We start from the raw sequence: 576,716 nt of genomic DNA on the forward strand, positions 1-576,716 counted from the left end.
TAACCGCTATGTTACCTGCCACCGAAGGAGAGGGAGAGAGACAGGGGGACTTTCAATGAAATGGACGATTTCATTTCAAAATGTGTCCTTCGTATCTGCCTTCCAAAAGCAAAATACTGGAAGAAATGCATGAGGGTCTTCCTGGTCCTGCTGGAGTGTCACTACCATCAGATGGCTGAGCAGCCCCTACATCTCTCTCTCTATCCCTCTCTTTCTCACACACACAGCACAATTAAGAGTGGAAAAACTGCCAAGCCAGAAAATAACACAATCTGGTTGAAAAGAAAAATATCTTTCATACAAGACTCTTTGACTGTCATTCTATTTCATAGTCAAACAAGAAGCACATTTCCAATATCCTATAATCTAACAATCATTTAAGTGCGGAAGTGAAGAGTCATCCTTCCCAGACTAATCAGATATCTCTCTATGGAAAGTACAGACAGACAGGGGTCTAGGGAAACTTACCAGGCCTTGGGGCAATTTCTATAGCTACATAAGGTGTGTATGTGTGAGTTTGTGTTTACCCAGACACATTGAGGGGGGTTTAACAGAGAGTTGAGTACCTGAATCAAATGGATTGTATGTTGAAAAACAAGGACGACTCTGCTGCTTATTTGGACAAGGATCCGACAAGTCTAAAGACTGGGAGGTGAAGAATGTTTCTGCCTGTTTGTGTGTGTGTTTGTGGTGGTATGTGGTGATTGGGGGAGGGGGGCATAGTAACTTTGTCTCAGTTCAGAGAGACATCATGGGAAGCGGTCATTTGGTATTACCAAAAAAATGTCAGGCAGGTGAGGTAAGGTCATGAAACAAGGGGTTGTATATAGAACATAGAACATAAACTGTATACAGTAGCATGTACTGTAACCCTATAGTAACCCTACAGTAACCCTGATTCAATATCATGCTCTCATATACTCCTTGTGCTTGTCGTTGTAGGGACCACAGTCGACTTCAGGTCTCAGGCAGGGTGACGCCACTACACCAGGCAATAATTTCATATGAGCCTGTCATTTACAAAGCATCTGTCAAATATAGATGGACATGTCTGACGTAAAATAACATATGGGCTTTCTGTTCCACATGGTCTATACTGAGATTAAAACCCCCTCTGTCACTCCCTTGGGTGAAAAAGATAAAACTGAGGGGAAGCCAGTGGGGTGATAAAATGTAGCTTTAAAGTCCGGACTGTCAGAAATGCTAATAGGTTAATCTCATTACAAGCATTTCGCTACACTCGCATTAACATCTGCTAACCATGTGTATGTGACCAATAAAATGTTATTTTATATCTGCTTGATTAGTATGTACAGGACATAGGGGAGGAAGTCTTGTTAATGGACGTTTTGTCAGTCAGGAAATAATCCACACACACACACGCGCGCACACGCGCACACACGCACACGCACACGCACGCGCGCACGCGCACGCACACGCGCACACGCACACGCGCACACGCACACACGCACACGCACACACGCACACGCACACACACACACACACACCTCTCCCCTCCTCTTGAGTTATGGATAAAGCAACTGTGAAGGATAATGAAGGACTATACAATGAGTTGAGGAGCCTAAGACTAATACACTGTGGATCAATGGTATGGAGGATGGTGGATATGTTTTGTATGTGCAAAGCATCTTAGTGGTATAAGCAGTGTTGAGAGACGTTGTGGTTGTTTCAGGACAAAATGTCTGTGTGTATTTGTGTGTGTATTTTCAGCTGAACTGAAGTCACATCTGCAAGTTTGAGAAGAGAAGCAGACATATTAGGATCCTTCCTATTTAGACTTGATGGGTCTTCAACCAGTAAGACATCACAAGACCTGTGCTGCTGTTTACGACACAGAGACATTTTAATGGATATTATGATCATTAAGATGTTTGGGAAAAAAGGAATGCTCAGCTCCATGCGTTGTAGCGTACACTATCGTTCAAAAGTTTGGGGTCACTAAGAAATGTCCTTGTTTTTGAAAGAAAAGCTATTTTTCCCCATTAAAATAACATAAAATGGATCAGAAATACCGTGTAGACATTGTTAAAGTTGTAAATGACTATTGTAGCTGGAAAGGGCTGATTTCTTATGGAATATCTATATAGGCGTACAGAAGCCCACTTTCAGCAACCATCACTCCTGTGTTCCAATGGCACGCTGTGTTAGCTAATCCTTTTTAAATGGCTAATTGATCATTAGACAACCCTTTTGTAATTATTTTAGCACAGCTGAAAATTGTTGTTCTGATTAAAGAAGCAATAAAACTGGCCTTCTTTCGACTAGTTGAGTATCTGGAGCAACAGCCTTTGTGGGTTTGATTACAGGCTCAAAATGGCCAGAAACAAAATTACTTTCTTCTGAAACTCGTCAGTCTATTCTTGTCCTGAGATATGAGGGCTATTCCATGCGAGAAATTGCCAAGAAACTGAAGATCTCGTAGAACGCTGTGTACTACTCCCTTCACAGAACAGCGCAAACTGGCTTCAACCAGAATAGAAAGAGGAGTGGGAGGTCCCAGTGCACAACTGAGCAAGAGGACAAGTACATTAGAGTGTCTAGTTTGAGAAACAGATGCCTCACAAGTCCTCAACTGGCAGCTTCATTAAATAGTGCCCGCAAAACACCAGTCTCAACGTCAACAGTGAAGAGGCGACTCCGGGATGCTGGCCTTCTAGGCAGAGTTCCTCTGTCCAGTGTCTGTGTTCTTTTGCCCATCTTAGTCTGAGTCTTAGTCTGAGAAATGGCTTTTCTTTGCAACTCCACCTAGAAGGCCAGCAGCCCAGAGTCGCATCTTCACTGTTGAAGCTGAGACTGAAGACTCAGTAAATAACCTCTTACTGGGTTTCATGCTAAATTACACCAGTTAATATCACGGGCCGGCTTCATGCATATCATATCTAAATAAAATGCACTGCATGGCGTACTAGTCATTTGCATGTTGAGTGAAGTCATCATTTAGCTCTCTCTGTCCATTACAGGTAAGCACCATTAACCAAAACCCAAAGCTTTTCACCCCTAAAGCAAGATCAATTACACAACATGACAGCCGCTAGGTAGCTAGAACGCTAACAGCCAACCAGCCATAGCTAGCTACCGCCTGCACAGGCCTAGAATGGAGTGTAACCAATGTCAGGGTACCATTAAAGAAAGGGAATGTAAACTAACCAGTCGTGTTATTACCAGTCATACTTTTCCAGATTTAGAGTGCATATTGACTATCAGGAAACTACTAGGAGATAATGACTATTCACATTCAGATAGACAAATGTAATAGTATACGATCATGTTACAGAATGTTAATAATATGTCAGTTACTGCTGCATTTACAGAAAACATACAGAGATAATGGCTAGCAGGAAGGTTCCTGTCTTTTACTGTTACAGTGTATATACAATAACAAGCACTCTTTTGCTGTTGGGCTGTTATGACCTGACTGACTGGTAAAGTATTCAGACTAAGGTCTATTCTACTTGGAGTTCAAAGGTCAAAAAAACAACCCTGGGGTGAATGGATTTTGATCCCATTACTGAGGGAACTGAGACAAGCAACCGTGAAGACTAGTCTTCTGCTTACCATTACTATGACCATGAGTTTAAATAATTCACAAAGATTTTATGTCTATTGTTTAACTATAATAGCAAAGGGTATAATATACTGTAATGGTTCTGGCTGTGTGTGTATTGATGTTTGCATGTTTGTGAGTTAGGCTAAGTTAGTTTTTGTGTAGGTGGTAGAACTGAAGAACTATACAGCAATCCTCCAGTGTTAAATCAACACTTACCAGGTTTCCGTCCAACCTTTTTATGCGAGTGAAGTGTATGAGGTTATAAAATGTCACAATTGACTTGTTGCGGATTAAAGGCTGTGCGTGATCACGTAATACACATGAAATTAACTTTTGCAATTAAATTCCCATGTACAGAAAAAAATACACAAAAGGCTGGGTCCACACAAACTGCATTTTCAACTCTACTGATGGTTTTGTCCCCCCAAAATGGTCTTATGCCAACTCTGGAATTAGTATCTGTGCTCTGGTCAACAGATTGCGTATACAGTGCGGATAGGCCTATAGCCTACATGATGAGATTATTATGGACAAAAGAGCAAGATTATTTGTATTTATCAAACGGCAGCCAAGCATCGATCATCATGTCACCAGAACAAGACCCTCAATATTTATTGGAAAGGAGTATCAAGCGCATCACCTTGAACTTTCACCACCCTGTGAAGTTCATCATTACTTATTTCATCTGTAGCCTAATAAAGGCCTGATGGAAACAGCACATTTGTGACTCGTTTCAGGAAACTAGGTGTGTGTTGTGCGTCACTAATTCACAGAAGAGGCATTTGAACGTAAACTTGATTTTTTTCACATAGTGGTTAGTATGTGTAGGTAATCCTTTCTAACGCAGATTTTGAAAGATATCACGTAGGAGAACTGCAAAAGTGTTAATCTCCACTTTCTGGAGGACCGAGTTTTGAAATCATTGGAATGTCCAGTGGGAATTAGAATATGATAGCCAAGGAAATTTAGAAAAATCTGGTGTTTGATTGCAAATATGCAGAGGGAGTCGAAAAGAGAACAAACAGAAGGCTGTTGTATAAAACACCTGTCTCTGGATTACATCTTCAAACTAAGGCCAACCATGGCATCCGTGACAGAGAGGGAGAAGTGTCCATCCATGTAAGATAGTCTTGCTAGCTACATTTTCAAAAATTATAAGTTTCTAATTTTGTCAGAAAGTTGTTTTCATTTCTAGTTAAAGCATACTGTTAGCTAGCTAGCTAACATTAATTGGCTGGCTCGCTAGCTACCGTTACGTGTGCTGAATAATCTGTGTAGTATTATTATTTGTATCTCTGTGCCATTTGCATTGCTTGTTATAGCCTAATGTTAGCTAGCTAGCTAACATTGCACCTGGTTGGTTAGCTACCTGCAGATTCATGCAGTAGTAGAATGCCCTGCTTTTATTTCATCACACCCACTCATGTACGCTATTTTGGCTCGCCATTAAATTGGAAATAATGATCTTGTTGTGAGTTTATTTTCCTGTAATAATGAAGACAAATGAGCTAAAGGGAAGACGTTGTCAGCTACAGTTGAAGTCGGAAGATTACATACACTTAGGAGTCATTAAAAGTTGTTTTTCAACCACTCCACAAATTTCTCGTTAACAAACTATAGTTTGTAAACTAACTGTTTACAGACAGATTATTTCACTTATAATTAACTGTATCACAATTCCAGTGGGTCAAAGGTTTACATGCATTAAGTTGACTGTGCCTTTAAACAGCTCGGAAAAGGACGTAGGACGTAGGACGTAGACGGCGGACGTAAAGGTAAAGTAAAGGTAATGGCGGACTGAACGAAGTTATGTAGAGCACCTCAAGATAAAACATAATATTCGAAATATCTGCTAAATAGACTAAAATATTAGCACTACATAATCTGGTGAGTGATAAACCTTCAATCTGGATAATAACACAAAACAAATCCTAAGACTAGAGACATTTATCGACAAATATTACGAACACAGACAACAACCAAACATGACGGAGAATAAGACAGGGGAACCGTTTACAAAACGCAAGCGAGATTCTTCGACAGATACTGACGATTTAATATTCTCACCACCGGGAATGGTAAAGGTCGAAACTGATCTGTTAAAATCAATAAATGACAAACTGGGTTTACTTGAATTACTTAGTAAGGATATAAAAGAGTTAAAGGCAAGCCTAGAGATGAGTGATGAAAAAGCTGCGACATTGGAGAAGGAAACACACGCGCTAAAAGGGACAGTCAATAAGATTCAAACCGAAATGAATGGAATTAAAAAAGAGAACATCGTTCTGAAGGAAGCCTTACTGGAGATTCAAACTAGATCCATGAGAGAGAATTTGGTACTTACAGGTATCCAAGAAAAAGAAGGAGAAGTTCCTGAATCTATAGTTAGAGAGTTCCTCCGTACAGCGCTTCAGATTCCATGCGAAGTTGTCGACAAAATCCAACTTGAACGTGTTCACCGCTTCGGACAGAGAGGGCAGAGGTACGAACGCCCAATCGTTGCAAAATTTGCTTCATTTAAAGATAAAATAATGGTTAAAAGCCTAGGTAAAAGACTTGCTGGGACCAAAATTGGCATGAATGATCAGTTTCCGAAAGAAATTGCAGAACGGCGCAAAGTTCTGTATCCAATTTTCAAAGAAAACAGATTAAAAGCGAAACGAGTAGCTCTCGTCGTTGATAAACTATATATTGATAACCAGTTGTTCAGAGACACAAAGACTACTCCATGGTTATTTTAAAATTTACAAAATTCTCATAGACGAGGAAAATAAACACAATTCAAGCCCGGTTACTGATTGTAACAATACAACAAAAAATATAGCTTTTTTATAAATCTTCACATATAACTAATTGAACACACAAGCACTATTTTTACACAGTGAAGATAAAAACTAAGTAAACAGAAGGCACAGTATGTGTGGATGGTATGGTTTGTGTTTATTTTATTTTTTATCTTATTTGTTATGTTTGGAAAGTTGAGTGAGTGAGTAATGAAATGGTTGCATATCCCAGAGCCAATGTATTGCTGTGAGCCGGGTATGAGAGGGCTTTCAATGTTGTTCAGATGATGGATATACTTTTATAATGAATTATACGTCTTATTTATTTATTGTCCTATCATGGAAAACTACATTTTTTTTATCTTAATAAATTATATCTAATTATTATCCTATTTTAATGGTACTGTCTATGGCCCTATACCCTAGACACCCACCTGAATGACCCAGATATTAAGGAGAAGTCCCTAACTGTTTTATGTGCTCGCTGTAAGCGGTCTATATGCAGCTAAAATGAGGTCAGAGACCAAGAGCAGCACTGCCCCCTCAAGATTCTGAGCCTGCTTGGCAGGGTTGGTCCTGCAAAGCCAAAGCCCCCTAAAGGGAGAGGAAAATATACAAGGAATTTCTCAAAGCTGCTAATGAGAACCTTGACGACCTTGTACCTAGCCGGTGGGGATTCCGGTGGGGTACCCCCACCCAGGCAGTGGCAGTGCTGGCAACACTAGCTGCAGTAACCCATGGGGAGGGGGTCACACTCGGACATTCAGAGAGGGGGTATATTATTGTGGCCCTGGTGGCACAGAATCAAGGTCGGACTGCATGGAGATGCGTGGGGACATGGTCATGACTGGTGGCCGTATTGTGGGTGTTTTTTTCAGGAATAGGGTGTACATTTGACGGCCATTATCTAGGATATGACAATGGTAAATAAATTTCAATTTTTGCTTATTTTTTTGCGCGGTCTTGCAGGCCTTCTCATGCAGCTGCAACTGCAATGGCATTTGGAAATCATGACCCATCTTGAGTTGGGCTCTGGGATGGTGCATTGGGATGACAAGCCATCTCGAGATGAGGCCTTTTAGCGGGTGGAATAGTAGGGACCAATTGGAGGTTTACTTAGTAGAAATGCAAATATCATGGTACAACTATATAGACACTCAATCATTATGTTACTTTTTAATAGTACGTTTACAAAAATATATTCTGATTAAAAGAATGAAGGTGTGTCTCATGGTAAGTGGTGAAATAAGTATAGCCAGTTACAATTGTAATGGCTTAGCAGATAATAAGAAAAGACGATCAGTATTTACCTGGCTAAAAGAGAAGGATTATAATATTTATTGTTTACAGGAAACCCATTCAACAGTTTTAGATGAAGTTTTGTGGAAAAAGAACTGGGTGGGCAAAATATATTTCTCCCATGGGCAAAGAAATTCAAAAGGGGTGATGATCTTAATTAACAATAATTTTGATCCAAATGTGCAAATTGTCCAAACAGATCCTCAAGGTAGATGGATTATTTTAAATATGTTATTGGACAATAAACAAATATGGCTTGTTAACCTATACGGTCCGAATAATGATGATCCAAGCTTCTTTGAAAATATATATAAGAACTTATCAACTCTACAAGCAACACTAGACTCTATTATTATAATGGGAGATTTTAATACGGTCTTAAATAGCTCTATAGACCGGAAAGGAAATCACACTACAAATTATCACCCTCAGGCACTTAAGGAAATCATGAATGTCATGGATATATTGGAATTAGTGGATATATGGAGACTTAAATACCCTGATTTAGTGAGATATACATGGCGGAGGCTGAATCAAGCTAGTCGTCTTGACTACTTTCTTATTCCATTCTCTCTGGCACCAAAAGTTAAAAAAGTGTTGATAGGGGATAGAATGCGGTCGGATCATCACATAATTGGCATATACATTTCTCTTACAGAATTTCCACGTGGGCGAGGATATTGGAAATTTAATCAAAGTCTACTAGATGATAAATTGTTTAGAACTAGGACAGAAGATTTTATAACTGACTTTTTCAGACATAACATAGGTACAGCAGATCCCCTTATTGTATGGGACACTTTTAAGTGTGCCTTTAGAGGCCATACAATTCAGTACTCATCTATAAAACAAAAGCAATTTAGATCAAAAGAGTCCATATTAACAAAGGAAATTGAAGGACTAACAGTACAGTTAGATAGCAATAAAAACGGTACCATAGAGGCACAGAATAATTTAGAGGAAAAACAAAAAGAAATGGAGGAACTTATTCAAGAAAGATCCAGTGTAATATATTATAAAAATAAAGCGAACTGGATGGAATATGGGGAAAAATGCACCAAATTCTTTTTCAATCTTCAATATAGAAATGCTACCAAAAAAAATGTATTAAAACTTGTGACAAATGATGGAGTCACGCATGATTCACCAAATGATATTTTGAAAGAGGAAGTAAAGTACTTTAAGAATATGTTTTCGTTTCAGGCTCCTCCATCTCCACTAACTGAAACTAATTGTATGGATTTTTTTCCTATTAATAATGTAAAATTAACATCTGAACAGAAAGACTCATGTGAAGGCCAAATTACAGAGGAGGAACTGCTTGTTGCAATTGGGGCCTTTAAAGATGGGAAAACTCCAGGGCTGGATGGCATACCAGTGGAAGTATACAAAACGTTTTTTGATATACTCAAAGGACCATTATTAACTTGTTTTAACCACTCCTATATAAATGGTAGATTATCAGACACACAACAAGAAGGTCTGATATCGTTATTACTGAAACAGGACCCAAGTGGTATATATAAAGATCCAGTCCAATTAAAAAATTGGAGACCTCTTACACTTCAGTGTTGTGATGCAAAAATCCTAGCAAAATGCTTGGCGCATAGAATAAAAAAAGTTTTGTCAGATATTATTCATCCTAATCAGACAGGTTTTTTACATGGACGATACATTGGAGATAATATAAGGCAAGTACTGGAAACAATAGAACACTATGAGATATCGGGGACACCAGGCCTGGTTTTCATAGCTGATTTTGAAAAGGCTTTTGATAAAGTACGACTGGAGTTTATATATAAATGCCTAGAATATTTCAATTTTGGGGAATCTCTTATAAAATGGGTTAAAATTATGTATAGTAACCCTAGGTGTAAAATAGTAAATAATGGCTACATCTCAGAAAGTTTTAAACTATCTAGAGGAGTAAAACAAGGTTGTCCACTATCGGCATATCTATTTATTATTGCCATCGAAATGTTAGCTGTTAAAATTAGATCAAACATTAATATTAAAGGATTAGAAATCCATGGCTTAAAAACTAAGGTGTCATTGTACGCTGATGATTCATGTTTTCTTTTAAAACCACAACTAGAGTCTCTCCAGGGCCTCATAGAGGATCTAGATACCTTTGCTATCCTCTCTGGATTAAAACCAAATTATGATAAATGTACCATATTACGTATTGGATCACTAAAAAATACACATTTTATATTGCCATGTAGTTTACCAATTAAATGGTCTGACGGAGATGTGGACATACTCGGTATAAAAATCCCAAAAGAAAGAAATGATCTCACTCCAATAAATTTTTATAGAAAGTTAGCAAAAATAGATAAGATCTTGCTACCATGGAAAGGAAAATACCTGTCTATTTGTGGAAAAATCACCCTAATTAACTCTTTAGTCATATCACAGTTTACCTATTTGCTTATGGTTTTGCCTACACCTAGTGACCTGTTTTTTAAATTATATGAACAAAAAATATTCAATTTTATTTGGAACGGCAAGCCAGATAAAATTAAAAGGGCCTATTTATATAACGAATATGAATTCGGAGGGCAGAAATTATTAAATATTAAAGCATTAGACCTCTCACTAAAGGCATCGGTCATACAAAAGTTATACTTAAATCCAAACTGGTTCTCTAGTAAACTGGTACGAATGTCTCATCCTATGTTCAAGAAGGGCCTTTTTCCCTTTATTCAGATTACACCTGCTCATTTTCGGTTGTTTGAAAAGGAAATGATCTCCAAAATATCCTTATTCTTTAAACAAGCCTTAGAAAGTTGGTTGCAATTTCAGTTTAATCCACCTGAAAGGACGGAACAAATAGTACAACAAATATTGTGGTTAAATTCAAATATAATAATTGATAAAAAACTGTATTTATCGAAAAAATGTTTAAAAAAGGTATAATTTTTGTGAATGATATCATAAATAGGACTGGTGGAGTTATGTCACACATGCAGCTAACACAGACATATGGAAAAGTCTGCTCTACCCAAAATTACAACCAATTAATTGCAGCATTACCACAAAAATGGAAGAGGCAAGTAGAAGGGGAAAAAAGTAAGGAACTTGTATGTCGGCCCTGTATTAAAGAACAAAAATGGTTAAAGAAAAGTGTGATAAATAAAAACATATACCAATTTCATTTAAGGACCAAAAAACTAACAGCTGTGCCATACAAATTGCAAAATAGTTGGGAAGAGATTTTCGATGTACCCATTCCATGGCACATGGTTTATGAATTGATACGCAAAACAACGCCGGATTCAAAACTTCGAATTTTTCAATATAAATTACTGTACAAAATTCTTGCAACTAATAGAATGTTATATATATGGGGTATACAATCTTCCCAGCTCTGCAGATTCTGTTGTGAGGAGGCAGAGTCATTAGATCATTTATTTTGGTATTGTCCATATGTAGCTCGTTTTTGGTCACAGGTCCAGGAATGGCTGAAGAATTGCAACATTTGCCTAAAACTAACGCTACAGATAGCAATACTGGGGGATTTGAAAAGCCATAGTCAATCAATCAATAATATAATAATTATTTTGGCAAAGATGTTTATTTTTAATTTACAATCTGTAGAAGCTATGAGAATAGGAAGGTTCAGGTCTTTTGTGAAGCATCACAGCACAGTTGAGAAATGTATGGCAAATAGAAATCCGAAATGGATGATGTTGGAAGATAGATGGGAGGGGTTGGGTGGAGCTGAAGGGTGGGACTAATAACAAGATAAACAATATAGGGCATACGGGATCTGTGAAATGTGTATAGGTGCGGAGCTTTTGTGAAATAGCACAGTTACAAGTGGAAATAAAATTGGATGGACAACAGAAATAGAGGAAGGACTAAGAACAAATAAGAGAGAACTATTGTAAAGTGGACTGTGTCTGTAAGATAGGTATAAGATGTAGAAATTGAAGGTAAAAGCAGAAGTGTTTATAAGTTTACTCCAATTGGGGGATTGGTGGTAGGGTCGCGGGGAATAATAATAAAGGCATATTCTTTAAAAAAGTATGTATGTCTATATAGGTATGTGTATGTATATATGTGTATATGTATGCATACGTGTATGGATATATATATTTACCCCAAAAAATATGGGGGAATGGAAATGATGCAGACAATTACATTGGAAGCATCATTCTTTCCGCAATACTAAGCTGATCCACCCCTAAAAAAAAAAAAAAAAAAAAAAAAAAAAAAAAACAGCTCGGAAAATTCCAGAAAATTATGTCATGGCTTTAAAAGCTTCTGATAGGCTAATTGACATCATTTGAGTCAATTGGAGGTGTACCTGTGGATGTATTTCAAGGCCAACCTTCAAACTCAGGGCCTTTTTGCTTGACATCATGGGAAAATTAAAAGAAATCAGCCAAGACCTTAGAAAAAAAATGTAGACCTCCACAAGTCTGGTTTATCCTTGGGAGCAATTTCCAAACGCCTGAAGGTACCACGTTCATCTGTACAAACAATAGTACGCAAGTATAAACACCATGGGACCACACAGCCCAATCCCAGAAAAATAGCAAAGGACCTTGTGAAGATGCTGTAGGAAACAGGTACAAAGTATCTATATCCACAGTAAAATGAGTCCTATATCGACATAACCTGAAAGGCCGCTCAGCAAGGAAGAAGCCACTGCTTAAAAACCGCCATAAAAATGCCAGACTACGGTTTGCAACTGCACATGGGGACAAAGTTCGTACTTTTTGGAGAAATGTCCTCTGGTCTGACGAAACAAAAATAGAACTGTTTGGCTATAATGACCATCGTTTGGAGGAAAAAGGGTGAGGCTTGCAATGCGAAGAACCCCATCCCAACCGTGAAGCATAGGGGTGGCAGCATCATGTTGTGGGGGTGCTTTGCTGCAGGAGGGACTGGTGCACTTCACAAAATAGATGGCATCATGAGGGAGGAAATTATGTGGATATATTGAAGCAACATCTCAAGACATCAGCCAGGAAGTTAAAGCTTGGTCGCAAATGTGTCTTGGAAATGGACAATGACCCCAAGCATACTTCCAAAGTTGTGGCAAAATGGCTTAAGGACAACAGAGTCAAGCTATTGGAGTTGCTATCACAAAGCCCTGACCTCAATCCCATAGAACATTTGTGGGCAGAAATGAAAATGCGTGTGCGAGCAAGTCTGACTCAGTTACACCAGCTCTGTCAAGAGGAACGGGCCAAAATTCACCCAACTTATTGTGGGAAGCTTGTGGAAGGCTACCCGAAACGTTTGACCAAAGTTAAGCAATTTAAAGGCAATGCTACCAATACTAATTGAGCGTATGTAAACTTCTGACCCACTGGGAATGTGATGAAATAAATAAAATCTGAAATAAATCATTCTCACTACTATTATTCTGACATGTCACATTCTTAACAACATTTTCTCAATAGGGCGGGAGCCATTTCGACTTTGTAAAAAAACGTTCCCAAATTAAACTGCCTCCTACTCAATTCTTGCTCGTACAATATGCATATTATTATTACTATTGGATAGAAAACACTCTCTAGTTTCTAAAACCGTTTGAATTATATCTGTGAGTAAAACAGAACTCATTTTGCAGCAAACTTCCTGTCAGGAAGTGAGAAATCTGAAATCGGGCACTCTGTTCCAGGGTCAGTTTATTAATTTGCATGTAATCTATGGGTCGACATGCACTGCATACGCCTTCCCCTAGATGTCAGTAAGCAGTGAGAATTGGAATGGGGTGTCTAGGTAGATCTGAGGCCGTGCAAAAGCTCTTGTAACCGGGTGTGCAGTCTTTTCAACGTTCGTCATGACGCAAGACAGACCTCAGGATTGCATTCTGAAAAGCTCTCGTTATAGGCGTTAGATATATCCGGCTCTGATTTTATTCGATATAGGTGTTAAAAACATCATAATGTAGTGATTTTAAACCGGGTTATATCAGTTTATATCAGTATATTGCGATTTTCGGTATTTTATTTGTGCTGCGTTATGGTGAGTTGGACATGTCTTCGCCACATGGCTAATGTTTGCTGCTAATTCCAAAGTTGAAGACGACAATCTACAACCGAGCAACGATTATTCTGGACCAAGGACAACTTGCCCAAGATTCTGATGGAAGCTCATCAAATAGTAAGAACTATTTATGATGTTAAATCGTATTTCTGTTGAAAAATGTTAAACTATTATTCCGCCATTAATTTCGGTGCGGTCTCGCTTTAACGCACGCTGTATGTCGTAGTAACGTTAATTTTAAAAATCTAACACAGCGGTTGCATTAAGAACTAATGTATCCTTCATTTGCTGTCCAACCTGTATTTTTTTGTCAAGTTTATGATTAGTTATTGATTAGATTAGGTGCCTCTCCCAAGATTTCTCCCGACATTTTGTTTGCAGTTTGGCTACTATTCTCATTGTTTAACCACGATTTGTGCCGCTAAATATGCACATTTTCGAACAAACCATATATGTATTGTGTAATATGATGTTACAGGACTGTCATCTGATGAAGTTTTGAGAAGGTTAGTGAAAAATGTAATATCTTTTGCTGGTTTATTCGCTATCGCTAACGTGCATGAATCAATGCTGCTGTGTGGTTGGCTATTGTAGTAAGCTAATATAATGCTATATTGTGTTTTTGCTGTAAAACACTTAAAAAATCTGAAATATTGGCTGGATTCACACGATGTTTGTCTTTCATTTGCTGTACGCTGTGTATTTTTCATAAATGTTTTATGATGAGTATTTAGGTAATTCACGTTGGTCTCTGTAGTTATTCTAGCTGCTTTGGTGAGATTTTGTGATGGTGGCTGCGATGTACAACTATGATTTATACCTGAAATATGCACATTTTTCAAACAAAACATGTTATACAATAAATATGTTATCAGACTGTCATCTGATGAAGTTGTTTCTTGGTTAGTGACTATTTATATCTATATTTGGTCGAATTTGTGATAGCTACCTATGCAGTAAAAAAATGGTGGGAAAAAAAGTTTAGTCTTTTGCTATCGTGGTTAGCTAATAGAAATACATATTGTGTCTTCCCTGTAAAACATTTAAAAAATCAGAAATGATGGCTGGATTCACAAGATGTGTATCTTTCATCTGGTGTCTTGGACTTGTGATTTCATGATATTTAGATGCTAGTATTTACTTGTGGCGCTATGCTAGGCTATGCTAGTCAGCTTTTTTACTGATGAGGGTGCTCCCAGATCCTGGATGAGTACCAAGTAAAAGTTAAAATAAAGTGGTGATCCCAACTGACCTAAGACAGGGAATTTTTACTCGGATAAAATGTCAGGAATTGTGACAAACTGAGTTTAAATGTATTTGGCTAAAGTGTATGTAAACTTCCGACATCAACTGTATATGATATGGTCAGTATTTGAAATGGCTAGCCAGCGAACTTAACATTAGCTCGCTAACAAGATAGAAACAAATCAAAAGATTGTTTCGAAAGTTGCTTTTAGTTGCCTGGTTTCCTAGATTGACATCTACTAAATTCATTTTTAAATGGGTGGGTTTATTGGTGTTAAAAAACACAAGTTATGCTATTTTGTACCACCAGGCTGCTGTTGTCATGCAACCTGTAGTTTGTGTTTATACTTTTTCATAACGATAATGACAAGTGTGATGTTGGACGACAATAGAATGTTCATGATGTCACTGCGACAACTGTCGATAGATGTAGTATAAACCAGCCTTTAGTCTTGAAATCTTTGGTTGTTTTGTACATGGCCTCACATGAGAATCCTTAGAGATGGGTGGGGCTAAGGCTTAAGAGGGTGTGAACGATGCTGTCTTATCGGCTGCTATCTGAACAAAACCCCACTACACGGAACCTACCGACGGAAACGCACGAGGTATCTACAAACAGACCTCCATCCTATGCTGCTACCAATAGCCATATATACCCGGCCAGCTGTCTGGATCGCCACGACCCCAACCAACCTCTACTCACTGGACCCTTATTTATCACTCGATTAAGCTTGCCTCTCCTTAATGTAAATATGCCTTGTCCATTGCTGTTCTGGTTAGTGTTTATTGGCTTATTTCACTGTAGAGATTCTAGCCCTGCTCTCTATACCATATCCAACCCTGCAGTTCCACCACCCACATATGCGATGACATCACCTGGTTTCAATGATGTTTCTAGAGACAAGATCTCTCTCATCATCACTCAATACCTAGGTTTACCTCCACTGTATTCACATCCTACCATACCTTTGTCTGTACATTATTCCTTTAAACTATTTTATCGCCCCCAGAAACTTCCTTTTACTCTCTGCTCTGGTAGCTCTAGGCGACCAATTCTCATAGCTTTTAGCCGTACCATTATCCTACTTCTCCTCTGTTCCTCTGGTGATGTAGAGGTGAATCCAGGCCCTGCAGTACCTGGCTCCACTCCTATTCCCCAGGCGCTCTCTTTTGATGACTTCTGTAACCGTAATAGCCTTGGCTTCATGCATGTTAACATTAGGAGCCTCCTCCCTAAGTTTGTTTTGTTCACTGCTTTAGCACACTCTACCAACCCGGATGTTTTAGCCGTGTCTGAATCCTGGCTTAGAAAGACCACCAAAAATTCAGACATTTTTATCCCCAATTACAATATTTTCAGACAAGATAGAACGGCCAAAGGGGGCGGTGTTGCAATCTACTGCAAAGACTGCCTGCAGAGTTCTGTTATACTATCCAGGTCTGTTCCCAAACAATTTGAACTTCTACTTTTAAAAATCCACCTCTCTAAAAACAAGTCTCTCACCGTTGCCACCTGCTATAGACCACCCTCTGCCCCCAGCTGTGCTCTGGACACTATATGTGAACTGATTGCCCCCCATCTATCTTCAGAGCTCGTGCTGCTAGGCGACCTAAATTTGAACATGCTCAACACCCCAGCCACCCTACAATCTAAGCTTGATGCCCTCAATCTCACACAAATTATTAATGAACCTACCAGGTACCACCCCAATTCCGTAAACACGGGTACCCTCATAGATATCATCCTAACAAACTTGCCCTCCAAATACACCTCTGCTGTTTTTAACCAAGATCTCGGCGATCACTGCCTCATTGCCTGCATCCGTAATGGGTCAGCGGTCAAACGACCTCCACTCATCACTGTCAAACGCTCCCTGAAACACTTCAGCGAGCAGGCCTTCCTAATTGACCTGGCCGGGGTATCCTGGAAGGATATTGATCTCATCCCGTCAGTAGAGGATGCCTGGTCATTTTTTAAAAATGCCTTCCTCACCATCTTGAATAAGCATGCCCCATTCAAGAAATTTAGAACCAGGAACAGATATAGCCCTTGGTTCTCTCCTGACCTGACTGCCCTTAACCAACAGAAAAACATCCTATGGCGTTCTGCATTAGCATCGAACAGCCCCCGTGATATGCAACTTTTCAGGGAAGCCAGAAACCAATATACACAGGCAGTTAGAACAGCCAAGGCTAGCTTTTTCAAGCAGAAATTTGCTTCCTGCAACACAAATTCAAAAAAGTTCTGGGACACCGTAAAGTCCATGGAGAATAAGAACACCTCCTCCCAGCTTCCAACCGCCCTGAAGATAGGAAACACTGTCACCACCGACAAATCCACTATAATTGAGAATTTCAATAAGCATTTTTCTACGGCTGGCCATGCTTTCCACCTGGCTACCCCTACCCGGGACAACAGCACTGCCCTCCCCTCTGCTACTCGCCCAAGCCTTCCCCATTTCTCTTTCTCCCAAATACAGTCAGCTGATGTTCTTAATGAGCTGCAAAATCTGGACCCTTACAAATCAGCCGGGCTAGATAATCTGGACCCTTTCTTTCTAAAACTATCTGCTGAAATTGTTGCCACCCCTATTACTAGCCTCTTCAACCTCTCTTTCGTGTCGTCTGAGATCCCCAAAGATTGGAAAGCAGCTGCGGTTATCCCCCTCTTCAAAGGGGGGGACACCCTTGACCCTAACTGCTACAGACCTATATCTATCCTACCCTGCCTTTCTAAGGTCTTCGAAAGCCAAGTCAACAAACAGATTACCGACCATTTCGAATCACACCACACCTTCTCCGCTATGCAATCTGGTTTCAGAGCTGGTCATGGGTGCACCTCAGCCACGCTCAAGGTCATAAACGATATCGTAACCGCCATCGATAGGAAACAATACTGTGCAGCCGTATTCATTGACCTGGCCAAGGCTTTTGACTCTGTCAATCACCACATCCTCATTGGCAGACTCGACAGCCTTGGTTTCTCTAATGATTGCCTCGCCTGGTTCACCAACTACTTCTCTGATCGAGTTCAGTGTGTCAAATCGGAGGGTCTGTTGTCCGGGCCTCTGGCAGTCTCTATGGGGGTGCCACAGGGTTCAATTCTTGGACCGACTCTCTTCTCTGTTTACATCAATGATGTCGCTCTTGCTGCTGGTGATTCTCTGATCCACCTCTACGCAGACGACACTATTCTGTATACTTCTGGCCCTTCTTTTGACACTGTGTTAACAACCCTCCAGGCGAGCTTCAATGCCATACAACTCTCCTTCCGTGGCCTCCAACTGCTCTTAAATACAAGTAAAACCAAATGCATGCTCTTCAACCGATCGCTGCCTGCTCCTGCCCGCCTGTCCAACATCACTACTTTGGACGGCTCTGACTTAGAATATGTGGACAACTACAAATACCTAGGTGTCTGGTTAGACTGTAAACTCTCCTTCCAGATCCACATCAAACATCTCCAATCCAAAGTCAAATCTAGAATTGGCTTCCTATTCCGCAACAAAGCATCCTTTACTCATGCTGCCAAACATACCCTTGTAAAACTGACCATCCTACCAATCCTCGACTTCGGTGATGTCATTTACAAAATAGCCTCCAAAACCCTACTCAATAAATTGGATGCAGTCTATCACAGTGCCATCCGTTTTGTCACCAAAGCCCCATATACTACCCACCACTGCGACCTGTACACTCTCGTTGGCTGGCCCTCGCTTCATACTCGTCGCCAAACCCATTGGTTCCAGGTCATCTACAAGACCCTGCTAGGTAAAGTCCCCCCTTATCTCAGCTCGCTGGTCACCATAGCAGCACCTACCCGTAGCACGCGCTCCAGCAGGTATATCTCTCTAGTCACCCCCAAAACCAATTCTTCCTTTGGACGCCTCTCCTTCCAGTTCTCTGCTGCCAATGACTGGAACGAACTACAAAAATCTCTGAAACTGGAAACACCTATCTCCCTCACTAGCTTTAAGCACCAGCTGTCAGAGCAGCTCATAGATTACTGCACCTGTACATAACCCATCTACAATTTAGCCCAAACAACTACCTCTTTACCTACTGTATTTATTTATTAATTTATTTTGCTCCTTTGCACCCCATTATTTCTGTCTCTACTTTGCACTTTCTTCCAATGCAAACCAACCATTCCAGTGTTTTTTTTAGTTTTTATTTTACTTGCTGTGTTGTACTCACTTCGCCTCCATGGCCTTTTTATATTTTTATTTATTTATACATATATCTGTTTGCCTTCACCTCCCTTATCTCACCTCACTTGCTCACATTGTATATAGACTTATTTGTTTTTCTATTTTTTTTTTTTTCACTGTATTATTGACTATATGTTTGTTTTTACTCCATGTGTAACTATGTGTTGTTGTATGTGTCGAACTGCTTTGCTTTATCTTGGCCAGGTCGCAATTGTAAATGAGAACGTGTTCTCAATTTGCCTACCTGGTTAAATAAAGGTTAAATAAAATAAAATAAAAATAAAAAATAGGTGTAGACAAAGAAGAGCTCTCCAGTAGGTTTACCAAAACATTAAAGTCCCTACTTTTATCCAATGTAAAAAACACTATTTCAAATTTTGCTACATAAGACCAAATAAAGCCGGTCGGTCACATTTGTCAGTTAACCTTCCAAATGTCGACAAGACAAAATACTCTAGACAAGTTGGATGTTTTTGTGTCTGTAACGAGTGCGCTGAGAGTCGGAAGCAAGTACAGGGAGTGCGTGTTGCAATAAATAAACAAAACAAAGACGAAACACAAACAATGCACCGACATGAAACAGAGTCACTAACACCTGAGTAAAGAACCAAGGGGAGTGACAGATAGAGGGAAGATAATCAAGGAGGTGATGGAGTCCAGGTGAGTGTCATGAGGCGCTGGTGCCCTTGACGATGGTGACAGTTTTGCTGGATTTTTTATTTTATTTATTTTATTTCACCTTTATTTAACCAGGTAGGCTAGTTGAGAACAAGTTCTCATTTGCAACTGCGACCTGGCCAAGATAAAGCATAGCAATTCGACACATAAAACAACACAGAGTTACACATGGAATAAACAAAACATAGTCAATAATACAGTAGAACAAAATAAAACAAAAAGTCTATATACAGTGAGTGCAAATGAGGTAAGACAAGGGAGTTAAGGCAATAAATAAACCATGGTGGAGAAGTAATTACAATATAGCAATTACACACTGGAATGGTAGATGTGCAGAAGATGTGCAAGTAGAGATACTGGGGTGCAAAGGAGCAAGATAAATAAATAAATACTGTATGGGGATGAAGTAGGTAGATAGATGGGCTGTTTACAGATGGGCTATGTACAGGTGCAGTGATCTGTGAGCCGCTCTGACAGCTGGCGCTTAAAGCTAGTGAGGGAGATATGAGTCTCCAGCTTCAGAGATTTTTGCAGTTCATTCCAGTCATTTGCAGCAGAGAACTGGAAGGAAAGACGACCAACAGAGGAATTGGCTTTGGGGATGACCAGTGAGATATACCTGCTGGAGCGCGTGCTACGAGTGGGTGCTGCTATGGTGACCAGTGAGCTGAGATAAGGCGGGGCTGTCACGTTCCTGACCTGTTTTCTGTTATTTTTGTATGTGTTTAGTTGGTCAGGGCATGAGTTGGGGTGGGCATTCTATGTTTTGTGTTTCTATGTTTAGGTCATTGGTAATTAGCCTTATATGGTTCTCAATCAGTGACAGGTGTTTGACGTTTCCTCTGATTGAGAACCATATAAAGGTAGGCTGTTCACACTGTTTGTTTGTGGGTGGTTGTCTTCCGTGTCTGTGTATGTGCACCACACGGGACTGTTTCGTTTGTTCGTTCGTTTGTGTAGTCTGTACCTGTTCGTGCGTTCTTCGTGTATATGTAAGTTCTCTAGTTCAGGTCTGTCTACGTTAGTTTTGTTACTTTGTAAGTTATTCAAGTGTTCTTCGTGTTTCGTCTTTAATTTAATAAATTCATTATGTCATATACAAACGCTGCGCTTTTGTCCAATCCCTACTCCTCCTCTTCGGACGAAGAGGAGGAGGACAACCGTTACAGGGGCTTTACCTAGCAGAGACTTGTAGATGACCTGTAGCCAGTGGGTTTGGCGACGAGTATGAAGCGAGGGCCAACCAACGAGAAGCGTACAGGTCTCAATGGTGGGTAGTGTATGGGGCTTTGGTGACAAAACGGATGGCACTGTGATAGACTGCATCCAGTTTGTTGAGTAGAGTGTTGGAGGTTATTTTATAGATGACTATTTTATAGATGACATCACCGAAGTCGAGGATCGGTAGGATGGTCAGTTTTACGAGGGTATGTTTGGCATCATGAGTGAAGGATGCTTTGTTGCGATATAGGAAGCCAATTCTAGATTTAATTTTGGATTGGAGATGCTTAATGTGAGTCTGGAAGGAGAGTTTACAGTCTAACCAGACACCTAGGTATTTGTAGTTGTCGACGTATTCTAAGTCAGAGCTGTCCAGAGGAGTGATGCTGGACGGGCGAGCAGGTGCGGGCAGTGATCGGTTGAATAGCATGCATTTAGTTTTACTTGCATTTAAAGCAGTTGGAGGCCACAGAAGGAGAGTTGTATGGCATTGAAGCTCGTCTGGAGGTTAGTTAACACAGTGTCCAAAGAGGGGCCAGAAGTATACAGAATGGTGTCGTCTGCGTAGAGGTGGATCAGAGACTCACCAGCAGCAAGAGCAACATCATTGATGTATACAGAGAAGAGAGTCGGTCCAAGAATTGAACCCTGTGGCACCCCCATAGAGACTGCCAGAGGTCCGGACAACAGGCCTTCCTATTTGACACACTGAACTCTGTCTGAGAAGTAGTTGGTAAACCAGGCGAGGCAATCATTTGAGAAACCAAGGCTGTTGAGTCTGCCAATAAGAATGTGGTGATTGACAGAGTCGAAAGCCTTGGCCAGGTCAATGAATACGGCTGCACAGTAATGTCTCTTATCGATGGCGGTTATGATGTCATTTAGAACCTTGAGCGTGGCTGTGCACCCATGACCAGCTCTGAAACCAGATTGCATAGCGGAGAAGATACGGTGGGATTCGAAATGGTCTGTAATCTGTTTGTTAATTTGGCTTTCGAAGAACTTAGAAAGACAGGGTAGGATAGATATTGGTCTGTAGCAGTTTGGGTCTAGAGTATCACCCCCTTTGATGAGGGGGATGACCGCAGCAGCTTTCCAATCTTTGGGAAACTCAGACAATACGAAAGAGAGGTTGAACAGGCTATTAATAGGGGTTGCAACAATTTCGGCAAATCATTTTTGAAAGAGAGGGTCCAGATTGTCTAGCCCGGCTGATTTGTAGGGGTCTAGATTGTTCAGCTCTTTCAGAACATAAGCTATCTGGATTTGGGTGAAGGAGACATGGTGGGGGCTTTGGTGGATTGCTGTGGAGGGTGCCGGGCAGTTGACCGGGGTAGGGGTAGCTGCTTAATAAATGCTTATTGAAATTCTCAATTAAAGTGGATTTATTGGTGGTGACAGTATTTCCTAGCCTCAGAGCAGTGGGCAGCTGGGAGGAGGTGCTCTTATTCTCCATGGACTTTACAGTGCCCCAGAACCTTTTTGAGTTAGTACTACAGGATGCAAATTTCTATTTGAAAAAGCTAGCCTTAGCTTTCCTAACTGCCTGTGTATATTGGTTCCTAACTTCCCTGAAAAGTTGCATATCACGGGGGCTATTCGATGCTAATGCAAAACGCCACAGGATGTTTTTGTGCTGGTCAAGGGCAGACAGGTCTGGAGTGAACCAAGGACTATGTCTATTCCTAGTTCTGCATTTTTTGAACGAGGCATGCTTATTTAAAACCTCTCTAGGGTATTTTTGGAACGCTAGCGTCCCACCTGGCCAACATCCAGTGAGATTGCAGAGCGCCAAATTCAAATACAGAAATACTCATTATAAAAGTTCAGAAAACAAAACATATTTTACATAGGTTTAAAGATTAACTTCTTGTGAATCCAACCACGGTGTCAGATTTAAAAAATACTTTACGGCGAAAGCATAACTTACGATTATTTGAGAACATAGCCCAGCAGACAAATCATTACAAACAGTAACCAGCCAAGTAGAAGAGTTACACAAGTCAGAAATAGAGATAAAATGAATCACTTACTTTTGATGATCTTTATATGGTTGCACTCAGAAGACATTCATTTACTCAATAAATGTTCCTTTTGTTCGATAAAGTCTCTCTTTATATCCAAAAACCTCAGTTTTGTTTGCGCGTTTTCTACAGTAATCCACAGGCTCAAACGCAGTCACAACAGGCAGACAAAAAATCCAAATTGTATCCGTAAAGTTCATTGAAACATGTCAAACGATGTTCATATTCAATCCTCAGGTTGTTTTTAGCCTAAATAATCGATAATATTTCAAGCGGACAATAACGTCATCAATATAAAAGGTAAACATGAAAGGCACTCTCTCGGTCGTGCGTATGAAAAAACTCTGTGACACGGCAGGGTCCACTCATTCAGACTGCTCTTACTCCCTAATTTTTCAGAATACAAGCCTGAAACAATTTCTAAAGACTGTTGACATCTAGTGGAAGGCATAGGAACTGCAATTTGAGTCCTAAGTCAATGGATACTGTAATGGCATTGAATAGAAAACTACAAAACCAAAAATAAATCCTACTCCTGAATGAATTTTCCTCAGGTTTTCACCTGCCAAATCAGTTCTGTTATACTCACATACACTATTTTAACAGTTTTGGAAACTTTAGAGTGTTTTCTATCCAACTCTACCAGTTATATGCATATTATATATTCTGGGCCCGAGTAGCAGGCAGTTTTATATGGGCATGCTTTTCATCCAAAATTCCGAATGCTGCCCCCTACCCTAGAGAAGTTAAGATGGTGAGGAAGGAACTTTTAAAGAATAGCTAGGCATCATCTACTGACGGGATGAGGTCAATGTCATTCCAGGATATCCCGACCAGGTTGATTAGAAAGGCCTGCTCGCAGAAGTGTTTTAGGGAGCGTTTGACAGTGATGAGGGGTGGTCGTTTGGTCGCAGACCCATTACGGATGCAGGCAATGAGGCAGTGATTGCTGAGGTCTTGATTGAAAACAGCAGAGGTGTATTTGGAGTGCGAGTTAGTTAGGATGACATCTATGAGGGTGTTTACGGATTTGGAGTTGTACCTGGTAGGTTCATTCATTGACTGTCCCAGTTTAGGTCACCTAGTAGCACGAGCTCAGAAGATAGATGGGGGGCAATCAATTCACATATGGTATCGAGGGCACAGCTGGGGGCAGAGGGTGGTCTATAGCAAGCGGCAATAGTGAGAGACTTGTTTCTGGAAAGGTGAATTTTTAGAAGTAGAAGCTCGAATTGTTTGTGTACAGACTTGGATAGTAATATAGAACTCTGCAGGCTATCTCTGCAGTAGATTGCAACACCGCCCCCTTTGGCAGTTCTATCTTGGCGGAAAATGTTATAGTTAGCCATGGAGATTTCAGTGTTTTTGGGGGTTTTCCTAAGCCAAGATTCAGACACGGCTGAGACATCCGTGTTGGCAGAGTGTGCTAAAGCAGTGAGTAAAACAAACTTAGGGAGTAGGCTTCTAATGTTAACATGCAGGAAACCAAGGCTTTTACGGTTACAGAAGTTAACAAATGAGAGCACCTGGGGAGTGGGAGTGGAGCTAGGCACTGTAGGGCCTGGATTAACCTCTACATCCCCAGAGGAACAGAGGAGAAGTAGGATAAGGGTATGGCTGAATGCTACACGAACTGGCCGTCTAGCACATTCGGAACAGAGAGTAGAAGGAGCAGGTTTCTGTGCACGATAGCATAGATTCAAGGCATAGTGTACAGACAAAGGTAAGGCAGGATGTGAGTACATGGGAGGTAAACCTAGGTAATGAGTAATGATGAGAGAGATATAGTCTCTAGAGACATTTAAACCAGGTGATGTCATCGCATATGGTAGGAGGTGGAACAACATGGTTGGTTAAGGCATATTGAGCAGGGCTAGAGGCTCTACAGTGAAATAAGACAGTAATCACTAACCAGGACAGTAATGGACGAGGCATATTGATATTAGAGAGACGCATATGTAGCCAAGTGAACATATGGGTCCAGTGAGTGGTTGGGCTGACTGACTCTATGTAAACTGGAAACCACACACCCTGAGGCTGCATTCATCGTAGCTGGGGATTTTCACAAGGCTAATCTGAAAACAAAACTCCCTAAATTTTATCAGCATATCGATTGTGCTACCAGGGCTGGTAAAACCCTGGATCATTGTTATTCTAACTTCCGCGACGCATATAAGGCCCTCCCCCGCCCTCCTTTCGGGAAAAGCTGACCACGACTCCATTTTGTTGCTTCCAGCCTACAAACAGAAACTAAAACAAGAAGCTCCAGTGCTCAGGTCTGTTCAACGCTGGTCCGACCAATCTGACTCCACGCTTCAAGACTGCTTCGATCACGTGGATTGGGATATGTTCCGCATTGCGTCCAACAACAACATTGACGAATACCCTGATTCGGTGAGCGAGTTCATTAGAAAGTGCATCGGCGACATGTTACCCACAGCAACGATTAAAACATTCCCAAACCAGAAACCGTGGATTGATGGCAGCATTCGCGTGAAACTGAAAGCGCGAACCACTGCTTTTAACCAGGGCAAGGTGACCGGAAACATGACCGAATACAAACAGTGTAGCTATTCCCTCCGCAAGGCAATCAAACAAGCTAAGTGCCAGTATAGAGACAAAGTAGAGTCACAATTCAACAGCTCAGACACAAGAGGTATGTGGCAGGGTCTACAGTCAATCACGGATTACAAAAAGAAAACCAGCCCCGTTGCGGACCACGATGTCTTGCTCCCAGACAGACTAAATAACGTTTTTGCTTGCTTTGAGGACAATACAGTGCCACTGACATGGCCCGCTACAAAACCTGCGGGCTCTCCTTCACTGCAGCCGAGGTGAGTAAAACATTTAAACGTGTTAACCCTCGCAAGGCTGCAGGCCCAGACGGCATTCCCAGCCGCGTCCTCAGAGCATGCGCAGACCAGCTGGCTGGTGTGTTTACGGACATATTCAATCAATCCTTATCCCAGTCTGCTGTTCCCACATGCTTCAAGAGGGCCACCATTGTTCCTGTTCCCAAGAAAGCTACGGTAACTGAGCTAAACGACTACCGCCCCGTAGCACTCACTTCCGTCATCATGAAGTGCTTTGAGAGACTAGCCAAGGACCATATCACCTCCACCCTACCTGACACCCTAAACCCACTCCAATTTGCTTACTGACCCAATAGGTCCACAGACACGCAATCGCAACCACACTGCACACTGCCCTAACCCATCTGGACAAGAGGATTAGCTATGTGAGAATGCTGTTCATCGACTACAGCTCAGCATTTAACACCATAGACCCTCCAAACTCGTCATGAAGCTCGAGACCCTGGGTCTCGACCCCGCCCTGTGCAACTGGGTACTGGACTTCCTGACGGGCCACCCCCAGGTGGTGAGGGTAGGTAACAACATCTCCACCCCGCTGATCCTCAACACTGTGGCCCCACAAGGGTGTGTTCTGAGCCCTCTCCTGTACTCCCTGTTCACCCATGACTGCGTGGCCATGCACGCCTCCAACTCAATCATCAAGTTTGCGTACGACACTACAGTGGTAGGCTTGATTACCAACAATGACGAGACGGCCTATAGGGAGGAGGTGAGGGCCCCCGGAGTGCTGTGTCAGGAAAATAACCTCACACTCAACGTCAACAAAACAAAGGAGATGATTGTGGACTTCAGGAAACAGCAGACGGAGCACCCCCCTATCCACATCGACGGGACAGTAGTGGAGAGGGTAGGAAGTTTTAAGTTCCTCGGTGTACACATCACGGACAAACTGAATTGGTCCACCCACACAGACAGCGTTGTGAAGAAGGCGCAGCAGCGCCTCTTCAACCTCAGGAGGCTGAAGAAATTCGGCTTGTCACCAAAAGCACTCACAAACTTCTACAGATGCACAATCGAGAGCATCCTATCGGGCTGTATCACCGCCTGGTACGGCAACTGCTCCGCCCACAACCGTAAGGCTCTCCAGAGGGTAGTGAGGTCTGCACAACGCATCACCGGGGGCAAACTACCTGCCCTCCAGGACACCTACACCACCCGATGTCACAGGAAGGCCATAAAGATCATCAAGGACAACAACCACCCGAGCCACTGCCTGTTCACCCCGCTATCATCCAGAAGGCAAGGTCAGTACAGGTGCATCAAAGCAGGGACCGAGACACTGAAAAACAGCTTCTATCTCAAGGCCATCAGACTGTTAAACAGTCACCACTAACATTTAATGGCCGCTGCCAACATACTGACTCAACTCCAACCACTTTAATAATGGGAATTTATGGAAATTTATGTAAAAATTTACCACTAGCCACTTTAAACAATGCCACTTAATATAATGTTTACATACCCTACATTACTCATCTCATATGTATATGTATATACTGTACTCTATATCATCTACTGGCTTCCAGTTGAAGCTCGCATCCGCTACAAGACCATGGTGTTTGCCTACGGAGCTGTGAGGGGAACGGCACCTCAGTACCTTCAGGCTCTGATCAGGCCCTACACCCAAACAAGGGCACTGCGTTCATCCACCTCTGGCCTGCTCGCCTCCCTACCACTGAGGAAGTACAGTTCCCGCTCAGCCCAGTCAAAACTGTTCGCTGCTCTGGCACCCCAATGGTGGAACAAACTCCCTCACGACGCCAGGACAGCGGAGTCAATCACCACCTTCCGGAGACACCTGAAACCCCACCTCTTCAAGGAATACCTAGGATAGGATAAAGCAATCCTTCTGCCCCCCCCCCCCCCTCCTTAAAAGATTTAGATGCACTATTGTAAAGTGGCTGTTCCACTGGATGTCATAAGGTGAATGCACCAATTTGTAAGTCGCTCTGGATAAGAGCGTCTGCTAAATGACTTAAATGTAATGTAAATGTAAATGTAAATCTACTGCATGTTGCCATCTTTATGTAATACATGTATCACTAGCCACTTTAAACTATGCCACTTTATGTTTATATACCCTACATTACTCATCTCATATGTATATACTGTACTTTATACCATCTACTGCATCTTGCCTATGCCGTTCTGTACCATCACTCATTCATATATCTTTATGTACATATTCGTTATCCCTTTACACTTGTGTGTATAAGGTAGTAGTTGTGGAATTGTTAGGTTAGATTACTCGTTGGTTATTACTGTATTGTCGGAACTAGAAGCACAAGCATTTCGCTACACTCACATTAACATCTGCTAACCATGTGTATGTGACAAATAACATTTAATTTGATTCGACACGGCGATTCAGACAGTTAGCAGGCCGATGCTAACACGCTAACAGTTAGTCGGCCGGGGCTAAACAAGCTTGCAGTTAGCGGGACCGGGTTAGCAAGCAAGCAGTTAGCAGACCGGGGCAGGCAAGCTAGCAGTTAGTAGGCCGGGGCTAAAACAAGCTAGCAGTTAGCAGACCGGGTTAGCAAGCAAGCAGTTGGTAGGGGCTAGCAGTTAGCAGAACGGGGCAGGCAAGCTAGCAGTTAGCAGACCGGGGCAGGCAAGCTAGCAGTTAGCAGACCGGGGCTAGCAAGTTAGCCTATGGGGGACGTCGCGATGGGGGTAAGTCTGTTTTTGTCTCTTCATGAGGTGACATTGATAGACCAGTTGTGGAATTAGTAGGGTTCCAAGTAGCTCTAGGTAGCTAGCAGGTTAGCAGAATGGGCCTTCAGCGGGCGTTGCGCCTGAGGGGCCTGTTGGAATCCCCAGGCAGATTTTGTCGTTATTCCAGTCGTAGAGGATCGGCGGGGTTCCGTACCCCATACCGGCAGTAGAAGGGGTCCGGATATTGTAGCCCAGGAGTGAGCCGGGAGATGGGTCTAACATGAGCTAGAGTGGGCATCGAGCCAGGTGCGATGAAGCCTGCTCAGCGCATCTGGTCTCCACTGCGTCTCCTCGGTCCGTGTTATATGGCACCAGCCCTACGCACTGTGTCTCCCGTGGGTCTGCACAGCCCAGTGCGTCCTGTGCCTGCGCCCCGCAAGTGCCGGGCTAAAATCAACATCCAGCCAGGACGGGTTGTTCAGGCCCTTAGTTCGAGATCTCCAGTGACCGGTCTATCCTGTGCCTCTTCCAAGGACCAGGCCTCCAGTAGATCTCTCCAGCCTGGTGAGTACTGTGCCTGTTCTAAGAACCAAGTCTCCTGTGTGTTCCTCCAGTCCGGATGCTCCAGAGCCTCCCTCCAGTCCGGACCCTCCAGAGCCGCCCGTCTGTCCTGAGCCGCCTGAGCCGCCCGTCTGTCCTGAGCCGCCTGAGCCGCCCGTCTGTCCTGAGCCGCCTGAGCCGCCCGTCTGTCCTGAGCCGCCTGAGCCGCCCGTCTGTCCTGAGCCGCCTGAGCCGCCCGTCTGTCCTGAGCCGCCTGAGCCGCCCTTCAGTCAGGAGCCGCCTGAGCCGCCCGCCAGTCCGGATCTGCCAGAGTCTCCCTCCAGTCCGGATCTGCCAGAGTCTCCCTCCAGTCCGGATCTGCCAGAGTCTCCCTCCATTCCGGATCTGCCAGAGTCTCCCTCCAGCCCGGATCTGCCAGAGTCTCCCTCCAGTCCGGATCTGCCAGAGTCTCCCTCCAGTCCGGATCTGCCAGAGTCTCCCTCCAGTCCGGATCTGCCAGAGTCTCCCTCCAGTCCGGATCTGCCAGAGTCTCCCTCCAGTCCGGATCTGCCAGAGTCTCCCTCCAGTCCGGATCTGCCAGAGTCTCCCTCCAGTCCGGATCTGCCAGAGTCTCCCTCCAGTCCGGATCTGCCAGAGTCTCCCTCCAGTCTGGATCTGCCCCTCCAGTCTGGATCTGCCAGAGTCTCCCTCCAGTCCGGAGCTGCCCCTCCAGTCCGGAGCTGCCCCTCCAGTCCAGTGGTACCCTTTACTAGGGTCTCGAATCCAGGGTCGGTGACAAGGGTCGCTGCTCCTAAGGTATCACAGAAGGGGGCCGAGACTATGGTGGAGTGGGGTCCTCGTCCCACTCCAGAGCCGCCACCGCGGTAAATGCCCACCCAGACCCTCCCCTATAAGTTCAGGTTTTGCGGCCGGAGTCCGCACCTTTGGGGGGGGGTACTGTCACGTTCTGACCTTAGTTCCCTTTTTATGTCTTTATTTTAGTTTGCTCAGAGCGTGAGTTGGGGTGGGCATTCTATGTTTTTTTCTATGTTTTGTTCTATGGTTATATTTCTATGTGTTTGGCCTAGAATGGTTCCCAATCAGAGGCAGGTGTCAGTCGTCGTCTCTGATTGGGAGCCATATTTAGGTAGCCTGTTGTCCTTTGTGGGTGGTTGTTTTCCTGTGTCTGTGTTTTCACCATACGGGACTGTTTCGTTTTCGTTTTGTATCATTCACGTTGTTATTTTTGTATTCTTAGTGTTCCGTTATTAAATTGAATATGGACACTTACCACGCTGCGCTTTGGTCCTCCTCTTCTTCCAACTACGACAAGCGTTACAGTAATGGTACTCCTATGGTGAGGTGGAATATTGAGTATTCTTTTACCTTCATTCATCCCAGGTGATTATGGTAAATCAGAATTAGCTTTAGGGTGATAAATCCATATTCTTGATAAGTGTGCCTTCTATAATTCCCTGGAGACCGTTCAGGATACATTGAAGAATACAATAATAGGGGAGGGGTATTTAAAGACCACCTCCAGTGAAAATAGAGAAAAGCTCCATAGAATTCCATTAAAATGTGCACACATTATGAACATTTTACACTCTTTGATCTCAATCTTTATTTAAGACTGTGAGACAGAGAGAACTTTGCTTTGGTTAAGACAAAACATACTTGTAAACCTTTTCTATATTACATTTTTCTTTATCTCTCTCTCCCTCCTCTGGTTGGCAGCATTTCTGTTTACCTTCCCTCTCATTAGCTTGATTAACTGGTCTATCCTGATAAAGTCCAATCTTTCTCGAACACTATCAGTTGGCGTGCATGCGTGTGCATGCATATGTGTGTGTGAAATACGGAAATGTTGTTTTCAAATGTGCCATATGTGTTTGAAGTTAATGAGGAATAACCACATGGTAGGTGTTAGCCAAAATTTAGACCTGTTGTATCTTACACACAAACTGGCATCTTACATCCGCCCTCACATGCTGTCATAAAAACGAATTTAGCCTATTAGTTAGCCTTTATTGATGAAATTAGCAAATGAAAGCATTTGTGTCAGATGTAGAGACAGAAAAAGAGAGAAAGAGAAAGAAAGCTAGAAAGAAGAGAATACTTCTCTCTGTACCCTCTGTTACCTTTTTTTCATTATAACCACTGCCGTTTCTCCATTGTCTACAGCAATCTACATAAAGGTCTACAAAGATCCTTCTGTCTCTCTGATTCAAGGGGTCAGATAAGGTAGGCTACCCGTTATGCCAGTATGTGCCAGTCTGTTTCCAGCTGAGTGAGGTCGTCTGAGGTTCATCCCAACCCTGTCCAGAAGAACGAGCCCAATCAGAATGAGCGCTGGGCAGTGCTGGACAACGGGCTCAGGGCTATAGTTAAATAAGCCAATGGGTAACGGATAAAGGAAGCATGTTAGCTGGGCTAAGTCTGACTCACTGACCAGCTTATGCCATTGTGAAGTGCTAAGTCCACACAGCAAATTCTCCAGTGTTAAATCAACACTGACAGTGTAAAATGTAACACATTTGAGTGACTAAAATATCACCCATAATTATTTGTGGGTATAGAATTTTACTTTTTCTCTAATGGCTAATTACCAAGAAGATTGAAAAGACAGGCTGAGTGGGCGGGGACCTTTGACTGAAACGCATACGTCAAGAAAATTGGATGCAGTGAGAAGTGTTGCAGTAAAATCATCAAGCAAATTTGGCGATACAGAAATCAACTCAAAATACATTGAAATTAATGTCAATTTGTTTATATATCCCTAGTTTGGCATTTGTCTTGTGATGCAGTTGACAGCAGCACTGACGGATGTGTTGACTTGACAACTGCGTCTGAGTTTTGAACAACCCTTCCCCCTCTTTTGTTCCATGAACCTAGCTAGCCAGTAACAAGCTCCAGACTCAGACTCCAGACTCAGACTCCAGACTCAGACTCAGACTCCAGACTCAGACTCCAGACTCAGACTCCAGACTCCAGACTCCAGACTCAGACTCCAGACTCAGACTCCAGACTCAGACTCCACACTCAGACTCCAGACTCAGACTCCACACTCAGACTCCAGACTCAGACTCCAGACTCAGACTCCAGACTCAGACTCCAGACTCAGACTCCACACTCAGATGAAAGGGGAGACCTACAGTAAAAGTATCTTTGCCATAGATGAATAGTGTAAACTTGTAATTATATTTACAGACACCCTACAGTCAAATTCGGACACCAGTAGAGTAGCTATTTAACTATATAAACCACGTCTCACAGCAAACACACATTTTCCGATGTTGGTTACAAGGTGTTACTTATTTAAATTAGGTAAGAGAATACCATGTTACCATTGGTGTATTAAAATTAGTTAGGGTGACGTCAACCTATCTGCTTAATAACCCAAGTGTTTGACATGGGGGAGGGGACCAGTAACGTTATCATCAAACTTTATCAATGTAGAAGCAACAATAATTTTTCATACATTGGTCATCATACTTTGATCTGCTTTCATCCAAATATCATCCAATTTCATGAAATGTAAATGAACACTGCACTTGGTGCTGATGCTGTTACACTTTACACAGTGTTAGGGAATAAACACTTTTAGTGTTATGCAATAACATCTCATTTGGTGTTGTTAACCATTACACAAACATGTTTCAACACTCTTGACAAGGTCACTCAGTGTTGGGTTAAGGTTATTGCAATAATATAGTCTTAATTTCCACATGCTCCCACGTAAAAGGTCATTTTATTTGGTTGTACATAAGTCAATACAAACTCAAATGTCAACCAAAAAGATAATTTATTCAAAATGTTAAATCAACTAGTCATCAAATTAAAACAAAACTAGGCGGATCACATCAAAAGACAAATCAAATAGTCATCAAAATCGAGAGAAAGGAAAAATAGAAGAAGACTGTTCAGGTGAAATTTAAAACAGTATTTTCTGTTTGTTTGTTTGTTTGTTTGTGAATGGATCACACCAGTTACAGTTTTGGGGTTGATGCTTGAGTGGTTGATCTAGTGGAGTAGTTGATGATCTGTCTGTCCTTGTGTTGGAGGAGGGGAAGGATCTGGGCTGGCAGTTGCTGGGTGGGTTGGCAATTATGGTTGGTCATGCTGTGTCGAGGGTTGGTGCTGGTGTTGGAGCTGGAACCGAGTCTGGGGTTGATCATTTGGTTGTTAGGTGGTTCTTGGCTGTCCATGGGTCTTGACCTGCCTCCCCATTGATTGCCTGGTGGTCCCCTGTACTGACTCGGTGGTGGCATGAAGGGTGATTGAAGGGGTGAAGGTGGTTTGGAGGGTCCGGGGTTCTGGACTGAGGCTAGCTGGCTGCTGTGTGAGATCAGTGGATGTTAGAGTGGTGGGGTCAAGGGCAGTAAGAATCTGTTAGGATGGATCTGGTCAAGTAAGGGTTAGGGTGGAGGGATCAGGGTTGGTAAAAGAGTGCAGGGGAGATAGGGAGTGGTATTGGGACATGTTTAGGATGAGGAGATGGCGTGAACTGAAAGCGCGAACCTTCACATTTAACCATGGCAAGAGGACTGGGAATATGGCAGAATACAAACAGTGTAGTTATTACCTCCGCAAGGCAATCAAACAGGCAAAATTTCACTATAGAGACAAAGTGGAGTCGCAATTCAACGGCTCAGACACGAGACATATGTGGCAGGGTCTACAGACAATCACGGAGTACAAAATGGAAACCAGCCACGTCGCGGACACCAATGTCTTTGAGGGTTACACAGTTTCACCGACGAGGCCCGCTACCAAGGACTGTGGGCTCTCCTTCTCCGTGGCCGATGTGAGTAAGTAATTAACACTCGCAAGGCTGCTGGCCCAGACGGCATCCCTAGCTGTGTCCTCAGAGAATGCGCAGACCAGCTGGCTGGTGTGTTTACGGATATATTCAATCTCTCCCTATCTCAGTCTGCTGTCCCCACATGCTTAAGATGGCCACCATTGTTCCTGTACCCAAGAAAGCAAAGGTAACTGAACTAAATGACTATCGTCAAGTAGCACTCACTTCTGTCATTATGAAGTGCTTTGAGAGACCAGTCAAGGATCATATCACCTCTACCTTACCTGTCACCCTAGACCCACTTCAATTTGCTTACCGCCCCAATATCTCCAAAGACGATGCAATCGCCATCACATTTTACATTGCCCTATCACATCTAGACAAGAAGAATACCTATGTAAGAATGCTGTTCATTGACTATAGCTCAGCATTCAACACCATAGTACCCTCCAAGCTCATCATTAAGCTCGAGGCCCTGAGTCTGAACCCCGCCCTGTGCAACTGGGACCTGGAGTTCCTGTCGGGCTGGCCCCAGGTGGTGAAGGTAGAAAACAACACATCCATTTCACTGATCCTCAACACTGGGGCCCCGCAAGGGTGCATGCTCAGTCCCCCCCTGTACTCCCTGTTCACCCATGACTGCATGGCCAAGCACGCCTCCAACTCAATCATCAAGTTTGGGGATGACACAAGAGTAGTAGCTACCAGCTACCCTGCCAGCTGTCTGGATCGCCGTGACCCCAACCAACCTCTACTCACTGGACCCTTATGATCACTCGATTAAGCATGCCTCTCCTTAATGTAAATATGCCTTGTCCATTGCTGTTCTGGTTAGTGTTTATTGGCTTATTTCACTGTAGAGCCTCTAGCCCTGCTCACTATATATCCAACCTTTCAGTTCCACCACCCACATATGCGATGACATCACCTGGTTTCAATGATGTTTCTAGAGACAATATCTCTCTCATCATCACTCATTACCTAGGTTTACCTCCACTGTATTCACATTCTACCATACCTTTGTCTGTACATTATTCCTTGAAGCTATTTTATCGCCCCCAGAAACTTCCTTTTACTCTCTGTTCTAGACGTTCTAGACGACCAATTCTCATAGCTTTTAGCCGTACCCTTATCCTACTCCTCCTCTGTTCCTCTGGTGATGTAGAGGTGAATCCAGGCCCTGCAGTACCTAGCTCCACTCCTATTCCCCAGGCGCTCTCTTTTGATGACTTCTGTAACCGTAATAGCCTTGGTTTCATGCATGTTAACCTGTCTAGGACTGGGGTGCCGCTAGCGGCACCCCCCCCCCCCCCACCCCCACTGAAAAGGCAGAGCCGCGAAATTCAAATTTTTTCTTTTTTTAAAATATTTAACTTTCACACATTAAAGTCCAAAACAGCTAATGAAAGACACAGATCTTGTGAATCCAGCCAACATGTCCGATTTTTTAAATGTTTTACAGGGAAGACACAATATGTAAAGATGTAAATCTATTAGCTAAACACATTAGCATAATCCACCATATTTTCTTTGTCGACCAACACCAGTAGCTATCACCAATTCGGCTAAACTAAGAAATTGATAGCCACTAACCAAGAAAAAACCTCCTCAGATGACAGTCTGATAACATATTTATGGTATAGGATAGGTTTTGTTAGAAAAATGTGCATATTTCAGGTAGATGTCATAGTTTACAATTGCACCCACCGTCACAAATGAACTAGAATAATTACAATGAGCAACGTGTTTACCTAACTACTAATCATCAAACATTTCGTAAAAATACACAGCATACACTAATCGAAAGACACAGATCCTGTGAATACAGACAATATTTCAGATTTTCTAAGTGTCTTACAGCGAAAACACAATAAATCGTTATATTAGCATAGCACATGTGCAAACATTACCCCAGCATTGATTCTAGCCAAAGAGAGCGATAACGTAAACATCGCCAAAATATATTAATTTTTTCACTAACCTTCTCAGAATTCTTCAGATGACACTCCTGTAACATCACATTACAACATACATATACAGTTTGTTCGAAAATGTGCATATTTAGCCACCAAAATCATGGTTAGACAATGAGAAAAGTAGCCCAGCTGGTCAGAAAATGTCGTGCGCCATATTAGACAGTGATCTAGTCGTATACATAAATACTCATAAAAGTGACTAAAAAATATAGGGTGGACAGCGATTGATAGACAATTTAATTCTTAATACAATCGCGGAATTACATTTTTTAAATTATCCTTACTTTTCAATACAGTTTGCGCCAAGCGAAGCTAAGTCAAAAAAAATGGCGTCCTAAGCCACTAACATTTTTCGACAGAAACACGATTTATCATAATAAATTGTTCCTACTTTGAGCTGTTCTTCCATCAGAATCTTGGTCAAAGAATCCTTTCTTGGGTCTAATCGTCTTTTGGTCGAAAGCTGTCCTCTTGCCATGCAGAAATGCACATTGCGTTCGGCATGAACTGGAACGGTGCCCAGAGATTCACAGTGGCTCAGAAATAAATGTCCCAAAATCGCACTAAACGGATATAAATTGCTATAAAACGCTTTAAATTAACTACCTTATGATGTTTTTAACTCCTATAACGAGTAAAAATATGACCGGAGAAATATAACTGGCTACACTAATGCTTTGAAAAACAGTAGGTCGGTATCCTCCTCGCGCATGACGCACCTAGAAAAGAGTTCCTACCTACAGGATTTTTTCATTTATAGTGGCTGTGATTGGGCAATCGATACCATTCAAAGCGTCATCACGTAAAGGCATCCAGGGGAAGACGTAAGCAGTGTCCGTATACTCATAGGAATAACAGTGGCCTTAAAACTGACTCCAGAACAGGGGCCAAAATGTGTGAAATCTGACTCCATGTCAGGGAAATTGCTGTAGAATGAGTTCTGTTCCACTTAGAGACAAAATTTCAACGGCTATAGAAACTATAGACTGTTTTCTATCCGATAATAATAATAATATGCATATTGTACGATCAAGAAGTTTGTAGGAAGCCGTTTCAAAAATTACACGATTTCCATAAATAGTGACAACAGCACCCCCTAGCCTTAACAGGCTTTAACATTAGAAGCCTCCTCCCTAAGTTTGTTTTGTTCACTGCTTTAGCACACTCTGCCAACCCAGATGTTTTAGCCGTGTCTGAATCCTGGCTTAGGAAGACCACCAAAAATTCTGACATTTTCATCCCTAACTACAAGATTTTCAGACAAGATAGAACGGCCAAAGGGGGCGGTGTTGCAATCTACTGCAAGGATTGCCTGCAGAGTTCTGTTTTACTATCCAGGTCTGTTCCCAAAAAATTTGAACTTCTACTTTTAAAAATCCACCTCTCTAAAAACAAGTCTCTCACTGTTGCCGCCTGCTATAGACCACCCTCTGCCCCCAGCTGTGCTCTGGACACCATATGTGAACTGATTGCCCCCCATCTATCTTTAGAGCTTGTGCTGCTAGGCGACCTAAATTGGAACATGCTTAACACCCCAGCCATCCTACAATCTAAGCTTGATGCCCTCAATCTCACACAAATTATCAATGAACCTACCAGGTACCACCCCAATTCCGTAAACACGGGTACCCTCATAGATATCATCCTAACCAACTTGCCCTCCAAATACACCTCTGCAGTTTTCAACCAAGATCTCAGCGATCACTGCCTCATTGCCTGTATCCGTAATGGGTCAGCGATCAAACGACCTCCACTCATCACTGTCAAACGCTCCCTGAAATACTTCAGCGAGCAGGCCTTTCTAATCGACCTGGCCGAGGTATCCTGGAAGGATATTGATCTCATCCCGTCAGTAGAGGATGCCTGGATGTTTTTTAAAAATGCCTTCCTCACCATCTTGAATAAGCATGCCCCATTCAAGAAATTTAGAACCAGGAACAGATATAGCCCTTGGTTCTCTCCTGACCTGACTGCCCTTAACCAACAGAAAAACATCCTATGGCGTTCTGCATTAGCATCGAACAGCCCCCATGATATGCAACTTTTCAGGGAAGCTAGAAACCAGTATACACAGGCAGTTAGAAAAGCCAAGGATAGCTTTTTCAAATAGAAATTTGCTTCCTGCAAAACAAACTCAAAAAAGTTCTGGGACACTGTAAAGTCCATGGAGAATAAGAACACCTCCACCCAGCTTCCAACTGCACTGAAGAAAGGAAACACTGTCACCACCGACAAATCCACTATAATTGAGAATTTCAACAAGCATTTTTCTACGGCTGGCCATGCTTTCCACCTGGCTACCCCTACCCCGGTCAACAGCACTGCCCTCCCCTCTGCTACTCGCCCACGCCTTCCCCATTTCTCTTTCTCCCAAATACAGTCAGCTGATGTTCTGAAAGAGCTGCAAAATCTGGACCCTTACAAATCAGCCGGGCTAGATAATCTGGATCCTTTCTTTCTAAAACTATTTGCTGAAATTGTTGCCACCCCTATTACCAGCCTTTTCAACCTCTCTTTCGTGTCGTCTGAGATTCCCAAAGATTGGAAAGCAGCTGTGGTTATCCCCCTCTTCAAAGGGGGGAACACTCTTGACCCAAACAGCTACAGACCTATATCGATCCTACCCTGCCTTTCTAAGGTCTTCGAAAGCCAAGTCAACAAACAGATTACCGACCATTTCGAATCCCACCATACCTTCTCCGCTATGCAATCTGGTTTCAGAGCTGGTCATGGGTGCACCTCAGCCACGCTCAAGGTCATAAACGATATCTTAACCGCTATCGATAGGAAACAGTACTGTGCAGCCATATTCATTGACCTGGCCAAGGCTTTTGACTCTGTCAATCACCACATCCTCATCGGCAGACTCGACAGCCTTGGATTCTCTAATGATTGCCTCGCCTGGTTCACCAACTACTTCTCTGATCGAGTTCAGTGTGTCAAATCGGAGGGTCTGTTGTCCGGACCTCTGGCAGTCTCTATGGGGGTGCCACAGGGTTCAATTCTTGGACCGACTCTTTTCTCTGTATACATCAATGATGTCGCTCTTGCTGCTGGTGAGTCTCTGATCCACCTCTACGCAGACGACACTATTCTGTATACTTCTGGCCCTTCTTTTGACACTGTGTTAACAACCCTCCAGGCGAACTTCAATGTTATACAACTCTCCTTCCGTGGCCTCCAATTGCTCTTAAATTCAAGTAAAACTAAATGCATGCTCTTCAACCGATCGCTGCCTGCACCTGCCCGCCTGTCCAACATCACTACTCTGGACGGCTCTGACTTAGAATATGTGGACAACTACAAATACCTAGGTGTCTGGTTCGACTGTAAACTCTCCTTCCAGACTCACATCAAACATCTCCAATCCAAAGTTAAATCTAGAATCGGCTTCCTATTCCGCAACAAAGCATCCTTCACTCATGCTGCCAAACATACCCTTGTAAAACTGACCATCCTACCAATCCTCGACTTCGGTGATGTCATTTACAAATAGCCTCCAAAACCCTACTCAATAAATTGGATGCAGTCTATCACAGTGCCATCCGTTTTGTCACCAAAGCCCCATATACTACCCACCACTGCGACCTGTACGCTCTCGTTGGCTGGCCCTCGCTTCACACTCGTCGCCAAACCCACTGGCTCCAGGTCATCTACAAAACCCTGCTAGGTAAAGTCCCCCCTTATCTCAGCTCGCTGGTCACCATAGCAGCACCTACCTGTAGCACGCGCTCCAGCAGGTATATCTCTCTGGTCACCCCCAAAACCAATTCTTCCTTTGGCCGCCTCTCCTTCCAGTTCTCTGCTGCCAATGACTGGAACGAACTACAAAAATCTCTGAAACTGGAAACACTTATCTCCCTCACTAGCTTTAAGCACCAGCTGTCAGAGCAGCTCATAGATTACTGCACCTGTACATAGCCCATCTATAATTTAGCCCAAACAACTACCTCTTTACCTACTGTATTTATTTATTTTGCTCCTTTGCACCCCATTATTTCTATCTCTACTTTGCACCTTCTTCCACTGCAAACCAACCATTCCATTGTTTTTTTTACTTGCTATATTGTATTTACTTCGCCACCATGGCCTTTTTTATATTTTTATTTATCAATATATTTTATTTGCCTTCACCTCCCTTATCTCACCTCACTTGCTCACATTGTATATAGACTTATTTTTCACTGTATTATTGACTGTATGTTTGTTATACTCCATGTGTAACTATGTGTTGTTGTATGTGTCGAACTGCTTTGCTTTATCTTGGCCAGGTCACAATTGTAAATGAGAACGTGTTCTCAATTTGCCTACCTGGTTAAATAAAGGTGAAATAAATAAATAAAAAATAAAAAATAGTAGGCTTGATTACCAACAATGATGAGACAGCCTACAGGGAGGAGGTGAGTGCTCTGGGAGTGTGGTGCCAGAAAAATAACCTCTCACTCAATGTCAACAAAAAAAAGGAGATGATTGTGGACATCAGGAAACAGCAGAGGGAGCACCCCCCTAAACACATCGATGAGACCGCAGTGGAGAAGGTGGAAAGCTTCAAGTTCCTCGGCGTACACATCACTGACAAACTGAAATTGTCCATCCACACAGACAGTGTGGTGAAGAAGACGCAACAGCAGAAGAAATTTGGCTTGGCACCTAAAACCCTCACAAACTTTTACAGATGCACAATTGAGAGCATCCTGTCGGGATGTATCACCACCTGATATGGCAACTGCACCGCCCGCAACCTCAGGTCTCTCCAGAGGGTGGTGTGGTCTGCCCAATGAATCACGGGGGCAAACTACCTGCCCTCCAGGACACCTACAGCTCTCTATGTCACAGGAAGGCCAAAAAGATCATCAAGGACAACAACCACCCGAGCCACTGCCTGTTCACCGCCATATCATCCAGAAGGCGAGGTCAGTACAGGTGCATCAAAGCTGGGACCGAGAGACTGAAAAACAGCTTCCATGTCCAGGCCATCAGACTGTTAAATAGCCATCCCTAGCACATTAGAGGCTGCTGCCTATATACATAGACTTGAAATCACTGGCCACTTTAACTTCTTATGGCTGGGTGCAGTATTGAGTAGCTTGGATGAATAAGGTGCCCAGAGTAAATTGCCTGCTTGCTAATATATGCATATTATTAGTAGATTTGGATAGAAAACACTCTGAAGTTTCTAAAACTGTTTGAATGATGTCTGTGAGTCTAAGAGAATTCATATGGCAGGCAAAAACCTGATAAAAAATCCAACCAGGAAGTGGGAAATCTGAGGTTTGTAGGTTTTCAACTCATCGCCTATCGAATATACAGTGGGATATTGGTCATATTGCACTTCCTAAGACTTCCACTAGATGTCAACACTCTTTAGAACCTTGTTTGATGCTTCTACTGTGAAGGAGGGGGGGGGGGGGGGCTCTTTGAGCCATGGGTCTTGCAGAATGCCATGAGCTGACCAGGTGCGTCCACGCAAGCTAAGAGAGTTAGTTTGCGTTCCATTGCATTTCTGAAGACAAAGGAATTCTCCGGTTGGAACATTATTGATGTTAGATTTATGTTAAAAACATCTTTAAGATTGATTCTATACTTCGTTTGACATGTTTCTACGAACTGTAATATGAATTCTCTACTTCCTGTTTGTGTACAGTCTTTACCAGAAGGCTCCACTAGGAGGCGAATAACACCATGGAACACAATGAAAATCCATTTTAACCTTTGTAATAAAATAATCTGTTACCTTCTAACAGGATGGCAGCACACTCCCCGCCTGGTATAATTAAATTGTACCACAATGAAATAAAACATATATCAAGAAACAAATAATGTTCTTCTTTCTATTTTTATCTTTTGTCTCTAAGATGCTTCAGAAAGAAGAACAACAATCTCTGAGATTGGTCTCATAAACACCTTAGCAGCTCCTTGCTTGACAATTTTTAGTTCTACCTTCCTAACCTTTTTGTCAGTACTGGGAAAGGTTTTGACCACAAGCCCAACTGGCCAGACATTTCTGTGCGCCTGACTGTCTTTCAATAAGACAACATCTCCTACTTTTACATTTGGCTTTTCTGCTGTCCATTTTCTGCATCTCTGCAGCTGGTGTTGTCCGCACCGTCATGGAAGGATCTGGCAACATGAATGAGTCGTGCTGTGGCTCGATTGAGAGCTTTCCAGCTTGAGAACCTCTCAAAGCGATGAGAGCCGAGTTGAGCTCCAGAAACCTTGGCTGGCGAAGACAGTGACGTCTGGTCGAATCTCTGCGTCTGCGTGAGGCTCTACAAGGTCAACATTTATGTTCTCAGGCTCACTTGAGTTTGTTTGGGTCATTAAAAGGTGGACCTGAGAACCAACAAGTATAGGCCTGGTTGCATGGTCTGCTGGATTGCTGTCAGTGTTTACATAACACCACTGATCTGGATGGGTAGACTTCCTGATGCGAGTTACCCTATTGGCAACATACACATAGAATCTTTTGGTGACATTGTGGATGTAACCGAGAACTATCTTACTGTCTGTGTAGAACTTGGCCGCATTTACATCAATGTCCATTTCGTCTGATCAGTTCATACATCTCAACAGCTAGCACAGCCGCACACAGTTCTAGGCGTGGGATAGTGTGGGCCGGGCGAGGGGCCAATTTTGATTTCCCCATGACAAATCCAACATGGCATTGACCTTTCCGAGTCAATAACTCTCAGGTAGGCTACCGCTCTTATGGCTACTGTAGAGGCATCCGAGAAGATGTGTAGCTCTCTTCTTTGAGTGGTAGACAAGGAGACTGGGATGTAGGTCCGCTGAATATACATATGTTCCAACTCCATCAAAGATTCCTTCCACACTTTCCACTCCTCTTCTTTTTCTGTGGGAAGAGGGGCATCCCACTCACTCTGATCAGAAGATAGTTCTCTGATTAAGGCTTTACCTTGCATTGTTATTGGAGCCACGAACCCAAGGGTGTCATAAAGACTATTCACTGTGGACGGGATGCCTCTCCGCGCAAAAGGCTTCTCATTGTGGGACACCTGGAATGAGAAGCTGTCTGTTTCCAGGTTCCAGGAAAGTCCCAGAGTCCATTGAAAGGGGAGAGGATCCACTCCTAGGTCCAGATCTTTTAAGTCTTTTGCACGGTCCTCCATTGGGAAGGCTTCCATAACTGTTTTGCTATTGGATGCAATCTTGTGTAGTTTCATGTTGGACTCCACCAACATTGCTTGTTTTTCTTAGAATGTTGATAGGTTCTTCTGTAGTAGCTACTGATGTCAGCCCATCACCGACGTAGAAGTTCCTCACTACATATTGCTTGGGTTCTGACCCGTGTTCCTTCTCACCCTGTAGTGCTGCTCGTCTCATGCAGTAGATGGCTACGGCTGGTGAGGGGCTGTTCCCAAATACATGGAGTTTCATCCTGTACTCAGTTATGTTTCTCTCTGGGTTGTTGTCTTCATACCAAAGAAACCTTAAGTAATCTCTGTGATCTTCACATACACCAAAACAGTAAAACATTTGTTGCACATCTGCCGTTAGTGCAATGCAATCCTTGCGGAAGCGCATTAGGACGCCCAAGAGTGTGTTGTTTAAGTCCGGACCACTGAGCAGGACGTCGTTAAGTGACACATCTTGACACTTAGCACTGGAGTCAAACACCACTCTTATTTGTTCAGGCTTTTGTGAAAGGTAAACACCAAATATGGGCAGATACCAGCGTTCTTTGTCTCCCTCTAGTGGCAGAGAAGGTTCAGCTTGGTTGTTATCCAGTGTCACGATCGTCTTGAGGATAATGAGTGGACCAAGGCGCAGCGTGAGAGAAATACATCTTCCTTTTATTAGACGAAGACGTAACACGAAAACGAAACACTCTTACAAAACTAACAAAACAATAAACAACCGTGAAGCTATAAACGAAAGTGCACACACAAGCTACTAACGTTCAACATAGACAATTACCCACGAAAACCTACTGTCTATGGCTGCCTAAAATATGGCTCCCAATCAGAGACAATGAATGACAGCTGCCTCTGATTGAGAACCATTCAGGCAACCATAGACTTGCCTAGACAACTATACTAAGCCCAACCCCATACACTCAACAAAACCCCCTATACAATACAAACACCCTAAACTAGACAAAACACACAAACATTCCCCATGTCACACCCTGACCTAACTAAACTAATAAAGAAAATCAATATAACAGAGGCCAGGGTGTGACAGTACCCCCCCCCCCCAAAGGTTCGGACTCCGGCCGCAAAACCTGACACAGAAGGGGAGGGTCCGGGTGGGCCTTCCTATGGTGGCGGCTCGGGTGCGGGACGTGGACCCCCCTCCACCATAGTCACTAACCGCTTTGGTGGCGCCTCTGGAACGGCGAGTCCCGGACTGAATACCATCCCAGAGGGCGCCACTGGACTGAGGGGCAGCTCCGGACTGAGGGGCAGCTCCGGACTGAGAGGCAGCTCCGGACTGAGGGGCAGCTCCGGACTGAGAGGCAGCTCCAGCGGATCCTGGCTGGCAGACGGCTCTGGCGGATCCTGGCTAACTGACGGCTCTGGCGGATCCTGGCTGACTGACGGCTCTGGCGGATCCTGGCTGGCTGGCTCTGGAGGATCCTGGCTGGCTGGCTCTGGCGGATCCTGGCTGGCTGGCTCTGGCGGATCCTGGCTGGCTGGCGGCTCTGGCGGATCCTGGCTGGCGGAAGGCTCTGGCTGCTCCTGTCTGGCGGACGGCTCTAGCGGCTCCTGTCTGGCGGACGGCTCTAGCGGCTCCTGTCTGGCGGACGGCTCTAGCGGCTCCTGTCTGGCGGACGGCTCTAGCGGCTCCTGTCTGGCGGACGGCTCTGAAGGCTCAGGACAGACGGGCGGCTTTGAAGGCTCAGCACAGACGGGCGGCTTTGCAGGCTCAGTACAGACGGGCGGCTTTGAAGGCTCTTGGCAGACGGACAGTTCAGACGGCGTTGGGCAGACGGGCAGTTCAGGCACCATTGGGCAGACGGGCAGTTCAGGCGCCGTTGAGCAGACGGGCAGTTCAGGCGCCGTTGGGCAGACGGGCAGTTCAGGCGGCGTTGGGCAGACGGCCGACTCTGACCTGCTGAGGTGCACAGTAGGCCTGGTGCGTGGTGCCGGAACTGGTGGTGCCGGACTGGAGACACGCACCTCAAGGCTAGTGCGGGGAGCAGCAACAGGACGCACAGGACTCTGGAGACGCACAGGAGGCTTGGTGCGTGGTGTAGGCATTGGTGGTAATGGGCAGGAGACACGCACCATAGGGCTAGTGCGGGGAGCAGGAACAGGGCACACTGGTTTCTCAAAGCGCACTATAGGCCTGGTGCGTGGTGCCGGAACTGGTGGTACCGGACTGAGGGCACGCACCTCAGGGCGAGTGCGGGGAGAAGGAACAGTGTGTACAGGGCTCTGGAGACGCACATTAGGCCTAGTGCGTGGTGCTGGAACTGGTGGTACCGGGCTGGGGCCACGCATCTCAGGGCTAGTGCGGGGAGCAGCAACAGGACGCACAGGACTCTGGAGACGCACAGGAGGCTTGGTGCGTGATGTAGGCACTGGTGGGTAATTCTGTCACGATCGTCTTGAGGATAATGAGTGGACCAAGGCGCAGCGTGAGAGAAATACATCTTCCTTTTATTAGACGAAGACGTAACACGAAAACGAAACACTCTTACAAAACTAACAAAACAATAAACGACCGTGAAGCTATAAACGAAAGTGCAAAAACAAGCTACTAACGTTCACCATAGACAATTACTGTCTATGGCTGCCTAAAATATGGCTCCCAATCAGAGACAATGAATGACAGCTGTCTCTGATTGAGAACCATTCAGGCAACCATAGACTTGACTAGACAACTATACTAAGCCCAACCCCATAAACTCAACAAAACCCCCTATACAATACAAACACCCTAAACTAGACAAAACACACAAGCATCCCCCATGTCACACCCTGACCTAACTAAACTAATAAAGAAAATCAATATAACAGAGGCCAGGGTGTGACAGTACCCCCCCCCCCCCCCCCCCCCCCCAAAGGTTCGGACTCCGGCCGCAAAACCTGACACAGACGGGGAGGGTCCGGGTGGGCCTTCCTATGGTGGCGGCTCGGGTGCGGGACGTGGACCCCCCTCCACCATAGTCACTAACCGCTTTGGTGGCGCCTCTGGAACGGCGAGTCCCGGACTGAATACCATCCCAGAGGGCGCCACTGGACTGAGGGGCAGCTCCGGACTGAGGGGCAGCTCCGGACTGAGAGGCAGCTCCGGACTGAGGGGCAGCTCCGGACTGAGAGGCAGCTCCAGCGGATCCTGGCTGGCAGACGGCTCTGGCGGATCCTGGCTAACTGACGGCTCTGGCGGATCCTGGCTGACTGACGGCTCTGGCGGATCCTGGCTGGCTGGCTCTGGAGGATCCTGGCTGGCTGGCTCTGGCGGATCCTGGCTGGCTGGCTCTGGCGGATCCTGGCTGGCTGGCGGCTCTGGCGGATCCTGGCTGGCTGGCGGCTCTGGCGGATCCAGGCTGGCGGCTCTGGCGGATCCTGTCTGGCGGAAGCCTCTGGCTGCTCCTGTCTGGCGGACGGCTCTAGCGGCTCCTGTCTGGCGGACGGCTCTAGCGGCTCCTGTCTGGCGGACGGCTCTAGCGGCTCCTGTCTGGTGGACGGCTCTAGCGGCTCCTGTCTGGCGGACGGCTCTGAAGGCTCAGGACAGACGGGCGGCTTTGAAGGCTCAGCACAGACGGGCGGCTTTGCAGGCTCAGTACAGACGGGCGGCTTTGAAGGCTCTTGGCAGACGGACAGTTCAGACGGCGTTGGGCAGACGGGCAGTTCAGGCACCGTTGGGCAGACGGGCAGTTCAGGCGCCGTTGAGCAGACGGGCAGTTCAGGCGCCGTTGGGCAGACGGGCAGTTCAGGCGGCGTTGGGCAGACGGGCAGTTCAGGCGGCGTTGGGCAGACGGCCGACTCTGACCTGCTGAGGTGCACAGTAGGCCTGGTGCGTGGTGCCGGAACTGGTGGTGCCGGACTGGAGACACGCACCTCAAGGCTAGTGCGGGGAGCAGCAACAGGACGCACAGGACTCTGGAGACGCACAGGAGGCTTGGTGCGTGGTGTAGGCACTGGTGGTAATGGGCAGGAGACACGCACCATAGGGCTAGTGCAGGGAGCAGGAACAGGGCACACTGGTTTCTCAAAGCGCACTATAGGCCTGGTGCGTGGTGCCGGAACTGGTGGTACCGGACTGAGGGCACGCACCTCAGGGCGAGTGCGGGGAGAAGGAACAGTGTGTACAGGGCTCTGGAGACGCACATTAGGCCTAGTGCGTGGTGCTGGAACTGGTGGTACCGGGCTGGGGCCACGCATCTCAGGGCTAGTGCGGGGAGCAGCAACAGGACGCACAGGACTCTGGAGACGCACAGGAGGCTTGGTGCGTGATGTAGGCACTGGTGGGTAATTCTGTCACGATCGTCTTGAGGATAATGAGTGGACCAAGGCGCAGCGTGAGAGAAATACATCTTCCTTTTATTAGACGAAGACGTAACACGAAAACGAAACACTCTTACAAAACTAACAAAACAATAAACGACCGTGAAGCTATAAACGAAAGTGCAAAAACAAGCTACTAACGTTCACCATAGACAATTACTGTCTATGGCTGCCTAAAATATGGCTCCCAATCAGAGACAATGAATGACAGCTGTCTCTGATTGAGAACCATTCAGGCAACCATAGACTTGCCTAGACAACTATACTAAGCCCAACCCCATAAACTCAACAAAACCCCCTATACAATACAAACACCCTAAACTAGACAAAACACACAAGCATCCCCCATGTCACACCCTGACCTAACTAAACTAATAAAGAAAATCAATATAACAGAGGCCAGGGTGTGACATCCAGCATCTTTTGCATGAAGTCAATAAAATTACACTTCATGTCAGGCTTTTTGTCTAAAGTCCTGCGAAGTGATGTGAGATGGTTAATGGCCCACTCCCTTTTATTAGGAAGGCGACGTCTAGTGGGGCGAAAGGGTAGTGGAGCCACCCAGTTGTTTTCATCATCCTGGAAAAACTGCTAGTCCATAATGTCCAAGAAGGCTTTGTCCTCCACTGATGGTGCTGATTTATCATCGTCTTGTGTTTTGTCGAACACGGAACATCCCAGGCTGTCTGTGTTCACAGTTGTGCTTGGATCTCTCGAGTGCACTGTAGAGGGAGAGATGTGTTTCTGAGCTACGCTGTTGTAGTTCTCTTCCACCTGGTTGATGTCAGGGCAAGGGCTCAGATAGGATGTGCGACCATTTTGAAGTATGTTTGTCCTGAACACGTTAACATTGGCTGGTCTGTGAGCCGTTCCCAGACAGACCTCACCCACGATGACCCACCCGAGGTCGAGTCGCTGTGCATAAGCAGTGTCGTGGGGCCCATTGATTTGCTCTCGTACCTTGTGTACCCTTAAGATGTCTCGTCTTAAGAGCAGGAGGATGGGAGCGCCTGGGTCCACAGCTGGAATTTTGTCCATAACTGGTTGCAGATGGGGATGATGACACGTAATGTCGGGGGAGGGAATCTCCATCCTATCGTCTGGCATCATATCACACTCTATCAGAGTAGGGAGAGTGAGCTGCATGTGTTCATCTATAGACTCCACCATGAAGTTGACAGCTTTCCTGCCTGAAGTTTCTGTTACCCCAGAACAGGTCTTCATGGTGTATGGAGCAGAGTTGTCATTGATGTTGAAGAGATTGAACTACTCTGTCTCGGCCAGAGATTTGTTACTCTGTTCATCAAGCACTACATACATTTTGACAGCTTTCTCTCTTTTCCCAGCCGGATAAGCTTTGACTAGGCATATTTTTTAACATGATCTTGGATTGACTGCCTCACCACAGATCTCCGTACACTTTGAGGTGACAGATAGAAGAGCATCGTCACCTTGCTCCCCGCCATGCTCTTTCTCTGCGGTAGCGGTATTTGAAGGGGCTGGGCCTGGATGCAGGATGTCTGATGTCTGTTGCTGTCGCACTCAGAGCACTTGATTGACACCTTACAGTATTTAGCTCTGTGCTGAGTAACCGACAACATCGGAAACTAATGACATTCGCTTTGAGATATGATTTGCGCTCATCAAGAGTTTTTTAAAAATCTAAACCCACAACACTTTTTAAGAGGATGAGGCTTGTTATGTATTGGGAAGTGATGGTCAGGGCTTTCAACATTTGTCTTACTGGGTTTGGTTTGGTGGTCTGAGGGCTCAGATGACACATCTGTTTTGTATACAGTCACAGGTGTCTTGTTACTGTACCTGGCACGTTTCTCACTTTTCATAGACACCTGGTTAGTTGAGGTGTAGAGGGTGAAACTGTAGTCGTTTCTAGTTTTCGCCTGGTTCCTGATGAATCTCGAGAAGAACGAGAATGGTGGGAATGCTACCCGATAGTCCTCCTTGTATTTGGATCACTGTGCAATCCATTTTTCTTGTGAACTGAATGGAAGTTTCTCTACTATAGGGTTTACCCCCCGAGATGTGTCCAGATAAGCGAGGCCTGGAAGGTACCCTTCTACTTTAGCACACTCCAGTTCGAGAAAAATGTCATCTAGATCTCTTAGTTTGTGATTGTCTTTGTTAGCCAGTTTTGGAAAATCATACATTTTCTTCAAAAGTGCATTCTCGATCACTTCGGGTGTACCATAGCACTCTTCTAGTCGTTGCCAGACCATGTTAAGCCCTGCTTTTTGAAACTGATCTTTGTGTAGCATAATTTTAATCAATCAATAAATGTACATGCAAAAACATAGGTATTAAATACATTCCAATTTTTTTTTTAGCTTTAGTAGCGCATGCTGAGAAATAAGATAATGATGGGTGTCGTTTTGATGGAACGTTTTACTGTCCACTGAGTAAAACTGACACAATCACACTCTCACACTCAATACTGTTTATTAACACCAACACCCAGGTTATTGTACACCACTGAGAGTTAATTTAACTCCTGAATCAACACTAGAAATACTACACTGAAAAATCTACACTAAGTAACACTAACCAATTTGTTGTGCACTTGTTAAATCTCTCTCTGTATAACTGACTTACAGGTAAGGTAAAGTTTAAGCTCCTCAACAGAAATTTAAAATAATGTATGTTCCTTCCTTTATAGAATGGAGGAGGATTATTCGTATTGAATAATACCGAGCAGGTATGGCCTCCCGGGTGGCGCAATGGTCTAGGGCACTGCATCGCAGTGCTAGCTGCGCCACCAGAGTCTCTGGGTTCGCGCCCAGGCTCTGTCGCAGCCGGCTGCAACCGGGAGGTCCGTGGGGCGACGCACAAATGGCATAGCGTCGTCCGGGTTAGGGAGGGTTTGGCCGATAGGGATAGCCTTGTCTCAGTATGTAAAAAAAAAAAATGTAATAAAATATATGCAATCTACTGTAAGTCGCTCTGGATAAGAGCGTCTGCTAAATGACTAAAATGTAAATGTATTCCAGGCATAAGCGACATAAGCTGTTTAGGGCCCTAGGGGTCCCCACTCAATAATTTTTTTAAATGTAGGAACTAATTCGGGGTCTCAACTTACTGTTGTCACGACTTCCACCGAAGTTGTTCCCTCTCCTTGTTCGGGCGGCGTTCGGCGGTCGACGTCACCGGCTTTCTAGCTGCCACCAACCATGTTTCATTTTTCCTTTTGTTTTGTCTGTTTACACACCTGGTTCCCATCGCAATATTATGTTCCTTATTTAACCTTCTGGTTTCCCTTTCTGTTTGGTGCGTGATTGTCTTTCGTGTGTTGGAGTTCGATGTCCTGTTTTGTCCTTGTTTTAATACGGGATTTTTTGTTACGTTCTTGTATTGAGTAAATACAGTGTTTTTTACTCTTACCTGTGTCCTGCGCCTGACTCCTTCGCTATCTTCTAGATAAACTCTGACAACTGTAGAGAGTTACAATAGTAAAATATATGGCAAAATGTGTAGAATTGCAGGAAATTAGATAAAAATTTGCAAAAATGTATCTCCGAACTATGGCAGCATGTTAGCTGTAAAACTACACATTTTTCTTTCTGCCCCATGGCAAAATGAGTAGAATTGCATGAAATTAGTTACAAAACTGCAAAATCTTCTCTTTGCCCCATGGCAAATGTGTAGAATTGCAGCAAACTTGATTTAAAACTGCATCATTTTCTCTGCGTCTCATGAGAAAATGTGTAGTATTGCATATTAACTCTAAAACTTTAATTATTTTCTCTCCGCCATCAAGAGGGGGGCCACTAACATGTTTAACCTGTAGGGTGAGGGGTCCCCCAACAAAATTTTGCTCAAAGGATAGGGCCTGCCCTGATACTGAGCCATGGTGTAAGAGTCTCAGGCTCAGACCTCACCTCCAGTGTCCTCGTCTAATATCAATGCAACGGTCATAGATAAGTGTGTGGTCTGGTCTGGAGTTGAGATGAGGGACAAATATAAGGTTAATAGGTCTTATATCATGAGGGGAAATGTGATTGTCCCTGTTACTCATGGATCAAATGTAATACAGCAAACATAGGACATTCACATAAGTTTGGAGCATTACACATTGACGTAGTGGTAGTGAAAATATACTGTGGCTGCGGTTCCAAAGGTAACCGTGCTGTTCTGCCGCCTGTCCCGCCCCCCTGGAAGCCTCTTCTCCAGCGCCAAAAATCTGTATCAAGTTCTGAGCATGTGTTTCTTTACCTCTACACACACATGTTTGTGGTAACCCTTCCTTCACTTTCTCACTGTCAATCATGAATAATAATTCTTCAAGTTTTACGAGTGAAACGTTTATACAGCATCTGCATGCCAACCATTTGATCTCAAACTGTAGCATACCTGTGTTTTGTTTCAATCAAAGCAAATATTTTGCCTTATGGCGGGCCATGTTGAGTTTTGGTCGCATGGGAGGAAAATGGGGGGTTGTAAATTCAAATGTGCTTGCACGTGTGTATGCACGTTTGTGTGTCTATGCAATTGCATTGGAGGATATGCATACTGTATTTGTTAGTGAATGTTCTTCATTCAGCATCTCAGACAATGGAACTCAGTTTGACTTCTGTGGTGTCGAGAGAAAAACAGAGATGTCGTGAACAATAAAAACAGAGAGAGAGAAAAAGAGAGAGATGAGAGAAGCCAGACAGCTAAGTTATGCATGTGGCGTGATTAACCAATCAAGTATTTTAATTGAATGCTGCGTGTTAATGTCTGTCTGTCTGAGAGGAACAGATAGGGCCCATGGGTAGGAGAGGGGACACTCCCTCTAAAACTCAGTTAATCACATAGTTAAAGACATGCCCCGGACCTTTGGAGCCTACTAAGTATTTTTTAAAGGCTGGATGTGTCAATGTGTAGTTCATACATGCATAATCTATGAGCAGAATTACTGTTTTACCTCAATTATCCATGAACTCCCTTGTTTGAAAGCGACTGTTTTTCTGGAAGCTGTGCTGTGCCATTTTCCCCCATGTGGTCCAGCCCCCGAGCAATTCGAGTTCTAACCAATGATCTTCAGCCTCTCACCATTTGAGTGATAGCAAGACGCACACACATTGCCCTCCATCATTCTTAAATGGAAGAAGTTGGGAACCACCAAGACTCTTCCTAGAGCTGGCCTCCTGGCCAAACTCAGCAATCGGAGGAGAAGAGCCTTGGTCAGGGAGGTTAACAAGAACCCGATGGTCACTCTGGCAGAGCTCTAGAGTTCCTCTGTGGAGATGGGAGAACCTTCCAGAAGGACAACCATCTCTGCAGCACTCCACCAATCAGGCGTTTATGATAGAGTGACCCGACGGAAGCCACTCCTCAGTAAAAGGCACATGACAGCCCGCTTGGAGTTTGCCAAAAGGCACCTAAAGGACTCTCAGACCATGAGAAACAAGATTCTCTGGTCTGATGAAACCAAGATTGAACTCTTTTGCCTGAATGCCAAGCATCACGTCTGTAAGAAACCTGGCACCATCCCTACGGTGAAGCATGGTGGTGGAAGCATCATGCTGTGGGGATGGTTTTCAGCGGCAGGGACTAGGAGACTAGTCAGGATCGATCTAAAGATGAACGGAGCATCACCTGCTGGACTGTTCATTAATCACGGTACTCCATTTTGTTTATTTTTTTGTTTATCTGTCAGCCCCAGCCTTGAACTCAGGCCCTGTGTGTAGTTAACTGACCCTCTCTGCACATTCATTGCCATTTTACCTGTTGTTGTTGTCTTAGCTGATTAGCTGTTGTTGTCTTACCCGTTGTCTTAGCTAGCTCTCCCAATCAACACCTGTGATTGATCTTATGCCTCGCTTTATGTCTCTCTCAAATGTCAATATGCCTTGTATATTGTTGTTTAGGAAAGTTATCATTGTTTTAGTTTACTGCGGAGCCCATAGTCCCACTCAACATGCCTCAGATACCTTCTTTGTCCCACCTCCCACACATGCGGTGACCTCACCCAGCATAACTAGTATGTCCAGAGATGCAACCTCTCTTATCGTCACAAAATGCCTGGGTTTACCTCCACTGTACCCACACCCCACCATACCCCTGTCTGTACATTATGCCCTGAATCTATTCTACCACGCCCAGAAATCTGCTCCCCAACGCACTAGACGACCAGTTTTGATAGCCTCTAGCGGTACCCTCATCTTACTCCTCCTCTCTTCCTTGGGTAATGTGGCGGTTAACCCAGGCCCTGTGTGTCCCCAGGCACTCTCATTTGTTGAATTCTGTAACCGAAAAACCCTTGATTTCATGCATGTTAACATCAGAAGCCTTCTTCCCTTCCCTTCCCTTCCCTAAGGCTTCTTCCCTTTTTTACTCACTGCTTAAGCAAACTCCGCCAACCCTGGTATCCTTGCCGTGTCCGAATCCTGGCTTAGGAAGGCCACCAAACATTATGTGATTTCCATCCCCAACTACAACATTTTCCATCAAGATAGAACTGCCAAAGGGGGAGGAATTGCAACCTACTGCAGAGATAGCTTGCAAAGTTCTGTCATACTTTCCAGGTCTATGCCCAAACAGTTTGAGCTTCAAATACATTGTTTTTATCTCTCCAGAAATAAGTCTCTCACTGTTACTGCTTGTTATAGACCCCCCTCAGCTCCCAGCTGTGCCCTGGACACCGGTGACCTAAACTGGGACATGCTTAACACCCAGGCAGTCCTACAATCTAAGCTAGATGCCCTTAATTTCACACAAATTATCAATGAACCCACCAGGTACAACCCAAAATCCATAAACATGGGCACCCTCATAGATATTATCCTGACCAACTTGCCCTCCAAATACACCTCTGCTGTTTTCAATCAGGATCTCAGCGATCACTGACTAATTGCCTGCATCCGCTCATCACCGTCAAACGCTCCCTAATATACTTCTGCGAGCAGGCCTTTCTAATCAACCTGGCCTGGGTATCCTGGAAGGATATTGACCTCATCCCATCAGTCCAGGATGACTGGTCGTTCTTTAAAAGCAATTTCCTCACCATTTTAGATATGCATGCCCCTTTCAAAAAATGCAGATCTAAGAACAGATAAAGCCCTTGGTTCACTCTAGATCTGACTGCCCTCGACCAGCACAAAAACATCCTGTGGCGGACTGCAATAGCATCGAATAGTCCCCGCGATATGCAACTGTTTAGGGAAGTCAGGAACCAATACACGCAGTCAGTCAGGAAAGCAAAGGCTAGCTTTTTCAAACAGAAATTTGCATCCTGCAGCTCTAACTCTCAAAAGTTTTCGGACACTGTAAAGTCCATGGAGAACAAGAGCACCTCCTCCCAGCTGCCCACTGCACTGAGGCTAGGTAACACTGTCACCTCCGATAAATCGACAATAATCGAGAATTTCAATAAGCCTTTCTCTACGGCTGGCCATGCTTTCCTCCTGGCTACCCCAACCCTGGCCAACAGCTCCGCACCCCCCGTAGCTACTTGCCCAAGCCTCCCCAGCTTCTCCTTCACCCAAATCCAGACAGCTGATGTTCTGAAAGAGCTGCAAAACCTGGAACCGTACAAATCAGCTGGGCTAGACAATCTGGACGCTCTCTTTCTAAAATTATCCGCCGCCATTGTTGCAACCCCTATTACCAGTCTGTTCAATCTCTCTTTTGTATCGTCCGAGATCCCTAAAGATTGGAAAGCTGCTGCAGTCATCGGTCTAGAGTGACACTCTAGACCCAAACTGTTATAGACCTATATCCATCCTAAGCCAAGTTAATAAACAGATCACTGACCATTTAGAATCCCACCGTACCTTCTCCGCTGTGCAATCCGGTTTCTGAGCTGGTCACAGGTGCACCTCAGCCACGCTTAAGGTACTAAACGATATCATAACCATCATCGATAAAAGATTGTACTGTGCAGCCGTCTTCATTGACCTGCCCAATGCTTTCGACTCTGTCAATCACTGTTTTCTTATCGGCAGACTCAACAGCCTTGGTTTCTCGAATGACTGCATCGCCTGGTTCACCAATTACTTCTCAGACAGAGTTCAGTGTGTCAAATCGGAGGACCTGTTTTCCGGACCTCTGGCAGTCTCTATGGGGGTACCACAGGGTTCAATTCTCGGGCCGACTCTTTTCTCTGTATATATCAACGATGTCGCTCTTGCTGCGGGTGATTCCCTGATCCACCTCTACGCAGATGACACCATTCTGTATACATCTGGCCCTTCTTTGGACACTGTGTTAACTTCTCTGCGCTACGGATCCCTTTTAAGGGATCATTTTCCTAAACAACCGCTGAATTGCAGGGCGCAAAATATTACTTAAAATATTTATAATCATGCAATCACAAGTGAAATATACCAAAACACAGTTTAGCTTGTTGTTAATCCACCTTTCGTGTCAGATTTTGAAAATATGCTTTACAGAGAAAGAAATCCAAACTTTTGTGAGTGTATCAATCAATGCTAGAACAGTTAGCCCCAAATTAGCATGGTCACGAAAGTCAGAAAAGCAATAAAATTAATCGCTTACCTTTGATAATCTTTGGATGTTTGCACTCACGAGACTCCCAGTTACACAATAAATGTTCTTTTTGTTCGATAAATATTATTTTTGTAACAAAAAAACGCAATTTGGGTTGCGCGTTATGTTCAGAAAACTACAGCCTTGTTCCGGTCCTGAAAGCCAGAAGAAAATTCCCAAACGTATCAGATTCAAAAATATTACTACAAATATTTATAATTATGGAATCACAAGTGAAATTTTACCAAAACACAGCTTAGCTTGTTGTTAATCCACATATCGTGTCAGATTTCGAAAATATGCTTTACAGAGAAAGAAATCCAAACTTTTGTGAGTGTATCAATCAATGCTAGAACAGCTGGCCCCAAATTAGCATGGTCACGAAAGTCAGAAAAGCAATACAATTAATCGCTTACCTTTGATAATCTTTGGATGTTTGCACTCACGAGACTCCCAGTTACACAATAAATGTTCTTTTTGTTCGATAAATATTACTTTTATAACAAAAAAACGCAATTTGGGTTGCGCGTTATGTTCAGAAAACTACAGCCTCGTTCTGGTCCTGAAAGCCAGAAGAAAATTCCCAAACGTATCAGATTCAAAAATATTACAAAAAAGATTTATAATCATGCAATCACAAGTGAAATATACCAAAACACAGCTTAGCTTGTTGTTAATCCACCTATCGTGTCAGATTTTGAAAATATGCTTTGCAACGAAAGCAATCTAAGCTTTTGTGAGTGTATCAATCAATGCTAGAACAGTTAGCCTTATATTAGCTTGGTTAGCTTGGTCACGAAAGTCAGAAAAGCAATAAAATTAATCGCTTACCTTTGATAATCTTCGGATGTTTGCACTCACGAGACTCCCAGTTACACAACAAATGATCTTTTTGTACGATAAATATTACTTTTATAACAACAAAACGTCATTTGGGTTGCACGTTATGTTCAGAAAACCAAAGCCTCATTCCGTTCGATGAAAATTCCAAAAAGTCCTTAATGGTCGTAGAAACATGTCAAATGTTTTTTATAATCAATCCTAAGGTTGTTTTTAACAAACACAATCGATAATATTTCAACCGGACCGTAACCTATTCAATAAGAGAGAAAAAGAAAATGGGGAGCTACCCTCTCACGCGCAGGAACTAATCAAAGGACACCTGACTACTTTTGAAAAATCTTGCTCATTTTTCAAAATAAAAGCCTGAAACTATGTCTAAAGCCTGGTCACAGCCTGAGGAAGCCATTGGAAAATGAATCTGGTTGATACCCCTTTAAATGGAAGAAATACCGGCCAGGAAACACAGATTTGTAAAAAAAAAAATCACTGGTTGGATTTTCTCAGGTTTTTGCCCGTAGATTCAGTTTTGTTATACTCACAGACAATATTTTGACAGTTTTGGAAACTTTGGAGTGTTTTCTATCCTAATCTATGAATTATATGCATATTCTACGATCTGGACCTGAGAAATAGTCTGTTTACCTTGGGAACGTTATTTAAAAAAAAAAAAAAAATCTGGCCCCTAGCGTCAAGAGGTTATTAACAAACCTCCAAACGAGCTTCAATGCCATACAACACTCCTTCCGTGGCCTCCAACCACTATTAAATGCTAGTAAAAATAAATGCATGCTCTTCAACCGTTCACTGCCCGCACCAGCCCGCCCGACTAGCATCACTACTCTGGACGGTTCTGACTTAGAATATGTGGAAAACTACAAACACCTAGGGGTCTGGCTAGACTGTAAACTCTCCTTCCAGACTCACATTAAACATCTCCAATACAAAATTAAATCTAGAATTGGCTTTTTATTCCGCAACTCACTCACGTCGCCAAATATACCCTAGTAAAACTGACTATCCTACCGATCCTCAACTTCGGCGATGTCATCTACAAAATAGCCTCCAACACTTTCAGCAAACTGGATGCAGTCTATCACAGTGCCATCCGTTTTGTCAACAAAGCCCCATATACCCCCCACCACTGCGACCTGTATGCTCTATTCGGCTGGCCCTCGCTACATATTCGTTGCCAGACCCACTGGCTCCAGGACATCTATAAGTCTTTGCTAGGTTAAGCTCCTCCTTATCACAGCTCACTGGTCACGATAACAACACCCACCCGTAGCACGCGTTCCAGCAGGTATATGTCACTGGTCATCCCCAAAGCAAACACCTCCTTTGGCTGCCTTTCCTTCCAGTTCTCTGGTGCCAATGACTGGAACAAATTGCAAAAGTCTCTGAAGCTGGAGACTTAAATTTCCCTCACTAACTTTAAACATCAGCTATCCTTGCAGCTAACCGATCGCTGCAGCTGTACATAGCCCATCTGTAAATAGCCCATCCGATCTACTTACCTCATCCCCATATTGTTTTTATTTACTTTTCTGCTCTTTTGCACACCAGTATTTCTACTTGCACATCATCATCTGCAGATCTATCACTCCAGTGTTAATTTACTAAATTGTAATTACTTGCTACTATGTCCTATTTATTGCCTTACCTCCTCACGCCATTCGCACACACTGTATATAGACTTTATTTTTTCTATTGTGTTATTGACTGTAAGCTTGTTTATTCCATGTGTATTTCTGTGATGTTTGTGTCGCACTGATTTGCTTTATATTGGCCAGGTCGCAGTTGTAAATGAGAACTTGTTGTCAACTAGCCTACCTGGTTAAATAAGGGTGAAATAATAAATAAAAAAACAGAGATCCTTGATGAAAACCTGCTCCAGAGTGCTCAGGACCTTAGACTGGGGCGCAGGTTCACCTTCCAACAGGACAACCACCCTAAACACACTGCCAAGACAAAACAGGAATGGCTTCGGGGCAAGTCTGAATGTCCTTGAGTGGCTCAGCCAGAACCCAGACTTGAACCTGATCGAACATCTTTGGAGAGACCTGAAAATAGCTGTGCAGCAACGCTCCCCATCCAACCTGACAGAGCTTGAGAGGATCTGCAGAGAAGAATGGGAGAAACTCCCCAAATACTGGTTTGCCAAGATTGTAGCGTCATACCCAAGAAGACTCGAGGCTGTAATCGCTGTCAAAGGTGCTTCAACAAGTACTGAGTTAAGGGTCTGAATACTTATGTAAATGTGATATTTCTCTTTTAATTTTTTATAAATTATCAAAAATGTCTAAAAACATATTTTTGCTTTGTCATTTGTGTAGATTGATGAGGGGGAAAAAACAATTTAATACATTTTAGAATAAGGCTGTAACCTAACAAATTTGAAAACAAGTCAAAGGGTCTGAATACGTTCCGAAGGCACTGTATATGACTTAGTACGCAATTTTCAGGGACCACTTTTGATCTCTTTAATGGACTTTGCTGAGTTTCTGGGTGTGCAATGCAATTATGCTATGCATTTGCTTATGTAACAGTGGACTCATTAGTGTGTTATTGGCTTATCTGATGGATCTCTGCAATTAAACCACACGAGGAGAGAGAGGGGCTGATTCCCTCTCTCAGACAGTAGCCATCTATTCCATTAGAATCAGTGTCTCTCTAAGGGTAGACATCTGCATTGGGGAGTTCATCCCCTACACCATTTACAAGTAATACCATACAATATGATGTTTTTGTAGTCCATTTCCATGGACAGTGTGTTCATACATTTATGATACAATTCCATATTTGTCATCTTCTTTCATATCATGTTTTTACATTTTTTATATACACATTATTCAATACCACATTGGTCCTGGTATTATGTAATTTAGAAATATATGCATTATTCAATACCACAATGCCCCTGGCATTATGTTATCTCATGCCAAAGCATTGGGACGGTGCCTTGTGTGAATGGAGACTGTGAAGACAGAGATTCTAAAAACATTTTGTCGGATTAAAGTGATACTTTGGGATTTTGGTAATTGTCTCTTTATCTACTTCCTCAGAGCCAGATGAACTCATGGATACCATTTTTATGTCTCTGCGTGTAGTTTGAAGGAAGTTACTAACTAGCGTTAGCGCAATGCCATCGTATGGGCCCCAGCGGTCGATCTCATTGAGCAAGTCTCCACTCTCTCTTTGCGTTTGCTCTGCTGGCGATGGTTGTGTTTCACATGTGTTTTTGACTGTTGGTTCTAGTGCTAGCTGGTTTAGAGTTGGCTAGTTGGGCTCTGGCTTGCTGCTTTGCCGACCGTGTTGGTTTCTGTGTGGATTTATCTGTTTTACTGGATGTAAATTGCTCTCATGCAGCTGTCCAATGGCTCCTCTCTGTTCCTCCTGTTTACGCTCTGCCCTTGAATAATATGGTGTCCCTCTCCCTGTTATTTCCAGACAAAATACTACTCCCCCCGTGATCGTTGCCGCCTGAATAATAATTATTGTCTCTCCTCTGATGTACTTATCCCTGCCCACTCATCATGCATCCTACGTAGACGCTGCTACCTGCATCGTGGCTCACATCGCAACTTATCTGTCAACTATACTACTGGCAGCAACATTAACTCTCTCTGGTCTCACTCTGGTCCTGCTCCCAATCCATAATCTCTTACTGTAAACCTGCCTACGCCCCCTTCAATAAACCACTATCCATAAACTCCCCCCTCCTCAACATTCGATCAATGAACAACAAAGCCCCCATGTTCAATGAACTAATATCTGAAAAACAAGATAGACTTCCTCCTCCTAACTGAAACTTGGCCACAACCTGGTGATTTATATTCTCTTAACCAAGCTACTCCCGCTGATTATGGCTACCTGTGTCACCCCCGCTCCACCGGCCGTGGTGGCAGCCTCACTGTACTGTATAACTCCAAAATCTAAATAACTGAACGGTCTCTCCCTACTGTCTCCTCATTTGAATACATTGCCTACAAATCATCTTGCTCCATGGCCACTATATTTCTGTACCGTCCTCCTAAAGCTAAATAATCATTCCTGTCTGAACTATCTGAACTAGTCGCCATTGCTGTCCCACTCTCCCCCCGCTTACTGTTGCTTGGCGATATGAATATTCATGTTGACTCATCAAACTCAAAACTTGCCTCTGATTTCATTGCTGTTTGGGACTGTTTCGATATTAACCAACATGCCAATTTTCCAACTCACATCGAGGGACACATACTTGACCTTGTATGCTCTGTTGGCCTAAACCTAACTCATATTTTCCCAACCCTGTTCCCATTGTCTGACCAGTGTCACGCCCCAACTCATCTGATGAACTAGTTGCCCGACTAACTGCTCTATCTGTCTCCCTCAACTCTCTGGCCCCTCTCCAAACTAAACCTGTCTCCTTCTCCTTCCACTGGTTTTCCCCTGAGCTCAGTGCTGGAAGTTCCACATACTTCTCCAACATCATCAACAGCTCCAATAAGAACTCCCGGACTCTGTTCTCCACTGTCAGCAAACTACTTCAACCTCTTGACGGCACCCTCTCTACTTCCTCCACTGAACTCTGCAACTCCTTCCTTCAGTTTTTCAAGGATGAGATCACCAAAATAAACGAATTATTGACTGACCAAGCTCCCAACCATCACCCTAGAAACCTGTCTCTATATTTCTACCTCTCAGACCTTTTTCTCCTCTACCAACCCACACAGGCAATCCCTACACTGATGCATCACACTCTTTCTCTTCCACCGCTCTCTTTATTCATGTGTCTGTTCAGTCTGATGTATTGTTTTGACTCGTGTTTTTTTCTACAATTGGAAAGTGACTTTAGGTCCTTGAAAAACTATATAATTCCCATAGATTATTATTATTATCATCATGTAAACTAGCCTACTCGCACAGCCTACACACACTGTATCTGTGAGCTGTTGGCTAGAGCGCATGTGTCAAGACCAGAGTAGCACATTTGCTATTTAACGCGACAGTTTTAGGCAAAACTATTGGTAGAGTTGAAAATGCAATGGAAACACATTGAACTATAGATTTTTGTTTGGTACATAAAAATTAATATGAAAAAGTACATTTTGTGTGCACTACATCATGCACAGATTTTTTCTGAAACAAGTCAGTTTGGTGGAAACACCACTGGTGGGAAAATGTGCATATTTTCTTTATTGCCAGTTGAGATTATTTGCATGAAAATCTGTCGCCAGTTGGATGGAAACCTAGCTATAGAGACTATAGAGAAAATAGTATCCACAAGTTCATCTGACTCTAGGGAAGTAGATAAAGGACCTCATTGCCAAAATCCCAAAGTATCCCTTTAATGTCTCATGTTTTCTACTGCAATAAAGTTATTAGTCAGGCTACATTTAATTGAGCGTCAGGCCCACGATGAGACAGTGATGATATTTATTAGGAGTGTAGCAGTCTGGAGAGAGTGGAACATGGGGAGGCATGTGAAGAAACATGAGAGAGAATGTTGTTGTTATTCTGTTGTTTAATGTCTGTCTTGTGCATAGCAGTCAGGTGAATCTGCCAACGAGGGAAAGGCCTGTATCCCAGGATGGTTTTCAAACATCTAACATTAGAAGATCAGACTAACCATCAGCTGTTTTCACCTACACGAAAGCATTCCACAGGGATGCTGGCCCATGTTGACGCCAATGCGTCCCACAGTTGTGTCAAGTTGGCTGGATGTCCTCTGGGTGGTGGACCATTCTTGATATACACAGGAAACTGTTGTGCGTGAAAAACCAGCAGCATTGCAGTTCTTGACACACTCAAACCTGTGTGCCTGGCACCTACTACCATACCCCTTTCAAAGGCACTTAAATCTTTTGTCTTGTTGTTTCACCCTCTGAATGGCACAGATACACAATCCATATCTCAATTGTCTCAAGGCTTGAAAATCCTTCTTTAACCTGTCTCCTCCCCTGTTCCACCACCTCTGAGTGAGAGGAGAGGCACTCACACCCCTGGTTCGATTCCAGGCTGTATCAAAACCGGCCGTGACTGGGAGTCCCATAGGGCGGCATTGTCCAGGTTAGGGTTTGGCTGGTAGGCCGTCATTGCAAATAAGAATTTGTTCTTAACTGACTTGCCTAGTTAAATAAAGGTTAAATGAATATAAATAAATAAACAAACGTGTTTACAATACACATCTTAAGGAAAAAACACATGGATTTCACGTGAACATGTGATCACGTGATGTTAATGTGATAACGTGACAATGTGAAGCAACATGTGAACATAAAACTTCACGTGACCACATGTGAGAACATGATCTCGTGAAATTCATTTGAAATAAATGTGACAACATTGGGATGCAAAATTTCAACATGTGATAATATAAAACTACACAACAACATGAGCACATGAAAACATGATCTTGTGAAAACAATGTGACAACATGGGGATACATATTTTTCCATTTGATGCCATGAAATTACATATGACAACATTTGAGCACATGTAAAAGCTCAGGTGTCAAATGTTATTTAGAATATTTTACCTTAAAAGGCATAATTGACATTCATTCAAATTAAACAGTCATATCCCTCTGCCGGTTTTGTTCCAGGGATGTCTCCAATCACGTTTTTAGGACGTTCTCTGAACATTGTGTCATGGTCACCTGGAGGTTTTTGTCTAGTTGAGGTGGAAATGCGGTAAATCTACAAGTTCTGTCTTTTTACAGCTAAATTAAGGTGTTGATGGATAGTATGCAGCTGTATTCTGATTACTCATGACTCAACTTCGCTTTGGATTTGAACTGACAACCTCTTTCTTGCTAGCCACCTGAAATTCCTGCTGTGACACCAAGTCTGTGGTCATAGTGTGTCACGGCTGTTGAATGAAGTAGACCAAGGTGCAGCGTGGTGAGCGTACATATTACTTTATTATCACGACGCCGACAAAAACAATAAACAATCCAAAACCAACCGGGAAGCTTAAGGCTAAGTGCCACAAACTAAGTCAACTTCCCACAAAGGCAGGTGGGAAAAAAGGCTACCTGTAACAGGTGTCGTTGTCGGATGAAGAGGAATCGGACCAAAGCGCAGCGTGGTAAGTGTTCATTACTTTTTATTTAAACTGAACACTAAACAAAAATAACAAAGTGAATAACCGAAACCATAACAATCCTGTCAGGTGCAAAACACTAAACAGAAAACAACTACCCACCAAAACACAGGTGGGAAAAAGCTGCCTAAGTATGATTCTCAATCAGAGACAACGATAGACAGCTGCCTCTGATTGAGAACCACACCAGGCCAAACACAAAGAAATACAAAACATAGAAAATTAACATAGAATGCCCACCCAAATCACACCCTGACCAAACCAAAATGGAGACATAAAAAGCTCTCTACGGTCAGGGCGTGACACTACCTAAGTATGGTTCTCAATCAGAGACAACGATAGACAGCTGTCCCTGATTGAGAACCCTACCCGGCCAAAACATAGAAATACAAATAACAGAGCTAAAAAACAGAATACCCACCCCAAAGCACACCCTGACCAAACCAGAGACATAAAAAGGATCTCTAAGGTCAGGGCGTGACATAGTGGAGATTCGCTATATATACAGTACCAGTCAAAAGTTTGAACAAACCTACTCATTCAAGGGTTTTTCTTTATTTTTACATTGTAGAATAATAGTGATTACATCAACACTATGAAATAACACATATGGAATAATGTAGTCAACAAAAAGTGTTAATTCAAAATATATTTTCTATTTTCTATTTGAGATTGTTTTCTATTTGAAATTCTTCAAATAGCCACCCTTTGCCTTGATGACAGCTTTGCACACTCTTGGCATTCTCTCACCCAGCTTCATGGTTACCTGGAAAGCATTTCAATTAACAGGTGTGCCTTCTTAAAAGTTCCTCTTAATGCATTTGAGCCAATCAGTTGCGTTGTGACAAGGTAGGGGTGATATACAGAATATAGCCCTATTTGGTAAAATACCAAGTCCATATTATGGCATGAACAGCTCAAATAAGCAAAGAGAAACAACAGTCCATCATTACTTTAAGACATGAAGGTCAGTCAATCTGGAAAATGTCAAGAACTTTGAAAGTTTCTTCAAGAGCAGTCGCATAAACCATCAAGTGGTATGATGAAACTGGCTCCCATGAGGACCGCCACAGGAAAGGAAGACCCAGAGTTACCTCTGCTGCAGAGGATAAGTTCATTAGAGTTACCAGCCTCAGAAATTGCAGCCCAAATAAAGGCTTGACAGAGTTCAAGTAACAGACACATCTCAACATCAACTGTCAGAGGAGACTGTGTGAATCAGGCCTACATGGCCAAGTTGCTCCAAAGAAACAACTACTATTGGACACCAATAATAAGAAGAGACTTGCTTGGGCCAAGGTACACGAGCAATGGGCATTAGACCGGTGGAAATTTGTCCTCTGGTCTGGAGTCCAAATTGGAGATTTTTGGTTCCAACCGCCATGTCTTTGTGAGACGCAGTGTGGTTGAACAGATGATCTCCTCCTGTGTGTTTCCCACCGTAAAGCACAGAGGAGGAGGTGTTATGGTGTGGGGGTGCTTTGCTGGTGACACTGTCTGTGATTTATTTAGAATTCAAGGCACACTTAACCAGCATGGGTAAGACAGCATTCTGCACAGATACGCCATCCAATCTGGTTTGGGCTTAAATGTACTATTATTTGTTTTTCAACAGGACAATGACCAAACACATCTCCAGGCTGTGTAAGGGCTATTTTACCAAGAAGGAGCGTGATGAAGTGCTGCATCAGATGACCTGGCCTCCACAATCCCCCGACCCTGACCAAATTGAGATGGTTTGGGATAAGTCGGACTGCAGAGTGAAGGAAAAGCAGTCAACAAGTTTTCAGCATATGTGGGAATTCCTTCAAGACTGTTGGAAAATCATTCTAGGTGAAGCAGGTTGAGAGAAGGCCAAGTGTGCAAAGCTGTCATCAAGGCAAAGGGTGGCTATTTGAAGAATCTCAAATATAAAATACATTTTGATTTGTTTAACACTTTTTGGTTATTACATGATTCCATTTGTGTTATTTTATAGTTTTGATGTCTGCACTATTATTCTACAATGTCAAAAATAGAAAAATAAAGAAAAACCCTTGAATGAGTAGGTGTTCTAAAACTTTTGACAGGTAGTGTATGCTAATCCGCTGGCTGCCCCACCACCACCACAGAAAGCACTGAGCTAGGCTGAAACGCCTGCATTTTGGAGCTGCCTTAAGAAAGCAAAAGAGACCATGTTTGTATGCGGCTTTATTAACTTTTTACATTGTTTGCAAACTGATATGTGACACGTATTAATGCCAAAATTCTAATCAAATCAAATATATTTATATAGCCCTTCTTACATCAGCTGATATCTCAAAGTGCATGCAAAACATTTTTGTGCTAAAAATGGGGGGCTAAAAACTGGTGGGGCTCTGAAAATCATCCTATTTAATCATTTAATATGTGATAAGACCACACAGAGGCCCAGAGATAACTATAGACACCTGTGATAAATGAAGTAACCAAAAGGACCACTAGATGTCTTGTGATAGATTACACAAAATCCTTAAAAGATACCGACATTCTCGTAGTTTACTGGTCCACTTTTAAAAGTTTCCTTTGGAACCCTAGTTAGGGTATACTACTGTGTTGTTCCCTGGTTTACAAAAAGTTCAAAGGTACACTTCACAAGTATATATATGAACTCACATGGTACAGTTCAGTACCTTGTAGGTATAATGGGATATTTTTTTACCAAAATATAAGGTACAATCATCACTACTCTTTGATAGGTGGGTAATGTACTGGTGGGGTTCATTAGTATATTGGGTATGTGGTCAAATGTGCATATTTGTGCCAACCGTCCATGGAAGTGTTATAGCAGTTTAAGTGTTTGATGGACATGCCAATGCAAAATGAGCTCCTCTATTGATGCTGTCTGTTTTATAAACTTTGTCAAAGAATGGTTCAGTAGTGAGTTGTACTGTAAAGACATTGCTGTGCATTTTCCAATTATTTAATGGCAACCTGTCATTTCATAACTGGAAACTACTTGTCAGTCAGTTACTGTCAAAAGTTTGCAAGTAACCTACAGGATACTTGATGCCACTAGCAATCCTTGGCAGTAGCAATGTTATCTTTGATACCGAAGCTACAATGCACGCGTCGAAATTGCTCAGCAGTTTACTTTGAAACAGTGTGCTGATGCCTGTATCCCTTAATCAGAAGCATGTGATCAATGACGTCCAAAGCTTAATTTTATCGAACAATCACCTGATTGGTTTGGTATTGGGTAGAAGACAAAAAACGAGAGTATTTAGACCACTTCACCTTTTACACATTTTGTTATGTTACAGCCTTATTCTAAAATGGATTATAAATATACACTACCGCTCAAAAGTATGGGGTCACTTAGAAATGTCCTTGTTTCTGAAAGAAACACACACAAGTCTGTTTCTCAAACTAGACACACCAATGTCCTCTTGCTCAGTTGTGCATTGGGGCCTCCCACTCCTCTTTCTATTCTGGTTAGAGCCAGTTTGCGCTGTTCTGTGAAGGGAGAAGTACACAGCATTGTACCAGATCTTCAGTTTCTTGGCAATTTCTCACATGGAATAGCCTTTATTTCTCAGAACAAGAACAGACTGATGAGTTTCAGAAGAAAGTTCTTTGTTTCTGGCCATTTTGAGCCTGTAATCAAACCCACAAATGCTGATGCTCCAGATACTCAACTAGTCGAAAGAAGGACAGTTTTATTGCTTCTTTAATTAATCAGAACTGTTTTCAGCTGTGTTAACATTGTTGCAAAAGGGTTTTCTAATGATCAATTAGCCTTTTAAAAATGATACACTTGGATTAGCTACCACAACGTGCCATTGGAACACAGGAGTGATGTTTGCTGATAATGAGCCTCTGTACGCCTATGTAGATATTCTATAAAAAAATATGCCGTTTCCAGCTACAATAGTCATTCACAACATTAACAATGTCTGCACTGTATTTCTGATCAATTTGATGTTATTTTAAAATGGACAAAAAGTTTGCTTTTCTTTCAAAAACAAGGACATTTCTAAGTGACCCCTAACTTCTGAATGGTAGTGTATATATCTCATCAATGTACACATAATACCCCATAACAACAAAGCGAAAACCGGAAAACAATTGAGCTTAGGTGCATCCTGTTTCCATTGATCATCCTTGAGATGTTTCTACAACTTGATTGGAGTCCACCTGCGGAATATTTAATTGATTGGACATGATTTTGAAAGGCACGCACCTGTCTATATAAGATCCCACAGTTGATATGACTTGTTTTTTGCTCTGACATGCACTAAGGTCGAAGGAATTGTCCGTAGAGACAGGATTGTGCTGAGGCACAGATCTGGGGAAGAGTACCAAAACATTTCTGCCATTGAAGGTCCCGAAGAACACAGTGGCCTCCATCATTCTGAAATGGAAGAAGTTTGGAACCCTCAAGACTCTTCCTAGAGCTGGTTGCACGCCCAAACTGAGCAATCGGGGGAGAAGGGCCTTGGTCAGGGAGGTGACCAAGATCCCGATGGTCAATCTGACCAAGATCCAGAGTCTGCAGCACTCCACCAATCAGGCCTTTATGGTAGAGTGGCCAGACCGTAGCCACTCCTCAATAAAAAGGCACATGACAGCCCACTTGGAGTTTGCCAAAAGGCACCTAAAGAATCTCAGACCATGAAAAACAAGATTCTCTGGTCTGAGGAAACCAAGATTGAACTCTTTGTCCTGACTGCCAAGCGTAACGTCTGGAGGAAACCTGGCACCATCTCTATGTCATGCTGTGGGGATGTTTTTATGCGGCAGGGACTGGGAGATTAGTCAGGACTGAGGGAAAGATGAACGGAGCAAAGTACAGAGAGATCTTTGATGAAAACATTTACATTACATTTAAGTCATTTAGCAGACGCTCTTATCCAGAGCGACTTACAAATTGGTGCATTCACCTTATGACATCCAGTGGAACAGCCACTTTACAACAGTGCATCTAAATCTTTTAAGGGGGGGGGGGGGGGGGGGGGGGTCAGAAGGATTACTTTATCCTATGTATTCCTTAAAGAGGTGGGGTTTCAGGTGTCTCCGGAAGGTGGTGATTGACTCCGCTGTCCTGGCGTCGTGAGGGAGTTTGTTCCACCATTGGGGGGCCAGAGCAGCGAACAGTTTTGACTGGGCTGAGCGGGAACTGTACTTCCTCAGTGGTAGGGAGGCGAGCAGGCCAGAGGTGGATGAACGCAGTGCCCTTGTTTGGGTGTAGGGCCTGATCAGAGCCTGGAGGTACTGAGGTGCCGTTTCCCTCACAGCTCCGTAGGCAAGCACCATGGTCTTGTAGCGGATGCGAGCTTCAACTGGAAGCCAGTGGAGAGAGCGGAGGAGCGGGGTGACGTGAGAGAACTTGGGAAGGTTGAACACCAGACGGGCTGCGGCGTTCTGGATGAGTTGTAGGGGTTTAATGGCACAGGCAGGGAGCCCAGCCAACAGCGAGTTGCAGTAATCCAGACGGGAGATGACAAGTGCCTGGATTAGGACCTGCGCCGCTTCCTGTGTGAGGCAGGGTCGTACTCTGCGGATGTTGTAGAGCATGAACCTACAGGAACGGGCCACCGCCTTGATGTTAGTTGAGAACGACAGGGTGTTGTCCAGGATCACGCCAAGGTTCTTAGCGCTCTGGGAGGAGGACACAATGGAGTTGTCAACCGTGATGGCGAGATCATGGAACGGGCAGTCCTTCCCCGGGAGGAAGAGCAGCTCCGTCTTGCCGAGGTTCAGCTTGAGGTGGTGATCCGTCATCCACACTGATATGTCTGCCAGACATGCAGAGATGCGATTCGCCACCTGGTCATCAGAAGGGGGAAAGGAGAAGATTAATTGTGTGTCGTCTGCATAGCAATGATAGGAGAGACCATGTGAGGTTATGACAGAGCCAAGTGACTTGGTGTATAGCGAGAATAGGAGAGGGCCTAGAACAGAGCCCTGGGGGACACCAGTGGTGAGAGCACGTGGTGAGGAGACAGATTCTCGCCACGCCACCTGGTAGGAGCGACCTGTCAGGTAGGACGCAATCCAAGCGTGGGCCGCGCCGGAGATGCCCAACTTGGAGAGGGTGGAGAGGAGGATCTGATGGTTCACAGTGTCGAAGGCAGCCGATAGGTCTAGAAGGATGAGAGCAGAGGAGAGAGAGTTAGCTTTAGCAGTGCGGAGCGCCTCCGTGATACAGAGAAGAGCAGTCTCAGTTGAATGACTAGTCTTGAAACCTGACTGATTTGGATCAAGAAGGTCATTCTGAGAGAGATAGCAGGAGAGCTGGCCAAGGACGGCACGTTCAAGAGTTTTGGAGAGAAAAGAGAGAAGGGATACTGGTCTGTAGTTGTTGACATCGGAGGGATCGAGTGTAGGTTTTTTCAGAAGGGGTGCAACTCTCGCTCTCTTGAAGACGGAAGGGACGTAGCCAGCGGTCAGGGATGAGTTGATGAGCGAGGTGAGGTAAGGGAGAAGGTCTCCGGAAATGGTCTGGAGAAGAGAGGAGGGGATAGGGTCAAGCGGGCAGGTTGTTGGGCGGCCGGCCGTCACAAGACGCGAGATTTCATCTGGAGAGAGAGGGGAGAAAGAGGTCAGAGCACAGGGTAGGGCAGTGTGAGCAGAACCAGCGGTGTCGTTTGACTTAGCAAACGAGGATCGGATGTCGTCGACCTTCTTTTCAAAATGGTTGACGAAGTCATCTGCAGAGAGGGAGGAGGGGGGGGGGGGGGGGGGATTCAGGAGGGAGGAGAAGGTGGCAAAGAGCTTCCTAGGGTTAGAGGCAGATGCTTGGAATTTAGAGTGGTAGAAAGTGGCTTTAGCAGCAGAGACAGAAGAGGAAAATGTAGAGAGGAGGGAGTGAAAGGATGCCAGGTCCGCAGGGAGGCGAGTTTTCCTCCATTTCCGCTCGGCTGCCCGGAGCCCTGTTCTGTGAGCTCGCAATGAGTCGTCGAGCCACGGAGCGGGAGGGGAGGACCGAGCCGGCCTGGAGGATAGGGGACATAGAGAGTCAAAGGATGCAGAAAGGGAGGAGAGGAGGGTTGAGGAGGCAGAATCAGGAGATAGGTTGGAGAAGGTTTGAGCAGAGGGGAGAGATGATAGGATGGAAGAGGAGAGAGTAGCGGGGGAGGGAGAGCGAAGGTTGGGACGGCGCGATACCATCCGAGTAGGGGCAGTGTGGGAAGTGTTGGATGAGAGCGAGAGGGAAAAGGATACAAGGTAGTGGTCGGAGACTAGGAGGGGAGTTGCAATGAGGTTAGTGGAAGAACAGCATCTAGTAAAGATGAGGTCAAGCGTATTGCCTGCCTTGTGAGTAGGGGGGGAAGGTGAGAGGGTGAGGTCAAAAGAGAGGAGTGGAAAGAAGGAGGCAGAGAGGAATGAGTCAAAGGTAGACGTGGGGAGGTTAAAGTCGCCCAGAACTGTGAGAGGTGAGCCGTCCTCAGGAAAGGAGCTTATCAAGGCATCAAGCTCATTGATGAACTCTCCGAGGGAACCTGGAGGGCGATAAATGATAAGGATGTTAAGCTTGAAAGGGCTGGTAACTGTGACAGCATGGAATTCAAAGGAGGCGATAGACAGATGGGTAAGGGGAGAAAGAGAGAATGACCACTTGGGAGAGATGAGGATCCCGGTGCCACCACCCCGCTGACCAGCTGCTCTCGGGGTGTGCGAGAACACGTGGGCGGACGAAGAGAGAGCAGTAGGAGTAGCAGTGTTATCTGTGGTGATCCATGTTTCCGTCAGTGCCAAGAAGTCGAGGGACTGGAGGGAGGCATAGGCTGAGATGAACTCTGCCTTGTTGGCCGCAGATCGGCAGTTCCAGAGGCTACCGGAGACCTGGAACTCCACGTGGGTCGTGCGCGCTGGGACCACCAGATTAGGGTGGCCGCGGCCACGCGGTGTGAGGCGTTTGTATGGTCTGTGCAGAGAGGAAAACTGGAGGTCATTTTGCAGGGCGCTGGCAGTGCACCTCCTTGCACTAAGGCGGAGGTAGCGGTCCTGCTGCTGGGTTGTTGCCCTCCTACGGCCTCCTCCACGTCTCCTGATGTACTGGCCTGTCTCCTGGTAGCGCCTGCATGCTCTGGACACTACGCTGACAGACACAGCAAACCTTTTTGCCACAGTTCGCATTGATGTGCCATCCTGGATGAACTGCACTACCTGAGCCACTTGTGTGGGTTGTAGACTCCGTCTCATGCTACCACTAGAGTGAGAGCACCGCCAGCATTCAAAAGTGACCAAAACATCAGCCAGGAAGCATAGGAACTGAGAAGTGGTCTGTGGTCACCACCTGCAGAATCACTCCTGTTTTGGGGGGTGTCTTGCTAATTGCCTCTAATTTCCACCTTTTGTCTATTCCATTTGCACAACAGCATGTGAAATTTATTGTCAATCAGTGTTGCTTCCTACGTGGACAGTTTGATTTCACAGAAGTGTGATTGACTTGGAGTTACATTGTGTTGTTTAAGTGTTCCCTTTATTTTTTTGAGCAGTATATATAGAAAAAAACACATATACAGTATCCTATTACTGTAGACATGTACAGTATAATGACTAAAATTTACAACAAAATTGACAGCAATGACTAACAGTGTAGTTTCATGTTATCACATGTTGAACTACTGTACATGATTTCACATGTGGAAAAATCACATGATTTCACAGGTGAAACGTGAAAGTTCACCTGTGAAATCTGAAAACTTTTCTTTGGAACACATCACGTGACATTTCACATGTGAAAACATTATGTGAAATATCATCACATGTGAATTGTTCTAAAAACACATGGTTTCACGTCTCTCCATCTCTATTTCTCCCCTATAACCCTCAGCATGTCTCTCTCCTTTAACTGTATGCTTTCCACTTACCAATTCCAAATGGTACATCCATCCGACCATCCTTCCATCGGTCCGTTGTGTAACGGTTTTGACTTGAGGTTATTATTTATTGGGGTGCCAGGTAGGTTGTGCCTACCAGAGAAAACATTGGTTTCTCCTTTTGGTTTGGGAGGGAATGAGTCCCATCTGGTCCCTCAAGTCTACACCAATACAAAGGACTTATGTAAGTCAGGATGGAAATACACTTTTCATAAACCCTTAAAACATTGTTAAGAACTTCAAAAACAACTTTTCTTTTGCGTGGGTTATATTGCCAACATAAATGATCACACACACATAACAATATAACAAATAATGACCTCTGGTTCCTCCAGAAATGTCCTGTACCTCGGGCCTAAAAGAATCCAGCCCGGTAAAGGAGTTCAGGGAACTCAAGTGACCTTAGTCACGCAATGTTTGTCCATTCATTCAAGTGTAGCGTAAACCCAGTATTAATCATGCAATCAAAATAACAATTATTTTACCACACAACTATCAAGCGTATCAACTCTTAATAATTCCTCACCTACAACTAACTACATAAATCATCACGGTATACATCACACCAAAACAAATGAAATTCCGTATACAAAAAGGTTGTAATCAGTCGGTCAGTCAGAAAATCCAATCTGCCAACAGATCTCCAGCGGAGAAAGGCCACGAAGAACAACAGAGAGGTGTAGTCTACAGATGCAAAGAGTGGATCCGATCCTGGGTAAACTCGCTATTAGGCAACAAAACAAACGGAAGAGAGAAGCTTCGGGAACTGAGGGTTGAACACATCCTCATTCACGTCTCCATCACAACCCCACTTTTGAGCAGCTGATGCTGGCTATTTAATTGGGAATTAAAGGGGAAGCGCCCTATTGGAAGGAGAAGCACTGAGACGGTTCAGAAAAATTCAGGGCCGTCACAGTTGTGGTTCTATAAAAAGGCAGGGACACATGAACAAGAGTCAGTCTCTAGCCCTGTGACCCCCACCATCCAAACCTCCATCTTTGTGCTGCTAACCTAATGAACTTTGAACTTTAAGAGGCCATGACCCCATGATCCCAGACCCAATGGCCTTTAACCCTCTGCTGTTGTTGTTTTTAACCAACAAGGCCACCAAGAGAAGCCATTCTGTCTTGCAGTGTTGCCGAAAAGTCCTGCTATGTGTTGCATAAAATACCATTCTGTGTCAAAAACAAAAGAAACCAGGCAACAGAGATTTGATGGATGCAGTCGATTTCAGTTTTGGCTGTGGCTACATTCATATACTTAGAATAATTTTTTGTAAAATTATTTTACTGCTTGACTTGCAAAACCATAGGCATCAAGGTGCACAGTTAGAGGCAGATAGTTTCCAATCTATGGAGCTGAGTGCAAAATCTCACGCAACAATGAGGTGTCCTGTTTTTATGACGTTTTTGTTACTGTTAGTGCGTCTGATTTATGACCCATGGCATATGGATGGGGAGTGGTGGGAAGATTGTAAATATACATCCTTCATCTGTCCCCTAGAGCTGCCAGCAGACAGACCAAATCCTGGAAATATGTTATCCCTGCTGTCTCTGTTTCCTTGTACACTACTTCTCTGGTTTCTTAACCTCCCTTTCTGTCAACTTGTCCCCTCTCTTTCTGTCTCATTGTCTTCTATTTCTTAGAGCACCCCGTCCCCTACACTGTCCCCAACCTCCCTATGTCATACTCCAGTATTGCCATGTGGATGCCTACATGCCATTCTCTACAATAGGATTTCCCAATTTCGGTCCTTCACTGGAAGTGAAGGACTCAACATGGAAGTGAAGAACACAACATGGAAGTGAAGGACAAGACAGACATTGTTAAGACATCTAAAGCAAATTCTATGACTTTCCCTTTACATTTCTGCATACAGGTCATCATAGTAAAGGCCATCAGTGTAAATAAGAATTTGTTCTTAACTGACTTGCCTAGTTAAATAAAGGTGAAAAAAATAAAATAAATACACAAGCCCCTGACAGACATAACAACAGCCTGTGAAGCTGGATGTCTATCTCAACCCTACATTGCCATCCATATCCCTCAGCATTCTATAACATCTGGAGTTGTAAATAGGGAAGTGATGTTGTGCTGTATATCACATTTGGCGTACCATCCCTCATTGACATGACACCCCCATCCTGGGCTAAATAAATGAACCCATAAAGCCTAATGGGCTCATACAGACTGGTGCGGATGGGCCGTGTTTAAAGCCTTGTAAATCAGGGTGTGATGGCCGTTTAATGAACTCGTAAATTAATTCACCACGGTGTATAATTCGCATGGGCGATAAATATGTATGTAGTTACTTAAGAGGACGGAGAAGACATTGGAGATGAGCAGATGTGCCGGATGTGTACACAGCTAAGGACTGACGGAATCCAGGCAAGGCATTTTATAGGCCTATCAGAGACGCGATCCGGTCGTTTTTGTTCTAAATATCCTTGTATTTTTGTTCTAAATCTATGGACGTGACCCAGTCGTTCGTTCTAAATGTTCTGTTGCCATGATGGCTGGCAATGTTCTTATCCCTTGCTTGCTAGCTAGCCAACTTTGGCTAACACAGTCACGCCAAACAGTGCAGCCAGAATAACAGAAAAGTAGCTGCATTTGTGTTTGTTTAAGCTGTTTTCTAGAGTTTTTTGAGATACATCCATAATGACTTAAGGCATAGATCATTTTCTCTCTCGCCAAGCCATAGTTTGGAAGAGATAGCCAACCACACAGCCAGGGTTGGGGAGTAACGGATTACATGTAATCCGTTACATGTAATCCGTTACATGTAAGAGATTATAAAAAGTTGGTAACTGTAATCCGTTATGTTACCAGCAAAAATATTGCAATAAGATTACAGATACTTTTGAAAAACTAGATGATTACTTCGAGGATTACTTTTAAATTCAGAAAGGATGATTGTGAATTTTTTTGTTGTTGACACTTCTCTGTTTTCTCAATGACATTCAATCAATCAATCAATCAATTTTATTTTATATAGCCCTTCGTACATCAGATAATATCTCGAAGTGCTGTACAGAAACCCAGCCTAAAACCCCAAACAGCTAGAATGCAGGTGTAGAAGCACGGTGGCTAGGAAAAACTCCCTAGAAAGGCCAAAACCTAGGAAGAAACCTAGAGAGGAACCAGGCTATGAGGGGTGGCCAGTCCTCTTCTGGCTGTGCCGGGTGGAGATTATAACAGAACTATGCCAAGATGTTCAAAAATGTTCATAAGTGACAAGCATGGTCAAATAATAATCATGAATAATTTTCAGTTGGCTTTTCATAGCTGATCATTAAGAGTTGAAAAACAACAGGTCTGGGACAGGTGGCGGTTCCATAACCGCAGGCAGAACAGCTGAAACTGGAATAGCAGCAAGGCCAGGCGGACTGGGGACAGCAAGGAGTCACCACGGGCGGCAGTCCCGACGCATGGTCCAGGGCCCAGGTCCTCCGAGAGAAAGAAAGAGAGAAGGAGAAAATTAGAGAGAGCCAAGATTTTCAAAATGTTCATAAATGACAAGCATGGTCAAATAATAATCAGGAATAAATCTCAGTTGGCTTTTCATAGCCGATCATTAAGAGTTGAAAACAGCAGGTCTGGGACAGGTAGGGGTTCCATAACCGCAGGCAGAAGAGTTGAAACTGGAATAGCAGCAAGGCCAGGCGGACTGGGGGCAGCAAGGAGTCACCACGGCCGGTAGTCCCGACGTATGGTCCTAGGGCTCAGGTCCTCCGAGAGAAAGAGAGAAGGAGAAAATTAGAGAGAGCCAAGATTTTCAAAATGTTCATAAATGACAAGCATGGTCAAATAATAATCAGGAATAAATCTCAGTTGGCTTTTCATAGCCGATCATTAAGAGTTGAAAACAGCAGGTCTGGGACAGGTAGGGGTTTCGTAACCGCAGGCAGAAACAGTTGAAACTGGAATAGCAGCAAGGCCGGGCGGACTGGGGACAGCAAGGTGTCAGCATGCCCGGTAGTCCTGACGTATGGTCCTAGGGCTCAGGTTCTCAGAGAGAAAGAGAGAACGAGAGAATTAGAGAGAGCATACTTAAATTCACACAGGACACTGGATAAGACAGGAGAAGTATTCCAGGTATAACCAACTGACCCTAGCCCCCCGACACATAAACTACTGCAGCATAAATACTGGAGGCTGAGACAGGAGCGGTCAGGAGACACTGTGGCCCCATCCGAAGAAACCCCCGGACAGGGCCAAACAGGAAGGATATAACCCCACCCACTCTGCCAAAGCACAGCCCCCACACCACTAGGGGATATCCTCAACCACCAACTTACAATCCTGAGACAAGGCCGAGTATAGCCCACAAAGGTCTCCACCACAGCACAACCAGGGGGGGGCGCCAACCCAGACAGGAAGTTCACGTCAGTAACTCAACCCACTCAAGTGACGCACCCCTCCTAGGGACGGCATGAAAGAGCACCAGCAAGCCAGTGACTCAGCCCCAGTAACAGGGTTAGAGGCAGAGAATCCCAGTGGAGAGAGGGGAACCGGCCCTGGAGAGACAGCAAGGGCGGTTCGTTGCTCCAGAGCCTTTCCGTTCACCTTCACACTCCTGGGCCAGACTACACTCAATCATATGACCTACTGAAGAGATAAGTCTTCAGTAAAGACTTAAAGGTTGAGACTGAGTCTGCGTCTCTCACATGGGTAGGCAGACTGTTCCATAAAAATTGAGATCTATAGGAGAAAGCCCTGCCTCCAGCTGTTTGCTTAGAAATTTTAGGGACAATTAGGAGGCCTGCGTCTTGTGACCGTAGCGTACGTGTAGGTATGTACGGCAGGACCAACTCGGAAAGATAGGTAGGAGCAAGCCCATGTAACACTTTAAAGGTTAACAGTAAAACCTTGAAATCAGCCCTTGCCTTAACGGGAAGCCAGTGTAGGGAAGCTAGCACTGGAGTAATATGATCAAATTTCTTGGTTCTAGTCAGGATTCTAGCAGCCGTATTTAGCACTAACTGAAGTTTATTTAGTGCTTTATCCGGGTAGCCGGAAAGTAGAGCATTGCAGTAGTCTAACCTAGAAGTAACAAATGCATGGATTAATTTTTCTGCATCATTTTTGGACAGAAAATTTCTGATTTTTGCAATGTTACGTAGATGGAAAAAAGCTGTCCTTGAAACAGTCTTGATATGTTCGTCAAAAGAGAGATCAGGGTCAAGAGTAACGCCGAGGTCCTTCACAGTTTTATTTGAGACGACTTTACAACCATCAAGATGAATTGTCAGATTTAACAGAAGATCTCTTTGTTTCTTGGGACCTAGAACAAGCATCTCTGTTTTGTCCGAGTTTAAAAGTAGAAAGTTTTCAGCCATCCACTTCCTTATGTCTGAAACACAGGCTTCTAGCGAGGGCAATTTTGGGGCTTCACCATGTTTCATTGAAATGTACAGCTGTGTGTCATCCGCATAGCAGTGAAAGTTAACATTATGTTTTCGAATAACATCCCCAAGAGGTAAAATATATAGTGAAAACAATAGTGGTCCTAAAACGGAACCTTGAGGAACACCGAAATGTACAGTTGATTTGTCAGAGGACAGACCATTCACAGAGACAAACTGATATCTTTCCGACAGGTAAGATCTAAACCAGGCCAGAACTTGTCCGTGTAGACCAATTTGGGTTTCCAGTCTCTCCAAAAGAATGTGGTGATCGATGGTGTCAAAGGCAGCACTAAGGTCTAGTAGCACGAGGACAGATGCAGAGCCTCGGTCTGACGCCATTAAAAGGTAATTTACCACCTTCACAAGTGCAGTCTCAGTGCTATGATGGGGTCTAAAACCAGACTGAAGCATTTCGTATACATTGTTTGTCTTCAGAAAGGCAGTGAGTTGCTGCGCAACAGCTTTTTCAAAAATTTTTGAGAAGAATGGAAGATTCGATATAGGCCGATAGTTTTTTATATTTTCCGGGTCAAGGTTTGGCTTTTTCAAGAGAGGCTTTATCACTGCCACTTTTAGTGAGTTTGGTACACATCCGGTGGATAGAGAGCTGTTTATTATGTTCAACATAGGAGGGCCAAGCACAGGAAGCAGCTCCTTCAGCAGTTTAGTAGGAATAGGATCCAGTATGCAGCTTGAAGGTTTAGAGGCCATGATTATTTTCATCATTGTGTCAAGAGATATAGTACTAAAACACTTAAGTGTCTCTCCCGATCCCAGGCCCTCGCAGAGCTGTGCAGATCCAGGACAGCTAAGCCCTGGAGGAATACGCAGATTCAAAGAGGAGTCCGTAATTTGCTTTCTAATGGTCATGATCTTTTCCTCAAAGAAGTTCATGAATTTATTACTGCTGAAGTGAAAGCCATCCTCTCTTGGGGAATGCTGCTTTTTAGTTAGCTTTGCAACAGTATCAAAAAGAAATTTTGGATTGTTCTTATTTTCCTCGATTAAGTTGGAAAAGTAGGATGATCGAGCAGCAGTGAGGGCTCTTCGGTACTGCACGGTACTGTCTTTCCAAGCTAGTCGGAAGACTTCCAGTTTTGTGTGGCGCCATTTCCGTTCCAATTTCCTGGAAGCTTGCTTCAAAGCTCGGGTATTTTCTGTATACCAGGGAGCTAGTTTCTTATGACAAATGTTTTTCGCTTTTAGGGGTGCAACTGCATCTAGGGTATTGCGCAAGGTTAAATTGAGTTCCTCAGTTAAGTGGTTAACTGATTTTTGTCCTCTGACGTCCTTGGGTAGGCAGAAGGAGTCTGGAAGGGCATCAAGGAATTTTTGTGTTGTCTGAGAATTTATAGCACGACTTTTGATGCTCCTTGGTTGGGGTCTGAGCAGATTATTTGTTGCGATTGCAAACGTAATAAAATGGTGGTCCGATAGTCCAGGATTATGTGGAAAAACATTAAGATCTACAACATTTATTCCATGGGACAAAACTAGGTCCAGAGTATGACTGTGGCAGTGAGTAGGTCCAGAGACATGTTGGACAAAACCCACTGAGTCGATGATGGCTCCGAAAGACTTTTGGAGTGGGTCTGTGGACTTACATTTACATTACATTTAAGTCATTTAGCAGACGCTCTTATCCAGAGCGACTTACAAATTGACTTCTCCATGTGAATATTAAAATCACCAAAAATTAGAATATGATCTGCTATGACTACAAGGTCTGATAGGAATTCAGGAAACTCAGAGAGGAACGCTGTATATGGCCCAGGAGGCCTGTAAACAGTAGCTATAAAAAGTGATTGAGTAGGCTGCATAGATTTCATGACTAGAAGCTCAAAAGACGAAAACGCCATTTTTTTTTTTGTAAATTGAAATTTGCTATCGTAGATGTTAGCAACACCTCCGCCTTTGCGGGATGCACGGGGGATATGGTCACTAGTGTAACCAGGAGGTGAGGCCTCATTTAACACAGTAAATTCATCAGGCTTAAGCCATGTTTCAGTCAGGCCAATCACATCAAGATTATGATCAGTGATTAGTTCATTGACTATGACTGCCTTTGAAGTGAGGGATCTAACATTAAGTAACCCTATTTTGAGATGTGAGGCATCACGATCTCTTTCAATAATGGCAGGAATGGAGGAGGTCTTTATCCTAATAAGATTGCTAAGGCGAACACCGCCATGTTTAGTTTTGCCCAACCTAGGTCGAGGCACAGACACAGTCTCAATGGGTATGGCTGAGCTGACTACACTGACTGTGCTATTGGCAGACTCCACTAAGCTGGCAGGTTGGCTAACAGCCTGCTGCCTGGCCTGCACCCTATTTCATTGTGGGGCTAAAGGAGTTAGAGCCCTATCTATGTTGGTAGATAAGATGAGAGCACCCCTCCAGGTAGGATGGAGTCCGTCACTCCTTAGCAGGTCAGGCTTGGTCCTGTTTGTGGGTGAGTCCCAGAAAGAGGGCCAATTATCTACAAATTCTATCTTTTGGGAGGGGCAGAAAACAGTTTTCAACCAGCGATTGAGTGCTGAGACTCTGCTGTAGAGCTCGTCACTCCCCCTAACTGGGAGGGGGCCAGAGACAATTACTCGATGCCGACACATCTTTCTAGCTGATTTACACGCTGAAGCTATGTTGCACTTGGTGACCTCTGACTGTTTCATCCTAACATCGTTGGTGCCGACGTGGATAACAATATCTCTATACTCTCTACACTCGCCAGATTTAGCTTTAGCCAGCACCATTTTAAGATTAGCCTTAACGTCGGTAGCCCTGCCCCCTGGTAAACAGTGTATGATCGCTGGGTGATTCGTTTTAAGTCTAATACTGCGGGTAATGGAGTCGCCAATGACTAGGGTTTTCAATTTGTCAGAGCTAACGGTGGGAGCCTTCGGCGTCTCAGACCCCGTAACGGGAGGAGTAGAGACAAGAGAAGACTCAGACTCAGACTCCGACTCGCTACATAATGGGGAAATTGGAAAAAAGCGCACGTTTAAGTTTGTTCCAGCTGAGCCAGTCTGACCGCAAGTCAGAGACCACATAATGGCACATCAGATATGTTTTATGGATCGAGGGAAAAGAGCAGAAATAGGCTTTTGTCGGCTACAGTCCAAGCTATGTCTTCCAATGGTGCGGCTGCTGTCGGCATCCAAGATTATCCAACTTGATTAAACGCTTGGAGGTAAGGATGACAGCAGTGGTGTAGTCTACGGCGATACGGATATCACTTATTATTGATATCTATATAGAGCACTGATGTGAATCACACTGCTGCTCTCATATATATCCATTGATTCTTGAAGAATATAACTTATAAATGCCTCGTGAGCTTAGTTCAACTGTCACACTCCATGAGAACCCAAAATATAAGCTTGTTTTCCCCCAAATGTTTGTAAACATTGTAAATGTAAACAAACAATGTATAGTCTCATAACATGGTTAAAACAATCATTTTGATATCATGGATGGTCAGTCCTTGCATCCATAGCTCTGTCTATTAATCTGAGAGTGGTTACATTTGTCCAGGCCCAGCCTTCAGCTTTTTACAAGGTGGGGCGGATTTGCCCTTTAAACAGCTGCATATTATCAAGATATCAGTGTCACCAACAAAAAGGTAAACAATAGGCCTATGGCAAATACAGCATATGGCATTCCTTTTTCACATGTAAATAGCACTTTTCAGTAGTTCTCAAAGCACGCCATTCCATGAGCGCAGCATTTATTTTTCAACTCAAATCAATGAGCAAAATCAGTCCTTCATGACAACAAAATCATAAACAACAGAGTAGGGCTGGCTAGTAAATTTTTAGTTTTGGGGTTATGCTCAGGTAAAACAATTTGGCTAATCTATACTTCCATAATCCTATTCTTGAAGATCAAGGGGTATAACATTTATTGGAATGACTGGAATTCTGATAGACTTTGGTTTTTAATGTAAAGATATAATTTAATCATATTGTTATATGTAGTAGAAAGCAATCGGTTAGAAGAAGCTTACATAACCAACCCATAAAGTAAAATTGAACATGCATATATGGTCAGCTGTGTAAACTTTGAGATTGATTTATCCTGCAATAGACATCATTAAATTGGTAACATGCATTTTTGTATTCTTCTAATGCCTCTTAAGGGGAAAGTAATCTAAAAGTAATTGAATGTAATCAGATTACGTTACTGAGTTTTGGTAATCCAAAAGTTACGTTACTGATTACAATTTTGGACAAGTAACTGCAACGGTTTACATTTAGAAAGTAACTTACCCAACCCTGCACACAACCAACACAGTCACTTCAAATAGACGCTGGAATGACAGCAAACTAGCTGCATTTCGTGTTTTCCTATTGACATTTCTTCATATTTATCCATAAAAATTTTGCTGATTCATGATTTCGACTGGCTGAGAAAAGCTGCCAGCCTGTCTGTCTTATCCCGACACCTTCATTACCGTTCATTACACATTTCAATAGTGTCATTCACATCAACATGGTCCAAAGACGGATATAATACCCTCAACCTATTAAAATTGCATTTGACGTATCAGCGCTCCCGTGCTTCATAAATTAATAATGTGATCGTAAAGAGCCTTAGAGGTTGTGGGAGGTGGTGATTAGGGCAGAGAGAGGTGCAGCAGGGTCTTCACCCAAATTAAATACAGGCCCATACCCTATCAGGACCTGACTCCCGTCCATTGATTCACTTGAGTAATTCGCTGGCTATAGGGGAGCTGAGGGGAGAGAGCGGGTCAGGCTGATGTCACTGCGTGATTTGATTCCATTTCCAGTGCGGCAACAGTCAAATCAGTGCTATTGGTGGCATAATTGACCCGTGCAGGGCACTGTGTAATTGACCTTGGTGCTGAGGACAGAGTTGACTGGCTGCTGAGCCAGCATGAAGGTTATTAACAGGAATAAAGAGCAGTGAGGGAGGAATATGTTGACTTTCAACATTTTCATCTTTATGCCACTTACATAGACCACTTATGTGGTAGACAGACTGACTGTTAGAACTAGAAGGATCTCTAGTTGAAAATACATTAGTTGGATATCTATGTTTGGCTATCTCTGTCATATCTGTGTCATTGCAGCAAATTTACAAGTGTTAAAATCTCGGTGTTAAGGTAAAAAGTGTAGTGAGTTTTATAGCTGATTATTGATTTGAGTGGGGTAACACCAGTGGGATTGAAGTATTATCTGAATGTGGAATCAACACTGCGTTGCTTTGTGTTGTTGTTACTCGACCGTGTTGAGTAAATTTCCGTTAAGTCTCTCGTGAAAGGATGTGGGATATCATTCTTCCCATTTATTTTTAGAATATTTTGTTTTAATATACTGTGCCTTCGAGAAAGTAATCAGACCCCTTCAAATTTTCCACATTTTGTTACGTTACAGCCTTATTATTTTTGTTATCCTCAGCAATCTACACACAATACCCCAAAATGACGAAGCAAAAAAAGATTTGTACAAATGTTTACAAATGTATGAAAAAACCCTGAAATACCTTATTCACATAAAAATTCAGACCCTTTGCTTTAAGACTTGAAATTGAGCTTAGGTGCATCCTGCTTCCATTGATCATCCTTGAGATGTTTCTACAACTTGATTGGAGTCCACCTGTGGTAAATTCAATTGATTGAACATGATTTGGAAAGGCACACACCTGTCTATATAAGGTCCCACAGTTGACAGTGCATGTCAGAGCAAAAACCAAACCATGAGGTCAAAGGAATTGTCCGTAGAGCTCCGAGACAGGATTGTGTTGAGGCACAGATCTGTGGAAAGGCACCAAAAAAATTCTGCCGCATTGAAGGTCCTGAAGAACACAGTGGCCTCCATCATTCTTAAATGGAAGAACTTTGGAAACACCAAGATTCTTTCTAGAGCTGGCCGCACGGCCAAACTGAGAAATTGTGGGAGAAGGGCCTTGGTCAGGGAGATGACCAGAAATCCGATGGTCATTCAGATAGAGCTCTAGAGTTCCTCTGTGGAGATAGGCCAAACTTCCAGAAGGACAACCATCTCTGCAGCACTCAACAAATTAGAAATGTATGGTAGAGTGGCCAGACGGTAGCCACTCCTCAGTAAAAGGCACATGACAGCCCACTTGGAGTTTGCCAAAAGGCACTTAAAGACTCTCAGACCATGAAAAACAAGATTCTCTGGTCTGAGGAAACCAAGATTGAACTCTTTGGTCTGAATGCCAAGTGTCACGTCTGGAGGAAAGCTGGCACCATCCTTATGGTGAAGCATGGTGGTGGCAGCATCATGCTGTGGGGATGTTTTTCAGTGGCAGGGACTGGGAGACTAAACAGGATCGAGGAAAATATGAAAACCTGCTCCAGAGCGCTCAGGACCTCAGATTGGTGCGAAGACTCACCTTCCAACAGGACAACAACCCTAAACACACAGCCAAGACAGCGCAGGAGTGGCTTCGGGACAAGTCTCTCAATGTCCTTTAGTGGTCCACCCAGAGCCCGGACTTGAACCCGATCGAGCATCTCTGGAGAGACCTGAAAACGCTGCCCATCCAACCTGACAGAGAGAGGATATGCAGAAAAGAATGGGAGAAACTCCCCAAATACAGGTATACCAAGCTTGTAGCGTCATACCTCTAATAAAGTGTTCATTTAAGTCGGGATTTGCACCATCCATGGTGTAGGTATTTCAGTGGGTCACATAATTGATAAGAACGTGTAATCGGTCCTGAACAGTCATTCTGATTCCAATGTAAAACAACATTTTGAGTGACTAAAATATCACCCATAATATATATTTTTCAGGATTGAAATGCAAACATTTTTTGAAAATATTTGTTTGTCTTATGGCTAAGTAACAGGAAGTTTGAAAAGACAGGCTGAGTGGGCGGGGAGTTTATATTTGTGAGGTCTCCTTGACTGACAGCTCTCTAAAATGTTCTTTTAAATGTCAAGAAGCTTGGACGCAGTGAGTAGTGTTGCAGTAAAATCAAATCAAGCAGATTTGGTGATACACAAAGCAACTCAAACAACATTGAAATTCCATCAATAGCTAGGTTTCCATCTAATTGGTGACAGATTTTCATGCGAATATATACAAATCCTCACAAATAAAATATGCTCATTTTTCCACCCGGTGGTGTTTCCACCAAACGGACTTGTTGCGGATAAGAATCAGTGCTTGATGACCTAGTGCACAGAAAATGTACGTTCTCGCCTAAGTTTTCATGTACCAAATAAAATATAAAGTTAATTGTATTTTCAACTCTACCGATAGTTGTCACAAAAACTGTTGCGTTAAATAGCAAATGTCTAGCCAACAGTTTGCAGATACAGTGCGGGTAGGCTCTGCAGGTAGGCTAGTCTAGATTATGGATAACAGCAAGAATGCTTTTATTTGTCAAAACCATTGTCAAGCATTGATCATCATGTCACCAGAATCAGACCATTGTTTTTTGGGGGAAAGGAGCATCAAGATCACGTGCACTTTCACCACCCTGTGAAGTTCATTCTAAGTTATTTGTAGCCTAATAAATTGCATGGTCTCCCTAGTCATAGTGGGATGACTACACACCATGTCATCGTGTGACTCATATTGAAGTTTACTTTCAATATTATGGTTATATATCAATACAGTATTTGCGCATAAAGACATTTCCACAACCATTTCTCACATAATTAATTTTACCAACACAAAAAGATCCCACCATGTAGAATGAACAAAATATCTGTCAGCATTTATAAAAATGTTTCAAAACTTTCTGTTTCCACCACAGCTGTTGTGAATTCTTTTTTGATACTGTATGACTTTACTTGCATAAAACTGTGGATACAAACGTGGCTATTGTTGTCAACAGCTCCCATTTAACATGTTTCTGTCACGTTCACTGGAATAAATGTCAGACCAAGGTGCAGCGGATGTTGAGTTCCACATTATTTATTAATAAGTGAAACTAAGCAAAGACAACAACAAAAAAACAACAATAAACTAACAACGAACTTTGACTACAGAGATGCTACGTGCACTAACTCAAAACAATATCCCATAAACACAGGTGGGAAAAACAGCTACTTAAATATGATCCCCAATTAGAGACAACGATTACCAGCTGCCTCTAATTGGGAATCATACAAATCACCAACATAGAAAAAAACTTAGAACACCACATAGAAATAAATAAACTAGATCACCCCCAGTCACGCCCTGACCTACTTCACCATAGAGAAACAATGGCTCTCTATGGTCAGGGCGTGACAGTTTCTTGTGATGTAGTTCACAGCAGCAATGATGGATGTGTTGATATGACAACTGCATCAGAGTTTTGAATGACCCTCCTGAATCCAAGTGTTTGACATGGGGGAGGGGACCAGTAACTTTATGATCAAACTTTATCAATGTAGAACAGACATTTTTCCTACTTTGGTCATCATACTTTGATGTGGTTTCATCCACATATCATCCAATTCATGAAAAACAGGATTTTGACTGTTCATGACCTTGAAGTTTAACACTGCTCAGTGTTCAAATTCTGATCTTAAATTCGCAGTGCATCTTCTTCGCAAACCACTATATGAGAGCATTTCCATATAAAACATGACATAAGAATGACTTTAAAGTCATTTTTATTAACAGTATTAGTGGCACTAATTAAGGGGAGTTCATTGTGTTAGTAGGTGTCTAAAGCATCCCATCAACCCTCTCTCGATCATCCATTCCTGGAAAAGCTGCATCACCGGTACAATGTAGTGCCACCGAACAGAACAACAAGACCTTACATCACCTCGCCTGGCAGACAAATAGGGTGTTTTTCATAAAAGACCGCCTCTCCTCTCTACTGGAAAATAATCTGGGATGGCCGCATGGGGAGAATTTGGGGTTGTGCGATAGCCATTTTTGTTGTTTTCATGTTGAGAGGGGCTCTCTCCCTCCCCTGCCAGTTTGTATCTGTGCTTTAGCCCAAACGCAATAATACAGGCATCATCTCCAGGACATCGAATACACACAGCATCCATATGTTCAATGGTCACCACCACCCCTTTGCTCACACACAGTCTGCAAAGGCAAATATACCCACGCATGCAAATAAGGACACAGTATTCGGAAACGCTAGAGCTACTCGTGCTGAACAGTTGGGAGCCAGGGCGCATTAAACATAGATCAGTGGGCACGCGCGTTACGTAACAAACTACACTGCGCGCTTTGCTCTCACAGTGTAATGATTCTCTTCTTGCCTAATGTTGTAAGAGAGTAAGAGAGGAAGAAGAACTGCATAACTCCCTTGCCATCGTGGCGCAGACATGAATCTAGGGTATGATGATCGGGGACGCAGGGGAATTATCGAGTGTTCCCTGCGTCAGAGGCGCCCGTTCTCCCTCCCAGCCTAGCTGTGTGACAGAGCCGCATTCTAATCTTGATGCTTATTTTCTTCTGAAGTTGGAGGGCAGCGGCTGGGGCCTCTCACCCTCCCCTCGCTACGTGCGCCTCAGTCACGTTGTAGTCGCAGTTGAATAATATATTGTAGAATCTACTAGATCACACATAGTGTTTTTTGAATTGTGTAATAACTCATGCATAATCAAATGCCAATAGACATAGTGCTTTATATCATCATTGGGTTGTTATTTAAGTGCCACGGGTGAAATTGTTGCACAAGCCTTGTATTAGGATATATAGGCAAATATAGGCATAATTCTTTCTTGACACCACATAATTGCATAAATGAACATTTATAACATCAAATAAAATCGAATGTTATTGGTCACAAACACATATGTAGCAGATGTTATTGCGAGTGTAGCGAAATGCTTGTGGTGTAGCGAAATACTTCTGCTTAACGTTACATGCCTACATTCCCACGAACTTCGATCAGTTTATACACTCTGAAACTTCTGACAGCTACTGTTCTTATTTCATATCAATAAACTGATAATTGACCATGTCCCCAATCATTCTTATTGCGCACAAACCTATTACATCAATACTTTAACCAAATAGCCAACACGATCTGTGATAGGCCTCTTAATTAATAAGTTGATAAATTGTCCTGGGAGAAGATTATACACGTAAGCGGTTATGCATAAATGCATCATAGACAGATGAGCGGGTTGACAGTTCCAACCGTACCCAGGGTGAGTCGGAAGAGGGCAGGAGTGTGTGTGTGTGTGTGAGAGAGAGAGTGTGTGGGAGGGCTTTCTCTCCCATCTGACTGAGTCCTTCACTATCATTCAGCCCTGTCCACCAATGAGCCCATGATCGCATCAAATAGGCGGATTTGCAGGTACGCCCCATCGGCTTGCACCGCCCCAGTGTCAGTGTGTGTATTTTTTCCCTGCCCTTCTCTTTTTTTTGTAAGCAAAGCTTGATGTGTAGAACGTCACACGTTGTTTCTCTCTTCACTTCGGTAACTTAGCGATATGGGTTATTTACTCTTAAACTGTTACATACGCCGGACGCACAACCGGCGCCTGGAGTGAAACAGAGCCTTCGAGTGATACGGACTATAAGCTACAGAGTTGATCTCTCCAGCCTTCGATAAGTGAGGATATAACAACAGGTTAAGGAAAGTGAGTTGTTTAAAAAAAAAAAAATAGAATGGCAAATCCCCCAAATACTGGACGACACTTGTTATCCAACGCGAATATTAACAACAACAAAATTAAGAAATGTGGATACCTCAAGAAGCAGAAGCACGGACACAAGCGATTTTTCGTTCTGAAGGAGCCGAGCGAGGGCTTCCCTGCCCGGCTGGAGTACTACGAGAGCGAGAAGAAATGGAAAAACAAGTCGGCGGCAAAGAGAGTTATTCCGCTGGACTGCTGCCTCAATATCAACAAGAGAGCGGACTCCAAACACAAACACCTTATCGCCCTCTATACCAAGGACGAATATTTTGCTGTGTCAGCAGAGAATGAACAGGAGCAGGAGAATTGGTACAGAGTCTTAACTGATTTAATGAGCGAGGGGAAAGTGTACTCAGACGGCTCCGCATCCAATTCCGCGTCCTCGCTGGTGGGGTTTGATGAGGGGAACTACGGGATGATTACGCCGGTAACGGCTGTGTATAAGGAGGTATGGCAAGTTAACCTAAAATCCAAAGGGCTGGGACAGAGCCGGAATCTTACCGGGGTGTACAGGCTGTGCTTATCCAGCCGGACTATCAGCTTTGTAAAGCTCAACTCGGATGTTGCGTCCGTCAGTTTACAGCTGATGAACATTAGGAGATGCGGGCACTCTGAGAGCTTTTTCTTCATCGAAGTCGGCCGGTCAGCAGCCACGGGACCAGGCGAGCTGTGGATGCAGGCTGACGACTCAGTGGTGGCGCAAAACATCCACGAGACTATTCTGGAGGCGATGAAAGCCATGAAGGAGCTGTCAGAGTTCCGGCCGCGCAGCAAGAGCCAGTCATCGGGCACTAACCCCATTTCCGTGCCCACCCGGCGGCACCACAACAACCTTCCCCCAAGCCAGACCGGGCTCCAGCGACGGTCGCGCACTGACAGCATGGCCAAAAAGTCCCCCATGAGTAAATTCACCTCCTGTCGGATACGCACTGCCAGTGAGGGAGATGGCACCATGTCGCGCACCTTGCCTGTAAACGGGAGTCCCCTCAGCCCTGGTATTCACCGGACCCTATTAGGGAGCTCAAACACCATCACAGCCCAGCACTGCCGGACATTTGAATCCTCTTCCCTCCAGCACAGTAAGTCCATGTCCATGCCTCTGTCCCACTCCCCACCCACAGCCACCCCCAGCCCTGTCAGCCTGTCCTCTTGCTCTGAAAGCAGTGCTCCTCGCCCCTCCAGCTGCAATGCCTCTGTCTCTGGCTCCCCCAGTGATGGCGGTTTCATCTCCTGTGATGAGTATGGCTCCAGTCCTGCAGCCCTGTACCTCACTCGCCGCAGTAACACTCCAGAGTCCCTAAGGGCAGACACCCCCCCCTCCCGGGATAGCAGCGACTTGCATGGCTACATAGTGATGGAGAGGCAGAACCAGAACTGTTTCCGCCGGTTACCAGAGCTGGACAAGGCATACCGGAAACGCACATACTCCCTTACCACCCCGCCCCAGCACAGGGCGCCGCCCCAGGTCTCCTCCACCTCATTGGATGAATACACGCTTATGAGGGCCACCTATACCAGTAGCGGCCAATCGGGTCGCAGCTCTCACACCGCCTCCCCGAAAGTTACCTATCCTGAGGACTATGGCGATGTCCAGATAGGCTCCAACGGTCACCTAGGTGACTGTGGCTACATGCCCATGACTCCAGGCATTGCCCCTCAGACAGGGTGGGTCAAAGGTGATGCTTACATGCCCATGAGCCCCATGTGTGTGTCGGCCCCCAAACAGATCATCAACCCCCGCTCTCACCCCTCTCCAGCTGGGCTCTGCTCCCATACCGACTCCCCTGGAAGCGTGTCTCTGGAGGACAGCGGCTACATGAGAATGTTCTGCGGGGCCAAGATGTCTGTGGACAGCTCCGACGGTAAACTCACCAACGGGGAGTACCTCAACATGTCCCCTGTGGACCCCGTGGTCTCACTCACCCCCCCAGACTACATCCTCACAGACACTACCTACCAGCTTTACCCTCACCACAGACAGCCTTACTCCATCAGTTCCCTGCCCCGCTCTCTCAAAGCCCAGCCCCAGAGGAAGGGGATTACAGACACAGACCAGTATGTGGTGATGAGTCTACAGAAGAAGAGGATAGAGGAAGAGTCCAACTACTGTCCCATCTCACCTGTCTGCTCCGCTACACCCCCCACCTCCACTCTCTCCTCAGCCCCCTCACCCCTCAGAGCCGGCACGGTCACTCAGGAGGGGGGTCTGGTCCACAAGGGGAGGGTGAGTCGGCCTACCCGGCTGGCCCTGGACTCTCTGAGGACGCTGCCCTGTATGATCGAACACCCTCTCCCCTCTGAGCCCAGGAGTCCCGGGGAGTACATCAACATCGACTTTGGCAACACTACACGCTACCCGCCCATATCCGCCACGACTGAGAGCTCTGGTTCATCACTGGGCTCTGTGGACGGGCTGATGAGGAGCTCACCGCCACTCTCCGATTACGTCAACATTGACGTCAGATTGCACTCTCCCAAGCATGGCGATTCTCCTTCTTCAATAGGGCGCCTGGAGCCGAGTCCTGTGCTTCCCTTGTGTCCCAGCCAGCCTCCCAGAGAAGAGCAGAGGGAGAGTGAGGAACAGGATAAGATAATCGTTGTGGAATATCCTCTCCAAAAGCTTGCAAGCCCTGTATACCTGGTTGGTGATGTAAAAGATGACTACACTGAGATGACCTTCAGTCCTACCAACCCCCCTCCCTCTGCCTCTCTCCCTGCCACCCTGTGCCCCTCCGATACCACCACCCCCCTGCCCACTAGCCCCTCTGCCTGTGTCCAGAGACTCACCCTGAGGGGAGAGGGTACAGTGGGGGTCCCCCCGGTTCCTGTCGAGACCTTCTTCCTTGGGTGTCCGTCCCTCTCCATCTCCCCTGTCAACCCAGACAGGGGGGCAAAGGTGATCCGGGCCGACCCCCAGGGGCGCAGGCGCCACAGCTCAGAGACCTTCTCCTCCACCACCATGGTAACGCCAGTGTGCCCGTCATTCGCCCCTGATGCCAACAAGCGGCACAGCTCGGCATCGGTGGAGAACGTGTCGCGGTCGGTCCGAAGCTCGGAGGGTTCAGATGAAGAGTACGGGAACAGCAACAGCCCCATGTGCCGGGAGACGTCGGCAGGCTACCAGAATGGACTCAACTACATTGCCTTAAACCTGATGGAAGGGAGCCTGGGGGGCTGCAGCACTCTGGGGGGCAGTGAGGGACTGCTGAGGTTCAAGGCAGCGTGCGCATGCAAGGGGGGCATGAACGGTTTTAACACCAGCCCCTATGCCACCATGGGCTTCAAGGAAACTGCAACAGCAGTGAAAGGTGAGCCAGCGCCGACTCTGTGTGTGTGTGTGTGTGTGTGTGTGTGTGTGTGTGTGTGTGTGTGTGTGTGTGTGTGTGTGTGTGTTTGTGTGTGTTTGCATGCTTATCATGAGCCCATTCATTCATCCAGGTGTTCATTCAAACAGTCAGTGTGTGTCAGTGCTTGAGTAAAGATATCGCTTTAGTGATAGCAACCCATTTATTTGGCATATCTACCCGTTGCTAAGCAGCAGTGCACTCCAAGTTTGTCGTGTCCTAAGGAGACGTGTGTTCACTGTGTCCTACTGAAGTCAACATTCAAATAATGCCAGAGAATTTAGACTGCCTATGTGGCACGGACAGCAGCTGCCTATGTGCGTGCGTGATTATCATTATGCGATAGCTCGGCACGCAGACCACAGGTTTCTATCCCTCATAGTCTGAACCCAACCAACCCACTGTAGCCAGCCAACTCACTACACTGTGGCTTACTGTACACACTAATGTATGGACAGGCAGTGAAATGGAGCTCTGCTGCTCGGCTCTAGGGCTAGCAGATCCCTGTCACTTTACCCAAGTGGAAAAAACAAACACACTTGCACAGTGGTTACAAAGGCGCTGTTTATCTAGGCTGTAGACTTGGTATTTGATATACTGTTGACGCATCCTATATTTAATGTCAGTTTGTTTTTTGCACGCCCTTTGTAATTAGGTGGCGAGACGGCATGATGGTTTTGAGCAACCTAGTCATGAGAGAGAGAGAAAAAATATATATGTTTGCGGAAGCAATGCAGTCTTATAATGATGAAGCTCGCCCATATTAGCCTACTTTTTATGTGACAGTTTTATGTGCTGTATATTCAAGAAAAATATGAATATGGAAAAACAACCATGTTTTTCAAGCTGTTTAGTGTTCATCTGTTTGTTATTGCAAATCCGTTTAAACAAGTGCATTGGTGCTCATAGTGTGACTACTAATTAGACCAGGGGTATCAAACAAATTTTGCCCCGGGGCCACATTCGGTCTTCATCGAGGTCTGGAGGGCCGCACTAAAAATGTGTTATATTTCATTTCCCTCAAAAATAGCAAACAATTGTCTTCTATCCATCGTTTTTGGAATTTCCGATGCTCCCTGACTGTCTATTGATTATTAGCGAGCTGGACAGTCAAGAAACTGGATGAATGCAGGTCCGTTGACTGCACAGTGATTATTAGCGAGCTGGACAGTCAAGAAACGGTATAATTTCTACACAGGTTCGATTTGGTTTTAGTCAACTTAAAGTACACTGCTCATAAAAATAAAGGGAACACTTAAACAACACAATGTACCTCCCAGTCAATCACACTTCTGTGAAATCAAACTGTCCACTTAGGAAGCAACACTGATTGACAATAAATTTCACATGCTGTTGTGCAAATGGAATAGACAAAAGGTGGAAATTATAGGCAATTAGCAAGACACCCCCAATAAAGGAGTGATTCTGCAGGTGGTGACCACAGACCACTTCTCAGTTCCTATGCTTCCTGGCTGATGTTTTGGTCACTTTTGAATGCTGGCGGTGCTTTCACTCTAGTGGTAGCATGAGACGGAGTCTACAACCCACACAAGTGGCTCAGGTAGTGCAGTTCATCCAGGATGGCACATCAATGCGAGCTGTGGCAAAAAGGCTTGCTGTGTCTGTCAGCGTAGTGTCCAGAGCATGGAGGCGCTACCAGGAGACAGGCCAGTACATCAGGAGACGTGGAGGAGGCCGTAGGAGGGCAACAACCCAGCAGCAGGACCGCTACCTCCGCCTCTGTGCAAGGAGGTGCATTGCCAGAGCCCTGCAAAATGACCTCCAGCAGGCCACAAATGTGCATGAGGATCTCATCTCGGTACCTAATGGCAGTCAGGCTACCTCTGGCTAGCACATGGAGGGCTGTGCGGCCCCACAAAGAAATGCCACACCACACCATGACTGACCCACCGCCAAACCGGTCATGCTGGAGGATGTTGCAGGCAGCAGAACGTTCTCCACGGCGTCTCCAGACTCTGTCACGTCTGTCACATGTGCTCAAGTGCTCAGTGTGAACCTGCTTTCATCTGTGAAGAGCACAGGGCGCCAGTGGCGAATTTGCCAATCTTGGTGTTCTCTGGCAAATGCCAAACGTCCTGCACGGTGTTGGGCTGTAAGCACAACCCACACCTGTGGACGTTGGGCCCTCATACCACCCTCATGGAGTCTGTTTCCGACCGTTTGAGCAGACACCTGCACATTTGTGGCCTGCTGGAGGTCATTTTGCAGGGCTCTGGCAGTGCACCTCCTTGCACAAATGCGGAGGTAGCGGTTCTGCTGCTGGGTTATTGCCCTCCTACGGCCTCCTCCACGTCTCCTGATGTACTGGCCTGTCTCCTGGTAGCGCCTCCATGCTCTGGACACTACGCTGACAGACACAGCAAACCTTTTTGCCACAGCTCGCATTGATGTGCCATCCTGGATGAGCTGCACTACCTGAGCCACTTGTGTGGGTTGTAGACTCCGTCTCATGCTACCACTAGAGTGAAAGCACCGCCAGCATTCAAAAGTGACCAAAACATCAGCCAGGAAGCATAGGAACTGAGAAGTGGTCTGTGGTCACCACCAGCAGAACCATTCCTTTATTGGGGGTGTCTTGCTAATTGCCTATAATTTCCACATTTTGTCTATTCCATTTGCACAACAGCATGTGAAATTTATTGTCATTCAGTGTTGCTTCCTAAGTGGACAGTTTGATTTCACAGAAGTGTGATTGACTTGGAGTTACATTGTGTTGTTTAAGTGTTCCCTTTATTTTTATGAGCAGTGTATATTGAGTTTGTTTCCCCCCCAAATGTTGTTTTAATTTTTATAACTTTTTGTTCGATATAGATGTTTACTCACACCACCCGCGGGCCAGACTGGACCCCCTCGCGGGCTGGACCCCGACGTATGCTTGACAACTCTGAACTAGACCATAGACTTGAGATATTATTTCCTTCTCTAAATGTGATTTATCAAACGTAAGTGGATGCGATGAAACATGACAGGGCAGGTTGAAGCACCATGATAAATGTACAGTAAATGTTCCAGCCCTGCCAAGCAGTATAATAAGTGCTTGTAAACTGTGGTATTTGGATTGGATTAGGAGTAGCCCGTCACACCCATACAGTACATCAGTTAGCCCAAGACTGTGGGAAATATGCATGGTGTTGTGAAGTAAGTTATTGAAGTCGTTTGTATTCTGGATCAATGTGTGCCCTCGAGTCCCACCCAGCAGCATTCCCTGTGACGTAGTTATTATCTTTGTACCAGACTACGCTAGTACAAATGTACGAGAAAACATCCCAAGGGGTTCAATGATGCAGAAGATTTTTTCCTCCGCATGCTAGAACAATCCATAAGGAATAGCCAACCCACTGGTCACACACTGGTTGAATCAACGTTGTTTCACGTCACTGAATTGTCCTCTGTGCGCAGTGGGTATGGACCAGGATTTTTCTTATTTCTAGAACAGTTAGGCTATATGTGCTCTGAGAGTTTACCTTAGGATACAGCAAATATAGTGGGAAGTAAACTAATTTCTGTTCAAAATGATAATGGGAGAATTTTTTTTTGGGGGGGGGGACAGTTCGTTCACCTAACAAATCACACTTCAACCCCGGTAATGTAATGTGTAAATATTGATGCGTCCCCCTATGAGATAGAGAGTTGGGAACACCAAAACATGACTTTTCACCTCGTTCTGGCAAGTCTACGTGCGCTTACGTCTACTGCAGCATCAGTATCTTGTTGTACAACATTAAATAACAATTTCTATATGTTTTAAGCGCTATGTCATAAGTTACCATAGATCTGTACCCATTGTATAATAGGTTTGCACATTGATGGTGAAATATAAATGACTTGTAGGCCTATAGGTAGTGGTTACACAATGTTGTTGTTGTTGTTGAAGCTCCCCACTGACATAGTGATCTACAATGCACTGGTGAAGGGAGCTCTCTCTCTCTCTCTCTCTATCTCTCTCTCTCTCTCTCTCTCTCTCTCCTCCTCCTCTTTCACTCTTCCTCCTTTTCTCTCTCCTCTGTCTCCCTCTCTAGCTGTATACCGTAGGGCTGGGTGCAGTCTGTGCACTGGGTCCCCCAGAAAAACAAGTGAGTCAGTTGTTTATCAGTTATCAGGTACTGGGCTTCAGGGCAGGAATGCAGGCATTGTGCAAAGGTTGCTGGGAGAGGTGAATGCTCACTTGTTTTTCTAACCTACTGGAGATGCTTTTGTGTTTTTTACTGTGAGGAACTATACAAAACAGACCATAGTACACACACACACACACACACACACACACACACACACACACACACTGAACTTGCTCTCGAGAGGACTAAAAGTCTTCACACTTATTGGCCAAACATACTCAATCAAGGGTGTGTGTGTAATTGTAGTATGTATTTCGCCAGTGTATTTAAAAAAAATATATATGTGCAATAAGGTATTTCTGTTGGGTTGTCTCTGAATGTGCGTTTGAGCATGAGTATGTTTGCTGAGTTGTTTTCTAGGTAGGGCAGGCATTTCCGCACTGTGTTTTTTTCTACTAAATAAGTTGAGCAGGAAGAAAGACATGGCCCTAGGCTATGGAAGGAGAGGAGATAGGAGGAGGAATGGAGTGACGTTAGTTTGTTTTTCAAAATCATGACAAAACAGACCACAGAGAGCCAGTAGGTAGAGGGAGGGAGAGGCTAAAGAACGAAGGAGGGGGAGAAAGCTAGAAAGAAAGGGAGCAGTGTTGATCCGATAAAAGTTGGCCGTGGCTGGCTTGCCTGGTTATTTACGGGATTCCGGAAAACAAAAGATCAGCCGGAGAAAGAACAGTTAGCTGTGTTTCCGGAACGGCCCAATACTCTGCCCCGATCAGGAATGCTGTCAGGACAGCCAGCTACTCACTAACACTCTAATCATAAACACCCACCCCACAGAGAGGCTTAGACTGAAGCCACAGGGCCTCACTGTGTATGTGTGTGTTTACTAAGAAATTACCGGCTTTTCCACATTCTCCCCTCACCATCACAAGGCGAGACAGTCTACATTCCACATGCTCACATTAATTTTCGAGTGGCTAGATTTGAAATGCAAATCATCTGAGGCTGAAATTACCTTTTTTATTGTGTGTGTGTGCCTGCTGCTCTTTTGACAAACACGTTATATTAGAGATAAAGCCTTCAAAACTCTTCACCTACACACCGAGGATATGGGCCTGACATCCTGTTCTACACGTGTGTATGCGCGTGTGTTAGTATGACAGCTGCTGTGTGTATCTGTGTGTAGATTACTCTGGCCTTGTGTTTTTGTGAATGAGGGATCAGGGTTTGAGATGTATTAGTTTATTGGCTCATTGAGCTGATGGTCGGTCGATAGCGTTTTTGCCAGTGTTGTTGTTATGGTTTGGGAAAATGCATACACTCACTGACATGGGATGGGGTGAGGGGTCACAGTGGGTTGGGGGCTGTTTAAATTTCAGCACGCCCCCGTACGGCCCACCCCCACCCCTCACTATGCCCCCCATCAGAAGTGTGACCTTTGAACTGGCCTTGGGTGTGCAAGGGCTGTTGGGATTAGCATTTTGCCTGAGAAACACCAGATATCAGCAAACAGAAGAAACATGCACACTATTCAGTATTTAGCTATTTATCTCCCCTACTGTCTCATTCTCTCTGTGTCTGACTTTCTCTCTAATCTTTATCTCTCTGTCTATCTTCTACCTCTCTTTTGTCACCTGACGTTCTCTGTTTTTCTCTGAAGCTCTTTATCATCCCTCTCTCCTTCCTCTCTCCATTCCTCATGTCTTCCCCTTGTTTACCAGAGCTCGCTCGCTCTCTCTCTCTTCTCTGGCCGGGGCTGTCAGGTGTTTGGTACAGACAGAGGGAGACGGGGGAGTTGACTGACTCACTCTCTTCATGTTTTTATTTAGGAGCTCTGACCAAACCCTCTCACACATTTTCCTTCCCTCTCTACTTCAGTGTATGTTTGTGTGTATGCCCGTGTGTGTTAGCAGATGGTGGTGGCCGGGGTCTTGCACCTGCGCCTCCAAGCACTGGTTATCTGGCCCTTCAGAGGGAGTGACAATACGCTAATGACCAGCACCATCTGCCACAACAACAGAGAGCGAGAGAGGAGGAGAGACGGACAGAGAGAAAGGAGGAGAGACGGACAGAGAGAGAGATGGTGGAGAGAGGGGGGGTTGGGATGGGGGGGCAAAAAGCCAAATATCACTCTATCCCCGTACCCTACTCTCTCTCTCTCCCTCTTTCACTCACTCCCTCTCTCTTTCTTTATCTCCCTCACTTTTTCTAGCATTAGTTTCTCTTTTCGGTAAATCATGTGATCTAGCCTCCCAGTCAGTTGGTCTCTGCCCTCCCCTCTCTCTCCTTCCAGAGAGCCTTCTGTCTATGGTGCCTAGTTCCAGCTGAGTGCCACTGATTGGCTTTAAGAACAGACCATGGAGGTTTGTTTAATGACTAATTAAACAAGTAGCTAATCAGATAGCTAATCAGCTCCATTACAGGAATTCCTTGAATTGTCTTCTGTTTTATGGACTTTGAATAGAATAATGGCTTTCATTAATTTGAACTAAATTAGTTAACTAAATGAACTTCACTGAGGTGGTGGGATTTTAGAGGATAGCATAGCAGTGCTGAAAAAGTCTGATTGAATTGTCAGCTGCTGTGTGTGGTTAATTATAGAGCAGTCCTATAATAAACCTAGATGTAGTGGCATATTTAAAAAATATATTTTGTCCTCACCTGTCTTCCCTCCCTCCCCTGTCTCTCTCTTTCACCTGTCTTTCACCTCACCCTCCCTCCCTCCCTGTCTGTTACAGTACCTTTGAGTAAACTAGGGCGGGATGTTCCATGGGTAGATAAAAACTCTGTCAATGTTCCCTCCATTTAGCTGGGAGTTAAGGAGGATTACATTCTGTTCAGGATTAGACATTGTTGAGCAGCTTGTTTTGTTTTGAGTTAGGGGAACGGAGAGCACACACACTGAGGTGTTTTTCCCAAACAGTGAGGTGAGTTGGAGTTAGGATCAATTAAGCCTCATTGTGCTCATGTCCTGACTTCTCAGAAGCAGGCTTCAGTCCCTCAGCCAACTACTACAGTTACATCATAACACAGCTCTCATGTCCTCTCCTCTCCGCAGAATAATGTGTATGTTTATGTTTGCCAGTCAGTCAGATGTTAACTGCATGTGTGTGGGTGTGAGTAGTGCTCTGAGACATGATCGTACAAATGGCTAGATTAGTGTGTTGTTGGATTACCTTGGCCATTTGTGATGAAGTTTAATCTGTGTCCCAGAACACGTGTGTGTGTGTGTGTGTGTGTGTGTGTGTGTGTGTGTGTGTGTGTGTGTGTGTGTGTGTGTGTGTGTGTGTGTGTGTGTGTGTGTGTGTGTGTGTGTGTGTGTGTGTGTGTGTGAACGGGTGGGGGGCCTTCTCCTTGGCACAAGGTAAAATTTCAATTGAAAAGGAAATATAAACACGTGCGATTTGTAATAATAGAATAGAAATGGGTGCTGGGCTCTCTTTAAGGGCTTGTGCCGTGACTGAATATAATTGCCCAGCATGTGACATGATTTTAAATGAACGCATTTCCCGTGCACAGAGAAGCACTTGGCGGTCGGACAGATGTGTGCGTGTGTGTGTGACTAATGTAATATGCGATTGCGATAATGACTTTATACAATCAGAGGAATTGTAATGGCTGTAATGGTAGTGATGGTTATTGTCTGACCTCGTTTAGTTTTTTAGGCCTATTTGGACGATGCCAAGCGGTTTTTATGTGGTCTCCTCACCCATTCCTTCTTAACCTTCTTTCTTTGGTTCACTCTTTTTCCCTTCCTCTTCCTCTCTCAAAAATTGAAATGTTCAAATTTCACATGATTTTTTTAACACAACCCAGTGCCGAAACAAAAAATCTACCTCCCCTCACTACAAACACCACTACCCCCCTACATACACATATACCACTACCCCCTGCCCTCCCTACATACACCACCACCCCTACACACACATACACCACTACCCCCTCCCCTCCCTACATACACCACCACCCCCCCTACACACACACACACACATACACCACTACCCCCTCCCCTCCCTACATACACCACTACCCCCCCCCCCTACATACACATACACCACTACCCCCTCCCCTCCTTACATACACCACTACCCCCCCTACATACACATACACCATTATCCCCTCCCCTCCCTACATACACCACTACCCCCCGTACATACACATACACCACTACCCTCTCCCCTCCCTACATACACCACTACCCCCTACATACACATACACCACTACCCCCCTACATAGACATACACCACTACCCCCCTACATACACATACACCACTACCCCCTCCCCTCCTTACATACACCACTACCCCCTACATACACCACTACCCCCCCCCCCCCTACATACACATACACCACTACCCCCTCCCCTCCTTACATACACCACTACCCCCCCTACATAGACATACACCGTTGCCCCCTCCCCTCCCTACATACACCACTACCCCCCGTACATACACATACACCACTACCCCCTCACCTCCCTACATACACCACTACCCCCCTACATACATATACACCACTACCCCCCCTACATAGACATACACCACTACCCCCCTACATACACATACACCACTACCCCCCCTACATAGACATACACAACTACCCCCCTACATACACATACACCACTACCCCCTCCCCTCCCTACATACACCACTACCCCCCCTACATAAACATACACCACTACCCCCTCCCTACTTACACCACTACCCTCCTACATACACATACACCACTACCCCCTCCCCTCCCTACATACACCACTACCCCCCTACATACACATACAATACACATACACCATTACCCCCTCCCCTACCTACATACACCACTACCCCCTCCCTACTTACACCACTACCCTCCTACATACACATACACCAATATCCCCCTTCCCTCCCCACATACACCACTACCCCCCTACATACACATACACCACTACCCCCCCTACATAAACATACACCACTACCCCCTCCCCTCCTTACATACACCACTACCCACCCTACATACACCACTACCCCCCCTACATACACATACACCACTACCCTCACCCCTCCCTACATATACACCACTACCCCCCTAAATACACATACACCACTACCCCCACTACATACACATACACCACTACCCCCTCCCCTCCCTACATACACCACTACCCCACTACATAAACATATACCACTACCCCCTCCCTACTTACACCACTACCCCCTCCCATCATACACCACTACCCTCCTACATACACATACACCACTATCCCCCTTCCCTCCCTACATACACCACTACCCCCTACATACACATACACCACTACCCCCTCCCCTCCCTACATACCCCACTACCCCACTACATAAACATATACCACTACCACCTCCCTACTTACACCACTACCCCCTCCCCTCATACACCACTACCCTCCTACATACACATACACCACTACTCCCCTTCCCTCCATACATACACCACTACTCCCCTTCCCTCCATACATACACCACTACCCCCATACATACACATACACCACTACCACCCTACAAACACAAACACATACACCACTACCCCCTCCCCTCATACACCACTACCCTCCTACATACACATACACCACTACTCCCCTTCCCTCCATACATACACCACTACTCCCCTTCCCTCCATACATACACCACTACCCCCCTACATACACATACACCACTACCCCCCTACAAACACAAACACATACACCACTACCCCCCTACAAACACAAATACATACACCACTACCCCCCTTCCCTCCTTACATACACCACTACCCCCTCTCCTCCCTACATACACATACACCACTACCCCCCTTCCCTCCATACATACACCACTACCCCCTCTCCTCCCTACATACACATACACCACTACCCCCCTTCCCTCCATACATACACCACTACCCCCTCTCCTCCCTACATACACATACACCACTACCCCCTCTCCTCCCTACATACACCACTACCCCCTCTCCTCCCTACATACACATACACCACTACCCCCTCTCCTCCCTACATACACATACACCACTACCCCCCTTCCCTCCATACATACACCACTACCCCCTCTCCTCCCTACATACACATACACCACTACCCCCTCTCCTCCCTACATACACCACTACCCCCTCTCCTCCCTACATACACATACACCACTACCCCCTCTCCTCCCTACATACACATATACCACTACCCCCCTCTCCTCCCTACATACACATACACCACTACCCCCCTCTCCTCCCTACATACACATACACCACTACCCCCCTCTCCTCCCTACATACACATACACCACTACCCCCCTTCCCTCCATACATACACCACTACCCCCTCTCCTCCCTACATACACATACACCACTACCCCCCTCTCCTCCCTACATACACATACACCACTACCCCCCTTCCCTCCATACACACACCACTACCCCCTCTCCTCCCTACATACACATACACCACTACCCCCCTTCCCTCCATACATACACCACTACCCCCTCTCCTCCCTACATACACATACACCACTACCCCCCTTCCCTCCTTACATACACCACTACCCCCTCTCCTCCCTACATACACATACACCACTACCCCCTCTCCTCCCTACATACACCACTTGTTGTGTGATTAGCTGTCTTTGTGTTTGTTATGAATGTACAATGTGTTTGTTATGAATGTGTTAAACGTGTGTGTCCTTCCTGAAAGCTTGTGGGTGTGTCTGTGTGTGGGTGGCCTAGATAGGAGGAGGAGCTAGCCGTGTTAGCAATGTAAACAACGTGAATGTTGTTGTTGTTGTTTGTTTGGTTGTCCTGTGGGCTCTTGACTTGCTGAGAAGGGAGAGCGGAGTAGGGAGAGCGGAGAAGGCGGAGAAGGGAGAGCGATAGCTGATGATATTACATCTCCCCATGCCCCTCCCTCTTCAGGCTTGGCAGAAAGGCTACATTGGGGTAAGTCCTGTTAGGAGAGCTACATGCCTGTTATGTCTGAGCTATGCTACTGCTAGGAGAAGCATATAAACCAACTACTGCTAGGAGAAGCATATAAACCAACTACTGCTAGGAGAAGCATATAAACCAACTACTGCTAGGAGAAGCATATAAACCAACTACTGCTAGGAGAAGCATATAAACCAACTACTGCTAGGAGAAGCATATAAACCAACTACTGCTAGGAGAAGCATATAAACCAACTACTGCTAGGAGAAGCATATAAACCAACTACTGCTAGGAGAAGCATATAAACCAACTACTGCTAGGAGAAGCATATAAACCAACTACTGCTAGTAGAAGCATATAAACCAACTACTGCTAGTAGAAGCATATAAACCAACTACTGCTAGGAGAAGCATATAAATCAACTACTGCTAGGAGAAGCATATAAATCAACTGCTGCTAGGAGAAGCATATAAATCAACTGCTGCTAGGAGAAGCATATAAATCAACTGCTGCTAGGAGAAGCATATAAATCAACTACTGCTAGGAGAAGCATATAAATCAACTACTGCTAGGAGAAGCATATAAATCAACTGCTGCTAGGAGAAGCATATAAATCAACTAGTTACAAAAACACATGTTTACTGTACTTTAAACTACTGTACTAGCAGTACAGTAGTTTGTGTGTGTATGTGTGTCTGTGTGGTAGAGTGTTCCTGGCCTGAGAGATGCAGGTTTAAATATACCCAGTGAGAAATACATAACTCATGTAGAGAGCAGTGTGTACGTGTGGGACGGGGTAGGGGTACCTTCCAGGGATGGGTAGAGGGGTCTGTGTGGCATGGCTGAAAGGGGGAGGGATACAGAGTAACGGGTTCATTTATACCTCCCTCTCCCCCTCGCTCTCTATCTCCCTCCCTCTGTGATCAGTGTGTGTAAGATTAGCTGTGTTAGGTGAGGTTGTCTTTCTCAGCTGACACACTGCACTCAGCAAGGCTGGTTGAGTCTCCACTGATAAAAGGAGATTGTGATGGCTGGGCAGGAGTGTGTGAATGGTAACCAGGGATGTGTGTTTAGAGACCTGGCCTGTGTGTCTGAGATGATTCAACTCTGATTCCCGGCAACTTTCCCTCATCCCCACTCCCTCATACCCCTGTGTCTGCAACCAACAGGTCTGAACCGGCCCTGCAGGCACACACGCATGGCCTCACCACATTCCCATGTCTGTGTGTCAGGTTGACTGTGTTACTCTGGTTTTCCGACCCTTTCATCCCTTCCCTGACCCCTCAGGGAAAGTGACTGGGCCTTGGTGTAATTGGCCCTGTGAAATTCAAACTACTACTGTGAACTTTGCCCTCCCTCTTCCCGTCCCATACATACAACACAATTGACCCCTCAGAGTGGTGTGTGTGGGACAGGGAGAGTGAGGGCAAAATTCACAGCAGTTGTTATAATTTCTAGTTTGAACACAGAAGTGAGAAGGCATTTTATCAGCTGTGTTGTTATGGTTACCCACATGAAAAATGATTGCAGTTTACTATAGAATTCTACAGTACTTATTGTAGAGTTCTATTGTAAACTGTAGTATATTGTAGAATACTCTACTTCACACTGTAGTATCCCTCGATCATGTGTAGTAGTTAATATATAATGTTGTAGAATACTATAGTAAATACTACTGTATTATCCGAGAAAAAAACTCTAGTAAATATTACAGTAATATCTGCAAAAACACTACAGTCCGCAAAAACATTACACTTTTTTAACTATAGTAAATACAGTATTTAATTTGCATATATCCTGCCCATTACCCTGCCCCATATCGCAATTTGTGCCACCAATAATTGCGAAACACACATGCCAAGAATAGACCATATATTGTGTTCCCTACATGTTATAGAAAACAGCAGAAGTTTTGAAATCAACACATTGACTGTAGTACTCATGCTTCAAAAACTCTTGACCATTGTTACTTTCCCTTCCGGGATGGCTACAAGGCCCTACCCTGCCTTCCCTTCGGCAAATCAGATCACGACTCCATTCTGCGCCTCCCTTAAGGCAGAAACTCAAACAGGAAGTACCCCTGCTAAGGTCTATTCAATGCTGTTCTGACCAATCGGAATACACAGACGATCCACAGACGATGCAATCACCATTGCACTGCCCTAACCCATCTGGACAAGAAGAATACCTAAGTAAGAATGCTGTTCTTTGACTATAGCTCAGCCTTCAACACCATAGTACCCACCAAGCTCCTCATTAAGCATGGGACCCTGGGTCTAAACCCCGCGTTGTGCAACTGGGTCCTGGACTTCCTGGCGGGCCGCCCTCAGGTGGTGAAGGCATGAAACAACACCTCCACTACGCTGATCCTCAACACAGGGGCCCCACAAGGGTGTGTGCTTAACCCCCTCCTGTACTCCCTGTTCACTCATGACTGCGTGGCCACACATGCCTCCAACTCAATCATAAAGTTTCGCAAACAACACAACAGTAGGTGGCGGAAGAGGAGGTAAGGGCCCTGGTGGAGTGGTGCCAGGAGTAATAACCTCTCCCCCAACGTCAACAGAACAAAGTAGCTGATCATATACTTCAGGAGAAAGCAGAGGGAGCACACCCCTATCCACATTGACGGGACCGCAGTGGAGAAGCTGAAAAGCTTCAAGTTCCTCAGTGTACACATCACTGACAATCTGAAATGGTCCACCTACACATAAAGTGTGGTAAAGAAGATGCATAGCGCCTCTTAATCCTCAGGAGGCTGAAGAAATTTGGCTTGGCCCCTAAGACCCTCACAACACCAGGGGCACACTACAGCACCCGATGTCACAGGAAGGCCAAAAAGATCCTCAAGGACATAAACCACCCGAACCACGGCCTGTTCACATATTTCCTGCAATTCTACACATTTTGCCATGGCTTATGCCATATTCTTATGCTTTTGAGTGTCTCAAACATTATCACAAAATTAATTAGATTCTCCCTGACTGTCTATTTTTTATTTTGGTGATTGTTAGTTTTCAACGATGATCTTATTAAGAAAGATATACAGTGCATTCGGAACGTATTTAGACCCCCCCCCCCCCCCCATCAATCTACACACAATACTCCATAATGACAAAGCAAAAAGAGGTTTGTGTCTACAAACTCGCTCTCGCTGTCGCTCTCGCTCTCGCTCTCGCTCTGTCTGTCTGTCTGTCTGTCTGTCTGTCTGTCTGTCTGTCTGTGTATGTATACATATATATATATATATATATATATATATATATATATATCCCTCCTCTCCCCTGTAACTATTCCCCAGGTCGTTGCTGTAAATTAGAACGTGTTCTCAGTCAACTTACCTGGTAAAATAACGGATAAATAAAAAATATGGTTTTAGTCGTTTAAGTTTATACTGAAACCGTTTTACCGAAAATAATAATAAAACATATGTATTTTGGTAAGGTTGGATGGCTATGAGGTTTGGTTCCCAGTACCAGGCTAGTTCCTGCTTCCTGGTTTACTGTCTCAGACAGAGCACAGCACATGGTGAGACAGGGTGTCTGTGGAAGTGGGTCAGCCCCTCTAATGTGCTTAGCAGGTTAATGGAGACACTAATCAGCCTTGTGTGTGTGTGTGTGTGTGTGTGTGTGAATCACTCCTCTATATACTAAAGTATACGATGTACTGCTCCTCCTCTGTGACTGTGGAGTTTTGGATATAAGCAGTGCACTTGTATTTACCCCATTCCTCTCTTTCTCCTAGTCGGTGGGTATAGGGGATCAGTAGTCTGGAAAAGTACCAGTATTTTTGTGTTTTGGGCTGACCTTTTGGTTTCAAGTTCTGGTGTTATGCCGTTTTTGTGTGTGTGTGTGTGTGTGTGTTGTAACACTGGGGGTTCTGAATTGGGGGTTTGTTTAAGAGAGTGACGATCACATCGAGCTCTGTGAAAACACCTCTTGTTCTCTGCTTGGAAAAGGGAGGAGTTAGTGAGTGAGGCATTGCTATGTGCTGTTAGCTGAGACTTCCGCTGCCATGTGAGCACTGCATGCAAATCACACCGCACAAACAAGTACACAGGAGCAAGGGTGAGAGAGAGAGAGAGAGAGAGCTTACACAAGGCCAGAAAAACACTGTGTGTATACGTACATGTTTGTCAGTGGGTGTTTGTTTTAATCACATTTCCTATTGCTGCAGGATTATTTTCCTGCTGTAATCACTGGCTCAAATTTAAGATCCTACATCTGTATGTGCTTCTGTGAGTGCTGTATTCTTAGCTGTGGGTTGGTTCTTATATCCTTGTGGGGACCTAAAATAACCGAAAGTCCCCACAAGGATAGTAAAACAAGGAAAAATCACCCTCGTGGGGACATATCCCATGTCCCCATGAGGACAAAGGTTATTTTACACTAAGGGGTTAGGTTTACGGTTACAATTAGAGTTGTGGTTAGAATTAGGGTTTGGGTGAGGGGTTAGAAGTTAGGGTTAGAAATGTATTTTAGTTCCCATGAAGATAGAAGAACATAAAGTGTATGTGCGTGTGATTTACGAGGTTGGAATGGGAGCCACAGGAGAGAAAGGTCAAACGGTGTATCCCCACTCTGTTACCAAGTATGGAATAAGTGCTCTTCAGCAAGGGGGGATGGTTTGTGTGTGTGTGTGCGAGCGTGCGTGCGCTTGTGTGTTTGTCAGCTCGGAGCAGGTGCTTTGCGGCAGGGGGAAAACAGTGGCATTTAGCACTATGCAGCTGACGGAGTACAGTCTCCAATGACGACAAACACAGACCCATACAAGCACTAACTGACACACACACACACACACACACACACACACACACACACACACACACACACACACACACACACACACACACATGCACACACACATCATTTTCAAAGGAAAAGATAGCGAGAGCGTAGTGGGACAGAAAATGGAATGCATTCCTATGCCTGTATGTGTCATTTGCTCGTTGATACATATGGCAACCTATTTAACCAAATCCCTCCCCTCTCTGTTTCTCTTTCTCTCCAATCAGACTGAACACTGATGGCACTGCCCCCTGTTCCTCGCTCCCTCTCTCTTGTTCGCCTGGCTGTGAATGAGGGATAAAGCTGCAGCCTAGTGACGAAGTCGCCACGCAGACAGCTGGACCATGTGCTGCAGTAGACAACCTTTAACCTCCACCATCCCCTCCCCAGGGGTCAACGGGACCACCATCGTCACGGCAATGTGGACACCCCCCCTTCCAAGCCTCCTATCCTCCCCACATTTGGTACCCAAATATTAAGGGTCCGTCGCTGCTGCTCTCTGAACAACTACAAACACTTAAAGGACTGTACTCATCGATGATTATCTATGTACATACAAAGTTACTTCTGCAAAATAATTATTCTAATTAATCTTATTATTCCACTGGTTTTCATTTGGCTGACAGGGCCAGTTACCCTCACTTTAATAACCTGTGAACCAAACCTGGAGATATTCCATGCATTCCCACTCACACACGTTATATATATGTACACATCACATATTTATTTATTTATATGTGTGCACTTTGTTGTGTATATGTGTTTGTGTGGATGTGTACACTAAATTTGTACTAAAAAGAGTTGGCATTTTATGAACATATTCAGTATATAACAATGTACTAAGTTAACAGTTGCTTAAAAGCCTACCTCAGAGCAAACCAGGTTAGTACTTATTTACACACCAGAAGTATACAAAACATTAGAAATACCTGCTCTTTCCAAGACATAGACTGACCAGTTTCAATCCAGGTGAAAGCTATGATCCCTTATTGATGTCACTTGTTAAAGCCACTTCAATTGAGACATGGATTGTGTATGTGTGCCATTGAGGGTGAATGGGCTAGACAAAAGATTTAAGTGCCTTTGAACGGGGGATTGTGATAGGTGCCAGGCGCACCGGTTTGAGTGTGTCAAGAACTGCAACGTTGCTGGGTTTTTCACGCTCAACAGTTTCCCGTATTGTATCAATTATGGTCCACCACCCAAAGGACATCCAGCCAACTTGACACAACTGTGGGAAGCATTGGAGTCAACATGGGCCAGCATGCCTGTGGAATGCTTTCGACACCTTGTAGAGTCCATGCCCCGACGATTTGAGGCTGTTCTGAGGGCAAAAGGGGGTGCAACTCAATATTAGGAAGGTGTTCTTAATGTTTTCTACACTCAGTGTATACAGAGATATATTTATTTATTTTCAGAGGTGAATGATTTTATGAACACCAATCCAAAGCCTTACTTATCTACTGTCCACTGTTACTGACAGACATTTAGTTTGGACCTATAAACACGCAGAAAATCTAAGACTTAAACCGATCGCGATGGAATGGAATTTTTGTCTGAGCAGCCGGAGAGGAAGAAATCTTTCCTCTTTCCCTCTGCTATCATAGATTCCTGAGATTATTACAGTTCGTTCACATATAGGTACTATATATAAACATGTCATAGTAATATATGTATCATTGCATACAAAGGTTAGGAGAAGAATCTCTTAGGCATTATTCCATACACACGATGCAAATACAGAGAAGAGAAGGAAAATGGGACCTAGGAGGATGTTTTTGGAGTAGGACATGCCCACCATCGTCACACACACATCCGCATGTCCCAGTTTGACCTGGGTTTCTGGTACTTTTTAGTGACTAAAACACCATAATAGAGACAAAGCGGAAGGTATCTTTATATACTTTAACCTATTACCTTGTTTACTCACAACAACCCACCTGTGACATGTTTTCCTCACATGATGCCTCAGCACTGAGCCTCTGGTAAGCTGTGATAGGCTATTTGGCACATAGGTGAGCTGTCATTGGGCTGGTGGGCAGACACATACACACACCGTTGACTGGCTGTTCAGGGAGGTTTTGACATGATTGAAGCCATCGCTGCTTTTGGGATCTGACACTGAGTGAGGAGACACCAGAGCTGACGCTGCACGGTCTTGCACTTACAAACTCCCTAGATTGTAAACACAAGACACTTTTGAATGTAGTCTATTCCATGTTCTCCTCTTGGGGAATGTAACCACCTAGACAACAAGGAGAAATACCACACCAATACTAAAAAAACAACTACTACAACTTCATGCAGAATGAGACAAAAAAAACAGATACGAAAAGCAGTGTCACTTTGAGTTTGTTGGTACTCAACGTTTGCCTATATACTGTAAATAATGTACAAATACAGAGAATTACAAGTGAGTGCAAGCTGAACCTTTTGCTTTGGAGATATTTTAAGTTAAATATGATAACTTAAGTTGTTTTTACTGTATATATGTGTTTGGAGTGAATTCTCGGAAATGAGGGCACTAATTATTGTTATATACGCCAAGCAACAAAGTTTGGACTTGATTTTTTGAAACGATTATTACATGATGGTGAAATGAATGCCACTACAAGGACATTTTCTAATGCTGTAATGCCAAGATAGATTTTAAGAGAAAGAATTATTAATTAAGAGTAAATTATTGCTACTTAGGTACAATTCACGAATGGCATATGCAATATTTACATTTATTTACAGAGAGGTACCACATTTATAAATACTATGTTAATAATCTTTGTTAAACCTGAAAACATATTCTTTTTTTGCCTCTTTGTAAATTTTTTCTGCCAATTTCTATTGGAACGTTTTTGTTGGTTTTTGCTATTGGAGCCTATTGGTGATTTGAGCAGTGTTTTTTGCATTTGGATAACGTTCCCGTTGGGTTTTAATTTACCATCTAAACGATATGATAACATGACAAACTAGCTTAACTTGCTGTGTCTTCCATTGTAAATACTTAATATCTTATTGCTTATTGTGATGCTACTAAGAGATGATAATTTAAACCTAGTGTAGTTCCCATGGCTTTGGACTGTATTGATTCTTTATAGACACATGCAATAAAGAATAACACTATTTAAGAAAGCTAACGTCTCTGTCTTCTCTCTCTTTCCTCTCCTCTATATTTCTTCACAAACGACTGTTTTATCCCTCTCTCATCTGAATGGCAGAATGAAGGAGCATCATCAGTCTCCTCAGACACCAGATGACTCAATTCCTTTTTGGGCTTGTTCAATGACAGGGTTTCTTCATTATATCAAATAAAATCCCTCTCTCAGAATGTCCTTTGTGTCTTAGCCACTCATGTTCCTCTGTTCCCTCTCTGCTAGTATCCTTCAGTAAGTGTTGTTCATTGAACAACACCCCAGTAGCAATATGAACAAATTAGAAGAGTTATTTTAGCATCCTCTAGCATTAAAACTGTTATTGTTTTGCCCCCCTCCACTCCCCCTGCACCCATCCACTTCCTCCTTCCAAATTCCCCCTCCACTTCCCCCTGCCCCCCTCCCCGACCCCCTACAATAGTAATTAGACTAGCTTGTCATCAGCGACATGCAGAACTGTGAGGGAATAAAAAAAAGCAGTGATGGGATTATGATCCTGTGCCCTCAGCCACATGCTGTCAGATTAGTCCTTCTCACAGCTGTGCTAATTAAAATGGTAATTAAGGCTGAGAAACCAGGTATCATTGTAACAGTCTGGTTGGGATATAAGTGTGTGTTTGGGGGGGGGGGGGGGGTATGTGTATGCGGGGCAGAGTTCATGGAGGGAGGTGATTGTATTTTGAATGCATGTGTGTGTTGGGGGGAGGGTGGGGTGTGTATGTTTGTGAGGGGGTGGATCAGATTGTTATTGTGTGCATGTAGCATGTGTTTGTAGGTGAGAGGAGGAGACATATTTGTGAGTTGACATGTTTATGAGTGTGAAGAGATGGTTTCGAGGGACAATAGACCAAATCAAACCCAGTCTATTATTTAGGTTTTGTCCTGAGCAGGTAGAGCTGTGTGGGGCAGAGGCTAAAGAAGCATAGATTACAGAGAGGAATCACAGTAGCCTGGGTAGAATATAACACAGGAATGAAGGTCTGGTTGTACCCGAGTTAGTAGTGAGGGGTAAGAGACAGGGTTAGGGTTAGATTCAATCCATAGCGATTGAAATTTAAAGGCAAGGTTTTCACTTTCGCAGAGACTGCATTCACGGTAAACACTGCATATGCTCAAATTGAAATTACCATTAAATTTCAATGGATCTACAGCGTGGATTTTAATCGCTATGGATTGAATGGGGTAGGAGAGAGGGATATAGGATTCCAGGATTCAGTAGTGTGACATTTGCGGGCCAAAATGCTTGACTTTGCTGACACAATTCTGAAATGTTGCATGGCAATTAACAATGATTTAGTGCAATTTTTCAAGAAAGTGCGCTAATGACGGAAAAGGTTTGTTGACGGTGTGGTGATTGGTTAAAATTGCAATTTTGTAGTGCAGTGAGCAGACTGTTATATGCGGTAATATTGTGATGACTTTACTGTTTTATGCGGTAATAGTGATTGGTCAAAGTTGCAAGCCCTGGCATAATATGCGGGGAATTGTTGATTTTGCCAAAAATCTTAGAATCCTGAAAGGACTGAGGGATTCTGACAGGACAGGGCTCACCTGTTCTCTCTAAATGAGGTCCCATCCATCACTTCTCTCCTCGCTCTCTGCTCGTTAGGCCTAATTAAGCACAATCATTTGTCCTATTAAATAAAGAGGAATGTATCAGGCTAAACACAGCCAAAATGTTCTCTATGGACACACACACATACACACACATACACACACACACACACACACACACACACACACACACACACACACACACACACACACACACACACACACACACACACACACACACACACACACACACACACACACACAAATCAAAATCAAATCAAATGTATTTGTCACATACACATGGTTAGCAGGTGTTAATGCAAGTGTAGCGAAATGCTTGCGCTTCTAGTTCCAAACATGCAGTAATATCTAACATGTAATATATCCTAACAATTTCACAACAACTACCTTATACACACAAGTGTGAAGTGTAAAGGAATGAATACGAATATGTACATAAAAATATATGAATGAGTGATGGCTGAACAGCATAGACAACATGCAGTAGATGGTATAGAGTACAGTATATACATATGAGATGAGTAATGTAGGGTAAGTAAACATTATATAATATAAAGTGGCTAGTGATAAATTGATTACATCAATTTTTCCATTATTAAAGTGTCTGGAGTTGAGTCAGTATGTTGGCAGCAGCCACTCAATGTTAGTGATGGCTGTTTAACAGTCTGATGGCCTTGAGATAGAAGCTGTTTTTCAGTCTCTCGGTCCCCGCTTTGATGCACCTGTACTGACCTTGCCTTCTGGATGATAGCGGGGTGAACAGGCAGTGACTCGGATGGTTGTTGTCCTTGATGATCTTTTTGGCCTTCCTGTGATATCGGGCGGTGTAGGTGTCCTGGAGGGCAGGTAGTTTGCACCCGGTGATGCGTTGTGCAGACCTCTACCCTCTGGAGAGCCTTCCGGTTATGGACGGAGCAGCTGCCGTACAAGGCGGTGATACAGCCCGACAGGATGCTCTCGATTGTGCATCTGTAATAGTTTGTGAGTGTTTTTGGTGACAAGCCGAATTTCTTCAGCCTCCTGAGGTTGAACAGGCGCTGCTGCGCCTTCTTCACCACGCTGTCTGTGTGGGTGGACCATTTCAGCATGTCCATGATGTGTACGACGAGGAACTTAAAACTCTCCACCCTCTCCACTACTGTCCCGTCAATGTAGATAAGGGGCTGCTCCCTCTGCGGTTTCCTGAAGTCCACGATCATCTCCTTTGTTTTGTTGACATTGAGTGTGAGGTTATTTTCCTGACACCACACACACACACACACTTAATCCATCATAACTGTCATAATTACAAAATATTGTGTGAAAGGGTAACACCATGCCTGTATTCTGAAATATGTGTGAGGCTCAGGTCAGGTCAGGTCCCCTGTGTTTACAGTGAGGGGTTACTGGAGGATATAACAGAGAGTGACACATGAGCCAGATACAGTCAAGACTGTGGTGAGGAAATGGAATGTTCAGCCTTACCGGAACCAATCAGCACGGGGTTACTAATGCAATTGGGTTCACTATGGTGTCTGTGTTGTGGTATTTTAGCTCATGTTGACTCAAAACCCACCATAAACTGAGCTATGAAAAAACATACCCAGATCAAAGAGCAAGTTAAATTATTAATAAAACCCTCTTCTCCAAACCATTTAACTGAATGTAGATTTGAGTATGGGCAGTGGTGTAAAGTACCCAAGTAAAAATACTGTAAAGTACTACTTAAGTAGTTTTGAGGGTTATAGGTACTATTTATATATTTTTACAATTTTTACTTTTACTCCACTACATTCCTAAAGAAAACATTTTACTTTTTACTCCATACATTTTCCCTGACACCCAAAAGTACTAGTTAATTTCAAATGTTAAGGAGAACAGGAATGGTCCAATTCACACACTTATAAAATGAAGATCCCTACTCTCTAATGTGGGGAACTTACTTTTTCAAATTTAACTAGGCAAAGAACAAATTCTTATTTACAATGATGGCCTAAGGACAGTGGGTTAACTGCCTCGTTCAGGGGCAGAACAGCAGATTTCTACCTTGTGAGCGCAGGGATTTGATCTAGCAACCTTTCGGTTACTGGCCCAACAATCTAACCACTAGGCTACCTGCCACCCCACTAACCACAAATCCTTTGTTTGTAAATTAGTGTTGGAGTGTGCCCCTGGTTGTCCGTAAATAAAAAAACAAGTAAATCCGGTTTGCTTAGTATAAAGAATGTACAATTATTTATACTTTTCCTTTCAACACTTTTAGCAATTACATTTACCGTTGATACTTAAGTATATTTAAAAACAAATCCCTATAGACTTTTAGTCATATAGTAAAAATGTAGTTCGTAAAATTTTTGCCCTGCATTTCCACTTAATGTGAAGTGGAAACGTCTGGGAGCAACAACGGCTCAGCCGCGAAGTGATAGGCCACACAAGCTCACAGAATGGGACCACCGAGTACTGAAACGCTAAAAATCTGCAACACTTGCAACCGAGTTTCAAAATGCCTCTGGAAAGAACGTCAGCACAAGAACTGGGTTTTCATAACGGAGCAGCCGCACATGAGCCTAAGATCACCATGCGCAATGTAATTTCTAATGTAATGTCATTTGTAATCACCATGCGCAATGTAATTTCTAATGTAATGTAATTTGTAATCACCATGCGCAATGTAATTTGGAGCAGTAGAAACACATTATCTGGAGTGATAAATCATGCTTCACCATCTGGCAGTCCAACGGACGAATCTAGGTTTGGCAGATGCCAGGAGAACGCTACCTGCCCCAATGCATAGTGCCAACTGTAAAGTTTTGTGGAGGAGGAATAATGGTCTGGGGCTGTTTTCATGGTTCGGCCTAGGCCCCTTAGTTCCAGTGAAGGGAAATCCTAACGCTACAGCATACAATGACATTCTAGATGATTCTGTGCTTCCAACTTTGTGGCAACAGTTTGGAGAAGGACCTTTCCTGTTTCAGCATGACAATTCCCCCGTGCACAAAGCGAAGTCCAACCCCATTGAACACCTTTGGGGAGGCCTATTCGCCCAACATCAGTGCTCTACTTCACTAATGATCTTGTGGCTGAATGGTAGCAAGTTCCCGCAGCGATGTTCCAACATTTAGTGGAATACCTTCCCAGAAGAGTGGAGGCTGTTATAGCAGCAAAGGGGCTACCAACTCCATATTAATGCCCATGGTTTTGGAATGAGATGTTCAACCAACAGGTGTCCACATACCTTTGGTCATGTAGTGTATCTTTACTTTTCCTCGAGCATGACAATTGGGTACTTTTTTCAATACTGGTTCTTGTGTCCAATTTTAAGAAATGTACTGTATAATAATTAAATAGTTTGAAACAATGCACAAAGAAATGTCATCCTGCGACCCACCTGGACTCCTGCCGTGACCCACGGTTTGGAACCACTGCGTTTGACTGAATACATTGTGTGTGTGTGCTATTTTTTTAACCATTTTAAAACGATTATTTCCAAATGCATTATTTCAAATACCAAACAGACCTGGGTTCAAATGCGTGGAGTATATAAATATTTGACTTTGAAAATAAACTTCAAATACATGCCAATACTTTCACAATACTTGTGTGTGTGTGTGTTTAGGGTTGTACTCTTCTTGAGTATGTGATATTCTGGGTTGCAGGCATTGGATCACATAGTTGTCTTTAAAAACAGCTGGGTTATTGATGCTGGGTTATTGAAATATGACACAGCTCGTCAGATCAGAAGACTGGAGGCATAGTTTAGTAGGGGTGTGGCATTCAGCTAGTTCTTATTAACAACCCACGAGAGTAAATGTCATTCCTGTTCATCTAGTCTGTTGCTCAGTTATCATTAATGATAAGGAACATAGGTGTTTTGCAGGCTTTGGTGCATTCACCAAATTCTATTGATTTCTTGTCAGCAATAAATAGTGTGTCACGCTTGTGATTAAAGACGGACCAAGGCGCAGCGGGCGCATAGTTCCACGTCTAAATTAAATGTGAAACTTCAACAAACGGAACGAACAACGAACCGTGAAAGTCGTTGTGCACAAAAACACTCCCACAACCCAAGTGGGAACAATGGAGAACTTAAGTATGATCCCCAATTAGAGACAACGATGATCAGCTGCCTCTAATTGGGAACCATACCAAGCACACCAACATAGAAATAGGAAAACTAGAACACCCCCCTAGTCACGCCCTTGGTGTTTGAAAGCAGCTTGGAATCGAAGAAAGCACTGAAACAACGCAATCACTGGGATCTCGCATTTTGCAACAAATTGTTTGCAAAAGCACGTAATCAAGTGAAGCTTCGGATGTCATTGATGACGTACTTCTGATAAAGTGATACCCGCATCGGCACACTGCTTCGAAGTTAGCTGCTTAGCGATTTTGACACCTTCCTCAGAGCTCTGGTATCAAACAGGACATCAGTTATCACATGGTTGAAAATGGATAGTTTTATGCGTTCAATGACACTTACAGAAGTGTTTTCATTCCCTAAAACCTATGCAAACCGCATTGTCGGGATACAATAAGGTGATATACTTTGTTATAATATATAATAAATAATCTTAATAATATAGAATGTGTTATAAAAATTATCATATGATGAACATGGATGACATTTACTTTCATGGGTGTCCAATAAGGTCTAGCTGAAAGACACGCCCTTCATATGCAAAACCTCCATAAAAATAATTTAAGGATTATATTAAAAAAGACCCAGCTTCTAGATCAACCCAGCATGAGAGTAAGAAATACCTAAAAGATGGTTAAATTAACCCATGTTTGGGTAATCCCAACAACCCAACTTTATTATTATAATGCATTATTCACGCAACCCAACTGGCTGGGTCAAAATTTCCCAACGGTGCTTCTGTACACTATTTAACCAGTGCTGGGTAATCAATAACCCAAATTGGGTTGTTTTTAGCCCATCATTTTTTTGGAGTGAACCATCGCCTCTCTCCTCTCCCATTGTCACGATCGTCATAATGATGAGACCAAGTCGCAGCGTGAGTAGAGTTCCACATAATTTTAATCAACTGAAACTCACCTAACAAAACAACAAACAACCAAACGAAACGTGAAGCTACTGATGTGCTCTAAGGCAACTTTACATAGACAAGATCCCACAACACAAATGAGGCAAATGGCTACCTAAATACGATCCCCAATCAGAGACAACGATAAGCAGCTGTCTCTGATTGGGAACCATATCAGGCCAACATAGACATACAAAAAACCCTAGACATACAAAACTAGTCACACCCTGACCTAACCAAAATATATAGAAAAACAGAGATATCTAAGGTCAGGGCATGACACCCATCTCTTCTCTTCCCTTCCTGCTCTCCTCCTCTTTCCTCTCCTCTCCTTTCCTCTCTCCCACCCCTATAGTCCATGTGGTCAGTCATGGTCCAGTGGAATCGTCCCAGACCCATTATTTCCACTATGACAGGAGCAGTAGGTGGTAGAAAAGGGATAGAGAGAGGGGGTCGGGAGAGGAGAGGAGGAAAGGGGGAGTACAGACACAGCCTGCAGTTTGATCTGCCTCATCACCATATACCTCAAACACACACACACACACACACACACACACACACACACACACACACACACACACACACACACACACACACACACACACACACACACACACACACACACACACACACACACACACACACACACACACACACACACACACACACACGCCTCATTGCCACTCACCACAACACACATACATACAGTATACACCTACAGCTCATTGCTACACCCCCACGGCCACTCACTCACTCACTCACTCACTCACACATCCCTCATTGCCATTTAGCACTCATTGTGTTGAGCACTTATGGCTAGGGTCCAGGTGGTGTTTCCCTGTTGCTGAGGGAAAGGGGGAGGAGGGATGGGAAGGCGAGAGGGTAAGGGGCGGGATGTCTGGGAGTCGTATGCCGTCTCCACCATATCACCCAGGGCTGGTAAAAGGGAGAAGGAGAAGGGAGAGGGAGATGGCTAGCGAGATTTCTAAAACTCTCCCCAGCCCAGCCAGCTCTGAGAGGGGCTTCTGTCATCTCCAGGCAGTTATACTGTAGCTATTATGAGAACCGGGTCAGGAGAAGCCTGTTTTTTTTCTTGTTTTTTTCTATACTCTTAGAATTAGTGTTAACTCAAAGAACCCTGGAGATCCTCAAGGAACCCCTGGAGTTTCTCAAGGAACCATTGCTAGTCAATAATTTATATTTGCACCTTCGGTTAGTTAAGGGGTTCTTGGACGAACTTGTAATAGTTCAATGTAGCAACGGGTTCCTGGAGGAACCCTGGAGTGGAGGTGTGGTTTAGTAGGGGAGTGGCTATAAGCTAGATATTTTTGGGCCACCCATTAGGGTTCTGTTGTATTGACATTACATATTAAGGTTGAATACAGTTTTGTAGTTTCAATGAGGTCAACAGAGTATGAGTTCTTCAAGAGTCATTGCCTTTTTAAAATTTGGATTAATTACCACTTTATTAATGTATCTAATCGGCCATAATGTAATGTGCATAAATATTCAAGGAGTGTTCAAACTTGCACTGTGCAAACTTAACATGAAGAACAGGGATGACACCAATCTGATAGGCTGACATCTCTACAATATAATGTATTATTGAAGGTCCTGAACAGTCATTCTGAAAAGTACATTTTCTCTCATGGCTAACTACCAGTTTGAAAAGACAGGCTGACTGGGCGGGGAGTTTATAGTCATGAGCTTGCCTTGACTAACAGCTCTTTGAAACAACTATGTCAAGCAACTTGGATGCAGTGAGCACTGTTGCAATAAAATAATCTCAAGCAAATTTGGTGATACACAAAGTAACTCAAACAACATTAAAATTGTATCAATGATATCAAAACAAATGTTTTCTTCTTCTTCGATGAGATATCACGGCGGTTGGCATCCAATAAATGTTGTGTTACCACCACATACTAGACTGGACTATAACTCCCTTATACTTTGCTTGAAAATAAATCAACAAATACCTTACCATCTAACCCTACACTAACTAAAAATCCACCACCCTACTCCACTATTTAAATCTATTTATTCCTACATCAGGCCAACAGCCTGAAAGGATGGGACACCACCACTCAACACACCCTGTAACTCTTCTGAAGTCAAGTCTCGTACATCCAAATACCTCTCTGCAGGTAACACCACAACCTAAATTTTCTGTGACTTAAGTTCCATCCCTGCAGTACAGTTGATAACCATTTCTATAAACGCTAAAAAGCCAATCTTGCTGAAGCATGTATCACTTGTTGGCCTATCCCTCTGTACTGGTACAGATCTACTACTCACATCACTCCTCTCAGGATCCATCCCTCTATACTGGTACAGATCTTTTCTGCACACTTCTCACACCTAGGAACCTCAGTCCTACACACTGCTGCCACATGCCCATTAGCTTGACTTGACACCTGTAACAACGTAATGTATTCGGCACAAAAGCTCATACAGGATCATTTATATATCCTAACATCACTTTGTCTGGCAAAGACTCAATATCAAAACTCAAAACAGACGACTCTTCTGTTTCACCACTCACGCCCCCCTGTCTGCGTTGCACCAAATACGAGCATCATAAACACCGGGAATCTTCCCCTTCAGTTAGTCAACTTTCACATTTACCGCTACTCCAGTAATCACTCCTTTCAATGGGGCAATTTTCTTGTCCCAATTTGTTTAACGCCAGCAGAAACCCAAACAATTATCACAAGACCACTTCTGGTTACCCTCACCGATTCCACAGCACCCAACTCTGAAGCCACAAACGGATCAGAGCAAAGGCAAGGGTTCACTTTTTCAAAAAATGTCAGGCCTACCTTCACAGACTCATCTTTATGCTGACCCTTGGTGCAAGCCTTGGGCTCCGAGAACTTCACCACACCTATTCCTTCGATACTTCGCCCTTACTCACTTCCATTTGTCTTCCTGTCTTGGATCCGGCATACAGCTCACTCTGCTTACACTTTCTACCATTCTTCTTTCAGAAACCATCTCCTTTTTTCCCACCATTTTTAAAAAGAAATACAGATTCAAGCTCACTCTCTTCCTCTCTCTCTTCAAACTCCTTTGCCTCTCTTTTCCCCTCCATTCCTCCTCCATATGCCAAGTATATGTCTCCTTATGATAATACTGCACTTCTCCTGAAATACATCTTGTTCTTGCCCTCTCAAGGGATGGCATTTTCCTCGACACACACCAAACAGGGTGCTCGGCTGCTATCTCGTCTCCCACCTCAAAAAATGTTTTATACACACCAGCACTGATGGATGCGTTAACTTGACAACTGTGTCTGTGTTTTGAACTACCCTTCCACCCATTTTTCATGCTGGCTGAAGACCTTGCTAGCCAGTATCTATGCTGAACAAAAATATAAATGCAACATGTACAGTGTTGGTCCCATGTTTCATGAGCTGGAATAAAAGATCCCAGAAATCTCTCTCAAAATGTGTGCAGAAATTTGATTACATCCCTGTTAGTGAGTATTTCTCCTTTGCCAAGATAATCCATCCACCTGACAGGTGTGGCATATCAAGAAGCTGATTAAACAGCATGATCATTACACAGTTGCACCTTGTGCTGGGGACAATAAAAGGCCACTCTAAAATGTGCAGTTTTGTCACACAACACAATGCCACAGATGTCTTAAGTTTTGAGGGAGCTTGCAATTGGCATGCTGACTGCAGGAATGTCCACCAGAGCTGTTGACAGAACATTTTCGGTTCCTTTTGTCTGCCATAAGTAGCCTCCAAAAGTTGCTTTAGAGAATTTGGCAGTAGGTCCAACCGACCTCACAATCGCAGACCACGTGTATGGCGTTGTGTGGGCAAGTGGTTTGCTGATGTCAGCGTTGTGAAGAGAGTGCGGTGGGGTTATGGTATGGGAAGGCATAAGCTAAGGACAATGAACACAATTGCATTTTATTGATGGTAATTTGAATGCACAGAGATACTGTGACGAGATCCCGAGGCCCATTTTTGTACCATCGATCCGCCGCCCACACCTCATGTTTCAGCATGATAATGCACAGCCCCATGTCACAAGGATCTGTACACAATTCATGGAAGCTAAAAATGTCCCAGTTCTTCGTTGACCTGCATATGCACCAGACATGTCACCCATTGAGCATGCTTGGGATGCTCTGGATCGACATGTATGACAGCGTGTTCTAGTTCCTGCCAATATCCAGCAACTTCGCACAGCCATTGAAGAGGTGTAAGACAACATTCTACAGGCCACAATCAGTAGCTGCATGAGGCAAATGGTGGTCACACCAGATACTGACTTGTTTTCTGATCCACAACTTTTTTTTTTAAAGGTGTCTTATCAACAAATCCATATCTGTACTCCCAGTCATGTGAAATCCATAGATTAGGGCATAATGAATTTATTTCAATTGACTGATTTCTTACTATGAACTGTACTCAGTAAAATCTTTGAAATTGTTGCATGTTGCGTTTATATTTTTGTTCAGAATAGCAAACATCAGACACAGATGAAAGGGGAAACATATACAGTGGGGCAAAAAAGTATTTAGTCAGCCACCAATTGTGCAAGTTCTCCCACTTAAAAAGATGAGAGAGGCCTGTAATTTTCATCATAGGTACAGTTCAACTATGACAGACAAAATGAGAAAAAAAATTCCAGAAAATCACATTGTAGGATTTTTTATGAATTTATTTGCAAATTATGGTGGAAAATAAGTATTTGGTCAATAACGAAAGTTTATCTCAATACTTTGTTATACACCCTTTGTTGGCAATGACAGAGGTCAAACGTTTTCTGTAAGTCTTCACAAGGTTTTCACACACTGTTGCTGGTATTTTGGCCCATTCCTCCATGCAGATCTCCTCTAGAGCAGTGATGTTTTGGGGCTGTTGCTGGGCAACACGGACTTTCAACTCCCTCCAAAGATTTTCTATGGGGTTGAGATCTGGAGGCCACTCCAGGACCTTGAAATGCTTCTTACGAAGCCACTCCTTCGTTGCCCGGGCGGTGTGTTTGGGATCATTGTCATGCTGAAAGACCCAGCCACGTTTCATCTTCAATGCCCTTGCTGATGGAAGGAGGTTTTCACTCAAATTCTCACGATACATGGTCCCATTCATTCTTTCCTTTACACCGATCAGTCGTCCTGGTCCCTTTGCAGAAAAACAGCCCCAAAGCATGATGTTTCCACCCCCATGCTTCACAGTAGGTATGGTGTTCTTTGGATGCAACTCAGTATTCTTTGTCCTTTTCTTTTACCAAAAAGTTATATTTTGGTTTCATCTGACATTCTCCCAATCTTCTTCTGGATCATCCAAATGCTCTCTAGCAAACTTCAGACGGGCCTGGACATGTACTGGCTTAAGCAGGGGGACACGTCTGGCACTGCAGGATTTGAGTCCCTGGCGGCGTAGTGAGTTACTGATGGTAGGCTTTGTTTTGGTCCCAGCTCTCTGCAGGTCATTCACTAGGTCCCCGCAGGTCATTCACTAGGTCCCCCCGTGTGGTTCTGGGATTTTTGTGATCATTTTGACCCCACGGGGTGAGATCTTGCGTGGAACCCCAGATCGAGGGAGATTATCAGTGGTCTTGTATGTCTTCCATTTCCTAATAATTGCTCCCACAGTTGATTTCTTCAAACCAAGCTGCTTACCTATTGCAGATTCAGTCTTCCCAGCCTGGTGCAGGTCTACAATTTTGTTTCTGGTGTCCTTTGACAGCTCTTTGGTCTTGGCCATAGTGGAGTTTGGAGTGTGACTGTTTGAGGTTGTGGACAGGTGTCTTTTATACTGATAACAAGTTCAAACAGGTGCCATTAATACAGGTAACGCGTAGAGGACAGAGGAGCCTCTTAAAGAAGAAGTTACAGGTCTGTGAGAGCCAGAAATCTTGCTTGTTTGTAGGTGACCAAATACTTATTTTCCACCATAATTTGCAAATAAATTCATTGAAAATCCGACAATGTGATTTTCTGTCATTGTTGAAGTGTACCTATGATGAAAATTACAGGCCTCTCTCATCTTTTTAAGTGGGAGAACTTGCACAATTGGTGGCTGACTAAATACTTTTTTGCCCCACTGTAAGTATCTTGGCCATAGATGAATATGGTCAACTTTTAATTATATTTGCTGGCACCCTGCAGTCAAATTTTAGTTCTAGAGTAGCTATCTAGCTAAGATAATATAATGTTAACATTGGTGTATTAAAGTGAGAGTTAAGGTGATTTCCCCTTGTCCCCTTAATAATGAATCCAAGTTTTTGACATGGGGGAGGGGCAACATGATCTCCTAGCTTCAAATCGGGATTTGACTTAATGTGGATGAACGTTTAATTTTGACCCATTAATTCCACATGGTTACAGGGCTCATTCCGTGTGGCTACATGGTTTAAACAGAAACAACTCAAAGGGTTAAGTTTAGGTATTAATTCCAAGTGGTTAAGGTTAGTGCTATGGTTTGGGGAAAGCATAAAACATAATAATAAAAAAACAATGCTGTTTCCATTTAGTATCATAAGATACTCTCCCTGCTTGCTGGAGAATTGTGAACTGCCATGGTGCAGTGGTCTAAGCAGTGTTCTCTGGCTCTGAGGGTTGTGAGTTTGAGGCCAGTGTTGTCCCATCATTTCAGTTTTTCGTGAGTGCCGAGGAAGGTATATATTGATGTCCTCAGGACCTTCTCAAAAGTCAGAAATTGACATGTGTTTCTGGTGAGCAGGCTGGGAGGGGACCAGTAACTTTATGATCAAACTTTATCAATGTAGAAGTAACAGTCATTTTTCACACTTTGGTCATCGTACTTTGATCTGGTTTCTTTCAAATATCATTCAATTTCATGAAAAACATGACGAATCTTTACACAGTGGTTCCTCTAAGACCATTTTTAGTGGGATTCTTCAAGGAACCTTTTTCAAATGGAAAGGTTCTGCCAGTGTGGCAAACCTAAAGGTTCTTCCAGGCACCTTAACTTCTAAGAGTGTACTGTCCATCTCTCTCTTCTTTTTCCCCTGTCCTCCCTCTTTACCATGTCTCCTCTTTTTCCCCTGTCCTCCCTCTTTACCATGTCTCCTCTTTTTCCCCTGTCCTCCCTCTTTACCATGTCTCCTCTTTTTCCCCTGTCCTCCCTCTTTACCATGTCTCCTCTTTTTCCCCTGTCCTCCCTCTTTACCATGTCTCCTCTTTTTCCCCTGTCCTCCCTCTTTACCATGTCTCCTCTTTTTCCCCTGTCCTCCCTCTTTACCATGTCTCCTCTTTTTCCCCTGTCCTCCCTCTTTACCATGTCTCCTCTTTTTCCCCTGTCCTCCCTCTTTACCATGTCTCCTCTTTTTCCCCTGTCCTCCCTCATTACCATGTCTCCTCTTTTTCCCCTGTCCTCCCTCTTTACCATGTCTCCTCTTTTTCCCCTGTCCTCCCTCTTTACCATGTCTCCTCTTTTTCCCCTGTCCTCCCTCTTTACCATGTCTCCTCTTTTTCCCCTGTCCTTACTTGCTTATCTCTCTTTCATTGGAGAGATAACTTTGGTTTCCCCTGTTCTAATGACAGCATTAGTTGTTGTTGAGATCCTCTCTGGAAATTCTGGTGGAAATACTGGGCTTGAAGAAACATGCTATCTATGTGTTGTAATAAAGACACACCCATACCTGACCTACAGCAGCTGTAAACACACACACATGCACACACCCAGAACTTGCACATACACAGACACACTCTCAAGCAGATGCGTGTACACACACACACCTACCAGGGATGAGTCACTCTGGGTGGCTTGGGTCGGGAGACAGAGCATGAGCTCATTACATCGCTCACACTCTCTCTCTCTCTCTCTCTCTCTCTCTCTCTCTCTCTCTCTCTCTCTCTCTCTCTCTCTCTCTCTCTCTCTCTCTCTCTCTCTCTCTCTCTCTCTCTCTCTCTCTCTCCTCTCTCTCTCTCTCTCTCTCTCTCTCTCTCTCTCTCTCTCTCTCTCTCTCTCTCTCTCTCTCTCTCTCTCTCTCTCTCTCTCTCTCTCTCTCTCTCTCTCTCTCTCTCTCTCTCTCTCTCTCGCTCTCCCGCTCTGATCTTTGTTGTTCTTCTCTCTGTGATCAGAGGCATTAAGGGGTGTGGCTGAGGTGGGCTACATTCACCTGGTGGCCAAGTGTAGGCAGGGCCACAGTCACCGTGAGAAAACTACCCGGAAAACAGCTGGGAGTGTCTGGAGAAGGAAAACAGGCTGACCAAAACACACACACACCCACACACCCACGCGCATAAGCACGCTCGCTCACGCACGCACGCACGTACGCACACCCACGCACGCACGCACACCCACGCACGCACGCACACACAAACGCACACACACACACACACACACACACACACACACACACACACACACACACACACACACACACACACACACACACACACACACACACACACACACACACACACACACACACACACACACACACACACACACACACACACACACAGCTGGGACATCCTGACTCATTTCTAAGGAATCCCAGGGTTTGGTGTCTGGGAGACACTTTATAAAATCATAAATTGGTTGTTAAGAAGTGCACAAACCCTCTTACAAGAAACACAGCATCATAGGGAGATCTGGCAGGAATAATTTTCTTTCTTACGCAATAACTTATTTTGTTTTTACACTCTCTCCCTTTCTCGCTCTGTTTCTTTCCTCACATATTTTCCTTCTTCTCCCTTTCTCCTGTGTTCAGACAGGCCTGTGGAATGCCCTCGCCCTTCTGTCTTCTCTGTTTGTTTACCTTCAGACAGACACAGTTCTGACTTTCATTCCCAGGCTCTGCACAGAACCACTGAACTGTGAGAGTCTCTCTGTGTGTGTGTGTGTGTGTGTGTGTGTGTAGAGTCTCTGACCTCTCTCACAAGGGCATCAATTAGACCCCCACAGCCACCCATAAAAACATCCTCCCTTTGTAACGATAGTCTATGTCGTCCTCCTCATCGTACGAGGAGAGGCGAGAAGGATCGGACCAATATGCAGAGTGGTTAGTTTCCATGGTAATTTAATAGACACGAAAACAATATGCGATACGAAATAACAAATAAAACTACCGTGACAGTCCCATGTGGCGAAACACTAACTAGGAACAAACACCCACAAACCACACGTGAAACCCCGGCTGCCTAAGCATGATTCTCAATCAGGGACAACGATTGACAGCTGCCTCTGATTGAGAATCATACCAGGCCGAACACAAAAAACCCAACATAGAAAACACACATAGACAACCCACCTCAACTCACGCCCTGACCATACTAAATAAATACAAAATAAGGGTAAATAAGGTCAGGAACGTGACACCCTCATACTGCTTCCCAAAACAACAGTAAAAAGGAGAGAGAGTGGGGACGCTCTATTCAATCAGATACGCTTTAGCCGTCATCCTATAACGTTTGTTTTGGAGGTGACACTGCATTATAGCTGTCAAATCCACAAGTGGCTCCTGGCATTATACCTAAAGCGGACATTGCCAATGGCTGCATGGAGTTAACAGAAATTCATTAACAGAAATCCCATGCAGCCTTATTAACAAGTTGGAACACTGGAATGTGAGATGTGATCTACACCTCTGTTAAGATGATAGACGTAATCTACACCTCCGTTAAGATGATAGACGTAATCTACACCTCCGTTAAGATGATAGACGTAATCTACACCTCCGTTAAGATGATAGACGTAATCTACACCTCCGTTAGGATGATAGACGTAATCTACACCTCCGTTAAGATGATAGACGTAATCTACACCTCCGTTAAGATGATAGACGTAATCTACACCTCCGTTAAGATGATAGACGTAATCTACACCTCCGTTAAGATGATAGACGTAATCTACACCTCCGTTAAGATGATAGACGTAATCTACACCTCCGTTAAGATGATAGACGTAATCTACGCCTCCGTTAAGATGATAGACGTAATCTACACCTCCGTTAAGATGATAGACGTAATCTACACCTCCGTTAAGATGATAGACGTAATCTACACCTCCGTTAAGATGATAGACGTAATCTACGCCTCCGTTAAGATGATAGACGTAATCTACACCTCCGTTAAGATGATAAAAATTCTTATTTTTTATTTCTTTAACCTGTTGGGGATGGGGGCGCTGTTTAGACTATTTATGCTAATTTGGCTAATTTTTTAAACGGCTTCCCACAAAATCCTTGATCGTACAATATGCATATTATTATTATTATTGGATAGAAAACAGTCTATAGTTTCTATAGGAGTTGAAATTTTGTCTCTAAGTGGAACAGAGCCCATTCTACAGCAATTTCCCTGACATGGAGTCAGATTTGAGAAATGTTGGCCACTCTTCTGAAGTCAGTTAAAAGGGCACTGTCGTTGCTATGACTATACGGACACTTCTTACGTCTTCCCCTGGATGCCTTTACGTGATGACGATTCCAACGGGGTCGATTGCGCGTTCACAGGCCCTACAAATGAAAAAACCCTGAAGCTAGTCATTCTTTGGGAGCTGCGTCATGAGCCTAGAGGACACCGGCGCGCACCTGTTCCAAGCGTTAGTTTAGCCTGTTATATTTCTCCGGTCATCTTTTCACTCGTTATAGGAGTTAAAAACATCATAAGGTAGTTAATTTAAAGCGTTTTATAGCAATTTATATCCGTTTAGTGCGATTTTGGGACATTTATTTTTGCAACGATGTGAAAAGTTGGGCACGCTTTTCAGTTCATCCCGAACGCAGTTGACATTTCCACATGGCAAGAGGACAGCTTTCCACCAAAAGACGATTTCTCCCAAGAAAGGATCCTTTGCCCAAGATACTGATGGAAGGACAGCTCAAGGTAGGACATTTTTATTATGATAAATCGTGTTTCTGTCGAAACATTTTAGTGGCTTAGGACGCCATGTTTTTTGACGTAGCTTCGCTTGGCGCAAACTGTATTGAAAAGTAAGGATAAATTAAAAAATGTAATAACGCAATTGTATTAAGAATTAAATTGTCTATCAATCCCTGTCCACCCTATATTTTTTAGTCACGTTTATGAGTATTTATGTATAAGAGTAGATCACTGTCTAAGTGGCGCAAGGACTTTTTCTTTACCAGCTTGTCTACATTTCACATTGTCTAACCATGATTTTGGTGGCTAAATATAAACATTTTCGATCAAACTGTATATGCATGTTGTAATGTGATGTTACAGGAGTGTCATCGGAAGAATTCTGAGAAGGTTAGTGAAAAAATTAATATCTTTTGGCGATGTTGACTTTTATCGCTCACTTTGGCTAGAATCAATGCTGGGCTGCTAATTGCTATGTGCTAAGCTAATATAACGATTTATTGTGTTTTCGCTGTAAGACACTTAGAAAATCTGAAATATTGTCTGTATTCACAGGATCTGTGTCTTTCGATTCGTGTATGCTGTGTATTTTTACGAAATGTTTGATGATTAGTAGTTAGGTAAACACGTTGCTCATTGTAATTATTCTAGTCCATTTGTGATGGTGGGTGCAATTGTAAACTATGCCATCTACCTGAAATATGCACTTTTTTCTAACAAAACCTATCCCATACCATAAATATGTTATCAGACTGTCATCTAATGAGTTTTTTTGTTGGTTAGGGGCTATAAATATCTTAGTTTAGCCGAATTGGTGATGGCTACTGGTGTTGGTGGACAAATAAAAGATGGTGGATTATGCTAATGTGTTTTTAGGTAATAGATGTACATCTTTACATATTGTGTCTTCCCTGTAAAACATTTTAAAAATCGGAAATGTTGACTGGATTCACAAGATCTGTGTCTTTCATTAGCTGTATTGGACTTTAATGTGTGAAAGTTAAATATTTTAAAAAAATATTTTTTTTGAATTTCGCGGCACTGGTTTTTCAGTGGGGGGGGGGGGGTGTGCCGCTAGCGCCACGCTGATCCTAGACAGGATATAGCCTAACCTTTCTCCTTCTGCACTTCTAGCAGGAGTGGGTGAGTGTGGCTTCATGACAATGATTGCAAGAGCAGATGCGCACAGAGTTGAAGGCTCCAACTATCAGGATAAAGGTACAACCCAGATGCAGACCGTGTTGAACTAACAATGTTTATTAAAGCAACAGGGGAAAAAGTACATGATTGCAGGCAGGGTCAGGGGCAGGCAGAGCGGTCAGGCGGGTGGGCTCAAGGACAGGCATGGGTCAAAACTAGGAGAAAGCGAAAAGAGAGACTGGGGGAAAGCAGGAGCTGATACAAAAAAACGCTAGTTTACTTGACAAAACAAGACAAACTGGCAACAGACAAACAGAGAACACAGGTATAAATACACAGAGGATAATGGGGAAGATGGGCGACACCTGGAGGGGGGTGGAGACAATCACAAAGACAGGAGAAGCAATTCAGGGTGTGACACCAACGCAGTTCCACCGCTGTGTAAAATGTTCTGTTTCTGATTGATTAGATGTATGTCCAAAGTTCTTTAATCATAGCAAGTAATAGCCAAGTATTGACAAGTCACAGTAAAAAAATATCTCAACAGTCATGAGTTTGGAATTGCTGTGAACTTCACCAGTCCTAGTCATCAGCTCTGGAAGAACATTCTTCTTCACACATGCTGATAGCTTTTACCACCTTGGCCATTGTCCTCATTTTCATCCCCCAGTTCAGCTCAGCAGTCAGTCAGATTTTGTTGAATTAAATAGTTGAATTTTAAAGATGTGACTTATTAATAACAGAGTTAGTCAAATATATTGAATTATGTTACTAGGCTACTGTCACAGTCTTTCGAACTCTGGATCCTGATCGATGTCACTGAATGATAAAAATGTGACAAATGCTTTTTGCATGTCATGTGTTTTACACTGCATTGTCCTATTGCTCTCTAAAAATATTGGATAATTAAAAACACAATGTCAAATCAAATTCAAACTTGATTTAAATTACTTTAAAAAAATGTATTCGCTACTTAAATGTTCTGATGGGACAGGAAGTGTTGTTTCATAAATGAAATACTGGCACAAAATGTGTGGGGTGGTGAGGGTTGATTTAGCCAGGGACGGAGTGGGTTAATATAGTGTGTCTTATGTTAAAGGGAGAAGGGGGTGGGGTAGAGGGGTAAAGGTAGGTTGTTGTGGGGGAGGGGGAGAAACAGCACTTCTCATCAAGTGGGAGGGAGGGGGGTGTCTCAGACAGGACACAGAAGGAGTCAGGGTCTGTAGTGACCAAAGCTGCTTTTGAGTGAGCACTGATACCAGCTAAAGTCAAGTTAGAATGTGTCAGTTATCCCGTAAGAGCTTTTGTCCCAAACCCATTACGATGTTTTAGGTGCCAAGCTTATGGTCATGTTACAGCAGTGTGTAGGAGGGAGATTCCTAAATTTAAGAAATGTGCAGGAGGGCATGAGACAAAGGAATGTGTAGTATCTGAGGAAACAGTTGTGTGTGTTAACTGTAGGGATACCCATGTGGCTGGAGATCAGAAGTGTCCGGTGAGAGAAAGGCAGGTTGAGGTTGCCAGGATCAGAGTAGTATAGAAGGTGTCATATATGATGCAGTGAATAGAGTAGTAGAGGAAGATAGGTGCAGGGCGACGGATCCTGAGATGATCCCTGTGAGGAGGCCGCGGGCCAATAGAGAGTGAAAAGAATAACATGTGCTTAACTAAGGTTGGCTTCGTAGCGTTCATACTGAAGCCATGGCTATCAACTGTACCATAGAAATGTCACGTAAATCAAAGAAAATAAATCTTGTGGTGGCAGAAAAGTACCTGGGTGTACAGGTTTTTACTGTAAAAAAGTTACAAGGTGTGTTGAACAATAGTGTCCCGTCCTCCCAGGCTGCCGGCCTGGTGTAGGATCAGATAGGGCCAAGTAGTGGAATAGGGGTGAGGTTTTAATGGGTGTAGGGTTAGTTGATATGACAATTTTCTTCCCATTTTTCCCCTCCTTTTCGCTTCCCTTTTTGTGTCACAAAGTGTAATTAATTCACACTCCAGAATAGTAGGTGGAAACACAGGGCTAGATAAGAGAAATAGATGACCGGCCTCACACTCCAGTACAGTAGGTCGTGGTGTATGCATCATTCAGTTGGTTGCGATCCGCCAATACAAATGTAAGCCCGTGCATCAATCTAAGTAACCTAACCGATATTTATGAGGTTACTGCTTATGTATGAGGAACGTGTCTCCAGCATCATTTAAAATGTTGACTCCAGAATAAGGGAAGGAGTGTGTTCATTAAATATAATATAAATTCATACCATTCTCAGTGGAAATGTTGTTTGGAGAGATCACAAACTGTGTAACACTTGTGACGAAGAACTTTTGGTTTATTTAATTGCATTTACCAGCTTACTGTCAATTTCTTTGTTGTCTTTGTTTGGAGAGCATGTGCCCTGTTCCTCCGTCATGTTTAATGTTGTGTGAACGCGCGTGCTTTAGCATGCATAGATATACCTGACCTGAGCGCCATGAATAGGTGTGGCCAAGTGTATTTAAATGACCATTTGGGGATGTTCTAGTTAGTTCTCTTTTGGGTAAGTCAAGGGGTGGCTGTATCTGAGCCTCGTAGACTCCATCTGTGCTTTATTGGTTAAGACAGGTTTTGTCTATAGAGAGTCTTTTCCTTTCGAATGCTGACATTTTGATGTCAGAACTTTGTATATATTTATAAATAATACCTTCATCTTTTAAACACCAGCACTGTGTAAATATATCCAACACTCTTTTGAACCTCTTCCTGCCTGCCTCATATCAGTCATAAGTATTTATCCTTATGACTGATAGAAGGCCCCTATTTTACGCTGATACAGTGTAGCGGAGATACAGATTTCGCCCCCCCACCTGTCACTTCAAAAGCACACAATGTCTTGACATTTAAACTTCATGTTTGTGGTACAGTGTGATGTAAGCAGAATTCAATGTAATTCCAATGCAAGAACCCCAAAGAATGAATAGCCCCCTCGTCGATTTCAACTGCCCCCTTATTCACTTTATTCTGGTTCCGGGTCTGGGCTACACACATTACATTTTAACATCAAGACAAAAGCCCAGTTGCTATAACAGCATTTAATAAATAATGTTAGCCTATCAAAAATGAATGATTAACCCTATCACACAAATATAAAAGTACAGTAGGTCTACCTTACAACATTACTACAAACCGGGCTTATCAATATCATGCAAGTCATTACATGTGGTGAAAGCAAATTGCGAATGAAGCAAGCTGTTTTATATGGAAGCCCATACCCAAAAATGTAATGCCTCATGATTTGTCAACATGCACAATTAGTCTGTGCTTCAGTCTGATCAACTTCAGCCTACTGATAACCACAGCTGCAGGTAGCCTAGAGAAGCACTCTGATCCCATCTGGGCCTTGCCAGGGGTAACATAACCTCATGTTTGTATAGCCTAAGCTATGAATTTATAGCCTAAGCTATGTATTTATAGTTTAAAATAGGCACATTTATTTTTGTTCTTAGAAAATTTGAATTTAATCAAACTTGGTTTATATTCACAATTCGGGTGGCTAGGTTACCTAGGCCCTTTTTAATCCAAAACTATTGACTGGAATTAATTCGTCAACACAGTAGGGATGATATACTGTATGAGTATCTTTTTAATTACAGATGCAAAGCTCTACACAATGCAACCCTGCGTACAGCGAGCTCATTGTTAATTTTTGTCCAATCACAGTTGTTGTCTCTTTGTCTGTGTAAAGGGTTTTAATGTTTTCAACCTCCCAAGCGCCAGGAGCTTTTCCAGGAGTTAAAAAAAAAAACATATGACCTAATTAGAAACATAATCTGGTCCCATCATAGCCCATATCATAGCCCGTATAAAACAGTTTTTTTTTACAGCTGATTTATTAATATATCCTACGCTATAACTAGGGTCCGGAGTTGGTTAGGTTAGCTTACTACCAGATCATGAAAACAATTCCCCCTCCACCACTCTAGAATAAAAAAAACATATCCTATTATTTATGTTCTACATTCGACATGTTTTTGGTGGTGGGAATGGTAAAACAAATTGTAAAAACACAATAAAACAAGTCTCAAATATTATGAAAATATCTCTACATTTCAGCTGTTTCAAAAACATTGCTCTGCTATTACCATTTATACCGTAGAAGTGTTGGCTCAACAAGACAATTATTTTTATACTGCCCTGCTTCAAGGGGGGCAACTGTCGGATGTAGTGGTCAAGATGTAGCAAGTACGCAAGTTTACATTTGATTAATATGCGTAGCAGATGGTATTTTTACAGCAAAGATTTAGAAGATTCAATAGAAAGAGAAGGTTTTGTTTGTTTACTATATTCTCAAACAGCATGGTTCTGCAACATTAGCTTGGTTTCCATTTAATTGGCGACAGATTTTCATGTGAATATTCAAAAATCTGCATAAAGAAAATATGTGACTGACCGGCTCAAATCGGTTTCTGTACCAAAATTTGAAATTGTGTTTTTTATATTGGATAGAGACTCAGAACTACAAAATGGTACACCATACACTGCATTCTTGAGGAACAATGGGAAATTAATTCTGCTTTGAAAGTTGATAAACTTGTAAACTCACTTTTGAGAAAATGGCCTTTGAATGTTTTCGTACCTATTGGAGAGCTTTGTCTACTCCCATTCAGCATGCATCTGTAAACCATGCTGTTTGAGAATATAGTAAACAAACCAAACTTGCTCTTAAACCAGCTCCACCCATCTCTTTAAGGATTCACATGTTATGTCGTGCTAAACAGTGAGTAGTGTAGTAAAGATTAAGACTAAAAGTGGTAAAAGTAGTAGCCAACAATATGGAAAAATTCCAGGGAAACAGAAAGTGCCCGGATAAAAAATATTTTATAAATATTAGATGACGCTTACCCAGACACACTTGTCTAAATTGATGGGTCATGTGAAAGAAATGCTATAACCCCCATCCACATCCGTTGTTGGAAAAAGTACTAAATTATCATACTTGAGTAAAAGTAAAGATACCTTAATAAAAAATGACTCAAGTAAAAGTAAAAGTCACCCAGTAAAATACTACTTGAGTAAAAGTCTAAAAGTATTTGGTTTAAAAATTATTTACGTATCAATAGTAAATGGAATTGCTAAAATGTTCTTAATTATTAAAAGTAAAAGTATAAATAATTTCAAATTCCTTATATTAAGCAAACCAGATGGCACAATTTAAATTTTTATTGATGGATAGGCAAGGGCACACTCCAACACATTTACAAACAGAGCATTTTTGTTTAGTGAGTCTGCCAGATCGGATGCAGTAGGGATGTCCAGGGATGATCTCTTGATAAGTGTGTGCATTGGACAATTTTCCTGTCAAAATGTACTTTTGGGTGTCAGGGAAAATGTATGGAGTAAAAAGTATATTATTTTCTTTCAGAATATAGTGAAGCAAAATAAAAAATTGCCAAAAATATAAATAGTAAAGTAAAGTATAGATACTCCCCCAAAATACTTAAGAAGAACTTTAAAGTATTTTGACTTAGATCACATCTTGCTAAGTGGATGGATCTCTACAGAAGCTGTAAACGGTACAGCAAAATGGTTACTTGCGTAATAGCAATATCAGAAATAGATAGATAGTGTCAATATAAATAAAATAATATACAGTATGTACAAGAACAATATTAATACCGATATCAGCGATAGGCAAGGTAGTTATATGCATACAATCAGGGGTAAAGTGGCTGAGCAGCAGGATAAAAAAAATAGTAGCAGCAACGTATGGCGTGTGTGCTAGGAGAGACTAATTTGAATAGAGGCACTGCAGATTAACCACACATGAACAAGGGAATCTATTTTCGGAGAGCCTGTTTCTGTTCTGCCCTTGACTTTGGTGCAGGGCATGTGATGTCCATAGTCTCTTCGTCTCAAAACTCCCTGATCTTCTCAAAAAGAGAAGTTTGTCTAGCTGTGTCCAGTCCAGTTGGTGCTTGTGAAGGCAGACCATCTATCAGCTGAAACCTGGTACCGACTGAGTCCGAATGCTCCTTGGCAACAAGAACACCAGGCTCCAGAGCATCGAAGCTGTAAAACAGGAAATAACAAAACAATTTTAGAGGACACTACAACCTTGCACAACATCAATTCACCTCCCAAGTTTAGATGAGAAGAATAACCTCATACAAAGCAATGAATATGATATTCCCCTGATGTGCTGGTACTGCTTGATCTGTGGCAGCTATCTGAAGTGTGGAGCCAGGTGTTGTTGCCAGCCATAGCTTTCCACCAGCACCGTACCATCCTCCAGTCCAACCAGCTGTGGGATGTTGACCCCTGTCACAGTGCTGTCCTTCACAACACCAGCAATCTCAGACAAAGTGTTCATGTAACAGTTTAACTTAACGTCCGTCCCCTCGCCCCGGGCGCGAACCAGGGACTCTCTGCACACATCAACAACAGTCACCCACGAAGCATCGTTACCCATCACTCCACAAAGGCCGCGGCCCTTGCAGAGCAAGGGGAACCACTACTTCAAGGTCTCAGAGCAAGTGACGTCACCGATTGAAAGGCTATTAGCGCGTACCACCGTTAACTAGATGGCCATTTCACATCCGTTACATTCACTCTGGTCTTTCTGAAGCACTGCTTGATGAGGCTGGAACAAACTGGGTGGGCAAACTTGGTGTGTCTTGTGATCAGGAAGTGAAGGTCCAGACTGTGTTGGAGCATACAGAAATAATGTGAGATCAATAAAAGTAGTGCCAATCATGTTGGAGATCAATTAAATAATTAAAGCTTTACATACCAAGTGTTGTCATCGATTACTTGAAAAGACGCCACACTGCTGCTTTTGTCACATGGCATGGCAGCAGCTTTCCACCAAAGTGTTTGTGTCCTGTGTGGCGTCCTGGTAATACTATTGCATTATCCTCTGCGTAGTTGTTGATGAAGTTCACCACTCTCTGCAAGTCCTCATGCTTCAGGTGTAACCTGTGCTTGCTTGGGCCAACTCTCTTTTTGATGGGAGGCATTAGACAATTCTCCTTGTATGACTGGTGGAGGAGAGTCAAGCGTGTTCTACTGATGAAAGACGAATTCAAAATACAAATATTTTAGCATTATTAAACAGTAGATGTGAAATGGCATTCTGATATTACGTGTATGTGTGTAGTGATGTTATGTTAGCTAGCAAGCCAGCCATCTAACGTCAGTTAACTAGCTAATAGCAAGCTTTAACTTGGGGTCTTTTGCTAAATAATTAACCAAATCCCAATCCATAGAGTACTAGCAATACAAAATGATTGTCATAGCTAGCTAAAGTTAACCAAACAGGTTCAATGTTAGCTAGTTAGCTATTATGTAAAAGTATAATAAAGTTTTCATGAACCAAATAAAAATCTAATGTTACATTTTCAACTGTTACATTTTGTTGTCACAAACTGCTGAGTTAAATAGCAAATGTGCCTACTCTGGTCTTGGCACCTGTGCTCAAGCCAACAGCTCACAGATACAGTAGGCTCTTGGAGGAGGTAAGTCTACAAAATGAGATTATTATGGATAAGAGCGAGAATATTTTTATTTGTGTAACAGCAGATAAGCATCGATCATCATGTCACCAGAATAAGGAGCATCAAGCTCATCACCTTGCACTTTCACCACCCTGTGAAGTTCATCATAACTTATTTAATGTGTAGCCTAATAAAATGCATAGTTTCCCTAGTTGTAGTGGGAGGACCATACACCATGTCATCGCGTGACTCCACATTTACTTCAATATGATGGTTATTACATCAATATTTGTGCATAAAGGTGTTTCCACTGACATTTGTCACATAATATTTTCTTTACCTTTAACGTTAATTATCTAAAAAAGTGTCAACTCAGATTTTTTTCACGTTCATATATGTTGTAGCTTCGACCCTATTTTACATCTTGGGAGGTGTTTGTGTTGTGCTCGTCATTGGTTGAGACACAGCATACACTTCATATAGAACGAGCCAGTGAGAACAGGATCAGTGACAGAGACTGCCACTGAACAGAGGGCAGTGCCCAGTGTGTGGGTGTTTGTTGATTTGTTTTGAGTACTTTTTATGGCATGTATGTGTATTGTTAGCAGTGGCAATTTTAGCATGTAAATCTTGGCGGGGCAACAAAAAAAAAGTTTGATGCAAGCCAGCAAAGCCAATACACAACACAAAACAATAAATTAATTGCACTATAACAGTGACAAACAGTGCACAAAAACTGTTGGGGCCTACATAAAGCTGTCCAAACAGCAGTCCCAACAGCAGTCCCAACACCCTGCTACACCTGGTTATCAGCGGAGCCTTGTCTGGCAGCAAAACAGTTCATTCAGCCTCATTTACTGCCTTTTAACTTCTTTGGGACTGGGGGACAATATTGAGTAGCTTGGATAAAAAGGTGCCCAGAGTAAACTGCCTGCTACTCAGTCCTAAAAGCTAGAATATGCATATAATTAGTAGATTTGGATAGAAAACACTCTGAAGTTTCTAACTGTTTATCTTCCAAACAAGTTTATGTTTAAAATGGTGTAAAATATTTGTATGTTTGAGGAATTTTAATTATGGGATTTCTGTTGTTTTGAATTTGGCGCCCTGGAATTTCACTGGCTGTTGTTGAGGTGGGACGCTAGAGTCCCGAATATCCCTGAGAGGTTAAAAAACCATAGCTGATATGGCTGACTTGCTTAAACAAATGTGGTTACTACTGACAATTGAGATGTACAAACTATGGCATAAAGGGACGACAACTGGATAAGACGCAACCCGTAATATCCATTAAGACATTAATGAGCCAGCCAGGATGTACACAGTCAATATATTTGTTCTGCACTTTTAAAACGTACAGCGACAAAATTCAGAACATAGGCCGTTCTTACAGTATTGACCCTGTACACCAAGTCAGAACTGTAGGATAAATAAAGGGGTCATATAAGCAGACAATTAAAGCTCTTACAATATTCAATGATTACATTTCTCTAAACCAGGCTATAGGCTACATGTGCACCACCAAGTCAGAACAGTTGGCAAAATTATCAGGGGGAAATTATTAGGGTGAGGCACAAAGCTTACTACACAACATACATTTAGTATTACTTTCTTAGCTACAGACAGTATACATATACATATCTCCCTGGCATATTACATTATCCTGTTGAGGACAGAGGGCGCTGTTTTCACTTTGGGGGAAAATCGTGCCCAATTTAAACGGCCTCGTACTCAATTCTTGCTCGTACAATATGCATATTATTATTACTATTGGATAGAAAACACTCTCTAGTTTCTAAAACGGTTTGAATTATAAATGTGAGTAAAACAGAACTCATTTGGCACAAACTTCCTGACCAGGAAGTGGAAAGTCTGAAATCGAGGCTCTGTTCTAGGTCCTGCCTATAAATGGGCATGATACGTATTAGTATACATGCACGTCATACACCTTCCCCTGGATGTCAAGAGGCGGTGAGAGAAGAAATGGGGTGTTTATCTTGGTCTGAAGTGGAATAAATCCTCTTGGAATGACGTGTCACCCATTTCCTGTTTTCAGGAAGGCGCGAGAAGGAACCGGGGATTGCCTTATGAAAAGTTTCGTTATAGGCGACTACTATCTCCGGCTTTGATTTTATTTGATACATGTGACCATATCATCGTAAAGTATGTTTTTTCAATATAGTTTAATCAGATTATTACATTTTTTTCGGGAGTTTTGCCGTGTTCCGTTCTCTTCCGTTTGTTGACATGGAGAGATTCGTGCCACTTGGCTAGTGTGCTTGCTAAATCGAGAGGGAAAAAGGCCGTTCTAATTCCAAACAACGATTGTTCTTGACAAAGGACCCCTTGTCCAACATTCTGATGAAAGATCAGCAAAAGTAGGAAACATTTTATGATGCTATTTCATATATCTGTCGTACATGTGAACTAGTCGTTGGCGCCCAGCTTTTGGGTACTCTCTAGCTATACCGAAGCTGTATGTCGTAATGAAGTTATTTTTAGAATTCTAACACGGCAATTTCATTAAGAACTAATGTATCTATCATTTCCTATACAACATGTATTTTTTAGTTATGTTTATGAATAGCTATTTGGTCAGAATATGTGTGTCAGAAAAAGTGTCAGAAAAATATCCGGACGTTGTGGGAAAAAGTAGCTACGTTAGCACAATGTATAACCACTGATTTCAGCTCTAAATATGCACATTTTCGAACAAAACATAAGTGTATGTATAACCTGATGTTATAGGACTGTCATCTGATGAAGCATATCAAGGTTAGTCAAAAATTGTATATCTTTTGCTTGTTTGTTACGATCGCTAACTTTTGCTACTGGGAAATGGCTTGTGTTTCTGGCTATTGTGGTGAGCTAATATAACGCTATATTGTGTTTTCGCTGTAAAACACTTAATAAATCGGAAATATTGTCTGGAATCACAAGATGCCTGTCTTTCATTTGCTGTACACTATGTATTTTTCAGAAATGTTTTATGATGAGTAATTAGGTATTTGACTTTGGTGTCTGTAATTATTATGGCTGCTTCGGTGCAATTTCTGATTGTAGCTGCAATGTAAACTATGATTTATACCTGAAATATGCACAATTTTCGAACAAAACATAGATTTATTGTATAACATGTTATAAGACTTTTCATCTGATGAAGTTGTTTGTTGGTTAGTTTGGTTGGTTCTTGGTTAGTTAGGTTGGCTTTGTGCATGCTACCTGTGCTGTGAAAAATGTCTGTCCTTTTTTGTATTTGGTGGTGAGCTAACATAAATATACGTGCTGTTTTCGCTGTAAAACATTTTAAAAATCGGACATGTTGGCTGGATTCACAAGATGTGTACCTTTCATTTGCTGTATTGGACTTGTTAATGTGTGAAAGTTAAATGTTTCTAAAAAATATATTTTGAATTTCGCGCTCTGCCTTTTCAGTGGAATGTGGGAGGAGTTCCGCTGGCGGAACGCCAGAGCAGTACAGGTTATTTATGCAGCAGTTGTGCTCACTTGAACAGGAAGGTGGTGCGGCGGTCCTTCGTGGGCAAAATTTGTCATAAAATTTTGTCATCAAAGTCTGGCATTCTATGGATTATGGTGCTTTCATGACAACTGAGAACTCAGAAAAAAACAAGGTCGAATCATGATGACATTTGTGATCTTCAGGTTGTCGCCCGACTTGCAATTCCGAGTTGGATGACCGTTTCAAACGTATTTTCCCAGTCTGAAATTTTTTCCTGAGTTCCCAGTTGTCTTGAACTCACTGAAGTCAGATTTCCCAGTTCTGAGTTTCCAGTTGTTTTGAGCGCGGCAGAAGTCATGCTGGATTGACAGCATGGCCACAGTTGAATGTTTATCCTTTTAGACTTGGAAAAGAGACCCTTAAAACCTCTCTAGGGTACGTGGGACGCTAACGTCCCACCTGAACAACATCCAGTGAAAGTGCAGGGCGCCAAATTCAAACAACAGAAATCTCATAATTAAAATTCCTCAAACATACATGTATTATACACCATTTTAAAGATAAACTTGTTGTTAATCCCACCACAGTGTCCGATTTCAAAAAGGCTTTACGACAAAAGCATACCATGCGATTATGTTAGGTCAGTACCTAGTCACAAAAAACACTGCCATTTTTGCAGCCAAAGAGAGGAGTCACAAAAAGCAGAAATAGAGAAAAAATGAATCACTAACCTTTGATGATCTTCATCAGATGGCACTCATAGGACTTCATGTTACACAATACATGTATGTTTTGTTCGATAAAGTTCATATTTATATCCAAAAATCTATGTTTACGTTGGCGTTGTTATGTTTTGCCTCCAAAACATCTGGTGAAAGTGCAGAGAGCCACGTCAATTTACAGAAATACTCATCATAAACGTTGATGAAAATGCAACTGTTATGCATGGAATTAAAGATATACTTATCCTTAACTTCTTTGATATAGGGGGCAGCATTTTCACTTTTGGATGAATTGCGTGCCCATAGTGAACTGCCTCCTACTCTGTCCCAGATACTAATATATGCATATTATTATTACTATTGGATATAAAACCAATAAGGTTCCAAACGGAGAATTCTTTTCAGTCTCTATAAGTAATGGAACACATGGCGATATCATGAGGGAATGCGCGTGACCAAGAACTGGCAATCTGCCAGACCACTGTCTCAAACACCTCCCATCTGTTCCCACATCACAGTATAGGCTTCGGTCAGCGTTCTACAGACAGTTGACATCTAGTGGAAGGCATAGGAAGTGCAAACAGATCCATATATTACACGGAATTGAATAGGGGATGAGTTTAACAATGACCAGTCTCAGAATTCTCACATCCTGTTTGGATTTTTTCTCAGATTTTTGCCTGTTATACTCACAGACCTCATTCAAACAGTTTTAGAAACTTCAGAGTGTTTTCTATCCAAATAAAATAATATGCATATCCTAGCATCTGGGCCTGAGTAGCAGGCAGTTTACTCTGGGCACGCTTTTCATCCGGACGTGAAAATACTGCCCCCTACCCCAAAGAAGTTAAACTCAGACTTGGGACCACACATGCACTCCACGGAATAGCAGGCTAGGGAATGCTTTGCAATGCTTGCAGTTAGCCACTGATCCCTTCCAAACCACCAATTGTTGAATTTGCAATTTCCAACTTGTTGTGTACTGTTTATGTCCAATGGCCGATGAGCAACGATACATTTGATCTATAATTTCTCTTCATTATTTCTCTTAATTTGACAAGGATTGAAAAGGATTTGCCAGTAGATTGTCGACTTGATTCATGATGATGACTGCTTGTCTAGCTTGCTAGCTAAGGTTTTGAATGTATGATGTTGACATGACCAGTCCAACCAAAGCTACGGTAGATATTACGTGATTTGACGTCATTTTATCTGTGGCCAATGACCTTGAGCCTTCTTGGATGGGCACTTCTAATGTAACTCAATGGCAGCACACAAGTGGCTTTAATTTTTGAGCTTTACCCTTAGATTTTGTGGTGACATAGTGTCTCCATGAGGGACAGAACACTGAGCCAATCACTGCACAAGTAGAGAACTGTCACGCCCTGACCTTAGAGATCTTTTTTATGTCTCTATTTTGGTTTGGTCAGGGCGTGAGTTGGGGTGGGCATTCTATGTTTTGTGTTCTATGTTATGTATTTCTTTGTTGTTTGGCCGGGTGTGGTTCTCAATCAGAGGCAGCTGTCTATCGTTGTCTCTGATTGAGAACCATACTTAGGTAGCTCTTTCCCACACAGGTTTTGTGGGTAGTTGTTTTCTGTTTTGTGTGTCTGCACCAGACAGAACTGTTTCGTTTGTTATTTTTTGTTCTAGTGTTCAGCTGTATTAAAAATCATGAACACGTACCACGCTGCACCTTGGTCCTCTTCTTCAAACAGCCGTTACAGAACTACCCACCACCAAAGGACCAAGCAGTGTGGTGTAATGGACTCCTGGACATGGGAGGAGATCCTGGACGGGAAGGGACTCTGGAAGCAGGCTGGGGAGTATCGCCGTCCACAGGAGGAACAGGAAGCAGCTAAAGCTGAGCGGCAACATTACGAGGGAACACGGCTGGCAAGGAAGCCCGAGAGGCAGCCCCACATTTTTTTGGGGGGGGGTGGCACACGGGGAGTGTGGCAGAGTCAGGTTGGAGACCTGAGCCAACTCCCTGTGCTTACCATGGCGGGCGTCGTACTGGTCAGGCACCGTGTTATGCGGTGGAGCGCACGGTGTCTCCAGTACGCGTTCTTAGCCCGGTGCGCTACATTCCAGCTCCCCGCATCTGCCGGGCTAGGGTGAGGATCCAGCCAGGACGGATTGTGCCAGCCCTGCTCTCCAGACCTCCAGTGCGTCTCTTCGGGCCAGGATATCCTGCGCCGGCTCTAAGCACGGTTTCCCCAGTTCGCCAGGAGAACCTGTTTCGTTTGTTCCGCTTTGTTATTTTTTGTTCTAGTGTTCAGCTGTATTAAAAATCATGAACACGTACCACGCTGCACCTTGGTCTTCTTCTTCAAACAGCTGTTACAAGAACATTACCAACCCCTAAATATATATTTTTTAGCTAAACAGGTGGTGTTCAAAACATGTGGGGCAATGAGAGAGAGGAGGCTGAACAGACAGACTCCAGACAGGTTTATATTGATTAAATAACCGATGGAGAGGTGATAGAGGTAGATGGGAGGTGGAGAGGAGAAGGGGATTGGCATGTTCACTGCTTGACATAAAGCAGCTTTTAAAAATGCAAGGTTTAAAGTTAGAGCATTTATTCTTTATATCTTATCTCATAGTGTAAACAGTCAACATGCTTTGTCCATATTGAGTCCACAGAGTCTCTCCATAACCGGAAGATCAGTTTACTTACTTTTTCCCACAATCATACAGCCTACAGACAAAATGTGATTCGCTCTATCATAATCAATCACATTCACCCCAAATCCCATTTGGAGTTTATATGTCACGTTGGTATGAAGGACCTGGGAGACAGGCGCAGGAATGCGTAATATACTTTTTTTATTACACCCAAATTACGGCGTGCCGTCTAAAGGCACAGGGACGAAGACCAAACAAACACTATACAAAACACAGGGTAGAAACCCAAACAAAAGAGTGAGGAGTGCCTCAAATAAATAACACAAGCACACAATGATTAACACACAGGACAAGACCCGTAATCATCTGCGCAATACACAATGGCACGAAAGCCAAAGCACACAGCACAGGTACTCACACGCACAAACGGACATTGTAACTATAATCGACCGGACAATGGTAAACCAAGGACACACTTATTGTCACATTCCTGACCTGTTTTCTCTTGTTTTTGTATGTGTTTAGTTGGTCAGGGCGTGAGTTGGGGTGGGCATTCTATGTTATTTGTTTCTATGTTTAGGTTCATTGTCATTTAGCCTGATATGGTTCTCAATCAGGGACAGGTGTTTTACGTTTCCTCTGATTGAGAACCATATTAAGGTAGGTTGTTCACACTGTTTGTTTGTGGGTGGTTGTCTTCCGTGTTTGTGTCTGTGCACCACACGGGACTGTTTCGTTTGTTCGTTCGTTTGTGTAGTCTGTACCTGTTCATGCGTTCTTCGTGTATATGTAAGTTCTCTAGTTCAGGTCTGTCTACGTTCGTTTATTTGTTTTGTAGTTTGTTGAAGTATTTTCGTGTTTCGTCTTTACTTTAATAAATATCATTATGTCATATAACAACGCTGCGCTTTGGTCCAATCCCTACTCCTCCTCTACAGAACCACCCACCTAACAAGGATCAAGCAGCGTGAGAGGAACCAGCAGCAGCGGCCAAAAAAACAGGACTCGTGGACTTGGGAGGAAATATTGGACGAAAAGGGACCCTGGGCTCAACCAGGAGAATATCGCCGCCCCAAAGCTGAGCTGGAGGCAGCGAAAGCAGAGAGGCGGCGTTTTGAGGAGCTAGCTCGGAAGCAGGAGAAGGATCTGGGCTACACTACGTGGGAGGAGATCGACAGGTGGGCGATCGACCCAGGGCGAATGCCGGACCCGCCTGGGATTCTCTGGCGCAGTGCGAGGAGGGATACCGGCGAATGGAGGCAGCATGACGACGCGGTAGGAAGCCTGTGAGTTAACCCCAAAAATTTCTTGGGGGGGGGGGGGGCTAAAAGGGAGAGTGGCGAAGTCAGGTAGGAGACCTGCGCCTCCTCCCTGTACTTACCGTGGAGAGCGAGAGTACGGGCAGACACCGTGTTACGCAGTAGAGCGCATGGTGTCTCCTGTACGTGTGCATAGCCCGGTGCGGTACATACCAGCTCCTCGTATCGGCCAGGCCAGATTGAGCATTGAGCCAAGTGCCATGAAGCCGGCTCTACATATCTGGCCACCAGTACGTCTCCTCGGGCCGGCTTACATGGCACCAGCCTTACGCATGGTGTCGCCGGTTCGCCTACATAGCCCGGTGCGGGTTATTCCACCTCCCCGCACTGGTCGGGCGACGGGGAGCATACAACCAGGTAAGGTTGGGCAGGCTCAGTGTTCAAGGGAGCCAGTACGCCTGCACGGTCCGGTATTTCCGACGCCACCTCCCTGCTCCAGCCCAGTACCACCAGTGCCTACACCACGCACCAGGCTTCCAGTGCGTCTCCAGAGCCCTGTTCCTCCTCCACGCACTCTCCCTGTGGTGTGTGTATCCATCCCAGTGCCTCCAGTTCCGGCACCACGCATCAAGCCTCCTGTTCGTCTCCAGAGCCCTGTACGCACTGTTCCTTCTCCCCGTACTCGCCCTGATGTGCGTGCCCTCAGCTTGGTACCACCAGTGCCGGTACCACGCACCAGGCCTATAGTACGCCTTGAGAGTCCAGTGTGCCCTGTTGTTATTCCCCGCACTAGCCTGAAGGTGCGTGTCTTTAGCCCGGTACCTCCAGTTCCGGCACCACGCACCAGGCCTACAGTGCGTCTCAGCCGGCCAGAGTCTGCCGTCTGCCCAGTGGCGCCTGAACTGCCCGTCTGCCCAGCGGCGCCTGAACTGCCCATCTGCCCAGCGGCGCCTGAACTGCCCGTCTGCCCAGCGGCGCCTGAACTGCCCGTCTGCCCAGCGGCGCCTGAACTGCCCGTCTACCCAGCGGCGCCTGAACTGCCCGTCTGCCAAGCGCCGCATGAACTGCCCGTCTGTACTGAGCCTTCAAAGCCGCCCGTCTGCCATGAGCCTTCAGAGCCGTCCGCCAGACAGGAGCCGCTAGAGCCTTCCGCCAGACAGGATCAGCCAGAGCCTTCGGCCAGACAGGATCAGCCAGAGCCTTCGGCCAGACAGGATCAGCCAGACCCTTCCGCCAGACAGGATCAGCCAGAGCCTTCCGCCAGACAGGATCAGCCAGAGCCGTCAGCCAGCCATGACCAGCCAGAGCCGTCAGCCAGCCATGACCAGCCAGAGCCGTCAGCCAGCCATGACCAGCCAGAGCCGTCAGCCAGTCCGGAGCTGCCCCTCCGTCCGGAGCTGCCCTTCACTTCGGAGTTGCCCCTCAATCCGGTGTTGCCCCTTATTCCGGTGTTGCCCCTCATTCCGGTATTGCCCCTTAGTCCGGTGCTGCCCCTTAATCCAGTGGGGTTAATTTGGAGGGTGGTCATTGGGAGGAGGATAAAAAAGCGGGGATTGATTATGGTGGGATGGGGACCACGCCCAGAGCCTGAGCCGCCACCGTGGACAGATGCCCACCCAGACCCTCCTCTAGACTTTTGGTGGTGCGTCCGGAGTTCGGACGAAGAGGAGGAGAACAACCGTTACACTTATACAATTACTAATCACTGGGAACAGGGGCCAGGTCTGCTAATGAAAGTTCCGGAGGGATCTGTGATGTGCTGGAAAGAGGAGAATGTTAGCTTTCAAATGAGACCAACATTATCTCTCTACTCCAAATATCAAGCGAGTTACGTACCATTACATGCTGAGTGTCACCAAACCATGTTTTTGATTACAAAAAAGCTATCAAAGTTTGAAGTTACTTATAAGACATTTTTTCAAATAATTAATAACGTTTTACTTAAGACAAAACACAATGCATGAAATCCATTGACATGAGTGCCAGTGTTCTTTTTGTTCTCACTCGCACGCTGCACACACACACACACACACACACACACACACACACACACACACACACACACACACACACACACACACACACACACACACACACACACACACACACACACACACACACACACACACACACACACACACACACACACACACAGATTACATCTTGCTCTAACTACATCTGTTGTTGCACACATTTGTACACATATGTTTATATACATACAAGCAAAATAATTTATTGGCTACATTCACTTATTTTCACACATGTTCGCACGTGCACGCACATGTGCTCTCATGTACATGCACATACAGTACATATGTTTGACAGAGAAACACTCACTCTGCACATGTTCATGCCATGATATGTGTGAGGACTACATGTGGTGTGCATGTGTTTGTGCACATGTGTACATGCATGTACACATGCATACATATGCACGTACAGGTGTGTATAAACACATGCACATCCCATGTAGTTCTCTAACATCATGATTGTGGCCCATAGTTTTTCCATATTAGATTACATTCAGAGAGGCATCGGAGGATAAATAATGAATAAATTACCACTGAAAATAACACTTCTTATAAATACGTCATAGAGAATGTGTATAGATGTCCCGAAGCAACCCTCTCACAAAGCCAGGACCTGCATTTTTATGAAAGCCACACAGAGTAAATGAAATCTGAAAGAGCTAAAACAGGGAAGGGGATGGAGGAGATGAGAGCTACATGTTCCTAGTAAGCTCTGGTCTCTAAGCAGCAACTAAAATGTGAAACGTTTAAGAAAGTCTGACCACACAAACGTGTCACCAGAGAGTAAGGACTGACAGTCTCTTTGGATTTGATTCGTGTGGGCTTTAGTTAGAGTCTTTGCCTCTGGTCCACTGGCTTCAGCTGTCGAACATTTGATACAAATACTGTATAAGTATAACAATTTAAGAAACCACTCACCATGATCCCACATGAAGGTTTTTGTACTTGCTCCACACAGAGGACTTTATCTCAAATGTCAGTAGCACCTGGATGTCTGCCCTCTTAAATCCAGGGATCTGTCCTGGGAGCGGCATCGCGTGGACAACAGTGAAGTTGTTGACATAGTGGACGATTAACTGAATGTCCTCATAGGACAGCACTCATTTGCTGGCGAGACGACCGCAACACCGTTTTTTGCTTGGAGCCATACCATGTTCCTTGTAAAACTATCACTGCAGTCAGCGTTTTGTCGAAATGTTGAAACCAGAAAAGAACTGATTTTAAACATGTATTTAACATGAAAGGCACAGTGTATTCTGAGCTCCTGTGTTTTTACTCATGATACAGCCTACTACTCCTTCTTTCTTAAATACCTAATCAAATACCTCATCAACCTTTTAATACTGTTGCAGCCCCAATAATTACAGAAAACATCAAATCAAATTGTATTTGTCACACGCAATGAATAAATTAGGTGTAGACCTTACCATGAAATGCTTACCTATAAGCCCTTAACCAACAATGCAGTTCAAGAAATAGAGTTTAAAAATGATTTACTCTGAAGATAACGCATGCGTGGAGGAACTTGAACGTTTCGCTGCAAATTTGCTGGCTATCAAGGAAATATGATATCCTCTGATGTTTCCTTCCTTTTCGAGATGACCGTTTCCTTGCAGAGCCAGCGATCTTCCCAATGAACACTAGATGTTTCTCATAACAAATAGGACAAATATAAGCACCCGCCACGCACGCACGCACGCACGCACGCACACACACACACACACACACACACACACACACACACACACACACACACACACACACAGGTCCCATAAGTTACTGCAAATGTTTTATGTGCTACACATTCCCCACTTATCTCTCCCTCATGTGCCCACACACATCACACACACAAGCTTTTTCAATTTCCTGTCCATCATCACTGACATATTACCCCTCGACCAACTGAAGCACCGTAATTGACGGCTCCACCATTAACGGGTGGTCTTCCTCGGTTGCCTCCTCAATGGGCTCGGCCTCAACTTCACTGAGCTCGTCTGAGTTGGTATCTGTGCTGTCTAGAGAATCGCTGATGGTGACGACTCTCTCTGGCTCAGGGTCAAAAAGTAGTCGCCAATAAGTTGACCTCACTGATTGTCTGAACCAGCTCCCAGAACAACATTACTATTTAAAAATCTAGCGATTTTTCTCTCCTGGGAATCCATCTATGCAGTAGAAAGCTACGCTAGCTAGCTAGCTAAGGTGTAGTCAGTAGTGACAGTGTGACTACGTATGATGGGTTTTGAAGAGTGAGAGTGTGTTGCCTGAGGTACACTTTTAGTTTTACTGCAGATGATACGCTACAGTAACTTTGATTGGGCAAACAGGAAAATCATCTGATTGAATAGCCTTGAATAGCCTAGTAGCTTGAATCAAAATAGATAGCTAGTTTGTAATTCATTTCTGACTTTGGAATAGGGGAGGGTTTTAATATGAAGATAAGATAGTGCCGCTAAAGCCTGATGTGTTAGAAGCTAGCATCCACCAAACCGATGTGAAAGGGCTCCTCCTACTTTATAAGATTGAAAACTTTATTGATACTCTGAATTTGGCAATAATACATACAGATTATGAAAGCAAAGACATTGTTTTGTTTAAACCAGATGAAATGTGTAGGGTGCCGTCTTTCGGATGGGACGTTAAACGGGTGTCCTGACTCTCTGAGGTCATTAAAGATCCCATGGCACTTATCGTAAGAGTAGGGGTGTTAACCCCGGTGTCCTGGCTAAATTCCCAATCTGGCCCTCAAACCATCATGGTCACCTAATAATCCCCAGTTTACAATTGGCTCATTCATCCCCCTCCTCTCCCCTGTAACTATTCCCCAGGTCGTTGCTGCAAATGAGAACGTGTTCTCAGTCAACTTACCTGGTAAAATAACGGTAAAATAAAAAATAAAATAAAAAAATCCCCAAACAGCAAAAACTCTAAATTTGGATAAAAAATAGAATTTATATGCAAATTTGCCATTGCGACTTCCGACTGATTATGATAGAGCACGTCACAAATACACATTAGGTAAATAAAACATGAAAGAGAGTGTGTGTGGGTGTGGGTGTGTACTTTCAGGGCGTTGTGGACACAACATCATCCTAATATTGACATCCTTTCTTCTTTGTTTACTTCCTGTCTGAAAGAGAAGGCATGCATTGAGTATGTGCGCACACACGTATGCACAGATGCACACACTGACTTTACATGGACAGCCAGTCATACAGCCACATATAGCACATCCATCCATCTCCCCCATCTACTCTCATAAACAAACACACACCTCCCTGGCTGCCAAACACTCCGGTGGTCTCCCAACACATGACCGGATGAATGGAAGAGCAATTATGGATAACAAGATTGTCTTCCCTCATCTCTACCTCTGCCCCACCCTCACTCTACTACTCCTCTTCCCTTCTTCCATCTCACATCTACTTTATCCTTCAATGCTTTCCCCTGCCTCACCCCACCCTCCTCCCTCCATTTGTTCTCCATTCATCTATCTCTTCTTCCCCCACTGGACCCTCCCTGCCAGGGACAAATTGGTATCAATGCACCCCTGGGTGAGTGATGGGCCTGGACCACATACAGGGGTCAAATGGACACTCAGAGCACTCTTTCTCACACATGTAAAATCACTCACAGATTAGATGCAGATATATCATGATAAGTCATCAGAAACCTCTCCTGCAGTGTTGTGTCAGAGATGCTGTGTGATATGTTCTGCTGCACTGTTAGCCATCTTCCGGCTCCATCCATCTCTCAGGTAGCTAGCCCACGGGCTCCTCTGGCTCCCCTCCTGAGCTAGTGAGTAGGGCAGCACTACCCTGAGGGACAGGCTTAATTGAAGGTTTGGACTAGAACCCTAATACCAGGCAGGCAGTTATGCAACTGTACCGGCTAGAGAGTGAACCAGGCATCATAACAATGGTAATGAGAGCCAGAGACAGATACAGAGGAAGGGGGAGAGGAGAGGGAGACAAGTCATGTGTATGTATAGCAGACGTCAACTCATCCCAGTGATCTGAGGGTTTGACTAAGGCCCTGTGGGTTTTACACAAGACTAATGGAGGTATTATTTTGTCCTATCCTCCTTTTGGCTCCTCTGCGTTCTGTTTTTCACTTGCTCTCATTTTTCTCATTTTTCCTCTGACATGGTGTTTTTTTCTCTCTCGAAGCAAAGCGCTACCGGAGCAAAACACATTCCTGCCCACATTCCTGCCCTGGGAAAACAGTGTCCAGAACATACTAAAAGGCCAAACACATAATTTGTTTTTAAACCCATGTTCTTATTGGAACAAGTCTGGGCTGATGGCTGGATTGTGTGTGACTGTGTTTTGGTGTGTGCGTGTGTGTGTGTGTGCGTGCGTTTATATGTGCGTGCGTGCTTTGATCTAGGAGTATGTTTTTCTCTGTGGTGGATAGGCGTTAGAGTGTGATGAACAATTACACAACCACACCCATACCCCTTCCCATTCTAATCCTAAACACAACTCTGGGAGCTCTGCTGGGCTGTGGCTGTGGTCAGGTTGACTTATCTGTTTATGAATCTGTAGACATATCGAAGCACATAGCTGGTAGACACACACAGAAGGAGAAGAAAGGGGAGAGGAAAGAATGGAGACTAAAGGAGAAGACAAGAAACGTGGACACAGATGATAAACAATAAATGGATTGGTGGGGGGGCACTTACTTTGTACACGCATTTCATGATAAATAAAACCATTGGTACTAGGCCATGTAAATGTCCTCCTGGCTCTTATAGTCAAGAGGTAGGGAGTTGAAGGTTGGGTTGGTGTTTATAAAGGGAAGAGTCATTGGCATGGTAGTTCCTGTTGTCCGGACCTTCACATCCTATGTCAATAATGTTACCACGCTCGCTCTCTGTTCTGCTACGGGCCAGAAAAGTTGGAAACCTCCATCCCTTATTCTCTCTCTTTTCCTCTTTCTCTTTTCCTCTCTCTCCTTCTTACACCCTCCCCCAGCCCCCAGCCCAGTGGAGAGGCAGGATAAAGCTTCCGATTGGCCAATCCATAGTGTTGGTGATCTCTTCCTGTCTTCCTGTCTCCCTCCCTCCTCCACTCATCTGTTCCTCTCTGTTCCTCAGGATACTAATCATCAGTTTCCTCTGTTTGACACACGACACGCTGGTCAGCTGAGGGAGAGAGCTTTGTGTGTGCGTGTGTGTTTGTGTGGGAGAGAGAGTCCATGCATGCAAGCAAGTGTGTTTTTTTGCGTGTGTGTGTGTGTGTGTGTGTGTGTGTGTGTGTGTGTGTGTGTGTGTGTGTGTGTGTGTGTGTGTGTGTGTGTGTGTGTGTGTGTGTGTGTGTGTGTGTGTGTGTGTGTGTGTGGCATGAACGTTGAGCCATAACGGAACTCATAAAGACTTCCTCTGATCACTATCAGTAGAAATGGGGGGAGAGAGGGCAAACATAGTCACAAGCCACACACACAACGCTGCACTAAAGCTGGACGAACGCCCAAACAACACATCAACGTGACACTGCTCAAACAGTGATCAGAACACTGAAATAATGCTCACCTGTCAATCAACCGCAGCAAGTGATTCCCAAGTAACTTTGGAGTAATATGCAAATATGGCTGTTGTGTACTTTATCAATGCAAATACAGTACTTTTTAAAGGTCATACTCTTTCTCACACACGCAATCGTGCATAAAAAGGAAAGACTTGAGTAAATGAGGGATACAAAGTATATTGACAGCAGGTGCTTCCACACAGGTGTGGTTCTTTGAGTTAAATAAGCAATTAATATCTTATCATGCTTAGGGTCATGTATGAAAATGCCCAGTCACCCATTATTTTGGCTACATGGCTAGAAGAGATCTCAGTCACTTTGAAAGAGGGGTCTAAAAGGAGCATAAGGGTTTAATAAAGGATGTGTGTGTATATGGTTGAATCAATGTTGTTTCAACATAATTTCAACAAAACAAATTATGTGAATCAATGTGGAAAACTCATTGGATTAAAAATAAGTGATCAACGTAAGGGAATTTTGTATTTTGTATTTTTTTGCTGACAGAGAGGTTTGTGCTGCGCTACAGACGGCTATATCGGCACGCTCCGCACCCATACTTCCCGTTATGCCAATTTTTTTTAACCTAAATCCAATGACATGGTGACATTTTCTGATTGAATTCAAGTTAGTTGACAACTCAACCAAATGTAAGCCAAAACTAGATGATGGTGCCCAGTGGGAAAACACCAAATTATGGAATTTCACGTGGAAGAATGGTGTTGCATCCCTCCAATAGGGTTCCAGACACTTGTAGAATCTATGCCAAGGCACATTGAAGCTGTTCTGGCTCGTAGTGGCCTAACACCCTATTAAGACACTTTATGTTGGTGTTTCCTTTATTTTGGCTGTTACCTGTACACAAAGTACTCTAAGCAAGCTCGGACACTCTGTTCTAAACCTGTCTGCTCCCACAGTTCACAAAGAGGTCAGAATTTGTGGAATGTACACATGTAGTTCATGAAGTACTCTTTCTTCAACACCTACCCTACTTTGTATCTTCTACAGAGGTTACATACGTGGTTAGTTTCCAACGCATTCCTAGTTGATCACCAATCATTTACGTAAAGAACACAACAATACAGCCCTGTGTTGCTTTTTAAAGAACTTGTTTCACGCTGTTGGCGGTAGGTGTATTTGATTCAGCAGCCCTAGCACCGGGAAGGCAAAGTGTTTCGAACTTCGCAGACCCAGCAGGCCAAGAGAGCAAATCAAGAGCACCTATAGGCCTACCTCTGGCCAATCAGATAGCTCAGATCACTGTTTATGCACAATTCCTCAAGCCATAGACTCTAAAAAGAAGAATCGAACACACACCAAAGTTGATATTGTGAGATTTCAAAACTTTTAAATCCTTGACTTGTTTTTTTTAATCAGTAAGTTCATGTTTAAGTTGTTATTCAGCACTGTCAACACTTTGTTCAACACTTTTATAAGGCATAAAATGTGCGTTCTCGCTACTTCCACTCACGCTACAACCAGCACTGCAGCTGCAATGAAGGAGTATAACAAAGTGTTCCGAAAAGCTTGGGTTGTTATTGTTAGCGGCTTGTGTCTTTTTTGCACATCGAGGAATATTTCTCTTTCTCTGGTCATAGGAGTAACAACATGAATTGGTGTGTGAGGCAGACATAATGCAGTGTGACTTCAGTTTTGCCATCAGCTTGAAGACTGTGTCCTTTTATCTCAGCGGAGGGAGAGCAGAGGGACGGTGAGTCGGTTGACAGTCAACCTCCCTCCCCTCAGACTGACCATTAGATTCAGGCCATTAGTTCAGTAAAAAAATAAGAATATTATACTCACTCAGCTGTGCTGTAATACAACAAGTAATACAACAAGTGATCTATTACAGGTGTGATTGTCACGCCCTGACCTTATTATTCTATGTTTTCTGTATTATTTTGGTCAGGTCAGGGTGTGACGAGGGTGGGTATGATTGTTTTGTATTGTCTAGGGTTTTTGTATGTCTAGGTGTCTGTTTGTAGTCTAGGCATATGTAGGTCTATGGTGGCCTGAATTGGTTCCCAATCAGAGGCAGCTGTTTATCGTTGTCTCTGATTGGGGATCCTATTTAGGTTGTCATTTTCCAGTTTGGTTTGTGGGTTATTGTCTATATGTAGTTGCATGTCTGCACACAGTGTTTATAGCTTCACGTTCGTTTTGTTATTTTGTTAGTGTTCTTCGTTTGATTAAAGAAGAATGTATTCATCTCACGCTGTGCCTTGGTCTCATCTTTACGACGAACGTGATCGTGATCATCATATACTTAAATTATTAAAATATATTAATGGTCTGAGAAGAACAACACTGGCATGATCCTTTCCCACAGTTTAACATATAATGAGCACACGTACAGATAGCGTAGTGGTTAAGAGCTTTTGGCCAGTAACTGAAATGTTGCTGCTTTGAATCCCCGAGCTGACTAGGTGAAAAAAATCTGCAATGTGTTCCTTGAGCAAGGCATTTAACCCTAATTGCTCCTGGAAATCGCCCTGGATAAGTGAGTGTCTGGTAAATGACTACAATTACAGTACTTTTCACACTAACACGGTGTCCTGTTCTGTTCTAGTTGTATTGTGAAAGCACTCAGAGCAGAAGGGTGAATGACCCTCTGTTACGCAGTAGTGGAAGACACTTATGAACCAACCACAGGACATGGATTTACACTCTCCAACACACATAGAGAAAACATATGCAGTACAATGTGCAACAGTCAATACTTAACATGTCACACTCACACTCTTATATGTGTGCCCACGCAGACAGACAGACACTCTGTAGGGGGTGAGGCTCCCGGGGCAGTAGTAGACAGCAGGTCAGTTGTATAAGAACGGTGATGCATCTGTATTAGAGCAGAGCAGATAAGCCTAGTAGAAGACCAGCCCTATTATATTACAGTACATTACGTGACAGGACATTAGTAAGATTGTGTGTGTATGTGTGTGTGTGTGTGTGTGTGTGTGTGTGTGTGTGTGTGTGTGTGTGTGTGTGTGTGTGTGTGTGTGTGTGTGTGTGTGTGTGTGTGTGTGTGTGTGTGTGTGTGTGTGTGTGTGTGTGTGTGTGTGTGTGTGTGTGTGTGTGCGTGCGTGTGTGTGTGACATTACCTTAGTGTAACTAACTGTAAGCTTTATGTAAAAGCTCTTAGCCTGACTGTCATCAACAGTACATCAACAACACAACAGATAATACTCTACTTAGGGCATGTCACTAATAATTCTACGTTTGAGGAAGGTATTACTTTGCTACAAATACTTATGTGTATTCCAACACTGTATTTGAATGTAAGTTGCTCAAGATAAGAGCGTCTGGTAAATTACTGAAATGTAATATGATGTCATTTAATGAATACATTGACTTTCTAATCAGTAGCAGGATACCCTAGCCTTACAGAATGTAACAAGAGGTCAAAGTTTAATGCTACACTAATAAAATGCCAGCCAACCAACTACAGTTGAAGTTGGAAGTTTACATTCACCTTAGTCAAATACATTTAAAAACTACGTTTTTCACAGTTACTGACATTTAATCCGAGTAAAAGTCAGTTAGGATCACCACTTTATTTTAAGAATGTGAAAAGTCAGAATAATAGTAGAGAGAATGATTTATTTCAGCTTTTATTTAATTCATCACTTTCCCAGTGGGTCAGAAGTTTACATACACTCAATTAGTATTTGGTAGCATTGCCTTTCAATTGTCTAACTTGGGTCAAACATTTTGGGTAGCTTTCCACAAGCTTCCCACAATAAGTTGGGTGAATTTTGGCCCATTCCTCCTGACAGAGATGGTGTAACTGAGTCAGGTTTGTAGGCCTTCTTGCTGGCAAAAGCTTTTTCAGTTCTGCCCACAAATGTTCTATAGGATTGATGGCCGCTCCAATACCTTGACTTTGTTGTCCTTAAGCCATTTTGCCACAACTTTGGAAGTATGCTTAGGGTCTTGTTAATTTGGAAGACCCTTTTGCAACCAAGCTTTAACTTCCTGACTGATGTCATGAGATGTTGCTTCAATATATCTACATAATTTCTGTCCTCATGATGCCATATATTTTGTGAAGTGCATCAGTCCCTCCTGCAAGCAAAGCACCCCCACAAGCATGATGCTGCCACTCCCGTGCTTCACGGTTGGGATGGTGTTCTTCGGCTTGCAAGCGTCCCCCTTTTTCCTCCAAACATAACGATGGTCATGATGACCAAACAGTTCTATTTTTGTTTCATCAGACCAGAGAACATTTATCCAAAAAGTACAATATTTGTCTCCATGTGCAGTTGCAAACCGTAGTCTGGCTTCTTTATGGCGGTATCGGAGCAGTGGCTTCTTCCTTGCTGAGCGGCCTTTCAGGTTATGTCGATGTAGGACTCGTTTTACTGTGGATATAGATACTTTTGTACCTGTTTCCTCCAGCATCTTCACAAGGGCCTTTGCTGTTGTTCTGGGATTGATTTGCACTTTACGCACCAAAGTACGTTCATCTGAAGGAGACAGAACGCATCTCCTTCCTGAGCGGTATGACGGCTGCGTGGTCCCATGACGTTTATACTTGCGTAGTATTGTTTGTATAGATGAACGTGGCACCTTCAGGCGTTCAAAGGATGACCAGACTTGTTGGAGGTCTACATTTTTTTCTGAGGTCTTGGCTGATTTCTTTGGGTTTTCCTCAACATGTCAAGCAAAGAGGCACTGAGTTTGAAGGTAGGCCTTGAAATACATCCATAGGTACACCTCCAATTGACTCAAATGATGTCAATTAGCCTATCAGAAGCTTCTAAAGCCATGATATAATTTTCTGGAATTTTCCAAGCTGTTTAAAGGCACAGTCAACTTAGTGTATGTAAACTTCTGACCCACTGGAATTGTGATACAGTGAATTATAAGTGAAATAATCTGTCTGTAAACAATTGTTGGAAAAATTACTTGTGTCATGCACAAAGTAGATGTCCTAACATACTTGCCAAAACTATAGTTTGTTAACAAGAAATGTGTAGAGTGGTTGAAAAACGAGTTTTAATGACTCCAACCTAAGTGTATGTAAACTTCCGACTTCAACTGTATGTTTGATACTTCCCCAATGAAATGACCACTCTGCTGTAGCCAAAAGTACCAATCATTTCTCTCACTAACGACCCTGTCTAATGCTCTCCTTTGACCTCTAATATCCCGTAAAAACTAGAGGTACTCCCCTTCCGCACACACCCTCCAAAATCTACCCAACCCCTGTGCACTCTCCCTTCATCAGTCTCCAGACCCACCTCCCCCTAAAACAAACCACCTGCTACCCCTTTCTTCCTATCTCTACAGTCTTACCTTGTACTTCTTTTCCTCCAGCCCTACTTTCTTTCCATGCTCCTCCTCTCTGGTATCTCTGTCTACCCTTTCTCCCCACCCCCCTGCCCAGGACAGGGTAAATGCTGCTAGCTCCATCTTAGATATTGATTGTCTGTGTTTGCTGCTGGGTCTGCAGCTCTAAGTGTGTGAGATAGACTAACCCAGCCCACTGGAGACACATATGGAGAGGACATTAAGGACAACTAACTTAATATGGCAATATGACATGAGCATGGAAGGGTGCTGATGATGATGTTCATGATGAGGATGAGGATGAGAGGGAGGAGACGGAGGAGTCTGTAGTGGAGCAGGTCAAGAGTTTTAAGTTCCTCGGTGTCCACATCAGTAAGGAACTATCATGGTCCAAACACATCAACACAGTCGTGAAGAGGGCACAACAACGCTTTTTTCCCCTCAGGAAGCTGAAAAGAGTTGGTATGGGCCCTCAGATCCTAAATAGGTTCTATAGCTACACCATTGAGAGCATCTTGACTGGCTGCATCACCAATTGGTATGGCAACTGCTTGGTATCCGACCACAAGACGCTACAGAGGGTAATGCGTACGGCATGAGAGAAAGTCAAGAGTGTGCAAATCTGTCATCAAGGCAAAGAGTGGCTACTTTGAAGAATCTCAAATATGAAATATATTTTGATTTGGTCAACACATTTTTCGTTACTACATGATTCCATTACTACATGTATTATTTCCTAGTGTTGATGTCTTCACTATTATTCTACAATGTAGAAAATAGTAAAAATAAAGCAAAACCCTTGAATGAGTAGGTGTCCAAATTTTTGACTGGTACTATATATACATTTTGCAAATCTTTTTCTTATTTTTTAAACTCTGCATTGTTGGGAATGGGCTTGTAAGTAAGAATTTCTCAGTAAAGTCTACACCTGTTGTATTCGGTGCATATGACCAATACAATTTGATTTGTTTATAAGAGCAAGAGGATGATGGTGACGGACAGATATGGATGATACGCCAACTGTAGTTGCTTTTCTGTGGTTAACACGGCAAATATGATGAATATTCAGATTCAGACAGAAATACATTCAATTATGTTTTCCATGCCTCACTTGCTTTTATTTTATTTTTTTCTCTCTCTCTGACCCTTTTTTTGTTTCTCTACACCCTTCCGTCTGCTCTTTCCATCTTCTTTAAGTTGGTCCCTCTTGTCCTCTGTTTCTCTCTCTCTCTCCCTCTCCCTCTGTCTCTTGTTTTCCCATGGTGGTAGTGCTGGTGTAATCCATACCTGGATGGCCGCCAAATGTGTCTGCAGACACCTGCGTCAGCCCTGCTCAGAAAAAAAGGGAAAAAAAGAACAGATTTTCCCTCCTCCCCTCTCTCCTCCTGCTCTCTTCAGTCTCTTTGTATGTCAGTTGTTCTAACTGTGATTGGATATGTTTGTGCATGTACGTATTTGTGCATGTGTGTGCATGTGCATATGTGGGTATGTGTGTGTGTGTATGTGTATGTGTGCATTGGCTGGTTAGAATGAGGCATGTGACTTCCTTCCAGTGTGTGTGTGCGTGTGACCTCAAGGTCAACCTGCCCTCGGTGTCAAGCGGGATTTAAATGTGATTGAATTTGAATTGAATGCAGGAGAACTCGATTACCGGTCTCCACTCCACTGTATTAATGGCTTGTTGTGACCTCCCAGTCTGTCTGGGACAAGGCAGGCCTATTGTTATGGGTTGGCTTGAATAAAGAGCACATTTGTTTTGGGTCCTTACACAGTGATTGTATTAAAGGCTCCCATTGATTCAGATCAGTCAGTGTCTCAGATCAGATATATCAGTCTAGATGACAGATTAGAAGAAAATGTCAGGGTGGTTACTGTGTATGTGTCCTTTCTATAATATGTACTGTACCTATTCTCAGTTTGAGCAAAAGTGGACGAACTTATTCTCACTATCATTTATGTTTTGCGTTTTCAAACCAGGGTGACACTTCATTTTTAATAAGGTAATCTGACAAGCTTTTATTGATATTTCCCACTCAAACACAGTATATTTGTTGAAGTAGCTGTATATGTTTTTCCCAAGGTCTACCTGATAGCCCATACTGTATCTTCCACCTGTAATCTCCATGTTATCAGTCACTCAACAGTCTCTCCAGGTTTTCCATGAGAGCTACTAGCCTATATGGCTGACTGCCTAAGTCTTTCTTTGGTATGAAAACAGCTGAACTAAGTGTAAAACAAATGTTACAGTGCGTAAGGTGGAAGCTGGCCGGCATGCTGTTCCAAGGGTGTGTGTTTGTCCTCATGGTTACTGACAGAGAGGGTTATCGTCTGGGTGCGTTCTGGTTCTGGCGCCCTGCCACACCACACTCCTCTCCTATCTTTCTCTGGAATGGAAGAGAAAATAAACTGCCAGTTACTATAATGTGCCACGGCCAACTGACCGTGTGTGTGTTAATTATAGAGAGGAGAGTATTGTAAAAGGGATGCCCTCATGAACACACACACACAAACGCACAAGGACACAAACACGTACATCAACAAGAACATACACATATAAATGGCTGTCATTCAGGCTAGATGCACCAATACATCCGCTCCTGATAACTAAATGAGGTTTCAGTAACAACCTGCCCTTTCTTCTCTTAGAATGGTGTGTTCTGAGACAGGAACACCGTGTCTTTGTCTGTTTGCTGTGTGTGTGTGTCTGCATATGTGTGTGTGGGTTGAGCCTGGAAGCTGAGGGTTTGAGTAGTGTTCTTGTACCCTGTTGACAGATCTGAAGAACGCAGGGTGCCAGAGGAGGGAATGGAAACAGAACTCCAAATTAGCCCCAGGTTCAGCTGCATCACGTTCTGTTCCCGACCCCAGGAACACACACGTGTGCACGCACACATGCACACATGTGCCCATGTACATATGCACACCAGTGGCGGTCTGTTCCATTTAAGATGAGGGAGGATGATTATTTTATGAACATGGGCTTATTTCTATTACACCATTTTGGATGACTGTCATTCATATTCCATTCACCCAGTTCAATGTAACATCGATAGGTTTAGGCTACTACATGATACTTGAATTGTCCCTGTACCCATCATGAGCTTACTACAACCTAGCCTATGAATGAACGTTTACAACATAGGTGCACAGGTTGAGAGAATTTACAGTAATCAAGGTGACATACATTGACACATTCAATACTGCGTTGCACACTAGCTGATATAGGGTGTAATCATTAGTCCAACAGTTGCAAATGAGAGTTTCTATTGGACAAAGCCAGGTATGTTTATCCCTGCTTCGTTCCGTTTGTTTCCATTTAAGAAACGTTTTCAACAGAATCGGCAGAATGAATACACCCCTGATCACACACAAACATAGCATCCCTCTCTGTTTGAGCTGGGTGTTTGAGTAGGCTAAACTAACTAGCTGCATTTGATGCTATTTAAGTAAGTGAAAGTGAAAAAAGACATCCCATGAAATATCTCACTCTCTTTCTCTCACTCTTGCTTCTCCTTAATTTTGGAAGAAATTAATTTGTTCAAACTGTTCAACTATTTTCTTTCTCTCTCTGAGTCAACTTCTCACTACATTTTTTGCACTGCTGTGCTAGCTAGCTATAGCTTATGCTTTCAGTACTAGATTCATTCTCTTATCCTTTGATTGGATGGACAACATGTCAGTTCTTGCTGCAATAGCGCCGATAGGTTGGAGGACTTCCTCAGGAAGTTGTCATAATTCTATAGAAGAGGGTGAGAACCATGAGCCTCCTAGGTTTTGTATTGTAGTCAATGTACCCAGAGGAGGACAGAAACTAGCTGTACTCTGGCTACACCATGGTGCTACCCTACAGAGTTCTGCTGAGGCTACTGTAGACCTTCATTGCAAAACAGTGTGTTTTAATAAATTATTTGGTGACGTGAATATATTTAGTTTAATTTTATCGAAATGGATTACTTTTTTAATGTTTCACTGTTTTTCTTTATGAAATTCACTGAGGAGGATGGTCCTCCCCTTCCTCTTCTGAGGAGCCTCCACTGATGCAAACATGCACACAGCTGCCAGCGCCCCATGGCAGAGCCTGGGTAGAGAAGGGTAAAAATAAACCTGTGCTTAACTCAACACCTTCTACTATACTAAGAGACAGAGATGACCTACTATTGGAAATGTCATCCTCTCACACAGCTGGAGCTATTCAGGAAAATAAGCTACTTTGCTCCGATGCTCCTGTTGTGGATTTCACATTCAGTACATACTCAAAATAGGGTGCAGTAAAGGAACACACACAGACACACAAACAGAAACAATAATGAGGAAGACAAAAAGTAAAAAGAAAATTGACTCAGTTACCACTATTTCCCCATATCATCCGTTTCTCCATAGGACATCCTCCTAAGAAGTCAACGTGCTGTTATTTGCCCAATGTTATCTATCTAATACACTCAGCCAGCCATGACACGGGAGACAAACACCATACAGCCAGGTGATTAATTAGATGACTTGACCTTTCCCCTCTCCTCTGACTTAGCCAATCATACAGTTGTTGCTGTTTTTCTTTGAGGACTGCCAACGCTGAACATTCCGTTCAGAAGAAGTCCTTCTGTTGAGAAAGAACAGACACACAGGAAGAACAATACCTGGAGAGAGAGAGAGAGAGAGAGAGAGAGAGTGAGGAGAGAGAGAGAGAGAGAGAGAGAGAGAGAGTGAGGAGAGAGAGAGAGAGAGAGAGAGAGAGAGAGAGAGAGAGAGAGAGAGAGAGAGAGAGAGAGAAAAAGACAGTGAGAGAGAGAGTGAAAGAGAAAGACAAAAAAGCAAAAAAACAAAATACCTGTCCACCATCCAGACGACCTGAAGCCTTTTGGCTTTGACAAATATCTAAACAACCAAGTGTTTTAAGCCCTGTTATCGCACAGTGTCACAGTGGTATAGGGAGCATCTAGAGTTCAGCCACAGAGAACAGCTACTACAGTGCTGTGAACAGTGCTGTGTGGTATGTTGTTTAGAAGTTAGATTGTGGAACAAGCGATAGAATGCCATGTCATCCCACTTCTCCCCATAGTCATCGTGACTCACCACATATCATTTTAATTCTACACACAACAAGCCTATTACATAATACTGTATTTTATAATGACTTAATTGACCTAGTTTGCCTTTCAAATTCCAAGTTGGTATATATGCCTGCCAACTTTGAAATAGGATACAGCTGGTAGCCTCAGATGGTATGCAGTAGACACACAACCAGTCATATATTTCAACATCCCAGGTAGCACTACTATGAAAACATAATTCTCTATAGATATAGATTTGTACTTTAGATATGAACTATTCATTGATCATTATTAAAAATAACCTGAATTATTCCAAAAGTCAAAATGTGTTGGTTCTACTTTTCGCAATTAAGAAGCTTTTTTATTTAATTGAATTACATTTGTCCTCCAAGTGTTGCTGAATCTCCTCTCTACCTCAGTTTGCTCCTCAATTCATGCAACTTGTTCGACAGCGAGGTAGCGAGTGATCCCTCCTATTTGATCATTATGTCAACAGTTCGGACTGGAAGGAAAAGTAGTGAAGACACTAATGAGTCTTTAACAGCTACCAGTGTGTCATCACCTGCCTGTTGGCCCAACACTGACATTGGCCTACCGCTTTCTGTTCGGATTCTCCTGCTCCTGCCATTGTGTTCTGTGTCAACATTACGCCACTGGCTTGACTTCTGCTTTTACCATAACACACACAACAGACAAGGTGAGCACTGTGTCAGTGTGTAGAAACAGCCCAGCTAGCACATAATGTTCAGAGAATCATACAGTATGTTTATTAGAGATTGGTGAGTGCGTGGTTGTCCTATGGTTATTTTGTATACAACCTTCTCACAACGTTCTGGGAATGGTGCAGGATAGTTGTTTGGCTTTGGTACATTCTCAGCACATTCAAGGAACTTGACAAAATAACAGTATTTTCTTGGTATTTCATTACTTTAACAGAATGTTTCCTAAAAGTTCAAACATGGTTACATTTAATTACATTTTTGGTAATGTTCTAGGAATGTTCTACAACTGGTTTGAAATTGTGAATGTTCTCAAATAGCTCCGAGAATGATAAGAAACAAAGTTCTCATTCTCATACTTCAGCATAAATTTTTTTGCAGATTTCCTCAGGGTTCTGAGTCATCTTCTCAGAACTTTAATAAAACTTTCCATAATAACCACAAGATAACATTAGTAACCATCAAAGAACGTTCTAAGACGGTTATTGAAAAACATATACATTCCGTTCTCAGCGTCAACAAAACTCTATCCTGTGTTCAGGTGTATTGGACGTGCACAATAATTGGACAAAACTGATCTTAATGAGTGCCAGTTTCCATTGAAAAGGGATCTGTTAGAATAGACTAAAACGAACAGCTTTGTATGAGTTAAAACTTATTCTGGATAGGACCCTTCATCTCAATTGCCGGCTAAGAAATGACATACCCAAATCTAACTGCCTGTAGCTCAGGACCTGAAGCAAGGATATGCATATTCTTGACACTATTTGAAAGCAAACACTTTGAAGTTTGTGGAGATGTGGAATTAAATGTAGTGGAATATAACACAATAGATCTGGTAAAAGGTGAAACAAACAAAAAAACATGCATTTTCAAATTTTGGAGCATCATCTTTGAAATGCAAAAGAAAGGTCATACATTGAGATAAGAAGCTGGGGATAGATGTTGTCCAAAACAGGGCAACAGTGTGTGCAGACTGATACATTCAAGAATGAGAGAGCAACAATTGAAGTCGGAAGTTTACATACACTTAGGTTGGAGTCATTAAAACTTATTTTTTAACCACTCCACAAATTTCTTGTTAACAAACTAGAGTTTTGGCAAGTCGGTTAGGGCATGTACTTTGTGCATGACACAACTAATTTTTCCAAAAGTCACGTGGGTCAGAAGTTTACATACACTAAGTTGACTGTGCCTTCAAACAGCTTGGAAAATTCCAGAAAAATATGTCATGGCTTTAGAAGCTTCTGATAGGCTAATTGATATCATGTGAATCAATTGGAGGTGTACCTGTGGATGTATTTCAAGGCCTACCTTCAAACTCAGTGCCTCTTTGCTTGACATCATGGGGAAATCAAAAGACCCAGGAAAATTATTGTAGACCTCCACAAGTCTGGTCCATCCTTGGGAGAAATTTCCAAACACCTGAAGGTACCACATTCATCTGTACAAACAATAGTACGCAAGTATAAACACCATGGGACGACACAGGCGTCACACCGCTCAGGAGGGAGATGTGTTCTGTCTCCTAGAGATGAATGTACCTTGGTGTGAGAAGTGCAAATCAATCCCAGAACAAAAGGCCCTTGTGAAGATGCTGGAGGAAACAGGTACAAAAGTATCTATATCCACAGTAAAACGAGTTCTATATCGACATAACCTGAAAGGCCGCTCAGCAAGGAAGAAGCCACTGCTCCAAAACCACCATAAAAAAGCCGGTTTGCAACTGCACATGGGGACAAAGATCGTACTCTTTGGAGAAATGTCCTCTGGTCTGATGAATCAAAAATAGAACTGTTTGGCCATTATGATCATCGTTATGTTTGGACTGAAAAAGGGGGAGGCTTGCAAGCCAAAGAACACCATCCCAACCGTGAACAGCCGGCTGAAGACAGGTGAAACAGATCAGGGCGTGACAGTATCCCCCCCCCCTCTAGGGACGCCACCTGGCGTCCTACCTGGGCGCATACCTGGCTGACAGGGGTGTCGGCGATGAGGGCTTGGTCCAGGATGTCTTCAGCGAGAATCCAGCACCTCTCCTCTGGGCCATAACCCTCCCTTGGGAGAAGTGAGCGCAGAAAGGGGAGCCGCCAGGATGCCGTAACCCCGAATGAAATGGCGCTTAAAATGAGCAAACCCCAGAAACCGTTGTAGCTGATCCCTGGACGTGGGTTGGGGCCAATCCACCGCTCTCACTTTTCCCGGATCCATCTAAACATTCCCTCCAGCGATGGCGTATCTAAGAAAGGTAATAGTGGAGCAGTGGAACTCGCACTTCTCAGCTTTAACAAACAACTGATTCTTCAGGAGGCGCTTAAGAACTTGTCGAACATGGAGAACATGTTTTTGGGCAGAATGAGAGAAAATCAGGATGTCGTCGATGTAGACAAAAACAAAACGATTCAACATGTCCCGGAGCACATCGTTGACCAATGCCTGGAAGACAGCAGGAGCGTTGGTGAGTCCAAAAGACATGACCAGGTACTCATAGTGTCCATTGGCTGTGTTGAAAGCCGTCTTCCACTCGTCTCGTTCGCGTATCCGAACAAGGTGGTAGGCATTCCGGATGTCCAATTTGGAAAAGATGGTAGCCCCCTGGAGAGGTTTGAAAGTCAAGGAGAGGAGTGGTAATGGGTACCGATTCTTGATCGTGATGTCATTGAGACCCTGGTAATCAATACATGGACACAGGGTCTTGTCCTTCTTCCCCACAAAGAAGAACCCTGCGCCGGCAGGAGAGGCAGAAGGACGAATGCTCCCAGCAGCCAGAGAGTCTTCAATGTACTCCTCCATGGCCTTGGTCTCAGAGCCAGACAGGGAATATAGCCGGCCTCGAGGTGGTGTGGTGCCCGGGAGGAGGTCAATAGAACAATCGTAAGGACGATGTGGAGGAAGGGAGGTAGCACAGGCCTTGCTGAATACCTCTAGGAGGTCATGGTACTCTGTGGGAACGGCAGAGAGATCCAAAGCCATACTTTTCTGGGGAAAAGGGGAAGGCTGTGCCGCCTTTAGGCAGTGTGAATGGCAGAATGGGCTCCAAACCAGGATTGAACCAGTGGTCCAGTCAATATCGGGGTTGGGCTTCTGGAGCCAAGAAAATCCCAAAACCACAGGGATGTGAGGATACTCAATGAGGAGAAGCTGTACTGACTCACTGTGATTACCAGATACCCGCAGCTTAATGGGAACTGTGCTGTGCATGACTCGACCAATGGAGCGGCCGTCCAGTGCTCTGTCATCCATGGGAGCGGAGAGGAGTTGAGTAGGGATACCTTAGTCCGATACCAGGGTAGCGTCCATGAAACTCTCATCAGCCCCAGAGTCAATAAGCACCCGAAGAGACTTTGACTGGTCTCCCCACAGCAGAATAACAACAAAAGGAGTACGAGTAATGGGAATTAGAGGGTTCCCAGTCTGGCTCACCAGTGTACTTGTACCTACTAATGATAGAGGTCTCTTCACTGGTCAGGTAACTATGAAATGCCCTGCAGCACCACAATACAGACAACTGTTGGAGCTTAGCCTATGTGAACGTTCCCTAGGCGATAATCTATCTATGCCCAGTTGCATAGGTTCCAGTGTATCTGACTCACCTGTTGCCAATGATTCTTGAGGGGTTCTCGGGTGGCTTCGGGTCTTCTCGGAAATACAGCCTTCGGGGACATCCGGATGAACGAGCAGCAGCGGATGAACGAGTGTTCCCAAGACCAGACCTCCTCTCACGTTCCCATAGATGCCCATCAATCCTAATAGTAAGGGCGATAAGGGAATCGAGGTCCAGCGGTAACTCTCGAGCTGCTAGCTCGTCTTTAACTTCCTTTGAGAGTCCGTGAAGGAAGGTATCGAATAGGGACTGCGGATTCCGGGCATTCTCAGTGGCCAACGTGTGAAAGTCTACTGCGTAGTCTGCCACACTATGGGAGTCTTGACGTAATTCAAGTAGTTTTCAGGCCGCCTCTCTCCCGGATACCGGAGAATCGAAAACCTTCCTCACCTCTGCCATGAAATATTCCAGATGCTGTCAAACGGCGGATTGTTGCTCCCAAACTGCCATAGCCCAGGAGAGCATCCTTCCCAACATTAGCATAATAATAGACGCTATCTTCAACCGATCCAAAGGGAACGAATATGGCTGTAGCTCAAAAATGAGGGAGCATTGAGAAAGAAAACCCATGCAGGTTCCAGGATCCCCAGAATATCACTCCGGAGGAGGTAAGCAGGGTTCTCGGGGAGCCGGGATAGGCTGTACAAACCCACCACTAATAGGGGAGTTACTGAGCAACTGAGAGGGCTCCGTTATGGAATGCTGACTTTGAGATACCCCACGCAATTGCTCCAGTAAAGTCTTGAACCCCTTGGTCACAGTGTTTCATACTATAAGGTTCTTGATTAGCTCCTCATGTCTTTGAATAGTAGCTCCTTGCAGCGAGACAGCGTGATGGAGCCGGTCTGTGTCTGCTGGGTCAGTCATGGCCAGTTCGTACTATAAGGGCACAGGGCGAGACCCAGATGCAGACACAGGGGCAGATGGTTCGAGTCTCTGATATTTATTATAATCCAAGGGGCAGGCAAGAAAATGGTCGTGGACAGGCAAAAGATCGTAAACAAGGTCAGAGTCCAGGAGGCACAGAGTGGCAGGCAGGCACGAGGTCAGGGCAGGCAGTATGGTCAGGTAGGCGGGTTCAGAGTCAAGGCAGGCAAGGGTCAAAACCGTGAGGACTAGCAAAAGCAGAGATAACAAAAGCAGGATCACGGAAAAACACGCTGGTTGACTTGACAAACAAGACGAACTGGTAACAGACAAACAGGGAACACAGAAATAAGTAACCATGGACTAATTCGGAAAACAGGTGACACCTGGTGGTGGGTGGAGACAATCACAAAGACAGGTGAAACAGATCAGGGTGTGACACATTCAGCTTCCTCAGGTCTATAGACAGGGTAGTGCTTGTGTAAATGCCGTCCACAAACAGTTTGTAGCCCGTCCCCAGCAATGGAAAATACAATAATTCCATAACGGAATCATAACTAACTCCCTTACCGGTGGTTGAGATGGATATCTTCTCGTAAACAAAAAGATTCCAAGTGTAGGCACGCACAGAATCGTCCGAAACAAACAGTTTATAACCCCAGTTTTTTGGCATGTCAGGCATATATTGTTTGAGGCCAGTTTTAGCTTTTGAGGCGACCATCCTCTAATCTATGGAGAGGTTCTGGGCAGGCTGAAAATGGGTCTTGCAGGCCTCAACAATGCGAGAGGTTGATTTTGCAGAGCCTATTAAAGATTGCTGTGCCCCTCTTCTTCTCATTGTCATCGTCAGCATGTGGGTCACTGAAATGAAGCACCTGCGAGATAGTCAGAAACCTGTTAACTTCAAGTGCAGGGCGCGAAATTCAAAATATACACTGCTCAAAAAAATAAAGGGAACACTTAAACAACACAATGTAACTCCAAGTCAATCACACTTCTGTGAAATCAAACTGTCCACTTAGGAAGCAACACTGATTGACAATAAATTTCACATGCTGTTGTGCAAATGGAATAGACAAAAGGTGGAAATTATAGGCAATTAGTAAGACACCCCCAAAAAAGGAATGGTTCTGCAGGTGGTGACCACAGACCACTTCTCAGTTCCTATGCTTCCTGGCTGATGTTTTGGTCACTTTTGAATGCTGCCGGTGCTTTCACTCTAGTGGTAGCATGAGACGGAGTCTACAACCCACACAAGTGGCTCAGGTAGTGCAGTTCATCCAGGATGGCACATCAATGCGAGCTGTGGCAAAAAGGTTTGTTGTTTCTGTCAGTGTAGTGTCCAGAGCATGGAGGCGCTACCAGGAGACAGGCCAGTACATCAGGAGACGTGGAGGAGGCCATAGGAGGGCAACAACCCAGCAGCAGGACCGCTACCTCCGCCTTTGTGCAAGGAGGTGCACTGCCAGAGCCCTGCAAAATGACCTCTAGCAGGCCACAAATAAATTAAATTAACAAGAATTTAAGCTTTCAGACGATATAAGACACTTATATGTACCAACATTTGTTGTTTCTCTAAAATCTGCTATCGTGACACACGGCGCTGCACGATTTACAACTGTCTCGTTGACAGGACGCCTATCCCTAAGAATGTGAAATATCAGAATAATAGTAGAGAGAATGATTTATTTCAGCTTTTATATCTTTCATCACATTCCCAGTGGGTCAGAAGTTTACATGCACTAAATTAGTATTTGGTAGCATTGCCGTTAAATTGTTTAACTTGGGTCAAACGTTTCAGGTAGCCTTCCACAAGCTTCCCAAAATAAGTCGGATGAATTTTGGCCCATTCCTCCTGACAGAGCTGGTTTAACTGAGTCAGGTTTGTAGGCCTCCTTGCTCGCACATGCTTTTTCAGTTCTGCCCACACATTTTATCCGGCTACTCAATACTGCTCCTGCAGCCCAAACAGGTTAATGGCTGCAATGCTGTTAACGGGATGATATGACAACAGCAAGTGAAAGTGCAGGGCGCCAAATTCAAACAACAGAAATCTCATAATTAACATTCCTCAAACATACATGTATTTTATACCATTTTAAAGGTAATCTTGTTGTTAATCCCACCAAAGTGTCCGATTTCAAATAGGCTTTACAGCGAAAGCACCACAAGCGATTATGTTAGGTCACCGCAAAATCACAGAAAAACACAGCCATTTTTCCAGACAGGAATCACAAAAAGCAGAAATAGAGATAAAATGAATCACTAACCTTTGATGATCTTCATCAGATGACACTCATAGGACTTCATGTTGCACAATACATATATGTTTTGTTCGATTAAGTTCATATTTATATCCAAAAACCTCAGTTTACATTGGCGCCATGTTCAGAAATGCCTCCAAAATATCCAGAGAAATTGCAGAGAGCCACGTCAAATAACAGAAATACTCATCATAAACTTTGATGAAAGATACATGTTTTACATAGAATTAAAGATACACTTGTTCTTAATGCAACCGCTGTGTCAGATTTCAAAAATCTTTATGGCAAAAGCACAATATTCAATAATCTGAGAACAGCGTTCAGCCACAAAAGTAAGCCATACAGTTTCCCGACAAATTGTGCAGTCAACAAAACTCATAAAAAGCATTATAAATCTTCACTTACCTTTGCTGATCTTCATCGGAATGCACTCCCAGGACTCCCACTTCCACAAGAAATGTTTGTCTTGTTCGGTAATGTCCATCATTTATGTCCAAATAGCTATTTTTGTTAGCTTGTTTGGTAAACAAATACAAACGCTCGTGCAGGTCCAGCCGAGCGTCGGACGAAAACTTCAAAAATTTACATTACAGGTCGTAGAAACATTTAAAACTAAGTATAGAATCAATCTTTAGGATGTTGATGTCATAAATATTCAATAACGTTCCACCCGGAGAATTCCTTTGTGTCTATAGAAGTAATGGAACGCAAGTCGATATCATGTGAAATGTGCGTGACCAGGACCTGGCTCTCTGCCAGACCACTGACTCAAACAGCTCCCATCCGGCTCCACATCACAGTAGAAGCTTCATTCAAGGTTCTACCGACTGTTGACATCTAGTGGAAGCCGTAGGAAGTGCAAACAGATCCATATCCTACTTTGTTTTCAATAGGCGATGAGTTGAAAATTGACCAACCTCAGATTTCTCACTTCCTGGTTGGATTTCTTCTCAGATTTTTGCCTGCCATATGAGTTCTGTTATACTCACAGACATAATTCAAACAGATTTGGAAACTTCAGAGTGTTTTCTATCCAATACTACTAATAATATGCATATATTAGCAACTATGACTGAGGAGCAGGCCGTTTACTCTGGGCACCTCTGTGCACCTTTCATCCAAGCTACTCAATGCTGCCCCTGCAGCCATAAGAAGTTAAAAAACATGACAGTGGTGGGAAAAGGCAGTTGGTTGAGTCTTGAGCTTCTCCACTAGTCTTTCAGGTTTTTCAACTTCACAAGCCCCACAATGACCAGTGAGATGTAACAGTATAGGTCTTGGATGGAAATGGGCTTTCATGCCTCTTTCTGGAGGAATCAGTTCTTATGTTTGAATGAGTGGGGGATGGAGTTCTTGAATATGGTCTCTTTGGAGTTGCCTAGAAGGTCAGCATCCCGGAGTCGCCTCTTCACTGTTGACGTTGAGACTGGTGTTTTGCATGTACTGTTTAATAAAGCTGCCAGTTGAGGACTTGTGAGGCGTCTGTTTCTCAAACTAGACACTCTAATGTACTTGTCCTCTTGCTCAGTTGTGCACCGGGGCCTCCCACTCCTTTTTCTATTCTGGTTAGAGCCAGTTTGCGTTGTTCTGTGAAGGGGGTAGTACACAGCGTTGTACCAGATCTTCATTTTCTTGGCATTTTCTCACACGGAAGAGCTTTCATTTCTCAGAAAGAGAATAGACTGACGAGATTCAGAAGAAAGGAATTTGTTTCTGTCCATTTTGAGCCTGTAATCGAATCCACAAATGCTGATGCTCCAGATACTCAACTAGTTGAAAGAAGGCCAGTTTTATTGCTTCTTTAAATCAGAACAACTGTTTTCAGCTGTGCTAACATACTTGCAAAAGGGTTTTCTAATGATCAATTAGCCTTTTAAAATGCTAAACTTGGATTAGCTACCAGAATGTGCCATTGGAACACAGGAGTGATGTTTGCTGATAATGGGCCTCTGTATGTATGTAGATATTCCATAAAAATCAGAAGTTTCCAGCTACAATAGTCATTTACAACATTAACTATGTCTACACTGTATTTCTGATCAATTTGATATTATTTTAATGGACAAAAATGTGCTTTTCACTTTGTAATAATTTCGTTCCCAAATTAAACTGCCTCGTACTCAATTCTTGCTCGTACAATATGCATATTATTATCACTATTGGATAGAAAACACTCTCTAGTTTCTAAAACCGTTTGAATTATATCTGTGAGTAAAACAGAACTCGAGTTGGAGCAATTTTCCTATGAGGAAGTGAGAAATCTGAAATCTGCAGGCTGTTCTGAGGTCGGTTTATTAATTTGCATGTCTTCTATTGGTTGAGATGCACTGCATACGCCTTCCCCTGGATGTCAGCGAATAGTGAGAATTGAAATGGAGTTGCTATGCAGATCTGAGGCCTTATAAATGGGCTGGCAACGTGGGGTCCAGTCTTTCTTCTCTTCGCCATGACGCAAGACAGACCTCAGGATGGCGTTCTAGAAAGCTCCCGTTATAGCCCTTAGATATATCCGGCTCTGATTTTAATCGATATAGGTGTTAAAGACATCATAATGTTGTTATTTTAAACCGAGTTATATCAGTTTATATCAGTATATTGCGATTTTCGGGTATTTATTTGTGCTGCGTTCTAGGGAGTTGGGCACGTCTGGCCCACATGGCTAATGTTTACTGCTAATTCCAACGTTGAAGGCGACAATCTACAACCGAGCAACGATTATTTTGGAAAAAGGACAACTTGCCCAAGATTCTGATGGGAGCGCATCAAAAAGTAAGAACTATTTATGATGTTAATTCGTTGTTCTGTTGAAAAATGTAAAACTCATATTCCGCCATTAATTTCGGTGCGGTCTCGCTTTTCGGTGCGGTCTCGTAGTAACGTTAATTTTAAAAATCTAACACAGCGATTGCATTAAGAACTAATGTATCTTTCATTTGCTGTCCAACCTGTATTTTTTAGTCAAGTTTAAATTTAGTTACTGATTAGATTAGGTGCCTCTCCCAAGATTTCTCCCGACATATTGTTGGCAGCTTGGCTACTATTCTCATTGTATAACCACAATTTGTGCCGCTAAATATGCACATTTTCGAACATACTCTATATGTATTGTGTAATATGATGTTATAGGACTGTCATCTGAAGAAGTTTGAGAAGGTTAGTGAAAAAATTAATATCTTTTGCTGGTTTATTCGTTATCGCTATTGTTGGCTTGAATCAATGCTGTTGTGTGGTTGGCTATTGTAGTAAGCTAATATAATGCTATATTGTGTTTTCGTTGTAAAACATTTAAAAAATCTGAAATATTGGCTGGATTCACAAGATCTTTGTCTTTCATTTGCTGTACGCTGTGTATTTTTCATAAATGTTTTATGATGAGTATTTAGGTAATTCACGTTGGTCTCTGTAGTTATTCTAGTTGCTTTGGTGAGAGTTGTGATGGTGGCTGCAATGGTAAACTATGATTTACACCTGAAATATGCAAATTTTTCTAACAAAACATATGCTATACAATAAATATGTTATCAGTCTGTCATCTGATGAAGTTGTTTCTTGGTTAGTGACTTTTTATATCTTTATTTGGTCGAAATTGTGATAGCTACCTATGCAGGAAAAAAATGGTGGGAAAAAAAATTGTGTCTTTTGCTATCGTGGTTAGCTAATAGAATATTGTGTCTTCCCTGTAAAACATTTTAAAAGTCAGAAATGATGGCTGGATTCACAAGATGTGTATCTTTCATCTGGCGTCTTGGACTTGTGATTTAATGATATTTAGATGCTAGTATTTACTTGTGACGCTATGCTAGGCTATGCTAGTCAGCTTTTTTTACTGATGGGGGTGCTCCCGGATCCAGGATTGTGACCAAGTAGAAGTTAAAAAACAAGGACATTTCTAAGTGACCCCAAACTTTTGAACGGTAGTGTATCTATAAACATTTATATTATATAGAGTATGGGGAACACAACCACTATAATTTTCACACCCTGATCTGTTTCACCTGTCTTTGTGATTGTCTCCACCTCCCTCCATGGGTTGCCCATCTTCCCCGTTATCCCCTGTGTATTTATACCTGTGTTCTCTGTTTGTCTTTTGCCAGTTCTTCTTGTTTGTCAAGTCAACCAGCGTTTTTGTTTCTCAGCTCCTGTTTTTCCCAGTCTCTTCTCATCTTCCTGGTTTTGACCCTTGCCTGTCCTGTTTAAGAGCCCGCCTGCCTGACCACTCTGCCTGCCCTGAGCCTGCCTGCGGTCCAGTATCGTTGCCCCACCTCTGGTTTACTGGTTCCTGCCTGCCTTGACCTGTCTATTGCCTGCCCCTGTTGGATTATTAAACCATTGTTAATTCGACGTTGTCTGCAGCTTTTCCGCTCGTAGTAACCATGTTTTACTTTTTCAGTTTTGAGAAAAGTTTGTAAGAAGAGAACGAACCGCTGCGTAACATAAACTACTGTGCATCCTGTTTGCTTTCACCTGAGAATGAACACTGTTGCGCATGGCTCTAGCATGATGGCCGTTTGTCGTACAAAAGGTGTTCACATACTACTGGAAATCCCAGCTCATTGGCTACCTAGCTAGCTATGATTCAAAACGATAGGTGGTCATTGGATAAAGACACTGTCAATCAAGTGAACACCGCTCGTCTCATTGGTGCGTAATGATGGTTGACCTTCATGGGCTAATTGACATGTTGTGTAGCCAATATGTAATGTAGAATGATGAAACAAGTTTGGTTGCCTTCTAGATTGTCTAGAAGGATTGCACAGAAACCGAACGTGAAAATAACGTTTTGCCGATTAGATTTCATAAATTGTTTTGTTGCGAGTTGAAAGAGTTGGAATTCATGCACAAAGCTGTATACAACATGGATCACGCTAAGATATAAAAATGTATTTTATAAAACAAACTATGCTACATTTTATCTCTGGGACTCTCAGGATGACAAGTCAGAGCAAGATTTCTGAATGTAAGTACATGATTTACCTCAGAGGTGAATGTATCAAACCAGTTGCCTTGATAAAAGTGTTTTGTAGCTGTGCACTATCCTCAAACAATAGCATTTCCCCCCTGCTGTAATAGCTATTGTAAATTGGTCACTGCAGTTAGTTAAAAGAAAACATGGCATGCTAGCTCCCTCCTAGTAGCGCTGTGGACAAATTCCATGGATAAGGAACAGAAGGTCATAGGTTTTGAATCTCCCTGACACATTGCCACATAAACCTCAAAATAACCTATAATTTCAGGGAACCATAGTAAAATGTTCCCAGAACCTCCCTGCAACTAAAAATGTACGTTCCCAGAACTGGCAAAATGTTCCCTTCTGTTCTCAGAACGTTAAAAAAACATAACGTTTTACTGGTCAGGAAACGTATGGCTTTATTCCAGGAACCATTTGGAAACCAAAAACCTACTTTCCCACAACTTCCAAGGAACCAAATGTGCTAGCTGGGCCACCACATAGAAATGATGCATACACAGTTACATTGATCCATTGTTGTCAATATGAGATGTACACAGAGTGAGATGTACGCAGAGTATAGTTTTGATCAACAATGATTCAGATACACCATCTCAAATGCCAGATAAAATGTTATTAGTCACATATATTTAGAAGATGTTATTGCAGGTGTAGCAAAATGCTTGTGTTCCTAGCTCCAACAGTACAGTAGTATCTAACAATTCACAACAATACATACAAATCTCAAAGTAAAATAATGGAATTAAGAAATATATAAATATTAGGACAAGCCATGTCAGAATGGCATTGACTGTCTGGCAATCATTACAGTAGTTTCATGGCTGAAGTCAGATCTGTTCTGTTTGTGAGTAGGCCTAACAACACAGTCAAACTGACAATGAACTGAGACTGGTATTGGATCATAGGTACTTTATCCTCACTGATTCACAGAGACCCACATAGGAAGAGAAAGCACATGGGAAAACGATAGAAGCAGGCAGACAGTATTGAGCAGACAGTGCATCATCACGTGACTGTCTCATGTGTGTGTCTGTGTGTGTGTGTGTCTGTGTGAGTGTGTGTGTGTATTCAACAGACAGTGCATCACCTAGCTGCTAGACAACTGCCTTGTGATACGCCTGCTGAATACTAATGTGTTGGAGTCACTGAGGAACTAACCTCGTCCCCAGGCTCGAATTGCTGGCGCATAGACAGAGAGAGAGCCGGCTGATGAAGGAGATTACAGAGGAACAGAACATTTTGACGGCACGGGGAAGAGGTAGAGAATGTAATGGTACATTCCCAGACACTACCGATCCCCAGTGTCCTACCCATAACTACCGATAAAGAGAGCGAGCGAGACAGTGAAAGAGAAAAAAAGACAGAGAGAGAGTTAGAGCGATAGAATGAGAATAAGAGAGAGAGACAGCAGAAAATGTTTCGTCATTAATCCACACACACACTCCAGCTAGTGGTATTCAAATTGGTGAATGAATTCCTGAATAAACAGATATTGTAAATAGACTTTACACTCAGCTATTTTCAAATTCTCAAATTTCATTAACACACACACTGAACGCTCATGCCTCTCTTTCACACACACCATTAGAATGAAATGAATGTGTGTGTGTGTTTGTATTTGTGTCTAGGTTTACATGCACTTCAAGCATGAGTGTGTGTGGATTTATGTGCGTGTGTGAGTGGTTTCTTTCTCTCAGATACGATTCCAGTGCCACTAAAAGGTGCCAATAATGTCCGATATCTGTGCATAGTGAGGGTATGGTGGAGCTGATCTTATCACTGGCTGTGTGACGTTTCTCTCTGAATTAAGTGAATGGATGACGGGTCAGAGAACACGCTGATATCACTACCGAATGTCAAATCAAATCAAATCAAATTGCATTTTTCATATGCGCCGAATACAACAGGTGTAGACTTTACAGTGAAATGCTTACTTACAAGCCCTATACCAACAATGCAGTTTTAAGAAAAATACTAAAAATACTAATAATTTAAGCGCAGCCGTAAATAGCAATAGCGAGGCTAAAAACAGGAGGTACCGGTACAGGGTCAATGTGCGGAGGCACCGGTTAGTCACGGTAATTGAGGTAATACAGTTGAAGTCGTAAGTTTACATACACTTAGGTTGGAGTCATTCAACCACTCCACATATTTCTTCATTTTGGCAAGTCGGTTAGGACATCTACTTTGTGCATGACACAAGTAATTTTTCCAATAATTTTTTACAGACAGATTATTTCACTTACAATTCACTGTATCACAATTCCAGTGGGTCAGAAGGTTACATACACTAAGTTGACTGTGCCTTTAAACAGCTTGGACAATTCCAGAAAATTATGTCATGGCTTTAAATGCTTCTGATAGGCTAATTGACATCATTTGAATCAATTGGAGGTGTACCTGTGGATGTATTTCAAGGCCTACCTTCAAACTCAGTGCCTCTTTGCTTGACATCATGGGAAAATCCAAAGAAATCAGCCAAGACCTCAGAAAAAAAATTGTAGACCATCCCCAAGTCTGGTTCATCCTTGGGAGCAATTTCCAAACGCCTGAGGGTACTACGTTCATCTGTACAAAACTGACTCAGTTATACCAGCTCTGTCAGGAGGAATGGGCCAAAATTCACCCAACTTATCGTGGGAAGCTTGTGGAAGGCTACCTGAAATGTTTGACCCAAGTTAAACAATTTAATGGCAATGCTACCAAATACCAATTGAGTACGTAAACTTCTGACCCACTGGGAATGTGATGAAAGAAATAAAAGCTGAAATAAATCATTCTTTCCACTATTATTCTGACATTTCACATTCTTAAAATAAAGTGGTGATCCTAACTGACCTAAGATAGGGATTTTTTACTCTGATTAAATGTCAGGAATTGTGAAAAACTGAGTTTAAATGTATTTGGCTAAGGTGTATGTAAACTTTTGACTTCAACTGTAAGTACATGTAGGAAGAGTTATTAAAGTGACTATGCATAGATAATAACAGAGAGTAGCAGCAGCGTAAAATAGTGTGTGTGGGGGGGAAGCCATTTGGCAAAATGTTCCCAAATATTCTGGGAAATATTTTGGGAAGCCATTTGATTAGATTTTCAGGAGTCTTATGGGTTGGGGGTAGAGGGTAGAAGCTGGGTTTATGGGTTGGGGGTAGAAGCTGTTAAGAAGCCTCTTGGACCTAGACTTGGCGCTCCAGTACCGCTTGCCGTGCGGTAGCAGACAGAACAGTCTATGACTAGGGTAGCTCGATTCTTTGACAATTTTTAGGGCCTTCCTCTGACACCGCCTGGTATAGAGGTCCTATATGGCAGGATGCTTGGCCCCAGTGATGTACTGGGCCATACGCACTACCCTCTGTAGTGCCTTGCGGTCGGAGGCTGAGCAGTTGCCACAACAGGCAGTGATGCAACCCGTCAGGATGCTCTTGATGGTGCAGCTGTAGAACCTTTTGAGGATCTGAGGACCCATGTCAAATCTTTTCAGTCTCCTGAGGGGGAATAGGTTTTGTTGTGCCCTCTTCATGACTGTCTTGGTGTGCTTGGACCATGTTAGTTTGTTGGTGATATGGACGCCAATGAACTTGAAGCTTTCAACCTGGTCCACTACAACCCCGTCAATGAGAATGGGGGCGTTCTCAACCCTCCTTTTCCTGTAGTCCACAATCATCTCCTTTGTCTTGATCACCTTGAGGGAGAGGATGTTGTCACTGCACCGCACGGCCAGGTCTCTGACCTCCTCCCTATAGGCTGTCTCGTCGTTGTCGGTGATCAGGCCTACCATTGTTGTGTCATCTGCAAACTTAATGATGGTGTTGGAGTCATGCAGTCGTGATTGAACAGGGAGTACAGGAGGGGACTGAGCACGCACCACTGAGGGGCCCCTGTGTTGAGGATCAGCGTGACGGATTTGTTGTTACCTACCCTTACCACCTGGGGGCAGCCCGTCAGGAAGTCCAGGATCCAGTTGCAGAGGAAGGTGTTTAGTCCCAGGGTCCTTAGCTTAGTGATGAGCTTTGAGGGCCTTATGGTGTTGAATGCTGAGCTGTAGTCAATGAATAGCATTTTCACATAGGTGTTCTTTTTGTCCAGGTGTGAAAGGGCAGTGTGGAGTGCAACAGAGATTGCATCATATGTGGATCTGTTGGGACGGTATTCAAATTGGAGTGGGTCTAGTGTTTCTGGGATAATGTTGTTCATGTGACTCATGACCAGCCTTTCAAAGCACTTCATGGCTGCAGACGTGAGTGCTACGGGTCAGTAGTCATTTAGGCAGGTTACCTTAGGGTTTTTGGGCACATGGACTATGGTGGTCTGCTTGTAACATGTTGGTATTACAGACTCAGACAGGGAGAGGTTGAAAATGTCAGTGAAGACACTTGCCAGTTGGTCAGAGCATGCTCGGAGTACACATCCTGGAAATCCGTCTGGCCCTGCGGCCATGTGAATGTTGACCTGTTTATCTTCTTATGGCTGCATCCCGCTAACGGGATCGATATGACAACAGCCAGTGAAAGTGCAGGGCGCCAAATTCAAACAACAGAAATCTCATAATTAAAATTCCTCAAACATACATGTGTCTTATATCATTTTAAAGGCAATCTTGTTGTTAATCCCACCAAAATGTCCGATTTCAAATATGCATTTCAGCGAAAGCACTACAAACGATTATGTTAGGTCACCACCAAACCACAATAAGTACAGCCATTTTTCCAGTGAAATATAGCAGTCACAAAAAGCAGAAATAGAGATAAAATTAATCACTAACCTTTGATGATCTTCATCAGATGACACTCATAGGACTTCATGTTACACAATACATGCATGTTTTGTTTGATAAAGTTTATATTTATATAAAAGAATCTGAGTTTACATTGGCGCGTTACATTCACTAGTTCCAAAAACATCAAGTGATTTTGCATAGCCACATTGTTTCAACAGAAATACTCATCATAAATGTAGATGATAATACAAGTTATACACATGGAATTATAGATATACCTCTCCTTAATGCAACCGCTGTGTCAGATTTTTTTTTAAATTACAGAAAAAGCAAACCATGCAATAATCTGAGACGGCGCTCAGAACAATAGCCAAATTAGCCGCCATGTTGGAGTCAACAGAAACCAGAAAATACATGATACATGTTTCCTTACCTTTGATGAACTTCATCAGAATTCAGTCCTAGGAATCGCAGGTCCACAATAAATGCTTGATTTGTTCGATAATGTCCGTTATTTATGTCCAATTAGCTACTTTGGTTAGCGCGTTTGGTAAACAATTCCAAAGTCACAAAGCTCGTCCACTATAACGTGACGAAATGTCCAAAAGTTCCATAACAGTCAGTAGAAACATGTCAAACGATGTACTGAATCAATCTTTAGAATGTTGTTAACCTGTTGATGACAGAGGGTGCTGTTTTCACTTTGGGGGAAAATCGTGCCCAGTTTAAACGGCCTCGTACTCAATTCTTGCTCGTACAATATGCATATTATTATTACTATTGGATAGAAAACACTCTCCAGTTTCTAAAACCGTTTGAATTATATCTGTGAGTAAAACAGAACTCCTTTTGCAGCAAACTTCCTGACAGGAAGTGGAAAATCTGAAATCGATGCACTGTTCTAGGGCCTGCCTATTAAAGTCCTTGATATGTAAAAGTTTAGATGCACTTCATACGTCTTCCACTAGATATCGACAGGCAGTGAGAGAAGAAATGGAGTGTGTAACTTGATCTGGTGTCGAATAATAGCTCTCGGCATGACGTGTCACCAGTTTCCTGTTTTCTGGAGAGCGCTTGAAGGGACCTGGATTTGCCTTCTGATAAGCTGTCGTTATGGACTACTAATATCTCCGGCTTTGATTTTATTTGATACATGTGACAATATCATCGTAAAGTATGTTTTTTCAATATAGTTTAACTTCTTATGGCTGCAGGGCGATGCCGGTACACTTATGACAACAGCCAACCAACCAAACTAACTAACAAACAACTTCATCAGATGACAGTCTTATAACATGTTATTCAATAAATCTTTGTTTTGTTCGAAAAATGTGCATATTTCAGGTATAAATCATAGTTTACATTGCAGCTACAATCAGAAATTGCACCGAAAGGAGCCATAATAATTACAGACACCAACGTCAATACCTAAATACTCATCATAAAACATTTCTGAAAAATACATAGTTTACAAAATACATAGCAAATGAAAGACAAACATCTTGTGATTCCAGCCAATATTTCCGATTTATTAAGTGTTTTACAGCGAAAACAAAATATAGCATTATATTAGCTTACCACAATAGCCAGAAAGACATGCCATTTCCCAGTAGCAAAAGGTTAGCGATCGTAACAAACAAGCAAAATATATATAATTTTGACTAACCTTGATATTCTTCATCAGATGACAGTCCTGTCCATTAAGAACTAATGGATCTATCATTTCCTATACAACATGTATTTTTTTAGTTATGTTTATGAATAGTCATTTGGTCAGAATATGTGTGTCAGAAAAAGTGTCAGAAAAAAATCCGGACGTTGTGGGGCAAAATAGCTACGGTAGCAGAATGTATAACCACTGATTTCAGCTCTAAATATGCACATTTTCGAACAAAACATAAGTGTATGTATAACCTGATGTTATAGGACTGTCATCTGATGAAGCTTATCAAGGTTAGTCAAAAATTATATATCTTGCTGGTTTATTCGCTATCGCTAACGTGCCTATTGCTATCGCTAACGTGCCTTGATGAATGAATGCGGTAGTGTGGTAGGCTATTGTAGTAAGCTAATATAATGCTATATTGTGTTTTCGCTGTAAAACACTTAAAAAATCGGAAATATTGGCTGGATTCACAAGATGTTTGTCTTTAATTTGCTGTACACCATCAATTTTTCAGAAATGTTTTATGATAAGTATTTAGGTATTTGACATTGGTGTCTGTAATTACTCTGGCTGCTTCGGATCTATTTCTGACGGTAGCTGTGATTGTAGCTGCAATGTAAAACTGATTTATACCTCAAATATGCACATTTTTCGAACAAAACATAGATTTATTGTATAACATGTTATAAGACTGTCATCTGATGAAGTTGTTTCTTGGTTAGTTTGGTTGGTTCTTGGTTAGTTAGGTTGGCTTTGTGCATGCTACCTGTGCTGTGAAAAATGTCTGTCCTTTTTTGTATTTGGTGGTGAGCTAACATAAATATATGTAGTGTTTTCGCTGTAAAACATTTTAAAAATCGGACATGTTGACTGGATTCATAAGATGTGTATCTTTCATTTGCTGTATAGGACTTGTTAATGTGTGAAAGTTAAATATTTCTAAAAAATATCTTTTGAATTTCGTGCTCTGCCTTTTCAGTGGAATGTGGGAGGAGTTCCGCTAGCGGAACGCCAGAGCCAGACAGGTTAACATACATCTTGAATAACGTTCCAACCGGAGAATTAGATTGACTTCAGTTGAGCGATGGAACAGAGCTGCCTATCACGTGAACGCGCGTGGTCAAAGCATGGTCAGCTCGTGGCAGTGGTGACTAATTCCTGTGTCCTTCGGCCCCCCTCACAGTAGAGTCATCAGACAAAGTTCTATTGACTGTTGACATCTAGTGGAAGCCGTAGGAAGTGAAAACTCCTACAGCTCAATGAGAGCTTGGTTGAAAATCTGCCTCTCATGTATGTTTCAGTGTTATTTGCCTCAAAGCGAGCATAGAAGTAGTTTAGCTTATCTGGTAGTCTCGTGTCACTGGGCAGCTCTCGGCTGTGCTTCCCTTTGTAGTCTGTAATAGTTTGCACATCCAACGAGCGTCAGAGCCAGTGTCGTACCATTCAATCTTAGTCCAGTATTGATGCTTTTCTTGTTTGATGGTTCATCTGAGGGCATAGCGGGATTTCTTATAAGCTTCCGGGTTAGAGTCCCGCTCCCTGAAAGCGGCAGCTCCCCCCTTTAGCTCAGTGCGGATGTTGCCTGTAATCCATGGCTTCTGGTTGGGTTATGTATGTACAGTTACTGTGGGGACGACGTCATCGTTGCACTTATTGATAAAGCCAGTGACTAATGTTGTGGACTCCTCAATGCCATCGGAAGAATCCCGGAACATATTCCAGTATGTGCTAGCAAAACAGTCCTGTAGCTTAGCATCTGCTTCATCTGATCACTTTTTTATTGACCGAGTCACTGGTACTTCCTGCTTTAATTTAGCTTGTAAGCAGGAATCAGGAGGATAGAATTATGGTCAGATTTGCCAATTGAAGGGCGAGTGAGTAAAGGTGGCCTAGAGTTTTTTCCTGTGGTTGCACATTTAACATGCTAGTAGAAATTAGGTTAAACGGATGTAAGTTTCACTTGCATTAAAGTTGCCGGCCACTATGAGCGCCGCCTCTGGGTGAGCGTTTTCCTGTTTGCTTATGGCCGTATAGAGCTCATTGAGTGTGGTCTTAGTGCCAGCATCGGTTTGTGGTGGTAAATAGACAGCTACGAAGAATATAGATAAAAACTCTCTTGTTGGATAGTGTGGTCTACAGCATGTCACTACAATCTTACTACTGGCCATCTGGAAACACTGTGTCACGGTCGTCTTGTGGTGATTGAGCGGACCAAGGCGCAGCGGGTTGTGAATACATAATGAATTTATTTACAAACAGACGAAACACGAAGAACACTTGAAATGATTACAAAAATAACAAAACGAACGTAGACAGAACTGAACTATGAGAACTTACATAATAACACGAAGAACGCACGAACAGGTACAGACTACAACAAACGAACGAACAAACGAAACAGTCCCGTGTGGTGCACAGACACAAACACGGAAGACAACCACCCACAAACAAACAGTGAAACCAGCCTACCTTAATATGGTTCTCAATCAGAGGAAACGTCAAACACCTGCCTCTAATTGAGAACCATATCAGGCAACACATTAAACCAACATAGAAACACAACACATAGAATGCCCAACCCAACTCACGCCCTGACCAACTAAACACATACAAAACAACAGAAAACAGGTCAGGAACGTGACAGAACCCCCCCCTCAAGGTGCGAACCCCGGGCGCACCCCTAAAACTCACGGGGAGGGTCTGGGTGGGCATCTGTCCGCGGTGGCTGCTCCGGCGCAGGACGAGGACACCACTCCACCATTGTCTTTGTCCCCCTCCTTAGCGTCCTCCGAGTGGCGATCCTCGCCCCCGACCCTGGTCTAGCAACCTTAACACCGGTCCTCCCTAGATAACTCAGGACATAGAGGTAGCTCAGGACAGAGAGGTAGCTCAGGACAGAGAGGTAGCTCAGGACAGAGAGGTAGCTCAGGACAGAGAGGTAGCTCAGGACAGAGAGGTAGCTCAGGACAGAGAGGCAACTCTGGACTACTGGCAACTCTGGACTACTGGCAGCTCCGGACTGGGTGGCAGCTCCGGACTGGGTGGCAGCTCCGGACTGGGTGGCAGCTCCGGACTGGGTGGCAGCTCCGGACTGGGTGGCAGCTCCGGACTGAGTGGCAGCTCCGGACTGAGTGGCAGCTCCGGACTGAGTGGCAGCTCCGGACTGAGTGGCAGCTCCGGACTGAGTGGCAGCTCCGGACTGAGTGGCAGCTCATGACTGGAGGGCAGCTCATGACTGGAGGGCAGCTCATGACTGGAGGGCAGCTCATGACTGGCTGGCGGCTCTGGCGGATCCTGGCTGGCTGGCGGCTCTGGCGGATCCTGGCTGGCTGGCGGCTCTGGCGGATCCTGGCTGGCTGGCAGCTCTGGCGGATCCTGCTGGCGGAAGGCTCTGGCTGCTCCTGTCTGGCGGAAGGCTCTGGCCGCTCTTGTCTGGCGGACGGCTCTGGCTGCTCCTGTCTGGTGGAAGGCTCTGGCTGCTCATGTCTGGCGGAAGGCTCTGGCTGCTCCTGTCTGGTGGAAGGCTCTCGCTGCTCCTGTCTGGCGGACGGCTCTGAAGGCTCCTGTCTGGCGGACGGCTCTAGCGGCTCCTGTCTGGCGGACGGCTCTGAAGGCTCATGACAGACGGGCGGCTTTGAGGGCTCAGTACAGACGGGCGGCTTTGCAGGCTCAGTACAGACAGGCAGTTGATGCTGCGCTTGGCAGACAGGCAGTTCATGCGGCGCTTGGCAGACGGACAGTTCAGACGGCGTTGGCCAGACGGGCAGTTCAGGCGCCGTTGGGCAGACGGGCAGTTCAGACGGCGTTGGGCAGACGGGCAGTTCAGACGGCGTTGGGCAGACGGGCAGTTCAGGCGCCGTTGGGCAGACGAGCAGTTCAGGCGCCACTGGGCAGACGGCAGACTCTGGCCGGCTGAGACGCACTGTAAGCCTGGTGCGTAGTGCCGGAACTGGAGGCACCGGGCTAAGGACACGCACCTTCAGGCCAGTGCGGGGAGCAGGAACAGGGCACACTGGACCCTGGAGATGCACATTAGGCCTAGTGCGTGGTGCCGGAACTGGTGGTACCGGGCTGGGGACACGCATCTCAGGGCTAGTGCGGGGAGAAGGAACAGGGCATACTGGACCCTGGAGACGCACATTAGGCCTAGTGCGTGGTGCCGGAACTGGTGGTACCGGGTTGGGGACACGCATCTCAGGGCTAGTGCGGGTAGCAGCAACAGGATGCACAGGACTCTGGAGACGCACAGGAGGCTTGGTGCGTGGTGCCGGTACTGGTGGTAATGATCTGGAGACACGCACCATAGGGCTAGTGCGTGGTGGATGCCGGCCCGAGGAGACGCACTGGTGGCCAGATGTGTAGGGCCGGCTTCATGACATCCGGCTAAATACTCAATCTAGCCCTGCCAGTGCGGGGAGGTGGAATAACCCGCACCGGGCTATGCACACGTACAGGAGACACCGTGCGCTCTACCGCATAACACAGTGTCTGCCCGTACTCTCGCTCTCCACGGTAAGCTCGGGGAGTAGGCGCAGGTCTCCTACCTGACTTCGCCACACTCCCTTGTAGCCACCCCCCAAGAAATTTTTGGGCTTTACTCACAGGCTTCTGTGCTAGTCGTGTACCCTCATAACTCCGGTTCCTCTCTCCGGTTGCCTCTGCTCTCCTAATCGCCTCCAGCTGTTCCCATGGGAGGCGATCTCTTCCAGCCAGGATCTCCTCCCATGTGTAGCAACCCTTGCCGTCCAAAACATCCTCCCATGTCCATTCCTCCTTTGTGCGCTGTTGCTTCTCCTGTTACACCGCTGCTTGATCCTTTGTTGGTGGGTGGTTCTGTCACGGTCGTCTTGTGGTGATTGAGCGGACCAAGGCGCAGCGGGTTGTGAATACATAATGAATTTATTTACAAACAGACGAAACACGAAGAACACTTGAAATGATTACAAAAATAACAACACGAACGTAGACAGACCTGAACTATGAGAACTTACATAATAACACGAAGAACGCACGAACAGGTACAGACTACAACAAACGAACGAACAAACGAAACAGTCCTGTGTGGTGCACAGACACAAACACGGAAGACAACCACCCACAAACAAACAGTGAAACCAGCCTACCTTAATATGGTTCTCAATCAAAGGAAACGTCAAACACCTGCCTCTGATTGAGATCCATATCAGGCAACACATTAAACCCTACATAGAAACACAACACATAGAATGCCCACCCCAACTCACGCCCTGACCAACTAAACACATACAAAACAACAGAAAACAGGTCAGGAACGTGACACACTGCTCACGCTCACCATACACTGGCCTCTTTATCCAACACTAGAGTATATGTTTGCACTTGCTTTTTTCGGTAGGTACAGTATACATTGAGTGCACAAAACATTAAGAACAACTGCTCTTTCCATGACAGACTGACCAGGTGAATCCAGGTGGAAACTATGATCCCTTTTTGATGATGCCATTTGTTAAATCCACTAACCAGTGTAGAAGAAGGGGAGGAGACAGGTTAAAGAAGGATTTTGAAGCCTTGAGACAATTGAGACACGGATTGTATGCCATTCAGAGGTTGAATGGGCAAGACAAAAGATTTAAGTACCTTTGAATGGGGTATGGTCGTAGGTGCCAGATGCACCTGTTTGTGTCAAGAACTGCAACGCTGCTGGGTTTTTCAAACTCAACAGTTTCCTGTGTGTATCAAGAAAGGTCCACCACCCAAAGGACATCCAGTCAATTTGACACAACTGTGGGAAACATTGGAGTAAACATGGGCCAGCATCACAGTGGATAACTTTAGACACGTTGTAGAGTCCATGCCCTGACGAATTGAGGCTGTTCCTAATGTTTGATACAGTCAGTGTAGAGACCACCCAGCCAGTGTAGTATGAGATAAATAGTAATGTGATCCAGTATAATCCCAGCCTGGGGACAGCCATTACATTTACCAAGGAAGCATGTTGATTAACTGCCCAGCATGGAAACATGAGAGGGATTTATGTTGTCTATTCTGTAGTTGCATGCAGAGAATGAGCCCTGGAAGAGCATAGACTTTGGGTGGCTATATATAATGTACAATCTGGAATTGCTTATGAAATTACCGCCAGGAATACTCCTTTAGAATATTGGACATGTAATATAGCACCGTGTGTGTGTGTGTGTGTGTGTTTTAAAGAGTAGACAGGATGTGTGTGTTTGTAACATTATCAGACAGGCTTTGTTAGAAATCCATGGAACAATGGCTCCTGCTGTTTTGTGTTTCTGAGGCCTGTGTGTGTGTGTGTGTGTGTGTGCGTGCGTGTGTGTGTGTGAGGAATGATTCCGCCCCAGTGTCAGACAGTGAGAGCGGTATTCCATGTTTACATACATTTTAGGAATTGATGGGAACTGGGAGATAATTGGAATGCCTTAAAGGGATAGCCCCCTTTTTTTCCTTTTAATTTCGCCTAAAATGACATACCAAAATCTAACTGCCTTTAGCTCAGGTTTGTGGAAATGTGGAAAAGTTTGTAGAAATGTGAATTGAATGTAGGAGAATTTAACACAATAGATCTGGAAGAAGACAATAAAATGAAAAAAACAACAGTTTTTTTCCCCTTTCTACCACCATCTTTGAAATGCAACAGAAAGATTCCAAATCTAGCCATCACTCTGGTTGTAATTCCGATGGTGTCCACAAGTTGACAGCAGTGTATGTGCAAAGTTTCTGACGGATAACTTGAAGTATGAGCAAACTACATGACATTTAGTGTGAAGTCCCCCTGGTACATTTGTCCAAATGGTACAAATCGTGAAGGAGACATTTACATTCACATTACATTTTTTTGCAAGAATATCTTCAAATCTGTATACTTGGACTTTGATTTAGCTTTTCCAGTATTAGCCTCTACCGCTTCTCTCTCCCGGATCCGGGATCCTCCTCATCAAAAAAGCTGACTAGCATAGCCTAGCCTAACGCGAAAGGGATATCATATAATATAATTTCATGAAATCACAAGTCCAATAGAGCAAATGAAAGACAAACATCTTGTGAATCCAGCCATCATTTTCGATTTTTAAAATGTTTTACAGCGAAAACACGATATATATTTATATTAGCTAACCACAATAGCCAAACACACAACGCCATGTTTTCACCATGTTTCCACCGCAAAGGTAGCTTTCACAAAACCCACAAATAGAGATCAAATTAATCACTAACATTTGAAAACTTCATCAGATGACAGTCTTATAACATCATGTTATACAATACATTTATGTTTTGTTCGAAAATGTGCATATTTGAGGTATAAATCATAGTTTTACATTGCAGCCACCATCACAAATAGCACCAAAGCAGCCAGAATAATTACAGAGAGCAACTTGAAATACATAAATACTCATCATAAAACATTTATGAAAAATACATGGTGTACAGCAAATGAAAGATAATCATCTTGTGAATACAGCCAATATTTCCGATTTTTTTAAGTGTTTTACAGCGAAACACAATATATATTTATATTAACTCACCACAATAGCCAAACACACAACGCCATTTATTCACCGCAAAGGTAGCTTTCACAAAACCCACAAATAGAGATAAAATTAATCACTAACCTAACCACTAACTTCATCAGATGACAGTCTTATAACATCATGTTATACAATACATTTATGCTTTGTTCGAAAATGTGCATATTTAGAGGTACAAATCCTGGTTTTACATTGTGAATATGTAGCCATGATGCACCAAATTGTCCGGAGATATTTTGGACAGTCACGTAATCTAACCAAAGAACTCATCATAAACTTTACTAAAAAATACATGTTGTACAGCAAATGAAAGATACACTGGTTCTTAATGCAACCGCTGTGTTAGATTTTTTAAAATAACTTTAGTACAACATACAGCATGCAATATTGTGAGACAGCGCTCACCAATTCTCCGCCTTGTTGGAGCCAGCATATTCCACAAAAATACGAAATAACATCATAAATATTCTCTTTCCTTTAATGATCTTCCATCAGAATGTTGTGCAAGGAGTCCTAGTTCCAGAATAAATCGTTGTTTTGTTTTAGAATGTCCATTTCTTCTGTCGAATTAGCAACTTTGGCTAGCCATGTGGAGGGCACATGTCCAAGAAATCTTTGCGCCTGGAACGAAAAATTCCAAAATTCCCAATAAACGTTGAATAAACTGGTCAAACTCGGTTGAAAATCCTACTTTACGATGTTCTTCTCATATATATCCAATAGAATCAGAGCCGGAGCATTTCGTCGTGTATACCTAACGCTTTTCAGAAGACAATGTGAGGTTCCCTGGTGCGCAGTTGAATACTGACAAAAGAGCGGACCTGTCACTCCAAAAGAGCGGACCTGTCACTCCATTCAACATTCTACTGCCTGTTGACATCTAGTGGAAGGCGTATGAAGTGCATACAGATCCATAAATATAAGCAAGTTGAATAGGCAGGCCCTGACACAGAGCCCCATTTTCAGAATTTTCACTTCCTGTTTGGAAGTTTGCTGCCAAATGAGTTCTGTTTTACTCACAGATATAATTCAAACGGTTTTAGAAACTAAAGAGTGTTTTCTATCCAATAGTAATAATAATATGCATATTGTACGAGCAAGAATTGAGTACGAGGCCGTTTGAAATGGGCACCTTTTATCCAGGCTACTCAATACTGCCCCTGCAGCCCAAAGAGGTTAAGAAGAAGTTAGTATCCATATTATAAGTTCAACATTTTCAAAACACCCAGTTTTCATAACTTCATAACTCTCAATATTCTTAGAATTTTTGTCCAAAAGGGAAAGGCTTGATGCCGCACAAGGTTAGCAGCAACATTTTGCGACAGATACTGGGTTTCTGACTCACGTAAAGCCCAACTCATTAGCTATCTAGCTAGCTTTGTTTGACCCTGATTGGTGCTTATTTGACAAAGTTAGAGTCGTTCAAGTGAAGACCGCCCGCATCATTGACGTGCCATGAAGGTGTCGCGTCTCTGACCAAATTTGGTGTCCTATAGGTAATACTACACTCCTAAGGATATAGTGAAGTCTGGTTACGTTCTGGGATCTCTGAGGAAGAAATACGAATGTGATTTGACTGGTTGAAACAATGTTCAGGGTAAAATTTTCACAGATTCCTTTCTTTACAAATTGAATGAGTGGAAATACAAAATCAGTTATGCATGCTTTATGGACCTTTTAAGGACATGAAAAATGATTTTATCTAACAAAACGACTCTTCATGTTATCTCTGGGACCCTTTGGATGATAAATCAGAGCAAGATTTCAGAATTTATCAAACCTACCTTTTCACAAGTAATAGCTACTGTACATTGGAAAGTGCAGTTAAATTAACAAGAATTTAAGCTTTCAGACGATATAAAACACTTATATATACCGACATTTGTTGTTTCTCTAAAATCTGCTATCGTGACACACGGCGCTGCACGATTTACAACTGTCCCGTTGACAGGACGCCTATCCCTAAGAATGTGAAATGTCAGAATAATAGTAGAGAGAATAATTTATTTCAGCTTTTATTTCCTTCATCAATTTCCCAGTGGGTCAGAAGTTTACATGCACTAAATTAGTATTTGGTAGCATTGCCGTTAAATTGTTTAACTTGGGTCAAACGTTTCAGGTAGGCTTCCACAAGCTTCCCAAAATAAGTCAGATGAATTTTGGCCCATTCCTCCTGACAGAGCTGGTTTAACTGAGTCAGGTTTGTAGGCCTCCTTGCTCGCACATGCTTTTTCAGTTCTGCCCACACATTTTCTATAGGATTGAGGTCAGGGCTATGTGATGGCCACTCCAATACCTTTACTTTGTTTTCCTTAAGCCATTTTGCCACAACTTTGGAAGTGTGCTTGGGGTCATTATCCATTTGGAAGACCCCATTTGCGACCAAGCTTTAACTTCCTGACTGATGTCTTGAGATGTTGCTTCAATATATCCACAGAATTTTCCGTACTCATGATGCCATCTATTTTGTGACGTGCACCAGTCCCTCCTGCAGCAAAGCACCCCACAACATGATGCTGCTACCCCCGTGCTTCACGGTTGGGATGTTGTTCTTCGGCTTGCAAGCCTCCCCCTTTTTCCGTCCAAACATAACGATGATCATTATGGCCAAACAGTTCTATTTTTGATTCATCAGACCAGAGGACATTTCTCCAAAAAGTACGAACTTTGTCCCCATGTGCAGTTGCAAACCGTAGTCTGGCTTTTTTATGGCGGTTTTGGAGCAGTGGCTTCTTCCTTGCTGAGCGGCCTTTCAGGTTATGTCGATATAGGACTCGTTTTACTGTGGATGTAGATACTTTGTACCTGTTTCCTTCAGCATCTTCACAAGGTCTTTTGCTGTTGATCTGGGATTGATTTGCACTTTTCGCACCAAAGTACATTCATCTCTAAGAGACAGAACGCGTCTCCTTCCTGAGTGGTGTTTATACTTGCGTACTATTGTTTGTACAGATGTAGAATGTAGTACCTTCAGGGGGTTGGAAATTGCCCCCAAGGATGAACCAGACTTGTAGAGGTCTACAATGTTTTTTCTGAGGTCTTGGCTGACTTCTTTTGATTTTTCCATGATGTCAAGCATCAAGAGGCACTGAGTTTGAAGGTAGGCCTTGAAATGCATCCACAGGTACACCTCCAATTGACTCAAATTATGTCAATTAGCCTATCAGAAGCATCTAAAGCCATGACATAATTTTCTGGATTTTTCCAAGCTGTTTAAAGGCACAGTCAACTTAGTTTATGTAAACTTTTGACCCACTGGAATTGTGATACAGTGAATTATGAGTGAAATAATCTGTCTGTAAACAATTGTTGGATGTTGTCATGTTGGATGTTGTCATGCACAAAGTAGATGTCCTAACCGACTTGCCAAAACTATAGTTTGTTAACAATAAATGTGTGGAGTGGTTGAAAAACGAGTTTGAATGACTCCAACCTAAGTGTATGTAAACTTCTGACTTCATCTGTAGATAGGAGGTGGCCAGTAATAAAAAGGACGTGTACTTCCCCACTCTGTCTCTTCTCTTTTGCTCTCTCTTTTCCTCTCCAATCAGTCCCTATCTCTCCTCTCTTCTACTTTCTCATTAAGACACAACCTCGACTGTTAATTAGATCCCTCACGACTCCTAGCTGGGAAAATGAGGATATTTAATTAGCTGGCAAGTGCTTGATTAAATTCTTGGAGATCTGTGATCTTCATATTATATATGTTGGGGAAGGTGTTTGTTGATGGAGCCTCATTCAATCCTATAGAGCCTGGTCTAATCCAGTCAGACAGCCCTTATCAAACCCAACGTCTATACATCTAGAATGTGCCAGAGGAAATGCAAGGGTGTTTCCCACAAATTTCCGCTCCTCATCTCAGAAAATGTGGATTGATGGCAGTCTTGTCGGGAAAGTGAAGGAGAGAGATTCTGCTTCTAAACACGGCAAGGAGACCGGGGACAATTGTATGGTGAAACAGTACAAATACGACCTACGCAGATCGATCAAGATGGTGAGACACAAGTATGCAGTAGAGACAAAGTGAAGGAGCAATTCAGCAATTCTCTCCGTCGGACACCAAGCTTATGTGGCAGGGTCTTCAAAAAATGATAGAAATCGGTTTTTGCTTTGTCATTATGGGGTTATGTCTGTAGATTGAGGAGGAAAAAACATAATTTAATCTATTTTAGAATAAGGCTGTAATGTAACAAAATGTGGATAAAGTCACAGGGTCTAAATACTTTCTGAATGCACTGTATAGAAGTCATTCATACATGTTAACCCTCGCAAGGCTGATGCCCCAGACGGTATCCCTAGCAGACCAGCTAGCTGTTGTGTTTTCTGAAGAAAAAAATGATTTCTCTCTAGCTCAGGCCGTCATCCCCACCTGCCCAAGAAGCGAAAGTAACTGAACTGAAGGACAACTGACCCTTAGCACTCACTTCCGTCATCATGAAGGGATTTAAGAGGCTAGTCAAAGACCACATCACCTCCTCTCTCCCCGACACATTCAACCCTCTCCAATTCGCCTACCGCCTTGACAGATCCACGGACAACGCAATCTCCAATGAACTGCACACTGCCCTCACCCACCTGGACAAAGGAATGTATATGTGAGGATGCTGTTCATTGACTACAGCTAGGCCTTGAATACCATAGTGCCCTCATCACAAAGCTCACAGCCTTGGGCCTGAACTCCTCCCTATGCAACTGGATCCTGGACTTCCTGACATGCCTTCCCCAGGTGGTGAAGGTAGGCAACATTACCTCCTCCACACTGACCCTCAACACAGGGGTCCCACGAGGGTGCGTACTCAGTCCACTCCTGTACTCCCTGTATATCAACGACTGCCTGGGCTCACACAGTCACAACTCCATCATCAAGTTTGCTGATGAGACGACAGCAGTAGGCCTGATTACCAACCATGATGAGACGGCCTACAGAGAGGAGGTAGGCACTCTGACGGTGTGGTGCTAGGTAAACAACCTCTCCCTCAACATCAGCAAAACAAATTAGCTGATTGTGGACTTCAGGAGGAACCAGGTTGGGCATGCCCCCATCCTCATCAAAGGGGGCAATATGGAGACGGTCAAAAACTTCAAGTTCCTCGGTGTACACATCTCCGATGAGCTGAAATGGTCAAACCACACGGGCACCATGGTGAAGAAGGCACGGTAGCAACTCTAAACCCTCAGGAGGCTGAAGAAATTTGACCTGTCCTCAGGGGGCCCCAGTGTTCTACAGGAGCACCATCGAGAACATCCTGTTGGGCTTTATCACGGCTCTACAGAGGGTGGTGGCCTCAACCGAACGCACTATTGGATGCTCATTGCCTGCCCTTTAGGACACCTACAACACTAGGTGTTGCAGGAAGGCTAAATATCATCAAGGACCTCAGCCACCTGAGCCACAGCATGCTCTCCCCGCATCCATCACTCAGACCAGGACAGTATAGGATTATCATGGAAAAAACTGTCAGACTGGCCAACAGCTTCTACACCCAGACTGTCAGGCTGCTGAATAGCCACTAGGCAGATACCTGCTCCCTCTCTCCCCCTTGCTGCTCCCTTATGGATATTCTATCTACACCCCTCTTTTCAATCATTTCACTGTACCCTGCGATTACATCTGCGACCCTGTGCATGTGACTAATACACTGATCTAATCTAATAATCTAATCTAAATCTCATATCAACATTACTCCACTCCCCCAACTCATGATTGACAGTGTACAATGGTTGATGTAAGAGCAAACCTTTCAGATTACATCTGATAGTGTAGACAAATGTAGAAAGAGTATTTAAAGAAGCTATACAGAAGAACAAAGATCTTAACTGTGTCCTTTCTTTGACAAACTGTTTTGCTTGCAAAGCGTTTCCTCATTACCATGATTTTATCGAACAAATCCGGCAAAGATATGCACAATGAATCATATTTCCAATGCATGGGTTCTACTGTAGCAAAATCTTGCTATATTTTTATTTTCAATACCCTGCTGAAAATGCATGATCTGGAATGATTTATGGAATTTCCGCCAGGAATACTCCTTTGGAATATTGGACATGGAATATAGCACCGTGTGTGTTTGTGTGTGCATTATGATATACCTCATACAGTAAGTCCATATACTGAAATGCCATGGGAAAGAAAAACAACATTGCTATACAAAGGCTACACAGCATGCAATATACTTCCAGTTGCCAAGGAAATCATATTGTTATGATTTATTATAATTCCCAGAGCAGTTTTTGTCCTGACTCTCTGAACAGAAAACCAGGAGGAAGCTGACTACCTGAGACATTCCCTTTTATCCAGCAACCATTTTAGCTTGACAGTGTAGAGGTTGTTGAGCTCTCTCTCTCTCTCTCTCTCTCTCTCTCTCTCTCTCTCTCTCTCTCTCTCTCTCTCTCTCTCTCTCTCTCTCTCTCTCTCTCTCTCTCTCTCTCTCTCTCTCTCTCTCTCTCTCTCTCTCTCTCTCTCTCTCTCTCTCTCTCTCTCTCTCTCTCTCTCTCTCTCTTCTCTCTCTCTCTCTCTCTCTCTCTCTCTCTCTCTCTCTCTCTCTCTCTCCTCTCTCTCTCTCTCTCTCTCTCTCTCTCTCTCTCTCTCTCTCTCTCTCTCTCTCTCTCTCTCTCTCTCTCTCTCTCTCTCTCTCTGAAAAGAGGAGTATTTGCTGTGGTTCTCCCATTCCGGTCGGGGTAGAAGTGTAGCACTGGTTCATCTGTTTCCACTGTGCACTCTTTGATTTATCACTCTGTTTTTCAAGCTGAAAAGCACAAGAAAGCTCTGCATTGACATACAGTATATCAATACAGGGGGAGGGGAGGGTTGGATTTGTGTTGATGGGTGTGTAGGCAGTTAGTGTGTGAGGGTGGGCGGAGTGTGTGTGTAGAATGTTGAAGGGTGTGTTTTATAAGGGTATGTCTGAGTGTGGGGAGGGGATATTGAAGGAGTACGTGAGTCTGTTTGTGTGTAGAGTGTCGGGGGGAAGTGTCTTCTTGTGTCTGTCTGTATGTGTCTGCGTCTCTGTGTGTACTGTAGCAGTCTGGTCCGTGTTGATGGATCTGTCTGGAGAGACAGCCCTGCTAGGGAGAGACAGCCCTGCTAGTCTCTAGTTGAAAACTGAGAAAGTGCTGAGATGAAATTATTGATTTCCACCAAAGCAACACACTAGGTGGCCCGTAGGATTTGGGGAAATGGGAAGAGAAGAAACGAGAACTGGGTTAGCGGAGGGACGGATGGATGAAGGCAGTCTGTGTATGGTGATGGGCGTGAAGGGTGTATGTGTGTTTGGGGGGAGGGGGACTGAAAAGGGCAGTAAAAGTGGGGTGGAGAGGTGGACATTAATGTGCCTCTATAAAGGGGTTGATGGGGTGGGGCCTATAACCCTAAACCTCTTATAAATCCTTTATGTGCACTACTTTCAACACAGCATCTCCAAGCAACATCTATTGAACAATCCAGACGAACAGCAGTGAAATGTGCCAGTAGCCAGATAGCTTGTAAACTGGCACACAAGTAAACCCTGAAACCAGTTGCACCAGTAAACCCTGAAACCAGTTGCACCAGTAAACCCTGAAACCAGTCACACCAGTATCCCTGAAACCAGTTGCACCAGGAAACCCTGAAACCAGTTGCACCAGTAAACCCTGAAACCAGTTACACCAGTAAACCCTGAAACCAGTTACCACAGTAAACCCTGAAACCAGTTACCACAGTAAACCCTGAAACCAGTTATACCTGTAAAACCTGAAACCAGTTATACCTGTAAACCCTGAAACCAGTTACCACAGTAAACCCTGAAACCAGTTACACCTGTAAACCTTGAAACCAGTTACACCAGTAAACCCTGAAACCAGTTACCTGTAAACCCTGAAACCAGTTACAACTGTATCCCTGAAACCAGTTACACCAGTAAACCCTGAAACCAGTTACACCAGTAAACCCTGAAACCAGTTACCACAGTAAACCCCGAAACCAGTTACCACAGTAAACCCTGAAACCAGTTACACCTGTAAACCCTGAAACCAGTTACCACAGTAAACCCTGAAACCAGTTACACCTGTAAACCTTGAAACCAGTTACACCAGTAAACCCTGAAACCAGTTACCTGTAAACCCTGAAACCAGTTACACCAGTATCCCTGAAACCAGTTACCTGTAAACCCTGAAACCAGTTATCACAGTAAACCCTGAAACCAGTTACACCAGTAAACCCTGAAACCAGTTACACCAGTAAACCCTGAAACCAGTTACACCAGTAAATGGCTGTAGTACACCAGTATAGGATCCTGCTATACTCAAACTCCTGCATTTCATGGGTTCTGTAACATTTATTCAAGGGTACCTCTCTCTCAGACATGCAAGCACATACCGTGTACGTATGCATGCGCGCGCGCATATACACACACACACACACACACACACACACACACACACACACACACACACACACACACACACACACACGCCATAAGGGTACAGATGTAGGATCTTAATTTGATCACCCTGTTGCAAGAGAGCTTCCCTGCAATGTACAACATTTAAAACTTGTTGTGCATTTGAGGTTTAAAAAAGCTTCTGCAGTTTGTAATTTACACTTTGAAATGACAAACTTTCCAAAAAAATCTATCAACCCTTACAAAAATGTCCATTAAATATAATCCACATAATAATTACATTTTCCTCCAACTTTATTGGAGGGATGCGACACCATACTTCCACAAGAAATTCCATCATTTGATTGATTTGTTGATCGTGGTGGAAAAGCTGTCTCAGGCGTCGCTCCACAATCTCCCAGAAGTGTTCAACGGAGTTGAGATCTGGTGGCGCAGAGGTATAAGGCACTTTATCTCAGGTGTCACTACAGTCCCTGGTTCAAATCCATGCTGTTTCACATCCTGCTGTGATTGGGAGCCCCATAGGGCGGCGCACAATTGCCTCAGCGTCGTCCAAGTTTGGCCGGGGCAGGCCGTCATTGTAAATAATAATTTGTTCTTAACTGACTTGCCTAGTTAAATACAAATGCACACCCTTTAAACACCCTATGCTTCTTTGAGACCCCTCTTTCAAAGTCACTGAGATTGCTTCTTCTAGCCATGGTAGCTAAAATTATTATGGGCAACTGGGCATTTTTATCCATGAGCCTAACATGCTGACCAGATTGGACACGTCGCAAAATACATTTTGAAATCCATGTAATTCAATTATTGCGCCAACGAGCGTCTGCGACGCCAAGGGCTAAAATAGAAGTCGTTCCTATTGGTTTATAGAAGTAGGTACCCACGTGCCATCTCCGTGCCATTGGTTATACCCACGTGGGTGATTGAAAGACGAACTTTGTTGCCGGTTGTCGTGGTAATACAATGAAAGTTTAGATGCGATCACCCTATAAGTTCAAAGATGAAAAAGCCTGGAAGGAGGAGAGATGACTAGAAACGATTTGGTTGGCTGTTTTATGTGTGGATTAATTGTCGGAGTAGAGGTCCTTGTGCATTTCAGGTAAAATAACAACTCAATGTTTATATCCCAGGACAAATTAGCTAGCAACAGCAAGCTAGCTAAATATGACAAATTAATGTTAGCTAGCAAGTGCAAACTAACTAGCTAAATTGCCATACATGTTTAATGCTTTTCGACCTGTCCCCAAATTAATGTCATTGGTTCAGAGTTTGTTTTGATATTTTAACCTGCGTGTCGTGATCGCGTTTGGTGTGGGGGGGGGGGGAAATAAATGTATGCACGATAGCGCACGATGGTGCACACGCGCAGCCAGTTTGGGTTCCGTGTAAGAATAATAGGATGTTAATTGCTTAATTAACTCAGGAACCACACCTGTTTCGAAGCACCTGCTTTCAATATAATTTGTATCCCTCATTTACTCAAGTGTTCCTTTGTTGTCAATTACCTGTATATCTGTATGTCTTGTGGTCTCGGGAGAGAAGTAGTAGTAAAGGTTGTTTATTGTCACGATCGTTGGAAGCATACTCGGACCAACGTGATCTGGGTTCCACATCTTTTATTAGAAATAAGTGAACCACACAACAAAACAATAAAGACTAAACAAACCGTGACGACAATGGAGTGCTAACATGCAACTACACATAAAACAATATCCCACAAACACATGTGGAAAAAATGCTACTTAAATATGATCCCCAATTAGAGACAACGATTACCAGCTGCCTCTAATTGGGAATCATACCAATCACCAACATAGAAAAACAAAACTAGAACCCCACATAGAAATAATAAATTAGACTAATCCCCAGTCACGCCCTGACCTACTCTACCATAGAAAATAAGGTCTCTCTATGGTCAGGATGTGACATTTATAGACCGAAACAGGGAGAATATGATCAGTATCTGTTCCCCTGTCTTATTTAATCTCTTCCTCCTGTCTTTGCACCAAGCCCCACCCCCTCTCTCTCTCTCATTTCCTTAATTATGTTTCAAGAAAAACAGACTTGTTTTGATCCAGCATCCGTGTTAGTCAAAGAAAACACTTCTTAATCAAACAGGATAGAAACACGTTATGCAAATATGGCAAGTGTGAATCCCACAGTTTCCCTGTGCTTACCATGTACATGGTGATTTCTGACAACATACATGGCCACTGTTGCTCTTCATTGAATCTGCCTCAGGTACATCTAAAAGCCGTTAGAAATATGTAACATTTCTTCCAGGGGAAATCCACTAGGGGAAGTCATTTCTCCAGTCAAACCTCACAAAGTGCATAATAGATCCTCTGTGATGCTAGAGCCTTAGGATCTGAGAAGGGCATATATATGTGCTCCATTTGTGTGCTATTCTATTCTCACATGGGAACATGTAATGTGGTGTGTGTGTGTGGGGGGTGGGGTGGTCCTCTCTCAGTGGAAAGGATGGCCCTTTTGTGTCACAGTGATGATACAATAGGGACATTTTTCACCACACACCTATTACCCTGAGTGGTGTCATGTCACAGTCATCACTATCATCTTCGTCACACTCTCCTCCCAGGCCAAAGTGGGCCATCCATCCTATACAACCTATACACACACTTCTACACCAGTGTAGTCTGGGTGAAAACTACTCCTCAAAGTAGTCCTTGGGGGTGATGGAGTGACCCAGGAGATTTGGGGAATGTATGGCAAAGGTGACCGACATGCAAGAATACGCACTTGGTCAGTAACCCCCACCCTCTGTCACTCTCCAGTCATTTAGTCATCCAGACTGGATGACTCCTCTGCCACAGTCAAACTGGGTATAAATCAGGAGGTGAAGCCAGACCATAAGGCTTCAGCTCTGGGCTAGAGTAGATGATATGGGTTAGGGCCTGGAGGGGGGTAAACAGTATGTGTGTTTTTCCGACAATGTTTTTGTGATAGTATTAGGAGGGTTGATGAATAGTGTGTGTGTGTGTGTGTGTTTGCTTGCTGATGTTGTGGTCAAATGAAGGTGAAGGGACAAGCACAGGTCACACTCCTTGTTAGATGGAGGGCTGAATTGTGTTCCGGCCCTTCTCCCCTCCTCTTCTTCCCCACCCCCTCACTGTCAATACAGCAGACAAATGTCTGGTGTTTTTAGCCCTCAGTGCTCAGTGTAAGTACTTGTGTGAGATACCACTCCATTCCAGAAATTATGAGCCGTCCTCCCCTCACCAGCCTCCTGTGTTGTGTGTGTGTATGTTTGTGAGAGAGAGACTGCGTGTTTGTGTGTTCCTAATGATGACCTAAAAAAAGGTTTATGGATTTTTCCAGGGACTTTTCCTGTTTACCCTCATTCAGTGTGTCCCTGAACAGTACATCAAATGCTACCTCCTTCCTCCCTCCCACCTCTCTCTCCCTCTCCCTCTCCCTCTCTTCAGGGAACAACAAAGAAAACAACAGCTAGACACTTAACTTACCCCACTTGACCCTAACCCGCCCCCCCCACACACACACACACACACTCACACATACACACACACGCGTGCACACACTCCTTTAAATGTCATCTGCCCACTGCTCCTGAAGGTAAACACCAGCAGAGGTTTCTTTGCTTGTAAAAAAACCCCACCTTTAGGACAGCACAGAGCAAACAAAGACTTGCACACACTCTGAGCTGAGGCCCCGTGGTAGAATAATACTCACATTCCATCCACACTACTCTTGCTTGTTTGCATTATAACTCTTAGACAAAAAGGTTCTATTTAGAATCTAAAAGGGTTCTTCGGTTGTCCGCATAGGAGAACCCTTTGAACAACCCTTTTTGGTTCCAGGTAGAACCCTTTTGGGTTCCATGTAGGACCCTTTCCACAGAAGGTTCTACATGGAAGCCAAAAGGGCTCTACTGGAACCAAAAAGGTTCTCCATGAAACCAAAAAGGGTTCTCCTATAGGGACAGCCGAATAACCTTGTTTCTAAGAGTGTACTGAGATATGCAAATAAGTCTCAATGTGGGAAGCAAACTGCAGTCTCTCCCACTTGCCTGCTGTGACCTGAATGTGCTACAGAAACTACCTGCATCTCAAAAACCTGGCAGGTCGCTCACTTATCCCTGTAAATGTCACCATCAGAAAGAGAGACTCTCCAGGCAATGCTGATAGTATAGAAGCCTGGCAGATGGGGGAGAGGGGTGGCTACTCAGGCAAATGTCATGTATAATAATCTGTGAATTAATGTGTTGCAGGGGAAATCCCTTCTTTCCATCGTAACTGGAGGGAAAACAGCTCCTTCTGAGCAAATATACAGAGCACGCTCTCTCTATGTCTCCCTTCTCTCACTCTCATTCTGCTATTCATGGGTTGCGCGTTTCATCACAATATTGCTTTGAACATTCGTTTTAGGACTGATGGCCAACTGAACATTCTACTTAATACATCCTTAGTAAGCGGTAATGAAGATTTGGTCTAAAGTGCATTACTGTGCTTTGTAAACACAATGCCATTTCTAAAGAAGGTAAATTATTAGTAGCAAAACCTTTTTTCATAATTTTGATGTCAGTAGATTGACTTTAGTTGCACTATAACGTTAGCTAGCTAGTTAAGACTGAGGGGAGTCAAACAGTTTTTAGATAGCTAATGTTAGGATTTCTAGCTATTGTTGCTAGCTAATGACCACATTGCCATTTGTCTAAAGTAAATTTGACAACATGATGATGATGATGGCAAAGTTGTTTAGCAAAGTCATGGTATTTCCAAGCCACTATAGTGTAATTTAGTCGAAACAGTCATACTGTATGTAACGGTCCTGACCTGTTTTATGTTGTTTTTGTAATTGTTTATGGTCAGGGCGTGTGTTTTGGGTGGGCAGTCTATGTTTTGTATTTCTAGGTTGGTTTTTGTGTTCGGCCTGGTATGATTCTCAATTAGAGACAGGTGTGTATCGTTTGTCTCTAATTGAGAGTCATACTAAGGCAGCCAGGGTTTCACTGGGGTTTTGTGGGTGTTTGTTCCTGTGTCCTCACAGGACGGTTGAAGGTTAGTCACATTTGTTGTTTTGTAGTTTTGTAGTGTCTTGTTTTGCTGTTGTCATTAAAAGATGGCTTATTTCCCTCAATCCGCATCTTGGTCCTATCCATGCTCCTTCTCGTCTAAGGGGGAGAACAACATTGACTGCCTTTACAGAAACACCCACCACAACAGGACCAAGCGGATTGAGGAGAGAGAAAAGGAACTACAGCAATGGGGAAAAGAGGAATGGACTTGGGAGGAGACTCTGGACGGAGAAGGACCCTGGGCAGAGCCAGAGGAGTGTCGCCGCCCCAAAGCGGAGCTGGAGGCAGCAAAAGCGGAGAGGAGGTTTTATGAGGCAAAAGCAAGGCAGAGCGGCTGGAAGCCCGAGAGGCTCACCCAAAAATTTCTTGGGGGGTGGCTAAAGGGGAGTGTGGCGAAGCCGGGTTGGATACCTGAGCCAACTCCCTGGGCTTGCCGTGGAGTAAGAGGGCGTCGTACTGGTCAGACACCGTGTTATGCGGTAAAGCGCACGGTGTCCCCAGTACGCGTGCTTAGCCCAGTGCGGGCTATTCCACCTTGCCGCACTGGGAGGGCTAGGTTGGGCATCGAGCCGAGTGCCATGAAGCCGGCCCAACGTATCTGGTCTCCAGTACGTCTCCTCGGGCCGGCGTACATGGCACCAGCCTTACAGGTGGTGTCCCCGGTTCGCCTGCATAGCCCAGTGCGGGCTATTCCACCTCGCCGCACTGGCAGGGCTACGGGGACCATTCAACCTGGTAAGGTTGGGGAGGCTCGGTGCTCAAGAGCACGTGTCCTCCTTCACGGTCCGGTATATCCGGCGCCACCTTCCCACCCCAGCTCAGTACCACCAGTGCCTACACCACGCACCAGGCTTCCAGTGCATCTCCAGAGCCCTGTTCCTCTTCCTCGCACTCTCCCTATGGTGCGTGTCTCCAGCCCGGTACCTCCAGTTCCGGTACCACGCACCAGGCCTAGAGTGCGCCACGAGAGTCCAGTGTGCCCAGTTCCTGTTCCCCGCACTCGCCCTGAGGTGCGTGCCCTCAGCCCGGTACCTCCAGTTCCGGTACCACGCACCAGGCCTATAGTGCGTCTCAGCCGGCCGGAGTCTGCCGTCTGCCATGACCAGCCGGAGCCGTCCTGCCATGACCAGCCGGAGCCGTCCTGCCATGACCAGCCGGAGCCGTCCTGCCATGACCTGCCGGAGCCGTCCTGCCATGACCTGCCGGAGCCGTCCTGCCAGGACCTGCCGGAGCCGTCCAGCCAGGACCTGCCGGAGCCGTCCAGCCAGGACCTGCCGGAGCCGTCCAGCCAGGACCTGCCGGAGCCGTCCAGCCAGGACCTGCCGGAGCCGTCCAGCCAGGACCTGCCGGAGCCGTCCAGCCAGGACCTGCCGGAGTCCCTCAGCCCGGACCTGCCGGAGTCCCTCAGCCCGGACCTGCCGGAGTCCCTCAGCCCGGACCTGCCGGAGTCCCTCAGCCAGGACCTGCCGGAGTCCCTCAGCCAGGACCTGCCGGAGTCCCTCAGCCAGGACCTGCCGGAGTCCCTCAGCCAGGACCTGCCGGAGTCCCTCAGCCAGGACCTGCCGGAGTCCCTCAGCCAGGACCTGCCGGAGTCCCTCAGCCAGGACCTGCCGGAGTCCCTCAGCCAGGACCTGCCGGAGTCCCTCAGCCAGGACCTGCCGGAGTCCCTCAGCCAGGACCTGCCGGAGTCCCTCAGCCAGGACCTGCCGCCCCTTATCCCGGTGCTGGTCCTTGTCCCGGTGCTGCCCCTTGTCCCGGTGCTGCCCCTTGTCCCGGTGCTGCCCCTTGTCCCGGTGCTGCCCCTTGTCCCGGTGCTGCCCCTTGTCCCGGTGCTGCCCCTTGTCCCGGTGCTGCCCCTTCTCCCGGTGCTGCCCCTTCTCCCGGTGCTGCCCCTTCTCCCGGTGCTGCCCCTTCTCCCGGTGCTGGCCGCTCATTTAGGGGATGTTAGTTTTAGGGTGGTCATTGGGAGGGGAAGACAGAAGCGGGGAGTGACTATGGTGGTGTGGGGACAGCGCCCTCAGCCTGAGCCACCACCGTGGTCAACTGCCCACCCAGACCCTCCCCTGGACTTTGTGCTGGTGCGCCCGGCGTTCACACCTTGAGGGGGGGGTTCTGTAACGGTCCTGACCTGTTTAATGTTGTTTTTGTAATTGTTTATGGTCAGGGCGTGTGTTTTGGGTGGGCAGTCTATGTTTTGTATTTCTAGGTTGGTTTTTGTGTTCGGCCTGGTATGATTCTCAATTAGAGACAGGTGTGTATCGTTTGTCTCTAATTGAGTCATACTAAGGCAGCCAGGGTTTCACTGGGGTTTTGTGGGTGTTTGTTCCTGTGTCCTCACAGGACGGTTGAAGGTTAGTCACATTTGTTGTTTTGTAGTGTCTTGTTTTGCTGTTGTCATTAAAAGATGGCTTATTTCCCTCAATCCGCATCTTGGTCCTATCCATGCTCCTTCTCGTCTAAGGGGGAGAACAACATTGACTGCCTTTACACTGTAGCTTCTGTTCAGTCATTAGCCCCTGTTGTACTTTTGGACATCAATGTGGCTGCGGCGTCTGTAGAACGTTGATAACAATGGCAAAGAGGCGCAACCCATGAATATGCTTCACATACAAATGCATTTATGTACAGTACGCATGCTAGAAACATACAGACACATACACAATAATAATAATGGCGCCAGAGGGAATGGAATACATTTTACGGGCTTCCGACCAATTGTGCTGTTTTACGTATTGTTTTGAGCTGATCTTTTAACTTTTTTGTACATAATGTTTCTGCCATCGTATCCTATGACAGAACAGAGCTTCTGGACATCAGAACAGCTATCACTAACCTCCATTTGGACGAGGACTTCTACTTCAATGAGTCTGAGAAGAAATACGTTGATTATCGCGGACCAGGCCCAAATCCCCAACATTCGAAGGAGGAGGAAACGCCTCTATAGAGGCCGGTGTGCAGGATACCTGAAGAGACTACATCAGAGAGTGGATAAATCGCCTCTACCCTCACTTCTATTGGCGAACATGCAATCACCAGAGAATAAACTGGAAGAGCTCCGTTCGAGACAATCGTATCAATGTGATCTAAAGAACTGTAATATCCTATGTTTCTCTGAGTCGTGGCCGAACAAGGGCGGTAAAAATAAATCTATACGTTTTTTCTATACATCGGCAGGACAGAACAGCTGCATTGGGGAAGCTCAGAGGAGCATGTGTTTGCCTTTTTGTTAACAACTGGTGCAGAATCTCCAATATTAAGGAAGTCTCGAGGTTCTGCTCGCCTGAGTTAGAATACCTGTAGACCACACTATTTACCAAGAGAGTTTTAATTTATATTTTTTTGTAACTGTCTATTTACCACAATAAACCGATGCTGGCACTAAGACCACACTCAACAACCTGTATAGGGCCATAAGCAAACAAGAAAATACTCCCCTCCTGTACTCCCTGTACGGTGCCAAGACAACAACCTCTCCCTTAATGTCAGCAAGACAAAGGAGCTGATGGTGGACTACAGGAATTTGAGTGCTGAGAACACCCCTATCCACATCGACTAGGCTGTTGTGGAACAGGTCGAGAGCTCCAAGTTCCTCGGTGTCTACATCACTAAGGAACTATCATGGTCCACACACTCAACACAGTCGTGAAGAGGGCATGTCAATGTCTCTTCCCCCTCAGGAGGCTGATAAGATTTGGAACGGGCCCTCAGATCCTCAACAAGTTCTATAGTTGAACCATTGAGAGCATCTTGATTGGCTGCATGACTGCTTGGTATGGCAACTGTTTGTTATCTGACCGCAAGGTGCTACAGAGGATAGTGCGTACGGCCCAGTACATTCCTGGGGCCGTGCTTCCTGCCATCCGGGACCTCTATACCAGGCAGTGTCAGAGGAAGGCCCGAAAAATGGTCAGACTCCTGCCACCGAAGTCATAGACTGTTCTCTCTGCTACCACACAGCAAGCGATACCAATGCAAGTCTGGAACCAACAGGACCCTGAACAGCTTCTACCCTAAAGTTATACTGCTAAATATTTGGTAAAATAGTTAACCAATAGCTACACTGTGTAACATCCTGACCAGAGTTCTTATGTGTTTTGCTTGTTTAGTGTTGGTCAGGACGTGAGCTGGGTGGGAATTCTATGTTGTGTGTCTAGTTTGTCTGTTTCTGTGTCCAGCCTAATGTGGTTCTCAATCAGAGGCAGCTGTCAATCATGTGACAAATAAAAATTACAATTATTTTGATTTGAACATGCACACACTTTTATGTGTGTGAGACGTGCTGTGAGAAAACAGGTGATCAGTTCACAACCTTGTTTGTTTTTCTCATATTAAGCTCCCGGGCAATAAGGACCTATATTACACAAGCAGCTACACCTTACCACAAACAGCCTCTGTTATCACTGCCTGGTCAGTGATAACAGTGTGTGTGCGTTTGTACCTGTGTGTGGGCGTGTGAATGTGTGTACCTGTTTACAGAACTGTAAATACACAGCTGCCTTTGATGTTCTTTGAACAGTTTTCAATGCAGTGTTAAGTTCCCATGAATACTTGAGGCAATGCCTCACTTGACCTGAGGAGAGATGGCAATGTGGGCACGTGCGTGTGTGACAGCGTGTGTGTGTGTGCCAGAAATACACACTCAGTTACAATCTCTAACGGGTAATGATGCTGATGGCGTAACCCCCGGTAACCTGCCGAAAACCACAAATGACTTGAATGCTGGTGGCTGTGTCACTACGTGCTAATCTGTCTTTCACCTTCTGTAATGTATACACAACAATGAACTGGTTAATATTTTCATGGTAGAGGGTCTGCCTACACACACACAAACATAAGTACATGGATTCAAACAAGGGAGCAGGTGCACATGCGCACACAGACACCCACACCTCAGAGAATTCATAGATATACAATACACAAACATATGTAGCAACACCCAAACACACACACACAACCCTGAGGCTACGGTTGACGACAGGAACAAGTACAAGAAGTCCCGCTATGACCCCCGCAGAGTCATCGAATGAGCAAAAGGACAATATAGGAATAAGCTGGAATCATATTACACAGGCTCAGATACCCGCAGCATGTGGCAGGGGCTACAGTCCATTACGGATTACAAATCAAATCAAAATCAAATCAAATGTATTTATATAGCCCTTCGTATATCAGCTGATATCTCAAAGTGCTGTACAGAAACACAGCCTAAAACCCCAAACAGCAAGCAATGCAGGTGTAGAAGAACTGTGGCTAGGAAAAACTCATTAGAGAGGCCACAACCTAGGAAGAAACCTAGAGAGGAACCAGGCTATGAGGGGTGGCCAGTCCTCTTCTGGCTGTGCCGGGTGGAGATTATAACAGAACATGGCCAAGATGTTCAAATGTTCATAAATGACCAGCATGGTCAAATAATAATAATCACAGTAGTTGTCGAGGCTCAGGAGTAAATGTCAGTTGGCTTTTCATAGCTGATCATTAAGAGTATCTCTACCGCTCCTGCGGTCTCTAGAGAGTTGAAAACAGCAGGTCTGGGACAGGTAGCACGTCCGGTGAACAGGTCAGGGTTCCATAGCCGCAGGCAGAACAGTTGAAACTGGAGCAGCAGCATGGCCAGGTGGACTGGGGAAAGCAAGAAGTCATCATGCCAGGTCGTCCTGAGGCATGGTCCTAGGGCTCAGGTCCTCTGAGAGAGAGAAAGAAAGAATTAGAGAGAGCATACGTAAATTCACACAGGACACCGGACAAGACAGGAGAAGTACTCCAGATATAACAAACTGACCCTAGCCCCCCGACACATAAACTACTGCAGCATAAATACTGGAGGCTGAGACAGGAGGGGTCAGGAGACAATGTGTCAGGAGACGATGATACCCCCGGACAGGGCCAAACAGGAAGGATATAACCCCACCCACTTTGCCAAAGCACAGCCCCCACACCACTACAGGGATATCTTCAACCACCAACTTACCATCCTGAGACAAGGCAGAGTATAGCCCACAAAGATCTCCGCCACGGCACAACCCAAGGGGGGGGGGCCAACCCAGACAGGAAGATCACGTCAGTGACTCAACCCACTCAAGTGACGCACCCCTCCTAGGGACGGCATGAAAGAGCACCAGTAAGCCAGTGTCTCAGCCCCTGTAATAGGGTTAGAGGCAGAGAATCCCAGTGGAGAGAGGGGAACCGGCCAGGCAGAGACAGCAAGGGCGGTTCGTTGCTCCAGAGCCTTTCCGTTCACCTTCACACTCCTGGGCCAGACTACACTCAATCATATGACCTACTGAAGAGATGAGTCTTCAGTAAAGACTTGAAAGGTTGAGACCGAGTCTACGTCTCTCACATGGGTAGGCAGACCATTCCATAAAAATGGAGATCTATAGGAGAAAGCCCTGCCTCCAGCTGTTTGCTTAGAAATTCTAGGGACAATTAGGAGGCCTGCGTCTTGTGACCGTAGCGTACGTGTAGGTATGTACGGCAGGACCAACTCGGAAAGATAGGTAGGAGCAAGCCCATGTAACGCTTTGTAGGTTAACAGTAAAACCTTGAAATCAGCCCTTGCTGACAGGAAGCCAGTGTAGGGAGGCTAGCACTGGAGTAATATGATCAAATTTCTTTGATTCTAGCAGCTGTATTTAGCACTAACTGAAGTTTATTTAGTGCTTTATCAGGGTAGCCGGAAAGTGGAGCATTGCAGTAGTCTAACCTAGAAGTAACAAAAGCATGGATACATTTTTCTGCATCATTTTTGGACAGAAAATTTCAGATTTTTGCAATGTTACGTAGATGGAAAAAAGTTGTCCTTGAAACAGTCTTGATATGTTCGTCAAAAGAGAGATCAGGGTCCAGAGTAACGCCGAGGTCCTTCACAGTTTTATTTGAGACGACTTTACAACCATCAAGATTAATTGTCAGATTCAACAGAAGATCTCTTTGTTTCTTGGGTCCTAGAACAAGCATCTCTGTTTTGTCCGAATTTAAAAGTAGAACGTTTTCAGCCATCCACTTCCTTATGTCTGAAACACAGGCTTCTAGCGAGGGCAATTTTGGGGCTTCACCATGTTTCATTGAAATGTACAGCTGTGTGTCATCCGCATAGCAGTTAAAGTTAGCATTATGTTTTCGAATGACATCCCCAAGAGGTAAAATATATAGTGAAAACAATAGCAGTCCTAACACGGAACCTTGAGGAACACCGAAATGTACAGTTGATTTGTACAAAGGAAGACCCATCTGTGATCTGCCCAACGATGCCTCTCTACCAGACAAACGCAATGCATTTTATGCACGCTTTGACAATAACAACATCATACTGGGTGTGAGGACTAGCACCGACCCAAAAGACTGGGTGATCTTGCTCTCTGAGGCCGACGTGAGTAAAGTCTTTAATCAGTAGTTACTGAAAAGAGATGCCATTGCTTACAGGTTACTGTGAAGGACAACATAAACCATTATATGCTCACTGCATGCTTGTTACTCTGCGTAGAACACTAAGTTGTTTAGCTATTACTCAGGACTATCTGAAATTCCTTTGGCTATTTATTCATTCTAAGGGCCCATTCAGGGTATTCAGGGCGCCTTTTCAGAGCATAAGCAGAACAGCTGGCAGGCATATTCACGGTAATGTCCCACTCTGTAATCCCCACATGTTTTAAGATCACTACCATCATTCTGTTTCCCAATAACTTTAAGGCTTCATGCCACAATGAATACTGCCCTGTAGCACTCACATCTGTAGTCATGACGTGTTTTGAGTGGCTGGTTATGGCACACATCAACTCCATCATTCCAGACACCCTAGACACTCTAATGTGCATACCGCCCCAACAGATCCATAGCCGGCACAATCTCAAATGCACTCCACATTGCCCTCACCTACCTAGATAAGAGGAGTACTTATGTGAGAATGCTGATCCCTTCAAGCTCGTCACCATGCTTAGGACTCTGGGACTGAACACCTCCTTCTGCACCTGGATCCTGGACTTCCTGACGGGCCAACCCCAGCTGGTGAGGGTAGGCAACATCACCTCTGTCACGCTGCCCCTGAACACAAGGGCCCCACAGCGGTATGTCCTTAGTTCCCTCCTGTACTCCCTGTTCACCCACAACTGCATGGCCACGCACAACTCCAATGCCATCATCAAGTTTGCTGACGACATAACAGTGGTAGGCCTGATTACCAGCGAAGATGAGACAGACTACAGGGAGGTCAGTCACATGGCAGTGTGGGGCCGGAACATCAACCTCTCCTTCAAAGTCAATAAGACCAAGGAGCTGATCGTGGACTACAGGAAACAGTGGGATGAGCACGCCCCCATCCACATCGACGGGGCTGCAGTGGAGCAGATCGAGAGCTTCAAGTTCCTCAGTGTCCAATTCAATAAGATCTTAAAATGGTCCAAACACGTGCACAGTCGTGAAGAAGGGGCGACAGCGCCTCTTCCCCCTTAGGAGGTTGAAAAGGTTTGGCATGGGGCCCTCAAGTCCTGAAAAAGTTCTACAGCTGTACCACTGAGAGTGTCTTGATTGACTGCATCACTGCTTGGTATAGCAATAGCACCGCCCTCGATCGCATGGCGTTACAGAGGGTGAACAGCTTCTATCCCCATGCCATAAAACTGCTAAAATGCTAACTAAATAGCTTAGAAAATGGCTACATGGACTATCTGAGTTGATCTTTGTATTATAATCTCTATGCACACTCACAGGCCCTACACACTACACACACCAATACTCCAACACACATACAAACACTAATTTGCTCACACACACATAATATGCAGATACATTTATTGAAACACACACAGCAGGTAGCCTAATGCGGGCCATTATCCGAAAGGTTGCTAGTGTAACGGATGTGAAATGGCTAGCTAGTTAGCGGGTACGCGCTAGTAGCGTTTCAATCAGTTACGTCACTTGCTCTGAAACCTAGAAGTAGTGTTGCACCTTGCTCTGCAAGGGCCGCGGCCTTTGTGGAGCGATGGGTAACGATGCTTCGTGGGCGACCGTTGTTGATGTGTGCAGAGGGTCCCTGGTTCGCGCCCGGGTCGGGGCGAGGGGACGGTTTAAAGTTATACTGTTACATTGATGCTGTTGACCCGGATCACTGGTTGCTGCGGAAAAGGAGGTTGAAAGGGGGGTGAGTGTAACGGATGTGAAATGGTTAGCTAGTTAGCGGGTACGCGCTAGCAGCGTTTCAATCAGTTACGTCACTTGCTGTGAAACCTAGAAGTAGTGTTGCACCTTGCTCTGCAAGGGCCATGGCCTTTGTGGAGCGATGGGTAACGATGCTTCATGGGTGACTGTTGTTGATGTGTGCAGAAGGTCCCTTGTTCGCGCCCGGGTCGGGGCGAAGGGACGTACTAAAGTTATACTGTTACACTAGTTTGAATTCCCGAGCCCAATAGTTAAACTCTTCCCTTATCCCGAAATGCTCCAGGGTCGCTGTCAATAATGGCTGATCCCTGGCCTTGAACACACTCTCCGAGGGTGTCTCATGGGGAGTGGGATATGCAACAAAAACACATTTCCATTTCACACCACACACCCCCTATTTGTCCATCGACACACACACACACACACACACACACACACACACACACACACACACACACACACACACACACACACACACACACAGAGATAGAGGACAAGGGAATGGGCACAATTGTGCTTTATTGCTGTACAGGTATTTATAAAACATTGGAAACAAAACATGAATCAACACATATAATTCTGATTTTCCACAAACACAATGTATGCAGGTCAAATATACTGTATGTCTGACAAAAAGAGGGGGAAGAAAACAACAACTATGAAAGCAAGGCTGTGATATGCCTATGTGCTAAAATATACAGTGTGTCATTGGAATACTGTACATGGACTGAGAACAGTAAAATGCCCCTTCTGCACTGGCTTTAGCACCATACATCTGGTCTAGGAACCTTATGACAAAGGGAGACTGACTATGAATGAAAAATGGCAGTATCTAGTTTTTTAGGTCAGTTGTGAAGTCAGAAAACACATTGGGGACATATGTGTGTAGCTTTTACTGTATTTTAAGGTTTCCTTTGGAAAGGGAAACATCGTAGGGTGACAAGCACATAGGAGACATGGCAGTGTGAAATGTACGTGTGACATGACAGTGCAGTGATTCACAGTGTAAAGGGTAAAAGGATATTCAAATATCAAGCGTTAACTACCGTGCATCGGTGGGTAAGAGGAAATGATGAGTGGTCAGATCATGCAGAGAGACAAAGAACTAACATCCTGTCTGAAATGCCTTAAAAAGTATCCATACCTCTTCTTCCTCATCATGTTTTCATTGCTTTACTAAATCATTCATAGTAGTATGGGATAAATAGACACAATACAAACAGGACGAACCTTAACCCTGTTTAGTGGTGGACCTCAGCACATCGGAGTAGGAGTGGTACACCTACCTATATGAAGTGATTTATTTTGTGTGTAGGATACTGGTATTGACTGGTACTGTCTCAATGTAAGTAGTGTATACTGTGTGCACTGTGGCAGCTCTGTCCAATAGTCACATGTACATGATGTAGATCTACAGTATGACCAACTGTATTGTTCTATCCAGACGTGTTGTTTCACCTCCGTTCCAATCCTAAAGCATCGTCCAATCACATATAGACATGGTATCTTAACACTATCACTTTGAAATACTGTATTCCATTGTCGTTAGCAGAGCTTGGGTGTTCAGAAGGTCTGGTTAAGTGGCTCACTCCTAGTCAATGTTTGATGTGATCTTCGCCCAATTTCTGTAGAAAATGTGGTGTTTCTTATCACATACACACACACACTCACGCGCACACACACGGCTCAATCAACAACCAAGGATGCGCTAGTGATGGCGCTGCTAATTCCTAATACAGGATCAATCAGACTGTTGAAGGGTGATCAGTGTAAATGAGAAATCAATCAGAGCTATTGATACTTCCTGGCTTTTACAGTCAAACCAATCTTCTAAGATCAAATGGCTTGCAGAGGCACACCCATCCAATTTACCATGGTCAGATTACCCTCCCCAATCATAACCGTAACCATTAGGGGGATGTTAAAATATATGATCCTATATCAGTGGGTAGGGGCAACTTCTAGCTACTCCTTTACGATGTGGAAACCACACCAAACATCAATATTGTGCAATTTATCATCCAAACAACCATCAGACAAATGATGGAAACATCAGTCTTTCGCCACTGGAATATTGTCTTACAATAGATTCGCAGGGAAACAAACAAAAAAACTAAATAAATACAGTATAAAGAAGTTTCATAGTAGTAGACAATCATTCCGCAAAAAAGGTGTTCACATTATAAAATAAACCTCTTCTCTTTGTCTCTGTCATTGCATTAAACCCAAGACATTCATATAATTCTCCATCTGCCATATAGACAATTCTCCAGTTCCCTTTCCATCTTCCCATTTCTGTGCTATTCTGATATAGTAAATTAAAACATTTTACGATTAAACATAGGCCATTATTTACAGGGAGGTTACCCTGGCAATGCCCTCTGACCCCTACAGCATCTTGGAGGGGGTGTTGGGATATTGCAGGGTTTGGGAGGGAAATAAAGAGAGTGATTGAGGGGGATGGGGTAGCTTTACATGAGAACTCTGTTGTGCTCCAGTTGCATCCTTGAATTGTACAGAAAAGTGTACAGGCTCCTAACATTGATTTACACAAGATAGAACATATCAAATGGGACGCTAATATGAAGAAAGTACCATTGTGGTTTAGAGCTTATTTCTCTGAGATGTTTGTAGAATAAATCTAGATAAGTAGTTAATTGAGGGACTGCGACAGATAGTTGTGCGTTGGTCATCTACACTGTTCTTTATTCAGTCTGTTTGTGTGCTCTACACAAACACATCAGTAAAATACATCAGCAATAGCTGAGGTTGACAGGCCTAGAGTCCCGTTTTATGGCACTAAGCCCAGTAAAAATCTTACAGGACATTGATACAATCTGATCACAGGTGATCTAGCTACATGAACTAGCTACTATGGCCATCGTTGTAAAATACAGCTCTGCTATTGTCTTGCCTAGTCAGTAATATCTGTACAGTGTTTTGTTTTTTTACTGTTGTGGATCTTCTGTTCAGTTTGCGCTAAAGCGAAAGGCTGTTGGCTAGCTGGGGATGAAACAAGTGCACCATGGGATATCGCTGAGGTTTCTCTGACCCCTGAACTCTGAGCTATTGTTGCCACGGTTACAGAAGCACCTAAAGCACCTTGTAGCGTGAGGCTAAAGCGGTAGCTGAAGGAGTCCATAAGACTAGAGACAGGAGTTTTCCCTGGTCAGATCACATGGTCAGGAAAACCTCCTGGTCCTAGAGATGATAACTGGTCTGTAAGCCAGAGCAGTGAGGTTCAACAGAGGAGATGTTTAAAGGCCTTGGCTCGCTTGTAAACTTCAGACATGTCTGGAGGGGAGGGTACACGCATGTTCTGTTGTGCCCATAGGCACAGATCTAGGATCAACTTACCTTCCCCATGAGCATCAGAGGGGAAAGACAAAAACAGACCCTAGATCAGTGTCATCCTAGTGCGCATCACACACCTGACACATATAACATCACACAGAGTGACATCAGCACCATGTTTTGGGGTTTGGGCTGGGAGATGTTGTGTAAGCAGTAACTGGATGGTAGGCTTTGATAGAGAGAGAACGTGCACCAGATTTACTAGACAGAAAACACATAGGCAAACCTCATTCCACATAGCAACTATTGTATGTACAGTCCTCTCCTCTATTAGCCTAAATCCAGCTTGTTAGAGAGAGAGACAGAGAGACAGAGAGACAGAGAGACAGAGAGAAAGAGAGAAAGAGAGAGAGAGAGAGAGAGAATGGATCCTGATCGCTGCTCTACCCTTTCTACCTCCTTTATCTGTCTATGCTCGTGTGGGTTGGGTTGTCCTAGCCAATGAAATGCCTCTCTCTCAGACCTGTCCTTCGTCGAATGGGTGGCAGACATGGGCAGGAGGGCGTGGCAGGAGGCAGACAAGAAAGGCAGTGTGAGGCGTGGAGAGTGGGCATCGGTCGGACATCCCAGGTTGGACATCCTCCCACTATGGAGAAGACTTCCTATTAGCCCTGACCAGTGTGGTGGGTGGGGTTTGTGGTGTTCCGTTGACGTCCTGTTGGTGCCTCCAGTCGGCCCGCCCCTCACACAGCGCCCTACGCCAGCGGAGCAACTCCCCCAGGGCGGCGGCCTCGTCCCCCCGACATCCACGCAGACGCTGGATCACCTGGCGGAAGGAGAGGGGTTAATTAAATCATGCAAAAATGTACTAATGATATCCTATCAATCTCATCCTAGAGAAAGCAATAAACAGACAGCATAGAGTACAATACAGTACACTACATTTGGCCAGGGTGAGTATGAGCAAGATTCGGAGTGGTCTGTAATGAACAGCAGTGGGGTAAAGGAGGATGATAGGAAAGACCAAAAAAACGAATTTTATCTCATATCTCAATGGGTCTCTAAAAGAGCTGGAGGAATACCTCTGATATATCTATCATATTCATATCCTGATCATGATCTGGTTGGTGCAAGCCTCCACATCAGCTGAAGAGAAATAGGTCACACCGCAAGAGTAATCTGGGCCTGATCCATCATTCTGAAAGGAGCCATAATCATTAAGCTGATTCCCTCTCTGTTCACTCTGTGGGCCAGTTCCCTTCTAGGCCCGTTAGAACGGAGGCAGAGGAAATAAACCTATGCTCATCAACTGTATTTAATGACATATAACATTTAATGACATATCATTTCCATATCCTGATTCGGTGGAGTCTATATATCAACACTAACAGGGATGAAGGTGTGTGTGTGTTTGTGAGCTGACAATGGGCTCTGACAGGATGGTGGCATGCAGCAGCAACCCCTCACACACTTGCTTCACCCATAACCCCCCAAGCCTCCCGTCAGTGTCTGTGCAGCACGTCATCAGTCACCAGCCAGTCAATACGCAGGCAGATCAATCAGACAAGAATTCCAATCATCCACAGCCACTTAATCCCAGCGACCGACCAGCGACCAACTGATTGTTGCTAAGGGCAAAAACTGAAACTCCTCATATAGCTTTAACACTGTATAAGGGTTCTCAATGTAGTGGAGAGGTGTCCAAAATTGTTTGGTCTAACCCCTTTCCCCTGGTTACAAACCCACTGTTTCACTGACTTGGGTATAGAAGTGAACCTGTTGCGTTACTGCAGTAAACAGAAGCTAAGATACAGACATGCACACACAGTCTGTGTTGTGGTTAAGCTATTGCTGCTATGCTGATGATGTTGAGGTGATGGCAATTCCTGTCTGTGTTTTCCATCTCTGTTTTGTTCAGAAGGGGAGCAGAGCGTCACGGCTAAATAAAACCACAGCAGGGACTCATACCGCAACATTTTCCCTGCACTACGCCAAGCACACAGTACAGCACTGACGCACTCTAGGAATCCAGGCCACACACACACACACACACACACAGACACAAATGCACAGTAATGCGCGCACACATTGACAGACACATCCACACACATATATTGATAGCCTGTACCAGCAGTGCTCAGTGACCTAATCTATAATTTACACATCCCTGCCAGGCTATTCTGAGCCATGATGCCAGGAACACTGGCTACTGGAACAGCAGACATGCACACGGTGTCCTACTGTCGTATGCACGTTAGGGCTGGGCGATATGGACAAAATATCATATCAAGACAGTTTTGACGGTATTTTATGTCTTTGAATAATAAAAGTTCTAAATATGCTTTATGAGTAGTTCATGACACTGGGGTGGCAACGCATAAATTATAAGTGACTTCAATGGGGTTTTCTCCATTTATCGTGTTCAATCCAACTCCAAACAAAAACATGTTTTTATTTTTTCATCAATTTCTGCATTTCCTGTACTTTTATTACAAATTCAACACTGTGCCATGTAGCATGATATGGGCAAAAAATATAGGCCTAGTTAATTGTTAGCTGTTGGAATCATGGAAATACAATGATTATTCTAATTCTACAGTTAGAATATAGTGGGCAGCACCTTGAACACATTGTTGTTTGACATGACAACAAATTAATAAACCAGGGAGGAATTAACTGACAGGGTAAAAACCAAAGTGTTAGTCAGTGTTTCCAGGTGACCCTAATTAGATGTTATATGACATGTTTTCTTACTTCATGTAGCTAGTTAGCTAGCCAACAAATTCATGTTTCAGCTATTCCTCTCAGATTAGATACTGTTGTACAAACAGGTGTATCTAGGCCTACACCAGCACTGGTACCAGGCAGCATTAGCTAGCTAGCTACGTTTGCGCTGACTTAGTACATTTCGAAACTAACTAGCGATTAGCATTAGCGGCTAACACTAAATATTTTAGCAACACCTTGCTAAGAAAAGACAAACTAGCAGATAGTAGTTTGCAGACTGTAAGACACACAAAAATATTGTGTATAAAACGCTTGTGGAAAGCAGCATGTCACCAACATTGTTACCTTCATCTGACCATGGAGAGTGAACGGCAAGAAAGCGCTTGTGACTCACTGATCAAGCAACTGCTCTCTCCTTGAGTGAGAGGGGGCAGGGCTTGGTGTGGTTAGCGGCATGCAGCAGCAGGAGGAGAGGGAGAGAGATGACTAGTAGTAGCAAACATGGATATTAAACGCACCGAAGTAGCGTATCACATTTAACAAACCAAACATTGAAATACCATTATATAAGTAAAAGTACAAAAAACTCAAACCGGTCTGTGCATCAATTCAGATATATAGTAAATTACGGTATACTACCCAGCCCGTATGCGCATGCACGTGCGCACGCACACACACAAGATAGAGATGCATGGAGACACATGAACAGACAAACAAACATAATGACATTATGCTATTCACATAGACACATTCAGTAGTCCACAGTGACTGATTGTGATTCTATGACTCTACTCCTTAATGAGTGACATCAACCACATCTGGTAGTCTGATGTTACAGTAGCCATGGTAAAGATGATGCAATTAATTTCCCCTACACACAGCCAACACAGATGACATATACTCATTTACTCTATTGATAGAATATGAAGTAATTTTGTTTTTCAAATGAGACAAACGATCAATCGCCACAACTGGCAAGCACACATACAAACATGTTAAATCGAACACACACCCATACACTCAGACAGACACGCACACATGACTGCAAGTGCACGAACACACGCACACACACTCTCTCTTTTTATCTCTATATTTCTCTCTCTTGCTCTCTTAAATGACTCCTCCCCTAGCGAGAGACGGTATAAAGAAATATGGTAATAGTATGGTAATAAAATTATAATCTGGGATGAACAGTGGTCATTCTCAGCTGTCAATCAAAGGTTAGTGGTGGCCAACTCCCACTGGGATAAAACACCGGGGAAGCAGATAGAACAGAAAAGCCATGGGGGGAAATCAGAAAGTACAACATAGACCAGTACACATCAACTGAGAGGGTATAGTGAAGACAGTAAAATAGGTTGAACAGTGTTTTTTATTTACCTAGCCATTGTATATGTGCTTGTATCTCAGGGATTCTTAAAAGTTGGGAAAATCATTGTCCGGCAGGGAAACTTTATTGTTATAGTTGGAAAAATTCATAATTTTTGCTTAAAATGTATATTTAGGGGAATTTTATTTTATTTATTTTATTTTATTGTAATTTTCAAAATATTTTAAATATTATTGATTTCCATGTAGGCTCTGTGCCAGGAAATATGCTTGTCCAGAGCAAAGGATCACAATTTCATTGATTTAAACAAACAATACTGAAATCACCATGGTCACAATCAAAATCTGTGAACTCCAATCATCCTTATAGATTAAGATAGAATATGATTTATGGTTCAGATATGTTACATTTAATTAGGTTTTAGAGTCATAAAGCAACTGAGCAAAAACTAAATTGATACTAATTTGTCAACTCCGTAAGATTTAGTCTAACGTCAACTCCGTCACAGTGCTGTAAAATCTGATAGAATGGTTATTCTTATTGGGGATTTTTAAATGAATAATTTTCCAAATTTTCCAAATGTTTATAATAAACATATTTCTAGAGGCAAAAATCTGTTTTGAGTATCAGTTGTCAACTCAATCAGAGGCTTGTCAACTCTGTCACTGATTGCTAACACCCCTACGATCAATAAATATAGCAACATATGCTTAAACTATTGAAGTATTTGCTGTGCTAGAACTAAGGGATAATTGCTTTATGTTGTTTTATGTTATGAATCTAGAAAAGTCACGGCCTCCGGGCCGGAGCCTCCAGCAACGGCTTCCGGTCCGGAGCCCGCAACGAGGGTCCCCAGTCCTGGGCCCGCAACGAGGGTCGCCAGTCCGGGCCCGCAACGAGGGTCCCCAGTCCGTGGCCCGCAACGAGGTTCGCCAGTCCGGGGCCCGCAACGAGGGTCCTCAGTCCGGGGCCCGCAACGAGGGTCCCCAGTCCGGGGCCGGCAACGAGGGTCCCCAGTCCGGGGCCTGCAACGAGGGTTCCCAGTCCGTGGTTGGCGACGAGGGTCCCCGCACCAGATGTGCCACCAAAGTGGGGTGAGCCAGAGGTGGAGCGGGGTCTACGTCCCGCACCAGATCCGCCACCGCGTATAGAGCCCGCCCAGACCCTCCCCTATAGGTTCAGGTTTTGCGGCCGGAGTCCGCACCTAAGGGGGGGGGGGGGTACTGTTACGCCCTGACCTTAGAGAGACTTTTTATATCTCTATTTGGTTTGGTCAGGTTGTGATTTGGGGTGGGCATTCTATGTTCTGTTTTCTAGGTTTGTGTATTTCTATGTTTTGGCCGGGTATGGTTCGCAAACAGGGACAGCTGTCCATCATTGTCTCTGATTGGTAATCATACTTAGGCAGCCTTTTTCCCTTGTGTCATTGTGGGAAGTTGTCTTTGTTTGGGTGTACTATATCCCTTGTAAGCTTCACGGTCTTTTCTTGTTTTGTTGTTTTGTTGGCAACATTTATTCAAATAAACGAAAATGTACGCTTACCACGCTACACCTTGGTCTTCCTTTAACGACGGCCGTGACATTAGCCAAATACATTTAAACTCCGTTTTTCACAATTCCTGACATTTAATATTAGTAAAAATTCCATGTCTAAGGTCAGTTAGGATCTCCACTTTATTTTAAGAATTTGAAATGTCAGAATAATAGTAGAGAGAATTATTTAATTCAGCATTTCTTTTTTTCATTACCTTACCGGTGGGTCAGAAGTTTACATACACTCAATTAGTATTTGATAGCATTTCCTTTAAATTGTCTAACTTGGGTCAAACACTTTGTGTAGTCTTCCACAAGCTTCCCACAATAAGTTGGGTGAATTTTGGCCCATTCCTGATGACAGAGCTGGTGTAACTGAGTCAGGTTTGTAGGCCTCCTTGCTCGCACACACTTTTTCAGTTCTGCCCACAAATGGATTGAGGTCAGGGCTCTGTTACGACCACTCCAACACCTTGACTTTGTTGTTCTTAAGCCATTTTGCCACAACTTTGGAAGTATGCTTGGGTCATTGTCCATTTGGAAGACCCATTTGCGACCAAGCTTTAACTTCCTGACTGATGTCTTGAGATGTTGCTTCAATATATCCACATCATTATCCTGTCTTCATGATGCCATCTATTTTATGAAGTGCACCAGTCCCTCCTGCAGCAAAGCACCCCCACGACATGATGCTACCACCTCCGTGCTTCACGGTTGGGATGGTGTTCTTCGGCTTGCAAGCCTCCCACTTTTTCCTCCAAACATAACAATGGTCATTATGACCAAGCAGTTCTATTTTTGTTTCATCAGACCAGAGGACATTTCTCCAAATAGTACAATCTTTGTCCCCATGTGAAGTTGTAAACCGTAGTCTGGCTTTTTTATGGCTGTTTTGGAGCAGTGGCTTCTTCCTTGCTGAGCGGCCTTTCAGGTTATGTCAATATAGGACTCGTTTTACTGTGGATATAGATACTTTTGTACCTGTTTCCTCCAGCATCTTCACAGGGACCTTTGCTGTTGTTCTTCGATTGATTTGCACTTTTCGCACCAAAGTACGTTAATCTCTAGGAGACAGAACACGTCTCCTTCCTGAGCGGTTTGATGGCTGCATGGTCCCATGGTGTTTATAGTTGCGTACTATTGTTTGAACAGATGAATGTGGTACCTTCAGGTGTTTGGAAATTGCTCCCAAGGATGAACCAGACTTGTGGAGGTCCACAATTTTTTTTTCTGAGGTCTTGGCTCATTTATTTTGATTTTCCTATGATGTCAAGCAAAGAGGCACTGAGTTTGAAGGTAAGCTTTGAAATACATCCACAGGTACACCTCCAATTGACTCAAATCATTTACTTGGCCTATCAGAAGCTTCTAAAGCCATGACATAATTTTCTGGAATTTTCTGGAATTTTTAAAGGCACAGTTGACGTAATGTAATCTTCTGACCCACTGGAATTGTGATACAGTGACTTAAAAGTGAAATCATCTGTCTGTAAACAATTGTTGGAAAAATGATTTGTGTCATGCACAAAGTAGATGTCCTAACAGACTTGCCAAAACTATAGTTTGCTAACAAGAAATTTGTGGAGTGGTTGAAAAACGAGTTTTAATGACTCCAACCTAAGTGTATGTGAACTTCCTACTGCAACTGTATACTATACTGCTATGTTCAAAGCATTACACGACAGAGACAAAATAACATAAATACAGCTATGCACAAAATCTGTCTGGATTCAAATCTATAGTCCACAGGCGAGACATGTACCCACCCACACCAGTGGAGACTCCTCAGTGGGGGAAGGGGGGGACCATCCTCCTCCGTGAATAAAAATAAAAAGTGAAACATTGAAAAAGTTATCCTTTTTAGATAAAACTTTACTAAATATTTTCACATGTCACCAAATAATTGATTAAAACACACTGTTTTGCAATGAAGGTCTCCAGTAGCCTGGAGGACAGCTAGCTTCCGTCCTCCTCTTGGTACATTGACTTCAATACAAAACCTTGGATGCTCTTGGTTCTCAGCCCGTTCCATAGTTATTATTATTATTTTTTAAATTCCTAGATTTCATGATATCCAATTGGTAGTCACAGTCTTGTTCCATCGCTGCAACTCCCGTACGGACTCGGGAGAGGTGAAGGTCGAGATCCATGCGTCCTACGAAACACGACCCCGCCAAGCCGCACTGCTTCTTGACACACTGCATTTACATTTTACATTTAAGTCATTTAGCAGACGCTCTTATCCAGAGCGACTTACAAATTGGTGCATTCACCTAATGACATCCAGTGGAACAGCCACTTTACAATAGTGCATCTAAATCTTTTAAGGGGGGGGGGGGGGGGGCATAAGGATTGCTTTATCCTAGGTATTCCTTGAAGAGGTGGGGTTTCAGGTGTCTCCGGAAGGTGGTGATTGACTCCGCTGTCCTGGCGTCGTGAGGGAGTTTGTTCCACCATTGGGGTGCCAGAGCAGCGCACACTTTTGACTGGGCTGAGCGGGAACTGTACTTCCTCAGTGGTAGGGAGGCGAGCAGGCCAGAGGTGGATGAACGCAGTGCCCTTGTTTGGGTGTAGGGCCTGATCAGAGCCTGAAGGTACTGAGGTGCCGTTCCCCTCACAGCTCCGTAGGCAAGCACCATGGTCTTGTAGCGGATGCGAGCTTCAACTGGAAGCCAGTGGAGAGAGCGGAGGAGCGGGGTGACGTGAGAGAACTTGGGAAGGTTGAACACCAGACGGGCTGCGGCGTTCTGGATGAGTTGTAGGGGTTTGATGGCACAGGCAGGGAGCCCAGCCAACAGCGAGTTGCAGTAATCCAGACGGGAGATGACAAGTGCCTGGATTAGGACCTGCACCGCTTCCTGTGTGAGGCAGGGTCGTACTCTGCGGATGTTGTAGAGCATGAACCTACAGGAACGGGCCACCACCTTGATGTTAGTTGAGAACGACAGGGTGTTGTCCAGGATCACGCCAAGGTTCTTAGCGCTCTGGGAGGAGGACACAATGGAGTTGTCAACCGTGATGGCTGCTCGATTAACCCGGAAGCAAGCCGCACCAATGAGTCGGAGGAAACACAGTACAGCTGACGACCGAAGTCAGCATGCATGCACCCAGCACACTCAAGGAGTCGCAAGAGCATTATGGGACTAGGACATTCCAGCCGGCCAAACAGCCGGGGATCAGCCCGGGATCCCACAGCCCGGGATCGAACCTGGATCTGTGGTGACGACTCTAGCACTGATCAGTGCCTTAGGCCGCTGCGCAACTCAAGAGTCAGTTCCATAGACAAACATAGTAATTATGACAACATCCGGAGGATGTGCTCCAACCTATCAGAGCTCTTGTTGCATTTATTTTTTATTTTTTATTTTACCAGGTAAGTTGACTGAGAACACGTTCTCATTTGCAGCAACGACCTGGGGAGTAGTTACAGGGGAGAGGAGGGGGATGAATGAGCCAATTGTAAACTGGGGATTATTAGGTGACCATGATGGTTTGAGGGCCAGATTGGGAATTTAGCCAGGACACCGGGGTTAACACCCCTACTCTTACGATAAGTGCCATGGGATCTTTAATGACCTCAGAGAGTCAGGACACCCGTTTAACGTCCTATCCGAAAGACGGCACCCTACACAGGGCAGTGTCCCCAATCACTGCCCTGGGGCATTGGGATATTTTTTAGACCAGAGGAAAGAGTGCCTCCTACTGGCCCTCCAACACCACTTCCAGCAGCATCTGGTCTCCCATCCAGGGACCGACCAGGACCAACCCTGCTTAGCTTCAGAAGCAAGCCAGTAGTGGTATGCAGGGTGGTATGCTGCTGGCATGAACTGACACCCAATCAAAGGATCAGATAATAAATCTAGTACTAAATGCATAAACTACAGCTAGCTAGCACTGCAGTGCATAAAATGTGGTAGAAAAATGCAGTGCAATAAAATGTGGAGTAGTAGACTCAAAGAGAGAGAAAGAAAATTACTAACGCATTAGTTCTATTAGCTATGTTGACTAGGATTTACTTTAGCTACTGTAATATGTGGACAACTATGTAGGCTGTGTGTAGCAGTTATGACATGGTTTGGTTTGGAAAGTTTTTTTCGCCTGGTCGCTGATGTGTTGTTCATTGAAGTCCACAAACAAAGGGATAAGGTAAGAGGAAGAGAGTGCATGGACGAGAGAAGGAATACAACGTTGCTGCTTATGAAAGTGAACTGTGTTTATGCTTGATTCATTCCACTGATTCTGGAGAAAAACATTTCTTAAACGGAAGCAAATGAAACGGGGATAAAAATACCTGAATGTGTCCGATAGAAACTCTTGTTTACAACTGTTGGACTAATGATTACACCCTAGATAAGCTAGATGCAGGCAAGAGTGTGCAAGGCAATATTGAATGTGTCACAGTCTGTCCAAGTGTCACTGTCTGTTATCTCAAATTTTTCTCTAGACCTGTGTGCACCTACACTGTAAACTTTCAGTCTTCCGCTAGGTTGTAGCAAACTCATGATGGGTATAGGGGAAATTTGAGTATCATGTAGTAGCCTAAACTTATCGATGTTACATTGAACTGGGTGAATGGAATATGAATTAAAGTCATCCAACATGCTGTAATAGAAATAAGGCCATGCCCATGAAAAAAACAATTGTCCTCCCTCATCATAAATGGCACTGACCGCCACTGACCCACACACAGACTGTGTCCCAGAGTAATAATCTTAATAAAGGAAAAGATAAGGACCTTGCTGATATTCTCTCTAAATTACACACACATACCCACAAGAGAGAAAGCACGAGAAAGAAGGAGTGACCGCTAATGACCTAGATGTGTGGCCTCCCTGCTCCACACGCATGGCTTAGGGAAAAAGAGAGATTTCAGGGAACCCAGCAGGACAAAATCACACACACGCTTCAATTCTGAGAAGGCTCTGTGTGCGACAGGTCAACACCAGACCTGCATATACACACGAACATACACAGACAAACAACACAAACACGTATGTCACATTGTGTACACACACTCTCATGTAAGACTGGGATTATCCTGAGTGGATTGGATGTGGGGAGACAAGCTCTCACGCCTTTCCGCCCAGCCCCGTCCTCTACATACCTCTTTCAATCACTCTCTTTATCCCTCTCTCTATTCTTCCTCCCCTCGTTTCTGTCCCTTTCCATGCCTTAGGAGAAGAACCAGAGAACCCTTTGGGTGCCCCCTAATCCCTTTCTCACCTCCCTCTGGCATTGTGGCACAATTGGGTCCTTCAGCAGTCACTCTACTGAACTGACCAATGGGAGAAAACAAACAAACAATCATGCGTTTCCTCATGAGATCAGTGCAGAGCACCACTGTCTACATGCACTAAAGCACACCCGTTCATTGCCAATTAAAAGCTATCCATCCCCCTCTTCCCTCTCTTCCCCATTCATCCCTCCTTCTCTTTCCCCGCTCTCCTGATCTACTAATCCCACATAAACACAGTTTGGAATGTGGCTAATAGAATGGGATTCTGGGTCGCGGAGTCTTTCGCACCTCTTCAATGAACTCATCATAATGGAACTGGGACCGGGTTCCAACCATCCAGAGAGGCAGGCCTGATTAGATAGGGACGGAGAATGAAGTCACTTCAGTCCCTATTGAGTTTTCAACACCAGTTAACTTATCATAAGAATAATGAGTTCCCAAGGATTAAAATGAAGGGCTTTTTCAGGGCAATGCTGAATGCATCGTTTGTTGTGTTGTTACAAAGACAGCAGGTGCCCTGAGGGACATTCATGGAGGATATAGGAGTTACTTTAATCTATAACTATGGGAATGTGGTGTACCATTCTCTGTTACATTTTAATGTTGAATGGAAATTCACTATGGATGTTTCATGATCCCGGGAACAATGCTAGGCTGTCTTTTGAGATATTCAGTAAAACTACATTCTCAATCACAATGCATTTTTCCATAGTCGCCCTACATCTATCTTGGCACTCATTTGCGTGAATTTCAGCAAACTTTTACATTTTTTCTTGACTGAAACAGAAATCAAGGGTAATCAAAGATATGCAGATATAGGTCAAGGTCCTCCATATCACCTCCATCATATGGAAGCAATGTAGCAATCACAAGCAATTTCCTTCATTAAATAATCTATGCCGATCCTTTCAACAATTGTTTTTCAATCGTAGTCAAAGAAAATTAATTGCTTGATGAATGCCACTGTGAAGGAAAAGGGGATGGGCACCATGAATTATAAACATGAATTATAAACATAAACAATCCAGCAGATGAGCAGAGAAAAAAACTGTAAAAAAACTGCAGCTCTCTTTTGTTTGAGAAGATAACAGACGTCGACATGAATATACACCCACTTTTAGCACACTGTTGTGAATGAGTGTATGTGTGTTTGTCTCTGGGTGTTTGTCTCTGTGTGTGTGCGCGTGTGTGCACGTGCGTGTGTGCCTGTGTGCCTGTTTATGCGTGTGTGTGTGTGTGTGTGTGGTCCAAGGACAACCTCCAAGAGCATCCCTCACCCAAGGACGTCTGACAGAGAAACTGAGAACCAAGGTCTGCACCCAAACATATGATTAACGTTCTCCAAACATGTCCATCTTTGAGTGGGGCCTGTCCAGGCTGTGATTATGTGGAGGCAGCTCCCTAAGCTACTTATATTGAGGTTAGCCCGGGGTCACTCCACTGAGCCGTACGACAGGTTGGTTTACACCCCAACTCTCATTGAGCTGCTCCATGGGAGAGAACCATTCACTGACAAACTACCTCATCTAAACTCTACTTTACGCTAGCCATTTACCTCCACCACCTAACAATCTAACCCCACCTCACCAACTGGGAGCATGTATACCATTAACTCTCTCACTGCCCTTTCCTGACTTACCCTATACACTTTACCCACTACGGGCCACTTCTCTGCACACTTCTGTACTGCACACTGTGTGACTCCAGCTCATCTTCCCACCTGACTCTACACACTTCCTTCTCTAATTCATGGCCTAAAACATAAGTAATAACTTACCCCCTCCCCCATAGACATTTCATGGAATGAACAATACAGTTATTGCTTTAGCTTTCCCTCCTATTGGCTTGGTGGAGTTTTCGCCATATTGCGTATACCTGTCCAATCCTTTCAGATGAACAACCTGTAGTAGGTGACTGAGGGTTAGGGGTTTAACTAGGGATCACTCCCCCCACCCCTTAGCTGAATGTCAGACAAGAGAGTGGAGCACAGAGTCAAACCCAGAGCTGCAGTTTCCTTTCTGAGCGATGAGTGGAAGAGAGTAGGATGAAGTTGCCTCTTATACACGCGGATCCAAGATCAGTTTTCCCCTCCTAATGGTTTAGGAAGTTTAGGATTACAGGGATGGCAATCTGATCATAGATCTGTGGTTAGGGGTAACTTCTCCTAGGAGCAGGGTGACAGGTTACAGGATTGAACAAGAAGAGGAAGTGTGGAAGGGAGGGAGAGCATCGAGCTAGGGTATGATACGGTCAACCACACTCACCCCGTCCCTAATGTGAGGGGTGCTCCGGCGCCCGCCTTGCCTTAGAGTGCAGCCCCCGCACCGAAGGGCGAGAAGTTGAGATGACCCCTCTGGAAGAAGATAAAGAGAGAAAGACAGCCATATCCTTTAGTACGGAGGACGGAGAGAGAGAGAGAGAGAGAGGGAGAGAGAGAGAGAGAGAGAGAGAGAGAGAGTGAGAGAGAAAGAGAGAAAGAGAGAGAGAGAGAGAGAGAGAGAGAGCAGAATTCTGCAATACACTACTGTTAAGATTCAATGGGACCAAAGACCCATTGAGGACATACAAAAAGAGCAATAAGCACTACATGGCACCTGACATACCCTGAATCCATACCGTGTTCTTTGACTATCACATGATGGTGTCATGGAATGCTTCAGTGGATTCGTACCATGGCATATTCCAGTCATAAAAAAGGGAATGCATATTCCACACGATACCATGTAAGGGAGACGTTAAAAGGTCAGAGAAGGAAAGAACACATGTTTAGAGACACCAGAGAGTAACTTAGAGAGTGAAAGAGAGTACTTCCAGAATGAACCTGTCTAGAGAGTGCTACTCTGTCAGGAGCTGTTCTAAGCCAGAGTAAGAATAACTGGGCCTGTCCTTAAAGGGGCAATCTGCAGTTGCTACATCCATTTTTGGACTGAATGATATGTACCCATTGATTCTTGAAGAATATAACTTGTAAATAAATGTCTCATGAGCTTAGGTTAACTGTCGTAACCCATCAGAACCCAAAATATAAGCTTGTTTTACTCCAATGTTTATAAACAAATTAAATGTAAACAAACATGGTTAAAAGTATAATGTTGATATCATGGGTGGTCAGTCCTTGGATCCATAGCTATGTCCATGAATTATAGAGTGGTTGCATTTCTCCAGCCCATCCCTCAGCTTTTTACCAAAACATGGGCGGGGAGTTTTCCTTGTTATTGTTTGAACAGCTGTTTTAACAGAATGTGCTGGAACATCAATCTTTAACACTACACACTAAGTGTGGCGCAGGAGAGCGAAAACTGATTTACAACGGTGTCGTTTAATATCCATAAACCACCGTCAACAGAACAATACAATAAATGGGTCAAACAAAACCCGGTAAATACCAGCATACCGTACATAAGCACTACAAGAAACAATTACCGACAAGGACATGAGGGGAAACAGAGGGTTAAACACACAACATGTAATTGATGGAATTGGAACCAGGTGTGATGGAAGACAAGACGCTTTGTCTTGGAAAATGAAAAGTGGATCAGCGATGGCTAGAAGGTCGGTGACTTCGACCGCCGAACGCCGCCCGAACAAGGAGAGGGACCAACTTCGGCGGAAGTCGTGACACTAAGGAGCTCCATAGAACTACTCAGTGATCCCCCTGCCTCTCGGCCATACAAAACTCGCATCCCTCTCTCACACAAGACAAAGGTTCAGACAGAAGACAGAGGTTCCAGCCTTTTCAGGAGCACTCCCTCTGTGTGTGTCTCTATAAGCAACAGCATTGCTTGCTGTTTGGGGTTTTAGGCTGGGTTTCTGTATAGCTTCTGCTGATGTAAAAGGGGCTTTCTAAATACATATGATTGATTGAAATTTGATTGATAGAGCACCCATACTCCATTAACTAACCGGGAACATCGTGTGCCTCCTCGGCATTCCCGGGAATCTCAAGGGAATACTGTCACCTGAGCCGGTCGGAACGCTGATAGGAACGTTCTTGTTCGCTTCCTACTGTAGCAACACGCTCCTCATCTTAACTCACATTTGAATCCCTATCAGATCCAATCAATAATTATGAAGAATGATTTTCCCTGTGTTTTAACAATGTGGATTATGGGGAGCGGTTACATTACATCCTGGAATCTCCTAATGATGACAGGTTGAGGACAGGTTGAGATAGATAATGTCAGGATAATCCAGAGGAAATATTGGTCGGTTTTAACCGATGTCCATTATATTAAATTGAAATCTTGTCATTATGACTTGAGACCTGCTCTACACCAGCCTGGTGGTGGTGGTGGTGGTGGTGGTGGTGGTGGTGGTGGTGGTGGTGGTGGTGGTGGTGGTGGTGGTGTGTGTGTGTTAAGAGAACTGGTTTGGGATAGTTGTGGTGGTAGAGAAGAGAGTTAGTTCAGGATCTGGTGTCAGGGTATAGGGTTGTGTCTCTTTTGCTGCCGAGGTGTTATTGGTGTTGCAAACGTCTCTCGCAGTAGGATTGATTCTGTCCCAGTGAATATTTCATGCCCTACTTTAATTATTAAGGCACACAGCGCAAGTGTGTGTGGGTGTTTGTGTGTTTATCAACTGAGATGTACTCTGTGTGTGTCAAGGAGCTTCATGGTTTCAACTTGGTCATTTGACCTTGATCGGCCTTATATGACGCAGTCATGGGACCTTGTGATGGGGGGGAGGATGAAATCCAGTCCTGTAACCATACACCACAAGCATTGAGTGTCTTGGGAACTAGGGGAAGATCACGTCACAAGTGAAAAGTAGCGTTCAATACTGCTACTGTTAGTCTTAATGAAAAAATAACATCACCCAAAACAGACGAGCGGGCCTGACACACATCCTGACTGTGTGTGTGTGTGTGTGTGTGTGTGTGTGTGTGTGTGTGTGTGTGTGTGTGTGTGTGTGTGTGTGTGTGTGTGTGTGTGTGTGTGTGTGGCAGGCCAGTTTCACTCTCCACAATGAAAGGACAGTGCTGTAATGCCAGCATATTCATAGAGATTCACCTCTAAAAAGACTATTTAGAGAGGTTAGGCAACCTGGTCTAAATAAGGTAACACAACAGAGGGCCAGGGCTACTGGAACCACCAACACAGTCTCACCGACAGAGTGGCTGTGCCTGTATGTGTGTGTGTGTGTGTATTTACCTGAGTGTGATGGCTGTCCATATGCCTGTGCAGAGACGATGAGCTGGAAGAGTATGTCTTGGTGTGACCCTCATCTTCCATTGACCCTGAACAGAAAACAAGTACACACACACACAAACAAACAAAAAGCACACACACACACACACACACGAGGGAAAGATATCAGCCAGTGGAGCCACTTTGAAAGACTGAAGTGGAGAGATGGATAAACAGAGTACCTGAGGAAGGGAAAGCCTTGCAGTGGAGGGGAGGTAAGTACTCTGTCACTCTAGACTTGCACTGTAATACTGAATCCCTCTCAGTTTCTGGGTCAACCCCTTTAATACTTCCTGTCTATTCTCTTGTATCTATCTCCTCCCTTCATCTCTGTCTGTCTCTCTGTCTGTCTTTCATTCTTCATCCCCCGGCATCCACACTATCGCTCCTCTCACCCTCTCCTTTCACCCCTCTCCCTCCTGCTCTCTCTCTCCCTCCTGCGCTCTCTCTCCCTCCTGCGCTCTCTCTCCCTCCTGCGCTCTCTCTCCCTCCTGCGCTCTCTCTCCCTCCTGCGCTCTCTCTCCCTCCTGCGCTCTCTCTCCCTCCTGCGCTCTCTCTCCCTCCTGCGCTCTCTCTCTCTCTCTCTCCCTCCTGCTCTCTCTCTCCCTCCTGCGCTCTCTCTCTCTCTCTCTCCCTCCTGCTCTCTCTCTCCCTCCTGCGCTCTCTCTCTCTCTCTCTCCCTCCTGCTCTCTCTCTCCCTCCTGCGCTCTCTCTCTCTCTCTCCCTCCTGCTCTCTCTCTCCCTCCTGCGCTCTCTCTCTCTCTCTCCCTCCTGCTCTCTCTCTCCCTCCTGCGCTCTCTCTCTCTCTCTCTCTCCCTCCTGTGCTCTCTCTCTCTCTCCCTCCTGTGCTCTCTCTCTCTCTCTCTCTCTCTCCCTCCTGCTCTCTTTCTCTCTCTCTCTCCCTCCTGCTCTCTCTCTATCTCTCTCTCTCCTTCCTGCTCTCTCTCTCTCTCTCTCTCTCTCTCTCCCTCCTGCTCTCTCTCTCTCTCTCTCTCCCTCCTGCGCTCTCTCTCTCTCTCTCTCCCTCCTGCGCTCTCTCTCTCTCTCTCTCCCTCCTGCGCTCTCTCTCTCTCTCTCTCCCTCCAGCGCTCTCTCTCTCTCTCTCTCTCCCTCCTGCGCTCTCTCTCTCTCTCTCTCACTCTCACTCACTCACTCACTCACTCACTCTCACACTCACTCACTCTCACACTCACACTCACTCACTCACTCACTCACTCACTCACTCACTCACTCACTCACTCACTCACTCACTCACTCAATTTAAATTCAAAGGGCTTTAATGGCATGGGAAACATATGTTTACATTGCCAAAGCAAGGAAAATAGATAATAAACAAAAGTGAAATAAACAATAAAAAATGAACAGTAAACATTACACATAAATTCCAAAGGATTACAGACATTTTAAATGTCATATTACATCTATCTATAGTGTTGTAACGATGTGCAAATAGTTAAAGTACAAAAGGGGAAATAAATAAACATAAATATGGGTTGTATTTACAATTGTGTTTGTTCTTCACTGGTTGCCCTTTTCTTGTGGCAACAGGTTACAACTATTGCTGCTGTGATGGCACACTGTGGTGTTTCACCCAATAGATATGGGAGTTTATCAAAATTGGGTTTATTTTTTAAGTTATTTGTGGGTCTGTGTAATCGGAAGGGAATATGTGTCTTTAATATGGTCATACATTGGCAGGAAGTTAGGAAGTGCAGCTCAGTTTCCACTTCATTTTGTGGGCAGTGTGCATATAGCATCTCTTGAGAGCCAGGTCTGCCTACGGCGGAGTCTCTCAATAGCAAGGCTGAGTCTGTACATAGTCAAAGCATTCCTTAGTTTTGGGTCAGTCACAGTGGTCAGCTATTCTGTCACTGTTTACTCTCTGTTTAGGGCCAAATAGCATTCTAGTTTGCTTAAAAAATATATATATTAATTTTCAAATGTGTCTCGTAATTATATATATTTTTTCTCATTATTTGGTTGGGTCTAATTGTGTTGCTGTTCCAGGACCAGCTTGCTTAGGGGACTCTTCTCCAGGTTCATCTCGCTGTAGGTGATGGCTTTGTTATGGATCATTAGCAGGTATCGAACAAATTCTGCTCTGCATGCATTATTTGGTGTTTAACGTTGTACACAGAGGATATTTGGGGGGCAGAATTCTGCATGCAATGTCCCATTTTGTGAATTCTTAGTTGGTGAGCGGACCCCAGAACTCACAACCATAAATCTCTCTCTCTTCATACTCCCTCCATTACAGACTCCAGGTGGGCTGGTGGCTTCATCACACTCAGAACTCCTGAGTTAGTGTCTAGAATGGCCTAGACCTCCTACTCATCATATCCTATGTATGTCTATGGTTTCTTACCTTCTACACCCCTCAACCCCCCGGGTCATATCCCAATAGTATTTTTAACAGATTCCTCTCCTCATCACTTCTTCATGGTTATCACCAGTCTGAGAGGCCTGATATGGCCATATGTGATTGAAGCAATATGCAATAACGTAAGATATATGTGATTTAATACGCTACAACACATCCTGAAAAAGACTGGTGGTCATGTCCCAATAGTCTTTAAGTGTCCCCTTTATGTCCCTGTGGGATTACTGATGTGACCTTGCTGGCTAATGTAGCTGACAGAAGTCATATTGGTATCAGCCCTCAATGATCATGACGGAGAGAGGAGAAGAGACGAGGAGGAACCAAAGGAATCATTGGGATCGTTTCATCTTTTCTCTTCTCACCCTACCTCTTTACCACCTATCGTTCACCACTTCACCTGACCCCAACACCTACATTGGCTCTTACCGTTGGACAGCCGGTTGCCGTTCTCAATGGGAGTGGGGCTTGGGGAGGGGGGGGCGTGGTTGTTGGCGTTCTTGTCCTGTAGCTGCGGACACGAGGAGGTGGGGGTGGAGCCTGGGTGCTCCTCTCTACCTGGCAGGTTGATGTTGGAGTTGAACCCTGGGAGGAGGCACAAACACACGCACACACACACACACACACACACACACACACACACACACACACACACACACACACACACACACACACACACACACACACACACACACACACCCACACACACACACACACACACACACACACACACACACACACACACACACACACACACACACACACACACACACACACACACACATTACAATGTTACTGCCATAGGTTTGTTTCCATACATTGAATTGAATGTCTAATATTAAACTGTAAGTCTAGTCTTGTCTAAAAGTCCCCCAAAAGCCCATGCCCCTTCTACATCCAAGAATCCTGGGACGATAATCCTGAATCACCTGTCCCCTTACCAGGCCAACCAGCTCAGAGAACCCTCTCAGACAGAATGTGTGTGTGTTGCGTTTGTGTGTCTGTATGTGTTGCGTGACGGGAATTCTGCCGTCCCATATCAGGAATGCCTGACTCCTGGTCACAAGAGGACTAAATATCAACAGGAGTCACTATGTGTGTGTGTGTGTGTGTGTGTGTGTGTGTGTGTGTGTGTGTGTGTGTGTGTGTGTGTGTGTGTGTGTGTGTGTGTGTGTGTGTGTGTGTGTGTGTGTGTGTGTGTGTGTGTGTGTGTGAGAGTATTTGAGTATGTGAGTATTTGAGTATGTGAGTATGTGAGTACGTGAGAGAGAGAGAGAGAGAGAGAGAGAGAGAGAGAGAGAGAGAGAGAGAGAGAGAGAGAGAGAGAGAGAGAGAGAGAGAGAGAGAGAGAGAGAGAGAGAGAGAGAGAGAGAGAGAGAGAGAGAGAGAGAGAGAGAGAGAGATGAACAGGGTTTTTTATGTGTGTGATTGAGTGAAAATGTAAATGAAAGAACGGTATGTGTTTGTAGAATTGTGTGTGAGTGTGTGCATAAATCAAAGGGAATGCTTTTCCTGTGACAGATTTTTTTGGGGGGAATGCCCTGTCGCCACCTGCCCTTTCCCCGTGGCATTCCTGCAGCATTCCCGTATCCCACAGGAGAAGCAGGCTGCTCGTCACAGGCATGGCTGGGATACTTCCCCTAATCCGCGGGCCACCCCGGAGCATCGGGTGTCACGGATAACTGTTTAGCGCCGGGGAGGGAACGGAAGCAGGCTGTCCCGTTAAGCCCAGCAGCATCTCCCGTTCTCAGATCCCCCCGCCATCACCCCTCAAAATAACACAGCGGTCAAGACCCTGACTACCAGCCTCCTCTGGCATGCAGACTCTTTCCATGACGCCAGGGGTTTCACTGGACAGATGAAGGGTTAGGGCCCTAATGTAGAACACTACCGGAAGTAATCACGTGACCACAGAGAAATAATAACTATAACAGGCATCCCCATTCAGGTCAATGTATGTGTCTGCCCTCCTCCCCTCTCCCCTCTCTCTCCCCTACGGTGGAGGCAGTGTCCAGGTGTGGTCAGGGTCGGCCCAATGCTGCCTCATAAATCTGAGTGATGGAGCATCTTTAATGAAAAACAAAGGTTAACGCCAGGACACCAGAGAGGAGGGAGGGACAGGGAGAGCTTCTCGCTGTTAAATAACTGTTGGGATACACTCTTAGTTATGTAGCTACTTTTTAGGCTCAGGAGAAGTGTGAGAAGCAATGGAAAGACCTTGAGGGTGTGTGTGTGTGTTACATTGTGACTCACCTCCCTCCCTCATCTTGCGTCCTGTAGTGGTCTTCTTGAGTAGGCTGCGTCCAGAGCTGAACAGGGTGTTGAGCTCATCCAGGGCTGGCTGAGGACTGGTCAGGGGTCTCCCGTTGGCTGGGTTGAACAGCAGGGGCGAGGAGGAGCAGGAGTGGGAACGGCGTGGCTCTGGACGGGTGGACTTGGCCGGAGAGTAGGGAGGGGGCTTCTCTCCTCCAGCCCTATGAGAGGAGGAGGAGTAGGAGGGTTTGGGAGAGTCCGAGCTGCCACCTCCCGTGACGGAAGCAGCCCGGGTAAGGGAGAGGATGCTGGACTCTGGGGGGAAAGGAAAGTGGGAGGGGGGGCGATAGGGGGGAGGCAGGGCATTGGGGGGAGGAGGAGGAGGGGTGAGAGGAGGAGTGGGCTTGTCTGGGAGGAGGACGGAGAGAGAGGGGGAGGAGTCAGCACGCTGGCGGGAGTACTGGGGGGAGAGGGGGCTGTCTGGGCCGGCGTAGTTCAGGTTGGTTTCAAACACAGGCAGCTTCTTCACCTCCAGAGGGGTGAGGGGCGACTCATCAGACGCAGGGGAGCAGGTAACGGGGGAGGGGGGGAACACCAGGAGAGGGGGGCGGATCGGGAGCAGGTTGGGGAAGGGTGCAGGGATATTGCTGGCTCCTCCGATGGCGGATGTTTGGGCCTCCATAGTGGTGGCTAGACCCCCCAGCCCTGCCCTCTTCCCCTCCCCACTCTGAGAGGGAGACAAGCCCAACCCTAACCCCCCTAACATCAACCCTAACACCTCCAACTTCCCAGCGGCCGTCCCCATGGCAACCGTGCTTCCCACCGGAAGTCCCACCTCCTCGGGCAGGAAGTACTTCATCTCCTCGTAGACGGCCTCGGCATCTCCCTGCTGGGGGCTGTCGGGGGGGTCCTGGTGGCCCCCTCCCAGACTGTAACTCCTGGCATGAGCCCCCACCATCTCTATGTACACATCCTCCTCATCTTGGTCATGGTGCAGGCTCAGTGTCACCCCCTGTGTGCCATCCACAGACGCTGTGTGCCGCATCACCCCCCCCAGTCCCCCAGCGCGGGACAGCAGGGCCAGTTTGACGTCGGCAGGGCGCAGCTGGAGGAGGTTAATGCCGGCAGCGTTGATCTCTTCGTAGGAGCCCGTGAGCTTGGTGTTTGGGCTCCTCTTGGGCTTGGGAGGAGGCACCTTCCTCATGGTGGTGTAGTCATCACTGTGGGGCCGCGGCTTGGACAGAGCTGGGGAGAGATGAGAGGAGAAGCAGTTCACAACAGTTTCACTGACAGCTTCAAAGAAGCTTAGGTTGTAATAGTTGGGGTGTTGTGGTGCATATATGCACTATCTGTTGGAGATAGCAGTGTTTTGGGGTACATAACGGCTGAGGTAATGATAGTTGAGAAGTATGTCATAATTGTGTGTACCATCCGTAGGTGACAGCTGTGTTTTTGGGGGGCTCCCTGCTGGCGACCCGCAGCTCTCGGGGGTGGGACTCTCTCTCGAGGGTCCCAGGGTCAGTCCGGCACTGACCGCCTCGTACGACGCACTCAAACGAGTGTTGGGGTCCCGCTTGGGTTTGGGGGGAGGCTGTTTCCGTGGTGATGCCAGCCCCCCCCCTCCTCCCCCATCCTCGTTGTTATAGGCCACCTGCTGCAGGGCTTTTTTGATGGATGGTCCAGGGCTGGAATGTACCAAGTTCTCCATAGCCAGGGGGATGGGCACTGAGCTTGAGCGGAAGTGGCGGATAGTCCGGCTCCCCCCACTAACCGAGCCATCTTGGTTTCTTCTGCTCTTCTCAACAACCCTATAGGAGGGGGGCAGGAAATAATATCCACATGATAAATAAATGAACATTTGACAATTTTCAACCCCATTCCTCTCTTTCCCTCTATTGCTCAATTTCTCTCTCCTCCTCTCTCTCCTTCCCCTCACCATTGACCACACCTTGATGTTTGATCCTGGTTTCAACCAAACATAATAAACTGAATTTTTCTCTAGAGTGACAACCATAATATAATTACTTTTCATCTAATACAAATCCAGATCGGTGGGTCCCCCACGGGACGGTTGAGCTAACGTAAGCTAATGCGATTAGCATGAGGTTGTAAGTAATAATAACATTTCCCAGGACATAGACATATCTGATATTGGCAGAAAGCTTAAATTCTTGTTAATCTAATTGCATTGTCCAATTTACTGTAGCTATTACAGTGAAAGAATACCATGCTATTGTTTGAGGAGAGTGCACAGTTATGAACTTGAAATGTTGTTAATAAACTAAAAAATACAAAATAACACGTTTTTTTCTTTGTATTATCTTTTACCAGATCTAATGTGTTATATTCTCCTACATTCATTTCACATTTCCACAAACCTCAAAGTGTTTCCTTTCAAATACTATCAAGAATATGCATATCCTTGCTTCAGGTCCTGATCTACAGGCAGTTAGATTTGCGTATGTCATTTTAGGTAAAAATTGGGAAAAAAGGGGCAGATCAACCTCTCTTGGGTAGGGGGCAGTATTTTGAAGTTTGGATGACAAACGTGCCCAAAGTAAACTGCCTGTTACTCAGGCCCAGAAGCTAGGATATGCATGTGCATGGTAGTATTGGATATAAAACACTCTGAAGTTTCTAAAACTGTTAAAATAATATCTGTGAGTTTAACCTCTTTCAGCTAGGGGGCAGATTATTTTATGAATGTTTATTATGTGTATTTCTGTATTTTGAATTTGGCACTCTGCAATTTCACCGGATGTTGGCCAGGTGGGACGCTACCGTCCACCTGCCCATAAGAAGTTTTAAGAGGGGTTAACATAATTATTCCCATTCTGGTAAGCAAAATGGCTGAATTGAGTAAAGGGTGTTCTGTTTCTACACAAAGCAGTGAAAACTCCTTAAGGCCATTAAATAAAATGTATGTGACATGTTCATGTCATCCCAGTGAAGGACTTTTCTGAAAACTTAATCTGTGTCAAATGCCACGAAATAAATGCTGCCAAGAAGAGGATCATTACTTTACTTGAGGAAATTAAACATCTGGAAGAGTGTTTCATTTTAAATAAGGAAGCCTCATGTTGAACCGCATTTGTTGATGCCTTTTTTCAAAGAGACCACTGTAACGGAACTTTTATGGATCTTGAGCATTTCCCCACCTTACCGCCTTTTGAACCTAGCCAAAATTTGGATGATATCAGCTCTACCCCAGGCAGGCGTGAATGTAGTGTGAGGTTTGAGGTGGACGAAGAGACCCGCACCCCAGTGTTCTGTTCTTCTCTCGCAGCGTTGTGATATTAAACACTCAAATCATTTTGAGCCACTGTCCCCGCTGTCTTCCTCAGGGCATACAGACACCGGGTATGCAGATGGTGTAGCTTCTACACTGATGCGGCCTTCTCCCCAGCCGATTTCTGCAGCGCCTGTCGCTGATCGGAGATACGGTAGCGGGGGGATCTGACCTGCGCTCATCATTGGAAGCTCAATGTTAAGGAGCATCTTCTTGCCAGGGATTAGAAACCTATGCTATCCGGGTGCAAAAGTAAAGGATATCGCTACGCTACTTCCTGAAGCCATCAACTAAAATCCATAGATAGATACTGTTATAGTACATGTGGGATTTAATGACACAAAGTTGCAAAACTGAAATACCAAAACAAACGTCACATTATATCGGGTCCCATAACCACGATGAGACGTGGTTACGGTAGATTCAGTAGGTTGCTATCACTTCAGGTCTGGCTAAAGAGTTATTGTAACTCTGTCAGTGTTGTCTTTATGGGCCGGCAGGTAGACTAGTGGTTAGAGTGTTGGATTAGTAACCAAAAGGTTGCAAGATCGAATCCCCGAGGTAACAATCTGTCGCTCTGCCCCTGAACAAGTCAGTTAACCCACTGTTCCTAGGCCGTCACTGAAAATAAGAATTTGTTCTTAACTGACTTGCCTAGTTAAATAAAGTTTTTTTTTTAAATTGCAACTTTGACACTTTTTGGAAAGAGAAAAGATTCTACAAAGAAGACGGAATTCACTATCTCGGGGCTTATACATTGCAAGGCCATTTTAAGGCTGCTCTAAGAGACTGACTGGGATATAACCTGCAATCTAACCAGGTTATACCAACAATCATCGCACATCAAACTATGTCTGATGTTAAATACTCTAGTCAAGTCAAGGAAATCTACATTATCCCTGTCTTAATTTCAATAGGATTTAAACTGCCACCAAATAGACGCAGCCGCAGCCCCATCGGGGCGAGCTTTGATAACCTCATTTCTATTCCTATGAAATCTCCTGACTTACTTAATGATCAAGTTTATAACGACCTGGTTAGGGTAAATATGGACACCCCTGCTGTTTTTAAGTCTCACAAACGACTGGATCTGTTACATTTAAATGTGCGAAGTATAATGTCAAAGATGGAATTTATCAATATCTGGATGCATGACACGAACACAGACATTCTTGCTTTATCAGACTTGGTTAAATTATTCGATCATGGATAAGGACATTGACATCGCTAATTACAACATTTTTAGATGTGATATGCAGAGAATAGGTGGAGGGGTGGCGATGTGAAATCCACTTTTGTAGCATCATGTGCTCTTAATATCACTATATCCCAGAAATGTGAAATCCTGGTTTTAGATGTGACCATGACCCAAAACGTGCATGTATTAGTTGATGCAACTAGTATCATAGCTGAGCATTTAAAACCTTTTATATCATCTGAACTGGTGGTCTTAGGTGACTTTAACCTGGACTGGCTGACACCTGTCTCAGATGACTTTAAGAACACTTGTCTTGATCTTAATCTAACCCAGCTAATCACAAAACCCACTCGGTTAAATGTGAAAAATATAGATAGATCTTCATCATTCTCCCATAGCCTGTATTAGAAAAACTAGACAGCATAATTCTGATCCCCGTATTATTAGGAAGATACATTTTAAGAACTTTTCTCCCCAAGCGTTTATCCATGACTTGTACTTTTCAGAACTTTTCTCCATCAAGTGTATACCTGATCCTGAATTTGCTCTTGAGCACTTCTCATTTTCCTATCACAGGCAGATAAACAGGCTCCGTTTAAACGCTAAAAATTAAAAACCAAAAAATTTATAAAATCCCTTTAGACCAACTGATGCTGTTGTGGACTGGCAGCTTTTCAGGGAACTGAGAAATAAATGCATGTCCTTAGTTAAAAAAAAGGCTAAATCAAGCTACATCCTAAGTTATATCGCTGACTGCTGGTGATTCATCTACATTTTGGAAAACAGTTAAGGTGCTAAAGCATGGAAATTTCTCCTTCCCTACCCAAGCAAAGTATACTGAACTCTGACATAATTTTCGAAAATGTTTTGATAAGTCATGCATTTTTGTTTGAAAGAAATCTTGGTTTAATAGACCCGGGTCAGTCAGTAAACTGCTCGTCCCTCTCCCAGCTGCCAGTTGACTTGATAGAGGACCAGACAACCCCCAGTGAATCCTTGTATTCTCTGGAGCAACTGTCTACTTCTGATGTATTGTAAAAACGATTTATGATTGATGTAAAAAAAAAAAATCTACTGGGGCTGATATGCTTGATCCCTTCTTATTCCAGTTTTCTGCTCCATTGATTGCGGAAGCATTAGCACATGTTTGACTTGACAATTATATTGAGTACTATCCCTAGAGTTTGGAAGGCGGACCATGTGCTTCCTCTACATAAAGGTGATGTAAATAATTATCGTCCCATTTCCAAACTCTCTTGCCTAGGAAACATCTTGGAATCATTGATTATTACGCAGCTCAGATCCCTTTTAACTGCTACATCTTTTCTCAATGTAAAACATTCAGGGTTCAGACCAGGTAATAGTACCATCTCTGCTACTTCTATGGTTTTAAATGATGTCATAAATTGTTTAGATAGGAAGAAACACTGCTCTGCCCTCTTCATTGACCTGTCCAAGGCGTTCGACTCTGAGGATCACCCCTTACTTTTTCAGAAACTCTCTACGATTGGCTTAGATCGGGCTGCTTGGTGTTCGATTCTTGGTCCAGTTCTTTTCACTATTCATATTAAGAGCATTGGTCTATCTGTACAAAACTGTAACTTCCATCCGTATGCAGATGACACTATTGTATACGCTACTGCCCTTACAGCAGCTCAGGATCTGTTGACTCTTCAATCTGCTTTTACTACCTTGCAGAAAGCATTGGTTGACCTGAAGTTGGTACTAAATGCTGCTAAAACCAATTACATGTTATTTTCTAAATCATGTAATAATGTAACTGGTGATTTGTGCTTAAGTACGTTAGATTGTGCCCCCATTGATCGTGTCCCCGCCTATAAATATCTGGGCATCTGGATTGACAAAAAGCTATCTTTTAAAAAGCTTGTTGACGATTTAGTCAAGAAATTAAGAATTAAGTTGGGCTTTTTCTACAGAAATAGGGCTTGCTTTTTATTAAATAGTAGAAAACAGATCATTCGGTCTACATTTATTCCTGTTATAGAATATAGCATGAATGCAGCTACCAGTGTTTTGAAACCCTTGGACATAATTTATCACAGCGCACTTCATTTTATAACATCTGACAGTTTCACCACTGCATCCTTTATCATACATTTGGTTGGACCTCACTAAAAACACGTAGGTCACTTCCTTATTCTGTTTTTGTTTATAAAGCCTTACTCAATAAACTACCAATTTACTTAACATCATTGTTCAAATATAGAAACTGGGATTACAACACTAGGTCACAGGGTTGGTTAATTAATGCTGGAGACTCCACGTGTATCCACAGACCTGGGTAAATCTACCAGGCCTCTATCATGTGGAATAATCTCCAAGTAACATTTCATTTGGATGTGTTGTTGTCTCTGGGTCAGTTTAGGAGAAATGCTAGGGATTTTATATTTATAAATGTTTTTTATGTTTTATTGTTTATTGTGTATATACTATTTGCTATTTATTTAATGTTGTGTTTTAAATTGTGTACAATTTTATTTTCTGTATTGTTCCCAGGGCACATTTGCAAATGAGACCTAGGTCTCAATGTGTTTTTTTCCTGGTTAAATACAAGTTAATAATTATCCATCCACAATGCTTGTCTGCATCATCTGTCATGCCACAAATATGTGCTAAAGAGGTCAATATGGGGGATAAAGAAACCCAATGTATTATTTCAGCACCTAATTGTTTCAATCTAATTGACTTGCTGTAATATGATATTCACTCTGGAGTTTGATATTTCCTTCTCTAATCTGGAGGAAGCCATCTGTTTGTCCCTCTGGACCATGTGGGGGGGGGGGGGGGGGGGGGGGGGGGTCTGTGTGTCTGTGTGTCTGTGTGTGTCTGAAGAGGTTACTGACTTTGGTAAAAGTGGGAGTAGCGTAGTAATCTGGCATGGTACACTCCCACAGGGATCCCAGCGAACCCCCCACCCCTCCTCACCTATACCCCCTTCCCCTATACCTTCCCTCACCCATACCCCCTTCCCTCCAGTGGTGGAAAAAGTACCCACCACACACCCTCCCTCACCTGTTCACCCCTGACACTCTGACAGGGGTCCCATGATTACCAGTGACATCCCCATGTGTTGTGTGTTTCCTCTTTCTGCAGGATGTACACCTCAGTGTTAAATTGTTAAATTAAGATGAGGTCTTATCTGCACTATCTGCTATAGATTCTAAGAAATCATTAGGCGCTGACAATCTGGATCCATTATTACTCAAGTGTGCGGCACCTATTATTGCTAGTGCAGTTACGCATATCTTTTATCAAACATTTGTCGTAGGAAAGATTCCTAAAGTTTGGAAAACAGCTTTTGTTTTACCACTCCTCAAGGGAGGTGATGGTAGTGAATTGGATAATTATCGGCCCCATCTCTAAGCTTTCCTGTTTGGCTAAAATTCTAGAGTCATTGGTGAATAGGCAACTACAATCTTTTTTAACCGTTAACAATACTTTTTCTAGCAATCAATCTGGCTTCAGACCTAAACACAGTACCACTACGGCCACTGTACGTGTTGTAAATTATATTACTAATGCCCTAGATAATAGAAAGTACTGTGCCGCCTTGTTCATAGATTTGTCTAAAGCTTTTGACACTGTAGACCATGTGATACTTTTGGGTAAGCTGTCGTTAATAGGACTGGGATCGGATGCCTGTCATTCATTTCATGACTATCTAAAACAGGGGTGTCAAACATACGGCCCGCGGGCCGGAACCGGCCCCCAAGGAGGTTCGATCAGGCCCGCAGGATAATTTGAAAGTGGAAAAAATGCATAAAAGACATGGAATTAATATTTTTAATTCGCTGCAATTCATGGATTATCCGCTAAGGGGCGCACTCTTTCCATCAGAGTAGAAGACAAGCCGCATCACTGAGACAGACTGAAAACAGCAGACGGTATCAATGCGCCATCTGCTGCTTGTTACGACGTTGTTAATACCTTGGTCTCTACCTCTCCGCTACACCCTCATTAGCCAAAATGTCGTTATCCAAACGGAGAAAAGTAGATAAGGAGTGTAGAATTTTCAAAGAAAAATGGACCACGTCCTATTTATTTACAGAGATGCACGGAAAACCTTCGTGCTTGGTGTGTTTGCAACAAGTTTCGGTATTGAAGGAATATAATATTCGACGCGACTACGAGACTCATCACAGCGAAAAATATGACGGCTTGCAAGGACAACTGAGAAGAAATAAGATTAACGAATTGCTGGCGGGTCTGAGGAAACAGCAGTCAACTTTCATCCAGAGCCGAGAAGTCAGTGAAGCAGCGGTAAAAGCCAGCTACCTAATTGCTAGCGAAATAGCATTAGCATCGAAGCCGTATTCCGACGGTGACTTTGTTAAACGATGCATGATGAAGGCAGCTGAACTTGTATGTCCCGAGAAGCGACAAGCTTTTGCCAATATTAGCCTGACGAGGAATACTATAGCAGAGAGGATTTCGGAACTATTGGCAGATTTAGACAGTCAATTGAAACAGAGAGTCAAGCCATTTATTGCATTTTCCGTGGCAATTGACGAGAGCACTGACATCACAGACGTGGCCCAACTGGCCATATTTATTCGAGGAGTTGATGAGACATTGACTGTTACTGAAGAGTTTCTTGAGTTGGTGCCAATGATGGACACCACAACAGCCGAGGACATTTTCGGCTCTGTCGTTGCTGCATTGGACAGAGTTGGAGTGGACTGGTCCCGCGCTGTCAGCCTGGCTACAGACGGCGCGCCATCCATGGTCGGAAAGAAAGCAGGTGTCGCGACAAAGTTCAAAGACAAAGTACAAGCCCTTAATGGAGGAGATCGTTTCTGGACATTTCACTGTATTTTGCACCAGGAGGCATTGTGTTGCAAGTCGCTGAAAATGGACCACGTCATGGAGGTGGTTGTTCGCACTGTAAATTTCATCCGGTCCAGAGGTCTGAACCATCGTCAGTTTGACAAACTTCTCAGCGACAGCAACATTACCCACAGCCTGCCATACCACACTGAAGTGAGATGGTTAAGCCGAGGCGCTGTGCTGAGGCATTTCTTTGATCTACGAGAGGAAATCGGACAGTTCATGGAGAAAAAAGGAAAACCGGTGTTGGAATTACAATCTCAGGAATGGCTACGGGACCTTGCATTCTTGGTTGATATTACTGAACACTTGAACAATCTGAACAAAATGTTGCAAGGCCGCAAAAAAGTTGTCACACAGTTTTCTGACAACATACATGCATTTAAGTTGAAGCTGACTTTGTGGGAGATGCAACTGGCAAATGGCAACCCTGCTCATTTCCCCTGTCTGAGAGATGTGTGTGTGACCAGACCTGATGCGGACATGAAACGGTACAAAGACAAAATTGCAGGACTACTGCGGGAGTTTGAGAAACGTTTTCAGGTATTTGGTGAACTTGAGACAGAATTTTCAGTTTTTCGCTCACCTTTCACAGTTAAAGCTTCTGATCTGCCGGTCGAAATTCAGCTAGAGATAATTGATTTGCAGTGTGATGCAGATTTGAAGGGCAAATTTGCCTCTGTAGGTCTGGACAGATTTTATCAGTATCTACTACCAGGGTACCCCAAATTAACAGCCCTGGCTGCTAAAATTTTGTGCATGTTTGGGACAACCTACCTTTGTGAACAAATTTTCTCAGTGATGAATATCAATAAAACAAAAATGCGTTCAAGGCTCACAAACAAGCACTTAAATGACATTCTGAAAGTGACAGCTAGTCAGGACATGACACCTGGTGTTGATGCACTTGTACAGGCCAAAAGATGCCAAGTTTCAGGAACAAATACAAGTCCAGACTAGACTAACACCTTTAAAATGCTGCCTTAGATACTGTTTGCATTGAAAGAATACAGCTCTGTGAAGATGAATCCTTACTGTGGTGATTTAAAAAATGTGCACTTTAATGTTAGTCAGCAGCTTCAAAACAAAAGTTGTGTGATGGAATTCTACTGTTCATACAACTCCATAAATTTTCAGTATGTATTGTATGTGTATGTATGTTTCATGTATGAAGTTTACAGATTTACAGGACAGGCGAGCACTTTCTTCATTACACATTTAAAATCACTCTCCTTAGTTTGTAAGGTGTACGCAGGGATTACATTTAGATTTTATATGCGTATGTGTAAGTGGTTTAAAAATTCCTTTCTTTAAAAGTCTCATTTAATCTTAAAGTGCATTACTATATTTTTCAGTACCAATTAAAGTTTTGTGCCTTTGTACAATCAGTGGGATCAGTTGCAATGCATATTTGTGAATGATAAAAGTAAATTGCACATTTGTCTAAGGAAATATGAGGTGTTTCATGAAATGTTTTGTAAAAGGATAGTTCATTAAATTTCAATATTTTCCTAATGTTCTTGTGCTTCTTTACACCAAAACAAAGGAAAGACATGATATTTTGGTTATTTATAGCAGAGTATGGTATAATTTTAATGGTCCGGCCCACTTGACATCTCCCTAGGCCGTATGTGGCCCACGATGCGAAATGAGTTTGACACCCCTGATCTAAAGGATAGAAGTCAGGCTGTTAAAGTCGACTGCATCTAGTCAGAGCCATTGGAGTTGGTTAAAGGGGTCCCACAAGGTTCTATACTTGGTCCATTACTGTTTACCCTCTACATAAACAATATTGGTGATGAGATAAGAAAGTGTCAAATTCATTTATATGCTGATGACACTGTCATGTACTCTATCGCTTCAACGGCTGACCAAGCATTATCACAGATTTTAAGATATTACAAGGGTCTTTAATATAGCTGAAACTTGTTTTAAATGAAAAGAAAACACATTTTATGATTTTTAATAGATTCAAAAAGTTGGTTGAAAATACACTTGCACTTACGAGCTCAGATGACTCTCGAATTAATCAGGTGTCTGTATATAAATACTTAGGGATATGGTTGGATGATAAACTGTCTTTTAAAATGCATGTTAACGAACTTTGTAAATGGCTAAAAATCAAGCTAGGCTTCCTCTATAGAAACAGGACATGTTTGTTCTCTACAAATAGAAGACAAATTTTGCAAGCTACTTTTATGTCTGTTATAGATTATGGGGATATTATCTACATGCATGCTACGGCATCAACACTTAAATCGCTGGATACTACTTATCATTGCGCACTTAGGTTTATTACGGGTGCTAGCTACAGAACTCACCACTGTGTTTTATATCAAAATGTGGGTTGGACTTCGCTGTCCGTGAGACGAGAACAACATGCTCTCGTGTTTGTCTATAAAGCACTTCTGAATAAACTACCTTCTTATTTATCATCACTCAACATTAGAATTATAATTCCTAAAATCAGGTCTCAAGCATGGATTACACTTGAGGCCCATGCGATTTCCACAGAGTTGGGAATGGCTGCCTTTTCCTGTAACGCTCCTTGCCTCTGGAATAGCCTGCAGACTAAACTTAAACTTGAGACTCTTGTCCCCCTAGCCCATTTTAAACATTTATTGGATTTTTATTTTTGTATGGCTTGTAACTGTTTCGGGTAATGCAAGTTCTTGTGCTGTTAGAGGAATAACCTATGTGTAAATGTAACAATCTGCTGCTGTATTTTTTGTGTTATCTGTGATCGTTTTGTTTGTCTTGTGTAGTTTCTTAATCATTGTACCTAAACTGTATGTGTAAACATGTATACGCAGGACCCAGCTGTAAAAGAGACCTTGGTCTCAGTCTATGTTCCTTGTTGAAATAAAGGTATAATAATACATTTGTATTTTCAAACACAATGAGACATGCCAATTGGAGGCTTATCGCTGTCTTATTAGCATGTTCAGAAGGAATACAGGAATAAAATCAAATAAAACTTGATTTGTCACATGTGCCGAATACAACAGTGCAGTTCAAGAAGAGTTATGAAAATGTTTACCAAGTAGACAAAAACAAAAAGTAATAATAAAAAAGTAACACAATAAGAATAACAATAATGAGGCTATATACAGGGGGCACCGGTACCGAGTCAGTGTGCAGGGGTACAGGTTAGTTGAGGTAATCTGTACATGTAGGTGGGGGCGAAGTGACTATGCATAGGTAACAAACAGCGAGTAGCAGGGACAGGGGTCAATGGAAATTGTCTGGTGGCGATTTTATTAATTGTTCAGTAGTCTTATGGCTTTGGGGTAGAAGCTATTGAGGAGCATCTTGGTCCTAGACTTGGTGCTCCGGTACCGTTTGCCGTGCGGTAGCAGAGAAAACAGTCTATAACTTGGGTGACTGGAGTCTCTGACAATTATATGGGCTTTCCTCTGACACCGCCTATTATACAGGTCCTGGATGGCAGGAAGCTTGGCCCAAGTGATGTACTGGGCTTTTTGCACAACCCTCTGTAGTGCCTTACGGTCAGATGCCGAGCAGTTGCCATACTAGGCGGTGATGGAACCGGTCAGGATGCTCTCGTTGGTGCAGCTGTAGAACCTTTTGAGGATCTGGAAACCCATGCCAAATCTTTTCAGTCTCCTGAGGGGGAATAGGTTTTGTCGTTCCCTCTTCACGACTGTCTTGGTATGTTTGGACCATGATAGTTCATTGGTGATGTGGACACTTCCGTATTGAGCGAGTTACTGGTAATTCCTGCTTCAGTTTTTGCTTGTAAGCAGGAATCAGGAGGATAGAATTATGGTCAGACTTGCCAAATGGAGGGCGGGGGAGAGCTTTGAATGCATCTCTGTGTGTGGAGTAAAGGTGGTCTGGGATTTTTTTTCGCTGGTTGCACATGTGACATGCTGGAAATAATTTGGTAAAACTGATTTAAGTTTGCCTGCATTGAAGTCCCTGGCCACTAAGAGCACCGCTTCTGGGTGAGCATTTTCTTCTTAGCTTATGGCCTTATAGAGTTGGCTGAGAGCGGTCTTAGTGCCAGCTTCGTTCTGTGGTGGTAAATATAAATAACTCTCTTAGTAGATAGTGTGGTCTACAGCTTATCATAAGGTACTCTACCTCAGTCGAGCAATACTTCGAGACTTCTTTAATATTAGACATTGCGCACCAGCTGTTATTGACACATAAACACACACCCCCACCCCTCGTCTTACCAGAGGTAACGTCTCTGTTCTGCTGGTACATGAAACATCCCGCTAGCTTTATATTGTCCGTATCTTTGTTCAGCCACGTTTCGGTGAAAAATAAGATGTTATTGTTTTTAATGTCCCGTTGGTAGGATAATCTTAATCGTAGGTCATCAATTTTATTGTCCAATGATTGCACGTTAGCAAGAAGAACGGATGGCAGTGGGAGTTGAATCGCTCGCCTATGGATCTTTAGAAGGATGCCCGATCTGTGGCACCTTTTCCTGCGTCTATTCTTCAAGCAAAAGGCGTGGATCCGGGCCTGTTCCAGTGAAAGCAGGATATCCTTCTCGTCGAACTCGTTAAAGGAAGAAGTTTCTTCCAGTCCGCGGTGAGTAATCGCTGTTCTGATGTCCATAAGTTATTTTCTGTCATAAGAGACGGTTGCAGCAACATTATGTACACAATACATTTTTTTTAAGTTACACAAAATGCAAAAGAACTAACAAAACAGCACAATTGGTTTAGAGAATGTAAAACGTCAGCCACGTTCTTCGGCGCCATCTCATTTTAGAATACATTCTAAAATGACAACCTCTCTCCTTCCCTAGTGCCTACATTTAAAAAGATGGCCACCAAGCATTTTGGGACTGTCTTACATTTCAAACGATGCCAAATAAAGCTGTATAATGCACTGCAGCTATAAGACAAGGAGACCAGAGTGCCATCACGGCGACAGCATTGAAACATTACCACATGCTGATGGTTTATCTCATTACCCTACTATCAATCATCATATGCAATTAAAGCCACCAGCCAGCACGGGCTCAATGACACCATTACTCACATCACATGACACACACACACACACACACACACACACACACACACACACACACACACACACACACACACACACACACACACACACACACACACACACACACACACACACACACACACACACACACACACACACACACACACACACACACACACACACAACTTGTGACCATGAAATCCTTATAGTGTTTGTGTTGGTTTAGAATTACTAACATTGATGCAACAGCTACAGAATATAGTCTAAATCATTATATTACATGATACAACTAGCTTCAAACCAATGAAGAAACACAAAACCACCATGAGCGACTTCTCCATGAGGGTTGAAAGGGTTGGTCTCTTACCTCTTGGGTGTGTCCTCCTCTTTCCCAACTGGCTCAGGCCTCTCCCCGAGGGGCGGGCTGTTGCCGTGTGACCCGTTGCCATGGCAGCGCAGGTGGTCGCTTTCACGGGCGATGTCGGAGGCGTTCTGGATGACCAGGTGGTCGTAGGTGTGCAGGCCCTGGTCTTCTGCCCCCTGGAGGAACCTCTGGACACTGCAGTCCTCCGTCTGTTGAGATGACAGTCTAAGATGCACACGCTGTCTGGCCAGCCAGCCACGGATCACTGACAGAGGATAGGGGTAGAGAGGGGTTAATAATACGCGCGCACACACACACACACACACACACACACACACACACACACACACACACACACACACACACACACACACACACACACACACACACACACATGGATGCAAGTTGTGTTGTACCTTTCTGGCAGGTGATGATCTTCCTGTGTAGTTGGTGGCAGCGGTCATTGAGCTGGTCAGCCTGCCAGTACCTCAGAAACACCTTACTACTGGTCATCTGAGACACAGACAGACAGACAGACAGACAGACAGACAGACAGACAGACAGACAGACAGACAGACAGACAGACAGACAGACAGAGCGGTGGAGGGTTGGGGTTCAGTCAGTTTCAGGATTCATTAAGTTTGTTGTAGTTATACATGTGTCCTGACAGGTGCACAGGCCAAGGGGCCGATATGCTCCAACACACTCAGACTATTCATTCCTATACACACTACTTCTCAGAAATATATGTGTGTGGGCCTAGGTGCGTGTGACAACGTGTCTGGGTGGCATTGTGAGAGAGCCAGTGTGTGAGCCGGGAGCCACCGTGAAACAAAGCGGTCACACACACAGGGAAGGGAGGGGGGAGATGTCATTGGCCGCTCCAGACTGCTGATTGGTGTGTGTATGTTAGAGTCCTGCATCCGGTCGGGTACCCACTGTTCCCTGTGCGTCACCCGCAAAAAAATCAGATGGCGGGTGGAATAAAAACATTATTTTAAACCGCAGGTCGGCTCGCGGTTCAGAACAATTACATTGCAGGTCGGACATTTTTTAAAACAAGATAATAGGGCCTACACTTTTTAAAAACTGAGGAGCTTGTTGTGTTGCAAATTCCATTCTGTGAGCGGCAAGGTTACAGCAACGCACGTATTGAGAGAGTGTGGAGCAGGAAACTGTCCGTTATTTGTGTGTGTTCAAACATTCTAATTGTTCACGTGGAGAGCTTATGTTCCTTCCCCAGGCAACGACACATAGCCATGTTTACTTTCCCTGGCTAGCCTACCTCAGGTAAAAATGGTTCATGTTGGCCTGGCCAGAGAAATCAAAAGAGAGGCTATGATGGTGGAATAGGCTATACCATTTTGGAAACAGGTGCTGCATCAGTGAAATCCCCGGTTTGGAAGGACAACAACACAGCCTGCAAAAAGTGCAATCAGGTATTTATTTATGATATGTAATTCAGTTCATTATCAGTTAATCATTAGCCTACGTTATTCAGGATTTCGTTCATTTAGACCATAGCAGGCCATATAAAGTCTAAACCTGTGCAGCTGGTTTGAGTAGCCCTTTATGCTACTAAATAAATGTAGATGATTTTTGCAGCCTATATTCAATTCTGGGAATACTTTATTTATATTGAATTTAAACTTTGTGATTATCAAAACAATAATGAAAAGATGTTGTTTTTTTTGTCACCTATATGCTTTCATTAGTTAAGAAGGCTAATTAGAAGGCTATTTTTCTCAAATTGATTTAAGTGGTCAATGTGACGAATTGCATTGTGAAAATAAAAAGATAGCCTGTCGTTTTTAATTCATGGCATGGTTTACTTTTATCCAAATGTTGAATAGACAAGCAGACAAATGAATTCATGCAGGCAAGGGAAACATAGACCACTACTCAGGAATCATGAAAACAATTCCATAAATTGATGTTAGTCATATAGTATGGCGGATAACAGATCGGCTCTCAAAACAATTCCATGCTTGTGTGACGGGTTGCGAGGAAAAATCTGTCCTGATGTCAGGTATTCGGTGGGGCTCAGAACTGATGTGGCCAATGCGGAATGGGTGCGGCACCAAAAAAACGTACCCATGCAGGACTCTAGTGTGTGTGCGTGTGAAGGCTAGTGGGGTTGTTTGTGGGGCAGCTGTAATAGGGTTTAATGAGGAGTCCATGGGATTTCAAAGTATTTAATTCTGGGCTCAAATTATTTATCTTCCCATACTTTGTTTTTGAGCAGAGAGTGTAGAGAGAGAGAGAGAGGTTGGGTCTAACACAATTAGACCCAACCAAATCATGAGAAAACAACAAGGTAATTACTTGACACAGTGGAAAGAATGAACAAAAAAACAGAGCAAACTAGAACGCTATTTGGACCTAAACAGTGAGTATACAGTGGCAGAATACCTGACCACTGTGACTGACCCTCTCAAGAGAAGACAGGCTATGTGCCCACTGCCCACAAAATGAGGGGGAAACTGAGCTGCACTTCCTAACCGGCTAACATGACCATATTACAAACACATATTTCCCTCCGATTACACAGATCCACAAAGAATTCTGAAACAAACCCAATTTTGATAAACTCTCATATCTACTGGGTGAAACACCACAGGGTGCCATCACAGTAGCAAGATTTTTGATCTGTTGCCTCAAGAAAAGGGCAACCAGTGAAGAAGAAACACCATTGTAAATACAACCCATATTTATGTTGATTTATTTTCCCTTTTGTACTTTAACTATTTGCACATCGTTACAACACTGTAGATAGACGTAATATGACATTTGAAATGTCTCTATTCTTTTTGATCTTCTGTGAATGTAATGTTTACTGTTCATGTTTGTTGTTTATTTCACTTTTGTTTATTATCTACTTCACTTGCTTTGGCAACATTACCATATGTTCCCCATGGCATTAAAGCCCTTAAATGTAATTGAATTGAGAGAGAGTGAGAGTAGGAGTGAGAGTAGGAGTGAGAGTGAGAGTGAGAGTGAGAGTGAGAGTGAGAGTGAGAGTGAGAGAGAGAGAGAGAGAGAGAGAGAGAGAGAGAGAGAGAGAGAGAGGAGAGAGAGAGAGAGAGAGAGAGAGAGGAGAGAGAGAGAGAGAGAGAGAGAGAGAGAGAGAGAGAGAGAGAGAGAGAGAGAGAGAGAGAGGAGAGAGAGAGAGAGAGAGAGAGAGAGGAGAGAGAGAGAGAGAGAGAGAGAGAGACACAGAGAGAGAGAGAGAGAGAGAGAGAGAGAGAGAGAGAGAGAGAGAGAGAGAGAGAGAGAGAGAGACAGTGAAAATAGGGGAGCAATGACACCGCTACACACCTGCCATCCTTGGAGTTTACACTGCTGCAGAACAAAGCGACATTTCTCCTCCGAGGACAGCTTCTTTTTGTCAGCTAGAGTGGTGTCCACTAGGTCTCTGTACCTGAGACACACACAATAGAGAAACCACCAGCACACATCTTATTACATCGGATCAATACATCCATAACATATGGAGGGAAAGGATTTCAGTGTGACACGTTCTTTGTGTTTGTAAGAAGTAAGCTGAACGTCCCCGGCCACCCTTACAGAAAAAAAAACACATTTGGTTTTTTGATCACGTGGTCTTATGCGATGTCAATGTGATAACATGTAACTGAGAGTTAGATTTTCACATGTGAAAGTTGTTGATGTGATACTGCAAATCCGATTTTCACATGTGAAAACACAATTAGATGAGTTCCATCTGCACTGCTATTTTAGTTATTAGTTAATCTGACTATTCTTTCACATCAAGGATTTCATTTTCTTATTTAAAAAATGTTTGGTTTTTCTGTAAAGTTGTTTAATATTGGTGGGGCATATTATTCTGTTTTAACGTTACTCCTGAATAGTATAATAGCTTTTCTTGAGTGTATTTTTAACAGAGCTGATATTTCCTTCGAAATCCAAAGGGTAGGACTACAGGTGAAATCAGTTCTTGATCGGCGTAGCAGGAAGATGGGAATGCCGTGAACCAAGAGGCTGTGATTTCAAATCCCAGGTCATGTTCAATAATAATGACTGTATTAATACATATAAACAATATATCAAATATATAAAATACATATAAACAATGTATAAACATCATATAAACAATGTATAATAGTGTGTCAAATATGTGTGACGTTCCAGGGACATCCTATCAACAAATATTTTTTGAAATTTCACGTGAAATACAATTTTTAATGTGCAAAACATGGTTAAATTTCAAATGTGAAATCATGTGTGTTTTCCATAAGGACAGTCATTTTCATAATCCCATTAATGGTAAAGCTAGGATTGGGGCCGGGGCAATCTGATCCTAGATTTGTGGTTCAAAACGAGCCCTACCTCAGGCGGTTTTTGTGAGGCCCAGAAACTATATGGTTCTGGTGGGGCCTATCGGATGACCCGCCCATTCACAAACAAGAGGGTTCATAAGTCAGTGGGGGTCAAAAGGCGGGCCAGCACCACAGCATCTGTTCCTATTGGTGTTGCCAGGGGCTACCGCTTCTGTGAGAGGTCAGTTGGAAGAGGGGGAGGGGTTGTTTTGGTCAAAGAGGAGCTCCATTGTGTGGTTAGAGACACAGTCTTTGATCCTTTGTGTTTGGATGGAGTGAACGCTGGTAAGAGATGTTTGGACAACTTTAACAACATGAATAACGTACATCAACATACATCAATTTGTGGAAAAGCCCACAGAAAAGGGTGTGCATACCAATACTCAACAGATGTGTGTTAATCATTCCAGCAATAAACAGCTGTTATTCATTGTTCGGAATCAGATAGTTACCCATGTACACTGCTCTTAGGTCAGTCTTGCATTTTCTCCCCTAAAGTTAAGATGTGGTAAAGGTAAGCTCAGCTGATTCCAGATCAGTGGTTAAGGTTGACTTCTACCCAGAGCACATTGCCCAGGTCGGAGCTATATACTAGTGTAGGACCTAATGTCCAATGACAGGTTAATAGGAGCCTATATCCAATTACAATTATTTGTTCGTCTGACTTCTCTGTGTGATCTGAAGTACTGAGAGCTTCTCTCTGCTTCCCCTCCATCTGATGTGTGATCCAGAGTCCACAGACAGACACACAGACTGACAGTCTGACAGACAGACAGACTGTCCCTGTGTAATGATGTCACAGAACGTCCCTGTTAAATGAGGCAAACCTAATGAGCAGATGGTCAGAGATATAAACCACTCGTGTTGTTAATGGTGTGTGTGTGTGTGTGTGTGTGTGTGTGTGTGTGTGTGTGTGTGTGTGTGTGTGTGTGTGTGTGTGTGTGTGTGTGTGTGTGTGTGTGTGTGTGTGTGTGTGTGTGTGTGTGTGTGTGTGTGTGTGTGTGTGTTGGTCTGTATATTTTAGTGTGTGTTTGATTTAGAGAAGTGGGTTCCCTCTGAACTCTGCCTAACCCTCTCTCTGTAAGCTAATGTCCAGGCCGACAGACAGCGCTACGGTGTCCCACAGGACCCATAAAACACAAAGGATCTCTGTAAACTCACAACCTCTCCTGTAAGAATATGAAAACTATTGATGGCCCCCAATTTTACAATACCCAGGGGGGCTGTGTCATATGGAGTCAACGAAGTGAAATAGCCCCTCTGATAAGAGTTTAAACATGGGGGGCTCCTACGTGACCAAGGGCCCTTCAGCGGCCTCAAAATATTAACTGTCACAAAGGCAATAAAAGCAGGACGGTGATTTCTGGACTCTAACCCACTCTCTTCCTCTCTGAAGCCCTAATGGTTGGTCACATTAATCACATGACACTTCAGATGACATCAGTGTAGCTTACAGGCTTTGCTTACGAGGCAAGAGTTCATCATCCACAGTGAGTTCAGTTGGAACTTAATGATATTGGTCACCGATTACGCAATAGAGACAATAGCGCTATGTTCTGATTGTGGTTTCAACCAGAAACCTTAGAAAAAATATGGACAGTTAGACTAAAGTATATCCAATAATACTAATTTTACTTCCACATTTTAACATCTAACTCCTGACCTGAGGAAGTGTTTGCTAGTAAAAAAACATTTCAGAAAGGAAAACAACAGACATCCATGAAACGGGCAGGGTTTACAAGTTCAAAGTTCAATTAGTGTTTCCTGACCTTACACAGTTCTGAAATAGAAATCTGGCCACAAAACACATACTTTATCATAAACGACAAATAAAAGCAACAACAAAATTGATTTAGCCATAAATCACTGCAGCTGAGCAGTCTAGTCTAATGCAATTGGCCTCTGGCGGTCACTGCGACTTAGTGGTGCGACCTGCATGACTCAGAAGAAGAATGTATGTAAGTGTGTGTGTGTGATGGCATGTTGGCCTTAGGATCAACGATTGATTTATAAACTTGTCATCTGGTTTACTGAAGGGCCAGGGCCTTGAGAGAGTGTGGGAAAGATGGAGCAAAGAAGAGAGGAAACAGAATAAAAAGACAAACAGGGAGAAGGAGAAGAGGGAGAAAGGGAGAAGAAATACAGATAAACAGAGAATTAGGGAGAGGAGAAGATGAGATAGAGAAAGGGAGTGGAAAGACAGAAAAACTGAGAATGAGGGAGATGAGAGGATGAGAGAGAGAGAGAGAGAGAAAGAGATTAGATAAAAACACTAATAGGGAAAAACCAAGAATGAGAGAGAGGTGAGGGAAAGAATGAGAGAGAGAGGTGAGGGAAAGAATGAGAGAGACCTCTGAAGTCTGCATTGTAGTCCACCCCACACTCGACATCCCTCCCTCCATCCATGGCTGTATCCATCCATTAATTCTAAACGTGTGTATGTTGAGAGAGAGAGAGAGAGAGAGAGAGAGAGAGAGAGAGAGAGAGAGAGAGAGAGACAGAGAGACACAGAGAGAGAGAGAGAGAGAGACAGAGAGAGAGAGAGAGAGACACAGAGAGACACAGAGAGACACACACAGAGAGAGAGAGAGAGAGAGAGAGAGAGAGAGAGAGAGAGAGAGAGAGAGAGAGAGAGAGAGAGAGAGAGACACTGGACGGACGGACGGACGGACAGAGAGACAGAGAGACAGAGATGAATGACAAAGGCCAGGGTGAATGGACTCTTTGTGACTGGCAGCCTCCTCTTTCTATGTTTAAGTAAACATGGCCTTCGGAGTGTAAACACACATGCGCAAAGACAAAGACACACAAAAACATGCACACACACACACACACACACACACACACACACACACACACACACACACACACACACACACACACACACACACACACACACACACACACACACACACACACACACACACACACACACACCTAAACAGGCACAAAACTTGCTCAAAAAACAACAAACAACAGGAATAGAGGAGCTTCCAAATCAGGTCCTGGAGACTTTATTCTGTCTTTTCCAAGTGAATTTGTCCAAATACTTATGACACCTTCAAATGGTGACTAGATACATAAAGTCTGTTCATTTCTAAATGGTAAAACAGATATGTATGAAAATACCCTGTCACCTCAAAATATTTGATCTCAAATCAAAAATACTGGAGTATAGAGCCAAATTATACATTTTAGCTTCCCTCTCCAAATAAATCCTTGATTTTGTGACCAATTATCTTTTTCATTGTGGATTTGATGTGTGCTTGGGGTTATTGTCTTGCTGGAAGATCTACTTGATGCCAAGTTTCCGCCTCCTGGCAGAGGCAACCGGGTCTTTGCCGAAAATATCCTGGTACTGGGTAAAGTTCATGATGCCGTTGACCTTAACAAGGGCCTCAAGACCAGTGGAAGCTAAATATCCCCATAACATCAAAGATCCTCATCAACCTGGCCAAGGCTTTTGACTCTGTCAATGACCGTATTCTTATCGGCAGACTCAATAGCCTTGGTTTCTCTAATGACTGCCTCGCCTGGTTCACCAACTACTTCTCAGACAGAGTTCAGTGTGTCAAATCGTGGGCCTGTTGCCACAAGTGGATCTTCCAGTAAGACAATAATTCAGAGCACACATCAAAATCAACAACGAAATGGTTAATTGGACACAAAAGCAACAGTTTGCAATGGCCATCTCAGTCTCAAGACTTTGAATTGAAAAAGGCAGTCCATAAGCACAGATGAAGGGTATCAAGGATCTGGAAGGATTCTGTATGGAGGAATGGTCTAAGATCCCTCCCAATGTGTTCTCCAGCTCATAAAACCCTTGATAAAAAGGCTAGGTGCCGTTATCCTCGCAAGGTGAAGTATTGAAAGGTATTGAAAACAGGGTTGTCAACCTTATGTAATATAATGCAGTATTTTAATTATTTATTTTATACAGTCATTTTTGGTAATCTATCAAGGTTGTCAATAATTTCAGAGCACACTGTACATATCTGCACAGGGATACACAAACAGACATACACAACAGACTGAAAACTCAGACAAGCATGAATAGACATGCACACAACACACACGTATGAGCAAATGCACAGCCCCCCCCCCCCCCCCCCCCCCCCCCCCCCCACACACACACATGCACGCACACACACACGCACAGACACAGAGGGATTGAGAATGATGATTAACATACAGAGCAAACAGGTTATTCAGAGCCAAACACAAAAGTCATGCAAATTGGCCTGGCGCTCAGACAAGCAGCCAAAGGATAGTATATTACCATCACAATCAGTCTGACCAACCACCAACGCCGGACACCAACACACAGACTCAGACACACCCCAGCGCCAGACAACCCAACTTCACCGGAGGGCTGGCACCCCTTTGTGATGCTAACCTAACTGTCGCCCATACACCCATTCACCCCCCCCCCCCCCAACACACACACACACACACACACACACACACACACACACACACACACACACACACACACACACACACACACACACACACACACACACACACACACACACACACACACACACACACACACACACACACACACACACCATTCAATTACAGTTCTGCCAACAACAGATTAGACTCTACAATGGGCCTCCATCAAAACAACACTGGTGGTACAGAGTAGAGTTTGGCTGCATACAGATCTGTCTATTATCCCACCATCTATATCCATTCACTGTTCATCCAGGGGTGGCAGGTAGCCTAGTGGTTAGAGCGTTGGACTAGTAACCGAAAGGTTGCAAGATCAAATCCCCAGCTGACAAGGTAAAAATCTGTTGTTCTGCCCCAGAACAAGGCAGCTAACACACTGTTCCTAGGCCGTCATTGAAAATAAGAATTTGTTCTTAACTGACTTGCCTAGTTAAATAAAGGAAAAATAAAAATCCAATCAACCAGTTGTTCTCTGCATCCTTTCTTTCTGTTGTCCCTCAACTCAGCGTGACTGGACTGTTTACATTTACATTTAGCAGACGCTCTTATCCAGAGCGACTTACAAATTGGAAAGTTCATACATATTCATCCTGGTCCCCCTGTGGGAATTGAACCCTGGTCCCCCCGTGGGAATTGAACCCACAACCCTGGCATTGCAAGCGCCATGCTCTACCAACTGAGCCACACGGGACCATATGTTTAAATATGTTATTAGCATATTACATTGTTTATAACAATGAGTTAACAATAAGACACTTATTTATAAGTAATAACGTACTGAGTTAATCTGGCAGTAATCATTAGCTAAATAGCATTCCACGGTTTTAAGAGGAAAACCTAGTCTATCATCAAAGATTAACAGCCCCACATTACAAACCAGGGGAAAATGTGTGTGTGCTTGTATCAAATTTGGTTGAGAATGAAATTAATTATTATTAATTATTGAGAATGAATTGTGCACAGTGTTATTATTTTAGACAGGGTGTAAAGTGTGTGTGTCTGCATGCACGAGAGAGTAGAGAGAGAGAGAGTAGAGAGTAGAGAGTAGAGAGTAGAGAGTAGAGAGTAGAGAGTAGAGAGAGTAGAGAGAGAGAGAAGAGAGAGAGAGAAGAGAGTAGAGAGAGAGAGAGAGAGAGAGAGAGAGAGAGAGAGAGAGATAGAGAGAGAGAGAGACAGAGAGAGAGACAGAGAGAGAGACAGAGAGAGAGACAGAGAGAGAGACAGAGAGAGAGACAGAGAGAGAGACAGAGAGAGAGACAGAGAGAGAGAGAGAGAGAGAGAGAGAGTGTGTGTGTGTGCATGGATTGTGTGCGTGAGGGTATAAGTGTGTCCTGGCAGGACTTCTGAGAGCACAATGGTGTTTACTCCGTCAGGGGTAGTGGAAACTTTTGAGAGGTCATGTGACGAGTGTGTGTGTGTCCTCTCTCATTATCTGGCAGGAATGTACACGGTAATCTCTTTATCCTCAGAGAGAGAGAGAGAGAGAGGGAGAGAGAGGGACATGGAGTGATATTTGCCTAGATCTTCTGCACAGATTCTGTCAGACTTGGGCCCTAACAGTAGATCTCAGTAAAACAAAAATAATGGTGTTCCAAAAAAGGTTCAGTTGCCAGGACCATACATACAAATTCCACGTAGACACTGATGCCCTTGAGCACACAAAAACGATACCTACCTCTGCCTAAACATCAGCATCACAGGTAACTTCCACAAAGCTGTGGACGATCTGAGAGACAAGGCAAGAAGGGCCTTCTACACCATCAAAAGGAACATAAAATTTGACCCCCCAATTAGGATCTGACTTAAAATACTTCAGTTATAGAATCAGTTATAGAACCTATGTCCCTTTATGGTTGTGAGGTCTGGGGTCCATTCACCAACCAAGAAGTAACAAAATGGGAAAAACACCAAATTGAGACTCTGCATGCAGAGTTCTGCAAAACATCCTCCGTGTACAATGTAAAATACCAAATAATGCATGCAGAGCAGAATTAGGACAATTCCTACTAATTTTCTAAATTCAGAAAAGAGCAATTACATTCTGCAACCACCTAAAATAAGTGATTCTCAAACCTTCCAAAACAAAGCCCTCACCTACAGAGAGATGAACCTGGAGAAGAATCCTCTGCTAGCTGGTATGGGGACTCTGCTCACAAACACAAACAGACCCCACAAAGCCCCAGGACAGCAACACAATTAGACACAACCTTATCATGAGAAAACAAAAAGATAATTACTTGACAAATTGGAAATAATCAACAAAAAACAAAAGAAAACTGGAATGTTATTTGGCCCTAAACAGAGAGTACACAGTAACAGAATTACTGACCACTATGAACGACCCAAAATGAAGGAAAGATTGGACTATGTGCATACTGTCACGTTCCTGACCTGTTTTTCCTTTTTCTTGTATTTATTTAGTTGGTCAGGGTGTGAGTTGGGGTGGGCTGTCTATGTGTGATTTTTTATGTTGGGGTTTTGTGTTCGGCCTGGTATGATTCTCAATCAGAGGCAGCTGTCAATCGTTGTCCCTGATTGAGAATTATACTAAGGCAGCCGGGGTTTCACTTGTGTTTTGTGGGTGTTTGTTCTTGTGTCAGTGTTCCGCCACACAGGACTGTCACGGTAGTTATTTTGTATCACATATTGTTTTTGTTAATTATTAAATCACTATGGAAACTTGCCACTCTGCGTATTGGTCCGATCCGTCTCGCCTCTCCTCGTCCGAGGAGGAGGATTACGACTGCCGTTACACATACTCAGTGAGCATAGCCTTGCTATTGAGAGCGGCAGCTGTAGGCAGACCTGGCATTCAAGAGGTGTCACGCTCGTCGTTACGTGAAAGCGAGGACCAAGGCGCAGCGTGATATAAATACATTCTTCTCTTTATTAGAAGAAGACAAAACGAACACTATACAAACTAGACACAACAATAAACCGACGAACGTGAAGCTATAATAAACAAAAGTGCAGACACAGGCAACTTAGACATAGACATAGACAATCACCCACAAACTACCTAATGACTATGGCTGCCTAAATATGGCTCCCAATCAGAGACAACGATAGACAGTTGTCTCTAATTGAGAACCAATCTAGGCAACCATAGACATACAAACACCTAGACTGAACACTGCCCCATAAACATACAAAAAACCCTAGACAATACAAAACACATACATCCCCCATGTCACACCCTGACCTAACTAAAATAATAAAGAAAACAAAGATAACTAAGGCCAGGGTGTGACAGTACCCCCCCCCCCCCCCCCCCCCCCCAAAGGTGCGGACTCCGGCCGCAAAACCTGACACAGAAGGGGAGGGTCCGGGTGGGCCTTCTCACGGCGGCGGCTCGAGTGCGGGACGTGGACCCCACCCCACCATAGTCAATACCCGCTTTGGTGGCGCCTCTGGAGCGAGGATCCTTACAGCGAGTCCCGGACTGAAGACTATCCTAGAGGGCGCCACTGGATGGAGGGGCAGCTCCGGACTGAGGGGCAGCTCCGGACTGAGGGGCAGCTCCGGACTGAGGGGCAGCTCCGGACTGAATGGCAGTTCATGACTGGAGGGCAGCTCATGACTGGAGGGCAGCTCATGATTGGAAGGCAGCTCATGACTGGAGGGCAGCTCATGACTGGAGGGCAGCTCATGACTGGAGGGCAGCTCATGACTGGAAGGCAGCTCATGACTGGCGGGCAGCTCATGACTGGCAGGCAGCTCATGACTGGCGGGAAGCTCATGACTGGCAGGCAGCTCATGACTGGTGGGCAGCTCTGGCAGCTCCTGGCTGGATGGCAGCTCTGGCAGCTCCTGGCTGACTGGCGGCTCTGGCAGCTCCTGGCTGACTGGCGGCTCTGGCAGCTCCTGGCTGACTGGCGGCTCTGGCAGCTCCTGGCTGACTGGCGGCTCTGGCAGCTCCTGGCTGACTGGCGGCTCTGGCAGCTCCTGGCTGACTGGCGGCTCTGGCAGCTCCTGGCTGACTGGCGGCTCTGGCAGCTCCTGGCTGACTGACGACTCTGGCAGGTCCTGGCTGACTGACGACTCTGGCAGGTCCTGGCTGACTGACGACTCTGGCAGGTCCTGGCTGACTGACGACTCTGGCAGGTCCTGGCTGACTGACGACTCTGGCCGGTCCTGGCTGACTGACGACTCTGGCCGGTCCTGGTTGACTGACGACTCTGGCCGGTCCTGGATGACTGACGACTCTGGCCGGTCCTGGATGACTGACGACTCTGGCCGGTCCTGGCTGACTGGCGGCTCTGGCAGGTCCTGGCGGCTCTGGCAGGTCCTGGCTGACTGGCGGCTCTGGCGGCTCCTGGCTGACTGGCGGCTCTGGCATGTCCTGACTGGCGGGCGGCACTGGCGGCTCCTGACTGGCGGGCGGCTCTGGTGGCTCCTGACTGACGGACGGCTCTAGCGGCTCCTGACTGACGTACGGCTCTAGTGGCTCAGGACAGACGGGCGGCTTTGACGGCTCCGAACCTTCATGGCCCTATGTTACCTTCATGGACCCATGCAGCCATCATACCGCTCAGGAAGGAGACTTGTTCTGTCTCCAAGAGATGATTGTACTTTGGTGCAAAAAGTGCAAATCAATCCCAGAACAACAGCAAAGGACCCTGTGAAGATGCTGGAGGAAACAGGTACAAAAGTATCTATATCCACAGTAAAACTAGTCCTATATCGACATAACCTGAAAGGCCGCTCAGCAAGGAAGAAGCCACTGCTCCAAAACCGCCATAAAAAAGCCAGACTACGGTTTGCAACTGCACATGGGGAAGTAGATCGTACTTTTTGAAGAAATGTCCTCTGGTCTGATTAGGAAAAAGGAAAAAGAGGTAGTTGATGAGTGTTTTCCATCATAGTTATTGTCGACAAGATGAACTCTGCACCCATCCCACACACACACACACTGTTTCCCATCTCAAGACATCCTTTATGAGATTAGTGTTATTGATTGAGAACACTTTGTGCTTGCTACATTAAGGATCACAGTGACCTGTCAGTTAGCTATGAAAGAGCGAGAGCCAGAGAGAGAGAGGGAGAGAGACATGTTGTCTCTATGTAAAGATAGACTGTAATTCTGTCCAGGTCACACAGACCTGAAGAACCATTAAGTAGATCACTTCCACCTGACCATTGTGTGTCTGTGTGCGTGTGTGCATGAGTGTTTGTGTGGGGGGGAACCCAACAACAGTAAAATGTGTGCCGTAAAAGGCCCATTAGAAGTGAGAAGACAGAGAAGGCAGAGTCTTTAAGATCTTCCCTATGGTGCTTCCATCCCCCCTATCACACAGACCCCTACACAGAGGCCACATTGACCCACCACACTCACAGGCCTGGTTCCATTTCAGCCCAGAGCCCCTTCCCCTAGCCTCTACCCCTTTAGTCTTCACAGATCTGTAAAGACTGGATAGGTGGAAGCATATGATGGAAGCTATCCAAGTCCTAATGCAAGGCAAGGTGGAACCATAACCATCTATTTTTCAACTATCAGATTTATTACGATTTTCAGACAATTTCCCAATCCCCGTTGTTTAGAGATCTAAAGAGATCGGATAGGGGCCTAAATGGAATCACACCACAGAGGCCAAGATAAATCTATTATGGATCATTGTAATATATTTTGTACTATGTCTAGTTCAACAGAAGCAGCCTGTAATGTATTGTGCCACCTACCTGGTGAGGAAGCCGTTGAAGGGCAGGCGTACAGGGTAGCCATAGCGGATCGTCCGGACCATCTCCAGCACCCCTACATACTGCAGCTGGGTAGACACGTGGAAACTGTCAAAGCAGTCCGCCGTGCCCCTGCTGTTGGGGCGCACACACTCCACAAAGTGAGGAGTACACGCCTGTAGCTTACTGACCACATCTGACAAAGAGTTCTGAAAGGAGGAGTTGTGAGGGGGGAGAGATGGAGAGATAGAGGGAGAGAGAGATTGTTTCATGTTAAAATTCATGTTCCTTAAGCATTTGAGTTGACCCAATTCCTCACTCCCTTGCCACATTAACACAGCAATGGTGTTGGTATCAGCTTCATGGCAACATGGTTCCATTTATCCGTCTAGATCAGGTATTCCCCCAGGGGTACACGGAATGCCGTCGGGGGAACGCCAAAATAAAAATGTGATTCACATTTTTCAACCAAATATTCTTCACATTTTGAAACAGTAGATTTATATTTTCCAACGGGGCTATACATTTGGGTGAGGTTTTTTTCCCGCCTGAGTGGCCTCGTTTCTCTGCCCAAAATAAAATGAGAACGTCTAGTGTTTAGCGAAATTACAACACAATGTCAAATGCAGGTAGCCTAGTCAAATAATTAACATCCAATCACATTAACCATTACTCTTTTGCAGGAAACCTTCACTCTTGCACAGACATTTAGAAATGAAACATGACATTTTGAAAAATCAGCCACAGGAGTTTTTTGAGCGAGAATAAAGATGACTTTCGAGAAGTAAAACATGTGTAAAAGCAACAGATAGAAGGCTAGAAGCATCTTATATGGTGAGCTACTGAGTGGCTAGTACAGGCAAGACCCATGCTATTGTGGAAGACTAACTCTTCCTGCTGCCGCGGATATGGCTGGGAAAATGCTGGGGGAAAAGGCCAAAAAAACTATACAGACAATGATTTCATCAAACAACACTGTGTCACGACGCTAAGTGACATGGCAGGAGGTGTTTTGAAACAATTATTGCTTTGCATACAAGCCAGTGAATGGATGAGTAAACAGACATGGCGCGCCTGGCACAGCTCCTGGTATACGTCCGTTACATTTATGGGGGGTCAATTAAGGAAGACATCCTCTTCTGCAAACCACTGGAAACCAGGACATCAGGAGAGGATATTTTTAAAGCCCTGGACAGCTTTGTGACATCAAATGGACTTTGGTGGTCAAGATGTGTTGGTTTCTGTACTGATGGCGCAAAAGCCATGACAGGGAGACATAGTGGAGTGGTAACGCGCGTGCAAGCAGTTGCCCACCGACGCCACTTGGGTATACTGCAGCATCCACCGAGAGGCTCTTACTGCCAAGGGAATCCCTGACAGGTTGAAAGACGTTTTGGACACTGCAGTGAAAATGGTTAACTTTGCCAAGGAACTTTTGTGTATTTTCTGCATTATGCAATGATATGGGTAGAGACCATGGAAAGCTTTTACAAGCGTTTTTTGTTGAATTGAGAGATGAGCATCCTTTTCATTTGTCTGACCACTTGCATGATGACGGGTTTCTCACACAACTGCCCTATCTGGGTGATGTTTTTTCTCACCTGAATGATCTGAATCTAGGATTACAGGGACTCACCACAACTAAACTCAGCAAAAAAAAAGAAACGTCCTCTCACTGTCAACTGCGTTTATTTTCAGCAAACTTAACATGTGTAAATATTTGCATGAACATAAGATTCAACAACTGAGACATAAACTGAACAAGTTCCACAGACATGTGACGAACAGAAATTGAATAATGTGTCCCTGAACAAAGGGGGGTTAAAATCAAAAGTAACAGTCAGTATCTGGTGTGGCCACCAGCTGCATTAAGTACTGCAGTGCAGTACCTCCTCCTCATGGACTGCACCAGATTTGCCAGTTCTTGCTGTGAGATGTTACCCCACTCTTCCAACAAGACACCTGCAAGTTCCCAGACATTTCTGGGGGGAATGGCCCTAGCCCTCACCCTCCGATCCAACAGGACCCAGACGTGCTCAATGGGATTGAGATCCGGGCTCTTCGCTGGCCTTGGCTGAGCACTGACATTCCTGTCTTGCAGGAAATCACGCACAGAACGAGCAGTATGGCTGGTGGCATGGTAATGCTGGAGGGTCATGTCAGGATGAGCCTGCAGGAAGGGTACCACATGAGGGAGGAGGATGTCCGCGACTCGTCAGTGAAGAACACTTTTTGCCAGTCCTGTCTGGTCCAGCGACGGTGGGTTTGTGCCCATTGTGCGTTGTTGCCGGGGATGCCTGGTGAGGACCTGCCTTACAACAGGCCTACAAGCCCTCAGTCCAGCCTCTCTCAGCCTATTGCAGACAGTCTGAGCACTGATGGAGGGATTGTGCGTTCCTGGTGTAACTCGGGCAGTTGTTGTTGCCACCCTGTACCTGTCCCGCAGGTGTGATGTTCAGATATACCGATCCTGTGCAGGTGTTGTTACACGTGGTCTGCCACTGCAAGGAAGATCAGCTGTCCATCCTTTCTCCCTGTAGCTTTCTTAGGCATCTCACAGTACGGACATGGCCACATCTGCAGTCCTCATGCCTCCTTGCAGCATGCCTAAGGCACGTTCACGCAGATGAGCAGTGACCCTGGGCATCTTTCTTTTGGTGTTTTTCAGAGTCAGTAGAAATGTTCATAATAGTGACCAAAATTACCTGATTAAATTACATTTTCACAGAATTGCTTCTTGCAATTTCGATGAGGCTCTTTTGTTCAGATATTGGTAAGTGGACTGGAGGCAGGGCAAGCTGTTAGTGTCTTAACGACCGTTCCACAGGTGCATGTTCATTAATTGTTTGGTTCATTGAACAAGCATGGGAAACAGTGTTTTAACCCTTTACAATGAAGATCTGTGAAGTTATTGGGATTTTTACGAATGATCTTTGAAAGACAGGGTCCTGAAAAAGGAGTGTTTCTTGTTTTGCTGAGTTCATATTCAATGTTCGGGACAAAAATGAGGCTATGATTAAGAAATTGGAGCTCTTTTCAGTCTGCATTAACAAGGACAACACACAGGTCTTTCCATCATTGTATGATTTGTTGTGTGTAAATGAGCTCATGCTTACGGACAATGTCAAATGTGCTATAGCGAAGCACCTGAATGAGCTGGGTGCACAATTACGCAGCTACTTTCCCGAAACGGACGACTCAAACAACTGGATTCGTTATCCCTTTCATGCCCCTCCTCCAGTCCACTTACCAATATCTGAACAAAAGAGCCTCATCGAAATTGCAAGAAGCAATTCTGTGAAAATGTAATTTAATCAGAAGCCACTGACAGATTTCTGGATAGGGCTGCGCTCAGAGTTTCCTGCATTGGCAAATAGGGCTGTGAAGACTGATCCCGTTGCAACCACGTACCTATGTGAGAGTGGATTCTCAGCCCTCACTAGCATGAAAACTAAATACAGGCACAGGCTAGGTGTGTAAAATGATTTAAGACTGAGACTCTTTCCAATACAACCCAACATTGCAGAGTTATGTTCATCCTTTCAAGCACACCCTTCTCATTAACCTGTGGTGAGTTATTCACAATTTTTGATGAACAAATAAGGTTTCATATGTAAGATGGCTAAATAAAGAGCAACATTATTGATTATTATTATAATATTATTTGTGACCCGGTCCTATAAGAGCTCTTTGTCACTTCTCACGAGCCAGGTTGTGACAAAAACTCACATTCATTCTTATGTTGAATACATGTATCGTATAGTGTGTGTGGCAGGCTTACAATGATGTCAACAAAAAAAACATTTGAGAGTGCCCTGACCCTGGTGCTAGAGGGGGTACGCAGCTGGAGGTTGAATGTTTGAAGCCGTATAAACCAAAGAAGTTTGGGAACCACTGCTCTAGAGGGCCAGTTCCTCAACCTGGGCTAGTTGCTCAACCTGGTATAAATTCCTCAACTTGGGCTAGTTCCTCAACCTGGGCTAGTTGCTCAACCTGGTATAAATTCCTCAACTTGGGCTAGTTCCTCAACTTGGGCTAGTTCCTCAACTTGGGCTAGTTCCTCAACCTGGGTTAGTTCCTCAACCTGGGTTGGTTCTTCAACCTGGGTTGGTCCCTCAACCTAGGCTAGTTCCTCAACCTGGGTTACATGCTCAGCCTGGGTTAGTTGCTCATCCTGGGCCAGTTCCTCATCCTGGGATAGTTCCTCGACCTGGGATAGTTCCTCAACCTGATATAAATTCCTCAACCTGATATAAATTCCTCAACCTGAAATAAATTCCTCAACCTATGTTAGTTCCTCAACCTGGGATAGTTCCTCAACCTGGGATAGTTCCTCAACCTGGGATAGTTCATCAACCTGATATAAATTACACAACCTATGTTAGTTCATCAACATGGGCCAGTTCATCAACCAGGGCTAGTTCCTCAACCTGGGCCAGTACCTCAACCTCGGCCAGTTCCTCAACCTGGGTTAGTTCATCAACCTGGGTTAGTTCATCAACTTGGGTTTTTTCCTCAACCTGGGCTTGTTTCTAAACCTGGGCCGGTTCCTCAACCTGGGTCAGTTCCTCAACCTGGGCCAGTTCCTCAACCTGGGATAGTTCTTCAACCTGGTATAAATTCCTCAACCTGGGATAGTTACTCAACCTGACCTGGTTCCTCAACCTGGGCTAGTTCCTCAACCTGGGATAGTTCCTCAACCTGGGATAGTTCCTCAACCTAGGCCAGTTCCACAACCTAGGATAGTTCTTCAACCTGGCATAAATTCCTCAACCTGGGCTAGTTCCTCAACCCATGTTAGTTCCTCAACCTGGGCTAATTCCTCAATCTCGGTTAGCTCATCAACCTGGGTTATTTCATCAACCTGGGCTGGTTCCTCAACCTGGGTTAGTTCCTCAACCTGCGCCAGTTCCTCAACATGGGCCAGTTCCTCAACCTTGGCCAGTTCCTCAACCTGGGCTAGTTCCTCAACCTGGGCCAGTTCCTCAACCTGGGCTAGTTATTTGACCTGGGCTAGTTCCCCAACCTGGGCCAGTTCCTCAACCTGGGCTAGTTCCTCAACCTGGGTCAGTTCCTCAACCTGGGCTAGTTCTTTGACCTGGGCTAGTTCCTCAACCTGGGATAGTTCCTCAACCTGGGATAGTTCCTCAACCTGGGATAGTTCCTCAACCGTATCATGCTATACTTTATGGCCTATAGAGACATGTAGGCCTAGTCCTCGGTGTAGAGCACACTGCGTGGAGCTCGTGGGACTGGATTTAACTGGATACATAACTTCTGTAGGTTTGTGTGTGTGTGTGTGTGGGGGGGGGGGGGGGTATATGGCCAGGTTTCCTTACATGTGGTTAGCGGTCGCCAAGACAACAGTGAGTGAGGAGTGAGGTCACATCATGTGTGTGATGAAGGGGTCTGATTGGTTAGGGTGTGTTGTCTCTGTAGGGACCAGCAAAACAAATACCTGTCTTGACTAAGGCTGTGAGAGAGTGTCAGAGTGTGTTTCTCAGATATACACTGGTGCCACTCCATCATGCTTCTTACCACTCCCTAATGACGTGGCTCTCCACTGTAAATGTGTGTGAGTAGGCTACTGTACCGAGAGCCGTGACGTCAGAAATTTGCACGCACGCAGACGAACACACACACACACACACACACACACACACACACACACACACACACACACACACACACACACACACACACACACACACACACACACACACACACACACACACACACAGTCCATTGTTCATTCATACGTTCAGAGGGCTTTATGCTTGGCTGGGTACAGCGTCATTCTTCAGCCTACCCTCACCTTCTATCCTCTCTCCTTCTCCCCTCTCCTGCTCTCCATTCCTTGTAAGACCACAACTCCTGCCTGCAGGCAGCACACTGCCCTGATTCAAACCACCAACCATCACTCACACTAAAGCTACTTCCATGTTAAGTCACCATCACATCACATTGGATTTAGTGGTATGGACATTGGAACGCGATCTGCCTTTGTTTTACACGTGTGGGGCAGAGATCCATCTAAATGAATAGTGTTATTTCATATGGATCAACTACAAATTACTACCACATTTTATAGACTTCTGTTGTAATTGGTTGTGGTTCAGAGATATGGGTCATGGGTTGCATCCAAAATGGCACCATATTCCCTGTAGCGTGCATTGCGTTTCACCAGAGGAAAATAGTGCACTCCATGCAGCCAGGGTCATGGTCAGGGTCAGCTAAAGAAGCTGAATACTTTAGTGTTTGGATTGAGGTGAGTGTTAGGATTAGGGTTAGGATCCCTACTGGGTAAAGTGCTTGGGTTATTATGGTTCTGGTTTGGTCCATTGTTGTGCTACTGCTTAATGCTTACCCTCAGCTGCACAGCAACCGTAACTGGACCACACCTCTCCAGCCTCTGCAGGAAAGATGTTGCTCCCTTCTTCTTCAAGAGCTGAGAGAGGAAAAGATGAGGAGGGGAAGAGAGAGAGGGAAGAAACGATGAGGGGATGGTGCTATTAGAGAGCTATGAATAGTGAATATTAAAAATACAAGTTGGTTGACCCATGCTATGGAGACACCACGTGATGCAGTCCTATGAATACGGTCAAATCATAATATGAATATGGTAATTTATGGCAAGATCTATAAAGCCAATTTTCCATTACGGTCATACATCTATACGCTATTCAATGTCCTCCTCCTCCTCTACCTCAACCATTCAGTACCATAAAATAATGGACAATAATGTACTGTACCATATCATCATATTACCATTATTACAATTCTGAATTATAATATTTTTGATGATGGATGTAAATCCATGAGCTTCTTTATAGCCATGTTTAACTACAGTGCAGCAATATTGTGCAATGTTACGTCATGTGATTATTACGGTCTTTGTTAACATAGGGAAAGAGTGAAGGTCTTGCGTAAGCCTTTCCTCTATATGTTTAATGAGGAGGGACATTGGGTTCAGCCTTCAGCAGGTTATGCAATACAGAGGCAATTGTAGTGCACATACACACACACATGCACAGACACACATACTTGTACAGATACACACACATGCACAGACACACACACGCGCACAGACACACATACTTGTACAGATACACACACATGCACAGACACACGCTCAGTGAGTCCTACTAGTTACTGCCCTATTAGATTTGACCTGAAAACAGAGACAGAGAGAGAGACAGAGAGAGAGAGAGAGAGAGACAGAGAGAGATACAGAGAGAGACAGTGAGAGAGAGAGAGAGAGATACAGAGAGAGAGAGAGAGAGAGAGAGTTCATCTGCCTTTGGGCTAAAGAGCAGGAACACAGACCTCACCAAAGAAATTGGAAATACAGACAAAAATAAATAAGGAAATCGTCTCAGCATACAAAAGTTTATTCCTGTATGCTAACTATATCCCCCCACTAGAATCCCCATACTCAATGAAGCCAGCTTCTTCGCCCTAGAAGGGGAGATCAATAATTTCCAGACGTAGGGACATGTACCAGTCTGTTGCAACCTAAACGCCAGAACCTGACACCCTTAGCATGCAGGGGGACAAACACCCACCTGGAGGTGACAGCAATACACTCCCCAATATGCCCCCCTAGGCACAACTTTAAAAAATAATTTAAAAAAGCAGCTCTGTCGCACGCTGGGTCTGTATATAGTCAATGGTAGGCTTCGAGGGGACTGCTGTGGTGGTACACCTACAGGTCATCTCTTGCAGCAGTACTGTAGAATACTTTATCACTGACCTCAACCCAGAGTCAGCCCACTGACACCCTTATCAGATCACAGTAAAATCCCAGCCTACTTGAACAGAACATACTCAATCACGAGGTATAAAAGCTTAACAAATTACAGACTATTAAGAATTGCTGTAGATGGAAGGAAAGTACAAAACAATTAGCCAACAACAGATTCCTTTTAGACGACTTCCTTGACAAAATGTTTCACTGCAATAGTGAAGATTGAAACTTGGCAGTAGGAAGCCTAAACATTATACACTGCTCAAAAAAATAAAGGGAACACTTAAACAACACAATGTAACTCCAAGTCAATCACACTTCTGTGAAATCAAACTGTCCACTTAGGAAGCAACACTGATTGACAATACATTTCACATGCTGTTGTGCAAATGGAATAGACAATGTGGAAGGTGGAAATTATAGGCAATTAACAAGACACCCCCAAAAAAGGAGTGATTCTGCAGGTGGTGACCACAGACCACTTCTCAGTTCCTATGCTTCCTGGCTGATGTTTTGGTCACTTTTGAATGCTGGCGGTGCTCTCACTCTAGTGGTAGCATGAGACGGAGTCTACAACCCACACAAGTGGCTCAGGTAGTCCAGTTCATCCAGGATGGCACATCAATGCGAGCTGTGGCAAAAAGGTTTGCTGTGTCTGTCAGCGTAGTGTCCAGAGCATGGAGGCGCTACCAGGAGACAGGCCAGTACATCAGGAGACGTGGAGGAGGCCATAGGAGGGCAACAACCCAGCAGCAGGACCGCTACCTCCGCCTTTGTGCAAGGAGGTGCACTGCCAGAGCCCTGCAAAATGACCTCCAGCAGGCCACAAATGTGCATGTAACTGTAACTCGGCAAGATGACGCAGATAGAGATGGCAGCTCCGCTTCAAGTCCTTAGGAAACTGTGCAGTATTTTGTTTTTTTACATATTACTTCTTACATTGTTAGCCCAGAAAACCTTAAGTGTTATTACATACAGCCGGGAAGAACTATTGGGTATCAGTGAGACGTCAACTTACCAGCACAACCAGCACTACGACCAGGAATACAACTTTCCCAAAGCGGATCCTTTGTCTGCACCTCCCAGGGCATTTGAACTGATTCCAGAGGCCGACCCAAATCAACACTGTCGGAGGAGAGGGTTCCTGGAGCGGTCTTCTAGTGAGGCTTCGGATGCGCGCTCATCACCCACTGCTTCCGAGTATATTACACACTAATGTCCAGTCCCCAGTTAACAAAGTCGACGAAATTAGGGCAAGAGTTGCTTTCCAAAGACCGTATTATCTCCCAAGAGAACTCTCCTCTGTTATCGTCACAGACGCGTATATCCCCCTGCAAGCGGATACCAAGACGGTCATCAAGGAACTTCACTGGACTTTATGCTAACTGGAAACCATATATCCCGAGGCTGCATTTAATGTAGCTGGGATTTTAACAAAGCTAATCTTAGAACAAGGCTACCTAAATTCTGTCAGCGTATCGATTGCAGTCCCCGAGCAAGTAACACACTCAACCACTGCTACTCTAACTTCCGTGATGCATACAAGGCCCTCCCCTACCCTCCTTTTGGCAAATCTGACCATGACTCCATCTTGTTGCTCCCCTGCTATAGGCAGAAACTAATACAGGAAGTGCCGTGCTTCGGTCTATCCAACCAATCGGATTCCATGCTTCAAGATTGCTTTGATCACGTGGACAGGGATATGTTCAGGGTAGCCTCACACTGTCACGCCCTGACCTTAGAGAGCCGTTTTATTTCTCTATTTGGTTGTATTCAGTTGTATTCGGTTGTATTCTATTTGGTTGTATTCTTCAGATCAGCGTCACAGAACATCCCACCACAAAAGGACGAAGCAGCGTTTTCTGGAAGAATGGACATGGGAGGAGATACTGGAAGGCAAGGGACCCTGGGCACAGGCTGGAGAATATCGCCGTCCTAAGGAGGAGCTAGTAGCAGCAAAAGCGGAACGGCGAAGATTCGAGGAGTTGGCACGACGAAGCATGCACGAGAGGCAGCCCCCAATTTTTGGGGGGGGAGCACACGGGGAGATTGGCGGAGTCAGGCTATAGACCTGAGCCAATTCCCCGTGCTTACCGCGGGGAGCGAGTGACCGGGCAGGCACCGTGTTTTGCGGTAAAGCGCATGGTGTCTCCAGTGCGCGTGCACAGCCCGGTGCGCTCGGAGCCAGCTCTCCTCAAGTGCCACACTAGAGTGGGCATCCAGCTAGGGCGGATTGTGCCAGCTCAGCGCTCTTTCTCTCCGGTGCGCCGTTTCGGCCCAGAATATCCTGCGCCGGCTCTGCGCACTGTGTCTCCGGTGTGCTGTGACAGCTCAGTGTGTCCTGTGCCTGCGCTCCGCATGTGCCTGGCTAAAGTGGGCATTCAGCCACGAGGAGCGGTGCAAGTTCTAAGCACCAGATCTCCAGTGCTCCCCCACAGCCCGGTTCGACCTGTGCCCGCGCTCTGGAGGTGCTGTGCTAAAGTGGGCATTTAGCCTGGAAGAGTGGTGCCAAGGATAAGCACCAGATCTCCAGTGCTCCCCCACAGGTTCATCCTGTGCCTGCCCCACGAGTCAGTCCGGAGCCTGCAGCGACGGTCTCCAGTCCGGAGCCTCCAGCAATGGTCCCCAGTCCGGGGCCTGCGGTGAGAGTCCCCAGTCCGGGGCCGGCGACGAGGGTCCCCGCACCAGGGGCGCCACCAAAGTGGGGGGAGCCAGAGGCGGAGCGGGGGCTACGCCCCGAACCGGAGCCGCCTCCAAGGGTAGATGCCCACCCGGACCCTCCCCTATAGGTTCAGGTTTGCGGCCTGGAGTCCGCACCTTGGGGGAGGGGGGAGGGGGGGAGGGTACTGTCACGCCCTGACCTTAGAGAGCTGTTTTATTTCTCTATTTGGTTAGGTCAGGGTGTGATGTGGGGTGGGCATTTTATGTGTAGTATTTCTTTGTGTTTGGCAGAGTGTGGTTCCCAATCAGAGGCAGCTATCTATCGTTGTCTCTGATTGGGAATCATACTTAGGTAGCCTTTTTTCCCACTTAGGTTGTGGGATCTTGTTCTTGTATTGTTGCCGTTGAGCCCTACAAGGCTGGATGTTTCGTTGGTTTTCTCTTTCTATGTTTTGCTGGTTATCATTAACGTTTCTAGGACACACGTTCCACTAGCGGAACCCCCCCACAACATTCAGCTGAAAAGGCACCGCGGGAAATTCAAAAATATTTTTATTTAGAAATATGTAACTTTCACACATTAATAAGTCCATTGCAGCAAATGAAATAAAAACATCTTGTTAACCTGTTTGGGCTGCAGGGACAGTATTGAGTAGCCAGATAAAAGGTGCCAATTTCAAACGGCCTCGTACTCAATTCTTGCTCGTACAATATGCATATTATTATTACTATTGGATAGAAAACACTCTCTAGTTTCTAAAACCGTTTGAATTATATCTGTGAGTCAAACAGAACTCATGTGGCACAAACTTCCTGACCAGGAAGTGGAAAGTCTGAAATCGAGGCTCTGTTCTACTTCCTGCCTATAAATGGTCATGATACGTATTAGTATACGTGCACTTTATAGACCTTCCCCTGGATGTCAAGAAGCGGTGAGAGAAGAAATTTAGTGTTTATCTTGGTCTGAAGTGGAATACAAGCTCTTTGTATGACGTGTCCCCCATTTCTTGTTTTCTGGAGAGCGCGAAGAGGGACTTGGATTTGCCTTCTGTTTAGCTGCCGTTATAGGCGACTAATATCTCCGGCTTTGATTTTATTTGATACATGTGACCATATCATCGTAAAGTATGTTTTTTCAATATAGTTTCATCAGATTATTGAAATTTTTTCGGGAGTTTTGCCGTGTTCCGTTCTCTTCCGTTTGTTGACATGGAGAGCGTCGTGCCACTTGGCTAGTGTGCTTGCTAATTCAAGAGGGAAAATGGATGTTCTAAATCCAAACAACGATTGTTCTTGACAAAGAACACCTTGTCCAACATTCTGATGGAAGATCAACAAAAGTAAGAAACATTTTATGATGCTATTTCATATATCTGTCGTGCATGTGAACTAGTTGCCGGCGCCCAACTTTGGGGTACTCTAGCTATACCGAAGCTGGATGTCGTAATGAAGTTATTTTTTAGAATTCTAACACTGCGATTTCATTAAGAACTAATGGATCTATCATTTCCTATACAACATGTATTTTTTAGTTATGTTCATGAATAGCTATTTGGTCAGAATATGTGTCAGAAAAAGTGTCAGAAAAATATCGTTGATGTTTAGACGTTGTGGAAAAAGTAGCTAAGTTAGCACAATGTGTAACCACTGATTTCAGCTCTAAATATGCACATTTTTGAACAAAACATAAGTGTATGTATAACCTGATTATATAGGACTGTCATCTGATGAAGAATATCAAGGTTAGTCAAAAAATATATATCTTTTACTGGTTTGTTACGATCGCTAACTTTTGCTACTGGGAAATGGCTTGTCTTTCTGGCTATTGTGGTAAGCTAATATAACGTTATATTGTGTTTTCGCTGTAAAACACTTAATAAATCGGAAATATTGGCTGGAATCACAAGATGCCTGTCTTTCATTTGCTGTACACTATGTATTTTTCAGAAATGTTTTATGATGAGTAATTAGGTATTTGACGTTGGTGTCTGTAATTATTATGGCTGCTTTCGGTGCAATTTCTGATTGTAGCTGCAATGTAAACTATGATTTATACCTGAAATATGCACATTTTTCGAACAAAACATAGATTTATTGTATAACATGTTATAAGACTCATCTGATGAATAAATAATCATTTTGATGAAACATTTTCCTGTGCAGGAAAGAACAGAGTAATGCTGATCCTGTCATCTGATGAAGTTGTTTGTTGGTTAGTTTGGTTGGTTCTTGGTTAGTTAGGTTGGCTTTGTGCATGCTACCTGTGCTGTGAAAAATGTCTGTCCTTTTTTTGTATTTGGTGGTGAGCTAACATAAATTTACGTGCTGTTTTCGCTGTAAAACATTTTAAAAATCGGACATGTTGGCTGGATTCACAAGATGTGTACCTATCATTTGCTGTATTGGACTTGTTAATGTGTGAAAGTTAAATATTTAAAAATATATATGTTTTGAATTTCGCGCCCTGCACTTGAGCTGGCTGTTGTCATAAGTGTACCGACGTCGGGCTTGCAGCCAGAAGAAGTTAATCTACAATTCGTGTCCGATTTAAAAAATGCTTTACAGTGAAAACACAACATATGATTATGTTAGATCACCACCAAGTTCAAAATACACACAGCCATTTTCCTAGCCAAATATAGGAGTCACAAAAACAGAAATAGAGATACAATTAATCACTAACCTTTGATGATCTTCATCAGATGACACTCATAGGACATGCCTCCAAAATATCCGGAGAAATTGCAGAGGGCCACGTCAAATAACAAAAATACCCATACACTTTGATGAAAGATACATGTTTTACATATAATTAAAGATACATTTGTTCTTAATGCAACCGTTGTTTCAGATTTCAAAAAAACTTTATGGAAAAAGCACAACATGCAATAATCTGAGACGGCGCTCAAATATAAATAACAATTCTCCGCCATGCTGGAGTCAACAGAAATACAAAATTACATCAGAAATATTCCCTTACCTTTGATTATCTTCATCAGAATGCATTCCGAGGAATCCTACTTCGACAATAAATTGTTGTTTTGTTCGATAATGTCAATTATTTATGTCCAAATAGCTACTTTTGCTAGCGCGTTCAGTACACATATCCAAACGCTCGTGCAACTCACGCATAACGTCGGATGAAAACTTCAAAAAGTTATATCACAGGTCGAATAAACTTGTCAAACTAAGTAGATAATCAATCTTCAGGATGTTGTTATCATATATATCCAATAACGTCCCAACCGGAGCATTCCTTCATGTCTGTAAAAGTTATGGAACGCAAGGCAATATCATGAGAAATGCGCGTGACCAGGAACTGGCAATCTGCCAGACCACTGACTGAAACACCTCCCATCCGGTCCCACATCACAGTATACACTTCATTCAACGTTCTACCGACTGTTGACATCTAGTGGAAGGTGTAGGAAGTGCCAACAAATCCATATCTTCCTGGGATTTGAATAGACGATGAGTAGAAAAAACACCAGCCTCAGAATTTCCACTTCCAGTTTGTAAGTTTGCCTGCCATATGAGTTATACTCACAGACATAATTCAAACAGTTTTAGAAACTTCAGAGTGTTTTCTATCCAATAGTAATAACAATATGCATATATTAGCATCTGGGACAGAGTAGGAGGCAGTTCACTATGGGCACGCAATTCATCCAAAGTGAAAATGCTGCTCCCTATCCCTAAAAAGTTAAAGAATATGATTAACCTACCCCACGCTGCATCTTGGTCCACTTCTTCAGACGAGCGTCACACACACAATAACATTGACGTATACGCTGACTTTGTGAGCGAGTTTATAAGGAAGTGTATAAGAGATGTTGTACCCACTGTGACTATTAAAACCTTCCCTAACCAGAAACCATGGATTGATGGCAGCATTCGCGCAAAACTGAAAGCACTTACCACCACATTTAATTATAGCAAGTTGACTGGAAACATGACCGAATACAAACAGTGTAGTTATTTCCTCCGTAAGGCAATCAAACAAGCAAAGCATCAGTATAGAGACAAAGTGGAGTTGCAATTCAACGGCTCAAACACGAACGTATATGGCAGGGTCTACAGACAATCACGGATTACAAAAAGAAAACCAGCCCTGTCGGAGACATCGATGTCTTGCTCAAAGACAAATTAAACAACTTCTTTCAGCGCTTTGAGGACAACACAGTACCACCGACACGGCCCACTACCAAAGACTGGGCTCTCCTTCTCTGTGGCCGATGTGAGTAAAACATTTAAACGTGTTAACCCTCACAAGGCTTCCCACAGATGGCATACCTAGCTGCGTCCTCAGAGCATGCGCAGACCAGCTGGCTGGTGTGTTTACGGACATATTCAATCAATCCCTATCCCAGTCAGCTGTCCCCACATGCTTCAAGATGGCCACCATTGTTCCTGTTCCCAAGAAACTAAGGTAACTGAACTAAATGACTATCGCCCCATAGCACTCACTTCTCTCATCATGAAGTGCTTTGAGAGACTAGTCAAGGATCATATCACCTTCACCCTACCTGTCACCATAGACCCACTCCAATTTGCATACCGCCCCAATAGGTCCACAGACGATTCAATCGCCATCACACTGCACACTGTCCTAACCCATCTGGACAAGAGGAAAACCAAGCATTCAACACTATAGTAACCCCCTAAACTCATCATTAAGCTTGAGACCCTGGGTCTCGACCCTGCCCTGTGCAACTGCGGTCTGCACAACACATCACCGGGGGCAAACTACCTGCCCTCCAGGACACCTACAACACCAGATGTCACAGGAAGAGAAAAAAGATCATCGAGGACAATAACCTCCCAAGCCACTACCTGTTCACCCCGCTTCCATCCGGAAGGCGAGGTCCGTACAGGTGCATCAAAGCTGGGACCGACAGATTGAAAAACAGCTTCTATCTCAAGGCCATCAGATTGTTAAACAGCCACCACTAGCACAGAGAGGCGGCTGCCTAACCTCAGAATTGATATCATTGGCCACTTTAATAAATGGAACACTAGTCACTTTAATAATGCCACTTTAAGAATGTTTACACATCTCGCATTACTCATCTCGTATGTATATACTGTATACTGTGCCCTTCACTATCTATTGCATCTTAGCCACTCTGTCACTGCTGATCCAGATATTTTATACTTATATATTCTCATCCCAATCCTTTACTAGATTGTGTGTATTAGGTTTTGTTGTGGAATCTGTTAGATATTGCCTGTTAGATACTGCTGCACTGTCGGATCTAGAAGCATAAGCATTTCGCTACACTCGCAATAACATCAGCTAACCATGTGTATGTGACCAACACAATTTTCTTTGATTTTGATTTGATTCACTGTCTTCGTGGTAAGCAACTCCAGCGTAGATACTCCAGTGTAGATTTGGCCTTGTGTTTTAGATTATTGTCCTGCTGAAAGTTGTATTCATCTCCCGGTCTTTGTGGTTGAATCTGTTTTTTGAAAATCACTGCTCAACTGAGGGTCCTTACAGATAATTCATTGTATTGTACAGAGATGAGGTAGTCATTCAAAAATCATGTTAAACACTATTATTGCACACAGGGTGTGTCCATGCAACTTATTATGTGAATTGTTGAGCACATTTTTACTCCACATTTGGGAAACGATGTTCTAGCTGAAGTTATGAAATCTAGCATAATTGTGAGAACACAATGTTTTATAGCAGAAGGGTGTGTGGTTTGTGAACCCTTAAAATGTCATGAGAAACATTTATGATGACACTATCTTACCACATACTTGTGTGTATGTGTGTGTGTGTGTGTGTGTGTGTGTGTGTGTGTGTGTGTGTGTGTGTGTGTGTACATTTCCTCTTATCAGCTGGCAGTAAAGGACAAACAAAGCTATTCCCAGAGGTCTATATTTAACAGTATGGTGGGAAGTGGCCTAATTTGGGAAACATGTTTTTTCCAAACACACACTCTTTGCTTTTCCATCAGTCCTCTGCTCCTGGCTGCTGCTTTTCCAATCGGAACACCCAGCTTCCGACTAAGTGCGTCACAGAAATGGAAACAGCCTACTTTCACCGTTGGTGATTCCCACCTCCCTTAACCACCAATCAACATGTGTGTGTGTGTGGGGGGGGTCATGACGGTGAACACATCATTTATTTATTCATTTGTATGTATTACCACACTGATTGCGGTACTTTATTGGGGTCTTATTGATTTTACCTGGAAAAATGACATTGATAAGTACTGAATGAATACCATACTGACTGTTTTGATAGGTTGTGGTTTAGATATGACTCATGAGTTAGGGGTATCACCCTCTTGTTTAATTAATGTACCTTAATGAGTCACGAATAGTGTATGTCTGTATATTGTATGCTATACAGTACGTGTCATATGTTACGTTAGCCTCTTTGCTCCTGTCGCTGAAGACTACAACCCATATCACTGAAAACATATTTACCAGGCCTCTGGTTTACCTATTTCCGTCACTGAAAGAGAATCTATTATCTGGAATGCCTTACCAGTCGATACAGGTTATTAAATGAGATATACACTTCCATTCCTGTTTCTCTCCTTTTGGACAGAAACATACATACCCACAAACACACTACTCTGTAGTAGTTGCCATGCCAGATTACTGTGTGATCTCAGATGCCCGAGCACCTTTAGGGAGATGGGGAGTGAATTTGGTAAACTCTGGAAAACATTTATTTTCACACATTTAATTACCCATACCAACTGATATGGCATTCCAGATTATAGATATACCTTCGGTGATGGCAAATGTTTATTGGAAATAGATATATGGGAGGGCTGGTGAATATGTTTTTGGGAATAGATATATGGGAGGGCTGGTGAATATGTTTTTGGGAATAGATATTGGGAGGGCTGGTGAATATGTTTTTGGAAATAGATATATGGGAGGGCTGGTGAATATGTTTTTGGGAATAGATATATGGGAGGGCTGGTGAATATGTTTTTGGGAATAGATATATGGGAGGGCTGGTGAATATGTTTTTGGGAATAGATATATGGGAGGGCTGGTGAATATGTTTTTGGGAATAGATATATGGGAGGGCTGGTGAATATGTTTTTGGGAATAGATATATGGGAGGGCTGGTGAATATGTTTTTGGGAATACGGGCTGTCGTTTTCAGTGACAGGAGCCCAACGTGTACAGGTCTCCCGGACCAACGAGGCTAATGTGTACAGGTCTCCCGGACCAACGAGGCTAATGTGTACAGGTCTCCCGGACCAACGAGGCTAATGTGTACAGGTCTCCCGGACCAACGAGGCTAATGTGTACAGGTCTCCCGGACCAACGAGGCTAACGTGTACAGGTCTCCCGGACCAACGAGGCTAATGTGTACAGGTCTCCCGGACCAACGAGGCTAACGTGTACAGGTCTCCCGGACCAACGAGGCTAATGTGTACAGGTCTCCCGGACCAACGAGGCTAACGTGTACAGGTCTCCCGGACCAACGAGGCTAATGTGTACAGGTCTCCCGGACCAACGAGGCTAATGTGTACAGGTCTCCCGGACCAACGAGGCTAATGTGTACAGGTCTCCCGGACCAACGAGGCTAACGTGTACAGGTCTCCCGGACCAACGAGGCTAACGTGTACAGGTCTCCCGGACCAACGAGGCTAACGTGTACAGGTCTCCCGGACCAACGAGGCTAACGTGTACAGGTCTCCCGGACCAACGAGGCTAACGTGTACAGGTCTCCCGGACCAACGAGGCTAACGTGTACAGGTCTCCCGGAGCAACGAGGCTAACGTGTACAGGTCTCCCGGACCAACGAGGCTAATGTGTACAGGTCTCCCGGACCAACGAGGCTAATGTGTACAGGTCTCCCGGACCAACGAGGCTAACGTGTACAGGTCTCCCGGACCAACGAGGCTAACGTGTACAGGTCTCCCGGACCAACGAGGCTAATGTGTACAGGTCTCCCGGACCAACGAGGCTAATGTGTACAGGTCTCCCGGACCAACGAGGCTAATGTGTACAGGTCTCCCGGACCAACGAGGCTAACGTGTACAGGTCTCCCGGACCAACGAGGCTAATGTGTACAGGTCTCCCGGAGCAACGAGGCTAACGTGTACAGGTCTCCCGGACCAACGAGGCTAATGTGTACAGGTCTCCCGGACCAACGAGGCTAATGTGTACAGGTCTCCTGGACCAACGAGGCCAATGTGTACAGGTCTCCCGGACCAACGAGGCTAATGTGTACAGGTCTCCCGGACCAACGAGGCTAACGTGTACAGGTCTCCCGGACCAACGAGGCTAACGTGTACAGGTCTCCCGGACCAACGAGGCTAACGTGTACAGGTCTCCCGGACCAACGAGGCTAATGGGTACAGGTCTCCCGGACCAACGAGGCTAATGTGTACAGGTCTCCCGGACCAACGAGGCTAATGTGTACAGGTCTCCCGGACCAACGAGGCTAACGTGTACAGGTCTCCCGGACCAACGAGGCTAACGTGTACAGGTCTCCCGGACCAACGAGGCTAACGTGTACAGGTCTCCCGGACCAACGAGGCTAACGTGTACAGGTCTCCCGGACCAACGAGGCTAACGTGTACAGGTCTCCCGGACCAACGAGGCTAACGTGTACAGGTCTCCCGGACCAACGAGGCTAACGTGTACAGGTCTCCCGGACCAACGAGGCTAACGTGTACAGGTCTCCCGGAGCAACGAGGCTAACGTGTACAGGTCTCCCGGACCAACGAGGCTAATGTGTACAGGTCTCCCGGACCAACGAGGCTAATGTGTACAGGTCTCCCGGACCAACGAGGCTAACGTGTACAGGTCTCCCGGACCAACGAGGCTAACGTGTACAGGTCTCCCGGACCAACGAGGCTAATGTGTACAGGTCTCCCGGACCGACGAGGCTAATGTGTACAGGTCTCCCGGACCGACGAGGCTAACGTGTACAGGTCTCCCGGACCGACGAGGCTAACGTGTACAGGTCTCCCGGACCGACGAGGCTAACGTGTACAGGTCTCCCGGACCGACGAGGCTAACGTGTACAGGTCTCCCGGACCAACGAGGCTAACGTGTACAGGTCTCCCGGAGCAACGAGGCTAACGTGTACAGGTCTCCCGGAGCAACGAGGCTAACGTGTACAGGTCTCCCGGACCAACGAGGCTAACGTGTACAGGTCTCCCGGAGCAACGAGGCTAACGTGTACAGGTCTCCCGGACCAACGAGGCTAATGTGTACAGGTCTCCCGGACCAACGAGGCTAATGTGTACAGGTCTCCCGGACCAACGAGGCTAATGTGTACAGGTCTCCCGGAGCAACGAGGCTAATGTGTACAGGTCTCCCGGACCAACGAGGCTAATGTGTACAGGTCTCCCGGAGCAACGAGGCTAATGTGTACAGGTCTCCCGGAGCAACGAGGCTAATGTGTACAGGTCTCCCGGACCAACGAGGCTAATGTGTACAGGTCTCCCGGACCAACGAGGCTAACGTGTACAGGTCTCCCGGACCAACGAGGCTAACGTGTACAGGTCTCCCGGACCAACGAGGCTAACGTGTACAGGTCTCCCGGACCAACGAGGCTAACGTGTACAGGTCTCCCGGACCAACGAGGCTAATGTGTACAGGTCTCCCGGACCAACGAGGCTAATGTGTACAGGTCTCCCGGACCAACGAGGCTAATGTGTACAGGTCTCCCGGACCAACGAGGCTAATGTGTACAGGTCTCCCGGACCAACGAGGCTAACGTGTACAGGTCTCCCGGACCAACGAGGCTAACGTGTACAGGTCTCCCGGACCAACGAGGCTAACGTGTACAGGTCTCCCGGACCAACGAGGCTAACGTGTACAGGTCTCCCGGACCAACGAGGCTAAATGTGTACAGGTCTCCCGGACCAACGAGGCTAATGTGTACAGGTCTCCCGGACCAACGAGGCTAATGTGTACAGGTCTCCCGGACCAACGAGGCTAATGTGTACAGGTCTCCCGGACCAACGAGGCTAACGTGTACAGGTCTCCCGGACCAACGAGGCTAATGTGTACAGGTCTCCCGGACCAACGAGGCGAATGTGTACAGGTCTCCCGGACCAACGAGGCTAATGTGTACAGGTCTCCCGGACCAACGAGGCTAACGTGTACAGGTCTCCCGGACCAACGAGGCTAACGTGTACAGGTCTCCCGGACCAACGAGGCTAATGTGTACAGGTCTCCCGGAGCATGAGGCTAATGTACCATATGACATATACTGTATAGCATACACTCTGAGTGACTTGCTAAGGTGATGGTTATGTCACTTAGTCCTCCATACCTTGGTGAGCGTATGAGGTACGGTATGCTACACAGTATATGGTTTACCAGCCATTGTCCAGTACCTTGGTGAGGTCCAGGTACCTCCGAGGCTCGCGGCCTGCGGGGTTCAGGGTGGAGGGGGATGACATCCTGTTTAGGAGAAGTGCTGCTTTGGGCCCCCTCAGAGCCATCTTGGCCTGGCCCGGTACCAGTGACCCAGTCTGGGTCAGCTTGGACTGGAACAACTGCTGCACCAACACACTCTCACTGGCTGTACAGGGGAATCACAGAGAGAGAGAGAGAGAGAGAGAGAGAGAGAGAGAGAGAGAGAGAGAGGAGAGAGAGAGAGAGAGAGAGGAGAGAGAGAGAGAGAGAGAGAGAGATGAGAGGAGAGAGAGGAGAGAGAGAGAGAGAGGAGAGAGAGAGAGAGAGAGAGGAGGAGGAGAGACGAGAGAGAGGAGAGAGAAGAGAGTTGAGATAGAGAGGAGAGACGAGAGAGGAGAGACGAGAGAGAGGAGAGAGAAGAGAGAGGAGAGAGAAGAGAGAGAGAGAGAGAGAGTGAGAGAGAGAGAGAAGAGAGAGAGAGAGAGAGAGAGAGAGAGAGAGAGAGGGAGAGGGAGAGGGAGAGGGAGAGGGAGAGGGGGAGGAAAGGGAGTTGAGAGGAAGGAGGGAGGAAGACAATTGGAGAGCGTTGATTGGAGGAGAGGATCAGCGGGAGCAGGAGAGGAGGAAGGAGAGAGAGGGAGAGAGATATAGAGAGGAGCAGACAGTAGACATGAGGGGATTAAGAGGAGAAGGATGGTTGGAAGGAAGGAAAGAGGAGAAGTAAGGGGGAGGCAAGGGAGCAATAATAGCCATGTAAACAATCAGCTCCATAAGAGAGTAGGCTGAGCATGCTGCCAAAGAACACGTGAAGCAGCCCTGGAAAACAATGAGATCTTTGAGAGAGGCATGTGTGTGTGGGAGGGGAGTGTGTGTGGTGTGTGGTGGTGAGAGAGAGAGAGAGAGAGAGAGAGAGAGAGAGAAGGCAGAGAGAAAGAGAGAGAAAAAGAGAGATCTTGAAAGGAAAAATAAACAAGAGTCCTAGACTGGTTGTAGGGAGTAATGACTGTGGGCTCCAGAGGCAATTGTCTCTTCATTTATGTAATCATAATCCCCCTCCACCCCCACCACCTGACTACTGAGGCCCACAAGGCACTCTCCATACATACAGCTCAGCCCACCCTCAGCCCCTGCTCTCAGCCCCCGCCCTCACACACCCTTCAATCTAAACTCACCTTTACCCTTTGGTACATAGGACATGGATGGGAAGGAGGGGCTGAGATGTATCCACAGGAGGATGCTGAGGGGAGGACAGCTAATAATAATGGCTGGAATGGAGTAAATGGAATGGTATCAAACACATAGAAACCATGTGTTTGATGTATTCGGTACCATTCCATGTATTCCGTTCCAGCCGTTACTATGAGCCTGTCCTCCCCAATTAATGTGCAACCGGCCGCCTGTGGCTGTATCATATTATCTGAGCTGGAAGTGTTTGTGGGTATGTATGTTTCTGTCCTAAAGGAGTAAAACAGGAAGGTGTGGCTGTATCATATTATCTGAGCTGGAAGTGTTTGTGGGTATGTATGTTTCTGTCCTAAAGGAGTGAAACAGGAAGGTGTGGCTGTATCATATTATCTGAGCTGGAAGTGTTTGTGGGTATGTATGTTTCTGTCCTAAAGGAGTGAAACAGGAAGGTGTGTGTGTATCATAATGTGTGTACATTGTGTGTATGTGCACAAAGGAACAAAAGCAAGAGAGAGGGACAGAGAGAGGTACAAAAAGCCAACTCTGAAGGGGTAGCCTTGATTAGGCACATCTTGTAAATTACAGCAAACCACAGTAATTAGCCCTAGAGACGCTAAACTAGCTGCTCCTGGCTCTGACACAAAGTCTGCCTGTGTCCTGCTATGCTTGGCTCACAACTACACCAGCACACATCTGGCCATGCTCAATAGACTATATACCCACTACTGCTGTGTTTGGGTCGTTCCATATGAATTCAATCATTTTCTGACAGTACCCCTTCCAGATATGTTTGCCCATGGAAGAAGTGGTCAGAAAGTGACTTTTTGGACCTGAATGACAAAACCTTCAGGAGATTAGAGGTGGTCAAAGTTGATCCATTTTGCATTCCCCATCCTACCATGGGACAAGCATGTCTTCATCACTGGAAAAGATAAACGGTTGAGTTTGATATTGTATTATCCTTACAAACAGGATTGTCAAACTATTTGATTATTTATTGAAAAAAAAAATTAAATGTTTTACCTAAAAACGTGTCAACTCAATGTTTTCTCCTATGTTGTAGCTTAGACCCTATTTTACATTGTCTGAGGTGTTTGTGTTTTGCCTGTCATCGGTTGAGACACAGCATTCTTTTGAATTCAGGGTGAATGTCATTTCAATCATAGAAACATAATTTTGGAATGAACCTATCCCTTCAGACCACTACAATTTAGCTGGTACACCATTGACATTTAATTGAATTTATACATTTCAATTACTATCAGGAAGATGGCCACCAGTCCAACCACCATCGAATGACATCTTGAATTGGAATGTCTATTCTATTATTTATATCTCTATGATTTCAATAGGTTTCCTTTGAAAGTTTGACAGTTTAATTTAAAACAATGGATATTTCCACTCAAGTCACAACACAAACACCTCAGATCATGTGAAATAGGGTCTAAGCTACAGCTTATGCGTGTTTAGTTAATATATGCTTAAGGTAAAGAAATTACAATTTTAATTTTTAAAAGTTTTTTTTTCAAGAAATAATTAAATTGTTTGACAACCCTGTTAGTAAGCTTTCTAATGATATTAAACTCAACTATTTATATTTTTCAAAGATAAAGACATGAATGTCTCATGGTAGGGTGGGGTACGCAAAATGTTCAAGGTTTCTTAAAATCAAAAGGGGTGCAGTCAGAAATTGATCGAAATTAAATGGAACTACCCGTGTGTGTGTGTGTGTGTGTGTGTGTGTGTGTGTGTGTGTGTGTGTGTGTGTGTGTGTGTGTGTGTGTGTGTGTGTGTGTGTGTGTGTGTGTGTGTGTGTGTGTGTGTGTGTGTGTGTGTGTGTGTGTGTGTGTGTATATATTTAGTGATACTTACACTTCAGAACCAGTAGCAGGCTTTGGGGGAGGGAGTCCTTGTTCTTCACCAGGGATCCTGTGAGGTCATAGGCCATCTACCAATCAGAGAACAGATATACAACATGTTAAAGATACACCTTTAAAATGTCAGATTCACTCACCTCATTGTATGTGAGTGTATTGCTGTGTGCGTGTGCGCGCGTGTGCGTATGTGAGTGAACACCTACTCACTTGGCCTGCGTAGTGTTTCACAGTGAAGGCAGGACCCTGGTCTATGGGTGGGGGGTTTCCATTGCCGTCCTTGGTTGTCAGGGATATGCCGTGTGTGGGTGTGCTGTCGAGGTGTGTCTGTAGTCTCTTGTAGAGCGTCTGTTCTGTAGGCCTCAGCGACTGACTCTCCTCATCCATCACAGACAGCAGACCTTGAGGCTTCTGGGAAGATGGAGGAGAGGGGTCACAGACAGATATAGAATGCATAGAACCATGGTACACTGTGCACTGACGCAGGGTAAAATATGTTTCAGCTCCTTAATGTTTCAGGTTAAGATTGGTAGTGTAACCTGATCTTGTACCACAAAATCTATATAACCACACTAAAAACCAAAGCCTTTTCTAGAATGAGATATGTGTTATTTTTATAGGGGTTATCACAGTTCTTAAAGAGGCAGCGGTGCGGTGGAGACCTCAGACAACAAAACATTACCTGGAAGAAAAAGTCTAGAATGGCAGGCTGGTTGCCAGGTGACCGGAGCGTCTCCATGGCGATGGCCTCCTGTAGACACTCGGCCTGCTCCTGCTGGAACAGCACCTCGGAGACATACTGCCTCACTCGCTCGTTGGTCATGTTCACACACAGCTGGGAACACACACAAGTTAACATGCAAGTAAATGGTGTGTGGCAAATTCACACGGGACTAAAATTACAGATGTGGTGCTTTGTGCTTGTACACATAATTACATTACCTGACCTCCCTCAGTAAAACTCATGCCGTCTGATAAGGGCTACAGTAACATGTAAGCCTAATGTCCTAAACAATGGTTTCACCATAGGCCTAGGCAACTACGCAACGATGTATAGGCATATGCAATCACCGCAAATGGCTCACCAGCACTTCCCGCACTGCTCACATGCCTATCTCAAACCCTCATGAAAACTTTGGTTAAAAATGTAATGAAACAGTGAACTTTAAGAGTTGAGAAATAATAATAATAATAACGTTAAAGGAGCAGTTGTTATTTCCATTTTTGGAAATAATGTATATGTTCCCATTTATTCTTGAAGAATATAACTTAGAAATACCTCTTGAGCTTCGTTTAGCTTCCTTACCCAATCAGAACCCAAAATATAAGCTTGTTTTACTCAAACGTTTGTAAACCAAGTAAATGTAACCAAAGACTATGTAGCCTCAGAACATGGTTAAAACTATAATTTTGATATCATGGATATCATGGATTCGTTGCATCCATAGCTCTGTCTATGAATCTGAGGGTGGTTACATTTCTCCAGCCCCATCACCCAGGTTTTACTGAAATAGGGGTGGGAAGAATGCTTTGTTATTATACTAACATCAAGGCGGTGGCCCGCTCCTGTAGGTTCATGCTCTACAACATCCGCAGAGTACGACCCTGCCTCACACAGGAAGCGGCGCAGGTCCTAATCCAGGCACTTGTCATCTCCCGTCTGGATTACTGCAACTCGCTGTTGGCTGGGCTCCCTGCCTGTGCCATCAAACCCCTACAACTCATCCAGAACGCCGCAGCCCGTCTGGTGTTCAACCTTCCCAAGTTCTCTCACGTCACCCCGCTCCTCCGCTCTCTCCACTGGCTTCCAGTTGAAGCTCGCATCCGCTACAAGACCATGGTGCTTGCCACGGAGCTGTGAGGGGAACGGCACCTCAGTACCTTCAGGCTCTGATCAGGCCCTACACCCAAACAAGGGCACTGCGTTCATCCACCTCTGGCCTGCTCGCCTCCCTACCACTGAGGAAGTACAGTTCCCGCTCAGCCCAGTCAAAACTGTTCGCTGCTCTGGCACCCCAATGGTGGAACAAACTCCCTCACGACGCCAGGACAGCGGAGTCAATCACCACCTTCCGGAGACACCTGAAACCCCACCTCTTCAAGGAATACCTAGGATAGGATAAAGCAATCCTTCTGCCCCCCCCCCCCCCCTTAAAAGATTTAGATGCACTATTGTAAAGTGGCTGTTCCACTGGATGTCATTAGGTGAATGCACCAATTTGTAAGTCGCTCTGGATAAGAGCGTCTGCTAAATGACTTAAATGTAAATGTAAATGTTATTGCACTGATGATTGCCACTGTAAAGCTCTGCCTCCTCTCCATGATATGGAGCCCCCAATCCAGAGCCAAGAGCCGGCTATATGTCTATAGCTTACTTTAGCTACTGTACTGCTATAATAAAATGTGCCATTGTTTACTTAGAAGTAAAATAACAGGGCTTAGCTAGAGGTTACTGCCAAAATAAAAGAAACAGCAACATAAAGTGTCTTAATAGGGTGTTAGGCCACCACAAGCCAGAACAGCTTCAATGTGCCTTTGCATAGACTCTACTAGTGTCTGGAAATCTATTGGAGGGATGTGACACCATTCTTCCATGAGAAATTCCATAATTTGGTGTTTTGTTGATGGTGGTAGAAAACACTATCTCAGGCACTGCTCCAGAATCTCCCATAAGTGTTCAATTGGGTTGAGATCTGGTGACTGAGATGGCCGTGGTATATGGTTTACATCGTTTTCATCCTGATCAAACCATTCAGTGACCACTCATGCCCTGTGGATGGGGGCATTATTATCCTATAGGGGCATAGCCATAGTAGCCAAAATAATGGCCTGCCCAGCATTTTTTTTACATGAGCCTAAGCATGATGGGATGTTAATTGCTGAATTAACTCAACCACACCTGTGTTGAAGCACCTGCTTCCAATATACTTTGTATCCCACATTTATTCAAGTGTTTTCATTATTTTGGCAGTTACTTGTATATTGCACAATGGGCATTAAGGGTTCAATGCAAATATCTCTTGCTTATCATAGTTAATTTGCTTAATATTGGGATGGGAGAGCTGTCACTCCCCTTACTGTAAGCAATCACAAATCAAAGTACCAAATATTTCTGTCCAGTCCATGACGTTGCAGCTCGTGTCGTTACCATGCCAATTTTAATGGTGGCACCCAGTCCCAAATAAGCATTGGATCCGAAATCAAAATATTCAAAGTTATGCAAAGATGCTATTTCTATATGACAAACATCCAGAACATGTATTTATGGCTGTTTAGATTGTAAAATGCTTCCATTCCCCTTTAACATTTATTGGATATCACAATGACTTGTAAGAAACAACAGAAATAATTAAATTGTGGGATATTTAATTTACATTTGATTTAGTCTTTGAACTTGAATTGTATTTTAGTCTAATTCTACTCTCTTGTCCTTGAGTGCCGTCTATGACAGCGTCAGTCAGTCAGTCTCAGCAGGTGTTGATGTTTGTAAAGCATGAGCTCATTAAGGAAATGCTGAGCAGGCACAATACAGCTCTGACGAACAAACTCTAACAAGCCCAGGCCGCATTAATGACCCTGATCTGTGTGTGCATCGTGTGTGTGTGTGTGCCATGAACACTCTAAATTATCATGCTTGTTTTGTTGACACCTGCCCCTCCCCTATCTCTTCAGAGTGTAATGTGTAATCCAGTGATTAGTTGTCTTCAATAACAGACAGGGTCTCCTCAAACATGGACCTGAACACCGGAACACAGGAAACACACTGGGGGAAGGAGGGATGAGGGAGGAATGGGGGTGAAGGGGTCGAATGGGGGTGGAGGGGGAGAATGGGGGAAGAGGGATGTTTAATCCCCAATAAATGTCTACCCGTCTCTTTCTTTCATCCACTCTTACCCATCTATCTCTCCTACACCTCTCTCCATCTCTCTCTCTCACTCGTTCTAAGATTCCCTTGTCAGGTTAGATCTGTGAATTCCCCTCTTCCGTTCGGATTAAAGAACATCCTGAAAGGAAAGCAATTGATATCTTACCACTTCCAACACACACACACACACACGGTTTGATCAGGGGTGGTCCCAAGGGGAGAGTGGGAAAGCCGAGGGCAGCATGGGTAAGCACTTATTTCCTTGAACACCTCCAATGTTCCGCTCGGATTAAAGAACATCCTGAGAGAAAAGCAATTGACATCTTACCACTTCCAACACACACACACACACACACACACACACACACACACACACACACACACACACACACACACACACACACACACACACACACACACACACAGTGATATAGAGACTTCCAGCTAAACTCTCTGATCCTTGTCCGTACAGTGGAGAAGTCCATAAGATCTAGAGACCAAGGCTTTACACACAATATTTATGAACGAAAGAACAGAGGGAGAGAGATGGCTGAAAGAAAGACATGGGCAATGACAATAACATACTGTTGTGAATCATTAACACGCACACACAAACAGGCTATTTGTTGTGGGCCTAATCCAGGGGAGACACAGAGTCAAAGGTATTGTGTCTGCTTTTTTATCCAAAGCAACTTTCAGTCATCAAACCCACTATGCTGGCTTTTGCAAGCACCATGCTCTACTAACTGAGCTACAGAGGACCATAAAATAAACACTGCCATGTGGTCCTGGTCTCAAAGGGTTAACCTAGACTTGTTATATACAGTGGGGGAAAAAAATATTTAGTCAGCCACCAATTGTGCAAGTTCTCCCAATTAAAAAGATGAGAGAGGCCTGTAATTTTCATCATAGGTACAATTCAACTATGACAGACAAAATGAGAAAAAAAATCCAGAAAATCACATTGTAGGATTTTTAATGAATTTATTTGCAAATTATGGTGGAAAATAAGTATTTGGCCACCTACAGACAAGCAAGATTTCTGGCTCTCACAGACCTGTAACTTCTTCTTTAAGAGGCTCCTCTGTCCTCCACTCGTTACCTATATTAATGGCACCTTTTTGAACTTGTTATCAGTATAAAAGGCACCTGTCCACAATGTCAAACAGTCACACTCCAAACTCCACTATGGCCAAGACCAAAGAGCTGTCAAAGAACACCAGAAACAAAATTGTAGACCTGCACCAGGCTGGGAAGACTGAATCTGCAATAGGTAAGCAGCTTGGTTTGAAGAAATCAACTGTGGGAGCAATTATTAGGAAATGGAAGACATACAAGACCACTGATAATATCCCTCGATCTGGGGTTCCACGCAAGATCTCACCCCGTGGGGTCAAAATGATCACAAGAACGGTGAGCAAAAATCCCAGAACCACACGGGGGGACCTAGTGAATGACCTGCAGAGAGCTGGGACCAAAGTAACAAAGCCTACCATCAGCAAGGGCATTGAAGATGAAACGTGGCTCTTTCAGCATGACAATGATCCCAAACACATCGCCCGGGCAACGAAGAAGTGGCTTCGTAAGAAGCATTTCAAGGTCCTAGCCAGCCTCCAGATCTCAACCCCATAGAAAATCTTTGGAGGGAGTTGAAAGTCCGTGTTGCCTAGCAACAGCCCCAAAACATCACTGCTCTAGAGGAGATCTGCATGGAGGAATGGGCCAAAATACCAGCAACAGTGTGTGAAAACCTTGTGAAGACTTACAGAAAACGTTTGACCTCTGTCATTGCCAACAAAGGGTATTTAAAACCTGTTGAGGATAGAGGGCACTATTTACACTTTGGGGGAAAATCGTGCCCAATTTAAACGGCCTCGTACTCTATTCTTGCTCGTACAATATGCATATTATTATTACTATTGGATAGAAAACACTCTCTAGTTTCTAAAAGCGTTTGAATTTTGTCTGTGAGTAAAACAGAACTCATTTGGCAGCACACTTTCTGACCAGGAAGTGGAAAGTCTGAAAATGATGCTCTGTTCAAGGGCCTGCCTATAAATGGGAATGATACGTATGAGTATACATGCACGTCATACACCTTCTCCTAGATGTCAAGAGGAAGTGAGAGAAGAAATTAAGTGTTTATCTTGGTCTGAGGTGGAATATATCCTCTTGGCACGACGAGTCATCCATTTCCTGTTTTCTGGAAAGCGCGAAGATGGACCTGGAATTGCCTTCTGAAAAGCCGTCGTTATAGGCGACTACTATCTCCGGCTTTGATTTTATTTGATACATGTCACAATATCATCGTAAAGTATGTTTTTTCAATATAGTTTTATTCGATTTTTGAAATTTATTCGGGACGTTAGGCGTGTTGCGTTGTGTGCCTTTGTTCAGAAAGGAGAGCTTCGCGCCACTTGGCCAGTGTGCTTGCTAATTCAAGAGGGAAAAACGATGTTCTAAATCCAAACAACGACTGTTCTGGACAAAGGACCCCTTGTCCAACATTCTGATGGAAGATCACCAAAAGTAGGACCCATTTTGTGATGCTATTTCATATATCTGTCGAACTGTATACTAGTAGTTTTGCGCCCAGGTTTTGGCCACTCTCTCGCTATAACATGTCGTAATGAAGATATTTTTAGAATTCTAACACTGCGATTGCATTAAGAACTAGTGTATCTATCATTTCTTATACAACATGTATTTTTTTGTAATGTTTATGAATAGCTATTTGGTCAGAATAGGTGAGAGTCTAATAGAAATATCCGCACATTCTGGGAAAAAGAAGCTACGTTAGCATAATGGATAACCACTGATTTCAGCTCTAAATATGCACATTTTCGAACAAAACATAAGTGTATGTATAACCTGATGTTATAGGACTGTCATCTAAGGAAGGTTTATGAAGGTTAGTGAAAATTAATATCTTTTGCTGGTTTATTCGCTAACGCTAACGTGCTTATTGCTATTGCTAACGTGCCTTGATGAATGAATGCGGTAGTGTGGTAGGCTATTGTAGTGAGCTAATATAATGCTATATTGTGTTTTCGCTGTAAAACACTTAAAAAATCTGAAATATTGGCTGGATTCACAAGATGCTTGTCTTTCATTTGTTGTACACAATGCATTTTTCAGAAATGTTTTATGATGAGTATTTAGGTATTCCACGTTGGTCTCTATAATTACTCTGGCTGCTTCGGTGCTATTTTTGACGGTAGCTGTGATGGTAGCTGCAATGTAAAACTGATTTATACCTCAAATATGCACATTTTTCGAACAAAACATACATTTATTGTGTAACATGTTTTAAGACTGTCATCTGATGAAGTTGTTTCTTGGTTAGTTTGATTGGTTCTTGGTTAGTTAGGTTGGCTTTGTGCATGCTACCTGTGCTGTGAAAAATGTCTGTCCTTCTTTGTATTTGGTGGTGAGCTAACATAAATATATGTGCTGTTTTCGCTGTAAAACATTTTAAAAATCGGACATATTGACTGGATTCACAAGATGTGTATCTTTCATTTGCTGTATTGGACTTGTTAATGTGTGAAAGTTAAATATTTCCAAAAAATATTTTTTGAATTTTGCGCTCTGCCTTTTCAGTGGAATGTGGGAGGAGCTCCGCTAGCGGAACACCTGGGCCAGACAGGATAACAAAGTATTGAGATAAACTTTTGTTATTCACCAAATACTTATTTTCCACCATAATTTGCAAATAAATTCATAAAAAATCCTACAATGTGATTTTCTGGATTTTCTTTTCTCATTTTGTCTGTCATAGTTGAAGTGTACCTATGATGAAAATTACAGGCCTCTCTCATCTTTTTAAGTGGGAGAACTTGCACAATTGGTGGCTGACTAAATACTTTTTTGCCCCACTATAGTTAGCTGGTTGATACCTCTAAAACCTTCTCCACAGCCAGAAAAGATGACAGTAGCTCAGTCTGGCCTTGATGTTCGAACTATGTCTATGACTTGAGAATACCTCAGACAAACTAGAGCCATAGAACAAGACTCAATACAAATGGAAGGAGTGGAAACACACATATAATACGGCGTGGGGAAATCCATAATGTGAGTGTTGTGAAATTAACGTACCTGCTCAAATCCATTCCTCTGGAATTCCTCAAATCCAAAGATGTCCAGAATTCCAATCTCAAGAGCAGGATCTCTTTGGGAGAGGTGTGGAGGAGGGGAAAGATCAGAGAAGGAATTCACAAACAGTGTGACAGCTCCTCAGATGCCATGTTGTTGTGTGTCCCTGTTCGTGTGTATGTTTGATTTGGTGTGGCTAGAATGAATGGAAAAGTGTGTGTGTTCCCTGAAGTATATACAGTGCATTCAGATACTATTCAGACCCCATGAAGTCTTCCACATTTTGTTATGATACAGCCTTATTCTAAAATGGATGAAATAGTTTTTTTCCTCATCAATCTACACACAATATCCCATAATGACTAAGCAAAAACTAAAAATTGATATCGAATTTACATAAGTATTCAGACCCTTGAACTCAGTACTATGTTGAAGCACCTTTGGCAGCGTTTACAGCCTCGAGTCTTCTTGGGTATGACGCTACAAGCTTGGCACACCTGTATTTGAGGAGTTTCTCTCATTCTCGCACAGCTATTATCAGATCTCTCCAGAGATGTTTGATCGGGTTCAAGTCTGGGCTCTGGGCCATTGAAGGACATTCCGAGACTTGTCCTGAAGCCACTCCTGCGTTGTCTTGGCTGTGGGTCGTTGTCCTGTTGGAAGGAAAACCTTCGCCCCAGTCTGAGGTTCTGAGCTCTCTGGAGCAGGTTTTCATCAAAGATCACTTTGTACTTTGCTCAGTTCATCTTTCCCTCGATCCTGACTAGTCCCCCGTTAAAAAACAATCCCCACAGCATGATGCTTCCACTACCATAATTCACCATAGGGATGGTGCCAAACGTGAAGCTTGACATTCAGGCCAAAGCGTTCAATCTTGGTTTCATCAGACCAGAGAATCTTGTTTCTCACGGTCTGAGAGTTTTAGCAAATTCCAAGTGGGCTGTCATGTGCCTTTTACTGAGGAGTGGCTTCCGTCTGGCCCCTCTACCATAAAGGCTTGATTGGTGGAGTTCTGCAGAGATGGTTTTTCTTCTGGAAGGTTCTCCCATCTCCACAGAGAAACTCTGGAGCTCTGTCAGAGTGACCATCGGGTTATTGTTCCCCTCCCTGACCAAGTGTCACGCTCGCTATCCTCAAACTCCCTGTCATAAATCGACCAAGGCGCAGCGTGAATGTAGTTCCACATCTTTTAATGAAGTGAAACCGAAACAACCAAAAAACAAACAGGTAAACAGCAAAGAACGTGACGCACCCGAGGTGCACACAAACACACACGGAAAATAATTACCCACAAAACACATGTGGGAAAAGACTACCTAAATATGGTTCTCAATCAGAGACAACGATAGACAGCTGCGTTTGATTGAGAACCACACCTGGCCAAACACATAGAAATAGAAAATCATAGAACATAGACTGCCCACCCAAATCACACCCTGACCAAACCAAAATAAAGACATAAAACGCTCTCTACGGTCAGGGCGTGACACCAAGGCCCTTCTCCTCTGATTGCTCAGTTTGGCTGGGCTGCCAGCTATAGGAAGAGTCTTGGTGGCTCCAAACTTCTTCCATTTAAGAATGATGGAGGCAACTGGCACCCTTCTCCAGATCTGTGCCTCGACACAATCCTGTCTCGGAGCTCTACGGACAATTCCTTTGACATGGTTTTTTCTCTGACATTCACTGTCAACTGTGAGACCTTATATAGACAGGTGTGTGGCTTTCCAAGTCATGTCCAATCAATTGAATTTATCACAGGTGGACTCTGATCAAGTTGTAGAAACATCTCAAGGACGATCAATGGAAACAAGATGCACCTGAGCTCAATTTTGAGTCTCATACTGTAGCAAAGGGTCTGAACACTTATGTAAATAAGGTATTTCTGTTATTGTTTTTAATTAAATTTGCCAAAATTTCAAAATAAATGTTTTTGCTTTGTCATTATGGGGTATTGTGTGTAGATTGATGAGGAAATCATTTTATTTAATCCATTTTAGAATAAGGCTGTAACGTAACAAAATGTGGAAAAAGTAAAGTTGTCTGAATACTTCCCGAAGGCACTGTATATTAATTATTGCATATCTTGGTGTGTGTGTGTGTGTGCATGCATGTGTGTGTGTGTGTGTGTGTGTGTGTGTGTGTGTGTGTGTGTGTGTGTGTGTGTGTGTGTGTGTGTGTGTGTGTGTGTGTGTGTGCGTGCGTGCGTGCGTGCGTGCGTGCGTGCGTGCGTGTGTGTGTGTGTGAGAGTGTGAGAGTTTGAGAGTGAGTGAGTGAGTGAGTGAGTGAGTGAGTGAGTGAGTGAGTGAGTGAGTGAGTGAGTGAGTGAGTGAGTGAGTGAGTGAGTGAGTGAGTGAGTGAGTGAGAGTGAGAGAGAGAGAGAGGAGGGTCAATGCAAAAAAACACATTCCAGAAGATAATAGTGCTTATCTAACATGATGATAAGGCTGAAAAACATCAACACACCAAGACCAAGGACCCACTGGCCTCCACCTCTACGCTGTGTCTGTGTGTGTGTGGTCTCCAAGTCAACTCTGCGTGTGTTAGTACATAAAATGCAAACTATTCCAACTCTCCAGTGTAAACGATATGTTATGAGTGATAGTATCAGTGTTGTCTTTCTGACAGGCTTGCATGTGCTATTGTTGAGTCTGCGATGATGGACATATGACAGAAGGTTTTTAATGGGTATCTGTGCTGGCTGCCAATTAATTCCTTGTAGGGTTTACAATGAAAATTGTACATGCCTGCGATACACATGCACAGAGACGCGCGCACACACACACACGTTGCCCTACCCCATGTTGTCGTCCTGTCCCTGTAGGTGGTAGTTGCTGTTGTTGACCAGGTAGCTGAAGAGGCGTCCGTACAGGGCTTTAGCCAGCTGGTCTCTGTAGTGCTGTGACATCTCCACCGTGTGACGCCGTGTGATGACATCACCTGAAGGAAACAAGAGGGTAAACGCCATGGTGACCTGGGTCTGACATCCAAACGGTTACCATAGAAATCCTATTTTCAGTTTACAGATGGGAAGTATATTTGTATTTGTGAAGTCAGTCAATGTTTGGGGAAAAGACGAGGACATAGAGGGTGAGTGATTACCTTTGAAGTATTGCACATCTGAGGTGAGGGCAGAACTCAGGTCATCAGAACACACCTGTAGCATTCCAGATACTGGAGAGAGAGAAAAGGGGGAAAAAAGAGTAAGAGAGAGAAAAGAGAAAAGAGAAAGTGAATAAGTAAAGTGATAAAAGAACAGAAAACAGAGATAGGGAGTGGGTGATAAGGTCATACTCAGTTCAAGCCTAAACTTCAGTCACTCACAGAGAGATATAAACAGTTTAAAATATGACGTGTCACACTCTGACTAGTACTGATGGTGCTCTGAAAAAAACGAGGGTCAAATCATAACGTCAGTGATCTTCAGGTCGGAAAGTCGGAGCTCTAGAATGATGCCAGAGTTTCAAACTTGGAATTCGGAGTTGGATGATCTTTCAAAACTATTTTTCCCAGTCGGAGCTATTTTTTTCAGAGTTCCCAGTTGTCTCAAACACTTTGAAGTCGGAAGTCAGAGATTTCGGTGTTCCCAGTTGTTTTGATCAAAGCAACACTTCTCGCTCCAGCCTACATAATTCATTCTGACATCACTGAGCCGACATGACGAGTCGATCTCCGCTAAAACTCATCACCGCTTATATGCTGGCAGCGCTTAGTCATCCCTGACTCAGGGCATATGAACGAGCACAAAAACAGTGTGACAGGAACTCAGAATCCCAATGACCTCATGTCTCCTTGAGAGGGCCCTGTTTTGGTGTGGGAGATTACATAATTTGTCTACCCTCTCTGTGAGGTCAGGGTAACACGTGTGTAGTTGTGTCTTGTAATGTGGGGCGTAACGGGTCCTCTTCTCACAATGGTAACAGCATGAGAGGGAACAGGGGCTCACCAAACAGGTGACTATAGCAGACTGGCTGACACACCAACAGCAAATACATGACAGAATGGGAGAGAGTCTCTGTGTGTATGTGTGTGTAAGAGAGAGAAAGAGAGTAAAATAGGTCCTCAAGAACAATCCAGAGACACTATTTGCTGACAGCTACAAAGAGGAGAACGTAAACAACTTAATTTTCCACAAAGACCATCCCCTGGCATGGCACAGTGCTATAAGAGCACACTACCCCTATGTCAAGAGAGAGGGTATTGGCCCAGGGTGGAAACTCAGAAAACTAGACATTGAGGAAATTGGAACAACCTCTGTCAACGTGTACAAGTCTGGTACAGTAATGGTGCAGGGCATCCTCATGCAGTTCCAACAGGACTTTTACAGGATCAAAGAGAGAGCACAGCAGGAAAAGATCTCTGTGATGACTCCCCCATCCTGAGTGAGTCTGATCACACCTCTTCAACCTGTACAAGTCTGGGACCATAATGGTGCAGGGCATCCTCATGCAGTTCTAGCAGGACTTTTACAGGATCATAGAGAGAGCACAGCAGGAAAAGATCTCTGTGACGACTCCCCCATCCTGAGTGAGTCTGATCACACCTCTTCAACCTGTCCTACAGACGAGGATAGTCACCCCCCAGCGCTGAACACAACAAGGTCCCACAACTGCACTGCACCTCCATCATTGAAAGGGACACATTCCCAGAGCTGGAGAGAGACATGGTTGAGCTCAGAGAGCTAGTCCACACAATCCAGACATGACAAACCCAAAAAACAGACCAGCACAACAACATCCCTCCCAACAAGACCCGGAGGGCAGAAGGTAGAGATGGACAGCTGTCTGGGAGAGCTGGCTGCTCTACGGACTGAGGTGAGAGAACTTAGAGGCACACATGGCACTAAACGAGGAGGTGAGAAAGTTGAGGTGTGACAGAGTGTAGGACACTCCCCCAGAAGAACCAGTAGAACAGCCCACTTCAGACCCGGACCACAACCTCAACACCACAATGGGACAGACAACACAGGACCCACCAACTCAACAGACCCCACCCCTTCCCAACAGCGTCCCCTGTCAGCTCCCCTGATAGCCCTCTTCACACAGGCACAAATGACCTGAGGGCCCAGCAGGAAAAGTGGCCACAGCACTCAAGGGAGTGATTGATAAAGCTTATTCCACTTTCCCCAATGCACAAGTCTCCACCCTGCTACAACTAAAATACTTTCACCCTGCCACCATACAGCAGGTGAATGCAAGTATTTCACGTGACTTTGCCTCAAAACCTAATGTATACCTGGCCCACCACTCCATCCTGGACTTGAACAGCCTTTACGACCATGTCCACCTCTACAAGGCAGCACTCCCAACTTTTGCCAGGACCGTGAAGGACGTCACCCTCAACCGTAGCCCCAGCACCTCACACAGGATCAACAGAGCAACGGACAACAGGCCTAGACGAAGCGAGACACCCTCCCAGACCTGTAAGACCCCCTCCTGAAGGACCTGCACCGAGAGAACCCATGCCAAGAAGACCTACACCCAGACCACAGAATCACCAGCCACACCCCAACCAGCTAAGACCACCCTACGCAAACCCTGGCCACACCCTATATTGGCCCGCCCATATCAGAACTATGCCCCTTCTGCCAACCCCATTCCCCTCACCCCTGCGGCAAGAACCTCAACATGACAGCAGGACATATGACCAGACAGTGAGCAGAGCAACAGGCCCAACCCCCCCATTACACCCGCCCAAGCCCCATCCTGCGATCCAAGAGGTATGTATCAGATGTGCAACATGCTCTGCTCACACCTACTGTGATGATCTGTGTCTAAACCACACAAAAACAACACTAGACACTATGAAATGCAAAGCTTTTACTATCTCATCCTGGAATGTAAAAGGTCTGAGGTCATCTGCCTTTGGCCTAAAGAGCAGGAAACCAGACTTCATCAAAGAAATTGAAAATACAGACATTGTAATCCTACAAGAAACATGGTATAAAGGAGATGGACCCACTGGTTTCCCTCTAGGTTACAGAGAGCTGGGAGTCCCGTCCACCAAACTACCAGGTGTGAAACAGGGAAGAAACTCAGGGGGTACCCTAATTTGGTATAGAGCAGCCTTATTAATCATTTTTTATCATTTCCTTATTAATTTCTAGCCAGATGTAAAATGTTACTGTTTTGACTCATTTAATAGAGCGGGTTACACTCTATTAAATGAGTCAAAACAGTAACATTTTACATCTGGCTAGAAATTAATAAGGAAATGATCTCAACATATAAATTTTTCTTGTGTGTGCTACCTATATCCCCACAATAAAATTTCCATACTTTAACGATGACAGCTTCTCCATCCTAGAGGGTGAGATCAACAATTTCCAGGCCCAGTGACATGTACTAATCTGTGGCGACCTAAATGCCAGAACTGGACAAGAATCTGACATCCTCAGCACACAGGCAGATAAACATCCACCTGGAGGAGACAGCGTTCCCTCCCCCATATGCCCCCCTAGACAAAACTATGACCACATAACCAACAAAAGCGGTTCACAACTCCTGCAGCTCTGTCTGGCGCTGGGTATGTACATAGTCAATGGTAGGCTTCCAGGGGACTCCTACGGTAGGTACACCTATAGCTCATCTCTTGGCAGCAGAAATGTAGACTACTTAATCACTGACCTCAACCCAGAGTCTCTTAGAGCATTTACAGTCAGTTCACTGACACCCCTACAAAATAACACTACTTGAACGGAGCTATGCTCAATCATGAGGCATAAAAGCTGAAGGAAATGAATAATATTAAGAAATGCTACAGATGGAAGGAAAGTGTGGAAATCTTCCAAAAAACAATTAGGCAACATCAAATTCAATCCCTTCTAGACAATTTCCTGGACAAAATGTTTCACAGCAATAGTGAAAGTGTAAACTTGGCAGTAGAAAACCTAAACAGTATATTTGACCTCTCCGCTTCCCTATCAAATCTCCAAATTTCAAGAAGACAACCTAAGAAAATGAACAACAATGACAAATGGTTTGATGAAGAATTCTAAAACCTAAGCAAGAAATTGAGAAACCTATCCAGCTAAAAACATAGAGACCCAGAAAACCTGAGTCTATGGCTTCACTATGGTGAATCACTGAAACAACACAGAAATAACCCATGTAAAAAGAAGGAACAGCACGTCAGAAATCCGCTAAATTTATTGAAAGAATCCATAGAATTGAATCACTTCTTTGAAAATTGGAAAACTCAAAACAAGCAACAATACAAAGAGGTATCTATCCAAAACGAAAATGTATGGATAAACCACTTCCCTATCTTTTTGGCTCTATAACAAAGAACAAATAGCAAAAACATATACATGATCAAATACAAATCTTAGAATCAACTATTAAAGACTACCAGAACTCACTGGATTCTCCAATTAAATTGAATGAACTACAGGACAAAATACAAACCCTCTACCACAAAAAGCCTGTGGGGTAGATGGTATCCTAAATAAAATGATAAAATATGAAGACCACAAATTCCAATTGGCTATAATTTAACTCTTTAACATCATCCACAGCTCTGGCATATTCCCAATATTTGTAACCAAGGAATGATCACGCCAATCCACAAAAGTAGATACAAATTTGACCCCAATAACTACCGTGGGATATGCGTTAACAGAAACCAACATTGTATTATCAATAAACAGCACACACATACATTTCCTCAGTGAAAACAATGTACCTAGCAAATGTCAAATATGCTTTTTACCAAATTACCGTACGACAGACCACATATTCACCCTGCACACTCTATTTGGCAAACAAACAAACCAAAACAAAGGCAAAGTCTTCTCATGCTTTGTTGATTTAAAAAAAGCTTCAGATTCAATTTGGCATGAGGCCCTGCTATACAGATTGATAGATAGTGGTGTTGGGGGGGAAATATACAACATTATATAATCCATGTACACAAACAACAAGTGTGCAGTTAAAATTGGCAAAAAACACACAAATTTCTTTCCAACCGGCCAGGGAGTGAGACAGAGATGCAGCTTAAGCCCCACCCTCTTCAACATATATGTCAACGAATTGGCGAGTGCACTAGAACAGTCTGCAGCACCCGGCCTCACTTTAATAGATCCTAAAGTAAAATGTCTACTGGTTGCTGATGATCTGGTGCTTCTGTCCCCACCCAAGGAGGGCCTACAGCAGTACCTAGATCTTCTGCACAGATTATGTCAGACCTGGGCCCTGACAGTAAATCTCAGTAAGACAAAAATAATGGTGTTACAAAAAAGGTTAAGTTGGCATAACCACAAATACAAATTCCATCTAGACACCGTTGCCTTATAGCACACAACAAACGACATACCTTGGCCTAAACATTAGCGCCACAAGTAACTTCCACAAAGCTGTGAACGATCTGAGAGACAAGGCAAGAAGGGCCTTCTATGCCATCAAAAAGGAACATAAAATTCGATATACCAATTAGGATCTGGCTAAAATTAACTTGAATCAGTTATAGAACCTATTTCCCTTTACGGTTGTGAGGTCTGGGGTCCACTCACCAACCAAGAAATCACAAAATGGGGCAAACACCAAATTGAGACTCTGCATGTAGAATTCTGCAAAAATATCCTCTGTGTACAATGTAAAACATCAAATAATGCATGCAGAGCAGAATTAGGCTGATACACGCTAATTATCAAAATCCAGAAAAGAGCCGTTAAATTCTACAACCACCTAAAAGGAAGCAATTCCCAAACCTTCCATAACAAAGCCATCACCTACAGAGAGATGAACCTGGAAAAGAGCTCCCTAACAAGCTGTTTCTGGGGGTTTGTTCACAAACACAGAACCCACAGAGTCCCAGAACAGCAACAAAATCAGACCCCTATTTAAATCATGAGAAAACAAAAAGATAATTACTTGGCACATTGGAAAAAAATTACAAAATAACTGAGACAACTAGAATCCTATTTGGCCCGAAACAGAGAGTATACAGTGGCAGAATACCTGACCACTGTGACTAACCTAAAATTAAGGACATCTTTGACTATGTACAGACTCAGTGAGCATAGCCTTGCTATTGAGAAAGGCTGCTGAAGGAGAAGACAGGCTATGTGCACACTGCCCACAACATGAGGTGGAAACTGAGCTGCACTTCCTAACCTCCTGCAAAATGTATGATCATATTAGAGACACACATTTCCCTCTGATTACACAGACCAACAAAGAATTAAAAAACAAATCACATTTTTCACAACTCTCATATCTATTGGGTGAAATACCACAGTGTGCCATCACAACAGCAAGATTTGTGACCTGTGGCCACAAGAAAAGAGCAACCAGTGAAGAACAAACACTATTGAAAATACAACCTATATTTATGTTTACTTATTTTCCCTTTTGTACTTTAGCTATTTGCACATTGTTACAACACTTTATTTCACTTCTGTTTATTATCTATTTCCCTTGCTTTGGCAATGTAAACATGTGTTTCCCATGCCAATAAAGCCCCTTAAATTGAAATTGAATAGAGAGAGAGAGAGAGTGGGAGGAGAGATATAGAAGGGGGGAGGGGATGAGAGTGCAAGGAGGAGACTGGTGGAGACTGCAGCAAAGCTGATGTAAACAATAGGATGGATAGTGACACAATTACTACTGCGTAGCTCTCCCTCACTCCCCCCTCTCTCCCCTCTCCCTCTGCTGTCAAACTGGTGTCAGTGCATAGTGTTTGCCCAGGTTACATGACGGGGGCGATGCTGACCTCGCTCCAGCAGCTGCATGTTGGAGGGGTAGGCGGTCTCAGCATCTGTCAGTGATATGAAGCTGAGGTCCCCAACTTGCAGCACCACTGACAGCAGCATAAACACACTGTCCATCTCCTGATGGATAGAGAGAGAGAGAGAGAGAGAGAGAGAGAGAGAGAGAGAGAGAGAGAGAGAGAGAGAGAGAGAGAGAGAGAGAGAGAGAGAGAGAGAGAGAGAGAGAGAGAGAGAGAGAGAGAGAGAGAGAGAGAGAGAGAGAGAGAGAGAGAGAGAGAGAGAGAGAGATATGTGAGGGTGCGGAGGGAGAAGGGGAAGGGAGAAGGAGAGAGAGAGGGTTGAGGAGAGGAGAGGTGGGGTGGGGTGGGGAGGGAATAAGAGAGTTGTTATTGTTTTTACTCATGAAGTAGTGAAATCACACATATACTCCAAACCTCCACCCCCTAGTCTCCTCCCAAAGAGTCAACTCCCATCTTTTGAGCTAAAATATGTTCTCCAAACCCCTGAATCCGCCTCTCCCCCTTATCCCTAAACCTCTCCTCTCTCTCCGAACTCCTTATCTAACCTTTCCTCTCTCTCCGATCTCCTTATCTAACCTCTCATTTCCCCCCCCCGTCCCCGTCCCCTCTTTATCCCTCCTCCTTCTGTTTCGCCTCTACCCTTCCCCCACCTCTCTCTCAATTCAATTCAAGGGGCTTTATTGTCATGGGAAACATATGTTAACATTGCCAAAGCAAGTGAAGTAGATAATATACAAAAGTGAAATAAAAAATAAAAATGAACAGGAAACATTACACTCACAGAAGTTCCAAAAGAACTTAATGGTATCCCACATTACCCAACTCTGATCCCTCAACCCTCCTGGACAGTTTGCATGTGTGTGTGTTATAGGAGCTGTTATTAGTCTCTGTCTGACACTCTATGCAATGTAGAGAGAGAGTCCTGCAGTAGGAGAGGAGAAGAAAGAGAGTGGGAGAGAAACGAGTGATTGAGGTCCTTCATGAGTCATTCCCAATGAGAGCATAGGGAGGCACCATGGGTACTCTCTCTCTCTCTCTCACTCTCTCTCTCTCTCTCATCTCCCTCTCTCCCCGTCCCTCTCCATGTCAATCGCCCCTGTTTATCTCTCTCTCTCAGGAAGTAGTCTATCTCTCTCTCTCAGGAAGTACTCTGTCCCCCCCACCTCCCTCTCCAGGTCAATCTCCCCTGTCTATCTCTCTCCCAGCAAGTACTCTTGCCCCCCATCACCCCCTCCCCTCCTCCCGCCTACATTATCAGCTGCTAGCTGTGGGAGGGATTAAAGCTGAGTTTCTGGTCACTCAGTGCTGACAGATGCTGACTGCAGCCTATACATAGACTGTGATAATGTGATGAGAACACTCATTCTGTACACACACACCAGACAAGGTAGAGCACAGTACAGTCTGTAGATATAGCTAGTATACTAACATGCAGAACCCCACACGACCATCGCATGCAAGCCTGCTCACAAGCAGGGTGGAAAATGTACTTTTTGGTCTACCAGCCACTGTGGCAGGTAGATAGAAAAACATCTCTATATTTTTTTTTACCAATCAAAATATTGTTTTCGCCATAATTACATCAATGTCACAACAAGGAAAAACAGATGAGCATGCTTTCTAATGTTTATAAAACAAGAAAAGTATTACTAGTAATGGGATATATTACTTCATTTCATTTTTATGATCTGCTTATTTTAACCAATGTATGTTAAAATAAATAATTTAGATACAATAGTTAAAACATATAAACTGTTCTACAACTGAACATCAAGAATCAACAAGTGCATGCCCTGCCACAAAACACTGAGTGATAAGGCTTATTTATTATTATAGTTCAGGGCTCTATGCTGACATTTTTTAAAGGGTACATGATGTGCTCCTAAGTAGAATGGTAGAAGCTCACAGATGAATCTAGGAAAACAATTAAAATATTTGAGTGTTTTAATTATAAGAAATTACAAAAAGTTCATGAATAAAAGTTTTTGGGAGTGATCCATGCTCAATCAAGCACAATCATTAGGTGTGAGAAACATTTTCAGCTGCACCTTTTAAATTAAGTTACCATCTCACAGTTACCGTGGTAATTTGGGCACTTGCTTTGCTATGTCTTCCTTGCAGCAGACAGTTGCAGCAAACTAACATTGAAAAACAATCTAGCGTGTAAACAAACTGATGCAACTGGCAAATAAAAACTAGGACAAAGTCACACTTTAGTAGCCTTTCTTGTCAATTCAATCAACTTATACATGTGGGCTTAGGATTTTTTTGCTCTGGAGAAATAGACATTCTTAATGTCCTACCCTGCTCACAAGGGACAGTATGTGTATCCACCAGTAGAGACTGGTAGGAGGAGCTATAGGAGGACGGGCTCATTTTAATGGCTAGAATTGAATAAATGGAGCGATATCAAACACATCAAACATGTAGAAACCACATGTTTGACTCCATTCCATGAATTCCATTCAGCCAATACAATGAGCCCATCCTCCTGTGGCTCGTCCCACCAGCCTCCTCTGGTACTGACTGACCCTATAGACTCATAGACATGCACACAGCCATATGTGTGGCAAATGACACATGCAGACTCATGCACGCACACACACAGTGTGTTACTGTACCAGTTTGTTGAAGCCCAGTGCTCTGAGGGCCTGTTTGATTGCAGTGAGACGGTCTCTACTCTGAGTTGAGGCTGAGGCCACAGGCGAGGAGTCTCCTGCGGGAACACCTGTACTCAGGTACCTTGAAGACACAGACAGAGACCAGTGAGAGACAGCTATCACACTATACACCACAGACATGATCAACTACAGTACAGAGAAGAGCAGCAGGTAACAACACACAGACAAAGAGAAACCAGAGAGAGAGTTCACACATTACAGATATACTGCACTGACTAGATATCACTGAGGGACTAAAGAAATAATATTTTACCCTGAAACAAAAAAGCATGTCAAAAGGTAATTTAAAGCATGGTGGTTGAGCAGGTATTCTCACGCTGAGTTATTTGTAACCAGTCACAGCAATCTCCTGCTGAGAAAGCGAGGGTGGAGAGGGGGTGGGAGATGGGGTCCCCAAATGGGCTAGAGTCGGAGGGATTTTGATCACGCAGTCACAGCATTAAATCAGAGGCTGTAGCGTGCTTACCAGGCTCCAAAACCTGCATCCAGGTCACTGGATATCAGACAGGAATGCTATCACACACCACACACACACACACACACGCACACACACGAACACACGAACACACACACATTTTACAAACTCAGCATGAGAGTGAAAGAGTTCCCAAACTCTCACTCTCATAGATTTAAACATGCACACCATCCCTTCCTCTTGCTAGCAGGTGACTGAGGGGGGAAATTCCCATATTTCTGCCTCTCACCCAGATTGAACCAGTTTCCTTCCCAAAATGTTAAAACATTTTACAAACTCAGCATATCTTCCTATATTACTGTAATCTGCATGGCCTTATTACCTGTGAGACAGGACGTTGCTGAGGTACAGACCTGTGAGACAGGACGTTGTTGAGGTACAGACCTGTGAGACAGGACGTTGTTGAGGTACAGACCTGTGAGACAGGACGTTGTTGAGGTACAGACCTGTGAGACAGGACGTTGTTGAGAAACAGACCTGTGAGACAGGACGTTGTTGAGGTACAGACCTGTGAGACAGGACGTTGTTGAGGTACAGACCTGTGAGACAGGACGTTTTCGAGGTACAAACCTGTGAGACAGGACGTTTTCGAGGTACAGACCTGTGAGACGGGACGCTGTTGAGGTACAGACCTGTGAGACAGGACGCTGTTGAGGTACAGACCTGTGAGACAGGACGTTGTTGAGGTACAGACCTGTGAGACAGGACATTGTTGAGGTATAGGGCACTCTTCTCTTCAGGCGACAGGCCCTCAGCCATCAGGTAGAAGATGTTGAAATTGTATTGCTGACGAGGCAGGTGGACCACACGGGACTTCTCCAACATGTATGTGTATATCCGCGCTAAACACACACACACACACACACACACACACACACACACACACACACACACACACACACACACACACACACACACACACACACACACACACACACACACACACACACACACACACACACACACACACACATCCACATGTAATCCACATAATAACACATGCTCTGTCAATAAACTTTAAACCATATGTAACCAGTAGTAGGGGAACACACCTACTGTAAAAACACCTATATAAACCTACACACACACATTGTAATCTTAACAGAATTATCCATTAAGATACCCATGTGTACTCTCAAGATTCTTAAACCCAGGCCACAGACCAAATTATCAAACACAAAACCTGAGTGTCCTTAAGTCGAATTCATCTTTCCTACACAGCCATTACTTATGAGTAAATTAATTAATCTATTTCAATGTGGTTCTGTAGGAATGACAGAGATTGAAGCCTGACAGGTTTACTCATAGAGTTATACTCCCCCCTGTTGGCCATACATCAAACTGCCTTTAAATTATAAAGAGTACATTGACAGTATGGGCACAGACAGAACAATGAGAAAGATATTTCATCAGATGTATAAATGTGAAGCATCCGCTTGGCGTTTCCACTCACTACCAAATATGGTAATATGGTAGCGAGAGGAAGCCCAGTAATGGCAGTGGGAGAAGATGGAAGGAGATTGATTTTGGCCAACATTTTGTTAATTTTGTCTTCGATTAAATATTTGATCTCAATACAGTTTTCTGTTCCCAAAACTAGAATCAGTTACAAGTTTTGTAGATTTTACCCTTTGACACAGTTTTTAAAAATGGCATTATTTTGAAGGAGTGCAAAGGCCAATTGAGTTATTGCACAAGCGCAAGTTGTAGTAGTGTGTACCTCTGAGTAGTGTCTTTCTCTTGTCACAGTACTGCAGGCTGAGGAGTTTGATGACACGACTGGAGTTGTCATTCATGGGAGTCTTGGCATGACCAAACGCCTCCAGGATACAGTTCACCTACAAGCCACCACATAATATATAGAGAGTCAGTGTAATATACTGTACAATACAACCATCAATATATCCACTGTCACTTTCTGGGCTGGACATATTCATAATAATTTTTAGAGAATACATTTTTATACAGCTAAGACATGCATTGGTGATGGCATGTTCATAGATACACAATTGTGTTAATGTGAACTAATATACCTAGGTAATTTGATTCACTGAAGTTTTCTGAAGCAGGTGCGTGAGTGTGAATTACCGCCTGCCGCAATGACTTCTGACTGTCGCAATACAACTTCTCTCCACCAGGGGACAATATATCCCCACTGACTGATTGTCACACTCATCTGTCCCTCTGTGATCTCTAAGTGTTGACCCAGATATGTTATCTAGCACCAACCCATGACATCATCTGTGTAGATACAGTTCCACTATAGCCAAGCAAGAGCTTTTCTCTCCTCCCTGTTCAACAATGATGTGTACTTCTGAGTTGTTAAGGTCATAACAGAAAGTCTAATGAAAAAGTGTTCGGTTCGTAATAAGGAGCACTGCTAGGACTAACAAATAGCAAGAAAGTGTTGATCTTCAGTCATTCAGTGTAATAATACTTCCCTAGCATGCTAGACAACAAGAAAACCATTAGAATTCTGACAAAATGTCGATGTAAGGTTGAATGCACTGACAGTAGTCCTTGCTCATACTAAAGGGCTCTTTTAATCCGCTGCTTCCAGACAAGACTGGTTTAATACAGTATCATTGCAATTGATCACTGCATATAAAACATTCTCACACAATGTCCTAATCATAATGGCTTTTCATATAATTGTCGCTATGTAATTTCCTGTCCGATTGTACTTCTCTATGTTCTCCTTCAATGGGTCTCACCAGTATGCTTTGAATCCACGGCCAGAAACGATCGCTGAGCACCTCTCACTGTCCAAGGTGAAAGGAGTATTAAGAGAATCGACAGCATTTAGATGCTATGGCTTTCTCTCAGGGACAAATGGGCCAATCACAAACACAATGGGCTTGTGTCATCATACAGAACCTAGCGATGGCTATCAAGGAAATAAAATAACCTGTACCAACCTAGGGGTTTGATGTAAAGGCCAGCGTACTAATACAGATCATTTGGTCCATGAATCCATATCTCAAACCACTACACCACAGGGACTCTGTAACAGTGGACTGAACACCCACTGAGCTAGTCTGTCTGTCATGTTCTATTCAACTTCCATTGTCCTCCAAGAGTGGATTCATATTTTTAAGACAACCAGGGCCAGAGTAACCCAGACTCACTTGATTCATCCTGGGCTCAAGAGAGAAGCCTTTGGGGCTGGACCTCACTGCCAGGTGTCTCATTATGTGTTTACAAGCCTCTGTCTTCCCAGAACCACTCTCCCCACTGCAGAAAGAGAGAGAAACACAGAGAGATAGAGGCTTGTTAATGTAGTGAGGGTGATTAGACATAAGTAGCAAAAATAAAAGACAGATGTGTGTGTCCATGCAAGGGTGTGAATATCTATGTCTGTGAGTGTATCTATGTGTGTCAACATTGTGCCTGGTCTCAGGTGAATGGGTGTGTTTTGTGGCGTGAGTTATTAACTCCTCCACCCGCCTGACATCACTCCTCTGGGGTATCATTTCTCTTTCTCATCCCCCCATCCCATTCACAATCTTGAAACTAGTCATTACAATGGTCTTGTTTATCAAGTGGACACTATCATAACAACCTAGCCTATGGTTATAATGCGGGTGCTCTGTGACTTTTTAGAAACATTTTGTAATTCATTTTCTTTCTTAATTCTAGTGAAGGCCACTGAAAGTGAAGACCTATGGAAGTTTCTTTGGATTAGTGGAGATGGAGCTCAGGGTCATATGTACTCTTCATCTAGTTGCTCCTCTAGCATCCACCCACTGGGCATCTCACTGAGGTCATTCAGGTTAGGTTGATCCACCCACTGGGCATCTCACTGAGGTCATTCAGGTTAGGTTGATCCACCCACTGGGCATCTCACTGAGGTCATTCAGGTTAGGTTGATCCACCCACTGGGCATCTCACTGAGGTCATTCAGGTTAGGTTGATCCACCCACTGGGCATCTCACTGAGGTCATTCAGGTTAGGTTGATCCACCCACTGGGCATCTCACTGAGGTCATTCAGGTTAGGTTGATCCACTCACCTGGCATCTCACTGAGGTCATTCAGGTTAGGTTGATCCACCCACTGGGCATCTCACTGAGGTCATTCAGGTTAGGTTGATCCACCCACTGGGCATCTCACTGAGGTCATTCAGGTTAGGTTGATCCACCCACTGGGCATCTCACTGAGGTCATTCAGGTTAGGTTGATCCACCCACTGGGCATCTCACTGAGGTCATTCAGGTTAGGTTGATCCACCCACTGGGCATCTCACTGAGGTCATTCAGGTTAGGTTGATCCACCCACTTTCATCTCACTGAGGTCATTCAGGTTAGGTTGATCCACCCACTTTCATCTCACTGAGGTCATTCAGGTTAGGTTGATCCACCCACTGGGCATCTCACTGAGGTCATTCAGGTTAGGTTGATCCACCCACTGGGCATCTCACTGAGGTCATTCAGGTTAGGTTGATCCACCCACTGGGCATCTCACTGACGTCATTCAGGTTAGGTTGATCCACCCACTTTCATCTCACTGAGGTCATTCAGGTTAGGTTGATCCACCCACTTTCATCTCACTGAGGTCATTCAGGTTAGGTTGATCCACCCACTTTCATCTCACTGAGGTCATTCAGGTTAGGTTGATCCACCCACTGGGCATCTCACTGAGGTCATTCAGGTTAGGTTGATCCACCCACTTTCATCTCACTGAGGTCATTCAGGTTAGGTTGATCCACCCACTTTCATCTCACTGAGGTCATTCAGGTTAGGTTGATCCACCCACCTGGCATCTCACTGAGTTCATTCAGGTTAGGTTGATCCACCCACTGGGCATCTCAATGAGGTCATTCAGGTTAGGTTGATCCACCCACTTTCATCTCACTGAGGTCATTCAGGTTAGGTTGATCCACCCACTGGGCATCTCACTGAGGTCATTCAGGTTAGGTTGATCCACCCACTTTCATCTCACTGAGGTCATTCAGGTTAGGTTGATCCACCCACTTTCATCTCACTGAGGTCATTCAGGTTAGGTTGATCCACCCACCTGGCATCTCACTGAGTTCATTCAGGTTAGGTTGATCCACCCACTGGGCATCTCAATGAGGTCATTCAGGTTAGGTTGATCCACCCACTTTCATCTCACTGAGGTCATTCAGGTTAGGTTGATCCACCCACTGGGCATCTCACTGAGGTCATTCAGGTTAGGTTGATCCACCCACCTGGCATCTCACTGAGTTCATTCAGGTTAGGTTGATCCACCCACTTTCATCTCACTGAGGTCATTCAGGTTAGGTTGATCCACCCACTGGGCATCTCACTGAGGTCATTCAGGTTAGGTTGATCCACCCACTGGGCATCTCACTGAGGTCATTCAGGTTAGGTTGATCCACCCACCTGGCATCTCACTGAGGTCATTCAGGTTAGGTTGATCCACCCACTGGGCATCTCACTGAGGTCATTCAGGTTAGGTTGATCCACCCACTGGGCATCTTACTGAGGTCATTCAGGTTAGGTTGATCCACCCACTGGCATCTCACTGAGGTCATTCAGGTTAGGTTGATCCACCCACTGGGCATCCCACTGAGGTCATTCAGGTTAGGTTGATCCACCCACCTGGCATCTCACTGAGGTCATTCAGGTTAGGTTGACTGTGGTGAACTACACTCATCTGCTCCATGGGGGACTTAAACTAACAGTTGGACCTACTGTTAGATCTGTCTAACTACACAACATGGATACACACACACACACACACACACACACACACACACACACACACACACACACACACACACACACACACACACACACACACACACGCGCACACACACACACACACACACACACACACACACACACACACACACACACACACACACACACACACACACACACACACACACACACACACACACACACACACACACACACACACACACACACACACACACACAGAGCAGAGTAGAGCAGAGACCAGCTACGTTACACAGATGGTAGATGGCTTTAGGAGGTCATTTAAGCCCCAACTAATGACAGCTGTGTGTGTGTGTGTGTGTGTGTGTGTGTGTGTGTGTGTGTGTGTGTGTGTGTGTGTGTGTGTGTGTGTGTGTGTGTGTGTGTGTGTGTGTGTGTGTGTGTGTGTGTGTGTGTGTGTGTGTGTGTGTGTGTGTGTGTGTGTGTGTGTGTGTGTGTGATTTTGTCCTCCTATTAATGACCCTGCTGAGAGTATGAACACAGCAGTTCACCTCTCTTTTCATTTACAGGGCTTTATTATTTAAGGGTGTTTTGTGCTTCTGGGCATGTGTCTATACCCTGGCCCCCAGGGATCATGTGTACTGAATGTATATGATTGTGTAGGTGTGTATACCCTGGCCCCCAGGGATCATGTGCGCTGAATGTATATGATTGTGTAGGTGTGTATACCCTGGCCTCCAGGGATCATGTGCGCTGAATGTATATGATTGTGTAGGTGTGTATACCCTGGCCTCCAGGGATCATGTGTACTGAATGTATATGATTGTGTAGGTGTGTGTACCCTGGCATCCATGGATCATGTGTACTGAATGTATATGATTGTGTAGGTGTGTATACCCTGGCCTCCAGGGATCATGTGTACTGAATGTATATGATTGTGTAGGTGTGTGTACCCTGCCCTTGAGGCACCTAACATTTTGACTGCCTCCAGCCCAGTGGAGCATGGAAGACTGCAAATAAGGTGTGTGTGATGAATAGCCAGCGGCCGAAATGCATTAACTTGCTGCCAGATCCGTTGCGACTCAGCGTGAACGTTGGTGGAGAGCCGTAACGGGTTTAATTGCAATCAGGAAGCTGCCTCCATCCAGCCAGGCCCCTGAAGCCATTAATTGTTCTGTGATCGTTTAACAGGTCTGGGCTGAGACTAAGGCTCATTAATCTCTCTGGGAGCATTTAACTGACCTGCAGGGGTGGGTTTGAACAAACTGGGCAGTGGTCCTCACTTCACCACTCACCTACTCTAAATCATTTACTGATGCTGAGTTAACAATCTACATTTCCATTTTAGTCATTTAGCAGATGCTCTTATCCAGAGCAACTTACAATTAGTGCCTTCATCTAGGTCATGGGTGTCAAACTCTGGCCCGCGTGCCAAATTTGGCCCGCGGGGTAATTATATTTGGCCCGCGAGACACAACCAAATTACTACTAGAGCTGGCCCAACGGTATTATACAGCGCATTCACCGCTAATACTACGAATCCCATAACGCTCTGCTGTTGTTTTTGCGCGCCAATCAGGACAGGACCCAGAAACGCCCTCTCCTCTGTGACAGAAGTCATAGCAACATAGACGCTACAACTGTCAGCGCGCTACCCTTCCCAAAAATCGCGCTTACTGGAGCTTTCTGGACAAGTGGGAGGCAGAATATCTGTTTACATATGTAAAAGACAAACCTGTTTGTCTTGTTTGTGGAGTCAACGTGGCTGTAAGTAAGGAGTACAACATTAGACGACACTATGAAACGAAACACCATGACAAATACAAGGACCTGGACATGACTCAAAGGAGCCAGAAAGTAGAGGAGATGAAAAGAAGTTTGGTTTCACAACAGAATATGTTCAAAAAAGCCACATCACAAAGTGAGGCTGCTGTAAAGGCTAGTTATATAGTGGTAGCAGAGATCGCAAAATCAGCCCGGCCCTTTAATGAGGGAGAGTTCGTGAAAAAGTGCATGATGAACGTTTGTGACATCGTATGCCCAGAGAAAAAGTAAGCATTTTCAAACGTGAGCCTGAGCAGGAACACAGTAGATTTCTTCAGCTCAGAGCCTGAGCCCAGACATTGATGAACTAGCAACTAGCAAGAAGAGATGCCAGGTATCTGGCTTGGGCACATCAGATTAGATCAGTGTGCAATAACTAACGTTTTCTTTGTGCACTTTTTCTTGCTACAAGGCATGGGCTTGAATGGTTGATTGATTTATTATCATTTTATTTGTAAAATGATTAGCCAGTGGAAAAAGTTTATTTTGGTATTTAAATCAGAAGGCTGCAAATAGAAAAGAGGCATACGATTTTTATTTAAATTTTATTTATTTAATAAATGAATGCCATTGATGTGTTTTTTCATTTAAAATTCGATTTTGCATGTCTCCACTATTAAATTATATATTGTATGGTAATAAGCGATGCTTGTTCCATATTCAATGTTAAAGCAAAACTTGTTTGGGTCCATATTAAAAGGTTCATTTGTTCAATGTTGGCCCGCGACTTTGTTCAGGTTTTACATTTTGGCCCACTGGGTATTTGAGTTTGACACCCCTGATCTAGGTGATACAACAACATATCACAATCATAGTAAGTTCATTTTCCCTCAAAGTATTTATCAGCAAAATCAGTGCTAGTGGGAAAAGAGGGGGGGCGTGAAAATTATTTAAGATACTCTTCAAAGAGTGGGGGCGTGAAAATTATTTAAGATACTCTTCAAAGGGGGGGGGCGTGAAAATGATTTAAGATACTCTTCAAAGAGGGGGGGGGGGGGCGTGAAAATGATTTAAGATACTCTTCAAAGGGGGGGTGAAAATGATTTAAGATACTCTTCAAAGAGGGGGGGGGGGCGTGAAAATGATTTAAGATACTCTTCAAAGGGGGGTCGTGAAAATGATTTAAGATACTCTTCAAAGGGGGGGGGGTGAAAATGATTTAAGATACTCTTCAAAGGGGGGGGCGTGAAAATGATTTAAGATACTCTTCAAAGGGGGGGGGGTGAAAATGATTTAAGATACTCTTCAAAGGGGGGGGTGAAAAATTATTTAAGATACTCTTCAAAGAGGGGGGGGAGGCGTGAAAATGATTTAAGATACTCACTCAGAGGGGGGGCGTGAAAATGATTTAAGATACTCTTCAAAGGGGGGGGGCGTGAAAATTATTTAAGATACTCTTCAAAGAGGGGGGGGAGGCGTGAAAATGATTTAAGATACTCACTCAAAGAGGGGGGGCGTGAAAATGATTTAAGATACTCTTCAAAGAGGGGGGGTGAAAATGATTTAAGATACTCTTCAAAGAGGGGGGGTGAAAATGATTTAAGGTACTCTTCAAAGGGGGGGGATTATCTAAGATACTCTTCAAAGAGGGGGGGCGTGAAAATTATTTAAGATACTCTTCAAAGAGGGGGGGGTGATTTAAGATACTCTTCAACGAGGCAGGGTTTCAGATCTGGATGAAATACTAATGCTTCCTCACAGAGGCCATATTGGCATGTGTTTAGTGAGTGAGTGTGTTTGTGTGTGTATGTGTGTGCACATTTGTGCATGCATTTGAATGTTTGTGTGTTTTTTCTCTTTCTGTGTTTCCGTGTACCTGAGGATGAAGCATTGTGGGCGTCGCTCCTGCAGCATCATGTGGTAGGCCCTCTCTGCTGAGGAGAAGATGTGAGGAGGCAGAGAAGAGCATAGACGCCCTGAAGAACTCAGATACAACTGACTCACCTGACAGAGAGAGAGAGAGAGCGTGAGAGACAGAGAGAGAACATACTGTAAGTGTCATAATCCTTAACAGTTACATAGAGAGAATAGTAACAGCCCATTCTTACATGACACACTGACATGCACGCATACACCCGCACGCATGTATGTGTAACAGTATAGCTTCCGTCCCTCTCCTCGCCCCAACCTGGGCTCGAACCAGGGACCCTCTGCACACATCAACCACAGTCACTCACGAAGCATCGTTACCCATCGCGCAACAAAAGCCCCGGCAAGGGGAACTGCAAGGGGAACAACTACTTCTAGGTCTCAGCACGAGTGACGTCACCGATTGAAACACTATTAGCGCGCACCACCGCTAACTAGCTAGCCATTTCACATCGGCCACATACGCACACACCACTTGGTTTCATCCTTACACAGATCTAACCTGCATATACTTTTACAAGTGTGTGTCAGAGGAGTCTGGTGGGAGGAGCTATAGGAGGAAGGGCTCAATGAAATGGCTCGAACAGAGTCAAATATGTGGTTTGCATAAGTTTATGTGTTTGATACTGTTCCATTCCAGCCATTACAATGAGCCCGTCCTCCTATAGCTCCTCCCACCAGCCTCCTCTGGTGTGTGCGGAACACAGCGCTCTGACAAAGTGTGGCTTACCACTCACCAGTCCTGTACTATGGCCACGTAAACCAACAGTCAGAAACCGACAGAGCAATTAGTGGTTAGTTGAAACTATCTGACTCAGTGTATTGAGGTGGCGTTTTAAAAGGCAGTGTTTCAAAGACTGTTTCATGCTGCTAGTCTACTAGTGTTAAGCTTATCTATTCTCATAGGCTGCACTGTAGAAATATAAAACAGTAGTACACATTGTGTGCCATGCCTCGGCCTGTACCACTGACTGAACACATTGATTTAGCAGAACATCAAACAGACTAATAGCTGAATGCTGACACTGGGCTGGAATGTGTCCGACTGACTGACTGCCACTTAGATCAGACGGGCATGGAGGCAATGTTGAGATTGTTTGTACACAGCAAGGAAGGATGGGGGAGAGAAAAAAGGGATGAGTGGGAGAAAGGGAGGAAGAGAGGGAAGGGAGGGGCAGGAGCAGAGATAGCTTTGTCTGACTGTTGGAGGACATCTGAAGGACAGAGCAGCGGAGTTTGAGTTTGTGTAAAATACACACAGAGAGAGGAAAAGCAGAGGAGGGGATGGAAAAAAGAGAAAATACACACATATGCCACCTGTCACTTGGTTGCCATACAGACAACACACACCTACATGTTGCCCTGAAGCCTTACATAACAACCATTAAATCCTCCCCCACACCTAGTGTATTATATTTCAAGGGTTTCTGTGGCACTAATCATGTACAGTACAGTGTGGCTTCTCTCCACTCATGTACTAGCCTGAGACACATCAAACACTACATACAATGCCCACAAGCTCCCTATCCCAACCCCAGCCAAGCCCCACAAACCCAACCCCTAAAAAAACATTCCCCAGTCCAGCAAGCCCCAAAACCCAACTCCAAATATCACACCACTGCCCAGCCCTTGCCACAGTACCAAACCCAGCCTCTGATCCCTTTCTCAAGCCAGACTCAATCAAGCCCCAGGCAGTCCCAACCCCAAACGTCTGTCCCATCACAGAGCAGATGTGAGTGGGATTGGAGGGGAGGAGAGGAAGGGGGTTGTTTTTGGTGGAAGGGGTAGACAGATATCAGAGGGTAACAGCCTGTTAGCAGCAGATCACACATGTTGTGACATATGTCTCTCTCACTCTCTCAGGTGGAGTGTGCATGCAAAGTGTGTGTTCAATTCTGCCAGATTTGAGGTACAGATATGGAGGGGGGCGATGGAACTGCCAGGGGAGTCAGGCATCTGTTAGGGGTACCCCACCCCCTCCACACACACACCTCCTAAACCCCCGTTTCATGGGCAATCTCTCAGCTGCCATTTGGGCAGTGGGCTGAGTGATGATGGTCATCTAGTCATATTGTATTTCTTCAGACAGTGAGCACATATTGTCCCACTAATGTGACTATTCAGCTGTCATTGCTATTGTAGACACACAAGGCATGGCATGGCAAACACACCACATGTGAGGTACGGCAAACATAGCCTACTATAGGTTAAACCTGTGTCAGAAATAACTAAGAGGGATTACATGTGTACTTTATGTATAGACTGAAAGAGACATGTTTCTGTCAGCGTTACGTAAATGCACGTCTGATACAGTAAGATGTGTATGCATTACATAAATGCCTGTCTAGGCTACGGCCCAGCAGATATACAGTGTGTGTGTGTGTGTGTGTGTGTGTGTGTGTGTGTGTGTGTGTGTGTGTGTGTGTGTGTGTGTGTGTGTGTGTGTGTGTGTGTGTGTGTGTGTGTGTGTGTGTGTGTGTGTGTGTGTGTGTGTGTGTGTGTGTGTTTTTCTGAACAGAATCTCTCCCTGGCCTAGCTAGTGTATAGTGCAGAGTCAGCCCTCCACTGTATATCACTGACAGGAAGACACTACATTATTAATGGACCACATCAAGGCCCATTTCATCCATTCATAAAAAACTAATTATACACACAACAGGAAACTCAATACACACACACACACCACATACTGTTAACATATTCTCTGTGGTATATTGACAAGATACATTATAGAGTATATACAAATACAAAACATAAAGCTACACTCTAGCTAGAGGAAAATAAAGACAGAATGTATGTGTTAGTGTCAGCCTAACCACTAGAAATAGATGTATATTTGGATGTTTGAAAAGGTCCTGATAATGTTGTAGTCACAATGTTTTGTGTGTTATTTTTAAGAAATCACTGCACTGGGCACAAACTCATGATGCTCGGAGCCGAAACACACTGCTTTGACTGCTCATGCTATGGCATTTTTCGAAGCTCCAGCAAATATTGAGAATACTTGATGATACTTAATGGTATGAAGTCAGTTGATTTGCAGAGCCTTCCCCAAACCATCACCCTAACCTTAACCACTAGGAATGAATGCCTAAACTGTTAACCTTTGAGTTGTTTCTGTTCTAACCCTATAACGACGTGGAATTAAACCTGTAACCATGCGGAATTAATGCATAAAAAATAGACGTTCATCCATAATAAAGTGGTTTGCGAAAGTATTCATCCCCCTTGGCATTTTTCATATTTTGTTGCCTTACAACCTGGAATTAAAATAGATTTTTGGGGGGTTTGAATCATTTGATTTACACAACATGCCTACCACTTTGAAGATGCAAAATCTTTTTCTTGTGAAACAAACAAGAAATAAGACAAAAAAACTGAAAACTTGAGTGTGCATAACTATTCACCACCCCAAAGTCTAAACTTTGTAGAGCCACCTTTTGCAACAATTACAGCTGCAAGTTTCTTGGGGTATGTCTCTATAAGCTTGGCACATCTAGCCACTGTGATTTTTGCCCATTCTTCGAGGCAAAACTGCTCCATCTTCAAGTTGGATGGGTTCCGCTGGTGTAATCTAAGTCAAACCACAGATTCTCAATTGGATTGAGGTCTGGGCTTTGACTAGGCCATTCCAAGACATTTAAATGTTTCCCCTTAAACCACTCGAGTGTTGCTTTAGCAGTAGTATGCTTAGGGTCATTGTCCTGCTGGAAGGTGAACTTCCGTCACAGTCTCAAATCTCTGGAAGACTGAAACAGGTTTCCCTCAAGAATGTCCCTGTATTTAGCACCATCCATCATTCCTTCAATTCAGACCAGTTTCTCAGTCCCTACCGATGAAAGACATTCCCACAGCATGATCCTGCCACCACCATGCTTCACTGTGGGGAAGTTGTTCTCGTGGTGATGCGAGGTGTTGGGTTTGCGCCAGACATAACCTTTTCCTTGATGGCCAAAAAGCAAAATTTTAGTCTCATTTGACCAGAGTACCTTCTTCCATATGTTTGGGGATTCTCCCACATGCCTTTTGGCGAACACCAAACATGTTTGCTTATTTTTTCTTTAAGCAATGGCTTTTTCTGGCCACTCTTCCGTAAAGCCCAGCTCTGTGGAGTGTACGGCTTAAAGTGGTCCTATGGACAGATAGTCCAATCTCCGCTGTGGAGCTTTGCCGCTCCTTCGGGGTTATCTTTGGTCTCTTTGTTCCCTCTCTGATTAATGCCCTCCTTGCCTGGTCCATGAGTTTTGGTGGGCGGCCCTCTCTAGGCAGGTTTGTTGTGGTGCCATAGACTTTCCATTTTTTAATAATGGATTTAATGGTGCTCCGTGGGATGTTCAAAGTTTCTGATATTTTTTTACAACTCAAACCTGAACTGTACTTCTCCAGAACTTTGTCCCTGACCTGTTTAGAGATCGCCTTGGTCTTCATGTTGCCACTTGCTTGGTTGTGCCCCTTGCTTACTGGTGTTACAGACTCTGGGGCCTTTCAGAACAGGTGTATATATACTGAGATCATGTGACAGATCATGTGACACTTATATTGCACACAGGAAGACTTTATTTAACTAATTTTGTGACTTCTGAGGGTAATTGGTTGCAGCAGATCTTATTTAGGGGCTTCATAGCAATGAGGTTGAATACAAGCACCACTTTTCCGTTTGACATTTTTTGTAATTTACTGAAATAAGTAATTTTTTTTCATTTCACTTCACCAATTTGGACTATTATGTGTATGTCCATTACATGAAATCCAAATAAAAATCTATTTAAATTACAGGTTGTAATGCAACAAATAGAAAAACGCCAAGGGTGATGAATACGTAGGCACTGTATGTCAAATGTTGAAGGGACACTATGAGATCTTGTTGGTTACTGTATAATGTGTACTCACCAGTGAAGAGTAAATGGGGAGCTCTTTGTTAGGATTGACCAGGAGAAGAATGTGCCCGATGTAGGTCTGAAAAAAATAACTTGCATTACTTCTTTATCCAAAGAGACATACAGTGAGTGAAATGCATCTCGTTAATAAAATAATGGATTATTACAGTTGAAATACTGTAACATCAGAGGTATACATCTTATCCTGATATATTGGCGTTGAGGCATCTTGTCTTGACCTGAAGCACGGTCAAACTACCAGCCACTAAACTCCTGGGGTAAACACAGAAGTTCACATAGAGCCATACCGTCTTAATTGTTGAAGCACAAAGCCCCATCCCTTTCATGGAGCCTGACGGTCAACTTAGCACTAACTAAATCCCTTCCCCAAACACAACGAGGGATGGGAGAAGCCTGTGTCAGCACTAATGCTATGGCAAACATGACAACAAACACCATTATGAGAATTACAAAACTCTTCACAAAAGTATCCTCTTCCGCTGCCACGTCGTTGGATATGCTCATTCCCAAATACACGCTCCTGGGGCACGCGTACACCTTGGCGAACAAGGAAGTGTGATAGAGGTAAGAAAGGCTTTTCTAATGATAACTAAAATTACTCAAATGCAGGGAAAACATAGTCAACAATATTACTGTAATGAGCTTCAGGGGTTCACGGGACATGGCTGAGACATGTGAATAGAATATATTGCCAAATAGCGGTCTGCTCGGACATGAGACCCTGTCAACGTTTGAAAAAAATCAATGCAACATGTAATCAACTTGACATTTAACGGCAACTAACGCTGCAAATCACTTAAAAAACATTACCACCAAAACCTCTTTTTATAAACAGAAATAGCAAAAACTGCATGGAGATAGAGAGGTATTCTTATTCCATTTCAATAGCTATTCCATCTTCCAACGCACAGACCCTGAGGCTGTTTAAATAGGCTACTAACTGCCAAAATCCCTTCCTCGGACTGAGACATACAGTAAACCCTAACCCTTACAGCTACTGCTGTACAGTTACAAGCTGCTAGCCCTACCTCCCACACAAATACCCTGAGGCTGGCTAATTGCTAAACGCTAACCCTCTGTCCCCTAGGAGTGCCCTGCTGGGGTTGGATAGGACGTGTTATCACTAAAACGCTAACATGCTGCTTTGCCTTTCCTCAGGCCTGGGCTGAAGGTTAATGAGTTTCAAAGTTATCCACATACACTGTTTTAAGGTCAGTTTTGCATTTTAACCCCTAATAGCAGGGTTAGATGATTCTAGATCTGTGCCAGAGGGTAACTTTAACGCAAAGCAAGTTAACTGTGACCCTTACACTTAATCACATGCTCTCAATCTCGTATAGTAGCATCAAGAACAAACTCAAATTCCACTCCCTCACAACCATCATCAAATCCTCCCAACTGTCATCCATCCCTCCCTCTCTCTCCAGTCCCTGGGCTTGGCTGTGTACCATCCCTCCATCTCAGCACAAAGCAGCAGGCTGGAGCCCAGTCATCAAAGTCCCAGTCTCTGACCACCCTGCTGGGGAGCATATGGAACATTACAATGGCTTTGTCCTCCCTCTCCTCCATCTCGTCCCTCTCTCCATGGTTTCCTTTCTCTCTCCCTCCTCCACCTCATGCTCCTCTCTCATTTTCTCATCCACCTCCTCTCTCCATGCTCTCTTCTTCCTCTTTTTCCTCCTCCTCCTCCTCCTCGCCCAATCTCCTTATCTTTTCCCATCATCCCTTTTTTTCTTTCCCTTCTCCTTGTCTCATTCTATCCCCCTCTTCTCTGTCCTCTCTCAATCTACCTCCTCCTCTCTTACCTCCCCTCCATATCTAACCAGCCAGTCTCTCCTCCATCTGTAGTTCAGTAACAACAGGCTATTGAAGCCTCTTCACACACAGTGAAGAGAATAACCAGGCTGTTCCACATTGATCTGGCTCCTGTCTTTAAACAGCACAGTCTCTCATGCTGAGCTATAGACCAGACAATAGACTCAGGGAGATTGGGACAATGAAAGGTGGTTAAAATGACCAGAAACCGAAAGGAAAAGGGGTGTACAGTATTTCTTATAAATGCAGTCATGGATTTCTTCCATCGAACCAAACCAGCATTGATTCTCCAACATTGGCAATGTCTCTTTTGTGAGTGTGTGTGTGTGTGTGTGTAAATTTGTGCATTAATGTGGGTGTCTGTGTATCCGTGCATGTACATGTGGCTCTTAGTAGTTATATTCATCCCCCCAGCCATGGCTCAAAGTCCCTGGGCAGCAGACAGTGAGTCTCCTGGGCCACCTTCCAGACACGAGGCCCTGGCCAGAGCTCACACAAACCCATCACACAACAGCCACTATCCCAGAACAGAGAGCTGAGAGGGGGTTGGAAGACTGACTCAAAGAACGTACCACCCCTACAACTCACACTAGCACAGTTACCATTGCCTGGCCTGGCAACAGAGAGACCAAAAACAGGACTCCCCTGTCCCAGCCATTGCCAAAAACACCCATCTCTGTCACTGGCCTGCTAGGCTGGAGGGTGCTGGTTTGCCTCCCCAGCTCTGAATCTGGGCAGAGTCAAGGGGAAAGACTGCCCATTGTCCAAGCTGACATCTCATACATCACTCCAATTGTATGTCAGTGTGTCCATGTGTGAGTGTGTGTGTGTGTGTGTGTATGTATGTTTGTGTGCATGTTTGTGTGTGTGTTCTACCTACATAAATCTGGTCATTGCCAAAGCGTTTCTGCATCTCGTAGAGCAGGCTGCTGTTTGTGAGTTCACTGAGAGACGCCAGGTCATCATTAGGCGCCGGAGGCATCAGCTTCACCTGCAACACAACACCACACAGGTTACCATAGAAACCACACATGGATTTGGTGCATGTGCACACTTTCTCATACTGTACATGTAAACTTTTCTGTGGTAGAGATGTGAAGTACATAGCAGTAGTGCACATATTGAGTGTACACTTAGTTGTAGTGCAGATGTTGATTGTACTTGCCTGCTCCAGTTTGCTGTAGGGTCCTGTAGGTCCGTCCAGACCGTTGTCCAGTGAGGGTTGTCTGCTCAGCCCCCCTCCCACCTCACTGAACATGGCACACTTCTCCAACAGACTGTCCCTCTTAGAGAGGGACATGGACAGGGGGGTGCTACAGGGTAGGGGTGGGGGTAATAGGATTACTAAGGGTATCATTTGCTTTTGAATACTGATATCGAAACACACTTGAACTATAATTAATGCATAATATAGATAAGTGAGGTCAGTTGATCATTTGATGAATTGATAAAAACTCACAGGTTCTTGACGGGGATGGTGTGGTCGTGTGCGCCTCCATCGTAGCGCCCATATGAAGGGGGCGGGGGGACAGAGGGGTCCTTCAGTCTCTCTACCCAGCATTCCTCTGCTCTCAGCAGCATAGCCATGATGGGGTCAGATGCTGCTATGCCTGGAACCAGGACAGAGAGCAAAGGGGGTTAAGAGAGTAGCCACTAAGGGTTAACAATGAGAAATACTCTTTTCACCTCTCTGTCAGACTGTTACAAATGTATTTGTTGGTAAGCATTATAAACCGGGTAGTTTGGGTCTTATAAGCTAATTGGCTGAAACATTTTAGCCATGTATATCAGACAAAAATATACCACACGTATGATGCAAAAATACTTGTTTACTGTTGAATTAATGTTGCTAATCAGTTTATAATAGCAATAAGGCACATCAGAGGTTTGTGGTATTTAAACTTGCTTAAAGAAGCAGTCCGGGATCTTAAGAACTTACAAATTCATAACATATTGTCCTATTTTGAATTTGTAACATTTCATACAAATTGCACCAAAAAAAGGTAACATATCATAAGCAATGGATGACGTAATACAGAGTTGTTGGGAACTCGTTTTTGCTCGTGAACACTACTTTCAAAAGGACTTGAAATGATACAAAATCTCTGGAGCATGACTTGAATCATTGTGGTCATAAGACATTTAAGTCACTGATGGTTACTTTCAGTACTTTCAATCATATCTAGCTTGCAAGGATGTGGAATGTTGCGTAGACATTGACTTTGAACACCAGCCAATCAACGAGACACATAAAATGTCCTCCAAGATCAATACGCTGAACATTAATGACAAGTAATATAGACGTACCATCCAAAGCTTTGAATCATTCTAGGCTAATTCACTAAGGGCCTCGTCCTAACCCACTGACCCCCCTCACATCCATATGGATGTGCCTGTGCAGAGTGCAAAGCCCATGGAGGACCAATCCATCTGAGCTTCAGAGACAGGGTGAGTTAAGATACCCTCAGTCTTTCATGAGGTCTAAAAGGGCACAGGGGAGGAGTACAGCTACTGTATATCTCCTCTTATATTTCATAGAGAGTGACAACCCCCTAGACGCCCATATCTCCCCCCCTCTTACTCTCTCTCTCACACACACACACACACTGTTACTGCACACACTTTTATGGGCACACATGTACGCACGCACACACACACACACACACACACACACACACACACACACACACACACACACACACACACACACACACACACACACACACACACACACACACACACACACACACACACACACACACACACACACACACACTCATGCATACACACACATTTAGATTAAATGAGAAGGAATCATGTTAGTGTGGTCATACATAGTCTCTTCTGCTTCTGTACATAAATGACAGATAATGCACTTGACTAGTGATATTGTAACTTCATAACCATTATGGAATGAATTAGTTCTGATGATTAATTCTGAACACTTCCAGTCTATTCTCTCAGTGTGTGTGCATGTTTCTGTGTCCAGAGAAAAAATCAGGTAGAGTATGAAGTGTTCATTTTATGTTTGGTAATGGATGAGCTTGTCCTCATGGGGCAATACCATACAGTGTCTTCGGAAAGTATTCAGACCCCTTGACTTTTTCCACATTTTGGTACGTTACAGTCTTTTTCTAAAATTGATAAAAGTATTTTTTTTTCTCAGCAATCTACACACAATACCCCATAATGACAAAGTGAAAACAGGTTTTTAGAAATGTTTGCACATTTATTAAAAATCAAAAACATAAATACCTTATTTACATAAGTGTTGAGACACTTTGCTATGAGACTCGAAATTAAACTCAGGGGCATATGGTTTCCATTGATCATCCTTGAGATGTTTCTACAACTTGATTGGACTCCACCTGTGGTCAATTCAATTGATTGGACATTATTTGGAAAGGCACACACCTGTCTATATAAGGTCCCACAGTTGACAGTGCATGTCAGAGCAAAAACCAAGCCATGAGGTCAAAGGAATTGTGCATAGAGCTCTGAGACATGATTGTGTGGAGGCACAGATCTGAGAATATTTCTGCAGCATTGAATGTCCCCAAGAACACAGTGGCCTCCATCATTCTTAAATGGAAGAAGTTTGAACCACCAAGACTCTTCATAGAGCTGGCCGCCCGGCCAAACTGAGCAATCAGGGGAGAAGGGAACCAAGAACCCGATGGTCAAACTGACAGAGCTCCTCTGTGGAAATGGGAGAACCTTTCAGAAGGACAACCATCTCTGCAGCACTAAACCAGCAGCATCATGATGTGGTTTTTCAGTGGCAGGGACTGGGAGACTAGTCAAGATCGAGGCAAAGACGAACAGAGCAAAGTACAGAGATATCTTTGATGAAAACCTGCTCCAGAGCACTCAGGACCTCAGACTGGGGCAAAGATTCACCCTCCAACAGGACAACAACCCTTAGCACTCAGCCAAGACAACGCAGGAGTGGCTTCGGGACAAGTCCGTAAATGTCATTGAGTGGCCCAGCCAGAGCCCAGACTTCTGGAGAGACCTAAAAAATAGCTGTTCAGTGACGCTCCCCATCCAACCTGACAGAGCTTGAGAGGATCTGGAGAGAAGAATGGGAGAAACTCCCCAAATACATGTGTGCCAAGCTTGTATTGTCATACCCAAGAAGACTCGAGGCTGTAATCACTGCCAAAGGTGCTTCAACAAAGTACTGAGTTAAGTGTCTGAGTACTTATGTAAATGTCATATTTCAGGTTATTAAGAAATTAGCAGACATTTCCAAACCTGCTTTTGCTTTGTCATTTTGGGATATTTTGTGTAGATTGATGAGGAACAAAAACAATTTAATACATTTTAGAGTAAGGCTTTATCATAACAAAATGTGGAAAAAGTCAAGGGGTCTGAATACTTTCCAAATGACTGTATAACCTCCACACACACACACACACACACACACACACACACACACACACACACACACACACACACACACACACACACACACACACACACACACACACACACACACACACACACACACACACACACACACACACACACACACACACACACACACACACACACAGTCTTGTGGAAATGAATTGGTTAGGTTGTGTGTGTTGGTTCCGTTTTATCAGAGTGATCACTAGAACAGTAGGCTAGGCAGACACAGGTCAACTGGACCAATCAAAATACACTTATTTATTTCAATACCACATGCTTAAATTGAGTGTGTGTGTGTGTATGTCAGTGTGTTATACCTGAGGGCTTGTCTTGGTTGCAGTTCAGGAGAGTTGGGTCTGCTCTGTGCTTCAGCAGCTGGCTAACGATGCTTGTCTGCAGGGAGACGGACAGACAGAGACACACACCTTCATTATTTCAGAGAAAATAAAAAAGACATGGAACTACATTAGATCACATGTTGCATGCCTTCCTCCCCAAATGTCCTTGCTGTGGCCCATATCTACAAAAACAGTTGTCTGATATGTAGCTGTCATCATCTCCTCTCGCCCCCAGTCTCACCCTTCCGTCTTCCTGCCTCAGATTTCTTTATGTTCCTCTGTTGCCGTATATAGTTACTTATGTCACTACAAGCCTTTTACTCTTTCCACCCATTTCTCTCTGTCTCTCTGTCTCTCTCTCTCTCTGTCTCTCTCTCTCTGTCTCTCTCTCTCTCTCTCTCTCTCTCTCTCTCTCTCTCTCTGTCTCTCTGTCTCTCTGTCTCCCTCTCTGTCTGTCTCCCTCTCTGTCTCTCTCTCCGTCTCTGTCTCTCTCTCTCTCTCAATTCAATTCAATTCAAGGGGCTTTATTGGCATGGGAAACATGTGTTAACATTGCCAAAGCAAGTGAGGTAGATAACATACAAAAGTGAAATAAACAATAAAAATGAACAGTAAACGTTACACATACAGAAGTTTCAAAACAATAAAGACATTACAAATGGCCGATGACCTCAGGCCTGGGATATTCCAGGATGATATAGTGAAGGCTTTTTGTTCCATAAAGTGTCCAATGTTGTTGGTCGTGGTTTGGCCTCAGGCCAGTAAGTGTGAGCAGAGCCTGCTGAGCATCTGGTACATGCCGTTGGCTTGTGCGAGTGTAAGAGTGGGGGTTGGGCCTGTTTGCCCGCTCACTACCTGGGCGTATGTGTGACTTCCATGTTGATGCCCTCTTTGCGGGGGTGGGGTGCATGGGGTGGGCAGGAGTGGCATAGGTCTGATCTGAGGGGGCCTAAATGGGGTGTGGGCATGGTTGATGTGGGGGGGTGTTGATTGGTTGGGGTGGGGGTGTGAATGTGTCTGGGGGTGCTGTGGTCTGGATGTAAGTCCTCTTGGCGTGGGTCCTCTATGTGTAGGTCCAGGGGGGGTGTCCTGCAGGTCTTGGAGGGTGTCTCGCTGGTCTGGGTGGGGTGTCTCTTGATCTGTTGCTCCTGTGTGAAGTGTTGGGGCTGCGTTTGAGAGTGATGTCCTTTAGAGTCCAGGCAAAGGTGGGCACTGCTGCCTTGTAGAGGTGGACCTGGTCATAGATTCTGTTCAAGTCCAGGGTGAAGTGGTTGGCCAGGAAAACATTTGGTTTTGAGGCACTGTCACGGGAAATGCTTGCGTTTACCCGCTGTATTGTAGCAGGGTGGAAGTCTTTTCGTGGTAGCAGGGTGGAGATAACCACTTGTGCGTTGGGGAAAGTAGCTTTTTTTTAAAGCTTTTTCAATCACTCCCTTCAGTGCTGTGGCCACCCTTTCCTGCTGTGCTCTCAGGTCGTTTGTGCCTGTGTGTATTATTATGTGGCTAGGTGAGCCTAGTTTGTCCTCAGACAGAAGGTCTAGGGCGCACTGGGTGTTTGGACACCAGAGTTTAGACACACTGTGTTTTGGAAGATTTTTTTTTTTCTATATATTTCCCATTTGAGTCCATGAGGAGAACAATCTGTGTCTTGTGTTTGTCCTCAGTGGGTGTGGGGGGGTTGTCAGGAGGGCTATCAGGGTGGCTGACAGGGGGGGTGCTCAGAGGGGGTTAGAGCTGCTGGGCTTGGGGTTTTTATTTTGTCTGTTCTGCTGCGATGTCGACGCTATGGTCAGGGTCTGGTGTGGACTGTTCTGCTGTGGTGTCGAGACTTTTGTCGGGTGCTGAGGTGGGCTGTTCTGCTGGCTTCTCTGTGGGGATGGCCAGCTCTCTAGTGGGTTGTTCTCTGTCGCACGCCGTCCCCCTCAACCTCTCCTCCAGCAGTCTGATCCTCTCCTCCATCCCCCTCTCCCTCTCCTCCAGCAGTCTGATCCTCTTCTCTAGTGCTCTGTTCTGCTCCTGCTCCTGCTACTGCTTCTGCTCTTTCTCCTGTTGAAGTTGTCTCACCACTGTCCAGAGTGCAGATATGTCTCTCTCCACCTCCAGCACTCCGGGTCTGGTTAAGGGTTTTTTGTTGTGCTGGACTGTTGTCTGGGTCTGTGCTGACTGGAGTGTAATCACCTGCTGTTCCAGCTCAACCTGCCTTACCTCCAGCTGGGTAAATTTATCAATTTCAATGAGGAAGAAGTACTCTGTACTGGGAGGTTGACTGTCTGCTGAGAGTTGCTCGTCTGTGGGGTTATATAATGAAGAGGTCTGGTCTGACCCGCTTGGGGTGGGGGTATCTTTATCAAGGGAGAGCTTCTCCTGCTGGGCTAATTCTTTGATTAGGTGAAAGTCCAGCTGAAACTGTTTGGGGTTGCCCTGTACAATTACTGTTCCAGACTTATAGAGATTTATATTAGCTGACTCAGAGTCCTCGTTGTCAAGTATCCTGAGTTTCCACCCCTCATTAACCCCCCCTCTTTTAACAAAGGGGTAGTGTGCTAATATAGCACTGTGCCATGCCAGGGGATGGTTTGTGTGGAAGATAAGGTTGCTGATGTTCCCATTTTTGTAATAGTCAGCAAAAAGTGTCTCTTGATTTTCCATAAGGAGCTTCATTTTGTGATCTTTTCTTGCCTTATCATTCTTTACATACACAGGGTACTGTATTTTAATTACCTCTGAACAGCGGGAGGCAGCTTCTAAGGCCTCTCCATTTGGTTGGGGTAGACTATTCGACTCTCCTGCCATTGTTGGGCTAATGGGCTTTGACACCTCTCACTTGGCACGTAAGTGCTAGTTGAAGCTGTATCAAGCTTGGCAGAATTATGTTACCATCCAGTCCTTATAAAGTAATGTCATGTATTTTTCTTCTTGGCTTTTGGAAATAAAATATAGTTTCAGACTAAACATTACTCACTCAGTTCCAGGTTGAGTGGTGTTTTCAGGTTTCTGTTGTTTTCCAGAGAATTTGCTGTATAGAATAATTAATCCTTGGTAGATGTGAACCTTCCAGGTGATTCCGTAATTCCGTCCAAAATCAGGTTGTAGGTTTTGAGTTTTGATTTGAAGTGAGGGTTATGTTGTAGAGGGTAGCATCCTGTATATGTTCTTGACAAAAAATCCAAGATTATCTAACTCTAAATCTATATTTTATTAAGAAAATGCTGAAAAATGCAGGAGCTCATCTGATCATGACCTCTGCTCTGCTCCATCTCTCTCTCTCTCTCTCTATGTCTCCCTCTCACTCTGCTTCGGCATGTTTACATGCCAAAGCAAGTGAAATAGATAATAAACAAAAGTGAAATAAACAATAAAAAATGAACAGTGAACATTACACTCACAAAAGTTCCAAAGGAATAGAAACATTTCAAATGTCATGTGGCTATATACAGTGTTGTAACGATGTGCAAATAGTTAAAGTACAAAAGGGAAAATAAATCAACATAAATATGGGTTGTATTTACAATGTTGCTTGTTCTTCTCTTGTTGCCCTTTTTTATTGTGGCAACAGGTCACAAATCTTGCTACTGTGTTGGAACACTGTGGCATTTCACCCAATAGATATGTGAGTTTATCTGTCTCTCTCTCTGTCTCTCACAAAGCCTATTAATCTCCACCCCTCTCTTTTTTCCTCATCTCTTCCCCCTATCCTTCATCTCTCCCCCAAGTTTGCGACTAGCAACATATGTGATATGTGATATGTGATGTTAGAGATGTGTGATCTGTGATTTGTGTATGTTTGTGTTATATGAAGTAGGTGTAATGTGTGTAATGTCTGTGATGTGTGTAATGTATGTAATGTGGGTAATGTGTGTGATTGTTGATTTGTGGTGAGACATGCCAATGGATGGCATGCCCGAGGCAGCATGTGAGAGATTGTCTGTCAATGCCTGATCCACAAATACACGCATGCACGCACACACAAACACATCACAATGAGATGAAAATGACTAAGATCTCAGACATGGCCATGCATCAGTATGACACTGGTCTGTTGGAGCAGGGGTCCCCAAACTGTGGGGTGTGCCCCCTACGAACTCAGTCCGGCATCAAACTTACTCTTGAAAGTTGTTATAATATAATGCAAGGTAAATTTAGAAATTGGGTAGTGCATCATCAGTTCCTCTTGTCGTATTAGTCAATACATACCTTAGAGAGCTATTTATAACCGTTCAGAAATGTCCAGATCAACTATCAAATGCCCATGTCAGCTAACCTGTTTTTATTTAATTTTTTGTTGTTGTTGTGGGGGTCAGGTGAAAAAGTTAGCAAACTCCTGTATTAGAGTAGGCATCATAGCTCTGTACTATATTTACTTGCTACATTACATCCTCCTCTACTCCCACTCTGCACTACTAGAGGTCAGAGGTACATGAGAGTGTGTCTTTTATTAAACACATTACTTATGGTCTGTCTAGAGAGGATATGGATATACCTCTCTCTCTCTCTCTCATTCTATCTATTTATTGCTATCATGCTATAAAATCCATTTTGGAGTAAAGTATAGAGAGTGACTCAGAATATTCTACCACAGTGTAACCTATGACTGTAACCTGGATTCACATTGGTAACAGCTGGCCAGGTTACAGGCCACAGTATGTCCACAAGGTACAGCCTCACATACTCCACTCAACACTTTATAAATGCACCCCCATCATGTCACTATCGCCACAGTAGTGACTCCCTGGCTGGGGTCAAATGTCAGATTGAACCAGGAAAATGTCAGGGAGATGTGAAAGTGAGTGAAGGAGAAACAGAAGCATAATAAGTAACAGTAATAGGCTACAGTCCATGGGAGTCATTTACCCAGGATAGTGAAATATTAACCTATTACGTGTGCCAGTGAAATACCGGCTACAGTATGAGCTAATGTTACTGTGACTCAAGCAAACAGCACCTAGCAACAGTATGACCCGTAAACAACCGAATACTACTGACCTCCGTTCAGTACTAATGGGGAGTAGAGGTGGAATTAAGAGACGCATGAAACACAACGGTACTTATAGGGTACAGTTTTACATCCTTTTGAGTTTTTAATTAGTTTACATAGTCTAATTATGTAACATACTTGTAATATAAAGCGTTGCAGAGATGAGGCTGTTCCCTTCTCTCTGAATGTGCCTGTTGATGCTAAAGTGAGTGACAATGCTGCAAGTATACAGTATGTGTCAGTGTGTAGTTGGTATGCAGAGTGCCAGCGCCAGGCTCCAGCGGGTAGGGCTCCAGCGGGAAGGGCTCCAGCGGGAAGGGCTCCAGCGGGTAGGGTTCCAGCGGGAAGGGCTCCAGTGGGAAGGGCTCCAGCGGGAAGGGATCCAGCGGGTAGGGCTCCAGCGGGAAGGGCTCCAGCGGGAAGGGCTCCAGCGGGAAGGGCTCCAGCGGGTAGGGCTCCAGCGGGTAGGGATCCAGCGGGTAGGGGTCCAGGGGGTAGGGCTCCAGCGGGAAGGGCTCCAGCGGGTAGGGCTCCAGCGGGAAGGGCTCCAGCGGGAAGGGGTCCAGGGGGTAGGGCTCGAGCAGGTAGGGGTCCAGGGGGTAGGGCTCCAGCGGGAAGGGCTCCAGCGGGAAGGGCTCCAGCGGGAGGGGCTCGAGCAGGTAGGGGTCCAGCGGGTAGGGCTCCAGCGGGTAGGGGTTCAGCGGGTAGGGGTCCAGCGGGTAGGGCTCCAGCGGGTAGGGCTCCAGCGGGAAGGGCTCTAGCAGGTAGGGCTCTAGCGGGAAGGGCTCCAGCGGGTAGGGGTCCAGCGGGAAGGGCTCCAGCAGGTAGGGGTCCAGCAGGTAGGGCTCCAGCGGGTAGGGGTCCAGTGGGAAGGGCTCCAGCGGGTAGGGCTCCAGCGGGTAGGGTTCCAGCGGGAAGGGCTCCAGCGGGAAGGGCTCCAGCGGGTAGGGTTCCAGCGGGAAGGGGTCCAGCGGGAAGGGCTCCAGCGGGTAGAGCTCCAGCGGGAAGGGCTCCAGCGGGTAGGGCTCCAGCAGGTAGGGCTCCAGCGGGAAGGGCTCCAGCGGGAAGGGCTCCAGCGGGTAGGGCTCCAGCAGGTAGGGCTCCAGCGTGAAGGGCTCCAGCGGGTAGGAGTCCAGCGGGAAGGGCTCCAGCGGGTAGGGGTCCAGCGGGAAGGGCTCCAGCGGGTAGGGGTCCAGCAGGTAGGGCTCCAGCGGGTAGGAGTCCAGTGGGAAGGGCTCCAGCTGGTAGGGGTCCAGCAGGTAGGGCTCCAGCGGGTAGGGCTCCAGCGAGTAGGGGTCCAGCAGGAAGGGCTCCAGCGGGAAGGGCTCCAGCGCCAGGCTCCAGCAGGTAGGGCTCCAGCACCAGGCTCCAGCGGGAAGGGCTCCAGCGGGTAGGGGTCCAGCGGGTAGGGCTCCAGCGGGTAGGGGTCCAGCGGGTAGGGCTCCAGCGGGTAGGGCTCCAGCGGGAAGGTCTCCAGCGGGAAGGTCTCCAGCAGGTAGGGCTCCAGCGGGAAGGGCTCCAGCGCCAGGCTCCAGCGGGAAGGGCTCCAGCAGGTAGGGCTCCAGCGTGAAGGGCTCCAGCGGGTAGGGGTCCAGCGGGAAGGGCTCCAGCGGGTAGGGGTCCAGCAGGTAGGGCTCCAGCGGGTAGGAGTCTAGCGGGAAGGGCTCCAGCGGGTAGCGGACCAGCGGGTAGGGCTCCAGCGGGTAGGGCTCCAGCGCCAGGCTCCAGCGGGAAGGGCTCCAGCAGGTAGGGCTCCAGCGTGAAGGGCTCCAGCGGGTAGGGGTCCAGCGGGAAGGGCTCCAGCGGGTAGGGGTCCAGCAGGTAGGGCTCCAGCGGGTAGGAGTCTAGCGGGAAGGGCTCCAGCGGGTAGCGGACCAGCGGGAAGGGCTCCAGCGAGTAGGGGTCCAGCGGGAAGGGCTCCAGCGGGTAGCGGTCCAGCGGGAAGGGCTCCAGCGAGTAGGGGTCCAGCGGGAAGGGCTCCAGCGGGTAGGGCTCCAGCGCCAGGCTCCAGCAGGTAGGGCTCCAGCGGGTAGGGCTCCAGCGGGTAGGGCTCCAGCGGGAAGGGCTCCAGCTGGTAGGGGTCCAGCAGGTAGGGCTCCAGCGGGTAGGGCTCCAGCGGGAAGGTCTCCAGCAGGTAGGGCTCCAGCGGGAAGGGCTCCAGCGCCAGGCTCCAGCGGGAAGGGCTCCAGCAGGTAGGGCTCCAGCGTGAAGGGCTCCAGCGGGTAGGGGTCCAGCGGGAAGGGCTCCAGCGGGTAGGAGTCCAGCGGGAAGGGCTCCAGCGGGTAGCGGACCAGCGGGAAGGGCTCCAGCGAGTAGGGGTCCAGCGGGAAGGGCTCCAGCGGGTAGCGGTCCAGCGGGAAGGGCTCCAGCGAGTAGGAGTCCAGCGCCAGGCTCCAGCAGGTAGGGCTCCAGCGGGTAGGGCTCCAGCGGGTAGGGCTCCAGCGGGAAGGGCTCCAGCTGGTAGGGGTCCAGCAGGTAGGGCTCCAGCGGGTAGGGCTCCAGCGAGTAGGGGTCCAGCGGGAAGGGCTCCAGCGGGTAGGGCTCCAGCGCCAGGCCCTAGCAGGTAGGGCTCCAGCACCAGGCTCCAGCGGGAAGGGCTCCAGCGGGTAGGGCTCCAGCGGGAAGGGCTCCAGCGGGTAGGGGTCCAGCAGGTAGGGCTCCAGCGGGTAGGGCTCCAGCGGGAAGGGCTCCAGCGGGAAGGGCTCCAGCGGGTAGGGCTCCAGCAGGTAGGGCTCCAGCGGGAAGGGCTCCAGCGGATAGGGCTCCAGCGGGTAGGGCTCCAGCAGGTAGGGGTCCAGCGGGTAGGGCTCCAGCGGGTAGGGCTCCAGCGCCAGGCTCCAGCGGGAAGGTCTCCAGCAGGTAGGGCTCCAGCGGGAAGGGCTCCAGCGGGTAGGGCTCCAGCGCCAGGCTCCAGCAGGTAGGGCTCCAGCGGGTAGGGCTCCAGCGGGTAGGGCTCCAGCGGGAAGGGCTCCAGCTGGTAGGGGTCCAGCAGGTAGGGCTCCAGCGGGTAGGGCTCCAGCGAGTAGGGGTCCAGCGGGAAGGGCTCCAGCGGGTAGGGCTCCAGCGCCAGGCTCCAGCAGGTAGGGCTCCAGCACCAGGCTCCAGCGGGAAGGGCTCCAGCGGGTAGGGCTCCAGCGGGAAGGGCTCCAGAGGGTAGGGGTCCAGCAGGTAGGGCTCCAGCGGGTAGGGCTCCAGTGGGAAGGGCTCCAGCGGGTAGGGCTCCAGCGGGTAGGGCTCCAGCGGGAAGGGCTCCAGCGGATAGGGCTCCAGCGGGTAGGGGTCCAGCGGGTAGGGCTCCAGCAGGTAGGGCTCCAGCGCCAGGCTCCAGCGGGAAGGTCTCCAGCAGGTAGGGCTCCAGCGGGAAGGGCTCCAGCGCCAGGCTCCAGCGGGAAGGGCTCCAGCAGGTAGGGCTCCAGCGTGAAGGGCTCCAGCGGGTAGGGGTCCAGCGGGAAGGGCTCCAGCGGGTAGGGGTCCAGCGGGTAGGGCTCCAGCGGGTAGGAGTCCAGCGGGTAGGGCTCCAGCGAGTAGGGGTCCAGCGGGAAGGGCTCCAGCGTTTAGGGCTCCAGCGCCAGGCTCCAGCAGGTAGGGCTCCAGCACCAGGCTCCAGCGGGAAGGGCTCCAGCGGGTAGGGCTCCAGCGGGAAGGGCTCCAGCGGGTAGCGGTCCAGCGGGAAGGGCTCCAGCGGGTAGGGGTCCAGCAGGTAGGGCTCCAGCGGGTAGGGCTCCAGCGAGTAGGGGTCCAGCGGGAAGGGCTCCAGCGGGTAGGGCTCCAGCGCCAGGCTCCAGCAGGTAGGGTCCAGCGGGTAGGGGTCCAGCGGGAAGGGCTCCAGCGGGTAGGGTTCCAGCAGGTAGGGCTCCAATAAATTCTCTACTTCTCCCCTCCCCTGTCGCTATGCACTCAAATTCACTTATGTATGCACTCAGATAAACTGTGGAGTTTGAGAAAGAGAGGGATGAGGTATCGCACGGCAAGTGGTACCGATGTACCAAGTCTGGAACAGCTTCTACCCCCAAGCTATAAGACTGCTAAATAGTTAGTTAAATAGCTAACCAATAGCTATCCGGACTATCTGCATTGACCATTTTGCACTAATCTCTTTTGACTCATCACGCTGCTGTTACTGTTTATAATCTATCCCATTGCCGATTCACTTTATTCCTACCTATATGTACATATATACCTCAAGTACCTTGTACCTCTGCATATCAACTAGGTACTGGTACCCCGTGTATATAGACAAGTTCATTACCCATTGTGTTTTTATTCCTCGTGTTATTATTTTTCAACTTATTCCTCGTGTTATTATTTTTCAACTTATTCCTCATGCTATTATTTTTCAACTTATTCCTCGTGTTATTATTTTTCAACTTATTCCTCGTGTTATTATTTTTCAACTTATCCCTCGTGTTATTATTTTTCAACTTATTCTTCGTGTTATTATTTTTCAACTTATTCCTCATGCTATTATTTTTCAATACTGTCTTTTGTCTCTGCATTCCACTGTTAGTCTGAACCTGTTGTTTACGAAGCATGTGACGAATACAATTTGATTTGAGATAGTGACGGTTGAGAGGTAACAGAAAGGAAGACTTTACTGTAAAACACACTATAGAGAAGAAACCTGGCCTGGGGGTAGTAGAGGAACAAAGAGGAAAAAAACTGTTCTTAATATGAATACATTCTCTTTGTCAGCACCCCAACCATGCAGCCCCAGAAATGTAATTACATATTGAACCGTGTCAGCAAGATTTTAACATGATCGCTTCCCTTTCCCTCAAAGCCCCCTATCCGTCTACCCAAATCTCCCTCTTCCCCACCCACCCTCCATCCATATCCTGAAATCAATCTCCTTCCCTGTGAGAAACACCATGAAATCGCTAATCTAAAAGGCATTAATGAATACATGCAGTGCCGTGCCAGCACTTTGAGCTAGTCTGTTCGATAGCTCCCAAAATACCTGTTCATCAGCAGAGAGACAGACAGAGGAGAATTCTGTTATACAAGTTATCTTCCCATAGGTCTCAAAATGAGACTAGACAAGGTAAACAAATAAAAAAGCCAGCAAATACTGGTCCATAAACTAGCCAGCCAAAACCGGTCTATAAACTAGCCAGCCAATACTGGTCTATAAACTAGCCAGCCAATACTGGTCTATAAACTAGCCAGCCAATACTGGTCTATAAACCAGCCAGCCAATACTGGTCTATAAACTAGCCAGCCAATATTGGTCTATAAACTAGCCAGCCAATTCTGGTCTATAAACTAGCCAGCCAATACTGATCCATAAACTAGCCAGCCAATACTGGTCAATAAACTAGCCAACCAATACTGGTCTATAAAATAGCCAGCCAATACTGGTCTATAAACTAGCCAGCCAATACTGGTCTATAAACTAGCCAGCCAATATTAATTCTCAATAGGGGGGCGCTATTTCGACTTTGTAAAAATTAGTTCCCAAATTAAACTGCCTCGTACTCAATTCTTGCTCGTACAATATGCATATTATTATTACTATTGGATAGAAAACACTCTCTAGTTTCTAAAAACGTTTGAATTATATCTGTGAGTAAAACAGAACTCCTTTTGCAGCAAACTTCCTGTCAGGAACTGAAAAATCTCAAATCGGGGGCTCTGTTCCAGGGTCAGTTTATAAATTTGCATGTAATCTATGGGTCGACATGCACTGCATACGCCTTCCCCTAGATGTCAGTAAGCAGTGAGAATTGGAATGGGGTCTCTGGGTAGTTCTGAGGCCGTATAAAAGCTCTTTTCAACGTTCGCTATGACGCATGACAGACCTCAGGATTGCATTCTGAAAAGCTCTCGTTATAGGCTTTAGATACATCCGGCTCTGATTTTATTCGATATAGGTGTTAAAAACATCATAATGTAGTTATTTTAAACCGAGTTATATCAGTTTATATCAGTACATTGCGATTTTCAGTATTTCATTTGTGCTGCGTTATAGTGAGTTGGACACGTCTTCGTCACATGGCTAATGTTTGCTGCTAATTCCAAAGTTGAAGACGACAATCTACAACCGAGCAACGATTCTTCTGGACAACAACATGCACAACATTCTGATGGAAGCTCATGAAATAGTAAGAACTATTTATGATGTTAATTCGCTGTTCTGTTGAAAAATGTAAAACTACTATTCCGCCATTAATTTCGGTGCGGTCTCGCTTTAACGCACGCTGTATGTCGTAGTAACGTTAATTTTAAAAATCTAACACAGCGGTTGCATTAAGAACTAATGTATCTTTCATTTGCTGTCCAACCTGTATTTTTTAGTCAAGTTTATGATTAGTTATTGATTAGATTAGGTGCCTCTCCCAAGATATCTCCCGACATTTTGTTTGCAGCTTGGCTACTATTCTCATTGTATAACCACGATTTGTGCCGCTAAATATGCACATTTTCGAACAAACAAAATATGTATTGTGTAATATGATGTTATAGGACTCTCATCTGATGAAGTTTTGAGAAGGTTAGTGAAAAATGTAATATCTTTTGCTGGTTTATTCGCTATCGCTAACATGCATGAATCAATGCTGCTGTGTGGTTGGCTATTGTAGTAAGCTAATATAATGCTAAATTGTGTTTTCGCTGTAAAACACTTAAAAAATCTGAATTATTGGCTGGATTCACAAGATCTTTGTCTTTCATTTGCTGTACGCTGTGTATTTCTCATAAATATTTTATGATGAGTATTTAGGTAATTCACGTTGGTCTCTGTAGTTATTCTAGCTGCTTTGGTGAGATTTTGTTATGGTGGCTGCAATGTAAAACTAGGATTTATACCTGAAATATGCACATTTTTCGAACAAAACATATGCTATAAAAGAAATATGTTATCAGACTGTCATCTGATGAAGTTGTTTCTTGGTTAGTGACTATTTATATGTTTATTTGGTCGAATTTGTGATAGCTACCTATGCAGTAAAAAAATGGCGGAGAAAAAAAAATTGGGTCTTTTGCTATCGTGGTTAGCTAATAGAAATACATATTGTGTCTTCCCTGTAAAACATTTTAAAAATCAGAAATGATGGCTGGATTCACAAGATGTGTATCTTTCATCTGGTGTCTTGGACTTGTGATTTCATGATATTTAGATGCTAGTATTTACTTGTGGCGCTATGCTAGGCTATGCTAGTCAGCTTTTTTACTGATGAGGGTGCTCCCGGATCCGGGATGAGTACCAAGTAAAAGATAAACTAGCCAGCCAATACTGGTCCATAAACTAGCCAGCTAATACTGGTCTATAAACTAGCCATTATTGATACATTCCCGTAAGTTTTATGGTTCAATATCATTTTAGAAAGTTGTTCCTTCGCTAAACAAAGTTTTGTTCACTTTCCCTCCGTGGATCTGACACGACTAGATATGTGAATGTACAGTGATATGACAGTACCTGTCCATATTTGGCAGCCAGGTGGAGAGGTGTCCAATAGCCGTCGTCGGAGGGCTGAGGGTCCGCCCCGTCCTCCAGCAGCACAGACACCACCTCCCTGTAGCCACTAGCACACGCTATGTGGAGCTAGAGAGAGATGGAGAGAGAAGGAGAGAGAGGGTTAAAGAAACACATTACAAAGACACATCTACTGTATACAGCCATTGAAATAGAGTGAGAGAGCAAGATAGAGAGAGAGCAAGATAGAGAGAGAGCAAGATAGAGAGAGAGCGAGATAGAGAGAGAGCGAGATAGAGAGAGAGCAAGATAGAGAGAGAGCGAGAGAGAGCGAGAGAGCGAGAGAGCGAGAGAGAGCGAGAGAGCGAGAGAGAGCGAGAGAGAGCGAGAGAGAGCGAGAGAGAGCGAGAGAGCGAGAGAGAGAGAGAGAGAGAGTAGAGGAGTACTGGTAGGAACCACAGGAGGTTGGAGGCACCTTAATGGGGGAGAGATAGAGAGAGAAGGAGAGAGAGGGTTAAAGAAACACATTACAAAGACACATCTACTGTATACAGCCATTGAAATAGAGTGAGAGAGCAAGATAGAGAGAGAGCAAGATAGAGAGAGAGCGAGATAGAGAGAGAGCGAGAGCGAGAGCGAGAGCGAGAGAGAGCGAGAGCGAGAGCGAGAGCGAGAGCGAGAGCGAGAGCGAGAGCGAGAGCGAGAGCGAGAGCGAGAGCGAGAGCGAGAGCGAGAGCGAGAGAGAGCGAGAGCGAGAGCGAGAGCGAGAGCGAGAGCGAGAGTGAGAGTGAGAGTGAGAGTGAGAGAGAGAGAGAGAGAGAGAGAGAGAGAGAGAGAGTAGAGGAGTACTGGTAGGAACCACAGGAGGTTGGAGGCACCTTAATGGGGGAGGATGGGCTTGTGGTAATTGCTGGAGCGGAAGAAGTGTAATGGAATCAAATACTGTACATTCCATTTTCTGTTGTTCCAGCCATTACTATGAGCCGTCCTCCCCTCAGAAGCCTCCACTGGTAGGTACTCACCAAAGTAACCCCGTCGTTGTTGCGTTGGTTGAGACTGACCCCGCTGGAGACCAGCTGTCGAACATCAGACAACATGGTGCTGGGCCTCTGGGTACGCATAGTGTGCATGGACAACACATCTATACCTGGAACAACAGAACAAAACACACACGTTAGTACAGCACACACACACACGCGACATTAATGATGTCTCCGTAGTCTGTACCAATCACAATTATCATGGGAGCCATGTTGGTTCTGTGTGTAATGTCTCCTTGAGAATCCTTAGTCTCCTTTTCAAAGTCAACAGACTGTCTTGGAGACTGACAGACAGGCAGAGGTCTAAGAGAGGACAAAGGTCTAGCAGTGCAGTCTATCCCTGGCTAAAAGGGATTGATGGTCTGCTCTGATCTCCTCCACCCTCAAATACTCACAGGGGACCATTGTTTTGGTTGCCGAAATGATACAGTAGCTATATATTATAGATCGTCTGTGTTTCTCTCTAACGATCACTGTAATATAGAATATTTTTGTCCCTTGGGCTTTGATTACTATAGGCAGTTGAGTCTTATACGGTATGCTCAATTCTAATTAGTGGAGTGCATATAGGAATGGACAGGGAGAGTCCATAGGGTATGTGCCCTGTACGAGAGACTGTAAGAGATACTTGAGGAGGGTAACATAGCCATGTTACTAAGGCAACATAGACTTCTAGTGTGACATGGAAGTGTGCCACAGCAGGAAGAGGATAGAGAGGCTGGATGCGAGCATGAGGGGATAGAGACCACCTATAGGGGATTTGGGATGAGGGGAGGGGCTGTGATGCCATGGGGGAGCAAGGGACTATGCTGCATATTTTAGTATTTTCAAATAGACAGCCAAAAACAAGTACTTTTATTTGAGTATTTGAACGGTTATTTGTAAAAAAAAATATTATAATAATAATCGACCATTGTTTTTGAAATAATTTTCAAATACTTATTTCAAATGCTATTTTCAAATATCTGGGTGCATGGGAGTGTCACGTCCTGACCATAGAAAGACTTTATTTTCTATGGTAGAGTAGGTCAGGGCGTGACTAGGGGGGTTAGTCTAGTTTATATTTTCTATGTGGGGTTCTAAGTTGTTTTTTCTATGTTGGGGTTTTGGTATGATTCCCAATTAGAGGCAGCTGGCTATCGTTGTCTCTAATTGGGGATCATACTTAAGTAGCATTTTTTCCACCTGTGGGTTATGGGATATTGTTTATGTTTGGAGTTAGTGTTTTAAAAAACCGACGCGTTTCGGCTGCATGGCCTTCGTCAGGGAATACAAAAAAAAAAGGAATACAATGTCCTCTTTTAAACAGCTTTTCAAATTAACCCTAATTGGAAGAGGGAGTGGTTACAGAATTGATTGGGCACACCTAGTAAGCAATACTATACACAATAAAAGGTGATCAATTCTGTAACCACTCCCTCTTCCAATTAGGGCTAATTGGAAAAGCTGTTTAAAAGAGGACATTGTATTCCTTTTTTTCTGTACTCCCTGACGAAGGCCATGCAGCCGAAACGTGTCGTTTTTTAAAAACTTTGTTTCTATTGAACATGCCATACTAATAAAGGCATTTTAATTAATTATATGAAGAGTGCCTTGCTCTTCATTTCTTTTTGATTCATAAATCTTTATTTGAAGACAAAAAAGTTATCTGAAAACTTTAAAAAAAGGTATTGAAAAGTAATTGAAATATCTGAAATAGTATTTGAACCCATGTCGGCTCCCAACACAGGTCACAGGCAGGTGGGGCTGAGGTTTGTGTGTGTGTTTATGGTGAGGTGTAGAGTAATATCTGTTTGGACTTCTGAGGTCCCATCCATCATGTGATCTCCTGCGCATAAAGATGGATTGGCTAGGGAGATATTTCTGGCATTCCTTATCATTCTCTGTCACTCTCTCGCTCCCTCCTCTTTTCTGCATTTAAGTCTGTACCATCTTTTTTTCCTCTGACATTTTTGTGTCCCATCTCTTGTTCTCTCTCCCCATCTCTGTTGACCTTCTCTATTCCTTGCTGGAGTGAGGTTCTCCACTATCAGTCACTCTGAGGGGGCAACTCACCTTCACACACCCACATGCATGTGCAAACACACACCCACACATACACATACACACACAAAACGCCTCACAGGAGGAGTCATGACCGAAGCTCTATGGAACATGACAAGTGGGTCAGAATCACAAAACAGGGGAAATTACATGAATATCAGAGTATACTGTAAGCTAAAGTCAAGTTTACACAGAAGTATTTGCTAAATAAAGTTATAATTTTCGTCACAAGATGATGAGCGCTGAAAAGCATCTGGATTACTGTAAAAACGGATGACAACCTAACTGTTCTTTTTATTCAGTTGCACATTGTCAGACATGAGGATGTGTGACAGATGTGTGTGTGTGTGTATCTATGTACGTGTATGGGCTTGTGCTTATGTGACAACAAAACATACATTGAGTATACCAAACATTAGGGACACCTTCCTAATATGAGTTGCACCCCCCCCGTTTTGCACTCAGAACAGCCTCAATTCGTCAGGGCATGGACTCTACAAGGTGTCGAACGAGTTCCACAGTGATTCTGGCCAATGTTGATTTCAATGCTTCGCACTGTTGTGTCAAGTTGGCTGGATGTCCTTTGGGTGGTGGACCATTCTTGATAGAGACAGGAAACTATTGAGCGTGAAAAACCCAACAGTGTTACAGTTCTTGACGCAAACCTGTGCGCCTGCCACCTACTACCATACCCTGTTCAAAGGAACTTAAATATTTTATTTTACCCATTCCCCTCTGAATGGCAGACATACACAATCCATGTCTCAATTGTCTCAAGGCTTAAAAATCATTCAAAACCTGTCTCCTCCCCTTCACCTACACTGATTTAAGTGGATTTAACAGGTGGCATCAATAAGGGATAATAGCTCTCACCTAGATTCCCCTGGTCAGTCTATGACCTGGAAAGAGCAGGTGTTCTTAATGTTTTGTACACTCATTGTATATCTCTCTCTGTGTGTGTGTGTGTGTGTGTGTGTGTGTGTGTGTGTGTGTGTGTGTGTGTGTGTGTGTGTGTGTGTGTGTGTGTGTGTGTGTGTGTGTGTGTGTGTGTGTGCGTATGCGTATGTTTGACTTCCTCTGTCTTAGCCCATGTGTCACTGTTTTTGTGGTGGATTGAGAATTAAGTGGTCATGATGTACAGTACCAGTCAAAAGTTTTAGAACACCTACTCATTCAAGGGTATTTCTTTATTTTTACTATTTTATACATTGTAGAATAATAGTGAAGACATCAACACATATGGAATAATGTAGAAACCAAAATAGTGTTGAACACAATTTTTTTTTGTTGAGATTCTTCAAAGTAGCCATTATTTGCCTTGATGACATCTTTGCACACTCTTGGCATTCTCTTAACCAGCTTCATGAGGAATGCTTTTCCAATAGTCTTGAAGGAGTTCCCACATATGCTGAGCACTTGTTGGCTGCTTTGCCTTCACTCTGCACTCAAACTCATCCCAAACCATCTCAATTGGGTTGAGATCCGGTGATTATGAAGGCCAGGTCATCTGATGCAGCACTCCATCACTCTCTTTCTTGGTCAAATAGCTCTTACACAGCCTGGAGGTGTTTTTGGTCATTGTCCTATTGAAAAACAAATAATAGACCCACTAAGAGCAAACCAGATGGGATGGCGTATCGCTGCTGAATGCTGTGGTAGCCATGCTGGTTGAGTGTGCCTTGAATTTAAAATAAATCACAGACAGTGTCACAAGCAAAGCACCATCACACCTCCTCCTTCATGCTTCACGGTGGGAACCACACTATGCAGAGATCATCCATTCACCTACTCTGCGGCTCACAGAGACACAAGCGGTTGGAACCAAAAATCTCAAATTTGGACTCATCAGACCAAAGGACAGATTACCACCAGTCTAATATCCATTGCTCCTGTTTGTTGGCCCAAGTAAGTCTCTTCTTCTTATTGGTGTCCTTTAGTATTGGTTTCTTTGCAGCCATTCGACCATGAAGGCCTGATTCACGCAGTCTCCTCTGAACAGTTGATGTTGAGATGTGTCTGTTACTTGAACTCTGTGAAGCATTTATTTGGGGCTGCAATCTGAGGTGCAGTTAACTCTAATGAACTTATCCTCTGCAGCAGAGGTAACTCTGGGTCTTCCTTTTCTGTGGTGGTCATCATGAGAGCCACTTTTATCATAGCTCTTGATGGTTTTTGCGACTGCACTTGAAGACATTTTCAAAGTGTCCGGATTGACTGACCTCCATGTCTTAAAGTAATGATGGACTGTCGTTTCTCTTTGCTTATTTGAGCTGTTCTTGCCATAATATGCACTTGGTCATTTGCCATAATATGCACTTGGTCATTTACCAAATATGGCTATCTTCTGTACATCACCCCTACCTTGTCACAACACAACGTATAGCTTCAACGTATAGCTTCCCCCCCCCCCCTGGAATGAGTAGGTGAGTCCAAATTTTTGACTGGTTCTGTACATTAAGTGGGAGGGACAGAGAGGGCACAGTGACGTAGTAGTACTGGTTGGGACAAAGAGGACATGGTGTAGTAGTAGTAGTAGTGGTTGGGACAAAGAGGACATGGTGTAGTAGTAGTAGTAGTGGTTTGGACAAAGAGGACACAGTGTAGTAGTAGTAATAATGGTGGTTGGGACAGAGAGGACACTGTGTAGTAGTAGTAGTCGTGGTGGTTGGGACAGAGAGGACACTGTGTAGTAGTAGTAGTGGATGGGACAGAGAGGATACAGTGTAGTAGTAGTAGTAGTTGTTGGGACAGAGAAGACACAGTGTAGTAGTAGTAGTGGTGGTTGGGACAGAGAGGATACAGTGTAGTAGTAGTAGTAATGGTGGTTGGGACAGAGAGGACACTGTGTAGTAGTAGTAGTAGTGGATGGGACAGAGAGGAAACAGTGTAGTAGTAGTAGTAGTTGTTGGGACAGAGAGGACACTGTGTAGTAGTAGTAGTGGATGGGACAGAGAGGAAACAGTATAGTAGTAGTGGTTGGGACAGAGAGGACACTGTGTAGTAGTAGTAGTAGTGGATGGGACAGAGAGGACACCGTGTAGAAGTAGTGGTTTGGACAGAGAGGAAACAGTGTAGTAGTAATGGTTGGGGCAGAGAGGACACAGTGTAGTAGTAGCGGTAGTAGTAGTACTGGTTGGGACAGAGAGGACACAGTGTAGTGGTAGTAGTAGTGGATGGGACAGAGATGACACAATGTCATAGTAGTAGTAGTGGTTGGGACAGAGAGGACACCGTGTCGTAGTAGTAGTAGTAGTGTTTGAGACAGAGAGGACACAGTGTAGTAGTAGTAGTAGTAGTAGTAGTAGTACTGGTTGGACAGAGAGGACACAGTGTTGTAGTAGTAGTAGTCACTGTTGGTACAGAGAGGACAAGGTGTAGTAGTAGTAGTAGTGGTTGGCACAGATAGGACACAGTGTAGCAGTAGTAGTAGTATTGGTTGGGACAGGGAGGACACAGTGTAGTAGTAGTAGTAGTCATTGTTGGGACAGAGAGGACACCGTGTAGTAGAAGTTGTTGGCATTGTTTGGACAGAGAGGACACAGTGTAGTAGTAGTACTGGTTGGGACAGAGAGTACACCGTGTATTAGTAGTAGTGGTTGGGACAGAGAGGACACAGTGTATTATTAGTAGTAGTGGTTGGAACAGTGAGGACACAGTGTAGTAGTAGTAGTAGTAATGGTTGGGACAGAGCGGATACAGTGTAGTAGTAGTAGTAGTGGTTGGGACAGAGAGGACACAGTGTAGTAGTAGTAGTAGTGGTTGGGACAGAGAGGACACAGTGTAGTAGTAGTAGTTGTTGGGACAGAGAGGACACAGTGTAGTAGTAGTAGTGGATGGGACAGAGAGGAAACAGTATAGTAGTAGTGGTTGGGACAGAGAGGACACTGTGTAGTAGTAGTAGTAGTAGTGGATGGGACAGAGAGGACACCGTGTAGAAGTAGTGGTTTGGACAGAGAAGAAACAGTGTAGTAGTAATGGTTGGGGCAGAGAGGACACAGTGTAGTAGTAACGGTAGTAGTAGTACTGGTTGGGACAGAGAGGACACAGTGTAGTGGTAGTAGTAGTGGATGGGACAGAGATGACACAATGTCATAGTAGTAGTGGTGGTTGGGACAGAGAGGACAGCGTGTCGTAGTAGTAGTAGTAGTGTTTTAGACAGAGAGGACACAGTGTAGTAGTAGTATTAGTAGTAGTAGTAGTAGTAGTAGTACTGGTTGGGACATAGAGTACACCGTGTATTAGTAGTAGTGGTTGGGACAGAGAGGACACAGTGTATTATTAGTAGTAGTGGTTGGAAAAGTGAGGACACAGTGTAGTAGTAGTAGTAGTAATGGTTGGGACAGAGAGGACACAGTGTAGTAGTAGTAGTGGTGGTGGTTGGGACAGAGAGGACATAGTGTAGGAGTAGCGGTACTGGTTAGGACAGAGAGAACACATAGTTGTAGTACTAGTAGTAGTGGTTGGGACAGAGATGACACAGTGTAGGAGTAGCGGTACTGGTTAGGACAGAGAGAACACATAGTTGTAGTAGTAGTGGTTGGGACAGAGAGGATACGGTGTAGTAGTAGTAGTAGTGGTTGGGACAAAGAGGACACAGTGTAGTAGTAGTAGTAGTGGTTTGGACAAAGAAGATACAGTGTAGTAGAAGAAGTGGTTGGGACAGAGATGACACAGTGTAGTAGAAGTAGTAGTGGTTTGGACAAAGAGGATACAGTGTAGTAGTAGTAGTGGTTGGGACAGAGATGACACAGTGTAGTAGAAGTAGTAGTGGTTGGGACAGAGATGACACAGTGTAGTAGTAGTAGTAGTGGTTGGGACAGTGAGGACACAGTGTAGTAGTAGTAGTGGTTTGGACAGTGAGGACACAGTGTAGTAGTAGTAGTAGTGGTTGGGACAGAGAGGTCACAGTGTAGTAGTAGTAGTAGTGGTTGGGACCGAGAGGACACAGTGTAGTAGTAGTAGTAGTGGTTTGGACAAAGAGGATACAGTGTAGTAGTAGTAGTAGTGGTTGGGACAGTGAGGACACAGTGTAGTAGTAGTAGTGGTTTGGACAGTGAGGACACAGTGTAGTAGTAGTAGTAGTGGTTTGGACAGTGAGGACACAGTGTAGTAGTAGTAGTAGTGGTTGGGACAGAGAGGACATGGTGTAGTAGTAGTAGTGGTTGGGACAGAGAGGACACAGTGTAGAAGTAGTAGTAGTGGTTGGGACAGAGAGGACATGGTGTAGTAGTAGTAGTAATGGTGGTTGGGACAGAGAGGACACAGTGTAGAAGTAGTAGTAGTGGTTGGGACAGTGAGGACACAGTGTAGTAGTAGTAGTAGTGGTTGGGACAGTGAGGACACAGTGTAGTAGTAGTAGTGGTTTGGACAGTGAGGACACAGTGTAGTAGTAGTAGTAGTGGTTGGGACAGAGAGGACATGGTGTAGAAGTAGTAGTAGTGGTTGGGACAGAGAGGACACAGTGTAGTAGAAGTTGTTGTTGGGACAGAGAGAACACAGTGTAGTAGTAGTAGTAGTGGTTGGGACAGAGAGGACACAGTGTAGTAGTAGTAGTAGTGGTTGGGACAGAGAGGACATGGTGTAGAAGTAGTAGTAGTGGTTGGGACAGAGAGGACACAGTGTAGTAGAAGTTGTTGTTGGGACAGAGAGGACACAGTGTAGTAGTAGTAGTTGTTGGGACAGAGAGGACACAGTGTAGTAGTAGTAGTGGTTGGGACAGAGAGGACATGGTGTAGTAGTAGTAGTGGTTGGGACAGAGAGGACATGGTGTAGTAGTAGTAGTGGTTGGGACAGAGAGGACACAGTGTAGTAGTAGTAGTAGTTGTTGGGACAGAGAGGACACAGTGTAGTAGTAGTAGTAGTGGTTGGGACAGAGAGGACACAGTGTAGTAGTAGTAGTAGTGGTTGGGACAGAGAGGACACAGTGTAGTAGTAGTAGTTGTTGGGACAGAGAGGACACAGTGTAGTAGTAGTAGTGGATGGGACAGAGAGGAAACAGTATAGTAGTAGTGGTTGGGACAGAGAGGACACTGTGTAGTAGTACTAGTAATAGTGGATGGGACAGAGAGGACACCGTGTAGAAGTAGTGGTTTGGACAGAGAAGAAACAGTGTAGTAGTAATGGTTGGGGCAGAGGGGACACAGTGTAGTGGTAACGGTAGTAGTAGTACTGGTTGGGACAGAGAGGACACAGTGTAGTGGTAGTAGTAGTGGATGGGACAGAGATGACACAATGTCATAGTAGTAGTGGTGGTTGGGACAGAGAGGACAGCGTGTCGTAGTAGTAGTAGTAGTGTTTGAGACAGAGAGGACACAGTGTAGTAGTAGTATTAGTAGTAGTAGTAGTAGTAGTAGTAGTAGTACTGGTTGGGACATAGAGTACACCGTGTATTAGTGGTAGTGGTTGGGACAGAGAGGACACAGTGTATTATTAGTAGTAGTGGTTGGAACAGTGAGGACACAGTGTAGTAGTAGTAGTAGTAATGGTTGGGACAGAGAGGACACAGTGTAGTAGTAGTAGTGGTGGTGGTTGGGACAGAGAGGACATAGTGTAGGAGTAGCGGTACTGGTTAGAACAGAGAGGACACAGTGTAGTAGTAGTAGTGGTGGTGGTTGGGACAGAGAGGACATAGTGTAGGAGTAGAGGTACTGGTTAGAACAGAGAGAACACAGTGTAGTAGTAGTAGTAGTGGTTGGGACAGAGATGACACAGTGTAGGAGTAGCGGTACTGGTTAGGACAGAGAGAACACATAGTTGTAGTAGTAGTAGTACTGGTTGAGACAGAGATGACACAGTGTAGTAGTAGCGGTACTGGTTAGGACAGAGAGAACACATAGTTGTAGTACTAGTAGTAGTGGTTGGGACAGAGATGACACAGTGTAGGAGTAGCGGTACTGGTTAGGACAGAGAGAACACATAGTTGTAGTACTAGTAGTAGTGGTTGGGACAGAGATGACACAGTGTAGTAGTAGCGGTACTGGTTAGGACAGAGAGAACACATAGTTGTAGTACTAGTAGTAGTGGTTGGGACAGAGATGACACAGTGTAGGAGTAGCGGTACTGGTTAGGACAGAGAGAACACATAGTTGTAGTACTAGTAGTAGTGGTTGGGACAGAGATGACACAGTGTAGGAGTAGCGGTACTGGTTAGGACAGAGAGAACACATAGTTGTAGTACTAGTAGTAGTGGTTGGGACAGAGATGACACAGTGTAGGAGTAGCGGTACTGGTTAGGACAGAGAGAACACATAGTTGTAGTAGTAGTAGTAGTGGTTGGGACAGAGAGGATACGGTGTAGTAGTAGTAGTGGTTTGGACAGTGAGGACACAGTGTAGTAGTAGTAGTAGTGGTTGAGCCCGACAGGACACAGTGTAGTAGTAGTAGTAGTGGTTGGGCCCGAGAGGACACAGTGTAGTAGTAGTAGTAGTGGTTGGGCCCGAGAGGACACAGTGTAGTAGTAGTAGTAGTGGTTGGGACAAAGAGGACACAGTGTAGTAGTAGTAGTGGTTTGGACAGTGAGGACACAGTGTAGTAGTAGTAGTAGTGGTTGGGACAGAGAGGACATGGTGTAGTAGTAGTAGTGGTTGGGACAGAGATGACATGGTGTAGTAGTAGTAGTGGTTGGGACAGAGAGGACATGGTGTAGTAGTAGTAGTAGTGGTTGGGACAGAGAGGACACAGTGTAGAAGTAGTAGTAATGGTGGTTGGGACAGTGAGGACACAGTGTAGTAGTAGTAGTAGTGGTTTGGACAGTGAGGACACTGTGTAGTAGTAGTAGTAGTGGTTGGGACAGAGAGGACACAGTGTAGAAGTAGTAGTAATGGTGGTTGGGACAGTGAGGACACAGTGTAGTAGTAGTAGTAGTGGTTGGGACAGAGAGGACACAGTGTAGAAGTAGTAGTAATGGTGGTTGGGACAGAGAGGACACAGTGTAGTAGTAGTAGTAGTGGTTGGGACAGTGAGGACAAGGTGTAGTAGAAGTTGTTGTTGGGACAGTGAGGACACAGTGTAGTAGAAGTAGTAGTGGTTGGGACAGAGAGGACACAGTGTAGCAGTGGTTGGCACAGTGAGGACACAGTGTAGTAGTAGTAGTAGTAGTAGTAGTATTGGTTTGGACAGAGAGGACCCAGTGTAGTAGTAGTACTGGTTGGGACAGAGTGTACACCGTGTATTAGTAGTAGTGGTTGTTGGAACAGTGAGGACACAGTGTAATAGTAGTAGTAGTTGTTGGGACAGAGAGGACACAGTGTAGTAGTAGTAGTGGATGGGACAGAGAGGAAACAGTATAGTAGTAGTAGTTGGGACAGAGAGGACACTGTGTAGTAGTAGTAGTAGTAGATGGGACAGAGAGGACACCGTGTAGTAGTAGTAGTAGTGGTTGGGACAGAGAGGACACAGTGTAGTAGTAGTAGTAATGGTTGGGGCAGAGAGGAAACAGTGTAGTAGTAGTAGTAGTAGTGGTTGGGACAGAGAGGACACAGTATAGTAGTAGTGGTTGGGACAGAGAGGACACTGTGTAGTAGTAGTAGTAGTAGATGGGACAGAGAGGAAACAGTGTAGTAGTAATGGTGGGGCAGAGAGGACATAGTGTAGTAGTAGCGGTAGTAGTAGTACTGGTTGGGACAGAGTTGACACAGTGTAGTAGTAGTAGTGGTGGTTGGGACAGAGAGGACAGCGTGTCGTAGTAGTAGTAGTAGTGTTTGAGACAGAGAGGACACAGTGTAGTAGTAGTATTAGTAGTAGTAGTAGTAGTAGTAGTAGTAGTAGTACTGTTTGGACAGAGAGGACACAGTGTTGTAGTAGTAGTAGTCACTGTTGGGACAGAGAGGACACAGTGTAGTAGTAGTAGTATTGGTGGTTAGGACAGAGAGGACACAGTGTAGTAGTAGTAGTAGTAGTGGTTGGGACAGAGAGGACACAGTGTAGTAGTAGTAGTAATGGTGGTTAGGACAGAGAGGACACAGTGTAGTAGTAGTAGTAGTAGTGGTTGGGACAGAGAGGACACAGTGTAGTAGTAGTAGTAATGGTGGTTAGGACAGAGAGGACACAGTGTAGTAGTAGTAGTAGTAGTGGTTGGGACAGAGAGGACATGGTGTAGTAGTAGTAGTGGTTGGGAAAGAGAGGACACAGTGTAGTAGTAGTAGTGGTTGGGACAGAGAGGACATGGTGTAGTAGTAGTAGTGGTTGGGAAAGAGAGGACACAGTGTAGCAGTGGTTGGCACAGTGAGGACACAGTGTAGTAGTAGTAGTAGTAGTAGTAGTAGTACTGGTTGGGACAGAGAGGACACAGTGTAGTAGTAGTAGTCGTAGTGGTTGGGACAGAGAGGACACAGTGTAGTAGTAGTAGTAGTAGTGGTTGGGACAGAGAGGACACAGTGTAGTAGTAGTAGTAGTAGTGGTTGGGACAGAGAGGAGACAGTGTAGTAGTAGTAGTAGTAGTAGTGGTTGGGGCAGAGTGGACAAGGTGTATTAGAAGTAGTTGTTGGGACAGAGTGGACACTGTGTAGTAGAAGTAGTGGTGGTTGGCACAGTGAATACACAGTGTAGTGGTAGTAGTAGTGGTTGGGAAAGAGATGACACAGTGTAGTAGTAGTAGTAGTAGTAGTGGTTGGGAGAGAGAGGACACTGTGTAGAAGTAGTGGTTGGGACAGAGAGGACACCGTGTAGTAGTAGTAGTAGTAGTAGTAGTAGTAGTACTAGTAGTAGTAGCAGTAGTGGTTGGGACAGAGAGGACACAGTGTTGTAGTAGTACTGGTTGGGACAGAGAGGACACGGTGTAGTAGTAGTAGTAGTGGTTGGGACAGAGATGACACAGTGTAGTAGTGGTAGTTGTTGGGACAGAGAGGACACATTGTAGTAGTAGTAGTAGTAGTAGTAGTGGTTGGGACAGAGAGGACACTGTGTAGTAGTCGTTGTAGTGGTTGGGACAGAGAGGACACAGTGAGTAGTACTGGTTGGGACAGAGAGGACACAGTGTAGTAGTCGTTGTAGTGGTTGGGACAGAGAGGACACAGTGAGTAGTACTGGTTGGGACAGAGAGGACACAGTGTAGTAGTAGTAGTAGTAGTGGTTGGGACAGAGAGGCCACAGTGTAGTAGTAGTAGTAGTTGGGACAGAGAGGACACAGTGTAGTAGTAGTAGTGGTAGTGGTTGGGACAGAGAGGTCACAGTGTAGTAGTAGTAGTGGTTGGGACAGAGAGGACACAGTGTAGTAGTAGTAGTGGTAGTGGTTGGGACAGAGAGGTCACAGTGTAGTAGTAGTAGTGGTTGGGACAGAGAGGACACAGTGTAGTAGTAGTAGTAGTTGTGGTTGAGACAGAGATGACACAGTGTAGTAGTAGTAGTGGTTGGGACAGAGAGGACACAGTGTAGTAGTAGTAGTGGTTGGGACAGAGAGGACACAGTGTAGTAGTAGTAGTAGTTGTGGTTGAGACAGAGATGACACAGTGTAGTAGTAGTAGTGGTTGGGACAGAGAGGACACAGTGTAGTAGTAGTAGTAGTGGTTGGGACAGAGAGGTCACAGTGTAGTAGTAGTAGTAATGGTGGTTGGGACAGAGATGACACAGTGTAGTAGTAGTAGTAGTAGTTGTTGGGACAGAGAGGTCACAGTGTAGTAGTAGTAGTGGTGGTGGTTGGGACAGAGAGGACACAGTGTAGTTGTAGTAGTAGTAGTTGTTGGGACAGAGAGGTCACAGTGTAGTAGTAGTATTAGTGGTTAGGACAGAGAGGACACAGTGTAGTAGTAGTAGTAGTGGTTGGGACCGAGAGGTCACAGTGTAGTAGTAGTAGTAGTTGTTGGGACAGAGAGGACACAGTGTAGTAGTAGTAGTAGTTGTTGGGACAGAGAGGTCACAGTGTAGTAGTAGTAGTAATGGTTGAGACAGAGAGGACACAGTGTAGTAGTAGTAGTAGTGGTTGGGACAGAGAGGACACAGTGTAGTAGTAGTAGTGGTTGAGACAGAGAGGACACAGTGTAGTAGTAGTAGTAGTAGTTGTTGGGACAGAGAGGTCACAGTGTAGTAGTAGTAGTAGTGGTTGGGACAGAGAGGACACAGTGTAGTAGTAGTAGTAGTAGTTGTTGGGACAGAGAGGTCACAGTGTAGTAGTAGTAGTAGTGGTTGGGACAGAGAGGACACAGTGTAGTAGTAGTAGTAGTGGTTGGGACAGAGAGGACACAGTGTAGTAGTAGTAGTAGTAGTTGTTGGGACAGAGAGGTCACAGTGTAGTAGTAGTAGTAGTAGTGGTTGGGACAGAGAGGACACAGTGTAGTAGTAGTAGTAGTGGTTGGGACAGAGAGGACACAGTGTAGTAGTAGTAGTAATGGTGGTTGGGACAGAGAGGACACAGTGTAGTAGTAGTAGTAGTAGTGGTTGGGACAGAGAGGACACAGTGTAGTAGTAGTAGTAGTGGTTGGGACAGAGAGGACACAGTGTAGTAGTAGTAGTAGTGGTTGGGACAGAGAGGACACAGTGTAGTAGTAGTAGTAGTGGTTGGGACAGAGAGGACACAGTGTAGTAGTAGTAGTAGTGGTTGGGACAGAGAGGACACAGTGTAGTAGTAGTCGTGGTTAGGACAGAGAAGACACAGTGTTGTAGCTGTAGTTGTGGTTGGGACAGAGTGACCATCGGGTTCTTGGTCGGGGAGGTACTTCTCCCCCGATTGCTAAGTTTGGCTGTGCGGCCAGCTCTAGGAAGAGTCTTGGTGGTTCCAAATTTCTTCCATTTATGAATCATCGAATCCACTGTGTTCTTGGGGACCTTCAATGCTGCAGATTTTTTTGGTACCCTTCCCCAGATCTGTGCCTCAACACAATCATATCGCAAAGCTCAATTCCTTCGAACTCATGGCTTGGTTTTTGCCCTGACATACACTTTCAACTGTTGGACCTTATATAGACAGGTGTTTGCCTTTCCAAATCATGTGCAATCATTTGAATTTACCACAAGTCGATTCCAATGAAGTTGTGGAAACATCTAAAGGATGATCAATGGAAACAGGATGCACCTGAGCTCATTTTTAGTCTCATAGCAAAGGGTCTGAATACTTATCTAAATAAGGTATTTCTGGTTTTGATCTTTTTTATACATTTGCAAACATTTCTAAAACCCTTTTTCCACTTTGTCATTATGTTGTATCATGTGTAGATTAATGAGGGAAAAATGTGTTCAATCCCTTTTAGAATAAGGCTGTAACGTAACAAAATGTGTTCAATCCATTTTAGAATAAGGCTGTAACGTAACAAAATGTGTTCAATCCCTTTTAGAATAAGGCTGTAACGTAACAAAATGTGGAAAGAGTGAAGGGGTCTGAATACTTTCTGAAATCACTGTATATACAGTATCAATACCTTTCCCTCAGGCAATATGGCAGCCAACCATCCATGAAACCATTCCTTATAATTAAGTATTTTAGTCTGTTTCCTCACTTCACATTATAATTGTGTGTATTGACATAATTTACGATCCGTTGATTTTCATTTTTTCAAATTAAGCCATTATTTCATGCTTGTAAAATTAAAAATGTTCTTTCATTCATTTCATTTTATTTCGTTTTCTATTCAATCTCCTTTAACTGCTGTGAAAAAATAATGAACATTGAAGCAGGCATTATATTAACACGTTATATGGACTAGAACAAAATGTCGTACTGCCGGGATAATGGACAGGTCTTAAACAAGAGTAATTGTGTGTGGGTGAACATTTCTAGGGCTGTTTGTTGCACAATAAACACATATAGTCCTACAATATAACACAACACGACATGACACACTACATAAAACAGACATTAAATAATTTGAGGAGTATTGTGTTACCGTTTTCCTCTAGGTGTTTTCGAAGGATGTAGCTGGTCTCGGTTCCCTCAGTGGCGTAGTCCAGTGGAATGTTTCCATTCACATCCTGAAGTAGAACATTCACCCCAGTCTTCCAGAAAACCCGGAACGTATCAAACCCACCATAGAATGAATAGAGGAGGGGAGGGGGGAGGGAGACACAAACAAATTGAGTGGTTTCTCAGGCCATTCATCAGAGAGGAATCGATGATAAAGTAGGCCCAATTATCAGGCCCTCCCAGCAGTGTGAAACTGAGGAGAGCCACAGGGACATTAACACTCAATGAAGTGAATTAAACAACTCATTACATATGGGATTGTGGGGACCCCAGGGCAGGGACACATGTGTGTGTGTGTGTGTGTGTGTGTTGTGTGTCTGTGTGTTGATGGGACCTTGGGATCATCGAGAGGGGGGGGGGGGGGGGGTGGGATGTGTGTGACAAGTGGTAGAGAGTGTGAGTGTGTGTGTGTGAAAAGATGGATGTGTGTTTACACAGTGAAGAGTCCTACCAGTGCTGCCTTCTCTTGGGGTGTGAGATAACAACATACCCCCAGGCAGACTACACTTGGACTGTGTAATGACTGCTGTTTGTCTAAACATACACAAGTAAAACATGGTTGGGATTCAACATTCCTCCCACCACTACCCTCAGGAACTACTCTGTGATTTGTCAACTCTGTTGTAACATCACTCCTTTCTTCCTTGCCTCACTCCCTCTCGCTGTATCTCCTCCCCTCTATAACATACTTAAACTAACACATTTCCTTTCACGTCGCCATTGTCATGCTCTCCGCATAAATCGCTGCTTGTCATTTGCCTAAACAATAAAAGAGTTTGCAGTGTAATGATCGTGGCTGGGCTGCGGCTGATAAGAGGGACAGGGCCTTTAAGTGAGGTTCCTTATTGAATATTTACAGCTAATAGAATTCTAACAACCATGTTAGGATGCAGCCCAAGATTAATGGGCTAGTCTTCAAGCAGACAGAGAAAAGTGTGTGTGTGTGTGCATAGGGGGGGGGGGGTCATGTGTCTTTGTGTGTGTGTGTGTGTGTGTGTGTGTGTGTGTGTGTGTGTGTGTGTGTGTGTGTGTGTGTGTGTGTGTGTGTGTGTGTGTGTGTGTGTGTGTGTGTGGGAGGGGGAAGGGCTTTACAGATGATAGATAACGGAGGAAGAGGAATACCAAGCACATGGATATAGGCTAGAGAGCGACCTGCAAGTGCTGAACACCAATCCCCAAAATTGAAAGTCCAAACCCTTATATCTCAGAGCCCTGGACCCTAAAATTCAAACCTCAAAAACTAAGAACAAAAAAATCTGCAATCTCTAAACACGAGGGAAACATCAGAGATGATGAATCTACCCCTGTCATTAATGTCAAGCAAATAAAAACGCAATTCATTTAGTTCAACTGGTGTTATTGTTATGTTATAAAAAATAGTGGAGAGGTCTGCGTTTGGAGTTTGCCCCTTTGTTTCATTGGGTAAAGTGCCTACCAATCTGTATGGTCTGGTCTAGCAGGAGCTGTTGTCACTCATTAGCAGGGTTAGTTAGGGGTTAATGAATATATTACTTAACATTCAACATCAGCTGGTGCTTTGTATCTATTCATGAGGAAGGGCTCATCGATGTAAGAAGGAGAGCATAGAGAGAGAGAGAGGAATAGAGAGGAATAGAGAGAGAGAGAGAGAGAGAGAGAGAGAGAGAGAGGAATAGAGAGAGAGAGAGGAATAGAGAGAGAGAGAGGAATAGAGAGAGAGGAATGGAGAGAGAGGAAGAGAGAGAGAGAGAGAGAGAGAGAGAGAGAGAGAGAGAGAGAGAGAGTACCTACTGCCTGTCTATTTTCATACTTTTTTTCATCCAGTCCAGATATGCCAATCATACAGTCTCTCTGCAGGTTTCAGAAAACCAGAGAGTGGGGAGGGACAGTTATTGACTTATCCACAGACTGTCACACACACACACACTCTGGACAATGAGTGTATGTGTGCATGCGTTTGTGTAGAGTAGATAGGGGAGAGGTGGTGTCCCTGACCTATCATTCTGAGCTCCTGGGTCAATAGGGGACTGTCCTAATGGAGACATCACTTGACACAGCCTGGTCTGGCGCTACAGTCAGACTACAGTAAGCTACACACTGTTATACCCACTGAACTGGTTCTCCTGAGGAAAACAACTGGGACCTCTGGAGGATGGCTTCTGATGTATGCATTGTGTTATTTATTCATTGTAGTTTATACTTAGCTGACTCCTACCATTATGTCAAACTTTGCAGTCAATACATAGCGGCAGACAAATGTAATGGTATATAATAATACAAGGAGCAATATGAGTTTGACCACCTCATTAATCCTAATGTAATCCTAGATGGAAATAGTAATAATGTTAGACTTGACTTGATATGACTGCTTTATCCTGGGGCATCCCATCGATCAAGACGGAGCATCATCCGTCTGTTTACAGATATTAACCACTGACACGTAGAAACGAGCGGCGTCCAGTTGTCTCCCGGGCGCCACACGTGCAGCAGGGGTTAACAAGCTGACCGCAACACGCTCAGCTCTCACCGCCGCATTATGATGGATCAGCGTTTGTCGCCCTAACAACAAGACGCCATAACGTGCCCCTGGTGGGATCAATACCAACCACAACTAAGATGTAGGACTGTCCCCTGGGAGGGCTGTAGGGACAGCAGCCCACTGGAGAAGAGCTAAACACACCATGATCCTAAAGCTAGATAAATGAGCTTAGAATGGACTAGCGATACAGTCAATGTGGACTAGTCCCCTACGCTAAGACAAATTACATCACAATTTTCTAATTTATGGAAGGAGTCAGGATCAAGACAGAAAATAATATTAAGTTCCACTATTTTACAAGAGTTTAGACATGGCCATGTTGTTAGGATTTGAAAGACAAAAGAAGCTGATCATTTTTAAATGCCAAAAGTGGGTCAGTCTTCTACTGTAGTTTCAGAGGGACTTATACGACTCAGGCTAAACCTATCTAAAAGGAAGTTTCAGAGGGACTTATACGACTCAGGCTAAACCTATCTAAAAGGTAGTTTCATAACACCAGAAGATCTCAGGAGAACCACTTAATCACAATCTCCCATCTTAAGCCATGAGGAGTTTAATGAAGCCAGTAATATTAAGATGATTGCTGTAAGCCGTACCATCAACACCCAGCAACAGACAGTCAGGAGTTACACAATAGTAAGCAGAAACTTCAGGGTTTACTCATAACTTTCAGATGTGTTTAGACAAAGTGTGTTTGAGAGGTCGGTTAAAGACTCATCAGAGGACCACTAAGTGACACATCAGAGGACCACTCCAGACAGACGAGGCAGAGAAACCTCCAACGATCCTCTAATATAACAGGATTACAGTAACATGAGAGAACTGATATCATGGTAGTACTCACAGTGATGGGGAGTAGTTAACTACATGTAGTTGAAGTAGTAATTGAACTACATTTTGCTGTAGCTTGGTGGTAGTTTAACTAAATTCAATTCTAGGTTGTGTTTTCAGTAGTTAACTACTTTTTTGGCATGTAGAGGTGTAGCTAACTTCTGGAACTACACACCATTTTTTTGCAAAAATAAAATAAAATATGGGTAGAGTAGGCAATCATTTCCTTCCTGTTTGACTGTGTTTCTTAAGGGCAGCTTGAGTGTAGCTGAACTTCTTCCAGTGTGAAGTACTTGGTAGCTTGGTAAACGACCAAGTCCCCGAGGCTCCCGAATGGTGCAGAGTTCTAAGGCACTGCATCTCAGTGCTTGGGGCGTCACTACAGACACCATGGTTTGAATCCAGGCTGTATCACAGCCATCTATGATTGGGAGTCCCATAGAGCGGCGCGCAATTGGCCCAGCGCCGCCTGTGTTTGGCCGGTGTAGGCCGTCACTGTAAATAAGAGTTTGTTCATAACTGACGTGCCTAGTTAAATAAAAAATGAAAAAACAATATTTTCAGAGTAGCTTCCCCAACACTGAGTATTCATTAGGGCATGCAACGGTAAACCTCAAACAAGTGTTTCTTATTGGACGAGTTAAATTAATGCCTTCATGTTTTGTCACATTTTTCCTTATTTGGACCAATCACTTCCTCTGGGAGATGTTAGAACAGAATAAGGACAACCTGCCAATTCGCTCCTAATCACGAATCACTTATCTAATTGCTGCCTGCATGGCCCTCGATAGCCATGCAAATCCGGAGACCCTAATTGGTACTGTGAAATTAAATCAGATATGATAACGGACCGATGCCATGATGGGTTCAAGGCTTTGATTAGGGAGCTATGGTGATGCCACATAAACAGAGATTGCTACTCAACTAGACTAGACTATAGAAACAATTATGCCATCTCTTCATAATTGTTATTGTGCATGGGGGGTGTTTGATCGTAGAGGATAAGTATCCTCATACGGGGAACCAACATGGATGAGCTGTAAATGAATGATGAATACCTCACTATGGCTGCATTTAGACAGGCAGCCCAATTCTGATATTTTTTCCTCACTCATTGGTATTTTGACAAATCAGATCAGCTCTGAAAAATATATGATGTGAAAAGATCTGATGAGATTGGTCAAAAGACCAAGTAGTTTAAAAATCAGAATTGTCCTGTCTGTCTAAACACAGTCTTTAACTCAAATTTAACCGAACACACACTTAATATAAGGCAGGCTAGATTTAGCATGAAGGAGCACTACTCTGTTGTTGCCTATTGGCTCCTGTCATAGTTTTATAACCAAACTGAACATTTCCATGACTAAAATCCCCTCCACTCCTCTCGCAGTCACACAGACAGGCTAAATTCTGCTAAAAAGATGTTGGGAGACGGAGCAGTACCCGGAGCTGGGAATAGGGGTTTAGAACGGGGTTGGGAACAGGGTTGGGAATGGGTATTGGGAGTGCATGGAAAATTGGAAAGCTTCCTCCCACACCAGCTGTTTGCAATGTGGTGATAAGATAATTAGCATTAGCACTAGCAAACAGAGAGAGAGAGGGTGAGAGACAATAATGTTACCCCCTCCATCCCAGCAAATACAGCCACTGTGTCATCTCTGTCAGCACAAACACTGTCCTCTATTTAGGATGCAGGAATGGAAACCCAAGGACATGGATGCAGAGGAGGAGATGAAAGGAATGACACAATGGATAACTGCATGAATTAGCTGGACATTTTTGTTTGCATATCTTCACATGTCAATCAAAGGTAAGTCTGTCAATCATTCTGATATGGTGAATCACTCTGAAAATACTAAAATTCCCTACATTAGACCCAGCACATTGTTTGGGATATTCCCTGAAATACTTCCTAATATGAATACTGTATATGTACAGTGTATTCAGAAACTATTCAGACCCCTTCACTTTTTCCACATTTTATTATATTACAGCCTTATTCTAAAATTGCTTAAATAGTTGTTTCCTTCATCAATCTACACACAATATGTGATGCCCTGACCTGAGATATCTCTGTTTTCTTTATATTTTGGTTAGGTCAGGGTGTGACTAGGTTAGGTTGGGTACATTCATTTTTGTATTGTCTATGGTTTTTTGTATGTCTAGGGTTTTTGTAGGTCTAGGTGATTTGTATGTCTATGGTGGCCTGATATGGTTCCCAATCAGAAGCAGCTGTTTATTGTTGTCTCTGATTGGGGATCATATTTAGGTAGCAATTTTCCCTTTGGTGTTCGTGGGTTCTTGTCTATGTGTAGTTGCCTGTCAGTACTCGTTTTGTATAGCTTCACGTGTCGTTTTGTTATTTTGGTTAGTTTGTTCAGTGTTCATTCTTATTATATTAAAGAATGTACGCCTACCACGCTGCGCCTTGGTCCGATCCTTACGACGATGTCACGACTTCCGCCGAAGTTGACTCCTCTGCCTGTTCGGGCGGTGCTCGGCGGTCGTCGTCACCGTCCTACTAGCCGCCACCGATCCCTTTTTCGTTTGTCTGTTTGTTTTGTCTTATTAGTTGCACCTGTTGTTTTTGTTTCGTAATGAGCTTCCCTATAATTAGGAGTTTGACCCGCCCTTGTTTTGTGCGGGATTGTTTTTGTTACGTGTGTGTATGTTGGGTGTTTGGCAAGTGTTTTCACTGCGCCCTGGATGTTCGGGCTTATTCAGTTTGTTGTTAAAAGTAAAAATAAGGAATATTTTTCCCAAGCGGCTCTCTCTCTCTCTGCGTCTGGTTCTTTCGCTCACCTAGTCCCGCGTGACAGACGAACGTGACACAATACCCCATAATGACAAAGCAAAAACAGGTTTTTAGAAATTTTTTGCAAATCTATATAAAAAAAGAAAACTACGGAAATATCACATTTAAATAAATATTCAGACTCTACTCAGTACTTTGTTGAAGCACCTTTGGCTGCAATTACAGCCTTGAGTCTTCTTGGGTATGACGCTACACATTTGGCACACATGTATTTGGGGAGGTTCTCCCATTCTTCTCTGTAGATTCTCTCAAACTCTGTCAGGTTGGATAGGGAGCAATGCTGCAGAGCTATTTTCAGGTCCTTCCAGAGATGTTCGATCATGTTCAAGTCTGAGCTCTGGCTGGGCCTCTCAAGGACATTCAGAGACTTATCCCCGAAACCACTCCTGCGTTGTCTTGGCTGTGTGCCTAAGGTTGTTGTCCTGCTGGAAGGTGAACCTTCGCCCCGGTCTGAGGTCGTGAGCGCTCTGGAGCAGGTTTTCATCAAGGATCTCTCTGTACTTTGCTCTGTTCGTCTTTCCCTTGATCCTGATTAGTCTCCCAGTCCCTGCCGCTGAAAAACATTCCCACAGCATGATGCTGCCCCCACCATGGTGAACCGCAGAGATGGTATTGGCCAGGTGATGAGAGGTGCCTGGTTTCCTCCAGACTTGACGCATGGCATTCATGCCAAAATGTTCAATCTTGGTTTCATCAGAACAGAGAATCTTGTTTCTCATTGTCTGAGAGTCCTTTAGGTGCCTTTTGGCAAACTCCAAGCGTGCTGTCATGTGCATTTTACTGAGGAGTGGCTTCCGTCTGGCCACTCTACCATAAAGGCCTGGTTGGTGGAGTGCTGCAGAGATGGTTGTCCTTCTGGAAGGTTCTCCCATATCCACAGAGGAACTCTGGAGCTCTTTCAGAGTGATCATCAGGTTCTTGGTCACCTCCCTGACCAAAGCCCTTCTCCCCCGATTGCTCAGTTTGGCCGGGCAGCCAGGCTTGGTGATTCCAAACTTCTTTCATTTAAGAATGATGGAGGCAACTGTGTTCTTGGGGACCTTCAATGCTGCAGACATGTTTTGGGACCCTTCCCCAGATCTGTGCCTCGACACAATGAGCTCTACGGACAATTCGTTTTTCCTCATGGCTTGGTTTTTGCTCTGACATGCACTGTCAACTGTGGGACCTTATATAGACAAGTGTGTGCCTTTCCAAATCATGTCCAATCAATTGAATTTACCACAGGTGGACTCCAATGAAGTTTTAGAAGCATCTCAAGGATGATCAATGTAACCAGGATGCACCTGAGCTCAATTTTGATTGTCATAGCAAAGGGTCTAAATACTAACACAAATAAGGTATTTAAAGAATATATATATATATATATATATATATATATATATATATATATATATATATATATATATATATATATATATATATATATATATATATATACACATTTGCCAACATTTCTCAAAACCTGTTTTTACTTTGCCATTATTTGGGTATTGTGTGTAGATTGATGAGGGGGGGAAACTATTCAATCCATTTTAGAATAAGGCTGTGATGTAACTAAAAAGGTTAGAAAGTGAAGGGGTCTGAATACTTTCTAAATGCACTGTATTTCAAGAGCATCTATAACAATTGTATAATGCCTTAGAATGCACAACATAACACTAATAGTATAAACACTCACTACAAAACACTGATTGTGTAAATCAGTTTTATGTTTATCATGTTTATCAGCAGTTACATAGGAATGATCAACAAAAAATGAACTGATTGCGGTCTTATTTGGGATCAGAGCAGAGTGACTGTGCATTGGCAGGCTCAGTGCTGGAGAAGACATGTGGTGTCAGGAAGGCAGAAAGAGAAAGGGAAACAGAGGCTGTAACAGCTTCAAAAAAGAGCTATTTTTACTCAGTCTCTGCCTCAGCTCTCCTTTCAGCCGTCCTCCTGTACCCTTCTGATAATTCTGTAATATATGTTATCTTACTCTGAGGAACACACATACATTTACACATGCACGCACACAAACACAGAGAGAGAGAGAGAGAAAGACAGAGAGAGAGAGAGAGGGACACACACACAGAGAAAGATACACACACGCACAGCCATTCATTTTGGGGGGAATCTCAGTCATTCTTTCATTGAGCTTGCTCACACAAACACACACAAGGCCGCACAGACACTTACACACATCCCTCATAATTTACCAGAGGGAAGCTGAAGAGGCATGTAATCATTTTGTTTACAGTAGCTTGAAAATCTTTCATCTTACCCTTCTCTCACCCTAACATTCCATACCTCTCTCTCCTGACTGACAGTAAAGCTGAATCTTGTGTGAGTACTGTAGATGTGACCTCATTAGCTAGAAAGTGGGTCTCAGTTGAAAGTGAATGGAAGACATTTAGAGTCTCTCTCACTCTCTAACTCAAGTGGTCCCCTTGGCAGGAGTAGTGTTTGGCATATTTATATCACACACAGACCCACTGATGCAGCTCTCCTCTTGCAGCACTGCTTTAGGGAAATCAAACACTGCTCTGATAGAAAGAGGAAGAGGGGAGGTGAATACACAGACACACATACTCTCTCTCTCTCTCGCTCTTTCTGGCAACTCTTCAAACACAGCCCCATCTCCCCTGAGTGTATCTCAAGCCCACCCCACCATACAGAGTCTGCTGCCACACTACCACACCAGACCCAATCAACATAACCAGAATAGGACCTAACACCAAACCAAACACAGCCCAACCTCCATGCCTCCACCTCTGCCTGCTCCTGTCCCCTCCTTTAAAGCTGTTCCTGTCTCACTCTGGACATAATCAGCAGAACCCCAGACCTGATCCAAACCCCTATGATATTCTAATACTGCAGACACCAGACCTGATCCAAACCCATCTGATAGTCTAATACTGCAGACACCAGACCTGATCCAAACCCCTCTGATAGTCTAATACTGCAGACACCAGACCTGATCCAAACCCCTCTGATAGTCTAATACTGCAGACACCAGACCTGATCCAAACCCCTCTGATAGTCTAATACTGCAGACACCAGACCTGATCCAAACCCATCTGATAGTCTAATACTGCAGACACCAGACCTGATCCAAACCCCTCTTATAGTCTAATACTGCAGACACCAGACCTGATCCAAACCCCTCTGATAGTCTAATACTGCAGACACCAGACCTGATCCAAACCCCTCTGATATTCTAATACTGCAGACACCAGACCTGATCCAAACCCCTCTGATAGTCTAATACTGCAGACACCAGACATGATCCAAATCCCTCTGATAGTCTAATACTGCAGACACCAGACCTGATCCATACCCCTCTGATAGTCTAATACTGCAGACACCAGACCTGACCCAAACCATTATGATACTGCAAGGATCTACTCTCCATAGGACCAGCTCTTTTTTATCCATACGTACTACATGTGTGTATATGTGTGTACATAAATATATATATATATATAAAGTATATATATATATATATATATATATATATATATATATATATATATATATATAGTATATATATACATATATATATACAGTTGAAGTCAGAAGTTTACATACACTTAGGTTGGAGTCATTAAAACTCGTTTTTCAACCACTCCGCAAATTTCTTGTTAACGAACTATAGTTTTGGCAAGTCGGTTAGGTCATCTACTTTGTGCATGGCACAAGTAATTTTTCCAACAATTGTTTACAGAGAAATTATTTCAAATATAATTCGCTGTATCACAATTCCAGTGGGTCAGAAGTTTAAATACACTAAGGTGACTGTACCTTTAAAAGGCTTGGAAAATCCCAGAAAATTAAATGGCTTTAGAAGCTCCTGATAGGCTAATTGACGTGATTTGAGTCAACTGGAGGTGTACCTGTGGATGTATTTCAAGGCCTACCTTCAAAGTCAATGCCTCTTTGCTTGACATCATGTGAAAATCAAAAGAAATCAGCCAAGACCTCAGAAGAAAAATTGTAGACCTCCACAAGTCTGGTTCATCCTTGGGAGCAATTTACAAACGCCTACCATGTTCATCTGTACAAACAATAGTATGCAAGTATAAACACCATGGGACTACGCAGCCATCATACTGCTCAGGAAGGAGACGCGAACAACAGCAAAGGACGTTGTGAAGATGCTGGAGGAAACAGGTACAAAAGTATCTATATCCACAGTCAAACAAGTCCTATATCGATATAACCTGAACGGCTGCTCAGCAAGGAAGAAGCCACTGCTCCAGAACCACCATAGAAAAGCCAGACTACGGTTTGCAAATGCACATGGGGACAAAGATTGTACTTTTTGGAGAAATGTCCTCTGGTCTGATGAAACAAAAATAAAACTGTTTGGCCATAATGACCATCGTTATGTTTGAAAGGAAAAAATGGAATGCTTGCAAGACAAAGAACACCATCCTAACCATGAAGCACGGGGTGGCAGCATCATGTGTGGGGCTGTTTTGCTGCAGGAGGGACTGGTGCACTTCACAAAATAGATGGCATCGTGAGGATGGAAAATTATGTGAATATATTGAAGCAACATCTCAAGATATCAGCCAGGAAGTTAAAGCTTGGTCACAAATGGGTCTTCCAAATGGACAATGACCCCAAGCATACTTCCAAAGTTGTGGCAAAATGGCTTAAGGACAACAGAGTCAAGGTATTGGAGTGGCCATCACAAAGCCCTGACCTCAATCCCATAGAACATTTGTGGGCAGAACTGAAAAAGCGTGTGCGAGCAAGGAGGCCTATAAAACTGACTCAGTTTCACTTCCGACTTCAACTGTATCTTCTCTAGGATAGGGGGCAGAATTTTCACTTTGGGAAAAATAGCGTGCCCAATTTCAACTTCCTTCTACTCATCCCCAGAATATAAGATATGCATATTATTAGTAGATTTGGATAGAAAACACTCTGAAGTTTCTAAAACTGTTTGAATCATGTCTGTAAGTATAACAGAACTTATGTAGCAGGAAAACCCCGAGGACTAACCATTTATTTGTTTATGTCACTGTCTGTTCAATGAGGTTTCATTGGAATACAAAATTTCTGATCACCCTGTTCTCAGTTCCTACTGCTTCCACTGGAAGTCACCAGTCTTAGGAAATAGGTTGAGGATATTCATTTGTGCAATGAAGAAGAAGGCCATCAGGAAGTAGAGTAACGTCATGTGTACTGTTTGAGAGTTGCGCAAGACTTGAAAAGTAGCATTGGTTTGTTGTCCTCCTGTATTGAAAACAGATAGACCCGTCTTCAATTTGATCGATTATTAATGTTTACAAATACCTTAAGTTGTACTACAAAAGTAGTTTGAAATGTTTTGGCAAAGTTTAGAGGTAATTTTTTTGATATTTTGTAGTGACATTCTTCAAAGTGGAAGCTGTTTTTTCTGGATCAAACGGGACAAATAAATTGACAATTTGGACATATATGGACAGAATTAATCGAACAAGAGGACCATTTGTGATGTTTATGGGACATATTGGAGTGCCAACAAAACAATCTCGTCAAAGGTAATGCATGTTTTATATTTTATATCTGCGTTTTGAGTAGCGCCGGCATGGTTGAAATATGCTACATTCTCTTTGTTGACATTGTGCTACCATCAGATAATAGCATCTTATGCTTTCGCCGAAAAGCCTTTTTGAAATCTGACATGTTGGCTGGATTCACAACGAGTGTAGATTTAATTTGATATCTTATATGTGTGATTTAATGAAAGTTTGATGTTATATAATTTTTTTGAATTTGGCGCTCTACATTTTCCCTGGCTATTGGCCAGGTGGGACGCTACCGTCCCGCTATCCCAGAGAGGTTTGTATATATAAATGTGTGTGTGTGTGTTTCTCACCAGCAGTAGTAGCAGCACCATGTCGGCGTGGTCACACACACACGCTATGTGCAGGGCTGTCCAGAGGTCCTCATCCTGCAAGTTGACGTTTAACCCTCGTTCGATCAGAACTTCAGCCGCAAACACATTGTCATGACGAGCACACTATGGGATGAAGAGAGAGAGAGAGAGAGAAAAAGAGAGCGAAAGAGAGAGAAAGAGAGAGAGAGGCGTGGTCGGATAATGGTGAGCCAATTGAAAAACAGCAGGTGGATGTGGTCGTGTGAGTGCATGTGTGTGTGTGCATGTGTATTTTTACCAGGTGTAGAAGAGATCCTCCAGAGGAGATAGGAGTGTTGGGGTCAGCTCTCTCCTTCAGTAGACGCAGCACTGCAACATAGAACAGAGAGAGAGAAATACAAACGTGTAGGTTGGTGTGTGAACACATGTGGATGTTGTAACAGAGATAGGCAGGACATCAGGAGAAAATATACCAGATAAACAACGTAGGTAGACAACGGTTTATTATGAAAAACCCTGTGCATTTTTCCAATAAAAGTGCAAGCGCAAATGTACACACAACACGCACACACACGACAGCTTCCTACTCTCCAGTAAAATCCCCCTGTGTGTGACTTGTTCTCTGTGTGCCCTTCAGGAGTCACTCAGTCAGTCAGTCAGCCAGTGTGTATTATAGCAGTCTTTCAGTACCCCCAATAGCACCCATTTTTGTTGTAGCCCCAGACAAACTCACTTGATTTAACTCATTGAGGGCTTGATGATTAGTTGACAAGTTGAATCAAATGTGCTTTGTCCGGGGCTACAACATAAATGTATGCTGTTGGGGGTACTGGAGGACTGGAGTTGGGAAACACTGTAGTTGGTCTGAGAGGTGGAGCGCCTGCCTGGAAACACACGGCTCACTCACTCACTCACATCAGCTCTACTGAGCCACGGTGGACTGCACTAACACACTGCACTACAAATACAGTATCCACAACACTGCCATACTGACACAGATTACCTGGTAATTCTCTACAAACCATTGTACCGTGCTCACACACAGACATAGATCTGCTTTACAACGATCAGTACTTACCCACCAACATCTATTATTCACATGGAACACAGAACTGCTGAGCCTTTACTCACTGACTCACCCAGATCTGCCCTAACCACTACCCTCAATAATACTTCTACACGAAAGCGATAAAAGGAGAAGGAAATTACTGAGGGAGAGTATTATACACAGAGAGAATGAATAAAAAACTGAGATGGACAGATTTGAGGGCAGAGAAAGAGAGAGAGAGGAACGAGGGGGGAGGTATTTAGACATATTTTCCATCAACAACAGTGATAGGCCAAGATGGATGCTGGATAAACACTGGGAGACCTTACCTCAGCTGAACACTGAACTAGTCTGTCACGCAAGCCTCTGACAGACTGGCATGCACTGTCATACACACACACCTATAAAGTGTCTGTGCACACACTAACTCACTGACTCTCTCAAACACTCACTTAACCAGAGCCATTAGCAGTGAGCGTAACAACCACTGTAATTACCAAGGTGAACCATAGTGAGGAGCCCCACAGGGTTGTTTAACGTAAGTCCAGGGTACTCAAATACTATTTGAGAAGGTCCGGTCAAACACATTTCCTGTGAGGCAAAGGTCCGGATAGATATTTGTATTTATTAGTGTAGTAACAAACCCCTCCTCGCGACCCATGCATCACCAAACTGTTCACAGTCCTCCTGTTGGCGGAGGTAAGATTTTGCAGTTTTAAGTGTGCCTTGAATTCTAAATAAATCACTGACAGTGTCACCAGTCAAGCACCCCCACACCATCACATCTCCTCCTCCATGCTTCACTGTGGGAACCACACATGCAGAGATCATCCGTTCACATACTCTGTGTCACACAAAGACATAGCGGTTGGACTCACCAGGACTAAAGGACTAAATTTGGACTCATCAGGCCTAAAGGACAAATTTCCACTGGTCTAATATCCATTGATAGTGTTTCTTAGCCCAATTAAGTCTATTCTTCTTATTGGTGTCCTTTAGTAGTGGTTTCTTTGCAGAAATTCGACCATGAATATTTGTTTCACACAGTCTCCTCTGAACAGTTGATGTTGAGATGTGTCTGTTACTTGAACTCTGTGAAGTATTTTTTTTGTCCTGCAATCTGATGTGCAATTAAAGAGCTGCTTCATGTGCTTGGCCCTCCTATGTTGAACATAATAAACGGCTCTCTATCCACCGGATGTGTACCAAACTCACTAAAAGTAGCAGTAATAAAGCCTCTCTTGAAAAAGCCAAACCTTGACCCAGAAAAAAAAAAAACTATCGGCCTATATCGAATCTTCCATTCTTCTCAATTCTTTTTGAAAAAGCTGTTCCACAGCAACTCACTGCCTTCCTGAAGACAAACAATGTATACGAAATGCTTCAGTCTGGTTTTAGACCCCATCATAGCACTGAGACTGCACTTGTGAAGGTGGTAAATTACCTTTTAATGTGTGAAAGTTAAATATTTCCCAAAAACATTTTTGAATTTCGCGCGCTGCCTTTTCAGCAGAATGTTGTGGGTGTTCCGCTAGCGGAACCCTTGGGCGAGAAAGGTTAATGGCGTCAGACCGAGGCTCTGCATCTGTCCTCGTGCTGCTAGACCTTAGTGCTGCCTTTGATACCATCGATCACCACATTCTTTTTGAGAGATTGGAAACCCAAATTAGTCTACACGGACAAGTTCTGGCCTGGTTTAGATCTTATCTGTCGGAAAGATATCAGTTTGTCTCTGTGAATGGTTTGTCCTCTGACAAATCAACTGTACATTTCGGTGTTCCTCAAGGTTCCGTTTTAGGACCACTATTGTTTTCACTATATATTTTACCTCTTGGGGATGTCATTCGAAACATAATGTTAACTTTCACTGCTATGCGGATGACACACAGCTGTATATTTCAATGAAACATGTGGAAGCCCCAAAATTGCCCTCGCTAGAAGCCTGTGTTTCAGACATAAGGAAGTGGATGGCTGAAAACTTTCTACTTTTAAACTTGGACAAAACAGAGATGCTTGTTCTAGGTCCCAAGAAACAAAGAGATCTTCTGTTAAATCTGACAATTAATCTTGATGGTTGTAAAGTCGTCTCAAATAAAGCTGTGAAGGACCTCGGCGTTACTCTGGACCGTGATCTCTCTTTTGACAAACATATCAAGACTGTTTCAAGGACAGCTTTTTTCCATCTACGTAACATTGCAAAAATCAGACATTTTCTGTCCAAAAATGATGCAGAAAAATGTATCCATGCTTTTGTTACTTCTAGAGTAGACTACTGCAATGCTCTACTTTCCGGCTACCCGGATAAAGCACTAAATAAACTTCAGTTAGTGCTAAATACGGCTGCTAGAATCCTGACTAGAACCCAAAAATTTGATCATATTACTCCAGTGCTAGCCTCCCTACACTGGCTTCCTGTTAAGGCAAGGGTTGATTTCAAGGTTTTACTGTTAACCTACAAAGCGTTACATGGGCTTGCTCCTACCTATCTTTCCAAGTTGGTTTACTGGTGCTCTTTCATGCCATCCCTAGGAGGGGTGCGTCACTTGAGTGGGTTGAGTCACTGACGTGATCTTCCTGTCTGGGTTGGCGCCCCCCCTTGGGTTGTGCCGTGGCGGAGATCTTTGTGGGCTATACTCGGCCTTGTCTCAGGAAGGTAAGTTGGTGGTTGAAGATATCCCTCTAGTGGTGTGGGGGCTGTGCCTTGGCAAAGTGGGTGGGGTTATATCCTTCCTGTTTGGCCCTGTCCGGGGGTATCATCAGATGGGGCCACAGTGTCTCCTGACCCCTCCTGTCTCAGCCTCCAGTATTTATGCTGCATTAGTTTGTGTCGGGGGGCTAGGGTCAGTTTGTTATATCTGGAGTACTTCTGTCTTATCCGGTGTCCTGTGTGAATTTTAAGTATGCTCTCTCTAATTCTTTCTTTCTCTCTTTCTTTCTCTCTCTCGGAGGACCTGTGCCCTAGGACCATGCCTCAGGACGACCTGACATGATGACTCCTTGCTGTCCCCAGTCCACCTGGCCGTGCTGCGGCTCCAGTTTCAACTGTTCTGCCTGCGGTTATGGAACCCGGACCTGTTCACAGGACGTGCTACCTGTCCCAGACCTGCTGTTTTCAACTCTCTAGAGACCGCAGGAGCGGTAGAGATACTCTTAATGATCGGCTATGAAAAGCCAACTGACATTTACTCCTGAGGTGCTGCACCCTCGACAACTACTGTGATTATTATTATTTGACCATGCTGGTCATTTATGAACATTTGAACATCTTGGGCATGTTCAGTTATAATCTCCACCCGGCACAGCCAGAAGAGGACTGGCCACCCCTCATAGCCTGGTTCCTCTCTAGGTTTCTTCCTATGTTTTGGACTTTCTAGGGAGTTTTTCCTAGCCACCGTGCCTGCATTGCTTGCTGTTTGGGGTTTTAGGCTGGGTTTCTGTACAGCACTTTGAGATATCAGCTGATGTACGAAGGGCTATATAAATACATTTGATTTGATTTGATATTTGAGCTGTACTTGCCATAATGGACTTGGTCTTTTACCAAATAGAGCTATTTTCTGTATACCAGCCCTACTTTGTCACAACACAACTGATTGGCTTAAGAAGGAAAGACAATCCACAAATGAACTTTTAACAAGGCATCCTGTTATTAATTGAAATGCATTCCAGGTGACTACATCATGAACCTGGTTGAGAGAATGCCAAGAGTGTGCAAAGCTGTCATCAAGGCAAAGGGTGGCAACTTTGAAGAATCTCAAATATAAATATATTTTGATTTGTTTAACAGTTTTGTGGTTACTACATGATTCTATATATGTTATTTCTAAGTTTTGATGTCTTCACTATTATTCTACAATGTAGAAAATAGTAAAAATAAAGAAAAACCCTTGACTGGTAGTATGTATATATATATAAATATTTTGTTTATATATGTTTCATTGTCACATACACTGGATAGATGCAGTGAAATGTGTTGTTTTACAGACAGTATGGCGCCCTTGTAGCAAATTAGGGTTAAGTTTCATGCGCAAACAACAGCAAAAAGTTGAAAGCCCAACTTGATTACATAAAATGAAATGTTTTACTTTAATTCTGGGTCCGGATCCGGACCGTTGTCTGCCTATGTCACGGCCGTCGTAGGGAGGAGACCAAGGCGCAGCGTGGTATGTGTACATTCTCTTTATTATATTAAGAATGAACACTGAACAAAACTAACAAAACAACAAAACGAACCGTGAAGCTATACAAAGATTGCTGAACAGGCAACTACACATAGACAAGAACCCACAAAACTAAAAGGGTAAATGGCAACCTAAATATGATCCCCAATCAGAGACAACTATAAACAGCTGCCTCTGATTCGGAACCAATTCAGGCCACCATAGACCTACATATGCCTAGACTTACAAACACCCCTAGACATACAAAAACCCTAGACAATACAAAACAAGCATACCCACCCTCGTCACACCCTGACCTAACCAAAATAATAAAGAAAACATAGATAACTAAGGTCAGGGCGTGACAGCCTATTGAGGATGGCTGACCTCAGCGGTCGTTATCTACACAGACGTGTGTATAGTGACAACTCACACACACAGCTGGTTAGGGCGTATACATTTCAAGCTGAGCTAGGACATGGCACCACTGTAACAATGATGTAACAGTTTCACTGCGGTATAGTTTGACCATGCAGTGTGTGTTTCAGTCCAGCCAGTGGCATCACTTGTTAGTGATTATTTTTCTGATTCTCAGGTAGTGCAGGCCGCTCCATTCATTTCCCTCTAGGTCATATACCGTAGGGACCCCACCTATCAACCAACCAATCTTTGCTTAGTCTTGATAATGGAGGATCCTAGTCATTTATGGATGGACGTATTATGAACACACGAGTATACAGTCACCGAAACACACACACACACATTTACATGCACACCCACACAGTCTTCTAATGGTTCTTGGTGCCTAATGGAGCTTAAATGGTTGATGAGGAAGAACACAGCCTTCCAAAAGTCAATGCACACAATTATCTCTCTCTCTTACACACACACACATGCACGCACACGCACGCCCGCACGCACACACACACACACAAACACACGCACGCACATGCTATGCACATGCACATGCACGCACACACACACCTTTCTGTCGCCCACCTAAAAGCTCAGAAATATAACCCCACCTAGATTAGTAATTAAGGATAATGGTGGTTGGCTCACCTACAGTGCTTTAGTAGAATGGTGGATATCCCTCGATAACATTGTCTGCTAAATGACTAATGCACACGTGTAACGGATGTGAAATGGCTAGCTAGTTAGCGGTGGTGCGCGCTAATAGCCTTTCAATCGGTGACGTCACTTGCTCTGAGACCTTGAAGTAGTGGTTCCCCTTGCTCTGCAAGGGCCATGGCTTTTGTGGAGCGATGGGTAACGATGCTTCGTGGGTGACTGTTGTTGATGTGGTCCCTGGTTCGCGCCCGGGTCGGGGCGAGGGTACGGACGTAAAGTTAAACTGTTACACACGCACACATTTATATGCGCACGCACGCAGTCTTCTGGTGCTTAATGGATCTTAAATGGTTGATGAGGAAGAACATAGCCTTCCTAAAGTCATTCAACACTAATTTCTCTCTCTCTCGCTCTCTCTCACATACACACACACATAAACACCTGCCTCCCGCCTAAAAGCTCAGGAATATAATCCCAACTACTGTAGGTTAGTAATTAAGGCTAATTAACATATGTGGTGGTTGGTTCACCTACAGTGCTTCAGTAGAATGGTGAATAACCCTGGATAACAGTGTCTGCTAAATGACTAAACTGTCAAATCTAAACACTACTGTATATATTAATTGAATCACAAGTCTTCCGAAATAATAGACTAATACAGTCAGGCATCAGTCTGGACGGCATCAGGTCTGTTTGACCTTCCACACACTGGAAGGACCCGTCTATGTGTTTTTATAGGGCATTGTTGAGCTTGACTGAACAGAGGTCAGAAGTCAAGAGCTATGTATGTATTGACCCTCAGGGCAATCAAACAGAAGTGCTGTATGCTGGACCATATGGCTGATGTTCCGTTTCTGTTCTATTGGATCATGACAACACTTTCCGGTGTTGTGGTTCTCTATTAGTCCATACGTTTACACTGCCCACTGTTCTGCTGTTCTATTGGTCCATAGGTCAACACTGTCCTCTGTCCTGCTCTACTATTGGTTCATATGCCAACGCTACCCACTGTCCTGTTCTATTGAAATGGTTGACAGGTACTATCCAGTATTGCTGTGGACCATTACATCTCTACACACTCTAAGACCATGTCTTTTCCATCCCTTATACACAATACAACCACCTAGCTCACATACTACTCATGGAAAACCAATGGATACCCTGTCTTCATGATTAGCATTATTATTACCACTGTGCATGATTTATATTGATGTTGTACTGTACTGTTGAGGGAGCTCGCAAGTAAACATTTCACTGCACCTTTTATACCTAATGAAAACTGTGCACCGAATAAACTTGACTTGATTTGATCAGTGCTAACTCAGGCAGTGAGCATTTTGGCAGCAGTGTAAATTAATGCAGGTTGTTGCTCTTTTGCCTGGTGTTAATGTGTTTGTCTGTGTGCTCTGTTTCATCAGGCTGTTTGACCGTGAAGAGAGAGATGGAGAGTGTGTGAGAAAGAGAGGGAAAACAACCAGCTGTCATTTTGGGGAAAACTGAAAAACAGCTGTGGGAGACATATGTGGAGTTTCCATAGTAACCAGATGGGAGCCGTTGTGAAGAGAGGGAAAGAGAGATGGAGGGAGAGAGCCAGAGCTGGAGAGAAGAGGCGGGAGGAATAATGACAGAGGAAAGGAGAAAGAGAGAGAGAGGACTGATGTTCTCTGTTCGTCCCAGACCTCCCCTACAGACTCAAGTCTTTCATCCACCCTTCTTTCCAATAAAAGATGACCCTATCCTCCCCATCGGTATATTCCGCTCTTCAGCCATCCAAAAGATGACCACAAACTGCTTATCATACAGTCCCTGCAGCCAAACTCTAACCAGATGCAACCAGAACGCAAACACTGAATGGAACGCACTATGAGTCCAATGCCAACCTTGAATAGATTCCTGATGACTCAACAGAGTCTCCCTATCAGTTATAGAAGTGGAGTTGGATCAGACATATTTCTGTAGATGCTAAGTCAGACACATTCCAGTAAGGGGAACATGTTTCCACTCTGACCTTGTACTATTGTCAGACCTGGCAGAGGCACTCCAGTCTCTCTTGCATAACATGTATAAATTGCATTATGTACATGACTAGCGAGTCGCTGGTGTACAGTTAGAGTATGCTCCACTACAGCCCTGAGAGCTATGTCTGCTGAGTTAATGATATACAATGGAAGCAAGTGATGCCTACATGATATCATTGATAAGCGTCAATCTGGCATGATTCTGCAAAAATACAGGCATCAAGGAACCTGATGTGAATACATTGCGTACACTATGGACGCCTAGAGAAAAGCATCACGGACATGCATTGCATTTAGGCAGGGAGACGTATGCAATGGATGCAGCGGGAGAAAAAAAAGAGAAGTATACAATTATACTGTAGCTTTACCTCTAGGGAGAGGGAGAGGGGAAGAAGGAGTATTAAATAGTCGGTGAGTGGAGGGTATGTCTAGGCTACTTCATAAGGGGATGGATTCCAAATGCACTTGTTCAAATCCCACTCGATCCATCTCTTTCTCTCAATGTTTCTCTCTGTTCTATTCATCCCAGAACTCCATCCTTGTGAATGCATTTTCAAATGCCCCTTCAATAACATGACATATGTTACCTATCACCTCTTTTTCGCATTCCTTACCAGTCCACCATCCATATTATTAGTCCCTATGTGTGTTCCGCTATACCTCATCCCAACCCTCCAATATGAAACCTACTGTAAATTCTCATCCCTGTAAATTATTCCGTCTCAGTGCTTCTTATCAGACATTCATAGTCACCACAATCCCTCGTCTTGCATGGCTGCTCTATGTTTTCCTAAAGAGCTTTGGAGTCTTCTCTCCGTTTCCATCCTTCAGGAAAAACAATATACACTGTTCTCAGACAAGACACAATCCTAAGAGCACAGACTTCCATGATGGGATCTGTGATGCAGAAAAAAGTTATCTAGAGAGATTTGGGATTTGTAATTCCACCGCATCATTTGGGGAATACTTTCTGTGAATCTCTGTGAGTAATGCTTTATGAATTCTGTTAGAGTGATTAAGCTATGCATTCATATAGTCTGTTATACATTTCTTTGAAGGATTGTAGCAAGTATTAAATGCAATATTATGTGTGCATAGACAGATGGATTATAAAAAGTGTTAACCAAGTTATTCTCTCCCGAACAATCTTGAAGCATTGAAGGACATTCAGTTAGTAGTAGTCTGTTGGAACAAGCTTCCCTAGGGTTTGACATCTTAATTAAAAAATGCTACAAGATATTCTCCAGCAGATGTAAGAATGGAATCTAAATTACATTTGTACTGAGCCAAGCTCAGTAGCAACAAATGAGTTCACAAGTATGTGCTTTCCTTATTAAAGTTTCTCTTTAGCTCCTCTTGTTTCTCAAGTAATATCTCTGGCTTAATTCTCACATTGGGTTAGATACCCCTATTACTATTCTGTTCAACCTCTCTTTTGTATCGTCTGACATTCCTAAAGATTGGAAAGCGGCCGCAGTCATTCCAATCTTCAAAGGGGGAGACACACTAGACCCAAACAGTTACAGACCTATATCCATCCTGCCCTGCTGTTCTAAAGTCTTCGAAAGCCAAGTGAACAAACAGATCACTGACCATTTTTGAATCCCAACGTACCTTCTCACCTACGCAATCTGGTTTCCGAGCTGGTCACGGGTGCACATCAGCCACGCTCAATGTCCTAAACGATATCATTACCGCCATCGATAAAATACAGTACTGTGCAGCTGTATTCATTGACCTGGCCAAAGCTTTCAACACTGTCATTCACCGTATTCTTATCGGCAGACTCAACAGCCTTGGTTTCTCTAATGACTGCCTCGCCTGGTTCACTAACTACTTCTCAGATAGAGTTCAGTGTGTCAAATCGGAGGGCCTGTTGTCCGGTCCTCTGGCAGTCTCTATGGGGGTGCCACAGGGTTCAATTCTCAGGCCAACTCTTTCCTCTGTATATATCAATGATGTCGCTCTTGCTGCGGGTGATTCTTTGATCTACCTCTACGCAGACGACACCATTCTGTATACATCTGGCCATTCCTTGGACACTGTGTTAACAAACCTCCAAACGAGCTTCAACGCCATACAACACTCCTTCCGTGACCTCCAGCTGATCTTAAATGTAAGTAAAACGAACTGCATGCTCTTCAACCAATCGCTGCTCACACCCGCCCGCTCAACTAGCATCACAGCTCTGGACGGTTCTGACTTAGAATATGTGGACAATTATAAATACCTACCTAGGTGTCTGGCTAGACTGTAAACTCTCCTTCCAGACTCACATTAAGCATCTCCAATCCAAAATTAAACCTAGAATTGGCTTTCTATCTCGCAACAAAGCCTCCTTCACTCATGTTGCCAAACATACCCTTGTAAAACTGACTATCCTATGGATACTTGACTTCGGTGATGTAATTTACAAAATAGCCTCAAACACTCTCCTCAGCAAATTGGATGCAGTCTATCACAGTGCCATCCGTTTTGTCACCAAAGCCTCATATACTTCCCACCACTGCGACTTGTATGCTCTCCTTGGCTGGTCCTCGCTACATATTTGTCACCAAACCCACTGGCTCCAGGTCATCTATAAGTCTTTGCTGGGTAAAGCTCTGCCTTATCTTATCTCACTGATCACGACAGCAACACTCACCCATAGCTCGCGCTCCAGCAGGTATATTTCACTGGTCATCCCTAAAGCCAACACCTATGTGGCCCCCTTTCCGTACAGTTTTCTGCTGCCTATGACTGGAACAAATTGCAAAAATCACTGAAGTTGGAGACTTATATCTCCCTCACTAACTTTTAGCGTCAGCAGTCAGAACAGCTTACCGATCTCTGCAGCTGTACACAGCCCATCTGTAAATAACCCATCCAACCAACTACCTACCTCATCCCCATATTTGTTTTTGTTTTTCTGCTCTTTTGCACACCAGTATTTCTACTTGCACATCCTCATCTGCACATATATCACTCCAGTGTAAATTGCTAAATTGTAATCACTTCACCACTATTGGTCTATTTATTGCCTTACCTACTTACTTCATTTGCACACACTGTATACAGATTTTTCTATTGTGTTATTGACTGTACGTGTGTTAATCCCATGTGTAACTCTGTGTTGTTGTTTTTGTCGCTCTGCTTTGCTTTACCTTGGCCAGGTCGCAGTTGTAAATGAGAACTTGTTCTCAACTGGCCTACCTGGTTAAATAAAGGTAAAATAAAGAAATAAAATGTAAAACATTGATCTGTTCCCCTATTTGGTGGACAAAGGCCACAATAATCATAAAGAGTCAGTTATTGTGTCCAGATTGCTGGTTCCTCTCTCTTTCTCACTCCTTCGTTCAATCAACAGAGAGGATTTGGCACGGTGTCACAGCATGACATCTACCTTCCACTGCAAAGGCCCCTGGGAAAGGGATTGATGTGTGGCGCAGACAATGAGCTTCTAGCTCTGACAGATAGATAACTGTACCAGAGCTGTATGGGAGTTAGGACGATCTTCAACACGGACACCATCAATCTTGCTATACTGAACCTGATCAGATAGGATCAGTGATCACGCGTTGGGTATAGGCATGCAATTAGCTTGACTGTGTATGTAGACGTCTTGACAAAGGTGTGTGTGTGTGTGTGTGTGTGTGTGTGTGTGTGTGTGTGTGTGTGTGTGTGTGTGTGTGTGTGTGTGTGTGTGTGTGTGTGTGTGTGTGTGTGTGTGTGTGTGTGTGTGTGTGTGTGTGTGTGTGTGTGTGTGTGTGTGTGCTTGCATGCATATGTGTGAGCTTGGTGCTAAACGCTGAGGTGAGGAAGACATGAAACAATGACAGCAGAGGACATTAGTGCTTCTACTTCCTTAACTCAGAGAGAGCTAATTACAGACAAACAGACATACAGACAGGGTGTTACTGGTGCTAGGCTATTCACTGTCTGTCTGTCTGATCTATATCTGCTGATCAATAGAGGACAGACTCAAGAGGAGGAAGCGAGTAGGGAGAGAGGAGGAGGAGAAAGGGTGATTTTCCGACATTGAATTACACTTGTCTTAAGTGACAGGAGGTCTCAGTTGAGTGTGTAATGTATGCACGACAGGGCACCCACCCACACACTGATACTGATGCTACTCAACAGTATTTTAGTACGTTTCATAGTCAAAGAGAATCTCAACCGTTATCATTCTCTGATTTGATATACACTGCTCAAAAAAATAAAGGGAACACTAAAATAACACATCCTAGATCTGAATGAATGAAATATTCTTATTAAATACTTTTTTCTTTACATAGTTGAATGTGCTGACAACAAAATCACACAGAAATTATCAATGGAAATCAAATTTATCAACCCATGGAGGTCTGGATTTGGAGTCACACTCAAAATTAAAGTGGAAAACCACACTACAGGCTGATCCAACTTTGATGTAATGTCCTTAAAACAAGTCAAAATGAGGCTCAGTAGTGTGTGTGGCCTCCACGTGCCTGTATGACCTCCCTACAACGCCTGGGCATGCTCCTGATGAGGTGGCGGATGGTCTCCTGAGGGATCTCCTCCCAGACCTGGACTAAAGCATCCGCCAACTCCTGGACAGTCTGTGGTGCAACGTGGCGTTGGTGGATGGAGCGAGACATGATGTCCCAGATGTGCTCAATTGGATTCAGATCTGGGGAACGGGCGGGCCAGTCCATAGCATCAATGCCTTCCTCTTGCAGGAACTGCTGACACACTCCAGCCACATGAGGTCTAGCATTGTCTTGCATTAGGAGGAACCCAGGGCCAACCGCACCAGCATATGGTCTCACAAGGGGTCTGAGGATCTCATCTCGGTACCTAATTGGCAGTCAGGTTACCTCTGGCGAGCACATGGAGGGCTGTGCGGTCCCCCAAAGAAATGCCACCCCACACCATGACTGACCCACCGCCAAACCGGTCATGCTGGAGGATGTTGCAGGCAGCAGAACGATCTCCACGGCGTCTCCAGACTCTGTCACATCTGTCACGTGCTCAGTGTGAACCTGCTTTCATCTGTGAAGAGCACAGGGCGCCAGTGGCGAATTTGCCAATCTTGGTGTTCTCTGGCAAATGCAAAATGTCCTGCACGGTGTTGGGCTGTAAGCACAACCCCCACCTGTGGATGTCGGGCCCTCATACCACCCTCATAGAGTCTGTTTCTGACCGTTTGAGCAGACACATGCAGATTTGTGGCCTGCTGGAGGTCATTTTGCAGGGCTCTGGCAGTGCAACTCCTTGCACAAAGGCAGAGGTAGCGGTCCTGCTGCTGGGTTGTTGCCCTCCTACGGCCTCCTCCACGTCTCCTGATGTACTGGCCTGTCTCCTGGTAGCGCCTCCATGCTCTGGACACTACGCTAACAGACACAGCAAACCTTCTTGCCACAGCTCGCATTGATGTGCCATCCTGGATGAGCTGCACTACCTGAGACACTTGTGTGGGTTGTAGACTCCGTCTCATGCTACCACTAGAGTGAAAGTACCGCCAGCATTCAAATGTGACCAAAACATCAGCCAGTAAGCATAGGAACTGAGAGGTGGTCTGTGGTCACCACCTGCAGAATCACTCCTTTATTGGGGGTGTCTTGCTAATTGCCTATAATTTCCACCTTTTGTCTATTCCATTTGCACAACAGCATGTGAAATTTATTGTCAATCAGTGTTGCTTCCTAAGTGGACAGTTTGATTTCACAGAAGTGTGATTGACTTGGAGTTACATTGTGTTGTTTAAGTGTTCCCTTTATTTTTTTGAGCAGTGTATTATGAAATCTGAATTACAACACACGTCACATGATCATATCATGATGTATAGTAATCTGATTTTAAAACACCCACTACTTTGGTTAGATGCAGAGTAATAATGGACAGATGCTAATATTAAACAGGTTTCCTAGGCATTGAGACACAGAACTATATTACGATGATCAGGTTATCAAACAGCTGTGAACTGCAACCGGACAGAGAGCCACTCTGTCACACTCAAGTCATCTCTCTGCCAGACCCCTAACCTCATATAAGAGAATAAAATCATTCATATACAGTAGACTCAATCTCATCAAACATAGGATTTTGCTGGGAACGTAACATCTAATATCACCTCAATAACACAGCTACTGTATATACCAATCATTCCCCAGTGTGGAACATTCCATATCATTATTCTGGAATGGTATTGTGAATTGATTTTGGATTCCACGCCTCTTGAAGGGAACAGATGCTCCGGTCACAGCCGTGCCTCCCACTGATGAAGTTAAGACATTACTTTAGAAAGGCAATTTCACCAAATGTCACTACCAATGCAAGTCCCAGTTTACATATGGCAGGGAGGAATCGAGCTGAAAAAGGCTCAGGTCTCTCTCGTCTCTCATTCTCTCTTTTTCCCCATTCACCATATCCCTCCCTGCCTGTTCTTTTTCTTTGATTCTCACTTTCTACTTTTTTTAATGACATTGTCCTCTATCCTCTCCTTTCAATCTCTTTACCCATCTCCACATCTCCGTCACTCTCTATTTTCCTCTCTGCTTCCATCTGATTTCCTGCCAGTGATTTCTGATAAGTGTGTGTGTGTACATCTCTTATTACTAACCTGCCTCGTCAGAAAAGTGTGTTTCTAGTTTATCTGTGAATCTGTGTCCAAAGCCAACTCCATACTGACAAAGTTGAATTAGGATAGACACACAGACGGAGAGAGAAAGAGAGAGATAGAGAGAGAGATGCCAAACATTCTTTAAATGACAATGAGTCATGATGGTACAAGGTGATGTTTCCTCATCTTGAAAGATTCATAGCCATTATTGTATCAATCAAAGAACAAATTAAATGAAACCATATAAATTATTACATAGGGAGGTTGGGTGCTATGATAAAAACCTTACACAACTAATACAGAAGACGTTCATACCACAGACATTCCACAGTGTTCCAGAATAATATCCCCATGCCTCGCTATAGCTAGATAAACGTTTGGACACAGTCTATCACTCTCATTTCATAGCTTTTCACTTCAATGAGAGATTCACCACCAGATAAGGCCTCCACAAGATAAAGCAAAGCAAAAAAAACAATCTGCTACATAAATCTTTGAGGGTGGTATTTCTTCCATTATCTCCAGAACAGAGGAGCTGATCTCATCACTAATAACAACGGGCTGAGATGAGATCCTTGTGGAATACTAAGCATTGATTTTCCTTCCACACATCCTCATGATCTCTGCTGACTCCGGTTTTCCAGGGTTTGGGGAGCTTGGTACAGGCAGAACCAACCCCAATTCCCACCCCGTCCTCCTAAATTACCCCCCTTTCACCCCAGATGGACCCCTGGGTCTCTCGACATGGGGTGTATTTACGTATTTACACATTTCTTCCTCTCAAAAATGATTAAGGATTTTGCTGTGAATACAATTCCAGAAATGTTCCCACATATCTCCTGGGATAAAGGAGGCCTGAGGCGACCATGTTTCCTACATGGATTTGGAATGGACTGGGATTGAGACAGAAACATGCTGTGGAGCATTATTGTATTTTCCTACACGGTAATTGGCACAAACGTATACATACACAGAGACACAGAAACTGACATTGCCTAAAAGTAACATTAGACACACAGAAACATAGAAACAGTCAACAGGCCAAAGATCAGGGTTGGGGAGTAACTGATTACATGTAATCTGATTACAAAAAACCTATAAATGTAATCGCTTACATTACCAGCAAACATATTGTATCAGATTACAGATACTTTTTAAGAACGATATGGTTACTTCTTGGATTACTCTTAAATTCAGAAAGGATGTTAGTGAAAAAAATACATTGAGACCTTTCTGCTTTCTCAATTACATTCAATTCAGCATTTAAAATGTTAACGATTTTTCCACCTGAGTGAGCCTGAGACCACTATGATGACACACCAAATGTGTATAAAGAATTATTTTTGTCTTCTTCTGCATCTTAAGGGAAAATTAATTAGAAAGTAACTGAAAATAATCAGATTACAGTAATCCAAAAGACACATTACTGACTACAATTTTAGATAGTTAACCATGGGATCATCAAAGCAACAAATCAGTAATAGCAGGAATAACAAGAAGGGAATTCAGTCCGATGGTGTGAAATGAGACTTATCATCATGTCTCCATCTACACGGTATCATGCCTATGGAACATCAAATCTGCAGGACAGCATCTTGTCCAACAACATCTTGTCCAACAACATCTTGTCCAAAAACATCTTGTCCAAAAACATCTTGTCCAACAACATCTTGTCCAACAACATCTTGTCCAACAACATCTTGTCCAACAACATCTAATCCAACAACATCTTGTCCAACAACATCTTGTCCAACAACATCTTGTCCAACAACATCTTGTCCAACAACATCCTGTCCAACAACATCTTGTCCAACAGCATCTTGTCCAACAACATCTTGTCCAACAACATCTTATCCAACAACATCTTGTCCAACAACATCTTGTCCAACAACATCTTGTCCAACAACATCCTATCCAACAACATCTTGTCCAACAACATCTTGTCCAACAACATCTTGTCCAACAACATCGTGTCCAAAAACATCTTGTCCAAAAACATCCTATCCAACAACATCTTGTCCAACAACATCCTATCCAACAACATCTTGTCCAACAACATCTTGTCCAACAACATCTTATCCAAAAACATCTTGTCCAACAACATCTTGTCCAACAACATCTTGTCCAACAACATCCTGTCCAACAACATCCTATCCAACAACATCTTGTCCAACAACATCTTGTCCAACAACATCTTGTCCAACAACATCTTATCCAACAACATCTTGTTCAGCATAGCCTTGACAGTTCCAAGTCTAGTTAATCAGACCAATGGTTGGCAGCTGATTTTACCCACCATACCAAAAGCCAGTGGCAGTAACAGTCTTGTGCCAGTCCTGTACCATGCTGTTGCATGGGTGGTGATTAGGATTTCTACTCAGGAGTAAACAGTGGCGATTCATGCCCGGCCTAAGGACCAGGTTTTAGTCAGGCAGTTGCATGGGTACACCAGCTGCTCTCAAGTACCCCAGCTGAAGATCATTGGCAGCCCAAAGGGGGGAGATTAGCATAGTGACCTGCAATGGCTGCTGGGTGGTCTGACAGATACACACAGACAGCTGGGCAAACGGCTGGCAAACAAGAGCATGGGTGGCGAGAAAGATAAGGAAAGGATGGAGAGAGAAAGAGAGAGAGAGAGAGAGAGAGAGGAAGAGGGAGAAAGAGGGAGAGAAGAGGCCATAGTGAGATAAATAAATGTATATTGTAAAAGCACTCATAGAGTATAGAGTAATAGAGTATCCACTAGTAGTGATACTTTATAAAGACATAAAGTGTGTTTGACTGCAGCTCTGTGTGTATGGGACTGTGGCATTAAGGGTAGAGTCCCTCAGATCCCTGCCTGGGGCAACAGATGATTTAGAGTCAGGCTCACAAGAGCTCTCTCTCTCCCTCCCCTCTGAGGTCTAGGCAGAATCCCTAATGAGGAATCTCTCAGTTGATAGAATAGGGAGGTACACACACACACACACACACACACACACACACACACACACACACACACACACACACACACACACACACACACACACACACACACACACACACACACACACACACACACACACACACACACAAAATCTGGTCAGCTGTCCTGGGGATAGTCAGAATAGCTGACTTTGGTTGACTTAATATCATCCGCTCCATCGCACATAATGGGAGAAATCTCTGAGCTCTGTAATCGTTGTGCTGTCCTGCACAACCCCTTCTGCTTGTCTCCCAAGAGCTGCATTTCACTCTGAATATTAGCTAGGTGTGTTTTTATGTGTGTGTGTGTGGGTGACAGAGTGAGAGAGTTTGTGTCCTGACTAGCCTGTAATCAGTTTGAAGAATGAGCTAATACTGCAAAGCTAATGGCCACTCCTCACCCTTGCCACATCCATTTGTCTTTTTCCAACTGCTGCACTAACAAACACACACATACACGCACACGCACAAGCACACGCACACACACACACACACACACACACACACACACACACACACACACACTAAGCAGAATACTGATTAGTAGCTGAAACTCTGGAGAGGGAATGAAGAGTGAATATTGAAGGAGGAACAGAATACAAAGAGAGGAAGGGAGAAAAATAAGGAATAGAGAGAGAGAGATAGAGAGAGGCTTTTTTTACCGCTCCGTGGGAGGCACTGACTTAATGTCTTCTGTTCACTATCAACTGAGACCCACTTTGGGATGCTGATAATGTTTTGAGGTCTGTTGCATTACTGTAGGTCTGTAGGGATGGGTGTGGAGACGGTAAACCCAAAACATGTGGACTAGGTCTGTTGCATTACTGGAGGTCTGTAGGGATGGGTGTGGAGACGGTAAACCCAAAACATGTGGACTAGGTCTGTTGCATTACTGGAGGTCTGTAGGGATGGGTGTGGAGACGGTAAACCCAAAACATGTGTAAGTGATTTGAAAGGGACTCAGATGGTCCCCAGCCGTGCAGCGAATGATGTAAGTGCTGTAAGAATAGGGCTCATATATGCCACTCAGTACACACTGAACACTTCCCACTGCCTATTCTGATTGAACTGAATCAAAGCTCATAAATCTGTCAGATATAGCCATTACACTCTGGAAATACTAGCATCAACATACTCACACTCTTTATCTCTATAGCTACCCCCCATACACAGAGGCAGGCAGGCAGGCAGGCAGGCAGACAGACAGACAGACAGACAGGCAGACAGACAGGCACACAGGCAGGCAGGCAGACAGGCAGGCAGGCAGGCAGGCAGGCAGGCAGACAGGCAGGCAGGCAGACATAGGTAAACACAAACCTTCTTTGTCATCGTGGCGTACGATGGCGTCCTGTATGATGTCACCGAGGCTGAAGCGAATGCGGTGTCTCTTCATGTGGCTGGTGGGCGGGGCTTTTACCTTGACTCCTCCTCCCGGTTTCTGCAGGCTCTTCTCCCGCTCATAGTACTCCCTTATTTGGTCACAGCGCATCCTCCTGACCAGCCGCTGGCGCTGGCCAAACGGGAGAGACTCCAGCAGACACTGGTCAATCTCCATGTTCTGACGAAACACGTTACATAGCTGAAAACAACCTGCAGAGAGAGGGAGGAAGGGAGGTGGAGAAGGGAAAAGGAGAGAGAAAAACATTAGCATATCATGTTTTGTGATGAAAATCTGTACACAAGTTGAAAATAGAGTGATGTTTAACATAGTAAAACAGCTAGTGTGTGTGTGTGTGTGTGTGTGTGTGTGTGTGTGTGTGTGTGTGTGTGTGTGTGTGTGTGTGTGTGTGTGTGTGTGTGTGTGTGTGTGTGTGTGTGTGTGTGTGTGTAATACACAGACACTGCTGTTAGATACAGTAAATAACTCAAACCACTCCATGTTTATTTAAATATAGTCTGACACTGAGTGAATAGGACAACACTTAGATGATAAAGTACACCAGTGCTGTCTGTTTCACCTACAAGCAAGTGTGTGTGTGTGTGTGTGTGTAAATGTGTGTTTGTGTGTGTTTATAATGGACTACACTTGCACTGCCTTTATCCTCTGGGTGTTTTGAAAAAACAACACACTGTTTAGTGTCTTCTCTCCTGCATCCCAACGGCTGTAGTGAATATCATGACTTAGCATGTTGTCTGTCCCAGTGGAAGAGAGCCAGGAGTTCTGCTCACTACCCAGTCTCTGAACCTATTACGGTCTGTCTGCTTATTGCTGCTGCAGAAGAGCTAAGCCTCAGCGACTGCAGTGGAATGAATCACGACACATCAGGACCAATCCATGCTTATTTAAGAAGATAGTTGCAGACTTATAAAACGGTAAATATTCATAGCATTGTTCAGTGATGAAGGCTGAAAATCAGACAAACCAGAAGTAAAGTTGCATTTCATAGGCAATCAGAGACCATGATGCTTCCAAGTGCATAAAAAAGTAATCAGAAGGAATTGAATTCCAGACAATCTTGTTACCCAAAGTCTGCCCCCGGATGCAATACAGAAAGTTTTCAATGATGTGGTGATTGCAACGTTTGCAATGACATGGTGTGTGTGTGTGTGTGTGTGTGTGTGTATGTGTGTGTGTGTGTGTGTGTGTGTGTGTGTGTGTGTGTGCGTGCGTGCGTGCGTGCGTGCGTGCGTGCGTGCGTGTGTGTGTTGTAATGAGTGTATATGTCTGTTAGACAGAGACAAAGACAGCAGTGATTAGAGCAGTAATTCAGGTCACTGCTAAACCACAGGGGAGGGAAACAGAACGGAAAGGCTGCCTTTGCAGATAAATTACAGACAGTTCTATTTATCTCACTTACTCCTCTTCTATTCATGTCTGCTTGCCTAACTGTCTGCTTGCCTAACTGTCTGCTTGTATAACTGTCTACTTGCCTAACTGTCTGCTTGTCTAACTGTCTGCTAGTCTAACTGTCTGTTTGCCTAACTGTCTGCTTGCCTAACTGTCTGCTAGTCTAACTGTCTGCTTGCCTACCTGTCTGCTTGTCTAACTGTCTGCTTGTCTAACTGTCTGCTTGCCTAACTGTCTGCTTGTATAACTGTCTGCTTGTCTATCTGTCTGCTTGTCTATCTGTCTGCTTGCCTAACTGTCTGCTTGCCTAACTGTCTGCTTGTCAAACTGTCTGCTTGTCAAACTGTCTGCTTGTCTAACTGTCTGCTTGTATAACTGTCTGCTTGTCTATCTGTCTGCTTGTCAAACTGTCTCTTTGTCTATCTGTCTGCTTGTCTAACTGTCTGCTTGCCTAACTATCTGCTTGTCTAACTGTCTGCTTGTCTAACTTTCTGCTTGTCTAACTGTCTGCTTGCCTAACTGTCTGCTACTCTAACTGTCTGCTTGTCTAACTGTCTGCTTGTCTAACTGTCAGGTTGTCTAACTGTCTGCTTGTCTAACTGTCTGCTTGTCTAACTGTCAGCTTGTCTATCTGTCTGCTACTCTAACTGTCAGGTTGTCTAACTGTCTGCTTGTCTAACTGTCTGCTTGTCTAACTGCCTGCTTGTCTATCTGTCTGCTTGTCTAACTGTCTGCTTGTCTATCTGTCTGCTTGTCTAACTGTCTGCTTGTCTAACTGTCTGCTTGTCTAACTGTCTGCTTGTATAACTGTCTGCTTGTCTATCTGTCTGCTTGTCAAACTGTCTCTTTGTCTATCTGTCTGCTTGTCTAACTGTCTGCTTGCCTAACTATCTGCTTGTCTAACTGTCTGCTTGTCTAACTTTCTGCTTGTCTAACTGTCTGCTTGCCTAACTGTCTGCTACTCTAACTGTCTGCTTGTCTAACTGTCTGCTTGTCTAACTGTCTGCTTGTCTAACTGTCAGGTTGTCTAACTGTCTGCTTGTCTAACTGTCAGCTTGTCTATCTGTCTGCTACTCTAACTGTCAGGTTGTCTAACTGTCTGCTTGTCTAACTGTCTGCTTGTCTAACTGCCTGCTTGTCTATCTGTCTGCTTGTCTAACTGTCAGCTTGTCTAACTGTCAGGTTGTCTAACTGTCTGCTTGTCTAACTGTCTGCTTGTCTAACTGTCTGCTTGCCTAACTGTCTGCTAGTCTAACTGTCTGCTTGTCTAACTGTCAGCTTGTCTAACTGTCTGCTTGTCTAACTGTCTGCTTGCCTAACTGTCTGCTAGTCTAACTGTCTGCTTGTCTAACTGTCTGCTAGTCTAACTGTCTGCTTGTCTAAATGTCTGCTTGCCTAACTGTCTGCTAGTCTAACTGTCTAACTGTCTAACTGTCTGCTTGTCTAACTGTCTGCTTATCTATCTGTCTGCTTGCCTAACTGTCTGCTTTCCTACCTGTCTGCTTGTCGAATGTTCTGCTTGCCTATCTGTCTGCTTGCCTAACTGTCTGCTTGTCTATCTGTCTGCTTGTCTATCTGTCTGCTTGCCTAACTGTCTGCTTGCCTAACTGTCTGCTTGTCAAACTGTCTGCTTGTCAAACTGTCTGCTTGTCTAACTGTCTGCTTGTCTAACTGTCTGCTTGTCTATCTGTCTGCTAGTCAAACTGTCTCTTTGTCTATCTGTCTGCTTGTCTAACTGTCTGCTTGCCTAACTATCTGCTTGTCTAACGGTCTGCTTGCCTAACTGTCTGCTTGCCTAACTATCTGCTTCCCTATCTGTCTGCTAGCCTAACTGTCTGCTAGCCTATCTGTCAGCTTGTCTAACGGTTTTCTTGCCTAACTGTCTGTTTGTCTAACTGTCTGTTTGCCTATCTGTCAGCTTGCCTAACTGTCTGCTTGCCTGTCTGTCCGCTTACCTAACTGTCTGCTTGTCTAACTGTCTGTTTGCCTATCTGTCAGCTTGCCTAACTGTCTGCCTGTCTAACTGTCTGCTAGCCTATCTGTCAGCTTGTCTAATGGTTTTCTTGCCTAACTGTCTGCTTGCCTAACTGTCTGCTTGCCTATCTGTCTGCTTGTCTATATGTCTGCTTGTCTAACTGTCTGCTTGTCTAACTGTCTAACTGTCTAACTGTCTGCTTGTCTAACTGTCTGTTTACCTAACTGTCAGCTTGTCTAACTGTCAGCTTGTCTATCTGTCTGCTTGTCTCTCTGTCTGCTTGTCTATCTGTCTGCCTTCTTTCCCTCTCCTTTTAACCCACTCTAATTCTCTTTTTCAGGTTAACTTCCTCCTCATCCCTCTCTCTCCTTTCCTCCTCGCCCTCACTCTGTCACTTGGTCTGTCTGACTGTCTTTCGCCATCTCTTTACTTTTAAGCCCTCTCCACATCACTCTCTCTTGGTCTTTAACCTCCTTTTCTTCCTCCTCCTCTTGTCTGCCCCTTCACTGCCCCATAACTATCTGCCTTTCTGTCTTCCTCTCGCCCCTGTAATCTTACCTCCCTCCCTCCCTCCGTGTGTGTGATTCAGTAGACTGATGCAGCAGGCTGCTGGCGAGGTTTAAACCACTGACAGTGGGATGCCTTTGAAGTACTGCAGACTTTTTTAATGGCCCATCTCTCTCGCTTTCTCTTCTCTCTCCCTTAATTTCTCTTTTCTCTCCTCTCTGCCTGTTACGCTTTTAAAGAGGAGCAGGAATCACTGCACTTCATTTTGTCATGCAGCTATGGAAATAAGAGCTGAGTGTGTCAGCGTGTGTGTTTGTGTCTTTTCTCTGATGCTGTTCACATTATAATCTCTTCAGAGACCCATAAGCACCTACACAGACCTGAACACACACACATGCCAAAAAGAGACACATTTATAACCATAGCAGACATGGCATGGGAATTGAGAGGTGTTTATCCCCCAGCATGTTTTCTCTGCTTGAAACAATGTTTATGTGAATCTGTATGTGCTGTAGATCCTTATCAGGCTGATGAGTGATGTTACTGTGTCTTTAACTGCTTTTGCATTAGATAATCATCTGCACACTCAACCACACACCTGCCTGCCTCCCAGACAGTAGGGCCAAATCGCCCGTATGTTATCTGCCTGGGCTGACAACATGAAAATTATCTTTGAGACAATGGGGAGGTGATTAGAATATTGTTGAAACCAGGTGTCTTTCTCAACATTTTCAGTTAGGGAGACTGCCTCAGGTTTGTACTGGTCTACACACACAGGCTCGTACTTTCACACGCATGCATGTACACACAAACACGCAAACACGCACATGATTGTGCACACGTTTGAGCACGCTCTACCAGTGTGCTCCCCTTCTGCTCTCGCTCCCTTTTCCACCCCTTTCTCTACTATATGTCCTCCTTCTCCTTTGACTTTCTCTTACCCCCTCTATTTCCTTCCTTTCTTCGTCCTCTTCTCCCTCCTGACACTGTCTCTAGGCTCTGATAAGCCAGGATGCAGATTAAAGACACTTTAGAATTGCTGCAGTGAAGTAAGCTGCTCCCAGGCGCAGAAACCAATTACCCTATTAAACCCAGACCTGCTCTGTGTGCCCAGCCCTGTGTCAGTACACACACCACCATCCCACTATACCTCACTATACCATTCACTACTACTTAGCTTGTACAGCCTCTTATTAAGCTGACTAGGCAGTTAGAGAGACAATGCACCGTGATAACTATGAAAATAGTGACACTGCCCGCCTTTTCCCCTCCCCCTCACCCATTCCCCAAACACGACTCTCTCCAAAGTCTACTGTCACAACACCCCTGACAGACCTGGACGAAATGGACAAAAATCCATGTTGCGATAAATAGAACAATCATTTTATTACATTAATGTGCACAACAGTTATTATATTCTCCTTTAAACTACTACTACTGGTTTGATGGTTGTATCCAACAACTGTCCCATTGACAATCACACATATTAGCAAACTTATTTCATTTCTCTAGTTAAGGCTACTTATCGTAATGAATGAAATGAGCAAAATGCCTGTGATAAGTGATCGGTATGGTTGGTGTCGATCATTTGCGGTTTATCGTCCCAGCTCTAGCCCCTGAGTCTTGGAGGATTTTGAAAAGAAGTGCAGCCAACCACTGTCGTGACAAGAGGAGGAGTACATTCTTCTCAGGACACACCCACACAAGTGCTGCAGCTGGCGGAGCACATGTACTGTACATTACACAAGCGTATACACTACAGCCCTTCAGTTTAAATTACACATAACCTAATCCAAAGCCAAGCCCCAACCAGAAGAGGCTAGCTCCTACCCTTTACTGACAGACACAAAACTCAGCCATATCTGGACTGGATTAGCTAGCTAGTTTTTACAGCTGGCCCAGTCTGACAGTAGATTGTCTATAGAGTATAGCTGGGTATATCTGTGTCTATAGCTTGTTATAAAACTGGTTGTTTGCATCCTGGATGCTGATTGACGAGCAGAATTCCAAGCCATGTGTAACAGTCCTGACCTATTTATGTTAGTTTTTATGTGTTTATGGTCAGGGCATGTGTTTTGGGTGGGCAGTCTATGTTATCTGTTTCTATGTTGGTTTCGGTTTGCCTGGTATGGCTCTTGATTAGAGGCAGGTGGTTTGCATTTTCCTCTAATCAAGAGTCATATTTAGGTAGGGCATTCTCACTGTTTGTTTGTGGGTGATTGTCTCCTGTGATGTCTTCGTTATGTTCGATGTATTCACTTTTGGAGCTGTTTGGCTGTTCGTTCGTTTTGATGTACGTTCCTGTTCGTGAGTTTACGTTTGTTGATGTGAGTTTATGTTCAGGTTCCGTTGTACGTCGTTTTCTTATTTTGTAGTTTGTTAAAGTGTTTGTTTTCGTGTCATCGGTTTTCGTTATAAAATAAAGATGGCATATTTCCCTGACTCCGCATTTTGGTCCGAAGATCCTTCTCTCCTCACCTCGTCCGAGGATGAGGAAAGCGACAGCTATTACAGAATCACCCACCAAAATACAGAGACCAAGCGGTATGGGAATGCTAAACGGAGTAAGGGACAGAAGAAGGAGCAATGGACATGGGACGATGTATTGAATGGAAAAGGTGTCTACACATGGGAGGAGATCCTAGCAGGTAGAGATCGCCTTCCATGGGAACAGCTGGAGGCACTTAGGAGAGCGGAGGCTACCGGAGAGAGGAACCGGAATTATGAGGGAACGCGTCTGGCACGGAAGCCGAAAAAGCCTGTGAGTAACTCCCAAAAATTTCTTGGGGGGGGGCTAAAGGGTAGTGGGCCAAGGGCAGGTAGGAGACCTGCGCCCACTTCCCAGGCTAACCGTGGAGAGCGGGAGTACGGGCAGACACCGTGTTACGCAGTAGAGCGCACGGTGTCTCCTGTACGTGTGCATAGGCCGGTGCGGGTTATTCCACCTCCCCGCACTGGTAGGGCGAGATTGGGCATTGAGCCAGGTGTCATGAGGCCGGCTCAACGCGTCTGGTCTCCAGTGCGTCTCCTCGGGCCGGCATACATGGCACCTGCCTTACGCATGGTTTCCCCGGTTCGCCTGCATAGCCCAGTGCGGGCTATTCCACCTCGCCGCACTGGCAGGGCGACCGGGAGCATTCAACCAGGTAAGGTTGGGCAGGCTCAATGCTCAAGAGAGCCAGTACGCCTGCACGGTCCGGTATTTCCGGCGCCACCTCCCCGCCCCAGCCTAGTACCTACAGTGCCTACATTACGCACTAGGCTACCAGTGCATTTCCAGAGCCCTGTTCCTCCTCCACGCACTCTCCCTATAGTGCGTGTATCCAGTTCAGTGCCTCCAGTTCCGGCCCCACGCACTAAGCCACCTGTGCGTCTCCCAAGTCCTGTACACACTGTCACTTCTCCCCGTACTAGTCCTGAGGTGCGTGCCCTCAGCCAGGTGCCACCAGTGCCGGTACCACGCACCAGGTATAGAGTACGCTTTGAGAGTTCAGTGTGCCCTGTCCCTGCTCCACGCACTAGTAGGAAGGTGCTTATCATTAGCCCGGTGCCTCCAGTTCCGGCACCACGCACCAGGTCTACAGTGCGCCGTATCCGGCCAGAGCCATCCGTCTCCCCAGCGCCATCTGAGCCATCCGTCTCCCCAGCGCCATCTGAGCCATCCGTCTCCCCAGCGCCATCTGAGCCATCCGTCTCCCCAGCGCCATCTGAGCCATCCGTCTGCCAGGAGCCTGCAAAGCCGCCCGTCTGCCATGAGCCTGCAAAGCCGCCCGTCTGCCATGAGCCTACAGAGCCATCCGCCAGACAGGAGCCGCTAGAGCCGTCAGCCAGACAGGAGCCGCTAGAGCCGCCCGCCAGACAGGATCTGCCAGAGCCGCCAACCAGACAGGATCTGCCAGAGCCGCCAACCAGACAGGATCTGCCAGAGCCGCCAACCAGACAGGATCTGCCAGAGCCGCCAACCAGACAGGATCTGCCAGAGCCGCCAACCAGACAGGATCTGCCAGAGCCGCCAGCGAGCCATGAGCAGCCAGAGCCGTCAGAGAGCCATGAGCAGCCAGAGCCGTCAAAGAGCCATGAGCAGCCAGAGCCGTCAGTGAGCCATGAGCAGCCAGAGCCGTCAGAGAGCCATGAGCGTCGAGAGCCGTCAGCCTGCCATGAGCGTCGAGAGCCGTCAGCCTGCCATGAGCGTCGAGAGCCGTCAGCCTGCCATGAGCGTCGAGAGCCGTCAGCCTGCCATGAGCGTCGAGAGCCGTCAGCCTGCCATGAGCGTAGAGAGCCGTCAGTCTGCCATGAGCGTCGAGAGCCGTCAGCCTGCATGGACCTGCCAGAGTCCTTCAGCCGGGATCTGCCCCTTGTCCCGGTGTTGCCCCTTGTCCCGGTGCTGCCCCTTGTCCCGGTGCTGCCCCTTGTCCCGGTGCTGCCCCTTGTTCCGGTGCTGCCCCTTGTCCCGGTGCTGCCCCTTGTCCCGGTGCTGCCCCTTGTCCCGGTGCTGCCCCTTGTCCCGGTGCTGCCCCTTGTCCCGGTGCTGCCCCTTGTCCCGGTGCTGCCCCTTATTCCAGTGATGGTCCTTATCCTGGTGCTGCCCCTTGTTCTGGTGCTGCCCCTTGTCCCGGTGCTACCCCTTGTCCCGGTGCTGCCCCTTGTCCCGGTGCTAGCTGTTTATTTAGGGGAAGGTAGTGTTAGGGTGGTCAGTAGAAGGGGTAGAAAGAAGAGGGGAGTGACTATGGTGGTGCGGGGACAGCGTCCTGAACCGGAACCACCACCGTGGTCAACTGCCCACCCGGACCCCCCCCTGGACTTTGTGCTGGTGCGCCCGGCGTTCGCACCTTGGGGGGGGGGTACTGTAACAGTCCTGACCTATTTATGTTAGTTTTTATGTGTTTATGGTCAGGGCATGTGTTTTGGGTGGGCAGTCTATGTTATCTGTTTCTATGTTGGTTTCGGTTTGCCTGGTATGGCTCTTGATTAGAGGCAGGTGGTTTGCATTTTCCTCTAATCAAGAGTCATATTTAGGTAGGGCATTCTCACTGTTTGTTTGTGGGTGATTGTCTCCTGTGATGTCTTCGTTATGTTCGATGTATTCACTTTTGGAGCTGTTTGGCTGTTCGTTCGTTTTGATGTACGTTCCTGTTCGTGAGTTTACGTTTGTTGATGTGAGTTTATGTTCAGGTTCCGTTGTACGTCGTTTTCTTATTTTGTAGTTTGTTAAAGTGTTTGTTTTCGTGTCATCGGTTTTCGTTATAAAATAAAGATGGCATATTTCCCTGACTCCGCATTTTGGTCCGAAGATCCTTCTCTCCTCACCTCGTCCGAGGATGAGGAAAGCGACAGCTATTACACCATGCCGTACCGGTCGTCACAGACACACTATGTCTGCTAACGGTTCCATCTGAAAGGGATCACTGTGCCTCCTATAAGAATAGCATGTTCATGTTGCTAAATCATCTCTTGTACTCAACTAGCACATGATTTCCCCTCGCTTCCAGCCTAGCATTTAGTTTGGTACAGAGGAGGTTAATATAAGCCTCGCTGTCTGCCAATGTTTCACTTTTGAATTTAGATCTGTGTAGTACCATACATAGAGTGAACGGTGCCCAGACGAGACGAGACAACTTTTACTGAGCCGGTCAAATCACGCATCAATGACAATAGAAAAAAATATAAAACAAACAAAAATGCAGCTAGTGTACTGTCAATCCAAAGTTGGCTAGCTAGCTAGCGACAAGAACGTTGCTTGCGTAGAAACCATTTTGTTTAGAACGGATTACCAGTCCTTTTGCATAGCAACTATGCAAAAATAATTAAAGACTGAGTCTTGTCTGTGGCAACATGGCCAACTAACAACCAGATTTTTGTCCAGACTATATCTCTGGTGGAATAATTAAATTGCATGAATTGACTTGTAAAAATAAAGTTTTAATGAAAATATGCAATTCATTGCTGTTTTAATATGTTGGTAACCGTTTTATGAAAGCAATGAGGCAGTGCTATCACGTCGGGCCTAACAACGCCAGTTACCTGTGACTGTGACTGTGTTCATGATACAGCACTGCCTCTTGTGCATTATTGCTTAAGTATATATGTGTCTATAGACTATAGATGGGTATATCTGTCCTAGGACTGGCTAGCTGACTCAAAGTGACTTAAACTGAGAGTTCCATCCAGTTTAAGTAACTTTGAGTCAGGAAACAAAGGATAATCACCACTGCTTGGTATAGACTGTGGCACTACTGAGAACAATCACACATTGGCCCACTGAGAGACTGCATATTAGAGGGATGAGGGGGGGGGGGGCTGTATATGACAGAGAGAGGGGAGGAATAGAAAGGAGGAGAGAGGGAGAAAAAGAGGGGAGGCGGTTCAGACAGTGGAATAAATAGAGAGTAGTAAGAGACAGTGTGAGAGTGGGTCAGTGGAAGTAGAGCAAAGTCACTAGTTTAATGGTTTGTGTGTGTGTGTGTGTGTGTGTGTGTGTGTGTGTGTGTGTGTGTGTGTGTGTGTGTGTGTGTGTGTGTGTGTGTGTGTGTGTGTGTGTGTGTGTGTGTGTGTGTGTGTGTGCGTGCGTGCCAACTATAACAAACACAGCATGGGAGGATATGAACCTGGAGTTGAACTCAAAATGCGTCCAGCTAAAAAAAACGACTTCCTCTCCTCATTCCCGTTAGTACCACTCCTTTCTATCACACCCTACCACTCTATCCCTTCCCTCTCTCTCTCTCTATTTCTCTCTCTATCTCTCTCTCTCTCTCTCTCATTGTTTTGCTTCAAAGGCTGCAGACAGCATCACAGGCCTACTGTAAACTAAAAGGGAAACATCTTAATGAAACAAATAGGTTGCGCCCACCAATTAGGTTTTCTCCTCTGACATAATTGTTGCATCACAAATGGTGTCAAAGCACAAGGGATTGTTCATTTGAAGACTGATTCTTGAATTCATCAATCCTTTTGAAAACCAACCAGAAAGAGAGAGAGGGGTGCTCCCCATGGTTCTGAAAGCATCAGACCTAGAGCTCTCAAACCCACACATCTCTCTCTCCCCCACACAAATCTCTCTCTCTCCCCCAAACACCTCTTTCTCCCCCCACACACCTCTCTCTCTCCCCCACACCCATCTCCCTCTCCCCCACACCCATCTCCCTCTCCCCCACACACCTCTCTCTCAATTAAATTCAATGCAATTAAATTTAAGGGCTTTATTGGCATGGGAAACATATGTTAACATTGCCAAAGCAAGTGAAGTAGATAATAAACAAAAGTGAAATAAACACAAAAAATTAACAGTAAACATTACACTTGCAGATGTTCCAAAAGAATAAAGACATTTCAAATGTCATATTACGTCTATCTACAGTGTTGTAACGATGTGCAAATAGTTAAAGTAAAAAAGTGAAAATAAAAAAATATAAATATGAGTTGTATTTACAGTGGTGTTTGTTCTTCACTGGATGCCCTTTTCTTGTGGCAACAGGTCACATATCTTGCTGCTGTGATGGCACACTGTGGTGTTTCACCCAGTAGATATGAGAGTTTATCAAAATTGGGTTTGTTTTCGAATTCTTTGTGGATCTGTGTAAACTGAGGTAAATATGTGTCTCTAATATGGTCAGGGACACAGGACTGATGAGTCCTCATTCAGGAGTCTTAACTCACAGCAACACACACACACACACGACATTGTCACTCTAGCCATGAGCAATAACACAAACACACACACACACACACACACACACACATACACTCCACCTCTACCAAAATACTTGATTTGCCACAAGCAGACTGTATTTAACTGCGTTGTCGGCAGTATAAATCAGGCATCATAATCAGCCAGACAGAGGCACAGCAACATTGTCTGGCCATAAACACACGTTATATGACACATATCACACACGTGTAACTTCTGACATATGTCACCCATAAAGACTTACCTCAGACTGATCCAACTGAACAGTCTAGCCTCTCGAAATGTGATGCTAATGCAAAACCATATTCTTCATATCCGCTGAGCAAGACAATAAAGAGGAAGTGAACGGGAGAGAGAGGGAGAGAGAGGGAGACAGGATTCTTGTGAGAGAGAAAGAGAGAAAGAATGGTAAAGGGACAGCTGGAAATTGAGAGCGAGTGAGTGACAGACAGGAAAGGTCAAAGACACCAAGAGGGGCCGGCAGAGGTCAGGATGGAGATATAGGGAAGAGGGAGAAAGTAGGAGGGAGGGAGGGAGAGAGCAGGGGAGAGAGAGATACTGTAGTTGTCATGCTTGAGAAGCTCCTGCTTTCCCATCTCCTGGCTGTCAGATACTGATTTACTGAGAAATATCCCTCATAGGCTCTAGTTATTAACACTGACAGCACTGCACTGGGCTGTGAATTAGCCCGCAGCATCCACATGAACACACATGTACAGTATATACTGTACACACACGCACACACGCACACACAGCTTGACATGTTGACCACCACGATCATGTGTAAACATGTTTTAGCACACAATGTCAGACGTTTTGTAATTTTATCAGGAACCTAATGCATTAATCAACAGTATAATGCTGTATAAACTGAATACAGTAGATTACTGTAGAATGCACAGTAAAATACCGTACATTTGTTTTGCAGCACGCTATAATACCTTTCTGTAATTTGAACAGTAAAATAAACAAGGGGAAAGCCCTGGAGTGGGCCAACGCCGTGTGGGGAGAAGGAGATGTGGCGCTGGACCATTTCGAGGATTTCCCCCACCGCTTCTGGGCAGTCTTCGACCACACGCCCAAGGGTAGAGCGGCAGGTGAACGTCTCTTTCATCTGAGGCAGGAGACGAGGAGCGCCCAGGAGTTCGCGATGGACATTTGGACCCTGGCCGCTGGCGCGGGATGGAACGACAGGGCCCTGATCGACTACGATCGCTGTAGTTTGCGCGAGGACGTCCGTCGGGAGTTGGCCTGCAGGGACACCACCCTCATCTTCGACCAGCTGGTGGACCTGTCCATTCGGTTGGATAACCTGCTGGCTACCCGCGGACGTCCAGAGCGGGGTCTGTCGGTTCCATCCCCCAGCACCACCGCTCCGATGCCCATGGAGTTGGGAGGTGCTGCGCTCACGGTGACCGGAGGAGGTTCCGTCTCGTGCACCATCTGTGGCCGCAGAGGTCACACTGCCGGTCGGTGCCGGGTCGGTTCCTCTTGGGATCGAGACAGCAAGCAGGGCACTCTGGCATCACCCCAAGTGAGCCGGCACCATTCTCACCCAGAGCCCTCTGTTGCACAAATGGTTCTGTATGTTTTCCCCGCATTCCCAGCATAAGGCGCTCGTCGATTCAGGCGCGGCTGGGAATTTTATAGACAGATCATTCGCCCATAGTTTAGGGATCCCCATTGTTCCAGTGGCTATGCCCTTCCCAGTTCACACCTTAGACAGTCGACCATTAGGGTCAGGGTTGATTAGGGAGGCAACCGCTCCTCTGGGCTTGGTGACGCAGGGGGGTCACAAGGAGAGAATCAGTCTCTTCCTCATTGACTCTCCTACGTTTCCCGTGGTGCTAGGCCTACCCTGGTTAGCTTGTCATGACCCCACTGTTTCATGGCAATGGAGGGCTCTCACGGGGTGGTCGCGAGAGTGCTCGGGGAGGTGTTTAGGGGTTTCCATTGGTGCGACTACGGTGGAAAGTCCAGACCAGGTCTCCACCGTGCGCATTTCCCCCCGAATATTCTGACCTTGCTCTCGCCTTCTCCAAAAAGAGGGCGACTCAATTACCACCTCATCGTTGGAGGGATTGTGCGATAAATCTCTTGGTAGATGCCGCACTTCCCAGGAGTCATGTGTATACCCTGTCACAGGCGGAGACGGTGGCTATGGAAACATATGTCTCCGAATCCCTGCGTCAGGGGTTCATTCGGTCCTCTACTTCACCCGCCTCCTCGAGTATCTTTTTTGTGAAGAAGAAGGAGGGAGTTATGCACCCTTGTATTGACTATCGGGGCCTAAACCAGATCACTGTGAGGTAGAGTTACCCGCTACCGCTCATAGCCACAGCGATTGAGTCAATGCACGGGGCACGATTCTTCACCAAACTAGATCTCAGGAGCGTTTACAACCTGGTGCGTATCCGGGAGGAAGACGAGTGGAAGACGGCATTCAGTACTACCTCAGGGCACTATGAGTACCTCGTCATGCCGTATGGGTTGATGAATGCTCCATCAGTCTTCCAAGCCTTTGTAGACAAGATTTTCAGGGACCTGCACGGGCAGGGTGTAGTGGTGTATATAGATGACATTCCGATATACTCCGCTGCACACGCCGAGCATGTGTCCTTGGTGCGCAGGGAGCTTGGTCAACTGTTAGAGTATGACCTGTACGTCAAGGCTGAGAAATGCCTGTTCTTCCAGTAGTCCGCCTTCTTCCTAGGGTACCGCATTTCCACCTCAGCGGTGGAGGTGGAGAGTGACCGCATTTCAGCCGTGCGTAATTGGCCAACTCTCACCACGGTAAAGGAGGTGCAGCGGTTTATAGAGTTTGCCAATTACTATGGGAGGTTTATCCGAGGTTTTGGTCAGGTAGCGGCTCCCATTACCTCACTGTTGAAGGGGTGCCCAGTACGTTTGCAGTGGTCGGCTGAGGCGGACAGGGCTTTTGGTCACCTGAGGGCTCTGTTTACCTTGGCTCCCGTGCTGGCCCATCCGGATCCCTCTTTGGCGTTCATAGTGGAGGTGGACGCGTCCGAGGCTGGGATAGGAGCCGTGCTCTCTCAGCGCTCGGGTACGCCACCGAAGCTCCACCCCTATACCTTTTTCTCGAAGAAGCTCAGCCCGGCGGAGCGAAACTATGACGTGGGGGACCGGGAGCTGTTGGCTGTCGTCAAAGCTTTGAAGGCGTGGAGACATTGGCTTGAGGGGGCTAAACACCCTTTTCTCATCTGGACTGACCCCCGCAATCTGGAGTACATCCGGGCAGCGAGGAGACTGAACAGTCTCCGCAATCTGGAGTACATCCGGGCAGCGAGGAGACTGAACTCTAGCCAGGCAAGGTGGGCCATGTTTTTCACCCGTTTTGTTTTCACCCTTTCTTACAGACCAGGTTCCCAGAACATGAAGGCAGACGCACTGTCCCGGCTGTATGACACAGAGGAGCGGCCCATGAATCCCACCCCCATACTCCCGGTCTCCTGCCTGGTGGCGCCGGTAGTGTGGGAGCTGGAAGCGGACATTGAGCAGGCGCTACGTGCAGAGCCCGCTCCTCTCCAGTGTCCCGCTGGGCGTCTGTACGTTCCGTCTGCTGTCCTTGACTGGCTGATCTTTTAGGCCCACACGTCACCCTCCTCTGGTCATCCAGGCATCGGTCGGACGGTGCGCTGTCTAAGTGGGAAGTACGAATGGCCCACTTTGGCGAAGGACGTGAGGGTTTATGTTTTTTCCTGCTTGGTGTGCACCCAGTGTAAGGCTCCTAGGCACCTGCCCAGAGGTAAGATACACCCCTTACCCGTTCCACACCGGCCTTGGTCGCACCTGTCGGTCGATTTCCTTACCGATCTTCTTCCCTCACAGGGTAACACCACGATCCTGGTTGTTGTGGACAATTTTTCCAAGTCCTGTTGTCTCCTCCCTCTGCCCGGTCTCCCTTACGTTCCTACAGACTGCGGAGGCCTTGTTTACACACGTCTTCCGGCACTACAGGGTGCCGGAAGACGTGTCTGATCGGGGTACCCAGTTCACTTCGAGGGTCTGGAGTGCATTCATGGAATGTCTGGGGTCTCGATCAGCCTTACCTCGGGTTTTCACCACGAGAGTAACGGGCAGGTGGAGAGGGTTAACCAGGATGTGGGTAGGTTTTTGAGGTCTTATTTCCAGGACCGGCTGGGGGAGTGGGCGGCGTTCGTGCCAATGGCAGAGATGGCACAGAACTCGCTTCGCCATTCCTCCACTAACCTCTCCCCCTTCCACTGCGTGCTGGGGTACCAGCCAGTTCTGGCACCTTGGCATCAGAGTCAGATCGAGGCTCCTGCGGTGGAAGACTGGTTCAGGTGTGCGGAGGAGACATGGGACGCCGCTCATGATCACCTTCGGCGGGCCGTGCTGCGTCAGAAAGCCAGCGCAGACCATCACCGCAGTGAGGCCCCGGTGTTCTCACCGTGGGACCGGGTCTGGCTCTCGACCTGAAACCTGCCCCTCCGCCTGCCCTGCCGGAAGCTGGGGCCGCGGTTTGTGGGGCCATTTAAAGTCCTGAGGAGACTGAATGAGGTTAGTTACAGGTTACAGCTTCCCCCCGATTACCGTATTAACCCCTCGTTCCATGTGTCTCTCCTCAGGCCGGTGGTGGCTGGCCCGCTCCAGGAGTCTGAAGTGTGGGAGGTTCCTCCGCCCCCTCTGGACTTCGACGGGGCCCCGGCGTATTCCGTTCGCTCCATACTGGATTCGAGGCGTCGGGCGAGGGGCCTTTAGTACCTCGTGGAGTGGGAGGGGTACGGTCCTGAGGAGAGATGCTGGGTTCCGGTGGAGGACGTGTTGTACCCTTCAATGCTGTGGGAGTTCCACAGTCTCCGTCTGGATCGCCCTGTACCTCGCCCTCTGGGTCATCCCCGAGGCCGGTGTTGGCGCGATGCTGGAGCCACGCTGCTGGAGCCACGCGTCACGACTTCCGCTGATGTAGGTTCCTCTCCTTGTTCGGGCGGAGTTCGGCGGTCGACGTCACCGGTCTTCTAGCCATCGCCGATCCACCTTTCATTTTCCATTTGTTTTGTCTTGTTTTCCCACACACCTGGTTTACATTCCCTCATTACTTGTCGTGTATTTAACCCTCTGTTCCCCCCCATGTCTCTGTGTGAAATTGTTTCTTTTAAAGTGCTTGTGCACTATGACTGGTTCGTGACAGGTTATTTTCTACCCATATTTTGTTGTTCTGGGTGCCGTTGGTTTTGCATATTAAACTGCTCCAGTTTTTTACCCAGTTCTGCTCTCCTGCGCCTGACTTCCCTGCAGCCAGTCACGCACCCGTTAGAGTTATTTTGTTGCACCAGTGAATGAGAATGGTGTACCCCACAGAATACCGTAATATACTGTAATTTAGGAATTTTACAAACCTTGTCCTGAAACTCTGCAGTAACTTACTGGCCAATTGCTGTTAGTAATTTACAGTAATTCAAAATACAGTAACATACTGGACCAAACCTGTTATTTCTCTTGTTAGAGGCTGTATTTATTGCACCCATTAGTGAGAGTGCTGTACCAATTTAAGTTATATGTGGTAGTAGTTCTTATTAATTGAATGTATACAGGAAATAGATCAGACATTTTAATTGTTGAGTGTTTACCCATGTCCATTTGATCGGTTTTGCCCTGTAATCTCAACCAGTTTGGAAGCCTTTGTTTAGGCCTCAAGAAGTGCAAGTGATATAAAACACCTAGTATTCATTAATATGCTGTAATATGCAAATGACCACAGTCAACCTGCTTGCTCTAATCCCTTGTAATTACAGTAAAATACTGTGGAAATAATTTTCTTAAAGTTTAATAGCGACGTTACGTTAGATAACGGAGCGCCAAGGCATGCGTCGAAATCACTAAGCTGCTAAATTCGAAGTAGTGTGCTGATGTTTGATCACGTGCTTTTTCAAACCGTGTGTTGCAAAATGCAAGATTCCGCCATGGTTCCGATGCGTTCTTCCACAAGCTGCTTTCAAACACCAACCTCTGCTGGACACTGTACTTACAGATACAGTTAGGATTTTGTGCATGTAGTTTTACCTACCTGTAGCTTAGCAGGTAGAGTAGGGAACTATGGAACATTCAAGGACTTGAGGTCAAATCCGGTTGAAGGCACACACTTATTTTTTTATTCTTTCGAAACCACACTTTCTGCACTGTTGTTCAAATTATTTGTTTTATTTAGTATAATATAAGCTTCTGTCTCAAGTCCCCTAAATAATGCCATAGATTCCATTTTTTTTTATTGTAAACTGTAAAAAAAGGGAAGCATGGTGTAAGATGCAAACCTGGTAAAGCCATGGATTTAATTCTGCACCACAGAGTTCAGACGAAAATAGTGGAGAAAAAAATGCATCGGATAATCACACGCTGCTATTTATTGCTGAACAGCAGATATCACTAATATGCATTGTGAATGAAAAGTGAAGCTCCAAAGCCTTCAGAAAGCCTGGGTTTCCCTTCACTACAGTTTAATAGTCACTTTTACTGTATTTCATTGTTCTGGCATCAAGTACCGTTAATTATATATCAGTTTTGTATTGGCACTATCCAGAAATAGTCAGAGATATATCATAAGATACAGTGCCTTCAGGAAGTATTCACACCATTGACTGTTTCCAGATGTTGTTTTACAGTCTGAATTTAAAATGGATACAATTGCGATTTTGTGTCACTGGCCAACAAACAACACCCCATAACATGAAAGTGGAATTATGTTATTATACATTTTGACAAATTAATTGAAATGAAAAGCGTTAATGTCTCAAGTCAACAAGTATTCATTCAACCCCTTTATTATGGCAAGCCTAAATGAGTTCAAGAGTAAAAATTGTCTGTGCAAGTCACATAATAAGCTGGATTTACTCTATGTGCAATATTAGTGCTTAACATGATTTTTGAATGACTACCTCATCTCTGTACCCCACATATACAATTATCTGTAGGGTCCCCCAGTCGAGCAGTGCATTTCAAACACAGATTCAACCACAAAGACCAGGGAGGTTTTCGTAAAAGTCAAAAAAATGTGGCAAAGAAATGAACTTTATGTCCTGAATACAAAGTGTTATCTTTGGGGCAAATCCAAGACAACACATCACTGAGTACCACTCTTCATATTTTCAAGCACGATGGTGGCTGCATCATGTTATGAGTATGCTTGTAATCAGAAAGGACTAAGGATTGTTTTTGGGATAAAAACAAACAGAATAGAGCTAACTACATACAAACACCTAGAGGAAAACCTGGTTCAGTTTGCTTTGCAACAGACACTGGGAGACAAATTCACCTTTCAGCAGGACAATAACCTAAAACACAAAGCCAAATCTACACTGGAGTTGCTTACCAAGATTAAAGTTAATGTTTCCAAGTGGCCTAGTTAAAGTTTTGATTTAAATTGGCTTGAAAATCTATGGCAAGACCTGAAAATGGCTGTCTAGCAATGATCAACAACCAACTTGACAGAGCTTGAATAATTTTTTAAAAGAATAATGTGCAAATATTGTACAATCCAATTAGAGACTTACCCAGAAAGACTCACATCTGTAATCTCTGCCAAAGGTGATTCTATCATGTATTGACTCAGGGGTATGAATACTTATATAAATGAGATATTTCTGTATTTCATTTTAAATATATTTTCCAAAATGTCTAAAAACAAGTTATAATTTTGTCAGTTTGGGATTTTGAGTGTAGGTGGGTGAATTTAAAAAAAATATTTAATACATTTAGAATTGTATTGTGGAATAAGTCAAAGGCTGTGAATACTTTCTGAAGGCAATGTCTCTTGTTGTAATTATAACTTTGAAGACCAATGCATTCTTAACCCCTAAAAGTGTAAGCCTTTGGGCTATGTTACTAAGCTAACGTATGGAATTGTTTTAAGATGGTCATACCATGGCTCATTTAGCTATTTGATTTTGAACTTTATGACCCCTGAAGGTATCCCCCCAATATTTGAGAAAATATTGAATTTCTCCTTTACTACTATAGCCCATAGAAACACATTGAATAGCACATTCATAAATGGCAAAACAGAGGCAAAGTGTCAGTCCTATTTCTAGAAGATATAAGAAGGTGTGTTGGCACAAAACTACTTCCATACTTCCATTCATTTTTTTAAATGGTACCGGGTTACCTTCAGACAAATCCTGTGACACTTGTGGGGGTTGTAGAGCAAAACAGCGAACACCATCATGTTTGTGAGAGTGTCATCTTTTTAAATGAGTTCGTAGGCTAAACCATTTTGGACCCCAGGAAGAGTAGCTGTTGCCTTGGCAGCAGCTAATGGGGATCCAGAATAAATAGAAATACATTCAGACTTTACAGACATTTTCGTCAGAAGACTGATTTTGGGGATGTATCCTGGTCTGACAAACAGCGCTGTAGCGGTGCCACTTTCCACCACAGATGTGGAAGTCCAACATAGACGGATGCAGAGAGGTGTATCTAGTTTAAACAGACACATTTTGATGGGGATTTTTATTATGTTAATTGCGATCGACTCGAAAGGACTAACTCCAACAAAATTGTCTGTTACGGTTTACAGAAATGTTTTACTTGCCATAACTGTAATATGTTATTTTTTTATCAACCTTGGTTGAACGCACTGACTGTAAGTTGCTAAGGACTAGAGCAACCGCTAAATAACCAAAATGTAAATATAAATGTAAAAATGAAAACCTACAAAGAATACTGGGTAATATGTTGCTGTAGCCAGTAATATACTGTAAATTATATTACAGTAAAACATGTGGTACCGTAAAATGGATTACAGTAGCTGTACTGTATAAATACATTACAGTAATTTCCTGGCCAATTGCCACCAGTAAATTACTTACATGAAATGTTTTACAGTGCCTATTCATGCATGCACAGTTCTGTAAGGATGGGTTGAGGCAGGGCTGTTCCACTGACCTATGAGCCCACTCATGTGTCTGCTTCAGCACACATCAAACGTGAGAACCCACACACCTGCCTCATTCATATCCCTCTCGCTCACTCGCTCTCCTTTTTCTTCCATTCATTTCTCTCTTTTCTTTCTATCTGCCCTTTGAGTTACACACACACTCACTCGCTCGCACGCACGCACGCACGCACGCACACACACACACACACACACACACACACACACACACACACACACACACACACACACACACACACACACACACACACACACACACACACACACAAACTTGTTAAATAACCAACACATTTCAGCCTTTGAGAAAATAATAATTCATAGAGGGAGGAAAGGAGAAAAAGCAGGAAAAAGAAACAACAGGGAAATAGAGGAGAGAAGGTATAGATCGGGGAAATGATTAACCAATCACCTTCCCTGGCAGCTGTTTTCCTCTACCGCTTTCCCAGATAGATCTCCTTCTATCTCTCTTTACCTCCCCGGCTCCCTCTGTCTCCTAATCTCTTAGTCATGCACCATCATCCGTTCTCTCACTCTTTTTATCTCCTTTATTCACCTTTTCCCTGACTCATAATCTGTCCCTCTTTCACCTTTCCTCAACTGTCACTTATCCTCCTTTCCTTACATCCACGTCTCCCCTTCCTGTCCCCATCCTCACATTTCTCATCTTCCTGTCCCCATCCTCACATTTCTCATCTTCCTGTCCCCATCCTCACATTTCTCATCTTCCTGTCCCCATCCTCACATTTCTCATCTTCCTTTCCCCATCCTCACATTTCTCAGCTTCCTGTCCCCATCCTCACATTTCTCATCTTCCTGTTCCCATCCTCACATTTCTCATCTTCCTGTCCCCATCCTCACATTTCTCATCTTCCTGTCCCCATCCTCACATTTCTCATCTTCCTGTCCCCATCCTCACATTTCTCATCTTCCTTTCCCCATCCTCACATTTCTCATCTTCCTGTCCCCATCCTCACATTTCTCATCTTCCTGTCCCCGTCCTCACATTTCTCATCTTCCTGTCCCCATCCTCACATTTCTCATCTTCCTGTCCCCATCCTCACATTTCTCATCTTCCTGTCCCCATCCTCACATTTCTCATCTTCCTGTCCCCATCCTCACATTTCTCATCTTCCTGTCCCCATCCTCACATTTCTCTCAATATTGCCTCTCTCCCATCTCTCTCCCTCTTTCTCAATTACTCTTTCCATTCCTCTCTTTCACTCTTTCTCTCATCTCTCTCTGCATCCCTCTCTTTCGCTCTTCTCTCTCTCCAGCCATTCCTCTCTTTTCCCATCTCTCTCCCTGCTGTTCTGCTCTACCTTTCTGTCTGTCACTCTAGCTGAATTACCCAGAGCCTCCCGCCACCTGCCGCATTCACCGGTCAACTTCACACAGCTACAGCACTCTGTCTGCAGCAAGCTCGCACACCCACCCACAGTACACACGTAACACACATCCCACACAAACACATTGCAGAGACACACACACAAAAACATAATTGCACACACCCACACAGGCAAATACCACTCTCGCTCCCACATACAACTACACACACACAAATGGCACACGCTGGATACATCAGAATATAATATCAGAGACACGTTGGCTCACCTCTACTATGCATGACACTATAATACCAAATGTTACACAGGTACATTACATTATAAACTGCTAGAGACTGGCATGAGCATGAGTTAATACAGGCACACCTCTCACTTTCTCTCTCTCTCACACACACACACACTTGCATCTGCTACACACTGACATAAACAACAGTAGCAACTACTAGAAAAATAGAAAGAGAAAAAGATAGAGAGACAGAAAAGGGAGGACAGCTGTCCAGAGCTTACTTACAGCATTTGAGAAAATGGTAGTGGGACATGTTCTCCTTGAACCAGTCAGTCAGTCAGTCAGTCAGGCAGTCAGTCGGATAGTCAGATAGTCAGAGAGTGAGACAGACAGAGGCAGCCACAGGTTCCTTCCTTCCAGCTCTGGTTAAGCTAACAGCAGTGCTAGTAAACATGCACAATGCATTATTCATTCAGCTGCTCTGCTCTGCATTATTCACTATAGGACTCGAGTTGCAGCAGAGCACACAGACACACTCAGCAGGCACACACACCATCGCAGGGCTGCAACGCTTGCAGCTCTTGCAGCTCTCCCAGCCATCGGCCAGATAACCACCACACAACCTCTCCCCAACCATGACCGGCGCACGTGCTCAGTGTGCGTCACTGACTGACAGCACGGTAGACCCACCCCCAGCGCAACACACCCCCCTGACGCAATGCTCCACACATTCAGAGAGATATACACCACAGACACACATGCAATGTGCCTGACACACACACCTCCTACTGCTTTTCCTGAGCTGAAAACAAAAGAGACGGAATGAATTGATGTGCCTCTTCACTCTGGAGAATGACAGAGAGAGCGAGCGAGAGAGAGAGAGCGAGAGAATCAGAGAGAGAGAGAGAGAGAGAGAGAGAGATAGATAGAGAGAATGAGAGAGAGAGAGGGAGAGAGAGAGAGAGAGACAGAGAGAGAGAGAGAGAGAGAGAGAGAGAGAGAGAGAGAGAGAGAGTGAAAGAGAGAGAGAGCGAGAGAATCAGAGACAGAGAGAGGATAGATAATGAGAGGAGAAAGAGGGAGAACGGAAAAGGAGGAAGCAAAGGGTAGAAAGCAATTGAGAGAGCTTTAGAAAGAGAGGAATAGACAGGTAGAGTGTGAAACAATAGGGAAAGGAGGGAAAATAGAGAGAGATATAGGTAGAAAGATGGCAAGAGAGAGGGAGGAAGCAAGCTAGAGAGGAAACGGTAGAGGGAGGTAGAGAGGAGAGAGGGATGCTCAGCTGCAGCAGTGCGGCTCTGCTCTGTTCTTATTGCTTTGACAGGTCAAGTGTTCACCAATGGTTCTTTAACTGGCCACATATTTACTCTCGATAAGCCTGGTTGCCATTTAACAACAGGTCACACCCTCCATCCTACATCTGTCTCCCCCTCTCTCACACAGCACCATCGCAGCAGTGTGTTTTGTGTGTATGTTTGTATGAGTGTGTCTGTACGTTTACTGCAAATATAGGTGCCTCATACTGTATGTGAATGTGTGATATTTTAGCCGGTGAGGAGAGACTGATTTGCATGTATGAATATGTTAGCTGCAACATAGCCAAGAGGCTTTGTCTGTGTGTGTGTGTGTGTGTGTGTGTGTGTGTGTGTGTGTGTGTGTGTGTGTGTGTGTGTGTGTGTGTGTGTGTGTGTGTGTGTGTGTGTGTGTGTGTGTGTGTTTGCGTGCGTGAACATACGTGCCAGTGTGTGGGTGTCTCTGTCTGTGTGCAGCTTCAATAGCGTAAAAGTTTATGGATTGTGTGACTAAATCTGGATTTTGACATACATTTTGAATCTGTGCCACTATGCTACAGGGTCTGCTGGTGTATCTCTCTCTCTGTGTGTGTGTGTGTGTGTGTGTGTGTGTGTGTGTGTGTGTGTGTGTGTGTGTGTGTGTGTGTGTGTGTGTGTGTGTGTGTGTGTGTGTGTGTGTGTGTGTGTGTGTGTGTGTGTGTGTGTGTGTGTGTGTGTGTGTGTGTAGGGGCTGGTATATTGTGAGAGTGATTGTTTTTCTTCTACCATCCTGTCAACTTCTGCTACTCCAACCTACATGTAACACACCTGACAGATGGAGAGAGAGAGAGGGACAGAGGAGGACAGCAAGACAAAGAGAGATACAGAGAGGGAAAGAGAGAGACAGAGAGGGAAAGAGAGAGTGACAGAGAGAGAGAGGGAAAGAGAGAGACAGAGAGAGAGGGAAAGAGAGAGAGAGAGAGAGAGAGAAAGAGGGAAAGAGAGAGCGACAGAGAGAGAGGGAAAGAGAGAGAGAGAGAGAGAGAGAGAAAGAAAGAAAGAGATTGAGGGAGAGAGAGAGAGAGGAAGCATCTGAGACATGCTAGAGTAAATCCTGTCATATGAAATCAGGTCACAAACTCTTTCCTTCTCCTCCAACACAGGAGCCAAAAACAGCAGCCACAACATGCATTCAACATCCAGCACATCACCCTTAGAGAGTAGCATGTGTCTATGTGTTCGTGTGCATTGTGCTTGTTGTAAATTAATGATGAATATCAACAACTTAGAGAGAGAGAGAGAGAGAGAGAGAGAGAGAGAGAGAGAGAGAGAGGGAGACAGAGAGACAGAGAGACAGAGAGAGAGAGAGAGAGAGAGACAGGGATACAGAGAGACAGGGAGACAGAGAGACAGGGAGACAGAGAGACAGAGAGAGAGAGACTTCACTTGCTTTGGCAATGTTAACATATGTTTCCCAATAAAGCCCTTAAATTGAAATTGAATTGAGAGAGAGAGAGAGTAGGAGAGAGGAATCGGGAGTGATGAATACGGAGGTATAGAGATGAAAGGAAGAATATAGGAGAGACGGAGACCATGTTTGTCTGGTCTTCTCTATGTCTGTTGAGAAGGTCAGCCCACAGAGAGGGCCAGCGGGGATCACCTGATTCTCTGGAGGGTAACAACATGCCCCCCCCCCCCCCCAAGAAACCCCTGTCTATGTATGTTTACATGCACACTAATCATTCAATATTAAACTGATTATGGCAGTAGGCCCAACACACACCAAATACACCCACACAACACACATACACCCACCCACCCAACATACATACACCCACCCAACACCTTACTCTACGTATCTTAATTGGACTATGGTCAAAATCGAAGTAAGCATATTGGTTTTCTGAGCAACCTTTCTAATTATTAGGACATGTAAACAGCTTAATCGGCGTTCCAGCTGTGTAATAATAGCTAGATGTAATGAAAGTTTAGGTTTGTTTTACATTACCTAATTTTGTGCCTGCCATAGGCTTCTCCGCTAGCAGTTTGCTATCTACCTGGCTAAAAAAGCAAGCAAGCTAGCCTTTTAGTTTCCCACATCTCCCCCATAATCAGATTTCTAAATAATATTCTCTGGTATGTTTTGTATACTTGTCAGTGTAACCTACAACATTATCCAAGTTTGATATGCTGCTTGAATGTATTCGCTGTAGGGGTGTGAATCTTTCAATGACATTTGGATCTTTAACATTTAGACAAAATCCCTAACCCAAATTATTTTATATCACAGTTCAGTTATCAAAACCAGCAGTAACAGGTCCCGATCATCATCACAAAGGGAAGTAAGTACAAAGTGCAAGCTCTCAAACATCATACGTGGCATTAACAACAGATTGTTGGACGTCTATGAACATGCTGTCATACATCACTGCAACTATCTATCACATTAATGACAAGTCCCATGTGCTGACAACTGATAACATGGGGGAGAGGGGAACTGCAGAGAAACTAAAATTATATTAACTACCATTGTTGGTGAGTGGGTGGGGGACAGCAGGAAGGTGAGCAGCGTCTGGTAAGTTGCCAGGACTGTGGTAGATTGAACTGCACTGCCCCCTAGCGGTCATACGCAGGATCATATCTGAATTGTGAATTTACGTCATTTTCTGAGTTTTTCTTATCGTTTAAAATATAAAAAATTGCACTTTTAACATTAACATTAACATTGTACATTTGTCACATCACTAATTTGCTCCCTTATCAGATAAAACTAGAATGTCATCATTTTTACTCACTGAAATGTCATCATTTTTCTCATGGCTACAGCTGTTTTTACCATTTCAAAATAGCAGTGAATCACGTAGTACTTTTTACTTTTACTATTACTTTTAAACAAAATACCTTTTTCGGGGATTCTAATAAGGCTACAATGTTGTATGGTTTATTGAACAGTCCCTGAGATTATATTTGGTTATCAATTCAAAATAGACTGTTCATTCGATGCATAGACTGCTCTGTCTCTGTGTGAGACTCCTTTCAGGAAGTGTCTTTCTGTCTGTCTGTGTGTCCGTCTGTCAGTCTCTAAGCTGACAATGACTCCTGACCGTCAGTGAGCGGCGGTTCTGTAGAGTACAGATGTGTAGACGGCTGTCAGGGGAAGGCTCTGTACCTGTCACTAAACACTCAGACAGGAGGCCAGTGTCACGGCTAAACCCCAGAGGAAGAAGTACACTACTACACATTGTCACAACGCACCATGGAAGATGTTTACTTAGAAGCATCCAAACAATACACTTCTATCTCATATAAAGGAGTGGATATTACATATAACCACAAAGCATCTTTACACACAATCATCCAAACATCACATCATGTATGTCATATCATTTGGAGTAAGAAGTCATATTTTATTAATGATTACCATTGTATGGAATAGCACCTTCCACCTATTCTCTGATTTATACAGCAGCATATGACAGCTGAGAGCTCAGTGTTTATGGTAACAACAATGTCTAGACTTTCCCTCTGGGATTCACTCTACCATCACCTCTCTGCCAGAACCAGAGAGGTCATTCAGTGTGTGTGTGTGTTTGTATGTGTGTAAAGGTCACACTGTGATTGATATTGGCTAAGGCACATTGCTTCACACCAGGCGCGGCTCGCTTGTGAATGTCTCAACTTGTTACCACGGTGACACTGTTTATTCCTACAAGCTCTTACAGTCTCATGTCAGAATTAGACGTTCATCCATGTTTCACAAATGTCAAATTTCATATTTGTTTCAAACTTAAAATGTCAAAGTGCTTAAGGTTATGTTTAGGCATTAACTACACAATTTTAAGGTTCGGCATTAATGCCAAATGGTTAAGGTAAGTGTTGCATCCTAAAATGATGGGTTCCTTTACTGAAGACTGCGAAGCGTGATTAAAATAAACAGAACAGATTTATTGAATGTTCTCCTTAACACATCCCAGTTGACTACTCTCCACAGTGTCTTCAGCCCAACTCCCCAATACATCATTGAACTTTAACCACCCTTTCATCTCGTAATCCAATCACTTCAATGTAAGAACGGAACCCCCATTGTCATTTGTTTATTCAAATAACTCAACCCCTGCATAAAAATCTCATTGGCTATTTGCAACCATTTTAAATCTAAAGTCATTAACAGATAATACATTTCTCAATACACCACAGTAAGGTTTAAGGTTTTGGAAAGGCTTGAAAAAATATATCAAGAACAATTTTCTATCGCTGGATTTGAACATACAACCTTTGGATTCAGATGCTTACAACCTTTCCCCATCCCTGTCAACAACACTCACAGTTGCCGCTAGTGGCGGTTTTCCTTGTCAACTCCCGAAGTCCTCAGAAATGGATGGACGTCGAACACTGACTTGTATCATGGGTGACCTGCCTGGTGTGCTGACACTCTTTATTCCTCCTCCACTCTTAACACACACCCAACACACATACACCCACCCATCATACACCCACCCAAAACACATACACCCACCCAACACACATACACCCACTCAACACACATACACCCACACAACAAAACACCCAACATACAAACACCCACCCAACACACATATACCCACCCAACACACATACACCCACCCAACACACATCCAACACACATACACCCACCCACCCAACACACACACACCCAACACACATACACCCACCCAACACACATATACCCACCCAACACACATACACCCACCCAACACACATACACCCACCCAACACCCACCCAACACACATACACGCACCCAACACACATACATCCACCCAACACACACACATACACCCACCCAACACACATACACCCACCCAACACACATACACCCAACACACATACACACAACCAACACAAATACACCCACCCAACACACATACACTCACCAAATACACAACACCCAACACCCAACACACATACACCAACCCAACACACACCCAATACACACACACCCACCCAACACACATACACACAACCAACACACATACACCCACCCAACACACATACACCCACTAAACACACATACACTCACCCAACAAACATACACCAACCCAACACACACCCAACACACATACACCCACCCACCCAACACACACACACCCATCACACATACACACACCCATACACACATAGCACACATACAAACACCCAACACACATACACACACCCACCCAACACACACCCACCCAACACACATACACCCACTCAACACACATACACCCACCCAACAAAACACCCAACATACATACACCCACTCAACACACATACACCCACCCAACAAAACACCCAACATACATACACCCACCCAACACACATACACCCACCCAACACACATACACCCACCCAACAAACATACACCCACCCAACACACACCCAACACCTAAACCCACCCAACACACACCCAACACACATACACACATCCAACACACACACACCCACCCAAAACACATACACCCACCCAACACACATACACCCACTCAACACACATACACCCACCCAACAAAACACCCAACATACATACACCCACCCAACACACATACACCCACCCAACACACATACACCCACCCAACACACACGCAACACACATACACGCACCCAACACACCTACACCCAACACACATACACCCACCCAACACAAATACACCCACCCAACACACATACACCCACCCAACAAAACACCCAACATACATACACCCACCCAACACACATACACCCACCCAACACACACCGAACACACCTACACTCAACACACATACACCCACCCAACAAAACACCCAACATACATACACCCACCCAACACACATACACCCACCCAACACACACCCAACACACATACACGCACCCAACACACCTACACCCAACACACACACATACACCCACCCAACACAAGTCATTAACAGATAATACATTTCTCAATACACCACAGTAAGGTTTAAGGTTTTGGAAAGGCTTGAAAAAATATATCAAGAACAATTTTCTATCGCTGGATTTGAACATACAACCTTTGGATTCAGATGCTTACAACCTTTCCCCATCCCTGTCAACAACACTCACAGTTGCCGCTAGTGGCGGTTTTCCTTGTCAACTCCCGAAGTCCTCAGAAATGGATGGACGTCGAACACTGACTTGTATCATGGGTGACCTGCCTGGTGTGCTGACACTCTTTATTCCTCCTCCACTCTTAACACACACCCAACACACATACACCCACCCATCATACACCCACCCAAAACACATACACCCACCCAACACACATACACCCACTCAACACACATACACCCACCCAACACACATACACCCACCCAACACACATATACCCACCCAACACACATACACCCACCCAACACACATCCAACACACATACACCCACCCACCCAACACACACACACCCAACACACATACACCCACACAACAAAACACCCAACATACAAACACCCACCCAACACACATATACCCACCCAACACACATACACCCACCCAACACACATACACCCACCCAACACACATCCAACACACATACACCCACCCACCCAACACACACCCACCCAACACACATACACCCACCCAACACACATACACCCACCCAACACACATACACCCACCCAACACCCACCCAACACACATACACGCACCCAACACACATACATCCACCCAACACACACACATACACCCACCCAACACACATACACCCACCCAACACACATACACCCAACACACATACACACAACCAACACAAATACACCCACCCAACACACATACACTCACCCAATACACAACACCCAACACCCAACACACATACACCAACCCAACACACACCCAATACACACACACCCACCCAACACACATACACACAACCAACACACATACACCCACCCAACACACATACACCCACTAAACACACATACACTCACCCAACAAACATACACCAACCCAACACACACCCAACACACATACACCCACCCACCCAACACACACACACCCATCACACATACACACACCCATACACACATAGCACACATACAAACACCCAACACACATACACACACCCACCCAACACACACCCACCCAACACACATACACCCACTCAACACACATACACCCACCCAACAAAACACCCAACATACATACACCCACTCAACACACATACACCCACCCAACAAAACACCCAACACACATACACCCACCCAACACACATACACCCACCCAACACACATACACCCACCCAACACACATACACCCACCCAACACACACCCAACACCTAAACCCACCCAACACACACCCAACACACATACACACATCCAACACACACACACCCACCCAAAACACATACACCCACCCAACACACATACACCCACTCAACACACATACACCCACCCAACAAAACACCCAACATACATACACCCACCCAACACACATACACCCACCCAACACACATACACCCACCCAACACACACGCAACACACATACACGCACCCAACACACCTACACCCAACACACATACACCCACCCAACACAAATACACCCACCCAACACACATACACCCACCCAACAAAACACCCAACATACATACACCCACCCAACACACATACACCCACCCAACACACACCGAACACACCTACACTCAACACACATACACCCACCCAACAAAACACCCAACATACATACACCCACCCAACACACATACACCCACCCAACACACACCCAACACACATACACGCACCCAACACACCTACACCCAACACACACACATACACCCACCCAACACACATACACGCAACCAACACAAATACACCCACCCAACACCCACCCACCCACCCAACACACACACACACACACCCACCCACCCAACACACCCAACACACATACACCCACCCAACACACATACACCCACCCACCCAACACACATACACCCACCCAACACACATACACCCACCACCCAACACACACCCAATACACATACACCCACCCACCCAGCACACATACACCCATCCACCCAACACACATACATACACCCATCCAACACACATACACCCACCAACCCAACACACATACACGCACCCACACACACATAACACACCCAACACACATACACACACCCAACACACATACACGCACCCACACACACCCACCCAACACACATACACCCACAAAACACACATACACCCACCCAACACATATACACCCACCCACCCAACACACATACACCCACCCAACACCCACCCAACACGCATACACCCACCCAACACACATACACCCACCTAACACACATACACGCACCCAACACACATAGCACACATACAAACACCCAACACATATACATGCACCCACACACACATTACACACATACACCCACCCAACACCCACCCAACACACATACACCCACCCAACACACATACACCCACCCAACAAAATACCCAACATACATACACACACGCAACACACATACACGCACCCAACACACCAACACCCAACACACATACACGCTACCAACACAAATACACCAACCCAGCACACATACACCCAATACACACAACACACAACACACATACACACACCCAACACACATACACCCACCCAACACACACACACCCACCCAACACACATACACCCACCCAACACACACCCACCCACCCAACACACACACACACACACCCACCCAACACACCCAACACACATACACCCACCCAACACACATACACCCACCCACCCAACACACATACACCCACCCAACACACATACACCCACCCACCCAACACCCACCCAACACACATACACCCACCCAACACCCACCCAATACACATACACCCACCCACCCAGCACACATACACCCATCCACCCAACACACATACACCCACCCACCCAACACACATACACCCACCCACCCAACACACATACACGCACCCACACACACATAACACACATACACACACCCAACACACATACACGCACCCACACACACCCACCCAACACACATACACCCACAAAACACACATACACCCACCCAACACACATACACGCACCCACACACACCCACCCAACACGCATACACCCACCCAACACACATACACCCACCTAACACACATACACGCACCCACACACACATAGCACACATACAAACACCCAACACATATACATGCACCCACACACACATTACACACATACACCCACCCAACACCCACCCAACACACATACACCCACCCAACACACATACACCCACACAACAAAACACCCAACATACATACACCCACCCAACACACATACACCCACCCAACACACACGCAACACACATACACGCACCCAACACACCTACACCCAACACACATACACGCTACCAACACAAATACACCCACCCAGCACACATACACCCAATACACACAACACACAACACACATACACACACCCAACACACATACACCCACCCAACACACACACACCCACCCAACACACATACACCCACCCAACACTCACCCACCCACCCAACACACACACACACACACCCACCCAACACACCCAACACACACACATACACCCACCCAACACACATCCACCCACCCACCCAACACACATACACCCACCCAACACACATACACCCACCCAACACACACACACACACACACCCACCCAACACACCCAACACACATACACCCACCCAACACACATACACCCACCCACCCAGCACACATACACCCATCCACCCAACACACATACACCCACCCAACACACATACACCCACCCACCCAACACACATACACCCACCCAACACACATACACGCACCCACACACACATAACACACACACACCCACAAAACACACATACACCCACCCAACACACATACACCCACCCAACACACACTAAATACACCCACCCACCCAACACACATACACCCACCCACCCAACACACATACACCCACCCACCCACCCAACACACATACACACACCCAACACCCACCCAACACGCATACACCCACCCAACACACATACACCCACCCACCCAACACACATACACCCACCCACCCAACACCCACCCAACACGCATACACCCACCCAACACACATACACCCACCTAACACACATACAAACACCCAACACATATACATGCACCCACACACACATTACACACATACACCCACCCAACACCCACCCAACACACATACACCCACCCAACACACATACACCCACCCAACACACATACACCCACCCAACACACATACACCCACCCAACACACATACACCCACCCAACACACATACACCCACCCAACACCCACCCAACACACATACACCCACCCAACACACATACACCCACCCAACACACATACACCCACCCACCCAACACACATACAACCACCCAACACACATACACCCACCCAACACACATACACCCACCCAACACACACACACACACACCCAACACACACACACACACCCACCCAACACACATGCACGCACCCACGCACACCCAAGCACACAAACACATAGTAAGCTGCTGAGGATCCACTGCATTCTACTTTGGTCAACTCAAACAGTAGGCCTACAGCACAAACAGACAAATACAGCGCACACAAACCTTTACATTGGCCATTTATGCTGCTATTCATCAATAACACGCTTTAGTGGTACTGTCAAAAGACCCAAACATGTACAAGATGTACAGTATAATTATCTTCTTAATGTGTCTTTGTGACCGTAACACGAGCAATGCATCATGTCACAGTAGAGTTAGTAACAACGACAGTGAGAACAATTGTAACAGTGTGACAAATTGTGAAATTTGCTCCCAATTTAAAGAACTTACTAGTAGACTAATCTATGAATCTGTGTTGCTATGCAGGCACATCCTGATGTTGAGTCTCTCTCCATGACTGTAATCAGGTCAAGTACTGACAGAGAGATCTGCTGTGTTGTATTAACCAGCTAGAATCACATCTCACATTTGCATGGAAATACTACAGTAAAAGATAGGTAGACTATGCCATAGGGGGGGGCGGGGTGTGTGTGTGTGTGTGTGTGTGTGTGTGTGTGTGTGTGTGTGTGTGTGTGTGTGTGTGTGTGTGTGTGTGTGTGTGTGTGTGTGTGTGTGTGTGTGTGTGTGTGTGTGTGTGTGTGTGTGTGGTTGAGAATGCATGCTTTCTAAGAGGAGTGAGGTTTAGTGTCAGCCGGCTGTCAACTGATGCTCCTGCTGACACACATCAATACCACCATAGTATCACCACAATCAACAACTTCCTTCTGATGGGAATCAATACTGAGACAACCTTATCCTGACAACAACTGATAGGGCTCCACCTGTGCAGAGTACATGCCCCCTTGGCCTTTCAGTCTCCAATGTACCCTTTTCGGTGGTGGTATAATTCCCCTCATCTATGCTTCAGAATCAAAAATGTGCGCGTCTTGATAGTTGACCAGTGGCCAGTCATCAGCATTGGCACATATCCGGATTTGTGACCAGAATAACTAGTTTCATTTCCTCCAGTTTTGCCAGGCAAGTTTATCATTCATATGAAATACGGTTTAGCAATCTACTGACTCATCTTTGCCAGAACAATATGCTACCTGGCGATTTGATTGATAATTTCAGATAGGACTTGTTTGGGTGGCTACTGGCTATATGTCTAAAGATATGCAGCTGTAACATCGTACCTCCTTCAATATATCGGGATGAAAATGTAACGTATCCTGGCAAATTTATTAAGATATTTGTGAGGAAGAACAGGGCTACCCGGCTGGCAATGAGCACTCTGCAGGCAGGCTGCTCTCCATAGTGATGGCGCTGTGCAGACTGAACATGCCTTCCATCTGGTCCTGCTACAAGGAGGCTGTATGATTCTGCTTGCTCTGAACTCCAGGGAAGTGACAAGATATATCCCTAATTGAAATTGGCTGCTAACATGAATGACATTCAGCTTGAAATGCAGATGTAAAACTTAGTTTGTTTTTGTAAGCTATGTTGCGTTTTGAAAATGCATCACCGTTTATGGCTGAAATGACAGGCTACATTGAGATTGTGTATGTATGTTCACGTGTGCACGCGTGCATGTGTGTGCGTGGGGGGCATGCACGTTTTGTACCAGTACTTTTTGGGGATTGCAGGTGAAAAAGTTAGAAAACCATTGGGATACATGATAGTGGCAACACATGGAGTTAGGTTGGCTATAGTCACGGTAGGCTATAGTATTTCTGACAATTTTCTATTTTGACTGGAATTGTGTGGTCAAGGTTTATGAGTGCAGCATTTATTCCAGATCAAAATAGTTTAGCAAAATAGTTTCCTCATCAGATTGTGCTGCTTTTCCCCCTTCTTGTAATAATTGCTCAACAAGTATGTGACCACGGTTGCTGAAGAAAAACAAAAGGGTTTGAGCACATGCCCACCAAGGGTCTGTGCACGGCCCTGTGTGTATGTGTCATTTCAAAAGTTAGATGTGCTCTAATACAGATTAATGTTGCCAAGTAATACATTGTGTTCTTGCCCTGAACCAATGCTCACTATTAACGCTTTCTTCCCGTGGCTCTGGGAATGTTGGGCTACATTAATGAATTAACCATGAGGTGGGAACTCCTTAAATCAATTATTCATTTGGTGTGATATATTTACACAAATAAATATTTATTTATTTTACAACCCAAATGTCCCATATTTTAGGGTTTGGCTGTTTGAACTGCGGATAGGCAAACGAACCAATTGCCGACATCTCCATTTATATAAATGCATACAGGGGTGTGTCCTCAAAACTAATTCAGGGAGAATAAGACACACTTTCTGGTTAATACTGTATTCACACAAACTCTCTCTCGTGTCCTTCTGGACTGGTCTGATTAGAGCCTCTCTCTGTTAATGAGAAATTCCACATACACATACATACGCATGCACACACACACATACCCCCCCCCCTCCCCCACACACACACCCCTCTAATCCAATGCTCTATTATTAACTGGATTAGGTATTATCTTCCCCAGTCACTGACTTTCCATCACTCTCTGTTTCCCTCCTCTCTTCCTCACTCTCTATCATCCCTCTCTCTCTCTCTCTGTTTCCCCCCACTTTTCCTCTTTTCCTCATCATCCCCCCCTCTCCCTCTGTTTCCCCCCTCTCTTCCTCACAGTCACTCTCACCTACGTATGGAAGGTCATATTAAAGGGATACTTTGGGATTTTAGCAATCAGGCCCCTTATCTACTTCCCCAGAGTCAGAACAACGTGTGGATTCCATGTTTATGTCTCTGCGTGCAGTTTGAAGGAAGTTGCTAACTAGTGCTAGCACAACTGCTAACAGTGGCTCGCGAAACTACCTCTATATTCCTTCATACTGGATACAGAGACATAACAATTGTATCTACGAGTTCATCTGACTCTGGGGGTAGATAAATGGCCTGATTGCCAAAAATCCTGACATATCCCTTTGGCCATATCAAAGCTCTCATAAGTCTCACTACACTGCATTCTGAGAACATGGTAGAGCAAGATGGCCTCGGGCATCATCTGGCCTGCATGGCAATGGTGATGACGTAACGGGCGATAACTGATGATGTAATAATAAGAAGCTGGGCCCAGATTCACAAAACCTTAAGAAGGCATTTCTTCTTAAGTCAAATTTTTTCCTTAATAACTATAAACTTGAGAAGAAAGTTAAGCAAAGTTGCTATTCCTCAAAAAGGTTCATGGAACATTTCCTCTGTAATTTCTTCTGTTTCTCCTTCAGCAAAAAAGTTAAGAAGAAATTCGATTTTTTTAAATAAAGTCATTGGAAATGTTGTTAATTCCAAGATAGCTATACCCTTGTCTTAAACTAAGGGCAGTGAGAGAAAAAGCTCATGAAAGCAATTTAACAACAATTTAGCAATTCACTCACAAACTTAATCTGAAAGTTTCAGTATTGATTATTTAAACCCAATAACATGTTTTAGAACAGTAATCTCAGTTGTAAATATGCTAGCATGATTGCCATTGCTAACTAGATATAGATAGCTAGCTAAAACGGTTGACTAGCAACAAACATCTTAAGAAGATTCATAAGAAAATATTTGAGAAATTTGTAGGAAAATCCTTGAATCATAAGATATTGTTGAGAAATTACACTTATGAACTTCTTATTTTTTTCCTTAATAAGAAGCTTCGTGTTTTTGCGTAAGAAGTGTTTTGTGAATCTGGGCTCTGATGTAGTGATGTAATAATATGGTGATGTCATTTTGCGACACTAGTGTTAGAGGTTTGTTTCTTGTTTAGGATTATGGGGTTCATTAAGTGTCTGTTTCATACAACATGTTGTCCTAGAAAGTACACTATATATACAAAAGTATGTGGACACGACTTCAACTTAATGGATTCAGCTATTTCAGCCACACCGTTGCTGACAGGTGTATAAAATCAAGTGCACAGTCATGCAATATCCATAGACAAACATTGGCAGTAGAATGGCCTTACTGAAGAAGTCCGGGACTTTTAACGTGGCACCGTCATAGGATGCCACCGGTAGCAACACTGACTACCGAGTTTCAAACTGCCTCTGGAAGCAACATCAACACAAGAACTCTTGAAATGGGTTTCCATGGCCGAGCAGCTGCACACAAGCCTAAGATCACCATGAGCAATGCCAAGTGTCGGCTGGAGTGGTATAAAGCTTGCCGCCATTGGACTCTAGAGCAGTGGAAACGAGTTCTCTGGAGTGATGAATCACGCTTCACCATCTGGCAGTCCGACGGATGAGTCTGGGTTTGGTGGATGCCAGGAGAACGCTACCTGCATGAATGCATAGTGCCAACTGTACATTTTGGTGGAGGAGGAATAATAGTCTGGGGCTGTTTTTCATGGTCCTTGTCCCTTAGTTCCAGTGAAAGGAAATCTTAATGCTACGGCATTAGTATTCTAGACGATTCTGTGCTTCTGACTTTGTGGCAACTGTTTGGGGAAGGCCCTTTCCTGTTTCAGCAGGACAATGCCCCCATGCACAAAGTGAGGTCCATACAGAAATGGTTTGTCGAGATCGTTGTGGAAAAACTTGACTGGCCAGCACAGAGCCCTGACCTCAACCCCATCGAACACCTTTGGGATGAATTGGAACGCCGACTGCAAGCCAGGCCTAATCGCCCAACGTCAGTGCCCGACCTCACTAATGCTCTTGTGGCTGAATGCAAGCAAATCCCCTTCGCAATTTTCCAACATCTAGTGGAAAGCCTTCCCAGAAGAATGGAGGCTAAGGGGGGACCAACTGCATATTAATTGATTTTGGAATGAGTTGTTCGACACGCAGGTGTCCACATACTTTAAGTCATGTAGTGTATATCCGTGTGTGTGTGTATGTATGTGTGTATAGGAGGCTGTTATTGTGGAATATTTGGTGTACAAGTGCATGTCTAAGTGAGTGAGTGTTTTGGAATGTGTGTACTATGTAAGGAAGAGAGAGCCCACTAAAGGATTGATGTTTTTCCCTGGTCTAAGATGAGGGAGAGAGTGGTCTTGTATCAGAGCGTGCTACGCTTCACAGCACAGCAGAGGAACAACAGGCAGAAGGATCATTCAGCTTCCTCTAGCTCCCTCCATTTGCTCTCCTCTGAAAAACAAACTCCAGCAAAGCACCAATTGCCCACACATTTGACAAGAGACAAAACCAAGCTAGTGTCGAACACACTGTTACTGCACACACTTTTATGGGCACACATGTACGCACACACACACACACACACACACACACACACACACACACACACACACACACACACACACACACACACACACACACACACACACACACACACACACACACACACACACACACACAGATACCTGGTCTAAATCCACAGATCTCCTCAGTGTGTGTGTAATCTGTTTTAATCTCAGTATCATCCTGGATTACAATTTATAATCTCTCCATCTTCCCCTCCAAAAGACCAGCTCAACCCTCTGTTCCACTGAACTGGAGGCATAAATAATAGATCATAGGCGTAATAGTACATAACAGCTTCTACTAATGGTGATATTGATCCAGTTGAGACAAGGTAGACTGTTATAGATCAACATCTAGAGGAAAGGAACACACACACTCATATTTATTAATCGACAAATTAGGACCAACATGTTCGCACAGACATGCAAATATGCACACACACATCCCAAACACACAAACCATACAGTAACTCCAGTCTGATAAAGTGCTCCAGGAAAGTGCCCTGCCTCTTCACACCATGTGCCAGTCTGCCAGTCTCCAGTGTGGCATCAGAGGAACCAATTAGGCCAGTATTCCTGATTATTCCTGTCCATGTCAGAGTAGACAGCTAGGAGTCTGCAGGCTGCCAGGCTGCAGCCAGGAACAGCGACAGATACAGCTCACAGATACAGATACAGCTCCATTCCACTCCAGTATGGCTGCTGAATGTTTGATGAGACCACCTCACTATGAGTAAATGATCAGCTACAGTCAGGGGTTCCTACAATAAATCTAACCTGACAGAGGGTTCAGAGGTCAATTGAAACCCAACACTACATTCTGAGAATGTGAGACTGATTGATGTTTTTTTTTTTTTTTACCTATCACATATACAGAAATGTTAATTGATGTGCATTGTCCCCGTCAAATGCATAAATTGTGCCACTATTAGCATCATGCTAATCTGAGTGAGAATGCTACATTCAAGTCTTTAGCATTACACTAAACACGGATCAACCGGTAATATCCCACTGTTAAATAAATAGCCCTGGAAACCAAACAGTTTACACATTTTGCCAAACAGTATCTCTGACTTCCAAACCCAAACTATACTAACCCAACTAAAGGAGATGAAGTCTATAATTTCCTAACGTGCCTATCTGCCTGGTAAAGCAGGAGCAGAAACAGGCCATATGTAGTGTAGCAGACAGGGAAGAGTGCAGCAGAGCAGTAATGACAGAGAGGAGAATGATTCAGGTCATTACCACTGATAGCTGAGGGGAGGGAGAGAGGGGAGAGAAGGGAGGGAGAGAGGGAGGGTAGAGAAAAGGGTGGAAAGGGGAGAAAGAAAATGAGAGAAAGAGAGAGAGAGGGAGAGAGAGCTAGAGAAAGAAAGAGACAGAAAAGCCAGAAGAGTAAATAACTTTAAAGCAGCACCCACCAGTAACTAGCCATCTTTCTATCTCCATCGCTCCTTTTCTGTTCTACCTTCTTCACTCCACTCCGGGAAAACAACCAGTTACATTCTTTCTCCACACATTCGTATTTTTCTCTGTCTACCCCCTTCCCTCCTCCTCCTCCCTCCATGAACAGCCAGCCAGTACAAAGGACAATATAGAATAGAGGAGGTGACACATCCTGGGCCAGAGACAATCAATAACCAACCACACAAAGGAACAACGCAAACCCACAAGCCCCTGACACAGTCCCACAATGCAGAATTCTGAGCGGAGCGGCCTCCTCAACTTACCTTCCCCTGCCCCAGCTCGTCTAAGACTGAGAACCATGACCACTGCTGCTACCCACTGATGCTTACTCACTCACACACACACATACTGATAGACACACACTCTCTCTCAATGAAACACACACCGACTCTCGAACATACAAGCGAGCGCAAGCACAAAACCACATATCCCCACTCACACTGGCTAACAAACAAACACACTGAGTCACAAGCAAACTCTAACACTCGTACATCGCCCCTCACTCAGTGACAATTACACATGGCAGGAATGCAGATGATGTTGGTTATGTTGTGAGGGCACTATGTCAGCTGTTACTGCTGAAGTCATAACATTCCCAAAACTTCCCCCATCCCAGCTCACTCAGCTGTCAGATCAGAGCTGGCCATGAAAAACAGAGGGAGGGAGGGAGGGAGGGAAGGAGGGAGGGAGGCTGTTGAGCCAACTGATCTGTGGGTTTCATTCTAAATGACTCTAGTCTGATACCAGGACTGTGTCCAAGTTGTTCTGAGAATCAGCCAGACCTACATGCCATTCCAAAGCATTACAGGCATCCAAATATACAGCTTTTCCCTGCTTAACACACTCTACACATGCAAATGTACATGAACACACACACACATAAACACAAACACACATTTTCCAACAGCACAAATGTGCAGCTCCTCTCTATTAGAGGCTTGACTCCACTGGCGTGTGTGTGTCTCCGGAGAGACAGAGGGTCCATCTGACCACAACCATGCAGACCAGATGACACACACACACCAAAATCTCTCCTCTATCCCGCCCCTGCTGACCTCATTGTAGTGTAAACAAACTTCTCTGGTCGCTAAGTAACCAGCTACAACCACCTCCTCTTTAGCAGGCATGGAAAGAGGACAGGGGAAGGGGGAAGTACAGAAGAAGAGAGAGATGGAGAGGGAGATCAGCAAGAGAATGACACTGGAGAGACAGAATGACAGAGAGGGAGGCATAGAGTGTTAAGCCAAGATAAGGAGAGGGGGGAAGAGAGCAAGCTAAAGTTGCAAAGCTGAAATAATTACCTTCTCCTCTGATCCTTCTGGAAATCCAATATAAATGTTTATTGTGACCATAGTGCTACAACTGTATAAATATCTGAGTGTGGAGGGTTACTCTCACCGAGCTGGGCTGCAGGGAGGCGAGAAGAGACCTGTCATCCACTACACTGAGACACACATAGTCAGCCCTCTCCTCACCGATTTAGATAGACAGACTTTATTGTCCTCAAAGACCACCTTTCTCTTCATTTACCATCTTCTTAGTTATTCAATTATATTAGCTAGCCAGATAGTCAAAATACATATTTCAAAAGGGACCTTTCTCCTAACCACTTACTGGCTCTTCATGTGAACTTCATGTGAATTTGACACACCCTCCTAACCCATACCTATCATTGACTGGGACTATCTGCTATAACTTCAATTTAAACTGACAGAATTGCGCAATGTATATTCATGCAGAACATTAATATTGGATGAGAGAACCCTTAGGGGTTGAGTCTGGACAGATCTATCTGGCTCGTCACACACCTTGCACATCAACACCACCACAGGCTGGTTCTAGAACATTCCCATAATGTTCCATAACGTTCCATAATAATATCAAGCTTTCAGAATGTTCTTGAAACCTAAACCTAAAACAAGAGCATCAGAAGCCTTGAAGCTGATAACATATCTTTACATTATAGCATTTGATCAACACATGAACATGGCACACCATTGGAATGCTATGTTTTTTCATAACATACACTGAGAAATGTATAAACTAAAAACTATTCCAAAATAGCCCACAGAGATGTTCATGTGGCTGTATGATGATTTTCAGCTGTGATGTCCCTTCTGTTTTGTTTCCATCATCTCAGCCATGTTGTGTTTCCCCTACATAGATTGAGCATTTTGATTGGTTTAACCATGACCTCTAACCCCTAACCTATAACCCTGATTGGCAGTCCGTCTGGGGTCAAGGCAGGCCAGGCTAGTCATCAATTGGAGGTCAGCGACTCCATATAAAATAATTGTGGTGTTGTTGCTATTGAATGCCAGCGGGTTGAATGCATCAAAGCACCAGTAAACCAGCTTAATTTTATCCAATTTTATACACTTTAAATCAGAGTAATTGCTAACAGATTCCCATGTACTGATCTGTGTGTCCCTCTATCTAAACGCGGTCTCCATTTTATTAATTCTTTTCTGCATGGACACGCTTTTAAAATTGTACATTCAAGACGCGCCCCCCACCGCTTCTGAAAAAATTCCTAGGGGAAACACTGCACAGCACACACATCCTTAGTATTTCATGGTATATTTAGAACCATGACAACTGCACAGCACATTTGCCTGTCCTTTCATTCCCTAGCCAGGAGCAATAACCTCACCCCCACCCCCAACTGACCGACCCACCCACCCACCCACCCACCCACCCACCCACCCACACACCCACACACACACACACACACACACACACACACACACACACACACACACACACACACACACACACACACACACACACACACACACACACACACACACACACACACACACACACACCTGCTTTCAGACCCACAGAACACTAATGCACACACTTGCTCTCTCCTCTAGTCCGGCATGTTCTCTAAGAAACTCCCAAACACCTGCTCTAACGAAAGACGGAAAGATAGAAAGACAGATAAAATAACCTTCACCATTCACCCTACATGATCTGAAAAACACAGGAACATTTACATCAAAGAAAGAAAGAAAGAAAGAAAGAAAGAAAGAAAGAAACAAAGAAAAAAACAAAGAAAGAAACAAAGAAAGAAAGAAAGAAAAGAAAACCCAGAGCCCTACCGGAGGACCCCGTCCACAGGGAACAAGGGATGAAGGAAGGAGAGAAAACGTGCCTGTCCACCAAACGAACGAAACGCCCGCCTTCCACACTCTTTCACCAAATCAATTTCACACTCTCTCACCTCCCCACCACTGTGATGTCATTCATTCATCCGTTTCCCCGTTGCTATGGCAAAGATGCCGATTGAAGAGTCGGTTCTTTAAGTTATTCTCCCCCATCTCTCTGTCCAACCCCCACCTCCCCTTCCAAACCATTTTGAGCGGTGCAGAAACATCCCACCTACAAGCCCCTCTTCCTTCATAATTTCTGTCCTGTCCTAGACAGGGGTAAGGGTACAGGTTTGGAGGGTTGGGAGTGTACGTCGGAACAGGGAAGGGGAAGTCACCTTCACTAGAGGCTCAGATAACTGTGCTTGTGTCCTAAGGATTATTACTAACATACTGAACATACTGTATATGTCTGACACAAACAAACAAAGAAACACATGTGCCACCTGTCTCTTCCACAGCTATTACCGCCTACACACAAAACACACAAGAACAAACACACACCCTGCAGCGTTGTCTGATTTTGCCCTGTGTCAGTCCAACGCAGCTACAAATGAATAGTTCATGGTAATCCCCCTCCCCCATATTTACTATACTCCCTGTGTTAATCCTCATGTTCACCTTGGGGACCCTCCTGATTCAGCCGCACACGCAAGTGCACGCACAAACACCACCCCCAGTCTGGGTTCCACCCGTTATTTAATTATGAGCCCCCGCCCCCGCCTCCAACATCCCACCCACCCCAACATCTCCCCCAGACCAATCTGTGATCTTCATTATAGCCATCTACCCCTGATATACACACGCCCTACACCCCCCACCCAAAGACATATCGGTCAATACGTTACTTATTCACTGACCACCCCTTCATCTACAAGTTGAGGAGTACTGGCCTAGCAAGGGATATTGCATTAGGGAGAGAAATAAGAAATGTGTGTTCAAGATATACAGACAGAGACAGACAAACAGACAGAGGAAACAGACAGACAGAAATAGATGGGGATACAGGGAGAGTAAATGGGATACAGGGAGAGTAAAGGGGATACAGGGAGCGTAAAGGGGATACAGGGAGAGTAAAGGGGATACGGGGAGAGTGCAGTGTATAAAGTCAGAACATCTGCTGTCTCAGCTACTGCCTGTCACCAAGGGAGTACCCCAAAGCTTGATCCTAGGCCCCACGCTCTTCTCAATTTACATCAACAATATACGTAGCTCAGGGAGTAGGAAGCTCTCTCATCTATTTATATGCAGATGATACAGTACTATACTCTGCTAGAACCTTCCCAGATATGTTAAACGCTCTACAACAAAGCTTTCTTAGTGTCCAACAAGCTTTCTCTGCCCGTTCCCTTGTTCTGAACACCTCCAAAATAAAGGTATTGTGGATTGGTAAGAAGAATGCCCCTCTCCCCACCGGTGTGATTACTACCTCTGAGGGTTTGGAGCTTGAGGTAGTCACCTCATACAAGTACTCGGGAGTATGGCTAGACGGTACACTGTCCTTCTCTCAGCACATATCAAAGCTGCAGGCTAAAGTTACATCTAGACTTGGTTTCCTCTATCGTAATCGCTCCTCTTTCACCCCAACTGCCAAACTAACCCAGATTCAGATGACCACCATGCTATATTTTGGAGACACAATTTATAGATCGGCAGGTAAGGGTGCTCTCGAGCGGCTAGATGTTTTTTACCATTCATCCATCAGATTTGCCACCAATGGTCCTTATAGGACACATTACTGCACTCTATACTCCTCTGTAAACTGGTCATCTCTGGTTACCGTCACAAGACCCACTGATTGATGCTTATTATAAAAACCCTCTTAGACCTCACTCCCCCTTATCTGAGATCCCTGCTGCAGCCCTCATCCTCCACATACAACACCCGTTTTACCAGTCACATTCTGTTAAAGGTCCCCAAAGCGCACACATCCCTGGGTTGCTCCTCTTTTCAGTTCGCTGCAGCTAGCCACTGGAACAAGCTGCAACAAACACTCAAACTGGACAGTTTTATCTCAATCTCTTCATTCAAAGACTCAACCATGGACACTCTTACTGACAGTTGTGGCTGCTTTGTGTAATGTATAGTTGTCTCTACCTTCTTGCCCTTTGTGCTGTTGTCTGTGCCCAATAATGCTTGTACTTTGTTGTGCTGCTGCCATGTTGTGTTGCTACCATGCTGTGTTGTCTTGTGTTGCTACCATGCTATGTTGTCATCTTAGGTCTCTCTTTATGTAATGTTGTGGTGTCTCTCTTGTCGTGATGTTTGTTTTGTCCTATATATTATTTATTTTTTATCCCCGCAGGAAGCTTTTTGCCTTTTGGTAGGCCGTCATTGTAAATAAGAATGTGTTCATAACTGACTTGCCTAGTTAAATAGAGATACACAAATAAATAAAGGGGATACAGGGAGAGTAAAGGGAAGGGGGCATGGAGGTAAGGAAAAACAGATCCAGATAAATAATGGAACAAAACAATGTGTGATGGAATCTCCTCTGTCACATCTTTCATCAGCTTTTTCTCTATTTCTCTTACTGAATCTCTCACATCTCCATCTCTCTTTTATTGTTTCAATCACTCCAACATCCCTTCGTCTCCCTACGTCATCATTAATCAATCGCTTCTGACCGTGACAGCTTATGTGTGATCAGTTATTCCTGATGCTGTCCGTGTTACAGCTTAAATTAACACATGGAGCTATAGCTGTGACATGGTGGCAAGAATTCACAAATGGGGAACTAATTGAACATTTATCTGTCTGTTTTCCAGATAGACTCAATACTATCATATACTCTACTGCTTTGAGGATTTAGGGTATGGAATTCAATCAAATGCGTAAAAAAAACAGGATGCCAGGATAACAACATGTACTGGAGAGAAGGGGAGATGGGGGAAGGTGGCGAGAAGGAAGACAAGAGCGGTATGGAGAGGTGGAGGGGAAGAAGGGAAGAAAGGAGAAGAAAGAGACATTAAGGTTGAGTGGGTACTTAACCTTGGGAATTTGGTCTATGAGAAGCATGACATTACAGGACTAGAGATAGCAAAGAGAGGTCAGAGCTCTGACCCTGCAAAATGGAGGAGCTTCAGACTTGTTCAACACATTCATAACTGCCAAAATAATGGAAACACTTGAGTAAATCACCCTTAAGGAAAAACCACGTGAACATGTGGTCTCATGAGATCTCATGTGATTAAATGTGAAGTTAATGTGATAACATTTGACAACATGTGAAGCAACATATGACATGTGAAAAAACATGGGATTACATAAAACTACACGTGACAGTGTGAGCACATGTGAAAACACAATCTCATGTGAAATACACAACATGACCAAAAGTATGTGGACACCTGCTCGTCGAACAGCTCATTCCAAAATCATGGGCAAAATCATAAGATGATTGTGGACGACAGGAAAAAAAGGACAGAGCACGCACCCATTCTCATCGATGGGGCTGCAGTGGAGCAGGTTGAGAGCTTCAAGTTCCTTGGTGTCAACATCACCAACAAACTAACATGGGCCAAGCACACCATGACAGTTGTGAAGCGGGCACGACAAAACCTATTCCCCCTCAGGAGACTGAAAAGATTTGGCATGGATCCTCAGATCCTCAAAAGGTTCCACAGCTGCACCATCGAGAGCATCCTGACTGGTTGCATCACTGCCTGGTATGGCAACTGCTCAGCCTCCGACCGCAAGGCACTACAGAGGGTAGTGCGTACGGCCCAGTACATCACTGGGGACAAGCTTCCTGCCATCCAGGACCTCTATACCAGGCGGTCAGAGGAAGGCCCTAAATATTCTCAGACTCCAGCCACTGTAGTCATAGACTGTTCTCTCTGCTACCACACGGCAAGCGGTACCAGAGAGCCAAGTCTAGGTCCAATATGCTTCTAAACAGCTTTTATCACCAAGGCTTAAGACTCCTGAACATCTAGTCAAATGGCTACCCAGACTATTCACATTAACCCCCCTCCCCTCTCCACACCACCACCACTTTCTGTTGACATCTTTGCATAGTCACTTTAATTAACTCTACCTACATGTACATACTACTTCAACTAACCAGTGCACCCACACATTGACTCTGTACCGGCACCCCCCCTGTATATCTTGTTATTCTTTACTGCTCCTCTTTAATTACTTGTTACTTTTATCTCTTATTCTTATCCGTATTTTTTGAAACTGCACTGTCGGTTAGCGGCTCGTAAGTAAGCATTTCACTGTAAGGTCTACACCTGTTGTATTCGGCGCATGTGAATAATACAATTTGATTTGATTTGATTAATATGGACTTGTTTCTCCCTTTGCTGCTATAACAGCCTCCGCTCTTCTGGGAAGGATTTCCACTAGATGTTGGAACATTGCTGCGGGGACTTGCTTCCATTCTGCCACAAGAGCATTAGTGAGGTCGGGCACTGATTTTCGGTGATTAGGATTGTTCCAATTCATCCCAAAGGTGTTCGATGGGGTTGAGGTCAGGGCTCTGTGCAGGCCAGATTTTCCACAGTGATCTCGACAAACCATTTTTGTATGGACCTCGCTTTGTGCACGGGGGAATTGTCATGCTGAAACAGGAAAGGGCCTTCTCCAAACTGTTGCCACAAAGTTGGAAGCACAGAATTGTCTAGAATATCATTGTATGCTGTAGCGTTAAGACTTCCCTCACTGGAACTAAGCCCGAACCTAGCCCGAACCATGAAAGCCCGAACCATGAAAAACAGCACCAGACATTATTCACACTCCACCAAACCTTACAGTTGGCACTATGCAATCGAGCAGATAGCATTCTCCCGGCTTCCGCCAAACCCAGATGAAGCGTCCAAAGAAGGCGAGCTTTACACCACTCCAGCCGACGCTTGGCATTGCGCATGGGGATCTCAGGCCTGTGTGTGGCTGTTCAGCCGTGGAAACCCATTTCATGAATACACCTGTCAGCATCTGGTGTGGCTGAAATAGCCGAATCCACTCATTTGAAGGGTGTCCACATACTTTTGTATATACAGTACCAGTCAAAAGTTTGGACACACCTACTCATTCAAGGTTTTTTTTTTTTTTTTCACCATTTTCTACATTGTAGAGTAATAGTGAAGACATCAAAACTATGAAATAACACATATGGAATCATGTAGTAACCAAATAAGTGTGACACAAATCCAAATCTATTTTATATTTGAGATTCTTCAAAGTAGCCAAAGTAGCAAAAGTAGCCATCAATGTCTTGATGACAGCTTTGCACACTCTTGATATTCTCTCAACCAACTTCATGAGGAATGCTTTTATAGCAGTGTTGAAGGAGTTCCCACATATGCCTTGCACTTGTTGACTGCTTTTCCTTCACTCTACGGTCCAACTCATCCCAAACCATCTCAACTGGGTTGAGGTCGGGTGATTTTGGAGCCCAGGTCATTTGATGCAGCACTCCATTACTCTCCTTGATCAAATAGACCTTACACAGCCTGGAGGTGTGTTTCGGGTCATTGTCCTGTTGAAAAACAAATGATAATCCGACTAAGAGCAAACCAAATGGGATGGCATATCGCTGCAGAATGCTGTGCTAGCCATACTGGTTAGGTGTGCCTTGAATTCGAAATAAATCACCAACAGTGTCACCAGCAAAACAGGCCCACACCATCACACCTCCTCCTCCATGCTTCACGGTGGGAACTACACATGCGGATAACATCTGTTCACCTACTCTACGTCTCACAAAGACATAGCTGTTAGATCCAAAAATCTCAAGTTTGGACTCATCAGACCAAAGGACAGATTTCCACCGGTCTAATGTCCATTTCTTGTGTTTCTTGGCCCAAGCAAGTCTCTTCATCTTATTGGTGTCCTTTAGTAGTGGTTTCTTTGCAGCAATCGACCATGAAGGACTGATTCACACAGTCTCCTCTGAACAGTTGATGTTGAGATGTGTCTGTTACTCTGTGAATCATTTATTTGGGCTGCAATCTGAGGTGCAGTTAACTCAAATTATTTTGTCCTCTGCAACACAGGTAATTCTGGGTCTTCCTTTCCTGTGGAGGTCCTCATGAGAGCCAGTTTCATCATAGCACTTGATGGTTTTTGCTACAGCACTTGAAGAAACTTTCAAAGTTCTTGACATTTTCTGGACAGACTGACCTTCAAGGATCGTACCCATATTTTCAAATTTAGCCTAAAATGACAAATCTAACTGCCTGTAGCTCAGGACCTGAAGCAAGGATATGTATATTATTGATACCATTGGAAAGGAAACGCTTTGAAGTTTGTGGAAATGTGAAATTAATATAGGTGAATATAATACATTAGATCTGGTAAAAGATAACAGAAAGAAATCTATTTAAAATTGATTTTTTTATCATATTTGAAGTGCTAGAGAAAGGTCACAATGTGTTATTGCAGGTTAGGTGCAATTTAGATTTTTTAGACTGAGTTTTAGACTGATCCAATGAAGCATTGCATATCTGTTCAAAATGTTGTATCAAGTTTGCCCAAATGTGTCTAATTGGTTTATTGATACATTTTCAAGTTCATAACTGTGCGCTCTCCTCAAACAATAGCATGGCATTCTTTCACTGTAAAACTACAGTAAATTGGACAGTGCAGTTAGATTAACAAGAATCTAAGCTTTCTGCCCATATCAGATATGTCTATGTCCTTGGAAATGTTCTTGTTACATACAACCTCATGCTAATCACATTAGCGCACATTAGCTCCAACCTCCCGTGCGGGGGTGGGGGGTCACCGATCCCGTAGAGGTTAAAGTAATGATGGACTGTTGTTTCTCTTTGCTTATTTGAGCTGTTCTTGCCATAATATGGACTTGGTATTTTACCAAATAGGGCTATCTTCTGTATACCACCCCTACCATGTCAAACACAACTGATTGGCTCAAACACATTAAGAAGGAAAGAAATTCCACAAATGAACTTTTAACAAGGCACACCTGTTAATTGAAATGCATTCCAGGTGACTACCTCGTGAAGCTGGTTGAGAGAATGCCAAGAGTGTGCAAAGCTGTTATCAAGGCAAAGGGTGGCTACTTTGAAGAATCTCAAATATAAAATATATTTTGATTTGTTTAACACTTCTTTGGTTACTACATGATTCCATATGTGCTATTTCATAGTTTGGAAGTCTTCACTATTATTCTACAATGTAGAAAATAGTAAAAATAAAGAAACACCCTTGTAGGTGTGTCCAAACTTTTGACTGGTACTGTATAGTGTAAATGTGACAACATGGTGATGCAAAATGTCAAAATGTAATACCATGATGCGACATGTGACAACATTTGAGCACATGTGTCAAATGTTATTCAGAATATTTTACTTTGAAAGGCATAATTTACATTAAATACATTGAAATAGTTATAATCCCCTAAATGTTTTTTCTAGCTCCCAGTTTGTTCCAGGGGCATCCCCTGGCACATTCTAAGAACATTGTTCCCCTGGAGGTTTGCGTCTAGTTGTGGTGAAAATATGGTTAATCTACAACTAGTTACTACTATTTTTACAGCTAAATTCAGGGATTAATGTCAAAGGACAGTTTGCTGCTGATTTCTTGGGACTCAACCTCACTTGGAATTTGATTTCTTGCTTCCTGAAGTTCCTGCTGCGCCACAAGGTCTGTGGACCTAATGGAGTTTGGCAAGAATACATTTTCTGCACTTTGCCTAAAGTTGCAGTAAACATATAGACTCAAGTCTTCTTGGGTATGATGCTACAAGCATGGTATTTGAGGAGTTTCTCCTATTCTTCTCTGCAGATCCTCTCAAGCTCTGTTAGCTTGGATGGGGAGCATTGCTGCACATCTATTTTCAGATCTTTACAGAGATGTTTGATCGGGTTCAAGTCCGGGCTCTGGCTGGGCCACTCAAGGACATTCAGAGACTTGTCCTGAAGCCACTCCTGTGTTGTCTAGGCTGTTTGCTTAGGGTCGTAGTCCTGTTGGAAGGTGAACCTTCACCCCAGTCTAAGGTACTGAGTGCTCTGGAGCAGGTTTTCATTAAGAATCTCTCTGTACTTTGCTCCGTTCATCTTTGCCTCGATCCTGACTAGTCTCCCAGTCCCTGCTGCTGAAAAACATCCCCACAACATGATGCTGCCACCACCATGCTTCACCGTAGGGATGGTGCCAGGTTTCCTCCAGACATGCCGCTTGGCATTCAGACCAAAGACTTAAATCTTGGTTTCATCAGACCAGAGAATCTTGTTTCTCATGGTCTGAGAGTCTTTAGGTGCCTTTTGGCAAACTCCAAACAGACTGTCATGTGCCTTATACTGAGGAGGGGTTTCCGTCTGGCCACTCTACCATAAAGGCCTGATTGGTGGAGAGTTGCAGAGATGGGAGAACATTCCAGAAGGACAACCATCTCCACAGAGGAACTCTAGAGCTCTGTCAGAGTGACCATCGGGTCTTTGGTCACCTCCCTAACCAAGCCCCTTCTCCCCCGATTGCACAGTTTGGATGGGCGGCCAGCTCTAGGAAGAGTCTTGGTGGTTCCAAATCTCTTCCATTTAAGGATGATGGAGGCCACTGTGTTCTTGGGGACCTTCAATGCTGCAGACATTTTTGGTGCCATTCCCCAGATCTATGCCTCGACACAATCCTGTCTTGGAGCTCTACGGCCAATTCCTTCGACTTCATGGCTTGGTTTTTGCTCTGACATGCACTGTCAACTGTTGGACCTTATATAGACAGGTGTGTGCCTTTCCAAATCATGTCCAATCAATTGAATTTACCAAAGGTGGACTCCAATCAAGTTGTAGAAACATCTCCAGGATGATCAATGGAAACAGGATGAACCTGAGCTCAATTTCGAGTCCCATAACAAAGTGTCTGAATACTTATGTAAATAGGGTATTTCTGTTTTTGCCTTGTCATTTTGGGGTATTGTATGTACAATGATTTTTTCTTTTTTTTAATCTATTTTAAAATAAGGCTGTAATGTAACAAAATGTGGAAAAAGTCAAGGGGTCTGAATACTTTCCGAAGGCACTGTACAACAACTTGAAGTTGTTATTTCTATAAAATGACAGTATGCTGCTGTATTCTGATTTCAATTGCTGTAAGATATTGTACTTGGGCCTTAAATGGGATTTGAACTCAACCTCTTGGTCGTTAGAAACCTTAAATGTGCTGCTACAGTGCAGCTACACCATCAGATCTGTAAGTATGAAAGAGATATGGCCAAAGACTTATTGGAAATAATGAATTTCTGCACGTTGCTTAAAGCTGCCCATCAAGTAATTAATTGTCCAATTATCACCACCAACATAAAACTGTCAGTGCTCAAGGACACTTGACCCAGAGCATACATTATTATTTGGGGGATTTGAACTTGAACTTCTTGGTTGGGAGTGCATCGATGGTTCTGCATGACAACAGGTACATACTTATTGCTTGAAATAATTAAAATGGGTAGGGTAAACTACAGTTTGTTACCTGGGGTACACAAATATCAAAAGGGTACACTTCATAGGTACACATATGAACTCACATGGTAATGTCTGGTACCTTGTTTGTATATGTCACGCCCTGGCCTTAGTATTCTTTGTTTTCTTAATTATTTTAGTTAGGTCAGGGTGTGACATGGGGAATGTATGTGTTTTTTGTAGTGTCTAGGGTGGTTGTAAAGTTTAGGGGGTTTATTAGAGTAGTTGGGTTTATGTTTAGTATAGAAGTCTAGCTGTGTCTATGGTTGAGTGTAGGTATCTAGGAAAGTCTATGGTTGCCTGAATTGGGTCTCAATTAGAGACAGCTGGTTATTGTTGTCTCTGATTGGGAGCCATATTTAAGGCAACAATAGGCTTTAGCTGTTTGTGGGGAATTGTCTATGTTGAACGTAAGTAGCTTGTGTGTGCACTTTCGTTTGTAGCTTCACGGTTGTTTGTTGTTTTGTATAGTTTGTATAAGTGTTTCGTGTTCATCTTCAAAATAAAGAGAAGATGTATTTTGCACACGCTGCGCCTTGGTCCACATTCTCTAAAGAAGATGATCGTGACAGTATAATGGAAAATCTTTCTTCCCAATATTTTTTATATAACGTACAATCATCACTGAGCATTGAATGTACTGGTGGGGGCTCATTTGAATATTTTGAGGGATGGTCAAAATATGTGTGCATTGCTGCCAACCGTCAGTGGAAGTTTGATGGTTATGCTAATAGAAGTAAAGCACCTCTTTTGACAATGTTTGTTCTGCAAGCTTAAGAAATTTTGCCAGTAATGAGCTGCACTGTGAAGAGGTTATTGTGCTTCTTCAAGTAACTTAATGGTAATTTTGTCATTTAAAAGTACATGATATTAAGTTATTTTTAAAATGTTGCCAGTAACTTACAGGACACGGATTCTTCTGTAGTCAAGATGCACATTACTTGCTGATTGGTAGTCTACGGTTACTGTGGCAGCCTATCAGAAGATTGCAGGTGTGGCTTATTCAAGGCGTGGCTTTCAGCTAGCTATTTTTGGTCTCCCATAAGTGGTAATGTCATCCCAGTTCCTCTGGTCTATTCACAAACATTAAGCTTCTCCATGTTCAGTTCTGCAACCTTGCTAAAGGCTGATGTAAGTGCACTATCTCCAACTCCAGAAGTTAACATTTTAAACTGGAAAAATAATCAGTCACTTTTTAGTAAACACCTCTCTCTTTTCTCTCTTGTACAGGAGCGGGAACCAGTGTGTCCAGTCCATGGGCTTGCTGTAGCCGAGCCCACAACGGTTTGGCGCAACGTGTCCCATCCTGTTCTGCTGAATCGGCAGTGGGACCGGTCCCGGATGGTTGCCCATGAGATCCTCCCGGTCAGGGTCGTTATGCACTCCTGTGGCATAGCAAGGACACCCGCATGACCCCGACCAGGCGGCGGCCAAGTGGAGTCGGTGAGGCACTTGCTGTGGGAGTGCAGCGCCGCCAGGGACCTGTGGAAGGAAGCAGGCCCCCTGATCTCACTGTCTGCCAGCAGGGGAGGACCTAATGCCCCAGCTCGTGCTGTATGGGGTGGGCCAAAGGCCTTCACCAAGCTCTGGTCCACCCCCACGTGCCTGAAGGATGCACTGTGGTCTTCCTGCAACCTGCTGGTAGGGAATCGAGTAGAGACCACCCCCCCAGGCAGTGGCAATGGTATCTATGGAAGCCCTTGGGTGGTACAGAAGAAAGGGGGCCTCGACCCCAAGGTCCTGGCGGCCACGGCCTGACAGGGCTGCAGCGCCTAGGGGAGGGATCTCTTCTGGCCCTGAAGGACAAGACGGTAGTTGATTCGGAAGAACAGGAGGAGGTAAGTTTGATAAGGACTCACCTCGTTCCTGTACAAATGACTGAAGACAGATTTTTTTAACAAAGTTACTTTTTAACATGTTTTCCATGTCTTCATTTTTTTTTATACCTTTGTTAAATAATTTGTGCACATTTTTAATGGCTTTTACAGATTGGATTTTTTACAAGAAAATGTACTTTTATTCATGGTTGTTTTCTGGTTTTAAATAAACAATGTGTCATTTTTAACAAATACAAATGTAATATTCAAATACAGTTATTTATGCCTTTTGCCATTTTTATGTGTAAAAATGTACTGTTTTTGAAAGGACTTTTTTTTAAAATAAAAACATTCCAAATGAAAATAAATTGCATGTGATTGCAAATAACTATAAGGTATTTCATTTATAGCTAGTTACCATGTAATTGTAATACTCACTTTATTGCCATACCATCAGGTCAATGTGTATGATAGATCAGCTACGGTACTGTGAATGTCTGAATAACCCACTTGCAACTAGCTGACAGTAAGCTATTAAATATGAACTGCCTGTTAACCAGCTGCCATTAAGCTACTTGAAAATGCACAGTAACCTCTTAATAACTTATCTAGGATAGGGGGCAGCAAATTCACTACTGGATAAATAGCGTGCCCAATTTCAACTTCCTTCTACTCATCCCCAGAATATAAGATATGCAGAAAACCCTCTGAAGTTTCTAAAACTGTTTGAATCATGTCTGTAAGTATAACAGAACTTATGTAGCAGGAAAACCCCGAGGACTAACCATTCTTTTTTTTTTAAGTCACTGTCTGTTCAATGTGTTTTCATTGGAATACTGGATTTCTAATCACCCTGTTTTCAGTTCCTACTGCTTCCATTGGATGTCACCACTCTTTGGAAATAGGTTGAGGTTATTCCTTTGTGCAATGAAGAAGTGATGCCACCTGGAAACAGTGTAACGTCATGTGTCCTGTTTGAGAGTTGTGCAAGACTAGAAAAGTAGCGTTAGTTTGATCTCCTGTATTGAAAACAGATAGATCCGTCTTCAATTTGATCGATTATTAACGCTTACAAATACCTTAAGTTGTATTACAAAAGTAGTTTGAAATGTTTTGGCAAAGTTTAGAGGTAATTGTTTAGATATTTTGTAGTGACTTTGCGCAAATTGGAAGCTGTTTTTTTCTGGATCAAACGCGCCAAATAAATGGACAATTTGGATATATATGGACGGAATTAGTCGAACAAAAGGACCATTTGTGATGTTTATGGGACATATTGGAGTGCCAACAAAACATCTCGTCAAAGGTAAGGCATGATTTATATTTTATTTCTGCGTTTTGTGTCGTGCCTGCAGTGTTGAAATATGCTACACTCTCTGTTTACTGTTGTGCTATCATCAGATAATAGCATCTTATGCTTTCGCCGAAAAGCCTTTTTGAAATCTGACATGGTGGCTGGATTCACAACGAGTTTAGCTTTAATTTGGTATCTTACATGTGTGATTTAATGAAAGTTTGATTTTATATAATTTTTTTGAATTTGGCGCTCTACATTTTCCCTGGCTATTGGCCAAGTGGGACGGTAGTGTCCCACATATCCTAGAGAAGTTTAATAGTGCACCTCTTAATTGTCACAAGTTTTAACGAAGATTGCAGACCTGACAATGTCAAAAGAGGAACTCAACCTTCACCAACATAACATCAATTAAACTGTTACAACATTTCCACTGACGGTTGGCTCAAATACAACATATTTTAGACAATGCCCACAAATTTACTAATGACCCCCCTTCAGCACATTGCCCACAATTACATTTCAAAGTGTGTTAATGAGTCCATCTAATGCTGTGTTTGTAACCAAAAGAGAAGAGGGTATTTACCACATACGACTGGAAAAAAAACCCCACTTGAACAGGTCTCCAACTGGTAATTAATAGTGGGAAATGCGTCCATCATCCCTGAGCTCAGACTTCTCACACATGCTGACGTCTGACATCACCTACTAAGGAAATGACCTAGATAACAGAATTTCTGCAGTTAAATGTGACAACAAAACATTTATGAAAATAAATCTATTAGTATGGTTTATGAACTCTATAATTTGTTTACAAGCATGATATGTGTACTTTTACTTAATGGTTGACACAGCTTGTTGGCCATTAGCCAATTGGTGTTTCCCAATGATTGCAAAGTATGTGAATGCATCCAACTGGTATTTATGACTTCACAACTGATCAATTCCCACACATATGGTTACGAACACAGATTTATATTTCATATATTGGGTAGAAAAATGTACCATTATACTAGATTATACCCTAAACAGTATTGACCAGTATCATGTGAGTTCCTATGTGTACATTTGACCTTTAATTACACCCGGGAACAACACCGGTACTCTTATTGAATCTAGGCCTTAATGTCAAGTGTCCCTGAGCACTGTTACTTTTTCGTTGGTGTTGTCAGATAATCGCTCAATTATTGACTTGATTCCGGGCAGCTTTTAGCAAAGTTCAGAAATGTGTTCTTTCCAATAAATCTGTGGCAGATCTTTGTCATGGCCATAGACCTGGTGGCGAAGTAGGACATTCAGGTTTCTGTCATCTAAGAGGTTGAGAGTTCAAATCCCAGGCGGGGTTGCGTCCCAAGTATGCTAACCAATGCTGAGGTCAATTCCATTTAAGTTCCAATCAATTCAGAAAGTAAACCCAACTCCTACTTGTAATTGAATTCAACATTTTATTTTTGTGTACTTCCTGAGTACAGTTTGTTGTTGTTGTAACTTACAACAAAAGTACAGGAAGGTTTTTTAACAATTTCGGCCATAAGCAAAGTAAAGTATTCTATAAGTTTGAATGCAATTGCAAGTCAGCTATGCCAAGTTAATTTGCAGGACGGCCAAGAAGTAGTCAAGTGCATTGCGATTGACAGTATCTTATTAGTGTAGGCATGTACTGTATAATGACTGTAAAATGTAGCACACAATTAACAGCAATGGCTAACAGTGTAGTTTCATTTTAATCACATGTTGAACCACATGACTTCACATGCATTTGACGTGACATTTTAAATATGACTTTCACGTGAAATCGTGTGAAAACGTGTTTTTTTGGAACACTTCACATGTGACGTGTGAACATGTGTTTTTGGAACACTTCACATGTGATATTTCCATGTGAAAACTTGTTTTTGGAACGTTTCAAATGTGAAAATGTGTTTTTGAAACACTTCACATCTGATCATGTTTTCAAATGCGCAATTCTATGTGTTATTGTTGTTCAGCTAAATTATATCTCCTGGGATTCAAACTCACAACCTCTAGTTTTGAGGTACACTGATATTTCTTCTGCACCACAAAGTCTGTAGCACTCCCCAAAACATGAATTATATACAGTATAATACATCTCTGCACTTAGCAAAAGAGTTCCATCTGCACCGGTGTTTTAGTTATCAAATATTCTGACTATTCTCTAATCACTGATTTAATTGACTTATTTCACCAATTTTGGGATTTTCTGTCTAGTTGTTTAATGTTGGTTGGACATATTACAATTTTTTAATGTGTCACCTGGATCACTATGATAAATCTAATGGTTTTCTTGAGTGTATTTTTCACAAGGCTGACACTTACTTTGCGGTCCAAAGTGTAGGTATACAGGTGAAATCAGTTACTGACACAGACATGGTGACATAGTAGGAAGATTGAAATGCTGTTACCCAATAGGTTTTTAGTTAAAAACCCAGGTAAGTAAGGACATGTTGAAAAATAATTACTGTATAAATAAACATATGCAATGTAGGCCAAATGTGTCAAATATTTAAGTTGAAAGCACTGTATGATACAAGCACAGTTTGTGTATCATAATAACAATTTTTTGTTTGCAGTGAAATCTCATGAAAAAATGAATCACGTGAAAATCCACAGGTAATACATCAAGTGAAATATCATCACGTGAAACATGAAGTGTTGCAAAAACACATGGTTTCAGATGTGCACAACATGTGAAAATGTAATGTAAACCATGTGATTTTCCACGTGAAATCATGTGATTTTTCCGTAAGGGGATGGATAAAAAGTGTATTCCACACAGGTGTGGTTCCTGAGTTCATTAAGCAGTTAACATCACATTATGCTTACAGTAGGTAATGTATATACAGTTGAAGTTGGAAGTTCACATTCACTTAGGTTGGTGTCATTATAACTCGTTTTTCAACCACTCCACCAATTTCTTGTTAACAAACTATAGTTTTGGCATGTCGGTTAGGACATCTACTTCGTGCATGACACAAGTCATTTTTCAAACAATTGTTTACAGACAGATTATTTCACTTATAATTCACTGTATCACAATTCCAGTGGGTCAGAAGTTTACATACACTAAGTTGACTGTGCCTTTACACAGCTTGGAAAATTCCAGAAAATTATGTCATGGCTTTAGAAGCTTCTGATAGGCTAATTGACATAATTTGAGTCAATTGGAGGTGTACCTGTGGATGTATTTCGAGGCCTACCTTCAAGCTCAGTGCCTCTTTGCTTGACATCATGGGAAAATCAAAATAAATCAGCCAAGACCTCAGAAAAAACAATTGTAGGCCTCCACAAGTCTTGGGAGCATTTTTCAAATGCTTGAAGGTACCACGTTCATCTGTACAAACAATAGTGTGTAAGTATAAACACCATGGGACCACACAGTTGTCATACTGCTCAGGAAGGAGACGCGTTCTGTCTCCTAGAGATGAACGTACTTTGGTGCGAGAAGTGAAAATCAATCCCAACACAACAGTAATGGACCATGTGAAGATGCTGGAGGAAACAGGTACAAAAGTATCTATATCCAAAAGCTTCCCACAATTTTTTATTTATTTATTTATTTATTTAACCTTTATTTAACCAGGTAGGCAAATTGAGAACACGTTCTCATTTACAATTGCGACCTGGCCAAGATAAAGCAAAGCAGTTCGACACATACAACAACACATAGTTACACATGGAGTAAAAAAACAAACATATAGTCAATAATACAGTGAAAAAAATAAATAAGTCTATATACAATGTGAGCAAGTGAGGTGAGATAAGGGAGGTGAAGGCAAACAGATATATGTATAAATAAATAAAAATATAAAAAGGCCATGGAGGCGAAGTGAGTACAACACAGCAAGTAAAATAAAAAATAAAAAAACACTGGAATGGTTGGTTTGCATTGGAAGAAAGTGCAAAGTAGAGACAGAAATAATGGGGTGCAAAGGAGCAAAATAAATTAATAAATAAATACAGTAGGTAAAGAGGTAGTTGTTTGGGCTAAATTGTAGATGGGTTATGTACAGGTGCAGTAATCTATGAGCTGCTCTGACAGCTGGTGCTTAAAGCTAGTGAGGGAGATAGGTGTTTCCAGTTTCAGAGATTTTTGTAGTTCGTTCCAGTCATTGGCAGCAGAGAACTGGAAGGAGAGGTGTCCAAAGGAAGAATTGGTTTTGGGGGTGACTAGAGAGATATACCTGCTGGAGCGCGTGCTACAGGTAGGTGCTGCTATGGTGACCAGCGAGCTGAGATAAGGGGGGACTTTACCTAGCAGGGTCTTGTAGATGACCTGGAACCAGTGGGTTTGGCGGCGAGTATGAAGCGAGGGCCAGCCAACGAGAGTGTACAGGTCGCAGTGGTGGGTAGTATATGGGGCTTTGGTGACAAAACGGATGGCACTGTGATAGACTGCATCCAATTTATTGAGTAGGGTTTTGGAGGCTATTTTGTAAATGACATCACCGAAGTCGAGGAATGGTAGGATGGTCAGTTTTACAAGGGTATGTTTGGCAGCATGAGTAAAGGATGCTTTGTTGCGGAATAGGAAGCCAATTCTAGATTTGACTTTGGATTGGAGATGTTTGATGTGGGTCTGGAAGGAGAGTTTACAGTCTAACCAGACACCTAGGTATTTGTAGTTGTCCACATATTCTAAGTCAGAGCCGTCCAAAGTAGTGATGTTGGACAGGCGGGCAGGAGCAGGCAGCGATCGGTTGAAGAGCATGCATTTGGTTTTACTTGTATTTAAGAGCAGTTGGAGGCCACGGAAGGAGAGTTGTATGGCATTGAAGCTCGCCTGGAGGGTTGTTAACACAGTGTCAAAAGAAGGGCCAGAAGTATACAGAATAGTGTCGTCTGCGTAGAGGTGGATCAGAGAATCACCAGCAGCAAGAGCGACATCATTGATGTAAACAGAGAAGAGAATCGGTCCAAGAATTGAACCCTGTGGCACCCCCATAGAGACTGCCAGAGGCCCGGACAACAGACCCTCCGATTTGACACACTGAACTCTATCAGAGAAGTAGTTGGTGAACCAGGCGAGGCAATCATTAGAGAAACCAAGGCTGTCGAGTCTGCCAATGAGGATGTGGTGATTGACAGAGTCAAAAGCCTTGGCCAGGTCAATGAATACGGCTGCACAGTATTGTTTCCTATCGATGGCGGTTACGATATCGTTTATGACCTTGAGCGTGGCTGAGGTGCACCCATGACCAGCTCTGAAACCAGATTGCATAGCGGAGAAGGTGTGGTGTGATTCGAAATGGTCGGTAATCTGTTTGTTGACTTGGCTTTCGAAGACCTTAGAAAGGCTGGGTAGGATAGATATAGGTCTGTAGCAGTTAGGGTCAAGGGTGTCCCCCCCTTTGAAGAGGGGGATAACCGCAGCTGCTTTCCAATCTTTGGGGATCTCAGACGACACGAAAGAGAGGTTGAAGAGGCTAGTAATAGGGGTGGCAACAATTTCAGCAGATAGTTTTAGAAAGAAAGGGTCCAGATTATCTAGCCCGGCTGATTTGTAAGGGTCCAGATTTTGCAGCTCATTAAGAACATCAGCTGACTGTATTTGGGAGAAAGAGAAATGGGGAAGGCTTGGGCGAGTAGCAGAGGGGAGGGCAGTGCTGTTGTCCGGGGTAGGGGTAGCCAGGTGGAAAGCATGGCCAGCCGTAGAAAAATGCTTATTGAAATTCTCAATTCTAGTGGATTTGTCGGTGGTGACAGTGTTTCCTATCTTCAGAGCGGTTGGAAGCTGGGAGGAGGTGTTCTTATTCTCCATGGACTTTACGGTGTCCCAGAACTTTTTTGAATTTGTGTTGCAGGAAGCAAATTTCTGCTTGAAAAAGCTAGCCTTGGCTGTTCTAACTGCCTGTGTATATTGGTTTCTGGCTTCCCTGAAAAGTTGCATATCACGGGGGCTGTTCGATGCTAATGCAGAACGCCATAGGATGTTTTTCTGTTGGTTAAGGGCAGTCAGGTCAGGAGAGAACCAAGGGCTATATCTGTTCCTGGTTCTAAATTTCTTGAATGGGGCATGCTTATTCAAGATGGTGAGGAAGGCATTTAAAAAAAATGACCAGGCATCCTCTACTGACGGGATGAGATCAATATCCTTCCAGGATACCCCGGCCAGGTCGATTAGGAAGGCCTGCTCGCTGAAGTGTTTCAGGGAGCGTTTGACAGTGATGAGTGGAGGTCGTTTGACCGCTGACCCATTACGGATGCAGGCAATGAGGCAGTGATCGCTGAGATCTTGGTTGAAAACAGCAGAGGTGTATTTGGAGGGCAAGTTTGTTAGGATGATATCTATGAGGGTACCCGTGTTTACGGAATTGGGGTGGTACCTGGTAGGTTCATTGATAATTTGTGTGAGATTGAGGGCATCAAGCTTAGATTGTAGGGTGGCTGGGGTGTTGAGCATGTTCAAATTTAGGTCGCCTAGCAGCACGAGCTCTGAAGATAGATGGGGGGCAATCAGTTCACATATAGTGTCCAGAGCACAGCTGGGGGCAGAGGGTGGTCTATAGCAGGCGGCAACGGTGAGAGACTTGTTTTTAGAGAGGTGGATTTTTAAAAGTAGAAGTTCAAATTGTTTGGGAACAGACCTGGATAGTAAAACAGAACTCTGCAGGCAGTCTTTGCAGTAGATTGCAACACCGCCCCCTTTGGCCGTTCTATCTTGTCTGAAAATATTGTAATTGGGGATAAAAATGTCTGAATTTTTGGTGGTCTTTCTAAGCCAGGATTCAGACACGGCTAAAACATCCGGGTTGGTAGAGTGTGCTAAAGCAGTGAACAAAACAAACTTAGGGAGGAGGCTTCTAATGTTAACATGCATGAAGCCAAGGCTATTACGGTTACAGAAGTCATCAAAAGAGAGCGCCTGGGGAATAGGAGTGGAGCCAGGTACTGCAGGGCCTGGATTCACCTCTACATCACCAGAGGAACAGAGGAGAAGTAGGATAATGGTACGGCTAAAAGCTATGAGAATTGGTCGCCTAGAGCTACTAGAGCAGAGAGTAAAAGGAAGTTTCTGGGGGCGATAAAATAGTTTAAAGGAATAATGTACAGACAAAGGTATGGTAGGATGTGAATACAGTGGAGGTAAACCTAGGTATTGAGTGATGATGAGAGAGATCTTGTCTCTAGAAACATCATTGAAACCAGGTGATGTCATCGCATATGTGGGTGGTGGAACTGAGAGGTTGGATATGGTATAGAGAGCAGGGCTAGAATCTCTACAGTGAAATAAGCCAATAAACACTAACCAGAACAGCAATGGACAAGGCATATTTACATTAAGGAGAGGCATGCTTAATCGAGTGATCAGTAAGGGTCCAGTGAGTAGAGGTTGGTTGGGGTCGTGGCGATCCAGACAGCTGGCCGGGTATATGGCTATCGGTAGCAGCATAGGATGGAGGTCTGTTTGTAGATACCTCGTGCGTTTCCGTCGGTAGGTTCCGTGTAGTGGGGTTTTGTTCAGATAGCAGCCGAGTATCTATATCCAAAAGCTTCCCACAATAAGTTAGTGTATGTAAACTTCTGACCCACTGGTATTGTAATACAGTGAATGTTAAGTGAAATAATCTGTATTTGTAAAAACAATTGTTGGAAAAATGACTTTTTCTCATTTTCAAATTTCAAATTTGTGGAGTGGTTGACAACAAGTTTTCATGACACCAATCTAAGTGTATGTAAACATCCGACTTCAACTGTAAATACTGGGCAGGCCATTATTTTGGCCATTGTTTTGTCTATCATGGCTATGCCCCCATAGGATGACAATGCCACCATCCATATGGCACGAGTGGTCACTGAATGGTTTGATGAGCATGAAAACGATGAAAATCATATGCCATCGCCAACTAATTAACCAGATCTCAATCCAATTGAACACTTATGGGAGATTCTAGAGTACCTTAGACAGTGTTTTCTACCACCAACAACAAATCTCCAAATTATGGAATTTCTCATGGAAGAATGGTGTCATATCCCCCAAATAGAGTTCCAGACATTTGTAGAATCTATTCCAAGGTGCAATGAAGCTGTTCTGGCTTGTGGTGGCCCAACACCCTATTAAGACACTTTATGTTGCTGTTTCCTTTTCTGGGTAGTTACCTGTATATATGGGCCTAACTAGTGGAGAGCCACTGATAGAACTTTGTCTGTAAATGATTAAAACAGCAGTGGACTCAAACCCATTGTTTGGAAACTGGTGGGTTTCCAACAGACTCCTGCTGTGACCTGAAAAATATTATGCAAATCTCTCTCCTTCTCTCTCTCTCAGGCAGTTTTGCCCTACATCTTTTCTTTCTATCGCACTCTCTCTTCATCTCATAGTCTCCTTGTTCCTTCCTCTTCATCATTTTCTACCCTCTCCTATTTGTTCCGTGTATCAGTGACGATGACTACCTCTATATACTGTAGCTAAGTAGGTCAATCTTCCGGCTCATTCCATTTGACCGCACGACTGATTTGAACAAAACTTTCCATACATATTTGCAGTCAGAAAGTGAAATTTTGTACCTGAATGCCAAAACATTGAGGATATAGAGACATAGACCACCATACCATGAGACATTCATTACTTCATCACTGGAAAAGATAAACAGTTGAGTTTGATATAATTGAAAAGAAAGCTAACAGGGATGTCAAACTATTTTATAATTTCCTGAAGAAAAAAAGTTTTTAATAATAAAAAAAAATCTTTATATGACTTTAATGTCAATGATCTAAAAATGTGTAAACTCAGATAAAAACAAAAAAAGACATACTAAAATGGGAATATAATTAACATTTTTACTTTCAAATGGTACCACAAAGATGGTTGGAGGTCCACACATCACAGAATGTTGACTTGAATGGGAATATCAGTTGTTATAAATTGTACTGTCAATCTTCCATAGGAAACCTATTGAAATCATGGAAATATAGATAATAGAATATAAAATTCCCAGATCCTCTCATGACTGCGGCCACCCGTCTGCTAGAGGCTTCAAGAAGCACTCAAACCGACTTGATCTAACTGATCTAACTGCTGGTGAAACCTATGTATTACTTCTTGTCGTTTATTTTGATTTTCATGTGCTTTGAGATTCTGTAATGAAAAGTGCTGTAAAAGTTTTTAATAAATTATTATTATTATGTAAATTGACATCTTTGTGGTAGTAACTGGAAGTTACAATTTAAATTCAATAAAAATGTAAATGCTGTACCAGCTAAATTGCAGGAGTCTGAAGGGATAGATCCATTCTGTAAATCCTACTTCTATGATTGAAATGATCTACCTTCTATTCAAGAGGATGCTGTGTCTCAACCAATGTTGGGCGCAACACAAACACCTCCGATTATGTTAATTCGGGTCTAAGACAGAAGCTTTGTGAATATTAACTAAATCTGAGTTTAAATGTTTAAACAACTGGGGTTAATGGTAAAAAATGATATATTTTTATTAAAACACAATTTTTCAAGAAATAAAAAAATATTTAGACAAACCTGTTTGTTACCTTTTAAATGATAACAGTCTAAACTGTTAATCTTTTCCCGTGATAAAGACAACTCTTATCTCCGAAATGTTTTGTCATTCAGCTTGAAAAAGTAACTTTCTGACCAGTTTCACTCAAATTAAAAGGGGTGCAGTCAAAAAGTAATTGAAATCAAATGGAACAACCCTTCAGTGTTTCAGATTCCCCACCTCTGCAGTTCTGCTCTCCCACTCCCACATGACTCCATAATCCACGCCTCCTCCTCTCTCACTCCTCATCCCCCTCTCCCATCCCCCAACCCTTTTTCACTCCCACTCTCTTAAATCATGTCTCTCTCTCTCGACCACTCTCACCTCTCTATTTTTTTGTCCCCTTAATATCTTCATCTCTTAGTTCTACTCCCTCTCCTCTCATACCTTCCCTCTCCTCTCATACCTTCACTCTCTTATTTCATCCTTCTCTCTCTCTCTCTTTATATGCCCCGACCAGTAGGGGTCCTTACTGTATCATCATATTATTCCATGGGAAAAGCATGCACCAGTTAACAATGACCACATTCAATTATGGTTTAATATGAGACATGATATGTTTGAAATCTTGCACACACCCACACAGCTGTTAACTTTCATGTGTGTGTTTAACCCCCCCCCCCAGATACACACACCCCACTCAAGCCCCATTCTCCACACTCCACTCCTCTTACGATCCCAACAGCCACACACACCCCACAGTCCCTAAACCTCTCCCTCTCAAACACTCCTAACACTCAGTGACAGTCCTCCTCCAACACATTAAATGATCAGGGAGCCTATTCTTTCACACCACCACACAACCTTTTCTCTCAGTTGCTCTCTGCCACCCTGTTTCCAATACCACTACTTTTACCCCAGCTCCCTCTCACCCTCCCCCCACACTCCGCTCCAGTTTCATATTTACTCCTGCAAACCGACAGCCCAGATGAACAGGTTCAAATGCTTGTGTATGGACAACACCAGGCACACGCGCACATACACTCACGCGCATGCACAGGAACACACACACACACACACACACACACACACACACACACACGCAGGTCCTGACTAGCCCAGACATTGACCCTGACACACAGCCCCTGGCCCACTGACACAGCAGCCAGTTATAGCCCAGGGAAAATAAACAAAGTCTGGAAGGCCACATATCACGTGGCAGGAACAGGCGGCTGATCATCACACAAGGAAGTGTTCTACTCAAAATAACCACTCTTTCACTGTGAGGGGGTGAAATTAATGACTGTAGCAGCCTTTGATGTGTTATATTGACTTGGCAGTGATTAAAGGGATACTGTGAGATTCAGGCAATTAAGACATTTTTCTACTCACCAAATGAACTTGTGGACACCATTTTCATGTTTCTGCGTGCAGTACGAAGGAAGTAAGACGTAGTTTCACAAGCCAACGCTAACTAGTGTTAGCGCAATAACTGGAAGTCTGCAGGTACAGTCATTGCGCTAACGCCAGTTGCCATTGGCTCGCACTACCTTTAACTTCCTTCATACTGAACACCAGGACATAAACATTAGTGATGGCGCCGGAGGGGATGGCTACCGTTTTATAGGCTCTTCACCAACCGTGCTATTTTGTTCATTTTTTCGCATTGTTTGTAACTCATTTTGTACATACTGTTGCTGCTACCGTCTCTTATGACTGAAAAGAGCTTCTGGAAATCAGAACAGTGATTACTCACCTTGAACTGGATGAAGAATTTCTCTTTAATGAGTCGGACAAGAGGGATTTACTACAGACACACAACCAGGCCCTCATACCCCTTATTTGCAGGGGAAAGAGATGGAAAAGGTATCACAGAAGGAGATTGGAGTGCCTTGTGAGGATCCGCTGACGAGTGGCTAATCTGCCTTTGCCATTGGTACTATTGGCCAATGTACAATCACTGGATAAGAAATTGGACAAACTAAAAGGACGTATATCCTACAAACGGGACATAAAAAAAATGTAGTATCTTATGTTTCACCGAGTCGTACCTGAACGACAACATGAATAACATACAGCTGGTGGGTTATACACGCTATCGGCAGGATAGAACAGCAGCCTCTGGTAAGACAAGGGGTGGCGGTCTATGTATACTTGTAAACAACAGCTGGTGCACGATATCTAAGGAAGTCTCGAGGTTTTGCTTGCCTGACGTAGAGTATCTCATGATAAGCTGTAGATCACACTATCTACCGAGAGAGTTTATTTGTATTTTTCGTAGCTGTCTACATACCACCGCAGACCGATGTTGGCACTAAGACCGCACTCAATGAGCTGTATAACGCCATAAGCAAACAGGAAAACACTCATCCAGAGGCGGCGCTCCTACTGGCCGGGGACTTTAATGTAAGGAAACTTACATCAGTTTTACCTAATTTCTACCAGCATGTTAAATGTGCAACCAGAGGGAAAAAAACCTCTAGACCACCTTCATCCACACACAAAGACGCGTACAAAGCTCTCCCTCGCCCTCCATTTGGCAAATATGACCATAATTCTATCCTTCTGATTCCCACTTACAAGCTAAAATTAAAGCAGGATGCACAAGTGACTCGGTCAATAAAAAGTGGTCAGATGAAGCAGATGCTAAGCTACAGGACTGTTTTGCTAGCACAGACTGGTATATGTTCCGTGATTCTTCCAATGGCATTGAGGAGTACACCACATCAGTCACTGGCTTCATCAATAAGTGCATCGATGACGTTGTCCCCACAATGGCTGTAGGTACATCCCCCAACCAGAAGCAATGGATTACAGGCAACTTCCACACTGAGCTAAAGGGTAGAGCTGCCGCTTTCAAGGAGCAGGACTCTAACCTGGAAGCTTATAAGAAATCCCGCTATACCCTACGACGAACCATCAAACAGGCAAAACATCAATACAGGACTAAGATCGAATTGTACTACACCGGCTCCGACGCTCGTTGGATGTGGCAGGGCTTACAAACTATTACAGACTACAAAGGGAAGCACAGCCGAGAGCTGCCCAGTGACACAAGCCTACCAGACAAACTAAATTACTTCTATGCTCGCTTCGGGGCAAGTAACACTGAAACATGCATGAGAGTGTCAGCTGTTCCGGACGACTGTGTGATCACATTCTCCACAGCCGATGTGTGTAAGACCTTTAAACAGGTCAACATTCACAAGGCCACAGGGCCAGACGGATTACCAGGACGTGTACTCTGAGCATGCGCTGACCAACTGGCAAGTGTCTTCACTGACATTTTCAAGCTCTCACTGTCGGAGTCTGTAATACCAACATGTTTCAAGCAGACCACCATAGTCCCTGTGCCCAAGAACACTAAGGTAACCTATCTAAATGACTAACGACCCGTAGCACTCGTGCCTGTAGCCATGAAGTGCTTTGAAAGGCTGGTCATGGCTCACATCAACACCATTATCCCAGAAACCTTAGACCCACTCCAATTTGGATACTGCTCCAACAGATCCACAGATAATGCAATCTCTATTGCACTCCACACTGCCCTTTCACACCTGGACAAAAGGAACACCTATGTGAGAATGCTATTCATTGACTACAGCTCAGCGTTCAACACCATAGTGCCCTCAAAGCTCATCACCTAGCTAAGGACACTGGGACTAAACACCTACCTCTGCAACTGGATCCTGGACTTCCTGATTGGCCACCCCCAGGTGGTAAGGGTAGGTAACAAAACATCCGCCACGCTGATCCTCAACACGGAGGCCCCTCAGGGGTGCGTGCTCAGTCCCCTCCTGTACTCCCTGTTTACTCATGACTGCACGGCCAGTCACTACTCCAACACCATCATTAAGTTTGCCGATCACACAACAGCGGTAGGCCTGATCACCAACAACGACGAGACCGCATATAGGGAGGAGGTCAGAGACCTGGCTGTGTGGTGCCAGGACAACAACCGCTCCCTCAACGTGATCAAGACTAAGGAGATGATAGTGGACTACAGGAAATGAGGACCGAGCACGCCCCCATTCTCATCAACGGGGCTGTAGTGGAGCAGGTTGAGAGCTTCAAGATCCTTGGTGTCCACATCACCAACAAACTAACATGGTCCAAACACCAAAACAGTTGTGAAATTGGCACGACAAAACCTATTCCCCCTCAGGACACTAAAAAGATTTGGCATCGGTCCTCAGATCCTCAAAAGGTTCCACAGCTCCACCATCGAGAGCATCCTGACTGGTTGCATCACTGCCTGGTATGGCAACTGCTCGGTCTCCGATTGCAAGGCACTACAGAGGGTAGTGCGTACGGCCCAGTACATCACTGGGGACAAGCTTCCTGCCATCCAGGACCTCTATACCAGGCGGTCAGAGGAAGGCCCTAAATATTCTCAGACTCCAGCCACTGTAGTCATAGACTGTTCTCTCTGCTACCACACGGCAAGCCATACCAGAGCGCCAAGTCTAGGTCCATGAGGCTTCTGAACAGCTTCTACCCCCAAGCCGTAAGACTCCTGAACACTATTTGCATTGTCCCCCCCATTTTCTGACGCTGCTGCTACTCTGTTACTGTCTAGGAATAAGTCCCTTTAATAACCTACATGCACATATTACCTCAATTACCTTGACTAACTGGTGCCCCCACACTTTGACTCTGTATATAGCCTCGGTATTGTTATTTTACTGCTCCTCTTTAATTATGTTACTTTTATTTCTTATTTTTCTTTAGGTATTTTTCTAGAAACTGCATTGTTGGTTAAGGGCTTGTAAGTAAACATTTCACTGTAAGGTCTACTGCACCTGTTGTATTTGGCGCATGTGACAAATACAGTTTGATTTGATTAAAAATCCCTTTGAAAAAGCCCTTTGTGAATCCAATCCATCAACATAATAATCATCATCATCACTCCTGGATAATGTGCTAATGTGAATTCCCAGTCCAAACACAGGGTAAAGTGCAGGTTTTCCTGGCAGTATTCCAGACACGGTATTCCCATTCTTCTTATTTCAGCTGTCTGTCTGTCCCCTCAGCTGTCAGCCCTCTAACATCAGCCACATGAAATGGATCCATCTCGTGTGTGTGTGTGTGTGTGTGTGTGTGTGTGTGTGTGTGTGTGTGTGTGTGTGTGTGTGTGTGTGTGTGTGTGTGTGTGTGTGTGTGTGTGTGTGTGTGTGTGTGTGTGTGTGTGTGTGTGTGTGTGTGTGTATTTGCAGAGATTCTAGACAAGCCTCAGATCATGTTCTTAATTTCACCTGACACATTATTTTACATTATGAAGCTTACCGTAGTTCCCCAGAACAGTTGAGCCAGTCAAGTTTTTTGGGGGAAATAGCACACCGGAAGAAAGTGGGAGCAGGTGAGTCCAGCTGTGTATCAACAGGGGTCACATTTTAGATTGAAAGTCAACAGTGTTTTTTTGCTACAATAGAGTTATCAGGGGCGTGTAACTATAGTTTTTTCCACAAAGTACATTCGTGCAACATAATATGCAGAAAATAGCTTCATTTACATCAGATGACAACAGAAGTGCAACGCTATTTGGCTGGCAGCCACACAAGTAAATGAGAGTACAATGAAAAAGCAAGGTATTTTTGGGCAAAAACAATGCATGGACATCATATTTCTAATGTTTATCATAGAAATGATGTAACCAGCTACAATTCCTAATGTTTTGCTTAAAGGTAATCTTGCATTTTACCAGAGAAAAATAGTAGGCTATAGGGCTGTTACAGTGACAATACTACCACCACACCAGAGTCATGACAGCAGTCAAATTCCATGTGACCGTTTAATCACGGTAATTCGGCTTTTCCAAGCTCTGATGCTGCTGATGATCATTAGTAGCATATCAAACTTGCTAACTTCCCGCACTTGTCCCTCTAACCACTCTGACATCAATTCAAATGTAATCACAAATCTGTTTCCAGACAGGTGCATGATAATGGTCCATTCTAAATCAAAACAAATTTCACACATATATGATTTAGTACATGTAAAGACAAGATTAAATCAAGAATAGTGTGATGAGTGACAATATTATCCTTTCACTTGTGAAGAATATAGTATAACTTGTGAAGGATATATTATAACTTGTGAAGGATATATTATAACTTGTGAATGATATATTATAACTTGTGAATGATGCCCAGCTGAAGGAAAACAGCGCATAATTTTTTTAGCGTCTTTTTCAAATCATAGTCTCACACCTCATGTAGCCTAGCCCGTTGGCCTATATGTTTTGATAAGGTTCGTATCACAACTAAAGTGGCCAAATAACATCTTAGAATTATGCACATTCATCCGCTTTACAAGGGGTGTAGAGCCTAACTGGCATACATAAGCAGCGTGTGAGTTTCAAGTTTGGGGAAGATAATTTACACCACAAAAAATACACCTTTATAATAAAAGCAAGACATGCATAATCACATTTGTGGTCACTTTTGAGAATGGTGTTTTCCTGCTAATGGAACATTTGTGCCTGCCATGTTTGCATTGCTGTGCTTATTATGTGAAGAAATAGCCTAATAGTTTATCAATATTTTAAGCTAAACGTTCTCATCTGTTGAGGCCGGCTCGTTGCTTAAAATATGTTTTTTGATGCTAGTGGTTGTATTAATTTGGGATCGATTGCATCCCACAACTGTACCAGACTATGTTAGGAATATTTATTTCTCACACAGGTCAATAGGTTAACTTTTGTACTATGGGGGATAGTAGATTGACATAGGAGAGTGCGCTTGCTGTTCAGTCATCTTGTTGGCTGATGAAAAGTAAATGTGGACTGTTCTTCCAATATCTTCAAAATGTACCTCAGAATTGGATAAGGAAGAGCATGTGTCTGATGTGTCTGTCTTCACTTGTAGCCTGTGACAGAAAGGTGCGTCAGCACACAGCTGGGGGAATTGAAATATAATTATTATATTCAGTCCAAGGGCACAATGGCCACTGGCCACAATAGGTCTAGATTTTTTTAGGGGGCATTACGGCCACACAAAGGGGATGCAGCCAGGTAATTCGAGGCATTATCAGGTGCTTGTCAAACTGTGAATGAGAGACTGATGACGTGTGTACAGCCTGCTCAAAACACAAAGCAGAGCTCATGCCTTTCATGCAACTTTTTACAAATGATTATTAGTGGCATCATACAGACTTAGAATGTATAACACATCTAAACATCTAGCCCAACATTTGTATCACAACGAAAGTTTCATAAATAACTTTAAATTACGCATATACAGTTGAAGTCGGAAGTTTACATACACTTAGGAAGGAGTCATAAAAACTTGTTTTTCAACCACTCCACAAATTTCTTGTTAACAAACTAGTTTTGGCAAGTCGATTAGGACATCAACTTCATTATTGACACAAGTATTTTTTCCAAAAAATTGTTTAAAGACAGATTATTTCACTTATAATTCACTGTATTACAATTCCAGTGGGTCAGAAGTTAACATACACTAAATTGACTGTGCCTTTAAACAGCTTGGAAAATTCCAGAAAATTGTCAGCTTCTGATAGGCTAATTGACATCATTTGAATTCAATGATGAGTTGTAGCTGTGGATGTATTTCAAGGCCTATCTTCGAACGCAGTGCCTCTTTGCTTGACATCATGGGAAAATCAAAATAAATTAGCCAACACCTCAGAAAAAAATTGTAGACCTCCACAAGTCTGGTTCATCCTTTGGAGCATTTTCCAAATGCTTGAAGGTACCACGTTCATGTGTACAACCAATAGTATGCAAGTATAAACACCATGGAACCACGCAGCCGTCATAATGCTCAGGAAGGAGACGTGTTCTGTCTCCTAGAGATGAACATACTTTGGTGAGAAAAGTGCAAATCAATCCCAGAACAACAACAAAGGACCTTTGTATATCTAAAAATATCTAAAAAGTATCTGTATCCACAGTAAAATGAGTCCTATATCGACATGACCTGAAAGGCCGCTCAGCAAGGAAGAAGCCACTGCTCCAAAACCACCATAAAAAAAGCCAGACTAAGGTTTGCAACTGCACATGGGGTCAAAGATTGTTCTTTTTGGAGAAATGTCATCTGGTCTGATGAAACAAAAACAGAACTGTTTGGCCATAATGACCATTGTTATGTTTTGGAGGAAAAAGGGGGAGGCTTGCAAGCCGAAGAACACCACCCCACGGGGGTGGCAGCATCATGTTGTGGGGTCACAAACTTGGTTTGCTGCAGGAGGGACTGGTGCACTTCACAAAATAGATGGTTTCATGAGGAGAGAAAATAATGTGGATATATTGAAGCAACAGCTCAAGACATCAGTCAGGAAGTTAAAGCTTGGTCGCAAATGGGTCTTCCAAATGGACAATGACCCCAAGCATACTTTCAAATGTGTGGCAAAATGGCTTAAGCACAACAAATTCAAGGTAATGGAGTGGCCATCACAAAGCCCTGACCTCAATCCTATAGAGAATTTGTGGGCAGACTGAAAAAGCGTGTGTGAGCAAGGAGGCCTACAAACCTGATTGTTACACCAGCTCTGTCAGGATTCAACTAAACTTATTGTGGGAAGCTTGTGGAAGGCTACCTGAAACGTTTGACCCAAGTTAAACAATTTAAAGGAAATGATACTAAATACTAATTGAGTGTATGTAAACTTCTGACCCACTGGGAATGTGATGAAATAAATAAAAGCTGAAATAAATCATTCTCTCTACTATTATTCTGACATTTCACATTCTTAAAATAAAGTGGTGATCCTAATTTTTTACTAGGATTAAATGTCAGGAATCGTGAAACTGAGTTTTAAATGTATTTGGCTAAGGTGTATGTAAACTTCCGACTTCAACTGTAGGTGTACCTGTTTCATTGTTAACTGTTCAAAACAGAATAGCCGCATGTGCGCACTCCCTCAAATCGTTTGGAGAATATATCCTTTCTATTTTATTCAGCTTTTTTCAATTGTATTCTTCATACTATAAAATAATGACTCGGAATTCTAAGTAACTCTTGTCTGCTAAATTAACTAGTGTAGCCCATAGCCATTTGGCATAGCCAGATCAGGGCCTAACATAACGACAACTCAGAGTATGCTATTTTGTTATTTTGAAATAGACTACATTTTCTTCATATCATGTTTCTTTAGACCTGTCTAAAATAAATAATTGATTCATTGTTAAGGTGTAGGCTATATTACATCGACTTATTAGACTTCTTAAAATGTAGCTGTTCCAAAGGTCTGCATCAGTGGCTTGTAGTGTCACGTTCCTGACCTGTTTTCTGTTATTTTTGTATGTGTTTAGTTGGTCAGGACGTGAGTTGGGGTGGGCATTCTATGTTATGTGTTCCTATGTTTAGGTCGTTTGTAATTAGCCTTATATGGTTCTCAATCAGGGACAGGTGTTTGACGTTTTCCTCTAACAGAGAAGCATATAAAGGTAGGCTGTTCACACTGTTTGTTTGTGGGTGGTTGTCTTCCGTGTCTGTTCACCACACGGGACTGTTTCGGTTTGTTCGTTCGTTAGTTGTAGTCTGTACCTGTTCGTGCGTTCTTCATGTTATATGTAAGTTCTCATGTTTTAGGTCAGTCTACGTCGTTTTGTTGTTTTGTAATTTTCCAAGTGTTTTTTCGTGTTCGTCTTCGTCTTTCAATAAATTCATAATGTATTCACAACCCGCTGCATTTTGGTCCTCCGATCCTTCTCTCCTCTCCCCGTCCGAGGAGGAGGAAGAACTAGACGCCCGTTACAGAATCACCCACCAACCTAGGACCAAGCGACGGGGGAGAGCGCAACAGCGAAACCAGGACTCATGGACATGGGAGGAAATATTGGCTGGAAAAGGACCCTGGGCTCAGACAGGAGAGAATCGCCGCTCTCGGGAAGAGAGGGAGGCAGCTAAAGCCCAGGAGCGGTGGTATGAGGAGGCAGCAAGGAGACGTGGCTGGAAGCCTGTGAGTAAACCCCAAAAATTTCTTGGGGGGGGGGGCTAGAAGGGAGAGTGGCGAAGTCAGGTAGGAGACCTGCGCCCACTCCCTGTATTTACCGTGGAGAGCGAGAGTACGGGCAGACACCATGTTATGCAGTAGTGCGCATGGTGTCTCCTGTACGTGTGCATAGCCTGGTGCGGGTTATTCCACCTCCCCGCACTGGCAGGGCTAGATTGAGTATTGAGCCGGATGTCATGAAGCCGGCCCTACATATTTGGCCACCAGTACGTCTCCTCGGGCCGGCTTACATGGCACCAGCCTTACGCATGGTGTCCCCGGTTCGCCTACATAGCCCGGTGCGGGTTATTCCACCTCCCCGCACTGGTCGGGCGACGGGGAGCATACAACCAGGTAAGGTTGGGCAGGCTCAGTGCTCAAGGGAGCCAGTACGCCTGCACGGTCCGGTATTTCCGGCGCCACCTCCTCGCTCCAGCCCAGTACCACCAGTGCCTACACCACGCACCAGGCTTCCAGTGCGTCTCCAGAGCCCTGTTCCTCCTCCACGCACTAGCCCTGTGGTGCGTGTCTCCAGCCCAGTGCCTCCAGTTCCGGCACCACGCATCAAGCCTCCCGTGCGTCTCCAGAGCCCTGTACGCACTGTTCCTTCTCCCCGTACTCGCCCTGATGTGCGTGCCCTCAGCCCGGTACCACCAGTGCCGGTACCACGCACCAGGCCTATAGTACGCCTTGAGAGTCCAGTGTGCCCTGTTGCTGCTCCCCGCACTAGCCTGAAGGTGCGTGTCTTTAGCCCGGTACCTCCAGTTCTGGTACCACGCACCAGGCCAACAGTGCGTCTCAGCTGGCCAGAATCTGCCGTCTGCCCAGCGGCGCCTGAACGGCCCGTCTGCCCAACGGTGCTTGAACTGTCCGTCTGCCAAGCGGCGCCTGAACAGTCCGTCTGCCCAACGCCGTCTGAACTGTCCGTCTGCCAAGCGCCGCATGAACTACCCGTCGATACTGAGCCTTCAAAGCCGCCCGTCTGCCATGAGCCTGAAAAGCCGCCCGTCTGCCAAGAGCCTTCAGAGCCGTCCGCCAGACAGGAGCAGCTAGAGCCTTCCGCCAGACAGGAGCCGCTAGAGCCTTCCGACAGACAGGATCAGCCAGAGCCTTCCGCCAGACAGGATCAGCCAGAGCCGTCATCCAGCCATGACCGCCCAGAGCCGTCATCCAGCCATGACCAGCCAGAGCCGTCATCCAGCCATGACCAGCCAGAGCCGTCATCCAGCCATGACCAGCCAGAGCCGTCATCCAGCCATGACCAGCCAGAGCCGTCATCCAGCCATGACCAGCCAGAGCCGTCATCCAGCCATGACCAGCCAGAGCCGTCATCCAGCCATGACCAGCCAGAGCCGTCATCCAGCCATGACCAGCCAGAGCCGTCATCCAGCCATGACCAGCCAGAGCCGTCATCCAGCCATGACCAGCCAGAGCCGTCATCCAGCCATGACCAGCCAGAGCCGTCATCCAGCCATGACCAGCCAGAGCCGTCATCCAGCCATGACCAGCCAGAGCCGTCATCCAGCCATGACCAGCCAGAGCCGTCATCCAGCCATGACCAGCCAGAGCCGTCATCCAGCCAGGATCCGCCAGAGCCAGCCAGTCAGGATCCGCCGTCCCTAGGTCCGTTGCTGCCGTCCCTCAGTCCGGTGCTGCCGTCCCTCAGTCCGGAGCTGCCGTCCCTCAGTCCGGAGCTGCCGTCCCTCAGTCCGGAGCTGCCCCTTATCCCGGTGCTGCTCCTTATCCCGGTGATGCCCCTTAATTTAGGTGGGGTTATTTGGAGGGTGGTCATTGGGGGGGAGATACGGAAGCAGGGAGTGATTATGGTGGGATGGGGACCACGCCCAGAGCCTGAGCCACCACCGTGGACAGATGCCCACCCAGACCCTCCCCTAGACTTTTGGTGGTGCGTCCAGAGTTCGCACCTTGAGGGGGGGTTTCTGTCACGTTCCTGACCTGTTTTCTGTTATTTTTGTATGTGTTTAGTTGGTCAGGACGTGAGTTGGGGTGGGCATTCTATGTTATGTGTTTCTATGTTTAGGTCGTTTGTAATTGGCCTTATATGGTTCTCAATCAGGGACAGGTGTTTGACGTTTTCCTCTGATTGAGAACCATATAAAGGTAGGCTGTTCACACTGTTTGTTTGTGGGTGGTTGCCTTCCGTGTCTGTGTCTGTGCACCACACGGGACTGTTTCGGTTTGTTCGTTCGTTAGTTGTAGTCTGTACCTGTTCGTGCGTTCTTCATGTTATATGTAAGTTCTCATGTTTTAGGTCAGTCTACGTCGTTTTGTTGTTTTGTAATTTTCCAAGTGTTTTTTCGTGTTCGTCTTCGTCTTTCAATAAATTCATAATGTATTCGCAACCCGCTGCATTTTGGTCCTCCGATCCTTCTCTCCTCTCCTCGTCCGAGGAGGAGGAAGAACTAGACGCCCGTTACATGTAGGCTATTCGCGGAAGCCAGGAGATGCTAAATGTGTTTGTTAAATAACGGTCAAATCCGTGACACCGGCAATCATTTGCTTGACAATCACCAGCTGACAAAATCTGCAATGTCTGCTGAATTCCCATCTGAGTGGAGAAGTGCAACTGAAATATAAAATGTTTCTGAGGCCGAGCAGAAATTACCATAAGAAGCATTTTAGATCTGCATTTACAAAACGCAGAAAGACATTTCTTATGTATTGTATCTTTTGTCTCTGCTAGTTATCTAAGTATGTGGCTGAATTCTGGATATCGCCCAACCCTACCCAGACTAGTTAGATCAGAGAAATACCCAGCAAGAGTCAGAGGCCAAAAACTGTAGATCCAAGCCACATCCATCCATCCAAAAGTATCATACTTCTGAACACGCTTCTCATATCCTTCAAAAACTGCTGCCGTAATCAATCATGCAAAAAGGAGCTCATTTATACTGATCAGTAACTGTGGTAGGTGAACATCTCAACATGGGGGAACTACTTTACATTAATGTCACAACGGGGGAATTATTTTAAGTGAACACCTCTGGAGTTCCAATGGCAGCCAATCCATCAAGCTTTCCTCTGGGGAACCCTTGTCACATATCCCTTCCCTATCTATCCGGTTTCCAGGACAGCCAACAGCATAAATCATCCCATAATTATCATAGGGGGTTGTGACTTGGCAACATGTGTCCCAACAGCTGACCTAAGCCAGGGTCTAAGAGGGCCCAAGAACAATGTGGACTGAGAGGGAAAGGTCTAGAGCTCTCACCATTAGCCTCAAGCTGGCTATACTCGGACCTCATCAGTTGGCACAGACTTTTGGACGGAAACATCTATAGAAATTTAGAATAAAAATGGAATATTAGAAGAAACATATTAGGAAATATATGGTGTATGTGATCACTCAAAATGCAGACAGGGAAAAAATAAGCTTTTTCCTTGCTTTCTTACCACTTCTAAAAACAAACAAACTGTTCTTCTGTGGGTAGACTACACCTGACAAGGGAACAGAGAAACAAAGATGGGTATCAAAGAGAGAGAGGAGGATACGTGTAAGACGGAGGCAAATAGAAAGATAGAGAGAATGTTATGAAGAGAGAGAGAGAGAGAGTCAGACGGAAGGAAGGAGAGTAAGTGAGTGGAGCTGGTGATTTCTCCCTGGTGACGAGGAGGCTCCATGCTGTGCTGCTAGTGCCACAAGCCCACACCCTCTACCACCCTCAACCAATCTGGACTGAGCAAGCAGCCAGATGGGTACACACACACCCAACACACATGCACACAGACGCACAAGCACGCACGCACCCACACACCCACACACACACACACACACACACACACACACACACACACACACACACACACACACACACACACACACACACACACACACACACACACACACACACACACACACACACACACACACACACACACACACTCTTCTGGGCACTTTCCCCAATCTCACGACAGGGAGACAGCAGAAGGGAGCTGTCAGTGAAAGAGGACCTCTTAGATCAATTTACCATGATGGATCAGTTACTGAAGCTTCTCCAAGACCAGCCCACATTATACAGCCCAATAAAATCAGGTTAAACGCCAGCAACCTTAAATCTATACACACACAAATATGCATGCACTCGCACACATGTGAGCACGCCCTCACACAAGCACGCCCTCGCCTTATCTCAACACAAGAATTTTGATTTCAATACTGATACCAGGTTAAGTATTACAAAACTCAATACCATAACGATATCACCGCCAAATACATAAAGAGGGGGAAAAAATGTGTCTCTATATTTAGTGAGCTTTCAGACCCATCCAGCAACTTTTATTGGTAAAAGAGGCTAGTGACAAATTCAGCTACTTTTCAGGCTGCCTTTGGGGAGTTTTGACACCAAGACTTTCTATGGTTTTGATAGGATTTAGGGACTTTTCCCACTCAATTCTGCCGCAAACTAGAGTGGGAGAAGCTGTCCGTGCAACGGAAGTCACAGCAAACAGCGATTCTCACTGGAATAGTTGGCAACTCTGCCAGAGTGGTGTCTGAATGAGAGACAAGAATTTTAGACGTCTCTTCGCTAGCAGTTGCTTCCAACTCAAACATTGAAAAACAACCTAACGTGTGAACAAAACGGTATAAATAGCCAAGAAACACCAGGACAAAGTCACACTTCAGTAGAGTTTTGGGTTAATTCGACCAACTTCTATGCCTGTGAGCTTCTAAAAATGAATCGATCAGCACTTCACTCATAGTGCGCAGAGCAAGGCACTGCATCCAGATGGGTGCACGCACGCACGCACGCACGCACGCACGCACACACACACACACACACACACACACACACACACACACACACACACACACACACACACACACACACACACACACACACACACACACACACACACACACACACACACACACACACTCTCTCTCTCAGCATCTGGGTGAGAGTAGCCCAAGGACCTCTGAAAATGGGATGATTCCCAAATGTTGTACTGCCAGAGGGGTGTGTGTGTGTGTGTGTGTGTGCCAATAAACCTGGTTTCCCTTTCTGTGGTGCCGCGGGCATGGTCTCAGAGCAAACAACAGCACACAGCAACAACAAAATGTCTGAAATGAGAGAAAACCCCTCCCTTTGAAAAGAAAACAACAAACGGTCTCAACATACTGGAAATACTAGATGATTTTCATAGAGATATGCAGAACAGCAATTAACATAGATTTCCTATTTCTACAAAATCATGTTCCCTAAACTCTTAACAATTATGTTCAGTACATTCAGGCATGATTTACATGTTTTATTTTTATTTCACCTTTATTTAGCCAGGTAGGCCAGTTGAGAACAAGTTCTCATTTACAACTGCGACCAGGCCAAGATAAAGCAAAGCAGTGCGACACAAACAACAACACAGAGTTACACATGGAATAAACAAGCGTACAGTCAATAACACAATAGAAAAAAAGAAAGTCACTATACAGTGTGTGCAAATGCATGAGGAGGTAAGGCAATAAATAGGCCATAGTAGTGAAGTAATTACAATTTAGCAAATTAACACTGGAGTGATAGCTGAGCAGATGGTGATGTGCAAGTAGAAATACTGGTGTGCAAAAGAGCAGAAAAGTAAATAAAAACAATATGGGGATGAGATAGGTAGTTTGGGTGGGCTATTTACAGACGGGCTATGTACAGCTGCAGCGATCGGTTACCTGCTCAGATAGCTGATGAAGGGACCATCTAGTACACCTCATGAAGTTAACAAATGAAGTGAGCCTACATTCTTACACACACTTACACACAAACACACACACACAATCTTGAGCGGTGAACGCTGACATACCTCATAGTGACAGATCCGTGCGCTGCTCGATGCTTCTCTCCAGGTGGGAAGTACAATCCAGGAACTAGCTGGTAGCTTCTCCAAAGAGATGAACACAGTGAGAGAGCGATAGAGCTAGAGAGCAAGAGCGAGAGAGAGAGAGCGTGCGTGAGAGAGTGAGTGAAATAGAGAGAGTGTGGGTGAGTGAGAGAGCGAGACAGATTGCAACTCCCTCTGTAACAGCTCTCTCTGCATCTACTCCCATAGGCTAAGAACCTCCACTACTAACCCATCAGAGTCCCTCGCTCAGCAGAGAGAGAGAGATAGAGACAGAGCGAGACAGAGAGCGAAGCCGTAAGCATGTGGGTGAGTGTGGAAGATGGGGGAATAGACAGAAGGAGAGAGCACCAGAAGGGTGTACCAAAGAGAGAGAGGCATATCATATCAAATATAAATTCATGCAGAAAATCTGAGAAATAGTTTGATGAAGAATGCAAAAACCTTAGAATGAAATCGAGCAACCTTCCCAACCAAAACACAGACACCCAGAAAACCTGAGTTTTTACTATGTGGGAAAATTAAATCAATACCGGAATACAGTAAGAAAAAGAACAGAAAAAATATGGAACTGCATGTCAAAAAACAGCTCAATGTGATTGAAGAATCCATAGAATCTAATATATTCTGGGAAAATTGGAACACACCAAACAACAACACAAAAAGATACCTGTCCAAAATGGAGAGGTATGGATAAACCACTTCTCCAACATTTTTGGCCATATAACAAAGAACAAAAACATATACATGATAATTTACTAAATGGGGGGCTCACCAAGTGGCACAGCGGTCTAAAATACTGCATCTCAGTGCTAGAGACGTCACTACAGAACACTATAGGGCAGCGCACAATACTTGAATCAGTCATAGAACCCATTGCCCTCCATGGTTGCATGGTCTGGGGTCCTCTCACCAACCAAGAATTCACAAAATGGAATTGAGACTGCATGCAGAATTCTGCTAAAATATGCTTTGTGTACAACAATTAATTCCAAACAATGCATGCAGAGCAGAATTAGGTATATACCCAACTAGTTATCAAAATTAAGAAAAGAGCTGTTAAATTCTACAACCACCTAAAAGGAAGCGTCATCCGGGTTAGGGTTTGGCCAGGGTAGGCAGTCAGTGTAAATAAGAATTTGTTCTTAACTGACTTGCCTTGTAAAATAAAGGTCAAATAAATAAACTTAAAGTCAGTTATTATAGACTACTAGAACCCATTTGATTATCCAATTACATTGGATGAGCTACGAAAAAAAATACAAACCCTTCCTCCCAAAAGGCCTGTGGTGTTGATGGTCATATTAAACGAAATTATAAAATATACAGACCACAAATTCAAATGGGCTATTCTTAAACTCTTCAACATTATACCTTAGCTCTAGGGTCTCTAGGACCTAATATTTGGAACCAAGGTCTGGTCACCCAAATGTACAAAAGTGGAGACAAATTTGACCCCAATAATTACCGCGGAATCTGTGTCAACAGCAATCTCTGGAAAATCCTCTTCGGTATCATCAACACTAGACGGCAACATTTCCTCAGTGAAAACAATGTCAAATTGAGCAAATATCAAATTGGCTTCATGGCAAAATACCATACGAAAGACCACGTATACACCCTTATTGACAAACAAATGAACCAAAAAAAAAACTAAAGTATTTTCATGCTTTGTTTACTTCGAGAAGCTTTTGACTCAATTTGGCATGAGGGTCTGCTATACAAATTGATTGAAATTGGTGTTGGAGGAAAAACATTATAAAATCAATGTACACAAACAACAAGTGTGCAGTTCAAATTGGTAATAAACACAATATTTCTATCCTCAGGACCGTGGGGTGAGACAGGGATGCAGCTTGAGCCTCACCCTCTTCAACATTTATATCAATGAATTGGCGAGGGCCCTATAACAGTCTGCAGCACACGGCCTCACCCTACTGCGGCAGAAAATAAAATGTCTACTGTTTGCTGATGATCTGGTGCTTCTGTCCCCAACAAGCAGCACCTAGATCTGTTGCACAGATTCTGTCAGATTTGGGCCTGACAGTGCATCTCAGTAAGAAATAAAATAATGGTGTCCCAATAAAGGTCAAGTTGCCAGAACAACAAATACAAATTCTATCTAGACACTGTTGCCCTAGAGCACACAAATAATTATACCTATCTCGGCCTAAACATCACCACCACAGTTAATTTCCAAAAGGCTGTGAACAATCTAAGAGACACGGCAAGCAGGGCCTTCTATGCCATCAAAAGGAACATAAAACTGGACATACCATTTAGGATATGGCAAAAAATACTTGAATCAGTTATAGAACCCATTGCCCTCCATGGTTGCATGGTCTGGGGTCCTCTCACCAACCAAGAATTCACAAAATGGAATTGAGACTGCATGCAGAATTCTGCTAAAATATGCTTTGTGCATGACCACATTAGAGACACATATTTCCCACAGACCCTCAAATCATTTGAAAACAAAACCGACATTGATAAACTTCCATATCTGTTAGGTGAAATAGCACAATCTGCGAACAAAGCAGCAAGATTTATGGCCCTTTGCGATGAGAAAAGGGCAACCAATGGAGCACAAAAAACATTGTAAATACCACCAATACTTAACTGTTTATTCATCTTTCCCCGCTAACATACTAGAACTATTTGCATATTGCTGAAACACAGCACAGTTGAAGACGGATGTTTACATACACCTTAGCCAAATACATTTAAACTCAGTTTTTCACAATTCCTGACACTTAATCCTAGTAAAAATTCCCAGTCTTAGGTCAGTTAGGATCACCACTTCATTTTAAGAATGTGAAATGTTAAAATAATAGTAGAGAGAATGATTTATTTCAGGTTTTATTTATTTCATCACATTCCCAGTGGGTCAGAAGTTTACATACACTCAATTAGTATTTGGTAGCATTGCCTTTAAATTGTTTAACTTGGGTCAAATGTTTTGGGTAGCCTTCCACAAGGTACCCACAATAAGTTGGGTGAAATTTGGCCCATTCCTCCTGACAGAGCTGGTGTAACTGAGTCAGGTTTGTAGGCCTTCTTGCTCGCACATGCTTTTTCAGTTCTGCCCACAAATGTTCTATAGGATTGACGGCCGGGGCTTTGTGATGGCCACTCCAATACCTTGACTTTGTTGTCCTTAGGCCAATTTTCCACAACTTTGGAAGTATGCTTGGGGTCATTGTCCATTTGGAAGACCCATTTGCGACCAAGCTTTAACTTCCTGACTGATGTCTTGAGATATTGCTTCAATATTTCTACATCATTTTCTCTCCTCATGATGTCATCTATTTTGTGAAGTACACCAGTCCCTCCTGCAGCAAAGCACGCGCCCAACATGATGCTGCCACCCCCGTGCTTCACGGTTGGGATGGTGTTCTTCAGCTTGCAAGCCTCCCCCTTTTTCCTCCAAAACATAACAATGGTCATTATAGCCAAACAGTTCTATTTTTGTTTCATCAGACCAGAGGAAATTTTTCCAAAAAGTACGATCTTTGTCCCCATGTGCAGTTGCAAACCGTAGTCTGGCTTTTTTATGGCGGTTTTGGAGCAGTGGCTTCTTCCTTGCCGAGGGGCCTTTCAGGTTGTATTGACATAGGACTCATTTTACTGTGGATATAGATACTTTGTACCCGTTTCCTCCAGCATCTTCACAAGGTCCTTTGCTGTTGTTCTGGAATTGATTTGCACTTTTCGCACCAAAGTACATACATCTCTAGGAGACAGAATGCGTCTCCTTCCTGAGTTGTATGATGGCTGCGTGGTCCCATGGTGTTTATACTTGCGTACTATTGTTTGTACAGATGAACGTGGTACCTTCAGGCATTTGGAAATTGCTCCCAAGGATGAGCCAGACTTCTGGAGGTCTAGATGTTTTTATCTGAGGTCTTGGCTGATTTATTTTGATTTCCCCATGATGTCAAGCAAAGAGGCACTGAGTTTGAAGGTAGGCCTTGAAATACATCCATAGGTACACCTCCAATTGACTCAAATGATGTCAATTAGCCTATCAGAAGCTTCTAAAGCCATGGCATAATTTTCTGGATTTTCACAAGCTGTTTAAAGGCACAGTCACCTTAGTGTATGTAAACTTCTGACTTCTGAATTGTGATACAGTGAATTATAAGTGAAATAATATGTCTGTAAACAATTGTTGGATGTTGTCATTTTGGATTTTGTCATGCGCAAAGTAGATGTCCTAACCGACTTGCCAAAGCTATGGTTTGTTAACAAGACATTTTGTGGAGTGGTTGAAAAACGAGTTTTAATGACTCCAACCTTAGTGTATGTAAACTTCCGACTTCAACTGTAGCTAATAACATAAAACTTGAACCGTCTTTATCTTTTTGAAACCTCTGAGTGCAATGTGTACTGTTAATTTCTGATAGTTTGTTGATGTTGTTCAATTTGTTTCTTCTCAGTTTTGTTTGTTTATTTCACTTGCTTTTGCGATGTAAACATATGTTTCCCATGCCAATAAAGTCCCTTTGAATTGAATTGAATGAGAGAGAGAGCTAGATAGATAGTCTGTGTGAGTCTGTGTGTGAGAGACAGAAAAACAGGAGTCTAAATCTACAGCCCACAAGCAGCTGGTGAGAATGAGTGACACAGAACTTCCCGACATTCTGTGTTTGTGTGTGTGTGAGTGTGTGAGCGTGTGTGTGTATGCTTAAGTACGGCTGGAGGCTCAGGGGTTGTCATTAATATTGCGTCTCTGATCTGCCTCTAACACTCTCACAGAAAATCTTCATACAAAATAACACACACATATACACACACACACACACACACACACACACACACACACACACACACACACACACACACACACACACACACACACACACACACACACACACACACAGCAATAGACACAGGAACTGAGGCAGTTAGGGACTGAACTAATGATGAAAAGCACAACATAGGAGAACAAAAGGTATGTGCAACAGAGGTAATGAGCCAAAGGAACCTTCATCATGCCATCCTCCCCTCACGCTCTCCTCCCTTCTACTCTCTCCCCTCCTCTTTTTACTCCCTCCTTTCAGGGGCCTTGTCTGTTTCTCCTCCTCTCTCTGTTGGTTCTGCCCGCCCTGGCCTTCATCAACATGACAAAGACTGCTGGCTGACCTGCAGAGAGAGAGAGAGGGGGGGGGGGGTTAAAGAGAGAGAGGGCAGGAGTGGGAGAGCGGGGGGTTGAGAGAGAGAGATGAGGGGAGGAGGAGGAGTGAGTGAGTTTGGAGGAGGAGAGGGGAGATATACACCAGTTTAAAACTTTTGTGAGTAAAACTAAACATAGCAACATCAATTCAATCTAAGTACCAAACACAATCTCCAGCTGTCTCGCTCAGAATGTTCAGTTTGAGCTGGTCAGAAACTGCCCTATTACTCTACCATGAAAAATACAACCCCAGTTCCTCTCAGGGGGGACCTCTTTCAATGTGACACCAGCAACTAAACTATACACAGACCACTAGCTTTAATGTGTTTACTGTATATCTGCCAGTTCTCTAGCGTAGACCCTTAAAACAGGACTACAGAAACCAGGGGATGTAGAGAGGGGAGAGAGGGAAAGAGAGAGGGGAGAGGAATAGAGGGGGGGTTGAGGGAGACAGCTAGAAGGCGGGAAGAGAGGGAGAGAAGGTGTGAGTGGGGAAGAGAGCAGAAGAGAAGAAGAAGGAGGAGCAGATAGAGAAAGATAAGAGAGGAATGGGGGAGAAGATGTGGAGATGTTCATACCACAAAAAAATCTGAGGGCCTTTAAGGAAGGCCAGAGTATAAAGCATTATTTATCATACGGACATAATCTGGTTCCACTGTTCTGTCACACGCACAGACACACACAGCTTGTCTTGTTTCTCCAGTTCCACAGTTGGATTCCAGGCAAATGCAGCTAGCGCCATATGAATTATAGATCACCTTATTTGAACAGATCCCATCATGCAGTTAGTCTGGAGAAAAAACAACTCTATGAAATGGTAATGTTACAAATAGCTCCTAAATAAACAAACAACCATTTCAGTCACATGCTGTGGCGAGTATCAATTAGTATCCATACTATCAAATTAAATCACAACAGAAGGGGCAATGTTAATGGCACTATAATGATGATGGTAAGAGTTGCCGGACAGTAATTGGACTAGCAATCAGACTAGTTCTAACCGGTCTGGTTGGTAACAAGTCAAAGCCCCACTTGCATCAAAAATCCACACTCCAGTCTGCCAGTTCTGCTAGAGGATCTTTGGATTAACCTGATTATGGTGATTTGCTTCGGATCAAAGTAAAGCTGCCTAAATACAAGTGTAGTGCAGAGCGAGTGTGTGTGGTGTTGTAGGGAGGCGTGTGTGTACTGTAGGTGTGTAGATGTATGTGTATGTGCATGCTTGCGTGCGCTTGTATGCCATGCATGGTGGAGTGTGTGTGTGTGTGATAGCATGATGCATGGTGGAGTGTGTGTGTGTGTGATAGCATGATGCATGGTGGAGTGTGTGTGTGTGTGATAGCATGATGGAGTGTGTGTGTGTGATAGCATGATGCATGGTGGAGTGTGTGTGTGTGTGATAGCATGATGCATGGTGGAGTGTGTGTGTGTGTGATAGCATGATGCATGGTGGAGTGTGTGTGTGTGTGATAGCATGATGGAGTGTGTGTGTGTGATAGCATGATGCATGGTGGAGTGTGTGTGTGTGTGATAGCATGATGCATGGTGGAGTGTGTGTGTGTGATAGCATGATGCATGGTGGAGTGTGTGTGTGATAGCATGATGCATGGTGGAGTGTGTGTGTGTGATAGCATGATGCATGATGGAGTGTGTGTGTGTGTGATAGCATGATGGTGTGTGTGTGTGTGTGTGTGATGGCATGATGCATGGTGGAGTGTGTGTGTGTGATAGCATGATGGAGTGTGTGTGTGTGATAGCATGATGCATGGTGGAGTGTGTGTTTGTGATAGCATGATGCATGATGGAGCGTGTGTGTGTGTGATAGCATGATGCATGGTGGAGTGTGTGTGTGTGATAGCATGATGCATGATGGAGTGTGTGCATGTGATAGCATGATGCATGGTGGAGTGTGTGTGTGTGATAGCATGATGCATGATGGAGCATGTGTGTGTGTGATAGCATGATGCATGGTGGAGTGTGTGTGTGTGATAGCATGATGCATGATGGAGCATGTGTGTGTGTGATAGCATGATGCATGGTGGAGTGTGTGTGTGTGATAGCATGATGCATGATGGAGTGTGTGTGTGTGATAGCATGATGGAGTGTGTGCGTGTGATAGCATGATGCATGGTGGAGTGTGTGTGATAGCATAATGCATGGTGGAGTGTGTGTGTGTGATAGCATAATGCATGATGGAGTGTGTGCGTGTGATAGCATGATGGAGTGTGTGCGTGTGATAGCATGATGCATGGTGGAGTGTGTGTGTGTGATAGCATGATGGAGTGTGTGTGTGTGATAGCATGATGGAGTGTGTGCGTGTGATAGCATGATGCATGGTGGAGTGTGTGTGTGTGATAGCATGATGCATGGTGGAGTGTGTGTGTGTGTGTGATAGCATAATGCATGGTGGAGTGTGTGTGTGTGATAGCATGATGCATGGTGGAGTGTGTGTGTGTGATAGCATGATGCATGGTGGAGTGTGTGTGTGTGTGATAGCATAATGCATGGTGGAGTGTGTGTGTGTGTGTGATAGCATGATGCATGGTGGAGTGTGTGTGTGTGATAGCATGATGCATGGTGGAGTGTGTGTGTGTGTGATAGCATAATGCATGGTGGAGTGTGTGTGTGTGTGATAGCATGATGCAGAAAGAGAGAGCGTGCTGGAGTATGATCCAGATTCAGGAATCACCTTTAGCCCCTATCATCAGCCAGACATGACCAATAGGAGAAAGGGGGATATTAGAGGGGGAGAGGTAGGTGGGAAACATTGAAATGGTGGTAGAGAGGGAGATGGAATTGGAAAGACCATAGATAGATTGGGTACGGAAGGGGCTGTGGAAGAGAATTTGGGCAATCTCAGGCGCTTGTGTTTTTGTAACTGTGTGAGATTAGATGAGTTTATTAGTCACATGAGCAGTGTAGCAGATACAGTGTCGCAGGGTACAGTGAGATTCTTATGCTCCGAGCTGCAACAGTGCAGGTCAAAAAGAGAAGTGAATTAAACAATACATTAAAATAATAATCTATACATATTTACAACTGTAACAATGATACAAGTATGTGTGGGGGGTTTGGGTTAGAATGTCCAAAGGAAATGTCCAGAGGGGGAGCAGCAGGGCGGGAGAAGTGGATGAATAATATATATTTACAACTGTAGCAATTATAATATCTCCACGGCGGGGGCGTGTCCAGGCTGGTTCCTCCTGAAATCCACAATCAGCTCCTTTGTTTTGTTGACGTTGAGGGAGAGGATCAGTCTGGAGGGGGTAAAGTTGCCTACCTTCACCACCTGGGGACGGCCCGTCGGTAAGTCCAGGATCCAGTTGCGTAGGAAAGAGTTCAGTCCCAGGGCCGTGAGATTTGTGGTGAGCTTGGAGGTGTTGGAGGTGTTGTTTTTTTCCAAGTGGGAAAGGGCAGTGCAATAGAGATTGCATCATCTGTGGATCCCGTGTGGCTCAGTTGGTAGAGCATGGCGCTTGCAACGCCAGGGTTGTGGGTTCAATTCCCACGGGGGGACCAGGGTTCAATTCCCACGGGGGGACCAGGATGAATATGTATGAACTTTCCAATTTGTAAGTCGCTCTGGATAAGAGCGTCTGCTAAATGACTTAAATGTAAATGTAAATGGATCTGTTGGGGTGGTATTCGAATTGGAGTGGGTCCAGGGTGTTTGGGATGATGATAACCAGCCTTTCAAAGCATAGAAGGCATCTAGCTGGTATGGTAGGCTAGTGTCACTAGACAGCTTGTGGCTGGATTTCGCCTTGGTAATCTGTGATAGTTTGCCACATCCGACGAGCATCAGAGCCGGTGTAGTAGGATTCGATCTTAGTCCTGTATTGACACTGTCTTTTTGATGGTTCGTCGGAGGGTGTAGCAGGATTTCTTATAAGTGTCCGGTTTAGTGTCCCGCTCCTTGAAAGCGGCAGCTCTAGCCTTTAGCTCAGTGCGGACATTGCCTGTAATCCATAGTTTCTGGTTGGGATATTTACGTACGGTCACTGTGGGGACAATGTAGTCGATGGACTTATTAATGAAGCCATTGACCGCATGCCATCAGATGAATCCTGGAACATATTCCAGTCTGTGCTAGCAAAACAGCCCTGTAGCTTAGCATCATCTTCATCTGACCACTTCTGACTTGAGCGTGACACTGATACTTCCTGTTTGAGTTTTGCTTGTAAGCAGGAATCAGGAAGATAGAGTTATGGTCAGATTTGCCAAATGGAGGGCGAGGGAGAGCTGTGTATGCGTCTCTGTGTGTGGAGTAAAGGTGGTCTAGACTTTTTTCCCTGGTTGCACATGTAACATGCTGGTAGAAATTAGGTAAAACTGATTTCAATGTATGTGTTTGTGTACACAGTCTCAGCAAGTACACAGCAGGTTTCATTTCCTGATTTCCACCCTACCACTCATTTCTCTTTGAAAATCGGCTTCCGCCAACACACCAGTCGTTGCCATGGCGCTACACAAATATATTTTTGGGGAGAGGGAGGGGGAGCATCTTGCTTGACACATTCACCCATTAGGAGGACCGATCCCCCTCTCCCCTTCTCTTCCTCCTCCATTGGCGTTTGCACAGCCGGTTGGTGTTTGTAAAGCCATCAAAGAGCTTTAGCTCTCCTTATTTGTTTGAGCTTTGCCTCCACCACTCTCTCTCTAGCTCTCCCTCTCGCACACTGCTTTCTAAACGCCATTGCTCTGTTTATCTAAAATGGTGAATCTCTCTCTCAGTAGTAGTAGCTGGGTGCGATGCCAATGGTCTGATGGAGAGGGGAGCGGGAGACACAGGGCCCAGACTCCAGGGGCAGGACGCCCAGTTAAGAAGTGACTAACCAGGGTGCTTTGTGTCTCTCTGTCCCTGGTGCCCTCACAGACAGAGGGAGTGTGCGGCATGTGTGTTTATTGAGAAGGGAGGGGGGGGGGGGGGGCACCATTAGTTGGAACTGGAAAGGGACAAAATCATTGCAGATATATCAAGGTTACAACACAAATCCAAAACACTATGCTACAATGCTAGAACCAGGGAAGAGAACACAGTTATACAACCCGTGTGTCCCTTTTTCTGATCCCCGAGGAGGACTTAGTGAGCCGGGGTTTGTTACAATGGCTTCTGCAATCAACACATAAAACAACAATACAGCACATTCTGTAACTATAATTCTGACACGTCTCTTTGCTTCTGTATTTCTCTCTCTCTTTCTCGCTCTGTGGCCGTCTGCCACACAGAAAATGATCTCTTTGTCCTCTTCTCTACCTGTAATATCTTAACTCTCACCCCTCTCCTCTCCCTAAGGGTATGTCTCCTCTCTCTCAGACACTGGAACCGAGTTTACGATTTGCCTGGCAGGCACGCATGCCGCACATCGCTCCTTCTCCGGACAGTCTGTGAAAGTGAAAAATAATGACTCAGAAACATTATAAGGAGAAAAAGATGTATATATTTTGCAAACAGAGGAAACAGATAAGGTCAGTTAGATTAATCTAAACCAGTAAAAGTATTGACTCTATAACAACCAGAAATTACCAATATCATACTGATATTACTAATGATACATGGCGCATGACTCAACATCATCACTACCATCATTATCAGTATAATCAAGCCAGTTGGCCCAAACCATTGACATAATTCCTGTCACATATATCTGGTTGAGGGTATAAGGAAGAGAAGAGTTTAAATGTCACCCAATTCTTCTGACAATCCAGGGTGGCGTACAAAGTATGATGATACAGTCTCAGAGGAGAAAACTGTGGCATTTTGATATTTCTATGAGGAGAGAAAACAATTGAACGCTTTAGGGCTGTGGCGGTCACGAAATTTCGTCAGCAAATAACTGCTGGTCTCAAGGTAATTTACTGTAAATTAACACAAACACATTTAGCATCTGCTGGCTTCCACACACAGGCTACAAGCCACTAATGCAGACCTTTGGAACATCTATATTTTAAAAATCCTAATAAATCCATGTAATATAGCCCACACCTTCACAATAAATCCAGTATTTATTTTAGACAGGTCTAAAGAAGCATGATATAAAGAAAATATAGTCTATTTCAGAAGGACAGAATAGCATACTCTGAGTTGTCCTTATGTTAGGTCCTGATCTGGCTATGCCAAATGGCTGTGAGCTACACTAGGTCATTTAGCAGGCAAGATTTGCTTAGAATTCCATGGCATTATATTATATTATTTTATAGTATGAAGAATAGAATTGAACAAAGCTGAAAAAATATAATTATTTTCTCAAAACGATGAGGGAGTGCACACATGCGGATATTCTGTGTTGAGCAATTAACAAAGAAATAGGTACTCCTATATGCTTAATTTAAAGTTATTAATGTGACTTTAGTTGTTCTACAAACGTTGAGCTATATGTTTTGATTTTTAGTACATTGTAAGGCTGCATGATGCGACACTAATGATGATTTGAAAAAAGTTCCTTGAAAGGCATGAGCTCTGCTTTGTTTTTTGCGCAGGCTGTACAGTTTATTAGTCTCTGATTCACAATTTGACAAGTACTTGATAATCCCTCAAATTTCACGGTGGCATCCCCATTGTGGCCGTAATGAATCCCCCAAAAATCCATGCCTTTTGTCCATTCCTTTTGCGTCCGTTGTTCATTATGCCCTGGGCCTGGAGTGCTGCGTTGTGCCCTTCTCCCAGAGTGCTGCCCACTTCTAAGCCCCTCTCACTCACATAGCTCTCCATCACTTCTCACTCACATAGCTCTCCATCACTTCTCACTCACATAGCTCTCCATCACTTCTCACTCACATGGCTCTCCATCACTTCTCACTCACATAGCTCTCCATCACTTCTCACTCACATGGCTCTCCATCACGTGATCGGGTCTTTCTCACAGGGTACAAGTGAAGACAGACACATCTGGGGCGCAACTGCACACCTCCTTATCCAATTCCCAGGTACACATTGAAGATATTGAAAGAACTGTCCACATTTACTTTTCATCAGCCAACAAGATTAGTAGGCCTTAACAAACAGCAAAAACACTAGCCTATGTCAATCTACTATCCCCCATAGTAAAAAGGTTGACCTATTCTATTCTGTGATAGAAATAAATATTGCAAACATAGTCTGGGACAGTTGTGGGATGGGATAGATACCACATTAATACAACCACTAGCATCAAAAAAACTGTTTTAAGCAATGAGGCTGACACAACAGATTTGAATGTTTAGCTTAAAATGTTGATAAACTATTAGGCTATTTCTTCACATTATAAGCAGAGTATTGCGCACATAGGTTAGAAGTGCGAATGTTCCATTAGTGGGAAAACACCATTATAAAAAGTGACCATAAATGCAATTATGCATGTAATGTTTTTATTATAAAGGTGCATTTTTATTGTGAAAATTATCTTCCCCAAACTTGAAACTCACGCGCTGCTTATGTATGCCAGTTAGGTTCTACACCCCTTGTAAAGCGGATTAATGTGCTTCATTTTAAGAAGTTATTTGGTCACTTTAGTTGTGATACAAACCTTATTAAAACATACAGGCCTATAAGTGATAATATATCATTCACAAGTGATAGGCTAATATTGTCACCCATCACACTATTCTTGATTTAATCTTGTCTTTAAATATACTAAATAATATATGCATGACATTATTTATTGATTTAGAATGGACCATTATCATGCACCTGTCTGGAAACAGGGGCAGCAGGAAAAATACATGTCATCTATGCACTTAAATAGCGAATGGAGGACGCTTTTCCCATGGTTCATTTTCATGCCAGCCAGGTAGGCTATACTCCTGTAGTAAAGATAAACAACGTGCTTAATATTAGGAAAGTTACGAAATAAATATAGTAGGCCTAGCATCACAGAGCTTGGAGAAGCTTGGAGAAGCCTAATGACCGTGACTAAACCGTGACTAAACAGTCACGTGGAATTTGACTGCCATCATGACTGGTGACCGCCGGTGTGGCGGTAATACGGTCACCACAACAGCCCTATGTTTGACCGATAGATAATGCTATCAAGGGCCTATATTTGACAGAAAGTTGAACATTTTAAAAGTGGCCGGTATTTAAAGAAAATACCTCAGCACATCTCCAGTGACTGAAGATGATAGTGCAGCTATTCAGACAGGAACTCATTTGACTGCAACACTGTTAATATGTTTGAAATCGCAAATTGTTTGCAAAGTCAACTTACACACACACTTACCCCACCAGATATGCCACCAGTGGTCTTTTCCCATTCCCAGGTCCAGAACACATTCAAGGAAATGAACAATATTATACAGAGAAACAAGTGCTTGGAACTTCCATCTGTGCATCGAAAGTATTCATATCCCTTGATTTTTTCCCACATTTTGTTACGTTACAGCCTTATTCTAAAATCCTCAATCTACACACAATACCCCATAATGACGAAGTGAAAACAGGTTTTTAGAAATTGTTGCAAATGTTTTAAAAATAAAAAATAGAAATAGCTTATTTACATCAGTGTTCAGGCCGTTTGCTCTGAGACTCGAAATTGAGCTCAGGTGCATCCTGTTTTCATTGATCATCCTTGAGATGAACTCCAATCAAGTTGTAGAAACAACTGTGGTAAATTCAATTGATTGGACATGATTTGGAAAGGCACACACCCGTCGATATAAGATCCCACACTTAAAGTGCATGTCAGAGCAAAAACCAAGCCATGAGTTCGAAGGAATTGTCCGGAGAGAGTAGAGTGCCGAGACAGGATTGTGTCAAGAAAGCATCGAAGGTCCACAAAAACACAGTGGCCTACATCATTCCTAAATGGAACAAGTTTGGAACCCCCAAAACGTTTCCTAAAGCTGGATGCCTGGCCAAACTGAGCAATTGGGTGAGAAGAGCCTTGGTCAGGTCAGGGAGGTGACCAAGAACCCGATGGTCACTCAGAGAGCTCCAGGGTTCCTCTGTGGAGATGGGAGAAACTTCCAGAAGGACAACCATCTCTGCAGCACTCCACCAATCAGGCCTTTATGGTAGAGTGGCCAGACGGAAGCCACTCCTCAGTAAAATGCACGACAGCCTCCTTGGAGTTTGCCAAAACGCCCCTAAAGGACTCTTAAGACCATGAGAAGCACGATTCTCTGGTCTGATGAAACCAATATTGAAGTCTCTGGCCAGAATGCCAAGCGTCACATCTGGAGGAAACCTGTCTAAACCTGTTTTTGCTTCGTCATTATGCGGTATTGTGTGGAGATTGAGGGGAAAAATATATTTTAATCAATTTTAGAATAAGGCTGTAACATAACAAAATGTGGAAAAAGTCAAGGGGTCTGAATACTTTCCAAATGCACTGTATTGCGCAAGTGAACAGCAAACCTGGTTTCAAAACAAATAAAGCAACACCTCACTACACAACATGGTGTGTGACCTACTTGTTGTGTGGATGTACTGCGTGTAACTAATAGATGCGCGCACACACACTACATGTTGTTTTCAAATGTATGGAAATTGTAAAGCCTTTTGTCTGTAATGTCTTTTTCGTTATGTGTCGGATCCCAGTAAGACTAGTTGTCGACATTGGCGTCGGCTAATGAGGACGCAAACAATTCCAAATGAAATCTCTCAAGGTCTTTTCAGAGGCTTTTCAGACACTTACTGTAACCTACAGACATTAATTAATGAGTCACTCACAGTCACAATCCTCTGTTAGGAATTGCGTTATTTGAACAAACAACTTTATCATACACTAGCTGTATACAAGGAAGTTCAGTGGTAGAGACAGGATGTCCTATCCAAATGACTGTATGAATTATGGGGGGTGAAAGACTCCCTCTCTTATTTGGAAAGGGTAGCCTCATGTCTGTTTGGGCTGTTTAGCTAGACCAACATTATTTATTTGCAAACAGGTACAAACAGGTGCTGTGAATTAAACAAAGAGGAATACCACTGTATCCTCTGAACATAAAATTCCACCAACAGGTCCAGTCTTTGCTGTGCATCTTGTGTATCTTATTCTCCCACTCCGAGGATTTCCTGACAACATTCTCTCTCAGAATAAGACTACAACTCCCCCTGTTTTCAACAGCACCTGTGGTGCTTTGGGATTTCACAGCGGCCATTTCCCTTCCTGTACAACTACAGTCATTCAGTTTCTATTGAGATAGTCAAAACTATTTTTAAACCTGTACAAAAATTCAGACTTCCTCAGAATTAAGGCCAGGCCAATTCAACATAAAGCAGTATGGATATTCCAAAGATAATGTGATGTTTGTGATTGTGAAACAAGTCTCCCCAAAGACCGCAGAACTAGGCCACATTGAAACGCCTAGGAGCATTGTGTTGTGTAATCCACTAGAGGGCACAACAGCACGGTGAGCAAGAGTCTCCTTTCCTCCTGGTTCTAGGATGTTGTTATTCCTTATCGTTGTGTGTGTCAGATTATGTAAAACACCAAATGAGGTTCCTCATCTCTTATACTCTCCAGCATAATTTAAAAAAAAAACATTATAGACCCACTCTGCTGCTACATCTAGAGGGTATAACCTTGCCCCCATCTTTTTGGCTATCACTCTATTTTAAATGGTAATCTCTCTATCTGTGTCCTGCCATTGCAGTTGAGGAAATTGCTAGCTAGATTGAAGGTTATTGGAGTGTGGTAGCCTACCTCTACATTCATAGTTAAAGTGCTTTTGTTTCTCCTTGCACATCACAATACAGCCATAGTGGGCTAACAACTGGCAGCACCATGTGCAGGCATATGTCCTTTCATGTCAATTTGTTTCACTCTAACTACACTACTTTTGGGAGTGTTCTATTAGATACAGACCTGCATCCTGCCTACACGTGTCAAAGAAGTGCCCTATAAGCTAATTACAAAGCTCACGGCACCGGGTCTGAACTCCTCCCTATGCAACTGGGTCCTGGACTTCCTGACGGGCCGCCCCCACGTGGGGAAGGTAGGCAACATCACCTCCTCGACACTGATCCTCAACACGGGGGCCCCACAAGGGTGCTTCCTCAGTCCCCTCCTTTATTCCCTGTATACCCACAACTGTGGCCTCACATAGTTCCAAATCCATCATCAAGTTCGCTGACGACACTACAGTATTAGGCCTGAGTACCAACAACAACGAGACAGCCTACAGAGAGGAGGTAGCGTCGAGAGCATACTGTCGGGCTGCATCACAGCCTGGTACGGCAACTCCCTCATCAGACAGCCTACAGAGAGGAGGTAGCGTCGAGAGCATACTGTCGGGCTGCATCACAGCCTGGTACGGCAACTCCCTCATCAGACAGCCTACAGAGAGGAGGTAGCGTCGAGAGCATACTGTCGGGCTGCATCACAGCCTGGTACGGCAACTCCCTCATCAGACAGCCTACAGAGAGGAGGTAGCGTCGAGAGCATACTGTCGGGCTGCATCACAGCCTGGTACGGCAACTCCCTCATCAGACAGCCTACAGAGAGGAGGTAGCGTCGAGAGCATACTGTCGGGCTGCATCACAGCCTGGTACGGCAACTCCCTCAACAGTCTTTACTCTGCCTCCACCCCAAAGGAAATGTATTTAATCATCACTGCCACAGTTAATATGTATATATATTTTTATTTATTTAACTAAGCAAGTCAGAACAAATTCTTATTTACTATGACTGCCTACCCCGGCCAAAACCGGACGACACTGGGCCAATTGTGAGCCGCCCTATGGGACTCCCAATCACAGCCGGATGTGATACAGGCTGGATTCGAACCAGGGACTGTAGTGACGCCTCTTGCACTGAGATGCAGTGCCTTGACCGCTGTGCCTCTCGGGAGCGTTATAATATAGTGCTATTTCTATTGTTTTTTTATTACAATTTTAGTTATTTTATTTCACTTAGTCCTGCATGTTGGAGCTTGAAGCCTAAGATAATCACAACTGCAACCCTGTACATGTGACTATTAATCACGGAATCTGAGCGAGATTCACCATAGAAGCACCAGTACCGTACTGTGCTACACTGCTGTTTCCTGTGGGAAGGTTTCCCTCTGGTGGTCACAAAGGGTACAACTAACCCCCTCTTTGGACGGGATAATATTGCTATCATTACCACCAGCCATAGTGATTAACTGCATTTATTGTAATACATGGTCAGGTGCTGCTTGGGAAACCAATTAATTGAGTGCTGCTGCTCCCTTCTGGTAGAATGATGACAACTCACTCTGCACCATTCAATAACATTGTCATAGACAGGATACAATACCATGAAATACAACAGGGCCTATTTTACTAGTATGCAGGTGGTCAAAATGATCATCAAGGCATTAAAGTGTAGTCATGGCTGGGGCTGTGTAGTCATGGCTGGGGCTGTGTAGTCATGGCTGGGGCTGTGTAGTCATGGCTGGGGCTGTGTAGTCATGGCTGGGGCTGTGTAGTCATGGCTGGGGCTGTGTAGTCATGGCTGGGGCTGTGTAGTCATGGCTGGGGCTGTGTAGTCATGGCTGGGGCTGTGTAGTCATGGCTGGGGCTGTGTAGTCATGGCTGGGGCTGTGTAGTCATGGCTGGGGCTGTGTAGTCATGGCTGGGGCTGTGTAGTCATGGCTGTGTGCATTGTATATGATCATAACATTTAAGAAGTTATTGAGTGAATGGTGAGACACCTGCCAGTATAAGCATCAAACATTTCAGATCACACACAGTGACAGAGGCTGACACTGCTGTCATCATCATCATCACTGGCATCATCAGCCAGGCTCTCCAGTAATAGGCCATGATTGTGAGTCTGTCCGTCCGTCCCTCAGTCACTCTGTAAAGCAGATGGCATCATAGTAGAATAGATAATGTTCCATCAGACCCACAAGCCATAGTTCATTTAAAATAATTATTGTACACCACCACCAGTATCTACCAGATCAAAACTTCTAGTACCAGCAGTGTCCATTTCCACATGATGGCAATTGTATCTCCTAGTCCCCCCAGTCCAACTCCCCTGGTCAGGGTCAGGCCAGTCTGACAGCGCCCAGGAAAGTGGAGTCTCCGTCCAGAGAAACTTTGGCTGTAGAGCGAGGGATCAACAGCTCCACACTGTCCCCGACCTCCAGCTTCACTATACCTACAGAGAACACAGTTAACACACTCAGAAACAGCACACAAACACACACATTCACACACAAAGACAGACTCACCTCCTGTGTAGCAGGTGTTGTATGGGTAGACAGGGTTCATGTTCTGGATACAGCGGAACAATGTGACATGCTGAGCTTCATCTCCCACCACGTTCCTCTTCTTCCTGATCACCACATGACCCATGGCAAAGGTCGTATCCATGTAGTACACCTACATGGGGGGGGGGGGGGGGGGGGTGATAGTTACTGTTGGGTTTTTGAGCCATTGTGAACACTATTGCAGTACACCTGGAGAGGGGGAGAGTTAGGGCTTGTGAGCTGTCTATGTGATACACCTATTTTCCACCTGAAGGAGACTAGCTCTCACCTGACTGTAGACAAAGTAGAATCCCTCCTCTCTGACCAGGATGCTGTCGCTCTCTGCCTCCAGGGCGGAGCCTCTTCTAAGCCCCGCCTGCCAGGGGATCCCTGTGTAAGGCTCCAACGCAAACTCTGCACAACACCAGAACACACACACCATGCATCAGTCAATCTAAACATGATGAACTATCTAGCCTCAGACTGTATGTCCTTCAATCAACTTAAGTATTTCTGGTTTAAATAAAAGAATGTGTCTGACTGCATTTCCAGGTTCAGTACCTTTCTGGAATGTTTTCCTGTTGCTATCTGCCAGCATCTGTAGACAAGGCTGAGACACTAGCGGGAGGGGAAGACAGAGGGACAGTTTTTTATTGATTCAATAACCTCACCATGTACAAGATTAGTTATTTCTAGTCAGAGAGAGAGGAGAGGAGAGAGTGAGCAAGATTATAAACATGAAACTTTGCAGCTTGCCAGAAATAACTCAGTTCAGTGTTCAAATGTTCAAAGCAACAGACCCGTTTCACAGAATATGAGCTAAAAATAGCACAGCATTGACACTGACAAAGTGTTATATGAGAGAAAAGTAATGTCCACAACTCTAGTATGCTCCCATGGTGATTTAATCAAATGCACAATAAGACAACGGTTTGATACGAGGTGGATCTTCGTCAGGTTAAATCACTATGGGATCATACCAGAGTTGATACCAGAGTTTGATACAAGGTGGATCTTCGTCAGGTTAAATCACTATGGGATCATACCAGAGTTGATACCAGAGTTTGATACGAGGTGGATCTTCGTCAGGTTAAATCACTATGGGATCATACCAGAGTTGATACCAGAGTTTGATACGAGGTGGATCTTCGTCAGGTTAAATCACTATGGGATCATACCAGAGTTGCGGACATTACTTTTTTTCTTTGATACGTTCTTCGGTCCTGCACCAGATAAGTGTGTGCATATTTAAAAAATTTCTAACGTGCTATATGACCCACTTCAACATGTCAAACAGACACAAATAGTCCCACTGAATAGTATTGTTACTCTTGCCTGAGTTCTCAGTTCCTGTGCCCACACTCCTCTTCCTGACGAAAGACAGGCCAGGCTGGGGGTCAGGGGGGTGTAGAGGGTCTGGGCTGCTCCTTCTGGCTCTGCTGCTCATCTGCTGCAGTGTCTGGGTAATGCATCAGAAACTGAAGGTTACTTCCGTAACCCGGGTTCTCTGATAATGAGTGATATGTCTTACAATGAGGGAGTTCGATTAAATGCAACGAGCTATCGGCCTGTGACATAAACAAGCAAAAGCAATGAGGGAGGAACGCCCTTCTCAAATCGCAACAAGCTCTCACAGTCACGTCAGAAGACATTTATCCATGTTTCTCAAAAGTCACATTTCAAAGTTTTTCCAAAGTCAAATTTCTAAATGTTTGGATACTTTTCTGTATCGTTCCAAGGTTAAATTGAGGCATTAACTCAAAATTCTTACGGTTAGGCGTGAACTCTGAATGGTTAGGGTAATGGTTAAGGTTTGGGACGAGCTTAAAACAAAATGATCAAAACAACTCTCTAGCACTGGATTCGAACATGCAACATTTGGAACCAGAGGTAGATGCTTGTAATCATCCACAACACCCAGGCCAGGGCAATTCCAGTCCTCAGGGGCCTGATTGGTGTCATACTTTCCCCACATCCCCAGCAAACACACCTGATTAATACTAATTGCATTTTTAACTGAAGATCACGATTAGTTGATTATTGGAGTCAGGTGTGTTTGAGGTCTTGGCTGATTTATTTTTGGCTGATTCATTACAGTGAATTATAAGTGAAATAATCTGTCTGTAAACAATTGTTGGAAAAATGACTTGTGTCATGCACAAACTAGATGTCCTAACCGACTTGCCAAAACTATAGTTTGTTAAAAATGCATTTGTGGAGTGATTGAAAAACGAGTTAATGACTCCAACCTAAGTGTATGTAAACTTCCGACTTCAACTGTATATTATGTATGTATGTATGTATGTATGTATATATATTACAGACCACAGCATCAGATATAAACATGTAAATGTCTTACCTCTCCATGCCTAGCCTCTTGTTGCTCCTCTCTCTTGCGGAAGACCTCTGACCGGAGCTCCTCAACCTCGGCCCTAAGGGCCAGCAGGTGGTACAGAGACAGAGCAGAGAGAGACGAGGAGGTGACCGCTGCAAGAGTCAGCAGCAGGATCAGCCAGGACAGCCTCCGACCTCCAGACTCCTGCCCAGAAGCAGGTCCACCACCCTCGGGATTTGGACCTGCAGATGCCATCACAGGGCCCAGACAGCCTCCTCTGTAGTCAAACAGGCTGCATGACCTGCCTTCTAAATCAAATCACATGTATTTGTCACATGTGGCGAATAGAACAGGTGTAGACCTTACCGTGAAATGCTCACTTACAAGCTCTTAACCAACAACGCAGTTGAAGAAATAGAGTGAAAAAATATTTACTAAATAAACTGAAGTATAAAATCGAATAAAAATGTGTCAAGAAAATTACCTAACAGTCGAGGTAATTTGTAAAGTGACTACGCATAGATAAACAGCGAGTAGCAGCAATGTAAAAACAAAAGGATGGGGGGGGGTCTCCTCTTGGGTTAGTAATGCTGGATCTTTAGCCTTTAGTTAATGTTATTCTCTCTCCGGTCTTACCTTCTCTCCTGTCTCAGTGTCTGCACCCTGTACTGTAATGTTGCATAAGGAAGGGTAGAACAGCAGCTTCCCTCCTCTGTTCCGCTTGATTAACCACACGCAGAACTTCCTGCTCTGATGACGGCCCAGCCAAACCACTCTCCTTCACTTTTTACCCGTCTACGCGCTGTCCATCCTCCCCACTCTAAACGACAAACTCTGCTTGCTCCATCCACATTAGTCTGAAAGGGCACAGCAGGGGTGAGACATCTGATCCAGATTATAGTCACAGCTGATATGCCAAGCTTTAAAACGTGTCAAATCACACAATGTGGCGTGGAAGAGGAAAGGGTACAAATATGATGACTCTTAGATGGCTAAGTAAAAAAGGAAGTGCAGAAATCACCCTTGCCTCTTAAAAACCTGCATAGCAAAACTAAACTGCATTAACAAAAAGTATTTGCAGCCAACTTCTTTCAGGGAATGTGGAACCAGACATTTTACAGACAAAAACATTTGTCTGAACATCACAGACAGTTGAGCAGAATCCTGAGTTTATTCAGTTATTGCATGTTACTGTACAGAGAAAAGAAAGTGAGATTGTGTACTTAGAAAAGAAGAATGAATATAAAAAAAATCATCAACACTAGAGTAGGGAAATGAGTGCAATGGTTGTTTTCCTAAACAGAATGGATGAACAGTACAAATTCAGTTAATGAAAAGGTACAGAGCGCTCAACCACAATACCCATAAGCCTCCGGTTCAGAGAAGAGTGAACATTCATCACCATCATCATGCATTTAGTGCTTCAACATATCAGTATGTTAACATATGAACACTTCAGTACATCAATAATACCCATGCATCCTTCTCTCCTGCATATTGTCAGCTTCCACACCATTCTGAGAAGAATTCATCATCGAATAACTGTACAAAGGCTATTTTACACAATGCCAGTGCAAACATGTAGAATAGCAATTGCTTTGAGACAAAACATTCAGTTCGATTTTAAATGATTTCACAATGGGACCTCGTCGGTGGTTGGTAATCGGGCAGGGCCAAAGATTCTATCAGCAAAGTATTTGAAAAAAAGTCCCACACCTATCAACTCGATCAACAACTTTGGTGTGAGTCTGGGCCAATTCCAGTCAATTCAGAAATTGCATTGCACTCTTAGAACGTCTAACTATGTCCAAGTTATCTTACAGTAATTTAAATGACTCATCATTGTCTACAGGTAGTGGTGTGTGTAACTGACAGGATCTGATTGTGAAAGCACAGCACACACTCACACACACTTTGATTTGGCAGCAAGCCAGTCAGTTCCTGCCATTGAAATATGTTGGCAGTCTACTCTCAGAGAGGGTAGACTGGTACTATAAGGTCTATAAACACAAATGCATCAACACAGACTCAGTAAAGTGTTTGTCCATCATACACACACAACAAGCCAAACACTGCAGACAAAGCATGCACCCCTTGCTGGGTTACAAAACATCCCACATAACGCGGTATAATGCTGGGGATCTCACACTGTGCAGAGCTTCTCTTCATGTAAAGCACACTGGTAGACTCACATCCACACTGACTGCACATTCAGTAGGTAATTGCCTATATATTGTAAAATCAGTGCGCTATTTAAAAGTTAACAGTTAAAACCAGAAACGTCACCAACACTGAGACGGTTTCATCTCACTGTGATGGAAAGAGTTTAGTCTGAAGTTAGACTTTAGAGCCAACATGTCTGCTGAGTGTCTCTGTTGTGTCAGAATGGCTTTGATACTGTATAACTGCACTGCAGCATGCTGCACTGAGACTGAGAGCAGGGTCATATTCATTAGGGCACAATGTAGCAAAACATTTTACAATGGACAACTAAACATTAGCATTTCTTTTTGGACATGTTTCATTAAATTTCCTTTTGTTTGGTGCCTAATGAATAAGACCCAGCACAGTAAGAGTGTATTTTTGTCACACCTGAATCAACTTCTCAACTAATCATCAAGCCCTCAATGAGCAGTGTTTTCCAAGGCTACAACAAAAATGTGTACTGTTGGTGGGTACTCAAGGACCAGGGTTGGGAAACACCGGTCTAGCTCACCTTCAGTCACTGGGAGACATGCAGGAAAGGTTAATTAGTTTGTGAAAAGCACTCCAAGAGGATAAAGGCATTTCTCCACAAGAGCCATGGGGAGAGATGAAACACTAGCCTACTTGAAGGAACAACTATGTTGAGAAGAATAGATTAATACAAATAATAATACAACTTAGTCCCACTCAAGTCTCAAGGCAATAACACAGGGATCAGAATTCAATCATTACACACCCAACACACTCTATCTAACCAAAGCCTGTGTGCACCTGGCTCAAAGGAAGTGTAAAGTAGAGCCAGGTGTTTTTTCAGGCCATGGTATTTGGAAGAGTGCACTTTGATTTTTAATAGTGTGCAGAACATTGCTGATAGATGTGTATTGTACAGACAGACAGATAACCTGAAGTTCACATCCAACTAAAAGCCCTGGTGTTGCCGACCAAGATAAAGGGTCATGGGTAAACCACGCAAAAAGTTGACAAACAGTTCCGGCCACATCTGAGTTTATATTTATTGTCAGAGAACATAAGAACGGGACCTTTGCAAAAAAGGAATATAATCTGGGAATTTATAACAAAACAGTTTGGGAGTGAAACTTGCAGTTTGTGCATGCAGCTTTTCAATGTGCCACACAGTCTACAGAGAACCAATATGGTACAGCCCATATGGTAATCTACCAGCTGATATGAACATGATTTTATATTATGAAGACTTTAAGATACTCACACATTTAACTTTAAACAGCGTGTCCTGAAATAGCATAGATTATATCATTTTTAAAAATGCCAATATCTTGGGTCTTACAACAGGCACAACTTTTATTGAATTAGTGAAAAGCTATCATATTTGTCAAACATTTCTTATTGAGTTACTGAAATGCTATTACGCTAATCAAACATTTTTATTGATTTACTGAAATTCTGTTATGTTCTTTGCAAAAACTGTGGTTGTGTTGTGTCTGACAGTATGAACGTGGTTGTGTGTATGGTGTGTGTGTAAGCCATTCAAAGAAGGCCATAACAAGTACATATTCACCCATGCATTCATAGTTCAAACACAAAAGCATTTCCATGTTAATCATCCCCCCACATCAAACACTGTCCCCCTCCAAAAATACTCCCCAATTGTTTGATCTGGTACAATTACACCAACGGAATAAGATGATAAAAACCAAACCCCCCAAAAAACATAGAAATGTACATTCTCTCCAACCTGACCCTAGTAGTTGAGCCCAGTTTAGTTACTCCTGTTCATTCAAATGGAGTCAATACCCACTCTCCTGTATCCTACTATCACACCAACTTCATGACCTGGTCCAGGAACAACCCATAACCCACCATAGGTACTTAAAGTAGATCATAAAGAACTGGACAGGTATAAGCAATAAGGTAGTGGTTGGCTGCACCTTGCACTAGCTTTTCCATTTTGCTTATTAGACTTATTCAATCATTTCTGATCTACACAACTGCCTAGGGAGTATGGAATGCAGGGTTCTCTCTAGACCAGACACAGTCTTCCTCCGTCCCCACTAGACTAGATGATGGTGACGCTGGCAGTGGACTGGACGCTCTCCTCGTGGGCGTGGCTCTTCATCAGGTCCTTGACAAACTGCTCGAGGGCGGCGAAGTAGCCCTGGCACTGCCACGTGTCGTTGTGCGTGCCCTCTGGGAAGATGGCCAGCCGTTTAGTCCGGGCCGGCGACAGCTCGTACAGCTGCTTCATCATGACGGGTGGGATGAGCTGGTCTGACAGGCCTGACACGAACAGCGAGGGCATCCGGCACAGCGCCACCTGTCTGTAGGACAAGAACTGGTTCCGGTAACACAATAGGGGCAGTAGCCTCATTGGCAAGAAGGAGAAGAGTGTGGCGGCCATGTGGGGGATGCTGAGGAAGGTGTTCTCTACCACGATGGCCGCCACGCGGTGAGGGTTGGCCGAGGCCAGGCGTACCGCCACCGCCCCCCCCAGAGAGCGCCCGAACAGCATCACCTTGGTCTTGTCTAGGTCGGGCCGGGTCATCACATAGTCCAGAGTGGCCTGGGCGTCCAGGTACAGGCCATCCTCACTGGGCTCACCTTCACTCTTCCCATACCCCCGGTAGTCCACCAGCACCACGTTGGCCTTCAGGTTCACCAGCATCAGGAGTGCGTTGGGCACCCGGTGCCCGATGTTGCCCGCATTGCCGTGGAAATAGAGGATGGTGGGTGGGGCCGTGGAGCAGGGGTTAGAAGCATTGCCGGGGGCGACCCCAGGGTTGCCCAGGCTGTCTCCACCGGTGTAGCGGAGCAAGATAAGATTGAGGCGCACGCCGTCCTTGGTGTGGATGTAGACGTTCTCATGGGGGATGCCTATGGGCAAGGGCACGTATAGACGGGAGGAGGAGGGCTGGTCGGGGAAGTAGAGCAGCACATCCTGGAACTTGTAAAGGATGCCAGCCACCGAGGCCAGGATGAGAGCCAGGAGGAAGAAGCCTCCATAGAGGTGGAAGGTGAGGATGAGGGCCAGGAGGGAGATGCGACAGGCACCCCAGGACCAGGAGGCCAAGGCCAGGGCACAGCGCTCCACCGAGCCCCACAGCCTCCACGGCTTCTCCATGGCACAGAGAAGACACACAGGATCACACCACCACACACACTCTGTGCAGAGAGAGATGAGGAAGTAGATTGGGGGGAAGGGGAGTGGGGGGAGAAGAAATTGAGTGGGGGAGAAGAAATTCAAAGTTGTGACTCATGCACTGCACTAGACGACACCACTTGAGGTTCTTCACCTCCTCTCACAATTTACAGATCAGCCAGCCTACCACAGGTGGTAACAAGGTCATTAAATAAATGTAAACCTTAAAGATGAGAGACACCAGTGGAGCCAAACACACACAAAATGACACTATCAGCCGATATGCTGCCTGGCCTCAATGTTAAAGTATGCGTGTCTTTGGAATAACTCCAGTCTCAGTGGTGGTTAAACTGGAGAATTAGTCTGACGGCTTTCACCCTTGGGTCATTAACATTGTACTATATGAGAGTAGCGAGTACTTTCCCCGCATCATTCCAATGTTTGGCCTTAATCTGCCAGGCCATTAAACGGATTAGAACCAAACAAGCCTCAGTTACACAAAACCTGGTTGCTACTGCGAATCAGCACCACTGTGAATTGGTTGGCAAATATGAGACAGGTCTTTCACCATACAAAATATAGTATGGTTGGTTCTAATGCACATCTGAATAAATAATTGTAATAGAACACAGATTTGCTGATAAATTCCCTCCATGTTACATAAGAGGTGGTGTGCTCGAGCTGAAAACACTCGAGGCATGACATGCCAAACTGACAAATGGATCAAATAAGGAATGCAGCCTTGTCAACATCATCAGACAAGTTGTCAACATAAACAATTAATGACATGTAGTCGTCAACAACAAAGACTATTTGAACAAGTTAACTATTTACTACACTGTAAGTTAACTTGAAAAGGGGCGGCTAGTGGTAACCAGGCAGTGCAAGCAGAAACGTTAGCTAGTTAACATTAACTATGTAAAAGTCACCAAGTTGTCAAGTTTGAAAATGTGTATGCACCGAAATACTACATTACTTTGGCTAGCAAGCAAGCATGCAGCTCATCTCTGTGTGAACTACGATTTGCAATTCACAGTGGAAAATGCCAGTTAGCTAGCCACATAATTAGCCACCTTGTTGTTGGCTAACAAGCTAGCAACAATTTGGCACGTATAGCTAGCGAGCTACACACTTACCTCCCTCTCATAATTTTTCGATTCAACTGCATGCAGCGAGGTAAACAAATTGCACAGTAAACGCAGTCAATGCCATTCGGTCCAGAAGCTAACACAAAATGTCTATTCAGATATGAGCAGCTATAAATAAACAACCCGACAGACAAGCTAATGCAGTTATGTAGCTAGCTACTTCCTGTATAGTGTTTCTTCACTCATGTCACTTTGATAAATTCCGTGTAGAACGTGGCAAACAAAGAACAAGGTTCCACATTAACTTAAACGTGCACAAAACAGATGTAGTGCCACTGGTCTCCACTAGACGGTACTGTGTGAATATAGCTTTTGCTGGCCAAGGCCCACTGAGTGATGCCAAACTGGAGCGTCTCACAGTAATCCATGGTCCACAGGCATAAGAAGAACAAATGAGCAGTATCTAGAAAAATGCAACACCTTTAAATTATGGCAAAGTAAGTGAAAACCTCTGTTCAGTTATTATTTTCATAAAACATTGTAGAATATCAGTAGTGCTATCAACTGCAAGGTAGAGAAACAATTCAAATAGCTAGTGACTGATGGTGATAAAGCAGAATCATGGGACCCCCGTGGAAGTTGAAAATATTTTAAGCAGAATGTGTCAGCACTAAAACTTTGTCGGAATATCTCATGATAGAACAGCATTCAGTCAAAAGTTTTAACACACCTACTCTTTGCAGGGTTTTTCTTTATTGTTAGTGTTTTCTACATTGTAGAAAAATAGTGAAGACATCAAAATGATGAAATAACACGTATAGAATCATGTAGTAACCAAAAAAGTGTTAAACAATTTAAAATATATTTGAGATTTGAGATTCTTCAAAGTAGACGGCCTTTGCCTTGACAACAGCTTTGCACAAGCTTGACGTTCTCTTAATCAGCTTCATGAGTCACCTGGAATGCATTTCAATTAACAGGTGTGCCTTGTCAAAAGTTAATTTGTGGAATTTCTTTCCTTCATAATACATTTGAGCCAATCAGTTGTCTTGTGACAAAGTAGGAGTAGTATACAGAAGATAGCCCTATTTGGTAAAAGACCAAGTCCATATTATGACAGGAACAGTTCAAATAAGCAAAGAATAATGATAGTCCATCATTACGTGGAAAATCTCAAGAACTTTGAAAGTTTCCACAAGTGCAGTCACAAAAACCATCAAGTGCCATGATGAAACTGGCTCTCATGAGGACCGCCACAGGAAAGGAAGACCCAGAGTTACTTCTGCTACAGAGGATACGTTCATTAGAGTTAACTGCATGTCAGATTGCTACCCAAATACATGCTTCACAGACTTCAAGTAGCAGACACATCTCAACGTCAACTGTTCAGAGGAGACTGCAGGGTCGAATTACTGCAAAGAAACCCCTACTAAAGGAGACCAATAAGAAGAAGAGACTTGCTTGGGCCAAGAAACACAAGCAATGGACATTTTTCATGAAAAAAAATATTTTACCTTTATTTAACTAGGCAAGTCAGTTAAGAAGAAATTCTTATTTACAATGACGACCTAGGAACAGTGGGTTAACTGCATTGTTCAGGGGCAGATTTTTACCTAGACCGGTGGAAATCTGTCCTTTGGTATGATGAGTCCAAATTTGACATTTTTGGTTCCAACTGCAGTGTCTTTGTGAGATGCAGAGTAGGTGAACGGATGATCTCCGCATGTGTGGATCTCATCATGAAGCATGGAGGAAGAGGTGTGATGGTGTTGGGGTGCTTTACTGGTGACACTGTCTGTGATTTATTTAGAATTCAAGGCACACCTAACCAGCATGGCATCACAGCATTCTGCAGCGATGTGCCATTCCATCTGGTTTGAGCTTAGTCAGACTATCATTTGTTTTTCAACAGGACAATGACCCAAAACACACCTCCAGGCTGTCTAAGGACTATTTGACCAGAAGGGGAGTGATGGTGTGCTGCATCAGATGACTTGGCCTCCAAAATCACCCGATCTCAACCCAATTTTGATGGTTTGGGATGAGTTGGACTGCAGAGTGAAGGAAAGCAGACAAAAAGTGCACAGCATATGTGGGAACTCCTTCAAGACTGTTGGAAAATCATTCCTCATGAAGCTGGTTGAGAGAATGCCAAGTGTGCAAAGGGTGGCTACTTTGAAGAATCTCAAATATAAAATATATTTTGATTTGTTTAACACTTTTTTGGTTACTACATGATTCCATATGTGTTATTTCATAGTTTTGATGTCTTCACTATTATTCTACAATGTAGAAAATAGTAAAAATAAAGAAAAACCCTTGAATGAGTAGGTGTGTCCAAACTTTTGACTGGTACTGTACATCATGACCACTTAATTCTCAATCCACCACAAAAACAGTGACACTGAGGAAATTCAATAGGGTCGTGGTGTGTGTGTTTGTCTAACGACATATACTGTACAAACAAAAACAAACATGCAACTACATGGTTATGTCAGCACGTATTTGAGTACACAAACAGCGGTGTCATACACAGGGTATCAATTTCTATCCAACATAATTATTTAAAATGATGGAAACAGCACAGTGTTGTTTACTGCTGACATCAATTGCTCCATCTCTCAACTCCCACCCCAGTTTCCTTGTAATGAAAGGCAGAGCTACAGAAGAATAAACTGCATCCCCACAGCATACACATCTCACCCCATATTCTGCTGATCAATAAGAACACTAGCAAGAGTGACTCTGCTGCTTTGATACCAGAGGTTTAGGTTAGCCACAGAGAGCTCAATAAACCAAACACATAAATAGGCTACCATTCTACAGTTGAATGTATGTAACAATAAAAGCAGGACTTACAATAAAACAACCATACAGCATTTTGTCCCCCCCCCCCCCAAAAAAAAAACCACACAGGGTGACTCTGAGGGTAGGTTCTGGTGTGTTTAAAGTTACTAACTTGTCGTCCTCCACAGGAGGACCTTGCTAGGAAGGAACAGACAGACAGACAGACAGACAGACAGACAGACAGACAGACAGACGATGTGTAGAGACTGAGACACAGCTCTTGACCACTCTGCTCCTCAGTCCTTCAACTTGATTTATCTGATTATCTGATTCACAGATGTTAACTCACAACAGAATCCTTGAGAAGGAGAGTCGGTTTTCTCTGGATCTTGTAAGACAAATGGAATAGAATGTGAGATAGAAAGAGAGAGATTTAAGGTATAGTATTGAGTAAATGAATAAAACAGGTAAATTAGATATGTGCATCAAAGTACATGTTCAATAACAAGTGGTATTGTTGATATTGAGGTGTGTGAAGAGCATGATACCATATAGTCATAGAAGTCAATCATAGAGAGACAGACAATCACCCCTGTCAACAAGATTCCCTGCTGTCGTTCACACTCTATAGGCCCCAGCTGTGTCTAAGAGGTGGGGTCACCAGAGGTCAGGAGCTGTCACTCCAGGATGACAGCTAAGGGGGTCAAAGATCAGTGTTCACAGCAACATTAACTTCCTGGAAACGGTGTATCTGTTCATGTCGACATTACCCTATTGGAAGTCCTTTATCCACAGGACTGAAAGACAGTCTCATGTCTAGATTGTTTACTGAAATGGACTTGTGGGAAGAGCTTAGCTGCTTGCTGTGTATTTCTGCCCGATCGGCATCAAGAGTAGAGTACAGCTGGATCCAAGCATATCTTTACTTCTGTCAATGGGTAATGAGTAATGTATAAGCTATAAAGATATATTCAAGACAGCCTCCACTGTTAGGAAAAGAAAAGTAATTAGCATGAATGAGCCAACAATACAACATAAATTCATATGAGGACACACCCAATCCCACAGAAGTATGTGCAGGCTTGCACACGCACGCATGCATGCACGCTCAAGCGCATAAATGCTCAACACACACATGTTTGTCTTGGGTTATAGGAGACTGACATTGTGTTGGGTGCAGTTTATAAGAGATTGACAGCTGGCAAGTTCACTTTATCTACCTACGACTCAATTACCTTAGTCATGCCAGTCAAAACAGCTATTATACGTACGTAGGCATGCATGCACACACAAACACACACACACACACACACACACACACACACACACACACACACACACACACACACACACACACACACACACACACACACACACACACACACACACACACACACACACTCTCTCTTCTGGGCACTTTCCCCAATCTCACGACTCAATTACTTTAGATGTGGCAGCAGTCTAAACAGCCGGCGGCCCCCTGCTCAATAACAGTTAATATAACACAGAGGCACTGGGACGGGCTGGCTGGGGATATGATAGCATCACACCAAGAGACACGCTTGTCATTCACCTCACGTCACTCAGAGGAGTGCTTGGACCATACAGTAGGACGCAATGAATGAGATAAAATGTCAGCCTCTTGAATCAAGTGAGTGAAAAATATTTCAAGAAAAGAAGTACTCTCTATTTCTTTTTCAAGTAATGGACTGTGCTTAGCATCCCCTCTATCCATTTTTGTCACACGTCACACAATTTTGGCTTAAATGTTATGGCATTGGTCTTGATTGCTGTTGCTTATTTGTATAGATGACTATATGTTGAATATTGTGTTATTGATGTGATACTGCCCAGCCATTGGTTGTGATACTCAAGGTGACAGATTTGAAGTCTGTGACTATAGTACAGTAGACAAGTGGTCACCTTGGAGACGAGCATGGCAGTGAGTCAGAGAGTACAGCTATAGCAACAACTCAGTTAGACATTTCATCCACTACTGCCCACACCTAGCCCCAGGCCCAGTATGTGTGTGTGGGACAACCTGAGGATGACACAGACCTCACCTGACAGAGACATCAGAGCGGTAAAGTGCATCCTCCATTTTCTCCAGATTCGTAATTAACAGAAGCTGCTGCTCAACTCTGCTCTGATGTCTTTGTTCTCAACGCCAATCACTGAGCGCTAACGCCAGTGTGTCCAGTACAGTGAGGGCCTGATAGCTAAGAGTAATAGCTGGTCCTATCTGGGCCCACTAGGCTGCTCCACACCATGCCTGCCAGGAATAAATTGGGTGGAAATTGCTGCATGTCTCAGGCGGCAATTAGAGGGCCTCCTGTGGCGAAGAGGCAGACATTAACTAATAAAGGCTACATTTCCCTTGCAAATGAGCATCCCAGCATCCAGCTCTCTCTCTTGCCCGCCTCACCCACCCGAGCAGATGAATGCATATCATTCCCTTAACCCGAGGATGGGGGAAGGAGAGATGGGGGGAGCATGGGTGACCTCAAGGTAGATAAAAGGGACGCCTCAAACCGAACCTTTAAAGTCATCTGAAGAATAACATAGAAAGTCTAAGTCGCAGCACACTACACTCTCTGTGTGATCCATACACAGCACCATCATCATCCTTTCCGTCTAACTAAATCCTCTCTCTGTTACTGTAACTGCAACTGATTGTAACTATGGTGATGGGCTAATGTGGTAATAGCTCAGTGCTGAAAATGCGTCACAACAGGTAGGCGGTGGGCCAGAGCATCTATCTGCTTTAGTTTTCCAGATGATCGGTCTCTGGTGAGGGAGTAGCTGTTTTTTACGTTCTTTTTTTCTGAACACATTTCTGTTTGTTGGCAATGTCAATTCTTGCTATTTAAAAAAATACTTTTATGTTCACCATCTGGACAGGCAAACACTGCAAAGCACTAAAAAGTAAATCAATCAAAACTCATTGTAACGGTTCCATAACCACAGATGCTGGGAATCGGGAAGCAAGTACAGGGTGAGGATTTAATAATATATAGACATGAAACTAACAAGAACAGTATCTGGACTAGAGAAACAAAACAATATAAATAAAGACACGGGAATGAAACTGAGGAAGTGACAGATTTAGGAGAGGCAATCATTGACGTGATGGAGTCCAGGCGAGTCTGATGAAGCACGGGTGCGCGTAATGATTGTGCCAGGTGTGCAACCTGCACCTCTCTCGCTCAATTGTGTCACAAAACTCGTTCACCCTTGTCAGGCAGAATTGTACATCCAAAGTTTGTTTCTGTAGAATTCCAAAAAGCACATCCGAATAAATAAAAATCCCATTGAATGTTTCAAGCAAAAAACAAAACTCAAAATCATCCAAACGTGCATTAAATCCATCAGCCATAAGCACAGTATCCCCGTCATGGTCATCATGATGTTCCAGTAAGTGGTTAAACAGCTCCTTTAGGGCAACTCTCTTTTCAAAGACTGCATTGACCAATCTAGATGTATATTGCCACCTCGTTGGTGCAACCTTAGGAAGACTTGCAGATGTCATCCAGCAGATGCGTGCGCTTAGGGGATCGTGAGGAAAATGCTGCAAGGCCATTGAGGTTGGCAAAGAAGACCTTGCATTCTTTAAGCTTTGAGGCTCCTTGAGTCAGTACTAAATTTAGTCGATGTGCATAGCAGTGAATGAATAAGGCCATCGGTGCCCTCTCCTTAACTTTAGCCTGCACCCCATTGAGTCCAGATGCCATGACTGCTTCGCCATCAAAACACTGTGCCACAACTTTATCCAGACTGCATTCCTTTTCCTCCAAGAAATGGAAAATTAGAGCGGCAATGTCATCAGCTCGCTTGCCGCTTGTCACATCTTCAAATCGGATAAATCGCTCCTTGACTCCTGTGTCCGTCACATAACGCAGGACGAGTGAGAGCTGTGCTGCATTTCCCACATCTGTTGTCTCGTCCACCATAACATCAACAAAGGGAGCTTTTTGATCTCTTCTCCCATCACTTCAGCAATAGCATAAATTAGGTCATTTTGTATTCTGCCTGACGTCCCAATGAACACTTTGTTAGTGGACAGGTGGTATTGTAAATCTGTGTTGCTTTCAGAAAGAAAAGAAAGAAGCTCCACGTAGTTCCCTTTGTTTGTGGAGTCAGCACTTTCATCATGTCCCCTAAAAGAAAGTTCCTGTTTACCCAAAAACATGACACAATCAATGAGTCTTTTCAATATTTCCCTATTTTTCTTCAGCTTTTCATTGTGCAGCTCCGTTGCCCTGCGCGATTGTTCGTTGAGCTGTAGATCCACTCGGGTGTCCCCAAAAGTTTTCAAAAGTACCATTGCTTGTAAGTGCCCAGCCGTACTTTGGTGTCTCGTTGCTGCCTTGGTTAGACAACTCAAGTTTGCAAAGCCAGTGTGGCTCCAAACACCAAATTGATCACTTGCAAATAATAGGCATTCCCAGCAGTACAGTTTGCAGTGCTTCTCGGAGCCTGTGAGCCATTGATAGCGCTCGTAGTTGGAACTTTGAAAGTGGCGAACGAACCCCTTTCCCGCCTGTGACAGGCTTTGTAGCGTCGGCGTCGGGCGACCTCTCCTTACAATGTCTAACTTTTCTTGAAAAGTTCGTCTTGAGAATGGCGTTATAATTATATCCTCGACCAAATCGATATCTTCTCCTCCTTCCGCCATTGTGGGTTGAAAGAACAGCTTAGTAGTACGCAAATTAATTTGTTTATCAAATTCAGTTTCCTAGTTCTGAGGATCTGCATAGACCTGCCCATAGGACCTGCTTCTCAATATTGGTAATCCAATCAAAAGACGTGCACGCACTACGCCTGCTAGCTGGCTCCTGTGTAACACTGGAGCCAGCCAGCAGGCGTACAATAGCCAACTCTAAAGCTGATTGGTTGACACTAAATTTTCATTTCCATTCACTTTAAGCTACAAGCGCCCGCACTGTTGATTCTGAAGGCCTGAGGGCAGATTTTAGACCCCTGGCAACACATGATGGCTGAATATGATTGGATAAAAGATCTAACATAAAGACCAGCCCTCCAAATCTCAACCTGGGGCTGGAAGCAGTGCAAACAAGAGGAAAGCTATGAAATGAAGAGTATAATTCTTACTCTGGGGAATAATTTAATACATATTTGTGGGAAAATATATTTAAAAAATATATATATTCTGATGATGTTTAGGCCAGCAGAGAAGGCCTTGCTGGCCCTGACGGCCCACCACTGCTAGCATGCCGTTTGGCAGAGGGAGATTTTCTTATCTTTATTCCAAGTAATAATTTAAGACTACACAAATCTATAGGACAAGCCTGTTGTCTTTTCTTTGTGGGTTTTGTCTTACACTCCTAAGGATCTGACCTTTTTTTTTTTTTTTTTTTGCCTGAAATGACATACCCAAATCTAACTGCAAATCTAATATTCTTGACACCATTTGAAAGGAAACACTTTGAAGTTTGTGGAAATGTGAAATTCATATAGGAGATTATAACTCATTAAATCTGGTAAAAGATAATATAACCAAAAAACATGCGTTTTCGATTGTTGTTTTTTTCATAATTTTTGAAATGCAAGAGAAAGGCCATAATATAATATAGGGACACCGATCCTGTAGAGGCTACACTGCCTAGTACTGCCTGTACTTCTCAATCTCTACATCGGTTTGCTACATTAGTGACCAGGGTGGGATTCTTTCGATACACCTATTGGGCCTGGGTATACAAATGTACATTGAAGCATTTGTTGATGACAGTTCTACTGTCTTTATCAGAGGCTCAGGCTTTTGGCATACAGTGCATGCGAAAAGTATTCGGAACCCTTGACTTTTTCCAAATGTTGCTACGTTACAGCCTTATTTTAAAATGTATACAAAAAATATTATCAATCTACACCCAATACCCCATAATGAAAAAGCAAATATGTTTTTTAGACATTTTTGCAATATCAAATTTACATAAGTATTCAGTCCCTTTACTCAGTCCTTTGTTGAAGCACCTTCGGCAGCGATTACAGCCTCGAGTCTACTTGGGTATGTTGCTACAAGCTTGGCACATCTGTATTTGGGGAGTTTCTCCCATTCTTCTCTGCAGATCCTCTCAAGCTATGTCAGGTTGAATGGTGAGCGTCGCTGGACAGCTTATTTTCAGGTCTCTCCAGAGATGTTCTATGGGGTTCAAGTCCGAGCTATGACTGGGCCACTCAAGGACATTCAGAGACTTGTGCTGAAATCACTCTTGCGTGGTCTTGGCTGTGTACTTAGGGTCGTTGTCCTGTTGGAAGGTGAACCTTTGCCCCAGTCTGAGGTCCTGAGCGCTCTGGAACAGGTAGGTTTTCATCAAGGATCTCTCTGTACTTTGCACCGTTCATCTTTCCCTCTGTCCTAATTAGTCTCCCTATCCCTGCTGCTGAAAAACATCCCCACAGCATGATGCTGCCCCCACCATGCTTCACCGTAGGGATGGTGCCAGGTTTCCTCCAGACGTGATGCTTGGCATTCAGGCCAAAGAGTTCAATCTTAGTTTCATCAGACCAGAGAATCTTGTTTCTCATGGTCTGAAGGTCCTTTAGGTGTCTTTTCGCAAACTCCAAGCAATCTGTCATGTTCCCTATACTGAGGATTGGCTTCCGTTTGGCCACTCTACCATAAAGGCCTGATTTGTGGAGTGCTGCAGAGATGGTTGTCCTTCTGGAAGGTTCTCCCATCTCCACAGAGGAACTCTGGAGCTCTGTCAGAGTGACCATTGGGTTCTTGGTCACCACCCTGACCAAGACCCTTCTCCTCCAATTTCTCAGTTTCGCTAGCTCTCGGAAGACTCTTGGTGGTTCCAAACTTCTTTCATTTAAGAATGATGGAGGCCACTGTGTTCTTGGGGACCTTCAATGCTGCAGAAATGATTTGGCACCCTTCCACAGATCTGTGCCTCGACATCATCCTTTCTTGGAAATCTACGGACAATTCCTTTTACCTCGTGGGTTGTTTTTTGCTCTGACATGCCAAGTTATCTGTGGGACCTTACATAGACAGTTGTGTGCCTTTCCAAGTCATGTCCAATCTATTGAATTTACCACAGGTGGACTCCAATCAAGTTGTACAAACATCTCAAGGATGATCAATGGAAACAGGATTCACCTGATCTCAATATCGAGCCTCATAGCAAAGGGTCTGAATAATTTTTTATTTATTTATTTATTTTACCGTTATTTTACCAGGTAAGTTGACTGAGAACACGTTCTCATTTGCAGCAACGACCTGGGGAATAGTTACAGGGGAGAGGAGGGGGATGAATGAGCCAATTGTAAACTGGGGATTATTAGGTGACCATGATGGTTTGAGGGCCAGATTGGGAATTGGGAATTATGTCAATAAGGTATTTCTTTTTAAAAATGTTAATAAGTTTGAAAAAAATTCTAAAAGCCTGCTTTTGCTTTGTCATTATGGGGTATTGTGTGTAGATTGATGAGTAAAAGAAATATGTAATACATTTTAGAATAAGGCTCTAATGTGGAAAAAATTTGGAAAAAGTAAAGAGGCCTGAATACTTTAGATGGTAAAGCTCTCATTTATAGACTACAACATTGTGCGATTTTGCGACCCACTGCACTTATCTCTATACAGTGCATTCGGAAAGTATTCAGATCCTTAGACTTTTTCCACATTTTGTTAAGTATATATGCATGAAACATACATTATGGGAAACGTCTCACTCAGTCAGTAGTAGAATAATGGATTGACAATAATTTGGCACCATCAACTTTTAGAAGGTTACTAGGAAAGTTACCCTATTCTTTAAACCACCTAAATATATCACAACATTTAGTATTTGAAACTCAAACATTAATTTCTATAATTCTGCAGACTCTTTATCATTCTCCATACCTTATATTCCACTGCATCCAACATTATACATGCCCACCATGGTATTGGGCAGCTGCTAACATTTGAGAACTCATCTGGTTAAGAAATCAAACTGTGGTCATCTTATTGCAGAGAACATTGTATACATTTTGCCCAGCTATTTTTTTTGAGAATATTGTATATCAAGGTACGGTATATGTGTAGGATATGCCGTGTCGGCTGATACGGATACGCAGCTGTAGTTTTTAAACCTCCATTCTAGCATACATACACATATTTCCATCTACATACTTTTGTTTGGGTTTCTACGCCAATTATATGATTGAATGTTTCTTTATGCCTGCAGCTAGTTACTTGAAATGAGACATAACCATGCTAAGACATGATTCAAAAATTGAATTATACAACTAATTGTATGCTAATGAAACACTAGTTTCCTGAGCAAGCAAATTTACATTTACAGTAGCTGGCTAGCCTAGTCAAACGGTAACATTGGCTAGCTTTCAATAAATTTGCTAAATGGTCAATGGAGTTACCTCTTCATAGTTAAGGCTGTGTTTACATCTTAGAGGGAAGCAGGCCATTGGCTGCCTTCATCATGAGGGGTATGTAGGGTAGTTCTGATTGGTTCCAAGCTTAGCAGTTCGGCAATTGAAGGTGCCAACAAATGTTATAGTCATCATTAGAATGTTTTACTGTCATATACAACAAATCAGCTCTTCCCTCGATGGGGATCAATCAACTTCACATTCTTCAGATTCGGCCTACCACCTAAAGCAATATTGAATTCACAAGAGCATGCATGTGCGGTCTGGTCCTTTTCAGTCACTAAACATCTTGGACTCAGTCCCACTCTCGTCTGGACTGGAACCTAGCTTTGTTTACATCCCCTAGCATCATTATCAATAGTGCCATCACAGTTGTTGTCATTACCATCATTATCATCTCTTTACTCCCACGCACTCCTCTGAAAGGGTATCAGAGATGACCTCGTTACACATTGACCTTTCGAGTCGTGATCGTTCCGGTGCTCTGTAGTCCACATTAGAGTTTAGGATGTTTATTAAAGGATAGGATATGGTACTGTTTTGTAGGGTTTTGTGGTACTCTCTTTTTGAAGGGGACACTCAGTGTGCTAAGGGCATAGTTAATTACTGTGTGGAGAGTGGACTCTGTGGAGAATTATACTCACTCTAATAATAGTGTTTGGAGGATACTGTACTTGCGAAGGGCACATTCACTCACTTCATGGAAGGTATGCACTTTGTGAAAAATCCATACGCTTTTGTTAAATCCATACTGTTTTTATGGTATACTGTACTTAGGATTAGCTTTGTGTTACAAAGTTAACACTTTCATTCTGTAGAGCATACTCTCTTTGTGTGTAGTTGGGAAGGTAATCTCATACAATGCACAGTCTTCTGTCATGTAAATGGAGGCAGAGTCACTTTGTTGAGTACACAGTGGCCGTGGCCACATCTGTCTTGCCTACTACTTATTAAAACGACATACTGTGTACTAATAATATTACATACTATTTTGAACGTACTGTTTAGTAAAAAATAATGCAGTAAGAAGCACATATCAACATAGTAGTCTTAACCATACTTGGAATGTGTTATCTAATAAACAATTGCATTGATTCCCACCATTCGTTCATTTTGATACAGTGCATCACCTTCTGATTATCAGCTGATGTCAAACACACATGGGTCTGGAAATCCTCTTCCTCAATAGTGTGCAGCGAACTATACTAGATAAAAACCTTAAATTAGTATGACATCTTGTTATTAAACATGCACTATGCAGAAATTGCTCCGCCATTTCCTGGTGGCAAAAAATGTAAATAGTTAGCCTAATTTGAGTTTATGTTACAAAATCATTGTACCATCTAAACCGCTATGAACATTTTTATAATATAATATTGTATTTTCAGATGTTTGAAGCTGGTGTACAAAACTGAATGTAAAAGAAACAAAAACAAAACTTAAAAATGGGAAGAATAGAAATTGCACACATAGAACAGATCTACTGCTTCTTAGAGTTGCTTTCAATGAAAATGATACATCTATAACTCACATTTCTATGTGAATTGTGTTGGGTCTCCCCCAAAGCAAAATATTGCAGCTTTAAAAGCATACTACATTTTTGAAATTTCATACAACTTTTTATTTTCGGATATCCAAAATGCCTACTATTTAGAACACAATTATGGTTATTCGGACAAAGCAAGTCACTTTGTGAAGGTCACTCAGCCCGATAATAAGTGATGGATGGAGTTGTTTTGTGTTTTTCTCCTCTGATTGACTTGATGTCTGGGGACACACAGACTCTGGTCTCCAGTAGTAACGGACAGGCCTGCAGTCCACACTAAAGGTTACTGAGCTACCCTGTGGAATAAAATGCCATCTCGCATCACTCATCACTATGTATGTGTGTGCGTTTGCGTGTGTGTGTGCATGTGTGCAAAATGGACGATGCCCCACACTCTATGACATGCAAACTGTCTTGTGTCTATGTGTTATATATTGTATGTGTTGCTGTGCATGTGTGTGTTGCTGTACATTCTTTATGAGCGTGAGTTTGAGCATTTTCACCTCATATTCTGTGTTTTGTGATATTGGATTTCCCCCACTCCTTTCATGTTGATGAGATATAATCCATTTATCTGAATGAAATAATTGACCACAGCATAATTGCTGTTCTGCATGTGTTCTGTGCAGTTCCACTCCAAGGCTTTTTACAGAAATTATGGAGGGAAAACACAACTCAGATCATTACTCACACACAAACACACACACATCAGACACATGCACAGGCAGGGACACACTCAGACAGGCAGGGACACACACATGCACACTCACAGACGCATACACAAACACACAGACACACACAGGCCATGGCATTTTGCTTAAATGGTAGAGGACGATCCAGAGCAGAGCAAGAGTTTGTGTGTGCGTCAGAGCTGTGGTCTGTGGTCTGTGTTCTTTAGCTGATCATAGCCATTAATTCATTTAGACTGGTGCTTCATTTGGTGCCATGGGGGAGGAGAGGAGCATTTTATCACTAAGTGTCACCAGGCCACACTCTATAATGCAGGATGGCATTGCCCTGGCTCATGGTTTTGCCTGAAAACAGATAGAAACACAGCTTGGCAAAATTCCCACCTGAAAGATGGGTTCAACTACAGTTGAAGTATGAAGTTTACATACACGTTGGTTGGAGTCATTAAAACTAGTTTTTCGACCACTCCACAATTTTTTTGTTAAGAAACTATAGTTTTTCCAAGTCGGTTAGGACATCTACTTTGTGCATGACACAAGTGATTTTTCCAACAATTGTTTCTAGACAGATTATTTCACTTATAATTCACTGTATCACAATTCCAGTGGGTCAGAAGTTTACATACACTATGTTGACTGTGCCTTTAAACAGCTTGGAAAATTCCAGAAAATAATGTCATGGCTGTTGAAGCTTCTGATAGGCTAATTTACATTTTCTGAGTCAATTGGAGGCAATTGGATGTGTACCTATGGATGTATTTCAAGGCCTACCTTAAAACTCAGTGCCTCTTTGCTTGACGTCATGGGAAAATCTAAAGAAATCAGCCAAGACCTCAGAAAAACAAGTGTAGACCTCCACAAGTCTGGTTCATCTTTGGGATCAATTTCCAAATGCCTGAATGTACCATGTTCATCTGTACAATCAATAGTATGCAAGTATAAACACCATGGGACCACGCAGCCGTCATACCGCTCAGGAAGAAGACGCGTTCTGTCTCCTAGAGATGAACGTACTTTGGTGCGAAAAGTGCAAATCAATCCCAGAGCAACAGCAAAGGACATGTGAAGATGCTGGAGGAAACGGGTACAAAAGTATCTATATCCACAGTAAAACGAGTCCTATATCGACATAACCTGAAAGACAGTTCAGCAAGGAGAAGCCACTGCTCCAAAATTGCCTTAAAAAAGCCAGACTACGGTTTGCAACTGCACATGGCAACAAAGATCGTACTTTTTGGAGAAATGTCCTCTGACCCACTGGGAATGTGATGAAAGAAATAAAAGCTGAATTAAATCATTCTCTCTACTATTATTATGACATTCTTAAAATAAAGTGGTGACCTAACTGACTAAAGACAGGGAATTTTTACTAGGATTAACTGTCAGGAATTCTGAAAGACTGAGTTTAAATGTATTTGGCTAAGGTGTTCGTAAACTTCAGACTTCAACTGTATGTAATAGCATAGAATTAATGCAGGCTATAAAGGCTATAAAGGCATACGATACCATGCTTGTTAAACTTTACTGTAAAGGACTTTTCTGTCAAGCACATATCTATTTGGTTAACCGTTAGCCACGTAACCGGTAAAACAAATCATTTGGGACACTAGATAACCAATTAAAAAGTTCCCAAACCCAACTAGGGAAGCTGATTGATCAGTTAGTCATCCAACCAAATCAATAAGACTATTCAATCACCTGCCCAACAGACCAATCAGCCGACCAACTGACCAGCGTAAACAAGTCATAGCAACCATTCAATATGGTCCATTCAATACACAGAGAATGAGAGAAAGCCCTTACTAACCAACTGACCAACCAGTAAGCCACCTAGCTAGTAAACCCTGGAATACTACTCATCAGATGGGGAAGAACATGTAGTGAGGGGGTTATTCAAGTAAATATCATGTTTATCTAAAAATCCATATAGGCTAATGCAGACATTATCTCATCAGAAGAGAGGGTAATATGATAAAGTCAAAGAAAGGTATGGGGGGGGGGTAAAGAATGAGAAAGAGGAAGAAAAACAAAGGAAGGGAGAGGAGAGAAAAATAGAAAGAATACACAGAGAGAGAAAGAGAGAGTGTGGTAGGTCAAGAAAAAAGAGTGAGAGAAATAAATAGAGAGAGAGAAAGACAGAGTGGGTGTAGAGCTATGGAGACAGATCAGCATGCAGGCTTTGCGTAGCTGTCTGTCTGCACTCCATATCTCACCACCCCCTGCAGACCCCATGACCTGGCAGTAAGTCAGTGGAATGGCTACTGCCCAGGGAGCCCTTTGATTAAAAGACAAGAATTTAAACCTATACATCAGAGTTGTATATCACTCCCCTCCCTCTGTTGCTCCCTCTCTCCCGTCTCACTCTTTCCCCTGTCTCTCTCTCTCTCGCTCTCTCTCTCTCACACACACATACGCACACACACACACACACACACACGCACACACACACACACACACACACACACACACACACACACACACACACACACACACACACACACACACACACACACACACACACACACACACACACACACACACACACACACACACACACACACACACACACACACACACACACACACACACACACACTGCCCCCTGAGGCCGGCACAGTAAGATCTTAATGAAAAGGCACTTTACACTAGCCGATGTGAGCCAGGGAGACATCTTTTAATGTCACTGTTAAAAGGGGGGACTCAACACAGAGGACGCTGATGATGAACGAATGCTCTGTGAAGAAATATGTGTGTACAGTGCATTCAGAAAGTATTCAGACCCCTTAACTTTTTCCACATTTGATACATTACAGCCTTATTCTAAAATTCATTAAATATTTTTTTCCCTCATCAATCTACACACAATACCTCATTAAGAAAAAGCAAAAACAGTTTTTGGACATTTCACATTTACATAGGCCTTGGGGAGAGTTTGCACTGCGAGCCGGCAACACAACAACGCAGGGCACACTGTGTCTTTTGTTCCTACATTTTTATTTTATTTATTTCACCTTTATTTAACCAGGTAGGCTAGTTGAGAACAAGTTCTCATTTGCAACTGCGACCTGGCCAAGATAAAGCATAGCAGTGTGAACAGACAACAACACAGAGTTACACATGGAGTAAACAATAAACAAGTCAATAACATGGTAGAAAAAAAAGAGAATCTATATACAATGTGTGCAAAAGGCATGAGGTAGGCAATAAATCGAGTAATTACAATTTAGCAGATTAACACTGGAGTGATAAATCATCAGATGATCATGTGCAAGAAGAGATACTGGTGTGCAAAAGAGCAGAAAAGTAAATAAATAAAAGCAGTATGGGGGGTGAGGTAGGTAAATTGGGTGGGTAGTTTACAGATGGACTATGTACAGCTGCAGCGATCGGTTAGCTGCTCGGATAGCAGATTTTTAAAGTTGTTGAGGGAGATAAAAGTCTCCAACTTCAGAGATTTTTGCAATTCGTTCCAGTCGCAGGCAGCAGAGAACTGGAAGGAAAGGCGTCCAAATGAGGTTTTGGCTTTAGGGATGATCAGTGAGATACACCTGCTGGAGCGCGTGCTACGGGTGGGTGTAGCCATCGTGACCAGTGAACTGAGATAAGGCGGCACTTTACCTAGCATAGCCTTGTAGATGACCTGGAGCCAGTGGGTCTGACGACGAACATGTAGCGAGGGCCAGCCGACTAGGGCATACAGGTCGCAGTGGTGGGTCGTATAAGGTGCTTTAGTAACAAAACGGATGGCACTGTGATAAACTGCATCCAGTTTGCTGAGTAGAGTATTGGAAGCTATTTTGTAGATGACATCGCCGAAGTCGAGGATCGGTAGGATAGTCACTTTTACTAGGGTAAGTTTGGCGGCGTGAGTGAAGGAGGCTTTGTTGCGGAATAGAAAGCCGACTCTAGATTTGATTTTGGATTGGAGATGTTTGATATGAGTCTGGAAGGAGAGTTTGCAGTCTAGCCAGACACCTAGGTACTTATAGATGTCCACATATTCTAGGTCGGAACCGTACAGGGTGGTGATGCTAGTCGGGCGTGCGGGTGCAGGCAGCGAACGGTTGAAAAGCATGCATTTGGTTTTACTAGCGTTTAAGAGCAGTTGGAGGCCACGGAAGGAGTGTTGTATGGCATTGAAGCTCGTTTGGAGGTTAGATAGCACAGTGTCCAAGGAAGGGCCGGAAGTATACAGAATGGTGTCGTCTGCATAGAGGTGGATCAGGGAATCGCCCGCAGCAAGAGCAACATCATTGATGTATACAGAGAAAAGAGTCGGCCCGAGAATTGAACCCTGTGGTACCCCCATAGAGACTGCCAGAGGACCGGACAACATGCCCTCCGATTTGACACACTGAACTCTGTCTGCAAAGTAGTTGGTGAACCAGGCAAGGCAGTCATTAGAAAAACCGAGGCTACTGAGTCTGCCGATAAGAATATGGTGATTGACAGAGTCGAAAGCCTTGGCCAGGTCGATGAAGACGGCTGCACTGTAATGTCTTTTATCGATGGCGGTTATGACATCATTTAGTACCTTGAGCGTGGCTGAGGTGCACCCGTGACCGGCTCGGAAACCGGATTGCACAGCGGAGAAGGTACGGTGGGATTCGAGATGGTCAGTGATCTGTTTGTTGACTTGGCTTTCGAAGACCTTAGATAGGCAGGGCAGGATGGATATAGGTCTGTAACAGTTTGGGTCCAGGGTGTCTCCCCCTTTGAAGAGGGGGATGACCGCGGCAGCTTTCCAATCTTTGGGGATCTCAGATGATACGAAGGAGAGGTTGAACAGGCTGGTAATAGGGGGTGCGACAATGGCAGCGGACAGTTTCAGAAATAGGGGGTCCAGATTGTCAAGCCCAGCTGATTTGTATGGGTCCAGGTTTTCCAGCTCTTTCAGAACATCTGCTATCTGGATATGGGTAAAGGAGAAGCTGGGGAGGCTTGGGCGAGTAGCAGCGGGGGGGGCGGGGCTGTTGGCCAAGGTTGGAGTCGCCAGGAGGAAGGCATGGCCAGGCATTGAGAAATGTTTGTTGAAGTTTTCGATTATCACGGACTTATCAGTGGTGACCGTGTTACCTAGCCTCAGTGAAGTGGGCAGCTGGGAGGAGGTGCTCTTGTTTTCCATGGACTTTACAGTATCCCAGAACTTTTTGGAGTTAGAGCTACAGGATGCAAATTTCTGCTTGAAAAAGCTGGCCTTTGCTTTCCTGACTGACTGCGTGTATTGGTTCCTGACTTCCCTGAACAGGTGCATATCGCGGGGGCTCTTCGATGCTATTGCAGTTCGCCACAGGATGATTTTGTGCTGGTCGAGGGCAGTCAGGTCTGGAGTGAACCAAGGGCTATATCTGTTCTTGGTTCTGCATTTTTTGAACGGAGCATGCTTGTCTAATATGGTGAGGAAGTAACTTTTAAAGAATGACCAGGCATCCTCAACTGACGGGATGAGGTCAATATCCTTCCAGGGTACCCGGGCCAGGTCGATTAGAAAGGCCTGCTCGCAGAAGTGTTTTAGGGAGCGTTTGACAGTGATGAGGGGTGGTCGTTTGGCCGCGGACCCGTGGCGGATACAGGCAATGAGGCAGTGATCGCTGAGATCTTGATTGAAGACAGCAGAGGTGTATTTGGAGGGCAAGTTGGTCAGGATAATGTCTATTAGGGTGCCCATGATTACGGATTTAGGGTTGTACCTGGTGGGTTCCTTGATGATTTGAGTGAGATTGAGGGCATCAAGCTTAGATTGTAGGACTGCCGGGGTGTTAAGCATATCCCAGTTTAGGTCACCTAACAGAATAAACTCTGAAGCTAGATGGGGAGCGATCAATTCACAGATGGTGTCCAGGGCACAGCTGGGAGCTGAGGGGGGTCGGTAGCAGGCGGCAACAGTGAGAGACTTATTTCTGGAGAGATTAATTTTTAAAATTAGAAGTTCGAACTGTTTGGGCATAGACCTGGAAAGTATGACAGAACTTTGCAGGCTATCTCTGCAGTAGATTGCAACTCCTCCCCCTTTGGCAGTTCTATCTTGACGGAAAGTGTTATAGTTGGGTATGGAAATCTCAGAATTTTTGGTGGCCTTCCTAAGCCAGGATTCGGAAACGGCAAGGACATCAGGGTTGGCAGAGTGTGCTAAAGCGGTGAGTAAGGCAAACTTAGGGAGGAGGCTTCTGATGTTGACATGCATAAGGCCAAGGCTTTTTCGATCACAGAAGTCAACAAATGAGGGTGACTGGGGACATGCAGGGCCTGGGTTTACCTCCACATTACCCGAGGAACAGAGGAGTAGTAGGATGAGGGTGCGGCTAAAGGCTATCAAAACTGGTCGCCTAGAGCGTTGGGGACAAGGAATAAAAGGAGCAGATTTATGGGCGTGGTAGAATAGATTCTGGGCATAATGTGCAGACCAGGGTATGGTGGGGCACGGGTACAGCGGAGGCAAGCCCAGGCACTGGGTGATGATAAGAGAGGTTGTATCTCTGGACATGCTGGTCTCAATGGGTGAGGTCACCGCATGTGTGGGGTGGGACAAAGGAGGTATCAGAGGTACGGAGAGTGGAACTACGGGGTCCATTGCAAACCAAAACAATGATAACTAGCCTGAACAACAGTATGCAAGGCATATTGATATTTGAGAGAGACATACAATAAGGCATAAAGTGATTGCAGGTCTTGATTGGGAGAGCTAGCTAAAACAACAGGTGAGATAACAGCAGCTAGTCAGCTAACACAGCAACAGCAGGTAAAAATGGCGACGACCAGGCAGAGAGGGTCGGATTAACTACACACAGATCCTGAGTTAAAGCACAGAGCCGACAGATAAAACACAAATAAACGGAATGGAGTACCGTGAATTAATGGACAGTCAAGCAGGCATCAGCTATGTAGCCGAGTGATCATAGTGTCCAGGGGGCAGCCGTAGATGGAGCAGTGAGGCCTCCACTAAGCTAGCCCGCGGCGTTTAAAGTTAGTAGCCCGGGGTGTTGTCTGCTCAGACGGAGGGGGTCTGCTCAGACGGAGGCCGGTTGAGGGCACAGCGGATGGGGTATTTGTCTGCAGACCAGACGTGGTCGTGTCGACAGAGAATCCAAGCCGGATGGCGAAAGAGAGGTTGTGAATTGTGTTTGCTAACTGGTGCTAGCTTCGTGATTCAGACAGCTAGTCATGGGTAGCAAGCTAGCAGAAGATGGAGGTCTGTTTTTAGCCACGCCGTGCAATTCCGTCGGTAGACGTTCAGGTTACGTCGCGATGGAGGGGCCAGTTGAAATACTCCCTCGGGCAGATAACGTCGGTATCCCAGTCGTGAAGGCCCGGTGGGGCTCCGCATCGGCAGTAAAACGGGTCCGGATAGGTGATTGTAGCCCAGGAGTGGCTGATGGAACTCTTCAGCTGGCTAGCTCCGGGATAATTGGTGTTTGCTCCGGAATTGATGTTAGCCAATAGTCACTCGGATAGCAGCTAGTTAGCTGCAAGATCCAGGTGTAAATGTCCAGAGCTTGCGGTAAAAATCTGGGGATATGGAGAGAAAATAGGTCTGGTATGCTCTGGTCTGATTCATTTACATTTTAGTCATTTAGCAGACGCTCTTATCCAGAGCGACTTACAAATTGGAAAGTTCATACATATTTATCCTGGTCCCCCCGTGGGAATTGAACCCTGGTCCCCCTGTGGGAATTGAACCCACAACCCTGGCGTTGCAAGCGCCATGCTCTACCAACTGAGCCACACGGGACCACTTTTGGTTCACGTTGTACAAAACCGGCAATAGTTTTCCGAGCTAAAGGATAGCTGATGAGCGCTAGCTGTGGTTAGCTGAACTACTAACGTTAGCTTGTGAGCTGGCTAACTTCTGGCTAGCTTCTGTTGTAGATTTCGGATACGAGGTGAATAATACTTTTGAGGAAGAAAAAAACAGATCCGCACCACATTTGGTGAGGTGGGTTGCAGGAGAGTGTTTTGAAGTTGAGTTTTTAAGAAGAAAAAAATATATATGTAAAAAGATATGCGAAGAAAAATATATATACACGGGACAAGACGAGGACAAAGGACATCTGACTGCTACGCCATCTTGGATTCAATGCCGACTAATGCTGAGCACTGTCCTGCAGTAAGGAGAGGAATGTAGCTAGATTATGTAGCCAATATCAGGCCAGGGTTACCGCTACAGCACATTTATTGTAGTGATTTTCACTGAAAATGTACAACTTTGGCATTAATGTGTACATTTTTGTAAAAATATCAGATAAAAAAAGAATAATTCTGGAGACTCTCCCAAGTCCCAACTTCGGCAGACAAGTTTCACATTCTCGTTGAAGTTTCTAGCCACAAGCATAAACTAGCTAGTTGGGAAGGGCTTATTAGGACGACAGACTGAACTGACTGAACCCAATCTGTTCAGCTCCACTGTTATAAACTAGCTTGTTGGGAAGGGCTCATTAGGACGACGGACTGAACTGACTGAACTGACTGAACTGACTGAACTCAATCTGTTCAGCTCCACTGTTATAAACTAGCTAGTCTGGAAGGGCTCATTAGGACGACAGACTGAACTGACTGAACCAAATCCGTTTGTCCCCACTCAACTCTCTCTACATTACATACTGTACGTCATCAATTTTGGGCACCAGGCCAGTTCCGTATAGCTTCTCACGTACATGTTACACTTGGGGAAAAGCGCAACTGGGCGTACGAGCTCCGTACAGGGCAGATCAACAGGCGTAACCGGGTGGGGGGTGGCAAATATTTTGGGGAAAATTATACCACCACCCAAAAGGGATCTTTGGAGAGGGCAAAGGGGCATGTGTTCTCCACAGGTAGAGCCCTATATGTGTCTGTCTGTCTGTCTGTCTGTCTGTCTGTCTGTCTGTCTGTCTGTCTGTGCTCACCTATTTGTATCTATGTGTGTAGGACTCTCTTACTGTTCAAATCAAATCAAATGCTATTTGTCACATGCGCCGAATACAACAGTTCTACTGTAGACCATGCTGTGAAATGCTTACTTACAAGCCCTTAACCAACAATGCTTTAAGAAGTTTTAAGAAAAAATAACCACAGGTTAGTCAAAGTAATTTAGGTAATATGTACATGTAGGTAGAGTGTATAAATAGTGTGTATGAGAAAGTACAGTATGTGTGATGGTCACTGTTGTTTAGGTGTCTCCTGAAGGTAAAAGAGAGAAGTGTGTATAGTAGTGTGTGTATGCCCAAGGGTGCTTACATGCATGCCTGTGTATGTGTCTGTAAACTATCACATATATTCAGCAGTATATGACTGCAAGTGGTCAATTTACATCCCCCTGCACCCCTCCCTCTGAAGGACCCTGGCTGATTAGAGTCTCTCAGCACACATAGTCATGACCCCGCCATGACCCCATCAATCAGCCCAACTGTCTGATGGAAGCTTCTAAAGTCAGATGATTGGCAACCACAGGGACAGAGATGTGCACGTGACTCCCTCCCTGACTGCAGAGTACTGTGTCTGCCAAGTCATCTGAGGTCACCAACCCAGCTAGTCCTCGACTGATGATGTCACTGATGCAGAGACCTGCCTGTGATGCCTAGTACCAATCCCACTGAGGCTCGCACCGAGAACACACTCTGCATGTATATATGAGCAACACACAAATGCACATGCAGCTATACGCACACACACACGTGTGCACACAAGAACACTCGGTCTGCATATGTGAGTGGCTAGATATTGAGCCCACACGCTGTCAACACACACAGCACACACACCAAGGAGAAGAATGTTCCTGGATCATCTAAATGCTGATGTAACCTACATGCCTCCAGCCAAGGAGCTAACCGCTCTCTTCAGGTGTCAGGCCAGGAGAATGGGAACATTGAGATGTGGGGGAGACGGAGATTGTGATGTGTGTTGTTGGGTAAAGTGCAGCCTTGGGGAAGATGTTTTAATTCATAGCCAGAGTGACCATATTTTATTTCTACTCTGACCGAATTTGTTGTCCGCTCACGTCCACTCCTGCTCTTTTGTAGTTGGCTTTGCGAGCAGGAATAGGAAAATGAAGAAGTCAGCGAGCGAGAGAGAAAGAGACAGACAGAAGAGAGAGAGATGGAGAGGAAATGGTGGTGGAGCTCTGCCAGTACCCCTGCTGGCTGCCTTGCGGGTAAAGGGAGATGTGGGAATAAGGGGCGACGGGGGAGATTGCGGGGGTAAGAGAATCGTCTGTAGTGTTCTGAAGCTCAGCAAGGCACTCCGGCTGGGACAGACATAGCATCGGAGCGGAGCTGAGCTGGCCTCTCTCCAGCCACCACAGCCCCGGGCGAGATCTGGGAATTAGTTGCATGTTTTTTTCGGTGGCAGTGACTGCCACTCTACCACTGGGACTGGATGAGATGTGAATCCTGGTGTAGCATCCTAGTGAAGCTCGGTGGCAGCTAGCTAAGCCAGGCTAGCAACATGGGGACTTGACTGAGCTCCCAGTCCTTCGAAAATAGTGCTATGGGGTTTCCTGTGTTGGTTCCAGGGGCAGGCAAACATCTCCCTTTCATCAGAGCAGGCTTTTCCCTGACAGAGCAGATTAGCAAGGGAGAGGAGAATGCATTTAGAACAGACTGGCTCATCATCTCTACCCACACTAAGCACTCACTCACTATACTCTGTTTAAGTGGCTCATTGAATGTAATGCTATGCTGCTGTTGTTGTTTTAACTTTAATTGAATCACGACGATAGAAATCTACCTCTTAATCGCTGCATTGGTAGAATTTACTGTAACCGTGATAAGGACAAGAATTCAAATTACAGTATGCTCATGGAAAAAGTAAAGACCACTGAAAAAGGTTGTGGGAAGTGAAACAAGTCTAAACATGATCAGTTGCCTTCAGCATACATTTACAAAATACTGTATTTTGTAGTTGATTACACGCTAGAAGCTGAAATACTGTTCCCCTTCCTTCCATCTTTTCCTGATTCTTGCCTCACTGGTCATGTATTGTGGATGCACTCTATTTGTATTATCCAGGTGACCTCTCCAGCGAGCCACCAGGCTAGAGGTGGGGTGATAAGAGGGGGGCAGGTTGAGAGCTCTGGGCTGGGCTCCAGCTATCTCTGCTGGGGTATGGCGGCTCAGTCTCAGCCTGGGGCCCCTGGAGCTCCAGCCTTCTGCTGTTTACACTGGGGCTAACGCTACCGCTAGCAAGGGCCTGCTCCTTCCATCTGGACCTGGGAGTGGAGGTGGGAGTGAGAAGGGGGGATGGGAATCAGACGTCAGACCACCGCCTCAGGGGGGCTGGCGTCCTGGGGAATATTGGCAGAGAAGGACGTGTGCTGTGTGGTATGTGTGTGCGAATGTTGGGTGGTGGGGTGTTTGTGTGTGTGTGTGTGTGTGTGTGTGTGTGTGTGTGTGTGTGTGCGCGTGTGTGTGTGCGCGTGTGCATGTGTGTGTGGTTCCCACTCTCCACTAAGGAGAGTGGGAATAGGCAGCCTTCATGTTTGTGGTCTTGGTGATGATCAAGAGACCGTTTGAATTTAAGACCTCTTCACACGAACAAAGGAAGCTCTGATCTAACTAATGGAAGATCATTGAGCTGATTAAATAACTTTTTTGATCAAGCTTTTATAATATGGTCTGAAGCCAACTCTGAAAGGAGTATTCCAACTATCATTGACATCATCTTCCTCATTGTTCTCCTCATCATCATCATCACACGTACGTACACATCTTAGTACACCTTTGTTCAAACCTGTATACTCCAGCTCCTGTGCTGGAGACTAGCTGAGACCGAGGGAGTGAGAGGAGGATGCACAGATTCAAGCAGTCATGATGAAACACTAAGGCAAGACCTTTGCTCGTATATAGATTGATAGAGAGAGAGAGAGAGAGAGCATGTGCACATTTGGCTTTCAGTCGGCATTCAGTGCTGTATTTCCACATGCTTTTGCAAACATTGGTATATTGTGGATGTAGTTATGTGAGGGAGTAGGCCTACTTCAAAGCAGAGTGTTTTCCGAGTCTCTCTATATTCTGTGTAAGACAGAGGCAATGATACTCCCTGACAGAAAAAAACATGAGTCAATAAACACAAGGCATATCAGAACCAAACAGCACATACCCCAACACTATTAAAATAATTCAAATTACTTTCATTCTAACGTTGATAGGACTGAAATCAATATTTCGGAAAACATGACATGGAAGAATTCCCATTTCAGATAAAATACTGCTGTCACATTCGTTGTTGTAAGAATCGGACCAAAATGCAGCATTGTTTGGGTTCTTCATCTTTTATTATGAGAACCGGCTCAAAAACAATAAAGAGTAAAGAAACGAACGTGCAGCTTTGTCGTGCTCAAAGGCAACAATACAAACACAAGATCCCACAACAAACAGGTGGGAAAAGGCTGCCTAAATATGATCCCCAATCAGAGACAACGATAGACAGCTGCCTCTGATTGGGAACCATACCAATCCAACCTAGAAATAAAGAAACTAGAATGCCAACCCTAGTCACACCCCGACCTAACCAAAATAGAGAATAAAGGATCTCAAACGTCAGGGTGTGACAGTACCCCCCCCCCCAAAGGTGCGGACTCCGGCCGCAAAACCTAACTCTATAGGGGAGGGTCCGGGTGGGCATCTAGCCTCGGCTCCGGTGCAGGACGTAGACCCCGCTCCGCTCGCGGATCTGCCCGCTTCGGTGGCGACTCTGGTGCGGGGATCGTCGCCGGAAGCTCCGGACCATGGATCGTCGCCGGAGGAACCGGACCGTGGATCATCGCCGGGGACTCCGGACCGTGGATCGTCGCCGGAGGACCCGGGCCGTGGATCGTTGCCGTAAGCTCCGGCCCGTAGATCGTCGCCGGAGGTACCAGACCGTGGATCGTCGCCGGAGGCTCTGGACTGCAGACCGTCGCTGGAGGCCTGGTGCGTGGAGCTGGCACAGGGCGTACCGGGCTGTAGAGGCGCACTGGAGGCCTGGTGCGTGGAGCTGGCACAGGGCGTACCGGGCTGTGGAGGCTCACTGGAGGTCTGGAGTGTAGAGCTGGCACAATGTGTCCTGGACAGATGACAACCTGCTCATGGCAAGTGTGGGGGGCTGGCACAGGACGCACTGGGCTGTGGAGGCGCACTGGAGACACGGTGCGTAGAACCGGCACAGGACGTACTGGGCTGTGGAGGAGCACTGGAGACACGGTGCGTAGAACCGGCACAGGACGTACTGGGCTGTGGAGGCGCACTGGAGACACGGTGCGTAGAACTGGCACACAATGTACCGGAACGATGACACTCTCCTCGAAGCGAGTGCGGGGAGCTGGCACAGGACGCACTGGGCTGTGGAGGCGCACTGGAGACACGGTGCGTAGAACCGGCACAGGACGTACTGGGCTGTGGAGGAGCACTGGAGACACGGTGCGTAGAACCGGCACAGGACGTACTGGGCTGTGGAGGCGCACTGGAGACACGGTGCGTAGAACTGGCACACAGTGTACCGGAACGATGACACTCTCCTCGAAGCGAGTGCGGAGAGCTGGCACAGGTGGCATCGGACGGCTAACACGCTCCTCAGGGTGACTGTCTTGCCTCTCCAGCCAAACCAACAGCTTTTCCGCTTCACTCTCTTCACATTTCACCAACCACTCCTCGAAGGTCTCTATCTCACCCCTCTGTTCACTCTCAATCTATCCAACGCTTCCTCCATTGTCTCTGACTCACCCCTCAGCGTCGCCAACCACCACGTGTGCCCCCCTCAAATTTTTGGGGGAGGCTGCTTCTTGGGCCTACGTCGTGGCCGTGAACCCCAGTGTCGTCACTTTCCCTCCTTCGCTGCTTCCGTCTGCTTCCATGGCAGGCTTTTGTCTCCTGCCATTATTTTGTCCCAAGTCCAGGATGTCCTCCACTCCTGGCTTTCCTCCCAGGTCCAGGATCCCTGCTCCTCCTGGGCACGCTGCTTGGTCCGTGGGTGGTGGGATCTTCTGTCACGATCGTTGTTGTAAGAATCGGACCAAAATGCAGCGTGGTTTGGGTTCATCATCTTTTTTTATGAGAACCGGCACAAAAACAATAAAGAGCAAAGAAACGAACGTGCAGCTTTGTCATGCTCAAAGGCAACAATACAAAAACAAGATCCCACAACAAACAGGTGGGAAAAGGCTGCCTAAATATGATCCCCAATCAGAGACAACGATAGACAGCTGCCTCTGATTAGGAACCATACCAAGCCAACCTAGAAATAAAGAAACTAGAATGCCCACCCTAGTCACACCCCGACCTAACCAAAATAGAGAATAAAGGATCTCCAAGGTCAGGGCGTGACAACTGCATTGTTTGTTGTGAGATATTAGTTGCAGTAACACAAAACAATTCTGGTAAAATACTGGTTGGAAGATTACTAGAATCAGAAGGGAATAAGCAGCAAATCCAGGAAATCCAGGAATCCTCCAATCAGGTTACTGGAATGTTGCAAACCTTATGCCTTGATTGAGTCAGAGTGTGAATTAATTAATTGAACTAAAGAATCCATGTCATACCTATAGGGCAGAGAGATTCCCACATGGATATCTACAAATCCAAATCCTTCCCAGTATTGATATTCCGGATGTTTCCTGGGAAGCAGAGGAGTCCGTCGGGAAGAACTATAGGAGGATGGGCTCATTGTAATGGCTGGTGGAACAAATGGAACGGAATCAAACATGTGGTTTGCATATGTTTGATGTGTTTCATACTGTTACATTTAATTCCATTCCAGCCATTACAATAACCCCATCCTTCTATAGTTCCTCCCAACAGCCTCTTCTGCCGGGAAGCTTCCCCGGAATTGGAACATGCTAATGAGATGGATTCTTGTAATTCTCGGAATGGGAACATGGCCAGTATATCTCCTCTGAATGCCTGAATCGGATAAACCATATTACAACATGCAATAAAATACAATACTAGACAGTTCATTTCACTATTATAGGAGACAAAATATTATGCATCAGCTGTCACAGACACAGCCTAGTGGGGAAAAAGGGGGAGGAAAAAGGACAGGAAAGAGAGAAAGTGAGAGAGAGATTTGCCAACCTCCGTGGGAGCTCAGTTAATGTAAACCCCACTTCCATGTCACTTCCTGACAGGAGGAGGCCAGAGGGTGTCGGCTCTCACCGACCAATCCTGAGAGAGACCCTGGCAAGCCTGGCGCCACCCCTCCAGCAATGTCAGTCAGATGAGAGGAGCTGAGTAAGAGAGAGAGAAGGAGAGAGAGAGTCGGGTCAGGTGAGTGGGAGACAAGGAGTGAGAGAGAAAGAGAGTGAGCGGGGAGATAATGAGCATGAGAGAGAGGCAGTGAGAGAAATAGAGAGAAGAAAAGACAGAGACAATGGGGTGGCATGGCTGAGAGGGGGGAGATCATGTGAGAAAAGGAGGAGAAATAGCAGAGAGGGAGGGGAACAGCTGAGGGGGGGGGCAGCTGAGAAAGGGAGGGGGAATAGCAGAGAAAGGTAGGGGAAGATCTGAGAGGGGGAGGGGGGACATCTGAGAGAGAGAGAGAGAGGGGGGGGCAGCTGAGAGAGGGAGGGGGAAAACAGCTGAGAGAGAATATAAGTGGGTGGAGAGGAGAAAGATTGGCAGAAGGGACAGAAAGAGAGAGAGAGACCCAGGGAGTTGGAGGAGAGAGAAGAAGGGACAGAGAGAGAGAGAGAAGCCTTCACTAACTCATCCTAGAATATCCAAGGCCTGAGGTCTTCTGCCTTTGGCCTAAAGAGCAGGAACCTGGACTTCATCAAAGAAATCAGAAATACAGACATTGTCATCCTACAAGAAACATGGAATAGAGGAGATGGACCCACTGTGTTTGATTTATTTAACCTTTATATAACCTTTATTTAACTAGAACAATTCTCATTTACAATGACGGCCTACTCCGGCCAAACACTAACCCTGGTGAAGCTAGGCCAATTGTGCGTCGCCCTATGGGACTCCCAATCACGGCCAGTTGTGATACAGCCTGGAATTGAAACAGGGTCTGTAGTGACGCCTCTAGCACTGAGATGCGGTGCCTTAGATCGCCGCACCACTCAGTTGCCCTCTAGGTTACAGAGAGCTGGTAGTCCCATCCACCAAACTAGCAGGTGTGAAACAGGGAAGGGACTCAGGGGGTATGCTAATTTGGTTTAGAGCAGACCTAACTCACTCTATTAAATGATTCAAAACAGGAACATTTTACATTTGGCTAGAAATTCAAAAGGAAATTATCTCAACAGAGAAAAACGTCCTCCTGTGTGCTACCTATACCTCCCCACTAGAATCCCCATACTTTAATGAAGACAGCTTCTCCATCCTGGAGGGGGAAATCAATCATTTCCAGGCCCAGGGACATGTAGTGGCCAGAACTGGACAAGAACCTAACACCCTCAGCACACAGGGGACAAAGACCTACCTGGAGGTGACAGCATTCCCCCAATCCCCCCTCCCAACTACGACAACATAGCCAACAAAAACGGGTCACAACTGCAGCACTGTCGCACGCTGAGTATTTACATAGTTAATGGTAGGCTTCGAGGGGACTCCTATGGTAGGTACACCTATATCTCATCTCTTGGCAGTGGTACTGTAGACTACTTTATCACTGATCTCAACCCAGAAGTCTCATTCTTCACAGTCAGCCCACTGACACCCCTATCAAATCACAGCAAAATCACAGTCTACTTGAACAGAGCAATACTCAATCATGAAGCATGAAAGCCAAAGGAACCTAAATGCTATAGATGGAATGAAAGTAGTGTGGAAACCTACCAAAAAACAATTAGTCAACAACAAATTCAATCCCTTTTAGACAACTTCCTGGACAAAATGTTCCACTGTAATAGTGAAAGTGTAAACTTGGCAGTAGAAATGTCACGTTCCTGACCTGTTTTCTCTTGTTTTTGTATGTGTTTAGTTGGTCAGGGTGTGAGTTGGGGTGGGCATTCTATGTTATGTGTTTCTATGTTTAGGTTCATTGTCATTTAGCCTGATTTGGTTCTCAATCAGGGACAGGTGTTTTACGTTTCCTCTGATTGAGAACCATATTAAGGTAGGTTGTTCACACTGTTTGTTTGTGGGTGGTTGTCTTCCGTGTTTGTGTCTGTGCACCACACGGGACTGTTTCGGTTTGTTCGTTCGTTTTAGGTAGTCTGTTCCTGTTTCATGCGTTCTTCGTGTTTATGTCGTTTGTTATTTTGTAGTTTGTTTAAGTGTTTTCGTCTTTACTTTAATAAACTTCATTATGTCCACATTCCACGCTGCACTTTCGTCCGAAGAGGTGGAGAACGACCGTTACAAGAAAACCTAAAAAGTACATTTGACCTCTCGGCTTCCCTATCAAATCTAAAAATGTCAAACAGAAAACCGAAGAAAATGAACAACAATGACAAATGGTTTGATGAAGAACGTAAAAACCTAATAAAGGAATTGAGAAACCTATCCAACCAAAAACATTGAGACCCAGAAAACTTGAGACTACGGTTTCAATACGGTGAACCACTAAAACAATACAGAAATACACTACGGAAAAAGAAGGAACAGCACGTCAGAAATCAGCTCAATGTAATTGAAGAATCCATAGACTCTAACCCCTTCTGGGAAAATTGGAAAACACTAAACAAACAACAACACGAAGAGTTATCTATCCAAAATGGAGATGTATGGGTAAACCACTTCTCTAATCTTTTTGGCCCTATAACAAAGAACAAACAGCAAAAATATATACATGATCAAATACAAATCATAGAATCAACTATTAAAGACTACCAGAACCCACTGGATTCTCCAATTACAATAAATGAAGTACAGGACAAAATACAAATCCTCCAACCCAAAAAGGCCTGGGGTGTTGATAAGAGAATTTTGTTCTCCAGGTTCATAACCCATTTTAAATATATTACTCAGTCTGCAAACCAGAATTTGTAAGATCCTGGTTGAATAAAACAGACGGAAGCCCAGCTAAATAGTCAAAAAAGGTTTATTCACGGAACGTTCTAAAGTCAGGAATACAAAACAATTCATTTTATACTGACTTCTCACGCCCACACATTCACACAACCATACGCACACACACACACACACACACACGCACACACACACACACACACACACACACACACACACACACACACACACACACACACACACACACACACACACACACACACACACACACACACACACACACACACACACATACAAACAGACGCACACACACACACGCACACACACACACACACATGCATACAAACAGACGCACACACATGTCCTGCTACCCAGCCGCCAGAGATTAGTGACCTTGTCCTTGAGACATACTCCCTGTTCTTCTCCCAAATCTCTAGTCAGGTCGACACCAAGCTCAGACAGTCTGTGTTTATAATACCATAAAGACATATTGTCTTTACGCTCATTCTGACTAGACTACACATTTATTGATTATGATGTTATACATTCTAATCACTTCCATACAATTATATGTTTCAGGGCGGAATATTCTAATCATTCAATTAACCAATAATTCTCACCTAACAGGTGTTGATTGTATCCTCAATAAAATGATAAAATTGATTGTATCCTCAATAAAATGATAAAATATACAGACCACAAATTGGCTATACTTAAACTCTTTAACATCATCCTTAGCTCTGGCATCTTCCCCAATCCAAGAACTGATCACCCCAATCCACAGAAGTGTAGACAAATTTGACCCCAATCACCACCGTGGGATATGTGTCAACAGCAACCTTGGAAAAACATACAACATTATAAAATCCATATACACAAACACCAAGTGTGCGGTTAAAATTGGAAACAAACACGCACATTTCTTTCCACAGGGCCGTGGGGTGAGACAGGGATGCAGCTTGAGCCCCACCCTCTTCAACACACACACACACACACATATATATATATATATATATATATATATATATATATATATATATATATATATATATATATATATATATATATACATGAATAGGTTAGGGCACTTGAACAGTCTGCAGCACCTGGCCTCACCCTACAAGAATCTGAACTCAAATGTCTACTGTTTGCTGATGACCTGGTGTCCCAAACCAAGGAGGGCCTACAGCAGCAGATAGATTTTCTGCACATATTCTGTCAGACCTGGGCAATGACAGTACATCTCAATGATAAAAAGAAAGGTTCCAGCAGCCACTACCACAAATACAGACACCACAATCTATACACCGTTTCCCTAGAGCAGGTATTTACAGGGGTACGCGCTAATTCCGGAGTAGCCTCGTTTCACCGGCAAAATTAAAATGAAACCATCTAGTGTTCAGCGAAATGACAACACAATGTCAAATACAGGTAGCTTAGTCAAGTACTTAACATCCCATCACATTAATCGTTGCTCTCACACGGGAATTCCACTAACGGTCCGTATGTAGCCAAACGTAGCTGCTGCTCATTCTGTTTGCTTGAAAATTGATAAATGGTAAAAAAAAGTAAGGCTCGTCTCTGTAGGGATGCATACCAGCTCTACTGGTAGTGCTGCTACTACCAGCAATACTACACCTGCACCTGTCAACGACATAAGTATTTCTGCTTCCACGAGCACATCCAATGCTAGCATCAGTAATTCTACATTTGTTGTTAGCCCAGCTAGCATGGACACTGACAGTTGTGAATCTGATGCAGCCGAAAAGCTACTGCCCCGTTGCCCAGGAAAGCACTGAACAACAGACAGGGAAGTTGAACCATCAAAGAGGTGCAAATATGATGAGAACTACATTGATTTGGGGTTCACTTAAATTCAGAGTAATGCCTTTCCTCAGCCACAGTGTGTTATATGTGCAAAAGTAATCTCTCACAACTCGATGAAACCTTCACTCTTGCGCAGACATTTATAAACAAAACATTCCAATTTGAAAAATAAGCCACGGGAGTATTTTGAGCAAGAATTAAGATGCCTTTCAAGTAGTAAGACATGTATAAAGCAACAGATACCATTAATAAGAAGGGGCTAGAATCGTTTTATATGGTGAGCTATCGAGTGGCTAGCACAAGCAAGCCCCATACTTTTGTGGAGGATATTATGGATATTGATATTGTGGAGAATATTCCACAATGCTGGTGGAAAAGGTAAAAAAAATAATACAGACAATGCCTTCATCAAACAACACTGTTTCACGACGCATCAGTGACATGGCAGGAGATGTTTTTAAACAATTAATGCTTCGCATACAAGCCTGTGAACTCTATGCATACAGCTGGATGAGTCAACAGACGTGGCGGACCTGGCACAGCTCCTGGTATATGTCCGTAACATTTATGGGGGGTCGATTAAGGAAGATTTCCTCTTCTGCAAACCACTGGAAACCAGCACAACAGGAGAGAATATTTTTTAAGTACTGGACAGCTTTGTGACATCAAATGGACTTTGGTGGTCAAGATGTGTTGGTATCTGCACTGATGGTGCAAAAGCCATAACAGGGAGACATAGTGGAGTGGTAACACGGGTGCAAGCAGTTGCTCCCGACACCACTTGGATACACTGCAGCATCCACCGAGAGGCTCTTACTGCCAAAGGAATGCCTGACAGCTTGAAAGACGTTTTGGACACTACAGTGAAAATGGTTAACTTTGTTGAAGCAAGGCCCCTGAACTCTTGTGTATTTTCTGCACAATGCAATGATATGGGCAGAGACCATGGAAACCTTTTACAACATACAGAAGTGCGCTGGTTATCAAGGGGCAAAGTACTGACACGTTTTTTAAAATTGCGAGACGAGCTTAAAGTTTTCTTTACTGACTATCATTTTCACTTGTCTGACCACTTGCATGATGACGAGTTTCTCACACGACTGGCCTATCTGGGGGGATGTTTTTTCCAGCCTGAATGATCTGAATTTAGGATTACAGGGACTCTCCACAACTATATTCAATGTGCGAGACAAAATTGAGGCTATGATTACGTTGGAGCGCTTCTTCGTCTGCATTAACAAGGACAACACACAGGTCTTTCCATAATTGTATGATTTTTTGTGTGAATTTGAACTCAAGCTTACAGACAATGTTAAATGTGATATAGCGAAGCACCTGAGTGAGTTGGGTGCGCAATTACGCAGGTACTTTCCCGAAACGGATGACACAAACAACTGGATTTGTTTTTCCTTTTCATGCCTGCTTCCAGTCCACTTACCGATATCTGAACAAGAGAGCCTCATCAAAATTGCAACAAGCAGTTCTGTGAAAATGTAATTTAATCAGAAGCCATTGCAAGATTTCTGGATTGGGCTGCGCTCAGAGTATCCTGCCTTGGCAAATCGCGCTGTTAAGACACTGATGCCCTTTGCAACCACGTACCTATCTGAGAGTGGATTTTCTGGCCTCACTAGAATGAAAACTAAATACAGGCACAGACTGTCACGTTCTGACCTTAGTTCCTTTGTTATGTCTTTATTTTAGTTTGGTCAGGGTGCGAATTGGTTGGGCATTCTATGTTGGTTTTTCTATGTTTTGTTCTATTGTTCTATGTGTTTGGCCTAGTATGGTTCTCAATCAGAGGCAGGGGTCTGTCGTTGTCTCTGATTGGGAGCCATATTTAGGTAGCCTGTTTTTCATTGTGGTTTGTGGGTGATTGTATTTTCTGTTCTGGTTTTTGTTTTCACCGTACAGGAGTGTTCGTTTGTCGTTGTATTGTTTTTGTTCAGTGTTCCTTTTTGCGTATTAAACAATATGGACAATTACCACGCTGCGGATTGGTCCTCCTCTTCTTCCAGCCACGACAAGCGTTACAGAATCACCCACCAACCAAGTACCAAGCAGCGTGGTATCGGGCAGCAGCGAGTTCTGGACTCATGGACATGGGAGGACCTTCTAGACGGCAAGGGATCCTAAACATGGGAGGAGATCCTGGCTGGTAGGGATCGCCTCCCATGGGAACAGGTGGAGGCAGCCAAGAGAGCGGAGGCAGCAGGAAAAGGGAACCGGCGTTACGAGGGAACACGGCTGGCAAGGAATCCCGAGAGGCAGCCCCAAAAATTTCTTGGGGGGGCACACGGGGTGTGTGGCTAAGTCAGGTAGGAGACCTGAGCCAACTTCCCGTGCTTTCCGTGGAGAGAGGTTGTCCGGGCAGGCACCGTGTTTTGCGGAGAAGCGCACGATGTCCCCAGTGCGCACGCATAGCCCGGTGCGCTACATTGCCGCTCCTCGTATCGGCCGGGCTAGAGTGGGCATTGAGCCAGGTGCGATGAAGCCTGCTCAGCGCATCTGGTCTCCAGTGCGTCTCCTCGGTCCGTGTTATATGGCACCAGCCCTATGCACTGTGTCTCCCGTGGGTCTGCACAGCCTAGTGCGTCCTGTGCCTGCGCCCCGCAAGTGCCGGGCTAAAATCAACATCCAGCCCGGACGGGAAGTTCAGGCCCTTAGTTCGAGACCTCCAGTGCGCCTCCACGGACCGGTCTATCCTGTGCCTCCTCCAAGGACCAGGCCTCCAGTGCATCTCTCCAGCCTGGTGAGTACTGTGCCTGTTCTAAGAACCAAGTCTCCTGTGTGTTCCTCCAGTCCGGATGCTCCAGAGCCTCCCTCCAGTCCGGACCCTCCAGAGCCGCCCGTCTGTCCTGAGCCGCCTGAGCCGCCCATCTGTCCTGAGCCGCATGAGCTGCTCGTCTGTCCTGAGCCGCCTGAGCTGCCCGTCTGTCCTGAGCCGCCTGAGCCGCCCGTCTGTCCTGAGCCGCCTGAGCCGCCCGTCTGTCCTGAGCCGCCTGAGCCGCCCGTCAGTCAGGAGCCGCCTGAGCCGCCCTTCAGTCAGGAGCCGCCTGAGCCGCCCTTCAGTCCAGAGGCACCTGAGCCGCCCTTCAGTCCAAAGGCGCCTGAGCCGCCCTTCAGTCCAGAGGCGCCTGAGCCGCCCTTCAGTCCAGAGGCGCCTGAGCCGCCCTTCAGTTCAGAGGCGCCTGAGCCGCCCTTCAGTCCAGAGGCGCCTGAGCCGCCCTTCAGTCAGGAGCCGCCTGAGCCGCCCTCAGTCAGGAGCCGCCGGAGCCGCCCTTCAGTCAGGAGCCGCCTGAGCCGCCCGTCAGTCCACAGGCGCTCGTCAGTCCAGAGGCGCCCCTCAGTCCAGTGGTGCCCTTTACTAGGGTGTTCAATCCAGGGTCGGTGATGTGGGTCGCCGCTCCTAAGGTGTCACAGAAGTGGGCCGAGTCTATGGTGGAGTGGGGTCCTCGTCCCGCTCCAGAACCGCCACCGCGGTAAATGCCCACCCAGAACCTCCCCTATAAGTTCAGGTTTTTCTGGACGGATTCCGCACCTTTGGGGGGGGGGGGGGGGGGGATAATGTCACGTTCTGTCCTTAGTTCCTTTGTTTTGTCTTTATTTTAGTTTGGTCAGGGCGTGAGTTGGGGTGGGCATTCTATGTTTTGTTCTATTGTTCTATTTCTATGTGTTTGGCCTAGTATGGTTCTCAATCAGAGGCAGGTGTCTGTCATTGTCTCTGATTGGGAGCCATATTTAGGTAGCCTGTTTTTCATTGTGGTTTGTGGGTGATTGTATTTTCTGTTCTGGTTTTTGTTTTCACCGTACAGGAGTGTTCGTTTGTCTTTCTATTGTTTTTGTTCAGTGTTCATTTTTGCGTATTATACAATATGGACACTTACCAAGCTACGCATTGGTTCTCCTCTTCTTCCAACCACGACAAGCGTTACACAGACTGTGTGTAGAAAATTATTTAAGACTGAGACTCGCCAATACAACGCAACATTGCAGAGTTATGTGCATCCTTTGACACACCCTTCTCATTAACCTGTGGTGAGTTATTAACAATTTTTGATGAACAAATAAAGTTTTATATGTAAGATGGCTAAATAAAGAGCAAAATGATTGATTATTATATTATTATTTGTGCCCTGGTCCAATAAGGGTTCTTTGTCATTTCCCACTAGCCGGGTTGTGGCAAAAACTCACACTCATTCCTAGATTTAATAAACGTATCGTATAGTGTGTGTGTGGCAAGGTTAAACATTATAGCAACGTTAAATATGCGCTGACCCTGTTGCTAGACGGATTACGCAGCTGGAGGTTGAATGTTTGAAGGGGTACGGGACTATAAAAAGTTGGCGAACCACTGCCCTAGATCACATAAAAAATATAAATACCTCGGCCTAAACATCAGTGCCACAGGTAACTTCCACAAAACTGTGAACGATCTGAGCGACAAGGCAAGAAGGGCCTTTTACGCCATCAAAAGGAACATAAAATTCGACATACCAATTAGGATCTGGCTAAAAATAGTTGAATCATTTATAGAATGCATTGCCATTTATGGTTGTGAGGTCTGGGGTCTGCTAACCAACCAAGACTTCACAAAATGGGACAAACACCAAATTGAGACTCCTCAAGCAGAAATCTGCAAAAATATCCTCAGTGTACATCATAAAACACAAAATAATGCACGCAGAGCAGAATTAGGTCGATACCCGCTAATGATCAAAATCCAGAAAAGAGACGTTAAATTCCACAACCACCTAAAAGGAAGCGATTCCCAAACCTTTCATAACAAAGCCATCACCTACAGAGAGAAAAACCTTGAGAAGAGCCCCTAAGCAAGCTGCTCTATTCACTAACAAAACCAGACCCCACAGAGCCCCAGGACAGCAACACAATTAGACCCAACCAAATCATGAGAAAACTAAAAGATAACTACTTGACACATTGGAAATAACTAACAAAATATCTGAGCAAACTAGAATGCTATCTGGCTCCAAACAGAGAGTACACACTGGCAGAATACCTGACCACTGTGACTGACCCGAAATTAAGGAAAGCTTTGACTATGTACAGACTCAGTGAGCATAGCTTTGCTATTGAGAGAGGCCGCCGTAGGCAGACCTGGCTCTCAAGAGAAGACAGGATATGTGTACACTGCCCACAAAATGAGGTGGAAACTGAGCTGCACTTCCTAACCTCCTTACAAATGTATGACCATATTAGAGACACATATTTCCCTCAGATTACACAGACCAACAAAGAATTCGAAAACAACTCCAATTTTGATAAACTCCCATATCTATTGGGTGAAATACCACAGTGTGCCATCACAGCAGCAATATTTGTGACCTGTTACCACAATAAAAGGGCAACCAGTGAAGAACGAACACCATTGTAAATACAACCCATATTTATGTTTATTTATTTTCCCTTTTGTACCTTAACTAAGCCCTTTGAATTGAATTGACAGAGAGAGAGAGAGAGAGAGAGCAGCTGGATAGGAAGAGACAGACTGAGAGGATAGGTCTAAGTGTTGGGGCCCTAAGCTAACCATTTTCATACTGACACACTGTGTCAGAGGTGTGAAGGTTGTGAACTAACACAATTTTGCAAATGGTAATATACGCAGAGGAGTGATGTCATCCCATGCCCTCTCCCCTCCTCCACCTCCTCCCTCAGGCCAGGGACACACTGAGCTGTGTGGGAGGTAGTCTACAGTAAGTGAGGCTGAGTGGAGTGTAGTGGGTAAGAGGCCATCGCAGATACATGCTGCTCTTGGCCATACCAAATAAGAGCTAAGCACTAGAAAAGCACTTTAGAGAAGGTAGCCGGGCTGGTTGTAGCTAATAGGGGCAACAGCATACCTGAGATTATGACTCAAAGACAGTGTGACTATGAAAATAGAGAAAGCCGAGGCCACAGAGACCTTCAGTGACTGAGACAGTATTCTTATGCTGTTGCCCTACAAATGTGACCTACAAATGGGAAGCTTTTGTTTGACTCACATTGTGTGGGAACGTGGCTGTTGCTATTGTATAATAATGAAGTTGTGTCACTCGCGTCCTGTGTATGGGCAGAGGGCTAATGCCAGAACACGGGAGTGGTATAGAAGGAGAGATATATCCCTATTATTCAGATGCACATCGTGTGAAAAATCTTTCATTTAGCATCTGTCATCTTTAGGGCTGTTGAAGTGACCGTATTACCCCGACACTGGCAGTCATGACCGCAGTACAATTCCATGTGAATGTTTAGTCACAGTAATCTCCTATTATGCACTCTGGACGTACCCAACTTGCTAACGACCATCAGGTCCTAATGGCCTGGGGATCAGGACTCTATTGTCCCTCTAACCACTCTGACATCATTGCAAATGAAATCAAAAATCACAACACTTATCATCAGAACAGCATGATGCTTTTAAATCTCACCTCACTGTGACGATCAATTTGAAGAAAGAAGTTCAACAACAGGTTGTAACTGAGTGGAAAACATGGTTGTTGTCGATGTTGTTTCGAAGCCTAACACAACGAAATGGACAGCGCTTTCTAAGGTGATGACTAATTCAAAACACCCATACGCATATTAGAGCTTATGCATAAGCTTAGGAGGCCAAACCCAAAGACATTTTTTTTTATCGAAATTATGATTGTGCAGTTATACAATATATAACCTACCGCATATTATGCATGACAGAAGATTTTTTTTTATTTTTTTTTATATCTTTGGTACATCATTTGTCTAGCCTATAATGCAAAATTAAACTCATTTTAGTTATCGCCTTTGAGTGTGGACTGTATTATTATGCATAATCGATGGACTGGTTACCTTGTGCGATGCTCCAAAATTTCAATCCATGAGTCTGGGAGAGAACGTATAGCCCTAGGCAATGCAGTTGGTTAATTGATTGTGCAAGGTGATTTTGAATAGTCTAGTAATAGGGAAATGTTATATTTTCATAATTAATTGGGTGACACATTACCTTTAGCTATACAGAATATCTCATCACCATGTGTTTCCATCTCCTCCACTCTGTCCTTTATTATTATCTGGAACATACAGAGGGGCTGTCGACAGTTTAATGAAATATGTGTTGTTGCGAAAGCATGTTACTATTGATGTTCCCAAACAGATTTCACTTGGTTTCCCAAATTAAGCACTGGGTACCTGCAGGAACAGGGTTGGAGGCATACACAGTTTGGCATACACAGTTTGGGCGGAATATCATACACAGTTTGGGCGGAATATCATGCATTGAGAGCATGCTCCTCAAACAGTGGTTGATGTGTAGAGTGAAAGGGGGACGGGTTTTGTCATGAGTCAGTGTGCAGCAGGTAGGACGGAGTCAGGCGCAGGACACGGAACTGAGTAACAACGTACTTTACTCTGAAAATCACAAACAAATTCCATACAGGGAAAAATATTCCAGCTCGACACAACAGAGCTCCTACTTAACAAAGAACAAACACGCACAAAACAATGTGGGAACCAGAGGGTTAAATAGGGAATAAATTATAGCGTATTGGAAACCATGTGTGTACAATCAAGACAAAACAAATGGAAAAAGAAACGTAGATCGGTGGCGGCTAGAAAGCCGGTGACGTCAACCGCCGAACGCCGCCCAAGGAGAGGCACCAACTTCGGCGGAAGTTGTGACAGGTTCTATAAAGCTATATGGAATTGTTTAAAGAAGATAATACCAGGGACCATTTAGCTATTTCATTTTAAGACCACTTGAAGTATCAAAAAAGATATACACACTACCATTCAAAAGTTTGGGGTTACTTAGAAATGTCCTTGTTTTTGAAAGAAAAGCACATTTTTGGTCCATTTAAAATAACATCAAATTGATCAGAACATTGTTAATGTTGTAAATGACTTTCGTAGCTGGAAACGGCTGATTTTGAATGGAATATCTACATATGCGTACAGAGGCCCATTATCAGCAACCATCAATGCTGTGTTCCAATGGCACATTGTGTTAGCTAATCCAAATATATCATTTTAAAAAGCTAATTGAACATTAGAAAGCCTTTTTGCAATTATGTTAGCACAGCTGAAACTGTTGTTCTGGTTAAAGAAGCAATAAAACTGGCCTTCTTTAGACTAGTTGAGTATCTGGAGCATCAGCATTTGTGGGTTCGATTACAGGCTCAAAATGGCCAGAAACAAAGGACTTTCTTCTGAAAATTATTAGTCTATTCTTGTTCTTAGAAGTGAAGGCTATTGTCACGTCCTGACCTTAGAGAACATTTTTATGTCTCTATTTTGGTTTGGTCAGGGCGTTGTAACGATTTTCCTCCTCTTCAGACGAGGAGTATGAAGGATCGGACCAATATGCAGCGTGGTAAGTGTACATGATATTTTAATAAACTGAACACGACAAAATACAATAACAAAGTGAATGATAACGAAAACCGAAACAGTCTTGAAATGTGAAACATACACTAACACAGGAAACAACCACCCACAAACAAAAGTGAGAAAACAGGCTACCTAAATATGGCTCCCAATCAGAGACAACGATAGACAGCTGCCTACAACATAGAATACCCACCCACATCACACCCTGACCAAACTAAAAATAGAAACATACAAAGCAATCTACGGTCAGGGCGTGACAGGCATGAGTTGGGGTGGGAATTCTTCGTTCTATGTTTTTTAGTTCTATGTTTTGGCCGGGTAGGGTTCTCAATCAGGGACAGCTGTCTATTGTTGTCTCTGATTGAGAACCATACTTAGGCTGCCCTTTTCCCCACCTGTGTTTGTGGGAAGTTGACTTTGTTTAGGGCACATAGCTTTTGAGCTTCACGGTTTGTTTTTGTAGTGTTTGTTGTTTTGTTGCCGCCATTTTGATTAAATAAAAGAAAATGGACGCTCACCATGCTGCACCTTGGTCCTCTCCTTTCAACAGCCGTGACAGAACTTCACACCAACAAAGGACCAAGCAGCGTGGCCAGGAGAGGCATCCCCCCCAAAAATGTTTGGGGGGGGGAACACGAGGATGGAACCAGAGCCAGTCGGGGTGAACGTGGAGGGGAGCGAAGGTAGTGAAGCAGAGACAGTGAAGGAGTTGATGGGGAGATTGGAGGAGAGAGCTATGAGAGAGCTGCTGTGTTGGTGCATGAGGCACGACATTCGCCCTCCTCGGGTTGATGTCACCTGAGTCAGCTCTCCATACTAGTCCTGAGGTGCGTGCTAGCCGTCTGGTGAAGACTGTGCCAGCCCCACGCACTAGGCCTCTTGTGCGCCTCCCCAGCCCTGCATGTCTTGTGCCAGCTTGGCACTCCAGACCTCCAGTGCGCCTTCACAGCCCGGTGAGTCCTGCGCCGGCTCCCACCTGTGTTTGTGGGATGTTGACTTTGTTTAGGGCACAGAGCCTTTGAGATTCACGGTTTGTTTTTGTAGTGTTTATTGTTTTTTTGGAGTCATTTTGATTAAATAAAATAAAATGTACGCTCACCACGCTGCACCTTGGTCTTCTCCTTTCAACAGCCGTGACAGCTATTGCGAGAAATTGCCAAGAAACTGAAGATCTCGTACAACGCTGTGTACGACTCCCTTTACAGAACAGCGCAAACTGTCTCTAACCAGAATAGAAAGAGGAGTGGGAAGTCCCGGTGCACAACTGAGCAAGAAGACAAGTACATTAGAGTGTCTAGTTTGAGAAACAGATGCCTCACAAGTCCTCAACTGGCAGCTTCATTAAATTGGACCCGCAAAACACCAGTCTCAACGTCAACAGTGAAGAGGCCACTCCCGGGATGCTGGCCTTCTAGGCAGAGTTCCTCTGTCCAGTGTCTGTGTTCTTTTGCCCATCTTAATCTTTTGTTTTTATTGGCCAGTCTGAAATATCTCTTTATCTTTGCAACTCTGCCTAGAAGACCAGCATCCCGGAGTCGCCTCTTCACCGTTGAACGGTAGTGTATATATTTGATGAAAAAATATTGTTGTGGCCTTACTGCTATTAGCCCATACAAACGCAATGAATAATACATTAGTTACATGGAACAGCAGATAGTCCCCCAAAAAATCTAAAGGAAGATTGTTCGGAAGTGTCTGAGAGATATAAGAAAGTTCAGGATTATTTTATTTGTAATAATTTGTTTTTGCCATTAAACAGTCTCCATATACAGTGCCTTGCAAAAGTATTCATCCTCCTTGGCGTTGTTCCTGTTTAGTTGCATTTCAACCTGTAATTTAAATAGATTTTGGGGGGGATTTCATGTAATGGACATACACAAAATATTCCAAATTGGTGAAGTGTAATGAAAACATTTTTTTTTAAAGATTACAAACGGAAAAGTGGTGCGTGCATATGTATTCACCCCCTTTGCTACGAAGCCCCTAAATAAGATCTGGTGCAACCAATTACCTTTGGAAGTCACATAATTAGTTAAATTAAGTCCGCCTGTGTGAAATCTAAGTGTCACATGATCTGTCACATGATCTCAGTATATACATCTGTTCTGAAAGGCCCCAGAGTCTGCAATACCACTAAGCAAGGGGCACCACCAAGCAAGCGGCACCTTGAAGACCAAAGAGCTCTCCAAACAGGTCAGGGACAAAGTTGTAGAGAAGTACAGATCAGGGTTGGGTTATAAAAAAATATCCGAAACTTTGAACATCCCACTGAGCACCATTAAATCCATTATTTAAAAAAGGAAAGAATATGGCACCACAACAAACCTGCCAAGAGAGGGCCACCCATCAAAACTCACGGACCAGGGAAGGAGGGCATTAATCCGAGAGGCAACAAAGAGACCAAAGATAACCCTGAAGGAGCTGCAAAGCTCCACTGTGGAGATTGGAGTATCTGTCCATAGGAACACTTTAAGCTATACACTCCACAGAGCTGGGCTTTATTAACGAAAAAAGCCATTGCTTAAAGAAAAAAATAAGGAAACACATTTGGTATTTGCCAAAAGGCATGTGGGAGACTCCTTCAAAATATGGAAGAAGATACTCTGGTCAGATGAGACTAAAATTGAGCTTTTAGGCCATCAAGGAAAACGCTATCTCTAGCACAAAACCCAACACTTTTCAGCACCCCAAGAACACCATCCCCACAGTGAAGCATGGTAGTGGCAGCAGCTGTGGGAATGTTTTTCATCGGCAGGGACTGGGAAACTGGTCAGAATTGAATGAATGATGGATGGCACTAAGTACAGGGAAATTCTTGAGGGAAACCTGTTTCAGTCTTCCAGAGATTTGAAACTGGGATGGAGGTTCACCTTCCAGCAGGACAATGACCCTAAGCATACTGCTAAAACAACACTTGAGTGGTTTAACATACATCTTGAATAACGTTCCAACCGGAGAATTACATTGACTTCAGTTGAGCGATGGAACGGAGCTGCCTATCACATGAACGCATGTGGTCAAAGCATGGTCAGCTCGTGGCAGTGGTGACTCATTCCTGTCTCCTTCGGCCCCCCTTCACATTAGAGTCATCAGACAAAGTTATATTGACTGTTGACATCTAGTGGAAGCCGCAGGAAGTGAAAACTCATCCATATCTCGCTGTAATTTCAATGAGAGCTTGGTTGAAAATCTGCCACCCTCAGACAAAATCCAAACAGGAAGTGGAACTTCTCAGGTTTTTGCCTGCCATATGAGCTCTGTGATACTCACAGACATAATTCAAACAGTTTTAGAAACTTCAGAGTGTTTTCTATCCAATATTAATAATAATATGCAAATATTAGCAACTGTGACTGAGGAGCAGGCCGTTTACTCTGGGCACCTCTGTGCACCTTTCATCCAAGCTACTCAATACTGCCCCTGCAGCCATAAGAAGTTAATGTGAAACATGTCTTGGAGTGGCCTAGTCAAAGCCCAGAACTCAATCAATTGCGAATCTGTGGTATGACTTAAATATTGCTGTACACCAGCAGAACCCCTCCAACTTGAAGGAGGTGAAGCAGTTTTGCCTTGAAGAATGGGAAAAATTCTCATTGGCTAGATGAGCCAAGCTTATAGAGACATACCCAAGAGACTTGCAGCTGTAATTGCTGAAAAAGGTAGCTCTACGAAGTATTGACTTTGGGGGGGGGGGGGGGAATAGTTATGCACACTCAAGTTTCCTGTTTTTTGTCATATTTCTTGTTTGTTTCACAAGAAAACATATTTTGTATCTTCAAAGTGGTAGGCATGTTGTGTAAATCAAATGATTCAAACCCCCTAAAAATCTATTTCAATTCCAGGTTGTAAGGCAACAAAATAGGAAAAATGCCAAGGGGGTGAATACTTTTGGAAGCCACCGTATACTTCCATTCATTTTTTCAAATGGTACAGGGGGACCTTCATACTAGTCTTGTATGGTCTGTCCTACAGCAAAACAACCAACATGTATGTATTCGTGAGAGTCTCATCTTCCATGTAGAGTTATAATGGTTTGTAGGTCTGTTCCGAAGCTACAAGCTATTTTGTGAGAAGACCAATTTTTGGGATATCTCATGGTTTGACAAACACTGACACCTCTGTCACCTTTCATATTTAAAGAAACAGATATCTCTAGCTTAAACTGACAGAGTTCTATGGGGATTTTATTAATTCAATTTCTGCGGGCGAGTGGACATCGACTCTCAGGGGTTAAGCACATGCACAGCTATAAAACCGAAGTAGCCAACCTGTCATCATTGAAAAACGGACCAGCAGAAAAGCTCAGCCTCCATTCGCTATTCAAGTGCATACAGATCAATCAGTCAAATGTATTTATAAAGACATTTTTACATCAGCAGATGTCACAAAGTGCCATACAGAAACCCAGCTTAAGACCCCAAACAGCAAGCAATGCAGATGTAGAAGCACCATGGCTAGGAAAAACTCCCTAGAAAAGCAGGATCCTAGGAAGAAACCTAGGACTTGTGGCCAGTCCTCTTCTGGCTGTGCCGGGTGGAGATTATTATTATCTTGTTCTTCAAGATGTTCAAACATTCATAGATGACCAGCAGGCTTGTAGAGGGTGGAACAGGTCAGTACATCAGGGGTAAATGTCAGTTGGCTTTTCATAGCCGAGCATTCAGAGGTTGAGACAGCAGGTGCATTAGAGAAAGAAAGTCAAAAACAGCAGGTCTGGGACAAGGTAACACGTCCGATGAACAAGTCAGGGTTCCCTAGCCGCAGGCAGAACAGTTGAAACTGGAGCAGCAGCACGACCAGGTGGACTAGGGACAACCAGGAGTCATCAGGCCAGTTAGTCCTGAGGCATGATCCTAGGGCTCATGTCCTCCGGAAGGGGAGGGGAGGGGGAGAGATAATTAGAGAGAGAATACTTAATCTCACACAGGACACCAAATAGAACAGGAGAATTACACCAGATACAACAGACTGACCCTAGCACCCCGGCACATAGACTATTGCAGCATAGATACTGGAGACTGAGACAGGGGTGGGTTGGGGGACACTGTGGCCCCGTCCGACAATAATCCGTTAAAACCCCACCCACTTGCCAAAGCACAGCCCCCACACCACTATAGGGATATCAACAGCCCACTAACTTACTACCCTGAGACAAGGCTGAGTATAGCCCATGAAGATATCCTCCACCGCACAAGCCTGAAGGGGCACAAAACCAGACAGGAAGATTACGTCTGTGACTCAACCCACTCAAGTGACACACCCCTCCTAGGGACGGCATGGAAGAGCACTAGTAAGCCAGTGACTCAGCCCCCGTAATAGGGTCAGAGGAAGAGAATCCCAGTGGAGAGAAGGGAGCCGGCCAGGCAGAGACAGCAAGGGCGGTTCGTCGCTCCAGTGCCTTGACGTTCACCATCGCACCCCTGGGCCAGACTACACTCAATCATAGGACCTACTGAAGAGATGAGTCTTCAGTAATAACTTAAAGGTCGAGACCGAGTCTGAGTATCTCAGACGGACAGGCAGACCATTCCATTAAAATGTTGCTTTATAGATGAAAGCCCAGCTGTTTGCTTAGAAATTCTAGGGAAAATAAGGAGGCCTGCATCTTGTGACCATAGCGTACGTGTAGGTATGTACAGCAGGACCAAATTGGAGAGATCGGTAGGAGCAAGCACATGTAATGCTTTGTAGGTTAGCATTAGAACCTTGAAATCAGCCCTAACCTTAACAGGAAGCCAATGTAGAGAGGCTAGCACTGGAATAATGTAACCACATTTTTTGTTCTAGTCGTGATTCTTGCAGCTGTGTTTAGCATTAACTGAAGTTTATTTAGTGCTTTATCCGGGTAGCCAGAGAGGTGAGCATTGCGGTAGTTTAATCTAAAAGTGGTAAAAGCATGGTTTCGCTTTCCTGAATAATTTTTGGACAAAAAGTTTAAGATTTTTGCAATGTTATGTAGATGGAAAAAAGCTGTTCTTGAAATATTATTGATAGGTTCGTCAAAAGAGAGATCAGGGTCCAGAGTAACGCTGAGGTTCTTCACAGTTTCATTTGAGACGACTGTACAACCATCAAGATTAAATCTCTTTGTTTCCTGGGACCTAGAACTAGCATCTCTGTTTTGTCCGATTTTAAAAGTCAAACATGGGCCACTGTCCACTTCCTTAAGTCTGAAACACTTGCTTCCAGGGTAGGACATTTTGGGGCTTCACCATGTTTCATCGAAATGTACCTGTGTGTCGTCCATGTAGCAGTGAAAGTTGACATTGTGTTTCCGAATGACATCACCAAGAGGTAGAACATATAATAAAAACAATAGTGGTCCTAAAATGGAACCTTGAGGAATGCCAAAACGTACGATTGTTTTGTCAGAGGACAAACTATCCACAGAGACAAACTGATATCTTACCGACAGATAAGATCTAAACCAGGCAAGAACTTGTCCGTGTAGAGCAATTCGAGTTTTTAATCTCTCCAAAAGAATGTGGTGATCGATGGTGTCAACAGCAGCACTAAGGTCTAGGAGCACAAAGACAGATGCAGAGCCTTGGTCTGACACCATTTAAAAGTAATTTACCACTTTCACAGGTGTATCCTCAGTGCAATGATGGGATCTAAAACAAGACTGAAGCATTTTGTATACATTATTTGTCTTCAGGAAGGCAGTGAATTGTCGCTTTTCGAAAAAAAAACATTTATGAATGGGATATTCGATATAGGCTGATAGTTTTTTACATTTTCTGGGTCAAGGTTTGACTTTTTCAAGAGAGGCTTTATTACTGCCACTTTTACTGAGTTTGGTACACATCTGGTGGATAGAGAGCCATTTATTATGTTCAACAAAATAGGGTCAAGCACAGGAAGTAGCTCTTTCAGTAGTTTAGTTGGAATAGGGTCCAGTACGCGGCTTGATGGTTTAGAGGCCACGACTATTTTCATGAATGTGCCAAGAGATACAGGAAAAAAAACTTGAGTGTCTCCATTGATCTTAGGCCCTGGCAGTTCTGTGCAGACTCTGAGCTTTGGAGAAATATGCAGATTCAAAGAGGAGTCAGTAATTTGCTTTCTAATGATTGTGATCTTTTCATCTAAAAAGTTCATGAATTTATCACTGCTGGTGAAAGCTATCATCTCTTGTTGAATATTGCTTTTTAGTTAGCTTTGCGACAGTATCAACATTTTGGGGGGGATTGTTCTTATTCTCCTCAATTAGGTTGGAAAAATTGGATGATCGAGTAGCAGTGAGGGCTCTGATATTACATGGTCTTTCCAAGCTAGTCGGAAGACTTCCAGTCCAGGGTAATTTCCGTTCCAATTTTCTGGAAACTTGCTTCAGGTCTTGGGTATTTTCTGTGTACCAGGGAGCAGATTTCTTATGACTAATGTTTTTTTTGTTTTTAGTGGTGCGACTGCATCTAGGTTATTACGCAAGGTTAAATTTAGATCCTCAGTTAGGTGGTTAACCGATTCTTGTATTCTGATGTCCTCGTGTAGGTAGAGGGATTCTGATAGGGCATCTAGGAATCTTTGGGTGTCTGAGAATTTATAGCACTGTTTTTGATGATCCTTGGTTGGGGTCTGAGCAGATTATTTGTTGCGATTACAAACATAATATGATGGTGGCCCGATAGTCCAGGATTATGAGGAAAAACATTTAGATCTACAATATTTATTCTACAGGACAAAACTAGATCCAGTGTATGACTGTGGCAATGAGTAGGTCCGGAGACATGTTGGACAAAACCCACTGAGTCGACGATGGCTTCGAAAGCCTTCTGGAGTGGGTCTGTGGACTTTTTCATGAGAATATTAAAGTCACCAAAAATGTGAATATTATCTGCCATGACTACAAGTTCCGATAGGAATTCAGGGAACTCAGTGAGGAACGCTGTATACGGCCCAGGAGCCCTGTAAACAGTAGCTATAAAAAGTGATTGAGTAGGCTGCATAGATTTCATGACTAGAAGCTCAAAAGACGATAACACAGTACATTTTTTCTGTAAATTTAAATTTGCTGTCATAAATGTTAGCAACACCTCTGCCTTTGCGGGATGCGAAGGGGTTATGATTACTAGTGTAAGCAGGAGAAGAGGCCTCATTTAACACAGTAAATTCATCAGGCTTGAACCATGTTTCAATCAGGCCAATCACATCAAGATTATGATCAGTGATTAGTTCATTGACTGTCTTGGAAGTGAGGGATCTAACATTAAGTAACCCTATTTTGAGATGTGAGATGTAATGACAGGAATGGAGGAGGTCTTTATTCAAGTGAAATTGTTAAGGCGAACACTGCCATGTTTTGTTTCGCTCAACCTAGATCGAGGCACAGACAAGGTCTCAATGGAGATAGCTGAGCTGACTACATTGACTGTGCTAGTGGTAGACTCCTCTAAGATGGCTGGCTAACAGCCTGCTGCCTGGCCTGCACCCTATCATATTGTGGAGCGAGAGGAGTTGGAGCCCTGTCCATGTTCATAGATAAGATGAGAGCACCCCTCCAGCATGTCACGTATTTCTATGAGTGGTGGGTGTAGAATCAGGCGCAGAGAGCAACTTCCAAAGAAATGCGTTTATTGCGCGTGGTCTAGCCAAACAAACAGGCAATGACCATAGAGCACGTATGTCTCCAAAACAGGGAAGAACATACAACACAATACGCAGGCGAAAAAAAACAACTGCACCACTGACAGTACGGATAAGCCCGCACTACAGCAGGCGAGCACTAGAAGTTTAAATAGACTAAATAATGAACCAAAATGAGCAACAGGTGAAAACAATCAGACAAAACAAACAGAAAGGAAAAAGGGATCGGTGGCAGCTAGTAGACCGGTGACGACGACCTCCGAGCACCGCCTGAACAGGGAGAGGAGCCACCTTCGGTGGAAGGCGTGACACAGCTAGGATGAAATCCGTCTCTCCTCAGTAGACCAGGCTTAGTCATGTTTGTGGGTGAGTCCCAGAAAGAGGAACAATTATCTACAAATTATATATTTTGGGAGGGGCAGAAAACAGTCTTCAACCAGCGATTGAGTTGTGAGAATGCTGTAGAGCTCTTCACTCCCCCTAACTGGGATGGGGCCAGAGACAATTACTCAATACTGACACATATTTCCAGCTGATTTACACACTGAAGCACGGTCAGGTTGGATGGGAAGCGTCGCTGCACAGCTATTTTCAAGGTCAAAGATGATGGTACAAAAAAACAAAAACAAAACAAAAAATATTTGTTATTTTCTTAGTATTATCTTTTACCAGGACTATTGTGTTATATTCTCCTACATTCCTTTCACATTTCCACAAACTTCAAAGTGTTTCCTTTCAAATGGTATCAAGAATATGCATATCCTTGCTTCAGGTCCTGAGCTACAGGAAGTTAGATTTGGGTATGTCAAGGGGTTAATACATTTTAGAACTAGGTTTTATCATAACAAAATCTGGAAAAAGTTAAGGGGTCTGCATACTTTCCGAAGGAACCGTACGATTTGATTTTTAAGACATTCTAAGGTTTGTATCATTCACCACGAACGTTGCCAAATAACTCTAAATCTAGCTTATAGGACCTGTTTAAAATGATCAGTTTTACACTCAACATAGCCACTTCATATACAGTTGAAGTCGGAAGTTTACATACACTTAGATTGGAGTCATTAAAACTAGTTTTTCAACCACACCACAAATTTCTTGTTAACAAACTATAGTTATGGTAAGTCAGTTAGGACATCTACTTTGTGCCTGACACAAGTCATTTTTCCAACAATTGTTTATAGACAGATTATTTCACTTATAATTCATTGTATCACAATTCCAGTGGGTCAGAAGTTTACATACACTAAGATGACTGTGCCTTTAAACAGCTTGGAAAATTCTTCAAAATAAGGTCATTGCTTTAGAAACTTCTGATAGGCTAATTTACATAATTTGAGTCAATTGGAGGTGTACCTGCGGATGTATTTCAAGGCCTACCTTCAAACTCAGTGCCTTTTTGCTTGACATCATGGGGAAATCAAAAGAAATCAGCCAAGATCTCAGAAAAAAATTGTAGACTTCCACAAGTCTGGTTCATCCGTGGGAGCAATTTCCAAACGTCTGAAGGTACCAAGTTCATCTGTACAAACAATAGTACGCAAGTATAAACACCATGGGACCACGCAGCCGTCATACCGCTCAGGAAGGAGACGCATTCTATCTCCTAGACATGAAAGTACTTTGGTGCAAAAAGTGCAAATCAATCCCAGAACAACAGCAAAGGACCCTGTGAAGATGCTGGAGGAAACAGGTACAAAAGTATCTATATCCACAGTAAAACGAGTCCTATATCGACATAACCTGAACGGCCGCTCAGCAAGGAAGGCGCCACTGTTCCAAAACCACCATAAAAAAGCCAGACTACGGTTTGCAACTGCACATGGAGACAAAGATCATAATTTTTGGAGAAATGTCGTCTGGTCTAATGAAACAAAAATATAAGCACTTGGCCATATTGACCATCATTATGTTTGGAGAAAAAAGGGGGATGCTTGCAAGCTGAAGAACACCATCCAATCCGTGAAGCATGGGGGTGGCAGCATCATGTTGTGGGGGTGATTTGCTGCAGGAGGGACTGGTGCACTTCACAAAATAAAATCTCTTCTTGGTCAAATAGCCTTTACACAGCCTGGAAGTGTGTTTTGGGTCATTGTCCAGTTAAAAAAAAAAAGATAATCCCACTAAGCTTAAACCAGATGGGATGGCGAATCGCTGCAGAATGCTGTGGTTACCATGCTGGTTAAGTGTGCCTTGAATTCCAAATAAATCACAGACAGTGTCACCAGCAAAGCACCCCCACACCATCACACCTCCTCATCCATGCTTCACGGTGGGAACCACACATGCATAGGTCATCCGTTCACCTACTCTGCGCCTCACAAAGACATAGCGTTTGGAACCAAAAATCTCAAATTCGGACTCATCAGACCAAAGGACAGATTTCCACCGGTCTAATGTCCATTGCTCGTGTTTCTTGGCCCAAGCAAGTCTCTTATTATTATTGGTGTCCTTTAGTAGTGGTTTCTTTGCAGCAATTCGACCATGAAGGCCTGATTCACGCACTCCTCTAAACAGTTGATTTTGAGGTTTCTGCTATTTGAACTCAATGAAGCTTTCATTTTGGGTTGCATTTTTTGAGGCTGATAACTCTAATGAATTTATCCTTTGCAGCAGAGGTAACTCTGGGTTTTCCTTTCCCGTGGCTGTCCTCAGTTTCATCATAGCGCTTGATGGTTTTCGCGACTGCACTTGAAGAAACTTTCAATATTCTTGCCATTTTCCAGATTGACTGACCTTCATGTCTTAATGTAATGACGGACTGTCCTCTCTCTTTGTTTATTTGAGCTGTTCTTGCCATAATATGGACTTGGTCTTTTTCCATATAGGGCTATCTTCTGTATACCACCCATTTCTTGTCACAACCCAACTGATTGGCTCAAACACATTAAGAAGGAAAGAAAGTCCGCAAATTAACTTTTAACAAGGCACACCTGTTAATTGAAATGCATTCCAGGTGACTTTTTTGGTTACTACATGATTCCATATGTGTTATTTCAGTGTTTTGATGTCTTCACTATTATTCTACTATGTAGAAAATAGTAGAAATAAAGAAAACCCCTTGAATGAGTAGGTGTGTCCAAACTTTTGACTGGTACTGTATATTTAATTGATTTATTATACTTTTTAAAATGTTGCATTGGTTTGTATGCAGCTTGTATGCTTGAGGCCTGGAGATACTAAATGTGTTCATATTAACTAACAGGCAATTACCGTGAGATCAGCAGTCTTTTGCATGTTAATAATTGTCTTTTACAATTTCTTGACCGCCACAGTCCCTGTCATCTCTAGGTCTGAGATTGATTTGATTTGATTAGGATATCTTTAAGTCCTCATTAGGACTAATCTTCCAAGAGTCCTTAAATATTAAAATACAATTAACAATACAATCACATTTTCACATATTACACACTGTTACAAAGAGACATAATACAATGACATATTGACCAGATAAATACTCTAACAGTCTGAAATTATAGATTGATTCCTTCATCTACTATAGTCCTGCACAACCTTCCAATTTATTATATTTAAATGGTTCTAAAGTTTTGTTTGAATTTATATATTGAAAGGTTTCTGGTTTACTCAGATAAATTATTCAATTTCTTTATTGCTCTGAATCGAAATGTTATTTTGCCTATTTCTCTTTTCCTAGTATTGACTGAATGTCTGTCCCTTACCAACTGAATACAGTTGTGAATGGAGTTTGGCTGCTTTAAATGGTGTACATTGTGAAATAAAATAAGCATGTTTTTTTCAATTATCTTGTTGATTGATGACCAACCAAGAGCATTGTGCATGACTACAACAGAAGAATCATATCTCCACCTTAAAACAATCTGTAACGGGTGTCGTAATCCTCCTCCTCAAACGAGGAGAGGAGAGAAGGATCGAAAGACCAAAATGCAGCGGGTTGTGAATACATAATGAATTTTAATAAACAAGACGAAACTAAACACACGAAGAACACTTGATACTTTACAAAACGAAGTAAACAGACCTGGACACGAACTTACATACAACGTGAAGAACGCACGAACAGGAACAGACTACAAATACCTAACGACAATGAAACAGTCCCGTATGGTGCGCACATACACTGACACGGAAGACAATCACCCACAAACAAACAGTGAGAACACCCTACCTTAATATGACTCTCAATTAGAGGAAAACGCAAAACACCTGCCTCTAATTAAGAGCCATACCAGGCAACCCAAAACCAACATAGAAACAGAAAACATAGACTGCCCACCCAAAACTCACGCCCTGACCATCACACACATACAAAACAACAGAAAACAGGTCAGGAACGTGACACAATCCTTGCTGCTTTGTTCTGTGCATTCTGCAGCCTCCGATTTTCACTTGCTGATGCATTTCCCCAGATCACAGAACAGTAGTTCACCTGACTCCCAATTAATGCTTGGGTTGTTTGCTTAAGAATATTTTCTGGTACATATTTAGCTATCCTCCTGATCGTGCATGTCGTTGTAATATTTTTTTTACATAAATATTTGAGACAACAATGATAAGCAGCTGCACCCCTACTAGTTTGGTTTCTGCCACTTCCTCAATTTGTACTCCCCTCATACTTAATTGCATCCCATGCTGTGTTAGCCTTTTCCTGGTGGAACAGACCAACATAACCTTGGTAACATAACCTTGGTTTTCTTGGTGTTCAAAACAAGTTTGTTCCAGCAAACCCACTCCCTGATATTTCCCAGATCTACTTGTGGAGCTTTCTGTACCTGTTGAACCGACTGTCTTGCTGTATAAATTGTAGTATCATCTGCAAATATAGTACCCTGAGTTCCAAATAAGGCATAAGAAAGGTTGTTGGTATATATTAAGTACAGAAGTGGCCCAAGGCAGCTGTCCTGTGGTATTCCACAGTTTAAAGCATGAGGGGAAGAAAACAACCCACTGATATAGATGGACTGTTTGCTGTCAGTTAGATATGATTGTCCCCAATTCAATGCTGCCTCCTTAAACCCAGAATCCAATAATTTTGTCATAATTATTTAATGATCCACTAAATCAAATGCTGCACTAAAATCAAAAAATAGTACACCCACAAACCCGCTATTATCCATAGCATTGAGCCACTGGTCAGTCATGTGGTAGTGGAATGGTTTTTGCGATAAGCATGCTGATTGACTGTGATCAGATCATTCTTTTCCATTCACTTCCATATATGTCTACTCACAATACACTCCAATATCTGACTGAGTGAACGGAGTAGACACATTTTTTGACTACTGGCAGGAGTAATGGGTTCTTTGCTGTCTTTCGGGATTGGACACAGTTTAGCATGTTTCCATACATTTGGAAAGGTCCCCTTTTCCAGTGACCAATTAAATATGTATTTCAGTGGAGCTGCAATCTTGGGAGCGGCATAGATGATTAAAGAATTTACCATAAGATCATAACCTGTAGATTTACCATTGGATAATGACTTCAATATGTTTAACACCTCCTCTACTGACACCAATTGTAGACTAAAATAGCTTTCTTTACTCATAATATGATCATCACTCCATTGAACAATAGCTTGTTTGAAAGAATGGGTGTTATGATTATTGCTCAGTAAATTAGTTTTAAAAAGTTGTAAAAAAATCAGCAAAATGATTGTCAATATCAGCTGGTTTTGTTATTGTTCTCCCGTCAACCTCCACACTAGATGGGCATGACCAGATAGATGTACCAAGTAAGCCCTTAACTGTATTCCATACCTTTTTTGAATAATTTTTACAATTAACAAAAGTTTTTTTCTTACGATTTAATTTAACGGCATAATTACAGAGTGTTGAATACTTATGTTCACGAATTTCTAGTTTAGATTTGGCTGCTAAGACTTTTGCCATATTTCTTTGAGAAACTGCCTCACCCAGTTTCTCATCAATCCACGGATATGGATGATCCCCGACTGTACTCCTTCTTACTGAAAGAACAGTAGAGTGATTCAGGTACACACACAATCGCTTGCGCACACACACACATATATACACACATATACACACACACGTTTGTTTTACTATCCTGTGGGGTCCAAAAAATTGACTCCCATTGTAATGCGTCTGTGTGTAGCTGGTGTAGATGAGTCAAGCGCAGGACAGCAGATATGAGTAATGTACGCAATTTTACTCAACAATAATCACAATACACGTCAATAAATCCAAGGCCACAAATACGGACTGCAATACAATAAACAATCACTCACAAACAAACATGGGGGAACAGAGGGTTAAATAATGAACAAGTAATTGGGGGATTGAAACCAGGTGTGTAAGACAAGGACAAAACAAATGGAAAATGAAAAGTGGATCGGCGATGGCTAGAAGGCCGGTGACGTCGACCACCGAACGCCGCCCGAACAAGGAGAGGGACCGACTTCGGCGGAAGTCGTGACACCCATTCAAAATCCTAATTTCCCTACCCCCTAAACCTAACCCTAACCCTTAACCTAACCTTAACCTTAACCCTAATCCCAAAACCCTAATTCTAACCCTAAACCTCACCCCTAAACCTAAAATAGCCTTTTTCCTTGTGGGGTACCAGCGAAATGTCCCCACTTGTCCGAATTGTCCTTGTTTTACGCTCCTTGTGAGAACTTCTGGTCCCCACAAGGATAGTAAAACCAAACACACACACACACTCACTATGGCTCCTGCTCATACAAATGACACAGTGTCCCATCGTGTTAGTGGCAGTACAGTGAGTATGTGTCTCAGGGAGAGTGTGAAAGGTGACAGCAGGGAGAGAGAAGTGACAGACTCACACCGTCTTTCTCCCTAGAGCTGTCTCTTTACCCTAGCCATAAGAGGTAACATGTAGTTACTGATCTCTCAGGGTTTGAGCTGATAGTGACTGCAGCACCAGGCCTGTCATTCAGTATCACAGCCCACTGAATAGTTTTCACCCAGCAGCACTGGTCTCTCCAATCAATAACACTCTGAGAGATGCTGGGTATGGCAATCAGCCTGCTCAACACACTGCCTAGAACTAGAAGGCGATACACTACAACATGGGAGGGAGGTAGAGGGGGAGACATGGAGAGATGGAGGAGGAAATTGGATGCTAGAGCATTCAAGCTATCATTGTTTGTTCACAAGTTTATACTTTTGTTCAACATCTATTTGTTATAGGCCCTATAGCTCAAGGATCAGCGGACATACATGATCAATTTAAGAGTAACAAAAAATGGATGCATCAATCCAAGATTTCCCCTTTCATATCTGTTATAGGCATCCTATGGACTTAAATGTTAATGTCATAATTCAGGTTCTTTGTTTGCTTCGAGAATAAGCCTCTAGAAAACTCTGACTGTTAGAGTGACGATGGTACCACATCGTCACTCTAACAGTCAGAGTTTTCTAGAGGCTTATTCTCGAAGCAAACAAAGAACCTGAATTATGACATTAACATTTAAGTCCATAGTGGTGCCTGGAGAAGTGGGTATACTCAAATTTTTACTCAAATACTCAAAAAATTCCCAAACAGCTGCCCCACGAAGGAAGGGCGCCCTGTGGGAAAGATTTTATGAGAAATCATGAATCCCATTTTGGTCTTTCACAGTCCAACCCAAGCTGTACTGTGCAAGTAGGCTAATAGTAGACCTACTATAGAGCAGCACAGAGAGAGCGTCATAATACCCATAAAACATAGAGGTCAAACAAGGAAATGGTTCCAATCATTTTTCCACCATTCCTTTTTCCCTTAGGGGATTTCAGAAATACTTAACCCTTGTGTAATGTTAACATTCTGTACACTCCCCTTGTTCTAAGGGTCAAACATGACCCGCATTCACTAAACCCCTCAAATAAAGCAGCTTCATTGAATTTTAGACCCCAAATCTATTTTACATGAAGAAACAACCTGTCATTCATCACAAACTTTGTGAATATCTGAGTTTTCCCTCTTTACAATGCAGAAAGACTGCATTTAATTAGTGGACACCACTCCTGTCATAATTGTTTTCTTTACTAAAGTGGAGATTTATTATTATTATTATTATTGCTAAAGGTACTGCATAGGTGTAAGCATACATTTTTTAGCAAGAGATAACACTTGTATAGCCTAAGAAAGTAGCAGAAATTTGCAGAAAGTAGTTTTGAATGCATTTTACTGAAGGGAAACAATAACAGTCTTTAACTTTTTTGGCAACATAATGATATATTCTTATATACTGTACAATGAGGAATTTAACGACAAAATACAAGTTTTCTCCCATTGTTGAACCATTGCCCCCACCCACAAGGTGTATAAACAACAACAATAAATACAAATAAAATAAGATAATAGATACAAAACATAAACGTGAAGAACATAAACCAATCAACTCTAATTAGCACATGTAGGACAGTATGCAAGTGTGTGTGCATGGACTTATTTCTCGCATGTGCGACACATTGTATTTGTTTTACAGTCCTTCTTTGGGGGGCAGAATTTATATCTCATCCTCTTGCCTGCCCCAGCTGCAGCCTCAGGTGGACCAGGACAAGATTCAGCCCCCTGAACGTCTTTCACAAGCGCTGCAGAGGCTGCTGTGTGGGGGAGGCGCTCCCTTCTTTGAATGTGTGGGGTTACAAGTGCCTTTCCCCCCTGCTGCTCCAGGAACACCCTCCTCTTGTTCCTCTTATCAGGCATCCAGGTAAGGTTAATCTTGTTCCATATCACGAAGGCATTGTATGAGGACACATCAATGATGTTATGGAAGATGACCAGGGGCCAGCAGGCAGTCATCCTCCTGCAGCTGTAAATTCCAATCACCTTGTCCAGATTGTCCACGCCTCCTTTGTTGTGGTTGTAATCCAGGATGATGGCTGGCTTCCTGTCCTCACGATCACTGATCTCAGCCATTTTGTGCAGTGTGCTCAGGAGGACCACATTCTTGTTCCTCTTTGGGAGGTAAGAATCTAGAGTGATGTTGGGGCTGAAGGCAAACTTTGATGAGAAGGCCTCTCTCTCCCTTGTTGTGAGGAGTGCATTGGGGAGCTCAGGCAGGTTCTTTCTAACTGTGCCAACCATTGTGATCTTCCTCTTCAGGAGCTGCTGACTGAGTTAATAAGAGGTGAAGAAATTGTCACATGTGACATTGTGACCCCTTAGTCCATCTGTCACATCAAGCATAACCTGCATCCCCTGGTTCTTCTCCAGGCCTCCACTGGTCTGCTTCCCTGTGTAGACTTGCATCTTCCAAACATAGCTGGATTGTGCATCACAGGCCACCCATATCTTGAGCCATACTTTGCTGGCTTGCTGGGCATATACTGCCGGAAAGGACAGTGACCTTTTGACAAAAGAGATTACTATCAGTAATTCAGTCATTAGTATCAGTGTCATAGAAAACAATCACATAAATCAATGATATTACAGCAAGACATAATACAATTAACAGTGAAAATCACTTACATTACAGATAAAATATAAATGTACCTCTGAATGGAACCAGTTGCTCAACCACTGTTACTTCAGGCCCAGGGTTGTGTAGGTATAGCCGACACTCCACCCACTTTTCCCAGACCTCTCTTAAGGCCGCCAGTTTGTCTCTCACACGTCTTGCAGTTCTTGACTCATGGTTATCAAGTTGTAGTATTTTTGAGAAAGTGTGAAAGACTTTCAGTGGCATCGTGGCACGGAAAATCGCCCTCCCTCTCTGCATCCCAGAGACTACATGTAGCCTCGTCTCGGGACATATACACACCCGCTAAGATTAGCATCCCTATGTAGGCACGCAGGTCAATCTCATCCATCCTTTTCCAGTTGTCTCGAAATTTACAGAAACCCTCCAAGTCGACGGGACATCGACCCGTCGACTTGTTCCAAGCATTAGTGGAGGGAGTAATATTACTCTGGTCATGTTTCTACTCGTTATAGGAGTTAAAAACATCATAAGGTAGTTAATTTAAAGCGTTTTATAGCAATTTATATCCGTTTAGTGCGATTTTGGGACATTTATTTCTGAAACGCTGTGAATTGCTGGGCACGCTTCCAGTTCATCCCGAACGCAGTTGGCATTTCCACATGGCAAGAGGACAGCTTTCCACCAAAAGACGATTAGACCCAAGAAAGGATCCTTTGCCCAAGATTCTGATGGAAGAACAGCTCAAAGTAGGACATTTTTATTATGATAAATCGTGTTTCTGTCGAAAAATGCTAGTGGCTTAGGACGCCATGTTTTTTGACGTAGCTTCGCTTGGCGCAAACTGTATTGAAAAGTAAGGATAATTTAAAAAATGTAATTCCGCGATTGTATTAAGAATTAAATTGTCTATCAATCCCTGTCCACCCTATATTTTTTAGTCACGTTTATGAGTATTTATGTATAAGAGTAGATCACTGTCTAATATGGCGCACGGACATTTTCTCACCAGCTGGGCTACATTTCACGTTGTCTAACCATGATTTTGGTGGCTAAATATGCACATTTTCGATCAAACTCTATATGGATTGTGTAATATGATGTTACAGGAGTGTCATCTGAAGAATTCTGAGAAGGTTAGTGAAAAAATTAATATATTTTGGCGATGTTGACGTTATCGCTCACTTTGGCTAGAATCAATGCTGGGCTGCTATGTGCTATGTGCTATGCTAATATAACGATTTATTGTGTTTTCGCTGTAAGACACTTAGAAAATCTGAAATATTGTCTGTATTCACAGGATCTGTGTCTTTCGATTAGTGTATGCTGTGTATTTTTACGAAATGTTTGATGATTAGTAAGTAGGTAAACACGTTGCTCTATGTAGTTATTCTAGTCCATTTGTGACGGTGGGTGCAATTGTAACCTATGCCATCTACCTGAAATATGCACATTTTTCTAACAAAACCTATCCCATACCATAAATATGTTATCAGACTGTCATCTGATGAGTTTTTTTCTTGGTTAGGGGCTATAAATATCTTAGTTTAGCCGAATTGGTGATAGCTACTGGTGTTGGTGGACAAATAAAAGATGGTGGATTATGCTAATGTGTTTTTAGGTAATAGATTTACATCTTTACATATTGTGTCTTCCCTGTAAAACATTTTAAAAATCGGACATGTTGGCTGGATTCACAAGATCTGTGTCTTTCATTAGCTGTATTGGACTTTAATGTGTGAAAGTTAAATATTTAAAAAATATATATTTTTTGAATTTTTGCCTTTTCAGTGGGGGTGGGGGGGGAGTGCCGCTAGCGGCACCCTCAGCCTAGACAGGTTAACAATGCTTTCAATAAATGTTTATTTTGTCAGAAATGTTGTTTATTTTGTCTGAAATGTTGTTTATTTTGTCTGTGAACTTGAGTCATGTTTGGGGTCGTGGAGGGGAGATGCTGCACATGCACAAGAAAGTTTTCAATCAGAGTTCAATCAGTAGCACACATAACCTCAATTTCTCATTGTGTGTGTGTGCGTGTCTTTGTTTTTGTTGTGTGTAAACAATTTTATAACTGCTGGGTCAAAAATTACCCTAAGACAATTTTTGTTCCCTAGTGGTGTACAGCTGTCATGGAAATATGAACAATGCGATGTTTCACGTTTTCTAATGTTGGGGTCAATCTAGAAAAAGTGATACAATTTCAAGTTGAAAAATATCATTTAGGGGGTTTTCTCTGCTGTTAAACATAGTGGCGGGTAATATTTGACCCTTAAGGGCTTGTAAGTAAGCATTTCGCTGTAAGGTCTACAGCTGTTGAATTTGGCGCATATGACAAATACGATTTGATTTGATTTCTCTCTCCCGGGAATCCATCGATTCAGTACAAGCTATGCTAGCTACCTAGCTAGCTAAGGTGTAGGCAGTAGTGACAGTGTGACTATGTATGATGGGTTTTTGACAGATATGAAGTGCAAAAGAGACGGTGTGGCCCTAGGTAGAGTTTTTGATATTTGGGCTTTGATTAGAAAAACAGGAAAATCCTCTGATATAATAGCCTATTGTAGCCTGACTCAATATACACTGCTCAAAAAAATAAAGGGAACACTAAAATATCACATCCTAGATCTGAATGAATGAAATATTCTTATTAAATACTTTTTTCTTTACATAGTTGAATGTGCTGACAACAAAATCACACAGAAATTATCAATGGAAATCAAATTTATCAACCCATGGAGGTCTGGATTTGGAGTCACACTCAAAATTAAAGTGGAAAACCACACTACAGGCTGATCCAACTTTGATGTAATGTCCTTAAAACAAGTCAAAATGAGGCTCAGTAGTGTGTGTGGCCTCCACGTGCCTGTATGACCTCCCTACAACGCCTGGGCATGCTCCTGATGAGGTGGCGGATGGTCTCCTGAGGGATCTCCTCCCAGACCTGGACTAAAGCATCCGCCAACTCCTGGACAGTCTGTGGTGCAACGTGGCGTTGGTGGATGGAGCGAGACATGATGTCCCAGATGTGCTCAATTGGATTCAGGTCTGGGGAACGGGCGGGCCAGTCCATAGCATCAATGCCTTCCTTTTGCAGGAACTGCTGACACACTCCAGCGACATGAGGTCTAGCATTGTCTTGCATTAGGAGGAACCCAGGGCCAACCGCACCAGCATATGGTCTCACAAGGGGTCTGAGGATCTCATCTCGGTACCTAATGGCAGTCAGGCTACCTCTGGCGAGCACATGGAGGGCTGTGCGGCCTCCCAAAGAAATGCCACCCCACACCATGACTGACCCACCGCCAAACCGGTCATGCTGGAGGATGTTGCAGGTAGCAGAACGTTCTCCACGGCATCTCCAGACTCTGTCACGTCTGTCACATGTGCGTGTGAACCTGCTTTCATCTGTGAAGAGCACAGGGCGCCAGTGGCGAATTTGCGAATCTTGGTGTTCTCTGGCAAATGCCAAACGTCCTGCACGGTGTTGGGCTGTAAGCACAACCCCCATCTGTGGACGTCGGGCCCTCATACCACCCTCATGGAGTCTGTTTCTGACCGTTTGAGCAGACACATGCACATTTGTGGCCTGCTGGAGGTCATTTTGCAGGGCTCTGGCAGTGTTCCTCCTACTGCTCCTTGCACAAAGGTGGAGATAGCGGTCCTGCTGCTGGGTTGTTGCCCTCCTACGGCCTCCTCCACGTCTCCTGATGGACTGGCCTGTCTCCTGGTAGCGCCTCCATGCTCTGGACACTACGCTGACAGACACAGCAAACCTTCTTGCCACAGCAAACCTTCTTGCCACAACTCGCATTGTTGTGCCATCCTGGATGAGCTGCACTACCTGAGCCACTTGGGTGGGTTGTAGACTCCGTCTCATGCTACCACTAGAGTGAAAGCGCCGCCAGCATTCAAAAGTGACCAAAACATCAGCCAGGAAGCATAGGAACTGAGAGGTGGTCTGTGGTCACCACCTGCAGAACCACTCCTTTATTGGGGGTGTCTTGCTAATTGCCTATAATTTCCACCTTTTGTTTATTCCATTTGCACAACAGCATGTGAAATTTATTGTCAATCAGTGTTGCTTCCTAAGTGGACAGTTTGATTTCACAGAAGTGTGATTGACTTGGAGTTACATTGTGTTGTTTAAGTGTTCCCTTTATTTTTTGAGCGGTGTATATAGCTGGCTAAATTGTTGTTAATTCATTCATGATTTCGGAAAAGGGGAAGGTTTTGATAGTGCAGATAACATAGTGCTGCGAAAGCCTGATGTGATGTGTTACAAGCTAGCATCCACCGAACTGATGTGAAAGTGCTGTGTTGCTATGTTTTATCCTAAAAATGATATCTATACTCTGAATTTGACAATAATGCATACAGATTATGAAAGAGATGACTCCCCCAAACAGCGAACATCAAAATTTTGACAAAAACACAATTTATATGCAAATTATCCAAAGTGACTTCTGACTTATTATGATAAAGCACGTCACATACTTGGTGGCGTGGTCTAAAATATGTTGTATTTGTGCCAATCGTCAGTGGAAATGTTGTACCAGTTTGGGGTTTTATCAGTATGTTGATCTGGTAGGAAAGTGAGTATTATGCACTTTTTTTAAATGCATAAAAACAGCATTTGAATATTACATTTACATTTGTTAAAAAGTACATGTTGCTCATTTATAATAAATTGAAACAACTATGAATAAAAGTACTTTTTCTTGTAAAACATCCAATCTGTAAAAGCCATTTAAAATGTGTACGAATTATTTAACCAAAGTAAAACATTTTTAAGACATGAAAACGTTTTAAAAAGTAACTTTGTTAAAAAGCTGTCTTCGGTCCTTTGTACAGGAACGGGGTGAGTCCTTATCAAGCTCGCCTCCTCCTGCTCTTCCGAATCAATAACCGTCCTGTCCTTCGGGGCCCAGAGGAGATCCCTCCACTAGGTGCATCGCCCTAGGCGCCTCAGCGCTGTCAGGCCGTGGCCGCCGGGACCTTGGGTGTTGTGGGGGATCCTTCGCCTGGGGTTGAGGCCCTCTTTCTTCTGTACCCCCCCAGGGCTGCCGTGACTACCATGGCCACTGTCTGGGGGGTGGTCTCTACTCGTTTCACTACCAGCAGGTTGCGGGAGGACCACAGTGCTTCCTTCAGACACGTGAGGGTGGGCCAGAGCTTAGTGAAGTCCCTTGGTGGAATAGGCCTTCGGCCTACCCCATACAGCACGAGCTGGGGCGTTACGTCCTCCCCTGCTGGCAGACATGGGGAGATCAGGGGGCCTGCTTCCTTCCACAGGTCCCTGGCGGCTCTGCATTCCCAGAGCAAGTGCCTCACCGACTCATGTTGGCCGCAGCCTGGTTGGGGGCACGCGGGTTTCCTCGCCATGTCCCGGGAGTGCATAACGGCCCCTGACCGGAAGTGCTATCACATGCACTTATGTCAGCCAACATTTTGCCAGTAAGTTATTTTGACTTTTGCAATAACTTACTGACAAGTGCTTTTCAATTAAGAAATTACAAATTCACAGAAACTTCTGGCAACAAGTTACCGTTCTTTAACAGCACACTGTCCTTTAACATTAAACACCTGTATTTAGCTGTAAAATACAGTAACTAGTTGTATATTTACCGTATTATCACCACAACTAGACATAAACTGCCATGGGACAATGACACAACATTTTAAGAACGTCCTAAAATGTCTTTGGGGACGTCCCTGGAACAAACCGTGAACTAGAAAAACCTTGCAGGGGACCATGACTGTTTAACCCTCTTAAATGTAACTGAATGAAATATAAAATGTAGTCTATGTAATTCCCAAAATATTAATTTTTTAACCTATATTTACTAGACATGTCAGTTAAGAACAAATTCTTATTTACAATGACGGCCTACACCTGCCAAACCCGGACGACTGGACCAATTGAGTGCCGCCCTATGGGACTCCAAATCACGGCCGGGGCCATAAACAATAACTAGTAGTGCTGCATATTCCAAGAAAGGTTCAAATCTCTCCTTTCTGCTAAAAATAGTTATACATTGCTGAGGTGTAGTCACCTTTGAGGACGCAAGCTCATGTTCACAGTACAAATATTAAAACATTAAATATGAAATATTTTATATTAAATTACTTATTTATCTAAATACTGTATAATCAATTTATAAAACGACTAACTTTAAGATTTCACCTTCCTTATGACTGTAAAATATGTATTTGTATATTTAGGGTGGGTTGTAACAACATGGATTAACTCTTAAACTGGGTTAAATCAAGGTTTATCTATTAGTCTTGCTGCACCAAATGTTGAACTTAGCTTTAAATGAATCCTAGTAAAATTTAATCCTTACTCTAATCTAAGTTTAGTATTAGTGGAGATATCAAAACGACAGAGTTCCTCAGAAAATAATTAGAGACAGGTTGAATCCTGTTGAGTTTTATGATAATGATGAGTTTTCAAGGAGATACCGCTTCTCCAAGGACTCTGTAATGCAACTGGAAAGAAAGGTTGGACCAATCATTAAGTATGAGAGTGATAGGAACGTGACTGTATCTCCACTACTTCAGCTCTTGGCGACCCTACATAATTGGATGTTTCCAGATGGTGGATGGGGACCTTTTTGGACACCACAAGTCAACCGTCTGCAGTATTGTAGTCAGTGTCCAGTGCTATTGCCAGTCTGAAGAATCAGTACATAAGGTTCAAGCCTAAAGAGGAAACAGCAGCTGAATTTTACAGGAGAGCTAGATTCCCAGGTGTACTTGGGGCAATAGACTGTATACACATTCCTATTCCCAAACCTGGTGGTGAGAATAGAGAACTATTCCGTAATCGGAAAGGTTACTGCTCCATCAACGTGCAGGCTGTCTGTGATGACAAAGGTCAGCTCACCAACATCGTAGCTGTACACAGCCCATCTGTAAATAGCCCATTCAACTACCTACCTCATCCCCATATTGTTTTTATTTACTTTTTTGCTCTTTTGCTCACCTGTATTTTTATTTGCACATCATCATCTGCACATCTATCACTCCTGTGTTAATTTTCTAAATTGTATTACTTCGCTACTATGGCCTGTTTATTGCCTTGCCTCCTTACGCCATTTGCACACACTGTATATAGACTTGTTCTATTGTGTTATTGACTCTACGTTTGTTGATTCCATGTGTAACTCCATGTTTATTCCATGCGTAACTCCATGTGTAGTCATCTGTGTGCAATGCTAGAAAGAGGGGCATATGAAGGCCATCTACTAGGTGACAATGGATATGCCTGTCATGGGTACCTTATGACTCCCCATTTAACTTCAAGAAGTTAACCCCCAGACACCTGAACAGAGAGAATACAACACCTCTCATATCCTGGCAAGAGGTTTCATAGAGAGAGTTTTTGGAGTTTGGAAAAAAAGATTCCCGTGCGTAAAGGAGGCGCTCTGCACGAAGATGGACATTACACTGACAATCATTATTGCAGTTTACAATTGGCTCATTCATCCCCCTCCTCTCCCCTGTAACTATTCCCCAGGTCGTTGCTGCAAATGAGAACGTGTTCTCAGTCAACTTACCTGGTAAAATAACGGTAAAATAAAAAAATAAAAAAATTGCAGTGGCAGTTCTGTATAACTTTGGCAAGAGACAAGTAGACGAGCTAACTGAGGAGGCTGAAGAGGACCTACCTGAGGAGAATGCAGAAGATGGCCAGGTGCAACACGCTGCCAATGCAAATGGTAATGCTGTCAGGAGAACCTGGATTGAGAACCATTTTGCAGCCTAACATGCTGACCACACCACTCTCGTCATGAGCACGAGCATTGCAAAATAAATCTACACATACATGTTATTCAATCATCGCACCCACACTGCTTGTGCGCGTCAACGTGTGTCAGTGTAGCCAGGCGCTAAAATAGAACTTTGTTCTATTAGAACTTAAGTCCCGCCTCTCCCATCTCTTCATTTGTTTTAGGAGTATATACCCACGTGCCATCTCCTCGTTGTTTTTTTTAGGAGCATATACCCACGTGTGTGATTGAAAGATTAACTGATGCTCACCATCCAGTTCAGTTGGTAGTAGTAATGCACCTTAAAGTTGGTTGCCAACCGCCATATAGAGTCCAAAGAAGAAGAAGAAGAAGCAGGAAGTAGGAGAGATTACAAGAAACAAACTCTGTTTACCCTTTTATCTGTGGATTAATTGTTGGAGTAGAGGACCTTGTGCATTTCAGGTAAAATAACAACCCAATGTTTATATCCCAGGACAAATTAGCTAGATGTCACGCCCTGGCTATAGAGAGGTTTTTTATTCTCTATTTTGGTTAGGCCAGGGTGTGACTAGGGTGGGCAGTCTATGTTCTTTTTTCTATGTTGTTGGTTTTCTATGTGTGTGGCCTGGTGTGGTTCCCAATCAGAGGCAGCTGTCTATCGTTGTCTCTGATTGGGAGCCATACTTAGGTAGCATGTTTTCCCATTTTGTATTGTGGGTGATTAATTTCTGTTTAGTGTGTGTTGCACCTGACGGAGCTGTTTCAGTTGTCACTTTGTTGTTTTTGCTTTTTAGTGTTCAGTTTCTATTAAACATGACGAACACTTACCACGCTGCGTTTTGGTCTTCACCTTCTTCCGACGACAGCCGTTACACTAGAAACAGCAAGCTAGCTAGCTAAATTGTGATAAATGTTTAATGCTTTTCGACATTTCCCCAAATTAATATAGTTGGTTCAGAGTTTGTTTTGATATTTCAACCTGCGTGTCCCGATCGCATCTGGTGTGGGTGGACAAAATCATTAAGGCGCGCGATGGAGCACACGGACTCACATGCGAGCGGTCTGGTCAGCATGTAAGGTGTGTATAATGTAACATTGGTAACATGTGAAAAGCAATATTATATTTTGATCGGAATGTACAATTCCTAATTATGCTATCTGTATTCAAATGTATTATTAAGAATTTGTTATTCCCAATACCATACAGGGTAGAACTGGAAGCACCAGAACACAAGAGTGGGGACAAGACTGGAGGACACCAAGTTTCTTGGGAAAGCATTGTTTTAATAAAAAATTGTCCAAATAAATAAAAAGATTAGCATTCTTTACACTGTGGGCATTTGTTTCCCTGAAGTAGTTTCTGAATTTGCTCTAGCTCTTTTTGTAAATTCAGGACCTCAATCTGCAAAAGATTTTTCTCTCTCTCCAGCCCCAAAACATCAATATGAGCTTGGTTCATGTCAGTTCTGGGGCGTTTGCTTGGCCTGTCTCGTGTTTTTGCTGAGGTGCAAGATCCAGGCACTGCTGTTTCTCCATGGCACAGGGTGTCAGCTCAACTAAAGGAAAGGAAAGAAAGAAGGCTATTAGTAGGCTATTTACGTGCAATTTATTTTGCACAACATTTGAATTGAGGCTTATAATATGCTGGGCATATGGTGCAAATGATGATGTTATGCAACATGATGTAACGGGGCTGATAACAGTCACATTGTAGTGAAGTAGCATTCATGTTAGTTTTAATGTGCATTATAGTCAATGATATTTAACAGTTATTTATTCTTACTAAATATTGGTGGGTCGAGTTGTCCGTCGTCATCATAAGGGTTAAGGAGAAGGGCAAACTGCTGGGGAATCATCTTGCATATCTTCTGGGAGAGAGGATCAATTCCCTTGGACGGAGGCCCCCCTCCAGTCTGAAATAGCCCCTGCCTCTCCTCTGCCGCACCCTTTTTGGATTTTGCTTTTAAGTTTTTCCAGCACGCCTTCATCCGATTTGGGTCCCTCTTCTCTTTAATCCATGTCGATCCATTCAATCTGTTGCATAAAATGGCCCAGGTGTCTTCCTTCTTTTTGACAGAATATACTGGTGTAACATGTCACTAATCATAGTTTAAAACCATTAATCATAGATTAACTGATCCAGATTTAAAAATGAGTGGTGCAACACATCTCTTAATTATCAACCTAGTTTTACAAAACCTAGATTAGCTCTAATCCTAGATTAATTTAAACCATGTTGGTGCAACCCACCCTTGATGGTAGAGAAAATGTGCATATTTTCCATCGCTGTGAACATCTCACATAGCTCTATCTTGGCTTCCTGAACTCACCTTTCACCTCATGTGAATATTTTCCATCTATGACAAACAGAAAGTGTTTTTTTGTTTAAAATCTATGAATTATTTTAGATTACTGGCTATAAATCGATCGCTGAATGAGCTACAGCCACAAAGCAACTCTCTCCTGCTGCGTTACAATGTAAGGAGTTCAGGCATATGCATTGTTTGGTGGCTGTGAATTAGGGTTCAGCCAGGAGTTGATGGACAGTCCGAAGAGCAAATTAAATGGTAGGAGGGACATCCCAGCTTCAAGTTGTGTCAGATTTCAAATTCTGTTTCACATATGCTGTTCATCGACTACAGCTCAGCATTTAACACTACAGTACCCTCCAAACTCATCATCAAGCTCGAGAACCTGGGTCTCGACCCCGCCCTGTGCAACTGGGTACTAGACTTCCTGACGTGCCGCCCCCAGGTGGTGAGGGTAGGTAACAACATGTCCACCCCGCTGATCCTCAACACTGGGGCCCCATAAGGGTGCGTTCTGAGCCCTCTCCTGTACTCCCTGTTCACCCACGACTGCGTGGCCATGCACGCCTCCAACTCAATCATCAAGTTTGCAGACGACACTACAGTGGTAAGCTTGACTACCAACAACGACGAGATGGCCTACAGGGAGGAGGTGAGGGCCCTCGGAGTGTGGTGTCAGGAAAGTAAACTCTCACTCAATGTCAACAAAACAAAGGAGATGATCGTGGACTTCAGGAAACAGCAGAGCGAGCACCCCCCTATCCACATCGACGGGACAGTAGTGGAGAGGGTAGAAAGTTTTAAGTTCCTCGGCATACACATCACGGACAAACTGAATTGGTCCACCCACACAGACAGCATGGTGAAGAAGGCGCAGCAGCGCCTCTTCAACCTCAGGAGGCTGAAGAAATTTGGCTTGTCACCTTAAAGCACTCACAAACTTTTACAGATGCACAATCGAGAGCATCCTGTCGGGCTGTATCACCGCCTGGTACAGCAACTGCTCCGCCCACAACCGTGAGGCTCTCCAAAGGGTAGTGAGGTCTGCACAACGCATCACCGGGGGCAAAGTACCTGCCCTCCAGGACACCTACACCACCCGATGTCACAGGAAGGCCATAAAGATCATCAAGGACAACAACCACCCGAGCCACAGCCTGTTCACCCCGCTATCATCCAGAAGGCGAGGTCAGTACCGGTGCATCAAAGCAGGGACCGAGAGACTGAAAAACAGCTTCTATCTCAAGGCCATCAGACTGTTAAACAGCCACCACTAACATTGAGTGGCTGCTGCCATACATGTAAAAAATGTATCACTAGCCACTTTAAACAATACCAATTAATATAATGTTTACATACCCTACATTACGCATCTCATATGTATATACTGTATTCTATACCACCTACTGCATCTTGCCATCTTTATGTAATACATGTATCACTAGCCACTTTAAACAATGCCAATTAATATAATGTCAACATATCCTACATTACTCATCTCATATGTATATACTGTACTCTATACCACCTACTGCATCTTGCCTATGCCGTTCTGTACCATCACTCATTCATATATTTTTATGTACATATTCTTCATCCCTTTACACTTATGTGTATAAGGTAGTTGTTGTGAAATTGTTAGGTTAGATTACTCGTTGGTTATTACTGCATTGTCGGAACTAGAAGCACAAGCATTTCGCTACACTCGCATTAACATCTGCTGACCATGTGTAAGTGATAAATAAAATTAGATTTGATTTGATTTGATATGCAGAAGAGACATACTCCTCTGACCGCTCAATGCAAGCCATTTCGATCTACGTGTCAACAGATCAATTTATAAGAAAAAGTGACAGTCAGAACCAGTACCAGAACCACACAGGTCCCCTAAACAGTGTACTTTACACCGAAGAGGTTTTTAATGAAATTAATGTCAATTATGCCTTTCAAAGTAAAATATTAAAAATAACATGTTGACATTTTGCATCCCTATGTTGTTAAATTTAAATCATATTAATTTGATGTGCTCACATGTTGCCAAGTGTAGTTTTATGTTATCACATGTTGCTTCACACATTGTCATACATTATCACATTTTCTTCCCATTAAATCACATGTTTTCACATGAGATTACATGAGATCATGTGTTCACATGTGTTCACGTGAGAAAATCATGTGGTTTCTCCATAAAGGATAGGCTTATTTTATGGTAAAGAGATGTTTCTGAACAATTCATGATGCTGCACTGTTGACAATATGACCGAGCAGCGCAATTAGGCTGCTGTTCGTTATGAGCAGGGCACGCCTCCCTCACAGGTTTTGTCCGGTCATGTGATGTGCCATAGCCCGGTGCAACCCGGGGCAGCTTTATCGAATCCCCTCAGTGAGAGCGAGGAGAGCGTGTAACTGGTGACTGCATTGCAACGTAAATTACATGTTTTCCTCTCACAGTTAGGCAGTGTTCAGGTGAATTATTTAGTCCTCGAGAAACTGTTTTTTGAAGGGCCTTTTGATGTAGGCTTAGGCCTATTAGTACTGTGAGTAGTCCTGAAATGATCGAGCAGGTGCACATTGTTCAGCAGTGAGTTTACTAGCGTCATCAAACAAATTACTCAGTGCAGGCTCTGTGTACAGTGTGTGCATGTGTGTGTGAGTTAACTGCCTTGGTCACTCTAGCAAGCTCATTTCCATCGAATTTGCCTCGCCTAACTGCGTGTGTGTGTATGTGTGTGTGTGTGTGCGCGCGCGTGCGCATGTGTGTCTACATGCCTGGGTGCCTGTGTGCGTGCGTGAGTGTTTCGTTGCAGATGCTGGGTTTAGTTAGATATAAAAAGACATTAGGCTACAATGCCTCCAGTCCTAGTGATGGCTCCACCTAACATAGAGACAAAATACAACGCAAAAAAATACATTTGTTTTTTCTCTATCAAAGCTGAGGCATATAATTGGTTTAATTTTAGATGCCGTTCACATGTTTTATGTTCTGTTCTTCGCCATTGTTTCACGTGACATCAGAGATGAGCTGAATATGCGCCTTCCACCCCGACTCAGTCCCAAATTAATTCAGATAATCATCTCTTGGCTTCTCCAATATGCGCTCCATTAACATTAAGCAACACTCTCTCGTCTCCTTTGTAGCACTCCAAGCAATTCAAACTGACAATGATTTGGCAGCTTTAAGGATGCGGATAAATACTGTCATTTACATTCAACACGCTAACCAAAACCTCTCTCTCTCTCTCTTTATCTCTATTTCTCTCACACACACACACACACACATACATAGACACACACACACAAGTGAGTCTGATTACGCATAGAAGTCGTGTGTTTGTTTTAAAGCCATTGACCAAACACTGCAATGCTGATAAGACACCATGGACGGTGCAAGGTTACGGGACACACACTCACAAACACACGCACACGCACACGCACACGCACACACACACACACACACACACACACACACACACACACACACACACACACACACACACACAGTAGCCTATATCACTTGGCAGAATAGTCTATACACAAACCTCATGTTTCCACACCTGCCAATAAAACGTGCAGCCATGCGAATCAGACAGCCGTGGTTTCTTAGCAGTGCCGGTGTTGCCAAAGCCCATCTTTCCCCCTGCATAATACACTCCGGGTTCATACCCAATCCCTGGGGGTGAGGGGCGGGAAAGCGCACTCCAACAACATGGGGCTATGTTGTTCCCACTGGTCCTGGGGCCCTTGATAAGGTCAACGGCATCATAAACTTTACCATGTACCAGGACATTTTAGCCCAAAACCTGATGCCTTTGCCAGGAGGCTGAAACTTAGCTTTACATTGACCACACAGCAAGACAATAACTCCAAGCACACATCAAATTCCACAGAGAAAATCTAGATTTTGATATGGCTATCTCATTAAAAACCTATGGTTTGAATTGAATAGGGCAGTCCATACGTGCAGACCAGACCGAAGGATATCAAGGATCTGGAAAGTGGAATTCTGTAAGACGGATTTGTCTAAGATCCCTCCAAATGTGTTCTCCAATCTCATAAAATCTCATAGAAAAAGCCTCAGTGCTGTTATCCTCGCAAGGGGAGTTGCACAAACTATTGAAGACAGGGCTGCCAATAACTATGACACCTATCTGTTTGAGAGAAAAAACGTTTGACTTGTTAAACAACATTTATTTCTCTGAGTAATTGTATTAGAATAAAATAATTTAATGTTCATATTTTCATTGCATTCAATATAGGTCAGTAAGCTATTTGTAATATTACTTTTATACAGTCTTTTTTGCTCATCTTCATCAAGGGTGCCAATAATTTTGGAGGTGACTGTGCATGTCATTTAGCTGAATGCCATGCTCATTGCATGCCAGGCATAAGGGGGTTTTATGCACATTGTTTGTAAAGGCTGTTATCGTACCATAGGACCAGCTGTACATTCCTCATGATCTGTCATTCATGGCATCGAAATAATGTGGCAAATGATTTGTTGATCAACTTGCACCATACATATTTAGCACTGAGACATTTCGTGACATTAACTTTTTTCTGCCATACTTCTCCCCAATGTCTGAACTGCATATATAGTAGCAACTGTGCTGAATATATATATATAGCCAATCTTTTCCCAACCCAGATGGTAACAGGTATAAGACCTCACATTTCATGACTGCGTCCTGTAGTCCAGAGTGGTGGAATAGTGCCATTAAATGCCTGCATGTATCTGAGTGTGTAATAGGTAGTAAGCTGCTACGCCACTGCGCAACGATGGAGCTATCGTAGCGATGGAGATGACGCAAACCGACCCCGCTCCCCCCAAAAGTGTTCAAGACGAACATGGCGGCAATTTAACCCAGGTCCAAGATGACTGTGGCCATCGGGAGAAAAGATCCAAGGCATTCAACCCAGATACGAACCGGAAAAAATCAACTGGGGCACAATCAAACGGCTTTTGCTTTCTCATAATTGAATCCGGGAAACTGCAGCAGTAACGGCAACAGCATTGATAAGCTGGCCACAGCTGGTCTCTCTGCGCGCGAGCACCACCCCGGAGAGCAGAAGAGAGGGAGCGAGGCGCGAGGCATGCGGTTACAGAGAACGTGGTTTCCCCCCGGAGAGCCATGGAGAACGGGGATGCGGCAGCGCGAGGCTTAATCTGTGCGGGCGCGCTAATTGGATCGGAATAACACGCCGACGGCGTCGGGCGCGAGAGAGGAGAGCCCAGGACCGGCGGCGGCACGGCAGCCCACCGTTACCGAGGATAAATAACCAGAGTCCATCTCCCAAAGTCAATGAGTATAGTGGCAGAGGAGCCCCCGCGGTGGAGTCGGCCAGAGCTGCGCTTTTCCTAAAATATGACCAGGGGTGCTTGGATGTGTCGGAAGCAAGATGACGGCTTAAATATCTGGTTTGCACCCCGAGAGAACGAGAAGCCATTTACCGAGTCGGAGCGGGCCCAGAGATGGCGCCTGTCGCTGGCCTCTCTTCTCTTCATCACCGTCCTGCTCTCTGATCACTTGTGGTTCTGCGCCGAGGCCAAACTGACGCGGACCCGAGACAAGCGGCAGGACAAGCGGCTCGCCTTTACGGACATGGTCGAGTACCCAAACTCCACTCACCACCACACCCCCTCCTCTGACCCCCATTCCCCCCACGGCCCCCTTGCCAGAAAGCCAGATATTATTTTTATAGGGAATTCTACCAAACCTCTGTGGCGACTGGACACCTGTCACCCGGACAGCTTGTCCAAAGACTGCTTCACTTTCACCGACGCAGAGCCCGTGTGCCTGGGCCTCTCCGGGGGCGGGGAGAGGACGCAGTCGGCAGACTTGAATCTGAGCGATTTGTATCTTTCTTTTTGTAATTCCTACTCTCTTTTGGATTTGTTTAACGGGATTACAAGTCCGGACAATATAAACTGCAGCCTGGACGTGGCTGAGGGTGACACGCTGGGATGCAGCGAGTGTGTCCGGGTTTACCAGCGCTTTGACCGGCAAGCTCAGGAGGACTACCGGGAGTTTGAGCTGTTGGTTGAGAAATATGAGACTGATGAATACTCGGTCAGGACATGTATGGAGGAATGCAAGGTAGGATGTGAATGGCTTGCACATATCAAAGCACTATAGGTAGGCTACTGTCTTTTTAGCCTATATAGGGGGCTTGGATTGATTGGGCTTGGATTGATTCCCAGTCGTCATGGTAACCGATATCTATCACGATGTGGGAATGATTTCAAAGCGTTTGTGAGACGCATCACCCCACTTGTCCTGCCTACAATGTATGCGTGCGTGCGTGCGTATGTTTGTGCGAGAACGAGCGAGCGTGGACGCGCACTTGTATATTTTTGTGCAGGAGCTAATGTGTGATGATTGTGTCACATAGCCTACAACAAAGAGAAAGAGTGAGAGAGAGTTTGAATCTAATAGGGTATTGAGTATAACTGGCATGTACTGTGTTACTTCAAAGGCTGCAGCCACAGAATCACAAGCCTAAACTAAAAAGGAAGCATCTTAATACAAAAATAGGTTGTGCCCTTGATTAGGTTCTCTCTTCAGATATAATCTTTGCATCACAAACGGTGTCAAAACCCAAGGGATTGGATCTCCAACTAACCAGAGAGAGAGCGAGAGAGGTGCTCTCTATGGTTCTGAAAGCATCAGACCTAGAGCTCGACCCCCCATCTCTCTCTCTCTCTCTCTCTCTCTCTCTCTCTCTCTCTCTGACTCTCTGTGTGTTTGTGTTAGGGGGATGTAGCCTTATAGGTCTGTATCTTCACCGCTGTTGAGAAAAGCAAGGCCTCGGCAGTGTGGTGATGTGATCATCTGTTACCGTGTTGGAGGCTATCAGAGGAGAGGGTGTACTAGAGGGGAAGGCCTAGTGCCTAGCTCAGCCAGAGCTCGGAGGTGCTAGCATTTCAATAACATTAATAGCGTACCAGTGATTTCTGTACCTAATCCACCGGAAGGCTTTTTCATTGTACCTGGTTTGTTGTTGTACCGATGACATATCTCTCTGTAGCATAGAGCAGTACACCGCTGCCTCAGTTGGTCAACACACGTCAACAAACGGGTCTTTCAGAGGGATGATGCAGATTGTTTCAAGTTGTGTTGTGGGCTCAGCATGACTGATACTAACAGGTTTTGCTAATATTGCACCAACACGGAAGAGATGACACTATTTTCACACACACACACACACACACACACACACACACACACACACACACACACACACACACACACACACACACACACACACACACACACACACACACACACACACACACACACACACACACACACACACACACATATTTAATCGCAGGTGTCACTGGCAATATATTGTAGCCCCAAATGTTATGTGCAGTCATGGTTGTGCAGTCATGTTGCAGAAAACAGCAATGCTACACAGGTTAGAGACATTGGCTAGATTACACTTGTTATTTTTCCATTTGTTGTGCAGTAGACTGTTACGGGCTGCTCTCTCTCTCTCTCTCTCTCTCTCTCTGTCTCTCTCTCTCTCTCTCTCTCTCTCTCTCTCTCTCTCTCTCTCTCTCTCTCTCTCTCTCTCTCTCTCTCTCTCTCTCTCTCTCTCTCTCTCTCTCTCTGTGGTGGTCTCGGTCTCAGCTGTGTGTCACTGGTCCTCCTGAGGTGTGTTCTCTGTCCATTGTCCTGAAATATATAGAACCACGCCAAATAGAACCACGCGAGGCCTCTAGTTAAAATCCTCCTGAAATAAGCAGCAACCATCAGTGTTCCTCCTTCAGCTGATCATACTGGAATCAGAAACCCCAATCTAGAATCATTCAGTCTATGCCTAGCATTGCAAGTATGCTTATCTCAGTCGGTCTAATGTCAGGATATGAGGTCTGTGTGTAAAAGCTTCATGGCCAGTGTGATTTTCTGTCAGCAGTAGTAATGGAGTTGACCTTGGCTGGTAGATCTGCTGTCCCAGATGTGCTAGGGATATGGGGGTGGAATGAGTGGGAAGAGAGAGAGAAAGAGAGAGAGAGAGAGAGAAGGGGAAAGAGAGAGAGAGAGTGTGCATGTGTGAGTGAATGAATGTGTTCTGTGGGTATTAGCTAATCGAAGTTTATCGTTTTAAAAGGCTAGTTGATCATTAGAAAACCCTTTTGCAATTATGTTAGCACAGCTGAAAATGGTTGTTCTGATTAAATAAGCAATAAAACTGGCCTTCTTTAGACTAGTTCAGTATCTGGAGCATCAGCATTTGTGGGTTCGATAACTGGCTCAAAATAGCCAGAAACAAAAACTTCATCTGAAACTCGTCAGTCTATTCTTGTTCTAAGAAATGAAGGCTGTTCCATGCTAGAAATTGCCAAGAAACTGAAGATCTCTTACAACGCTGTGTACTACTCCCTTCACAGAACAGCACAAACTGTCTCTAATCAGAATAGAAAGAGGAGTGGGAGGCCCCGGTGCACAACTGAGCAAGAGGACAAGAACATTAGAGTGTCTAGTTTGAGAAACAGATGCATCACAAGTCTTCAACTGGCAGCTTCATTAAATAGTACCCGTAAAACACCAGTCTCAACATCAACAGTAAAGAGGCGAATCCGGGATGCTGGCCTTCTACGCCTATGTAGATATTCCATAAAAAATCAGCAGTTTCCAGCTACAATAGTCACTTACAACATTAACAATGTCTGCACTGTATTTCTGATCCATGTTATGTTATTT

At 44.3% G+C, this 576,716-nt stretch overlaps 5 protein-coding genes across 8 annotated transcripts in view; 2 read left to right on the forward strand and 3 right to left on the reverse strand.

Annotated features, from left to right (window-relative positions):
• Nucleotides 1–88,370: 88,370 nt before the first annotated feature.
• LOC129816808 (insulin receptor substrate 2-like) lies at nucleotides 88,371–110,878 on the forward strand. The gene is made up of 2 exons (XM_055871715.1): nucleotides 88,371–91,941; nucleotides 107,980–110,878. The coding sequence occupies exons 1-2, from the start codon at nucleotides 88,605–88,607 to the stop codon at nucleotides 107,982–107,984; spliced, it is 3,342 nt and encodes a 1,113-aa protein (XP_055727690.1). The 5' UTR covers nucleotides 88,371–88,604; the 3' UTR covers nucleotides 107,985–110,878.
• A 101,445-nt stretch (nucleotides 110,879–212,323) lies between these two features.
• myo16 (myosin XVI) lies at nucleotides 212,324–471,759 on the reverse strand. 3 transcript variants are annotated; one of them, XM_055871718.1, is made up of 36 exons: nucleotides 412,374–412,973; nucleotides 389,954–390,226; nucleotides 371,094–371,164; nucleotides 370,796–370,939; nucleotides 358,701–358,809; nucleotides 343,828–343,952; nucleotides 342,809–342,934; nucleotides 330,399–330,474; nucleotides 327,125–327,275; nucleotides 326,831–326,978; nucleotides 326,546–326,656; nucleotides 323,843–323,908; nucleotides 318,900–319,027; nucleotides 312,725–312,830; nucleotides 311,317–311,434; nucleotides 310,291–310,438; nucleotides 309,062–309,182; nucleotides 306,423–306,540; nucleotides 299,814–299,885; nucleotides 299,510–299,651; nucleotides 296,718–296,790; nucleotides 289,437–289,589; nucleotides 288,965–289,165; nucleotides 288,753–288,828; nucleotides 285,674–285,861; nucleotides 271,293–271,373; nucleotides 264,929–265,134; nucleotides 253,770–253,872; nucleotides 250,868–250,964; nucleotides 250,455–250,716; nucleotides 237,186–237,565; nucleotides 235,758–237,002; nucleotides 233,934–234,089; nucleotides 231,092–231,177; nucleotides 228,206–228,294; nucleotides 215,852–215,941 (listed from the first exon to the last, which is right to left on the reverse strand). In XM_055871718.1, exons 1-35 carry the CDS (start codon nucleotides 412,399–412,401, stop codon nucleotides 228,247–228,249), a joined length of 5,736 nt encoding a protein of 1,911 aa, XP_055727693.1. In that variant the 5' UTR covers nucleotides 412,402–412,973; the 3' UTR covers nucleotides 215,852–215,941; nucleotides 228,206–228,246. The 3 variants fall into 3 exon arrangements, with proteins under 3 accessions (XP_055727692.1, XP_055727691.1, XP_055727693.1); XM_055871717.1 differs by lacking the exons at nucleotides 228,206–228,294; nucleotides 412,374–412,973 and adding an exon at nucleotides 471,428–471,759 and having other exon boundaries at nucleotides 212,324–215,941; XM_055871716.1 differs by lacking the exon at nucleotides 228,206–228,294 and having other exon boundaries at nucleotides 212,324–215,941.
• Nucleotides 471,760–488,690: 16,931 nt separating this feature from the next.
• LOC129816811 (tumor necrosis factor ligand superfamily member 13B-like) lies at nucleotides 488,691–495,216 on the reverse strand. 2 transcript variants are annotated; one of them, XR_008753611.1, is made up of 8 exons: nucleotides 492,748–495,216; nucleotides 492,136–492,419; nucleotides 491,112–491,235; nucleotides 490,338–490,394; nucleotides 490,066–490,190; nucleotides 489,759–489,909; nucleotides 489,502–489,685; nucleotides 488,691–489,379 (listed from the first exon to the last, which is right to left on the reverse strand). XR_008753611.1 is itself a non-coding variant. In XM_055871721.1 (7 exons), exons 2-7 carry the CDS (start codon nucleotides 492,364–492,366, stop codon nucleotides 489,573–489,575), a joined length of 801 nt encoding a protein of 266 aa, XP_055727696.1. In that variant the 5' UTR covers nucleotides 492,367–492,419; nucleotides 492,748–495,216; the 3' UTR covers nucleotides 488,691–489,572. The 2 variants fall into 2 exon arrangements, 1 of the variants encoding a protein (XP_055727696.1); XM_055871721.1 differs by having other exon boundaries at nucleotides 488,691–489,685.
• A 95-nt stretch (nucleotides 495,217–495,311) lies between these two features.
• Nucleotides 495,312–498,776, reverse strand: LOC129816810 (protein ABHD13-like). Its single transcript, XM_055871720.1, has 2 exons — nucleotides 498,568–498,776; nucleotides 495,312–497,454 (listed from the first exon to the last, which is right to left on the reverse strand). The coding sequence occupies exon 2, from the start codon at nucleotides 497,411–497,413 to the stop codon at nucleotides 496,352–496,354; it is 1,062 nt and encodes a 353-aa protein (XP_055727695.1). The 5' UTR covers nucleotides 497,414–497,454; nucleotides 498,568–498,776; the 3' UTR covers nucleotides 495,312–496,351.
• A 73,925-nt stretch (nucleotides 498,777–572,701) lies between these two features.
• The window catches only part of LOC129816813 (NALCN channel auxiliary factor 1-like), a 185,993-nt gene continuing 181,978 nt past the window's right edge, over nucleotides 572,702–576,716 (forward strand). Inside the window, exon 1 of the mRNA XM_055871723.1 lies at nucleotides 572,702–574,103. Within this exon, the coding sequence (XP_055727698.1) occupies nucleotides 573,372–574,103 (732 nt within the window). The 5' untranslated portion in view covers nucleotides 572,702–573,371. The remainder of the gene's footprint in view (nucleotides 574,104–576,716) is intronic.

This window comes from Salvelinus fontinalis, chromosome 19 (genome assembly GCF_029448725.1).
Source record: "Salvelinus fontinalis isolate EN_2023a chromosome 19, ASM2944872v1, whole genome shotgun sequence".
Lineage (NCBI taxonomy): Eukaryota > Metazoa > Chordata > Actinopteri > Salmoniformes > Salmonidae > Salvelinus > Salvelinus fontinalis.

Coding starts and splice junctions, on each gene's coding strand:
- LOC129816808 (XM_055871715.1), top strand. CDS start 88,605: ATGGCAAATCCCCCAAATACTGGACGACACTTGTTATCCAACGCGAAT.
- myo16 (XM_055871716.1), bottom strand. CDS start 412,401: ATGTCCCACTACCATTTTCTCAAATGCT. Junction 390,227..412,373: donor CTACCATTTTCTCAAATGCT/GTAAGTAAGCTC, acceptor CTCTCTCTGCAG/GTTGTTTTCAGCTATGTAAC. Junction 326,657..326,830: donor CCTACAGCAAACTGGAGCAG/GCAAGTACAATC, acceptor GTTGTGTTGCAG/GTGAAGCTGATGCCTCCGGC.
- LOC129816811 (XM_055871721.1), bottom strand. CDS start 492,366: ATGGCATCTGCAGGTCCAAATCCCGAGGGTGGTGGACCTGCTTCTGGG. Junction 490,191..490,337: donor CAGGAAAACATTCCAGAAAG/GTACTGAACCTG, acceptor GGTGTTGTGCAG/AGTTTGCGTTGGAGCCTTAC. Junction 489,910..490,065: donor TCTACTTTGTCTACAGTCAG/GTGAGAGCTAGT, acceptor CCCCCCATGTAG/GTGTACTACATGGATACGAC.
- LOC129816810 (XM_055871720.1), bottom strand. CDS start 497,413: ATGGAGAAGCCGTGGAGGCTGTGGGGCTCGGTGGAGCGCTGTGCCCTG.